Source organism: Tamandua tetradactyla, chromosome X, assembly GCF_023851605.1.
Source record: "Tamandua tetradactyla isolate mTamTet1 chromosome X, mTamTet1.pri, whole genome shotgun sequence".
Lineage (NCBI taxonomy): Eukaryota > Metazoa > Chordata > Mammalia > Pilosa > Myrmecophagidae > Tamandua > Tamandua tetradactyla.
In genome coordinates this window covers 42254032-42830747 of record NC_135353.1, presented here as the reverse complement: position 1 = coordinate 42830747, position 576716 = coordinate 42254032, and the positions used below count along the sequence as shown (strand labels likewise).

At 38.1% G+C, this 576716-nt stretch overlaps 1 protein-coding gene across 5 annotated transcripts; it reads left to right on the top strand.

Moving 5' to 3' along the window:
- The first annotated feature begins 120230 nt into the window (after positions 1-120230).
- On the top strand, positions 120231-464511 carry GRIA3 (glutamate ionotropic receptor AMPA type subunit 3). 5 transcript variants are annotated; one of them, XM_077145651.1, is made up of 16 exons: positions 120231-120475; positions 121629-121787; positions 201648-201887; positions 270564-270751; positions 304020-304073; positions 331927-332088; positions 335377-335544; positions 341624-341728; positions 369210-369317; positions 370479-370685; positions 380316-380692; positions 391666-391864; positions 442014-442261; positions 456555-456669; positions 459214-459461; positions 462387-464511. In XM_077145651.1, exons 1-15 carry the CDS (start codon positions 120370-120372, stop codon positions 459457-459459), a joined length of 2682 nt encoding a protein of 893 aa, XP_077001766.1. In that variant the 5' UTR covers positions 120231-120369; the 3' UTR covers positions 459460-459461; positions 462387-464511. The 5 variants fall into 5 exon arrangements, 4 of the variants coding, with proteins under 4 accessions (XP_077001766.1, XP_077001769.1, XP_077001768.1 ...); XM_077145654.1 differs by lacking the exon at positions 456555-456669 and adding an exon at positions 442822-442936; XM_077145652.1 differs by lacking the exon at positions 120231-120475 and adding an exon at positions 121435-121544.
- The last annotated feature ends 112205 nt before the right edge of the window (positions 464512-576716 follow it).

Sequence of the window (576716 nt, the reverse complement as noted above, 5' to 3'; positions counted from 1 at the left end):
TATCAATAGACTAAGCCATTGATCTTGAAGCTTCCTCTAGCGAATCTTATTTATGTAGCAGAGAAGCTTAGCCTACCTATAGCTATGCCTAAGAATTACTTCTGGAGGACCTCTTTTGTTGCTCAGATGTGGCCTCTCTCTCTCTCTCTCTAGGTCCAACAATGCAAGTGAATTTATTGCCCACTCCCCACATGAGACATAACATCCAGGGGCGACAGTCTCCCTGGCAGTGTGGGAAATTACTCCCAGGGATAAGACTGGCCCTGGCACCATGGGATCAACAATGCCATCTTGACTAAAATTGGGAAAAGAAGTGTAACAAATAAAGTATCTGTGGTTAGAGGGTTCATATAGAATTGAGAGGCTACTCTGAAGGTCACTCTTAAGCAAGTTTCACTTAGATATTGCTACCTACCATAACTTGCCAAAATCATTCCAGCCAATCCTAAAGAACACCTAGTGCAGTATATAAGATTCTGCAAAGGTTCCATGCACTAAGGTAACATTCCAGAAACCTACAATTTCCAGATGGGTCACTGGACCAAATAATTCCTGAAATGCAGAGGGGCCAGCCTCTCCAGGACATCAGCTAGTTCCCTCCCCCTGTCCCATACTATTGACAGCCCCTTTCAACATGAAAATGTTACAATGGCCATAGCCTAAATACCCCTAAAGAGTGGGAGAGAGATCAAAGGTGATGGTGGAGTTATACAGAGAATGTAGGGTTTAACAAATGAACATAATTGCTGAAACATTATGTTGATACTTCTTTTAGTCTTCAGTACTTTCTAGCAACTAGAATTAAAAACTTAAAATTGTGGAATTGTAACCCATACCAAACTCCGAAATATGTTGTACAACTAATTATTGTGACGTGCTTTGAAATTTATTGCTCTTTTGTATATATGCTATTTTCCACAAAAAAGAAGAAAAAATGTTTCTTCTAGCCTCCAGTGTTTTGGAGCAGCTAAAAAGAAGAATCTGAAATAGTGGGATGGTAGCCCATAACAAACTCTGAAATCTGTTCTGTACCTACTTGTTGAAATTTCCTTTGAAAATCATTACTTTTTCTTCATTTTCTTTGTATATATGTTATATCTAACAATAAAAAACTTTTACAAAAAGAATTATCCAGCTATATGCTGTCTGAAAGAGACTCACATTAAATTAAAAGATGCAAGTAGGTTGAAAGTGGAAGAATGGAAAAGATATACCATAGAAGCTTTAATGAAAAGAGAGCTGGAGCAGCTATACTAATATCAGATAAAATAGACTCTAAGAAAAAACAGTAATAAGGGGAAAGACAGCTGTTATATACTGATAAAGGGGGCGATTCAGCAAGAATATGTAACAATTATAAATATACAAGCAACCAATAACAGAGTCCCAAAATGAAGAAATAAATACTGATACATTTGAAGGGGGAAATTAATGATTCCACATTAATAGTAGGAGATTTTAATACTCCACTGGCAATAATGGATAGAACACATAGTCAGAAGATCAATAAGGAAATACAAGACATGAACGACACTCTAAACCAACTACATTTAAAAGCCATATATAGAACACATCCCCAACAAAAATAGAATACTCATTCTTCTTGATTGCATATGGATCATTCTCCAAGATTGACCTTTTGTTAAGTCTCAAATCAAGTTTCAATTAATTCAAAATTATTGGGCTCATACAATGAATATTCTTTGACCACAATGGATTGAAGCTAGAAAACAATAACAGAAAGAGAAATGGAAAATTCATAAATATTAAATTTAACAGTATTTCCTTTAACAATGGGTTAAAGAGAAAGTTAGAAACAAAATTAAGAAATTTGTTGAAGTGTATCAAAATGAAAATACAACATAACACACCTTGGGAATGCAGCAAAAACAATGCTGAGAAGTAAATATGTAGCTCTAAATGTTCATATTAAAAAAGCAAAAAGACTTTGAATCAGAGACCTAACCTCAAAATTGGAAGAATCAGCAAAAGGAGAGCAAACTAAACCCAAAGGAAGCAGAAAGAAGGAAATAATAAAGATTAGAAGAGAAACAAATTATTTAGAAAACCAAAAAAACAAGAGGATCAACAAAACCAGGAGTTGGTTCTTTGAAAAAAACAATAAAATCAACAAACATTCATAAAGATTGACAAAGAAGAAAAGAGAGAGAACATAAATAATGAAAAGGAGGATATTATTAATGGTGCTGCTGAAATAAAAAGGAAAGATAAGAGTATACTCTGAATGTCTGTATGCCAATAAATTAGATAACTTAGATGAAATGGACAAATTCTCAGAAACACATAAATTAACTACAAACTCAAGAAGAAATAGAAGCTCTCGACAAACCAATTATAGTAAAGAAATTGAATCAGTAATCAAAATCTTCCCAACAAAGAAAAGCTCAGAACAAATGGCTTTACAGGGGACTTCTGCAAAACCTTCCAAGAAGACTTAACTCCAATTCTGCTCACACTTCCCAAACAAAGACAAGAGACACTCCGTAATTCATTCTATGATGGCAACGTCGCTTTCATAACAAAGCCAGATAAGGATACCACAGGAAATGAAAACTACAGATCAATATCTTTTCTGAATATGGATGCAAATATCCTCAATAAAATCCTAGACAACAAATCCAACAATATATTAAAAGAATTATACACCGTGGTCAAGTGGGATTTATCCATGGTATACAAGGTTTGTTTGACATGAGAAAATCAATTAATGTCATACACCAAAAAAAGCAAAAAAAAAAAAAAAAAGACACATGGTCATGGTCATCTCCATTGATGCAGAAAAGACATTTGACAAAATCCAGCACACTTTTTTTCATAGAAACACTTAGAACACTATGAATAGAAATAAACATTCTCAATATGATAAAGGGAATATATGATAAGCCCTCAACCTACATCTTACTTAGTGGTAAAAGATTAACATTAGGAACAAGACAGAGATGTCCACTGTCACCACTGTTCTTCAACATTGTACTGTTAGTTCATGCCAGAAGAGTTAGGCAAGAAAAAGATATAAAAGGCATGCAAACTGGAAAGGAAGAAGTAAAATTTTCCCAGTTTGTGATAACATGATCTATATACGTGAAATACTGAAAAATTCACAAAAATATCCTAGAGCTAATGAATGAATTCAGAAAAGTGCTGGGATACAAGATGAACACCACAAAATAAGTAGTGTTTATATACACAAGCAAAGAACAATTAGAAGAAGAAATTAAGAAAAAATCATTTCACAATAACAGATAAAGAATCAGATATCTAGGAATAAATCTAACCAAGGATGTAAATTATTTGTACACAGGAAACTACAAAACATTGCTAAAATAAATCAAAGAGAACCTAAATAGATGGAAGGATATTCCTTGTTCTAGGATTGGAAAAATAAATATCATTAAAATGTTGATACTCCCCACAGCAATTTATAGATGCAATGCAATCCCAGTAAAAATTCCAAAAAACTTTTTTGGAAAAATTAAATAGTCAATAACAAAATTTATATGGAAGAGTGAGCAGTCCCAAATAGTTAAACCATCTTGGAAAAGAAAAATGAAGTTGGAGAACACACACTACCCAAACTTAAAACTTATTACAAAGCCACAGTAATCAAAACAACTTTATACTGCCACAAGTTCAGACACATATACCAGTGGAATTGAATTGAGAGCTCAGAAATCAACTCACACATGTATGGCCAAGTGATTTTTGACAAGGGGCAAATACCATGCAACTGGTAAAGAATATTATATTCAACAAATGGGGCTGGGAAAACTGGATATACCTTTGCAAAATAAAAGAATGAGGAGCACTCCCTCACACTTTATTCAAAAATAAACCCAAAGTATATCAATGTTCTAAATATAAGATACAGAAGTATCAAATCGATAGAAGAAAATTAGGGAAACATCTCTAGGCCCTTGTGTTAGGCAAAGGTTTCTTAGATTTTACACTCATTGTACAAACAATAAAAGAAAAATTAAGTAGGTGTTCTTATGGAGAAGATGGTGGGATAGACAGCTGTAGCACTCACTCCTTCTCCACAAACAGCTGGTTAGAAGGCAGAAATTATCTGAAACAACTATTCTGGGGATCTGGAGGTCTGGAAAGCATTACACAGTATACAGGGAAGAGTGGGATGAAGGGGTTGAGACACTGCTTAAAAAAATGTGAGTAAAGTACTTAGTGGTGACTGCTGGCAGCCATCCCCCATTCTAGAGTCTAGCCACCTATGCCCAGCTCCTGGCATGGAGAGAGACATGGGAGTCTTCTTCAGCAACAAAGTTGGGGCACATGGCTGAGTAAAGATTATGGCACTTGAATGGCAAGATTGGCAAATTGGGATTGCTGTCCTCCATCTTTAAGTGGCAATTTTATCATACCCTGGACAAGGACCATTGACCTTAGTTTCAACCCTGCCCCCAAAAGGGGTGAAGGTGGTAAATTTCAAAGATGTAGGGCCCCTTAAATCCTGTGGGGAAGTGTTACTGAAGAGCACCATCTGCTGAGCAGATAAGGAAAGCACAGCTTCAGAGAGCCATCAAAAAGGCTTATTAGCATCTTTCTCCATCCCCTTCACAGGGATCTTTGGAACTGTTCTGCTCCCCCCGTGGGTCTCTGGCCCTGTTTTGACTGGAAAATACTTATTTGGGACAGTCAATTCTGGGAAATTGCACTCCAAGAAAAAAGAGCTAAAGGCAGTGAAAAACAAGTTTAAAAAAAAAGAAAACTTAGAGGCAAAACAAAAACAACAGAACAGAGCAAGATTCCTGGAGAAGGAAGGGATAGGGGAAACAAGGGGTTTTTTTTGGGTGAAACCGTTACACAAAATTGCAATCTTGAAAATTATACTGCATACCTAGAGCAAGAGTCAGGTAAAAAACAGTAGAAAAAGCTTGATCAGTTAAAAATATGCTATTCTAAAGGACTAGAATAAATTGAACCAAATGTGAAGAAAGATCAATAACACAAAGCCAATCAACAATAAAACCTTAGACAACTGAGAGAAACTCATCAAGATACTTCAAGTTTACTTCAGAGTAAACACATTAAGATGCTTAGGCATCAGCAAAAATTACAAGTCTTACTAAAAATCAGGAAGATTTAGGTGAATACAGGTGTCATGGTCAGGTTCATGTGTCAACTTGGCCAGGTGGTGGTGCCTGTTTGTCTGGTTGGGCAAGTGCTGCCCTGTCTTTTGCTGTGAAGACATTTCATGGACTTAAATCATGAGTACATGGGCTGCACCCACAGCTGATTGCATTTTTAATCAGCTAAGGAGAGTGTCTTCTGCAATGAGTGATGCTTAATCTAATCAAATCACTGGAAGGCTTTTACGGAGAATTCAGAAGAGACAGTCTCTCTTCCTGCTTTAGCCAGTAAGCCTCTCCTGTGGAATTCATCCAGACCCTTCATTGGAGTTATCAGCTTCACCGCCTGCCCGATGGACCTTAGGTTCTATGTTCCCATGGTTACATGAGACTCTTTTATAAATTTTATATCTATGGCTATTTCCTGCTGATTCTGTTTCTCTAGAGAACCCTAGCTAATACAATAGGGAACAAATTAAAACTTCACAGAAAACACAGAATTTGGAACAACTTATCAAAGAAGGTTAAACAAATATCCTATATCAGATCAAGATGAAGTAAAATGTTTAAGATATTGTGTCAGTACAAAGAAAAATATGAAAGTATATATAGAAAAATAATAGAAATTATAGGGTGAAAGACACAATCAAAGACATTAAAAATACAATAGAGACATACAACAGCATATTTGAACAGGCAGAAGAAAGAATCAGTGAATTAAAAGATTGAACAATCAAAATCTCACAGACAGAAGAACAGATAGAGAAAACACTGGGAAACTTATCGGGATCTCAGGAAATTGAATGACAACATGAATAACACAAACATATGTACCATGGGTATCCCAGAAGGAGAAGAGAAGGGAAAAGGGACAAAATATTTGAGGAAAAAATGCTCTCACATTTTCCAACTCTTATGGAAGACAAAAAGAGCCATATCTTAGAAGCACAATGTACTCCAAACAGAATAAATCCCATTAGACCTATCTACTCTGACACACACACTTATCAGAATGTCAAATGCCAAAGATAAGGAGAGAATCCTGAAAGCAGCAAGAGAAAAAACAATTTGTCAAATACAAACATGCAAGGGATCCCCAATAAGAGTAAATTCTGATATCTCACTAGAAACCAGGGAGACCAGAAGGCGGTGGCTTGATATAATTGGTGTACTGAAAAAGCAAAGCTGCCAGACAAGAATCTTTATACAGAAAAATTGTCCTTCAAAATGAGGGGAACTTTAAATTATTCACAAACAGAAACAGAGTTTGTCAGCAAGAGACCAATCCTATGAGGAATACTAAAGAGAGTTCTGCAAGCTGAAAGAAACAGACAGGAGAGAGAGGCTTGAGGGAACATGTAGAAATGAACGTTATCAGTAAGGGTAAATAAAATCATTTTTAAAAAGACTAAAATAAGATATGACATATAAGAATGAAAGCATAAAATGTTTGCTGTAAGTACTGCCTTTAGAGAAATAACACTGAATGTTAATGGATTAAACTCCCCCAATCAAAAGACACAGACTGGCAGAATATATTAAAAAGTATGTTCCATCTATATTCTCTCTAAAAGAGATTCACCTTATGTGCTGATTTGAAAGGAATGATGTACCCTAGAACAGTCATGTTTAATCCTAATCAATCTTGTGGAGTAATTTATAGTGCTATTCAGTACTATAGGTTGGAAGCTTGATTAAATGTGACTAACCCAATTGTGGGTGTTAACTTTTTCATAGAGGGAGATGTAACTCCACCCATTCCTGGTGGGTCTTGATTACTTTACTAGAATTCCTTAAAAGAGGATGCATTTTGGAGAAAGCTTGAGAATGAAAAGAGCAGCAAAAATATGAGAACTACACAGTCCACAAGCCAACGACCTTTGGAGATGAAGGAGAATGCCCCTGGGGGAGCTTCATGAAGCAAGAGGACTGGAGAGGAAGCTAGAAGACATTGCCTTGTTTACCATGTGCATTTCCAGTTGAGAGAGAAACCCTGAACTTCACGGGCCTTTCTTGAATAAAGGTAACCATTTTTTGGTGCTTTAATTTGGACATTTTTGTAGACTTGCTTAAATTGGGACATTTTCTTGGTCTTAGAACTGTAAACTAGCAACTTATTAAATTCCCTTTTTAAAAAGCCATTCCATTTCTGATATATTGCATTCCAGTAGCTAGCAAACTAGAACACCTTAGAACTAAGGACACAAATAGGATGAAAGTGAAATGTTGGGAAAGATATTCCATGCAAACCATAACCAAAAAAAAACACTGGGTTAGTTATAGTAATATCTGACAAAGTATACTTTAAATGCAACACTGCTATAAGAGACAAAGAAGGGCCCTATAAATAAAGCAAGAATCCACCAGGAAGAAATAGCAATCATAAATACTTTTGCACCTAATCAATGTGCCCCAAAATACACGAGGCAAACACTAGCAAAATTAAAAGGAAAAATATGTGTTTCTACAATAATAGTTGGAGGCTATAATACATGGCTTTTGTCAATAGATAGAACATATAGATAGAGGATCGATACAGAATTAGAGAACTTGAATAATATAATGAACTAGGCCTAACTGACATATACAGAAAATTACACCTGAAAACAGCAGGATACAAATTCTTCTCAGGTGCTCATGGAACATTCTCCATATGCTGGGTCACAAAACAAGTCTCAATAAATTTAATATTAAAATAATGTAGACCACTTTCTCTGACCATACGGAATGACCATATGGAAATCATTCACAGGCTGAGAAATGGAGAATTCAGAAATATATGGAGGATAAACAGTACATTAAAAAAACAACCAGTGGGTCAAAAAAGAAATTGCAAGAGAAATTAGAAAATATCTTGAGATGACTGAAAACAAGAAAACATATCAAAACAGATGTCATACAGCAAAGCCAGTGCTGAGAGGAAAATTTATAGCTCTAAACACCTACATTAAAAAAAAGAAAAAAAAGAAGAAAGAGCTAAAATCAAAACTCTAAATGCACACCTCAATGAACTAGAAAAAGAAAAGCAAATTAATTCCTAAACAAAGAGAAGCAAAAAAATAACAAAGAGCAGAAATGTATGAAATTGAGAATAAGACAACAATAGAACAATAGAACAAGTTAATACAAAATTGATTCTTTGAGAGGATCCATAAAATTGTCAAACTCTTAGCTAGATTGACAAAGTAAAAAAATAAGATGTGAATAAATAAAACCAGAAATGAGAGGCAGGACATTTCTACCAATACCACAGAAATAGAGAAGATCATAAAAGGATGCTATGAACAACTATTTGCCAAAAAAATGGACAAATTATGCGAAATGGTCAAATTCCTAGAAGCACACAAACTACCTATACTGACTGAAGAAGGAATAGAAAATCTCAATACACCAATAACCAATAAAAAATGTGAATCACTAATCAAAACCCCCCAACAAAGAAGAGACAAGGACCAGATGGCTTCACAGATGAATTCTACTCATCATTCCAAGAAAAATTAGAACAAATTGTGCTCAGACTCTTCCAAATATTTGGGAACACTAACTCATTCTAGGAAGCCAACCTCACCCTAATACCAAAGATAGATAAAGTCAGGACAAGAAAAGAAAATTACAGTCAAATTTCTCTAATCAATGTAGAGAAAAAATCCTCAACCGTATACCTGCAAACCGAATCCAACAGCGCAATAAATATGATCAAGTGGGTCATCGCAGGTATGCATGAGTGATTCAACAAAAGAAAATCAATTAATGTAATACACAACATTAACAAATGGAAAGTGAAAAAAATACAGGATCATCTCGATTGATGCAGAAAAGGTATTTGACAAAACCAAGCATCATTTCTTGATAAAAAAAAAAACACTTCAAAAGATAGCAATAGAAGGAAACTTCATCAACATGATAAATGGCCTATGTGAAAATCCCACAGCTAACATTGTACTCACTGGTGAAAAACTGAAAGTTTTCCCTCTAAGGTCAAGAATAAGAAAAGGAACAGTCACCAGTCTTATTAAACATTTTGCTGGAAGTTCTAATTAGTGCAGTTAGGCAAGAAAAAGAAATAAAATATAAATTTGAAAGGAAATAGTAAAACTTTCACTATTTGTAGATGACTTGACCCTATACATAAAAAATCCTGGAAATCTACAACCAAGCTACTAGACCTAACAAATGAGTTCAGCAAAGTGGCAAATTCAGCATGCAAAAATCAGCAATATTTCCATACACTAGCAATGAACAATCTGAGGAGGAAATCAAGAGAAAAGTTCCATTTACAACAGCAACTAAAAGAATCAAATATCTGGAGTTAAGTTTAACCAAGGATGTAAGTTACTTGTACACAAACATACAAAACATTGCTAATACTCAAAGAAGACCTAAATAATGGGAAGGACATTCAATGTTCATGGATAAAAGAACTAAATATCATTGAAATATAAATTCTACCCAAATTGATTTATAAATTCAATTCAATCTCAAGCAAAATTCCAACAGCCTACTTGGCAGAAATGGAGAATCCAAATATCAAATTGATTTGGTAGGCTAAGAGGCCCCAAATAGCTAAAAACGACCTGTGTAAGAAGAACAAAGTTGGGAGACTCACACCTTGTCGCTCTCAAGCATATATAAATGTAAAGTACTCAAAACAGCATGGTACTAGCATAGAGATAGGTATATTGACCAATGGAATAGAATTGAGAGTTCAGAAATAGACCCTCACATCTATGGACAATTTATATTTGACAAAGTTGCCAAGATCACTCAGCTGGGACAGAAAAGCTATCTGTATGCAAAAGAATAAAAAAAGACCCCTATCTCACATCTTATACAAAAATTAACTCAACATGTATTAAATACTTAAATATAAAAAGCAGGACCATAAAACTCCTAGAAGAAAATGTAGGGAAGCATCTTCAAGATCTTGTGGTATGCAATAGTTTCTTAGCCTGTACACCCAAAGTACACATAATGAAAGAAAAAGCAGATAAATGAGAGTTCTTCAAAATTAAAAACTTGTGTCCCAAGAGACTTTTCATGAAATTGAAAAAGCAACTTACACAATTGGAGAAAATATTTGTAAACCACATATCCAATAAGGGTTTGATATCCAGAATGTATAAAGAAATTCTATAATTCAAAAATAGAAAGACAAACAACCAATTAAATATTAGGCAATATACTTGAATAGATATCTCTCCAAAGAAGATATACAAACAGCTAGAAAGCACATGAAAAGATGCTCAACATCATTAGCCATCAGGGAATTGCAAATCAAAACCACACCAATTAAAATGATTGCTATTTTCAAAATGGAAAATAAGTATTGGAGAGGATGCAGAGAAATAGGAACATTCATTCATTGTTAGTGGCAATATAAAATGGTGTAACCACTGTGGAAGACATTTTGGGGGTGTCTCAGAAAGCTAAATGCAGAAGTACCATATGATCCAGCAATCCCTTCAGTATTACACCCAAAAGTATTCAAAGCCTGGACTCAAACAGATATTTGCACACTGATGTTCATAGTGGTATCATTCACAATTGCCAAAAGACTGAGGCAAATCCAAGTGTCTACCAAGAAATGAGTAAATATAATGTTGTATATACATACCTTGGAATATTATTCAGCCATAAAAAAGGAATGAAATACTGATACATGTGAGAACTTGGATGGACCTTGATGATATCATGTTGAGTGAAATAAGCTACACACAAAAAGACAAATATTATGTGATCTCATTGATTTGAAACTATTAAAATAAGCAAACTCACAAAGTTAGAATTTAGAATACAGGTTACTGGGAGATGGGGTGGTGATAGGGAATGAGAAGTTATGACCTAAAACCTACAGGGTTCTTATTTGAAATGATGGGAATGTTTTGGATGAATAGTGGTGATGGTAGAACAACCCTGTGAGCATTTTTAATAGCACTGAAATGAATATATATATATATATATATGTGTGTTTTGAAAAAGAATATACCTAGCACTAAAATAATAGTTTCAAGTCTCATTCAAATTTCTTTTCTGACAAAAGAATCTAGTACTCTATTATCAAAATATTATTTTAATAAACTTACTTTAAAATGTAAAAAGGGGTATATATTGGATTGTATGTATGTAATAGAATAATATTTTTAAAAAATACATGGATCTACACTACGTAAACAGTGAGCCTAAGTTAAGTTATGGACCATAGTTAATAGTACACTTATTAAAATATCTTACCATCAGCTGTAGCAAGTGTTCCAAATTAATGCAAAGTGGTGTTGGCGGGGTGGTGTATGCAATCCTATACCGTGCACACAATTGTTTTGTAAACCTGAAACTTCTCTAATAAAGAAAAAAATGAATGTCAATTTTGCCATATTGTAATATTATAAAGAAAAAATCTCAAAAATCACATATAAAAACTGATCTTTCATTCAGATAAAATGAATAATATAACAAACTAATAAAGAAAAAAGTATTAGGGAAAAATGGGTTACCCTAAAATTGTCTAGCTCTTCCACCAGCCTCAATTTCAGATGAGCATCTGTTTAAGATCGCCAATATGCAGAATGACACGAGTCACCAACATGCATAACAGTGACCCCTGAAATAATCTACAATCAGATAAATATTGAGAAAGTATTATTTTGTATCATAATACCAAATACTTTTACTTGATTATTAAATATGTAAAATGTGATTGTAGCAATTAATTGGGGCAGGAATTTTACATTTATCCTTGTATAGAACTAGTCCATTCTATGGTGGTACCATTTGATTGGGGGGGAAATTTATATCAAATTTTTGCTACTGTTTTTTAAAAAGATGCAAATTCACATATTATAATATTTGCCTTTTTAAAGTGAACACTTCAGTGGCTTATAGGACATTGACAAAGTTGCGTTATCACCAATACCTAACTCCATAACATTTTCTTGACTCTGAAAAGAAACCACATCCCATTAGCAGTTAATTTCTATTTTCCCCTCCGAGAAGCTCCTGGCAACCACTAATCTATGTATTGTCTCTATGAATTTACCTATTCTGAATATTTTATACAAATAGAACCATACAATATATGTCCTTTTGTGTCTGGCTTTTATCACTGAGCATAATGTTTTCAAGATTCATTCATATTGTGCCATGTACCAGAACTTCATTCATTCATTTTTATTGCCAAAAATTCCATTGTATAGATGTTCACATTACATATATTTATTCATTTATCAGTTGATGGCTATTTGGGTTGTCTTCACGTTTTATCTTTTGTGAATAGTAATGCTATGAACATGCACATACATATATTTGTTTATTGGTTTGAGTATTAGCTCTCAATTCTTTTGTGTATATACCTAGCAAAGAAATACTGAGCTATAATGTAATTTGATGTTTTACTTTTGGAGGAAATAGCAAACTATTTTGCAAAGCATCTGCACATTTTTTGCATTCTCACAGAAAACATGGGAGTTACAAGCTATCCACATCCCCACCAGCACTTATTTTGTCTATTTTTACTATACCTATTCTAATGGGTATTTTCATGGTCTGGTTCATGTGTGAACTTGGCAAGGTGGTGGTACCTGTTTGTCTGGTTGGGCAAGTGCTGGCCTGTCTTTTGCTATGAGAACATTTCAAAGAATTAAATCATGATCACATCAGCTGCATCCACAGCTGATTCCATTTGTAATTAGCCAAGGGGAGTGTCTTCTTTAATGAGTGATACTTAATCTAATCACTGGAAGCCTTTTAAGGAGGATTCAGAAGAGACAGGCTCTCTTCCTGCTTTGGCCAGTGAGTCTGTACTGCAGAGTTCGTCCAGAGCCTCCATTGAAATCATGAGCATCACAGGCTGCCCTACAGATTTTGGACTTTATGTTCCCACAGTTACATGAGACACTTATATAAATTTTATATTTATGTATATTTCTTGTTGATTCTGTTTCTCTAGAGAACCCTAACTAATACAACTTGGTACCAGGAGTGGTACTTAAGAAACAGAATCTTAAAAATTGGTTTTTATGAATGGTTTTCTTCTCTGACTGGACTCAAAGGCACTAAGGACTCGGATTCCCATAATCAGAATGACACTGCCAACCCATGGAGTGAGTTGGCAAAAGAGATAGTAAAAATGTCGTCATTCAACTCTTCTAATGCTTCACTTGTACGAAGTTAGGCTTGGGGGATAATGTTTTTGACACCTTTATGTAGTTTTGAGGAAATAGTAAGTATAGAGATGTTGGCTTGTTGTTATTAGATACACTGTTAATGCTTCAAACGAGAAGCTTACACACAGTCTGACAGATGTAGACATTTCTGTAAGTGTGTCTGTGAATAGGAAGAATCTTATTTCCTGTAGCCATAGACTTGAGACCTCTGAAAATCAGACTCAGAGTCTTATTGTTAGAGTAGCAACTTTACAATGTAAACTGAAATCTCAATCTTGCATGGTGTCTGCCATCAAAGTGAGGGCATTGATTGAAAAGGAATGGGACCATGAAAAATGGGATGGTGGCATATGGATAGATAATGATGTCGGGGGTGAGGTTGAAACCCTAAGTCATGCTGAGTCTTCTTTAGATAAGCCTGTAATAAAGTGCCCTGAAGACTCAGCAGCCCCACCTCCAGTCTACTTTGAGGAATTGGCCACCCAACCTTCACCTGCAGGGATTAGCCCTAGAGTGATTAATCCTGTTTCACCAGATGAAACTGCAAATTAATGTCCTGAAGCGAATGACTTGAAGAGACTTCTAATTCTTTTCATGATCCACCCCCACCACCTTTCATTACTTCCAGACATATAACTAAAGTCCCAATAGGCCCATACAAAGTATCACATATGAGGAGGTACATTATACTCCAAAAGAATTGAGTGAGTTTTCCTGTTGATATAGACAGAAGTCAGAGGAATATGTGTGACAATGGATTTTAAGGATGTGGGTTAACAGTAGGAGTAATATAAGGCTAGTTCAGGCTGAATTTGTTGATATGGGCCCACTAAGCAGAGAGTCTGCATTCAATGTTATAGCTTGAGAGGATAGAAAAAGCATTAACTGTTTGGGTGGTGGACTGAAATATGGATCAAAAGCTGGCCGACATTACTTCAGGTTGAAATGCCAGAACTGCCCTGGTATAATGGAGATGAGGGGATCCAGAGGCTTAGAGAGATTGGAATGTTAGAGTGGATTTATCATTCAAAGTCTGCTCTTGCACCCCAAGAGTGTCCAGAGGATACACCTTTTACCAGAACAGTAAGAAATAAGTTTGTGAGACTAGCGCCATCATCCCTGAAGCGCTCTGTACTTGCACTTCTCTGTAGGTCAGATATTACTGTGGGAACTTCTTTCACTGAACTGGAATCCTTAAACACAAGGATGATCAGATACCAAGTTGGCAGAATCCAGGTGGCAGCACTTAATCACCAAAGACAGGGTGGATGTGGCTATTATAATAGACAGCAAACTCAAAGCAGGAGTCAAAATAATGTGACTTGCAGAGATTTGTGGCATTGACTAGTAAATCCTGGGGTACCTAGAAATACAATAGATGGGCAACCTACTAAATTCCTTTTTGAGCTGTATGAACAAAAGAGTTCTAGGTCAAGTGAACAGAAGTCTAACTTCAATTACTAAAACAGAGAGTCACGGCCCCTTAATCAATTTCCAGACTTGAAACAGTTTACAGACCCAGAGCCCCTTGAATGAAGGGGAGGTCAGGTACCTTGGGGAAGAATACTGTAAAACTGGCACAGATCTATACTCTTAATCTCCCTCCAAGTCTTCCTCAAGGAGACTGATGGCCTTTTACCAGGGTAACTCTGCATTGGGAAAAAGGAAATGATCAGATATTTCAGATATTATTAGACACTTGTTCAGAAGTGACATTAATTCCAGGGGACATAAAACATCACTCTGGTCCACCAGTCAGAGTGGGAGCTTATGGGAGCCAGGTGATTTATGGAGTTTTAGCTCAGGTCTATCTCACAGTGGGTCCAAAGGGGCCCTTGACCCCTTCTGTAGTTATTTCTCCAGTGTCAGAATGCATAACGGAAATAGACATACTCAGCAACTGGCAGAATCCACACATTGGCACTCTAACTCATTCAGTGAGGGCTATTTTGATGTGGAAAGCCAAGTGTAAGCCATTAGAACTTCCCCTACATAGCAAAATAGTAAATCAGAAGCAATACCAGATTCCTGGAGGGATTGCAGAGATCACTGCCACTCTTAAGGACTTGAAGGATGCACCGTTGGTGATTCCCACCACATCCCCATTCAACTCTCCTATTTGGCCTGTGCAGAAAACAGATGGGTCTTGGAGGACGACAGTGGATTATCATAAGCTCAACCAGGTGGTAACTCCAATTGCAGCTGCTGTTCCAGATGTGGTATCATTACTTGAGTGAATCAATACATACCCTGGTACCTGGTATGCAGTTATTGATCTGGCAAATGGCTTTTGATCAACAGCTGTTAGTAAGGACCACCAGAAACAGTTTGCTTTCAGCTGGCAAGGTCAGCAATATGTTTTCACTGTCCTACCTGAGGGGTTTATCAACTCTCTAGCCCTAAGTCATAATCTTGTCCACAGGGACATTGATCATTTTTCCCTCCCAAAAGGCATAACACTTGTCCGTTGTATTGATGATATCATGTTGATTGGACCTAGTGAGCAAGAAGTAGGAACTGCTCTATACATACTGGTAAGGCATTTGTGTGTCAGAGGATGGGAGATAAATCCAACAAAGATACAGGGTGCTTCCACCTCAGTGAAATTTCTAGGTGTCCAGTGGAGTGGGGCATGTTGAGATATCCCTTCTAAGGTGAAGGATAAGTTGCTGCATCTGGCCCCTCCTACAAACAAAAAAGTGGTGCAATGCCTAGTTGTTCTCTTTGGGTTTTGGTGACAAGATATTCCTTATTTGGGTGTGCTACTCCGGCCCATTTATCAAGTGACCCAAAAAGTTGCTAATTATGAGTGGGGACCTGAAAAAGAGGAGGCTCTGTGAAAGGCCCAGGCTGCTGTGCAAGCTGCTCTGCCACTTGGACCATATGATCCAGCAGACCCAATGGTGCTGGAAGTGTCAGTGGCAAATAGAGATGCTGTTTGGAGCCTTTGGCAGGCCCCTATAGGGGAGTCACAATGTAGACCCTTCGGATTTTGGAGCAAAACCTTACCATCTGCTGCACATAACTACTCTCCTTTTGAGAAACAGCTTTTGGCCTGCTGCTGGGCCTTAGTAGAGACTGAATGCTTAACTTTTGGCCACCAATTTACATGAGACTTATGTCGGCTATCATCAGCTGGGTATTGTCTGACCCACCAAGGCATAAAGTTGGCTGTGCACAGAAGCACTCCATCATAAATTGGAAATGTTATATACGAGACAGGGCCAGAGCAGGTCCTGAAGGCACAAGTTACATGAGGAATTGACCCAAATGCCTATGGTCTCCACTTCTGCTGCAGTACCTTCTCTTCCCCAGACCAGAGCTATGACCTCTTGGGGAGTTCCTCACAGTGAGTTCATTGAGGAAGAGAAAACTCGGGCCTGGGTTACAGATGGTTTGGCACGATGTGCAGGTACCACCAGAGAGTGGACAACTGCAGAACTACCACACCTTTCTGGGGTGTCCATGAAGGACAGTGGTGAGGGGAAATCCTCCAAGTGGGCAGAACTTTAAGCAGTTCACCTGGTTGTTCATTTTGCTTGGAGGGAAAACTGGCCAGAGGTGCATTTGTATACTGACTCATGGGCTGTTGCTAATGGTTTGGCTGGAAGGTCAAGGACTTGGAAAGAACATAATTTGAAAATTGCTGTCAAAGAGGTCTGGGAAGATGCATGTGGATAGACCTTTCCTAGTGGGCTAAAAACATGAGGTTATTTGTGTCCCATGTGAATGCACAGCATAGGGTGACATCAGCAAAGGAAGGTTTTAATAATCAAGTGGATAAAATTACCTGTTCTGTGGATACCATTCAGCCTCTTTCCCCAGAAACTCTGGTCATTGCCAAATGGGTTCATGAACAAAGTGGTCATGGTGGTAGGGATGGAGGTTATGCATGGGCTCAGCAACATGGACTTCCACTCACCAAGGCTGACTTGGCTACAGCCACTGCTGAGTACAGCAATCTGCCTGCAGCACAGACCCACACAGCCCGTGATATGGCACCATTCCCAGATGTGACCAGCCAGCTACATGGTGGCAGATTGATTACATTGGACCACTCCTTTCATGGAAGGGGCAGCAATTTGTTCTAACTGGAATAGATAAATACTCTGAATATGGGTTTTTTTTCCTGCACACAATGCTTCTGCCAAGACTACCATCAATGGACAAACAGAATGTCTTATACATCATCATGGTATTCCACACAGCATTGCTTCTGATCAGGGAGCACACTTCACAGCAAATGAAATGCAGGAAAGAGCACATGCTCATGGAATTCTCTGGTCTTACCATGTTCCCCATCATCCAGAAGCAGCTGCATTGATAGAACTGTGGAAAGGCCTTTTGAAAACTCATTTTTGGTGCCAACTAGGTGGAAATACCTTGAAAGGCTGGGGTAATGATCTCCAGGAAGCTGTGTATGCTCTGAATCAGCATCCGTTGTATGGTGCTGTTTCTCCCATAGCCAAGGATCCATGGTTCCTTGCAATAAGAAATAAGAAAATAAGCAATAAGAAAATAGAGGAACTGAGCAACACTATATACCGAATAGATGTAGCCCAAATATATAGAACACTGAACACAACAAGCAGAATACATATTTTTTCAAGTGTACACAGATCATTCTCTAGGATAGACCATATGTTAAGGCACAAGAAGAGTCTAAATAAATGTTAAAATATTGAAATCATAAAACGTATAATTTATGACAACAATGTAATGAAGCTAGAAATCAATTACAGAAAGAAAACTGGAAAATTTATAAATAAGTGGAAAATAAATGCCACATTCTTAAACCACTAATGAGTTAAAGAAGAAATTATCATGACTCTGAGGGATGAGCCTGGCCCTGGCATCATGGGATTGATGCCATCTTGAACAGAGGGGGGAAAGTAAATGAAACAGAATAAAGTTTCAGGTGCTAAAAGATTAAAAGAAATGTAGTTAAGAGGTCATTCTGGAAGTTAACCTTATGCAAGCTTCAGCCTGATATTACAAATAGCCACAATATGCCAAGGCCCAACTGACAGTATTCTTGAAACCCCTAAAGAACACAAGGGTCTCTATCTAAGGTGCTATAAAAGTTTTACTTATGAGGTTTGTTTTTTCAAGGACTTAACCCAAAACCTCTAGGTTGTTCCTATGCCAGATAATCCCTGACACACAGAAGTACCAGTCTCTCCAAGAACGTCAACTCGTTTCATTTTTCCACGCCACAATGTTGAAACCCCTCTTCAGCATGAAGTTAGAATGGCTATTACCCAGATATCCCTGAAGATTGAGAGAATGATCAAATGAGAGGGAGGAATTTTAATTGAGAAGTTAGGAGTTAACAAAGGATTATGACTACTGACTCATTTTATAGATATTTCCTTTTGGTTTCTAGTGTATAAGAATAGCCAGAAATAAATACCTGAAATTGCTGAACTGTAACCCAGTAGCCTTGATCTTTGACAACAGTTGTGTGACTATACAGTTTTTATCTTGTGACTGTGTAATTGTAAAACCCTTGTGGCTGACACTCCCTTTATCTAGTGTATGGTTAGATAGGTAATAAAATAAAGGTAAGCCTGGAAAAAAAAGAAAGGTAATAAAAAGCTATTTGGAGCCATCTATCATTAATTAGGTAAGCTAATAGCTTAAAAAAGATGAAATTCAAAGGGAAATTAGAAAACACTCAAAGACAAATAAGAAAAATACACAACTACCAAAATTTATGGTATGTAGTGAAGACAGTGCTCAGAAAGAAATTTATAGTCATGAATGCCTATATTTTAAAAAATGATCTAAAATTAGTGACCTAATTTACATCTTAAGAAACTAAAAGCTGAGAGAAATGTACACCTAAAATTAGCAGAAAAAAGTAGATTATTAAGAATTGGACAGAGATAAATAACATAGAGCAAAGGTAAACAAGAGAATAACAAAACAATAATAATTGGTTCTTTGAAATAAATCAATAAAGTGACAAATCTTTAGCTAGACTGACAAATAAAAAATGTAAAATATGTAAATAAAAATCATGAAAGAAAACGGAGATATCACAACTGACCTATAGAGAAATAGAATTATGAGAATACTATGAAAAATTATTTGCAAAAACCAAATAATCTAGGGTGGGCCATGGTGGCTCAGCAGGCAAGAATGCTTGCCTGCCATGACAGAGGACCTGGGTTCGATTCCCGGTGCCTGCCCATGTATAAAAAAAAAAAAAGAAAAGAAAAAACTATATAATCTAGAAGAAATGGAAAATTCCTAGAAATACATCAATTTCCAAAAATGACTCAAAAAGAAATAGAAAATATCAACAAGTCTGGAACAAGTATAGGGATTGTATAAATAATAATAAACCTTCCACTAAAGAGAATTCCAGAACCAGATGACATCACTGGTGAATTCTTAAAAAATTCTTCCTAGAATTCAAGAGAAGAGTACACTACTTAATTGACTCTATGAGGCCAGCATTGTTCTGAGGCAAAGGCCTGGAAAAGACATAATAAGAAAAGGAAATTGCAGACCAATGCCCCTTATTAATTTTGAAGAAAAATCCCTGAACAAAAAACTATCAAACCAAATCAAATGGTGTAATAAAAAGATTATACAACATAATCAAGGAGGATTCGTCCCAGAAATGCAAAATTAGCTAATCATACAAAAGTCACTCAATGTAACATACTGCATAAATGGAATGAAACAGAAAAAGCACAATTATCTGACAAGGTGTGGAATAGGAATTTGACAAAATCAGCACCTTTTCTTAGTAACAATATTCAGAAAAGTAAGAATATAAGGGAGAGTAGAAAGGCAGAACAAAATGGCAGTATAGTAAGGTGTGGAATTTAGTTTATCCTTCAGAGCAGCTAGAAATTAGCCAGGAATGGGCCAGAATAACTACTGGGGGAATCTTACTGACCAGACATACAGCATACACCAGTCTGGACCAGGTGGAACAGCTGAGACTCATACAGAATTCTAAATTCCCCAAGATGTGAAGGCTGGCACCCCTCACCCACAGACAGGGCAGCCTAGTTCCCTGAGGGGAAAGAAAACAGACTTTACTAGAAGCAAGGGCTTAGTTCAACCAATATCCAATTATGAAATTAATCAACAAATTCTGACTACTGAAAACATGCCCCTAACACAGATAAACCAGGAATAAGCACTAAAGAAACTAGGATTTTTTGCCCAGCAGAGAGGTGAGGATGATGGAAAAATTATCAGATGTTTATTGAGTTGGATAGCAAAAAAATATTGGAAAATGGTTAGACTCAAAGAAAAGAGGGCACATAGAGCCAGGAGTTATATAGAGCCATGTACCAACTCAAGCTCTTGATTGACAAACCCAAGGACTCAGGGTCCAGCTCTGAAACATATTTTTTGCTTTTTTTTTTTTGTCTCCTGAAACAGCTCATTGGCTAGGACTGGAAGCACACTCAGCCTATAGCACTGCCCCAGGAAAGGTTGGAATTGAGCTTGTCTGAGAGACAAAGTAACTTGTCTAATGAAAAGAGTTGATTCCATACAGGGTGTATCTTCCCCAAAAAAAGGGGAATGGGGCCCAACTCAAGTGGAACACCTCCTTCAAGGAATTCAGGCCCCATGGACTGGAAAACAAAAAGAATTACAGCCATCTACTACCTTACATCTGTCTCAGCCATGTCACTTGCAGGGAGAGTGTGCTAAATTTAAAGGCACTGCATCACTTTAAACTCATGGGAAGCTGAAGGCAGACAAATACAAATACTAAGCAGGATAGGAAAGGCACAGAGTCTAGAGACTTCATCAAAATGTCTAACAACCTTCTGCGTCTCACCCTCAAGGAAAACTGATGCTGTCTACCCTTTCTTCCTGAGACATGGGCCTGTCTAGCCTGAGAAAAATCTGACTGGGGTCTATAATACCTCAGGAGACCGTCCTCAAACAAAGAGGATCCATATAGGCAAGGCAAGAAACAGAAAAACACAAACTGAAAAATTCTGATCAGTTAAACAGAACCTATGCTAGAGGTATAGAATAAATTGAATGGAATGTCAAGGAACAGATAGACAAAATCATCCAAAAAGAAAACCCAGGTAAAAGAGTGAAAATAACCTCCAGAACAAACTAATTAAGGAAATCAAATGCTTAGATGTCCGCAAAAATGGCAAGTCATACTAGGAAAATTGAAGAAATGGCTCAGTCAAAGGAACAAGCAACACTTCGAATAAGATACAGGAGTTGAAATAAATAATTCAGGGAGTTAGCAGACATAAAAATCTCATCAAAATTCAAATTGATGAGTTCAGGGAGGATATAAAGAAGACATTGAGTGAACACAAAAAACTTGAAAGTTTTTAAAAAACAACTCACAGAACCTATGGTAATGAAAAGCACAATAGAAGAGATGAAAAAACAATGGAAAGGTTCAACAATAGATTTGAAGGGGCAGAAAAAAGGATTAGTGAACTAGAGGACTGGACATGTGAAATCTTACACACAAAAGAAAATATGGGGAAAAGAATGGAAAAACATGAGCAGATTCTCAGGGAATTGAATGACAACACAAAGCACGTGAATATAGGTATTGTGTGTATTCCAGATGGAGAATAGAAGGGAAACAGAGAAGAAGGACTGTGCTGGTTTGAAAGGATGTATGGACCCTAGAAAAGGCTTGTTTTAATCAAAATCCCATTTCATAAAGACAGTATAATCCTTATTCAATACTGTATGTTTGAAACTGTAATCAGATCACCTTCCTGGAGATGTGATTTAATCAAGAGTGGTTGTTAAACTGGATTAGGTGATGACATATCTCCATCCATTTGTGTGGGTCTTGATAAATTTCTGGAATTCTACAAAAGAAGAAACATTTTGGAGAATGAAGGAGATTGGGAGAGAGCAGAAAATGCTGCAGCACCATGAAGCAGGGAGTCCACGAGCACATGATCTTTGGCAATGAAGAAAGAAAATGTCTCCCAGGGAGCTTCAGGGAACTGGAAGCCAGGAGAAAAAACTAGTAGATGATGCCATGTTTGCCATGTGCCCTTCCAGCTGAGAGAGAAGCTCTGACTGTGTTCACCACGTGCCTTCTCACTTGAGAGAGAAACCCTGAGCTTCATCGGCCTTCTTGAACCAAGGTATCATTCCCTGGATGAATACCTTTGATTGGTCATTTCTATAGACTAGTTTTAATTGGGACATTTTCTTGGCCTTAGAACTGTAAGCTAGCAACTTATTAAATTCCTCTTTTTAAAAGCCATCCTGTTTCTGGTATATTGCATTCCAGCAGCTAGCAAACTAGAACAAAGACTAATGGAGGAAATAATCACTGAAAAGTTCCCATTCCTTAAGAAAGACATAAAATTACAGACCTCAGAAATGCAGCATACCTCATTTTGAAGTTTTCCAGCTGCCAGAATGCAACACACCAGAGATGGACTGGCTTTTAATAAAAGGGAATTTCTTTTGTTAGTTCTTCAGAGGAAAGACAGCTAACTTTCAACTGAGGTTCTTTCTTACATGGGAAGGTATAGGGCGATCTCTTCTGACCTCTCCAGGCCTCTGGGTTCCAATAAGTTTCCCCTGGGTGATTTCTTTCTGCATCATCAAAGGCCTGGACTGAGCTTCGAGTGCTGAGATGAGGTATGCTGAGCTACTTGGGCCATGCTACGTTGCGCTCTCTCACTTAAGCACCAATCAATTAAGTCAAACATCATTGCAGCAGGCACAGCTCATGGCGGACTGCAGGTGTAATCAGCAACACATGAGGTTCACATAACATTGGCTCATATCCACAGCAACAGAACTAGGTAACTTCACCTGGCCAAGTTGACAGCTGCACCTAACTACTGCACCCCAAATAGAATAGATCCAAATAGGCATATTCTGAGAGACTTACAGATTGTCAAACGTCAGAAACAGAGAAAATTTGAGAGCAGCAAGAGAAAGGCAATCTATCACATAGAAGGTGTGCTGGTTTGAAAAGATGTATGTCCCTTAGAAAAAACATGTTTTAATCAAAATCCCATTTTGTAAAGGCATAATAAACCTATTCAATACTGTATGTTTGAATCTGTAATTGGATCATCTCCCTGGAGATGTAACCCAATCAACAGTGGTTGTTAAACCAGATTAGGGGAGATGTGCCTCCACCCATTTGAGTGGGTCTTGATTAGTTTATGGAGTTCTATAAAAGAGGAAACATTTTGGAGAATGAGAGATTTCTGAGAGAGCAGAGAATGGCATAGCCACAAGAAGCAGAGAGTCTACCAGCCAGTGACCTTTGGAGATGAAGAAGAAAAATGCCTCCCGGGGAGTTTCATGAAACAGGAAGCCAGGAGAGAAAGCTAGCAGATGATGCTGTGTTCACCATGTGCCTTTCAGATGAGAAAGAAACCCTGACTGTGTTTGCTGTGTGCCTTTCCACTTGAAAGAGAAACCCTGAACTTCATCACCTTCTTGAACCAAGTTATCTTTCCCTGGATACCTTTGATTGGACATTTCTATTGACTTGTTTTCATTGGGACATTTTCTCGACCTTAGAACTGTAAGTTAGCAACTTATTAAATTCCCCTTTTTAAAAGCCATTCCACTTCTGGTGTATTGCATTCTGGCAGCTAGCAAACTAGAACACAAGGGAAGTTCAATAAAATTATGCATGTAACCGTAGAGGCAATAAGAGTGTAGTATGATATATTTATGATACTAAAAGAGAAAAACTGCCAACCAAGAATTTTACATTCAGCAAAATTGTCCTTCAAAAAGGAGGGGAAGATTAAAATATTTTCAGACAAATAATCACTAAGAGAATTTGTGAGTAAGTGACTGGCTCTGCAAGAAATACTAAAGGAAGCAGTATAAGCAAAGAAGGCAGGAGATAGATATCTGGAGAAGAGTCTAGAAATGAAGACTGTCCATAAAGGTAAAAAGAGAAAAAAAATTAGATATGATATAAAATCCTAAAGACAAAATGATAGAAGAAAGTATCGCATTTGATGTGATAGCATTAAATGTTAATGGATTAAACTCCCCAATCAAAAGATATAAACAGTCAGAATGGATTTAAAAACAGGATCCATCTACATGCTGTCAACAAGAGACTCTTTTTAGACTAAAGGACAAAAATAATTTGAAATTAAAAGTTTGGGAAAACATATTACATGCAAATAACAATCAGAAAAGAGCAGGAATACCTGTATTAATATCCAACAAATCAGACATCAAATATAAAACAATTAAAAGGTACAAAGAAGGACACTATGTATTAATAAAACGAACAACTCAACAAGAGACATTACAATGATAAATAGTTTTACACCAAAACAGAGTACTACAAAATACAAGAGGCAAATACTGAAAACACTAAAGGGAGAAGTAGATGCCTGTGGTAGTTATGTTCAGATGTCAACTTGGCCAAGTGAAGGTACCTAGTTCTGTTGCTGTGGACATGAGTCAATGGTATGTGAACCTCATCTGTTGCTCATTACATCTGCAGGCTAGGAGGAATGATGTTTGATTTAATTGGCTGGTGCTTAAATGAGAGCACTCAACGTAGCACAGCCCAAGCAGCTCAGCATACCTGACCTCAGCACTCGCAGCTCAGCCCAGACCTTTGGAGACACAGAATGGAATCACCCCATGGAAGCTTGTTGGAACCCAGAGGCCTGGAGAGAAGGCCAGCAGAGATCACTTTGTGCCTTTCCACATAAGAAAGAACCTCAGTTGAAAGTTAGCTACCTTTCCTCTGAACAACTATACATTAACTAAATAAATTCCCTTTTATTGAAAGCCAATCCATCTCTGATATGTTGTATTCCAGCAGCTAGCAAACTAGAACAGATTTGGTACCTAAGAAGTGGGATGCTGCTGCAGTTTGCAAGTACCAGATATATTGGAACATTTTTTTAGATGGATAAGGGGAAGATTTTGGAGGAATGTGAAGAGAATGATAGAGAAGTTCTGGTGTGCTCAAAGAGACTGTTGGTGTAAACAGAATCACTTCCAATCTGGATAAAGGGGGACACAAAAGGGGCGAATTGGAGTTTGCAGAGTGAGAACCATGGAAGCTCGGGTCTGAAGCCAAGAAACCTCAGCCAGAAGAGTGGGCCCAAACATATACATGGAGAGGATGAGCTCCCACCTCATTTCAGTGGAAGAGTTGTGCCACCTCCGGCCTTGGAAAAGGTACAGCACTGTCGTTGGTGACTGGGGAGAGCCTGACTACCACCACGTGGAGGGGTTGAGCATGTGCCCTGGAAATGACAGAGAGCCCAGGTGTGGACTTGATGCCTGGAGAGGGTGGAGCCAAGAAAAAGGTGGTCTTCTCAATGTCCCCTGACATTGATTCAAAAAGAGGCAAGCCGCTGCACAGGCCTGGGAAAGGGTGGGACTGCCACTGTCTAAAGCTGAAGGATAAATGACTTTCAGACTTTGCAATCCAATGGTGTTTGCCCTGCAGATTTTCCTTCCAGTTTCGCCCTATGGATTCTGCAACTGTCTCTCCTTTGCATATTGGCACAAGATAATGTGTTTTGAGATTCATAGGTCGACAACCAGAAGAGAATTTGTGCCACTTTAATATCATTTATGGTCATGCGTATAGTTGCCAAGTTGACAAGGGCTTGTGGCAGTTAGGGTCAGGTGTCAATTTCCAGGTGAAAGTGTGTAATTCTGTTGCTGTGACCCTCATCTGTTGCTGATTACATCTACAGTTCACTAGGAGGTGTGCCTGCTGCAATGAATGATGTTTTATTTAATTGGTTGGTGCTTAAATGAGAGAGCTCAACATAGCACAGCCCAAGCAGCTCAGCATACCTCATCTCAGCACTTGCAGCTTAGCCCAGGTCTTTGGAGATGCAGAAAAGAATCACCTCAGGGAAACTTATTGGAACCCAGAGGCCTGGAGAGGCAAGAAGAGATCACCCTATACCTTCCCATGTAAGAAAGAACTTCAGTTGAAAGTTTGGAGAGGCCAGAAGAGATTGCCCTATACCTTCCCATGCAAGAAAGAACCTCAGTTGAAAGTCTGGAGAGGCCAGAAGAGATCGCCCTATACCTTCCCATGTAAGAAAGAACCTCAGTTGAAAGTTAATAGCCTTTCTTCTGAAGAACTATACATTAACTAAGTAAATCCTCTGAAAGATTCTCTTTGGCATTTCTTATATGGCAGCTATGATAAAAATGAATTATCTCCCCTTTTGTTTATCTGGAATATCATAATTTTCCCCTCATTTCTATAAGATAGTTTTGTAGAACTCACTGCCCTCCCCCTCTTTATGTAGTACATGACTCCCAGGGGTGTAAACCTCTCTGGCAGCATGGGACAGAAATCCTTGAATGAGCTGAGACTCAACATCAAGTGTTTGAGAAAACCTTGACTGAAAGGGGGAAGAGAGAAATGAGACAAAATGAAGAGTCAGTGGCTGAGAGATTTCAAATAGATTTGAGCAGTTATCCTAGAGGTTATTCTTATGCATTATGTAGATAACCCCTTTTTAGTTTAAACTGTATTAGAGAGGCTAGAGGAAAGTGCCTGAAACTGTGAAGCTGTGTCCTAGTAGCCATATTTCTTTAAGATGATTGCATAATGATATAGTTTTTGCAAATGACTGTTTGATTGTGAAAACCTTGTCCTGATGCTCTGATACCAAACCTATGGTATGGACAGATGAGTAAAAAATATGGATTAAAGATAAATAAATAATGAGAACAAATGCTAAAATAAATTGGGTAAAGGGAAATACTAGTGATCAATGAGAGTGAAGGGTAAGGGGTGCAGTATGTATGAGTTTGTTCTTTTTTCTTTTTATTTCTTTTTCTGTAGTGATGTAAATGATCAGGGTGATGAATATACAACTGTGTGATGATACTGTGAGCCATTGAGTGCACATCAAGTATGGAATGTTCATATGTTAAGAATGTTTGTGTTGTATGTTGATTGATTTTATCAATAAAAATGAAAAAAATAGTTTTGCAGGATATAGACTTCTTGGTTGATAGTCTTTTTCTTTCATCACTTTGTTATTCCAGTGCCTCTGGCCTCCAGGCTTTTTGATGAGAAATCAGCTGTTAATCTTATTGAAGGCCTCTTGTACATGATGAGCCATTTCCCTCTGCTTTCAAGAGTCCCACTTTGTCTTTGGCTTTCACCAGTTTGATTATGATGTGTCTAGGTGTGGATCTCTAAGTTTTTACTACTCTGAGTATATTGAGCTTCTTAGATATGTAGATGAAGTTTTTCATAAAAGTTGGGAAGTCTTGGGCCATTATTTCTTCAAATAGTTATTCTGTCCTTTTATCTCCTCTTTATGGTACTCTCCTCATACATATGCTGGTACTTTCAGTAGTGTCCCACAAGTCCTTTTGTCTCTGGTCATTATTGTCAATCATTTTATGTTTCTCAGGACTCAATAATCTCAATTGACCTATCTTCAAGCCATGGATTCTTTCTTCTGCTTGATCCAATCTGCATTTTGAGCAACTCTAGTGAATTTTTCATTTATTTATTGTACTTTTCAGCTACAGAATTTCTACTTGTTTCTTTTTTATCATTTTTATCTCTATTGATATTCTCAATAGGGGGACAGACATTTTGTACTTAATGAAGAACAGACTTTTTGAACTTGATGAGCTCTTAGGTAAAATAAACATGGCCTTTAAATGGGGTAAAACAGAGAACCACCAAGAAAGGACAAATAATGACAATTCTCTTGGAATAGAGACTAGGAAGAACTCCAGCTTCTTTCTTCTCTCTCTAACGCCTTCCAGGCTGTTGGTTTTCACCATGATTGCAAGATGCTAGTTTTCAAGTTGACCATGTAGCTGGGGAGGGATGATAAGGATAGGACAAGTTAAAATACCACAAAGTTAATTTCTCTTTTCAAGATTCAGTTGTTTTTATGGAATAAATGTTCCTCAGATTATTGCAAAAAGTTGATTAATTTTTAGAGTTTTGAAAAGTTGTTCTTGACAATTTTTGCCGGGGTCTTTATGCTTTTTTGGAGAAGATAATTTTCAGAGGTCCTTTGTCCACCATTTTCAATGCCACTTCTGAATATTGATTTTAAGACTCAGAACTCAGCATTCAGACAAAATTGCATCATGTACAGCTCTGCCACATGCCCATTGAGCTGCATCCCTCCCTACTTTATGTGTTTGAGACTAGGTATATGCCCCTAATTATTGACTCAATAAAAATGTATTGAGCACTTTTCATGTGTAAGACAATACACTCCTGTTGCCCTATGGAGCTGGCAACTGTGTCTGAAGTCCTAGTTCACTAGTTTGAAAGCAAAAAAGTGTTCTGCATTGGCCCACTACTCATATTGACTCGTGTTGTTTGGGACTAAAAAGGAGTTCATTACACCACCTAGAACACTTTACTTGAACTATAAGCCACAATTTTCTAGGGCCAATCTCCAGGAGGTTCAGTGCCCCTTAGGGCCAGTCCTATTTCCAATTCATACCTTACTGCCCTCTCCCCCTGAAAACATTTGAATGAACCACCCACAATGTGTTTCATGTCCAAACCTGCATAGCTATATCTTTTCGATGACTTCAGTATTCAAATTATAATTGCATATTAATTATTTGATGGATAATCATCAGCACCATTTACTCTTGGGTAGCTTTTTAAAGTTCGTATGACACATTATTTCATTTGTGTCTTATATAACTACAATAAGATAGATATCATTATTACCATTTTACAGATAAGGAAACTGAAACTCAGAGAAGTTAAGTGACTTGTTCAAGGACTCAGAGCACAAATTATTAGTAAAACCAGGACCAAAATTTTGGTTCCTTAGAATCTTAGTTCAGTGCACTGATTAGCCAATATTACTCAATACCACAAAATCATTTGCATAAATCATACTATGAGGTCATAGACCCAAAATATTTTTGGCAGCTTCTAAGTTATCCAAAAGTTTTAAAAGGAATTTTTAGCTTACCTGTGGTATATCATTGTCTGGTTTCTGGGCTATCATTAAGCACATTGTTCTAATATTTCTGAATCAATTTTTTTTATTTTTTTATTTTTTTACATGGGCAGGCACCAGCTTGGCAGGTAAGCATTCTTACCTGCTGAGCCACCATGGCCCGCCCTTTGGAATCAATTTAGACTACATGTGGCAACATAAACTAATGCAAAAACTTAAAAGATGGTTAATGTTTATAAGATCCAACTAATAATCAATATAAATGTCTCCCAAAATACTACATTTCTTAAACACTCTTTGTGTTCAACGTTTATAATATCTGCTTTTATACCAAAATTCATTCAAATACAGACTCCTCAGTTTAGTACTCAACCTTGTAACCAAACAATTTCAATTTCACCCTATTCTTCAATCACAAGTTATTCTCCCATACAAACCCTTCCTTTAAGTCAAATACAGTTCGTTATTATCCTTCTTATATGTTGTGTTAGTTTGCAAACTGCCAGAATTTGATATACCAGAACTGGAATGGCTTTTTTTCAACTTTTTAAAAGATTATATAGTATAACTTATATACAAAGCAAAGGAAAAAAAACAATAATTTTCAGAAGACTCTTCAACAAGTAGTTATAGGACAGATTCCAGAGTTTGTCATGGGCTACCATACCATGCTCTCAGATTTTTCCTTCTAGCTGCTCCAGAATATAGGGGGCTAGAAGGAAAAAATATTTTTCTATCATCACAATCAACTTTTTAAATTTTTATTAGTAAAAAATAACATATATACAAAAAAATACATTTCAAAGCACAGCACAACAATTAGTTGTAGAACAGATTTCAGAGTTTGGTATAGGTTATGATTCCATAATTTTAGGTTTTTACTTCTAGCTGCTCTAAGATACTGGAAACTAAAATAAATTTTAATTTTATTATTCAGCAATGATATTCATTGGGTAAACCCTACCTGCTTTGTATAACTCCACCATCAACTTTGACCTTTCTATCCCACTCTATGGATGTTTGGACTATTGCCATTCTAATATTTTCATGTGGAATGAGGCTGTCAATAATACAGGATGGGGGGATGTTCTGGAGAGAGTGGGCCCTCTGGGTTTCAGGACTTATCTGATACAGGGACCCATTTGGAGGTTGTAGATTTCTGGAAAGTTACCTTACTTCATGGAACCTTTGTAGGATATTATAGGTGTTCTTTAGGATTGGCTGGAATGGTTTTGGATAGGGTTTGGCAAGTTATGATAGGTAGCAATGTCTAACTGAAGCTTGCATAAGAGTGACCTCCATAATATCCTCTCAGATCTATTTGAAATCACTCAGCAACTGATACCTTACTAGTTACACTTCATCTCTCCCTTTTGGCCGGATGGAATTGTAATCCCATGGTGCAAGGGGTATTGGCATCCCTGGAAGTCATCTCCCACACCCCCACGGAGACTTTCACCCCTGGATGTCATATCACATGTAGTGGGGAAGGCAATGTTTTCACTCATAGAGTTGGGCTTAGAGAGAGTGAAGCCACATCTGAGTAACAAAAGAGGTCCTGCAGAAGTAACTCTAAGGCATACCTATATGTAGGCTGAGCTTCTCCACTATCTACAGAAGCTCCATAAGAGGAAGCCTCAAGATCAAAAGCCTGACCTATTGATTTAGGTGTCCCTAAAGTTTGAGACAGTATCATGGGATTCCCTGATCATAAAGTTTAATAGTTCCATGTTTTTTCTCCCATCCCTCAAGTAACTTTGCCAATACTTTTTGATTATCTGCTTACTATATTCTAGGATGTGTCTAGGCATTCCATTAAGCTATACAGGATTAAAGGCCCTCATTCTTATTCTGGGTTCCCTGTGTTTCAAATTGTTTAAATAAGCTATACAGACAGGTTGCGTTAGATTATGTGCTATAGAAAACTTAGGTTCAGGACAAAATAAAACTTTCTTCCTTTGGTCTCAAAGAGTAGGTGCAGTTCTAAAATATTGATAATGTCTTCTGTACCCCTGTGTTCTAAATCACCTTAATTGGGGCCTGATTGGCTTCATTCTTATCTCTAGATACCAGGTTATAGATATAACGAACAACCTCTCAAAATCCAGAAATAATAATTACCACTCCATACTAAATGTGTCTGTTATAAGAGCTTACAATTGAGACCCCTGTTTTCTTATAAGCATTTTCTAAGGGAGACCATAAAATAATTGTTCTTTTGTTTTTGGCTTATTTTACCTCACTGAGTCACCCACAGGTTCATTCACATCACGGCATGCCTTATGACTTTGTTATTTTTGTAGCAGTACAATATTTGATCACATATATATACCATCATTCACTAATCTACTTCTCAGTGTATTCTTCAGCCATGTGCATTCATAAGGCACAATGTATAATGCTCAAAGTACACAGTCCATCAACACTCTCAATTTTAGATAATTCCATTGTTCCCAAGGTAAAGATAACCAAAAATCACACCCTCATCAAATAAGACATCTAAACCTCCCCTTAGTTCTTGTCCCTCCCCACATTATTTACCCCTGCTGTTGCTACGGTACTGCTCATGTATCAAAACACCATATATTGGTGGGACCTACAGGCAGACAAGTGCCACATACTGGGCAGGACAGGAAAAACACAGAGTCCAGAGACTTCATAACAAAGCCTTTCAACATACTGGGTCTCACCCTCAGGGAAAACTGATGCAGGCGATTCTTTTCACCTAAGAGGAGACCAGTTTGGTCTGGGAAAATCTGGCTAGGGTCTGTTATATCTAAGTACACACCCCTAAGGGCGGGAGAGAGAGGAAAGGCACCATACAGGCAGGGCAAGAAACAAGAAAACAAGAACTGAAAAATTCTGCTGTGTTAACCAAAACCTAAGCTAATGGTCCAGAATAACCTGAACTGAATATCAAAGAAAAGATAGACAACAAAGTCATCCAGAAAGAAAATCCTAAGTAAAAGAAGTGAAAACAATCTCCAGAATAACCTAATTAAGGTCATTAAATGCCTAGATGCCAGCAAAAAACAATGACTCATACTAAGAAAATTGAAGATATAACCCATTCAAAGGAACAAACCAACAACTAACCCCAAACAAGCAAACAGAAAGAAATAACGAAGATTAGAGCAGAAATAAATGAAATTGAGAACATGAAAACAATTGATAAAATCAACAAAACCAGAAGTTGGTTCTATGAGAAAATCAATAAGATTGATGGACCCTTACCAAGGTTGACACAAAGAAGAAGAGAGAGGATGCAAATAAATAAAATCAGAAATGGAAAAGGATGCATAACTACTGACCTTGCAGAAACAAAGGAGGCAATGAAAGGATACCATGAACAAATTTATACTAATAAACAGGTCAACATAAATTAAATGGACAACTTCCCAGAAAAGCATGAACAACCAACATCGACTCAAGTAGAAATAGATGACATCAATAAACCAATCGCAAGTGAAGAAATTGAATCAGTCATTAAGAAGCTCCCAAAAAAGAAATTTCCAGAACCAGATGGCTTCACATGTGAATTCTACCAAATATTCCAGAAAGAATTAATACCAATACTGCTCAAACTGTTCAAAAAAATTGAAGGGGAGGAAAAGCTACCTAACTCATTCTACAAAGCCAACATCACCCTCATACCAAAGCCAGAAAAAGATATTACAAAAAAAAGAAAACTGCAGACCAATCTCTCTAATGAATATAGGTGCAAAGATCCTCAACAAAATTCTAGCAAATCAAATCCAGCAGCACGTGAAAAGAATTATATACCATGACCAAGTAGGATTCATCCCAGGTATTCAAGGATGGTTGAAAATAAGAAAATCAATTAATGTAATAAACCATATCAACAAATCAAAGTGGAAAAACCACATGATCATCTCAATTGATGCAGAAAAGGCATATGACAAAATTCAACATCCTTTTCTGTTGAAAACACTTCAGAGGATAGGAATACAAGGGAACTTCCTCAACACGATAAAGGGAATATATGAAAAACCCACAGCTAACATTATCCTTAATGGGGAAAAACTGAAAACTTTTCCCCTAAGATCAGGAACAAGACAGGGATGTCCACTATCACCACTGTTATTCAACATTTCGTTGGAACTAATTAGACAAGAAAAAGAAATACAAGGCATCAAAATGGAAAAGGAAGAAGTTAAACTCTCACTGTTTGCAGATGATATGATACTATTATGTTGAAAACCCTGAAAAATCCACAGCAAAACTACTACAGCAAATAAATGAGTACAGCAAAGTGGCAGCTTACAAGATCAACACTCAAAAATCTGTAATGTTTCTATTCCCTGATAATGAACAATCTGAGGGGGAAATCAAGAAAAAAATTCCATTTACAATTGCAACCAAAAGATTTAAATATTTAGGAATAAATTTAACTAAAGAAACAAAAGACCTTTACAAAGAAATTGTCAAAAGAAATCACAGAAGACCTAAATAAATGGAACGGCATACTGTGTTCATTGATTGGAAGACTAAATATAGTTAAAATGTCATTTCCTCCTAAATTGATTTACAGATTCAATGCAATATCAATTAAAATCCCAAAAACTTACTTTTCAGAAATAAAAAAAACAATAACCAGATTTATCTGAAAGGGCAGGGTCCCCAAATAGCTAAAAGCATTCTGAGAAAGAAAAATGAAGTCAGAGGTCTCATGCTACCTGACTTTAAGGCGTATTATGAAGCTACGGTGGTCATAACAGCATGGTACTGACATAAAGATAGATATACTGACCAATCGAATCAAATAGAGTGTTCAGATATAGACCCTCTCATCTATGAACAATTGATCTTTGATAAGGCAGTCAAGCCAACTCACCTGGAACAGAACTGTCTCTTCAATAAATGATGCCTAGAGAACTGGATATCCACATGCAAAAGAATGAAAGAGGATCCATATCTCACACTCTATACAAAATTAACTCAAAATGGATCGAAGACCTAAACACTAGATCTAAGACCATAAAACTGTTAGAAGAAAATGTAGGGAAATATCTCATAAATCTTATAATAGGAGGTGGTTTCTTAGACCTTACACCCAAAGCCCAAGCATTGAAGAAAGAAAGAAAGAAATGGAAACTCCTCAAAATTAAACGCTTTTGCATATCAGAGAACTTCATCAAGAGAGTAAAAAGACAGCCTACACAATGGGAGACAATATTTGGAAATGATATATCAGACAAAGGTCTAGTATCCAGAATATATATAGAGATTGTTAAACTCAACAAAAAGACATACAACCCAATTACAAAATGGGCAAAAGACTTAAGCAGACACTTCTCAGAAGAGGAAATACAAATGGCCAAAAGGCACATGAAAAAATGCTCAACTTCCCCGGCTATTGGAGAAATCCAAATCAAAACCACAATGAGATATCATCTTACACCCACAAGAATGGCCATTATCAATAAAACAGAAAACGACAAGTGCTGGAGAGGGTGTGGAGAAAGAGGCACACTTATCCATTGTTGGTAGGAATGTCAAATGGTACAACTGCTGTGGAAGGAAGGCAGTTTGGAGGTTCCTCAGGATGCTAAGTATAGAATTGCCATATGACCCTGCAATACCATTTGTCAGTATCTATTCAGAGGACATGAGGGAAAGGACACAAACGGACATTTGCACACCAATGTTTATAGCAGCTTTATTTACCATTACAAAGAGATGGAAACAGCCGAAATGTCCATCAACAGATGAGTGGCTAAACAAGCTGTGGTATATACATGCATTGGAATATTATGCAGCCATAAGACAGAATAAAGTTATGAAATATGTAACAACATGGATGGACCTTAAGGACATTATGCTGAGTGAGATTAGCCAGAAACAAAAGGGCAAATACTGTATGGTCTCACGGATATGACCTGACATTAGTGAATAAACTTGGAGAATTTTATTGGTAACAGAGACCATCAGGACATAGAAATAAGGTAAGATATTGGGTAATTGGAGCTGAAGGGATACAGATTGTGCAACAGGACTGATTGTAAAGTCTCAGAAACGGATAGCACAATAATACCTAAGTGTAATACAATTATGTTAAAATGCTGAATGTGAGAATGATAGAGGGAGGAGGCCTGGGGCACAAAAGAGATCAGAAAGAAGGGTAGACTATAAAGACTGAAATGGTATAATCTAGTAATGCCTAGAGTGTATAATGATAGTAACTAAATGTACAAATTAAAAAATGTTTTCACATGAGGAAGAACAAAGGAAGGTCATTACTGCAGGGTGTTGAAAATACATGGTAAATAGTATTTTAAAATTTTAACTTATGTGTGAGACTAAAGCAAAAAATGTTTATTTGGTACAAAATTTATATTTTGACTAGTGCACTTCCTAATATAACTTATGTGTACAGCTTAACTGAACACCATAAGTTAATGGAACCTTGAGAAGGGCATAAGATTTTGTATGTTTGTCCAGAGTGATGCCCCAATAAATTCCAGCATGATTTGAACAGTGAGTAAAAAAGTATTTGCAAAGTCCCCTTGGAGAAATGGTGAGAAATGGGGAAAAATCAACTTCCTCAAGTGGAGAATTCTTGATATTCTCACAAGCAGTGGGGACAACCAAAGCAATAAGCTGAGCCTCCAATCTTGGGGTTTGCTCATATGAAACTTATCCCACAAAGGATAGGTCAAGCCTATTTAAAATTGGGCCTGAGAGTCACCCCCAAGAGAACCTCATTTGTTGCTGAGATGAGGCCTCTCTCTCTAGCCAACACAAGAAGCAAACACATCGCCCTCCCTCTGTCTACATGGGACATGACTCCCAGGGGTGTGGACCTTCCTGGAAATGTGGGACAGAAATCCTGGAATGAGCTGAGACTCAGCATCAAGAGATTGAGAAAATCTTCTTGACCAGAAGGGGGAAGAGTGAACTGAGACAAAATAAAGTGTCAATGGCTAAGAGATTCCAAACAGAGTCAAGAGGTTATCCTGGAGGTTATTCTTACGCATTAAATAGATATCACCTTTTTATTCAAGATGTAATGGAGAGGCTAGAGGGAACTGCCTGAAAATGTAGAGCTGTGTTCCAGTACCCATGTTTCTTGAAGATGATTGTACAATGATATAGCTTTCACAATGTGACTGTGTGATTGTGAAAACTTTGTGTTTGATGCTCCTTTTATCTACCTTATCAAAAGACGAGTATAGCATATGGAATAAAAATAAATAATAGGGGGAACAAATGTTAAAATAAATTTAGTAGATTGAAATACTAGTGATCAATGAAAGGGAGTGGTAAGGGGTATGGTATGTATGAATTTTTTTCTGTTTTCTCTTTATTTCTTTTTCTGAATTAATGCAAATATTCTAAGAAATGATCATGATGATGAATATCAACTATGTGATGATATTGTGAATTACTGATTATATTTGTAGAATGGAATGATCATATGTTACGAATGGTTTGTCTGTTAGTTGTTTTATTTTTAAAAAAAATTAATAAAAATAAATCAATTAACCATTAGATTTGATGGTCCTCTTCTGCACTCTCAATTCAATTCCATTGGTCAATACTTCTATCCTTGTGCCCGTACCATCTGTTTTCACCACTGTGGCTTTATAACAAGTTTTAAAGTCAGGAAATGTTCATCATCCAACTTCGTTCTTTTTTAGGATGCTTTTAGCTATTTGGGATTCCTCCCCCTTCCAGATGAGTTTGTTAAATAGCTTTTCCAAGTCTTCAAAGTAGGTTGCTGGAATTTTAATTGGCAATTGCATTAAATCTATAGATCAGTTTGGGTATAATTGACTTCTTAACTATATTTAACCTTTTTATCCATGAGCAGGGAATGTCTTTCCACCTATTTAGATCTTCTTTGATTTATTTTAGCAATGTTATGTAGTTTTCTGTGTACAAGTCCTTTATGTCCCTAATTAAGTTCATTTCTAAGTATTTGATTCTTTTAGTTGTTAATTTGAATGAAACTTTTTCCTTATCTGACTCCTCAGCTAGGTTATTGCTTGTACATAGAAGCATTACTAATCTAGCAATGTTTAATCCATTTGTTTTCTTTCAATCTATTTGTTTTCTTGAAACTAAGATAACTCTCTCTTGTAAGCAACATTTATCTGGATTATATTTTTTAATCCTTTCTACCAATCTGTATCTTTTAATTGGTAAGCTTATTCCATTAACATTCAAAATTATTATTGGAAGTGCATTTCCGGAATCCACCACCTTATTTTTTGAATTTTACTTGTCATATCTATATATAAAATTCCAAGGATAAGATAGTGGACTCAAGAAATACCTTTACAGTAATAACTTTGAATGTTAATGCACTAAACTTCCAGTTAAATTATAGATTGGCAGAATGGATTGAGAAATACACCCCAGCTATATGCTGCTGAAGAGATTCATCTTAGACACAAGGATACAAATAGATTGAAAGTGAAAGGATGGAAAAAGATGTTCCATGCAAGCTGTAACCAAAATAAAGGAGGAGTCGTTATGCTAATATCAGGCAAAATAAATTTTCAATGTAAAACATCATAAGAGACAAAGAGGGATACCATGTATTAATAAAAGGGACAAAAAATAATAGCAAGATCTTATCTCACTGTTTTGGAAGCTAGATGTCTGAAATTAAAGTATCTGCAAGGCCATGTGTGATGATTCGATTCAGGTGTCAACTTGGGCAGATGATGTTGCCCAGTTATGTGGTCAGGAAAGCGCTTGCTTCATCATTGTTGCAAAGATATTTCATGGCTGATTGATAAAACAGAAGGATGGTCTATGAAGTAACCAGTCAGTTAATTGCATCTGTGACTGATAACATATACAATCAACTAATTGTGTGTCTTCCACAAAGAAGAGAATCCAATTATTTGGATTTGATCCAAGCAGTTGAAGTCTTTTAAAGGAGAGGTGAATATTTCACTGCATCTTCAGCCAGCCAGCCTCATCTGTGGAGGTCATCTTGACCTGTCATTGGAGTTGGAGCCTTGCAGCCTACTTTACAGATTTTGGGCTCTTAGCACCCTACAGTTTCATAAGAGACATTTTTATAAATCTCACATTTACAGATATCTCTTATTGGTTCTGTTTCTTTAGAGAGCCCTGACTAAAATAGCTTAGTATTGAGAATGACATGGTTCATGAAAAATAGAATCTTAAAAATGGGTTTTTGCAATTGGTTTCTATTCTGATTAGACTCAAAAGCACAAATGACCTATTTCCAGTAATAAAGATGGCATTGAGTCCATGGCATGAGTTGGAAATATAGATACACAAAATATTGCTATTTGATCCTGTTAACTGTATACTTATATGAGGTGAGGCTCTGAATGAGAGAGCACCTTAATGGAGCTTTCTGAAGTTAAAAGGTATAATGTTGTTAGCCTGTTGTTCTTAGAGATGCTGAATACAATTATAGGGAAAGGGATGAGCTGAAGGCTTCACATTTGCAACTTATACACCATACAAAAGATAAAAGTTTCTATGTGTGTACTGAAAGAAAATCTTCTTCCCTATGATCTCGGATTTGAGATCTCTGAAAACCAAACCCAGAGGCTCATTGTGTGAGTAGCAAATTTAAAGTATAAATTAAATTCTCAAACTTGCAAGGTGTCTGCTGTTAAATTAAGGACTTTGATTGGAAAATAATGAGATCCTGAAACTTGAGATGGATCCGTATGAGTTAATAATGATGGCAATGAGGAAATGGAAACCCTCGATTCTGCAGAGTCTTAAGTAGATAGATCTATAATGGTCTCTCCTGAGGAAACAGCAGCCCTACTTCCAGCCTGTTCTTAGGAAACAGCTACCCAACCTCCAGCATGCCTTGAGGAAACAGATTCCAGGGCACTGATCACTCTGAGGAGTCTACCATCCATCATCATCCTAAAGATATTAATACTTCATTGCCTAATAAATCTGTAACCATATCCCCTGGGGAAACTGTCCTCTCTCCTCCATGTGCAGAGATTAATCTTGTTATAGCAGATGAAACTAAACTAGAATACCCAGAGGTAATTGATTTGATAGACACTTCTAATTATTTTCATGACCCACCCCCACCAGCTGTCTTCTCTTCAAGACCTATAACTAGACTAAAGTACCAACAGGCCTTGAAAGGTAACAGACAAATGTGACCCATGAGGAGGTACACTATACACCAAAATAACTGCATGAGTTTTCCGATTTATATAGGCATAAATCAAGGCAATATGTACTGGAATGAATATTAACGATGTTGGATAATGGTGGAGGGAATATAAAGTTTGATCAAGATGTATTTATTTATATTGGCCCTCTAAGCAGAAATTCTGCATTCAATGTGTAGCTTGAGAGGTTTGAAGTGCCATTAACAGTTTGTTGGGGGGGATGGCTGGGACCAGGATCAAAAGGTTACTGATGTTACCTGAGGTCAAAATGCAGAACTGCCCTAGTATAATGCAGATGAGGGGATCCAAAGGCTTACAGAAATTAAAATGTTAAGGTGGAATTATCAGAGAAGACCTGCTCACACACACCAGAAATGCCCAGAAGACACAGATTTTACCAGGAGTTGAGGAATAAATTTGTGACACTAGTTCCATAGTCCCTGAAAACTGTGTAGTCACCATTCTTTGTAGGCCAAATATTATTGTGGGAATTGATGTCACTGGGCTGGAATCCTTAAACACAATGGGAATGATTGGATCCCAAATTGGCAGGAGCCACGGGGCAACAGTTAATTGCCATAGAAAAGGTAGGTATGGCCACCATAATGGAGAGCAGACTCAAAGCCGCTGTTAAAACAATCTGACTTGCAGAGACTTATGACATTAGCTAGGAGATCATTGGGTACCTAGAAGTAAATTAGATGAGCAGCCTACTAAATTCTTGTTTGAGCTATATAAGCAGAAGAGTTCTAGGTCAAATGAATAGAAGTTTGACTTGAATTATAAAAATAGAGAGTCACAGTCCTTAATCAATTCCCAGACATAAGACACTTTCCAAACCAAGAGCCCCTTGAATGAGGGTCAGACTAGGTACCCTCGGGAAGCATGCTGTTACACTGCCCAAAATTTACACTGTTAACCTGCCTCCTAACCTTCCCAAAGGAGACCTATAGCCTTTTACCAGGGTGACTGTGCACTAGGGGAAAAGAAATGATCAGGTATTTCATGAATTACTGGAAATAAGCTCAGAAATGACACTAATTCCAAGAGACCCAGACATCATTCTCACCCACCAGTCAGAGTACAGGCTTATAGAGATCAGGTGATTGATGGAGTTTTAGCTCAGGTCCATCTCACACTGGGTTCAGTGGGTCCCCAGACACATTCTGTGATTATTCCCCAGTTCTGGAAAGCATAACTGAAATTGACATACTCAGTAGCTGGCAGAATCTCCACATTGGTTCCCTGACTCATGAAGTGAAGGCTATTATGGTAGGAAAGTCCCAGTGAAAGCCACAAGTAGTGCCTCAAATGAACAAAATAGTAAATCAGAAGCAATACTGATTCCTGGAGGAATTGCAGAGTTTTGTGACACTCATAAGGACTTGAAAAACGCAGGGTGGAGATTAACACATCCACGTTCAACTCTCCTATTTGGCCTGTGTGGAAAATGATGGATCTTGGTGGATGACAGTGGATTATTTTAAACTTAACCAGGTGGTAACTCCAATTGCAACTGCTCTTCCAGATGTGGTATCAGCACATCGCCTGATACCTGGCATGCAGCTATTGATCTGGTAAATGCTTTTTTCTCAATAGCTGTTATTGTGGACCACCAAAAACAGTTTGCATTCAGCTGGCAAAGCCAGTAGTATACCCTCACTGACCAACCTCAAGGGTATATCAACTCTCCAGCCTTATTGTCATAAAGTTGTCAGCAGGAAACATGATCATTTCTCCTTCCCACAACACATCTTACAATTACATTACATTAGTGATATCATGTTGATTGAACTTAGTGAGCAAGGAGTACCAACTACTTCAGACTTATCTGTATGGAATTTGCATGTCAGAGTATGGGAGATAAATCCAACAAAACTACAGGGGCTTTCCACATCAGTGAAATTTTTAGGAATCCTTAAACACAAACCAGTGGCATGGGGCATGCCAAGATATTCCTAAGGTGAAGGATAAACTATTGCGTCTGGTTCCTCCTACAACCAATAAAGAGGCACAATGCCCAGCTGGCCTCTTTGGATTTGAGTGACAACATTTTCCTCATTTGGTGTTCTACACTGACCCATTTGCTGTGTGATCACCAAAACTGTTGGTTTTAAGTGGGGAACAGAACAAGAGGAGGCTTTGTGACAGGTCCAGACTGCTGTGTAAGCTGCTCTGCCCCTTGGGCCATATAATCCAGGAGATCCAATGGTACTGGAAGTGTCAATTGCAAGTAGAGATGCTGTTTGGAGGCTTTGGCAAGCCCTTGTAGGAAAATCACAATGCAGGCCCCTACAGTTTTAGAGTAAAGCCTTACCATCCTCTGCAGATAACTATTCTCTTTTTCAGAAATATCTTTGGCTTGTTACCAAGCCTTAGTAGAGAATGAATGCTTAACCATGGACCACCAAGTTACCATGAGACCTGAGTTGCCTATCATGAGCTTGGTGTTTTCAGATCCACCACGCTGTAAATTTGAGTGTGCCCAGCAGCACTCCAACATAAAATGTAAATGGTATATAAGAGATAAGGGTTGATTGGGTCCTGAAGGCAGAAATAAGTAACATGAGCAAGTGGTCCAAATGACCAATACCCCTACTTCTGTCACATTACCTTCTCTTTCTAATACCAAAGCAATGGATTCTTGGAGAGTTCCTTATATTCAGTGACTGAGGAGCATAAATGTGGGTCTGGTTTACAGATGGTTCTGCATGATATGCAAGTGCTACCTGAAAATGGACAGCTGCAACACTGCAGCCCCTTTCTGTGATGTGCTTGAGGACAGTAGTGAGAGGAAATCCTCCCAATGGGCAGAACTTTGAGGAGTACACCTGGTTGTTTATTTTGCTTGGAAGGAGAACTGGACAGAGGTGTATTTGTGTACTGACTCATGGACTGTTGATAATGGTTTGTCCAGATAGTCAAGACTTGGAAAGAACATAACTGGAAAAAATTGGTAGCAAAGAGGTCTGGAAAGAGGTATGTGGATAGACCTTAATGAGTGGGCAAAAAAATGAAGATATTTGTGTCCCATGCTCACCAAAGGGTGTCTTCCACAGAGGAAGGTATTAATAATCAAGTGGATAAGATGATCCATTCTGTAGATACGATTCACTCTCTTTCCATAGCCACTCCTGCCATTGTCCAACAAGCTCATGAGCAAAGTGGCATAGTGGTAGGTATGAAGGTTATGCATGGGCTCAGCAACATGGAGTTCCACTCATAAAGGCCAACCTGGCTATTGCCACTACTGAGTCCCTTATGTGTCAGCAGCAGAGACCCACACTCAGTCCCCAAATATGGACCCATTCCCTAAGGTGATCAGCCTGCTACCTGGTAGCAATGTAATCTATAACAGATTACATTGGACCACTTCCACCATGAAAGGAGCAGCAGTTGTAACTGAAATAGACACATATTCCAGATATGGGTTTACCTTCCCTGAATACATTGCTTCCACAAAAACTACCATCTTCAGACTTATGGATTGCCTTATCCACCATCATGGTATTCCACACAATATTGATTCTGATCAAGGAACCCACTTCACAGAAAAAGAAGTGCATGAACGATCACATGTTCATGGAATTCTCTAGTCTTACCATGTTCCACATCATCCAGAGGCAGCTGGTTTGTAGAATGGTGAAATGACTTTTGAAGACCCAATTACAGTGCCAACTTGATGACAATATCTTGCAGGTCTGGGGCAATGTTCTTCAGGAAGTTGTGTATGCTCTGAATCAGCACCCACTCTATGGTGCTGTTTCTCCCATAGCCAGGATTCATGGGTCCAGGAATCAAAGGGTGGAAATGAGAGTTGCACCACTAACTATCAACCCCTAGTGATCCACTAGAAATATTTTTGCTTCCTTTCCCCACAACTTTAACTTCTGCTGGTCAACAGGTCCTAGCTCCAAAGGGAGGAGTGCTTCTACCAGGAGACACAACAATGATTCCATTGAAGTGGAAATTAAGACTGCCACATGACCACGTTGTGCTTCTCATGCCTCTGAATCAACAGGCTAGGAAGGGAATTATACTGCTGAATGATCCTGACTAGCAAGAAGAAATAGGATGGCAACTATACGATGGAGGTAGAGAAGAGTTTTCCTTGCATATGGAGATCCCCTAGGGCAACTCCTGGTACTACCATGCCCTATGATTAAAACCAATGTAAAACTGCAACAACCCAATCCAGGCAATGCTGCCAATGGCCCAGAAACTTCAGTAATGAAGATCTTAGTCACACCACCAGGCAAAGAACCATGATCATATGAAGTTCTTTCTGAATGTAAAGGGAACATGAAATGGGTAATGGAAGTAGGTAGTGGTAAATATGAAATATGACCATAATGACCAGTTACAGAAACAAGGACTGTGATGGTATGACTATTTCCTCCTTGTTTTGTCATGAGTATGTTTATATTTGTGCATAAGGCAAATATCTTCTTTTGTTCTTATCATATGCTGTAAGATGTATTGTTTATGTTTCTGTATTTAAGTTATAGGATACCAAGTTTAAGGGAGAATGTCACCTAAGGACTGGCACTCTATTCTGGAGAGATTATGCTTCTTGTATGCAGGACAGTTAGGTATTGTTAGGTGAAAATTGTGTCTGCTATTGGGTTCTATTTAAAAATTAAGCATGTTTCAAAGTGATGTGTAGAGCAACCAAGTTGACAAGGGGTGGACTGTAATGGTTGGGTTCAGGTGTCAATTTGGCCAGACGATATTGCCCAGTTGTCTAGTCAGACAAGAACTGGCCTAACTGCTACTGCAAGGAAATTTCATAGCTGGTTGATAAACCAGAAGATGGTTTATTAAATGTCAGTCATTTGATTGCATCTATGACTGATTACATCAACTAAGGGTGTGTCTTCCACAAACAAGAGAATCAAATCAGTTCGATTTGATCCAGTTAGTTGACGGCTTTTAAAGAAGAAGAGAGAATTTTCTGTTTCTTCAGCCAGTGAGCCTCTCTTATGTATTTTATATAGATCCTTCATTAGAGTTGCCAGCCTCACAGCCTGCCTTATAGTTTTTGGACACTTACATACCCAGGGTTGTATGAGACAATTTTATAAATTTCAGATCTACAGATCTCTCCTGTTGGTTCTGTTTCTCTAAAGAACCCTGGCTAACACACCATGCTTGCTCTGAAGTCTGTAAGATTGTGGAGGCGGCTTGCCAGAAATCCATGGCATAACTCAATATCTGTCCCCGTCACGTAGTCATCTTCTCTCTGTCTCCAACTGGCTGTATCCAATTTCCCCTACTTATGAGGACACCACATCATATTGTATTAGGACTGTATTAACTACATTCCCTATAGAAACAGAATCAGCATGAGATATTTGTAAGTATAAAATTTATAAAAGTGTCTCACGCAACGGTGGGGATGTACGAGCCCAAGATCTGTAGGGCAGATCTCAAGCTGGCAGCTTCAATGAGGGTCCTCAACAAACTCTCAGGAGAGGCTAGTTGGCTGAAGCAGGAAGAGTGATTGCCTCTTCTGAATACTCCTTAAAAGCCTTCCAGTGATAAATTAAGCATCATTCATTGCAGAAGACACATTCTTTAGCTGATTGCAAATGCAGCCAGCTGTGGATATCAGCCAATGTGATTATGATTTAAGTCAACAAAATGTCCTCATAGCAACAGACAGTCCAGTGTTTGCCTAACCAAACAACCTGACACCACCACCTGGCCAAATTGATACATGAACCTGACCTTGACAAGGACCCATCCTAATCCAGTTTGGCATCATCTTAAATAATAATATCTTCAAAGATCTTATTTCTAAATAGGACCACATTAATGAGACCAGAGCTTAGGTCATAAACATTTATTTGGGGTGGGGACATAATTGAATCCATAACACCCAATGAGAGAAAATCTTCCCTTCCCTTAAGACATGAGTCAGATCCCAATTAGCCCATAAGCTTTTCCCCCAAACTGCATCCTCAGCCCCATCTCCCTTCTTTGAATTCCAATTGCACTGAGGTAAAAAGTAAAGAAAATATCATTGGGCACACAATCCGTGGATCAAGAAAGAAAGCATTTTCCAGGAACCCAACTTTTAGTTCTTTCATTATCTCTGATCTTCCTTAAAATTTTAATTAAATCAAAATAATGACTCATGTCCTTCTAATGATAAAATTAAAGATTAAAAGAAAAATATTTTTGAGACCAAACTTAGCAAAACCTTTCATTAAGTAGAACTCTCTTTTTGCAGGTAACTTTTAAGATAATAAGACAAATCAAAATAAAATAAAATAATTTATTTTTCAGTCACCTTCAAGTGGTGTCTTGGTCTAGGTAGACACTCAGCTTCATCCCCAATATTTGTTTAATCCATTCTTGGAGAGTGATCACTGAGTCTTGAGATGATGAGCATGTGAATCTGCAAAAGTGAAAATGTTTGCTAGATGCTACTCACTAAGGCAGGAAAGTAAATTCAAACTAAAAAATTTCCAAGAACATGGGGGAGAAAAAAACAGGATTCCAATTCACTAAGGCTGCCAAGACAGAATTTCACAGAAAGTATGAGCTCCTTGAAGACCAAGTCTTCTTCTGTCTCCCCTGACATAAAGTGAAGGTTGTATGTTTTCAAAATGGATATTTCATTAGAAATTCCCTTCCCAGTGATTTTTCAATAGAGCAGTTTGGATGTTTTATTTAAAATCTCCTCAAAGGCTGTAAATTTCTGCTGTGAGTTTTCAATTTAACAATTTCATTTACAACTGTCTTTTAACTTTTGGGGGGAGAGGAAATTTCTTCCTCCCTCTTGCCCTCTTTTTTGCATTGGTAGCTTTTTGTTTTCCTTACTAGAAGTCTATCAAGCATGGAACCCTTTCAGTAATATTCTTTTTCTTCCTGTTATTAAATCAACCATAAGTGCCCCTTTAAGAAATAAAGCTCTGATGGTTCTGGCTTCCTCCTTTGATGGAAGAATTCTGTAATAAATAATAGAAACAGACTCATTGATCCAGAACTCTCCTAAGAATGGTGAGTATTTATTGGATGCAGTGCTGTAAAATGAAATATGTATGTACTCTCTCCAAAATTTCACCAGGCAAAAACCTGAGTTTGGAATGCTTTTACATTAATCATCTTTCTCAACAGCATAATGATCCTGGAAATTAGGAAAGTAATGGAGGATTCTTAGTTGGATTTAATAGGCTTGGGCACTTTGCTAACACACTGCAGTGGATCAATTGAAGTTAATTATTAAGCAAGATTAAACACCAAGTAACTACAGTAGATAAAACCAATGCAAAAAGCTCTGACTCAGAAAAGAGAAAAAAAAAAAACACGAATTCTGGAGATGAGTCTTTTCAATCCAGTTGTTAACTCACCACATTTTGCATATGAACATAATAGACTAATACACTAGGAAATCTAGTAAATCAGATTTTAAAAATGGGATATAAACTTCACCTACTGTCTCTATGGGACATTTAACCTGGATGCCTAAAGGAATAGCTGTGAGTTTTCTTAACATTTCCACTTATTTTCAGGCAGTTGATTTGTCCTCTAATTCTTGCCCAGATTTACATTTCTACCCACCAGGCACTCAACTTTTTTTGATCATTGACTATTCCAAGAAAAATAAGTACCTGAGGAAGCCACAGAAGCTAACAAATGGGATATCACATTTATTCACTGCTTGAGTCACTTCAATCAAAGAAGGATGAGCCTTTAAAAAGTACTTAACAAATAACTGTTGATAAGTTGGAAGACAGATTCTTCAAGTTCTTTGGAGACCTAAATGGGAAAGATAAATGGACATGCTAGAAAGGAGGAAACAATGACAAGTCAACATGTATGCTAATTCATAGTCATTAAGTTATAGTAATGTACCTTTTTGGCAGGGTACTATTTTTAAAATAATAATAATTTCTTTCTGAGAGTTCCTTTTCTTTCCAGCTTTTCCTGTACTGTGAGCAGTTAAACAGTTCTGTACTGATTTGCTATGGCAGACAGCAAAAAACAAAACATGTTGTCATTTGGGTTGCAAAAGCCTAACAAAGGGCTCACAACATAGGCAAATAATATTTGTGAGAAAACAAAGATTACCCCACCCATGCCCTACCAGACCAGAAAAAGATTTCCAAGTATTAGAGAACCAAAGAATGTTGAGAGAAAGCAATGAGAGTGTAAATGTTAAATGATTCCAAATGATTCCAGAGAGTCAGAAATAAAACACCGCATAAGTTTTTGGTATACAAGAGAGAAAGAATTAGGGTCTTACTTCTAGTTTAAGCCCTGGGGAGACAATATATACACAGGAGAGACAAAATGGCTCTTACATTTTTCTAGGCAAAATGGATAGCCTTATAAAGGTTTTCTATAGCTAATCATGGTACAGGAACTGCTGAGTGACCACTGCGAGCAAAACAGTGACACAGAAGTAGGAAAAAATCAATTGACCTAAAATAATAATGAAGAAAAGAACAAGAATGTCCCTGTTGATGTTTACAGGCATTGTTGGAGACTCAGATAGGGTCAAGGATATCTCGGCAGATGTTTACATAAACAGATAATATTGAGGATATATTGGCTCACTTCCCAATAACTTGGCATTATATGTATTCTCCACCAACCCCTTAATAACATGGACACAGCCCAGAGGAAAAGACTGTGAAATCTCCAAATGACTGTGATTAAGTGTCCAACACCCTGGTGAAGTGAAAATTCCAAATTGAAATTCCGTGGAAAAATAAAGTTGCATTTCCTGTGCATGTGAATTTGTGGACAGAGATCCATACCTGTATAACTATAAACATAAGTGCAAGAAAATACATGTTAAAGAAGTGTGAAGAATAGAAATGGGAAAGTTATTAATTCTATAAATGTTTATTCAGTGGTCACTATGTCCTTGACTAATAGCTGGTGAGGGGAACTTAATATTAGGCAGTTACATTGGAAAGTAATAGAGCCCCAACTACAAGTTTGAAGGTTCAGGGGCAGGAAAAAATAGCAAAAAAAAAGGAAACATAAAGGGTACTCTAGTATTGAAAGAAAATGAAAATTATTTGGTTATTTGGAAACTTTGTTTTAATCAAAGGTTAGCTTTGATTTTTTCCCAAATACATGCATGTGTAGATGCATACATACATACACCAAACCACACTATCAGATATTTTGTTTCAATAAATATAGAGAGTCAGCAAACTTCTGCAAAGGGCAAAAAAATAATTATTTTTGCATTTACCAGCTATATGGTCTCTGTCACAAATATTCAATTCTAAGTTGTAGTGTGAAAGCAGTCAGAGACAATATAAAAACGAATTGTTGGGCAGGCCACGGTGACTCAGCAGGCAGATTTCTTGCCTGCATTGTTGCAGATCCAGGTTCAATTCCCAGTGCCTGCCCATGAAAAACAAAGAAGAAAAATTTGTCGACTTCTGGGAAGATGGTTGAATAGAGTAGCTTGAGCTTAGCCCTGTTCCAAGGAAAAGTTAGAGAAAGGAAAGGAGGGCAACTGAGGTGGTGATTCAGGAGTGTGGCTGGTCTTTATAAATTTAAAAATTAAAATATTGAAATTATTCAAAACACTTTCTCTGATCAGAATGGGATGAAACTGGATCTCAATGACCACCAAAGGCTGAGAATATTCACAAATGTATAAATATTAAATAACACACTCATAAACATCCAGTGGGTCAAAGAGGAAATTGCTAGAAAAGTCAATAGCTATCTGGAATGAATGAAAATGAGAATACAACTTATTAGAACTAATGGGATGCAGCAAAGGCTGTGCTGAGAGGGAAATTTATTTCACTAAATGCCTATTAAAAAACAAGAAAGAAAAAAATCAGGGACTTAGCAGCAAACCTGGAGGAACTTGAGAAGGAACAGCAAACTAACACCAAAGCAAATAGGAGAAGGGAAATAACAAAGATTAAAGCACAGATAAATGAATTGGAGAATGAAAGAACAATAAAAAGAATCAATAAAACCAAAAGTTGGTTCTCTCAGAAAATCAATAAAATTGATGGGCCACTAGCAAAACTGAGAAAGAAAAAAAAGGCAGAGGCTGCAAATAAACAAAATCAGAAATAAGAAGGGAAGCATTACCACAGATACTGAAGAAATAAAAGAAATCATAAGATGATACTATGAACAACTATATGCCAACAAACCAGACAATTTAGATGAAATGGACAAATTCCTGGAGACACACAAACAAGCTACACTGACTCAGGAAGAAATAGAAGATCTCAAAAACCAATCACAAGTAAAGAGGTTTAATCAGTCATCAAAAATCTTCCTACAAAGAAAAGCCCAGAGCCAGGTGGCTTCACAGGGCAATTTTGTCAAACATACCATAAAGAAATAACATCAATCCTGATAAATTTTTTCCAAAAACTGAGGAAAATGGAACTCTACTTAACTCATTTTATGAAGTTAATATCATTTTAATACCAGAACCGGGAAAAGATGCTATAAGAAAGGAAAACTACAGGCCAATCTCCCTAATAAACATAGATGAAAAAATTCTCAATAAAATGTTAGCAAATCGAATCCAACAGCACATTAAAAGAATCATATACCATGACCAAGTGGAGTTTATACTGGGAATGCAAGCATGGTTCAACACAAGAAAATCAGTTAATGTAATACAGCACATTAGCAAATCAAAAGGGAAAAATCACATGATCATCTCAATTGATGTAGAAAAGCCATTTGGCATAATTCAGCATCCTTTTCTGACAAAAACACCCCAAAAGATAGGAGGCAAAGATAACTACCTCAATATGGTAAAGGAAATATGTGAAAAACCAATAGCCAGCATTGTACTCAATGGAGATAGACTGAAAGCATTCCCCCCTAAGATCAGCAACAAGGCAAGGATGCCCACTGTCACCACTATTATTCAACTTTGGGCTAGAAGTTCTATCTATAGCAATCAGGCAGGACAAAGAAATAAAAGGCAACCAAATTAGAAAGGAAGTAAAAATCTCATTATTTGCAGATGATATGATACTATACTTGGAAGATCCTGAGAAATCTGCATCAAAGTTACTTGAGCTCATAAACAAATTCAGCAAGGTGGTGAGATATAAAATTAATGTGCAAAAATCAGTAACAATTCTACACACAAGCAATGACCTAGCTGAAGAGTCAGTTAAGGAAAACATTCCATTCCAAATAACAATTAAAAGAATCAAATACTTAAGAATGAACTTAACTAGAGACATACAGGACTTGTACACAGAAGATTACATAATATTGCTAAAAGAAATCAAAGAAGAGCTAAATAAGTGGAAAAACATTCCCTACTCATGGATAGGATAGCTAAATATAGTTAAGATGTCAATTCTTCCCAAATTGATCTACAGATTCAACACAGCGCCAATCAAAATTCCAAAAACCTACATTGAAGATTTGGAAACATTAACTACTCAATTCATCTGGAATAAAAAGAGAGCCTGAATAGCTAAAAGTATTCTAAAAAGGAAGAACAAAGTGTTCTTTTTAAAAGAAGATTTTAAAACCTATTATAAAATCACAGTGGTCAAAACAGCATGGTACTGGCACAAAGACAGAAACATTGATCAATGGAATCGAATTGAGAGTGCAGACATAGATCACCAAATTTATGGTCAACTGATTTTTGACAAGGCCCCCACATCTTCTGAACTGGGACAAAGTAGTCTTTTCAATAATTGGACATGGAAGAACTGGATATCAATAGCCAAAAGAATAAAAGAGGAACCCAATCTTACATCTCATGCAAAAACTAAGTCAGTGGGGATCAAATACCTGAATATAAGAACTAGCACCATAAAGCTTCTGGAATACAATGTAGGTAAACATCTTCAAGACCTAGTAATAGGAGATAACTTCTTAAACTTTACACTCAAAGCACAAGTAGCAGAATAAAAAGTAGATAAATGGGAACTCCTCAAAATCAAATGCTTCTGCATTGCAAAAGACTTTGTCAAAAAGGTGAAGAGGCAGCCAACTCAATGGGAGAAAATGTTTGGAAATCACATATCAGACAAAGGTTTGATTTCCTGTATCTGCAAAGAAATCATACAACACAACAGCAAAAGAACAAACAACCCAATAATAAAATGAGCTACAGATATGAATAGGCATTTTTCTGAAGAGCAAATACAGATGACTCAAAAGCACATGAAGAGATGCTCATTTTCATTGGCTATAAGGGAAATGCAGATCAAAACTACAATGAGATACTATCACACCTATAAGAATGGCTTCTAATAAACAAACAGGGAACTATAAATGTTGGAGAGGGTGTAAAGAAACTGGGACACTTATGCAATGCTGGCGGGAATGTATAATGGTGTAGCCACTATGGAAGACTGTTTGGTGGTTCCTTAGGAAACTAAATACCAAGTTGCCTTATGACTCAGCAATAACACTACTTGGTATATACCCAGTGGAACTGAAAGCAGTGACAAAAACAGACATTTGCACACTGATGTTCATAGCAGCATTATTCATAATCACCAAAAAGAGGAAACAAACCAAATGCTCATCAACAGAAGAGTGGATCAACAAAATGTGGTATCTACAGATGATGGACTATTATGCAACAGTAAGATAATATGATGTCCTGAAGCACATGACAAGATGAATGAGCCTTGAGGACATAAGGCTGAATGAAATTATCCAGGCACAAAAGGATAACTACTGCATGATTCCACTTTTATGACCAGCATAAAGGCATAATCAGAGGCTGATAATACAGAATATAGGGAATTTAGAGATGTACAGAAACTGGAGATGGGTAAACTATTAGCTAATAAGGTTGGACTTCAATGTAAGAGAATTGATAGGAGTGAAGGTGGGTCTCTAGTGGGTCTATAACTAATATTACCATACTGAAGATGAACCAGATTGAAAGGTGTTGTATAGACCTTCCTTTCTCACTGATTATCACTAGAGATATGAATTAGTACTCACAAGAATTACTTCAAAGATATGATCCTTCTATAAAGAGTGTTTATGTCCAAAGTATGAGGGGGAAACTGCTATTGCATGCCATGAACTATGTTCAAAAGGAAACCATCTGCACTACCACAGCATAAGCAAAAGAGTTGAGATTTCCTATTTGGCAAGTGTGTGTTAATTGGTATTTTTTTTCTCTTGGGAAAAATTAAATTATGTAAAATTGAGAACATTGATAGACTGTGGACTTTGGGCCTTATGCATGATGTCCGATGAATGCAGGTGGCTGAAGGATGCACTGATGGAGAAATAGATTGGTGAACAATGGTGTATACTTATGAATGAAGATTGTGCTGCTACGAAAAGGAACAAAGTCGTGAGGCATGTAATGATGTGAATGAACATGTGGGACATTTGGTGAAATAAAAAAAAAAGCCAGAAACAAAAGAACAAGAATAGTATGGCTATGTTTAGAAAATGCTTATAAGAGAACAGGGGCCTAGATTGTAAGCTTTTAGAGCAGACACATTAAGTTCAGAATGGTGATTAATATTTCCAGATTTTGAGAGGCTATTATATATATATAACCTGATAGTTAGAGATAAGAATGAAACTGAACAGGTTGGGGTAAAAGTAATTCAGAACATAGGGGTAAGGAAGACAGTGGCTGTATTTCAGAACCACACATACTCTTTGAGACCAACAGAAGAAAGTCTCATTTGATCTGGAACTGAAATTTTCTGTAGTGCATAATCTAATTCAACCTATTTGTATAACTCATTTGAACAATTGAAACACAGGGAGCACAGAATAAAAAAAAGGTCCTTTAATCCTGTATAGATTATTGTAATGCCTGGAAACATCCCAGAGTATATTATGCAGATAATCAAAAGTATTGTCAAAGTCCCCTGAGGGATGGGAGAAATGATATGGAACTATTAAACCTTACCACCAGGGAATATCCTGATACTGTGTCAAATTTCAGGGACGCCTAAATCAATAGGCCATGCCCTTGATCATGAAGCTTACTCTTGTGAAGCTTATGTAGGTAGCAGAGAAGCTTAGACTACCTATAGGCATGCATAAGAGTTACTTCTGGAGGACCCCTCTTGTTGCTCAGATGTGGCCTCAGTCTCTCTAAGCCCAACTCTGCAGCTGAAATCATTGCCCTTCCCCTTATGTGAGACAAGACATCCAGGGGTGAAAGTCTCCCTAGCAATATGGGAGATGACTCCTAGGGATGAATACGGACCTGATACCATGGGATCAACAATTCCATCCTGACCAAAAGGTGGAAAGGAAGTGTAATTAATAAAATATCAGTGACAGAGAGAGTTCAAATAGAGTCAAAAGGCTACTCTGGAGGTTGCTCTTACACAAGTTTCAGGTAGACCTTGCTACCTATTATAACCTGCCAATCCCAACCAGGACCATTCCAGCCAATCCTAAAGAACACCAGGGAAATAGATACTAATTCCACGAGGGTTCCATGTACTAGAGTAACTTTCCAGAACCTTACAACCTCCAGATGGGTCTGTGGCCCAGATAAGTCCTGAAACTTAGCCCAACCTCTACAGTATATCAGATAGCATCATCTCCTTACTCCATATTAGTGACAGACCCTTTCAGTATGAAAAATTTAGAATTGCCATAGCCCAAACACCCCTAAAGAGAAGGCTGGAAAGATCAAAGATGATGGTGGAGTTATACATAGAAGATAGGATTTAACAAATGAATATGAATGCTGAATCATTAAATTGACATCTCTTTTAGTCTCTAGTATTTTAGAACAGCTAGAAGTAAAAACCTAAAATTGTGAAATTGGAACCTATGTCAAAGTCTGAAATATATTCTACAACTAATTGTGTTATTGTGCTTTGAAATTTATAGCTTTTTTGTATATATGTCATTTTTCACACACAAAAAAGGAAAAAAGTCAATTGTGATGATGAAAAATGTTCAAGTCCTCTAGCCTCCTGTATTCTGGAGCAGCTAGAAGGAAAAGTACAGAGGATCATATGGTAGCCCATGACAAACTCTGTGATCTGTCCTGTAACCACTTGTTGAAGAATGCTGTAAAAACTATTGCTTTTTTATATCTTGCTTTTATAAATGTTATACTATATAATAAAAAAGTTAAAAAAATTGAATTGTCATTGTTGTATTCCAATAAAACTTTATTTACAAAAATAGGACAGAGCATGGATTTGGCCTATATGTTATCATTTCTTGAAGCCTGGTATAGAGCAGGCCCTGAATACATGTAATTTTTTAAAATTCTACAAATTATTCAGATGCACAAAAAAGTGTGGGAAATACTGAATTCAAAAACCATTTTTCCAGAAAACTAGATACAAATATGTTACCTATGAGTGAGTAAGACATTAATTCGTTCCTTTTTTCTTTGAGTAAGACATTAATTCTTTATCAATCCTTACCACAATTCTTATAATTAAAAAAACAAACAAACAGGAAACTGAGATAAAATTCTCATGGGGCTCATTTATGAATAGCTATGCACAAGTTACACAAAACTCTTAAATTACACACTGGCAGATAGAATTAAATGAAAAATGATCATAACTAAGTGGGGCTAATTTCAGGGATGCAAGGACAGTTCATACCATTTGACCCAATAATTTCTAACAATATATCCTATAAATACACATATGTGAAGAGGGTTAAGTAGAAAAGTATTTATTAATTACAGCATTGTTTGCAAGAGAAAAAAATGGGAAACCATCCAGAGGCCCATTAACAGGAGACTGACTGACATCGCACACTTGAATATGAATAGAATGTCTTTGGAAGCATATACAAGAAACTTCTAACAAGTGATTGTGCTTATAGAGAGGAACTTGTTGACTGAGAAACAATGTTGGGAAGGAGACTCAGTTTGAAGATTTGGTATTTTAAAGAATATGTTCATACATTAGCCAGGTTCTCTAGGGAAAGAGGACTGACAGGAGATATCTGTAAATATTATGAGATTTTCATAAGAATTGTCTCATAACTGGAGATGCATAGGTCCTAATTCTGTAGGGTAGGTCACAAGCTTGGGAGTCCCATGAAAGTTTTCAATGAATTCCCCAGAAGAAGCTGGCCACCTGAAGTTGAGATGGAATTTCTCTCTTCTGGCTGCAGAAATCATCACTCCTTTTTAAAGCCTTCAACTGATTGGATGAGATGTCTCTCATTATTGAAGGAAATCTTCTCAGTTGATTGTAGATGTAATGAACCATAGATGCAGTCAACTCACTGATGATTTCAGTCCACAAAATGTCCTCATAGTAACAATCATGCCAATGCTTGTTTGACAAAACAACTGAACACCATAACCTGGCCAAGTTGGCCCATGAATTTAACCATTACAGCACATATTACATATTTTTAAAAAATAATTATCCTTCTTTTAAATTGCATGGCATTAATTGATTTATTCAGCAAACCCTCATTGGCCTCTTACTTGGGGATAAAGTAATCAACGTGGAATCTACCAGAGGAAACAATTGAGCAAATGATTAAAGAAAGTAGTGATCTGAGTGAATTTACAGAGTCTTTTCTCCCTTCTTACTCCCTGTTGGAGTAACTTGCCACAGTTTTCAACCTTGGTTGCAGTTTAGAATTACCTGGAGAGATTTTTAAACTACCAGTGCCCATGAACTGCTGACAGAAATTCTGATGCAATTGGCCTGGGAGAGGGGAAGAATGCAGATATTCTATATATTTTTAGAGCCTCTGAGGTGATTCTTGTCTTGTCATGTTTAAACACTACACACTTCTCCAGAGTCCATAACAAAGTTGCAAGTTATTATTCACAACAGTGGGGGAGGGGGTTCAAAAAGGAGTGAATGTCATTGACCATTTCTTCCATTTGCCAGGGGCAGTAAAATAAGAAAAATTCATTCTGTTGACCCCTGACATTCCTGTTTGGCAACAGCAGTATTGCTCCCACTTCATACACATCTCTGCATGCATCTAATTAGGACAGAGAACAGAAATATCTCTCTCTCTCTCTCTCTCTCTCCCTCTCTCTCTCTCTCTCTCTCTCTCTCTCTCTCTCCTCTCTCTCCTCCCCCACACATACACACACCATAGAGAGTTTCATTTTTTCATATGATTTGCTAAGGGACTATTGAATCAAAAATTGTTACTCTGTCTTCCACCACTTCCCAGTTCTCTATTGCGAGAGATGGCCAACAATCTAACCTATATGTATGCAGAATTAACTCACAATGAAAAAGCACTGAAATTCATAACCCAAGCAATGAAATCCAATAGCTTGAGGAAACAACAAGCTGAACAACCAGCATGACTGTTATTGTGGAAGAATTAATTGGAAGAGAAAGAACAGAACTTTAATTGAAAACTAGTGATAACACTTAAGGAGATGCTATTAAGATGCAATAAAAAGCATGACTACACATTTTAAAAATTTGGTAAAGAATATGATAAATAGAATACCCAATGCTTAGAACTAGAAAATCAAATAACACAGAGAAAAATTTAATAAAAATAGAATTTATTAATGAAAAGACAATATATTGAGAGCAGGTTCAGAAAATTTAATAGCTAAATAATAGTTGTACAAGAGGAAAAAATTATAGATGGAGAATCAATAGTCAAAGAAATAATAAAACAAAATTCCCTAAACTTGAAAGACTTTAGTTTTCAGACTGAAAGTGATCTACAAATCTCATGAAATATTAATGAAAAGGATGTGCATCCAGAAATCCTGTTGTTATTTTTGAGCTACAAAGAAAAGGAAAATCTTACAGACATTTGGACATGCAAAAAAAGGTTATATATAAAGAAAAGAGAATTAGACTAACAACAAACCTTTTTTCTTCAACACTGGAAATTTGAGGACATTGAAACAAGATGTACATATTTTTGAAAAAAAAGGATTTCATCAAACTCACATTTAAATGTGAGAATAAAAGGAAAGTATTTGTGGACATGAATCTGTTCAAAAAGTATACCACTCATATTCTTTATAAGTAAATTACTCAAAAAAAAGATCTTTTCCAAATGAAAACTGTGGCAGATCATAGAACTCAAGATAAGGGAAGATTTGTATATGAAACAGTAATGAGTAAAGATTTTTGCAAAAGGTATAGTTAAAATGTAAATAGATAATAATGATATGAAAATAAAACTACAATGAAAATGTTCTTTTATATTTTCCAAACATAAGAGAAAGAGAAATACATACATAATTACAAATGTAATCAATTATGAACATAAAATAAGAAGAAAGGAAATGTAAAAATATGTCAGTTGCCCAGTATATGTGACTCAAATGAAATCCCTATAAAAGACCTCCAAAAATTCCAGATTGAATGAAGAAATGTGTTGAAAATAATGGACAATCCAAAAATATATATCAGGAAAATACAAATAAAAGAAAGCAAGAGTGATGATATAGGTAACAGGAAGTAAACATCAAAGTGATAAGTATTAAATGGAACAAAGGAGAACATTTTCTAATTGATTTATTCATCAATTACCTACTATGTGCCAGGTATTGTTTTAGGTACAGGAAAACATCAATGACCAAACAGATTAAAATACCTGCCCCTGTAGACCTTGCATTATAATAGAAGAAAGCAGATACTAAACAAAAAAGTAAATTATTTGGCGTATGATAATGTGACAAATGCTCTGGAGAGAAATGAAGCAGGAGAGAGGAGTATAGAATGCAGCAGGTAGGGTGGGAAAAGCCTATCTGAGAAGGTAATATTTTAGTAAGAACTTAGAATAGGTATAATAATAAAAGTTACTAAAAGGATTCAAAAGTATAAATCTTTATGCAGCAAACAATACAGCAGCCAAAGAAAACCAGAAGTAGAAAGAAAAAGTGATAAACCACACATATTGGAGAACATTAACAGATGTCTTTCAGAATATGACAGATCAAGAAGGAAAATAACTAAGGGTTATAGAGTATTTGAATCATTCCAACAAAAATTTTTGTCCCCTTCAAAAAAGAATATTTATTTTCCTCCCATGGATGTGAGTATTAATACAAATAATCATGTACTTAGAAAATAAAACTTAAAATTCATGAAGTAAAGTTTATAAAACATGTATTGCTAACAACAGTACAAAAACGTTAGAAATTGATTCCCTGATTGTGAGAAGATGGCATAGTAGGTACCTCTGGGATTCAGTCTTTCCAAAAGAATAATTACTAAACAAGTATGAAATTTCTGAAACAAATATTTTGAAATTCTAAAGGCTAAGTAACACTTTACAGCATCCAGAGAAGACAGGAAGGAAGAGGCTAGTAAATTATGGTAAAGATCAGTAAATTTCCCTCTTGGTACCCAACAGTTACCAGTACACATCACCCACTCTTGCAGCACGCTATCATGGGTCCCACCCAGGCTGTCTCGCTGGTGACAGAAAGGGTTGTAAAAATCTTCTTACCCAGTACTGAGGGTAGCCAATTGTTATCCACAGCTTACGATTAGTGACTCTGAGAGCAGCCATTGTTCCAACCTGCCCCAGACAAAGGTGACTACAAAAGAAACTTAAAGCCACAAAGCATCCTCAGAGCTTCAGGGGACAGTCAATTGAAGGATTATATTTGCTGGGCAAGTCAAGAAAGTTCAGCTTTTGGCAGGAGTGAAAGAAACCCCTGTCACCCATCCTGATCCCCTTTCAAGAGTACTTTGGAGCTGGCCTTTGCCCCCTTTGTGGGTCCCTGGCTATATTAGTTAGGGTTCTCTAGGGAAACAGAATCATCAGGGAACACTTGCAAATACAAAATTTATAAGCGTCTCATGTGACCACAGGAACACAGAATCAAAAATCCGCAGGTCAGGCTGTGAAGCCGACGACTCCAATGAAGGGTCTGGACGAACTCCGCAGGAGAGGCTTGCCAGCTGAAGCAGGAATAGAGCCTGTCTCTTCTGAATTCTCCTTAAAAGGCTTGCTATGATTAGATTAAACATCACTCATTATAGAAGACATTCCCCATTGACTGATTATAGCTGCCTTGGATGCAGCTGACGTGATCATGATCTAATTCTATGAAATATCCTCATTGCAACAGACAGGCCAGCACTTGCCCAACCAGACAAACAGGTACCACAACTTGGCCAAGTTGACACATGAATGTTACCGTGACAGTCCACCCCTTGTCAATTTGGCAGCTATATAAATCACCTTAAACCATACCCAACTTCCAAATAAAAACAATAAAACACGCATTTTTTTCTTTTACCTAACAATACTCAACTGTCTTGCATATAACTGGAAACACATTAAATCTCTCTAGAATAAGGCATAAATCCTTGGGCAACATTCATTCTTAAACTTGATATCTCACAACTTAAATAGTATAACATGAACAAAACAGCATTACAGTCCTCTTTTCTGCAACTGATCACTTGGTCGAAGTTCATATTTATCACTACCTTCTTCCGCCACCCATTCCATGTTTCCTTTACCCTCAGAAAGCACTTCAGCTGGCCATGGTTCTTTGCCTGGTGGGGTGACCCAAACCTTCATTCTTGAAGTTTCAGACCCATGGGTAGTCCTGCCAGGATTGGCCTGTTGAAGTTTTCCATTGATTTTAATCACAGGGCATGGTAGTACTAAAAGCCGCCCTAGGGGTTCACCTATTGTCATGGTTAGGGACAGGTGTCAACTTGACCAAGTTGTGGTACCTGTTCATCTGATTGGGCAAGCGCTGGCCTGTCTGTTGCAATGAGGACATTTCATAGGATTAGGTCATGATCACGTCAGCTACATCCACAGCTGATTCCATTTGTAATCAGTCAAAGGGGAGTGTCTTCTGCAATTAGTGATGCTAAATCCAATCATGTGAAGCCTTTTAAGGAGGACTCAGAGGAGACGGGTTCCATTCCTGCTTTGGCTGGTGAGCCTTTCCTGTGGAGTTCATCCAGGCCATCCATTGGAGTCATCAGCTTCGCAGCCTGCCCTGTGGATTTTGGACTCTGCATTCCTACGGTCACGTGAGACACTTTCATAAATTTTATATTTGCAAGTGTTCCCTGTTGATTCTGTTTCTCTAGAGAACCCTAACTAATACATCTTGGTACCAGGAGTGGTTCTTAAGGAACAGAATCTTAAAAATGGGTTTTTATGAATGGTTTTCTACTCTGACTGGGCTCAGAGACACTAAGGACTCTGATTCCCGTAATCAGAATGACACTCCCAATCCATGGACTGAGTTGACAAAGGAGATAGTCAAAATATCATCATTCGATTCTCCTAATGCTTCGCTTGTACGAAGCCAGACTCTGGGGGATAATGTTTTTGACACCTTTACAGAGTTTTGTAGAAATAAGAGTTATAGAGATGTTGGTTGGTTGTTGTTAGATACACTGTCTACATTAAAGGGTGAAAGGGATGGGCTTAAGGCTTCAAACAAGAAGCTTAAGTGCCGTCTGAAAGATGTAGAGGTTTCTATGAGTATCCTGAAGGAAAATTTTATTTCCTGTAGCCGTAGACTTGAGATCCCTGAAAACCAGACTCAGAATCTTATTGTTAGAGTAGCAACTTTACAACGTAAACTGAAATCTCAGTCTTGCATGGTGTCTGCCGTTAAAGTGAGGGCATTGATTGGAAAGGAGTGGGACCCTGAAAAATGGGATGGTGACATATGGATTGATAATGATGTTGGGGGTGAGGTTGAAACCCTAGACCATGCTGAGCCTTCTTTAGATAACCTTGTAATAGTCTGCCCTGAGGACATAGCTGCCCCACCTCCAGCCTGCCTTGAGGAATTGGCCACCCAACCTCCTCCTGAAGGGATTAGCCCTAGAGTTATTAGTCCTGTTTCACCAGATGAAACTGCAAATGAAAGCCCTGAAGCAAATGGCTTGGAAGATATTTCTAATTCTTTTCATGACCCACCCCCACCACCCCTCATTTCTTCTAGACCTATAACTAGACTAAAGTCCCAACAGGCCCCTAAAGGTGAGGTACAAAGTATCACACATGAGGAGGTACGTTATACTCCAAAAGAACTGTGTGAGTTTTCCAATTTATATAGACAGAAATCAGGGGAATATGTGTGGCAATGGATTTTAAGAGTGTGGGATAATGGTGGGAGGAATATAAGGCTGGATCAGGCTGAATTTGTTGATATGGGCCCACTAAGCAGAGATTCTGCATTCAATGTTATAGCTAGAGCAGTTAGAAAAGGTGTTAACAGCTTGTTTGGGTGGTTGGTTGAAACATGGATCAAAAGGTGGCCAACATTACCTGAGGTTGAAATGCCAGAACTGCCCTGGTATAATGTAGATGAGGGGATCCAGAGGCTTAGAGAGATTGGATTGTTAGAGTGGATTTATCATGCAAAGCCTGCTCTTACACCCCAGGAATGTCCAGAGGATGCACCTTTTACCAGAACAGTGAGAAATAAATTTGTGAGACTAGCACCATCATCCCTCAAGAGCTCTGTGGTTGCACTTCTCTGTAGATCAGATATTACTGTAGGAACTGCTGTCACTGAGCTGGAATCCTTAAACATAATGGGGATGACAGGATCCCAAGTTGGTAGAAGCCAGGTGGCAGCACTTAATCACCAAAGACAGGGTAGACGTGGGTATTATAATAGACAACAAACTCAAAGGAGGCATCAAAATTATATGACACGCAGAGATTTGTGGCATTGGCTAGTAAATCATGGGGTACCTAGAAATACAATAGAAGGGCAATCTACTAAATTCTTGTTGGAGCTGTATAAACAAAAGAGTTCTAGGTCAAGGGAACAGAAGTCTAACCTGAATTACAAAAACACAGAGTCACGGCCCCTTAACCAATTTCCAGACTTGAAACAGTTTACAGACCTTGAGCCCCTTGAATGAAGGGGAGGCCAGGTCCCTATGGGGGAGAAACCTGTTACACTGCCACAAATTTATACTGTTAACCTTCCTCTAAGTCTTTCCCAAGGAGACCGACGACCTTTTACCAGGGTAACTGTGCATTGGGGAAAAGGAAATGATCAGATATTTCGGGGATTATTAGACACTGGTTCAGAAGTGACATTAATTCCAGGGGACCCAAAACGTCACTCTGGACCACCAGTCAGAGTGGGGGCTTATGGAGGCCAGGTGATCAATGGAGTTTTAGCTCAGGTCCGTCTCACAGTGGGTCCAGTGGGCCCCCGGACCCATCCTGTAGTTATTTCCCCAGTTCCGGATTGTATAATTGGCATAGACATACTGAGCAACTGGCAGAATCCCCACGTTGGTTCTATAACTCGTGCAGTGAGGGCTATTATGGTGGGAAAGGCCAAGTGGAAGCCACTAGAACTGCCCCTACCAAGCAAAATAGTAAATCAAAAGCAAAACCGTATTCCTGGAGGGATTGCAGAGATTACTGCCACTCTTAAGGACTTGAAAGATGCAGGGGTGGTGATTCCCACCACATCCCCATTCAACTCTCCTATTTGACCTGTGCAGAAAACAGATGGGTCTTGGAGAATGACAGTGGATTATTGTAAACTCAACCAGGTGGTAACTCCAATTGCAGCTGCTGTTCCAGATGTAGTATCATTGCTTGAGCAAATCAATACATCCCCTGGTACCTGGTATGCAGCTATTGATCTGGAAAATGCTTTTTTCTCAATAGCTATTATTAAGGACCACCAGAAACAGTTTGCTTTCAGCTGGCAAGGTCAGCAATATACTTTCACTGTCCTACCTCAGGGGTATATCAACTCTCCAGCCCTATGTCATAATCTTGTTCGCAGAGACCTTGATTGTTTCTCCCTCCCACAAGACATCACACTGGTCCATTATATTGATGATATCATGTTGATTGGACCTAGTGAGCAAGAAGTAGCAACTACTCTAGATTTACTGGTAAGGCATTTGCGTGTCAGAGGATGGGAGATAAATCCAACAAAAATACAGGGGCCTTCCACCTCAGTAAAATTTTTAGGTGTCCAGTGGTGTGGGGCATGTCGAGATATTCCTTCTAAGATGAAGGATAAATTGCTGCATCTGGCCCCTCCCACATACAAAAAAGAGGCACAACGCCTAGTTGGTCTTTTTGGATTTTGGTGACAACATATTCCTCATTTCGGTGTGCTACTCCGGCCCATTTATCGAGTGACCAGAAAAGCTGCTAATTTTGAGTGGGGACCTGAACAAGAGGAGGCTCTGCGACAGGTCCAGGCTGCGGTGCAAGGTGCTCTGCCACTTGGGCCATATGATCCAGCAGATCCAATGGTGCTGGAAGTGTCAGTGGCAAATAGAGATGCTGTCTGGAGCCTTTGGCAGGCCCCTATAGGAGAATCACAACGCAGACCCTTAGGATTTTGGAGCAAAGCCTTACCATCTGCTGCAGATAACTACTCTCCTTTTGAGAAACAGCTTTTGGCCTGCTACTGGGCCTTAGTAGAGACTGAACGCTTAACCATGGGCCACCAAGTTACCATGAGACCTGAGTTGCCTATCATGAGTTGGGTGTTGTCTGATCCACCAAGCCATAAAGTTGGGCGTGCACAGCAGCACTCTATTGTAAAGTGGAAATGGTATATACGAGATAGAGCCAGAGCAGGTCCTGAAGGCACAAGTAAGTTACATGAAGAAGTGGCACAAATGCCCATGGTTTCCACTCCTGCTGCCACATTACCTTCTCTTTCCCAGACCAGAGCTATGGCCTCTTGGGGAGTTCCTTACAGTGAATTGACTGAGGAAGAGAAAACTCGGGCCTGGTTTACAGATGGTTCAGCACGATATGCAGGTACCACCCGAAAGTGGACAGCTGCAGCATTACAACCCCTTTCTGGGGTGTCCTTGAAGGAGAGTGGTGAGGGGAAATCCTCCCAGTGGGCAGAACTTCGAGCAGTGCACCTGGTCGTTCATTTTGCTTGGAAGGAAAACTGGCCAGAGGTGCGTTTGTATACTGACTCATGGGCTGTTGCTAATGGTTTGGCTGGATGGTCAGGGACTTGGAAAGACCATAATTGGAAAATTGGTGACAAAGAGGTCTGGGGAAGAAGTATGTGGATAGACCTTTCTGAGTGGGCTAAAAACCTGAAGATATTTGTGTCCCATGTGAATGCACACCAGAGGGTGACTTCAGCAGAGGAAGATTTTAATAATCAAGTGGATAAGATGACCCGTTCTATGGATACCAGTCAGCCTCTTTCCTCAGCAACTCCTGTTATTGCCCAATGGGCTCATAAACAAAGTGGTCATGGTGGTAGGGATGGAGGTTATGCATGGGCTCAGCAACATGGACTTCCACTCACCAAGGCTGACCTGGCTACAGCCACTGCTGAGTGCCCAATCTGCCAGCAGCAGAGACCCACACTCAGCCCCCAATATGGCACCATTCCCCGAGGTTACCAGCCAGCTACATGGTGACAGGTTGATTATATTGGACCACTCCCTTCATGGAAGGGGCAGCGATTTGTTCTAACGGGAATAGACACATACTCTGGATATGGGTTTGCTTTCCCTGCACACAATGCTTCTGCCAAAACTACTATCCGTGGGCTTACAGAATGCCTTATCCATCATCATGGTATTCCACATAGCATTGCTTCGGATCAAGGAACACACTTCACAGCAAATGAAGTGCGGGAATGGGCACATGCTCATGGAATTCTCTGGTCTTACCATGTTCCCCATCATCCAGAAGCAGCTGGATTGATAGAACGGTGGAATGGCCTTTTGAAAACTCAGTTACGGTGCCAACTAGGTGGCAAAAACTTGAAAGGCTGGGGTAATGTTCTCCAGGAAGCTGTGTATGCTCTGAATCAGCGTCCACTGTATGGTGCTGTTTCTCCCATAGCCAGGATCCATGGGTCCAGGAACCAAGGGGTGGAAATGGGTGTGGTGCCACTCACTATTACTCCTAGTGATCCACTAGGAAAATTTTTGCTTCCTGTCCCTGCTACCCTGAGTTCTGCTGGTCTACAGGTTTTAGTTCCAAAACGGGGTGTGCTTTCTCCAGGAGAAACAACAGGGATACCACTGAACTGGAAGTTAAGATTGCCACCTGGCCACTTTGGGCTACTTATGCCTCTGGATCGACACACCAAGAAGGGGATTACATTATTGCCTGCGGTAATTGACCCTGACTATCAGAAGGAAGTAGGACTGCAACTACATAATGGAGGTAAAGAAGAGTTTTCTTGGAATATAGGAGATCCCCTGGGGCGTCTATTAGTACTACCATGCCCTGTGATTAAAATCAGTGGAAAACTGCAACAACACAATCCCGGCAGGACCACTAATGGCTCTGAGACTTCAGGAATGAAGGTTTGGGTCACCCCACCAGGCAAAGAACCACGGCCAGCTGAAGTGCTTGCTGAGGGGAAAGGGAACATGGAATGGGTAGTGGAAGAAGGTAGTGATAAATATGAACTTCGACCACGTGATCAGTTACAGAAACGAGGACTGTAATGCTGGTTTGTTTGTGTTATACTATTTAAGTTGTAAGATATCAAGTTTAAGAATGAATGTTGCTCAAGGATTTGCATCCTATTCTGGAGAAATTTAATGTGTTTCCAGTTATATGCAGGACAGTTGAGTATTGCCAGGTAAAAGAAAAAATGTGTGCTTATTTGTTTTCATTTGGAAATTAAGTATGGTCTAAGGTGATATATATATATATGCCAAGTTGACAAGGGGTGGACTGTCATGGTTAGGGACAGGTGTCAACTTGGCCAAGTTGTGGTACCTGTTCATCTGATTGGGCAAGCGCTGGCCTGTCTGTTGCAATGAGGACATTTCATAGGATTAGGTCATGATCACGTCAGCTACATCCACAGCTGATTCCATTTGTAATCAGTCAAAGGGGAGTGTCTTCTGCAATTAGTGATGCTAAATCCAATCATGGGAAGCCTTTTAAGGAGGACTCAGAGGAGACAGGTTGCATTCCTGCTTTGGCTGGTGAGCCTCTCCTGTGGAGTTCATCCAGGCCATCCATTGGAGTCATCAGCTTCGCAGCCTGCCCTGTGGATTTTGGACTCTGCATTCCTATGGTCACGTGAGACACTTTCATAAATTTTATATTTGCAAGTGTTCCCTGTTGATTCTGTTTCTCTAGAGAACCCTGACTAATACACCTATATTCCAAGAAAACTCTTCTGTACCTCCATTATGTAGTTGCAGTTCTACTTCCTCCTGATAGTCAGGGTCAATCACTCCAGACAATAATGTAATCCCCTTCTTGGCTTATTGATCCAGTGGCATAAGTAGCCCAAAGTGACCAGGTGGCAGTCTTAACTTCCAGTTCAGTAGAATCATTGCTGTTTCTCCTGGAGGAAGCACTCCTCATTTTGGAACTAAAACCTGTAGACCAGCAAAGCTCAGGGTTGCAGGGGTAGGAAGCAAAAATTTTCCTAGTGGAATGCTAGGGGTAATAGTGAGTGGTACCACTCCCATTTCCACCCCTTGGTTCCTGGAACCATGGATCCTTGGCTATGGGAGACACAGCACCATACAGCAGATGCTGATTCAGAGCATATGAAACTTCCTGGAGAACATTACCCCAGCCTTTCAAGGTATTGCCACCTAGTTGACACTGTAATTGAGTTTTCAAAAGGCCATCCCACCGTTCTATCAACCCAGCTGCTTCTGGATGATGGGGAACATGGTAAGACCAGAGAATTCCATGAGCATGTGCCATTCCTACACTTCATTTGGTGTGAAGTGTGTTCCTTGATCAGAAGCAATGCTATGTGGAATACCATGATGATGGATAAGGCATTCTGTAAGCCCACAGATGGTATTTTTGGCAGAAGTATTGCATGCAGGGAAAGCAAACCCATACCCAGAGTATTTATCTATTCCAGTTAGAACAAATTACTGCCCCTTCCATGAAGGGAGTGGGCCAATGTAATCAACCTGCCACCATGTAGCTAGCTGGTCACCTCAGGGAATGGTGCCACATTGGGGGCTGAGTGTGGGTTTCTGCTGCTGGCAGATTGGGCACTCAGCAGTGGCTGCAGCCAAGTCAGCCTTGGTGAGTGGAAGTCCATGTTGCTGAGCCCATGCATAACCTCCATCCCTACCAGCATGACCAATTTGTTCATGAGCCCACAGGGTAATGACAGGAGTTGCTGGGGAAAGAGGCTGACTGGTATCCACAAAACAGGTCATCTTATCCATTGGATTATTAAAGCCTTCCTCTGCTGAAGTCACCCTCTGGTGTGCATTCACGTGGGACACAAATATCTTCATGTTTTTAGTCCACTCAGAAAGGTCTACCCACATACTTCTTCCCCAGACCTGTTTGTCACCAATTTTCCAATTGTGGTCTTTCCAAGTCCCTGACCACCCAACCAAACCATTAGCAACAGCCCATGAGTCAGTATACAAATGCACCTCTGGCCAGTTTTCCTTCCAAGCAAAATGAACAACCAGGTGCACTGCTCGAAGTTCTGCCCACTGGGAGGATTTCCCCTCACCACTCTCCTTCAAGGACACCCCAGAAAGGGGTTGTAATGCTGCAGCTGTCCACTTTTGGGTGGTACCTGCATATCGTGCTGAACCACCTGTAAACCAGGCCCAAGGTTGCTCTTCCTCAGTCAATTCACTGTAAGGAATGCCCCAAAAGGCCATAGCTCTGGTCTGGGGAAAAGAAGGTAATGTGGCAGGATTGGAGACCATGGGCATTTGTGCCACTTCTTCATGTAACTTACTTGTGCCTTCAGGACCTGCTCTGGGTCTATCCCATATATACCATTTCCATTTTACAATAGAGTGCTGCTGCACACATCCAAATTTATGGCTTGATGGGTCAAACAACACCCAGATCATGATAGGCAACTCAGGTATCATGGTAACTTGGTGGCCCATGGTTAAGCATTCAGTCTCTACTAAGGCCCAGTAGCAAGCCAAAAGCTGTTTCACAAAAGGAGAGTAGTTATCTACAGGAGAAGGTAAGGCTTTCCTTCAAAATCCTAAGACCCTGCATTGTGATTCTCCTATAGCGGCCTGCCAAAGTCTCCAAACAACATCTGTATTTGCCACTGACACTTCCAGCACCATTGGATCTGCTGGATCATGCGGCCCAAGTGGCAGAGCAGCTTGTGCACCAACCTGGACCTGTTGCAGAGCCTCCTCTTGTTCAGGTCCCCACTCAAAATTAACAGCTTTTCTGGTCACTTGATAAATGGGCTGGAGTAGCACACCCAAATGAAGAATATGTTGTCACCAAAACCCAAAAAGGCCAACTAGGCATTGTGCCTCTTTTTTGTTTGTAGGAGGGGCCAGATGCAGAAACTTATCCTTCACCTTAGAAGGGATATCTCAACATGTCCCACACCATTGGACACCTAGAAATTTCACAGAGGTGGAAGTCCCCTGTATTTTTGTTGGATTTGTCTCCCATCCTCTGACATGCAAATCTAGAGTAGTTATCAGTAAATCTAGAGTAGTTGCTACTTCTTGCTCACTAGGCCCAATCAACATGACATCATCAATATAATGGACCAGAGTGATGTCTTGTGGGAGGCAGAAACAATCAAGGTCCCTGCAGACAAGATTATGACATAGGGCTGGAGAGTTGATATACCCCTGATGTAGGACAGTGAAAGTATATTGTTGACCTTGCCAGCTGAAAGCAAACTGCTTCTGGTGGTCCTTACTAATAGCTATTGAGAAAAAAAGCATTTTCCAGATCAATAGCTGCATACCAGGTACCAGGGTATGTATTGATTCACTCAAGTAATGATACCACATCTGGAACAGGAGCTGCTATTGAAATTACCACCTGGTTGAGCTTACAATAATCCACTGTCATCCTCCAAGACCCATCTGTTTTCTGCACAGGTCAAATAGGAGAGTTGAATGCGGATGTGGTGGGAATCACCACCTCTGCATCATTCAAGTCCTTAAGAGGGGCAGTGATCTGTAAATCAGAAGCAATACCCAATCCCTCCAGGAATCCGGTATTGCTTCTGATTTACTATTTTGCTGGGTAGGGGCAGTTCTAGTGGCTTCCACTTGGCCTTTCCTATCATAATAGCCCTCACTGCATAAGTCAGAGAGCCAATGTGGGGATTCTGCCAATTGCTCAGTATGTCTGTATCAATCATACATTCTGGAATTGGGGAAATAACTACAGGATGGGTCCGGGCGCCCACTGGACCCACAGTGAGATGACCCTGAGCTAAAACTCCATTGATCACCTCGCCTACATAAGCCCCACACTGACTGATGGACCAGAGTGATGTTTTGGGTCCCCTGGAATTAATGTCACTTCTGAACCAGTGTCTAATAATCCCCCAAATATCTGATCATTTCCTTTTCCCCAATGCACAGTTACCCTGGTAAAAGGCCATCGGTCTCCTTGGGGAAGGCTTGGAGGAAGATTAACAGTGTAAATTTGTAGCAATGTAACAGGGTTCTCCCCCAAAGGGACCTGGTCTCTCCTTCATTCAAGGAGCTCTGGGTCTGTAAACTGTTTCAAGTCTGGAAATTGATTAAGGGGCCCTGACTCTGTGTTTTTGTAATTCAGGTTAGACTTCTCTTCACGTGACCTAGAACTCTTTTGTTTATACACCTCAAACAAAAATTTATTAGGCTGCCCTTCTATTGTATTTCTAGGTACCCCATGATTTACTAGCCAATGCCACAAATCTCTGCATGTAATATAATTTTGATGCCTCCTCTGAGTTTGCTGTCTATTATAATAGCCACATCTACCCTGTCTTTGGCAATTAAGCGCTGCCACCTGGCTTCTGCCAACTCAGGATCCTGTCATCCCCATTATGTTTAAGGATTCCAGCTCTGTGACAGCAGTTCCTACAGTAATATCTGACTTACAGAGAAGTGCAACCACAGAGCTCTTGAGGGATGATGGTGCTAGTCTCACAAATTTATTTCTCACTGTTCTGGTAAAAGGTGCATCCTCCAGACATTCCTGGGGTGTAAGAGCAGGCTTTGCATGATAAATCCACTCTAACAATCCAATCTCTCTAAGCCTCTGGATCCCCTCATCTACATTATACCAGGGAAGTTCTGGCATTTCAACCTCAGGTAATGTTGGTAACCTTTTGATCCATGTTTCAACCAGCCATCCAAACAGACTGTTAATACCTTTTCTAACTGCTTGAGCTATAATATTGAATGCAGAATCTCTTCTTAGTGGGCCCATATCAATAAATTCAGCCTGATCCAGCCTTATATTCCTCTCACCATTATTCCACACCCTTAAAATCCATTGCCACACATATTCCCCTGATTTCTGTCTATATAAATTGGAAAACTCACACAGTTCTTTCGGGGTATAATGCACATCCTCATGTGTGATACTTTGTACCTCATCCTTAGGGGCCTGTTGGGACTTTAGTCTAATTATAGGTCTGGAAGAAATGAGGGGTGGTGGGGGTGGGTCATGAAAAGAATTAGAAATATCTTCCAAGCCATTTGCTTCAGGGCCTTCATTTGCAGTTTCATCTGGTGAAACAGGATTAATCACTCTAGGGTTAACCCCTTCAGGAGGAGGTTGGGTGGTCAACTCCTCAAGGTAGGCTGGAGGTGGGGCAGTTATTTCCTCAGGGCAAACTATTACAGGGTTATCTAGAGAAGGCTCAGCATGACCTAGGGTTTCAACCTCACCCCCAACATCCCATTATCAATCCATATATCTCCATCCCATTTTTCAGGGTCCCACTCCTTTCCAATCAATGCCCTCACTTTAATGGCAGACAGCATGCAATATTGAGATTTCAATTTATGTTGTAAAGTTGCTACTCTAACAATAAGATTCTGAGTCTGATTTTCAGAGATCTCAAGTCTGTAGCTACAGGAAATAAGATTTTCCTTCAGGATACTCATAGAAATGTCTACACCTGTCAGACGGCACATAAGCTTCTCGTTTGAAGCTTTAAGCCCATCCCTTTCACTCCTTAATGTAGACAGCGTATCTAACAACAACAAGCCAACATCTCTATACCTCTTATTTCTACAAGACTCTGTAAAGGTGTCAAAAACATTATCCCCTAGAGCCTCGCTTCATACAAGCGAAGCATTAGGAGAATTGAATGGTGATATTTTGAGTATCTCTTTTGCCAACTCACTCCATGGATTGAGAGTGTCATTCTGATTACAGGAATCAGAGTCTTTAGTGTCTTTGATTCCAGTCAGAGTAGAAAACCATTCATAAAAATCCATTTTTAAGATTCTGTTTCTTAAGAACCACTGCTGGTATCAAGATGTATTAGTTAGGGTTCTCTAGAGCAACAGAATCAACCGGGAATACTCACAAATACAAAATTTATAAAAGTGTCTCACGTGACTGAGGGAATTCAGAGTCCAAAATCCGCAGGGCAGGCTGTGAAGCCGACAACTCTGATGAAGGGTCTGGACAAACTCCACAGGAGAGACTCGCCAGCCGAAGCAGGAATAGAGCCTGTCTCTTCTGAATCCTCCTTGAAAGGCTTCCCATGATTAGATTAAGCATCACTCATTGCAGAAGACACTCCCCTTTGGCTGATTACAAATGGAATCAGCTGTGGATGCAGCTGACGTGATCATGATCTAACTCTATGAAATGTCCTCATTGCAACAGACAGTCCAGCGCTTGCCCAACCAGAAAAACAGGTACCACAACTTGGGCAAGTTGACACATGAACCTGACCATGACATTGGCCCTGTTTCAGGTGGGAAAGGCTAACTTTGTAAACTCCTTTCCAGCATATCCCCTTTATTAGTTTGCTAACACTGTGAGAAAGCAATATACCAGAAACGAAATGACTTCCAAAAAGTGAATTTAATAAGTTACAAGCCTTCAGTTCAAGTGCTGAGAAAATGTCCAAACCAAAGTACTAACAAGAAGTTACCTTCACTCAAGAAAAATTGATTCTGTCCAGAATATCTCTGTCACCTGGAAAGCAATATGAATGGCATTGGCTGGTCCCTTGTTCCCAGCCTCCATTATTTTCACCCTCTGTTTCCTGTGAGGGTTCCTCATTGGAATTTGGGCTTCCACTTAGCTCCTCTGGGACACAACTATGGGTTCTGCCTTCTCAGCAACTCATGAGAAGGCACATGGCAATATCTGCCAGGCCCCACATCTCCAAACATCCAGGTCTCTGTAAACTCTGAAGACACTATTCAAATTGACACCACCAAGAGGTTATCTTCACTCAAGAATGGCTGATGGGTCCAAAACATTTCTGTCAGCTGGGAAAGCATATGGCTGGCATATGCTGGGCTCTTTCGTTTCTGGATACATTTGTCAGCTGGGAAGACACATGTGACATCTGCTAGCTTTCTCTCCTCATTTCCTAGGGCTTCCCTGGGGACATTTTCTTTCTTCATCTCCAAAGGCCTCAAGCTGTGTGGGCTCTGTTAGCACTAAAGCATTTCCAAAAGCGATTCCCTCTGAAACGACTCCAGTAAGCAACCCCACCTGGAATAGGTGGAGACACAGCTCCATGGAAACCGATTAATCAAAAGTTACCACCCACATTTTGGTGAGTCACATCTCCATGGAAACAATAAAAAAGATCCCACTCAGCAATATTAAATGAGGATTAAAGAACATGGCTTTTCCAGAGTGCATGACAGTTTTAAACTGGCACACCCATGTTGAATGGGTGGAGTCGCATCTCCAACTAATCAAAAGGCCACACCTACAATTGGTTGTTTCAAATATCTATGGAGATGATCTAATCAAAAGTTTCCAACCTGCAGTATTAAATCAGGATTAAAGAAACAGCTGTCCCCATAAGAATTCTTGAAGATTAAAATATGACTTTTCTGGGGTACATAGTAATTTCAGACTGGCACATCACCCCTCCCATAATTTGGTCTACAGGTGAAAGCAGTTTGAATCAGCAAAAGAAACTGCAGAGGAAGATAGCCTGGAGAAAATCTTTGCCTATTTTAACACCCAAGAGGGTGACGTTTCTCTGCTGGAAGACAGAGGGTACATTCAAGCTCCCATAAACTAGAGAAATCTGAAACAATTAACAAATACAAAACCAGGATAAAACACAGGCCCAGAATGATAATGAGAATGGTGTACTCTACATTCACCTTGGGCAGGCTTTCCCGAAAGGAGGACTGAAATTCATGAAAATCTCTGTCCTATCACCACCTGATTACAAAATCAAGAGTGATCTCAGGGAATAAATTCTAGAGTCAACTTTCTAGAATGTTAAAATGTATAGTGTGCAACAAAAGAAAGTAGGACAAGTAAAGAAACAGGAAATGATGGCCCACAAAAAGGAAGAAAAAAAAGCGAAAACACCAACAAAGAAGGTTGAGAATGAGGATATATCAAACAAACACATTTAAAAATTTATCTTAAAAATGCTCTAAGAGATGAAAGAAAATGCAAAGGAAGAACAAAAGGATATCAGGAAAACTATGAATGAGCAGTAAGAGAATCTTAATAAAGAGGTAAAATTTTCAAAAAGGAACCTATGAAGAAAAGTCCAGGGTCAGATGGCTTCATTGAGGAATTTCATCAAACAGGGGATTTTACCAAACATTCTGCAAACACCAATCCTCCTCAAACTTTTTTTTTAATTGGAGGAAAAAGAAAGACTATCTAACTCATTTTATGAAGCTAATATCATTTTAATACCAAAACTGGGTAAAGATGCTATAAGAAAGGAACACTGCAGACCAATCTCCTTAATGAACATAGATACAAAAATTCTCAACAAAATACTAGCAAATTGAATCCAACAACTCATTAAAAGAATTATACATCAAGATCAAATGGGGTTTATACCAAGAATGCAAAGATCTTTCAATGCAAGAAAATCAATTAAGTAATACAGCACATTAACAAAAGCAAAAGAAAAACACATGATCATCTCAATTGATCCTGAAAAAGCATTCAGTAAAATTCAACATTCTTTTTTGATTAAAAAAAAACTCTTCAAAAGATAGAATCAAAGATAACTTCCTCAGTATGATAAATGGCATATATGAAAAACTGATAACCAGCATCATACTCAATGGGGAGATACTGAAAGCTTTCCCCCTAAGATCAGGAACAAGACAAGGATGAACATTGTCATAACTATTAATCAACATTAAACAAGAAGTTCTAACTAGAGCAATCAGGCAGGACAAATAAATAAAAGGCATCCAAATTGGAAAGGAAGAAGTAAAACTTTCATTATTCGCAGATGACATGATACCATACTTGGAGAACCAGGAGAAATCTACAACAAAGTTACTTGAGCTAACAAACAGATTCAGCAAGGCAGTGAGATATAAAGTTAACATGCAAAAATCAGTAATGTTTCTATACACAAACAATGACCTAACTGATGAGTCAGTTGAGGAAAAACTTCCATTCAAAATAGCGATTAAAAGAATCAAGTGCTTAGGAATGAACTTAACTAGGAACGTAAAGGACTTGTCCACAGAAAACTATGTAACACTGCTAAAAGAAATCAAAGAAGATCTAAATAGGTGGAAAGACATTTTCTGTTCATGGATAAGAAGGTCAAATATAGTTAAGATGTAAAATCTCCCCAAATTGATCTACAGATCCAATCAAAATTCCTACAACCTACTTTGAAGACTTGGAAAAGCTGCTTACCAAATTCATCTGTAATGCTGAGACCCTGAATTGCTAAAAGCATTCTATAAAAGAAAAAAAAAGTGGGAGGATTAACACTTCCTGACTTTAAAATTTATTATAAAGCCACAGTGTTCAAAACAGCAAGGTACTGTCACAAAGATAAAACTATTGACCAATGGAATTGAACTGAGAGTGCAGAAATAGACCACCAAATCTATGGTCAACTGATTTTTGACAAGGTCCCCAAATCCACTGGACTGGGACAAAATAGTTTTTTCAATAAATGGGCATGGGAGAACTGGATATCAATAGCAAAAGAATGAAAGTGGACCCTTACTTTATTACCCTGTACAAAAATTAACCCAAAGTGGATCAAACACCTAAATATAAGAACTAGCACCATAAAGTTTCTAGAAGAAAATATAGGGAAATATCTTCAAGATCTAATGGTAAGAGATAGTTTCCTAAACTTTATACCCAAAGCACAAGCAACAAAAGAAAAAATAAATAAATGGGAACTCCTCAAAAATCAAATGCTTCTACACCTCAAAATACTTTGTCAAAAAGATGAAGAGGCAGGCAACTCAATGGGAGAAAATGTTTGGAAATCACACATCGGAAAAAGGTTTGATATCCTGTAAATGCAAATAAATCATACAATGCCACAGCAAAAGAACAAAATAAATTATGAAATGGACTAAAGATATAAGTTGGCATTTTTCTGAAGAACAAGTACAGGTGGCTAGAAAGCACATGAAGAGATATTCAATTTCATTAGTTATAAGGTAAATGCATATCAAGACTCCAATGAGATACCACCTCACACCTATAAGAATGGCAGCTATTAAACAAATAGGAAACTATGAATGTTGAAGAGAATATGGAGAAATTGGGACACTCTTGCACTGCTGGTGAGAATGTATAATGGTACAGCCACTATGGAAGACAGTTTGGCAGTTCCTTAGGAAACTAAATATCGAGTTGCTTCATGACCCAGCAATAGCACTACTTGGCATATACCCAGAAGAGCTGAAAACAGTGACACAAGCAGACATTTGCACACTGATGGTCATGGCAGCACTATTCACAATTATGAAAAGGTGGAAATGATCCAAATGCCCATCAAGAGAGGAATGGATTAACAAAATGTGGTATATACATGCGATGGAATATTATGCAGCAGTAAAATGAAATGACGTCCTGAAGTACACGACAAGATGGATGAGCTTTGAGGACACAATTGCTGAGTGAAATAAGCCAGACACAAAAGGACAGATACTATATGGCTCCACTTTTATGAACATTGATAAAGGCAAAATCAGAGGCCTATAATACAGAATATAGGGGGCTTAGAGATACATAGAAGCTAGACATGGGTGAATGGTTATCTAATGAGGTTGAACTCAAATGTAAGGGAATAGATAAAAGTGAAGTCAGTTCTCTAGTGGGTATATAAGTAATATTACCATATTGAAGGTGAATAAGATTGAAAGGGGTTGTATAGACCTGTGTGTCCCACTGAATAACACTAGTAATGTAAATAAGTTCTTGCAAGAACTACTTCAAAGGTATGATTCATGTACAAAAAGTGTTTAAGTCCAGGGCACAAAGGGAAAACCGCTATTACATGCTGTTGGCTATGTTTAACAGGAAAACCTCAGCAGTACCACAGCAACCACAGGGGTAAATAATGGGGAGAGGGACAAGACTTAAGGGGAGGTTTAGGTTTCCTATTTGGTGAAAGTGTGTTTACTGGTTATCTTTCTCTTGGGAACAATGGAATTATCTAAAACTGAGAACGTGAATGGATTTTGAAATTTGGGCATTATACAGGATGCTTAATGAATGCAGGTGGATGAAGGATGTGCTGACTGAGAAGTAGATTGGCGAATGATGGTGTACACATATGATCAAATATTGTGCTGTTGCAAAGAGGAATGAATTCGTGAGGCATGCAATAATGAGAATGAATCTGTTGGACATTTGGTGAAATAAAATAAGCTAGAAATGAAAGAACTATTATTGTATGGTCTTCTTTAGAAAATTCTTATAAGAAAATAGGGCTCTAGAGTGTAAGCTTTTATAGCAAAAAAAATTTAGTCCAGAGTTGTAATTATTATTTATGGATTTTGAGAGGCTGTTTTTAAATCTACAATCTGGTATTTAGAGATAAGAATGAAGCTATTCAGGTACCAATTAAGTTAATTCAGAACACAGGGGTTAGGAATTCACTGTCTGTATTTTATAACCACACCTGCTATTTGAGACCAAAGGAAGAAAGTTTTATCTTGTCTGGAACCTAAACTTTTTGTAGCACATAATCTAGCTCAACCTATCTGGATAGCTCATTTGAACAACTGAAACACAGGGAGCCCAGAATAAGAATGAGGGTCTTTAATCCTGTATACCTTAATGCAATGTCTGCATACATCCTAGAATATAATAAGCTGATAATCAAAAAGTATTGGCAAAGTCCCTTGAGGGATGGGAGATTAAAATATGGAACTATAAACTTTACCATCAGGGAATATTCTGACACTGTGTCAAAAATTAGGGATGTCCAAGTCAATAGGCCAAGCCCTTGATCTTGAGGCTTACTCCTGTGAAGCTTATGTAGGTAGTGGAGAAACTTAGCCTACCTATAGGTATGCCTAAGAGTTACTTCTGGAGGACCTCTTTTGTTGGTCAGATGTGGCCTCACTCTCTCTAAGCCCAACTCTGCAAGTGAAATCATTGCCTTCCCCCCTTATGTGGGACATGACATCCAGGGATGAAAGTCTCCCTGTTGGCATGGGAGAAGACTTCCAAAGATGAGTCCAGCCCTGGCACCGTGGGATCAACAATTCCATCCTGAACAAAAGGGGGAAAAGAAGCGTAACTAATAAAGTATCAGTTGCTCAGTTCAAATAGATCTGAGAGGACACTTGGGAGGTTGCTCTTACGCAAGATTCAGTTAGACATTACTACCTATCATAACTTGCCAAACCCCAATCAAAACCATTCCAGCCAATCCTAAAGAACACCTAGGGCAATATATAAGATTCTACAAAGTTTCCATGCACTAGGATAACTTTCCAGAAACCTACACCCTCCAGATTTGTCCCTGGACCAGGTAAATCCTGAAACCTAGAGGATCCAGCATCTCCAGAACATCAGCTAGTTCCATCTCCCTATGCCGCATTATTGACAACCCCTTCCAACATGATAAATTTAGAATGGTCATAGCCCAAATACCCCTAAATAGTGGGATAGAATGATTAAAGGTGATGCTGGAGTTGTACCGAGAAGATAGGATTTAACTGAATATGATTGCTGATCGTTAAGTTGATATTTTGTTTAGTCTCCAGTATCTTAGAGCAGATAGAAGTAAAAACCTAAAATTGTGGAATTGTAACCCATACCTAACTTGGAAATCTTTTCTCCAACTAATTGTTGTGTTATGTTTTGAAATACACTGCTTTTTCATATATGTTATTTTTCATGCAAAAAAATATGTCGATTGTAATAATAAAAAAATATTTATTCCTTCTAGCCTCTTATGTTCTGGAGCAGCTTGTAGGAAAAATCTGAGAGAAGTATGGTAGCCCATGACAAACTCTGGGTTCTGTCCTGTAACTACTTGTTGAAGAGTGCTTTGAAAAAATATTGCTTTTTTCCTTCTTTGCTTTAAGTATATGTTATATTATACAACTAAAAAGTTAAAAAAAAAAAAAAAGAGGAAACCTGTACTGGTTTGAAAGTATTATTATGTACCTCAAAAAGCCATGTTTTAATCTTGATCCAATCTCATGGGGGCAGCCATTTCTCTTAATTCTGATTCAGTAGTGTAGGTTGCAGACTTTTTTCTATACTATATGGTGGGGGTAATATTTCATTTTTTTCCATGTGAATATCCTACTTTTGCTTCACTGTATGTTGAATTTTTTTTTGGGGGGGGGGAGTGTATAGGCCAGGAAATTAATCTGGGTCTCCTGCATGGCAGGCAAGAACTCTGCTACTGAACTTCTCTTGCACCCCGGTTGGAAATTTTTTATCAGATTATCTCCACAGATATGTTGCACACCCAACTGTGGGTGTGACATTTTGATTAGATGGAGATGTGACTCCATTCATTCTGGACGTATCTTGATTAGTTTACTAGAGTCTTCAAAAGGGGAAACTCTTCGGAGAAACCTCAGAAATGGCAGAGCTGACAGATACTTCAGAGCAGAGTTGACACAAATGCTGACACTTGGAGAACAGAGACACAGATGTTTGGAGATGCTTGAAGCCCAGCAGATGTTGCCATGAAATTGTAAGCAAGCCAGAACCTGGACAGAGCCAAGGGAAGCCAAGAGATGAAAGATAGCCCTAGTGAAGCAAATTGAAGAACCCCCACAGGAACAGAACCTGAAAGCAATGGAGACCAAGAGCAAGGGACCAGTATGTTTTTTCAGCTGACAGAGATGTTCCAGATACATTAACCTTTCTTAAATTAAGGTTGCTTTCCCTGGATGCCTTAGTTTGGGCATTTTCATAGGCTTAGAACTGCAAACTTGCAACTTATTAAATTCCCTTTATAGAAACCATTCTGTTTCTGGTATATTGCAATCCAGCAGCTTACAAACTAAAACAGAACCAAAAAGAACTCCTGGAATTGAAGATCACAATAACTGAAATGAAAAATTCCCATGAGGATTTCAAAAGCATATTGGAGCTGGCAGAAGAAAGAATCAACAAAATCAAAGAAAAATCATTTAAATGGGTCAGACTGAAAAGCAGAAAGAAAAATAAATTTTTACAAATGAAAATAGCCTAGGACACCACTGGGACATAATCAGGTATACCAATATACACATTATGGGAGTCTTTGAAGGAGAAGAAAAAGAAAGAGGCAGAAGGAGCATTCCAAGAGATAATGAGGGAAAACTCCCCAAATTTAACAAAATATATAAATATGCCCATCTAAAAAGCCCAAGCAGGATAAACAGGATAAAAATGCAGAAAACTACACTTCATCATATATCAATCACAATGTTGAAGCAAAGGACAAGGAGAGAGTTCTGAAAATTGCAAGAAAAAAGCCACATGTAATGATCAGGGGAGTCCCAATGAGAGTGAGTGTCAATTTCTCATCAGAAACTATGAAAGCAAGAAGGCAGCGGATTGAAATACTTAAAGCGCTGAAGGAAAGCAACTGCCAATGAAGAATTTTATATTTATTAAAATTTTCTTTCAAAACTGAGGGAGAGGGACGTGCAACAGTGGTTCAGTGGCAGAATTCTCACCTGCCATGCTGCAGACCTGGGTTTGATTCCCAGAGACTGCCCATACCAAAAAAAAAAAAAAAAAATTAGGGAGAGATTAAGACATTCCCAGGTAAAGCAAAGCTGAGGATTTCATCATGACTAGACCTTCCTTATAGGCAATGCTAAAGGGAGTTCTTCAGATTGAAAGGAAAGAACAAAATACAATGATTCAAAGCACCATAAAGACATAAAAACCTCTGGTAAAGACAACCCTTTGGATAATTATAAATGCCAATAATATTGTACTTTTTTTTTCCATTTCTACTTCTTACAGGAGCTAAAATGCAGCTAATTAAAAACTAATGATAAATCCATGATTTTGGACACTCAATGTATAAAAGTGATAACAAGTACAAAAAAATGGGAGAACAGAGGGGAATAGGAAAAGTTGACATGTATGCCATTGATGTCAAGATGACGTCAAACAAAATATGATAATATATATTTTGGATGTTAAATTTTTCCTTTTTGTCTTCAATGATTTTTTCATTGAAGACAAAATCTTCAAAAGGGTAGAATCAGTTGTTCACAGTGTCATCATAAAGCCGTGGATTCATCATCACAATTGATGCTTGAATATTTTCATTACTCTAAAAGCCATAAAAATAAAGTAAAAAAGAACTGAAAACTTTGTGATTGCTACTCCCTTTATCGAGTGTATGAATAGATTGAAAAGAAAAAATAGGCAAAAAATAAATAATAGGGAGCATGTGAGTTGTGGGATGTTTTAGGATGTTGAATTTTAACTCCATGGTAACCACAAAGAAAACATATACGTGAAAAATATATACAAATAGAAAAGAGAAGGCACTCCATAGGGTACAAAACAAAAAAATCAAATAAATATAAAATTAGGCATTGATGGAAGGACTGAGGGGCAAACTTTTAAGATTTACAAAGGCAAAATAGCAGTAGAAAGTCCTGCATTATCACTAGTGACTTTAAATGTAAATGGATTAAACTCTACAGTCAAGGGCACATATTGGCATAAAAATATATGTGCCAACTATATAGCAGCTACAAAAGACTTACCTTAAATTCAAGGATACAAGCAGGTTGAAAGTGAAAGGATGGAAAATATATGCCATGCAAGTAGTCACCAAAAGAGAGATGGAGTAGTTATAAAAGTATCAGGTAAAATAGATAGTAAGACAAAAACAGTTACAAGTGACAAAGATGGTCATTATATACTGCTTAACGGGACAATTAAACAAGAGGATGTGGAATTATAAATATATATGCACCAAAGCATAAGGCTCCAAAATATATGATGAAAAAAAACTGACAGATTTGAAGTGAGAAATCAACAAATTTAAATTAGAAGATTTTAATACACCACTTTCAATAATGGGTAGAACACTGTTCTAGTTTGCTAGCTGCCAGAATGCAATATACCAGAAATGGAATGGCTTTTAAACAGAGGAATTTATTAACTTGCAAGTTTACTGTTCTAAGGACATGAAAATCTCCCAATTATAGCGAGTCTATAAAAATGTCCAAATTAAGGCACCAACAAGAGGTTACCATCACTCAAGAAAGGCTGATGAAGTTCAGGGTTACTCTCTCAACTGGAAAGGCACATGATAACATCTGCTAGCTTTCTTTCCAGGATTCTTGTTTCATGAAGAACCCCCAGGGGTGTTTTCCTTCTTCATCTCCAAAGTGTGCTGGCTGGTGGACTCTGTAGTTCTCATGTCTTTGCAGCTTTCATCATTCTCAAGCTTTCTCCAAAATGCTTTCTCTTTTAAAGGATTCAAGTAAAGTAATTGTATTAGCTAGGGTTCTCTAGAGAAACAGATTAAGTAGGAGATATCTGTAAATATAAAATTTATAAAAGTGTCTCATGCAACTGTGGGGATGTAGAGTCCAAGGTCTGTAGGGCAATCTGTGAGCTGGCTGCTCCAATGAAGGTCCTCAACAAACTCTCAGAGAGGCTGGCTGGGCAAACATGGGGATGTAAGAATCCAAGATCTGCAAAGCAAGCAATGAACTGGCAGCTCCAATGAAGGTCCTCAGTGAGCTCTCGGGAAAGGCTGGATGGTTGAAGCAGGAAGAGTGATTGCCTTTTCTGAATCATCCTTAAAAGCCTTATAGTGATTAGATTAAGCATCACTCATTGCAGAAGACACTCCCCTTAGCTGGTAGCAAATGCAATCAGCTGTGGATGCAGCCAACATGGCATGATTTAATTCCATGAAATGTCCTCATAGCAATAGACAGTCCAGTGCTTGCCCAACCAGACAACCAGGCAATATTACCTGGCCAAGTTGACACATGAACCTAACCATGACAGTCCAACCCTTGTCAACTTGGCAGATATACACATCACCTTAAACCATACTTAATCTCTAAATAGAAAACAATAACAGACACATTTTTTTCCTTGCCTAACAATACTCAGTTCTCCCACCTACAAGTGGAACTGCATCAAATCTCTCCAGAATAGGGTGCAAAGTCCTTGGGTGATATTCATTCTTAAACTTGATATCTTACAACTTAAGTATGATAACATGAACAAAACAGCTTATGTCATATGATAAATAGGATAAAATAAAGAGGAAAACAAAGATATTTGATTTACGTATAAATACATAGATACTAATTACAAAGCAAGGAATAAATATTCATACCATCACAGTCCTCGTTTCTGTAGCTGATCACATGGCCCTAGTTCACATTTATCACTACCTTCTTCCATGACCCATTCCATGTTTCCTTTACCCTCAGCAAACACTTCAGCTGGTTGTGGTTCTTTGCCTGGTGGGGTGAACCAAACTTTCATTCATGAAGTTTCAGAGCCATTGGTAGACCAGCCTGGTTGGATTGGGTTGTTGCAGTTTTCTATTGATTTTAATCACAGGACACGTTAGTACTAAGGGACACCCTATGGTATCTCCTATATTCCAGGAAAACTCTTCTTTACCTCAGTTGTGTATTTACAGTCCTATCTCCCCCCTGATAGTCAGGGTCAATCACCCCGCCAGAAAGTAAACCCCTTCTTGACTTGTTGATCCAGGGACATGAGTAGCCCAAAGTGACCAGGTCTTAGGATCCAGTGCAATGGAATCATTGTTGTTTCTCCTTGTGGAAGCACTCCCCCTTCTGTAACTAAAATCTGTAGACTAGCTGAACTCTAAGTTGCAGGGACAGGAAGCAAAAATTTTTCTAGTGGATTGCTAGGGGTAATAGTGAGTGGTGCCACTCCCATTTGCACTCCTTGATTCCTAGACCCATGGATCGTGGTTATGGGATAAACAGCATCATACAGTGGATGCTGATTCAGAGCATACCCAGCCTCCTGGAGAACATCACCCCAGCCCTGCAAAGTATTGCCACCTAGTTGGCACCATAATTGAGTTTTTAAAAGGCCATTTCACTATTTTATTCATCAAGCTGCATCTGTAGGATGGGGAACATGGTAAGACCAGAGAGTTACATGAACGTGTGTCCATTCCCACAATTCATTTGCTGTGAAGTGGGTTCCTTGATCAGAAGCAATGCTGTGTAGAAAACCATGACGATGGATAAGGCATTCTGTAAATCCGCAGATCATAGTTTTGGCAGAAACATTGCATGCAGGGATATCCAGAGTATGTGTTTATTCTAGTTAGAACAAATCATTGCCCCTTAAATGATGGAACTCGTCCAATGTAATCAACCTGTCACCGTGTAGCTGGCTGATCACCTCAGGGAATGGTGCTATATCAGGGGCCATGTGTGGGTCTCTGGCGCTGGCAGATTGGGCACTCAGCAGTGGCTGTATCCAGATTAGCCTTTGTGAATGGAAGCCCATGTTGCTGAGCCCATAAATAACCTCCATCCCTACCACCATGACCACTTTGTTCATGAGCCCATTTGGGCAACGAAAGGAGTTGGTGAGAAAAGAGTCTGACTGGTATCCACAGAATGGGTCATCTTATCCATTTGATTATTAAAATCTTCCTTTGCTGAAGAGACCTTCTGGTGTGCATTCACATGGGACACAAATATCTTCATGATTTTAGTCCACTCAAAAAGGTTTATCCATATGCCTCTTCCCTAGACCTCTTTGTCAACAATTTTCCAGTCATGCTCTTTCCACATTCCTGACCATCCAGCCAAACCATTATCAACAGTCTATGAGTCAGTATACAAATGCACCTCTGGCCAGTTCTCTTTCCAAGAAAAATGAACAATCAGGTGCACTGCTTAAAGTTCTTCCCATTGGGAGGACTTCCCCTTACCACAGACCTTTAGGGATATCCCAGAAAGGGGTTGTAGTGTGCAGCTGTCCGCTTTCAAGTGGTACCTGCACATCATTCAGAATCATCTGCAAACCAGGCCCAAGTTTTCTCTTCTTCAGTCAATTGAATGCAAGGAACTCCCCAAGAGGCCATAGCTCTGGGCTGAGAAAGAGAAGGTAATGTGTCGGGAGTGCAGACCATGGGCATTTGGGCCAATTCCTCAGATAACTTACTTGTGTCTTCAAGACCTGCTCTGGTCCTATCTCATATATACCATCTCCATTTTTGATGGAGTGCTGCTTCGCATGTCCAGATTTATGGCTTGGTGGGTCTGACAACACCCAGCTCATGATAGGCAACTCAGGTCTTATGGTAACTTGGTGGCCTATGGTTAAGCGTTCAGTCTCTACTAAGGCCCAGTAGCAGGCCAAAAGCTGTTTCTTAAAAGGAGAGTAGTTATCTGCAGCAGAAGGTAAGGCTTTGCTTCAAACTTCTAAGGGTCTGCATTGTGATTCTCTTATAGGGACCTGCCAAAGTCTCCAGACAGCATCTTTATTTACCATTGGCACTTCCAGCACCAATGGATCTGCTGGATCATATGGTCCAACTGGCAGATCAGCCTGTACAGCATTCCGGACCTGTCCCAGAGCCTCCTCTTGTTCAGGTTCCCACTCAAAATTAGCTACTTTTCTGGTCACTCGATAAATGGGCTGGTGTAGCAAACCCAAATGAGGAATATGTTGTTGCCAAATCCAAAGAAACCAACTGGGCTTAGTACCTCTTTTTTCATCATAGGAGGGGCCAGATGCAGCAACTTATCCTTCACCTTAGAAGGGATATCTCGACATGTCCCACACCACTGGACTCCTAAAAATTTCACTGAGATGGAGAACGCCTGTATTTTTGTTGGATTTATCTCCCATCTTCTGACACACAAATGCCTTACCAATAAGTCTAGAGTAGTTGCTACTTCTTGCTCACTAGGTTAAACATGATATAATCAATATAATGGACCAGGGTGATGTCTTGTCAGAGGAAGAAACGATCAAGGTCCCTGTTGAGAAGATTACAACATAGGGCTGTAGAGTTAATATGTCCCTGAGGTAGGATAGTGAAAGTATATTGCTGACCTTGCCAGCTGAAAGCAAACTGTTTCCGGTGGTCCCTACTAACAGCTATTGAGAAAAAAGTGTTTTCCCAATCAATAGATGTACAACAGGTACCAGGGGATGTATTGATTTGCTCAATCAATTATACCACATTCAGAACAGCACTGCAATTGGAGTCACCACCTGGTTAAGTTTACATAATCCACTGTAATCTCCCATGACCCATCTGTTTTATGCACAGGACAAATGTTGACTAGAGATGTGGTGGTGGTCATCACCCCTGCATCCTTCAAGTCCTTAAGAGTGGCACTAATTGTTGCAGTCCCTCAAAGAATATGGTATTGCTTCTGATTCACTATTTTGCTATGGAGAGGCAGTTCTAGTTGCTTCCACTTGGCCTTTCTTACCATAATACCTCTCTCTACATGATTCAGAGGGCCAATTCTGCCATTTGCTCAGTACATCTATTCCAATTACACATTCTGGACCTGAGGAAATAACTAAAGAATGGGTCTGAGGACCCACTGGACCCACTGTGAGATGGACCTGAACTAAAACTCCTTCAATTACCTGACCTCCACAAGCCCCCACTGTGGTGGACCAGAGTGATGTTTTAGATCCCCTGGAATTAATGTCACTTCTGAACCAGTGTCTAATAATTCCTGAAATATCTGATAATTTCCTTTTTCCCAGTGCACAGTTACCCTGGTAAAAGGTCATAGATTTCCTTAGGGAAGACTTGGAGAAAGATTATCAGTATAAATTTGTGGCAATGTAATGGGACCCTCCCGCAAAGAGGCCTGGCCTCCCCACATTCAAGGGGCTCTGGATCTGTAAACTGTCTCAAGTCTGGAAATTGATTAAGCGGCCATGAATCTATGTTATTGTAATTCAAGTTAGACTTCTGTTCGCTTGACTTAGAACTCTTCTGCTTATACAGCTCAAACAAGAATGTAGTAGACTTCCCATCTATTGTACTTCTGGGTATTACATGATCTACTAGCCAATGCCACAAGTCTCTGGGTGTCAGATTATTTTGACTCCTGCTTTGAGCTGCTGTCCATTATGATAGCCATGTCCACCTTGTCTTTGGTGATTAAGTGCTGCCACCTGGCTTCTGCCAACTCGGGATCTGACCATCCCCATTGTGTTTAAGGATTCCAGCTCTGTGACAGCAGTTTCCACAGTAATATCTGACCTACGGAGAAGGGCTACTACAGAGCTCTTCAGGGATGATGGAGCTGGTCTCAGAAATTTATTTCTCACAGTTCTGGTAACAGGTGCATCCTTTGAACATTCCTGGGGTGTATGAGCAGGATTTCCACTATAAATCTACATTCCAATCTCTCTAAGTCATTGGATCTCCTCATCTACATTATATTAGGGCAGTTCTAGCATTTCAGCTTCAAGTAATGTTGGCCACCTTTTGATCCATGTTTCAGCCAACCATCCAAACAAACTGTTAATGTCTTTTCTAATCCCTCAAGCTATAACACTGAATACAGAATTCTTGCTTAGTGGGCCCATATCAATAAATTCAGCCTAAATCATCTTTGTATTCCTCCCACCATTATCCCACACCCTTAAAAATTACTGCCACCCATATCCACCTGATTTCTCTCTATATAAATTGGAAAACACATGCAGTTATTTGGGAGTATAGCACACCTCCTCATGGGTGTCACTTTTTACTCACCTTTTGGGGCCTGTTGGAACTTTAATCTAGTTATAGGTCTGGAAGAGAAGAGGGGTGGTGGGGGTGATTATGAAAGTAATCAGAAGTATCTTCCAAGCCAATTGCTTCATGGCATTCATTTTCAGTTTCATCTGGGGAAACAGGATTAATCACTCCAGGCAGAGAAGCAAGGGTTGTTTCCCCATGGAGGGTAATTACATGTTTTACAGGCACTGAAGTGTTAATTCCTTCTGGTGGAGGTTTGGGTGGCCAACTCTTCAGGGCAGACTGGAGGTAAGGTGGTTATGTCTTCAGGGCAGACTATTACATGATTATCTAGAAAAGACTCAGTATGATCTAGGATATCAATGTCTCCACAGCCATCATTATCAATCCATCTGTTACCATCCCATTTTTCAGGGCCCCACTCCTTTCCAATAAATGACATCACTGTAATGGCAGACACCAGGCAAGGTTGAGATTTCAGCTTATGTTGTAAAGTTGCTATTCTAACAATGAGACACTGATTTTCAGAGATCTCAAGTTTGTGGCTAAGGAAATAAGATTTTCCTTCAGGGCACTCATAGAAACATTTACATCTGTCATACAGCACATAAACTTCTTATTTGAAGCCTTTACCTCATCCCTTTCCCTCATCAATGTATATCGTGTATCTAACAACAACCAGCCAACAACTCTATACTCCTCTATATTCCACAAAATTGTAACTCTGTAAAGGTGTCAAAAACATTATCACCCATAGACTGGCTTCATACAAGTGAACAGTTTAGCTGAATTGAATGGTTATATTTTGACTGTCTCTTTTGCTAGCTCACCCCAAGGATTGGTGGTAACATTGTGATTATAGGAAGCAGAGTCACTAATGCCTTTGAGTCTATTTAGAGTAGAAAACCAATCATAAAAACACATTTTTAAGATTCTGTTTCTTAAGAATCGCTCCCAGTAACAAGCTGTATTAGCTAGGGTTCCCTAGAGAAACAAAATCAGCTGGAGATATCTGTAAACATAAAATTTATAGAAGTGTTTCATGTAGCCTTGGGGATATAGAGTCCAATGTCTGTAGAGCAGGCCACGATCTGGCAGCTCCAGTGAAGGTCCTCAACAAACTCTCAGGAGAGGCTGGCTGGCTGAAGCAGGAAGAGTTATTTTCTCTTCTGAATTTTCCTTAAACCCTTCTGGTGATTAGATTAAACATTATTCATTGCAGAAGACACTCCCCTTAGCTGATTGCATGCAATCAGCTGTGAATGCCACCAACATGGTCATGATTTAAGTTCATGAAATGTCCTCATAGCAACAGACAGACCAGCACTTGCCTTATCAGACAACCGGGCACCACCACCTGGTCAAGTTGACACATAAACCTGACCATGACAGTAATCAAGACCCATCTGGAATGGATGGAGCCACATCTCAATCTAATCAAAGGTTAATACACACAGTTGGGTGCATCACATCTCCATGGAGATAATCTAATCAAGATTTCAATCTAGAGAAAATCTTCTCGACCAAAAGGGGGAAGAGAGAAATGAGACAAAGTGTCAATGGCTGAGATATTCCAGAGTCGAAAGGTTATCCTGGAGGTTATTCTTACGCATTAAGTAGTTATCACCTTGTTAGTCAAGATGTAATGGAGAGGCTGGAGAGAACTGCCTGAAAATGTAGAACTGTGTTCCAGTAGCCATGTTTCTTGATGATGGTTGAATAATGATATAGCTTTCACAATGTGACTGTGTGATTGTGAAAACCTTGTGTCTGATGTTCCTTTTATCTACCTTGTCAACAGACAAGTAGAACATATGGAATAAAATGAATAATAGGGGGAACAAATGTTAAAATAAATTTAGTTTGAAGTGCTAGTGACCGATGAAAGGGAGGGATAAGGAGTATGATAAGTATAATCTTTTTTTCTTCTATTTTTCTGTTTTCATTTTATTTCATTTTCTGTTGTCTTTTTATTTTTTTTTCTGAATTGATGCAAATGTTCTAAGAAATGATCATAATGATGAATACGCAACTATGTGATGATATTGTGAATTGCTGATTATATATGTAGAATGGATGATTTTATGTTAGAAATGTTTGTGTTTCTTTGTTGTCATTTTTTTAATTTAAAATTAATAAAAAATAAAAAATAAAAAGATTTCAATCTACAATACTGTATAGGGATTAAAAGAAATGGCTGCCTTTAAAAGATGGACCAGGATTAAACCATGCTTTTTCTAGAGGCCATAATCCTTTCAAACCAGCATATTCAATCTCTGGAACCTAAAAAAGGCATGTTTTTCCAATATACAAAATGCATTCATTCCATCACAATATCAGAAAGCCTTAAACAATTTCAGTTACAATACAAGGTTAAAACTTGTTCAAGGTCTCATCAAATTTATCTACAGATATATTCTGGCTAAGGCAAAATTATCCTCTGGCTCTGGACCAGTAAAACTCAAAACAAGATATTTGTTGCCAACATATAAAGGAAGGACAGTCATAGAATACTTATTCTCATTTCTGTAGGGAGAAATTGGAAGGAACACAGGGATGACCAGACCCAAGCAGTTTTGAGAACCTGCAGGTCAAATTCCATTAGATTTCAAAGTCTGAGAGTCATTTTTCTTCTGGGATTTAGAAAGTGTCAGCCCCTCGCTTTCAAGGACCTATGCAGTGGCTCACCTCTCTCTGAATGCAACCTTGGGGGACATTGGGGAGACCACCTTTTTCTCAGCTCCACTCTCTCCAAACATCAGGGCCGCACCCAGGCTCTCTGTCATGTCTGGGGGCACATGCTCTATCCCTCCATGTGGAGACTTTAGACCCCAGTCTCCATGGTTCTGCCTCTAAAGACATTTTACCTTCACGTTTTTCCTTTTCTGGGCCCCCCAGTCAAGACTGGCAGCAGTTCCATTTAAACAGGTCTCACAGAACTCTTGTTAACTTTCTATGTAGTAAGCAAGGATCATGCCCATCAGACAGCAGGAGTTTCCACAAATCCTTCCTGGATAACTCCATCTCTAATACTGGCTTTCCTTGAAATGGCTGACTGGTTCCACACTTGGATAAATCCTCACTTGGGGCACTATTCTCTGGGGTCTCCCTTCCTGGAAGCCCAGAATTTTCCAGACAATCAATTCCTGGTTTTTTGTACCCAAAATTTATGTTCTCAGCTTATATCTCTCCTGTCACATTTCACTATAGATTGCCAAGAGAAACAAGGCTGCACTTTCCACATTTTAATTTGGATATTTCTTCTGCTAAATATCCAAGTTCATGGCTTTTAAAACCTGCCTTCCAGACAAAGCCACTAGTCAACTTTGCCAGATTATCTTCCATTTTAAAACAAAGATCACCTTCCTTCCAATTTACAATAATACATGTCTTATTTCTGTCTAAGACCTCATCAGAGGTACTTTAGAATCCACATTCTACCTACAGTCTCTTCAAAGCAGTCCAGGCCTTCTCTATCAAACTCCTCACAACTCTTCCAGAATATTTCTCTTACGCATTTAAAAAGCCATTCCAACATGTTTGGTATTTGCACACCACAGCGACTCCCCACTCCTGGTACCAAAATTTGCTGTCATTTGCTAGCTGCCAGAATGTGATATACCAGAAATGGAATGGTTTTTAAAAAAAGGAATTTATTAACTTGCAAGTTTACTGTTCTAAGGCCATGAAAATGCTCCAATTAAAGCAAGTCTATAAAAATGCCCAAATTAAGGCACCAACAAGAGATTACCTTCACTCAAGAAAGGCCAATGAAGTTCAGGGTTTCTCTCTCAACTGGAAAAGCACGTGGAGAACATGGCAACATCTTCTAGCTTTCTCTCGAGGCTTCTTGTTTCATGAAGCTCCCCTGGAGGTATTTTCCTTCTTCATCTCCAAACTTCTCTGGCTGTGTAGGCTCCCATGGTTCTAATGGCACTGTCAGTTCTCTCACAGTCCTAAAGCTTCTTCCAAAATGCTTCCTCTTTTAAAGTATCCAGTAATCAAGTCCCACCTGGAATGGGTGGAGTCACATCTCTATCTAATCAAAAAGTTAATACCCACAATTGGGTGTGTCACATCTCCATGGAGATAATCTAATCAAGATTCCAACCTACAGTACTGAAAAGGCATTAAAAGACATCTGCTTTTACAAGATGGATCAGTATTTAAACATGGCTTTTGTAGGATAAATAATCCTTTGAAACCAGCACACACACCAATTAGAAGATGAGTAGAAAACGCAAGACTTGAGTAATACTCTAAACCACCTAGACCTAAACAGACATATATAGAACACTTTATCCAACAAGAAAAGAACACACCTTTTTCTCAAGTGCACATGGATCATTTTCCAAATATACCATATCTTTGGTCACAAACATCTCAATAAATTCAATAATAGTGAAATCATACAATGTATCTTCTCTGACCACAATGATATAAGCTAAATTAGGTATTATCTTGAGGCAACTGAAAATGAAAATACAACTACCAAAGCATATGGGATGCAGCAAGCATAGTGCTGAGAGGTAAGTTTACAGTTCTAAATGATTACATTACAAAAGAAGACTTCAAATCAGAGACCTAACCTCAAATGGGAAGAACTAGAAAAATAAAAGCACACTAACCCAAAGTGACCAGAAGGAAGGAAATAAAAAGACAGGATGCCAAATGCCACAACTGTTATTCAATATTATACTGGAAGTTCTTGCCGGAGAAATTAGGCAAGAGAAAGAAAAAAAAAAGCACTCAAATTGGAAAGGAAGAAGTGAAGTTTTCCCTATTTGCAAATGACGTGATCCTATATACCCTTGGAACTAATAAACGAATTCAGCAAGTGATGGGGAATAAGATCAACACTCAAAACTCAGTAATGTTTCTATACTCAAGCAATCAACAATCAGGAGATACGAAGAAAAAATTCCACTTATGACAACATCTAAATGAATCAAATATCTAGGAATAAATATAACCAACATTGTAAAGGACAATGCTAAAAGAAATCAAAGAAAGACCTAAATAAATGAAATATCATTCTGTGTTCATGGACTGGAAGACTAAATATTTTTAAGATGTCAATCCTACCCAAAGAGATTTATAGAGTCAACAAAATCCCAATAAAAATTACAGCACCCTTCTTTGCAGAAATGGAAAATTCAATCATCAAATTTATATGGGAAGTTAAGGGACCCTGAATAGCCAGAGCCATCTTGAAAAATAAGAATGAAGTTGATGGGCTTAAACTTCTCAATCTTAAAACTTACTATGAAGCCACAGTAATCAAAACAGCATGGTGTTGGCATAAGGACAGATATATAGACCAATGGAATCAGATTGAGAGCTCAAAAATTAACCCTCACATTTATGGCAACTGATTTTTGATAAAGGGGTAAAAAGTACCCAATTGAGAAAGGATAATCTCTTCAACAAATGCTGCTGGGAGAAATGTATCTCCACTTGCAAAAAAAGGGAGGACCCTTACCTCACAACATATACAAAACTCAACTCAGAAAATGAAAAACCTAGGGCAGGCCATGGTGGTTCAGCAGGCAGAGTTCTTGGCTGCCATGCCAGAGACCCAAGTTCGATTCCTGGTGCCTGCCCATGCAAAAAAAGAAAGAAAGAAAGAAAGAAAAAAGGCAGAAACATTTTTTTTTTAAATGAAAGACCTAAATATAAGAGCCAGAGCTATAAAGTTCCTAGAAGAAAGTGCAGGTAAACATCTTCATGACTTAGGCAATGATTTCTTAGAATTTATACCCAAAGCACAAGTAACATAAGAGAAAGTAGACAAATGAGACCTCATCAAAATTAAAAACTTTTGTTCCTAAAAAGACTTATCATGAAAATAAAATTTCAACCTATACAATGGGGAGAAAATACTTGGAATCTACATATCTGGTGAGGGTTTCATATCCAATATATAAAAAAATTCTTCAATTTAACAAAAAGACAAACAACCCAATTAAAAAATGGACAAAATACTTGAATGTGCATTTCTCCAAGATGATATACCAATGGCCAGAAAGTACATGAAAAGAAGCTTAACATCATTAGCCATCAGGGAAATGCAAATCAAAACCACAATGAGATAATATTTCAGACCCATTAGAATGGTTCTTATAAAAAAAACAAAACAGAAAATAACAAAAGTTGGAGAAGACGTGGAGAAATAGGGACAGTTTGGCAGTTCCTCAGGAAGTTAATTACCATATGACCCAGAAATTCCAGTACTAGGAATATAGCCAAAAGATTTGAAAGCAGAGACTCGAACAGATATTTGCCCACTATATTCATAGTGGCATTATTCACAACTGCCAAAAGATGGAAGCAACCCCAGTGTCCATCTACTGAGGAACGGATAAATGTGGTATATACACACTATGGAATATTATTCAGTCTTAAAGAGGAATGAATTTCTAATACATGTGACAACATGGATGAACTTTGAAGACATCATGTTGAGTGGAATAAGCCAGACACAAAAGAACAAATATTGTATGATATCACTGATATGAATTCTTAGAATAAGCAAACTCATAGAATAAGAATTTTTAATATAGTAAACCCAAGGATGGAGTAGGGATAGGGAATGGGAAATTTGGCTTAAAATCTACAGGGCTCCTATTTGGAATGGTGGAAGCATTTTGGCAATGTATGGTGCGGATGGCAGCAGAACATTGTGAACATAATTAACAACACCGAAATATATATCTGCATGTGGTTAAACCAGGAAATGCTGTGTAGTATATACACTAATAGAAAAAAACTTAAAAAAAAAATCCATGGAATGGCACTACACAAGCACTGAGCCCTAAGTTAAGCTATGAACTGTGCTTAATAGCACAATTTTGGAAGTTTGATATTATCAATTTTCATAGGTGTTCCACACTGATATAAAATGCTAAAGATGGAGTGATTTGTGGAAATCCATATTTTGTGCATGATTGTTTTGTAAGCCCACAACTTCTATAATAATATTAATAAAAAATAAAATTACTTTAAAAATTAGAAATCAGTAACAAAATAAACAATATCTTATCCAGCTAGAATTTGAGAAGTGTTGTTCTAAAAATAAGCCTTGAATAAAAGAGGAACTCAAAATTGAAATGATAATTTACCTAAAATTTAGCAAAAAAGAAAATTGGAAAAGATCAATAAAATGAAAGCTAATAGGACAGAGAAATAATAAAAACAAAAGTTAAAATGGAAAACAAAACAAAACTAAATTTAAAAGATAAACAATAAACACTGATTTTTGAAAAAAAAATAAAGCATATAAATCCCAATTAGGAAAAACTAAAATAAACACTTCAGACAGGAGAAAGAAGATATGTCAAATACTGAAGAGATTAATGAATTCTAAGAGGATATAGTATCTGAAATGTTATGGCAATGAATTAGAAAATCTAAGTGGAAGATCAAAATTTGCATGAGAAGAGATTTTTAAACTTGAGCATAAAAACTACAGAAAAAAAGGAAAAGACAATTAAAGATATACAATTTTTACATAGCCCAAATCCCAGATATTTAAATGTGACTGTCTGACTTTCAAAAACAAATAATCTCTATGTTTTGAAAATTACTTTGGAATATAGAAGATGGCAATCTTCCCAATTCATTTTACAATGTTTCCATAACCTAAATACAAAACATATAAGAATTAAAAATTCTGAATAAAATATTATGAAAAGAATCCAGCAGTTTATGAAAAGACTTTAGAAAATCTAGCAATATAACTTATATTAAAAATTATACATAGAAAACGAATATAGTTATGGCCACAGATAATAATAAAAAAATATTAAATTCTGCAGCCACCTCAGATAAATACCCTAAAAAATAAAGGAATAGAGGTGATATGGTGTTTAAAGACAAAGGCATTGGAAACTAATTGCCTAGGTTTGAGCCTCATTTACAGCTCTTCTTAGCTGCAAAGTACCCCTCTGTATCTAAAGTTCCTCAACTTTAAAATAATAATTATAATATTAGTACTTCATACTAATATTAGGACTTCTTGCTCTTCAGAAAGATATTACGATGAAGTAGCCGCTGGGTTCAAAGTTAAGCTCACCACTACAAACTGCGTGACTTTAAGAAAGTTACTTAGCCTGTCTGTACTTCCATTTTTCCTACAGTTGTAAAAGAGGGATAATAATAAATCTACATTTGTAGAAAGGAATAATAAAGAACCTCCTTCATAGGATTATTGTGAAGATTAAATTAATGTTAAAAGTCTAAGTACACAGCTTGGCCCATGATGAGAATTGTTATTGTAACACACCAACTTCTGGGGTTACTTCTGCATAACTCCAATCTTTCTGGAAACTTGCCCACAAATTCAGCTACCTTATTAAACCGTGGTCTCTGCCTTTTCTGCCCAGGGAGTCCACCATTTCCTGCTTGGGTTCTTCTCTAGGAAGAATACCTGAATGAATATTGGGCTTGAGTCATTTGCTTCCTTTCTCTCAAGGATTGCAGCCCTGCTTTTGTTGTTGTCAAATGCCTGTAAATAGTTGTTCTGCATATTTTTTTTCAAGTTGTTATAGTTCTTCATGCCAGGTAGGTAAGTCTGATAACACTTATTCTCTCGTAGTCAGAACAAGAAATCATGGCAACTTTTAAAAAATTGATAACATAATGTGCTACTGAATTAGTGAGGGAATAGGCATTCTCCAGCACTCTGGGTAGAACTATAAATAAATATCAGTTTTTAAATAAAATTAAAAACTTGCATATATTGAACATAATATGTGTCTCAGAATTCCTATGCACTTTACATAAATGTATTATCTCATTTAAGCTTCACAATAGCCACATAGATAGGTACTCTCTAGTTACAGAAAAATGAGTAGATGAAATTAAATAACTTGCCACAATTAAACAGCTAGTAAGAGGTGGGGTCAAGATTTGAAATCTGCCCCTTTTACTCCAAAGCCCATGCTCTCAAGCCCTGTACAATACCATCAATCTGGAAATATTTATCAAAATTAAAATGTACATAACTTCTGATCCAGAAAATACTGTTTCTGAAGTATCAGACATAAAAGTACTAGTATATCAAGTACTAGTATATGTGTTAAATATTGCAGCATTTGTAATAGAAAAAGAAAAAAACTAGAGGTAACGAATATCCATTAATAAGGAATGGCTGAAAACTTACAGTGCATTTATACATACTATGGAATACTATATGGCTATTAAATGATATTCATTCATATGTACTAAATTGAAGATGCACACAACATATTAAGGATGAAAATCAAATTACATAATAATATGTATAGCGTGACTCATAAATGACTTGTCTAATTTATATCTCCAGCCCAGACTTCTCCCTTGAACTTCAGACTTCTCTACTCAGTATTTCCACTTAGTCTCAAAAGTATTGCAAATTCAGTATATCCAAAAGTAATCTCAGCATTTTCTATCCCCAAACCTAATTGCTTCCAGTGTCCCTTTCCTAGTCAATTACACTATCATATATCCAAACACATCTTTGATGCCTCCTTCTCCGTCAAGTCATTTTCCCATCAGACCACCCCCATATCACAGACATTTCCAGCATATTACCAATTTGTGCTGATTTTATAACCTAAATATGTCCCAATCTATCTATCTGTCATTATTTCCATCATCACAACCGTAGATCAAAATACAAGCATCTCTCACGTGGATTACCATAATATTCTCCTAACCTAACTAGTTTCTCCATATCCACGACTTGCTGTAGATTTGGAAAGCTTTTACACTAATCACTGTTGATAAAGCAGAAAACAATGCGGCATTATGGAAATCACAGCTTAAAGAACTCAATTGTCTTTTGTTATTAAAAGTAACAACAGCTTTGGTATCAGTCATAAATCCCCTTCCCCTAATACATTGTATCTGGTGCCTGTGAACCACGGGAAATGTAACAATAAGATGCATTTTAACTTTTCAGAGATATCCCTGGGGAGGGGGCGTGAATTTCTTCCTAGTAAGTTCCTCCAGCAAATATGGCCCATTTATTCTTCGCCCCACTTTGACTACAAAGTGGGTGTTGTAGTGATATTGTAGTGGAGAAAATTCTGTTTGCATTTTACTTACCATGTGTAATTAGTTTCAGAGACTGGAAGGCCCTGAAAACACAAAAGTTCTTCCAACTAGCCTGTACTTGTGCCTGGTTCTTCTGATCAGGGCCCCAATACATCTAGGATCAAATCACCCCTGGATCTCCACCCATTGGTAAGAAACCTGTCACCAATAGACATCTCCCAAATGACACCGCCTGCTTGCTGACCCTTGAGGACTGACTGTCACGTGTAGTTGCTCCCTACCTTTTTAAGTATATGCTCTGATACCTAGCGTTTGAATCCTGAAAAGTTTCCCCAGTGACTTCACTTCCCCATTGGTTATATTTCTCAGTACTTGACAGTAATTTCCAGGTGTGAAGCACCCCTTATGACTTTGAAAAAAAAAATTGATGAGTCTTGGGGAACAGGGCAGCAGAGAGGATAGCAAACACCACTTCTCAATTGACTGGACTAAGCTCTATGAGCAGCCTCTTCCAATCTTTAAGGGAACTCTGATCTTTGGAAGCAACCAATGAAATATTTATGGTTGTTCATATGCACAATACTGTCTTATATTTGTATGATTTTTTATATTGTCATTTTTATTTATATTTGTCATTTTGTTGAATCTCATAGGCATTTTGGAAGATGAGTAGGTATAAAGTGAATTATAAACCTCTAAAAGGCAAGGGCTGACTCTTATACGTCCCTAGTACCCAGTACAGTAATTTTTCACAAAATAAGTGCTCAATATAGAATTATTTTTTTTATTTTTCCAAGTTTTACAGATTTGGAATGTAAGATATTCAGCAACACATCTAAGGTCCCACATTTCAGGCCCAGTATCCATTCCATTATACCAGTACTTAAGGTGATCCTTGGAAATCTTGGAGCACCATAGAGGTATACAAGGAACATGAGAAGGAGGCCAAGTGGACACAACTTAACTGCTTCATTCAGCAATCTTTGCATTAATTCATTTTAAATATTGAGATTTTTTGTCAGATTTTGTTTAAATCAAGATTGTGCTGCTATTTTTTCTTAAGAATAAGCAGTCAAACTTCATTCCTTTTTATAGTTGAATAATAGTCCATTGTGTGCGAATATATTTTATTTATCCATTCATTTGTTGATGGACAAATCGGTTGCTTCCATCTTTTCCTAATCATAAATAATGCCATTGTGAACATCAGTGTACAAATATCTGTTCAAGTCCCTGCTTTCACAACTTTTGGGTATATACCTAGCACTGGGATTGCTGGTCATGTGGTGATTCTATAATGAACTGTCTGAGAAACCGCCAAAGTTATTCAACTGCAACAGGGTATATTCCTACTAACAATAAATGAGTGCTCCTGTTTCTCTGCATCCTTTCCAACACTTGTAGTTTCATATTTATGTGTGTGTGTGTGTGTGTGTGTGTGTGTGTGTGTGGTCTGGGAATAGAACCCGGTTCTCCTGCATGAAAGGCACGCATTCAACCACTGAACCACCTGTGCACCCTGAACCACACGGGCACCCAGTTTCTACAGTTTTTAATAGTGATCATTGTAATGGGTGTGAAATGGTATTTCATTGTGGTTTTGATTTGCATTTCCCTTAAAGCTAGTGATGTTGAGCATCTTTTCTGGTGCTTTTTGGCCATTTGTATATCTTTTTGGAGAAATGTCTGTTCAAATATTTTGCCCAATGTTTAAATGGATTGTTTGTCTTCTTATTGTGTATTTGAAGGATTTCTTTATGTAGCCTAAATATTAAACCCTTATTAGATATGTAGTTTCCAAATATTTTCACCCATTGTATGGTTGTCTTTTTAATTTCATGATGAAGTCCTTTGATGCTCAAAAGTTTTCAATTTTGATAAAGCCCATTTTTTCTGTGTTTTTTTCTTTTGCTGCTTGAGCTTTGGGTGTAGCCTAAGAAGTCATTGCCTAACAGAAAATCGTGAAGATGCTTCCCTACATTTTCTTCTAGGAGTTTTATAGTTCTGATTCTTTTATGTAGTTTTCTGATCCATTTGAGTTTAATTCATATATAGTGTGAAGTAGGGGTCCACTTTCATTCTTTTGCACATGGAAATCCAGTTTTACCAGCAGTATTTGTTGAAGAGACTATTCTTTCCCAATTGAGTAGACTTGGCACCCTTGTCAAAAAAATTAGCTGTAAACTTGAGGGTCTATTTCTGAATTCTTTATTCAATTCCATTTGTTTGTATTTCTATCCTTGTGCCAGTACCATTCTGTTTTGGCTATTATGGTTTTGTAGTAAGTTTTATAACCTCACTGATATGGCATAACTAGAATAAGCAAACTCATAGAGCCATAATCTGAGTATAGGTTAACAGGGGATGGGGTAGAGGTAGGGAATGAAGAGTTAATGTGTAAATGTACAGGGTTTCTATTCTGGTTGATCATAAAGTTTTGGTAATGTATGGTGCTGATGGTAAGACTGCACATGAACGTAATTAACAACATTAAATTATATATGTGAGCGTAGTTAAAAGGGAAAAATTCTGGTTGTTTATATTTATTAGAATAAAAATTTTAAAACAAAACAGGACTATACAATACAAAGAGTGAACCCTATTTTAAACGATGGACTATAGGTAATAGTACAATTATAAAATTTTTTTTCATGAATTGTAGCAAATATACCACACTAATGCAAGGTATTATTATTATTAGGGTAGTATATATGGGAACTCCATATTTTATGCATGACTTTTTTGTAAACTTACAACTTCTTTAGTAAAAAATTTCAAAAATATATAAAGGAACAAGCAGTCATTTACTTGTGTTAACTTAAAATGTCTTTTATGGTGAAAAGTGTAAGTCACTTGATGGTTAGAACTGAAGGGAAGAAGAGAAAGCAGGAAATCCATAATAGTTTTAGAATCAGAGCTAGTGGTTATAAATGGTATTCAGTGCCCCAGACCCTCAGGCCCTCAGGAAGTCAGGCATATTGCACAGATCTAAAAAAGCACTCTTGAAAAATGTCTCTGTACCCCTGATAAACATAATGTACACTATGGCTTTTTTTTTAAGCCTAAATAACAATAAAAGGTATTGTTGAGGGTTTCAGGATGATTACTGCTACTATTTTGGAGTCCCACCACCTAGAGTGCTTTGGTACTCTAGGTACAATTAGGCATTTTAAGATCAGAAGGGTGAGGAAGAAAAGAAGTATGTTTGTGTGTAGGAGCTGTGCAGGATTAGAGTATTGGTATTGGCATAAGTGTCTCTCCAAACACAAATGCAGAAGACCAAATAGGTGATTCACAAAATATAAATCACTAAAAAGAATAGAAAATGTGCAACCTCACCAATTATCAATGAAAATACATAAATAAAACCAATATAATGTTTATTGATAAAATTAGCAGAGGTTAAAATATGGGTAACATCCAGAACTAGTGAAATTCAGGGAAATGTATATGCTTGCACAGTGCTTGCAGGAGCATATTTTGATAAAATGTTTCTAGAGTAAAATTTAACTACATGTTAAAAGTCTAAGCAGTTGCCTAAGTTTTTATTCTGCACACCATATCTAGAAATTTATTCTGTAAAAAGAATCACAAATGAGAAAAAAAGATGTATGTCTATGGGTTTTCACCACAGCATAATTTGTGAAATTTTAGAAACTTAGCCAATAATAAAGACCTGATTAAATAAATTATAGGACATCTGTGTATGCAGCTATTTAAAAAGTACACTGTAGGAGAAGATTTAATGGCATGAAAAAAATGTTTTATATAAACTATTTTAAAAATTATTTCGTTAAAATGTAGATTGCACAGCAGCTCAGTGGCAGAATTCTCTCTCGCCATGCCATAGACCATGCCAGAGACCCAGGTTCGATTCCGGGAGCCTGCCCATGCCAAAAAAAAAAAAAAAAAAAAATGTAGGCACACTATTTCAAGAAATCTCTTCTGATTTTTCTCCTAACTCAATGGCTTCTACTTCTCAATTTCCTTTGTAGACTCCTCTTTCTTTCCCTTATGTCTGAATGTGTATTTTCTTTGGGGTGTGGTACTGAACCTGCTCCTCTTCTTTCTTTACTCCTTCTCCCTAGATGATTTCATCCAGTCCTCTGGCTTGAATATCATTCACACACTGTTGACTTCCAGAACTCTTGGATGAATACTCCCACTCCTGCCAAAACCAGTTTCTCACTCAGTCTTTCCCATCTCAGTCAAAAAAGAAAAAGGAGGAAAAGAAGGAGGAAGAGCAGGAGGAGGAGGAGGGGAGGGCGAGAGGAAAGGGAAGGGACATTACCATCTAATTAGTTCCTCAAGCCAAAAACTCAGGAAACATCTTTGCTTCCTCTTTCCCTCCTTCCCCACATCTAGCCCATTAGCCTTGTCAGCCTATGTATAAAATGTATGTATCCACTTCTCTGACCTACATCGTGTCTCCCTATTCCAAGGTCTCACCCTGGATAATTGCAACAACCTTATAATTGGTCTCCAAATTCTACTATTTCCATCCTCCAATTCATTCACTACATAGCAGCAAAAGTGATCCTAAAATATAGATCATTTCTGAAACTATTTAAAACTCTTCAGTGGTTTCATATTACACTTAGAATACATTTTTAAACCTACGCAATGCTCTACAAGGTCGTAGGTGTTCTAATCCCTCCCTACCTCCTGAACCTCATTTTATGGTACTCTTCCCATCACTTGATACATTCTAGTCATTTTAGCCCTCTTTCATGTTATCAAAGATGCCAAACTTGTTTAATCTCAGGTCCTTTGCACAGGCTCCTCCCTCTACCTGAAAAACCCTATCCACCATACTTCATTGGACCAAACCCATTTCATCCTCTATGTCTCAGCTGATATGCCATTTCATCAAACAGACCTTTCCTGATTGCCCTATTTGAGACAGAAAACATTGACTGGCCCCCACTGCAGCCACTCCCACTCACCTTCTTCCTTGTTAGCTTGATGATTATTTTATTTAAGGATATGGCTGCGATTTAATCATTGGAGTTTGGTGCCTTCCCAGTCCCAGTCCCAGATGGTAAATCATAATTGGTCTTAGGCAATCATGATCATACTTTTCCCTTTTATCAGTGACTGGTTTAGAGCTGAGCACATGACCCAGAACTGACCAATGAGACACAAAGGGAAGTCTGTTTGGGAGCTTCCTGTAAAGTCTTTTGTGGTAAAAAAAAAAAAAAAAAGATAAAGAAAAAAAATCTAATCTCCTTTAACCAACTGTTGCATTCTACATGTAATGCTTTCAATTGTGGCAGAAATCTTGGAATCAAGATGGAAACATCCATGCATTAAGGATGGTAAAAGAGAAATTTGGAATGAGACTGGGTCCCTCATCATAATAATTACTTTGTGTTTCTGAATTAATCCTAGATCCCCCTACCGCTAGCCTTCTTATTCAGTGAGATAATAAACCCCTTACTGTTTGACCAGCTTTTAGTTGGGTTTGGCAGTCAAATTTTCACCTGTACTTTTGATTCTCCATTGCAACGTCTTGTTGGTGTTCTTTTTTTGAGCAAATCAAAATGGATTTTTACAGTATTTGTTACTTTTCTGTTTTTGTTTGTTTGAGGTTCAAGAGAGCAGAGTCTATGTCTTTCTTGTTCACAACTGTCCAGCACAGAGTGAGTATTCAAAAAATATTTGGTAAATGACCAATGTCACACCCAAAAGATGAACCAACTTGTTAGTTTAGATGGTGATTGGTAGAGTAGTGGACATATGCAAACACTAAGAAACAAATTATAATTGTCATTTGAAAATGATTTCCCAAAGAATCTTAATGTCTAATGTTTTAAATTTTGGATTAAAAAAGATGAGTATGGGGAGGTACTAAAAAGAAGGCCTGGGAACGTGAGATCTACGAAAGAACTCTTTCCATCCTCCAGGCACATTTATGTCTCATCATCCCACAAAAATAAAACGCTATTCTACTCTCAAGGGAAAGGCAATCATTTCCAGAACTCCACCACTTTAAGGTGCATTCATGTTCCTCCCTGGAGCAGATCAGGCACAAATCTTGATTGTTTTACTATTCTACACTTTCAAAACTTTGTTATGAAAAGCATTTTTATTGTTTTTACACAAATCTAGTAAATCTAAAATGATGGCACAATCCCATATACAATGTCATCTATATGATGGCAGGAGCCTTGTTGAGAAGCATTATGGCTTATTCAATTTTGAAAGCCTTGACCAGGACAGACCCTATGTGGTACAAGTCAGGTCCTGTGGAAAGGCTGTACCTGCTAACCTAAAACATGCTCCCAGTTTGCCCAAGGTGCCTGAATTCCCATCATTATCACTATTTATTTGGATAACACAGTTCCCTGAAGTTCCCTATTTAAAATGTCATTATACTACCTACAGTGGCTAATAAATTAATTCTTAAGCATTTGCTTTTTAACAGAGAGCAAGGTCCTGAGGGAATGGAATACTGTAAAGAACTGTGTTCTGTGAGAAGGGAAGGAAATGTCTGGACTTGTGAGGGAATACGGGGCACTGGGAAGTTACAAAAAGGAAGAGGGTAAAGGAGACAAGGAAGATACCAAAAGGGAAAGGAAGTAAAGACTCAAGCATCAACTACCTCACTAATTCCCCCCAGGTCTCAAGTGATGCTGGTGCTACCTGCTTGCTCAATTTCTGATGGAAACCTAGGAGGAAAAGCATCATTTCATTTCTTATCTGTCTCTTCATTTGTGAAATGACCAGAGATCTGGTGTCAGTAGAGCTTGTCTGGGAAACTAGTCTGGGTTAAGATATGATTGATTAGATCAACCACAACTTCAGGTACTGTGCCAGACATGTGAACAAGAAAGACATAGATTCTGTTCTCGTGAACATTAAACAAATAAACAAAAAAAATGGGTAACAAATACTATAAAACCCATTTTGATTTGTTCCAAAAAAAGAAAACCAGAGAGATGCTGCAATGAGAATAAGAAGTGTAGAACAAAATTTAATGGCCAGTAATAACAAATCCAACTGAAAACTGGCCCAAAAAAGCACAACAGTTTGCCTGGTATACTGGATTAATTATTAATTTTCCCTACTTTCGCTCTCAAAAGTGTCCAAGGTTGGACAATAAATGATACATTTAACCTTATTGAAAGACTGGTGATGTTGTCATAGTGATAAATTAGAGGTGTTACGAGTTACTAATTCCTTTAAGGCTTCAAGGCTTAAGGTGACCAGAGTCACTATACTTGCTGACTCCAATTTTGAACAGCCTCCAGTTGTGCTGTGATATAGAAATATTGGGAAACATGTACCAAACACAGGCAGTACCACCATTTTAACAAAGAGCTCCCTAAAGAAGAGGGTAAAAGTGGGAATTTAAGAAAACAAAAGGGCACTGTTGAGGACACACAAGGGTGAAGTAGAAAGCATTGGAAGCCCCTCAAATCACACTCACAAGAAGTACTAAATTATTCCACATAAGGCTGGGCTTGATCTATATGTCCAAACCATTGTCATGCCCTCTGTGGTAGGTTATATTATGTAACCCAACAAATACATATTCTTAATCTTATTTCATTTTCTTTTGGATGTGAACCCACTAAAAGTAGGGCCTCTTGTCCTTGGACCAGGTATGTATTGACATGCAGAGGGGCCAGCCCTTCCAGAACATCAACTAGTTCCATTCCTTATCCTGTATAATCAACAGCCCCTTTCAACATGAAAAAGTTAGAATGGGCATAGCCCAAGTACCCTTAAAGAGTTGGAGAAGGATCAAAGGTGATGGCGGAGTCATACAGGGAAGGTAGGCTTTAACAAATAAGTATGAATACTGAGTCATTATACTGCTATTTCGTTTAGCCTCCAGTACCTTAAAGGAGCTAGAAATAAAAACCTAAAATTGTGGAATTGTATCCCATACAAAACTCTGAAATCTGTTCTATAACTAATTGTTGCCAATGTACTTTGAAATTTATTGCTTTTATGTATATATGTTATTTAAAGAGAAGGAGAAGTATAACAGGGAAGATAGGATGTAACAAAGAAGTATGAATGCTGAATCATTATATTGATATTTCTGTTGGTCTTCAGTGTCTTGGAGCAGTTAGAAGGAAAAGTGAAAAACCGTGGAACTGTAACCCATACCACACTTCAAAATCTGTTGTATAGCTACTTATTAAAATGTATTTGGAAATTTATTGCTTTTTTGGATATATGTTGTATTTCACAGTTTAAAAAAAAAGAAAAAAAGGAGGGCCTCTTCAAGATGTTATTTTTAATTAAAGTGTGGACCAACCTTAACTAAAGTGAAGTTGGGCCTTAATTCCAATTTATGGAGGCATATTTTTAAAGAGAACCAGATGCTAGCTGGGCCATAGTGGCTCAGTGGCAGAGTTCTCGCCTACCATGCTGGAGACCCAGATTTGATTACCAGTGCCTACCCATGAAAAAAAGAGAGAGAGAGAACCAGGTAGTCAAAGAAGCTAGACGGCAGAGAACATTGCCATGTTATGGGAGGCAAAGAGAAAAGTCAAGGAACTCTAAGGATTGCCAGCAGTGGGCACAAGAACACTACAGGCTTTAGGGAGAAAGTATCATCTTGCTGAAGACTTTATTTTGGACTTCTAGACTCTAGCCTCAAAATGGCTAATCAAAATAAAATTATTGTTGCTTAAACCCAAGTATTGTGTGGTATTTGTCATAGCAGCTGGGAAAACTATGAAATCAAAAGGGAATAAAGTTTTCTCTGGACAGGATCACTCATCCCCCAACTGGGCTCACATTCATAATTGTGTCTGACTTTTTACTTATCTCTTAACTTGTTAGAAGCAGATCAGTCCTAATCAATACCAAGTCCAGAACAGCAATAACAATCAATCAAAAAAGTTAACAGCACATGCACACAGAAAATGCAATATGGAAAAATATGCTACATCGGATGTGTAAAAAAAAGAATTTGATTATAAAAGTTGAATTTAGGTTCCATATTATAGTATCAGAGAGGAAATTGCTCTGAAGTTAATACTTTGTGTTCTTCCTTCCCAAAATGCATATTCTCATTCAAATTATACTAAATCTTTAGAGACATTACCTTCTGAGTCTAAAACCTATTTTCCCACCTAATACTCATCTCTTGGTAAATACTTGTAATGTATCTAGGAAATCAAAGACATAATTCCTTTTATTTTAATATATGCAAAGACATTCGTCTCCTGTAGTTAAACACTATAAAGAAATTGGAGAAGAGTGAATGGGGACTTTAGTGTAGCTCCCTGCCCCTCTGGCACTATTTTCATTTCCCTGCAACAGCACTGATGTGTGCGGGAAAAACCTTAAGGTTATACTGGCCTCTTGGTTGCTTCCAGAAAAAGACTAGGGTTATCTTACTGTACACTCAGGAGCCTGTGAGAAGAGAAAAAGAAAAAAAAAAATCAACCCCCTCTCCAAAGTTTTAACAGAGTCCCAGACTGTACTATTCTACCTTCTGCTGTGTGCATAGAGAGCAGGTAATCAGCAAAGCTAATTAAAAATGCATTCATTACCACAGAGCAGCAGCAGTAGGTGAGAGTGACTATAGCTTATATTTGGCAAGTGGTTTCCACATCTGTACAATTGAATCTCTGTGGCTCTTGGGCAAGCGTTTTGCACCCCTTGCCCTCTCCCCTGATCCTGCCCAAACCAGACATCTCTGGCATATTCAGCTGTGTTTCTCTGTTGAAGGCAATCTAATTCATGCATTTGACAATATTTCCCCCTCAATCATCATAGCATTGCTCCATAAAAGCTGTTTCCTGACAAATAAGTCTTTGAATATTTTTAAAATCCCTTAAAGGTGTCTCTTCATTTTAAAAAATATACATTTTCTTTGGTTTCAAAACAGGAAGCTATTTCTTGCCAGAGCTAAACAAATTCAAATACTGGCAGATTTTGCAAATGCACAAGCATTTCCTGCTTCCTTCAAATTAACAAAATGGACTCTCTCAGCACCCCAGAACCAAAAGAAGCACAGAAGGACCTGTGCTAAAAATTTGCTGATGGGCCTAGAGCTAATAACAAAAATAGGAAACAATTACTGAGCATTTATAGTGTACCGGGCATCATTCTAGGCACTTTAATTTTATCATTCAATCTTTACAATAGCCTTGTGAGGTATATTTTATCATCATCATTGTACAGCTGAAAAAGGTGGGACCCAAAAAGGTTGAATCACTCTAGTGTTAGTGATGGGGGGGGGGGAGAGAGTTTGAACTCAGACAGAGTAGTCTTTGCTCTAAACCAGCTACCCCACTGTTCTGATAGTAAAAAACAAGTATATAACACTTTATACTTTGCCTCATTCCCTCTCAGACAGTAAAGTTAACCCTTTCAGGGCATGTGATTGCCATTCAGTAAATAACTATTTTATAGGACACATAAACAGTACTCCCTCCATGCCCTGGAAAAAATAAATCTGCTCTAATGAAGATGAAGAGGGAAATTAATTTATAAAGACTAAACTCAACAAACAAACAAAAACTATTTCCCGGGTCTTTGCCTGTCCAGTCATCTATAATATTGGTTGAGTGGCTACTGAATTTGTATGGTATAGAGGCAGCCATCTATTCTCTGCCCTTTGAGAACCCACAAACTAGTTAGGATGTCAGAACACACATATTCACACACAGTGTAATGTGGAAACAGGATGGCATAGGGGCTTTAGAGTCAGACAGTCCTGGATTTTATTTCATTGCCACCACTATGATATGTGACCTCAGGCAAGCCACATATCTATGTGTCTCAGTTTCCTCAGTTATAAAATTGAAATAGTAATAGTACCCACCTCATAAGGATTTGTGAAGATTAAATGAGCTAATATATTAAAGCATTTAGCACATGCCTGGCACAGAGTAAGTACTTGACAAATAACCGCTCACGTTATAATTCTTTTCCCATTGACATGAAATTTATGGCTTATGTTGTACATCCAAGACTTCAGTGAAGAAATAAATAGTGATAACTCAGGGTGGGGAGGGCAATATTGTATATGTTTTATTAAAACTTTTTCTTCCTCCCAGATAAAGTCGCACGTTTCTGGCCTTACTTCAGAAGTTTATGAAAATAATTAGAATATTGTGGGTTTGAAGAGGCCAGATATTTTTCAATTTAAGTTTTACAATTAAAAGAGAAGCTTTTGAAACTAAATAGCCTAAAATGCATGTTTTTATCCAAAGATGTCTGCCCTCTGAATTATAGGGAACTCTTGTTTTAGTACATGTAGGAAACCATAAAAATGACAAAATAGCCACTTTTTCCTTTGAAAAATGATTTTCCTCAGGGTTCCTTTAGGTGCCAATCACCTGTCCTGGATTTAAAATTGGATTCAATTTACTTAAATTCATTTTCCACTTACATTGTTAAGTGTATGTGTATTGCATAAAGCAAAATCGCTGATGTCCATTTCCACTTTTTTGGTATTTGTTCTTCAGCATCTTATCATGTTTTGGCCAACTATAGACATATTGAGCCAATTTCCATATCCTTGAGAAACTGGGAGTGTTATGCTAACTCAGACCTTCGATTCTTCTCAAACGTCATCCATCTTTTAATGATAACGCAAGGACTGCTTTTCTCTCAAGTACCTTACGGAACATACCAGACATTTTTATAACCCTGAAAAGAAGGAAAAGATGGGCAAGTTTGACATTGAGGAGGCAAGAGGGGAATTGTGCTTGTTATTCTCCTTTTCCACCTCCAGATGCACCTTCCACTGTTCTCCACCCTGCTCTGCATACCAAGAAACTGACCTCTAAGTACTCTGTCATCCATGCTCCCTTTCTCTCTAGGCTCTTGTTGGTCTGGTCAATGAAAGGCAGCAGAAGGAAGGCAGGAGGAGAGAGGCTGAGGTATCTATCCCCATGGTTACTTCTATGCCAAGCTGCAGTTTTCAGTGGATGTGCTCCTCTGCTGAGATCCATAGCTCCTGCCAGGTGGCCTTTTCCTTCAACTACAACTCTCTCCTCTTGTCTTTCAGGCTTAGAAGCGATAAAGGTACCCTGCTATTACTAGCCCAGGTTGCTTCATCCTCTCTTTTTGGTACCCCTTATCCATATCCACACCTTTAAAAATAGTTTCTTTATTAAACTCTCCTCAACTCTATTTAGTAGTCACACTACTCCTAATTCCAAAAAGAATTTGGGATAAACTACAATTAAAGACACAGAAATTTCCTGAATTGATTTATTACCCATAAATCTAACTTAAAAAAATAGTCAAGTAATATATTAGAGGAGAAATGTACTGTTCAATAGTCAAGATGATGTAGCTTTTGGCTCAAGTAATTTGTCTGCAATTATTGGAAACTTCCACAAGGTGGTGGTAATGATGCTTCCATTTATAAACACATCAGAAGGACAGGCTGATACATAGGTATAAAATGAAGGGCTTTGAGCTTCTCCAACCACAAAGATTTTGTTAGTTAAAACTCTTGTAGCAAAATTCATGACTAAAGAACTTGTGTTTTCGTGAAACTTAGGAAGATTGAGCTTTTCAGTGAACCCATGAACACCCTCATTTATCAATTCATTCACCACACCTTTTGGAGACGCTTCTAGGTGCCATTTATTGTGCAAAGTATCTAAAAAACACATTTTATGTACACAAAACTATACAATAAAGGAAGCAGCCTAAATAAGAGGAAAAACAATGGCATTTTTCACATTCTAAATTGTTAATGGGAACTGTACACTGACTTTCCATTAACATTCCTTGTTTGATAGATGCTTTTCATCTATCTTTTAAGATCTGCGTGAAAAGCTTAACAGTACTTACCTCAAAGGCTTGTTTTAAGGATTCAGTGAGAAGAAACATTTAAAGCATTTAACAGTCCCTGGCATGCGGAAAGAAATAAATGTCAGCCATCATCATTGTCTTCATCATCATAATCATTATCGCTCATTATCATCATTACCTCACCATCATCATCGCCATCAACATCAGGAGATGGTAACAAATAAATTTGTATATACCAGAAATTTGAGCAAAGGGAATTCAAAATTTCCCTTTTAGCAAAATGTGACAGTTTCTAAACTCTTAATAAGAAATTAAGAGGGAAGGTTTTTCGTTTTTTGCTTTGTTTTGTTTTTTTAATTTAAAGACATTTCCTCACAAAGACTTTCCCAATATGATGCCTCTGGTTATATAACAATCTTCCATGGAGAGCTCAATTTGAGTTTATATAGCAGGGCAGGTAAGATAGGTAAAATCAATCTTTGACCACCCTCCTGCCAAGATATAGTGAGTTTAAGTGCTTTTTCTCTCCCTTTGTAACTTGCAACTTCTCTTGGGACTGAGGCTACCCACTGAGGGAGGCCAGGAGAAGCAGTGAGGAACTGTTTGAAGCCTCCCTAGTGGAATCCCCTTCATTTCTTTTGGACTCAGCAGGGCCATTAGTAAGCAAACTTTCTCCCTGGGCCCTGGAGTCAAGAGCAGAGGGAACTGAAGAGGGAGGTACTCCATACTGCCCATTCTCCTCTGGAACAGGCACTGCCCCCAGGGCTGGCTTTATGAGCTTAAGACCTGAGCAGTTGCACGGAGCCCAGTGGTTAGAAGAGCCCCGTGCTTGACTTAATGCTCTGCTGTCACTGTTTTAAAATATTTAATAATATTTGAACAAAGAACCCACCATTTTCATTCTATACTAGGCACCGCAAATTATGTAGCTGGCCCTATTTTCCCTGAAAGTTTGTTTTTAAAAAAAACATCTGGTGGCCTTGTTCTTAGCCTCCCTCCTTCCTGATGCTACTTTGCAGCATTCAACCTATTCCTTACTCCTGAGTCCAACTAAGTGATTGTTGCTCAGTGAAAACCAGCTTTCTACCTGTCCCTGAGCTCTGAGAATGGCCGTATAGATAGTTTTCTAACTACTGCTTCTTTTCCTTTGATACTTTCTCTTAACGGAAAAGAAAACAATAATAATAATAATAGTAATATTCTTTGAAGTCCTAATGACTAGTAAGAGACACTGTAGATGCCTTGCAGTTAATTAAGGCAAAAGAAACAGCATAAGAAGCTAGAAAGCCTTGGCTTCTGCATCCGATTTGGGGAAGTTACTGATGTTCTACCCTCAGTGAACTATTGCTGTAGAGTGTTTTAAAAAGTAAAAGCAAGAGAAATACTCTAAGGAAGCTCATATTTCCTCATTTCTCTGACTTTAGCTGATCAACTTTACCAACCTGAATGCAACAATATTCAGTGGATAGTCTCATTCTCTCTCACACTCTCTCCACTGCCTTATCTGGAGAGGTAACTAGGATTATTATCCTCAATTCACAAATCAAAATATTCAAGCTAGAAATTTTAAATGATTGTCTGAGGTCACACTCCTAGTAATTTTGGCAGAACTGCAATTACAAGCCAGGTTTTTCAGAGTCCTGTCCAACCTTTACACTTCTGAAAAGGTTTGCATAAACCATTTTGGTTTTTGAAAATCCTATACTGAATACCTAAGAGCAGGATTTCTCAACAACTACACTATTGACATTTTGGGTCAGATAATTCTTTGTTGTAGAGGGCTGCCCTGTGTATTGTACAATGTTTAGAAGATCCTTGGCCTCTACCCACTAGATGCAGTGTCACCCCTACCCCCACTCCACCAGTCAGGATGATCAAAAATGTCTCCAGACATTGCCACTTGTCTTCTGGGGGGAACACAAAATAACTACTGAGTGAGAACCACTGCACAAGATCAGTTCACTATTTAAAGGAAACCTTTGATGAGTCCTTTAGTAAACTACAAAACTCCCTCAAAATTTATATTTCCACATACCGGGTATTCTTAAACTTGGGTATAACTATATTTTCAAAGGAGAAAACCACTGATTTTGGTTTTGTGGGTAATCATCCAGAAAAATGTGGAATTATACACCCTCCTTTTCCTTCAAAATATACTCATGGAAGTGATGCTCAAAGATTCAACAGAATATGCCTTTAGCATACAGAGTAGAATAGATTAAACTTTTAGGAAAACCAGCAATTCTTCTTTAAGAATTAGCCACAAGCAAGTATCTTAAAATTCAACTGCTTCCAATTACCTTTTCATTCCTCTAAATACTCTGAATTCTCCTTCAAAGCAGGAAGTCCTGAACTTCCTAAACCTAAAAGAGCTCTAAAATACCTTATTCCTCAAAATGGCCAAAGTCAAATTCCTAGATGACAAAAGGAAGCAGAAGTTAAGAGTTTGGAGGGGCAAACAAGCCAAGAGAAAGTCTTCCATCAGGCCCTTAAGACAGCACCATAAACCACACGTTGTTTCAGCTAGATTGATCATACAATTTAACATTCAAACTGGGATTTTTTTTTTAATGAAAGTGGGAACTAACAAAAATTGTGCTGGGACAACGGGCATAGATTGGATGATCCTGGGCAAACCAAGAATGCATTATCACCCTTGCCTTAGATCTGTCTCAGAAGTACACCACTGCCAGATGTCTCCTGTATTAGTTCACCACTGCTTTGTAACAGGGTGCCCCAAACCATAGTGGTTTATAAACAACAATTTATTTGTTATTGCTTACCCAGATGCAGATGACAGGTTGAATAGGGTTCAGTTGATCTAGACTAGGCTCAACTGGACAGCTCTGCTACAGGCTACAGTACCTGGGATGGCTCTGCTTCCCACTTTATATCTGTGGGTCAACTAGTGCAACTCTGTTCCACATGTCTCTCATCCTTCTTGGACAACCAAACTAGCAGGTGCATATTCTTGTGGCAATGACAGAGATGAAGACAACAAGCAGAACTGCATGAAGCTTCTTAATATGTAGGTTGGAACTGGCACACTGTCACTTTCATCCACATACCAGTGGCCAAAGCAAGTAATATGGCCAAGCCTGAATTTAATGTGCAGGAAAATAAACTATCCACAGTGAGGTCATGATAAAGGTATGAATGCAGGGATAGGTGAATAATTGAAGCACTCATTAATATAACACATGTACTTCATCCAACTTAACCCTATCCCCCTTACCACTCACACATACATACACATACCAAAAAGAAAAACAGTCCATTTTTCATCATATGATATTATCTGGCATAATGGTGACTCAGTTCCTGACATGCAGTCATGTAAGTTTCAGAATCCAGTATGAGTTTCCAATTTTTAGATGTAATCCAATAAATGGAAATGTTTCCAGTTGAATATAGAGCATCACTCCTCAACCAGCTGGCACCCAGAATTTCTCAACATCTCTAAAACTCAAATCTGCTCAATCTTGCAACTGCCCTTAAAGTAGGGCCTAGGTGTGTGGAGGGGAGTAGTTTTAGGTTGGGGGGATTAATTTCTTCCTTACTTGCCAAAGTTATTTCAAAGTGACAGTTTTTAACCTTTCCAGAGGGGTAAAAATGTATACATTAATAAAAATGTCAACAATATAATCTCTGGGAGGTAACCTGGAATAATTCACAATAAATTATCACTTCCCATCAGGGAGATATTGCAGCTTATAAGAATGTCGCTTCGTGAAAATCCCAAAACGGTTTTTAAGCCCATTCAGAGCCCACCAGGGGAAAATTACTTGCTAAGATGTGCCCATCCCAGTAAAATATGTTTGTTATGATTCAGTTCTCTCACATCCTTAGTCTCACAACATGAAGGAAGTTCTGGTCTGATGGATAAAGTCCTCAAGGCTAAGAAACTCCATTCCCTTCCACTTGGCTGTGTGACCTTTGGCTGTTCACTTAACCTTTCTGATTCCTTGTAGTCTATTTAGTGACACTCTAGACCCCTGCTTACCTTGAGAAGAATATGGGGAGTAATCCCTAAATCCTTATCTGAAAAGCCCTAAAAGCTATTTTCCTCTACTCCTAGGAAAAGAAATTATTTCTATATTAGATTCTCACTCTGGACACTCAGTATATGCATGGCTTTCTTAAGAGCAGAATTAAGTATCAGGCAGGTGCATCTTGAACTCAATTTAGGGGGCTGAATTACTAAAATTAACAGCAGGATCTCACCATTAAGCCATCTACCTATAATGGGCCAAAAACAAAACCATTTCAGCAAGTCAATAGGAATCTGTGCACAGTTTAAGAATAAAGTCATCACCACCCGCAATTCTCAGGAAGTAGGCCTTTGGGAGAACAGGGATTTTAGTGGCTATTTTGGTTGTTTCCCAACATCCATAGTTCCCTCCCTCACTGTGTGTCAATCATGTAGCTTGTGGGAGGAAGGGAGGACTGATCCTAAACCCAACTCTATGGGTGAGGAATAATCTTGTTCCCCCAGGCCATGATGATTGTCTCAGTTAATTCTAGCCTAAATATGACATTAATTGACCATAGGGATTGGATCATGTATGGTCATATGATTCAATTTAGACCAATGATACTAGAAGATGCAATGCAGCCATGAAGTCAAGAAATGCTAAAGCTATTTTGTTACCATGAGGGAAGCAGAAGGCGAGAGAAAAAGGAATTAAGTCTGTGATGAAATTATAGATTGAGTCTAATCAATTCTCAATCTGGCCCTACCTCTGTTCCTTCCAATTATGTAAGCCAATGCATCCCTTTTATTGCTTATAATAGTTTAGTGGGTTTTCTCTTTCTTGAGGCATGGAGTATCCTAACTGATCTAAGACCTGAAGGGGTCACTAGCCCTGAGAGTACTTAACAAGGTAGTGTGAAATTACTTAGCACAAGGGGGAAACTGTTGGAAGTTGGAAAAGGTTGAAGGGGTACTGTGCCTGTCTGCATCTGTGGTGGACCCCAGAAAAGCCATGCCCTTTGATCCTCATTCAATATTGCTGGGTGGGAGTATTTTGATTGTTTCTGTGAAGATGTGACCTACCAAGTTGTGGGTGGTAACTTTTGATTAGATGATTTCCATGGAAGTGTGTCTCCACCCACTGAAGGTGGAGTTGCTTGCTGGAATCCTTTAAAAGAGGAAACATCTTGGAGAGAGCCCCTTTTGGTAGAGCCAAGTGAAAGCCGGCTTACGCCGCCATGTTCACCATGTGCCCTTCCAGCTGAGAGAGAAACGTTGAACATCGTTGGCCTTCTTGAACCAAGGTATCATTCCCCAGATGCCTTGAATTGGACATGTCTATGGACTTGTTTTAATTGAGACATTTTCTCGGCCTTGGAACTGTAAACTAGCAACTCATTAAATTCCCCCTTTTAGAAGCCATTCCAGTTCTTGTATATTGCATTCAGGCAGCTAGCAAACTAGAACAGGTACTAAAGGTAAAAATCACCTCTAAAGAATTTTGCCCACAAAGAGCTCCTAGATATGGCACCAGGGCAAAGATTAAGTTTGAAATCCCCTATATTCTATAAGAAGTAAGTCAATCAAAACAATTTGGGATAAACACAATTGCTCCATGGCCACTGTTCACTTGGTGTGACTGTCTCCTCCTAGATGTGGCTATGGATCTATTTCTGTGCTTCTCCTCTGATCCACACTTATACAGTCACCAGAAGTAACTCCAACTAGGTCCATCCCTGGAATTTCATCTCTTCCTTGGCAACACCAAGGCTGACACCACCCACATAGAAGATTTATATGGAGGTTTCTGGAGGGGGTGGTATAACAGAGATAATAGGATGATAGAAATGTAGGATGAAGGTTCTAAACTTTCTTAGATGTCACACCCATCCTAAGCTTCCAGATATGGCAGGGCTCTCTGTTGTCCCAAAGAATCCAGGAATAAAATTGCAAGTGACAGCCATCAAGACACAGTTGCACTTAGCTTAGTTCCTTGATTAGTTCTTATACTCTAATCAAGGATGGACAGTTTTTCTCACCCTACAATAATCTTATTTCATAGAATAATAGGACCATAGAACATGAAAGCTGGAAGGGTCTATAGAAATCACCTTGTTCAACCTTGTTTTTTTAATAGCTTAAGATTGAATCTGGTGTAGGGGAATTATCTCATTTCAGATATTTAAATACTTTCCTTCCTCTGTGATGTCATGGTACCTAGTGCTTACTGTTTTCTAGCATTTACTACATTGACTTGTCATTGCCAGTGAATACTCTACTCCTCCTCTGAACTTGAAATGCACTGAAGTGGAAACTGTGTCTCACTTTCTTATATTCCTGATATCTAACAAAAGCTGCCATGCAGCAGGTGATCAATAAATATTTGTCGAATGGATAAAAGTTTCCAGTCAGATAGTGAGGAAATTATCTTTCCATTAGGTAAGAGACATATTATCTTGGTTCAGTTACCTCTAAAGGGTACAGTACTTTTCTTCCAAAAAATCAGTATGGCCTCTGTTGCTATTTTCCTCTTTGCAAGGTCTCAAGTTGGCAAGAATGAGGCCTTACACACCGTATAAATCTTCTCTTTAAACTGCATTGCCCAACATTTCTTCCTGCTTACCCAAATGCCACTATCTCAAGACTGAAACACAGAAACTTCATAAAGAGAAGTACTATTTTCACTTTTCAATAGAACAGTAGTGAATTATTTTGTTGCTGTTTCAACCGTATCATAGAACTAATTTAACAGTGCAAACTATAGGTCTGTTTCAATTTGCTAAAGCTGCCAGAATGCAATATACCAGAAATGGGTTGGCTTTTTCAATGAGAATTTATTAGGTTAAAAATTTATAGTTCTAAAGTCATGAAAATGTCTGAATTAAGGCATCAAGAGGAAGGTACCTTCTGTGAGGGCAAGTCTGTTGACATCCAGGTTTCCTCTGTTGCATGGAAAGGCACATGGTGACGTCTGCTGGTCCTTCTCTCCAAAATGTCTCTGAGCTTCTGCAGGCATTTTTCTCTCTTAACTTCTCTGAGCTCTCTCCAAAATGTTTCTGCCTTTTATCCTCTCATAAAGGACTCCAACAAGGGGATTAAAACACACCTTGAATGAGCTGGGTCACATCACATCTTTTCTGGGGTACATAACAGATTCAAACCAGCACAAGGTCCTAAGACTATACTATTCATATAGTCCTGAATCCAGTGGGGATACCTCTTAACCACAGAAGGATAGCTGGATCGGGGCTTTGTTGGTAAACTTCTGGTAGATATGATGCTACTAGTATAACCTCTAGTACCTCACCAGAAAAGCAAATATGAAGTTCAGGAAGTGTCTCACTGCTTTATTGGGTGAGGGATCAATTTCTGATGAGTTTGCATGTATTTAATATATAAGCTTTTCAACCAACAGCAATATGCCTACTCCATCACTGTGCCCCTACTGACTCAGATGGGACTAGTCCAACTCTGCCAAAAGTTGCCATTGACAACTAAGAGTTTGAAAGAGTGGCAGCAGATGAAAGAGAGGAAAAAATGTAGTGGGGCAGGGGAAGATGAAAAAAGGACGGATGGGTGGCATTTATAGTGGTGAATTCAATGAAAAATTTTCAAGGGCAGAGGTGCTGAAATGTCCTTCTTCCTCTCATCCTTTGTTACTGACCCATCCCCATTACACTTCAAGCAAAATGATAGGGAAGATGGCCACAGATCTCGTCTTCCATTTCCTCTCATGGCTGCCCAAGCAAGAATGATTGGGACCTGGCTGATTTCAGGGGTGAGGGGAGGTATGCTGAAAGCCACCATCCCCTCCTCCCCCAATCCAAAATATGTTGTTCTGAAATCGAAGCTAAAACTTCTTCATTAGAGTTATTCTTTTGGGTCAAGGCATTGAAGACTCCTGTTAAAATGCAGTTACGCTATCTAGAAGGAACATATAGTGTCTGTCACAGAGTAAAGCCATTCTATAAATGTAGAATTTTTAATATCAAATTGTCACTGCTTATCATTAGTACCTTGGTATACATTAGTCAATTCTCTTTTGGCTCCTAGGACTCTTGATGGGCTATCATGAGAAGATTTGAATGCAGAACACTGGCAAAACAGGGCAGCAGAATTTGAGGTTGTGTGGATGGTGAGGGGAAGGCAGATTAATGCAGAAGAAGATTTTGTTGGGAGGAAGGCACTTTCAAAAGGTGAGAAAGATGGAAAGAAGTGAGAAATTAACACACTCATTCTTCTGTGAGTCATGCACTGAGTTAGATGCTTTCACATGCATTTTCTCATTTAATCCTCACAACCATATTATAGGGAAACATATATTAATATTCCCATTTTGCAGATGAGAAAACTCAGGTTCAGACAGATTAAAAAAGTTGCTCAAAGTCATACTCTGCCTATATGAGAAGGAATTTAGACTTGAATCTGCAGTTGTTTGTCTTCAAACCCACGTTTGCTACCCTAATGATGCTATCTTACTCTCCATATTTTTCAAGAGGTGGCCAATCGAATGGCTCTAATGCTCATACCACTTGCAAAACCTGTGACTACCAGGTTTCTCCCACATTCTTAGCAACTGTCTATCTAAATGGAGACAAAAAATTTCTATGGGCGGAAGGGTATGAAAAGATTGTGCATTATCAGAGTGGGTAAAAATTTGGAAAAGGCCTATGTCCATATTTTCTGGTTACCAAAGGGTTTGAAACCTTTTTTCTCCAAGCTCCAGCCTATTTCTTGGCAAACCCAACATTCTGGAGTAATCAGCATACCAAGTATGTTTCTGGAACCTTCCCTCTTACTCCCTGCTCAATGAGTATCAATTTGCTGTATACTGGCAGGAAGGTTTATCTTCCTCTTAGACCAGGAGGTGAGGATAGAAAAATGAGACGAGCCTGTGTGGAGAGGGCAAGTAGAAGATAAAACCCATGGTTTCCAGAGTAGCTGTGAGGTATGAGCAAAAGACCTGAAAGGATTTTTTTCTCACTGCAGGAGAAGGGGTTTGTGCAGAGGAGTCCATAGCTCAGAAGTTCATAGGCAAGATGCTATGGAGGGGACCATCTCTCACTAGAATCTAGGCTGAACTTCATAGGTCCTTTCCTCCCCTTAGATCAAAGAGTGGAAGAAGAGATGGGGAGATCTGATAAAGCTGGAATCATCGCTCAGGGCCCCAGGCTGCTACGTCCAGGGGCAAGACCAAGAAAGCAAGGCAGCTAGGGCAGTCTCTTCCAAGCTTAACCTTCAAGTCTCCCACCCCTCCCAGCTCATTCCCACACTTCTCTCTTCCTCTGTCAGTGGGAATAAGAACCCTTGTCATTAACCTTTTAGTAACCACCTCCAAGTATATACTTTCCTAAACCCTCCAAAGCAGTCAGCGCCGCACTGCCTATCACCGCCCCCCTCAACCCTGCCTCAGCACATGGGTAAGGGGAGAGACACGCCTCCCAGAGCTGCGTTGGTGTGTGGGTGTCTGCTCGCCTTCGGATCTCTGCTGTAAAAACTGAGCGGCAGGGACAGGGCATGCGCAGCATCTTCGGGCGCATTGTGATGGGAACTGCTTCTCCGAGTCCCTACAAAGACTCGAGCAACCACCAACCCTCTCCCAACAAGCCCCCCACCCCGTTCTTTAAGATAGATACACAGAACGCAGAGGCAATGCAGCTTTTAAAACAAAAACAAGCACAAAAGGGTCCACTGCAGCTTGAAAGACTGGCCCACGTGAGGACTGGTGTATTTCTATTGATCCCATCTTCTGTGTTGACAAACGCCAGTGCCGAGGCTTTGCAGTCCAGGGCTGCAGTTTGCAGTGATGCTAAGCGGAGTGCGGCTTTAATTCCATGTCGGATCAACTTTGATCAATATCCCCCTATTTGCCCAATTGGAAGAATCCAATTCACGGGCGCTGAGCCTTTTCACTCTTTCCTTCTTTTCCCCCTCTTTGGACCCACCATCTTGGGGGTGGGAGGAGTGGACTTTAATTTTCTTTATAACATATATTTTTCTTTCTCTTTCTTTCTCTTGTTTTTTTGGTTTTCAGGGTTTTTGTCTTTTCAGTATTGTTTTATGTTTTATTCTCTCCCTCCCTGTCTCTCTCTCCTACCTCTCTTTCTCTCCTTGATAGTGGTAGGGAGAGAGATGACTTCGGTGAACCAGGCTAGTAGCCAATGAACCCGCCTTCCAGATTGGTGTGAAGACCGAAGTGAGGTGGGGGGCGGGGACGGGGGTGTGAGAGAGTCTGGGAGAGAGAGGGAGCGAGAGGAAGCAAGAAAGGGAACCAGTGAGAGAGAGAGAGAGAGAGAGAGAGAGAGAGAGAGAGAGAGAGGGAGGGAGGGTGGGAGGGAGGGAGAGAAAAGAGAGAGAGGAGAAGAGGAGGCGGCGGCGGCGGCGGCGGCGGCGGCGGCGGTGGAGGAGGACTAGAGTGGGGTGGAAAGGAAGAGTGAAGGAGAGCAAGTTGAGGGGAGGGGGTGTAAGCGCCGGCGAATTCTTTTTCCTTTATTATTATTTTGACGACTCCAGAGTTGGGCCCATGCTCTTGTCAGCTTCGTTTTAGGCGTAGCATGGCCAGGCAGAAGAAAATGGGGCAAAACGTGCTCCGGGCGATCTTTTTAGTCCTGGGGCTTTTGGGTCATTCTCACGGAGGATTCCCCAACACCATCAGCATAGGTAAGCGAGAGTGAGCGAGAGAGCCAGCCGGGCCGGGCTTCCCTGGCCAGGCTACAGCGGCCGTGGGTCCCAGTCCTGCATGGCCTGGAAAGGGGATGAGGACGGGGACCAGATGTGGCTCACGGGAACTGAGCCCCAGAGAACTGGTCTGGGGAGCAGGGCCTCCTGGGGTTGGTGAGGGTGGGGACTGTGAGTTTTTCGTGCTAAGCGGAGCAGGGAAGGTATGCCGGAGGCTGGGAGGATGCAAGGGAGCGAAGAGTCGGGGCTTTTCAGCTCGCTGCTCTGGACTTTGCCATGGCGTGCGTGCCGCTGCTGGAAGTTGACCTAGGGTGATGCCGCCTGTCTAGCCATGCCAGGGCGCATAACACGGGCCTGGGGCGCCAGTGCCGCGTCTCCGGCTCATGGGAGAGGAGACCGGCTAGTGCTGGGGAGAGTGGAAGCCCACACCGGATCCGTAAGATCCGGTCAGCAGCCGGGGACGGTTGCGGACGGGATGGGAGGGGGTTGTGAGAAAAAGAGCAGAACGAGCCAGCGAGCGGCGAAGTCACGCAGACCACGATTCATGAATTGTCGCTGTCTGTCTGAAGCCCAGCTCCAGGGCGCGAGGAAGGAGTTCTTTTAGCCCCTGCCTGTATTTGCAAGTGGAGAAGTTCGAACTGTTGCCATTACTGAACCAATCCCCTGTATTGTCATTCAGGGCGGGAGCGATTGGGAAGTGGATGGGGACTACAGGGGGAATGGAATTGTTTGCCTTCCTAACCTTTCCCTTGCACCTGGAAAGGATGAACCAGTTAGCAGGGATGGACGGGTGGGGACTGGGGTGCGGGGGAGTGGGGGTGGGGCCAAGGCTATCGCCTAAGAACCAAGTCCCGTTCGTTTCTTATGTTCCATGGTCCTGCCCCAAAGCAGCCTCCTTTTTTCTCTCCCCCATTTCCCCCTTCTCTCCAGCCTCTCCTCCTTCTCTTCAGTCTAGAGGAAAATCAGATTCCTCTTGGCCAAAATCTGAATTCACAAGAATTTTGAAAGACACGTAGGTAGAAAATCAGTCATCAATTGCGCAAATGGAGAGGTATCTGGTCTCTGTAGTGCTCCCCTATTTCTAACCGGTTCTGGGGAGAGGCACAAGCCAAATCTTGGTTCCCTTTGCTTATAGGTGGACTTTTCATGAGAAACACGGTGCAGGAGCACAGCGCTTTCCGCTTTGCCGTACAGTTATACAACACCAACCAGAACACCACCGAGAAGCCCTTCCATTTGAATTACCACGTAGATCACTTGGATTCCTCTAATAGTTTTTCTGTGACTAATGCTTGTAAGTAAATCTGCTTTTCCTCCCTTTGAGACCTTGGGGACCTCGTCTGCATTTTGCTTGTGGGGAGTTGGGGTCTGTGTGTGTGTTGGGGGATGTCTGTCTCAGTAGACACTTTAGGGTTTCATGAGGCATAAATCAATTCTGGAATTGGCTGGCTTAAGGCAGTGAGCAAAATTGTGTTAATAGTGTTTTATGCAAAAGTTTCGTTTTCCTTCTGGCTGGGCTGGTGTTCTCTGCCCCTCACCCTTTTTTCTGAAAGGAAAAAAAAAGAAAAAAAGCATGATTGTTCAAGGAAATCTCTTCAGATGCGGTTTATAAAAAGCCTCTCTTAATTGAATAAATTCGGGATGCACATTACCTGACTGTTAAAGCCTGGCTGTAGGAATGAGCTGAATTTGACAACTGCCTAATATATGGAAACCAAATATGAGAAATTTTGCAAACAAGTGACCTTGAGGGGACAGATCAGGCTAAGTTCTCTGGTCTCTTTCTGTCCTAGAATATCACCTTTCTTACTGAGACAGCTCTGATAGAAACTGATAAGACTACAAACTGACTGCAAGTGATGAACGCCTGGCAAAGTAAAGGGAAAGGAGAAGACAACACTTGGTTGGGTATTTAGAGAGCCAAGCCTGCTTCCCTTAGTGTAGTTCACACACACACACACACACACACACACACACACACACATCCATTGTTCAAAACAACACAGTGCTTAACTTAAAGCAAGAAGGGGTGGGAGGAAACTTACAGCAGGGAAACAATATCAAAAGAGGGATTTCATCAGCCTCAAAGCCATTTCTGAAATACATAGTTGTGCTCTGGAAAAGGGACATTTTAAGAAGTAAAGCTACGGGAATCCAAATGACTAATAGCCTTTTGGACATGGCTTTTTCAGTGTTTTGTGAGAAAGACAGAATTGTTCATCCAAGCCTATTTCACTAAAAGTTTTCACAACAATGACGCTGATGATGGCATAAAGTATGTTTTTGCTTTCATGGCTGATGTGATTTAGATTTTTTTCCCCTCATTTTCTTTCAAAATAGAAATGAAATTTATCTTTGGTTGTGTAAAACCTTGTATATGGCTTTCTTAAAATCCTTCTGCATCAAAGGATATGTGATTTAAAAAAAAAACTGTTGAAAGAGTCCCAAAAGGTACAGTTTCCTTGGATTTGAAGACTTGGGCCATGGGGATGGGGGTAAAGTACTTTGTAAGAAATGTGACATTTATCAGATTTAAGAAAATTTTAGCTGAGGATACAGAGCCTTATATGAGCATGTTCTGAGATGTTCTGGATTTGACATTCTTTGGCTTTCCGACATTGACAAAAATAGGAACTTATTAATTCCTGCTAAGTGTGAAAGTTACAAAATGTCTGTCTATACTTTGCATCTTATTTCAGTAATCTCGGCCTGTCTCCACAGCACTTACAACACACATCTGACTCTTAATCCTGCAGCATTATGATCTTGTCAAAAGGTTGACTCTCACATGCAGTTTTTCACATACCAAATAGAACAGATTTAAAACCAAATGCATGAAACTACCAGGGTTTATTGTTATTAGTAAATAATATTATTTATTTCAACACCTTTCAGTGTCTTTCCACTGATGAGGACTGGGACATGAGAGCCAATTGGCTTCTCATAAATGGCTAATTTCCATGGCTTGGGGGTCTGTTCTTATGGTCAAACCAGATTGGCACCTGTCAGCCCAGACACATCGGAACCTTACTGAAGGAGCAATCAGGAAATGATATGAAGAGATTAGATTTGATAACAGGCAATAAGTCATCCATATTGGCATTGAGTGGCCTTACTTCCTTAACTTTCAGGGTACTAAACTATGGGAAAGGAAAAGAACTCATAACAAAATCCCTCACCTTAAATCTATAACACTTCCCCTTACGAAGGCTGGGTTATAATTGGAGGCTCGAGGGTTTGGGAGAAGGGGTGTGACTCACTGGGCAACAAGCAAAACAAAACAAAAAGTTGACTTTGTCCTTAGCTATGCCAAGTATGCATATGCATGCACAGACACACACAGGAAATATACAGAAACCAGTGATGTATCCCCACTGCGTGTTGCACTTTCAGACCGCAGCTCAGGCGACAGAGGAGGAAAGCCGTCATATCATCTGGTTCTCAGAACAGTCCTCTTTGAAAGTCACAAGCATTGAATATGGACCAGGTATCAAAGCTGTCTCATGGCAGCTCCTGCCTGGTGGCTTAAGTTTGAGAAAGATGACTGGCCCAACCATAGTTCAATAGTGTCTCAAATCAGAAACCAATCATTTCAAGGGTCAAGAGAAGCCCTGGAGGTTTGTCCCGTTTCTCGCCCTGTACTCAATGGTTCTCTTCCTTGTGGAAGTGGAGATCAAACATCCCTGATGCCAGTGTAGAATTCTACTTCAGTACCAAAACCTGACAGCTTCCATTACTCCAATTAAACTGCCCTGATTGTGTACATTGCCATGAGGAAAAAACCTTGGATCCTCTGGCCTCCCTCTCCCATCTGGCTCAATATGGAATGGGCTGGCCATAATTAAAGAAACTTTACCATTCCCATCAGAATCTCCAGTTTTAGCTTCCCATAGCACTGGAATTGATTTCTTCTCATGTTCTTTCCTACTCCCTTAGCCCTGCTGCACGCATATGCTTTCTAGGGCATAGGTATGAAGGTAAACAAATAACCAAAGAATAAACAAAAGATAATTCCTCCTACGTGTGTCTCTGCTATCTCTCCATACTCCTTCCACGCCCAGATTCATGTATTCAGAAGGTCTCCTTGTAATGAATCCCATACATTAGTTATTTAAAGACTCTTCTTCACCAGCAATGAATTTTTGCAGTTTTTTAAGAGGATTGCTTAAGACAAACCCCAAGTTTGTTCATGTATTAAAAGGCCAATTAAAACCTCCCTGACTTTGAAAGGTGGTTCATTTGGGATATCAGTTCAGAGGTGAATTGAAGTTTGTTGAAGATATCTGATTTGGACGTGTTGTAAGTTATGTGCCTTTGCTTTGAAACACAGATTTAAAGTACTTTAGTCATGTGGAAACACCAAGGGACTAATAGTCCCATTTGCGTTGCTTTGCTGATCTGATTCTTCAGGAAACACCACGGATTCCCTCGTAGTCCCCTCCTGTATCTTGCTGCTGTGCACTTGTAGTGCACTCCACATTACATCGCCCCAGCCTCTGCAGTGTCAGCTCATTAGCACACAGATCTCATATTCCCTCTCTGCACTGTCATTGCAAAAATTGCTGTTGTACACCTTTACAGCCAACAAATGTGCTCATGGATTACGCACTGTTTGCAAGAAGCAGGGGAAAGGCAAATGTAACCTTAAAGGTTATTCATGATGGAATTGTGCTCTAAACACATTGACTTGAATAAAAATCTGTCGGTGGAGGAGCAACAGTGATGTTGGGACTTCAGAGTGGGACTTGAGGGTGCAGGCAAGAATCTCCTTTGCAGGCTAAACCTAAACCATCAGCTGAAAATTTTTCCTCGTTAATTTTTTCCAAAGCTATTTGAAATCTAACTTGCTGTCTGAAAGTACACTCTTATAACCAAGCACATTTTTCTGCCAAGTATACTTAGCTGAGACAGGTTTCTATTACCCGCAAAGTAAAACTCTAATCAGCTAATTATTCTAATTATCAGGATCCATTTAACTGTTTAGGTCCATTCGGGAAGGGAATTTCTCCCCAATGCCATTTTCTGCTTTTTCTTTTGTTTATTTTGGTTTGGTTTTGGCATTTCTTCTTTCCATGTAAGCTTTGGAACCAGGGTAAAGACCCCTGGAATCACTGCTCTTGCCCTCAAACACATTTTCACGTATTGACCAATGTCTATTGCTCTGACTCCACCCCCCACCCACACTCCCCAACGCATGAGCCTTTGCTACTTTCTCCCTCTCTCCTCGGTCTGCAGGCCAGTCTTCAGAAAGCTCACTTGTTTAGCTCACTTCTCGGCCCCTCTGGCCAGCTGGCTCAGGTCAATGAAGCATGAAGAGGTCGCCACAGTAGTGCCAGTCAAAGATTTAAGTCACTTTCTCACCAGACTTATTATGTATTTTTTAAAAATATCTTTTTTTATGGGGGTAGGAGGGAGGAAGGTGATGCTGTTCTTTGGGGCCATAAAAATAAATGGCAATCAGCAGATTGTAAAAGTAAGCTTCCTGAAAAGTGTATTACTTCCCTTAGAAGGCAGCTTCCTATTGAACTATTAAACGGAGGTATGGGGACAAGCAAGAAGTGGTTTGAGGGGAAGGAACAAAGAATTATTTTGTTTCATGTGCTCACTGCAAAATTGGACATGTTTTTCCTTACTTTCTGAAATTTTAAAATTTTCTTTAAAATGAAACTAGTTTTCCACATACCCCTACTTCTGCCTCTATCAGAAGCTGTTTCCTTGATTCTATTTTTCCTTTCCTACTCCCCAAGGTACAGTTAGAAGAGTGGGGGCTGGCTAGGTTTTATTGTATGTTTTTGGCTCCTAATGTATTTTTAAATTTCATTGTTATAGGTATTCAGAGGTGATTGGCTGGTTTTATTTTAACAGACTGAAAAAAAAATGCAGCTGCTGAGGCATCTTATTAGTCTTACTCTGTGAATAAGAGATTGGTCATTTTTATACAATTGGTTGAAGAATTAACAGATAGCATGCATTTCCTAATAAGAGAAGACCAGAATTTTGCAAGATACAATTCATAGCATGGGGAAGTGGGGGTGGGGGTGGGGAGAGAAAACATACCCAGATGATTTAACTTTGAACTTCTGAAATTGGGACTGCAGATACATATTTGAAGAACTTTTTATAAGACTCTCTATCTTCTCTGAAGATCAGGTAAAGAATCTACATACTATACCTAGCCCATTAAAAAAATAATCAAGTTTTGACTTTTTTCCTTTGGCTTTGATACATTGGGTTTAATTAGATGCAATATCCACAGGAGAGTACAATTAAAGCCCAAGGTAGGGGCCATGGGTACTCTTCAGCAGGAGCGTGGGAGTTGTGCAGACACAAAAGGAATTCAATCCCTCTTGGGAGCTGCTGGGAGAGTGTCTGGGCTCCAAACATGGAGCTACAAATAGCCTCAGCCTATGTGTGTGATAAGCCCTAAGCTACGGCAGTAGCCCCCGAAAGAGGTCAGTACTTGGCCAAAGGATAAAGTAGAAATAATTTGCCTTCTCTCAGTTCCACCTCTTCTTCTCCTCATTATTTTCCCCTCTTACTCTATCTGCTCTTTTGCTCTACTCACTGACTGGCCCCTGATTCTGGTACTCCATCCCTACTAAATTTATCTAGGAACTGTTTCCTGCTCTGGACTTTCCCAGACATGATGCTTCTCCATCAAAATATCCCTGTTCGTGGTATGCTTTCGTCAAGGCCTGCATTTTATTTTAAGGGTAACAGCTTTTTATCTAATACAGGAATTTAGCTGAAAGTTGTTAAGGGGTTAATGCAACTAAAGGGAGTATTTCCTTCAAAACCAGGGATTATAGGAAACATAATGCCTCAATTTCAAATGAGGGTGCTTCTAGAGCTAATGCACAGAGTGGCAGTTCACTCCACCAAATCAAAGGTCAGCTGGCCTTCATCATGAAAGACCTTTACAGGCCAAAGTACTAAGCTACTTTCACATGATAAGGTGGGTATAAGTACATCCAAAGCATAGAGCAGACACCTTCTCTGTATTGAACCTAAAAAAGCCTTTAGGGTAATTTGAGAAGCAACCTAAATTCATAAGAATTTCTTTTATTAAAGATACTGTTGTAGAGTCTAAATGTGCTTATGTGGGCATTGGCTAGAATGGGTGTGATAAGGGAGGAGGGAGATAATAGTGAAGCTGGGTCTCAATGAAAATTTCCCTTCCCTGGGATAGCACGTGTAATGTCATGATTGTGAGACAGCATCTCCCTCATGATCATTAAATGGCAGCTCTGGAAGAAATTGCAAGTCTAGCTGAGAAACATCCCCTTCCCACTACTTCTATCCCTCCCTTTCCCTGTCTCAATGGAAATAAACAGCATACTTCCTTCTAGGTTTCCATTTGTGCATCATTAGTCAGGGAAGTTAAGCATTCACATCCCTCAGCCTGGACCTCCCTGTCCCTCAGTTCCTAACTGTCACTGGCTTCTTTAGCATTTATCCTCAACATTACCATTATTTGTCCTTATTTTGAAGGGACAGGAGAAGAAGGATAAGGATAAGGAGAGGAAATGCAACTGGTAGTGAACGCTTAACCCTATGGGGCACAAATCAGTTTAGAGAAACATGTCTCATCCTTTCATGTACACACATATCACCTGGAGATCTTATTAAAATGAAGATTCTGATTCAATAGGTCTGGGGTAGAGATGTCCAAGAATTTGCGTTTCTCACAAGTTCCCAGTTGGTGCCAATGCTGCTGGCCCTGGAACCACACTTTAATAGCAAAGATACAGAACAGGGAGACTGTGATCTCCAAAGGAAGACGTTCTACCAGAAAAGCCTTTACCCACTTTTGTGTACAGTTGCCTTCTAAAGAAGATGGTGTAGGAGACACATTTGGCTCATTCTGACTCAAAAATGTTTTTGTCATATTCCCAACAATCTTGTGTCCATTTCCACCATATCTGTAGGTCTGATGAGAGCATCTACTTAGAATTGCTTTTTGTGAGGCTATGGAGTGGAGACTGGAAGTCAGGTAGGGATAGAAGTTACCTCATGGACCAGGATGACAGTGTCTTCATTTTTTTGCCACAACCCCAGGTGACATTTTTATAAACAAGCTGTCCAAAAGAATAAGGTTGTCATGCAGTTCCAACTCCCTCTCTACTTTGCTTCCCTGGGTCCAGATGTGCCAAAAGGAGGCATGCAGCATCTCCTTAGCTGTCTGCCTTCCTTTCAGCAGGATTAGAAACAAGAAGCACTATACAACCTGAAATCTGTCTGGTTCCCCAAGATTCCGAAAAGTTGACTCTATTTTCAAGGCCTGTGCCGGGCACCCATTTCAGGGTAGAGAGATGGGCAAGGAATGAAAGTCACTTTCTAACATATCTGAACCTGGGACAGTCCCAAGGAAGCCATTAGAAGCTTACCCAATGTCAAGTGAGGACTGTCAAATGGTACCTGAATCTCCAAAATATTACCACCCCAACAGTCTGCCACTGAGCCTGAAATTCCACAAATTCATTTATTAGGGTTACTGAACTGAAGACCTTTGCTAAAATACAAGTGTGTTATCAAGAAAGGGAATGAGTTAAATCCTTATCTGTCATTAATATTTCAGCCAGAATGATTTATTCATATTACCTACTATTACCTTGAAGTATCCTCAGTGGAGGCTTTCCAAGATAAGTAAACAAGCCAAGGGTGAAGCACCTCCCCAAGGAAACAGGACACCAAATGGATGGCAGACATTTAGGGAGTACTGGGAGACCCTTGAAAGTAAGGAAAAGTCCCTAAAATACACTTCACCTATTTTATAGTATTTAACATTCTCCATAGATAAATTCTAGTAGTTGATTCACTAAGGTTTTAGTTCCCTTTGATGGTGAACTCTTCCCCCATCAAGTTATACTCTTCTGATGTTAGTGGGTCTGTTGTCAGTTCTGTACATGGTTGTTTGTTGTAATAGGTGATCTCAGCATCAAGGTTCTCTGCAATTACTGTAGATATTTTCAGGAGCAAAATCAGTTTGTGATGAGAGATAGTATTTTTATCCTTTTTAACAATGTTGCAATGAAAAGGTCTCCTCTCAATTGTTCATGACTGGCTGATCTACACTGCCAATTACTCATTGGAAGCAGGTTGCTAATCCTTGCAGGCACCTAAAACAAGGTCAGGCTGCCAGCGATGGACTGAGACAGGAAGGGACCAGGAGCTAACCTAAAGAGGGTTTAATATATGGGTGTCTGAGGAGGTGAACACCCTTGTAAATTTAAGGTAGAAAGATCCACAGTCAGCCAGAACTTGTCACAGATTCTCAAATGTCCTTACTTCACACTGCTATTCTCAAAGCTACCTTTTGGATAGTTTAATGCTGTGTTTCTTGAATTGGACCACTAGCATCAGAATCACCAGAGATGCTTGTGAAACATGTGAATGCCTGTGTCACATCCCAGGATTAAGTAGGGAATCTGCCTTTTTATTAAGTACTATGGATAATTCTAATGCACACTCAATGTGGGAGTCACTATTTAATATGTCCCAGTACTGTGAACAGAGATATATGGATTCAGGTTGAACATTTATCGAGTACCCACCAAGCACCAGGCTTTGTGACAGGCACTTTCACATGTTACTTCCCCATGTAAGCGTGGTGTTGTTTGGCTCTCAGGTTGAAAATTCAAAACTTGAAAGAATTAAGAGACTAGTCCCAAGTCACAGTCTCTGAAGTAAACAAAGCAAAAATGTACTTTGAGATGGTAAGTAGATTCAAGTGAATGATTTTCCCTTTGACAATGCTTCTTCTCTTCTTTGCTTGTTAAGTAATGATTGGTGCTTAGCCATGCTGTAAACTAGATGTCATGGAAAATGCCAACCCATTTGTTAAACTGATTGCAATACATCTATTTTTATGTAGCATTCACTGTGCCCTCTTCCCCATCCTTGCCATCAATAAATGTAAAACTAGGGCTGAAATAATAATAATAATAACTATCATTCATTGAGCCCATACCATGTGGATGGCACTGCACCAAGCATTTTACATGCCTTATCTCACAGAATTATCACGCAACTAGAAAGGAAGTACTCTCTTTGCAATTTTACAGAAGAGGAAATAGATGTGATTTAAAATGCAATTGCAACATTCAAGGTCACACAGCTGGTTAGGTGGCAGAGGCAGGATTCTACCTGAGATCTTCCTGCCACAATTTCAACAGAAGGCAATTGCATAAATATGGGAATTGGGCCAGATGTGTTAAAATATGTGGGACCTGTGGCAATCTGGTGAGTATATACCCCTATCTGAAGACATTCAAATTTAATTTTTAAACTGTGGGACAAACAAAACATCAGCAGCAGGGGCTGTAGTGATGGGATGGATGCCAGTTTCTGATCTCTCACTACACTACACTGCTTTTTAGCAGCTAAGTTACTGGTTGAGATAAGCTCTATTAACTGGTAGTTACAACTGCTGAAGGAAAAGTCCTATTTTCACTTTCTCCCTTTATTGTGCCATCAAGGGACTACTTCCATACAGAAGAACATTTTCTCCTTTGTGCACATGCTTATGACCTCACGTATATGCAACGTATATTCAGTAACCTTTCACGGTTGATTGCCAGTGCAGCTCTCACTAACCTTTCTCAAGCAGTGCTGAGACATGCAGCAAGGTCAGAGCATGGCACAGGGTCACTAACAAGTGCTCAGCAGGTCAAAAGAGACACTTTAGTGGGGTTGGAGCATCTGCTCTGGGGAAGCTTCTTAGGTTCTGTCACATCCGAATCTTATCCACAATTAGGAGGCCACTGGGTCGAGAAAGGACCTGTTGACAGGCACTCAGGACAGGAGCTTCCCATGTACCCAAGGTAGAGACTCACTAACTTTAGATTGGGGTCCAAAATAAAGATCTATAGTTAGTTGTCTGGAGTTGTAAACTGACCTAAGTCAATATGGTCATTCACAATCACTAGGTACTTTTTGTCGGGCTTCCCATTCAAATAATAGCAAGCTTGCATAAAAACAACCAGACAGCCTGCTGTAGGCTCCATCGAGTAACAGTTTCCTTTCTTTTTAAGTGCTCCAACATTACTTTGCATAACGGTTCACTTGGGACTGACAAAACAATATTCTTGTTTTAGGAGTCAGCTAACCAAGAATCCTCATCAGTGCTTGCCCCCAGGACTGTTTATGTTTATAAATTGATCCTAGACTACCAACCCTAAGACATCAAACTATGTAGCTTATTAGATCCTCATTTTTTTTCCTGCTAGTTTGAGAGCACCTCTACCATATTTCTAGACACTCCGTATATGTTAAAATGCTACTATCTTCACCAATGTGAAATTTAATGTTAATAAACAAAGTCTCTGTTGAAGAGAAAGACACCTGAGGTGTTTGTAGGACCACTTCTTGATGAGAATTTTTTAATTAGAGAAGCTGTAGGTTTCCGGAAATACCATGCTGAAAATAGAGTTCCCATATACCTCCCCCATTATTAACACACCTTGGATTAGTGTGGTACATTTGTTACAATTGATGAAAGGACATGATTATAATTGTACCATTAACTATATAGTCCATGGCTTATATTAGAGTTTACTGTTTATGTTGTACAGTCCTATGTTTTTTTTATTCTAGTAATACAGTCAAATATGTCATTTGATTCAAATTTTTAAATGCTAGATAACAACTCCTGGATTGTGTAATTTCCCAATTAAGGTAACTGACCACCCATAGAGTGGTTGATTAAGACTAACTAACCCACATATATACCAAAAATCTATGTTGAAGTCTTATAAAGTAAATAACAGAAAATATAACATTTGGGATACCATAGTTCTTATTTCCTTAGGAAACAGTACAAGCTGTAAGGGGAATAGAGGTATAGTAGAATGAGAGTAGACCAAAAATTATGAAATCTGGGTTTTCAGCTCTGTCATCAAATATCTGAATGACAATTGGACCAGACTTTCCTGTCTCTGGTTCTCGGTTTTATCACTTATGAAATGGGTTTCCTTCTAGATGATCTCTGAGGAGGCTTCTATCTTTGATATCCCATCATTAACTCTTGTCCAATTCCTACCACCTTCCCTTCTAGTAACAATCTCATTTCATTTCTAACTGAGGAAATGAGTATCCCAAATGAAGCCCCTCAAATTCTTCATCAACATCTAGAAATACTCTTCACGTTACTTTTTCTCTGCCTTTATAAGGCTCTATGATAAAAATATCAAATCCTTAGAACCAATGGACCATATTTCTAGCCAACTGTGGCTTATCCTTGCTCACATCCCAACTCTTCCTCACTAGCTAAGAGATATTGGGCAAGTTACTTAATTTTATTGTCTGATATTCCCCAATTATGAAGGGTTATTGAAAGTTTTAGATGAGATAACCCATGTAAAGCACTTAGAATAATGTCTGGCACATATTTGGGCATCATCATCATCATCATTTTAGGTTCTTTGAGCTCTTCGTCCTAAAAACAGAAGCCCAGGTTCATTTGAGAAGTGAAGTCTGTTGTGACTTCAGGGGTCAGATTTCTCTCCGAAACAGCTGCCTTTCTACAGTTCTAAGTTCTTCCCCAAACCCAAGGTGATTTTTTTCCATCACAGAACCCCTTTATATCATCAGTCCACCTCCTTGTTTTCCTCCCATTTTTTTCCAGTCATAAAATAAGCCACTCTTCTTGTTATTTGTGACAATCTACTATCCAAACAGTACACAAGTGACCCTTCTGATTTCCAAAAGACCCAGGAGACATCCACTTGTCCTCTGAAGTTTGATTCAGAAGAAAACACTTGAGCCAAACATCCTGGGGGCTGGTTCTGCTGCCAGACCCCAGTTTCTCTTGTAAATGTGGCTGTTAACTCTAATAGATGCCAGGAGAAGCTGCAAGGAACAACTCAAGACCTCTATGGAAGAAGCCCTTCGTTTCCTTGGGCATTGTAGGGCCATTAGAAAGTGGCTATCTCCCTGAGCCCTAGAGTCAGGAGCCCAGGGAACTGAGGAGAAAGGCACTCCATACTGTCCATTCTCCTCTGGAGCAGGCACTGCCCTGGTACACACACATTGTGTACATCTTCTTCTGGTCCCTCCCACTTCCTGTTGACACTACAGTGGTTAATTCTTGCAGTCTTTTACCATCCACGTGAGGACAGTTCAAAAGAGACCATCTTCCTGCACATCTCTGCATCTAGACATACTTTCAACTAAATAACACAGTCTCCTGCAAGAGTTCAGTCCACTTTGTGCAAGAGCTGCTGAGGGTGTCCTTTGGCCTCCTGGTTTCTGCTAGTATAGATGCTTACTCTCCCCAATTCTTGCCTCTATAGTCTTTAGAACTAAATGATACATGGGGGGGGGTGAACAATGGGGAAAATTGAGCTTTCCCCTGGGTAAAGAGACCTGGAGTCACCCAGTATACTTACTATTGGCACTTAGGTTTTACACCTAACTCTGAAGGGGTTGCTGTATGACCCTTGCCTAGCTGAAGGCTGTTTATCCTACTTAGTTTGGGAGCACCAAGAGGGGAAAAATGGTTTTAAATTGGACTGCCTGGATTTGAATCTTGGCTGTGACTCTTACTAGCTGTGTGATCTTGGGCAAATTACGTAACTTTTATGAGCCTTACTTTCCTCATCTGTGAATTACAGATAAATATAATAGTAGCTACATCATAGAGTTGTGAAGATTAAATGAGACCACCCATGTGAAATATTGAACATTATATCTGGCATATAATAAATACTCAATAAATGGTAACTCAACGCAGAGTGAAGAGGGGGGTGGTAAGAGAAGAAGAATAGAGCTAGTGAAAGCCACACTGTGAAAGAAATAATTCCAGTCTATGACCTTCCACAAAGCCCTCCAAACTAACTTGTACTCTCTGTGAATGTGTAGCTGGAACCAGGCTGGACAGGTTAAACTTTGAGTAATGACAATGCTGCCTTGGGAATAAGGGATTTGCTTTGGGGGAAATAAAGAAGAAAGAAAGAATCAATCTGGTGCCTCAAAAAAACCAGGTCACACACACCATTAGACCTAATCATACCATCATTTAGTGGGACTGTGTAGAAAGACATGATCCCTTCTGCTTTTTCCTTTGAACTTGATATCACTTTATTACTATCTAAGCTGCTTTGGAAAAATGCTTGACATTTGCTATCATGAAGGAAAGAACAACCTTTCTTCAAATGTAAAGTCTGTTTTAAGGTGGTAGAAAGTGGGAAAGTGGAAGGGTAGATCTTGGTGTCTTCACTCAGACAAGGAAAAATTTGATGCCCAATGAACTCATCCAGCCATGATTTTCCTGAGTTCTTTTAATTAAGGGTGATGTGTAGGTGGAAGGTTAGAGCATATCAGTTTGGGTGGATGGATTTTCTTCTTTTGATATTTCTTGCTTAAGTCAGAACAAAATTAGTAAAGGAACAAGATATGGAAAATGCTACAAGAGAAATTTTGCTAATGTGATTTTCCAGCACTTTGGTCTCCATTCTCTCCTGAACAAAGGTTACTAGCTGATTCTACAAAGACAGAAATACTAGAAAGGAACCTGCTGAGGGCCACCAAGTAATGCAGTCTTCTTCTTCCCCTCTCTTCCTCTGGGGCTAATCCACCAGCATACTACCTCTACCAAGCTCAAAACTGGATGATGACTGAAGCCATTTTTTTCCCTTGCTCCCCTTGTATCACCTCCTCTTCACATTTCTCATAGGAGCCCATTGTTATGTTGTCTCATGGGATCATTGATAGCTTTTTTTTTGGGATGAGAAAATTGAAGAACAGAGGAACTAAATGACTTGCCCAAGGTCACACAGTTGATGGCTGAGCTGGGATTAAAATGCAGGTCTGCTAACTCTTGGTACTTCTCTAAGATGTCTTTCCAGTGTAATCCTTCTTCTCTTAACTTTCATTACCGCACAATTGCATTTTATATGAAGACGACATCCCTGTCTTTTGTAAATGCGTGGTAGAGAGGAAGAATAAATGCACAGCAAGTTGGAAATACAGAAAAGCATGAGTTTTAGAGGCCATAGTTAATGGTATCTTCCATTTAATGCTTCCAATGTTAGCCTGTCATCATTTTATCACCCTCTGATTTATAGTCAGGAAAAAACAAAGCAAAGTCTTGGGTTTTGTTATAGATCACAGACCACTGTAGCTAGATCGAGTAGTTCTAGTCCATCTACCTCATTTCATGGATGAGGAAAGTGAGGCCAGGAAAAGAGATTTGTCAAAGGTCATACGGCTCTCCAGTCATAGAAGTAACATGAGAACCTAAACTGCCTGATTCTCAGAGAAGAGCCTCTTCTGCTTTGCAGCCTCAACAGCAGAAAACTATACTGAAGCAACAACCACTGGTTTTATTACTTGACTACTTGATGGTATGTGTTATTCTCTAATTGTTTTATGTGTATAAACCATATTACCCCAACTAGATTTTTGAAAAATAAGACATTTTTACGATTATAGGAGTTAATTCATGCACATTATTTTAAAGCTTTCAAAAATATAAGTTAAAAAAAGTAAAAATCATCCAGATCAGAGTCCTAAGGGAATAACTGCCTCTCCTTAGGATGTTGAGCTTTATTTAAAATGTAGTAAAGAAAAACCCAGTTATTTGTAGGATCCATGTAGCTAAGAACTGATTAATTTGTGTCCTGCTTTTTCACGTTAACATCATGTTGTGAGCATTTTTCCAGACTCTTGAAGGTTTTGGAAAATTTGATTTTTTAACAATTTTAAGTTATTATTGGACCATGATTTATATAATCATTGCCCTAATATTATGCATTTAGGTGGATTCCCAAATCACTAAAATTTACAATAATGCATTGACTTCCTGTAATAAGATATGAACACATGGTAAAGACTTAAATAAATACTTGCTGACTGATTAGGTGAGTTGGGCTTTGTGGAATGATTATGATTCTTCTACCAGATACAGTAACCAGATTTCACCTTCCATCCTCTTTAGAATACATGTTATAAAACTCAAGACAGGTAGTATAGTAATGGTAGCTAAGCTCAGAAGCTGAATTTTCTGGGTTCAAATCCTGGATTTGTCACTTTCTGGTTGTGTAGCCATGGGTGGAAAATTAACCCTTTCAAGACCTCAGTTTGTCTGCCTGACAAACGGGGGAAAGAGTAGTTCTCATTCCTATATTTATTGTAAAAGTGAAATGATATAATATTTGGAAAAGGTTTGACACTCAACCAGTGAGCACTTAACAAATTAGCTGCCATTTTCATTATATTTGCCAAAAGAAAGAGGCACCAGACTTGGAATCAGCTTTGGGTTCTTGTCCTGTCTCTGCTATTATCGAGCTCTATGACTTTGCATGAGCTATTTTAGTCTTGGACTCAATTTCTTTGTCTGCAAAATGGAGATAATATTTCCTGAGCTGTGTGCCTTATAGGGCTGTTATAAAGATTAAATGAGAGGATGGATATGAAGGTGTTTTGAAGACTATGAAATATGACTGTTAAGTATGTAAACTTAAGTATGATTATCATATGGTAGCACAGGAGACGTAAAGGGTTCTGAGCCTAGGTCATTCCCTGGAAGATTTTAAAATTAAATCCTTGCTGTCAGAAATATAGACTGTTACAGGCAGAAAAGACCTTAGAGATCATTTAGTCCAACTCTTTATTGTTACATACAGTAAAAGAGGTTAGCAAGAAAAGAGCTCAAGTTCACAGAGCCAGTTGCAGAATTGAGACTAGAACTCACGTCTCCTGATTTCCAGATCAGAGTCTTAAGGGAATAACTGCAGCTCCTTAGGATGTTGACCTTGATCTGAAATGGAATAAAGAAAAAATCCAGTTATTTGTAGGATCCATATAGCTAGGAACTGATTAAATGGGGGGTTTTGTTCCATGGGTCAACACATAGCTCTACCATATTTTAAAATGCCAACCTCATTCTAGATGAGTGAGAGTAAGGGAGCAGGAAAGTGATGGGGGGAGGGGATCTCAGCCAAGTAGGGGAAATGCCCTCAGACTTGGCCAGATTCTGTTGTCCCCAGCAATGACCACCACAGCAGATGGCCTTTCTTTGATTGTTAATATTTATCTTTGCAGTCAGTCCTCAGTTATGTGTTTTTGGAAAACTTAGTTAAGTGTATGAAATTGCCAGTTGCTTCAAAATACAAATGCCAATTGTTTGAATGAAGTAAATTGATTACAGCCAAAGGACTACTCATTTTACCCTGGCATGCATACAGCCCACGTCATCACTGATGGCAGCTCAGATATCACTGTTTCTCCTGAATTATATCCTTCAGGTTTTCAATAAAAATATGTGTTGGATATTTTCATCTTTATGCTATTTTAGCCAAGATGAGTGCACATAAACACTTCCATCTGACAAGCTTTTTAAGTTCAACAGCATAGAAGGTTATTTTAAAAAGAGACAAGAAAGAAGTTTTTCAATAGCAGGCTCCAAAGGTGACTAAAAATGCCACCCAACAAGGCAGTCTGTTAAGAAATATAGTGAGAAATGTGTTAATACAATATACCCAAATGAGGTTTCTCTATTCCTAGCTACAAAATTTTGGCTGCTTTCCCCAGCTGCCACTATGGCATAGACAGAGTCCATCAAGATTCATCGCTTCCCTCAATCCTGAAGCACTTTGGCTGGAGGAGATCCTACTGCAAGAGGCAGCTCGACCTCACCTTGTCATCCTCATAGCTCCTGCTGAGAGGAACTCCCTGCCTTGGCCAGGAAGCTTTGGGGGAAAAAAGGAGTAAGAAGTGAGAAAGCTCTCAATCATGCTGAAGAGATCGCTGGCTGCTGTGCCAAAGATATTCACCTGGTGGGGGATGGCCAGTTGAGAAAGCTGACAAAGTTGGGCCTTTTATGTGGGGAATAAGTAGCCATAGTTTGAAGTCAGCAAGATGGAAGGAAAGGAAAAATGACCTTGTTCACCAAGCCCTGTTATGCTAGAACAAGGGGCTCCCCTGGAAGCTTAAAAAGAAAAATTTAGGGCAAGTCAAAGGCAGGCTTGCTTTACACAGTGGGAAGTAAACATATGGAACTGAGCCCAAGAGTTGGTGCCAGCTGAAAATATAAGTATGGTCAGAGAAGGTTTCAATATATTCAAAGATGCCAAGACAATGATAGGTTATTAAAGGAAATGAGGGTGTTTGGGGACATCTTTAATTTCTGAGCTAAAAAATAAGTGAGGACAACCAGATCTTCTGACAGCCTTGGTGAATAAGTCCTGGACACGTGTTCTCAGAATTACGATTGTATTTTCCAACTAAGTTAGAAAAAAAGTGGTAGTTTTGTTAGCTCAAACCAAAATGCTAAAATCTCTGGCTTGCTGAGTTAAATTATTCTGAATGTATAAAGGAGACAATATGTTATGGAAGAAAAAATCCTAGATTCTCTCCCTTGCCCTGCTACTACTAACTCTATAGCTGTCCACTCTTTAGGCCTTTGCTTTTCCCATTTGTGGAATAAAAGCATTAGACTAGGTGATCTCCAAGGTCTAACTCAATGGCATAGAAGGTTATTTATGTGATGACAAGGTTCCATTGGTGGGTTTTGGTGGGTCTCTGTACTTTTCCTTGTTCTCCCTTGCTCAGGAACCCAGGGGTTTCAGGATACTCAGAAGATGGCCTAGACTCCACCAGGATGTCTCACTCAAGACTGGCCTCCAAAGCAGAATCCCATGCCCTGGAATTTATATCTTGTGGCCTATCTCTCATCCTACAAATTCCCAACAGCCTTGTAAGAGAATAAATATTGTTAGATACAGGGGCTTTGTTTTGTTCAGTGCAATAGGCAAGTTGGGGCTCCGAATATTCCAGTCAGCATTGTGTGGGCTTTAAAGTCAGAGCTGCTCTGGGCTAGAATTTGGGCTCTACCACTCTCAGCTACGTAACTGACCTTCAGCAACTTACCTAACTTTTCTGTGCTTCAGTTTCCTCATCGATGTAAGGAGAGTTATAATACTGCCTCCCTTCTGAGGTGATTGTCAGGATTAAATGAGAGAATTCACATCAAATACTTATCACAATGCCTGACACATAGTAAATGCTACCACCAGTAGGTATCCTTCCCCCCTATTCTCTAAATAGATGCTGAGATAAGACCCAAAACAAATCAATCAATAAATATTGAGCTAATAATCAAGACCTTTACTTTTAAGCAGTGGTAAATTATTCAGATTCTCAGGACCCCATGTTTGGGTTTCTAAAGCAGCATATTTAACAGGGGCATTCTGGAAGCTGCTCAAGCCAATGAGGGAACTCTTTCTGGTAAGGATGGCATTCAAATCACAATACTTAAATGTATACTACTTTTACCTCCCCATGGAGCCACCTTAGCCTGTGGGAATCCTGTAGGAAGGGTGACAGAGAGGGAGGACCCAAAAGATGACTCCTTGATATAATACATGCACTGAAAGCACTAAACAATATTTCACCTTCCCTGTTCAGGGTGTAAAGTTAAACTGTGAGGTGAGAACAAGGCCACTGAAGTTGCCACTATCCCTTCCCTTTTCAAGTTCTCACCGAAAAAGTATCACTGGAGTAGAACAAAGAAAGAAGCTCAGCCTAGATATGTGAAACTGGAAAATGGCAAGTTGATCCCAAAGCCATTTTAGAGACAGGAAGAACTGCCCCTTGGGGATAAAAGAGAAAAGATGAAGCTGAGCTGAAACAAGATCAAGTGACAAAATTGCAACAGAGGTTAACAAAAACACATTAATTTCTTCCTCAAACCCAGTTTTGCTGTTTGGGTATGTGTTTTGAGGCTGAAAGGCATTGGGAACAGACATGGGGAATCATCTTCTCTTTTTTCCCAGTGCACCAGCACATAACTGAACAACTTACATCCCAAGAATCAGCTTCTTTTAATGCAATTCAGTGGACCATTATCAAGAGTGTTTACTTTTGCCTAGAAATCCCATAAGACTTCTTATACACATTACCTATAGATGGTTTCTTACCTTAGTCTTTTCTGTGTGAGAAGCCATAAGTCTTTGGGGGAAAGACACCAGTAATTAATTGAGATATATGCAAGGACAGAAATATGTCTTAGTAATTTAATAGATCAAGTAAAGCTGTAAAGAGGTAGAGATGATCCCCAAAGTTATGAACCAGGTCTAGTGTAAGGGAGGATAGGAGAGATGTTGACCTGTACTGACTGGTAGCACACTACAGGGAGCAGCCATGGATGAAGGCTGGTGTAATATTCAAAATTTCACAAGGTTGGTAAGGCAGATAATATTGCTATACCCATTTTATGATTAAAGAAACTGAAGCCCAAAGAAGTTAAAGTGTAACCAAGAAGTGACAGGGGTGGGACTCAAACTTAAATACCTAATCTTACGCTCCTTCCATTTGCCATGTTGTCTCCATTTAACTAGCAGTATAAGGGAATGAGTGATTCCATATAAACTGATTTTCCAGATAATTGAAGCACACATCTTTTAGCTCTATAAGTGATATTTTTATTTTAACCATTTTTAAAGAAAATCCTTATACAATGCATCAAACACCTCCACACTTTATTATACAGAAAATACAAATTACTGTGCTTTTAATAATCTATTTCCATAGCCTTCTAGTGTCTTTCTCATTATGAGGCTGATAACATTCAATACTTCCCAGGTTACTGAAAATTGTATATTAGTAATAGAGAGCTGCTAGAAGCAGACATACTGCAATGTGACAGCTTGCAACAAGGAAACAGCATGCAGAATCACCAACTATAAAAGTTTAGCAGTCTATTTAGTATAGGTTCAAATAAATTTGAGACACCGAATCACCTCATGGATAACACAGCCAGTACTGGAATTGAAGTTCCCAATAAGGACCCAGAATCATCAATAGAAATCAAGTTGTGTTTATTCTACTGCACTGGCATACCATGGGGATGGGGAGTTGGGAGAGGTCCACCCTAGTTAGGAGGAATATTTTTTCACTGATGTTTAGAATTGCCTGTGCGTGGTGATAATAAAAAAGCAGATTTTTCTACAGCATATTACTGTCTTTTAATTCTGTACAATGAACCCATATTATTGTTTGTACCCTGGGCAGACCCTTCCCACCACATCCCCTTTAGTATGCCACTGCTCAAAGGTGTTTAAAAAGTCGGGGGGGGGGCAGGTTTCCATTTTAGAATTATTTCTATCTCAAGTACGTCAAGAGTTGATGTATAAAGGGTAAATCTTCACCAAGCTCTAAAATATATACTATGTGAGATGCATAGTAAATTATTGTGTGCTTAACCTGTTACTTCCCTTTCCTTGCCCCACCTGTTATTTCAAAGGAATAAAAAAATCTCTACAAGCAAACCCACCACAGATTGCCGTTCTATTGGCCTGCTACAAGTACTTAAATCTTTCCAAGTTCCAATCAGAATAGGCTCTGCTTTGTCTTCTCAATCTCTGTCTCTTCTGACCCGGCAAAGTTTCCCATCTTTCATCCTGTCACTTAGTTAATGGTGTGTGTCTCTCTTGCATATATTCCGGAGTCACTGGCTTCTTTTGCTAGTGGAGTCGTCAGTGAAATGCTCAGCAGATGGCTCACTGGCTGCCATTCTTGTCCTCTCACTGCAGCAATCTGTTGTTCTAAATCAAAATGTTAATGAAAAATAAAAAAACGCACTGCCAATGTCTGTCTGATTTAAGTTAATACAGAGTCTTACCTTTTAAGGCAGGTTTTACTGGCACAATGTCTTTCATTCAGGCTACCCATATTTTTTCCTCTTTAACTAAAAGTAAACACTTTTCATTTATCTGAGTCTCTCTTGGTACCCCCAACCTATTCTTTCTAATAATGACAAAGGCCTAACAAACAGTTGATTTCAATGTTCCAGGGAATGGCATCTCACCTGGAAGAACATAATTTTGAAATATATGTGATGTTTAATTATAAATACGCTTTTATTAGATGCTGCTTTCAATACTAGAATGACACATTTACTAAATGTTACAAGTGCAGTTCTAAGTTAGGCTTATAGTTATTAAAATCTCTTTCAATCCTTTTGTTTTAAAACTGCTGGAAAAATCATTGTTAATTTGCTACTTTATTTACAAGGACCCTTCACATTCAATGTACTCAGCACAGTATTCATTTCTGCTGTAGCAACAGGACTGCTCACCTCTTTGGGGAAATATGTATGCCCACAAGATTATCTATGCAATGCAAATTTCAACTTCAATTTAGAGAAGAGATAACAATGACGTTAACACACTGGTTGGGGGAAAGCCCCTCAATATTGTAAATTTGCAAAAATTCTAGGACTGAAAAGAATAGTAGTCTCAACCAATTGCAGAAGGCTCTACCTTTCATTTGTTCTCCCTAAGACTCCTTTGTAGATACTACTAGGAATAGTATTGGGAATCATGAGCTAACACGGTGCTTATAAATAGCAGACATCCTTCCATGTGATTTATATTTGTTTATTCCTTCAATCATCAAAACCACCCTATGGCTTTAAGTCTATTTCACAGATGAGAAAGCTGAGACATAGAGAGGTTAAGTCTGCTTGCCCAATTTCATACAATTAAGTGATGCAGTTGGAGATTAACATAGTTAGCCTGGCTCCAGAGCCTTCACTCTTAACCACTGTACCATTCTACCCTCAGCTAGAAGGGCCACAAAATCCCATTCTCCTGAAAATAAGCTATTGTTTTCTTTCAGATCTGTAGGAGATTTTCTTTGCATGAACTGCTGTGCAAGTTGAATTAAACTCTACTTCAACAGGGCTTGCATCTTGCTAAATGCATGTGCTATTTGTATGTGTCACTGCCATAAAGACTAAAGTGAGTCTGGAAGATCAAACCCAGGCAGACAAGAGAATACCTTTGAGTTTTCAGCTGGGAAGAAAGGTGCTAGTTATTAGGTCTTTCATCTCAATGCTTTGCACTGGTCCACCCAACAGTTCTGATAAAAGGAGGCCAAAAGAGGCAAGGCCCACAAAGCCCAGTTCTTAATCAGTTGACCAGATAGTGACTTCTCCCTGCTTAGACACATCCAGTCTCCCAGCTTCAGGCTTAAGCACCTCCCCTCCCTACAGGCAGGGCCACAAAATAAACTGTAGCCAATTGAAACCCAAACTTTTTCCTGCTGCTCAGAAGCCAGTTCAACTGGAAAAGCAAACGATAGAAGCTGGTTCTCTCTAATTAAAAATATGCATCCTAGGCCTAGGGATTTCCTGGGGTATGAAGCTGTTAAAAACAGAAAGTCCCTAGTAGGAAGGAATGAAGTTGGACAGGCAGTTATTTCCCTTACTAAACTTTATTTTGATGGATGTATTTTTCTGTCCTTACCAGAGCATAAGAAAATATAAGTTTGGAAAAGGGTTTCTCAGACACCATACTGTGTTAAATAAAACTCTGGGCTGGGAGCCAAATTTCATGAGTTCTAGTCCTGGCTCTGTCTTTAACCAATCAGGATCTCTCTGGCTTTCAGTTAGCTCCTCTGTAAAATGAAAAAGTTAAAATAACAGTCATGAGGGCCTTTCCAATGTTAAATATTGTCTGATTTTTGCTTCCCCTCTCCTTTTTTAATGAAAGATGATTCTCCCTCGAGAAACAATGAAACTTCACTTGACCAAGTGAAGCAAGGACTCAAACTACTTTGCGGTGTTTCTGAGCAGCCAAATCAGACTACTAGAGTCAGAAAGTAAATTTTTTTTTGGACTTACCTCTCCCACTTGATATCATTAGATACTTACTCACCCCTGCCCCTGAGTCATTGAATCATAGGCTTATTGTATTTCTAGGATGTAAAGGATCTTAAAGGTCACCTTTTGTCCCCTCCTTCCAGGACTGGGTTCTCCTTTGTCCAAATACAGCCAATCTAAGCAGTGGGACCAGTGCCAGCCTTATACATAGGCAGAAGAGGTGCTACCTACCTGATTGGATGTCACTGGCTCTAGGATGGGCCCTTTGATCTTCAACCCCAAATAGTGATCCCTCCTGCCCACTGTTGCCAGAATCCCTTTTTTACAGAAGTCCTTGACTTTCACTCCACATCCAAAAGATACAAGGTACAAAGTCTCTTGGAAGAGGTAGCACTGTCTAAATTCGTACTGAGATGCATGTCACTCACATGGCAGACCCGCTCATGAGAGCAGATTTTGATAGGAAAGAAAGCCTAAAGACATGAAATTCTTGAAGAGAGTGAGAAATATTTCAGTGAGGAAGGAAAACGATATAGAAAGGGAAGAAAGGGAAAGATGGAGGCCCTAAAGTGGCACCATAGAAGAAGGTGTAACAACTTAGGGTCAGACTTGGGTTTACATCTGAGCCCTGCCACTTACTAGCTGTACTACCTTGTACAAATCTTTTAACCTCCCTGAGCCTCAGTTTTCCAAACTGTAATATGGAAGTAATGATATCTAATGCACATGACTGCTGTTAAGAATTAAATGAGACAGTTCTGCAAAGGCATAATTGATTTATATATGCTTCCACCCTTAAATTCACAGTGTTATCACAGATTGATGGTCTGATGTGTCTCTCCTTTACTACACCCCTACAGCACTAGCAGACATGAATGATGTTGATGTCTAGGTCTGTAGCCACCAGTAACATAGTCCTTTCAACCATCTTAACCATCCACGGTGCTAACTGAATAACTGATTCAAGCACTAGCCAGAATATCAATTGTCAAAACACTGAAATGCCCATCTGACCTTTTTGAGATTTGCAACCACAAAGAGATCAGTTCCAGGCTCATAATCTGAGCGGATCCCATGTTTTCAAACCCATTCCAATTTAGCCCAGTTAATAAGAATTCAAGGTGGTTTCCCTCATTAATTAGCTACAACCAGAAGTAAACATATTCAATGGCTTTCTTATAAAATGTCCCCAAGGTACATTTCAACCTCACTGTGGGAAAAGAAAATTAACAAGTTAAATATCAAGGTTTCAGTTGAGTTTTAGGTTTAAGGCTAGGTACTGAATTCATAAGCTTGTCAAAAATAATTACAGGAAGTCAATGGCTGGCCTCTGGTCACATTATTGGATAACCTTGAGGCCTACAAATCTTGAAGTTCTGGCCTGTGTCCCTACTTCTACACTATTAGTTTGAATGGTGTCAGGCTTAGGGGTCGGGTCATGCTGTGTGTGTTTTTTTTTGGGGGGGGTGAGGTGTTTCTTTGAAAGGGTTAATAAACTCCACAGTTTATCATTTTCTATCTGAGAAATATGAAAAGTTTGGGGGTCAGGGTTCCTTTTCTTCCTTATCAAAACTTCATATTAAAAAATATATATATGCATATATATGTACATATATATACATATATAGATATATAGATATATCACTGCTTTAACCTGCATTTTTTGCCATCCATTTCCTACTGCTTTACTAATTCTTCTAATCTTGGATTTGCATGAGTTTCTTCATTTTCAGATCCCCATTCAGTTCTCAAAGCCCATAATCTGCTTTCATTCTCCCTAATCTACAAAAATTTCTCTTTTGAGGCTACCAGTGATTTCCTTTTGCCAAATCCAACAGCTGTCTCTCAATCGTTAATCCTCCTCAATCTCTTTGGTGCATTTAACACACTGATCTGACCTTTATGCACTCTTTCTTGAAGCTTTTCTTTCCTTAGCTTCTGCTGACACTGAACTTTCTTGATTCTCCCCTCATTTTCCACCTACTATTTTTATGACATTAGGCAAGTCACTTCTTTCTGAGCTTGGGTTTTTTCATCAGTAAAATGCAGGGGTTAAACAGGATAATATCAAATGCCCCTTCCATAGCTAACATTCTATGGCTCTGAGAGTCAATTAAATACACCCAAAATCCTTTATTTGATTTCAAAGTTATCAGGTTTTTAATAGTGAAGGTTTTGTAACTACTCCTGTCTACTGTAGTGTTCCAGTAATTGATATTGTACAAGTTTCATAAAGCTGAGCCTTTGTTGCTTTATGCATATTTAACTAGTTTGCTTTCCTTCCTCATCTAAGAATAAGTATGTTTGAAATACCTGGATGCTACACTTTACCCTTCTTGAAAATAGCTATAAGGTACATTCTAGAACAATAACTTACTGATTATGCTTAGTATTAGCCTTTCAAAAGTGTATACAAGTCAAAAATAATTCTTCATCCATTTAATTCAGATATTTAGAAAAGGAAACAACTATCTTTTAAACTAAGTAAAGGCATTCTAATCAATCATAAGAGCCAGAATTCATCAATGTCATCAACAAAGAGACACAAATAACATATTTGATAGTTTAAAACTGAATTCACATATTACATAGAAATAAACTATTGGTTTAGCGTACCCTTGTGTGCCTCAATGTAATATCACGTGAGGACATTCTAAAGGATATAGTATTATAGTACAATTTCTAATAATACCTTTTTCCTTCACACACACACTTTTGGTGCTATACATGGTACCTTCAAGAGAGTTGCTTGAGACCCCAGGGCAAAAGATTGGCTATCCATGCTTTAAAAAACCATCTGCACAAGTCTTTGACCAAGGAGTTTCCTTTGTCCAATTAAAATGAAGCAATGCAAAGCCTGAATTCAAGTAGTATACAATAAATACATGTCATTAAGGATGAGTTGTGCCAAATAGTACCAAATGAGAAGATTGGGAAAAGCAAACTTTGAGCATGCAAATGCAGAAAATGCTTGTTCTACCAAGGAAGCCAGTCAAGAGTGGGGATAAGGGTCCTTCAGCTGCTCCCAATGCTTCAGGCCACATAAAAATAGCAGCTGAGGTTTTGTTTTTTATCACTAAATAATATCTGAATTTGAAAGACCTTGCACACAAAGGAGCTCTGTTGATCCATGGAACATAAACATGTCAGAGTCTCAAAAAAGGCATGATATACTATCATCTCTCCACTAACAGGAGAAATTAAGAGTCAGTGGCTGAGTCAAATGCCACCCAAATCTCTGTAAAGAATTTTAAAAATATTAATTTCCACACAATATGACAACAACTCACTGCCACTCCCTCACTCTCTCTCTCTCCCTCCTTTCAGCTGTCCCTACACCTCTCCCCGACACACACACACCACATAATACTTACGTGCTTCTCAAACTCTGCTTATTGGGCTGATTCTTATTGTACAATATTGTTTTGATATCGACCTCTGTTAGGGTCTGGTACACATAATTAATAGACTTGGGTCTTCAATTGACTAGAGGACCACTTAATATGCCATATAAGGTTTATAATTTTTGAAGAGTTAGAATAAAATAAAATTTACTCATGACTAAAAAGGTACTGTGCATAAAGTTATCTTTCATTGAAGATTAGGTACTGCCCTAGAAGGACTTCATGTATTCCGGTAAAAAGTACCATCTATGGAATATGGACCATGAGAGGCTATTCCCAGTAAAACAACTGACCCTAAAGTCTCTAGGAAAAGAAACAGTTAGATTATTTTTAAAGTAAACATTTTTGAAATTATTATATAACATGCTAAAATACCTACCTTGAGATTACAAACCCAAATATTCTGGAAAAGAATATATTATTTTCCTTTATGCTCAAATGAGAAATCCCAACTTTCTGCCTTTAAACAGAGTAATGTGGTATCTCATTTTTAAACTCAGAATGTATACATTCTTTAGAAACATCTTTCCATTTTAAGATATTACCCTTAGAGGTCATTTTTATTATGTTGTACTATCACAACTTCAGGCCTAAGCAGATTTGACAAAATACCAATTTATCAGGAGCTCCAGGTGGTATGTTGCCATTGACAAAGAGTTTGCTGTTAGGTGCCAAAAGTTATATTTAGGCTTCTAGCACGAATTAACAATCACTTATAACATCTTAAAAAAACAAGAAATCAAACTGACAGTCTTTCGTCCAAAGCCACACCATTTGTACTATTAGTTTTTGGAATTTTTGCAGTGTTACGGATAAAATTATGGATAATAATAATAATCGCTACTAACATATCTTTTCTGCTGTGCCAGGCAGTTGCTAAATGCTTTTACATGAGTCACATCATTTACGTCTATTAGTATTGTTAGCCCATTCTACAAATAAGGAAAATTAAGCCTGGGGGGGGGGCACGTTTCTACAGGATCTTTTGTTTAGACAAAATGGCCTGGGTACAAAAACACATTTAGAATTGTGTGAAATGTTTCCTGTGAAAGAGTATTAATATTTAGTGAGCACCAACAATTTGCTGGGAACAGGGCCAGATGCTTTACATATTTAGTCTCATTTCATACTCCCATCAACTTTGGGAGCTTGTTATTTTTAAACACATTTTATAGATAAGCAGAAGAGATGTTCAAAGAAGTTAAAAAAAATTTTCCTACAACCTACTACTACTGAAAGCAGAACTGGAATATGACTCTAGATTGGTTTGATTCCAAAGTTCATTCTCTTTCCACTATAAAGTAAAAATCGAACCAGCAAAGGGGAGGGAATAAATTTAGTTTAATAATAAATTCCATATTCTGTTTCCTTGGAACTAAAACCTTAGTTATGAAAGCCAATCCAAAGTTAACACCAACAGTAAATTCCATTTCCCCTGTACACAGACTCTTTTATCCCATGGAACTCAGGGTTACAGCATTCTGATCACTTTTAGCTTTCAGAGCAGAGAATGAGAACAGGTTGGAGCCATTTTCCAGAATTCTTTTCAGGCCAAATTGTAAAGAAAAAAAATAGACATTCAAAGGAAAATGACCAAATGTATCCACATGCAGCAGGGAAGCTTCCTCTCAGAGGATGAATTAACTCTTCCATGCCATTAGATCTCCCCCTTAGTAGAAGGGAAGAAACCCCAATTCCTTTATCCTCAATGTCCTGAAAGCTCTAAGAGCCTCCTTAAACAGAAACAGAATAGCTTGAAGAGGTTATTAAAAAATGCAACTCTCAACTCCTGAAAGCAAGACTACAAATCTGCACAAAGTCCTAGAGAACTTGTATACACAGTAAAGTTTGAGAATCATTGTACAACATGATAAAAGTCTCCTCTCTCAAGCTTTAGCAGTTCTGAATTTGGGATGTTCAAACACGGATGAGCTGAACTTATGTTCACCCTATACAAGGAGGGAATGACTCCTTTGAGTTAATATTAACAAGATACTTAATCTTTTTAAGTGCCTTATAAGCACTTATTGAAAAACAGAGTGTTAAGGTTAGTTCTCATCCTTCTCATCTACTCATCATAACAAGACATAGAATTTGCACCATGTCCATGCAAAATATCTCAGGAGCCCTCCCTTTGCCTTTAAATATCCCCGTATAAAATTCAGTGTCATCTAAAAACATTCTATAACTCAGACCCTGATTAAAATTGATCTAACTTCAATTTAGCCCTAAATAATGAAGTTGAACTGTATTACCCTTCTTACAATTGAGATAAACTCTAAAGCCTCCATAATAAAGAGCAATTAGTTGAGTGCTTCCTATATACCAAGCACTATTGCAGACATGGTATACTACCCAGATTAAAGAATTTCATTGTGAGATAACTTTGCCTACTATAGCCCACTCTTGAAAATTTGCAATGCACATGAGCCCATTAGAGAGAGACATAGAGAAGGCCTTGCAGTAAAGAAATCAATTTCTTTTTCCTAACTCAGAGTTATCAAAACCTATTTGACCATAGGCTTCTTTTATGAGGAAAGCCTCTTTGAGGATGTACTGCTATGCACCAGGGTTTCTCAAAGCCTGGTCAGTGGCATTAGAATGCAAATTTATGGGCCCTACCTCAGACCTGCAGAATTAACCTTTGTGGTGGTCTTTAGGAATCTGTGTTTCAACTCTCCAGATGACTTTTAGGTACTCTGCTCTAGGTTATAGCAGAAGAATTGCTGGTTACCCAGTGGTGACAGCCGAGGCAAATCTTTAGAGCTCTATTGGCAAGGATGACTAAAATTTAAACAAAATATTCCAAAGATGGAAACTAACAGGTGACCACATTTTGACATTTTATATTTCTCCATCTGACCAGTCCAAAAATTTGGGCTATTTACAGAGGTAATGCTTGCATTTATGTAACTGAGGTCTGGAAATGATGCACAGAACAAGGCCGACTAAGCGTTCTCCAAAACTCTGCTGCCACATCAGGGTATGATAGGAGAACATAACAGGGCAGATTTGCTCTACCTCTTGCTAAGGTATGCAATTTTAGGAAACTCACTTTACCTCTCTGACCCTTAGTTTCCTTATTTGTAAAATGAGAGTGATTATCCCTACCTCAGAGAGACATCGTAAAAATTAAATAAGGTAGTACCTGCAAATCTTCTGGCATATAAAGAAAGCTCAAAAAATGTTAGTTTCCTTTTCCCCTTCTCTCCCTTCTTCCCCTGGTATACTACTCTGACATCAGCTTAATTAGTTTATGTGGCATAGGAAATGTTGCGGTTCGTTTTAGAGTAGCTATTCTCTTCCAAGGGTAAAGTTTCTTTTAAGAAGCCCCAATGTCGGCAATACAAGGTTAAGTGCAAGGTATTGAAATACCCACTCAATTCAATTAACTAGGAGTCACAATGCATTGGGGTACACAGAGATGAAAAGACTAGTCATGCCCTCAAGTTGCTCATAGCAGAGTAGTGAAACGCCTAGTATGTCTTGGTGTGATAGAGAATGAGAACTCTTTCTAGGGCCAGAGAGAGGAATACACTTGGTCACAGAGGCAAGTCAAATGAATGCAAAGCACATAATGGCTAAGTTAAATCAGAGAATGCAAGGACAGCCAATGTCATCTTTATCTACCCAGAAAAGCCAAGTGCTGACCTAACCCAGGGCTGCATTTCCAGGGCTCAGTTCCAGCAGCCAGAACAAACCCAGTTACAGACTGTTCTGCTTTTGTGCCTGGTGCTATACTACATACAGGATAAAGCCAGTAAAGCAGAGGTGACCTCTGCCCGCTAGGAGGAAAACACTGATTAAGGCAAACCTTTAGAATGTACAAATAATTGAAAGGTTAGCATCGAACAGATAAATACCACATTCATTCACATCATTCTCCTCTCAGCTTCATGTTCATTTTTCTCTAAGATGAAAAAGTTAGATGAGACCAAAATAAGCAAGCCTCAGGTCCCCAGCCAACTCTACATCAGCAACCCATCAAAAGAGTTGGAGATTCTTGCCATTATTATTTTTTCAAGCATTGATTTTGACAGAATTGCATGATAATCCGTGGTCAAACTAATTGGAGTACGGTTTTCCTAACATTTATTTCTCCATTTAGCAGTTTTTCATGTTGTTCACAAGAAATGGAGATGAGGTTCAAAAGATGCTTGCATGAAAGGTTTCCTTTCCTATCAATGCTCCCATCTGGGTCTTAAGCTTCTCTGGCAGAGGGAAAAACAGTAGGCAGCTACTGCAGTGTACTTGTCCACTTGTACACTTCTGATATTTAGAGAGGAATTCAGGGTCAGCAAGATTAGCACCTCCAGTCTCAGAGGTGGCGGGAGGGGGAGGAAAGTGGTCAAGGGGAGTACTGAAGGGTGAAAGGCAGATATGGCCAGCAGTCTCTTCCACCTTCCATTAAACACTTCCAAGTCCCTCACCACTATCAACCCTGGTAAGATAGCATACCATAATTAATGAGGTCTCTATGAATAGCACAGGTACTGTTTCTAGTTATGAACAAGAGTAATAGGCAAGAGATTATATTAAGCAAATACTGTTTTCTCTTGGTTTTCTGTTGTGTAGGTCAAGATTACATTGAAAAGTTATAGTTGAATAAATACTGTAGACTATGTAAGTCATCTGAAAGGAAAGCTCTGGTCTAGTCTTAGCTGCCCAGCCTAGAATCCACTAGACAGCTGTGCTTCATTCCAAACATTTAACTCTCAAATAGCCTTTCAGGACTGAGTATCTGATAGTGCTAAAGGGCAAAAGGTGCTGACAGGGACCATGAACATTTTTGGAATGCCTTTTTTCCCCCAGCAGAACAAATAGTGTTCTGAACTTGCAAAGCCAACAAAACTGCAGCGAAGGTCAGCTGCCAACTTCCCCTCATCAGAGACCTCCCTGAGCCAGCAAAGTCAAGGCCGTGGGCTCAGGGCCCTCAGAAGGTCGCTGGTGAGGACAGTGAGTCTGCAGGATGAGTCAGGAGAATTGAGAAAGCCCAGTCAGTCCCCACAGCCAAGCCTCTCATAAGGAAGCCAAGGAAAAAGCTCTGTAAGAACCTGGAACAACCTGATAATGGAGAAGAGGATGAGGGAAAGAAGCAACAGAAAGACAGGATATGTGCCCTCGGCACTGGCAAAAGAAGGAAGTAGGCCAGATTTATCCTTGACATGACTCATCCACTTTCAACACCCTCTCCCTTTCCAAAGCACCCAAAACCCCCATGCTGATGCCAGCTGACCAGGCATTTCCTGCCACCCTCAGTTCTTTCTCTTTCTGCAACGGGCCCAAATTCTTCAGACTTTCTCTAATATTTCACTGCCTTTGAAATAGTGTCTTGTTACCTCAGCACTACTCTGCCTCTTGTTTCATGATAAATGATCTGGGTCAATGCAGCAGTGGCTTTCTGTGAGTAACTACAGCCTCACTGTTGCATATTGACAATTAAACAGCTCTCTTTTAGAGACAGACTACCTTTATTCCAAACAGTATTTATAGTGTAAGGATTTCTAATGGGGGGGAATCAGGCACAGAGATTATTGGGGACCCCAGTTTCATGTGAAGGAATACCTACGTATCTCCTTGTTTAAGTTTAAGCCAGCCCAACCAACTTAGGGTCCAGAGCACCAAGATACTGCCTCACATATACCCCAAGATACTAGAACTTCATCTGAATTGTTTGCAACATATTGCAAACTGCGAATTTGTGATATCATTGCTTGGGGGAGAAAAGTAATTAAGGAATTAAGAGAACTGGCCATATTATCCAACTGTGAAGGAGAAAATTTTATAAAGCAACTTCTAGTATGACAGAAAAATTGCCTTTTCAGAAGGTTCTGAAACATTGCATTGTTCCAAATGTGCTAAATAAGAAGGTTTATAACCTGTTGCCCACAGCAACAGCTAGCAGGCCTAGCACCTGGAGTTAGGGGTAGGGAATATTTTCCTAGAAGGAAGCAGGTAATGATAGGCAATGGAGGTCCTTTTTAAAACTAGTTACTGAAGATGGGATAAACATTCGGCATTTAGGTTATTCAGTTTATGTAGAGGCTGTAAACTGTTGAAGATAACACTTGACTTGTGATGGGCCTGCTGAGTTTTCAGAATATAAGTCCAGAGTTAGGAGTTTCGGAGTATGTGGGAAAGCAACTAGTGATGCTGATTCCAAATGAAACTTACTGTCCCTTTTAATGAGATTTTTCTGAAAAAATAATGCTGTAATCTCAGATTGTTATTGTACAAGTGGACTTACCTAAGCAGGGCTGGCAAGTGGACAAAGCCTATGCTTGGTCTCCTCCTTCCTTTTCCATAGCTCAGTCTCCTTACACCTCTTACCATTGGGACCCATTTCTCCCTGGCAGCTTAGAGGTCCCCATGTCTCTAACCTATCCAGGCTGCTCATGATGCCTCCAGTCTCCATTCCTTTTTCTCCCTGCTCCCACCCATCCCAAGGTTCTGTCCTATGTCCCTACTCTGAGGACCCTGTTTCCAACCTTTCAAAAAGACAGCTGGGCTAATGAGCTATTATGTGCTGAAGTATGAGTTAACTTCTTGCTCCTTCAAATTAGAGCAGGCTGGTTGACAAGGAATGAAATACAGCATTTTGGCCTGGTGGTAGGCTGGTGGTGAGGCAGGTGGTTGGGGGCAGGGAGACCATTTTGCAACACCTCCCATAACAGGTTGGAAATGGCTAGCTACTTTGCCCTAAACATATGACTGAGGAGGTGCCTTGGCTGGTTTAATGGATGGAAGCAACTGGTTTATAAAGGGTGTTTAACAAATAACCTATTAAAGTTGCCAAAAACCCATTCACATACAGGTGTCCATCCCTAAGAAGGCTGTGGATTTTGCCTGTGATTTTTTCCATTGTCTGTTGCATTTCTGCCTTTTTACTGAGACTACCTGAGGCAAAGTGAAGTTGCTAAAATAGTATTTCATTTTTATCCTGGGCCATGTGAACACTCTTCTTCCCAACTAATGTCTTGAAATGAGCCTACCCACAATCTGATACCCCACAAACTTTTAGGATTCTAGATGTCCATAAAATACTGACAAGCATGCCTAATTGAAATCATCTGTAATGTAAAGAATTCCAAATAATCTGATCCATACATTCAACAAAAAAAGTACAAGGCCCATCTTTGGCAAAATCCACCAGTGAGGCACACCTGTTGTTAAAATATGACATACTTCCAAACCAGTTGGTAATTAGCCACTACCCCTTGCACTGGCAGCTTTAGAACCTCCTCTGGGATCCTGGGACCTTCACAAGAACCAAGAATTAATAAAGAAATGCCTGGTAAAGCAAAAGGCCTGTAGGACCCTGTTCTAGGGCTATACCTGGAACCTAGTTTGGTTGCTTGTTCTTTGTGCCTTACCAGGTGACTATCACCCACCATGTGTTTGAAGCTACTGTTTGCCAGGTATTGGGCTTGGCCTTGAATATGGGCATCTTCACTTTGCTTAAAGCTCCAGTAGTGGCATTCATGTTTGTCTCAATTCACTCTGCCCAATGCATTCCCCATGGAGCAGAACATCCATGACCTTCAAAAGATGGATAGCATGAGCCCTGTATCCAAAATAGAACTTGGCAGGCAGCCTAGACTCAGATGGAGACAGCAGACAGGAGCTCTGGGCATGATGGACCAGCCCCTTGTCACATAACCTCAGGGGATCCTCAGCCCCATGAGACTCTAGAAAATACTTTACATTTGAAAAGCAGAGATTATCTAGTCCACCTGAGCACCCTGGTAGTGGGTCTGTATTCTTAGCATCATGCTTCAAGTGCTGAGTTTAGAACAAAGCCACTGCTCAAGGTCATATAATGAGTCAGTTACTGAGTGGGGAGTAAAAAGAAACAAACAACTCACAACAGGGTTAAGTTGAACTGCCTCAATTTAGGAGAAAGGCATAGCCAAACCATTCATATTCTTTATATAGAGAAAGTTTTATGAATTAACTCTGAATAGTGTCAATGTTCTTAGGTAGGGAAGAATGAGAGTGGTAGGTGTCATTAAAGAGACTTTAATGTTTACTCATTGTATACATTATTAAAGAGAGCTTAAATTTATACTCAGAGTATACTCATCCAGACTTGTGGTGGGTATACACTGAGCTCCTGTCTGCTGTCTTTATTTGTAACTCAAGAAGGATCTCATTCATTTGGCCTCAGATAAAAGCTCACTCTTTATCCCAATATACCTTGGCTACTGTCAAACTTGCATTAATATAAATAGTCAATTTCCAGTTAATTCTGATTCTTGTGCACTAACTACTGGAATCTTTGCTGTCACTCATTACACCCACAGGAAGCTGATTTATGATAAAGGGATGCAGAAAGAGCCCCAGGTCTAAATTTCAAAGCTCTGAGTTCTAGTCTTGACTCAGCTAACTCTTTGATAACATGAGGAGTTGCATATTCTCTCACTTTATTTTTCTCATGTATAAAATGGGAAATGACACTATTACTTATGTCATGGGCCATTATATGGAGAAAACATAGTAGATAAGAAATGATTTGAACATTTCAAAACCCTCCAAATATGTAAGGCAGTCTGTCTTCAAAAATGCTTGAGGGGTACATGGAAACCAGTGTTTATATAACACCTTTTATGTGCCTGGCACTTTCATATCATTAGTTTTTATAACCCTGACAACAAATCCTATGAAGTAGATATGTTAGTTATGTGTGTAAAATGATGAGTGATAAAAATGACAATAAAATATATCAGTATGTTCAACTTCTAATTATATTCTACAAATAAGTAGATTTGATCTAAAAGAAAAACAAGCTTACATACACACAAAGGGAATCCACAGTACAAATGACAATGACACAGCAGGTGAATGTAATGTCAAAATTGCATCTGTAAGATAAATTGAATGTAAATGTGTTAACTCTCCGTAATTTTGATCATAGAAGCATAATATGGGTTGCAGGAACTTGGAACACATTTAGGATATGGATTAACACTCTGGGAAGAATGTATAGGTGCTCAAAAGGTAGCCAATAGAAACTTTGGGTTTTTATATGAACCTGAGTCTCAGAGTTAGAACACTGAACTATGGCAGATAGCATTACTTCATACAGCAACAATTTAAAAAGTTGAAAAAGTGATCAGACTTTCGCTAGAGATATGAATGAAACTGATCTGGATAGGACTAAGGTAAATCAGAATACGGAGCAAAGGATGATATGGTCCGTATTTTTAACGTTCAACTTCTGTGTGAGACCAAAAGGAGAGATATTTATTTGGTGCAAAATTTATATTTTGGGTAGCACATTATCTAATTTAACTTGTATGGTCAGTTTATTCGAGCACCATAATTATATGGAAGCTTGAATAAGGTGTGAGATTTTGTTGGTTTGTACCAATTTGTGTAATGTCCCAATATATCCCAGAGTGATTTGGGCTGAGAATAAAAAGTACCCTTGGGTGGCTGGGGAGAAAGGGGGAAATACTTAACTTCCCCAGTTGGGGAATTCTTAATATTCTCACAAGCAGTGGGGAAAACCAATTCAATAGGCTGAGCCCTCTATCTTGGGGTTCACCCCTATGAAACTTATTCTTGCAAAGGAGAAGCTACGCCTTCTTACAACCATGCCTAAAGATCACCCCCAGAGAACCTCTTTTGTTTCTCAGATTGGCCTCTCTCTCTCTCTAACCAACTCCACAGGTGAGCCCAATGCCCTCCTGCCCCTACATGGGACATGACTCCTAGGGGTGGAAATTTCCCTAGCAATGTGGTACATGACTCCCAGGGATGGGCCAGGACCTGGCATCATGGGATTGAGAAAGCCTTCTTGACCAAAAAGGGGAAGAGAGAAATGAAATAAAATAACATTTCAGTGGCTGAGATATTTATTTTCTTTTTTTTTCCAGATGACCATAAATGTGATCATTTATTTCTGGACTCAGTTTTATTCCATTGATCTAGATGTCTATCCTTATGGCAGTACCACACTATCTTTTTTTTTTTTTTAACTTTTTTATTGAATAGTATAGCATATACACAAAGCAAAGAAAGGAAAAAGCAATAGTTTTCAAAGCACTCTTCAACAAGTAGTTACAGAACAGATTCCAGAGTTTGTCCTGGGCTACCGTACCATCCTCTCAGATTTTTCCTTCTAGCTGCTCCAGAATATAGGAGGCTAGAAGGCTTAAATATTTTTTTATCACCACAATCAACTTTTTTCTTTCTTTTTTTTGTGAAAAGTATCATATATACAAATAAAGCAATAAATTTCAAAGCACAGCTCCACAATTAGTTGGAGAACATATTTCAGAGTTTGGTATGGATTACATTTTTTTGTTTGTTTTTACTTCTAGCTGCTCTAAGATACTGGAGACTAAAAGAGATATCAATTTAATGATTCAGAAATCTTATTCATTTATTAAATCCTATCTTCTCTGTATAACTCCACCATCACCTTTGATCTTTCTATCCCTCACTTTAGAGGTGTTGGGCTATGGCTATTCTAACTTTTTCATGTTGAAAGGGTCTGTCAATAATATGGGGTATCATTTCCTGGTGCCTGCCCATTCAAAAAAAAGTAACAATAATAAAATGGGGTAGGGAGATCGAACTATCTGATGTTCTGGAGAGGCTGGGCCCTCTAGGTTTCAGAACTTATCTGGTTCAGGGACCTATCTGGAGCTTGTAGGTTTCTGGAAAGTTACCCTAGTGCATGCAACCCTTGCGAAATCTTATATATTGCCCTTGGTGATCTTTAAGATTGGCTGGAATGGTCCTGGTTGGGGTTTGGCAAGTTATGATAAGTAGCAATGTCTAACTGAAGCTTAGGTAAGAGCAACCTCCGGAGTAGCCTCTCAACTATTTGAACTTTCTCTGCCACTGATATTTTATTAGTTACACTTCTTTTCCCCCTTTTGGTCAGGATAGAATTGCTGTTCCCACAGTGCTGGGGCCAGATGCATCCCTGGGAGTCATCTCCCATGTTGCCAGGGAGACGTTCATCCCTGGATGTCATGTCCCACGTAGTGGGGAAGACAATGATTTCACTTTCACTTTCAGAGTTGAGCTTAGAGAGAGTGAGGTAGTGGCTAAGATATTCCAAACAGAGTCGAAAGGCTATCTTAGAGGTTATTCTTATGCATTATATACCTATCCCTTTTTAGATTATGGTATACTGGAGTGGCTGGAGGGAAGTACCTGAAATTGTTGAGCTGTGTTTCAGTAGCCTTGGTTCTTGAAGATGATTGTATAACTATATAGTTTTTAAAATGTGATTGTGTGATTGTGAAAACCTTGTGGCTAACACTCCTTTTATCCAGGGTATGGACAGATGAGCAAAAAAAAAAAAATAAGGAAATAAATAAATGAATAATGGAGAGACAAGGTGTAAAACAAAATTGGGTAAATTGAAATACTAGTGGTCAATGAGAGGGAGGGATGAGGGGTATAGGATGTATGAATTTTTCCTTTTTTATTTCTTTTTCTGAAGTGATGCAAATATTCTAAAAATGATTATAGTGAAGAATACACAACCATGTAATGATATTGTGAGCCACTGATTGTATACTATGGATGGACTGTATGTGTATGAAAATTTCTCAATAAAAATATTTTTAAAATAAAAATAAAAATGAATAAAGGCAGCCAATAAACCCAACCACTCCTCATGTTAAATGATAGAGTACAAGGAGGTAGAAATACAAACTTGTATTGAACTTAAAGTAGCAGCCCCTTGAGGACTCCCAGAGCCATACAGTCAGCCTTGAGAGAGGTACTGAGTGAAAACGCTGGTGGAGATAAAAGGAACAAAAAAGGGGAGATTTATTTGTATAAATGTGAAAATGCAAGCACACATTTGTGAGAATGGCCAGTATTCTTCAGATTTGTAGTTTCTCCCCTGATTAGCAACAGGCCCCTGCTATAGCTAAACCTTGTTCCTTTCAGTCACCAAAGGAGGGATAAGACCCCTAAGAGTAGGGAGTAGAGAGAGGAGTGTTGTCCCCATTGTTATTCTCACCTTAACAGATAAAGAAAATTGGTCTCAGGAAGTTGTTTCCCCAGGCATACAGCTAATAATGGGGGAATTTGGGATTCAAACCAAAGTACCTATGATCTTTCCATACCCATGTCTTTTCATTGAAAATACACCACTTCCCCAGGCCACATTTTCTGTCAGAAAAGGTGCCAAATCCTTTAATGATGGTGAGGTCCAGACATACTGCTCCTGATGCTTTCTTACCCACACACCCTTTACCATGACTACCTCACTGATCATATAGGACTAACTTCTACAAGCATTCTTTAGGCTCTGTATTAGTTAGGGTTCTCAGGGAAACAGAACCAACAGGAGATATCTGTAAGTATGAGCTTTATAATAGTGTCTCATGCAACTGTGGGGATGGAAGAGCCCAAAATCTGTAGGGCAGGCCTCAAGCTGGCAGCTTTAATGAAAGTCCTCAATGAACTCTCCAGGAGAGGCTGGCTGGCTGAAGTAGAGAGGGAGAGATTCTCTCTTCTGAATTATTCTTCAGAGTCTTCAGATGATTAGATTAAGCATCACTCATTGCAGAAGATGCTCCCTCCCCTTAGCCGACTGCAAATGTAATTAGCCATGGGTGCAACCAATGTGCTCAAGATATAAGTCCACAAAATGTTCTCACAGCAACAGATAGGCCAGATCTTGCTTAACCAGATAACTGGGCACCATCACCTGGCCAAGTTAACAGATGAACCTAATCATCACAAATGCTAAACGTTACTGTTTTACTGTCTAAAGAGGGGAGAATATGTGACTGGGAAACAGAACTATTTTCCATTAGTAAAACCAACTGACTTTCCCAGGTGATCAGACTTGCCCATGGCCTTATCATTTATCTCTCTTATTTGCTCAGCCTCCCAAGTGCAGAGTTCCTTGAAGGCTTTAAATGACCCCCAGGGCATCCAGTATAAGGCTTGGCACATAACAGATGTTCAAAATACTTGGTGAATGACTATCATGCTCATTCAATGATGAGAGCATGTCCTAATTTTATTAGAATCCTTGTGAAATGTTATCGGAGATTATACATACAAATAAGAAACATAAGAATTGAGATGAAACAAATGATTAGCTTCTACTAAGAAATTCTTCTCTTTCCCAATTACTAACCTGATAACACTTGTTCTAGACTTGAATCTACCACTACCAGAACTAGAAGAAGTCATCTCCCCTCTTTGGGCCTCATTTTTCCCATTTTTAAATAAAAATTCTCTATTGAGCTAGAGCAGTAGTTCTCAACTTGACTAACACTAGTTCTGGTGAAGATGTGTCCTCTGGACATCCCTGGGGTGTGTGAGCAGGTCTTCCATGGTAAATCCACTCTAACATTCCAATCTCTCTAAGCCTCTGGATTTCCTCAATTACATTTTACCAGGGCAGTTCTAGCATTTTAACCTCAGGTAATGTCAGTCACCTTTGGATCCATGTTTCAGCCAACAATCCAAATAAACTGTTAATGCCCTTTCTAACTCCTTGAGCTACAACATTGAATGCCGAATCTCTGCTTAGTGGGCCCATTTCAATAAATTCAGCTTGATCCAACTTTATATTCCTCCCACCATTATCCCACACCCTTAATATCCATTCCCACACATATTCCCCTGATTTTGATCTATATAGATTGGAAACTTAGACAGTTCTTTTGGAGTATAGCCCACCTTCTCATGGATCACACATTGACCCTCACCTTTCAGGGCCTATTGGGACTTTAGTCTAGTTATAGGTCTTGAAGAAAAGAGGGGTGGTGGGGGTGGGTCATGAAAAGAAATAGAAGTTTCTTTCAAGCCAATTACCTCAGGGCATTTCATTGCAGTTTCATCTGGTGAAATAGGATTAGTCACTCCAGACAGAGGCGTGAGGTTGTTGCCCCAGGTGAGGTGGTTACCAGTTTAGCAGGCATTGAAGGGTTAATCTCATTAGGTAGAAGTTGGATGGCAGACTCCACTGAGGAGACTGGAGGTTGGGAATCTGTTTCCTCAGGGCAGTCCCTTATAAGTCTATCAAGCCAAGGTCCAGCAGATTCCAAGGATAGTGTCTCCCCATCGCCATCATTATCAAGCCGTATATCACCATCCCATGTTTCAGGATCCCAATTCTTTTCCCATCAAAGTCTTTACTTTAACAGCTTACACCTTACAAGGTTGGGATTTTAGTTTATGTTTTAAATCTGCTATTCGCAAAATGAGTCTTGTGTCTGGTTTTCAGAGCTCTCAAGTCTGCGGTCACAGGAAATAAGATTTTCTTTCAGGGCAAACATGAAAACTTTTACATCGTTCATACAGCACTTAAGTTTCAAATTTGAAGCCTTTGGCTTGTCGCATTCCCTCATCATTGTACCCAGTGTATCTAACAATAACCAGCCATTTAAACTCTTTATTCCACAAATCTCCATAAAGGTGTCAAAAACATTATCACCCAAAGCCTTACCTCATATAAGTGTACAATTAGCAGAATCCAATGGTGTTGCTTTGAGTATCTCCTTTGCCAACTCACCTCATGGACTGTCAGTGCCATCTTGATTATTGGAAACAGAGTCACTAGTGCCTCTGAGTCTAGTCAGAGTTGAAAACCAATTTTAAAAACCCATTTCTAAGATTCTGTTCCTCAAGAAGCACTCAAGAACAAGCTACATGAGTCAAGGTTCTCAAGAGAAACAAAATCAATAGGAGAGATCTGTAAATATGAGATTTAAAAAGATGTCTCATGCAACCATGAGAATGGAAGAGTCCAAAACCCTTAGATCAGGCTGTAAAGCTGGCAACTCTGATGAGGGGTCTGGACAAACCCCACAGGAGAGACTTGCTGGCTGATGAAGCACTGAAAAACTCTCTCTTCTTCCTTAAAAGCTTTCAACTGATTGAATTATCTTGTTGTGGGAGACACTCTTTAATTGGTCACCTATGTATCAGCCACAGATGCAATCAATTGACTGATGAGTTAATACACCAGCTTTCCGGTTTAGCAACTAACCACCAAATATCCTTGCAGCAATGGTCAGGCCAGTGCTTGCCTGACCAAACAACTGGGTCTCATTACTTGGCCAAGTTGACAACAGAACCTAACTATCACAGTGCCCTTCAAGGGTGGGAATGTGCAGCAGTGCATTGTTATAGAACTTTGACCAGATTGCCAAGAGTACATTAAATTATTATTCTCCCTTTTATTGTCAAATATCTTGAAAGAGTAGTCATCTATGTTCCTACCTCTACTTCTTCATCTTCCATTCATTCTTCAAACTTGCCTCCCATGTTTACAACTCTGCTGAAGCTGCTCTCATTAAGATACCAATGATCTCATTTAATAGCTAAGTCCTGTGGTCAGCTCTCAATCCTGATCCTGATTGACCTCTACAATGTTTCATACTGTTGACCATGCTTTCCTTCTTTGATAATTGTTACATCATCACTCTCCAGATTCTTTGCTTATTGCTCTAATTTTATTTTCAGTTGCTTCCTGAGGCTTTTCTATCCTATAAATGTTGCTGTTCCTCAAGATATTTTTCTTGGTCCACTTCTCGTCTCACTTTCTGAATTCTGCCATACTATGACCTACATGATTCTTCAAATCTTTATCTCTTGTCCCAGTCATTCTTCCAAACTGCAAATCCATATAATAAACTCCACTTTGGAATCTTCACCATGATGTCTAGCAGACAATTCATCCCCATTCCCAATCTCCTTCTCTTGTATTGTTCCAGTTGTTACAACAGCTTTCTAATTGGTCTTTTCACCTCCAGTCTTTTCCTCACCCCTAATGTAGCCTCCTTATTTTCACCAGAATTTTCTCTTGAAAACACAGATAGATCTGATATTGCCATTCTGTTTTAAAATGCTGGGGAAGGGGCTTCCATTTCCTGTTGAATAAATCTCATCCGTACTGCATACCATTCAAGATATCTAGCAAGTTGGCCCTATTTTACCTTTCTGGTCTCTCCACTATCATCCCCACCAATCCCCAATACCTTAATCCCACCTGTCCTATGCTGTAACCAGTCATTAAATATGCCATAGTTATCTTATGTCTTATTGCCTTGTTTCATACTACTTTCTGTACCTGAGTCTTCCTTTCCATTTCCAACTCATTCTTTTAAATCACTTTTTGATTGTGAAATATAACATATATAGAAAAAAGCAAAAAAATTCAAAGTACATTGTAACAAGAAGTTATAGAGTAGATTTCAGAGTTGGATATGGATTGTAGTTCTACAATTTTAGGTTTTTCCTCCTACCTGTCATACAGTTTGTTAAATCTTATCTTCTCTGTTATAACTCCTCTTTCTCCTTTGATACTTTTTGCAATCTTTAAGGGTATTTGAGCTATGCCCATTCTAACTTTTTCATGTTGGAAAGCAGTGCTGATAATATGGGATAGAGAGATGGAACTACTTGATGTTCTTGGAGAGGCTCTCCACTCTGGGTTTCAGGACTTATCTGGCCTAGGAAACATCTGGAGGTTGTAAGTTTCTGGAAAGTAATCTTAGTGCGTGAAACTTTGTAGAGTCTCAGATAGAGCCCTAAGAGTCCTTTAGGGTTAATAGGAATCGTGTAGGTTGGGGGTTGGCAAACCATGGTAATTAGCAATATCTAGGTGAAGTTTGTGTAAGAGTAACCTCCAGAATAGCCTCTCGACTCTATTTGAATTCTCTTAGCCACTGATACCTTATTTTGTTACATTTCTTTTCCCTCTTTTGGTGAGGAAGGTGTTGTCAATCCCAAGGTACCAGGGCCAGGATCATCCCTGGGAGTCATGTCCCATATTGCCAGGGAGACTTACACCCCTGGATATCATGTCCCACATAGGGGGAAGGTCATAACTTTCCTCGTAGAGCTGGGCTTAGAGAGAGAACGGCCACATCTGAGTAACAAAAGAGGTTTTCTGGAAGTAACTCTTAGACATAACTATAGGTAGTCTTAGCTTCTCTGCTGCAGAAATAAGTTTTACAAGAGCAAGCCTCATGATCAAGGGCTTGGCCTACTGACTTGAAAGTCCCTAATGTTTGAGACAATATCAGGTACTTCCCAATAGCAAAGCTTAATAGTTCCATATTTTTTCTCCAGTTCCTCAAGGGACTTTGCCAATACTTTTAAATTATCTGCCCAACATACTCTAGGATATATCTGAGTATTACATTAAGCTATACAGAATTACAACCCCTCATTCCCATTCTGGGCTCCATGTGTTTGGGTTGTTTAAAAGAGCTATCCATACAGGTTGAGTTAGATTATGTGCTACAGAAAGTTTAGGTTTTGGGAAAAATAAGTCTCTCTTCCTTTGGTCTCATACAGTAGGTGAAGTTCTAAAATACAGACAATGTCATCATTACCCCTGCGTTCTGATTTATCTTATTCCTGAGTCTTAGGTGTCACACAGGCAGCCAAAGTTCCAGGGAGATGTCAGGTTATACATATATAGCACAGCATTGCAAATATCTAGAAGGAACACTTACAGCTCCAGACTAAATGTGACTGCTATAAGAGCTTACAATTTAGGCCCCAATTTCCTTGTAAGTATTTTCTAAAAAAGACCATACAATATTGTTCTTTTGTGTCTGGCTCTTTTTTTCATTTAAAAAATATATTTTTATTGATAAATATCCACACATACAGTCCACCCATATTATACAATCAATGGCTCACAATATCATCACTTAATTATGTATTCTTCACCATGATCGTTTTTTTTTCTTTTTGCAGCCTCATTCAGTGTTTTAACATGATTACTTTACAATTAGGTATTATTGTGTTGTCCATTTTAGAGTTTTTGTATCTAGTCCTGCTGCACAGTCTGTATCCCTTCAGCTCCAATTACCCATTATCTTACCCTGTTTCTAACTCCTGCTGGACTCTGTTACCAATGACATATTCCAAGTTTATTCTCGAATGTCGGTTCACATCAGTGGGACCATACAGTATTTGTCTTTTAGTTTTTGGCTAGACTCATTCAGCATAATGTTCTCTAGGTCCATCCATGTTATTACATGCTTCATAAGTTTATCCTGTCTTAAAGCTGCAGCAATACCATTGCTGGGAATCTACTCAAAGGACTTAAGGGCAAAGACACAAACGGACATTTGCACACCAATGTTTATAGCAGCGTTATTTACAATTGCAAAGAGATGGAAACAGCCAAAATGTCCATCAACAGACGAGTGGCTAAACAAACTGTGGTATATACATACGATGGAATACCATGATCATTTTTAAAACATTTGCTTCACTACAAAAAAAATAAAAATAAAAAGAAGAAAAAAGAACTCATACATCCCTTACCCCTTACTTCTCCCTTTCATTGACCCATAGTATTTCAATCTACCCAACTTTTTCCTTTTATCTCCCCTTAATTGATTTATTTTGATCCTTTTTTTTTACTTATTTGTCCATACCCTGGATAAAAGGAACACCACACAAAATTTTCACAGTCATACAGTCATATCATAAATGCTATATAGTTATACAGTCTTCTTCAAGATTCAAGGCTACTGGAACACACTTTAACAGCTTCAGGTACTTCCCTCTAGCCATTCTAATACTCCATAAACTAAAAAGGGATATCTATATATTGTGTAAGAATAGCCTCCAGGATAACCTCTCGACTCTGTTTGAAATCCTTCAGCCACTGAGACTTTATTTTGTCTCATTTCTCTCTTCCCCCTTGTGGTCACAAAGGCTTTCTCATTCCCATGATGGTGGATTCCAGCTCATCCCTAGGAGCAAAATCCCATGTTGCCAGGGAGATTTACACTCCTGGTAATCATATCCGATGTAGGCGTGAAGGCAGTGAGTTCACCTGCCAAATTGGCTTAGAGAAAGAGGCCACATCTGAGCAACAAAACAATTTCTCTGGGGGTGACTCTTAGTCATAATTATCAGTAGGATTTGCTTCTCCTTTGCAGGAATAAGCTTCCTAGGGGTGAGCCCCAAGATTGAGGGTTCATCCTGTTGGATTGGTTGTCCCCACAGCTTGCAAGAATATGAGGAATTCCCCAGATGGGGAATCCAACTCATATTTTTAAAATTTCACCTTGTATAGGCCAAGCCCTACTTAAAATTAGGCCTAAAAGTCACCCCCAAAGAATCTCTTTTGTTGCTCAGATGTGGCCTATCTCTCTCTCAGCCCACAAGGCAAGCAAACTCATTGCCCTCTCCTTCTCTACGTGGAACATGACTCCCAGGGTGTAAACCTCCCTGGCAATGTGGAACAGAAATCCTAGAAAGAGCAGGGAGTCAGCATTAAGGGATTGAGAAAACCTTCTCGACCAAAAGGGGAAAGAGAGAAATGAGACAAAATAAAGGGTCAGTGTCAGCAAGATATCAAACAGAATTGGGAGGCTATTCTGGAGGTTATATTTAAGCATTTCATAGATATCCCTTTATAATTTATGGTGCATTAGAGAGACTGAGGGAAGTGCCTAAAACCATAGAGCTGTTTTCCAGTAGCCATTTTTCTTGGAGATGAATGTATAATGATATAGCTTTCGCAATGTGACTATATGATTGTGAAAACCTTGTGTATGATGCTTTTTTTATCTATGATATTGACAGATGACTAAAAAATATGGATTAAAAATAAATAATGGGGAAACAAATGTTAAAAATAAATTGGGTAGACTGAAATACTAGTGAGCAATGAAAGGGAGTGGTAAGGGGTATAGAAAAAAATAGGGGGAACAAAAGTTAAAATCTATTGAGTACACGGAAATACTAGTGCTCAATCAGAAGCAGGGGGGTAAGGGGTACGGTATATGTGTTTTTTTTCTTTTCTGGAGTGATACAAATGTTCTAAAAATGATTATGGTGATGAATATACTACTATGTAATGATATGGTGAGCCATTGATTGCACACCATACACAGAATGCTTGTATGGTAAGAATGTTCATGTTTGTATTTTATTTCGGTTTGATAATACAAAATAAATTGAATTTTGAGAAAAGGTATATAAAGATTACCATCTTAATTTTACAATAAAAATTTTTAAATGAAAAAAAAAGTCATTGTTCTACTAAAACGTCATCTCCTGTGAAAAACTACCAGGAAGAACTAACTGTGATCTCTTCTAAACTTTGAACTTTCTTTAGACCTTAATTCTAGCATTCATTCACATTGTTTTACTATTAGGTGTGTGAGAGCCCTTTAAGGGCTTGAAGTCTGTCTCAGGCTTCATATTTAATATCACAGAAAGTCCTGAATTTGAGTACTGTGTGTCTTGCTCATGGTCTGGCACAGAGTTAAGTATTCAGTAAATGGTTGCTGAATAAGTGAACCATATCCTGAAAGATCTAAGAACACTTGCTAAATGGACATTTCCTTCCTTTGTTAAATCTTGAGTTCCTGTCAGAGGCACAACCATTGGATTATATAATGAATTTTTTTCCCTGTAGTCAAATCATTAGAGCAGCAACTGGGATAACGAAAAGCTTGTATGTGCATTTTATCTTTTGAACCTGAACCTATTACATCTTTATCCCCAGCAAACACGTTTTGATGTGCACATTTCAAACTTCTTTACCCAGAAAACACCAAAGACATTTTTTAATATAACATTTGACAAATAGGATGATTCAATTAATGTGATAATTATTTAATACAGCAAGCAATAACTTTTAAGATGCAATGGTGATTGAGTTCAGCATGCTTGAAAATATCATTTTCTGAGTTAAGTTCGGTAACATGACTTGAAGTTTGGCCCTTAGAAATTTAATTCATTCCAAACTCTTCAACCAATAAAAATTTAAATTAATGGCATTTCTGATTCTTGTCTCCATTCACCTTATAATCCATCTTAATCACTTGACCTCTATTTCAGTCTTTAAATCCTGGAAGATACCTCTCATATTCTACCCATGGTAATCTGTTTAACGTCTCTTGATAAGGAATATCCTTTTAAAATGCCAAATTCTGGCATGCTTTAAAACACAGCACTTAGCCTTTGGGAAAAGAGAAACACTATAGTCTTTCCCTTTACTTGGTCCTAGAAAAGTGCCAGAGGAAAATACATATGTCAAGTCCATTGTAAATGAGCATGCCAACCAGACATTTGAAATGTTGTTGCTGTTACTATTATTATTACTATAAAAACAATATAACAACAGTACAGGAAGATTGGAAAATGATGGGGGGAAGCATCCCAAACTCCACTATCCACACACAACTGGAATTTTTTTTTTGTAAAATTTGTTCCATTCTTTTTATTTACCTTCATTTTTTTCAAAGCTTTCTTCCTAAACACTCCCTCGTACCTTAAGGAAATTTTAAGAACTTCAGGAAAACTGTGATTCTAATTGCATGACTGCATGGAAAGTTTTCCATGGTTTTAATTTTTTAGCAAAAGATACTCTGAGACTGCAAATGGAATATTCTCCCAAGTCTACTGAAAATTTTGTCTCTGCTCACACAAAGCACCCACTCTAAGATAGGGTGATAGGGAATCAGCTGATGTGCTGATCTTTCCTGTTTAGTTGATGATCAGTCAGGCCCATTACTATTGGGTAAAGGCTGGGAGCAGCACTTTCTACCTCAAGTTGGACTCATAAAAAATACCATCCAGATTTAAAAAAAGAACAACACAAAATACAAATTGTATTTCTGGTATGCAGTTAATCCTTGATTATCCATGAAGAGAGAATGAAGCTGAAGATTTGGGGTGTGTTAAATGATATTTGTTTGCATAATGTAGCTACCTGTACCTCTCTGCACCCCCCCACACACTTAGAATAATATTTTTTTTCAATTAAATTTTGTGTGTTCATGAAAAATTTGATATTGGCTTTATTGAAAGCCAAAGTTTAGGACTTTCTTACATTTTTCTCTCAAATTCATCCTCCCTCATTAAGTCTTCTGCACCTCCTGTAACCTACATAAAGTCCCCCTTCTTTGGCCCCCTTTTTTTTTTGCAGGGGGTACATGGTCCAGAAATCACACCAAGGTCTCCCACATGGAAGGCGAGCATTTTACCACTGAACCACGCTTGCACCTCCCTTTTTTCTACTTAATTGTCTAGGTTACATAATTTAATATGGAATTTTATATTGTTCTTGAATCATTTAACTGATCTAAGTCTCATCTGCACAACTAGACCATGAATTTTTGACACTTTATACCTAGACTTTCTTTTCTATATACTATAGTCCTTGTCATACGGACTATGAGCTATTTGAAGGCAGGACCATGCCTTGTTCAGCTTTGTCTCCCTAGCACTTATTGTAGTACTTGATAGTGGAGATACTCAATAAAGTAAATATTGAGTGAAGAAATAATTGAATGGATAGTTGTAAAGAACAGACCCAAGAAACGTTTCCTATCAGATTAATGGATTTCAAAGTACTTGACAGCAAGGGGGTGGCCTGCAAGTGTTGATAAGCCAGTCAACAATTATTTATTGAGCACCTGCTGTCTGCCAGGCACAGATATTCTGGAAAGACAGGAGGAGGTAGGCAAAGAATTGAAAATAAATTGAGTTTAAGTGCAACCAAAAGTGCTTGACTTTTTGTTGCTGTCATTTTTGTATGGCAAGATGAATTTTTTTCCTGCCACATAAGGCAAACTAATTTTGGAGGTAGAATATTTCTATCTTTTGTATAATTTGCTTGTCTTAGGTTGGGTTGAATGATTCAAATATTGGGATGTGTAATTGCTTCTGTATTTTCTTCCTTGCTCTGTATTAATCTCTCCCAACCAATGTAGCTATGAGTTGTAGAGTCATTTTGGATTCTAGAGAACTCACTGAGGCCAACTGGCCAATGGCTAATGGGTAAAGACATAAGGTGTGAGGAAGAAGTTGCATTCAAGGCTGTTTGTACTTGCCTTCTTAAGCCTTTGCCTCCCTTTTAGAGATGAGCCTTTCAGTCTCTTCTTTTGTCCCTCTGGCATCTCTTATGAAAATTTTGCTTCAATTGTAATAACAAAGCAGCAAAAAGGAAGAATGGAAATTATCATAATAGCATGAGCTTGTTGCCCCAACATTGTTGCTTCTCAGCAGGCAACACATGTGTTTGCCCTATGCTTGTCAATGAAGGGATAAAAAGGATATGGAGGACACATTTTATGGAGCCATTTCATCTGTTCATTTTCAATAGACCCTCCATCAAACATGGTGAGCTGAGACTTGGATATTTCGGACAGCTGGGTTGTTTGAAAAGGAAAAGGACATTATAGTAAATTGTATTATTGTACATTTACTAAGCTCCAGGGTGTCTGATAAGGCCTCAAAGGGTCAGGGGAGAAATTCTAATCAGTAGCTTAAAACCATATCATGCTAAGGGCAAGCACAAGGTTAGCTAATGTATCCAGTGACATGAGACCCTGCCTTTGGTGACTGGGAATTTGGCTACCTTGGGCAATTTTTAAAGATTTTTTAGAAGCACTTGTCAAGTAAGCAAAAATGAATATTTTTATTGGTCAGATTTAATAACACCAATGACTTCACAGCCTGACCTCAGTGATGCCTTCTGGTGTTAAGGATCTACTCAAAAGCAGATGTCTGAATCTGAGGTTTTGTGACAATGTCTCTCCATGTCCAACTGCAATCACTCTTACATTCTACTGCTCTGTAATTAGATTAGGGTGTGCAAAATATATCCAATCCAAAAGCACAAATCAAGCAATTGTCCTAGAAGATTGGGGAGGGAGGGAGACTCCTTTAGATTATAAGAAACCTGGGCAAATCAGGATGTTGCTGATGAAGGGAAGTTCGGTTGCCTGGGAAGGAAGGCAGTTCAACACAGAGGTCAGCAAAGCAGCTGGTTTGATTACATAACACATGTTATGAAACTGGCACATGCTTTATTGAAGCCTAATAGCTACAGGCAAAATACTTTCTTAATTTGAAAAGAGAAATGTCTCACTGGGGGGTGAAATGCCGGAAGCTCTGTTCAGGCAGTCAATCCAGCAGGTTCCTGCGCATATCCTTGATGTATAGTGAAAATTAGCAGAGGAAAGATCTGGGGGTTGGAAGATTCCTTAGAGATTAGATACTGACCTCTGCTCTTTGAAAATGGAGAAACTGAATCCTGAAGGGTATCCAAGATTGCACTGCTAGTCAGTGACGGAACCAGGACTACAATCCAGATTCCTTGATTCCCCAAGTGAATGCACTTTCCACTACACCATGCTGCCTCTTACTGTTTATAATTAACATTATACTGATGTCACTTGAAACTGTGAGAGACCCTGAGGTAAATTCTGAATTATTAGAGAGCCCTAATCTTTTCCTTTTATTACCAGTGTGCCATGAATTTCTTTGCATTTTATTTCTCTGCCCTTTAATATCTATAAGAACTCTCCATTAAACAAAACTTTGAATTAATCAGAATATCCTATCCCTAATCCTTCCAGATAACATACTGTGTTAGCAAATTAGTTGTACAATATACAGTTTTGGTGCATTCCTTCAGTATCCATCTTCTGGCTTCGCAGATCCATGTCTCTGTCAAAAACTACAGAAAAAAAAATTAGGGGTACTGTGGAAATGCCAGCTTTCAGAGAGAGGTGCATGGTCTGTGAGTATATTTTCTCTTTTCTATTTTCTCTATAACACCCAAAAGTGTGGGATATGCAGTAATTTCATTAACTGCTGGTTGGTTGATCAGAGATGTCTCCAGTCTGTGATTCTGTACCAGAGATGGAAGAGAGGGCCATGGACTTAGTAAGATGAGTACCTTAACAGAAAGGTCATATATTTTGTGCTTAGGTGGACCTGAATTTAAATTCTAGTTCAGGCACCTACCAAAAGCAAGTTTCTTAATCTCTCTAGGTCTCAGTTTTCTTTTTGGAAAAGATTTTGAAGGATCATGTGATAATTAGTTGAGATACTATATGTAGGGGCCTGTCATAGTATCTGGCAAGCAGTGAGTGTTCATCAAATGGTATTCATTATTATGATTATTATGTATCAAGAATAAATGCCCTAAGGACTAAAGAATAAGTGATCCAGGTGTTCTGAATCACGAATCCAATGCTGAGAGGGAGGTGGTGAAGCTAAAACATAGAAGTCTTTTCTAAATTCATGAAGGGGGGGGAGGGGAGGTAGAAAGAAATTAAAGACTTCCCAGTACTTATACTCAAGGACCAGTTTGCATCATTTTTACCTGAAATGCTTAAGTTTTCTCAAGCCAAGAACCAAGGCCCTTACCCAGATGGTCTTCAGTGCCCCATTGGACTTTTGGTGCCACCTCCAAGTGGAGGAAACAAATGTCCTCATGCTGAGTGTTAAATACTTAAAAGAAACTTACTGTTGTGCTCCCTAATCTTCTCCTGAATCGTACCCCTTGTCCTTAAATTTTCCTAATTCAGGCCTATGTTCCTAATCAAAGCTAACCCATCCTGTGTCTTATGTCTCCAGGGATATGGCCTTAGCTAATATAAAAACTAATTAATCCTGAGGCATTAATGATTGCTAGTAACTCAATATGTTGTTTATCCCAGCTGGTCTAGATATAATATTTTCACTTTAATGAACTCTCTGTTTTAGCTTAAAGCAGTTTGGTAGAAATTTCTGGCACTTGAGTAGGCTGGTAGGAAAGCAATTCAGGGGCTTCTTGGTAGTCCTCAAACCATACCATGTAGGAAGCTCTGCTTCAGATAATTCTGGAAAGTTGACTGGGTATCAATTATAAAAATGACAGAAAAAAAAAGGAGAAATTGCCTGCTCAACCTATGTGTTGGGTCTCCCAACGGTCATCTTATTTAACTCTGTAGGTATTTTTAACACCTACTATGAACCTGGCACTGTGCAGGCTGCTGTGGATACAAAGAAGGCTATGAGACATCTTGGAGATCTTAGTTCTGTGGTCTAACAAAGCTTAGGATTGCTTATTTGATTGACAGAAGAAATAAAACAGCAGAAAAAGTGAGCAGTATTTGCTTATAACCGTTTACCATCGGAGACACCCATCCCTGGTTGAAATACTTCTTTTTATTTCAAACAAAAAGATGATCTCCACGTGAAAGCACCTAATCTTAGAAGTAAAAACTAAACAAAGAAGGCGGTGCGATGGTGACTCAGTGGCAGAATTCTCGCCAGCCATGCTGGAGACCCAGGTTTGATTCCCAGTGCCTGCCCATGCAAAAAAAAAACAAAACAGAAATCTAAGCAAAGAGCAAGCAATCAGATTCTACAGCGAACACATTGCTAGTCTTTTCCAAAACAAATCAACATTGTCAGCTACCAAGTAATAGCCTTTGAAGATAACCTACTAATCAGATCTGTTTTTACCATGGTTATTCAAAATATTAGCAGACTGGAGATCTTTGGAAATAAAAGCAGCAAATCCCAATATATCACTGGAATCATAAAATATTCAAGTCAGAAATAACCTGGGAGATCTTCAAATCCTCATTTTTCAGATGAGGAGACTAAGGCTCGAAGAAGTCAAGTGAAATGCCAGTAAGTGGCAAAGCTAGGACCAGAATTCAGAGCTCTTAAATGCTACTTATTCATTCAGTAAGCCAGTCAGTCAACTGAATTTCTTGAGCACTTACTATGTCCCAGTAATTGTGCTAAATTCTGGGTATGGGGTGGTATACAAGTGGACCTTATCTTTGTCTTTATAAAACTGGGGGAGACAGACATTCAACAAATGACTAACTAATTATTAACATAACTATTAACCATTAAATATGATCCATGCTGTGAAGCTTTGTCATGGGGGTAAGGGAAGTTTCTCTAAGGAAGCCATAGTTTAGACTTAGAAATAAAAGATGTGAGCTCCTCCACTAGTTAGATAAAAATTGTCCATGTAGTTGAGGATAGAGGAGTGAGGGTGGAGAACATTCCAGATAACATATGGAAAGGTGCAGTCACTCCAAATTTCTCCCAGCTCTTACATGCTTCCCCTCTCATAGTCCAGAGAATATGTGATTTATAGTCCCTTTTTTATAAAGCAGCAGTATCTCCAGTATATTTTATATTTTCAGAAATAAGGGCATAGTAGAAAGAGAAGGGCATCCTAGCCATTTGGACCTATTAAAATATCATTAGATCATTTATCTGATTAAACAGTTGTTTTTAGTTACCAACACCATGCACTAAAGCAAATAATCAGTATTTCAAGCTTCTGAAAAGGTCCCGTTCTCATCCTTTTGCATGGCACCTGAAGACAAAATAAACTCATATTCAAAGGAGTAGATTTTAAATGATGCTTACTAAAAAGACATGCACAGGGTGAAGCAGGCATTATGCATGATGGAATTTTCAATTTTCACATATATATGCAGAAGAGAATCAACATATATCAGCAGGCATAAATCTATCCTTAACCCCTTCTAGCTCTCTCCTGAAATTTTCTGTCCATAAGGCAAGCAACTGAAACAATGTAGCAGGTACTAACCCCCAAGGGATATGGAGTAATACATCCCAAAGGTAGTAAGGGCAATTCTGACTCTCAGTGGTCCCCATTTATTCCATGTCACCTTGAATAACAGAATGTGCTTGCAAGCCAGCCCCATACACACATACTTTCACCTCAGATTAAAATTAACTGTTAATTTTAAACTGTGATTGATTATAAACAGCACAATAAGAATAAAAGCTACTTTATTATAGGCACTGTGTTGAGTGTTTTAATATGCCGTATACCATTTAATCTTCATAGCAAACCTGTGATATATGTTCCATTCTTGCCACATTTATAAGTGAGGAAGCTGAATCTCTAAGAGGTTAAACAATTTGGCCAAGATCACACAGATAACAAATCTCCCTTCACAAAATATAAGCTCCATGAGTGCTAGGATTTGTGTCTGCCTTGCTCATGGAGAATAGTGACTGTCACGGAGTACATGCTCGGTAAATACTTGGTGGCTTTGGAGTCCAACCAAAGCAACCTGATTTTGGAGTCTTCTTGTCCACTTACTGCACTTGTCCCTATTCTTTTGTCCCCATCCATTTAGATCCTCATCACCTCTTATGTAGAAACTGCGATGTTTTCCTAATCGCTCATCTTCAGTGCCATTCCCAGGCTTCCAAGGTTTTGTAACTCTTCCTAACATGACACCCCTTACTGAACAGCCCTCCAAATGTTATAGGTCTAGCTTAGTAGCCATTCAGATAGTACAAGGTTCACATCCTAGCTCTGACATTTAATTGCTATATGACCTTGGTCAAAGTAGGTCACGTCTCTGAGCCTCAAGATCCTTATTTGTAGAGTGAGGAGTCACTTGGAATGTCGCTTGCCCTCTCTGACCTTCTGAGCCTTCTTTATTTCCCAGGTCTTTTCTAGCTCTCAAGCCTCTATGACTATCATACTGGATGTCCCAAATCTCCAGATCGTCTACCCCACAGTGGTTTACCTCTCCTTGATGAAGTCCTACAAATCAGTCTGTTGCCTTGAAAATTTTCTGGACCTTCATTTACTAGGGATTTTGCCTGCATTAACGAATATGCAGAATTGAACATTTTTCTTACCACTTTTGAAGAGCCACAGCTACTAATTCTGCCTTTATGCCTACCTAAGTGCTTTTAACCTTAAGATGTAGAAATGAAAGAATGAGCAAAATGTCTTCTGCCAGTGAATTTGATGATCAGAGGTTGAAGTCATGAATAGTAAGTATTTTGGGAGAAGTATTAGCTATATAAAACTGTGAACTTGTTGACAGGAGCTGTACCACTCCTGTGAATAATTCCTACATACTTACCTGTTTCATGTTTTCCTTTTCTGAAAGGAAATACTAAAATTAGGAACATAATGGCCCCTGCTTTATAGTCAAAAATATTCCACTCATTTTCTTCTTGCTTCCTTCTTTTTTCATGAGCAACACCACGGAGTCCTAGAAAAATAATGCTATGCTTTGTAGATGAAAATAACACTACTGCCTCATCTTCTGCAGACCAGGCCATGGAAGGTTAAATTTACTGTAATGAATGTAGGTTTACTGGGGCTATTTATTCCCTTCCATGGCTATCTCTTTCTTAAGAGTAATCACACTCACAGATTCTACCATGTGGGTGCCAAGCATCTGCCCAATAGTGGAAATCACATTTTACTGACTGGCCCATAAATTTGGCCTCAACAAGACAGAGAATAGCCAGTCACTTCCTTCCCTAATTATTCCCAAATCCATCACTTTCAAGAACAGCAAAAGAACCACACCCCTGACAAACAGCTACTGGTCATCATACCACTCCCCATGACTTCTGGCTTAAGAGGATTTGTATTTTCTCTACTGATACCCAATTCACATATGTTTTAGACTCTGGAATACTGATATTAGTATCACTATAAATAGAGTGGTTAAGTGATATCAGAGGCAGTATCTGCACATGGGCCAGTTCAGGGTGAGCTTCTTAGAAGAAATCATATTTTAAGCAGGCAGCAAGCAGTGCCATCCCCGCCTCCCTGAAACTGATTGAATGACAATCCAATTATGATATGTATCTGATCATTTCATACATTGTGGCCATATATCAGGATCAGGTAATACTTCATTTCAGGGGAGTGGGAAATTCTCCTCAGCACTTGGCCTGCTCCAAATAGAAGCTTAGAACATAAACAAGGCAATGGCAACTAATAGAATAATAGCTCTGTTCATTAAAAGCTAATTTATTCACTAGCAAATGTGTTATGTCATAGTAGCAATATACTATAAAATAAGGCAAAAGGGTACAAATGTCAAAATCTCTTCTAAAGGCATATACTGGATCACAAGCTCAAATAGCAAATGCATTGAGGGCCAGAGAGTTGGTCCTTTATCTTCTTATTAAAAAAAAGGTTTATTTCCCTTTTAAATGGAATAATAAACTTAAATTGTGACCCTGTGGTGTGTGCTAAATACATAATCAGAAATCTGAAGCTGTAAAAACAAAAATAAAAAGGGGAAAAAGGCAAAAGTAGAAAGATCTAAAATTCTGAACAGTGTAGATAAATGTGTAGGAATTGTATAGCAGATCTCAGAACAGTCACTTCTGCTCTGAAAGTCTGGGATCACCAACTAAATTCATAGCACCTGAAAGACAGAGGACGGGTTGAGATGGGGCAGGGCACAGCCAGAAAGTAGATGAATCTTCATTAAGGAGGTATTTACAAAACTTTGAAAGCAAAAGCAGTACTCATGAAAAAGAATGCTTTTGTGGCACTCAAAATGCCTTGTAAAGTAAATTCCCTGAAATCCTTCCAAAGCTGCTCATGTTGAGATCTTCAGAGAAAAAGCACAACAAACATGTCATAATACATGTTTGTGGCAAGCAGGCCACAGCTGAAGCAAGGCATAATATAATTAACTGCCAGAATGGGGGCTTCAGAACAAATGTTGCTGATGGTCAGAGAAAGAATAGGTCTCTTGGGAGATGAAGCAGTTGCTGAAAGCTCCAAGTAGGAGAGAGTTTAAGCCAGGTTTTTAAAGGTGGGCAGAAATTGGAAAGGTAAAGATACGTGGTGTGGCATTACCGGACAGGGACACAGCATGGGCAAATATTCAGCAGCAGGAGTGAGTAAGAAGTATGTGAAGGATAGAAAGAATGAGGCAGAAAGTTCCTTCTGGAGAACTGTGGGAGATCATTTTGAATAGAACATCAGGCCTAATTTTGGAGGACTAAGGGGTAGAAAACAATTAATCATTATTTGTTGGGCGCCTACTATGTACCAGGCTTTGTGCATGCTTTTCTAATGTGAATTTCAGGCTGAAGAATTTGGACTGTTTCTAATATACAATAGGGAATTTAAGCGCAGTCACTGGATTCCAGTACTAGAATAGGACAAAGTGAGGCTCAGTTGCCTCACTCAGATGTCCTTGGCTAACCTCTGAGAATTTAGTTGAGTGTTTTCATGACTGAATATGCTGCTTCTCTAGGGCAATGCCATCATTACCTGAAAATATGATAGTTTTAATTTTGTACAGCATTGCCCAAAGACCTAAGAGGGGCCTAATACCTCTCCCTCTTAGAGCAAATGGACAACTCTGATGTAGTCAGATGTATTCATCAACAGCACATAAAAGTTACTAATTAATACATGTCTAAGCAGCAAAGTTTTAGAGTAGGCTACTAATGTAGTCTACAGTTGAAACTGTACTCCATAAGTTACATGTGTTTACTTAATTTAATCTAGATATTTCTAGCTATTTTTAATCAGAGTCATCTCCATGGAGCAAGTTAGGCACTTTGGAAGATAGTCTTACTTTCAAGCCACTAAGGGGGCATCTACAGGAAACATGGAAGAGAGCCCAGCTTTCCTGTGTTGCTGCAGTAAGTTAAAGTAGAAATTCATTTGAATGATGTCTGTACCAATATTTATCTTCCCAGCTCTCAAATGGATTGAGTTCTAAAAGAAGATGTGTAATCTGTCTAGAATACAGGTTGTTTGAGTACTAGTGCTGCTCATTAAAACACACGAGTCTAGGAAAGGGCTGAAGGATTATAAGGAGCCAAACCTAACCCCATTGCATGCTTATGATTCTGTGAGAAGATGCATTCACATTCCCAACTTGAAAGTTCTATAATGCCATATTTTCCAATCATTCTCATCTAAGACAGTGGAAACATAGACTCCTTCAATTCCCAGCTCCAGGTGGCAATTCTATGGGACTCCAGCTGGTTGGAAGGTGAGCTCAAATGGAGGCTCTGAGGGTCTAGGGAGGAAGAATAGACTGGGTAAACAGAAGAAAGAATAAGATTGGACTTCTGCAGGAGGGCTAGGCAGTGGGAACACAAATGTTCTAGACCAAACCAGTGCCAGGACTGAGATGGGCCATGGAGCTACAATGGTGCAAGGTGGTAAAGAATTACATTTTATTTCGTGACCCATAACTCACATATATATATATATATAAAACAACCAAAAAAAATTTCATGAAACAATATTTACCCTTACTACACGTGAGGCACTTTGGTATTCAATTCTATTTCATTTATTTTGTAAATGCTAAGTCATGTCTTACTGAATTAATTTCATAACCCACTAAAGGGTTATAACCTGCAATTTGCAGAACACTACTCTAGGGAAATGTAGGAAGGATTAGCTGTCCTTTATTCTTCCCTTTTCCCTTGTTAGTCACAGGCTCTGGCCAGGAACAAGTCAGAAGTGGGGGTGGTGAAAAACAAGGACCGTAATAGAGAAGTGAAGGTGGGTTCCAGGCAACACACAGGGAGAAGAGAAAGGGGAGTGGTGTGAGGTTTTGCTGTCACTGGACCAGCTCAGATTCTCTGCTGGGAAGTCACTTAAAAGAGAACTTGAAAACAGAACTCCACATACCCAGCATCTGGCACAGAACTTGGTACTGTTCAATAAATATTTGCTGAATGACACACATGTTAGCAGTTTCTTGAACATGCATGTCTTATCAAAACACAGTGATAATCATTACCTACCCTTGGCAGATAGCAGTGTAGGCAGTTTGTCCTTAGCTGTTTTATCCTTCTCCTTTGTCTCCACCCTAATAGCATCCAACACTGCTTTCAGATTGCAAAAAGCCCCTATACTGAGGTGCCCCCAACTGGAAAAGAGCTCTCTTAGGAAACAACTAAAAGACAGATATTTCCTGACTCCTGTTACTAGCCCTCGAAATTTACCTGACTTTTTTTCTGTTCCCTCAGTGCCTGGCTCTCAGAGTAAATCTGGCAAACCAATTCATATTGAAGTAGTCATGAGTAATACTAACTTCATGTTCCCCTTCCAGGGAGCTTCACCATCCTAGCCAATAGAGGCAGTCATTTCAGACCTTAAATGGTGGGGAAGACAATGGAAGGCAGCAGGTCATTCCAGGGCCCCTCAAGCCATACCATAACACAGCTACCCAATCTGCCTACACAATGGATAGTTTCCATCAACCATTAAACAAATGCCTTCCACAAATAAAGTATGAAACTTGCTAGTATAATGCCTATAACAAAGTGAGTACTAAATAAATGCTGGTTGAATCACAATGAAAAACATTTAGATGGGTTGGTTCAGGAGACAACTTTAATAGGACTTTCTAGACGAATGCTGTTTATGACAATAGAAGTGTTCTATTCTGCAATGTCCACTATCCACTATCTATATGTAGTTGTTAACGTCCTGAAATGTGATTAATGTAACTGGTAAACTGAATTTTTATTATATTTAAGTTCAATTAATTTAAATTTATTAAATAGCCACATGTGGCTAATGGCTACCATATTGGACAACACAGATCTAGACAGTCACTAGACTTACAAAACACATTTTGAGTAAGTGCCTGTCTTTCATTATGCCGTTGTTAAAAAGTTGGGTCTTTTTTCAAAATTATCCCAGAGACCTGGAATACCTCTATTCTAAGGGATCTTTGAAAAAAAGAAAAGAGATGTGGTGGGTTTATGTAAGTGGTTTTAGGGGGCTTTTTCTCAGATCTGAACTGGAGTACTTGTCATTTACGATCAAGATGCAATGACGCCCTGCAATGTACTGCAAGGATCACTGAAATTTTCCTGCGTATAAGCCTTGTGCTTGACAGGGTTCACACCTCTGACTGGACTTCCTATGCACAAAATTTTGCCCAATCCAGAGCTTCCTCCAAAACCCAAAGCTGGGAATTACATTCAAAGAATCCAACCAGTGGAAGTTAAGTTAGAAGAAATGTTTTTAATTTGAACTTGCCTTTTGGCTTAGAGGAAAAATGGGTTTTTTGCTCTTGGGGATGTTGGGACATATTTGAAATAATTAAGGTCATATAAATTTTTTGTGTATGCTGCATGGTGGGGGTCACATTTCATTCCTTTTCCATATGAATATCCTATTATTGCAGCACCATTTGTCAAATTTTTGAGGGGGGAGGGAGGATGTGCACAGGCCAGGAATCAAACCTGGGAACCCCACAAGGCAGGCGAGAATTCTACCACAGAACTATCCATGCATCCCAAGGTTGTATAGATTTTTAATACAGCAATAAGGTAAACTGTTTTGTATAACCATTATTCCTGGATATTGTGAAGATGTCTTTTCCAAAATTGCTTCCCATCAATATTGCCTTTGGGAAATTGTATAAGAATATTTACAGTTTCTTTAAAGTCTACTTTCAGGCAAGAAGTTTGAGAACTATGAACCTCAGGAGCAGATTAGACATCAGCTATTCTACCTCTAAAATGGAAGGCCATTTGTTACCTGTCAACAAAGGGAAATGAATCTTATTTTCCCTCTTAGGTGATTATGCACTGTTTGAGTCAGAGGGTTAGAAATCAGTAGTTTCCCAATTTTTTTGTGGCTCAGTCTTTACTAGAGCATACATCTTTTTGATCATCTTTTGCTTCTCTCAGCATCCTCTTCTTTCACTTCCTCTCCATGAAAATGAATGATACATGGTAGATACATGGTTAGAGTTAATGAGGCCAGGAGAAAAGAAAATATTCTAGTTATTTTTTTTTTCTGAGATTCAGGCCTGGTAGGGTATCTGAAGAACCAAGGTCAATGTTAAGAATAACCCATATTGGAGAACGATCAAAGGTGATGGTGGAGTTATACAGAGCAGGTAGGGTTTAACAAATGAATATGAGTGCTGAATCATTATATTGACATTTCTTTTAGTCTCTAGTACCTTAGAGAAGCTAGAAGTAAAACCCTAAAATTGTGGAATTGTAACCTATACCAAACTCTGAAATCTGTTTACAACTAATTGTTGAGATGTGCTTTGAAATTTATTGGATTTTTGTATATATGTTATTTTTCACAAAAAAAGAAAAATAAGGAGGAGTATAACAGAGAAGATAGAATTTAACAAATGAGAATGACTGCTGAATCATTATATTGATATTTCTTTTGGTCTCCAGTGTCCTGGAGCAGCTAGAAGAAAAAAAACAAAAAATCTTGGAACTGTAACCCATATCAAACTTTAAAATCTGTTCTATAACTGATTATTAAAACATACTTGGAAATTTATTGCTTTTTTTGTACATGTGTTATATTTCACAATTTTAAAAAAGTCCCCCAAAGAAAGAATAATCCATATTGCCTGAACTGTAAGTATACTAAAGGTATATTTGGCACAAACCGTAAATTTTAGCCAAAGAGTATTTATTACCTAATAGCTGTCATCCTGGACAGTATAGGGGTTAAGAAGGAGGTAGCCTGCCAAATGATTCTGTCCTTGACCCTGTTCCAGCATTTTGTCAATAACTTAAATAGTGCTACACAAAACAGGCTGATCAGATTTATAGATGACACATAACTGGGAACAATAGCTAATAAACTTGCTAACTTAACCAAGATTAAAAATGAGCCAACTGGATAGGTTAAAACCATAAGGACATGTTAAAAGGATAAAATTCTACATTTAGATTTTTAAAAATTAACAGCATATATCCAAGTCTGGGGGAAGCCTGGCTTGTTAGAAGTTCTTGAGCAAGATACCTGAATAGAAATTCAAGACCCCAAACTCAGCAAGAGCCTAGAACGGACTGGTTCTTTCTTTAAAAAAGAAAAGGAGGGGAAGATGGCATCAGTTTGTTAGTTCACTATCTTCCAGATGGGTTTGACCACACTTACAATGTGGTGCTCAGTCCTAGACATGAAATTCATAGAATAACATTTGACAAACTGGAATACATCCAGAGGGACATTGCCAGGGTTGGAACAATATCATACACATAAAGAACATTTGGTGCTTGGGGTGATTAGCCTGAAGAAGAGAAGGCACAGACAGATGGGATGCCTATCTTCAGATGTTTAAATGCTCACCAAGAGGGAACAGGGCTTTCCTGTGAATTTGGGTCAAGAAAAGAAGGATATATAGATAGTGAAACTGAATCGTACACTTAAAAAAAGTTAATTTTTTGTTCTCTGAATACCATCTTAATTAAAAGAAAAAATTATGGGGAAGCATATTTGGCCTCAATATAATAAAGAAATTTCTAATAATTAGAGGTGTCCAAAAGTAGAATGCACTGCTTCTGTAAGTGGTAAATTCGCCATCATAGAAAATGTTCAAAAGGAGATGGAATTTCCACCTGTGGCTCAAGCTATAGAGGGGATTTTTGCACTGTTTAGAAGGGTGGACAGATTGAAGTAAACCATCAAACTCAACATTAAGAATCTGATGCTAAGGAAATAAAACAGATTGGGAAATAAAAGCATGTCTTCCTGACTGACAATGGGTCTAAGCATTTTATGATTTTTATATATTTATAAAATATTTCAAGCATACAGAAACTAATATGTAAGAAAACCATTAATTAGTTTTTTTTATTTTTAACTTTTTTGTTAATATAATATAACATATATACAAAACAAAGAAGTTAAAAAGCAATAGTTTTCAAAGCACTCTTCAACAAGTAGTTACAGGACAGATCCCAGAGTTTGTCATGGGCTATCATACGATTCTCTCAGATTTTTCCTTCTGGCTGCTCCAGAATATAGGAGGCTAGAGGGCTTCAATATTTTTTTATCATCATAATCAACATTTTTTTTCCTTTTTGTGAAAAATAACATATATACAAAAAAGCTATAAATTTCAAAGCAAAGCACCACAATTAGTTGTAGAACATATTTTAGAGTTTGACATGGGTTACAATTCCACGATTTTAGTTCTTTTCTTCTGCTGCTCTAAATACTGGAGACTAAAAGAGTTATCAATTTAATGATTCAGCATTCATATTCATTTGTTAAATCCTATCTTTTCTGTATAACTCTACCATCACCTTTGATCTTTCCATGCCTCTCATTAGGGGTGTTTGGGCTATAGCCATTCTAAATTTTTCATATTGGAAGGGTGTGTCACTAATATGGGGTAAGGAGATGGAACTATCTGATGTTCTGGAGAGGCTGGGCAAAGTTTCAGGACTGATCTGGACCAGGGGCCCATCTGGAGGTTGTAGGTTTCTGTAAAGTGACTCTAGAGCATGGAACCCTTGTGGAATCTTATATATTGCCTTAGGTGTTCTTTAGGATTAGCTGGAATGGTCCTGGTTCGGGTTTGGCAGGTTATGATAGGTAGCAATGTTTAAGCAAAGCTTCTGTAAGAGCAAGCTCTGGAGTAGCCCCTTGGCTCTGTTTGGACTCTCTCTGCTGCTGACACTTTATTAGTTACACTTTTTCCCCCCTTTTGGTCAGGATGGAATTGAAAATCCCACAGTGCCAGGGCCAGACTCACCCCTGGGAGTCACCTCCCATATCGCCAGGGAGACTTTCACCCTTGGATGTCATGTCCCAGATAAAGTGGAGGACAATGATTTCACTTGCAGAGTTGGGCTTAAAGAGACTGAGGCTGCATCTGGGCAATAGAAGAGGTCCTCCAGAAGTAACTCTTAGGCATACCTATAGGTAGTCTAAGCTTCTCCACTACTTATGTAAGTTTCACAAAAGTAAGCCTCTTGATCAAGGGTATGGCTTATTGATTTGAGTGTCCCTAAAGTTTAACACAGTATCGGGGGATTTCTTGATGATAAGATTTAATAGTTTTATATTCTTTCTCCCATCCCTCAGGGGACTTTGCCAATGCTTTTTGATTATCTGTTTAATATACTCTAGGATGTATCCAGGCATTACAATAATTTTTGCAGGATTAAAGGGCCTCTTACTTATTCTGGGCTCCCTATGTTTCCATTCTTCAAAGGAGCTATACAAACAGCTTAAGTTAGATTATGAACTACAGAAAGTTTCAGTTGCAGAGCAAATAAACCTTTCTTCCATTGGTCTCAAAGAGTATGTACGGTTCTAAAATATAGACACTGTCTTCTTACCCCTATGTTCTTAATTACTTTAACCCCAACCTGTTCGGCTTTGTTCTTATCTCTAAGTATCAGGTTATATATATAAAACAGCCACTCGAATCCAGAAATAATAATCGCCACTCTGGGGTTAATGTGTCTGTGCTAAAAGCTTAAACTCTAGGCCTCTATCATCTTATAAGCATTTTCTAAGGTGACCATACCATTCTTGTTCTTTTGTTTCTGGCTTATTTTTTCTCACCAAATGCCCCACATGCTCATTCACACCGTTGCATGCCTCACAACTTACTTTGTTTCTTTTTGTAGCAGCACAACCTTTGTTCATAAGTATACACCATCGTTCGCCAATCTAATTCTCCATCAGTGATCCTCTAATGACCTGCACTCATTGGGCATCATGTAAAAGGCCCAAAGTCCACAGTCCATCAACATTCTCAATTTTAGATAATTTCATTTTTCCTGAGAGAAAAAAAAACTAATAAATACGCCCTTGCCAAATAGGAAATTTAACCTCTTCTTAACTCTTGTCCCTCCTCCCATTATTTATCTCTCCTTTTGCTGTGGTAGTGCTGATGGTTTTCTTTTGAACATAGCTCATAGCATGCAATAGCAGTTTTCTTCCTGTACCCTGGACTTAAACACTCTTCGTACAAGAATCATATGTTTGAAGTAATTCTTGCAAGAACTAATACATATTTCTATTGTTAATCAGTGGGACATGTAGGTCTATATAACCCCTTTCAATCTTGTTAATCTTCAATATGGTAATATTACTTATAGACCCCTAGAGAATCACCTTCACTCCTATCTATTCTCTTACTTTGTAGTTCAACCTCATTAGCTAATGGGTCACCCATCTCTAGCTTCTATGTATCTCTAAGTCCCTTATACTCTGTACTATAAACCTCTGATTATACCTTTGTGGTTGTCACAAAAGTAGAATTGTACAGTATTTATCCTTTTGTGTCTGGCTAATTTCACTCATCATTATGTCCTCAAGGCCGATCCATCTTGTCATGTGCTTCAGGACGTCATTTTGTCTTACTGCTGCATAATATTCCATCATATGTTTATACCACATTTTGTTGACCCACTCGTCTGTTGATGGACATTTGGTTCATTTCCATCTTTTGGAAAACCATTAATTAGTTTTTAAAAATAACTTTTGTTTTTGGGCTTGGCTCACACTCCATCACTACCTCACCCACAGCATGGGCTGTAAAATTATTAAAGAAAATAATTTTCAATTACGATATGGGAGCTCTAATCAGTCCATGACAAATCTTAGAGCTGATTCAAAGGCATCATAAAAGTTTATCCCTTTCCTGCCCAGCTTTTGAAATTCTTCCATTGACTGTGATTGGAGCATTGGATCAATCAGTTTTTCAATTAAAAGTCTTGCTAAATCTGATGTAAAATAAATTGCAAAGTCAAGACAGTCCCCTGACTGCTTTAGAGGATTGATGGAAACAAGTAAATGAATATCAGGTGCTGAAACTGGGATGAATGAGGATTTTGTTGAGCTATTATGGAAACGATGATTATTGGAGACCAAGAATCAATTCTTCTTATTCACTGACACTCAAACAGGGACTTTGGTAATTGTTCAAATGAGGGTTTCAGCTATTATTTATGTTTGTTCTCAGCACATCCATGTGAGGTAAGCAGAGCAAGAATTAATGTTGCAGGCTTACAAATGACAAACCTGAAGCCCAGAAAAATTGGGTGACTGGCCCAAGGCCACACAGCAAATTAAAGTCTAATCCATATAAAAGCACATCTCAGTCAAAAGCACTGAGATAGCATTTATAAGTTGCCCACATACTATATATGTCATAAGCACTTTACACCATTCTTTTAATCCACACAACAATGCTATGGGGTTAGTACTATTACCTCAATTGTTATACATATGGAAATGAAGTTTTGACCTAAAAACTGAACTATGAATTTCTCCACTTCTCTCCACCTCCATTGCCACAAACCAATTCTTAACTATCATTGTGTCTCACATAGACTATAGCAATAACATCTCAATTGGTCTCCTTGCTTTCACTTGTGCCCCTTCAAATCTACTCTTCATACAACAGCCATATAAGTCTTTTTAAAAAAACATAAACCAGTTCATGATATATCTATGATCAAAATTCTTCAAAGATTTCTTCCCATGGCCCTTAGAACAAAATTCAAATTCCTTGCAAGCATCCTCCAAGGTCCTCCATAGCTGGATCCCTGCCCTTATCATACTCATCTTGCACCATCCTCCTCTTCACTCCGACACTCTAGGCTATCTTCTTTCAGTGTTGCAAATGCAGGAAATACTGTCCTTACTGAGGGCCTTGGCATAAGTTGTTCTCTCTGCCTGGGATGCTCTTCTATTCTCAGGTTTCACTCAAATATCCAACTTCAGATGACCTTTCCCTGACCTAACCCAAATCAAAGTCATTTTGTCATGTAATCTCATAGCACCATATACATTCTCTTTGTAGTACTTACTCCATGACAATCATACATTGTTATGATTATTTTATTAATGTCTTTTGCCAACAGTAGACTATAAGTGCCATGAGAGCAGGAATCCTGTCTGTCTTGCTCAGTGCTGTATCCCAGCACCTAGACAGGGTTTATCACACAGTAGGAATTCAAAACGTATTTGATGAATGAATAAATTAATTAATGAATAAACAAAAAATTCAAAACTCTGGCCTGAGCCCAAAAGGAACTTGAAAGCACCTTCTTCCCCTGACCCATTCCAGCACCTTTCTTGTCACTTCTGACACTGGTATGGAAAGGTGGTTTGCACTTACAGTTGCAAGATGAATTTCTCAAAATACATGTGTACATATGTTAATGCCTGCATTTGCAAGCCATTATGTTCAAGTAGTATCAAATGTTGATAATGAGTGTTTTCTTTGCAACATTTAGTACATATCATGTAATTGCAAAAATAACTAGTTAGGCGATTGGAAGACAGTGTACTCCTGAGCGAAGAACAAAATGTTCAAGGGAATTAACTCAAAGATGGTAATTAAACCATGGAATCATCAGCTGGAAAATGGGACTGATTCCTGTACTGACTTTGGAATCTGCAAATGCCTTCAGTGGTTACTAGAACCCAAGACCAAAGGGTGTTTGGGAGTATGAGGGTTGAGGGTTCTGATTTATGTGATCCCGGAGAAGGCATGAGCTAAATAGTATACCACATTCACCACACCACTTCAATCCTCTATCTAATTCCACTCTTATACATCCTCAGATTAAGCTAAAAAAGTCACTTGAAGGGCTTTTAAGAGTCTTAATATCCACCCTTCCTAAATGACCATCACTAAAATAACCCCTATTAGACCTTCTATGTATACGTACTTTTTTATTGGATTAAGACCTGTTTTTTGCAGAGAATAAGTTATGAGCTAACACTATGATTCTTAACAGGAGGTGGCAAGCAATTTTGTCCCTCCAGGGGACATTTGGTGATGTCTAGAAATGCTTATTTGTCACATCTGAGGAAACACTACTGGCGTCTAGTGGGTAGAGGCCAGAGATGTTGGTAAATATCTTAAAATGCACAGGACAGCTTCCCACAACAAAGACTTATCTAACTCAAAATGTCAAGGGTTCCAAGATTGAGAAACCCTGAGCAAAACCATTAGCAAAGATTCAACTGTTAGTTCATTATCAACTATTATCTGATACACGAGGCAGTTTCTTACAGGAATGGATATTGGAATATTTTGATTGGAAAGTTGGAACAGAAAAGAAGAATGATCTTACAGCAATGCCAAAGATAGTTTGAGAAAATATACTGGAAGTAGAAGAAAAGATAGGAAACTACTCTCATAGTCTGAAGAACAAGGGAGTAAGAACTTGAACTGAAGATGAACAGCAGATAGGTACCCACCAGCTGTAGAGGCGAAATTGATGAAGCATCACAAAAGCATGGCATAAAGGGTGAGGGCAAAAGAGAAGGCAAAGATGACCTAAGACTCTAAGTTGAAGAGTGAAATGTTAATAGCAACAAGGACAAGAGGAGTAAATCTGTGGCTGGAGGGTGGGGGGTGGAGAAATAATTATATGTTGAGTTTCTAGTGCCACAAAATGAGGATGTCTCATGAACAGTTGGAAATGTGTATCAGAAGTTTGTCAGAAGCTGGAGATATCTACTTAGAAGTCATCCACATAGAGATAGTAAGATAAGATAAGGTCTGTGCTGGTTTGAAACTATTATGTTCCCAGAAAAGCCATGTTCTTTTAATCCTGATCTAATATTGTAGGGTGAGACTTCTTGGTTAGGTTGTTTCCATGGAGCTGTAACACACCCAATAGTGAGTGTGGCCTTTTGATTAAATGAAGATGTGGTATCACCCACTCAAAGTAGCTCTTTATTAGTTTACTGGAGTCTTAAAGAGAGCTCATGGAGTAAGAAAAGAGTTCATAGTACAGACACAGCCATTTGGAGATCGAGACAGAAGTGGACCGAATGCCAAGCAAAGACACACAGAAATAGCCAGAACCTGAAGACAAGAAATCTCCAGCCTCAGGAGATGCTAAGTTAAGAGATGAAATCCATAGTTTTGCCCCAGAGCAGCTAAGTATGACCCAAAGACACGTGGAGATGAAGTCACTGGAATCAGAAGCAATGGAACTGGGAGAAAGAGACAGCAGTTGCCAGCTACATGCCTTCCCATGTGACAAATATTGGCCTTTCTTTGGAGTCAAGGTATCTTTTTCTGGATGCCATAGTTTGGACAATTTTAAGGCCTTAGAACTGTAAATTTGTAACTTAATAAATCCTCTATATAAAATCTGATCCATTTCTGGTATATTGCATTCTGGCAGCTTTAGCAAACTAAAATAAAGTCCAATGGTAAAATCTATGGGAACATCTTCATCGAGAGGGTGGATCAAGAGGAAATTTAAAAAGAGAAGTAGAGAAGGTAGAACCTGCAGAATTCAGTGCTCTGGAAACAGGAGAGGAAGTTTTCAAGGATGAGGACTTTACCAGCAATATCAAATGCTGCTCCAAAGTCAAGTAGAACGTCATCTGTGAATAGAGTTGCATTTGGCAAAGAGGGGTCATCATCAAACTTTAGAGAGCAGTTTCAGTAGAATGTTAAGAGTTGAAGAGGATGAGGCCTAAATGGGGAATTCGAGAGTAAATATAAAGAAATGCGCACCAATACAAAAGTTATTGGTGATGAGAAAGAAGTAGTTAAAGCAAGAGCTTATGGAGGTGGCAGGGATTTAGGAGGAGATGGGATATTTAAGCAGATTTTTATGCTGAGAGGAAGGAAGTAGCATAAAGAAACTAAAGGCACAAGCTTGAATACTTAATAGTCATTTGTATATTCTTAATATTTGAATTGTATGTTTTGAACTTCCTGTAACACTGTGTTGAGGCCATGTAGAATTGGAAGAAAACTTTTCATGTGGCACTCAAGAGACCCAGTGGGTATAGCTAAGTTCAGTGTAAGGAAGGCCTTAGCCATGGGGGCTGTCCCACAAGGGAAGAGCTGCTTGTGAGTAGTGAGCTCCCTTTGTTACTGGAAGTATTTAAGAAGAGACAATATGACCTCATGGAGAATGTTTTCTGTACTGATGGACTAGATCATTAGTTTCCAAACTTTTTAACTTCACATCTCAATAGTATTTTAAGAAAAAAATCCAGAGAGTTATCAACTTTTCAGTGTTGCTATGTTAAGTGTATTCATTTTCAATTTGTGGCTGTTAACAAATTACTGCAAACTTAACAGGTTAAAACAACTGATGTTTATTTATCTTATAGTTCTGAAATTCAGAGGTGTAGTAAGGTTTTCACTGGGATAAAATCTAGGTGTTCGCAAGGCTGCATTCCTTTCTGGAGGCCCTAGGGGAAAATCCATTTCCCGGCATTTTCCATCTTTCAGAGACTGCGCACATTCCTTGGCTTGTGGCCACCTTCCATTTTCAAAGCCAACAATGGCCAGTCAAGTTTTTCTCACATGGCACCGTTCTGGTACTGAAGCTTCTTTTGTCCCCCTCTTCAATATTTAAGGATGTCTGTGATTACATTGGACCGCCCCAGTAATCCAGGGTAATCTTCCTTTTAAAGTCAGCTGACTAACAACCTGAATTTCCCTTTGACATGCAATGTAATATGTTCAGAGTTTCTGGGGATTAAGATGTTATTCTAAGATATTGAATGGCTTTTTAAAAGGAGAATTTAATAAGTTGCTAAATTACTGTTCTAAGGCCAAGAAAATGTCCCAATTAAAGCAAGTCTATAGAAATGTCCAATCTAAGGCATCCAGGAAAAGATACCTTGGTTCAAGAAGGCCGATGACATTCAACGTTTCTCTCTCAGCTGGAAGGGCATGTGGCAAATAGAATGGTGTCTGCTGGCTTTCTTGAGACTCTATAAAAGGGACTCTCTCCAAAAATGTCTCCTCTTTTAAAGGATTAATGGGTGGAGTCAGAACTCCACGGAAGCTATCTGATCAAAAGTTACAACCCACAATTGGGTAAGTCATATCTCCATGGAAACAATCAAAATGCTCCTAGGCAGCAATATTGAAGAGGATTAAAGGACATGGCTTTTCTTCGGTTTACCACAGATTCAAACTGCACAGATGTGAACACCTTTAAGGGAGTCGTTATTCTGCTTGCCACACAGGATGAACAATATATATGTGCCATTTATTATCATCATTATCATTTTGGCAAAGAAAGGACTACATATGACACCAGAAATTGGAAAGGGTATAGAAGAAAAGGATTGCATTTCCTACAAAAGAAGAGTCATCAGCCTTACCCCATCATATATACACATATGCATGCATACCTGCATACATACATACCAATATATACACATACATGTATATTTCACCAGAGTGAAAACTTTATCATGATCCTACCCCACAAGTTTGGAGTGTACTGGAATACAAGATGTCTTAAATTCCCTCCAAATTCTAAGCTTCTTTGAACCACTGGAATATGTTGTACTTTGGTATTACTTATAGCAACTTCTTGTGATATATCTATACTAGCTATATTTTTCTCATAGCTATATTTTTCTTCTTTCTTCTTCCTTCAGATGTGATCATTAAACCAGCAAGAGACTTCAGTTTTCTTTTTCCCTTGATTCAAAAGGCTATGAAAAGAGTTCTCTAACTGATATGCAAACTTGTTACTTTGATCTTTGGGGTAATCAAGTTGTTTGACATTTTTGTAATGATGCCTTTTGAAATATGGGTGATGTAATTAGCTGTCACACTGTACATTAACAATACCTGTCCCAATTGTACAGAACTGGGGACTATAAATAATAGTGCAACGGCTGGCTCCAGCCTTGTTTGTCACTCACCATTGAAGGAAATGCAGCCAGGGAGCTACACTAGAGTCCCCAGGAATCCAAGATGTAGTCAGAAATGACATCTTTAAGAGGAATTCGGTGTTTTACTAGATGGAAGAGATGGATAAAAGGCCCTCTTGAGAAGCAGACAACATAAAATGTTTCATACTGGGAAGGCACAGAGACTCCAGATGAAGACAATTTTACTGGCATGAAGGCGTTCTATAGGCAGCAGAAGAGATAGAGGACAACCGTACATTCTTGAGCCAAATTAGTAGGGTTTCTTTATTAACCCATTACTATCCAGGAATGAATATAGGAAAGAGCCTGGAAAGCATGTCAGGTGAAAGAAAAGAAAAGTTGTGCTGCATGGGGAATCAGTGTGAGATTTAAGTTCATGGCTGCTATGGAGAAGATATAAAGAGCCAAACAGAGGATTAAAACAAGAACTGGCAGGGGTCAATTGTGGTGCAGTGGCAGAGTTCTTACCTGCCATGCCAGAGACCTGGGTTCAGTTCCAGGTGCCTGTCCATGACAAAATAAAAAACAGAGAGAGAGAAGTGGCAAGAGGAAAGAAACAAGGACATAACTATTTAGTTCCTAAGTTATTTATGAAGCGATGCATCATTTTATTTAATCTTTTCCCTTATGACAATATTAAAAAGTAATACTTATCACTATGATATCCTTTATATTTTACTTATCTCATTTATTATTTTTCCCCCTTACTAGTATGTAGATTCCAAGAGGACAGGGTCCTTTTTTCATCTCTGTCTCTCCCATACCTATAATAATGTCTGGCACATAGTAGATGCTCAATAAGCATGAGTGGCATGAACAAGTATCTAGCACTAATTGAATATAATGTGTCAGGCACTATTATAGGTGCTTCACATGAATGCACTCATTTTAACTTTCACAGCAATACCAAACAGGTACTATTATTATCTCAATTTTACAGGTGGAGAAACTTGGACAGAAGCAGAAAAATATTAAGTAACTTGCTTAGTGATGTGATTAGATTCATGTGTCAAATTAGCCAGGTGATTGTTTGGCTAATTTTAGTCTGGTCAACCAAGCACTGGCATAACCATTACTGCAGGGACATTTCATGACTGGTAAATAAACCAGAAGGCTGGTTTATTAAATCATCATTCAGTTGATCACATCTATTGCTGATTACTTCTATGATCAACTAAGGGAGTGTCTTCCACAATGAGAGAATCCAAACAGCTGGATTTTATCCGATCAGTTAAAGACTTTCAACAGAGAAGAGAGAACTTTCATTTCTTCTTCATTAATGACCTTCATTGGAGTTGCTGATTAGCAGCCTTCCCTACTAAATTTGGACTTGTGCATCCTCACAGTTGCATGAGACACTTTTATAAAGTCTTATATTTACATATAACTCCTATTGATTCTGTTTCTCCAGAGCACCCTGAATAACACAGCTTTGTACCAGGAGTGGTTCTTGAGAAACAAAATCTTAAAAATGGGTTTTTGCTATTGATTCTCTATAGTCCATGGCATGAGTTGAAAATACAGATACAGATGTGCAAAATATCACCATTTGATTTCCCTAATCATACTCTGATGCAAGTCAAGGCTCTGGGCCACCAAGTTACCATAAGACGTAAGTTGCCTATCATGTGTTGGGTGTTGTCTGACCCATCAAATCTTTAATTTGGGTGTGCACAGCATTATGAAATGTAGATGGTATATATGACATAGGGCCCAAGTTGGTCCTGAAGGCACAAGTAAGTTACATGAGGAAGTGGCCCAAATGCCCATGGCCCCACTCCTGCCACATTATCTTCTCTTTCCCAGCCCAGAGGTCTGGCCTTTTCAGGAATTTTTTATAGTTAATTGCCTGAGAAACAGAAAACTTGGGCCTTGTTTACAGATGGTTCTACATGATATGCAGGTACCATCTGAAAGTGGAGAGCTGCAGCACTACAGCCACTTTCTGGGATGTCCTTGAAGGACATTATTGGGCAGAATTTTGAGCAGTGCACCTGGTTGTTCATTTGCTTGGAAGGAGAACTGGCCAGAAATGTGTTTGCACACTGCCTCATGGGCTGTTGCTAATGGTTTGTCCATATAGTCAGGGACTTGGAAGAAGCATGATTGGAAAATTGGCAGCAAAGAGGTCTTGGGAAGAGTTACATGGTTAGATGTTTCTGAGTGGGAAAAATACATGAAGATATTTGTGCCCCATGCATATGTTCATCAGAGGGTCACTCAGCAGAAGAAGGTTTTAATATGGTTTAATAATCATTTGGATAAGATGACCTGTTTTGTGGATACTAGTCATCATCTTTCCTCAGCCATTCCTGCCATTGCCCAATGGGTTCATGGACAAAGTGGGCATGGTGGCAAGGATGGAGGTTATGCATGGGCTCAGCAACATGGACTTCCACTCACCAGGGCCAACCTGGCTACGACTATTTCTGGATGCCTAATCTGCCAGCAGCACAGACCCATACTCAGTCCCTGATATGCACCATTCCCCAAGGTTATCAACCTGCTACCTGGTGGCAGATTGATTACATTGGATCACTTTCACCATGGAAGGGGCAGTGATTTGTTCTAACTAGAATAGACACATACTCCAGATATGGGTTTGCCCTCCCTTCATGCAATGCTACTGCCAAAACTACCATGTGTGGAATTATGAAATGCCTTATCCACCATTATGGTATTCAACATCGATTCTGATCAAGGAACCCAGTTCACAGCAAATGAAGTGTGTGAATGAGCACATCCTCATGGAATTCTCTGCTCTTATCATGTTCTCCATCATCCAGGGGCAGCTGATTTAATAAAACAGTGGAATGGCCTTTTGAAGACCTAATTATGGTGCCAACTCAGTGGCAATACCTTTGAGGGTTGGGGGCAATGTTCTCCAGGAGGCTATGTAGGCTCTTAATCTGCATCCACTCTATGGTGCTGCTTCTCCCATAGCCAGGATTCTTGGGTCCAGGAATGAAGGGGTGGAAACAGGAGTGTTACCACCTATTGTCACCCATAGTGATCCACTAGAAATATTTTTCTTCCTGTCCCCACAATCTTAAGCTTGCTAGTCTACAGGTCCTAGTTCTAAAAGGAGGAGTGCTCCTACCAGGAGACATAACAATGATTCCATTGAACTGGAAGTTAACACTGCCACTTTGGGCTTCCCATGCCTCTGAATCAACAGGCAAGGAAAGGGATTACTAAACTGGTTGATTGCTTCTGACTATCAAGGGGAAATAGGACTGCAACTATACAATGAATGTAGAGTTTTCCTCGAATACGGAGATCCCCTAGGGTGTGTCTTAGTACTACCATGCCCTTTGGTTAACATCAATGGAAAACTGCAACAACCCAATCCATGCAAGACTACCAATGGCCCATTAATGGCCCAGAAACTTCAGGAATGAAGGTTTGGATCACCCCACCGGGCAAAGAACCACAGCCAGCTGAAGTGCTTGCTGAGGGTGAAGAGAACACGGAATGGATAGTGGAAGAAAGTACTGATAAATATGAACTACAATTAACAATCAGTTACAGAAATGAGGACTGTGATGGAATGAATATTTCTTCCTGTTTTGTTATGCATACCCTTGCATTTGTACCTAAAGCAAATATTTTTCTTCTTATGATATGACATAACTTGTATTGTTCATGTTATAGTATTTAAGTTATAAGTTATCAAGTTTAAGAGTGAATGTAAAAAAAAAAAAGAGTGAATGTTGCCCAAGGACTTGCACCCTATTTTGGAGAGATTTAATGCATTTCCAGTTGTACACAGGGCAGTTGAGTATTGTTAGGCAAAAAAAATATGTCTGTTATTGTGTTCTACATAGAGATTAAGGATGGTTTCACGTTATGTTTATAGTTACAAAGTTGAAAATGGGTAGACTATGATGGTTAGGTTCATATGTCAATTTGGCCAGATGATAGTGCCCAGTTGTCTGGTCAAGCAAGCATTGGCCTAACCATTACTACAAAGATATTTCACTGCTGGTTAATAAACCAGATGGCTGGTTTATTAAATCATTAGTCCATTGATTGCATCTGAGGCTGATTACATCTATGACAAACTAAGGGAGTGTTCTAGTTTGCTAGCTGCGGGAATGCAACACACCAGAGATGGATTGGCTTTTAATAAAAGGGGATTTATTTTGTTAGTTCTTCAGAGGAAAGGCAGCTAACTTTCCACTGAAGCTCTTTCTTACGTGGAAGGCACAGGATGGTCTCTGCTGGTCTTCTCTCCAGGCCCTTGGGTTCCAACAACTTTCCCCGGGGTGACTTCTTTCTCCATCTCCAAAGGCCTGGGCTGAGCTGCAAGTGCTGAGATGAGGAATGCCGAGCTGCTAGGATGTGCTACATTGCGTTCTCTCATTTAAGCACCAGCCAATTAAGTCAAATGTCACTCATTGCAGCAGACACCCCTCCTAGCCAACTGCAGATGTAATTAGCAACAGATGAGATTCACGTACCATTGACTTGTGTCCACAGCAACGGAACTAGGTATGCTCACCTGGCCAAGTTGACAACTGAATCTAACTAACACAGGGAGTGTCTTCCACAATGAGAAAATCCAAACAGCTGGATTTAATACAATCAGTTGAAGACTCATGGGGGAAGAGAGAACTTTCATTTCTTCTTCAGTTAACCAGCCTCTCCTAGAGAGTTCACTGACAGCCTTCATTGGAGTTACCAACTAGTGGCCTGCTCTACAGAATTTGGACTTATGCATCCTCACAGTTGCATGAGACATTTTTATAAAATCTCATATTTGCAGATACTTCCTATTGGTTGTTTCTCTAGAGGACCCTGACTAATACATCTACTAAACAATGGACTCAAGATCTAAACCTACGTGATCTAATTTCAGATCCTGGTTGTGTAATGACCATCCTATACTGAGGCTCAAAGAGATTAAGTGACTTTCACAAAGCAATGCAGCTTATGATTTGCAAAGCCATGATTTGAACCAAGGTCTGCTGGTCTCAAAGGTTGTCACCCTTACCTGTGCACTTCATGGCTTCATAAGATTGCCAAGACAAATGTTTCCTCCCTCACCATTTTATCAAGGACCAGCTTTCTGGGTTAAAGAAATGGGTATGGTTCATTGTGAAGTCACATAAAGAAAGCATACATCCACTAAAAGAGTCAAGAGTCCCAAAGAATCACCCTTCTGCCGCCTGCTCTCATTGTTATATTTGAGGCTGGAAGGATCTGAGGGAAGCAGTCAGCAGATAAATCATGGGAACTCCCTGGAGGATCAATCTATACTACCTTGGCTAAAAGCTAGACCTAGAGAGTAAGTCACTTTTATGCCAGGCCTTCGAATTCTGACTCATGCAGCCCTAGAGAGGCCTGGAGAGGGATGTGGTGGGGGATGCTGACAAAGCACTTCTAAGATACTGGTTTATAATTCATTGTGTGACCTTGTGCAAGATACTACCTCCTTTTGGGTCAAATTTTCTATATGATAATGAAGGGTCAGTGGAGCACCAGATTCAATCAGAAAAGCTCCACTTTTTTTCTTATATGCTGTACATGTCAAGGTAAAATTTAATTTTAAGAAAGGATTCTACTAAAAGCTATGCTTGAAAACCATTGAATAAAGTAAGTTCTTTCCAACTCATACATTCTAAGACTCTAAAACTCCTTTGGGTCAATTCATGTTCCATTCAGCCCTACTTTCTGCAACCAGGAGCAGGCAGAAGGCCATTCAAATATCTGTGAGAGGCCATTCAAATATCTCCTATATCCCCACTTCTCTCAGAGGCTGTTAACCTTGTCTTCATTTGGCAATTGTCTCCCCATTAAGTTACTCTTCTATGGGCCTGCTTATGTGTATATGCTGCAGTATAGCAAGAGGAACTATATCCAGTAGTGAGTATTGCAAAGTAGCTACACCTCTGTTTTACATGAAGGGCAAAAAATGTTTATTGATTTTCTCCTAACACTCTTTCTGATGTCCACCATTGTGCACCTTCCTTTTGGACCACATTAGCAATATCTGAGGATGGCAGCTGATCTATAAAACACCTAAGTCCCTTGTCTAAGTCACAATCACTAGCTTGATTTTGTATGCTTAGTTTGAAATTTTATATTTTCAGTGGGTTCCCTCACATCTGCATATCCACGCATTTTTATAATTTTGCTTCATTCTGATTGTCATCATAGATAGGCTTAAAGATTTTACTGGGTGCTCCTTCCTATAGACAATTCGTAAAGATATAATCTAAGCCTGGGTTTCATATTTTTCATTATAAAATTTTAAAATAATCAAAAATAACAATATATTGCTTAGGGGTATATGTTTGTGTGTTTTTGAAAGATGAGGGTAATGAGAAATACAAAATTCAGGATAGTAGTTGACTCAGGATGTGGATTACTGAGGCAGGGAGATGGAAGAGGGAAGAAACCTATAGGTGGAAATAAATTATAAGTAATTTTGTAGTTCTTGCGTTGGGTGATGGGTTTATGGGCTTGCATTATATTCTAAATAAAGAGATAAATAAATAAATGTATTAAATAAAATTTGAAATGTTTTTGTATGGACGAGTAATGATTAATTAATTCTATGCCTTTGAGGTTCAAGAAAATAATCAGAAGAACAATACAAGACTCTTCATTAATCAGGATCTCACCACCATAACACACTTACTTTTAGTTTCTGTTTCTTTTCAATCTGTTCAAAGGTGTCTTGGAACTCTTAGTGGTTTGTATCTACAGCTTTCCCTTTCCAAAGTTATTTCCCCTCAGTTGGGGTTGTTTTTATTGAAAATGTAACATTTCCCCAAGAAGCTGTTTTTGTGTAGTATTTACAGACTCTCACCTTTCTCTTGGACCTTGTGTGCTAGTTGGTATAGATCTGAGAATTACCAGCTACCTTCTGAATCTTTTGGGGGTGAAGAACCATGATTGCTTGTTCCAGTCCCATAAGCATTAGTATAAGGACAGATTCTTTGTATGACTGCCAGATAAAATGCAGGATGCCCAGTTAAATTTGAATTTCAGATGAACAATGAGTAGAGGTTTTTTTTTAGTATAAATATAATAATTTATTGTTTAGATAAAATTAAATTTTAACCTGTATTTTTATTTGCTAACTCTGGAACGCTATATCATTTTGGCCAATAATTATTCTTTATTGTCATTGTTTGGTTTGGGCCCCAGGGAGTGTGAGTTGGGAGTCAGACAGTTTTGGGTTCAAATCTAGATATTTCTGCTTAAAAGATAAATTTTCAAGTCTTAGAATTCTTATCTGTAAAATAGGAATAGTAGCAATACCTCATAAATTTGCCAGGATTTAATTAATATTAAATGAGAAAATATTTATATAGTGCTTAGTACCTGGAACATACTAAGCACTCAATGGCTGTTATCATCATTATTATCAATTTGATACAGATGCTCCAGCCAAGCATTGACTTATTATGGCAAAATTCTTCATTTACAGGATTAATTTGGGAATGAGACTCTCTTTATATCTCCCTTGCTGATGAACAAGGCAAAATGGCATCTAGCTACTTCTTTTTTGTTTTGGAGTACTTCCTTTGTTTTCCTGTCATGATGTACCCCAGACTCATTCTCTAGTAAGCTTTCCCCTTTTTGATATAAAGACCACTTGTATGTGGGGGAGTATGGTGTGTGTCTCTTTGGGGGTCACTTATAGTTCCTCAAATTGGAGGCTACTTTCCCTGATGGAGATGCTCGAGTGAGTGACTGATAATCACTTTTAAAATGCTACCCTCAAGCCAATGTTACTAATGAATTTGCCTGATATAAAGGAGCAGCCCTAATCAACACAGGCTTAAATAGAATTCATGGAAAGCAAGATACTATGTATCCTAAGAACTCTTTCTTACGAGACTATGAAATGCATTTAAATGATTTTCCACTTACCTTCATCCTACTTTCAATGATCTCCTTCTTTTGGGTGCCCAAATGCCTCTACTATTTCTCCTCTGAGGAGGACCCCAGACACTGTGCATTCTTTTCTTTGACCTACCTGCCCCCATCAAAACTTATCTATTTGCTTTCGCATTCATCCTCTGGCATCTAATCAAACATATTAATTCATTTTAACATGCTCATGGCTGAAATAGATTCTATTTAATCTCCCTCCCAGATTTTTTTCAGCACACTAAATCTAAAGAAATAAGCCTCACAGTGGCATTTAGGGCATCCTTGCAGATAAAAGAGACCATGGAGGACCCCTTAAATCACACCCTTTATCAGTTGCTCCTTCTATATGTTTTGCGTGAATGGAAGAGAGCAGTGGTGCAGATAATCTAAAGATTATTTCCACTTGGTTGGAAATGCAGGACGTGATGTTGTTGTAGCTGATTTGCCTTGCTAATTATGTTCTACTGAAGCTAATATTGAAAATTTAGCTCATCTTGGCCAGAAAAGGAAAGTGGTGGTGGTGTGGCCCCTTTGCAGTAAAGGAAAACTGAGGAGGATCAGGAGAATGACATGAAGCTTCTACATATGGGCTAATGCTGTTTACAAGATAAATGTAAAAGTATCAAGGCAGAATTTTGCCAGTTAAACATGGACAGAATAAGCAGCCAACTCGCCCATGTGACTAACTGGGAGCTATAAAACCTGCCTTTCCAATGGCTTTCCCAGAATCTGAAATCCTCTTCATTAGTAGCCTTAAGGTCCTTAATCGTTATAGAACTGGGGTTAAAGCATTATGCAACCTAGGAAGAGTAATACATTTCCTAGCAGACACATTAGTAGTTCATCTGACTAAGTCATCAGTCATCAGTGTCGCCTGGGAGAAACAGCACTAAAGGGGTGGGATACACACAGTTGTGACTTGATGAGAGTAGGGAACACTAAGACACCTCTGGGCAGCTATGCTGGAAGTACAAGAGCATCAAATGCCTTGGAGTGAGGTGGAAGAGCTGCTGAAAGTAAGACAAACTTCACCTTCTTCTTATACACATTTTTAAAGTTTCCTGCTTATAGTGGACAGAGAATATATAGCTGTATTAAATAAATTCTTCCGTTTCTTATTCCTCTGTTGAGCAAATGGGCTTTCAAGGGCTTCTAGAAATTTTCAGAGGTCTTGGTTTTCTTTTGCAACATGTAATTTAGAGCTAATGCCTAATCGTATATTGTATTCCCTACCATACATATTTTAGCGGGAACCATGGGGGCTATTGAAATTTCCCTATCTTTTTCTCATTGCAGTTTGCTCCCAATTCTCAAGAGGGGTATATGCCATCTTCGGATTCTATGACCAGATGTCCATGAATACCCTGACTTCATTCTGTGGGGCCCTGCATACGTCCTTTGTCACGCCCAGCTTCCCCACGGATGCAGATGTGCAGTTTGTCATCCAGATGCGCCCAGCTTTGAAGGGCGCTATTCTGAGTCTTCTGGGTCACTACAAGTGGGAGAAGTTTGTGTACCTCTATGACACAGAAAGAGGTAAGAAGAAGCATATGGTTTCCTCTTTGGATATTTATGTAACCGTGTTGTTCAACCTTCCTCAACTAGTGTTTCCTTCTCTTCCAATAAATAACGTCTTATATTCTCTTTTAATATTATTTGATATCCAAAATAAATTAAAGATAGAGAACAAAAATATCAAAGACATGTTAGTTTTAGAATCTAATTTTTTAAACTGTGTATGTCTTCACTATATGAACCTGAAAAGAAATTGGGGTAACATTCCAGTTGAAAATCACTGCTGTTGAATAAGAACCCCCTCCAAAAACATTATGTGGGCTAGAATGCACAGAGGAAAAACAGCTGAGTATAAAGTAGAGCAGGGCCCTAGCTGGATAGTTTGGGAAAAGTAATTTTGTCAGATACTACTATTATTCCCATTTCACAGTTGAGAAAACTGAAGCCTGGAGAGGAAATGTGCTTTTTCACACAGCTGTTTAACCACAGGGCTTGGACTGGTGCCAATATCTCCTGCTCCCATAGCTTGTTCCACCAGACCACATTAGGTCGTCAGCTAACATAGCCCCAACAATTACCTGATAGAAATAATGAATAGAGACTCACGAAATCTGGGCTTTGGGCCTGGATGCTTTTCCTAATAGCGAGATAATAGGTTAACCACACACTCTGTTGAAACAGTCTCTGAAATTAAGGGTCTGATCTTAAATGGTATTCGGTAAGATGTATCAATTAATTAGCTAAAGCACACACATCATAATCCAGCTAAACAGACTGCTCCAAAATGCAGTTATATTTAAGGGGTTCCTCAGTAAAACCAATATGTCCTAAGGTCTTGAGATTCCAGAAGATAATGATACTTTATCAGTTGTTTGTCTATACCTCTTGCCCAGGATTGTTCTCAATGACTCAGGGAAGAAGGGGACAAATGGAATGCCTGTCTGCCCAAAGGGTGCCTGAAGAGGAGGTCCTTCTTGATAAATTAAAGGACTATTTTGTATTTGCGGCCCCAGAGTTCTCTACACTTCACTCTCAGCTTGCTACATCATCAAACTCTACCAGGAAATATTAAGGCCTGTTTTTATCTATCATACATACTTCCAAAATGTTATCAAATGTCATGAGCCTGAAGTGTGAGGCCAAAGTTTGAGGTCAAGCTCTGACATTAACTAGCTTTCTGAACTTAACCAACTTACTGAAGCTCTCTTGGCCTTGGTTACCTCATCTAAAATATGTCCCTTGTTAACATAATACTCTACGATTCTATGATTTTGAGATATTATACTGGCACAGAACACTTTATAGATTGCTACTAACCCTAACTTACATATTATCACTTAATCAATGAATTCTAGAAGTTGTTATCAACCTCCAGTGGTCTGCTCAGTTTTGTGATAGATGCTGTATACAATATATTTCCAAAGTGGGTGGACAGAAAAAACATTCATGAAACAATTTGTAAACAATACAGAACAATATCAAATTTAGTGTTACACTACACGGTACAGACTCTGATTGCCCTAAGAATTGTGAAAGGAGAGAACTCCAGGAAAGTAAAGTTGCCAGAGAAGGCTTGCTACAGGAGGCAAGTTTCAGACTGCAAGAGAGGAGGGAGGTGGGAGTTTGATTTTAAAAATTTGAACAAAGGACAAGGTCAGCAAGGACTGTTGTGTGCTTATACAGAATCTTGCCCAATCAGGGCACCAAAATTGCTTAAACTTTTAATTCACAATTTGCTAAATTTTAATGCATTTCACTTCTATCAACACTGTACTATTTCCATGAACTATATATAATATAATCTAGTTCATAGCAATCTAATTTTCTGAACTGAAGTGAGACTTTTATAAATCAGGCAGTTTTTTCTCTTGAAATGTTTTTAAAAGTGAATATTAGTTCTACTAATACCATAACATCCCATCTATTAAAAAGCAGAGGGCATAATTAATGTATCTTCTCTTTTCTACCTTGCCCCTTCTCTACTCATTAGTTCTCTATTAAAGGAAAGGAAGCAAAAGTCAATACGTGCTTATTTCTTATACCTGTATCTTCTCTAAAATCATCTCAAAATTGTTTGGACAATTTTGTGGTCTTGAAGCCAAAAGAAACCTCCTTTTAAACTCATGTGTGTTCATGTTTTCCCACTGTGCAGCTGATCTGATATGCTTAGGAAATTCCATAGACTTTTATGCTCATTCCCTCTTGGAAAACCTACCCACAACACATCACCATGATCCTGTTCCAGAACTTTAAGTAGTGTTCCATTGCCCACATTGAAAAGAGTACAGTCCATTCTTAAAGACACTCTATAATTGTACCTCAACCAACTAAAAAACTGTTTTTCCTTATACTACATAATGAGAACCTTCCACTCTAGGCAGATTTCATTTTCCACTGTTGCACATATGTGCCAGACCCATCCCTACCTCAGCAATTTCATTTTTGCTACTACCTAGAATTCCTTCCTTCATCTTGATTATGAAAATTTTTCCCATTCTTTCATTTTTCGAAACCCAGCTCAAGCTCTGACTCTCCCAATTGGCCTTCCCTGACTACTCCAGATCACAGTGTTATCCACCCATTCATTCAATAAGTGCTATGATTACAATGATGAACATTGCTATCATAACGCCTACATTCTAATTAGGGAGATTAAAAAAAGAAAACCAACCTAACAAGTAAAATTACATATTTATATAATGTGCTATGAAAACAAAGAAGAGACTGGATGAGACCTAATTCAAAAGGGATGGCTAGTGAAGACCTCATCGAGATGGGGACATTTAAGCTGAGGATGAGAAGGAGGCAGCCATGTGAAGAGTAGAGGGAGAGGGAACATGTGTTCCAAATAGAGGATAGAGCAATTGCAAAAACACTGTGGCAGGTAAGAGCTTGGTACGTTTGCGGAAATGAAAGAAGACCAGTGTGGCTAAAGGGTAGTAAGGAGGGAAAGAGTGGCCTGTGATAAGACTTAGAAGTAAACAGGACTCAGATCATAGCTATAGAATATGAATAGATGCCATGGTAAAGAGTTTGGATTTTATTCTAACTGCAATGGGAAGTCTTTGAAGGATTTTGAGAAAGATATTCACATGACATGATGTAAGTTTCTGTGGAGAATGGGGTGTGGTGCAAGAATGAAATTAAAAGGCTATTGCGATCATCCAGGTGAAGGAAAGGGAAAAAAGTGGCTGGAGTTGAAATACATTTTGAAGACAGTATCAACAGGACTTGGGGAGATATTTGCTGTAGGATATGAGGGAGAGCAAGGATTCATGGATGACTATTAAGCTATTGGCTTGTGAAACTGGGTAGATGGTAGTGTTATTTACTGGGGTGTCATTCACTTGGCATTTAGCATAACTGCTTTCTACTGCTACTTCACTGGGTTTGCTATATACTTTCCTAAGCCCTTCTCTCTGGCCTCATAATAAGCTGTTTGGTAACCCCCAGACTTATATTTTCTGCCTCCTTTGGTATGTGGCGCAGGCTTGGGCATATAATTAGTGGATTCACCACTCCACAATTGAATCATCAAGAACAAGCCTCATGTCTGTTTTTTAATGTTGGGCTGGAAGAAAGAAAAGGATGAGGACAGAAGGAAGGAAGGAAGGATGGGAGGGAGGAAGGGAGGGTAGCAATGTATAAAATATTTAGTAAAGTATCTATATTAGTTAGGGTTCTCTAGAGAAACAGAATCAACAGGAAATATTTGTAAATATAAAATTTATAAAAGTGTCTCAAGTAACCATGGGAACATAGAGTCCAAAATCTGTAGGGCAGGCTGTGAAGCTGACAATTCTGATGGACAGTTTGGATGAACTTCACAGGAGAGGCTTGATGGCTGAAGCAGGAAGAGAGATTGTCTCTTCTGAATCCTCCTTAAAAGGCTACTAGTGATTAGATTAAGTATCACTCATTACAGAAGACACTCCCCTTGGCTGATTACAAATGGAATCAGCTGTGGATGCAGCTGATGTGATCATGATTTAATTCTATGAAATGTCCTCATAGCAAAAGACAGGCCAGCACTTGCCCAACCAGACAAACAGGTACCACCACTTGGCCAAGTTGACACATGAACCTGACCATGACAGTACCTATTCTGCATTTTCTCATTTTTCTACAATTATAATTTTTTTATACTTATTACTAAATATTTTAGTAATAAAAATTATAGGGAGAAATTACACCTGCAAAATATGATTTTAGAATATTTTAAATTACATAAGGGAGAGATGGATGACAAAAGGAGCCAGAGTGTACACCTATAATTACTTTCAAATAAGCTCAATATACAAAATGATGTAACTCCACTGCATAAAGGCAGGGATGAATGAAGACCTGAGATATGGGCTAAAAATTTGATGTCATTACAAAGATTTATAGTATAATCAGGGAAATACTATCTCTGAAAATATGAAACATTGAGTGGATTTTGGAAGTTTGTTGGCTGCATTTTGATTTCGCATTTGCACGGCCATCACATTGTTTAGTTACTAACCTACCTCCTTGTTTCATTAACACAAAATTGAAAATCATGCTCTTGGTGTTTAAATACATAAAGGATCAGTTCTTAGAAAACTTGCAAGATTGACTCAGTATGTCCTCTGTCCCCTTTGTGCTCTCTCCTCTTTACTGACACCCTTTTTTCCTTATTTACTCTGGACTTCTCACTATGGCACGTTATACCTACCTCCGTAGCAGGAGTAAAGCCTTGCATGTCTCTGTCCCAAGCTGCCTCCACACTGCCATAACATCTTTCCTACCCTGTAACTCATAGCCACTGATTAATAGTCTTTCTCTGCTAACAACAGCAGCTTAGCTGACCAATTCATTCATGCTAATTTGTCTGCGGCTATTAGTGACTTGACATGTTAGTGCACCCAGGAAAGAAATTAGTATTCAAGCAAGGGCCTTCTGTGGACATAGAACCTTATTCCCAAATGTGGCTTTTTAATTCTGGGATCCCAGGTACTAAGAGTCTACTTTGGGAGGCCCTTTGCTTACATGCTCTCTTATATAGAAAGCCTTAAAATCATGCCAGGAAGGTAGCCACCTCTTCCGGTTTTCTGTAAAATCTATGTTTTGGGCATAAGTAACCTAGTTCTCTGTTTTGCTAACATTTCCCCCAGAACAACGACATACTTGAGAACTGCAGCCAGACTCTCCCATGTGCCTGATACATCTCCTTGCTTCAATGGGCACAGCCCACAGAGATAAAAGAATCTGGCTCAGGCTGTGGCTCTCAGCTTAGATAATGAGATAATAATTCTGTTTGCCCTTTGAGGCAACCAGTCCCAACCTTCTTGCCAGTGTTCAGTAAACTGCTGCTGTCTCCCTTCTCAACTGAAACTCCCTACTCAGTTCCCAAGTAACTCTCTGGAAGTCAACAGCCTCCTAACAAGCCTTTCTATTTTGTCTAGAAGACTGTCCAGAACCTGAGCAGTAGTAACAAGCAATCAGGAAGTCAGTCAACAAGCAATTATTGGGCATTCCTTAATGCCAGCTTTGCTAGGCCATTGGTGAGGTTCAAGAGAAGCAGATTTAGACTCTGTCTTTGAAGAGTTAATAGTTTTATAGGTATAACATTGATTTATCCCAAAGACCTGGGGAAAAATGATGTTTAAGCCCACTACCTCTATAGCCAATGACATTTGCATTCATTAGGGCAGGCACCTTGTGACAAGTTTAAAAAGTAACCAAATATTTTGGAATGTGGAAAAATATTGGAAGGTCCTGAAGGGCTTAAAGGGGCTGAAGAGGTAAAGAGATTCACCAAGACAAGAGGAAAAAGGCTTTTGCTCAGAGGACTATGCAAATTATCAGACAGGCTGTATTTGTACTCTACTAAGGAGACAAGCAGGGCTTCAATTCTTCACACCTTCCTGCATGGTGCCATTCACCAGCAATTTACATAACTTAGCCTCATCCTTTCCATCCAGTTCTACTTTTCCAAATAAAGTGCACACTCACACACTCACATTTAGCCCAATACCAATCAATGGTGCAAATGAACAATGCTCTATTATTGTCATCATTTTATCATCCTATTTGATAAGAGCAGCTAACATTTTGTGAGCATTATTATGCATTGGCCCTGGGTTTACGGATTATCTCATTTAAATTATAACAATATCTCCGCATTTTTACAACCAAGGAAACTGAGGTATAAAAAGGTTAAGTAATGGTTCCTAGGGACCAAGCTAGAAAGTAATGAAACCATGATTTCAACCCAGAGCTGCCACATTCCAAAGTTGATGTGCGTTTCACTGGGTTGACACTCTGCCTCCTATATTTCTTACATTTGAAAGCAGATATTACTTTTTTCCTTAGTTTCCCCTTCACTCATTCTTCAAAGTCAGCCTACCCAGACCCTCCCTATTCTGGTTATCTTCATGTGTATGCACTCCAGTTTGTCAATTTCCTTCTTAAAGCATGGTGTCCATGAATGAACACAATTGTTGCTGGTACCAGGGTACTGGGTAAGCAAAAGATCAAAATTTCAGGTTAAGGGTGAGATGAGTAGCAAAAGTGAAGGCAGGGAAAGGGCAGAATTCTAAGTGCAATAAGACAGTAGGTTTGCTTTTGGTGCACCCATTGGAGTGCTGAGATGGGAACCTGTTTCTAAGATGAAGGCAACATATATATTCCTCTCTGGGAAAGAGACAGTTTCCAGAGCTAAACTGGCAGATCTAACTAAGACGCTGTATCTGGTTGGAGAAGAAAACAAGGAGAGACTGATGATAGGTTCTGCCATGAGTACTCTGCAGGAACTTTAGAGAAGGTAGCAGGTACCATGATTTATTAAAACATTTTTTAAAAGGACAAACTACCATGGATTGTTTTTTCTGCTACTTTAAAGCATGTATAAAGCTAATAGCTTCAATTCTAGTCATGCCCATTTGCCTTCTGGCAAAAGCAAGGGCAAGAGAGATTTCAGTGAAATTCAAGATTTTTTTTACATATGAATAAACTAGGAAGATGCAGAGAGAATATTATCTTGTGGGAGACAGATACTAAGTACCCTTGTTTGAGTAGTAATAATCAGGGTTGACAGTATCTGAAACATTTGTTAGTTTCTGCAATGTAGCTAATCTATTGGGATGAGTCTTCAGCTATGAGAGCATCTTGAGAGCCTGCACAATAATAATAGTGAATGACTATTTGGACTGGATTGTGAATGAAAGACTGTACATGTGTCTGTAATGAGAATTTCATTGAAAATGAAAATACTAAGCTGTCATATTTTTTAATGCTTCGATTTGCACATCCTTGATTGCTCTGGGGCATAAAAAGAGAAAGGGCCGAGCAATTTGTTGTCAGTTCTTGAAATAAATTATCATTTAAACACTTCCTCTTCAAAGGTTATTAGCTTAGTAGCTTGTTCCAGGGATTGGACCATCAGTGGGGAAAAAAATCACAAGACATTAAATGACCCTTTCAAAAACAGAATATTAGTTACTGTGGATATTGTTCTCTTAGTAGCTTAACATATTTTTCCTTACCTCTCCAATGGTGCAGACTATACTGCAGTGACTATTAATAATACTGTCATATTTTACAGCTGTCAAGCAAAGCTGGAAAAAGGCTTTGTTGTGATTAGATCCTGTTTACTGTAATATTTCCAGCTCAGACTCAGAAAGACAGTTTTCCCATAAAACTATTTCCCATAAGTAGAATATTTCTCCAACAAATGACATGACTAATTTTAATATATTGTTAACTCTTTGGTGGCAGAGAACTTGAGGTTGAATTGACTTCATAATCAGAGATGCATTCTTCTCCATAGGTACAGTAAGTTAAAATGTCAAATTCCCTCTTTGTAGTTGTACTTCATATGCAGAGATGTTGCTTCTGAGAGGAGGATGAACTTTGAATAATCCCCCTCATCCATAGAAAGACAGGTTTGCACTGGTTTATCCACTTTCTTTTGCCCAGTCCCTCTAGTGACCAGTTGCATTGTTTGTAAGAGAGCTGGCCAGGATTTAGGGTAGGAATGTTACTTCCATGGACTAGCTAGAAATTCTGCTTCCTGAGCTAAAGTGCCATTGTATGAGCAAAAGAAGTAGATCTCTAGTCCCCAACTGTGCATTAGCTATTTGGGAATGTTATTCACATCTCTGAAAAAACAAGGAGGTAACAGCAGGCAGGGTTGCTTTTACTGTGACCTTTCACTGCTTTTCATTAAGCTTCTTGAGGAATTAACCTTAACTAAACTGAACATCTAATTTTCCATAATGGGTAGTTCTTATGCCATTAGGAGTTAACTGAAGTGAGTGTTCTATAAATTCAGGGATTGGGTCTGGGAAGTCCTTGGGAACATTTTTCTAAATGCTTTTTGAGAAAGAAATAGACTGTGATATAGACTTGCCACGGTGATTTTGAGTTCGTCCCTTGGGGCCCTTTAGACAACAATTAAAGCCAAAGAAGGGTTGTTTTGAGAGTTAAACAAGAGAACACACATGAAGTCTTTAGCATCAAGCTGAACACAGTAATGTGCTCAATAAATTTCAGCTGTTGCTATTTTATTATCATTATAGAACAGTAGTCCTCAACGGGGGAATGTCTGGAGAATTTTTAGTTGTCACAACTAGCGGGGAGTTGCTGCTGGCATCTAGGATTAGAGGCTAAAGGTATTGCTACACATCATGAAATTCCAAAGACAGTTTCCCCACAACAAAAAATGATTCAGCCCAAAGTTTCTATAGTACCAAAGTAGCAGCAGGGTCAAGGGACAAATTATTGCAGACATGTCTCCAGAAGTTGTCAGTGAATCAACCTGGTATTTACGAGTGCATCTTATTGTGCCTAACAGTGTGAAGAGCTATATTCTAAAAGATAGGAGGTAGATCCTTTGCTTTTGAAGAGGTCAGAGATTGGAAAAGATTAATGCAAATGACACAAAAACTAGTACAAAACAGTATAACGAGGTTGTATCATGTAGATTGTATCATGTAGATTTGAAGTACTGTAAGAGTCCAAAGAAGAAAGAGTTTATGAGAAGCAACCTGGACTGGTCAGAGTAGGCTTCATGGAAGAAGTTACACATTTTTCTGAACCCACCATAGAGCTGCTACCCCTAACAATGACCTTGCTTTGATTGCTAAGGCCAAGTTTGTGTCCAAACTTGGATAGAACTAAAGCAAGGTGGCATTCCCATTCCCATCGGTGCTCCCAAACATTATAGCTTAGGGCAGAAACACAATTAAAAGAAAAACCAGAAAAAGAACAATGTTCCTTTTACTAAATGGAAAGCAATTATAGGGCTGTTGAAAATAGGCAGTAAACAAAGGGAGGGAGGGAAATACTGGCAAAATTCCATTTTCCCAACTAATCCTGTGGCAAAAATGCAATTTGCAACAAAATCAACAGTGCTCTCTCTTTCAGTCAAACACATTGTTTGGCATCAGCATGGCTACACATGATGCCTTCATCGCAATCTCTGTAGAGTACCTTCACTCAAGGGCAATGGGGGATGGGGCACAAATAGATACTTTTTCCCTTCTTTTCTTCTTGGATCCTTTCCAATCAATAAATTGCCAGTGTCAGCTGATGTCCTGCTTTGTGACTCCACAAATGGTCTGATTAATTCTTGGTGCTAACTTCCTCAGCCAGCTTTCTTGGCAGTATAACAGAGGCTAATTAAGATCATGTCAGGCAAGGAGGCTGACAGGTTATGTTCCTGGGCTACACTGAACTTTTAGAGGGTGCTTCAACCGCACCACAGGCTGGCAGGGTTTGGCCAGGCACTAATTCCATAGGCGTTTCTTCCCATCAATTCCTGTGTCAATAGGCTACCATTTTGCCCAGGATTTACATCTTTCTTCTTGGAGTAATTCTCTGCCACAGTGCTCACTTTCAATTATGTTACTTCAGTTTTCCTTCATTTGAATTTTTAATATGCTTGTAAACAAAGATAACAATTAATAGTGGGGTCATGTTACCATTCAAAATCATATGTATGTGTATGTGAGTGTGTGTGTACATGTGTGTCTCACCAGCATAGAGTCTATAGACTTGAGTTTAAGACAAATAAAAAGAAGCCTTATTTTTCACAGCAGGTAGAAAATGGAGAAAACTTATGGAACTCATCATACCAAATAGTAGATTGGAATGAAAATATAAATAGTTTCTCCTTCCCCTTGAAATAAAGGTTTAAATAAATTCATGAATGACAAACTCATAGTGAATTATTAAGGTAAACAGAGGTGTTTGGAGATTTCTCTAAGCTGAGGTTGATGCAAATTACGCAGTAGATTTTGAGGACCACATTTTTCTTCCCATGGGCAAATGGTCTCAGAGAACTAAATCTTTCTAGGACCCTGCTAGATCAGAGAGAGAAACAAGTAGTGCCCCAGTCAGACTGCCGCCACAGACTTCTTTGCCTTTCCTCTTCTAACTAGGTTTTCTGGGATTCTTAATAGTGCCCTCCCTTCCACTCAAAGCCTTTACTGACAGCACCCTTCAAATTCTTAAAGCATGGCCCTGCAAAGTCATTTGTAATCTCCAATATTCTTGAAAATAAAATGCAAGAATACAAAAACTGATATGAATTTCTAGAATAATAGATAATTCCTAGAATAATAGTTAATAACACACCCCTTCCCTACTAGTGCTGTGTACAGTGCTGTGTTTTTAGCCATAAGGAACTATGCTACTTTCCATATGGGCAGTCACTCTGTTTAATTTACATCCAAAACCCAGTAAAGCCCCTGATACACAATCCCTGCCCTCAGGAATTGTTAGTTGCTTCTCCCTGGACATATCCAATTTCTCAAATGATTCAAAATGCTTCTCTAGGCAAATCAGTTACAATTTCATGTGGGCTTTCCAGAAGATCAGATTTCTCATACCAACTCTAGATCCATATCTCTGCTTTCCCCCAATCACTTCTTCTTTATGCCCATAGGGATCTCAAAGTCAACATGCTGAACTCTGAATTTATCTTCTTTTCCAGAAAACTTCTACTCCATCTATGTTCCCAAGTTTAGTTAGTGGCACTACTCGGTTACACAAAACAGGAACATCATCCTTGAGTTTTGCCTCTTTATCATCCTTTACCTTCTGTCACCACAGTTCCTCTTCTATTTTCCCACTATCACTGACTCAAATGCAGGCTATCATCTTCTGTCCTATCTTCCTAACTTATCTTCCTGACTCTATAATATTACTCCCTCCTTTGCTACCAGAGAGCAATCTTCCCATTATGTCACTTGACTGCCTAAAAGTTTGTGTAGTGTCCCATTTCTCTTAGGATCCAGTCCTAGCTTCTTAGCTTGGCATACAACGCCCTTCATGATCCATCTAAATTCTGACCCATCTTCCTAGCCTCATCTTCTCCCACCTTGTTCTAGTTTGAAAGGTGCCAGAATGTGATATATCGGAAATGTAATGGCTTTTAAAAAAAGGGAATTTATTAAGTTTCTAGTTTACAGTTTTAAGACTGTGAAAATGTCCAAATTAAAGCAAGGCTATAGAAATGACCTATCTAAGGCATCCATAAAAAAATATCCTTCGTTCAAGAATGATGATGTTCAGGGCTTCTTTCTCAACTGGAAAGGCACATGGCGACGTCTGCTAGCTTTCTCTCCAGGCTTCTTGTTTCATGAAGCTCTCCTGGGGGCCCAATCCTTCTTCATCTCCAAAGGTCTCTGGCTACATGGGCTTTGCCACTCTCACAGCTCTAAAGCTTTTTCCGAAATGGTTCCCTCTCTTAAAGGATTCCAGTAAACTAATCAAGACCTACCTGGAATGGGTTGGATCACATCTCCCTCTTCTCTGTGGGAGATAAACTAATCAATCCCTGAATAGGGATTAAAAGAAATGGCTGCCTCTACAGAATGAATCAGATTAAAACATAGCTTTTATAGGGTACATAATCCTTTCCAACCAAGACACAACCCTTTCTTACTAGTGCTGTGTACAGTGCTGTGCATTCTAGCCATAGGAAACTATGCTACTTTCAATATCCCACATGTACTGTGCCTTTTTCTGCTTCCACACCTTTCACACCGTTCCTTACTTCTGGTACTCAAGTTCCTCACTCTACACTCCCGTATGCACTCCTTTCTTTCTCTCTTTCTCTCTCTCATAAATGATATATCCTTCAAAACTCTGCCCAAACATTCATTTCCCTAGGCATAGGTGCCCCCCTCACCCTGTGTTCTCAGAGTACTTTGTGTATATACCTCTATTGTCATGACACTGATCATACTATATTATTATTATGTGCCAACCCTGATTTTAAGTCCTTCTTTTACCCAACATCCTAACCAAAGATACCACTTTCCTGATCCAATGAGCTTGGAAGTGAGCAGACATTTTAGTGCTGGGGACCTTAGTTATGGGTTTCTGGACAAAGAACAAATCTGCAATGCACTCAATGGTACCTGAGTCTCAGCCAATATACAATCATTAATTGAGAACTCAAGAGCTAAAGTGTAGAAACTGTGCTATTTCAAGCAAACCAATAGCGTTTTGAGATCCACACAAACTTTTTTAAGACAAGAACAACATAATATTAATCTCCACAGCTCCCAGTGAAAAACGAACAAGGCAAATTATTTCAAAATGTCCATGTAGGCAAAGTGACAAGAATGAAAAGTGATGTGAGAGCTGATGCAGTCAATTCTCAGTTATGTGTGTCAGAGGAAAGCTAAACACAGATAATCCAAAGGGTATTTCTGTGGGGATAAAATAGTACCTCTTTATAACAAATTTTCCTTACAAGATCTAGCCTACTTAGGCTTAACTTAACATGGAAAACAAGGGAGGTGCTCTAGGGAAAGAGATCTTTAAGGTGTTTCTTCAATTATAAATGCTCAAAAAATGGGAAGCGCCCTCTTAAGAGACTACCAGGAATAAGAAACAAAATAGTTATATGGAGAAATAAAAGTGGGTGGGTGGATACAGAAGCAAGGAGGGGGACCTTGAATCAGGGAGGAAAAGAGGTTATGCCAAGGCACCCAAAGAAAAACTTTGCTGATCTTACAATTGCTAACCTTGTTCCTGAAACCATAATGACTGACAGACACAAATATAGAAGAAATAAAATAAGCAATAAACATCATAAACTCAATAATTTTTCCCAAAAAGATTTGACACGAGGTTTTATATTGCTTAAGGAGTGCAAAAAAAAATTGCATCAGCTGTAAAATTCCCACGTTCTAGTAAGCAAACGACAGAATTATTCCACAGGAGTCTTTTATATTTCTGAGAGGCTGAGAAAAGGCTTCCAACCATTAGTTTGGTCTTTCTCTCTTGGGAAACTCTCGACACAAGTCTATTGCTCCTTAAAATCCTGCAGAAAGAATTGCTGGTTTCACTTGGCACAGTATGGAAGGAAGCACTGCAATATTATTTACCAAAAATACCCACTATCTTCCATTTTTAGGCCCTTTTCAATACTGTAAATGTGCTATGTTTCTTCAATAAGGTTGTGGTAACCTTCAAGAGTAGGGATTAACACATTTAAAAGTGACTGTTTTTTATCCCACCTCTTTTATCCACCTAGCTTGTTGATGCTTAGTAGTATTAAAAAAAAGATCTTAGACATATTAAACTAGAAAGATCTTTAAAGGCTTTAAGTCTGAGGCTTCAGGTTCTGAAAAGTGAATTGGCCCCATATTTTGTCAAGTTGGTGACTGTCCTAATCTATAATTCTACTTAAAATGTGGAATTCCAAAAATCTAAAGGCTAGCCCCAGATTTACGGTATTAAGTCTGTCTCAATTCTTTTATCTATTAATAGCAGTAATATACTTTGCACTCTATTTCACAGGAAGCAAAATGGCATAATGATGTAAGCTAAAATCAAATACTCAATATGACTGATCATTTGCCTACAGCTAAAAGAACTGCTCTTTAGATAAGGGTGTAATTAATGCGAGAAAACAGTTCCTCCTTTTGTGCCTACAGAGTCATATGATTTGTGTAAGGTTTTATCCAATAGAATTAAAGGAGTCAATGTACCTTCTCAGATTCCTCATATACTCACCCACCCTCAGGATCCAGCCAGTTGTATCCATTCCTCACATGGATCAGCAAATTAAGAAGCCACCTCATTGAGAATAGTCCACAAATATTGATCAGAGGCTTCTATGATATACAAAAATACCACCAGCATTAGGTTCTGTGCTACATGACTTGCTTTCTTACCCTTAGAGTGGAGATGGTAAAAATACCTTCCAACTAGACTGTTATACAAATCACATTCATGAAAAACACCAGGAGCAAGTCCAAGCTCATGGTTAGCATTCTGTAAGTGTTTGCCATTATTATTATGTTCTTACCAGGTTCAAAGAAAAGGGATGACCACTGACACACAGAATAAAGATCTTTCACTGCCCTAGCTGGTTTTTCTGTGCCTTGGGGAAAACCTGCTAATCTTCTCCAATGTGCTAATTTTGGGTCTTCTCTATGGAAATCAGAATTTTATCCAAGAAAGGAACTGAGAAACTTGCTTGCATTTCACAGAGGGAGAAATGGCTCAGACACCTCCCAAGTGTCTCTGCAGAAAGCCCAAGCTCAAAGAAAGGAAACTTTGCTTTTGGAATTGCAATACTGGTGAATTGGGAGAGGGGTCTCGTTTGTTCCCTGCAATCCCAACTTCATAGATAGCCCACCATCTATAGAACACATCACTAAGGCAGGACCCACTGCTGAAGAGAAGGAAGTAATTTAAAAAGCTGAAACAATGCATTTTTTTTTTACCTTTTGTTATTATATAATATAACAAATATACAAAGCAAAGGAAAAAAAAGCAACAGTTTTCCAAGCACTCTTCAAGTAGTTACAGGACAGATCCCAGGGTTTGTCATGGGCTACCGTACCATCATCTCAGATTTTTCCTTCTGGCTGCTCCAGAACATTGAAGGCTAGAAGTAATAAATATTTTTTTATCATCAAAATTGATGTTTTTTGTTTTTGCAAAAAATAACATATACAAAAAAACCCAATAAATTTCAAACCACAGCACAACAATTAGTCGGAGAATAGATTTCAGAGTTTGGTATGGGTTACAATTCCACAATTTTAGGTTTTTACTTCTAGCTGCTCTAAGATACTGGAGACTAAAAGAGATATCAATTTAATGATTCAGCAATCATATTCATTTGTTAAACACTACCATCTCTGTATAACTCCAGCATCACCTTTGATCTTACTATCCTACTCTTTAGGGGTATTTGGGCTATGGCCTTTCTAACTTTTTCATGTTGAAAGGGATGTCAATAATATGGAGCAAGGAGATGGAACTAGCTGATGTTCTGGAGAGGCTGGGCCCTCTAGGTTTCAGAACTCATCTCGTCCAGGGACTCATCTGAGGTTGTAGGTTTTTGGATATTCACTCTAGTGTATGGAACCTTTGTAGAATCTTGTATATTACCTAAGGTGTTGTTCTAGTTTGCTAGCTGCCAGAATGCAACACACCAGAGATGGATTGGCTTTTAATAAAAGGGGATTTATTTTGTTAGTTCTTCAGAGGAAAGGCAGCTAACTTTCATCTGAGGTTCTTTCTTACGTGCAAAGGCTCAGGGTAATCTCTGCTGGCCTCCTCTCCAGACCTCTGGGTTCCAACAACTTTCCCTGGGGTGATTCCTTTCTGCATCTCCAAAGGCCTGGGCTGAGCTGCGAGTGCTGAGATGAGGTATGCCGAGCTGCATGGGCTGTGCTACCTTGCGCTCTCTCTTTTAAGCACCAGCCAATTAAGTTAAACGTCATTCACTGCAGCAGGCATGCCTCCTAGCCAACTGCAAATGTAATTAGCAACAGATGAGGTTCATGTACCATTGGCTCGTGTATGCTGAAACAAAACTAGGTGTGTTCACCTGGCCAAGTTGACAACTGAAGCTAACTACCACAGGTGTTCTTTAGGATTGGCTGGAATGGTTTTGGTTGGGGTTTGGCAAGTGATGATAGGTAGCAATGTCTAACTGAAGCTTGTGTAAGAGTGACCCCCCGAGTAGCATCTCAACTCTATTTGAACTTACTCAGCCACTGATACTTTATATGTTACACTTCTTTTCCCCCTTTTTGGTCAGGATGGCATTGTTGATCCCATGGTGCCAGGGCCAGACTCATCCCTGGGAGTCATCTCCCACATCACCAGGGAGACATTCACCCCTGGATGTCATGTCCCAAGCAAGGGGGAGGGCAATGATTTCATTTACAGAGTTGGGTTCAGAGAGAGTGAGGCCACATCTGAGCAACAAAAGAGTTCCTCCAGTAATAACTCTTAGGCATACTTATAGGTAGGCTTAGCTTCTCTGCTACCTAATAAGCTTCACAAGAGTAAACCTCAAGATCAAGCACTTGTCCTATTAATTTGGGTGTCTCTAATGTTTGAGACAGCATCAGGGAATTCTGTGTTGGCAAAATTTAATAATTTCATATTTTTTCTCCCATCCCTCAAGGGACTTTGCCAATACTTTTTGATTATCTGTTTAATATTCTAGGATGTATCCAGACATTACATTAAACTATGCAGGATCAAAGGCCCTCATTGTTATTCTGGGATCCCTGTGTTTCAATTGTTCAACTGTGCAGACAGTTTGAGTCAGATTATGCGCTACAGAAAATTGAGGTTCCAGACAAAATAAATCTTTCTTCCTTTGGTCTCAAAGAGTAGGTGTGGTTCTAAAGTATAGACAATGTCCTCTTTACCCCTTTGTTCTGAATTACCTTAGTCCCGACCTGATCAGCCTTGTTCTTATCTCTAAATACCAGGTTATACAGATATAAAACAGCGTCACAAAATTCAGAAATAATTACCACTTGTGCCAGTTTGAAAAGATGTGTGTACCCTAAAAAAGCCATGTTTTAACCCAATCCCATTTTGTAAAGACAGTCGTTTCTTCTAATCCCTATTCAGTACCATATGTGTGAAACTTTAATTAGATCACCCCCCTGGAGATGTGACTCAATCAAGAGTGGTTGTTAAATTGGATTATTTGGAGACATGTCTCCACCCATTTGGGTGGGTCTTGATTAGTTTACTGCAATCCTATAAAAGAGAAAACATTTTGGAGAATGAGGGAGATTCAGATAGAGCAGAGCAGAACAACATAGCCACAAGAATCAGAGTCCATCAGCCAGCGACCTTTGGAAACGAAGAAGGAAATTGTCTCCCAGGGAGCTTCATGAAATAGGAAGCCAGGAGAGAAACCCAGCAGATGACACTGTGTTCACCTCGTGCCTTTCCAAATGAGAGAAACCCTGATGTGTTCACCATGTGCCTTTCTGGATGAGAGAGAAACTCTGACCATGTTCGCCATGTGTGTTTCTACTTGAGAGAGAAACCCTGAACTTCACTGGTCTTCTTGAATTAAGGTATCTTTCCCTGGATGCCTTAGATTGGACATTTCTATGGACTTGTTTTAATTAGGACATTTTCTTAGCCTTAGAACTGTAAACTAGCAACTTATTAAAATTCCCCTTTTTAAAGGACATTCCATTTCTGGTATATTGCATTCCAGCAGCTAGCAGAATAGAACACCACTCCAGAGTAAATGTGTCTGCTGTAAGAATTTATAATCTAGGCCCCTGTTTTCTTATCAGCATTTTCTAAAGGAGTCCATACAATAATTGTTCCTTCATTTCTGGCTTATTTTGCCTCACCAAATGTTCCACAAGTTCATTCACATTGTTGCATACCTCATTACATCTTTCCTTTTTGTAGCAGCACAATATTCGATCATATGTATACACCATCATTTGCCAATCTACTACTCAGTGCATCTTTCAGCCACCTGCATGCATCAGGCATCACATTTAATGCCCAAAGTCCAAAATCCATCAACACTCTCAATTTTAGATAATTTCATTGTTCCAAAGAGAAACATAACCAATAAACACACCCACCCCAAATAGGAAATCTAAACCTCCCCTTAATTCTTGTCCCTCCCCCTACTATTTATCCCTGCTATTGCTTTGGTACTGCTGAAGTTTTCCTGTTAAACATAGCCCATAGCATGCAATTACAGTTTTACCCCTCTACCCTGGATTTAAACACTCTTTGTACACGAATCATACCTTTGAACTAATTCTTGCAAGAGCTTATTTATATTTCTAGTGTTCATCAGTGGAACACATAGGTCTACACAACTCCTTTCAATTGTGTTCACCTTCAATATGGTAATATTATTTATAGACCCACTAGTGTACTGCCTTCACGTCTATCTATTCCCTTACATTTGAATTCAACCTCATTAGCTAACCATTCACCCATCTCTAGCTTCTATGTATCTGTAATTCCCCTATATTCTGTATTATAAGCCCCTGATTTTGTCTTTACCATGGTCATAAAAGTGGACTCATACAGTATCTATCTTTTTGTGTCTGGCTTTACTCAGCATTATGTCCTCAAGGCTCATCCATTTTGTCACGTGCTTCAGGACATCATTTTGTCTTACTGCTGCATAATATTCCATTGTATGTATATACCACATTTTGTTAATGCACTCATCTGTTGATGGACATTTGGATTGTTTCCATTTCGGCGATTGTGAATAATGCTGTTATGAACTTTGGTGTGCAAATATCTGTTTGTGTCACTGCTTTCAGCTCTTCTGGGTATATACCAAGTACTTCTATTGCTGGGTCGTAGGGCAACTCAATATTTAGTTTCCTAAGGAACCACCAAACTGTCTTCCATAGCTACTGTACCATTATACATTCCCACCAGCAGTGCATAAGTGTCCCAATTTATCCACATCCTCTTCAACATTTGTGGTTTTCTGTTCGTTTAATAGCAGCCATTGTTACAGGTGTAAGGTGGTATCTCATGGGAGTCTTGATCTGCATTTCCCTTATAACTAATGAAAATGATCATCTCTTCATGTGCTTTTGAGCCATCTATATTTGCTCCTCAGGAAAATGCCTATTCACATGTTTACCCCATATTATAATTGGGTTATTTGTTCTTTTGTGGTTGAGTTGCATGAGTTCTTTATGTACACAGCATATCAAACCTTTGTCCGATGTGTGACTTCGAAATATTATCTTCCATTTAGTTGGTTGTCTCTTCCCCACCTTTTTGACAAGGTCTTTTGAGGTGCAGAGTATTTGATTTTGGGGAGTTCCCATTTATTTATTTTTTCTTTTGTTCCTTGTGCTTTGGGTATAAAGTTTAGGAAGTTATCTTCTATTATTAGATCTTGAAGATGTTTCCCTACATTTTCTTCTAGAAACTTTATGGTGCTAGTTCTTATATTTAGGTGTTTGATCCACTTCGAATTAATTTTTGTGTAGCATATAAAGTAAGGGTCCTCTTTCATTCTTTTGGCTATTGATGTCCCATTCTCCCATGCCCATTTATGGAAAAGAATATTTTGTCCCAGTCTAGTGGATTTGGGGAACTTGTCAAAAATCAGTTGACCATAGATCTGGTGTTATTAGCTCAAGTAACTTTGTTGTAGATTTCTCAGGTTTTTCCAAGTATAGTATCAAGCTATCTGCAAATAATGAAAGTTTTGTTTCTTCCTTTCCAATTTGGATGCCTTTTATTTCTTTGTCCTGCCTGATTGTTCTAGCTAAAACTTCTATTATAATGTTAAATAATAGTGGTGACAGAGGCATGCTTGTCTTATTCCTGATCTTACGGGGAAAGCGTTCAGTCTCTCTCTCCATTGACTACGATGGTGGCTATCAGTTTTTCATATATGCCCTTTACCATACTTAGAAAGTTACCTTTGATTTCTGTCTTTTGAAGCTTTTTTATCAGAAAACGATGTTGAATTTTCTCAAATACTTTTTCAGCATCATTTGAGATGATCATGTAATTCTTCCCTTTCAACTTGTTAATGTGATATATTAAATTAACTGGATTTTTTGTATTGTACCTTCCTTGCATTCCTGGTATAAACCCCACTTGGTCGTGGTGTACAATTCTTTTAATGTGTTGTTGGATTCTATTTGTTGGTATTTTGTTGAGAATTTTTGTATCTATGTTGATTTGGGAGATTGGTCTGTAATTTCCTTTTCTTATAGCATCTTTACCCAGTTTTGGTATTAAAATGATATTAACTTCTTAAAATGAGTTAGGTAATGTCCCTTTTTCTTCAATTTTTTGGAAAAGTTTGAGCGGGATTGGTGTTAGTTCTTTTTGGAATGTTTGATATAATTCCCTTATGAAGCCATTTGGCCCTGGAATTTTCTTTGTAGGAAGAGTTTTATGATTGATTGAGTCTTTACTTGTGATTGGTTTTTTGAGATCTTCTATTTCTTCCTGAGTCAGTGTAGCGTGTTTGTGTGTTTTGAGGAATTTGTCCATTTTATCTAAGTTGTCTAGTTTGTTGGTATAGTTGTTCATAGTATCATCTTATGATTTCTTGTATTTCTTCAGGGTCTGTAGTTACACACCCCTTCTCATTTCTGATTTTGTTTATTTGCTTCCTCTCTCTTTTTTCCTTTGTCAGTTTTACTAATGGCCCATCCATCTTCTTGATTTTTTCAAAGAACCAACTTTTGGTGTTATTGATTCTTTCTATTGTTCTTTTGTTCTCCCATCCAACTCTGCTTTAATCATTGTTATTTCTCTTCTTATATTTGCTTTGGGGTTAGTTTGCGGTTCTTTCTCACTTTCCTCCAAGTGAGCAGTTAATTCCTCGATTTTTGCTCTATCTTGGTTTTTTTGCTTGCTTGTTTTTGGGAAGTGCTTGGATCAGGAATTGAACCCAGGTCTCCCACATGGCAAGTGAGAATTCTACCACTGAACTATTCTCGCACCCCCTCTTGTTTTTTTAATATAGGCATTTAGGGAAATAATTTTCCCTCTAAGCATAGCCTTTACCACATCCCATAAGTTCTCATATGTTGTATTCTCATTTTTATTCATCTCCAGATAGGTACTGATTTGTCTAGCAATTTCTTCTTTGACCCATTGCTTGCTTAAGAGTGTGTAATTTAATCTCCATATATTTGTGAAAGTTCTCGTTCTTTGGTGGTTATTGAGACCCAGCTTTATTTCATTGTTATCGGAGAAAGTGCTGTGAATAATTTCAATATTTTTAAATTTATAAAGACCTGTTTTGTGCCCCAGCACATGATCTCTCCTGGAGAATGTTCCATGAGCACTAGAGAAGAATGTATATCTTGGCGTTTTGCAGTGTAATGACCTACATATGTCTGTTAGATCTAATTCATTTATCAAGTTGTTTAACTTTTCTATTCCCTTGTTGATCTTCTGTTTGCTTATTCTATCTATAGTGGAGAGTGGTGTATTGATATTTACTACTATTATTGCTGAAACATCTATCGCTCCCTTCAGTTTTGCCAATGTTTTTCTCATGTGCTTTGGAACTCCTTGATTGGGAGTATAAACATTCATGACTGCTATTTATTCTTGGTGAATTATCCCTTTTATTATAAATGATGTCCTTCTTTGTCTCTTATGATGTCTTTACATTTATGTCTATTTTGTCTGATATTAATATAGCTACTCCTGCTTTCTTTTGGTTGCAACTTACATAAAATATCTTTTCACTTTCAATGTATTTGCATCCTTGTGTCTAAGTTGAGCCTCTTGTAAGAAGCATATAGCTGGATTATATTCCTTAATCCATACTCCCAATCTTTATCTTTTAATTGGTAAGCTTAGTCTGTTAACATTCAAAGTTATTATTGAAATGGCATTCCTTGAATCCACTATCTTATCCTTTGGATTTTAGTTGTCAGATTTATATACTCTTTAATTCTGTGCCCTCCTCCAGACTACCCTTTCTTGTCTCTTTATTTCAACTGGGAGAATTCCCTTTAGTATTTCTTGTAGGGCTGATCTCTTGTTGACAAATTATTTCGGCGTTTATTTGTCTGTGAAAATTTTAATCTCTCCCTCAGTTTTGAAGAGTAATTTGGCTGGGGACAGAATTCTTGACTGGAAGTCTTTCTCTTTCAGAATCTTAAATATATCATACCACTGCCTTCTCACCTCCATACTGCCAGTTGAGTAATCTGAACTCAGTTTTATGTTGTTTCCCTTGTGTGTAGTAGATTGGTTTTCTCTTGTCACTTTCAAGATTTTCTGCTTCTCTTCAACATTTGACAGACTGATTAGTTTGTGTCTTGGGAAAGACCTATTTGCATTTATTCTATTTGTAGTTCATTCAGCTTCTTTGATTTTCATATTTATGTCCTTTATGAGGATTGGTAAGTTTTCCCCCATTATATACTCAACTAATCTTCCTAGCCCTTTACTCTTCTCTTCTCCTTATGGGACACCAATGATTCTATTTGTGCACTTTGTTTTGTCCATCATTTCCCTGTGATTCAATTCAAATTTTTCCATCTTCTTTTTGATTTGCTGTTTCGAATGTTCAGAATCAGTTATCCTGTTCCCTAGTTCACTTATTCTTTCTTCTGCCTCTTCAAATCTGCTGTTGTGTGTCTCTAGCATGTTTTTCATTTGGTCTACAGCATCTTTAATCTCTGTTCTTTTTCTATTTATTCTTTCAAATTCCTTTTTATGTTCTTCTAGTGTCTCCTTGATCTTCTTTATGTCATTAGCAATCCCATTTATTTTATTTAGTAGAGCCATATGAACACCTTTGGTCTTTGTTCCAATGTCTGTGTTTCCTCTGGTGTTTTAATTTGGTTGTTAGGCTGGGCTATATCTGTCTGCATCATATGCTTAGTGATCTTCTGCTGTCTTCGTGGCATGTAATTATCTTGATTGGTTTACTTTAGAAGTTGATTTCCTTCAGTTGTCTAAAGCCTTATATTTGCGGGATTGATGTAGAGCAGGATGCAAGGCGTGGGGCAGGGCACAACAGTGCAATGATGTATTGCAGTGCAGTGCAGGCATAGGCACAGGGTGGAGATGCTATGCTTTTATCTGTGAGTGTGGGACCCAGCAGTGGGGAGAATGTGGCTGTGTGGGTGCACAAGTCTGGGAGTTGGGGCCCTGGTGTGCCTGACCAATGCATTTTTGTGGTTTCATTGGACATATATTTTAGAGAATAATAAAACAGGAGACATTCTCTTAATTTGCAAGCAAATGGAAAGGACTAAAGGTAACTTAAGCTGAACAGACAACCTCTTTGGAAAGTCTTCAAGTCAGTGAAGCCACCAAAAATATTTTTATATTTTCATTTTTTTATGAGATGACAGAAAGTGACATATATCTTCTCTGGCATTTTTTGTCTCCTCTGGATTCATAGTATGCATATTGAATCCTCAAATTGAGAATCAAAGCTCAGTTTGGTGGTCTCACAGCTGTTTCACTTAAGATGGCAACTATTGAGAAAGGGAGGAGTGACCATATCTCTAGTTCCAAGTTTCCTTCCAATCTCTTCTTTCACCTGCAGGCACATTCCCTGTGTCCATTGCTGTATGACTAGACGGACCCAGGCATTTGTGTGTATCACCCCCTAATGCAGCTATGATAGGAAAACAAAGGACAAGGGTTGGATAACATGGGGCATCTCCAGAGGTTTTGTGGGAAAACATGGGAAAGAGTCTTTGGGTGACCTTAAAAATGAGCTGATAAGGGGGTGTGATAACAGCTACCCTCATTGACAGTCCTTAAAGTCTACATTTAACATCTCCCAAACTCCAGCTTTACTCATCACTTCATCTTCACAAAGCAGTTGTTCAGGATTCTATGGTATAGTTGTTGTATTTTCTGAATGCATAAACATGGCTAATGGTCTGTCAATGAGTTTTCTTTTCCTTCTGGTTTGTGACTTTGTTTCTGTGAAATGAATAAAGGCTTACAAGGGAGGACTGAGGGTTTCAACCCCAGTTCTGACGTTGATCAACTGTGTGACCTGGGGCAACAACCTCCCTGAGCATCTGTAAAATGAAAATGGTTTGTTTTGAAAATTATGAGATACTGAGAAAGTTCTTAACACAGTGCCAAGTAAACAGAAAAGATATCAATAAATCGTAGCTCTTATTATTTGTAATTATTAAAATTTTACAAAAGCATCAAAATGAAACCACAATTAGTTACTAACTTCAAAAATCACATTTATAGAGAAGAATAAAGTTATATAAAATTTTAACTGTCCCAGAAAATACAGAATATCTTGTCACTCTATCCATGATTACTGCTTTCCCTTCAGATTAATAAGGTATTATAGAAGAAGAGATGGAAAGAGGACAAAATAGGCAAAGGCAACCTTCTCACTGACCCCATAATTTCTTATATCTGCTGATAAGCTACTTGGAGCTCTGTGAATTTGATTTCTGTCCCAAGCCCCCATCCTTTTTGCTCTCTTAATGTTACAACTTGAAACTAGAGAAATACTTCCATAAACTACCTGTTTTCATGATCTCACCTAATATATAATTGAGATCTCAAAATTATTGCTTAACTGGAACCCACAGAAGTGGAAGAGCATTGAGTTATTCTAATTAATATTATTGTCCAATAGAAAACGTACCATTTATATTTCCAGGCACTTTCCCCATGTGCTTTAATTGTCTTTTGCATCCAACAGGGAAGGCAGTGCAGGTATATTATTACTAACTTACAGATGAAAAATTGTACTTCCACATAGAAATGACTTGTCCAAAGTCAAACAGCTAGTGCGTATTGAAGGCAGGCCTAAAGCCCATGTTTCCTAACTCTTAGTTGAAAAATCTTTACGTACTACCAAACTACTGCCCACCTTTAGGACAAGGTATCATTTCCTTACCTGTGATGAAAACTCAAGGCTTTTTGAAAGCTTTGGGGCGAATTAATAAGCCTCAGCTCCTCAGACTTATATCTGCCCTTGACTGGGCACTTGGTATATGTCAAGCTCTGCACTAAACCTATTAAAAGCATCTCCTTTAATCTTCACAACAACTTTACAAGGTAACTACTGTTACAATCCTCATTTTACAGATGGGAAAATGAAGCAATGAAAAAGTTAAGTGCTTTGCTCAACATCGCACTCCTAGTAAGTGGTGGATCCAGTACTAGATTTCATTTCTCAACTCCGAGTAAAGTGTTTTTTCTACTACTCCACAATGACAGGCACCTTCACTCTTCTATTAATAAGGAAGGGATGCTATTTTTAAATATGCTTTAAGAAAAAAATATAAGCCAGACCTCTTTCAACTCCTCCTACTGATAGAGGAGAGAAGAATTATAGAAAGCAGGCAATTTATATCTAATCCCAAAGTCATGAATGTGTAGCTGTGGAAGGACAGTTAGGTACACAACGTCTGGCAGAGAGAACCCCAGGGTAGAGGTACTGTCTCTCTTACCTACTCACATCCTAGAATAGTCGTTAGTTCCCTTCCTCCAAGGAAAGCCTGGTGCCCTGACCTTGCCCAAGGATGCCCCCAACTGTCCCTACATCCTTCATCTAAATTGCCCTGTTCCTTTTTCCCTAGAACCCCTGCTAGATGCCTGAAGCCAAGGCAAAGTGCTCCTGGCTGGGGAGGATAATAATTTCTCACCTCAACTACATTTGCTTTTATAAAAGATACCTTCCAGGCCTTGCCTTTTTTTTTTTTTTTTTTTGAGTTCATGGGGTGTTTATTGGAATACTGTATTTTATTCATGATTATTCTGTAAATGCAAAACCATTGCAATATAAATTTTTTTTTTCTTATTCTTTTTTTTTTTTAGTTTTTTTTTTATTAATTAAAAAAAGAATTAACAAAACAATTAGAAATCATTCCAATCTACATGTATAATCAGTAATTCTTAATAACATCACATAGTTGCATATTCATCATTTCTTAGTACATTTGCATCGATTTAGAAAAAGAAATAAAAAGACAACAGAATAAGAATTAAAACAATAATAGAAAGAAAAAAAAACAAAAAAAACAAAAACAAAAAACCTATACCTCACATGCAGCTTCATTCAGTGTTTTAACATAATTGCATTACAATTGGGTAGTATTGTGCTGTCCATTTCTGAGTTTTTATATCCAGTTCCGTTGTACAGTCTGTATCCCTTCATCTCCAATTATCCCTTCTCTTTTTTTTTTTTTTTTTTTCAACAATATATAATTTATTTCTAAAATAACTGAGCATTCTAAATATTTTTTTTTTATTAATTAAAAAAAGAATTAACAAAACAATTAGAAATCATTCCAATCTACATGTACAATCAGTAATTCTTAATAACATCACATAGTTGCATATTCATCATTTCTTAGTACATTTGCATCAATTTAGAAAAAGAAATAAAAAGACAACAGAATAAGAATTAAAACAATAATAGAAAGAAAAAAAAACAAAAAAAACAAAAACAAAAAACCTATACCTCACATGCAGCTTCATTCAGTGTTTTAACATAATTGCATTACAATTGGGTAGTATTGTGCTGTCCATTTCTGAGTTTTTATATCCAGTCCCGTTGTACAGTCTGTATCCCTTCATCTCCAATTATCCCTTCTCTTTTTTTTTTTTTTTTTAATTAACGGAAAAAAAGAAATTAACCCAACATTTAGAGATCATACCATTCTACACATGCAATCATTAATTCTTAACATCATCACATAGATGCATGATCATCATTTCTTAGTACATTTGCATTGGTTTAGAAGAACTAGCAACATAACCGAAAAAGATATAGAATGTTAATATAGAGAAAAAAATAAAAGTAATAATAGTAAAATCAAAACAAAACAAAACAAAAACCTATAGCTCAGATGCAGCTTCATTCAGTGTTTTAACATGATTACTTTACAATTAGGTATTATTGTGCTGTCCATTTTTGAGTTTTTGTATCTAGTCCTGTTGCACAGTCTGTATCCCTTCAGCTTCAATTACCCATTGTCTTACCCTGTTTCTAACTCCTGCTGAACTCTGTTACCAATGACATATTTCAAGTTTATTCTCGAATGTCCGTTCACATCAGTGGGACCATACAGTATTTGTCCTTTAGTTTTTGGCTGGATTCACTCAGCATAATATTCTCTAGGTCCATCCATGTTATTACATGGTTCATAAGCAGGCCTTGCCTTTGAACAGTTGAATGAGGGGGATGCAAGACCAGCCCTGTTCACCTCACTGCCTTCTCCCACTCCAATCTAATGTGGGGATAGCAATTAAGCTGGGGTAGTGTGCAAGTTGCTATTGCTAACTAACTTACTAAAAATTGAAAGTTGACCATCCTTATTTTCTTGCCTCAAGAAATCCTTCTTGAGGAAACAATTGAGTGCAGATCACCCTGAAGACAGGAAAGGTGAAGCTCCAAGTGCACATTTAGACTGGGAAAGGGAAAAATCAGTTCATTATTTCTAGACCTCTTGAGATGCTGTAAATACACAGTCAACACGGAACAAAGATCCCTTTCTCTCCCCTGGCCCTTACATTATTTATGTGCCATCTAAAAATTACATGCCCATTCTCTTTCCAGCGCTGAGGGAGGAAAACATGCATATTCATGATCTGATAAATATTTAAGTGGGATTTATTTAAATGAGAGAGTCCATTTACAAACATTCCCTCTCTGAGATCTTATCCTGGGCACACAGAGGGAGAATAATTTCCTCTGGTAGATTCAAAACCTCCACTGGCCACCTGCCCCCCTAAACTTGGAGCTCTTCCTTAAGAACTGGTGAATACTGCTTGCAGTATTTCAAGGGAGTCTTCTGTACCTCCTCCCTCCAGTCTTGCCTTCCTGCTCTGAGATCATGCCATAGGGTCAGTGGGCAAAATGCAGTTTATTTGGGGGGAGGGGGAGCAGTCATTGCTTGCTTTTCCTGGGGACTTTCTCCCTCACATACTAACCCTATAGCACCTACTGCCATCGATATATCCCTAGCTTTCTTGTATATCTATCACTCCCATCAAGGAGAACAGTTATGAAATACACAAAATAATCAGAGTTGGCTGACAGTGCTTACCCATCCTACAAAGGCATGCATTATAATACTTCTAAAGCATTTTCTTAGTACTTGTTTTCAAACCATACATCAAAACAGTGTTTCATTTCCTCCTCACAGCAATGTTACGAGTCTTCCAAAATAGGAATCATTGTCCCAATCTTGCCCAGCCTAAATCATAGCTAGCGAGTTGCAGTGTTAGAACCAGAACTCAGGCCAGACTCTTAGATCTTGTATCTTTTTATTAAACAAGGCTGCATCTCATCTGGGAAGATGCCTGGAGAGAAAGCAATAGTAACCCAAAGGGAATATGGTGACCTATCAGACACTGAGACTGAAGGTGGAAATATTTTGGGATAATGTGACTGTATCCAATACCTCTTCCATCCTATCATATAAGTGACTTTCTATGTATGAGGTTAACTCTGGGCTTTCCATTCTGGTGTCCCTTGTGCACCACCCTTGGCTCTAGTTCTCTTTCTCAAATTAAATTAATCTATTTTGAGTTCCTTTTATTTAGGCTTTAAAAGATGATCAGTGCATTAGAGCAGTTAGAAGTAAAAACCCAAAATTTTGGAATTGTAACCCATACGAAATTCTGAAATCTGCTCTATAACTAATTGCTGTGATGTGCTTTGAAGTTTATTGCTTTTGTGTTTATACGTTATTTTTCAAAAAAAAAGTAAACAAACAAAAAATGATTAATGAACTCACCTGTAGAGCTCATCTGGACTAGTTTGTTAATGCTGGCTAATGGCTCAATGTACCCTCCCAGGTCATACACATGTCCTAACAAAAGTTTCCAATGCCTTAACTCAAGACACTGTGTATGATAAGGATTTCAAACCAAGAGTCAGGCCACTGAGGGCATATCACTAAGCAAATGGAATTCTCTGGTTTCTAATTTATACCATCTAAATGACCATCTACTCTGCCTACTTTATGATTATCAGGTAGAATATAGGACAGCCTGTCAAATTTGATTTTCAGATAAACAAAATGTAATTTTTAGTATAATTATGTCCCAAATACTGTATGGGACATACTTATGTGAAGAAATTATTCAGCATTTATTTGAAATTCAAATGTAACTGGGTATTCTTATTTTTATTGGCTAAGTCTTACAACCTTAGCCTAATTTTAATAACTGTCCCACTGAGAATCAAGATTGAAAACTACCTATTGAGCATCTGCTGGCCTGTGACACCGTGTTGAATGAGTAGAGGAGTTATTAAGGAAGAAAGAGATAAGGCAGTTCTAAGAGAAAAATATAATGTACAGCACATTATGAGATTGATCTTAGTCACTTATATTTGCCATAAAAGTAATACACTAGTGATTAAGATGATAAATGCACAGCTATATGATGATATTGTGAACCACTGATTGCACACTTTGGATACATACATGGTATGTGAATGTACAATGTATAGCAATAAAAAATAAATAATTAAAAAATATATATAAGAATAAAAACCTCAAATACAAAATACTTAAATCCCTAAGAATGAAACAGAAGTGTGCTGTATTCCAAACTGACTTAGTCCTTGTCTCCAAACAGTCTTGGATATATTGAAAAGTTAACTAGGAATAGAAAATGCTATGACACCATGCATAGGACTACAGGTATGCCTTGGAGTTGCTGGACAATATTATGCATTTTTTAATGCTGATATATAAATGGAGAATAGGAATAAATTCTATATCAGGCTTTGTAAATATATTTAAATATAATTTAATCATTGTTCTCCCATCTTGAAAAAATACACTAAGGCCATCTGATTTTTTTGATTCCCATCAGTGAAATACAATCATGTAACCACACACAAAAAAGTAATGCACTAAGTCCTTTTAGAAAGTACAACCAGTCTTATTTACCTCTCATCACCAACTCCCCACCTCCACACACACACACATGCGCTATGCTATTCTGTTCTATTTTATTCTGTTCTATCCTATTCTGCTCTTTGATGAATAAAAAAGGAGCAAATTTTGGCAAATTCCAGGCCCTATGTTATGTGAGAGTGATCTGGGTCTCAGAGGGTATTTTGCAAAACAAGCAGCGAGGCAGGCTGGAGGGGCATGTCCCACTACCCTGCACACAGAACAGGGCTGCCCAAAAGTAATTAAGCACCAGATACAGACCAGGCATAACAGTGAGAAGAGTTCCATTACCAAAATAATATTAGGGAAGTAAAGTGGAGAACGTTTGCAAATCTAATTAGCAATTTGAACAACACTAGAGTTCAAAATGTTGCTAGTATCGGTCAGCCTTGTGAAATGACACTATGAAAGCTAAACTGGGGCCAAGCAAGGGGAAGGACAAGGTTCATACTAACTGGCCAAGTCTAGTGGCTAAGACACCTACCTAGGTGTGCAAATTGAGAAAATGATGAATTTAGAGCAGGAAGAGTGGGCTGACCTATTTCCAAGATGGTAATAGAGTCAAAGGAAAGCCAACTCCAGCGATGAAATCTTTGAGTAGTAATTATGATGATAATAACAATATTATTATTATGATTATTATAGCAATGATAATGATAGCAATAGCAAACCTTATTGAGTACTTATTATGTGCCAGGCTCTGATCTATGAACTTTACATGAATTGACTCATTTAGTCCTGACAACAACCCCATGAGGATTATTCTCATCTGCATTTTATGAAGCACAAAGATATTGCATCTGCCCAGAGTCACAAAACTATTGAATGATGAAGCAGAAATTCAAACCTAGGCAGTCAAGGGACAAGGCCCATATGCTTACCATTTCTCTAATCTCTTCTTGCAGAGGTTTTCAGCCATTTGCCAAAAAGGCAGAAAAGTTAGGGGTATACTCCATGGATCCAGGACAGAGGAAGTCCTAGTGACTTTCTCTGCATCACCATGTTCTAATTAAATAAGCTAACAGCCACCGGGCTTTTAAAGTATCCTGCAACTAAGAATTTAAGATTTAGTGAATATCCCTATGTGGACATAGGAGAGATCATAGATATCTGATAGCATTTTAGAGCTTGGAAGACATCTTAGAGATCATTTAAGTCTACTTATATCTTACTTATTCTTTTAGGACCCTCTTAAACAACAGTTCCTCGATGAAGACTTCCTCATTCTCACAATTGGAATTGTTCACTCCTTTGGCCTCCAATTGTGTCTTTTCTACATCATTGTACACAGCCTATATCTGTTTCACCTACAAGAATATAATATGCATTTTGAGGCCAGAGATTGTTTTATTCATATTTATATCAGACATACATTTCCCCAAAACACAGACATTAAAGATTTGATAAGCAAATAAAGCTGATCTACGCAATTTTTTACAGGTAAAAAGCCAAAGATCCAGAGAGAGGAATCACAGAGAAGGTTAATCGCCAGTCTTCTGACTCCCAATCCAGTGGACTGAACACTGGGATGAATTTTTGAAAATCCTATACCAATTCAGTTCCTCTCCTCTTCTAGTGAATTTGCTTTTATTTCCAGAACTTGCTGGTTTCATAATTTGAAAGCTCATTTGGAAAATAGTCACTTTGATTCTTCTCCCTGCCAATTACCCACCACCTCTGGGACGATTTTTTTTTCTAGCTTCTCCATGAACTCCCATATCTAGGTGATGATTTTTAGTATATTACATTTTTTATTGACAGAGATGCAATTGGGTACTTTATAACAACTGAGCAACACAGAACTGCTCCCTCTTTCCTCCTTCACTCAGCTATGAGCAGATGAAAATTCTAAAATTCTACAGAGGTTTAATCGCTGTGTGCCAGGCACTGTGCTAAAATAACACATGCATTTTATCTCATTTCATCCTTACAGTAACCTATCATGTAGATACTACTATTGTTCCCATTTTACAGATGAGGCATCTGAGACTCAAAAAGCTTAAATTACATTCCCAAATTTACACTGGTAGTAAGTGATACAACTGGAGTTTAACCCAGGCAGCCTAATGTTAGTACCTTTACTCTTTGCCTTTATATATCCTCTGTGGAACATCTGACATACTGCTGCCATATACTCTTCCTAAACTATGTCATGATTTCATCCTTCCTTATTACTTCTAGAGCTGCGCTAACACAGTAGCTACTACCTACCTAGTGGCTATTTAAATATAAATTTAAATTATTTTAATTTAAATGAAACTAAAAATGCAGTTCCTCAGTCCCACTAACGACATCTCAAGTGCTCAAAAGCCACATGTAGATAGTACAGATAGAGGACATCATTACAGAAAGTTTCATTTGACAGCACTACTCTAGAGAATGGAGTGTGAGCTCCTCAGCCTGGTATTTCAAGTCTACCACAATCTTGGCCCCAACAACATTTCAGGAGAAAATGAGGAGTAAGAGATGAGGTTGGAGAAAAAAAGAGTCTGAAGATGACCACAGGGAAGGTTAATGGCCAGTCTTTTTGACACACTAGGAGGTGAGGCCTCATTCTGTAGGATACGATGGCTTTCCTCCCTAAGAATTGATAGAGTCAATGAATGTTTAGGATCGGACTCAAACTTACTTCTTTCAGGAAGCCTGAATAAAGATCAGAGAGGCCTGAGAACCATGTCACCCTGTTGACTGGGTGCTCTTTAGCAGTGACAAGAAGGGTTCAAAAGCTTATAGAAAAGAAAAAGATCTCACATTCAAAATGGAGTCAAAAGATGTTCTTAAATAATGGCTGTGCTATGTAAGAATGGGCGCTGTCACGTAACATCATTGAGCTTCTGTTCGCCTATCTGTGAAATAAAGCCAATAATACCTACTGTAACTGTATAGACTTTTGAGTCAATCAGGTAAGATAGTAAGGGAAATGAGATAATGATCTGGGGTGAGGCTTAGACATCAGTATTTAACCACTACCTCCCATGTGGTTCTAGGGAGCAGCTAGGGTTGAAAATCATTGAGCTAGATGTCTCTGAACTCCCTTCCAGCTTTGAAAATCAAACCTTGACCCACAGTAAGAAAGTTGGTTTAGACAAAATATGTAACTGGCCCTCAAAGTAGACTTCAGGCTTCATGAGCAGTCAATGTTGCAGCCACAGACAACTGGGATTGGCAGGCAAAGCAGCTTCTCGATCAGAGAATAGGGTCCCTCTTGTCTTCTTGGCAGAGTCCCTCCCCACCAAGTAACAGATGCAACCAGAGCCCCAGCCCTAGACAAAACCACATTGAGGTTCTATTTTCTTCCAATGAATCATTTAAACTCAGCCAATGGATTTAGAGTTTGACTGTTGGCTCAAAGGCTTCTCCTATCTTACAGAATTGTTTTATTTCAAGGAAATAGAGTTTCAAAATGGCAGACACTTAAAAGTACAGAGGTACACAAGGTTAAGAAGACTGAGAGAAGCTGGCAGTGTAAAAGAGAAATGGGAGAAGAATATTGTAATTAATTCAAACAACATCCTGTCAAGCCTCAGTAGGCTAGTACAACAAAAGCAGATTTCCCAGCATTTTACCCACCAAAGATTTCTATGTTAGCCAAACCTTCTACACATTACCAACACATTGAATCCTGGTGTTCCACCTTATAACCCGGAAGCAACTTAAGGCCTTGAAGTACCTCCTTAAATTACCAAAAAAAGAAAAGGTAAGATTACGCTCAACCTGAAGCAATATTTTGCTTTATATGTTTGACTCTTTCTGGTTGCAAGATGGAGTTTTAAACTAACACCTGCAATCCTGCAAATTTTCAGTTTTCTGCACAGTTGGGAATAGGCCATCTTGGTTCATCAAGTATTCTAGTTTAACAAAGTGCTTCCTTATGCACCCAATAAGCATTTCTGATTTAACAGCCTTAATGAATGTCATAGCTCCAAAATAGGATCTCAGAGAAAACCAATCATCATTGCCTTGATTCTCAATTACAGCCACACTCTTGAGTTAATCTTTAAAAGACACTGCAAAGTTTTGAACACTGAAACTAAAACACATCATTTGGACATGTTTATGCCCCCTCTCTACCTCCCACTATAGTCTTGCTTTATTTCTTGTTCAACAGTTGCCCCCAAACTGTTCAGAAAGCACTTCGTCTTTTTTGTGTATGGTGCTTTTGGGTTTGACTATCAAATTGGTTCTGTGGTGGAAAGACAAAGATAAATATACTCACTTTATTATTAAAAATAAAGCAGCTAAGGATTAATTAAAGTTCTCAGGGAAGGAACTATTCTGATGAATAGAATCTTCTAATAAACAGTTTAACTAAAACAAAAAGAATGTTGGAATAACCCATTGAGTTTGGTCTAGCTTTGGAAAATCTTTCTGAAATACCTGGTTTGATGTCTTTGCCTTAAAAATATCATTAAATCTTTCTTTGGTAATTGAGGCTCTTGTTTGGCCTTGGTGGGGGCCTGGGGGAGGGGTCATCATTTAGAATGTCTGTTTTCAAGGGCCAAAATTAGAATTGAGGATGAATAAGACCACCACATGGACAGACCTCAGGATACAGCCTTGGTAAAATTGCCAATTTCAGAAGTTTATTGTCCATTGCTTCTTTTAAGTCGAGGGCATAAGATGAGAAAAATCCTGTTTATTGAACAAAATTTAATGTAATAAGACTTTCTGTGCATTTTCACACCTAGATCTCACTTGATCCCCATCACACTCTTAGGAGGTAGACCCTTCATTTCTTTAAAGGAGGCCTAGGGATGCTAAGGGACTTGCCCAAGGCTGATATTAGTTTATCTGTCTTCTGAAGTCTCAGTCTAGTGTTCTTTTAACTACACTACACTGCAATATCCATGTCAATTCTACTTTCACTATATTTATATTGGCCTCCTCCCAAGCAGACCACACCAAGTTGAGCTAATCTCACCAGGGTAGTTGAAATGTCTAAAATGTATTCAACTTCTGTAGCACTCAGAATAGCTTGCCTGAAAGTCATGGCAAAATAACAATGGTTGCCATAATAACAATGTCCTTAAGCACCCCAGTTGAGAGCTCTGTAGTTTGCATAATACTATTTTGGCATATAGATGCTCATTTGCATCCTGTGTGGAGAACATTTTACTTCTCCATGGCATGTCTGTCTATGGGGATAAATTTTATTTGCAAAGTGTTTAGTATTTCCAAATACATACTCCTGTATTTTGGAATAGACAAAGAATACCAATATTTGGAAAGGAGGGTGAATGGGTGCTTTGGGATTGCTTGTATGTTCTTTAATAAAAATAAATAATCTCTGTTGGTCTTCATATTAATTTTGTGAAGTTGGTAGAGCATTTATCATGATCCTGTTTTATAGGAGTGTAAAACCCAGGTTCACGATCCCATTTTACAGGAGTTTGAAACCTAGGTTCAACTAGGTAATCATGGTGCCCGAAACCTGCCTGAGCATACCATTTTCCTATTGTGCTTACCAAAGCCATCTCATCACCATAAATCTCAGGGAGCTTATTACAAAAATGCCTCCCTCAGCTCCATTCCAAACATACTGAATCAGAATTTCCAAACTGGGTTTAGAGAATAAGCATATATAGATGTATGTATATTTATGTAAAATTACCTGTCCTACCAATTTCATAAGATTGTTTTCAAGATCAACTGAGATAGTTTCATTTTTATCACTGAAAATAGAGAAATTAAGATACCGGAGAATGCCAGCTGCCTAGTCCAACAATTTCATAATCACCTATTTCGTGATCAGCACCATACCCCATGCTGGAGGTGGGGTTGGGATAGTGACAAACAAGATGCAAAGGACTCAGAGTTTGGTCTTGTAGAAGAGTTCATAAGGTAGTTTATTCCCTAGACCAGTGTTTCTGAAACTCTAGAGTGCATCAGAATGACCTAGAGAGCTTGTTAAATGCCACTTACTGGATTTCAGCACCCAAGTTTCTGTTTCAATAGGTCTGGGCTGTGGCCCAGAATCTGGGTTCCTAGGCAACGCTGATGCTTCTAGTCCAAGGACCACACTTAAGAACCACCAGCCTAGGCATCATTTAGAATTCTGTCTTAAGGATTAAAGGAGATATTTCAGAATATAAGTGTGAAAAGAAATTAAGACAGAAGAAACAGAATTACCTGTGATATTCTATCACCTCCTCTAAGTTCTCTTTCATTTCACTGGCCCATACAGGGTTATGTGTCTATGAACCTCAGTTATACAAAAAACTTTCCTGACATCTAAAAAGCAATCCCATTTTCTTACCATAAATGTATTAGCTGGCATAATTTCAAATGGAAATATTAGTTTCCTTTATGGGCTTGTTTCTCTAGAAAAAGAAAAATCCTCTGCTTTGGAGTCCAGAAAGAGGCAGCAGAGAAAACTGCCTCTCTCCTCACTGCACAAGACAGCATTTCTCAAGGTTTGGTCCCCAGATGAACAGTGGCAGTCACCTGGGGTGTTTATTAAGTATGTTAATTATGAGATGTTCACCCCCAATTCATGGTAATTCATTTTGTCTGGGACATTTCTTAGCTTGTTAAACACACACAACTAAGTCGTTAACAAATTCTACCCAGTGAACAAAAGATGCATTTATTTTTCTAAGATGCTTTTATTTTCTTTTTTACCTTCTCTTTGTTTTTAAACATTTATTGCTCCTGCTTCTTTGTGACATATTCAAGATATGTTTCAAAGCCTTTTATATTCCATACTGATTTTGGTCTTTTTAATGTTCTGAAAAATGCCATAGCTTATATTAAAATGATGCACTAAGATATAAGAGGAAAAGAGACATGGAGAGAAAAAGAGAGAGAGAAAATAGTAGTGAGGAAAGTAACTGAGAGCAGAAGTGATGAGAAAAATGGTCAAACCCAAGGCTTGGAACTCTTCTTCTGCAGCCCTAAAATATTGTCAGTTCATTACATTGTGTGCTCCTCCCCTATCTTTTAGTTTGGGGATGAAATGCAGTCCACTCACTTGCTTTAGCACCTATGAGTTTACCAATGTTTTTGCTTTCAACTTTATTGTTGAATCAGAGCAAAGATATATTTTGTGTCTCCTGGGCTAGTCACTAAATAACTTGTGCTTTTTATTATGGACTTCTCAATACAATTCTACACACAGTGGATTAACTAATTATAGTCTAAAAACACTATGAGGGGGTGGGCCACAGCGGCTCAGCAGGCAGAGTTCTCGCCTATCATGCCAGATACCCAGGTTCGATCCCCTGGTGCCTGCCCATGGGAAAAAAAAAAAACACTATGAGGACACAGTTTGCTAGAACACTGGACCAAACAAGTGAGTCCTCCTTGTGGAAGGGCAGGAGGGGGCAGTGTTAATGCAGTTCATCAATGCTCACATTTAAATGGCTTCTAAATTCTGTTTCTCTTGCTTCCTGTCCTCAGAGGTTGTGTGTGTGTGTGTGTGTATGTTTTCAGAGAGTCTGAAAAAAATGTGTCTACATTAAATGTCATAACCATGTACTCAGTATATATAACAATAAGTTCCACAACTCTGCAGTAAATCATATTAATTTTATTTTTTATTACTTTTCAGAATCATGCAAGTATTGCTGACAATTTAAACAAAATCTGTGAAGTGAATAAAAAGTCATTCTCACAAGAATTACAAATGTTACCAGACCTTTTGCAGGTGGATACTTCCAAATGGGATCTAATGGGTACCCAATATCTATCTCTGAACCAAAATGTTTAATTTGGTGTCCTTGCCACAGCTATTAAAATCCAATTATTGAAATTGATGGAGGCTACCCTTTGAGGCTAACACATTGGAGAACTCTGCTATAAATTGAAGCATAAGTTATTATTAGATTAGCTTTTATCACTTCACAGGGCCCTGAGGGAATGGAAAACAGAACAGGTTAGCTTTAGTTTTATTGGTGATAGTGAATAGAAGTCAGGAAAGATTTGAAGCTGGACACATTGGCATAGCTGTCTGAGCTGAGTGAGGTGCCCTAGTGAGGAGCACTGAGTAGATATGAACTACCTTTAAAGTCCTGGAAGCATAAGGTTAGAAACATTTTTATCTATTAGATTCATATTAGGCTGTGAATAACAACAACAACAAAAAATCAGTGGCTTAAACAAATAGTACTTCATTTTTCTTTTATAACAGAAGCCTCCAAGTAGGTGGTATAGACATGGGTTCTACTGCTCAAGAATGCAGTCAAAGACCTAAGCTCTCCCTTTCTGCTTCACTTTCCTTAGCATATTTGCTTTCACCTTCACGTTCATGTTTATTACCCATGGTCACAAGATGGCTGTGACATCAATGCTCATAACAGGAAAATGAGGAAAGAGCGGTTCTAACCACATCTGTCTGTCACCTTTCATCAGGAAAGCAAAAACTGTCAGACACTCCCAACAGACTTCTATTTACATCTCACTAGCCAGAACTATATTACATCCCCTACCCATACAACTCAAGTTGCAAAAGACATTGGGAAAGGAAATATTTCTCTGGACACATTAAAAAGAAAACAAAATAGGATTATGTTAGAGAGAAGAAGGGCATTGATATTGGGCAGGCAAAAAAAAAGTGCCTGCCATAAGGAATCACCAATTAAGAAGCATGGGTAAAGAAAAGAGACTGGAAAGGACCAAAGGAAAGCTTTAGCTACTCTAATTCAGTCCAACCAACTGATTGCATACTTACTAGATGCAAAAAACTGTGCTATGTGCTTGAAGATCTGGCTTTTGTCTCAGGCTATCCAGAAGCTAAACAATGATATTTCTTCAGAGGAATAAATTACCAAAATTGACATCTAGCTGTATGTCAAGTTTTATTTTGTGCTTAGCCACCAAGCTGTGCTGAGCTTCGACAATATAATTTCATCCAGTTTTTTCAGTTATTTTGAGGTGGAGACTCAAACATCAGCTAATCCACTCCAGATATCGACCCTCACAAAGAAAGGCCTTTGAATTTTAGCTATCAGCGTCATTTATTTTAAAACCATGCATTAGTTATTTTATGCATGCACATACCTTTCCATTTTTAATTGCATTTGTGTCTGGATATACTGCAAATTGCTTTTGAAAGTGGACTGCAGAATAAGTTACAGCCATGGACAGCAACTCAATGGCTCAGACACCATAGGTGCCAGCTCATCTATACACCTTTATTCCTACAAAGTCACCAATCTCCTCCTACTTACTGACTACTTAGTGAAAGAACTTCTTACAACCCAAAGCGAGCTTTAAAGATATCTGCCTCACTTCCCCCCATAAAAGCAGTGAGAAATGATTAAGAGCTCTAGAATGAGTTCCATTAAGGGTTTGTTTCTGGGGTTTCTCTATCCAAGGAAAGATGAATAAATGACTTTCAGGACAGAAAGGATCTTTGCTGCTTTGATGTGGATAGGGTCAACCAGAAAATCCCTGCAGTTTGAAACCCAGACTCATTACCCTCCCCCCACACATGGGGAGGGAAGAATGGAAAAGGACTTTGGTAAAGTTCAGGAGTAGCCAATGAAATCACATTCTGTAGACCTTCAAAATCAACTTTTCTGGGAGCCAGCAACAATGAAATATAAAAGTAACTACAGAGTGTGATTTGAGAAAGAACATCTTACCTATAGATTTCTTTTTCTTTGGCCTCTCAGGGTAAAAGTCCCATTAATGTGGTCTCTTAAAGGCCTCTGGTGACAAGTACATTCCAATCCCAAGGAGAGATGAGACCATATGACCTGGGATTAGATTATCTAGTTGATCATTGTCACCCACATGAGATCTGGAAACATATGTTCCATAAAATGGGTGCTTTTATTCTTGAGGGATGAGAAAGGGATTGTTTGTAGCTGAAGTTTAGCGCCCAGGCAGAACTCAGTGAGGCGCCTCAGGAGGAAGTCCTGGATAGGCAGGGAAGAGCAGGTAACCATTGGAGCCCTGAGGAAACAGAGTTCTGAAAGAGGAGCAGGAGAGTGGCAGGGTTCTGGAATGAATCAGAAACCATGACACTTGTCCTTGTAAAGCTTCTGTTTGTATCATAGAAGTATGTCTTGACTGGGGTATTAGGACTATCGCTTAAATAAAACAGTGTTGTAAAACTCCTAGTATAGTATCTGGCTTATAGAAGGTATCTAATAAATCCTAAGCATGAAAAATTGAAAGAAGTTTGGGGTGGGGTACAAAAGGCTGATGGAAGGGCAGGACTTCAGCAGAATAAAAGAGTTTGTTCATACTCTGCCATCCTAAGGAACTGACCTTCTGTGTCTTTCTTGTCCATACCTTAGAAAAAATCACATGCAACATAGTATCTCTGTAGAAAAAAGGTATTGGAATTGGTGGACGGGGAAGATAATGGTAATTTGTGGAATAGGATAAAGAGAATAAGCAGGGAAGGGACAGTAAGAAGGAGAATTAAAAAAGCAATTGAGCACAAAAATAAATGGGAAAAGGGATGTTGAGGTAAAGGAAAAATACAAGAAGAAAAGACATGAGATATTAAAATAATGACAATAACAATAATAACAGCTAACACTTGCATAGGACTGTATAGAAACTGAGGCATAGAAAGATTAAATAACAACCAGAGTCATGCAGGTATATTAGCAGAGAGGAGATGTAAATTCTTTCAGTCTGACTTCAGACTCTGTGCATGTAACAGCTATACTAATATTACATAAACAGACATAAGAAGTGCATGTCACCAGTCAACAGTGAATAGCAGAAAACAAAGGCAGTTTAATTCCAAATGTTTCCTATAAAGAGTAACCTGATAAATTTATAGCCATCTCTCATATTTCCAAGAAATTGCTGTTGAACAGGTCAACTGTTGGGAGAGTTCTTGGTCTTTGGAAACCACTATTTCTGATGCCACGTAAACTTGATCCTCTAGTAAGGAGTCATTTAGTACTCGTAAGAGCTAGCTCAAGGATTTTCTGTGCCCAAAGAGACTACTTTCTACAGATGAAATGGAAAAGCAATCTCTATGGAAGTCATTGGGAATATATCTTGAAACAGGAAACCATGACCATCACCCCATGGGTAGCACCATACTAAGACTCATGAAACTAGAGCCCATTGAGCAAAGCCTATTTCTGTTTCTTACATACCTGCAGCTTTTCCTCACATGGAATCCACTGTCACCCTCGGGACTTAAATCAATCTCTGTGAGCATTTCTTCTTCTACAGGGGCCATACAAACAAATGACTGCAGTACCTTCACTGCAAAAGAATGAACTGTGGTATGTTTTTAATGCTTATGTTATTTTAATTTTTAATGTATACAAAAGCTTATTTCCTGGGAATAAATATCAGTCATAGAATGACAGTCTATCCAAATGGAATTCAAACAGTTAAGGATTATGAACGGTTTTCATAACTATTAGAAGGCTCCCCTAATAATTCCCTTCTGATTTATATCTTGGTCTCCATTTCTACATAGACATCATAAAAATGCTATGTTAAATACTTTCATATTAAAAACAAAGCCAAGATTTAATCTTCACTTAAGAGACAAACAATAATTTTTCTCAGTCTTTGTGAATGGACCTTGCTTTACATTCATTAAATGTCTATATCTGCTTGCTAGTTCTTAAAGGCTGAATGAGTAAAAGGATAGGAGCAACATGAATTAAAAAAATCAACCTCTGTTTGTAATTCCATTCCAAAATATATTCTTCATAGATCTTCTCCATGAGACTAGTTGATAACAAGCATTCTGCATATTTTTAAATTATGTGCAGTGCCAACAGAGTGTAGCTAGATTTATTGTATGTTTGAGCTCCTGGAATCAGAGTTTTACCTCACAGCACCTATCATAACAAATGGCATGGGTGGATGGGTGGGTTCTTTATGTTGCAGGATGCTGAGTTGAATATTTAAAAAGCCCAAACAACCAGGAAGCGTCCTGAGTTATGGTAACCCTGAAAGAGAGGCATCATTCAGAGTACACCATAATTTAAGTGTCACGGTCCATAGCAGGAGCCAACAGCTCACTGAACCAGAACTAGGATCGATAAGAAAGGGAGGAAATAATTGTTTCAATAAAATTCCAGTTGATTAAAAGCAAATTGATCATAAACCTTTATTGGTTCTGATTAGGTTTTTGTTATACTTCAATCTCTAGATGAGGCAAGCCAAACACGGACACATGCAAGGCTATTACATTTTTTCCAATCATGGACATATTTGGCAGAAGCATGGAAGAGAGTCCAAAATCTTCTATTTATTTTCTATCTCTGTCCTTGCAAATGTTGGAATATATCAATAAGATAACTGATATGAGGGTAGAGACTCTTTCTTTCTCTGATTTAAAAGATATTCTAAAAGTGGAGCAGTACTTCTCCCGTTCCAACCCTGGAATGAAAGTAGAATAACCTTTGGTTTTCCATTATATATGTAGGGAGTTTGAAAACCAATTTTGATTTAAATACGTGCAAAATCATTGCTAATGCTACCTTGACTTTTTGTAACACTTTTGATTGTTAATTAGCATATTACCATCAGCTCTTGTCTTCAGATATGAATGCTTAAGACCAGAATGACTAATTTTGCTTTACCCACAGTAAGCTTAGAGAGGTGAGGCAAATTACCCAAACTCCCATAAGCAGATCAAGATAGAAAACAAACTAGATTGAAGGTCTCTTGACTTCTGGAAAACGGAAAAGTCATCCACACCACTTTTCTCCTCCTCAATCTCTAGTGAGATGGAAAGAGCACCAATTCTGGAACCAGATAGACCTAGGTCTGCCTCCTTGTGACCCAATGTTCTTACAACTGAACTGTGTTGTCTATAGCCTATGCTGCCTTGGTTAATTTACTTTAAGAAAAGCATGTAAATAAGTGTCTAGGAAGTTGTTTTCTTACACTACCCTCATGAATCAAATTTGTTTATCTCCCTGCTCCTGTTACCAGCACTCACCCCACCAAACCTCTGTGTCCACACACTATTTAAATGCCTGTGTCTCCTGATTCTACTCAAGTGACTGAAATAGCCAGACCATCTAACTAGGATTGAAATAAATTATGCTATGTTCCCTCAAAAATTACTTTGACACAAAAAATTACCCCAATAATAAGTAATGGAAATGCAATATTAAGTACAGGCAGTAAATCTTAAGTCTCCCTAATGGGCAAAACAAGTTATTGAACAGGAATAATTAATTATACTGCTTTCCTTCTAAATTTCAATTTGGACATGAAAAGTTCACTCAGTTCACTGGAGCAGAAAGCAGAAGACTTTACCAAAGTTGACAGTCCACATTGTAAATGAATGGTGATTCATGAGCCATATTATTGTTCATCTCATGAGAATAAAATTCTTGATTTTACCTTATATTGTAATACATAATAAAAGTCTTTATAGGCCTTAATTTATTAAATGAACTCAATCACACCTCTCCCCAAAATACCAATTATGGAGAAGACCCTAAAGATGCTTTACCTTACACCCTTGCTACTTAAAGTGTGATCCATAGACCAACAACATCAGCATCCCCTGGGAGCTTATCAGAAATGCAGTATGTCAGGCCTCCTCCCTCTCCTACAGAACCATGTGGTTCATATGCACATTAAAGCTTAAGAAGCTTTAGTCTAGGGTAAGAGTTGTTAGTCCTGTTTCCTGATACCAACAACCACACTGTATATTCCAGCCCACAAATACTTCTTGAGCCCTTGTCGGTTTACTAGGAGCTATAGAAAATATGAAAGGAAAAGACCTGATTTTTAATTAGGACAATGTATAATCTAGTACTAAATTTTGTGATTTATATTGGAAAACTGCAATCATAGGGAAGATCAGGAGAGTTGTGGTATATAGGGAAGGCTTTTTGTGGTATAATGGGAAAATTTATAAATTACCAATCAGTGTTTTAAGAAGTAGGGGAAATTGATAACAATTGCTAAGGTTTAGTGGGTGCTTACTATTTGTCTGGACCTAGATTACATTTTTTAAAATATATTATCCCATTTTTAACCCTCACATTAGCCAATGAATTAGGTATAGTCTACTGGATAAGTGTGCCAGCTCTGTAATCAGACAGTTTGGCCTTGAATTCTGCCTTTACTATTTACTAGCTTTATGATCTTGGACAAGATATTTAAACTCTCTGTGCCTTAGTTTTCTCACCTTTAAATGGAAATGACAGCAGTACCTACTTCATAGTGCAGTGACCTACAAAGATTAAAGGAGTTAATATGTATATAGCACTTAAAACAATGCCTAGCACATAGTAACCATCCAATAAATGTCAAATTTTATAAATGAGGAAATGGATACACTGAGAAGTTAATTAACTTGTCCAAAAGCACACAGCTAGAAAGTGGTGGAGCTAGAAGTTGAACTCTACTCTGTGTGATTACAGAGTCCAACATCTTAACTCCATGTAACATCAATTTAAAAAGTGCTTTGGAAAAGAGAAGGAGAAAACTAGTCTAAATTCAAACTTTTCAAATTATTATGAGCCCAATCTTACTTTGGATGCTGCTGAACCTGCACAAAGTTCATCAAAACTTTAAATTGTTTTTCCAGTAGTTGTTAAAGCTTTGCCCTATATTTCACACTCTTCTGCCTGGATAACCTCCTGATCAGTGACAGGAACTTCTTAGATGGCAAACAAGAGTAAGGGGTACAGGCTGTGCCCAAGGCCCAGAATAAAGGTATCAGGCCCATGCAGAGATTAAGCCGGCAACTTTGCCTTTATGAACCCATTACTTATGAGCTTCTTGACAATTCACACCTTTGAAAAACAGATTGAACATGGTTGGGATGCCCCAGATAGTTTGGATCAGACTTTAGAAATGAAATCAGATGTCACTGGATTGGGGAGTAGATTTTAGTATTTTCTAAGTTCTGGTTCTCATTCAGATGAGATGGATTCTGTGTTAAAATTATGGCTCAGCTCTCTTCTGTGTGTCCAGAGATCATCAATATACCTCTCAAGACCCCAATTTTTATACTTGTAAAGGGAGGCTAATTGAAACTCTAAATGTATTTCCAGCCCTTCTATAGTCTTTACAGTTTTAAAAGCATCTTTCTTCCACACCACTTTTCTTCTCTCCAATCTCTAGTAAGATGGAAAGAGTACAGACTCTGGAACCAGACAGACTTAGGTCTGCCTCCTTGTCCCCAGCACTTAAAAGCTTAGTGACCTTGGCCAAAACATGCCCTTTTCTGGACCTTAATTTTCTTTTACTTTTTTTTTTTTTTCGCATGGGCAGGCAAGAGATCTCTGCTTGCTGAGCCACTGTGGCCCAGCCTGGACCTCAATTTTCACTTGGAAGTACTAATATTCCCACTTCACAAAGTTCCAATGTTGCTGGAGTTGTACATTATAGAAGGCACTCACAGTTTACTGATGCAGGTCTCTCACTGACTTTCTGAGGATTATTAAATAGGTTTATTACTCTATCTGCTCCAAGCCGTTTCTGTGTGCTAAGAAAAGTCAAGGGTTACCAAGGCCCATGTGCTCTCCTAATACTGATATTTTTTTTTCTATAAACCCGATAGTGAGGTGTTTTAATATTTTGATATGATCAGGAAAGTGCTGAGGAAGTTGCTACTGGTAAGGCCATGACTTTCCCCTTGGTAATTCCATCCTCTGACTAAGCATAGAAGAACAAGTGTCCAATATTACATACCCACAATAAGATTTCTTTTGTATGGTCTTATCTCCTGGGCTCCCAAGAAATATTTAAAATCCAGGTTTTGGAGCATAAGATTTCCATTGTCAACCCCTTCACCATTTTCTCACTGCAGAAGGGTGTCCTATTACTTTCAAGATCTACTTCAAAATTTCTTTAAATTCTTATTTGAGTGCATTTAGATTTTATTCAAATATTCTGTAAGGCACTTTGAAGGAAAGATAAGCTTCAGGATCTAGCACAGGAGTGCCTGGGCTTTCCAATGTGATCAATTGTATAGGAAATCAGAATTACTAAGTGGTGGGCAAGATCTAGATTTGTTATTTGACCAACCAAACAAGTAATAGGATTACTCACTTATTTTCAAAGCTTTGGTCCAGGTAGGAAGGGTTAGGTCTTCCTAGGCAGAGACCATCTAGATAAATGAAATGACAGTTCCAAGGAATATTTGTCACCTAGGTTTAAGTAAAAGTGTACTGTATGCAGGATAGGATGATAATGTGAATTAAAATGTATAATTAATCCAGTAGGATATCTACCGTTGGGACAGGCTTGTCTTAACATTTATGAGAATCATACGTTTTACTTTTAAGGAAACAATGTGTATCTAGGAAGACATTAGTTAAAGATTCATCCCTTTTCCTAAAGTTCTTTCTGTTTCATGCTTTACTTTATTACATTTCAGAAAGTATCAATACTGGTCTAGTGCCATTCTTTGCAATAAGACACTGTTCTTTGGCCATGAATCTCAACCACTCAACCCAGACTTCCAACTCCATACCCAAGAACATCCTAGCTCACTTTAGTTTCTTTCTCTGTGTGTAGAGGATTTTTGCCTGGCCCAAAAGGCCCCAGTTTAAGTGCTAAGTCCAAGGAGAATCCATTCTAAGTATACCATGTATCGGCCCTAATTTCAGGTTCCAAGGTAACATTCAGATTTCTTTTTATACTAAAAAAAACTCAATCAAAATATTCAAAAAGCCAGAATTTCTTCCCAAAGTTTTTAGGGAAGAACCAAGTGGTTTTAAAAACAACCAAGTGATATCAGGGGTTTAGTAAAAGTGGCACCTTCCTTGGGCTGCTCCAGGGTCTGTACAGTCCTGGGCAATGAATACTTATGGTCAAAATAATGACACTGAGGCATTGCAAAATCCTTGGAAGACAAGAAATATTCTACAATATTTACTAGTCTTTGAAGATAAGCAGCAAGGTCTTGGAAGATTTGTCTTCTCATAAACAAGTGACATATTTATTATCCTTGCTCATTTATAGGGAATTAGTTACCAATGCTGCCAATACTGCTTTTGAGTTTGAACATCAGAATCCATTATTCTTAATTACTTTTTTGATATCCCAAATGTCCTTTGTTTATTTTCCACTCAACTTTTTAAACTGACAATCACCTCTTCTGCACTAAGGAGGATTTGGAGAAGGGTGATTCTACATGGGTGAGAATTTTGTAGAAGTCTGAGAGATGAGCATGGAGACAGTTGCAGGAAAAAAAATGCACAAGTGATAAGTATAAGAAACTGGGACATTTTCCTATTTCCTCCAGTACTGAGTCTTTATAGTTAAATTATAGTTAAATTCCAAATCATATTGACACATATTTAAATACAAGTATAAAAAAATTCCAAAATTAAATATAAGTGAGTTTAGGTATGCCACTGTTACGCACTATTCATAAGTTGGATCCCTATTGAAAATAATCAAGAGTAAGTTTTAAAGAGCAGGTATAAAGAATGGTAAAAAAAAGAGAGATGGTAGAAGCAGGGTTGCATAGACTAAATGGTCCATTTGATCTATCCTTCTGTTAGGAGTCACTGATGTTAGTGTTCTTGATTGATAATTCAAGAATCTGAGACCATTTTTGAAAGATGAAGCTTAAGTTATTTCCTTATTCATCCCTGAGTATGTGAATAATTCAAAAGCTAGAATTAGACATTTCTGTTTGGTCTGCCTGGCTAATTGGCCAGCTTGACCTTTAATATTATACACACTTGTAGCTTTATCAAAGATTGTAAACTTCCCTTTCTTCATGTCACCAGATCAAAAATTCACCAGATATCATGTATGCCAATTCAAGGCTCAGAGGGCAGAACAAGTGACTATTATGGCAGTGTCCCAGACACACTCTTCTCTGGTAGGAAGGAAGGGAGTAAACTAACATTTAGTGAACACCTACTATGACCAGACACTGTGCTAAGAACTTTCACATATGTCATCTAAAGCAAGTGTTATATTGGTGTCAGGGTTGTCCTATTTGGAGAGTTGAAGAAAAGGAAGATGTTACATTTGGGAATCATTGAAAATACAACAACCAAATATTTATCCAAGAAGTACCAGCATCCTCTATCCAGAGGAGTTTACTGTCTGAAAAGATACCATCTCAGTCTCAGTCAGCTGAACATAGGCTGTCAAAAAGCTTAAGATGGATACATATATTTCAAAATTGTCACAACTAGCAACTAGCAATATTTCTCCAAGCTGCATTTCCCCAGAAAGAGTAGGGAAGCCAAAGGTTGGACCAACACACTGCTCCCCATATAGTTGTTCCCACATATCGGCCACCTCCACATAACTCTAGTCCAGGACACAGGCTGATCACACACAATTTCCTGAAGAGAATTCTCCTCTATTTTGCTCCAAGGAGTCTGGCAGAGGATTGGGGAAGAAGCTTTGTGTATCCTCTGGCATTGAAATGACTAGCTAATGCACAAAGCTGCGAGTTAGGGGAGGTTTGCCCAACTGCCTGACCTAAAAGGGCCACGGTTTCACTTCTTTTGTAATTAGGATAATTAACTTCTCCTGCTCACTCATTTATTCCAATCCAAAAAGCTCAAATTAAAATGGCACAAGGGACTGGCAGTCTCTAGGGATAAGAAACAGTTTACAAGCCTTTCATCTCCATGCAGCCATCGTCAAGGCAAAGTCAGAATAAAATCCTCACAGAGACTTCACCTTTGAAAAAACAGTGAAGCACCTTAAGGACTATTTTCAGTCTTTCTATCAATGTAAATATACCACCAGTTATAAAATGTTGCAAGCTCTATAGCCTTTGCTGACTAAATTGGGGTGAGGAGCAGGATGCTAACAAGCGATAGTATTTATCTTTGCATTGTCATGTGGATTTTGTGATTGTTCCAAGGAGGATAATGAGTTTGCCTTAGTAGGATTGTTGCGGATTTATGAAATTTGTTATTTGGCAACTTCCACTGGAGGCAAAACTTCAGGAGCATTCAAAAACTGGAATTAAATAGCAGCAGTTCAGTAGGGCAGAGACACAACTGAGGGTAGATATACTGTAGCTCTTCCTCTCGTGGCTTTACCTCCCCCTTTCCTCACCTCTGAGCAAGTTCAAGGTTATTTGAAATGTTTCTATAGCCTTCATGCTTCTCAGACAGCTAGGACTGGTTCAGTCCTCTGAATCTTTTTCTCCTTCCTACTACAAGATTTGTCTCAGGGATTTTCCTACATGGAGCCATTCCTACCTGCATGGGAAGTCCCTATGCTCTATAGTCTCTCTGCCAAGAACTCCTTGGATACAAACACTTGTGAGTTTCCGTGGCTGGAAAGACAATAGGGTAATAGATGAGATTGGGCTGCCCATTTCGAATGAGTAGTGAAGAGTTCCTTCCAACCCAGTAATACTAGGTTATTCCCTGGGTCTTCCTTGGTTGAAGCCTTAGAATAGCCCCCGTAGATGAGGACCCTGACTTGCTATTCAATATGGCATACAGACTTTCAGTATAAAATTCTTGGTATATTGGCAAGATGCTTGACCTGGACCTAGGTAGATGTCTAGGTTCAATCTATGCCAATCTATGCCCTCTTCTCCTCCTATTCCTACACTGTTCACAGCCCATCCATAATTTCCATCTCAGCCTTGGCTTTCCCTCCTGTTGAATCACCTATCTGTGTTAGCCAAAGTGTGTTTCTCTCCAGATATACAGTAATGGCCAGACCAGTGGGCTCTCAAACTTTGGTATGCCAATGAATCGTCTGGTGAGCATGTCATATGTAGGCTTGATTCACTAAGTCTAGGTGGGACCTGAAAGTCTGCATGTCTTACAAACCCTCTTGGTCATGTCAGTGTTGCTGGTCTTTGGGCAATATTTTAAGTAGCAAAGGTATAGAGTATAGTATCTTTAAAGTCTTCCTTATATGCTGGTCCAGGGGCCACAACTTAAGTAGCAATAACTACACCATGAGTTAAATCCACCTGGGCTACTTGGAATAAGAAATTGTGGTACATCAACCTCTCTTCTTAGCAGGTTAGCAGTGGCATCCTTTCATACTGAGGTTAAAAGAATACTTTAAATATGCAGCCAGAGCTGTGCAGAAGGTATGGTAAATGTGGACCTTGGCATCTTTCTTTGGACCAGGGTTACTGAAATAATCCTTTGTAGGCACCTGCCCTGCTTCCTGAAGGCAACCATATGAGCCAAACTCATTTTGCACCCAGCCACTCCATACATTGCATCCACTTTTATAGTGGCTCTGAATGGTGCTGCTGCCACATTACTCATACTGGGATCTGCATCAGTGGTTAAGAGAACTGAAGCAGCCACATCATCCAAGGCACAATCCATTTATTTCGTGCTGGATAAAAACAATATTCTATCCAAGTCGGGCAAGCTAAGCTGAGCAGGTGCCACAGCTTTAAACATATAGAACATATGGCTTTTGCACTATTTAGTGCCCCAATGGAGAGCAATGTATCCACTGTAGAGGCCCCAGATTTCATTGGAGCATCAGTGCCAGGCCAGACAGAACAAGACCCTTTCTTCTCTCAGACACAAGGTGCCTAACTCCTGAGGGTTTCAAAAGATAAATTTGCTGGAGAAATTGGCTTCTTTATTTCTCTTCTAAGCCATCCAGAGAGAGATACCTTTACTCAAATAAAGCCAATGTCTGTCACATGGGAAGGCACATTCTTGACATCTGCTGGTCCTTATTCCCGGTTCCATTGCTTCCAGCTTCTGATGCCAGTGGTTTCCTCTCTAAGTATCTCTGGCCCTTCACTTAGCTCTTCTGGGGCACAGTTCTGGCTTCTGGCTTGCTTAGTACCTCATGGGAAGGTACATAGCAACATCTTCTGGGCTCTGCATCTCCAAATGTCCATGTCTAGGCATCTACTCTCTCTGTTGGCATTCCAAGCATTTCCAAATTATTGTGTCTCTATCAGCTCTGAGCTTTATCAACAATGTTTCCTCTTTTAAAGGATTCCAGTAAACTAATCAAGACCCAACTTGAATGGGAGGAGTAACATCTTCACCTAATCAAAAGGTTGCACCCACAGTTGGGTGTGTCACATCTCCATGGAAGTAATCTAATCAAAGGATACATCCAAAAAAGAGTTGGTCAATCTCCATGGAAACAATCTAATCAAAGGTTCCACCCTACAATTTTGAATCAGAATTAATAGTACATGACTTTTCTGGAGTATATAATAGTTTCAAACCAGCACATTTGTTTAAGAGTTTGCTCTGTTATGCTGATATTTGCAGAGCTGAACACAATGGATAGAATGAGTTCCCTAAGAAGATTCCAGTGCATTATAATGATCTGTTTTTGATTCAATATAAGCATGTTTTATGGTCAAAGGAGATTGTCAAACAGTGCTTTAAAACACTCTGGAAAATTTACCATGGCTTTAAAAATATGCCTATATGAATTCTGGAATGCCCCACAACTACACACCACAATGATTGTGCAGAAACAAGTCTTTCAGGAGTGACCCATTGTTGCTTCTGACAGGCTGTTCAAACTAAAGAAATATTCTACCACAAACTGTTTCTCTTGTCCATCATCCTGCCCTCTTAAGCTAGTTACTTAACTCTCCTGGAGAACTTAATGAATAGTTTCATCTATATAGAACCATACAATTCCAGCACTCCCTACAAATGAGATATAAGGCTTAGCACTCTGACTAGTAGGATTAAATTTCTGGCTGAGAAAATCTCACATAAACATTTTGTTAAGTTCTGTCACTGAGCACTTGGCTTGAATAAGCACAGAAGCTTTTGGGCATGGGCAGCTTGTCATTCCACCAACCCAATGATTATGATATCTAGCTACATGCTTTCTAATTAGATCTGTTTTATTCACATAAATTTCTAGCCTTTGCAGTTTCCCAGCAGTCCATCACTAGAGTCAGCATCTTAACTCTAAATGACTTGAGGCTCTTCCTCTATAAACATCCCAGATTCCAATTTGCTAAAACACTTCCAAATTTAGTCATAGTCATGTAGTTGTTTGTCCTTTGCAAGCAATTAGCTCAAATGGGTGGTCCCGCTTGCTAAATAGAGCCAAGGCCACGAGTTTGGTGGCTGATAGAGACAACTTCCTTCTCAGCCATAGGCTTAGACTTTTCCTCCGTCTTGTTTAGCCAATCTTTTCAGTAACTGTGCCATTGGGTGCAAAAGCATCTGGATCAAATGGCGGGACTGGCTTTGTTTACATCTCTTTGCTTTATGCCTCATTGATCTAACCAAAGTGTCAATTTCCAAGTGAAACACTAATTGGGAACAAAGAGGGTAAGTCAGCAGAAATTTTGAAAAACATATGTTTTGTATGCCCCCCTTTCAAGTTATCTTTCCTCTTATTTATTTAAGTCTTAGCTTTTATTTGTCTGTTATCAAAAGAGAGTGCTCTTGATCCACCTTCCAAACACTGCTCAACAGTAGCTATATATATAAATCTAGACTGATAGAATTGTAGGGTATCCCTGAAAATAAAATGTCATTTACAGAAGAGGAAACTGAGTCTCCAAATGGAATAAAAACCTCCTCAAGCTTATTCAGCTTATTGAAGTCCCCAAGACTTTCCTAGAAGATAAATTTTAGGTTACTCAAAAGTTGAAACATTTATAATACCTTCTCAGAACTTTATCCTATGGGAAGATGAAAAAATCTTGAGGGTACATTAAATTGAGCATGGCGATAACATAATCAAAGTAGTGAGGAAGTTAAAGTTTGCCTTAGTGGGCAACTTGGATGGAAGGGAAGGACTGTTTCAGTAACCCAAGCATGTACCAATAATAATTTCATAATAGCTGATAACAACAGGAATGTAAAGAAAGGGACAAACACACAAATGATGAATCAATAGGATTTCATTATGCTCAGTGCAAGGGAAGAGTCAAAGATGATGCTTAGATTTTACAATTAGGAAATTTGACTCATACAAGGAAGTCAGGAGCAATGGCTGCTTTGGAGACAGAGACTGTTGGAGACAGTGTGAGAAATAAATAAGGATCCAAGCATTGATAGAGTATACACAGTCTAATAACTCCAGCACATTTTCAAAGGTGGTGATTAACTGATGTGAGATATGCCATTATCTGGAGAACCTTATGTTACTTTTGCTAAGCATTCACTTAGATTTGATTGCATAGCATGTATCCTAATGGGCCTGAAAACTTCTAGGGCATCTCCAAGTCATTGCACAACAATGTATTCTAGAATACCCTCCCTCCCTGTCATGGAGAAACATGTAGAAAAATGTGTGATTCCTTCTTTCTATATGTGTCATTATAGCGATTATATGCGCCAGAGTAATTTCACTCACTGATAAGAGGAAAGAAGAGCGTGAACTTGAAATCCAGGCATGGGTGTAGATCTGAGCTTCACAATTTATTCATGTGTTTCTCTGTGGCTCAATTTTCTCATGTGTTAATAATAATAGATAATTATCTATTGCTTAAGATAGTTAGGAGGATTAAATGTGATAATGTATATAAATGCCTACCACAGTGCCCAGCTCAAAGTAGTCACTGGTTAAACGTTAGTTTCTACTACTGTCCAAACTTTGACAGTGAAAGGAAAATCAGTTCAATTTAACATATCATGGATGAAAGTGAAGAATTTACACAGTACAAGACAAAAAATAAATCACTCATTCCAAACATGATTTAAAACCACAACTCTTTAGAGAGGCAGCCAAATTCCATAGCCTACGTTTCTCAGGCTAATAGAGGATAGATTTAAGAACTTGGAAACTTCATCTCCCATACTCTCATTCAGGTGATCTGTTGTGTGAGATCTATTTGACCTTAGGCTTAATGAACAAGAGGGTTATGAGATGTGAGAGAGACTTTTCTAGCTGTGGAGGACAACTGGAGAAAATCACTAGAGATTAAAGATGCTGGCAGGCTGTGCCCTGCACGACAGCAGGATGAATTAAACCATGGGGATTGAAGTCTGTGTAGATTAGACTGGGCCTTAGGACCACATGGGAACCCTTGTTAAATTTGTGGTGGAAAATGATATGCTTTAATACACAAACTTACTTGTGGGCTACTCTGGCTCCTCTGTGCAAAGGTGTTGAAGGAAAGAGGGATAGAACTTGCAAAGAAGTCATAGAAGTCTTGTTGGCAAAGCTACAATCAGGGTTTTCCTGTTGGATTTTAACTTTTACTTGATACTAAAATGAATCATTTTCCAGAATGAACAATAGAAATATCTTTTTGTCTTAATATTGAAAGAGAAAAGATGAAAAAAATCAGAGGTATGGTCAAGTTTTGGATCTATTTTTGATTAAACCTTTTTCTCTCTCTGGACCTCATAGTCCTCATTTGTACAATGAAAAGATCAGGGCAATAACTAAATTCTGGCTTTCATATTTGAGAATTCTAAGATACTTTGAAGAACTCTGGTTGTGCCGGACTTGCTGACTTCTCGGCAGCTCAGGCAAGATTGAGCCACTCTTCCCAGAACCCAAGGCCTGGACAAAATGAAACATTAGCCTGTAACCTTCTATTCTGCTAAATCCACTCTCACATACCCTTTGGAAAAACTTAATGGAAAGAAAACAACTAATCAAAATCATCCCAAAGTTGATTTTATGTGTTTCTTTTTAGTGATACATGAAAATACTTTTTACTTACATTGTGAGTTTTGTGCAACATGCCATAGATGTTTTCTGGGCAGTTTTTTGGAACACAGTTTTTAGTCAAAAGGAACATTTTTCCCTCAAGGGAAAAACTTGTTCTCTGTTGTCCTCAGGACTGTATCTTCTACCCTTCTGTATTCTCTAGGCAAAATCTTGCCCTTAATATTCCTTTCGACAACCTTCCAATAGTAGTATCAGGATGAAGAAGTCTCACACTCTTGGCAGGCGTACAGGCAGAATAAGCCACCATCCTTTGAGATCAGTTCTAGACCCTTTTCCTCTGGGACAAAAATTCTCCCCCACTTTCCATCCCCTTTCCTTCACCCTGGAAAATGTTAAGATGTCAGTCTTGGCTTTGTTTCTAAAAATTGAGAATGCTGAAGAACGCAGCCAGGTAAGTCATTTTCTGATGAGAAACCTCTTGTTTAATGGATCCCAAGCACATATCTACTGAGCTCAAATTCCACCTGGATCAGATTACATTGCCACTCCATAGGCAAAGGCTGGCAATATGAACTACCATGCACAAAGGGAATCCCAGGATGTGGATACTCAATGCAAAATATACCCACTTCTGGGAACAAATTCAAAGTCCATCCCCTGCTGGAGAAGGGGTAGCAGGGTGTTGGATCAGCTTTTATTTGTGGCTACAAGGTTCTATTTGGAGCAAACTAGACCTGACATAAAGATAGAATGTGGCTGAATGGTAATTCTCCTTCCTCCCATCTAAAAGTGGGATCCTTTTATGGAGGGAAGCTTTAATTATGTGTAAAGCTTCCCTGCACCCTACCACCCAACCAGAGGTGGCAAGTGAGTTCTCTGGTTGAGATCTATGGTTAGCTCTCTTCCATAGGTGTCCATAAGGTGCCTGTTCACACCCAGACTGTTCACCACTTACTGAGCTAGGAGTCTTAGTCAAGTGTTGGAATTATTGATTTTAAGGAGATAAGGAAGTCACATGAGAAAATGTTATGTGAGAAACCTATTAATGGGCATAATCAATCATGACATGATATCTATTAAATGCTCAACAGTACTAGAGCAATTTTGAGAAGACTCTTGCCTTTTCTGAGTTTGCATTGCAGGCAGCCTATCCCAAAACAATTATCCAGATACTAAACAGAAGGAATTACATACAAACATTAAAGTATCCTCTTTAATCCAAACTCCAGTTGCTTTCAGTTGTTTTTATTTACTTATTTATTATTTATATCAAGCCTTATGTGGTTGAGGATCAGAAGGCTTGCCTATTCTTTTTCTAGACGCTAAGCAAATCTACTCCAGATGGTCCTCTAAATTTCTTTTCAGCTGACAATGCAAAATGAGTTTACCTCCACTCAACAAAACTGACATATCTATTTGGGCATATTTTCTCAGCATATGGTAAGGAGAATGGAGCTACATAATTCACCAGCAGGGAGATAATGTTCACAACTAGGAATAGGATGAAAGAAGAAAATGGGAAAGGCAGGAGGATTACATGCACTGCCAGCTTCACGGCCAACCTTAAATTTAGTGAGGAGCCAATAGTTGCCTCCTAAATTGGATACTGGGCACTTGGAATATCTCAAATTGCCAAAAAATGCTCTCCTACTTTTTATTGTCTGCAATTTCCCAAATTAGAATTTGTCTCTTTACTATAAGGCTTTGATTCTGATTTAGCACATAAATCCTTTGTGGATGGAGTCACAATTGAAGCTATCACTTATGAACAATCTAGTATTATTAAAGAGTTTGATTTGGATTGAGGAAGAATGTATGTTGGGGGAGAAGAAAAGAGGTGCAGAACTGGGAAGCTAGAAGCACATTCTGTTCACTGACTCCACAAATTAGATAAGGGCCCACCCTAATAATGAAGCTGCAAGGAAGAGAAGATTTATAGAAACTTAAACACAATTATGATGAATTAAGAGCTCAGGGAAATCTTAATTTGCTAAAGGTAAATTGGGCTGGGTATGTGCAAATATTTGTTTTTCTTATTTCAAAAAATTCACAGACTAAATCCATATGCAAATACAGATCTTCCCTTCTCAAGTTCCTCACATACAAAAAATTTCTGTATTAACATCTCAAATTTAGGCAATCACTATATTGGTTTTAATGGAACCAAATGTTTAAACCAAGTTAAAATAGAAAGTGCAAAAAACAAAGTGAGTCCATATATGCTATGGGAATCTTTGCATGAATTATTTTTTAAAGAAAGTATACTTTTCTAATAAGTAACATGTATACCTAATTGGTAATATGATCCTGAAATATTGGTTTGGAGTTCAGGTTTTTGTATAGCAGTTTTCTTAGATATGGCAAAATAAAACAATATAAGTGAATGGGGCTCATCATCTCTCTACCTCTACTTTTTGTGCTTTTCACTTCTGTCTCACAAACCATCTTCATGCTGCATATCTAGCTTCCTCATTCCCTTATCTTGCCATGACATGCAAGAGAAATACATCTGAAACTCTATGGAAACCAAGGAAGTTGTAAAAAATGGAGAGAGTGCTTCAGATAAGGCTTGAGCTCAAAGAATAAGAGTGGAAGAGAAATTGGCATATGTGCCTTTCAATTTTGCATGATTTTTTGATGAAGAAAAATATTAATTTCATAAATTGTTAAACTTCTGTCCATCAAAATAAAATTAAAAGTCAAATAAACTGGATTAGAATGTATATAGATTTATATGGCATATATAAAGTCTCTTATTCATCAGTCAGAAAGACATTAACATTATGATAAGAAAATGGCAAAGTAAATTAACAGGCAATTCTCAAAATAAGAAATAAAAATGGCCAAAAAGTGAAAATAGTCACTAACTTCATAAATAATCAAAGAAATGAAAACAAAAGAGAGAACCCCTTTTATTTACCCACTAAAGGAGCAAAAGTATTATTCAACGTTGGGAAAGAGGCATAAAGTGAAGTACTCCCATATTCTGCTGATGGGAACATAATGTAGGGCAATATTTCTAAATGGCAATTTGGCAACATGTATCATGATCCTTAAATATGTTCATAAATGTTTACCCCAATATTCCTACTTCTAGGCTTTTATCCTAAAGAAAAAAGTAGATCTATTGTATGAAGGTTGTTATCACAGAGTTATCTATAATAGGGAGAGATTGAAACATTTAGAATGCTTATGTTGGGAGATGGTCAAATAAATTATGGGATATTATGTAGCCATTAAAATTATGTTTGGAAATAATATTTCATAAGAAAATGTTCATGATATAATGTTCTCACATACTAAAGGTTCCCAGATTCCTCATCTTGCTCAAGGAGAGGCTCTTTGTAACTGGACTGAGCTTTCTGCTCTTGCCACTGTACCTTTGTTTTCTTATTTTAGGTGGTGTAGAGCCATTCTTGAATAATGCCTCTCTCACCCAGAATCTCTCTGCTGGTCATGGAGGACACCTAAGTAAAGAGGCCTGCTTCCATCTGGCACATTTGGACATGGTAACCCTTAGAGTAGGCCAGTTGTTCTCAACCCTGGCTCTATATGGACATCATCCAGGGTTTAAACAAAACAAAATCCAGGAATCACCTTCCACCACAAAGATTCTGATTTATGTGGCTACCGGTGGGACTTAGGCATCGATTTTTTAAGGTTCCCTGCATGATTATAATGTGCAACCCAGGGTAAGAACCACAAAGGTAGATGAAGATGCAGAGAAATAGAGCAATGATTTCTTCAGTTGAAAGAAATAAATTGAATAACATAGGCAGGGTGGAATGACCTTAGGACAGTACAGGTTCTTGGTATGAATAGCTTCCTACCATGTGCGATTTGAGAGATACTGATCCTCTAGGGACTTGTTCCACTATTGTCTTTTCACTCCAATGGCCCTTGAGATACCTTCCAAGCTACCAGATGTTCAATTATTAAATGCCATAACCCAAGGACTGTAAAGCACCTCACCATTTTTTATATTCATCTTCCAAATGATTCCATGGAGTAGAGAGACCCCAAAACAACCTTCATTGTCCCCTTTTCCTTTTCTTCTAAATTTACATGTGTTAAGACCACTGCTAAAGTGCAGTTGTGTTAGCTAGAGGGGGTAACACACTAAGCCATTAGCTATTCTAATGCTGACACCTTAAAAAGGGGCTGTGTGCTGAGAGACTGGGGCATATGACAGGGAAATTTTGATGTAGGGAAGGAGGGAAGAAACAGTTGAACATTTTGACAATAGGCCTAAGTTGGGAAACTGGATAGACATGGAACATTAGGGTCTTGTGTGGCATCAAAAAGAGAAGATGAAAGGGCACACAAAGAGGCAAGCCCTGTCTACTTCACAATGTTGTTGTGCTGGTTTGAAAGGATGTATGTCCCCTAGAAAAGCCATGTTTTAATCCTAATCCCATTTTGTAAAGGCAGCCATTTCTTCTAATCCCTATTCAGCATTGTATGTTTGAAACTGTAATCAGATCATCTCCCTGGAGATGTGATATAATCGAGAGTGGTTGTTGAACTGAATTAGGTGACGACATCTCTCCACTCATTCGGGTGGGTCTTGATTAGTTTCTGAAGTCCTATAAAAGAGGAAACATTTTGGAGACAAGAGATTCGAGAGAGCAGAGAATGCTGCAGCACCACAAAGCAGAGAGCCCATGAGCCAGCGACCTTTGGAGATGAAGAAGGAAAATGCCTCCCAGGGAGCTTCATGAAACAGGAAGCCAGGAGTGAAAGCTAGCAGATGATGCCATATTCGCCATGTGCCCTTCCAGCCGAGAGAGAAGCCCTGACTGTGTTCGCCATGTACCTTCTCACTTGAGAGAGAAACCCTGAACTTCATTGGCCTTCTTGAACCAAGGTATCTTTCCCTGAATGCCTTTGATTGGACATTTCTAAAGACTTGTTTTAATTGGGACATTTTCTTGGTCTTAGAACTGTAAACTAGCAACTTATTAAATTCCCCTTTTTTAAAAGCCATTCTGTTTCTGGTATATTGCATTCCGGCAGCTACCAAATTAGAACAGTAGTCAAAGCTCAGAATGAAATGAGGCCTATGATGTAGGCTGGACAGCATGATGTACTTGAAATGAGCACTAAGTTGAAGTCAAGAGACTTGCTTAAAAGGACAGATCTAGGGTGAGGCAAGAACTTGTACAACCCTAGGAGAGTGAGTACCTCCTTAACTTTTGCAGGATAGGCACCTCATTTCCCTCACCTTAGTGCCAGCTCTTCTTATTTAGGTTCTAGCCTTGCTTCTGACTCTAAATAAGCTGTGTGATCTTGGGCAAGTCATTTCCTCTCTCTAGAGCCTTTCCCGCACTATCGACCCCCCACCCCCACCTTCTGCAAACTGGAGAAGCTCTACTTTTACCCATCTCATATTTGGCTTCCATGAAAATTTCATTTAAAAAAAGAGTTTGACAGCTTTAAAAATTATGTACTATGGCTTTGAATCATCTGTAAGAGTCCTTCTAGCCTGTAATGTGATTCTGAGTCTGATAATTGCCAGCCACACGAGTTTTCAGGACCATGAGCCAGTCTGAAACTCTCTTTTTCAACCTGAAAATACAGAAAAGGCAGTTTCTAGCACAGGTCACTGGACAAATATTGAATTAACCTTTAGTAACGGCAAATCTGCTTCTCTGGAACATTTGCAAAGTCAATAATCTTGTGGCTTTATGGCAAACCTTTAAGAATTCCCAGACAGAGACAGACTGTTATAAATGTCAACACTCATATGAAGCCCAACATCACTTCCATTTGTCAATATCAGAGACCCCAATCATTTTGGGGACTGCTAAATACCATGTTGTTCCCTTCTAAGGGAAATGCTGCAGATTCATGCTAAAAGGTGGAAGAATGCAAAGCAGAAGAAAGAGCTATCCTCAGTTATCATTTCTTGGATGTCTTCATTACCAGCTTCCATATGTAAATACACTGTTTATCGTTCTTCTATGTTTTCAGGTCACATACTAAATATGTCCAACATGTTTGCACATTGAACAAAATCATGGCTTTCTTTACCCTCTCCATGAAAATGATTTTGACAGCTGTAGATTTTATAGGTCTAATTGTATCAGCTGTCATTGTATCATGGGGTTAACTTAATGGTCACAGATTGGATACCCTGTGAAGCAGTCTCTGAGATGGAGGTTTGCACACAAGAAGTATATTGAAGAGTACCTTCAGGATCCACACCTGTGGAGGAGAGAAAGAAGCAGGTTTGGACAGAGGGAGAAGTTGGGCTGAGGTGCAGTTATAACAAGACCTCAGCCTACTCTTCAGCAATCTCTGAAGCTGGGATGGCCCTTTAGAGTTGTTGCCAGTTCAGGTGAAGGGGGTGTGCCTTTATATCTTGCAGCAACCATAATTGGATGCAATCTGCACCAAGAAAGGAGCATAACCTAGAGCTAGGGAGCTCTCTTCAGCCAAGGGCAATTCCTGGAGAAATCAAGAACAACTATCCCAGCAGCAAGGGGGAGTAAGTCCTTCACTGTTGAAGGGAGAACTGGATGATACAGCACAGCATCCACAACACTAGCCCTAACCAAGAGGGCATCCTTATTTTTCCAAGAATAGCCTAACAACCAGTTCAGTTGGGTTGGTTTTGTTACCAACCAGAATGAGGCCCTATTTTCATTCTTAATTGCCTTGCCTCTCCTCACACATCAGGCATCTATCTTATCTCATATGAATGCAGGTGACTGTCCAGCATTATTCCTGTTACCCCTGTGGTAACTCATTCTTTAAAATGAGGGGAATAAAGAAGGTGGACAACAACAGTGGTCTAGAAACAGGATGAGAAAATTTACTGCTCAAGTAAAAGTAGCTTTTGGTGTTGCAAAGTTGTAAAGCTCACACAACTTGAGGACAATTTTGAAGATGCTAAAAGAGCAGGCTTATTTTTACAACCAAAAGCTTTGTAATGCACCCTGCCTCCTACAAGCATCTATGTCTGCTTTAGCTTTGTCTCCTCAGTCAAACTTCTTTTGCTCTCCCTCAAACTCATGTTTACTCACTTTGGTCAGTTGCAACTTGGAACAGTCAAACTACAATAAGTTAGGTATAAAAACAAAAGAAAAGCTTTTCTTGGATTTCTCACTGCTGAAGTGACCATTTCTCCCAGGGTTCTTGAGTACATAGCTATGCTCAAGCAGACATGGAGAAATTTCTTAGTAAAAGATACTGCAGTGTTGAGCCACAGTTTTACCTTGCTCAAAAAATGTAAGTGAGCTCATATACTCAGGAGGCCCCAGACCTAAGATCATTAAAAAGTCAATATGCTTCCACTATTTAATTTTGAACAGTTAACCATTCATAAGGTTCAAAGAACAGAAGTATAAAAAGATCCATAAGATCTGTGTTTATTAAAAGGTTTCTCATTTTTGGCAGTAGGCAGCATAGAAATGAGCATTCATCTGCCATCCATGTCTTCCAGGAGCTTATGCTCTGTGCTGGTTTGGAACTGTTATGTGCCCCAGAAAAGCCATTTTCTTCTAATCCAATCTTGTGGGACAGATCCAATTGTGGGTGGAAATTTTTGATTAGATTGTTCCATGGAGATATGACTCTGCCCATACCGGAGTTCTTTAAGAGTAAAACTTTTTGGACAAGGCTCAGAAACAGACGTTTGGAGTTGCAGAAGGAAAATGCCCCAGGAAGTGCCAGAAGCTGAAAGAGCTATTTGAAACCAGAAGCCAGGAGAGAAGGACAGCATACATCACCGTGTGTCTTCCTATATGACAGAGGGACTGGGATGCCAGCTGCCTTTCTTCTGAGGAGGCATCTCTCATTGGTGTCTTAATTTGAACATTTTCATAGCCTTAGTATTGTAACTTATAACTTAATAAATCCCCTTTACAAAAAACAATCCATTTCTGGTATATTGCATTCTGACAACATTAGCAAACCAAAACAGATTTTGGTACCAGAGAAGTGGGGTGCTGCAGTTTGCAAATATCAAAAATGTTGAAGCAGCTTTATAAATGTATAAAGGGACGAGTCTGGAAGAATTGTGAGAAGCCTAATAGGGAAAGCCTAAATTGCTTTGAAGAGACCATTGGTAGAAATATGGACTCTAAAGATACTTCCAATGAAGTCTTAGACAGAAATGATGAATTTATCATTATAAACTGGAAGAAAGGAGACCCATGTTTTAAAGTGGTAGAGAATTTGGTAAAATTGAGTCCTGACATTGGATGGAAGGTAGAATTTGAAAGCAATGAGCTGGGATACTTAGCTGAGGAGATATCCAAATTAAATGTGGAAAATGCAGCCTGGCTTCTCCTTGCAGCTTATAATAAAATGTGACAAGAAAAGGATCATCTGAGAACTGAATTCTTGGGTACAAAGAAACAAGAAACTGATAGTTTGGAAATTTTGAACTTTTGGAAAATGTGTCCTAAAAGAATAGTTCCCCAAGTGGGAACTTAACCAAACATGGAATCAGTTAGCCATTTCAGCACAAGCCAGGATTGGAGATGGAGTAATCCAAGTAATTCAGGAAGGATTTGTGGAAAGTCCTATTGTTAGATAGTTTTGATCCCTGTATATTGCATGGAAAACTGACAAGTGTTGCAGGATCTGTATAAATAGAATTGTCAGTCTGGACTAGAAGGGAAAGAAAAGGGACACATTTAAGGAAAATTACTTCAGAGGCAGGATCATGGAAGCTGTTCTAGTTTGCTAGCTGCCAAATGCAACACGCCAGAGATGGATTGGCTTTTAATAAAAGGGGACTTATTTTGTTAGTTCTTCAGAGAAAAGGCAGCTAACTTTCAACTGAGGTTCTTTCTTATGTGGGAAGGCGCAGGGTGATCTCTGCTGGCCTTCTCTCCAGGCTTCTGTGTTCCACCAACTTTCCCCGGAGTGATTTCTTTCTGCATTTCCAAAGGTCTGGGCTGAGCTGTGAGTGCTGACATGAGGTATGCTGAGCTGCTTAGGCTGTGCTACATTGAGCTGTGTCATTTCAGCCCATCCAATTAAATCAAACATCATTCATCACAGCAGGCATGCCTCTTAGCCAACTGCAGATGTAATGAGCAACAGATGAGGTTCATGTACCATTGGCTCATGTCCACAGCAACAGAACTAGGTACCTTCACCTGGCCAAGTAGACAACCACAGCATCCTAAGAGAATAGTTCTCCAAGTAAGGATTTAACCAAACATGGAATCAGTTAGCCATTTCAGCACAAGCCAAGATGGGAGATGGAGTAATCCAAGTAATCCAAGAAGGATGGTTGTGATCCCTGTATATTGCATGGAAAACTGACAAGTGTTACAGGATCTGTATAAATAGAATTGCCAGTTTTGACTAGAAGGGAAAGAAAAGGGACACATTGAAGGAAAATTTATTTCAGAGGCAGAATCATGGAAGCTGTTCTAATTTGCTAGCTGCCAGAATGCAACATACCAGAAACAGAATGGCTTTTTAAAAGGGGGAATTTAATAAGTTGTTACTTTACAGTTCTAAGGCTGAGAAAATGTCCCAATTAAAGCAAGTCTATAGGAATTTCCAAGGAAAGGCATCCAGGGAAAGATACCTTGGTTCAAGAAGGCCGATGAAGTTCAGGATTTCTCTTTCAAATAGAAGACACATGGTGAACACAAGGTTTCTCTCTCGACTGGAAGGGCACACAGCAAATATAGCATCATCTGCTAGCTTTCTCTCCTGGCTTCCTGTTTCATGAAGCTCCCTGGGAGGCATTTTCCTTCTTCATCTCCAAAGGTTGCTGGCTGGTTTTTCTACTTTACTGGCTGCTGGAATGCAATATACCAGAAATGAAATGGCTTTTAAAAAGGGGAATTTAATAAGTTGCTAGTTTACAGTTCTACGGTTGAGAAAATGTCCAGTCAAAGGCACCCATCCAGGGAAAGACACCTTGGTTCAAGAAGGCCGATGAAGTTCAGGGTCTCTCTCTCTCAAATGAGAAGGCAGATGGCGAACACAGTCAGTGTTTCTCTCTCATCTGGAAAGGCAGATGGTGAACATGGTCAGGGTTCCTCTCTCATCTGGAAGGGCACATTGTGAACACAGCATCATCTGCTAGCTTCTTTGGGCTTCCTGTTTCATGGAGCTCCCCGGGAGGCATTTTCCTTCTTCATCTCCAAAGGCCGCTGGCTGGTGGATTCTACTTCTCGTGGCTTGATCATTCTGCTCTGCTCTCTCTGAATCGCTTCCATTCTCCAAAATGTTCCCTCTTTTATATGACTCTAGAAACTTCTCAAGACCCACTGAAATGGGTGGAGACATGTCATCAAATAATCCAGCTTAACAACCCCTCTTGATTGGGTTACATCCCCAGGGAGATGATTTAATTACCTACAGTATTGAATAGGAATTATTCTGTCTTTATGAAATGGGATTTTGATTAAAACATGGCCTTTCAAGGGTACATACATCCTTTCAAACCAGGATAGAAGCTAAGGTATGGAGCCAGGAAAACTCAGGCCAGGACAGTGGTTCATCCATGCATGTAGAGATGGTGAGTTTGCCATGGAGGCAGAGGGCAGGTGGACAACTGTTGCCACTCAGGCCTTAAAGATGCTTGGGGACATGGGGCTGAGAACAAAGTAGTCTCCCCAATGCTTGCCAATGCTGCAACCCTCATCCTGGTGTTTGGAAATAACAGTGCTGCTGCATAAGCCCTAGGGAAGAGTGGAAGCACCACTTGCTCAAGACCCAAGGATGAAGCATCATTCTACAAAAGACTTTCAGATTCTGAAATCTAATGGAGTATGTTCTGCAAGTTTTGGGAACACTTTGGATCTTTTGACCCCTGTTTCCCTTCCAATTTCTCCCTATGTAATGGGAATGTTTATCCTATATCTTTCCCTCCTTTGTTTATTGTCACCAGATAGCTTGTTCTGAGTTTCACAGGTCCACAGCCAGAGGAAAATTTTGCCTTAGTATCCTACAGCAAAATCCTACCATGCCTCTAGCTGATTTTGATGAGACGTTGTACTGTTTTAACTTGGTGTTGTATTAGTATTATTACTGAAATGGTTTAAGGCTTTTGTGATATTGCAATGAAATGAATGTATTTTGTATATGGAAAGAATGTGTCTTTTGGGACTCCAGAGGATGGAATGTGCTGGTCTGAAATTGTTGTGTGCCCCCAGAAAGGCCACCTTTTTCTAATCCAGTGTTGTGAGGACAGATCCAGTTGTGAGTAGGACCTTTTAATTAGGTTGTTTCCATGAGATATTACCCTGCTCAATCAAGGTGGGTCTTAATCAGCTTACTCACATGTTCTAAGGGGGAAACATTTTAGAGAAAGTTCAGAAACAAACATTTGGACATACAGAAGGAAAATGCCCCAGTAGACATCAGAATCTGAGAGAGCCATTTGAAACTAGAAGCCAGGAGAGAAGGACAGCAGATGTTACCATGTGCCTTCCCATGTGGCAGAGGAACCCAGATGCCAGCTGCCTTTCCTCCAGGAAGTTACCATCTGGTTGGTGCCTTAATTTGAACGTTTTCACCACCTTAGAATTGTAACTTGTAACTTCCTGAATCCCCTTTATAAAAGCCAATCTATTTGCGGTATATTGCATTTCAGCAGCATTAGCACACTGAAACATGCTCAAGAGTTTCAGCATGAGTTGTATTTTTAAAATATTTATTGTTTTTTGGGAGCGGTGCAGTGGTAGCTCAGCAGGCAGAATTCTCACCTGCCATGCTGGAGACCCAGGTTCAATTCCCAGTGCCTGCCCATGCAAAAAGAAAAAAAAAAAAAAAAACAGAAACAAACAAACAAAAATATTCTTTTTGGTACTTACTGGAAATAATACCTGCTTCTTGTAGAATAGTCAACCATTATTTAAATAAATGACATTGGAATTAGTTTCAGTACTCCTACACCTCAGAAATAACTCAGCCAATTTCTTCAGATTTTTCTCTCTATATATAAACATATGTGTTTATTGCAAGATGGGAATAGGGAATTTAAAGGCCATCTTGCAGCTTGTTTTTTCTACAAAACAATATATTGCAAACCTCTTTCCTTGTTAGCATATACAGATCGAGCTATATTTTTGACACCAATATAGTATTCCATATATATTTACTCTAATTTATTAATTCAGTATTACTTCGAATTTTTAAATGTCTGTTATGCAGCTCTTTAAAGAGATTCCTTCATTGCTTGTAATTGATTTTTCTTGAATTTATGTCTACTCATCTCTGGAGAAATGAAAGAGCAGTCAGTAAGGAAGCTTCATTAGAGTAAGAAAATCATCCGGAAAAGTCTGCAGGTAGCAGGGTGTGAAAGATAAAGGGACAGGTCATCAACTTGTGTAGATAACAAGGAGAGTACTGAGAAAATGAATGAGACCATTTTCCTGATTTAAACAAGCATGAAAATAAGGGAGAATTGAGGACTGGAGTGGAATAAGGGACTAAAGAATGGGAGACACATGGATGATGAGTTGTAATAGAGCAAAGTTTTATGGATAGAACTGATGTGTTCTAGTTGAATCCAAGATTAATATGAATTTAAAATATTGTGTGGCTATTTTAAAATGTTAGCAATCCTAGGCTGCTGTAATGAAAGTCCATTTCAAAGCAAGCAATAATACCTTTGTCATCCACACTGGTCAGATCACATCTGGATTATCAGGTTCGATAAAATATTGACAAATATCCAGTGGATAGAACAGTGAAAGACATTGTCTTCATGTCATACAAGCAATGGTTGAAGGATTGAAACATCTTTAGGCTGAAGAAAAGAGTGAAAGGGAAACATTCAAAATGCCTTCAAAGATGTGAAGTGTCACATGGAAAAGGGATTAAATTTATTCTGTGTCACCACAAAGGGTGGATTAGGACTAATGAGTTCAGTTTACAAAAATGCAGATTTTGACTCAATACATGAAAAACTTGTATTTTGCAAAAGGGCCTTTTAAAAAAGTTTGCTTTAAATACATCAGAGACTCCCTGTGTAATTTCATTACCATTTTTATTCAGCCAATAATTTCTTCATAAACACCACAGAAGTAAACTTCAACCCAGTCCTTGCTGAATTTTCATAAATTCTTAATTGGTGAGATTCAAAATAATGAAGCCTTATACATTGCTTAACAAAGATTCTCAAGCTTTAATCTTTTTGTTCCTGTGTTTGTTTCCTAATCTCGTGCTTTGGCCCACCATGTCCCCTCAACTCCCACTGAAGCAGAAAGCACATAGAAAACCACATGAAAATGTAAATCTGAGAAATAAATACACATGGTTGGTTTAAAAAGAGGAAGAATTAACATCTAAAGCAATGGTAATTTACTCTGATCTGCAATTTTGAGCTCCTGTGCTGAAATTGCTCATTTTGAAATTACCAAGCACTTGGATCTCATTTGTGATCTTCTTCCGGCATACACCCAGCACACAAAGGAGTCATAATGACTGACTGAGTCACTGCTGCCATCTCTTTGAAGCGTGGTCTCTAAATGTCAATACCATTTTCCACGGTGCAGTGAGGAAGTTTCTCAACTGCAGCCTGCTTATGCTACAGGATGAGCCCAAAGCATCACAGAATCCAGAATATGTTTAAAGGGCAGCAAGATCTTCCTCCATTCTCTACTCCTCCAGTGCTCAAATTGTTACCGCACAGATCATTTTGGCTTTGCAAATTATCTCTGTAACCTATTCCTATTAGTCAGTACCTAAATATAAGTGCAAAAACAATTCAGAATTTATGGGAAGAAAGGAGCTGCTTTTGATGACATCCCTATGAAATGATGTCCATATTTGATGAGATTATATTAAAGTTATGAATTCATACTAGAAGAAAAATATTGACATGCTATATTAGAAACATGAATACTCTAAAAGATCAGTACATAGAAAATTCAGATGTTATTCTTGTGTTTCACACTTTAAGCTATGTACTGCTTTTCCCAGTTTCTCATACCCTGATTCGTCTTTCCCATTCAGTGTAGATCCAGGGTGTTAAGTAGTCAGTAATTGTCTGAGGTAAATCAAAAAGAAACCAAGAATTCCTGGTAAATTTAATGGAGAAATGGAAAGAACTTAGAACTCAAGAAGACATTAAATGATTGAATTTCTCATAATGCTTAGATAAAGGGACAAATATGATATCTTCCTTATAGACTGTTTTTTGTTGGCTTTTCTTTCATGTAATGATCAGGAATATTATAATAAGTTTCTAACTCTACTAAAGTTATTTCTCATTTTGAAAAGTGTTTATGCAGAATTTAAAGAGATGAGCTTCAATTTCAAAAGAAAACATTATGACCAGATATAAGGAAAAACGTTGGCATTCATTCCATATATATTCTGATAATGCACATCAATAAAAACAATTAGGTACTATAATTCAGCTGGAACTGCTTAAGTAAAGCCTGATAAACACCTAGCCTGGTACCCAGAAATTGTCAAATCATCTTTCCTTTAATATTAGCTAGAGATGTCAACTGTTCAGGTTCACATCTGAGATAATGGGTAAGCATGCTCTCCACAATGGATAAGGTTTAAAGGCATCTAATGGACAGTGAATAAAAAGTCAGTAGAATCTGCAATACCTATAAAAAGTTTTCAAAAAGAAAAAACATATAATTGTAGCTGTTTTTCCTTCATTCAGGATTTTCCATCCTCCAAGCGATTATGGAAGCAGCAGTGCAAAACAACTGGCAAGTTACAGCAAGGTCTGTGGGAAACATAAAGGATGTCCAAGAATTCAGGCGCATCATTGAAGAAATGGACAGGAGGCAGGAAAAGCGATACTTGATTGACTGTGAAGTCGAAAGGATTAACACAATTTTGGAACAGGTAGGTTTGAAATTTATTCTACCCCAGCCAACATGTTAAATCATCCACGGAGGCAGTTCCCATATCTGCTAAAAAATTAAGTAGCCAACAGGCTAACGTGCCAACTGCTTTCTATAGTCTCTCTAATCTTCCCGACCCCCCACCCACAGTGGCTTCAGAAAAAAATAATAATAAAGGAAAATCCAAGCTGTTGAAAATTGTGTACTGTGACTAATCTGGAAGTCTTTGCAGACTTATCTGATATACCTATCAGATAAACACTATTTCAAAATAATCCCCTTCCTTTCCCATACCTTCCTCCTAGCAGGGAACAGAAAAGGTAAGGCAGAAAGATAGGGTCTAGTTGCTGAAATATGTACTATTCCCAGACCTTTCAAAATAATGCAATCCATTCTTTTTTGTGGTAACATATACACAACATAAACCATCCCATTTTAAATACTTCCAAGTGTACAGTTCAGCAGTGTTAATTAGATTTACAATGTTGTACTACCATCAACACCATCCATCAACAAAATCTTTCTACCACCCCAAACAAAAACTCCCCATTTAAGCATAAACTCCCCATTTCTCCCACCTACTCCTGCTCCTAGTAACCTGTATTCTAATTTCTGTCTATATATTTGCATATTCTAATATAAGTAAGATCTTATAATATTGGTCTTTTGGGGTCTGACTTATTTCACGCAACATGATGTCTTCAAAGTTCATCCATATTGTAATAAGTATCACAATTTAGTTTCATTTTTTATGCCTGAAAAATATTCCATTGTATGTATATACCACATTTTGTTTATCCAGTCATCCATTGATGGACACTTAGGTTACTTCCACATTTCGGTTATCGTGAATAATGCTGCTATGAACATTATTGTATACACATCTGCCCAAGTCACTACTTTCAATCCTCTTGGGTACAAATTCAAAAGTGGGAGTACCAGGTCATGGTGGTAATTTTATATAATTTTCTGAGGAACCGCCAAGCTGATTTCCACAGCAGCAGCACTATTTTACATTCCCACCAACAATGCATTACAATTCATATTTCTCCACACCTCACAACCCATTCTTGATGAATATGGGTAGGCATTATGTTAGGGAAGTATTCACGACGTTTGAATTCATAGATATTTTTGCAGAATACTCCCGTGAGTCTAAAGAAAGATGATAGGTAGATAGATAAAGGTATAGAGATAGATGGAAATAGAGATAGATAGGAAAGGGGGGAGAGAATGTGTACATGTATAATTTAAAACCATTTTTAAGTAATAAATACTCATGGTTTAAAAAATATGAGCAAAGTGAAAAAGAGTAAGATTAAAGGAAGAAAATGATTCAAATGGGTCAAAATGTATTCATTCTTAAGCTCAGATACTTAAATTTAAGACTAAAAAAAAATTACATGAAATTTTCTATCCTAAGTCAAATGGATACTCTGTTTGGAGTAAAGAGTCAAACTGAAGTGTGGTGAAAGTTTATTACTGTCCTTAGAAGTCTCAATTTTCCAGTCAATATTAGAGTACCTCTGCTGCCATAAACAAAAAAGTAAGTGAAATATTTCCATTTTAATTTGATCCCAGTGTATCCAGAGGCCAAAACAGCTTCAGAGATTGAAATTATTGTGAGCAGTCATTGCCTGGGAGAACTGTTTTATAGTAAATAAAATATTAATAATTTGTCGGGTATGTCCTCATCTACTACCATAAGAAGAGAATGCTATAAAAAAGGAAATCAAGGGAAATAAGGAGGAAGGGAGAGAGAGAGGGAGGGAGGAAGGGAAGGGGAAAGAAGGAAAGAAAAAAGAAGGAAAGAAATTGTTTATTGCATCGTAGAACTACAAAGCTGTCCCCTTGTTAAGAACAGCATCTCCTCTAGTGAATCCCATCTCACAGGAAATCTAGAACACTAACCTGGTTAAATCAAGTTCCCAACCAGCATTCTTTTTAGTTACACAAATGATCTACCTTCCCCCACTCCACCAAAAACAAAACAAAACAAAAAAACTGCCTTTGAATTCTTGGATCTTGAAAGGGAAAAACCAGGTCAGTGATGTTGGTGCATGGACTGCATGCCCTCTAAAATTTTATACCAAAATAGCCTTTTAGTGGGTGACCTATTTAATAGTCCAAAGCAGAGGAATATTCTCCTTGTCATACTTTGCTTTCCACCTTTCCTATTAATGAATTTGACTTCTTGAACATCTTACATTCTGTTAAATCTTTTTGGTTTTACAAGTCCTTATACTGCAGTCTGAGATTTTTCAACATAACGTAGTAGATAAAGCAATTGGTAGAGCTCTGAATTCTATACAGTCATGGAACCTTGGGCACTTAAAATATCTATACCTTAACTTTTGCATCTATATAATGGGGATGGTAAAATTTTCATTACCTACTTCACAAAGTTGATGTAATTGTTCAAAAGTAATGAAATGCTATGGCAAAAGAATAATCATTGTTACTACACATACTCAGGAAAACTAAACTAGCATTATTCAAAAACTTTGTTCCCTCTTTTCATGTCTGACTTTTCTATTTTTCTTTCTTCCCATATGCACATGTACAGTACCTCTCAAAATATTCTCTACACAATTTTCTGGGAACATTGTTCAAAGAAAAGTTTAGCAACCTCCACATAAGGCTAAAGAGTTGATTACATTTATTTTTTTCTCCCTTTCAAAAATTGCCACAAAACTATCAAAACTCAAGATTGTTTTCTCTACCATTTAAATAGTTTCTATTAGGCCATAAGTTCAATGAGATAGGCACCATGTTTGCCTTGTTCAGTGTTGTATCTACAGTGTACAACTCAGTACATGGAAAGCAGAGATGGGTGGATGAATGGATAAGTGGATGGATGGAAGGAAGGAAAAATGAGAGGATGGATGTATATTGAGTAAGCACATTTCAATAAGTTCCACTGTAATTTTGTTATGCTTCCATCAAAAGACAAAAAGATGTCCACAGCTGTATGATGTCATTTTTAAGGTATACCTTTCCACAAAGAATTAAAATGGTAACTCTGCTCAGCCTGTTCAGATGACATCATGAATTCACCATAATTTCTTTATATAAACATAGATTTCTCATTAAAATTTATTTAAATTTGAAGAAACTTCACCATGACATTTATTTAAAGAAAATATTTTTAGAAAAAAATTGCAGACTAAGATATTGAGTTATCACTTTTCTGTCTGGTTCCTAACTATTCTTTTGATAAACTTATAATTCAAATCTATATAGATCCTAGTTAGAATGATAATCAATGTCATGTTTTCCCAAGAGATATGCCCACTTTCCAAGAGCATTTTTAACTTTCTTTGAATTATATTCATGGAAGAAAACTTCCAAGGTCTTTCACAAATGTTCTTTCATGTCACTATCCAAGGTAAAAGAGACTGTTACACCACTAAACCACTGTTTCTACAGATCAAAATTTGGTATCAAAGTGTGTATTGTACTCTATATCAATAGTTGTTAATGAAAAGACTTCCATGTGATACAACTTTTCAAATTTAAGTCATGTCTTCAATATAGTTTTATATAACATAACCTCACCATTTTCATGTTATAGGCTCTAATTTTCCCTGTGAATATTTAAACACAACATTTCTTTCCAAAACTCTTTTTTCAAAAGAGTCTCTCAACATTGCTTTCCAAAACTCTTTTTTAAAAACCTATTTAAAACCTTCAGACTACAGCACAGACAAAACCGTGATTGAGTACTAATCTATCTTTAATAACTCTTTTTAACAGCCAATCTATAAGAAGCATATACAACACTCACGGCTAAAAGAAGTAACATAGAAAAGGAGAGAACTGGAAACAGTTGAAACCATGAAGGGTCGCAAGGGCTTTGAAAGAATGTTTAGAAACTGTAGATCCTGAATCCAAGAATCAAGCGCACTTTCTATAGAAAGGTTTAGGCATACTGGGGTGAAGTAACCATTCGTCTGACCCAACATAGCATTTCCTATTACTATATTACACTCATGACGTTCTCCTCACTGGTGGACAGCTTCCTTAGTCCAATGACTATGCTAAACAGCCTTTGGAAAGGTTGCCTTTCACTGAGTCATCTACACATGACTGAATAGATGCTCCAGCCCAGTAGGATATATCTATAGACTCTTTTGAAAGTCAGATCCCATAAAATATTATGACTATATTGGACCATTAGGAAAATTTAAAGAGGCGGCACAGCACTGCAGTTCAAAGCATTGAGTCTGGAGACAATATGCATGGATTCTGTCACTCAGTAGTTGTGTAATATGGGGAAAGTTACTAACCTTTCTGTGCCTTCATTTCCTTTTTGTAAAAAAGAATAATATCTGTACCTTTAGAAGTTAGTATTTGCAAAACATTTAGAAAGATGCCTGACACATAATGTTTATATAGTGCTTTGATGCTAACAGTGTTCTCACATACATTATCTCATTTGAACCTCTCTGTGGGAGGCAGGCAGGGCAGATGTGTTTATCCTAAATTACAGTTGTTGAAATTGAGGTTTAGAGAAATTTAGATGACTTATCCAAAGGTGGATTTCTGTTCAATCTCAGTAAGTGAGAGAACCAAGATAAAATTCAGATCTTCTGACTCCTAGTTCAGTGTTCTTTCCTCTATACTCTATCACCTCTTTTAATTTCTAAGTGTTCATGACAGAAATACTTAGCCAACACCATGCGCTAGATTAGGCCTGCTTATCAATTTATATCTTAAAACAGTTGCAGAGCAATTGGAGAAGATCCAGAGAAGAACAGAAAAAAATAGTAAAGCATTAGAAAATAGGACCTACGAGGAAAGGCTAAATGAGTTGGGGTTGTTAGCCTAATGAAAGAGAGCCAAGAGGCAGTTTAATCACCATCCTCAAGTATTAAGAGGTATCATAAAGAGGACACTGACCAACTGTTTTGCATGCCTAAGGACAGTATCAGAGCAAATGAGTTTAACTAGATTAGAGAGACAGTCAGCATTAGAAAGTACTCATTATAAAGGAGAAAGGAAACTGGAGAAAAGTAAAATCTCACCAGTTCAGACTACCATTCTAAATTGGTAAGAAGTCAGATCTAGAATATTTTAAAAGTTGTTTTCAAGTGTATGTAAACAATCTGAATTAATCCTGTGTATTGACAAATAAAGATCCTTATAGAAGACTTATTTAATGAATAGATAAGCATTTTCCTGATATACTTATCCATTGGATAGCCAAAGAGTTGCTCCCTTAAAAGTTTTAAACATCCTCGCTCTAGTCTTTATCATATTGCTATTTTTCCATCAATAATTTGAAGGTAAATCTCAGCATAGCTCCTGCTGAATCATAGTATATGTTAATTTAATGGGCCCAAACCAATATGTTTCAATGTACTACCAAAGAAAACTATAGAATTTATGATTTACCCTAGAGATTTTCCAGGCAATATCACTTCATCATGTTTGATGTGAAAGTAGTGCTTCTTAACGGTAAGGTTCTGAAGCCAGGCAATCCCTGAAGTTCCTTTCATTTAAGGAACTCTGACTGTCACTCCAAAGACAGTAGTTGTAAGACATGAAACACCCAAGTTAGTAAGTCGGATTTCTAATAGTTAAGTTAAGCAAGATTAACAATATTGGGGACCCTTCTAAAGTATTAGACTGCAGCACAAAGGAGGTACTGCTCACTCCAAAATATGTATAGCGATTGCAGCCACTAGAACACTGTTTCCAACAGCAAGACATGGAATAGGTGAAGCAAAATGTACCTGCTCCCTAGCTCATCCCCTACTCAGGAGATACTGGTGGCATCCAATTATTCACCCTTTTTGTTTGTCCCCTTTGTTCTAGTCCTCATTTTCAATGTTCGTTCTAGAACATTTGGCTGACTTACTAGTTCATAAGCCAGCTTGGGTTAGCACCCTCCTTTTTGGAATATTTCATTTATGGCATAGTTGGAATAACACAAGCTTGGAGTTAAATAGGCATCACTTCAAATCCTAGCACCATCACTTCTCCATTGTATGGCATTGGGGAAAATGACTTAATTTCTTTGAGGCTCGATTTTCTTGCTTTAAAAGACTGTTCCACTATGTTCCTTTCTTGGCTGTTGTAAGGATCAAATAAGATAATACGTGGAAAGCACCTAGTCCAGTGCTAGACATGCAGGAGGTGCTCAATAACTAGCAACCACAGCTATTTGCTCATGAGTGGTAAATTTTGTGCTCATGAAAGTTAGTTATTTAAGGATAACTGCTTAAGAAGGGTCCTCATGTCACTTCCAAAATATCAGTTCAATCTAAATTCATGCCATGAGAGTGAAGTTTAAGACCTACGGTATGCTCAGAGCTCACTAATATGAGTTCAGGATGTTAGAAGACCTACCTGTTTTTTCTCCCATGTACTGCTGGAAATCACATATTGATTAATAAGCTCAATGGCTGTCTGAGAATAACCATATTTTTCAGTATCACTTCAAATAATTAATGGCACTGTCTTAATGCACTTCTCAACTGCAATCACAAATATTGCAAAATGTATTGGCTTAAACAGCAGGAATTTATTGGCTCACAGTTTTGGGGCTGGAAGTAGTCCAAATTTGAGTCATCAGCAAGGTGACAATTTCTTCCTAAAGACTGTGCCATTCTGGAGCTGGCTACCAGTAATCCTTGGTTTTTCTGTCACATGGCAATGCACAAATGATGTCTTCTCCTTTCTTTGCCTGGTTTCATTGACTTTCAGCTTCTGTTCCTCCATGTGGCTTTCTCTTCATAAAGCCTCCAGTAACAGGATTAAGAACCAACCTCATTCAGTTGGGCCACATATAACTAAAAGTAACATCGTCAAAAGGCCTTATTTACAATGGGTTCACAGTCAGAGGAATGGATCAAGACTTAAAGCAGGTTTCTTTTGGGGGTACATAATTCAATCTATCAGAAGCACTAAAACCTTGATTTACACATGCTAACTGGGCATTTTGTAATGCAGTTTTATTGAGATATATTTATATACAATATACTCATCTAAACTATACAATCAATGGTTCACTGTATCATCATATAGTTGTGCATTCATCACCACAATCAATTTTTAAACATTTTCATTACTCAAAAAATACATATGAGAATAAAAATTAAAATGAAAAAGAACACCCAAAACATCCCAGTCCCCTCATCCCACCTACAATTTACTTTTTGTCCTTATTTTTTTATTATCTGTTCATACACTGGATAAAGGGAGTATCAGCCACAAGGTTTTCACAATCATATGGTGACACCTTAAAAGAAATATAGTTATGCAATCATTTTCAAGAATCAAGGCCACTGGATTACAGTTCAACAGTTTAAGGTATTTCCTTCTAGCTATTCTAATATACCAAAAATTTAAAAAGGATATCTATATAATATATAAGAATAACCTCCAGAATGACTTCTCTACTCTATTTGAAATCTTTCAGTCACTAAAACTTTATTTTGTTTCATTTCTCTTCCCCCTTTTGGTCAAGAAGTCTTTCTCAAGGTTCATGATGCCAGGGTCAGGTTCATCCTTTAAAGTCATGTCCCACATTGCCAGGGAGATTTACAGCCCTGAGACTCATATTCCACAATGGGGGGGAGGACAGTCTAACAGCAGTTTTAATACTGAATATGTACTAAGTGCCCTCCTATGTTCCAAATACTATTTTAAGTGCATATCTGTGTTTATATATCTCATGTGAGTTGATCCTCAATTTAACTTTTTAAGACAGATGGAAACAGTCTTCCTATTTTACAGGTAAGGAAATTGAGACTTAGAGAAAGTCATACAGCTAATAATCAGTGGAGTCAGAATTTATTTTTATTTTTTATTGATATATATTATATTATTCATATATCATGTGGTGATCCAATGTACAATCAATGGTTCACAATATCATAATATAGTTGTGCATTTATCATCACAATCAACTTTTTTTTCTTTTTTGTGAAAAATACCATGTATGCAAAAAAGCAATCAATCTCAAAACACATCACAACAATTACTTGTAGAACAGATTTCAAAATTTGGCATAGGCTACCATTGCACAATTTTAGGTTTCTACTTCTAGCTGCTCTAAGATACTAGAGACTAAAAGAAATATCAATATAATGATTCAACAATCATACTCATTTATTAAACCCTACCTTCTCTGTATATCTCCACCATCACCTTTGATCTTTCTCTTACACTTTAGGGTATTTGGATTATGCCCATCCTAACTTTTTAATGTTGGAAGGAGATGTCAGTAATATGGGATAGGGAGATGGAACTAGCTGATGTTCCGAAGAGGCTGGGCCCTCTAAGTTTCAGGACTTTTCTGGTCCAGGGACCCATCTGGAGGTTGTAGGTTTCTGTAAAGTTACCCTAGTGCACGGAACCTCTGTAAAATCTTATATAATGCTCTAGGTGCTCTTTAGAATTGGCTGGAATGGTTCAGGTTGGGGGTTGGCAGATTATGTTAGGTAGCAAAGTCCAACTGGTGATTGCGTAAGGTTACTCTTACATAACCTCCAGAGTACCCTCTGAACTCTATTTTGAACTCTTTCAACCACTGATACCTTATTTGTTATACTTCTTTTCCCCCTTTTGGTCAGGATGGCATGTTGATTCCATGGTGCCAGGACAAGGACGAACCAGAATTTGAACCCAGGGAATCTGATGACTCAATATTCCACGCTGTTAGTCAGTGCACTAATCTGTGTTGTTTCTGACTGAGCTTTTCAATGGGTGTAGATTCAATCAGATGTTATCAGAGATAAGCATCCTGATGAAGCCTGGAGCAACTTTGTTTACACAACAACCATTTCACAGATATTTCCCTCACTTGATAAGAAGCCATATCCCATTAACACATGAAAATGAAAATATGCTCCCTGCACCTATCTGTTGGTAAAGAGCTCATTTATGACAAATAGCTTCATTTACTCACAGTGCCAAAACAATTTGACTTTGGAATGAGCCCCACAAGAGTAGGAATAAATTCTCAGAGTGATATGTATATATAACTAGCATTTCCATCTGTGTGCATTTCTCCACAGGTAAAGAAACCTTCATTGTTCTATCCAAAACTGCCATAGGTGCTATACATTTCTTTCTTCCCATGTTAAAGGGTAACCTGAATGTGACTGGCAAAGTCTAGTAGGTACAGCTTCTCTTTCTTTCATTAAAACCCAGATAACCAAGCATAAAATAACACTAGTCCTATGAAAGCATAAACATCTAGAGGTTAATTATTTGGAGTGGATGCTTAGCTTTTGGGGGCCTCTAGACTTGAGCAGCAGTGTTCCAAGGGCCATGCCCCTCCATCCCACCCAATATCACCCTTAGAGCCAGGTGAGAAGAGTTCATGTATTGAGCTCCATGCTTGAGAGAGCTCTTGGTACCAAAACACTGAAATATAAAGATATTTTTTTTGGTCTTGAGAATTTTTTGAAAGGTTAATGCATTGGAATGGGTTGAGCATCAGGGTTAAATGGCAGAAGGACACTGTCTTAGTTTGCAAAGGCTTCCGTAACAAATTGGGTGGCTTAAAACAAAAGAATTGTTTGTTTCATCGTTCTGGAGACCAGAATTCTGAGCCAATGTGTCAGCAGGACCATGCTTCCCCAGATGTATGTACAGTCATGGCAGTGGCTTGCCAGTCATCTGTGACATGATTTGGCTTGTGCATAACTCTGTCATATGGTTGTCATCTATGTCTGTCTGTATCCAAATTCCCTAACTTTATGAGGACACTGTTCATATTGGATTAGTGTCCACCTCATCCAATTTGGCTTCATCTTAACAAATTATATCTCTAAAGGTCTTATTTCCAAATAGGAAAGATGACAACGCTGGAGGTTAGGACTTGAACATATCTTTTTGGGGAACACAATTTAGTACATAAAAGACCCATGAAGCTGAACTGAGCTCCCTAGACCAAAGCACACAGCATGAAGGGAGGAGGGAGAAGGGTGTGGCAGTAGAGGAGAAAATTACAGCTTCTGCCTTAAGAAACAAGAGAAAAAATGGCTAGTTTTGTTTAAAGTTGACTGCTTCAAATCACTCAAAGTGGTGGGTCTCAGCAGATCTGTTTCCCCAGATAACTGCACTCCCTCCCTCTGTACTACTTGAATGATACAGTTTTGGAAGAAATAGAAATACCCAGAAACCCTGATTCAGAAAAGTAAGCATTAAGTGAGAAGAAATTATTGCCTTTGGCTTATTGGAGAAATTTATAGATTCACCCCAGTCCACATTCAGATGGGTTCAGTCACTACCCAAGAGCCTTGAGTCCTAGGCCCTGTTTCCACCATGCCCTGCACCAACAGATTCATGCACCTCATAAGCTGTAGGGCTGGCCTGGGGAAGAGTCTTACTCCTTTAAACTACAGGTCCATTTCAAGGGAACAGACTGCAGGGTACCCAGGTCAGGACAAGGTATAGCTTATTCTAGAACTTTTTAACATCTGGACCTATGATATGTGGTTCTCAATTTGTTCTCTTGCCCAGGTCCCAAAAATATTAAGGGAAAACCTCCTCTTACTTGTCTATACTTCTCATGGTCTTAGTCCCTTCAAAATATCCAATTTATTTCCAGAGAGTACTTTTTTCTCAATTTTCTAGTCTCACTCAGTTTAAATGTAGCTCTTTTAATCACCTGCATTATATTCTCTTAGAGAGGCCCAGGTTGAGGGAAGTGCTTTAACACAGTAATGGAATTTCTCCCTGATTATTTTTAAATGCTAGGGGAAGTTAATCAAGTTTCTAGTAGAACTGGGGTAGAGGGCAGTGCTCCCCCATCAACCTTTGGGAAGACTTTATCCTACATCTCCTACATCTCAAGAGTGAGTGCAGGCTGCTCTAGAAAACCTTCCTGATACTATCATATCTTTTCCTTATTCATAAATATTCTCTTTCACTCCATCCAAAATCAGAAAAAGAAGATGGTCAGGGGTCATAGTTGGGATAAATTTTAGGTTTGGAGGAACAGGGATAAGGAAATAAACCACTCATATTTCTACTCCTCCCTCTCTCCGTGCCTACTGCCAAAACTTACCCCTGAGTACTGTGTTTGGTGAGAAATCTGTTTCAACACTAGAGTTTGTTTAAGAAAGATTCTTTTTACTTAGAATTCACAAGTTCTTCTGGAGACTCACTTTCAAAAGCATGGTTATAAGCTGAGAGTTAAATATTCTTCTGCCATCATATAGCAGTAGTTCAATACTTCATACTTAGGTTTGTATTCTCCTTGACATTAAAATTATATGGTGAACTGAGTACTAGACAGCAGATAGAGTGGCTGCACTGGAGCCACCTTGACTCAAAGCAAAATGCCATTTCTTTACTGGCCTGTGTCTACTGGTAGACTGGTGAGAAATCTTTCAGAATCTTTGAAAAGCAAAGAGAAGTAAGGAATTTGACTGGTAATGTATTTGGATTTCAAAGGACTATCTAAGGCCAAACCTCATGAGAAAAAAAAAACAAGAGCTGCACAGAATGGGAGCTCTTGGAGTGGATGACCAATTGCTTAGCTACCTAAGAAATTGCTGCATGCTCAAGGCATAACTCATGAATAAGGAAAGAAGATGGATCAGACCTCTAGATTTGGCATTGTAACTTACATGGAACACTTCCCAAGCAAGTTAAGCATTACACAAGGGCTTATATTAGTACTGTACCAGGCACTATTGGGAGAAATAAAAAGTTCTCCATTTTTTTTATTGTAATAGCTCTTAACAACATGAATCAAGTAACAAAGCAGCATCTCAACAAATGCAAAGCAATATAACAAAGCCTAGATATGTAGGTGCTGTTAGAATAAAAATAATTAGAAAAACCTAGAACTTATTTTTACATATGAGTAAATTAATCATAAAATGTAAGGTCAGCATGTTTCTAGGACCTATGATGGCTCTTCATTTTTTTTCTCCCAGGTGCGTGTTAAGGCCTATATGTAAAAAAAAAAAAAAAAAAAAGAAAAGGCCCTGTTTCTTCTTTGTTTTCTTTGTTCTCCAATCTCCTAATGGGAAAGCTTCCACACGTAGATTAATACATAACCAAATATATTCATAGCATTCTTTTACCTCTTACTGCATCTTACTAGGTTGTTCCTTTTCTTTCCCCATCACCAACCATTCTTGGGTTGCTCTCTATAAATTGGCAGCCTCATTCATCTATGATTAGATTTCTTAAAGAGTTCACGAGAAGCAAGGTTTCTCTTAATGCCAACCTAATGTCCTTCAGGTCCTAAGTGAATGCAGCTCTAATTGCAGTAAATGCCTTCAACATGTTAGGTTATTCTGACAGCTTTAAATAAACTTGTTCCCTAAAATGTATAGGTATTTATCCCAGGAGTTAGTAGTGGACATCAGTAGTCTATATTTAGGGAATGTATCTTTGACATATTGAAAAAGATGGCCTGATTTCCTGGTCATAATTCACACACTGGCTATTTAGAAACAAATTACCTTTGGGAAAATAAACAGAAAAAAACTCCTTCAAGATCATTACTTTGAAACAACAAGACTCTTGTTTATTTCAGATGATAGAGTTATGATTTCAGAAAGGAAATGATCCTGCTGAACCAAAAGCCCCCATTCTGATTTTTAAAATTCTGATACCTCACTATTTGTTTGATTATTTGCTGTGAGGTTTGGGGGTTTTATTTTGAAAATCAACACAAATTCAAATTAATTTTCATTAGAGAACCTCATAAGAGTATTCGGGATGATTGAAGACACCCAGGAGGGTTGTAAAGCAGAGTTCAGAAGCCTTGAGGCAGAAGACTTGGTTCTAGCCCCCGGCTGTATGTTTCAAAAAGTCACTTACCCTCTCTGAGCCTCCATTTCTTGAGCTGTAAAATGAATATGCTGCATATGATGGTCCCCTCCATTTCCAATAAGCTGCGATTCCTGGAGCTGTGAAAAATAAGGTAGGAAATTCAATTCAAGAAATATTGATCATCCTAAAGAACACCTAGGGCAATATATAAGATTCTACAAGGGTTCCTCGGACTAGTAACCCAACAACCTCTTGATGGTCCAGATAAGTTCTGAAACCTAGAGGGCCCAGCCTCTCCAGAACATCAGATAGTTCCATCTCCCTACCCCATACTAGTGACAGACCCTTCCAATGTGAAAAATTTACAATGGCCATAGCCCAAACACCCCTAAAGAGAGGGATGGAAAGATCAAAGGTGATGGTGGAGTTATAAAGTGAAGATAAGATTTAACAAATGAATATGAATGCTGAATCATTAAATTAATATCTCTTTTAGTCTCCAGTATCTTAGAACAGCTAGAAGTAAAAACCTAAAATTGTATTGATAACCCATGTCAAACTCTGAAATCCGTTCTACAACTAATTGTGGTGTCGTGCTTTGAAATTTATTGCTTTTTTGTACATATGTCATTTTTCACAAAAAAAGGAAGGAAAAAAAAGTCAATTGTGATGATTAAAAAAATACCTTCTAGCCTCCTATATTCTGGAGTGGCTAGAAGGAAAAATCTGAGAGGATCATATGGTAGCCCATGACAAACTCTGGGATCTGTCCTGTAACCACTTGTTGAAGAGTGCTTTGAAAGCTATTGCTTTTTTATTTCTTTGCTTTGTATATAAGTTATACTATATAATAAAAAAGTTTTTAAGAAGTAATTAGAAAATACTGAGAATATACAATGAGAATAAAGAAAAATGCGTTTGTCAAAAAAAAAAAGAAATATTGATCAAGTTCTGACCAATTTTGTTCTAGCCAGTCCTAGATATGGTGGGGGGAAAGGATAGCATGACTTCTATGCTCACAAACCTTGTAATCTAGTACGGGAGATAAGGCAATGCAATAACTTTGGAAGGCAGAGTGTGATAAGTTTCTAAAAATGTGTGAATCAACTTTCCTGCTTTCTCAGATTGCCAGGCTAAAGACTATCATTGAATGTTTCTTTGCTGACTGAAAATTTTTCAAGTCTCAATGTAAGTGAGCTTTGCTTAGACTTTGAGACAGATACAATGGAGGAGATTGAGATAATATGTACTAAGGTCAGGATACAGCTTGGAAGTTAGTGATTTACCTCTATCCTTAGAGCACAGAGCAATAAATAATCCCATTAATAGTTTCTGGTTAATCAAAGTCTTGCCACATACATATATATAAATATTGCATCAGCCTTTATTATATCTGGAAAATACCTGGGGAAAGTTCCTATTAATTAAGGGCTTATGGTAGTTGGATTCTGATTAACAAGCCCATCACATCACAAACCCATCTTAAGTTCTTTATTACATCCATATCCACTGTTACACGCCTGCTTAGATTTCCTTTGCACATAAGCAACATATAGTGGATTGTAGTAAATATTTACCAACTCAATTGGCCTACTCTTCCATTAATTGACACCAACAGTTTAGGATTAAGACTGCTGATACCTTATTCCAAAATTGCAAACTTATGAATCAATTCAATTAGAAAAACAAAACTATTGCAAATATCCCCCTTTTTAAGTTAATCCCAACACTTATATCAAGTGAGACTTCAAGACTGTCATATATACAATTTTTATCCCTTCACAGGCAATGAATATGTTCTCAGTTGGCATGAGGGAGAAAACACCCTGACACCTGTTCCCTTGTATGGTTTATACTGTGAGCATGCTGGTTAAGCCTCTGCAGGCACTGAGGAACTGATGAAGTCCTATGGATTAGAATTACTGGCTTGTAGACATTAATTATTTTTTTAGAAAGATCATCATCCAGATTTATTAGGAAATTTTCCCAGATTAAGAACAAAAAAAAATGTAACAATTGCAAGGTTCATCACACCTGCATGATTACGGAGTTTATCCTAAACTCTAACAGATGCTGTAAATACAGTTTCATAAGAGCTGCAAGAATCACAGTTTAAGACAACACAAAAGCTAGCGATTGTTGAAGCTCTCATTGCCACAGGAGCCGTATTTTTAAAAATAATTTAGACCTCTGGTCTCCTTAAAAAGGGAAGCCAAGCAAATGTAAAATAAAGGCAGTAAGAAAAACTAAAATAGAATTAATAGACTCAAGTTCTTTACTGAGTTAACACTGAAGGGCACCAGTCATTGATTAATCCATGCCAAGGTTTGGACTTGGGTAAGACTAAGCACGGGAAAGAGCCCTGAGTCAGTTTGATGCCATTGCTACCACTCAACCACCTGGCCTTCTAGTCAAGTTAATTCCACCCCTGTGAGGGTAACTTCCCTTCAGTCCAGATATGACAGGATCAAACTGCTTATGACTAAAGGTTATGACAAATTGACAAGTGAGGGGCAGCATTTAAGGGGCCAGTGCCATTGTTTGGAGGAGATTGGTAATAATCAGTGTCATGTCATTAGGAGTGGAGTTTAATGGAAGAGCTTAGTAGCCAGACACCACTATTCTCTCTCTAAACTTAAATATATATATATATACACAAGACTGCACCCAAATACACATGTGCCACCAACACCAAAACCCCCAAAAAGAACAACTGAACAAATATCTTCTGAGGTAATCCAGTACTTGTCCAAAGACTAGAAATCTGGATGAGTTCTATCTCAAGATCACTGTATGAAAAATGGAAATTAAACTGTAAAAAAAAAAAAAGATCACTGTATGATCTTGCATAGCTATCACAATTTTCATCATTTTAGGAACTTTAGCTATAAAATATATAAATTCTTTGCTGCCTTACTAGGATGATATTAGGATGAATCAATTTCTCAAAGGTATTCCAAGATTCTCAAAGAGGGCAATTCTACAAATACTAAGCATTTTAATTAGAGTCACTGTACCTCATTTCTTAAGGGGAGAAAATGAATAAGGAAAGTAACATGTGGCCACTGAGCCTGAAAACTCAAAAAGCATTTAAGCCCTTTCTTAATCTGAGGCAGGTCTCAAGAATGGGAGACTTAACTAGAAGAAAAATTGAGTGGAACACCTCCATCCAGCCCATGAAAGTGGTTAAAACATACTCTCTAGACATTTGGAGGTTCCATGATTGTCTATAATAGCATGATGTTACTTTACTATGATCATCTCAAAGGTTTCAATTTGTGAGTGCCACTAAGAGAGTGCTTTGATTATAGTTTTTGCAGGCCAATGAGCTGTGGCCATCATCAATGATCATAAGAAAGGGCATTGTATTCAAACTTTAAATCTAACTTAAAGTGTTTTCATGCCTTTAACTGTTCTACAGTAGAAGTCTTAGCTTTATGTATGACTGTATAATTAGAGAGGAAAGGGGAAGGAAGGGTGAGGTCCCTTTTCAGAGTTCAGCATTGGCAGAAAATGTACCTGCCGATCTTAAGAATAGGGACATATGAAAGAGATAATTGGGGAGAACACATTTGCAAATCAGAAACTTTAAATTATATTATCCAAACGACATACACTTGCAGAGGTAGGTAAGAGGGAAGAACTAAAATAGAGGAGGACATCAGTAATATTGTCTTGGATTAAGAAATGAAGATACAGGGACATTAAGACAATGGATAAAGCAGTAAAAGAGAGTACTATAGAAAGCTTCTTAATGAACATTCTTAAGTACCTTGCCATCATTCCTATCTCTTCAGCAGCTCTGAAAGTCCTTTTCACTTCTCTTAACTTGTTTAAAACTACTGCCTGTGCTTAGCTTGAGGACCTCCTACTCAATACATTGCTCCTCCTCTTTCTTCCCTGGTTAACAAAAAATTATTTGTTGCTTGGAAGACCTCCTCGTTGCCAATTTCTCAAAGGTGCAAAGGAAAGAAGCACACCTTATTTTTGTACACATTAACTTAATTTCAGTCTCAACCACTAAAGCACAGCTCAATCCTTCAAACTCTGACCCAAGCCTCTTCACCATTGGTATCCATGGCAATCGCCACCAAGCCTCTCAGGGATGCAAAGAGTGGCAAGAAAGTGCATCTCCTAGCAAAGCAGTTAGCTTGTCTGCATTAGCCTTATCTGCAATAGGTGGTAGCAGGCACATCCCTGAGTCTTCAGGCTTTTGCTTTCATCAGGGAAGAGGAATGTTGTTCACCTCTTTCTCCAGAACAGATATGGGCTGTTTCTCACACTGAACTTGTTGAAGATACAGTTCTGAGTGCATAATATTGGAGCTAAATAATAGGGCAGTTTTTTACTTCAAAAACTTCCCAATAGCATACTTCTCCAGCAATGTCATCCACTGCAACCTCCACCACAACTTTCTGATCGCTAAACTACAGCATGGATCTGGAGCCCCAAAAGGACCAGGCACATGAAATACTAGCCCCTTTCTTTTATGATCCTTACCACTCAGTGACCTGCAACTCATACTCTAACTTTCTCAGCCCATATCAAGGATGCATGTATAACAATCTCCTGCCATCAAACCATGTTTTTTAAGGAACAAAAGTAATTTTAATAACGGTCCAGGTACTGGAGGATTTATGAGCCACTAGACAAAGGTATTTGTCCACATATAGAGAAAGTTGTTCAGTCTGCAAAGTGTTATCATGAGTTCTATAATTGCTTTGCTCAAAAGATGTCAGATGGAGATGAATTTCCAGTATTATACTTAATAAGGATATAAGATGGTTTTGTGTGCAACTTCATTGCAACAGAACTCAACATACCTTACAAAGATTCTTTGCATAAAGAGGACTAGCTCAGACTTGGTTCTTTATGGAAACTGAAGTGGACCCATTACTCAAATGTCCTGTTCATAGAATCTATTAAATAGAAATAATATTTGAATGGGAAAAACAAGTGAATGGTTGTATGTACCTTCTTAACAGTATGAAAAAAATGAAACAGAAGCCTCTTATGCACAATCCTTTCCAGTAGATCTGCTGAAATGTAAGGTTTCTAGTCCTCTTTGAAAACAAGATGGAATCCCTATTCATATCACCTATGTCTGTAGTCCTCAATAAGAACTAGTAAAAAAGTATAAATAAAAAGCAAAAAACAAATAAAGACATCATTCCAGCCTTCAAGGAGCTTATGGTTTAGAAAGGGAGTAGTCAAATAACGGATGATCATGGTCTAGTGTGATGAGTGCAGGACCAGAAGAGAACACAGGTCATTATGGAAATGCAGAAAAAGCATGCTGTGGTAGTTAGATTCAGTTGTCAACTTGGCCAGGTGAAAGCACCTAGTTCTGTTGCTGTGGACATGAGCCAATGGTAGGTGAATCTCATCTGTTGCTAATTACATCCGCAGTCGGCTAGGAGGCGTGTCTGCTGCAATGAGTGACGTTTAACTTAATTGGCTTGTGCTTAAATGAGAGAACGCAATGTTGCACAGTCTAGCAGCTTGGCATTCTTCATCTCAGCACTTGCAGCTCAGCCCGGGCCCTTGGAGATGGAGAAAGAAATCACCCCGGGGAAAGTTGTTGGAACCCAGGGGCCTGGAGAGAAGACCAGCAGAGACCATCCTGTGCCTTCCACGTAAGAAAGAACCTCAGTGGAAAGTTAGCTGCCTTTCCTCTGAAGAACCAACAAAATAAATCCCCTTTTATTAAAAGCCAATCCGTCTCTGGTATGTTGCATTCCGGCAGCTAGCAAACTAGAACACATGCCTAACTCAGTCTGACTAGAAGATCAGAGAGGATTTCTACAGCTGACTTGACTGAGCTAAGTCTTCAAGGTCCAGTAGAAGCTTATCTGGTCTGGTGGAAGGGGGTGAAGATTTAGATTTGCATATGCCTAACTAGTCCTACTTATTTGTCAGGGTGAATTCTAATAAGCAGTGCCAATTAGGAAATTGGGAATAACTCAGGTATTTTAAAGCAGAATGACAGAAACCTGACAACAATAAAAATACAAGTTTTATTGGTCAGACACAATTCTATCTTTCATCATAACCTTTCAATCCTCAAGAAGCAGAATTTTTCCATCAGGCAATGCATTTAAGATGGCGTCTGAAATGAGTAGATTCTGCTTAAGGATTAAACTACTTCATTTTATGAAGAAACTGAGGTGCTGAAAGAGGAACTAACATAATGGTCACACAAGTGGTGAGTGAAAGAGTGAGGATTCAAACCCACAGCTGACTCCAATGTCCATGTTTGTGTCACATCACTTAGTACATAGAACAAATAGATGTCTACATATCGGTCCCCCTAAATAGGCCACCTGCTTTCTCACCTCCATCCCATTTCCCACCGAACTCCCTGACATTAGTATTTAGGTTAAGGTAGCCTGTTCAAACAAAAGCACACTACCTCAGAAAGATAATACTTAAAGTTATTATCACTTTTCGTCCTTCTTGCCTGTATTTAGGGTCTTTGCCTTTCTGATCATCCATACTCATTGAATACCTGCCTTTGGGACACTGTATTGAATGCTGTAAACAGTAACAAAAATAAAGTCCTACCCTCAAAGACTTATAGTGTAATTGAGGTGAAAGGACAAAGGTGTAAGTTTTTAGGGTTTCGTTACTGCTGTAGCCGCAGCACCTAAAATAGCATGTCATCTAGTAAGTTCTCAATAAATATTTGTTGAATTAAATAAATAAATATCTTCATTTTTTTCAGGGAAAAAGAAAGTCCTCTTATTTATCATTTGGAGAATAATTCCCAGTTCTGCATGGATTGCATATTTTGGCTTTCACTTATTGTGTACAACAGGAGGTCCTCAGGGAGATTTCTAGAAATGATTGCTCAACCCATGACTTAAACCATTGCAAAATCATAGCAAATATGTGTCTTATGCTGCTCCCTGTCAAAGTGGGTGTTTCCCAGTGACAAAAGAGAATGTGGCGCCAGGGTTTTTGCTTGTTTATTTGTTCATTGTGACCTCAAGCTCTTTTCAGCATAGTATGTGGCCCTTAGAAATGCAATTCTGTGAGATACAAGTCCATTATTTGCTTGGCTTATACAACAAGGAAGAGCACAGAATCTAATTTAAAAGCAACCTCCTTTAATGAATTTTGGTTGAGGTTGAAGGATAAACAGTTATAATTACTGACCATAAGGATAGCTTGTAAATCTGTGTTTTGGATGCTTATATTCCATTTAAGGGAATACAAATGGATATTGAAATACAATTCCTTTTAAAAGGCAGAATCAGGAAAGAAAAGAAATTTCAAATGTAGTCATTTTGCGTTCCCAAAAGGCCAATTCTTGGTCTTCCAAGGCTTTGTATTGGGTTATGATTTTTTCGATTATTTCAGCTTTGATATTGCACAAATTTGTATTACTGTTGAATTCTGAGGCATGGGAAGGTATGGGCAATTAGAATGTACCTGACCATGAAAAGGAACTCAAAGCACTCAAGAAAAAAAAAATAAGTAGGAGTAAAGCCATCCTGCTTTCGTTGTGACTTGCACCAACATCCTGATACCTCAGTGCTACATCAGTACCTAATTTCCAGTGAAGGATTTAAATTATCATAAATGGAGAAGGATATGAATTTTGGAATAAAAATGCTAAATTGGTGTGCTCACTGCCTTCTTCCCAAAGTTCACAAAGCCAAAATAATTTTTAAGCTCTGTGAGCATGCTTCCTAAAAAATTAGAACATCATGTACTACCCTACCGGTATGGAGCTGAACCAAATGTCTACTGTGATCCTTTCACCTTTTCAAAAGTGTAGCTCAGAAAGCATATGGTTTATGGTTCAATCTAAGGGAAAAATAAAAAGAGCCATACACCCAGCATAGCCTTATACTCTAAAATCAAAACCTTTGTTTAGGAAACTTCCTGAATTAATAAATACCATCTTACAGAGCTTTCCTTATTTTTTCAAAGCTATTGCACACATAATCTCCTTTGATCCTCTGTGGTCCATGGAATGAATAGTGTATTCTCCGTTATGTAGATGAGGCACAGACAATGAAGGTTCAAATAACTTGACCAAGACCACTTGATTAAGCGTGCTGGATTCTAGTCTTTATTTCCAAAAGAGCTAGATCCATTTAATATACCAACCTAAAAGAATGCATTTGGAAAGGCAGCAACGGAGCTCTTGTTATACAATATTAATCATGCCCTGCCCCCTTCAGCTCTCCTGCTTTTGAAAGTTATGGATTAAAACCTTTACTTTGGACTTGGAAATTGTTCTTTCCCTCCTTTCTCCTTCCATTTCCTGAAAGAACAATTAAAAGATCCATCTTGGACTAATTATAGCAACTCATGAATTTGAACTTGCAGTCATTACCCAATTGAGGTCACTCATTTTAAAATAACTTGCCTAGTCAGAATGCAGGTTTGGTTATCTTCAGAGCCCAGTGCAGAACCACACCAGCTTACTTATTTTTAATTAAGTAGCTAAAAAACCTGTACTGTGACAAGCTGCCTAGGATTTGATGGAGTCATTCATTTATGTTTAGACAAAGATCAAAATACGTTGTCAGAACCTCAGGGACTGAGTCCTAGAAACCTTCACACAGTCTCTTATTCAAGACTATAAGCCTCTTCCCTTTAGTTTCTTCTAATTATTTTTCCTATGCTTTTGTTCAGATTATCCGTTTGTCACAAGTGCAATTAAACAATGACAACTCATGTCATATGCTGACAGAGAATCGAAAATAGGAGTTATGATCATATGACTCAAGCTCAAAGCTTTGAGAAATAATTAGGGAAACCAAAGGGAATTTCCCAGGATGCCTAGCAACATAGGAAAATTTCCAAAGACACAGGCCACAACTGTTCTGCTACTTAGGAAAGAACACATGAAAACAGTAGGTGCTCAATCTTTGTTGAGTTGAATACATGGTGGGAGCTGTCTGTCTCACAATAATAATAATAATAATAATAATTCTATCATTAGTAATTATTATCATAGCTGCTAATACTTACTGACTGGGCTCTCGAGTCAGACAAATCTGAATTTGACCCCAGGCTCCATCATTTTCGTCTGTGAGAACTGAGGCAAGTTGTCTAATTTTTCTGCCTCAATATTCTAACCTGGAAGATAAAATTAATAATATCATCTACCTTATAAGATTGCTCTGATGATTCAATGAGATAAAACATGTAAAGAAATCATTTAATCCAATGCCTTGTACACAGCAAGTGCACAACAAGTGTTAACTTAAGTTTGTCTTCTGTTAGGTCCCACCACTAGGCTTCCCATAGGAGCTCCCCAAGGAGGCACCCTGTAGATTCAATATCTCCCCTCCTATCCGCTTTCATGAGGATCCTATCAGTGAGAGTCCTGTTTTTACCTTTTAAAATAAATTTATTATCAGATAGACTGGTGGTTCTTAAATGTCAGTGTGTATCAGAATCACCTAGGATGAGTATTAAAGTTCAGATTCCATGGCCCCACCACAGACTTTTTAAATTAGACTCTCTAGAGGATCTCAGATGCTTGCAATTTTACAGATTTCCCAGGTGATCTATGCAGAGTACACTTTGAGAAACACTGCCCTAGACATTCATGTAGCTTGAGCCTCCAAGGAACATAGACTGCATTCCTTAGTGTTCTCTCAACTCCAAGCCCTCTGTGGATTCAAGTGAGAAAGCCTGGAATAGCTGTACTTCCCAGCTGCTGAAATGATTATGGATAAGACCAAGGTCCAGTTGTCACTGTCAGAGTGGGTGACCCAAGCTGCCTGAGCAACATTACACAATGCAGAAGAGAGACCCTCCTGACTGATACTATTAAATCTCTGCTCTCACCTCTCTCACTTCCATCCCTCATTCTCCCCTATGTAGAACACTGTGATAGCTGCACATGGGCAGTTAAATCTTGGCCTATGCTCCCTTTCTTTTCTGGGTGGCAACCCTACACACACACACACACACACACACACACACACACTCATCTCCTTCCCAACCATGGTTGTTGTATGGTTTTAATTCACAGCTCTGATCAATGCCAGGGGTAGGATGGAGGCATGGAAGGTACAGTGTGAGTTAATTTGATGCTTCTTTACCTCCAGTTTCTTGTCCTTTTTTCTTCACCTTCAACTCAAATGATCAAACTTCAAGCACAAATCTCAGCTCCTTCCCTCCACTTCCAACCCAATGCTATCGTAAGCAGCAGTCAGTCCCAATACACCTCTGTCTTCAACCACTGATACCTCTCCATATCCCCCACCCCATATCAGCACTAAATAAGTTCCCTATCTTTTAGAGATTGGGGACATGAAATCATAGAAAGGTTCATGGAGGAGGCTGCATCCAAGCTGGATTTTGAAGGATGGATGTGATTTCCACTGGTGGGAATGAAGAGAGGGGACATTTCAATCATGAACAAGGAAGGGAGGAGATAATTAACATGCAATAATCACCAGGCACTGTGTTAAGAACTATATTTACATTATACTGTTCATTACTTGTAAGAATTCTGTGGTAGGAATTAATGATAGCCCCATTTTACAGATGAGGATAATGAGACACAGAGTTTAAGTATTAAATTACACAGTTGTTAAAGGGCAAAGAAGGGACTCTAACCCAGGCAATCTAACCTGAAATCTTGACCACTATACTCCACTGCCTCCCAGCAATTAGGCTCCCTATTTTACAGAAGGAAAACTGGGGCTGAGAGGTTAAGGAACTTGTTCAAGGTGATAGAGCTCGTAACTGGCAAAGCTGGGATTCATTGCCCATAGTGATTCTGTTCTATTTACTATCTGACCATTTAAACCCCTTCTATCTTAGTTTTTCCCAGCAATCATTTTAGACGTAGTTTCTTTTAGAGTTAACCCTAGCTACCATCACACTGAATCTTTATACTTGATACAATAAAAATCTTTCCTCCAGTGTGTAAGCACTGTAAAACACCAAGATTCTCTTGAAATCAAAAGAAATTGTCCTCTGAAACACATCTCCCTGTTTTCAAAATAGCATTCTATTTAAGTTACCTTTTTGTCAGGTTCCCACTTATAACAGCCACAGGAAAAATTCTGTAGATCTTCAGTTGAAGACAAAGTACTTTCTATCTATAGAAGGTTATGAGTTAATCATTCTCTCCTCAGTTGTACTTCGTATATATTTCTGTTCTCACACTTCTCCCACTAAGTTATAATTGTCTGTTCACTTAGCTGTGTTTCCCATCCAAGTGTAAGATCCTCTAGGCTAGGGACAAAGTTTTGGTGCCTTCTGTTTCCCCTATATCTAGCCCCAGGATTGGCACTGAGAAACCATTCAACAATTGTTCATTGAAAGAGCAGAGGAATGAATTTAGTCAATAGAGACAGTCTTTCCATTCACTTAGGACTTCAATCCATATTCTTTTGAGTCCTGTAATGTGCTGGTAAAGTAGCTCTTGGGGTAAGAAAAAAAAGTAAGATTTGTAGTACTGGTTGATTTCAGGGGTGTAAACATTCCCACCATGACTGATTTCAAGCTACCAGTTGTCTAATAACTGACTCACAAAATTCCTGAATGTTTAAAAATATGTTCTTGGGAGCCCCCTCTTTTAGGCTAATATTGTGTAATTCTGCCTAAGGTGAATATCAGCCTGATAGCAGAGATGGGTGAATTAGCAGTGTAGGGAAGATAATGTCAGATCCAAATAGCAAGAGTAAAGGACCAAACCAAATATTTTTGAATTAGGAGAATTCCATGCTTTGCCCCCTCTGAACTAATCTCTTTGATTTGTTATCCATTTGCAAATTCAGAGGGCTCCTAATTGACAAGGTTCTCAGAAGAGGGAGGAATCTGCCAAGTAAGCAATTGTCCTGAAAATCAGAGGCCCCAAAACCACATTGTATTTATGGTAGATATCTGCTTTTATTTGAAAGTGTAAACGTGTTCATCTATTTCCTTTAGCAGTCAGAAAATCCTGCAGATTAGGGAACCAGATGCTGGAAGCATTGCACAGATAGGAACAGAGTGAGGCATACTCAGAGAATTCACAAGGGGAATATCCCTCCATATTCCCTTTTGACATTTACTGTTTCTTCCTCTTCTCTCCACTCTTGAAGGCTCCATTATGCTGGGATGGACCTAGGTCTCTAATATTATACCAAACAGCAAAAAGCTTCAATTTCACATGCAATAATGTAGCTAATAAGTGAATGGAAGGATTTTAATCCAGAACCAACTGACTCTGCAGTCCATTGGTCATTTTTATAAAAGTATTTTATTGATAAATCTTCACACACATATAGTCCACCCATAGTATACAATCAGTGGCTCACAATATGATCACATAGTTGTGTATTCCTCACTATGATCATTTTAGAACATTTGCATCACTCCAGAAAAAGAAATAAAAAGAAAAAAAGAAAACTCATACGTACCATACACCTTACACTTCCTTCTCGTTGACCACCAGTATTTCAATCTGCCCAATTTTACCCTTTATCCCCCTTATTATTTATTTATTATCCTTTTTTTTTTTACTCATCTGTCTATACCTTGGATAAAGGGAGCATCAGCCACAAGGTTTTCACAGTCACATTGTAGAAACTATATATATAGTTACACAATTGTCTTCAAGAATCAAAGCTACTGGAATACATTTCAGCAGTTTCAGGTTACTTTCCATAGGTCATTTTTAGTACATTGCCTTTAATATATACCTATTTGTTCAAAGTTGTAAGGATGCCTCATCACATTTGAAAAGAATTTTAGACTCTTCCAAGCTTAAACACTATAAGGTATCATTTTAAGTGTGATACTAAAGTTATTGATTCCAATAAATACTTAAAGATGAGGAGGTACAACTCACTTCTGGGCCAATGAAGAAAATCTTGATTTATCCAATCCATCTCCAAATGGCTGTGGCTAAAAATAACACATTTTTTGAGTGACTACTTAGCTGCATGCTAGATGTTGCCATCCATTTTTTTAAATCAAAGTAATAAGTCCACTAGCACTCTCACAACTTCTACTCAGCACCTATTCAGTTCTTCTAGTAAGTTTCTATTGGAAGTTCAGGATCATGGTGCTTTAGTCCCATAAGATTTTGCTGTACTACAGAAAAAACAAAAAATATATAATATAATATTTAGAATAAAGTTGTAAGTATTAAAACAAGAGTTGTTGCAATTGTGAATATAAAAATTGTCAAGTTCACAGTTAGTTTAATAAAAGAATGCATCAAGAACACTTATTTAAAATGTACTATCTAAAATAAATTTATCCCTAATTTGGGGGGCACAACCAATACAAATAACAGAGAGGCTACATGAGCCTATACATGCCAATGTTGAAGAGAAACTAACTTATTTTATTGTATTATTGTAGGTTAAATATTACTTAGAATAACCCCATTTTACCCCCAGAAGAAACATCTAGAAAGTATATTTAGGGTATGAAAGGTCTTCTGGATCAGGTACTATAAGAAAAGGCACATTGTATGGAAATGCACTGTAGCTAGATAAAACATTTTTCAAGGAAGTTAGCTGGTGGAAACGTCCAGGTATTTTAAGTGTTTATCATTGACCCCATGAACAAGGACTCCAGTTGATCTAAGCAGTTGACTTTCTAGGTGAAGTATATATGAATTGTCTTAGGAAATGATTTTGTAAATTTTGAGATTTGTCCTTTGTTCCAAGCCTCAGGCATTATTTGCTATTTCCCAAATTCTGCCCATCATTTTGTTCCCTTATGAGGCCCAAGAACCTCTGGAAGTAGACAGAGATACTCTAAGATTCAATCCATAAAATAGCCATCTGCTAAAGCAAATCCATCTTTCATCAAGACAGGGAGACATAATCTGTATTCTCTTCCTTAAAGGCTTGACTTCTTTAAGGGAATATTTCCTGCTATCTCTAGTGGTATACAAGAGGATTTTCTGTGACACTTGAATACATATATGTTATTTTACTACAGTTGTACTTATTTCTTGTTTATGCTTTCATGAATATTATTGCTCCAGACAAGGCTAAATATAAGTAAAGCAGTGGGTAACCATAAAAATATAAAGTAAATAATAGTAATGTGGTATGTGGGTAAGATACAAATCATTAAAGAATTTTATGAAAGACTGATGTTTGAGAAACATTATATTAGGTTAATACAATGAGGTGCTCCCACCAAGGACAACATGTATTTAAATGGTTCCTTGTCCCCAAGAGCAAAAATAATTTGTTGCTTCTTTAATTTACTTGTGGCTATTTATTACCTCTTATTTATACATGCTCTTTGCCACTCCTGCTGTTTAGCAGTAAATCTTACACATATTCCATTCAGTTATGATGGATGTAATCTTAAAGTCTGGAAAGTGAAACTTCCTAAAGTCATGTTCTTTGGTGAAATCCTTGTCCTCTAATCCTCATATGCTAAGGTTTTATTTGATACTTTATTCAGTTGCTTTCTTTCTGCATAAGCTTCCCTTTAGACAGCATAAGCATTGATGAGATTTCTTGGTTATACTCTCGTTTTCTTTTTCTATGAAACATTTCAGTCCTTCTTTTTCCATTTTCACCATCCCCCACCCCCACTGCTGACTGTGGTATGGGTGATTGGCTCTTTTCTGTCTCACTAATTCAACACATTTATTCAAGACATCTGATGGCAATATGAAGCCTTCTCATTCAGTTATGGGAGAGCATCTATGTTGCAAATTGAGATATTAGAAAATAATTCTAACAGAATTGACTTCCAACATGTATTTACTAAGACTAAAGCAATTTGAAAGCTTTGGGTTTTCATTTAAGAAAATGAATGCTTTTTTTATCATATAGAAGATTTTTCTGGGAGGTGTAGCATCTTCTAAGGTTGATTTCTGATGCATACCACTCATTTAACTCCCATCAAGGCTGAAATTATATAGGTTGCCATAGGACAAGAGTATATATTTTTTTAACTCAGCAAGCAGGAAAAAAAGAGGGGCCTGATAAATGACTTTTCTTTCATCACAAAGAAAGTTATCTAACAGCTTTATCTTAAATAGAAAATATCCATAAAATAAATGAAGTAAAAATTGGTGAATTAAAACCAGAAATCCGCTCCCCCTTGACTTTCTACCCAGCACTCCAAACATTTACAGGGTCTCTAAATCAAAGAGAAACAGATTAAGATGATTGTCAAGGCATATTTCATGCCTTCATCAATGCAAGATCAGTCTTTACCCGTAGATCATTTTCTGGTACTTATTTCAGTCTGTAAGCTGCTGGAATGCAGTATACCAGCAACAGAGCGGCTTTTAAAAAGAGAATTTATCAAGTTGCAAGTTTACGGTTCTAAGGCTGTGAAAATGTCCACAATTATGGCATCCGGAGAAAGATCCCTTAACTCGAAAGAAAAAGCTTATGAAGTTTGGGATTTCTCTCTCAGCTGGGAAGGCACAGGATGTCTGCTAGCTTTCTCTTCTCATTTAATAAGGCTTCCCCCAGGGCATTTTCCTTCTGCATCTCCAAAGCTCTCTGGCTGTGTAGGCTCTGTTGGCTCTGAAGCTTTTTCCTTTTGGAACCATTTTGGTTCCCTCTTAAAGGGTTCCAGTAAGCAACCCCACCTTGAATGAGTGGAGACACATCTCCATGGAAACCATCTGATCAAGAGTTACCACCCACAATCACATGGGTCACATCTCCATGGAAACAATAAAAAAGATCCCACCTAATAATATTGATTGAGGATTAAAGAACACAGCTTTTCTGTAAATGACAGTTTCAGACTGGCACAGCACTGATGTAGAATATCAAAACATGAAGATACTTAGGTCTGCAAATAACCTAATCTGCATACCAGATGGATATAAGGGGGGAAAAACACACACTTTTCTACACGCATACTTAAAAAAAAATGTGAGCATGGAAAAACAGATGCTTTTGCCTCCCAAAAGATCTGTGGGCTTCTCTCAAGTAGTCTTGTGGTGCAATTTAATTTCAGATTTCTAAAGTTATGAAAATGTCTAGATTAAACATTAAGTTGGAAAAAAGGGGCCTCTTACATTAAAAAGCAACTGAACATTTTATGAACTATTTTTAACTACTCTGATACCCAGCACCCAATTTCACAGATAAGTGGATAGGGGGTCAACAAGAGAAATTGACTCCAACACCTTACCCAATTGGAGGACCCATGATTCACTGACTCCTTTGACAAATAATTAGACTCTCTGCTATATGCAAGGCCAGTGTATAATATGTAAGGACTTTTCCTGCAACCAATGAATTTTATACTGTTGTTTATACTTCAATGAATGAGAACCGTGGCATTTTTCTTTCAGAGCCTATTTGTGAATATAAAAATAAATTTCTTTAAAACAATGCATGTTATCTACATTTTACACATTTTGCCTTATTACATTTATTGTATCTGTATCTTATCAAGTCATCCATCATCTCCAGCAAATCTTATAAAGGCACGGTGAATACAGAATATGGATTTGGTAACTGGCATTTACTCCTTAAGTTTCATGGTAGACTGTCAGAATAGCTTTAATACTTAAAGTTCTAAAGCTAATTCAAAAAGAACTGTTATAATTACTGTAAAAGCAAAGTTGAATAATCTCTTGATTATCAGAGTCATTAAATAACTGAGGGTACAGTTTATTCTTCATTCATCTATAACAGATGGAAAGAATAGAGATTTCGGACTAACTGAACAAGAACAGCTCCTGTTAAGTAGTTCTTTTGTGCTACTTATTAGGCACAGCCCTCCCATCTCACACCTACTCCCACAAGCCCTGCACCAAAAAAAAATTTTTTTAATGAAAAGACCAATAGCAAAACACTTTTTGCACTGAAGCCTATCTTAGCTCTTGTGAGTAGGATTGTAACTTTCTTGCATAAGTAAAATTTCAAAATACCTGAGGTTTACTTTATAAACTATTGGGACTTTGAGCATTTCTGATGGAAACCTTTCTTGGAGTTTTCAGCAGAAATTACCAAATACGATAAACCATTCCCTGATGAGTCATGCAGTCATGATAAGCATCCATGATTATACTGTGCAGTAGCACAATGTTTTCTGCTTTTTTCTTCATCTCCCCCTTCTTTAAGTCAGTCATTTCCTCTGCTGCTAGTGCACCTCTAATATCACCTCCCTCCTTCCGTAGTTAGCAATTTTTAATTTACTGTGAACTGGAAAAACAAGATTGGTAAGAACTATATGATAAATTAAAGTTAAGAAGGCAATGAAAGAGATGATGATGAATTAATTATGGGCTTGAATGCAATAACTTTGTGACACCTAAAGGTTTCTATCTTTAGATAACTTCCCCATCCTTTCCAGTTGAAGACTACATTTTGAAAAGGTGATGTTGTGAGACAGCTACCTTCAAATGAGTGGGTATGTTTGTTCAGAACCGACCATCTGGGAATGGAAATAAGCAGGCAGTCCAATAGCTGCAAGTCTTTCTAAACCAGAAAAATATATATTGGTGAATGACTTTCTCTCATTTATACATCATGTAACTTAATTAATGCATGTCCCAAACACTTTTTTATTAATTTAAAAATTTTTTTAAAATACCAAAAAACACCAAACACAAGCATTCTTAACTTTTGATCATTCCATTCTACATATATAATCCTTAATTCACAATATTATCATATAGTTGCATATTCATCATCATGATCATTTCTTTGAACATTTGCATCTATTCAGAAAAAGAAATAAAAATAAAACAGAAAAAAAAATCATACATATCATACCCCTTATCCCTCCCTTTCATCGGTCACTAGCACTTCAAACTAAATTTATTTTAACATTTGTTCCCCTTATTATTTATTTTTATTCGTATGTTTTACTCGTCTGTTGATAAGATAGATAAAAGGAGCATCAGACACAAGGTCTTCACAATCACACAGTCACATTGTGAAAGCTATGTCATTATACAATCATCTTCAAGAAACATGTAAATGTATTTCTGAAAATGTATTCAGGCAGTTCCCTCCAGCCTCTCCATTACATCTTGACTAACAAGGTGATATCTATTTAATGGGTAAGGATAACCTCCAGGATAATCTCTTGACTCTGTTTGTAATCTCTCAGCCATTGACACTTTATTTTGTCTCATTTCACTCTTATATGTGTTATACAGTTTGACCCAGTTGACACTACTGGGATGGGAAAAGGAAATGAAAGCTCAGGGAAGTTGAGTGATTTGCCCACAATCAACTAGTGAGTAAATGACAAGGTCAGGCCCTCCTGAGTTTTCATTTGAGGGCCTCTCACAACACTGTGTTTTCTATTGGTCCTTTTCTTTTCCTCAAAAAGACTTGCCTCTGGTGAGGAAAGATCTGCTTAGTTTCCTTTGGGCTTGCTTCCTGATTTCCCTCTAAGATCTGTCAGATATGCTAAGGAATCTTGCTCATTTTTCTGACAGAACTCAAAACCTTCTGATTTTGTTATGTTGAAAGTTGTCAGTGAATTAAAAATTCAACAGACGTATGGCCCCAACTTGCAACCAAAAGTTAACAAATGTCACCAGTAAGGATGTTTCTCACAAGCAGATACTGAAGACTACATCCCAGCAGATACCTAACAACTCATTTTGTGTCATGGCAATGTGAGAAATCACCTCCTCAAGACATTCATTAGCCTTTCTTTTTCTCCATAAATAATCAGTCAGATATTGTGGTTCATATTTGAAATTAATCCAAAATAGCTCTCTCGCACTCGTTCACTCTCTCTCCAACTCTCAGAACTTGAAATGAATTGAGTGCTTGCAATTACAGCATGATATTTAAATTTATGTATCCACTCCTCTGAGTCAGCTTAAACTTTGTCTCCTCCATGAAACCTTCCCTGTCATCCCAGGTCTTAGACATCTCTACTTCCTCTTCTCTAAGAACCTAAAGCAATTATTGACATTTAGCATTAAGCACATATTAAGAAACCATCATGGTATACTGCCAAGAGTATGAGTTTTAGAAGCAGACAGACCTAAATCTCAATTGCAGCTTTGCCACATCCTTGCTGCGTGGCCATGACATTATTTAAATTCTCTTTGGCTGACATTCCTCATCTAAAAAATGAGACTAATCTTATTTAATCTGTTAAATTGTTCTGGGAATTAAATACATATAAAGTGCCCAGCACAGTGCCTGACATATACTAAGCACTCATTTAAAGGCAATTATTATTATTATAATTTTATTATGACCTTTAACATATAGTTTCAGTTTAATGTGTGTGCGATTTTGTTGTCTTTGCAACAACTTCTTTTTAAAACTTTTGACCACTGTGTCCAGGAGGGGATTTAAACATAATCACCTCTTCCTTGCACAACTCTTTCCAGAGCCTTGTTCCAAATATTGTAATTGCAATTTTTATTATTTTTATTTAAAATAATAACTTTTCCTCAAATTGTATTAGCTCCAGGTCTATGAAAAACCTGGTTCTACACCTAGCTGTAGCTTTAATCTCCATATTCTCCCCTTCTCTGAATCCCTCATCCAATATAATACCTTACATGTGTTGGTTTTCAAAAAAATGACATTTTATGAAATCCTAAATTAACCAGAATTCTTTGCTATATTTAGCTTCTAAGAAAAGAGGCAAATAACCAGGAAGTTAGCTTATATCAGGTATTTATTAAAAAAAACTTTCAACTTCCAACCAAAACCCTGGGATTGAAAAATGTGTAGTGGAATCAATTATATACATTGAGATAATGAAAAGGTACTTTGTAAGTTGTAACTCTTAGTATTAATACAGTGCTCCTCATGAAAATTATGATATGAATGATGACCCTGTCAGGATTTCTAAGCCTTGACACGACTGACATCTTGGAACAGATAATTCTTTGCAGGGGCGGGGGTCATCCTGTGCATTGTAGTATGTTCAGTATAATCCCTGGCCTCTACCCACTACATGCCGGTAACACTCTTCCCAGGTGTAACAACCAAAAATGCCTCTAGAGGTGGCCAAATGTCCCCGCCCGGGGTGTGGGGGGACAGGGATTGCCCCCATTTGCTGTCCATTGCCCTAAGGTATTGCACCCAGCACTAAAGCCATACAGGTCATTTCAAATTTTTCATATTAAGACAGAAAAAGGAAAGCAAACATTTTAGAAAAAATTTTAATAAGCAAAAGCAACCTTGGTTAACCTGAAAATCCCATTAACCCCATTCTTTGAGTATTCTATTCCCTAAGCATTCCAGATAACAAAAAATGTACAGTACATTCTATTTTCTAATTTGTGTGCGAAGTTCAGCCCATTTTCCGACTGAACAGCTAAGCACAGAAATCCAATTCGTAGATGGGGGTCATCAGAGTCATTGCTTTTATCACCTTTTTAAAGTGACAATGATACTACTGACCTGGAAGTTTAAAGGGTGTTTTCCCCCTTGTTTGGATCTTTTAACTTTGATATTAGCAATTCTTCCACATTCAAAGAAATCTGGTCCAATTAACAGGAATATTACTGTAGCTAAAAAGCCTAATATTTTTATTTAAAAGCAAGTATTCTAGCCATCTCGTGCAATTGAAAATACTCTTTTTGAATAAGCATTATTTTTTATTTCTTCTTTCTGTAGGTGGTGATCCTGGGGAAACATTCAAGAGGCTATCACTACATGCTTGCTAATCTGGTAAGGACAAAGTTTAAGTTTTTATGGGTGGCATATTCCATTTAGTTTGTGTCATCTGTAATCATCCAAAATGGAAATACATGAAATACATAATGTGCTCTCCAGAAACTTGAAGAAATGAGTTAAGTAAATACCAAAACCTGAATGCAGTAGCCTTGTTTTCAGTTATACTGTCTTTGTTTTAGTTGGGAAGCTTGTAGTCTCTCCTCATTTAAAAAATAGTTTGAATATGACTCTTGATTTATTGTTCACACATGCAATTTGGAAATGAAAACCGTTTTAATCAGGTTTGAAATGTAAACCAAGGAAAGAGGGACACAGTAAATTGATTCAAGTGTATCCTTCTCTTCTGCCTTACATATGCTGTAAAGCCCTGTAGTACAGTGTTTTAAAATATAAGGTTCACATTTTACTTATGGTACATGAGATGACTTTAGATAGGAAACGTGCAAACTTTTTAATTATAAAAGCAGTATATTTATTTAATATGTATTAGAAAAACATAAAGTTGGCGCATTAAAATCTAATTTATGGATAATATGAAGATACAAGGCTAAAGTAGAGGTTTTACAACAATATGTGAAAATTTTTTGTGTTAAGTACACAATAGCATGGAAACTATACAGATATAGCAAAATTGTGAAGGTGATACCTGGGTGATAAGCTTGGGAAAGAACATTGGACTGGGGGTCATGAAGTTTGGATTGTCATACTGGCTTTGCCATTAGCTAGCTATGAGATCGTGGGTAAGTCACTTCACCTCTATGGACTTCAGTTTCCTTACCATAAAACTCAGGTCGTGGGGTGGGGGGGGCAGAGTTGGTTGATGTATTGGTTGAGTCTTTTGAAATCAGATGTGAAGACATAATTAAAAGTGCAAGTCATTTACTGGGAGTAATACCTGTGAAAGATAAAAGGGAGAGGAGGCAGGAGGAGGCAGAGAGACCTTCAGACCATGCAATATGGTTCTGATACCTGCGAAGGAAAAGGAAGGAGGTTTGATAAAGAAGAACTTCAGAGTGTGATTAGCGCTGAGAGTCTTGGCCAGCACAACTGGCAGCTCCAATTTAAAAATAGTACATACAGTCCCATATTGCCCTGAAATGGCAAGCCATTATATTCCTGCCTTGCTCAGTCATTGACTGGCAGATAGCTTCAACTAGAAGTTGACGCAGATCCTAAGGGCACCTAAAGTTGGAGGCTATTGGTTAACTTTTTGAGTCAGGTTCTGTCTTGAAGGTAGATATGAACAGTGCACATAAATGGCTGTCTTGGTTTAAGATGACCAAATGATCTCTAAAGACCTTTCCCATTCTAAAATTCTAACTGAGCCTCCTTACTTCTATTAACAACCCTTAAGCTGAGCTTTCATTTCAACTTTGAGACCTGGACCTGAAAGAAATGAAAGCCTGTGGAGTGATAGGACTGTAAGAGAGAATCACTAGGACAAGGGTGGGAGAAAAGAATGGCAACCTGAGTGCCTAACTCAGAACACAGAACTCAGAACTATGAGACTTTGAGGTTACCTACTATATAACAGTATTTTCCTTCGGATAGAAAGCAAAGTATAGTGTTGAAAACCTGGACTCTGAACTACCACTCCTTCTCTTCCTCTAGTTCCTTTTTATTTGAACTCAGCCATGTATTTATATAAGTCCCTGATACGCTATATCAAACTGCATTAAGGCAACAGAAATAGAAACTGCTCACCTATGGTGCCAGTAATGGAATAGTTATCCATACCATGGTTTCCAGATTTTTTTTAAGAATAGAAAAATACCCGAGCATCTTCCAGCACACACACATAGTAAACAAAAATTACTTAGAAGGTCTTTGGATGGTCAAGAAATGGAGAAGTGAAGATAAAAAATGTTCCCTATCAAGATGAGCCATCTTGCCTTTCAAGATGCACCTACTATGTGAAAACTGAGGACATATATTCAGAGGAGCAAAGTCCAGCCTAAGTCTTGATGTCACAACTGCATAGAACCACTGCTTTCTTCTGCAAATGCAGAGTGAAGAACACCCCCACTGCTTAATTAAGCTTCCTGGAATCATCTGTACCATAGCTTCAAGTGTTTCCCTTTACTACTGACCTCCCTTGGTAGAAATCCTAAAGTGAGAACACTTGGATTCCATGGATGCTTCAATAAAGGCCTTTTACAGGTCAGGGTTTACATTCAGAGTGGAGAAAGAGCTGCAGAAATTCTGACTTGTTGAAAGCCCTGAAAGAAACAAAATATTCCACCAGGAACACAGACCAGATATGTGATCTGGCCAGGCCAGAAATGGACATAGAGAAGAGAAGTCTCTTCCAAATTCTGTATCAGTTGCTGCTATCACTTCTTTTTAGGGATTGCTTCACAATTAATTGTTTTTTCTTCCAGGACTCTGTCTAAGGTGATGGTGTTTTTCTCTAGTCCCAGAAGTAACCAGCTCCCTATGTATACAATCTGTCAGTCAAACAGCATCTCTTTCTGTTATAGTAAAGTCCTGAAACATGATTCTTTATACCACATTCCCAGGCATGCTTAAAAAAAAAGATTTAAATTTTTCATATGTCAATAATGGTAGCTTTCATATAAGTCAACAGTAATGGTATAGAAACCTAGATAATGTTAGAAATAGATGAAAAAGAAGGAGGCAATTTGATGTAATTTAAAAAGCACTAGACTAGAGTGCACAGGTGGTTCAGTGGAAGAATGCTCGCCTTCCATGCAGGAGACCCAGGTTTAATTCTCAGACTATACACTCAAAAAACAAAACAACAACAAAAAAAAAACAGGAGGCTAGAGACAGGTTTGAATTCCATGAATTCCTCTCATTAGCCCTGTGACAAACCAAGCTTCCCTAACCTGTTTCTTAAACTGTAAAATGATGAGTTAGATCAAATTGCTATTTCCCAAAGTGCTATTTGTATGCAAAATGATTTTAGGTAGGGCACAGCCAAACTTCCCTTTAAATATATTGGTTTTGAATTTATATTAAAAATATATTAGGAAAAGATAGCTAAGCCATGAATTCTGTGATTTTACAGACACCATTCCATAGAATGAGGCTAAGATTGCTATTTAGGTTAAAATATTGGGTCAATATATTTCACAATAAAAAAATTTTATAAAAATGGGGTCAATAAGAAGAAAAATATTAGATAAATAATAGCTCAGATGGACCACCTGTATATATGGCAAAATAAAAACCCTATAAAGGCAGTATATTAATGACTAAAGTTTGGAAAATACTCCAAGGTCACTTCCAGCTCTATATATCTCCCATGATGAAGGGAAGAATTGGTCCAGGGAAGGCCAAGGGTAAGAGCGTAGGCACAACATCCAGGTAAATGCTGAGAACGTAAACAGGGAAGCAAAACCAGGGCCCTGTCATCCTTGGCAATTCAAATTCTTAAGGCAGACTGAAACCATAAAATCAGTAGAGGTGGGCAAAAACCATAAGTGATATTAGTACTCTCCCCCAAGGTCTAAACAGAGCTGAGGACTTGAAGGATCAATCAAAACAGTAAGCAATTGATACAAGGTGAATTGGATCTGGGTTGAGATGGCCCAACAACAGACGTTGAATACCCAACCCTTCCTTAAAATGAGACTTTCTTAAAAGGAAATTAAGGTGTCTGGGGAGAATGTGAGCCACAGCAGGGCTTATTCAGTGCTGCCCCAGTTAACCACTGCCTTAGAGGTCGTGACAGTTTCTCTGCTTAAGTTGAGACTGGTCCCAGTGTTGAGCCTGCAAGTGAAAGTTAAGTAATGTTAGCTGCCAGGGGTAGAGCTAGTATCTAATTTTTCCAAAATTTCACTAAAACAGAAACATTCGCATAAAATAGAACCCTGAAGAGGCAGCCAGGAGTAATTTAGGCTTGAAGAAGCAAACTTTGTGGTTTGCTAAATCTCTGAATGTACCTGAAATTGAGAAAAGTCTGTTTTGTTTAGAGAGAAAATGAGTTAGCAAGAGATTGAGTCATGCTTTTTCACTTGCCAATTACAACTGTTCCCTTCTGCTCCCTTTCCCTTCCAGATCTGCTTGTTCTGTTCTCTACTTTCCTTTTCTTCATTCTTCCATTTTTAATGTTCTAAATACTTGAAGCTACATGTTGTTATCACTGACACCTCAGCAGATGGCATGTAAACACAGAACTCATTGGGTTGGAGCCTGACCTTACAGACAAGGGAGATGGACTTGGAGGGAAAAATTCCTACCAGTCCCAAATGCCAGAGAGCCCAGCCACCCTCTCCTGGGTATACACCCTCTCTGGTGGATCATAATTCACTTTCTCTAAATGGAGGCAGGGTATAGCAGAGCACCAAGGGAATGAAGAGGGGAAATAGGCTGGGGTTCAATTTCCTACCATACATTTAGAAAGCCACAGGTACTTGTCAGTTTAAAGTAACCAGCTTTGAGACTCTTGCTTCCTCTGTCTGAAAATGCCTCGATTTAGTCAACCATTCCCTTCTCTTTCTGCTGCCTGAAATTAACAAGAAAATATCATCTCTTACCCAAAGTTCTAGTAAGATAAATTGAGAGAATTCTGTTTTCTCCCCTCGGCCCCCAGGATCATGTCCTCTAAAATAGTGTTTCTCAAACTATCTGTGATAAAGGACCAATTTTTTCCCTAAATTCTTCACAAACTAATAAAAATATAACACAAATTAATTATTAAAACATGAAATAAGTAAAAGAATATATATAATACAAGCTCATTTTTTATTATTAAATTCAACAGAGATAATATTACCCATTGAATTGGTATAAAGGTTTCTAAAGGCCTTCTCTCCATTTTTGTCCTTATATCATTGTGGAGTGGAAACAAACAGTACACCAGCACCAGTCCTCATATACTTTGGGTACTGCTGCTTTAGAGAGCTTTACAGTATGTTTTTTACCTTTATACCACCTGTGTGCATAATACCTTGTTTAGTGCACTGTAACAAGACAAAGAATAGTTCCTTTAAGAATTTTATAATCATTTGGATAGACAAAACTTTCACACCTTCTGATAAGTGATGTGGAGCTAGAAGATATGCTGAGACAAAGAATGAAGAGAAGATGGAGTACAGTGATTCCGTATATTGCATAAGGTAGTCAGGGGAGGCCTCTCTGTAAAGGTGACTTTGAAACAGTGATCTGATGAGTGAGAAGGAATCAATTACATGAAGAATCAGGAAAAGTGCTCACGATGCATAGAAAATAGCACATGCCAAGAAACTGAGACAGAGAAGACCTTGATACCTTTTAAGAGCTGTTAGAAGGCAATTTTCAGCTACAGCAGAGTGAGTGACAGGACCCCAATTATGTAAGGCCTTAACAGGCCCGGTTAAAGAGTTTGTGTTTTCAACAGTAACAGAAAGCACGGAAGAGTCTCACACAGGGGAGGGACATGATCTCATTCTTTTAAAAGGATGGGTGACTCTTATGGTATATAATTTATACCTCAGTAAAATTGTTAATTATAAAAAGATCAGTGGTTATTTTCCTCATTAACAGCATTTATGTCAAGTTGTAATTATTTGTATAGTTATACAAATAACTCTCACTGGATTGAAGTACTGTGAGGGCAGGGAGTGAGTTTGATATGGTTCACAATTGTACCAGCAGCTAGCATTTAGAAGGTTTCAGTGTATGCTCACTGATTGAATTAGAGAATAAAACAATGAGTGAACAATACAAGAAACCTGTAATCAAGAGCTAATTTCTATGGTCTAATCTTTAACTCTGCACATTACACCCTCCCTAGAGTATAGACCTTTGTAGGAAAAGGCTTGTGTCTTCTCATTAGCAACTAACTTGGAGTCACCACAATTACTATGCATTTCCCTATCAAAAGTATCACCCAGATAAACAATGAAATGATACTAAAGACAGAATCAGCCTTCATCTTAGTCATGAGATAGATAGCCATCCTTGGAAACCTTTCAATCCTTGTTCTATTGCTTTCGTCTTCCCTATAGGCAAACTACCTCTCCCATTTCTCACACGTAATCTACCATCAACCCTATGAAAGCCACCCAATTCATCTTTTCTCTCTTTTTGTCTCTATACAAAATGAGCCCTAAGAATAGTACTACATGAAGAGAAGATCTTGAAAATAAGTACTGTAAAAGTAATGGTTAAATATATTTATTTCCAACTGGCAGTTATCCACATTACCAGAAGGAAAAGGAATCAGTGTATTTATATCAAGGGAGACAGGATAATACCCAAGTCATTTGAATCTTTGTAAGACCGAGTTGTCTGGCTATTCTTAAACCAAGGACAGTCTGTGTGTGGATGCCAGCTGTGTAATCAGTGTCTGTAAAAAATGTCCCTGGAGAACTAATCAAGGGTAGCTCACAAGGCCCTGTATGAACTGCTTAGGCAGAAAGATCATGGTTGGTTTTATACAGATGCTTTCAGGTGTGGCCAGCAATGCACTTAGTCAAACAAACACACCTGATGAGATTGAGAAATGATGCGATTGATGAAGTATAGCAGAATTTACAAATCCAAATGAATAGTTTCCGTCTCAAGATAATTTGAATAGTACACTAGTATTTCCAACAAATGTTGCCATTGTTGATAGAAGCATACAGAGAGTCAAGTATACATATACTTAGAACATAAAAAATGAGCAAGCAGAGTTTCAATCATTCTGTCTATGAACAGTAGGATTGCCTCCAGTTTTTCTCTGCTTTCCATCTCTAAATCTCTCCCTTCACACACAAAGTTTATTGGTCCACCCACAAGAAAGGATACCATCATAGCAGTTGGCCAGTGCAACCATCAACTTCGACCAGAGAACTGATGAAATGCAGACAGAACCAGAATTCGATGAATCAACTCTAAACACACACAAAGTATTAGGTTTCTGATCATCACTTCTAATTATTAAAATCCATATTAAATAATAAAATGAGTTTAACAGAAATTCCACAAAAAGGAATTTGGAGACTTGGGGTCTCTTAGCAATGACGTTGTAGAATATACACATATACTTGTTGCACAGAAGGCATGGAAAGGCATGTAATATTAAGGAGGACATAAGCAGTCACCAACACAAGCAAGAGCCTATGTAATCTTCGGAGAGAGAAAAGACCACAAGTGGCCTTCTATAACTAGGAGATGATTCAGATATAAATTTTATAGAGTTTTCTCAGTCATTATTCTATAATTGAAATGTTTTAAATATTTGGCTGTTAATATGAATTTAGAAAGTAGGGGACCATTGAAGGTGGAATTATACAGAGAAGGTAGGGTTTAACAAATGAATATGATTGCTGAATAATTAAACTGGTATTTCTTTTAGTCTCCAGTATCTTAGAGCAGTTAGAAGTAAAAACCTAAAATTGTGGAATTGTAACCCATTCCAAACTCTGAAATTTGTTCTCCAACTAATTGCTGTGCTGTGCTTTAAAATTTATTGCTTTTTTTGATATATGCTATTTTTCACAAAAAAGAAAAAAACTTGATTGTGATGATAAAAAAATGTTTATTCCATCTAGCCTCACATATTCTTTTTTTTATCTTTTTTATTATAAACATACAAACATTCTTGATATACAAAGATTCTTGACATGGTTAAAATCACAATATCATCACATAGTTGTGTGTTCATCATCATGATCATTTTTTTGAACATTTGCATCTCTCCAGCAAAAGAAAGAAAAAAGACAAAAGAAAAAACTCATACATGCCATACCCCTTACCACTCTCTTTCATTGACCGTTAGTATTTCAATCTACTCAATTTATTTTAATCTTTGTTCCCCTATTATTTGTTTACTTCTTATCCATATGTTTTACTCATCTGTCCATACCGTAGGTAAAGGGAGCATCAGACACAAGGTTTTCACAATCACGCAGTCACATTGCGAAAGCTATATCATTATACAATCATCTTCAAGAAACATGGCTACTGGAACACAGCTCTACATTTTCAGGTGGTTTCCTCCAGCCTCTGCATTACATCTTTACTAACAAGGTGATATCTATTTAATGTGTAAGAATAACCTCCAGAATAACCTCTTGACTCTGGAATCTCTCAGCCATTGACACTTTGTCTCATTTCACTCTTACCTGTTTTGGTCGAGAAGGTTTTCTCAATCCTTTGATGTTGAGTCCCAGCTCATTTTAGTATTTCTGTCCCACCTTGCCAGGGAGGCTTACAACCCTGGGAGTCATGCTTCACATAGAGAGGGAGAGGGCAATGAATTCACTTGCCATGTTGGCTGAGAGAGAGGGGCCACATCTGAGCAACAAAAAAGGTTCTCTGAGGATGACTTTTGGGACTAATTCTAAGTAGGCTTAGCTTATCTTTTGCGGGAATAAGTTTCATAGGGAAAAACCCCAAGATTGAGGGCTCAGCCTATTGATTTGGTTGTCCACACTGTTTGTCAAAATATCAGGAATTCTCCAAATGGGGAAGTTGAATTTTTCCCCCTTACTGTCCATTTCCCTAATAGGATTTTTGCAAATACTTCTTTATTCACTATACAAATCACTCTGGGATTTATTGGGGCATCACACTAACTTGAACAAACCTACAAAATTTCATGCCCTATTCAAGGTTGCATGTGCTTACGGTGTTCAATTAAACTGTCCATATAAGTTAAATTAGTCAAAATATAAATTTTGTACCAAATAAACATTTCTTGCTTTAATCTCACACAGAAGTTGAAATTTTAAAATATGAATGACCATTTATTTTCAATACCCTGCAATATTGACATTTCTTTGTTCTTCTGTATTCAAAGACATTTTTTAATTTGTACATTTAGTCACTATCATTGTACATTATAGGCATTCTTAGATTATACCATCTCAATCTTTATCGTGTATCTTTCTTTCTGATTTCATTTATGCCCCTGGCCCTCATCCCTCTATCATTCTCATATTCAGCTTCATTCAGTGTACTTACACCATTGTGCTACAATCAGGTAGTATTGTGCTATCCATATCTGAATTTTTATGAACAGTCTTGTTGCACAATCTTTACCCTTCAGCCCTAATTACCCAGTCTTTACCCTTTTCTTATCTCCTGATAACCTCTGTTCTTAAATGAAGTTCTCCAAGTTCACTCATTAATGTTACCTCATATCAGTGAGACCATACAGTATTTGTCCTTTTGTTTCTGGCTAATTTCACTCAGAATAACATCCTCAAGACCCATCTACGTTGTTACATGCTTCATGACTTTATTCTGTCTTACAGCTTGCATAATATTCCATGATATGCATATATCACAGCTTATTTAGCCACTCATCTGTTGATTAGCCTCCTATATTCTGGAGCAGATATAAGGAAATATCTGAGAGGATCATATGGCAGCCCAATACAAACTCTAGGATCTGTCCTGTAACTACTGGTTGAAGAGTACTTTGAAAATTATTTTCTTCTTTCTTTCCTTTGTATATATGTTATATTATACAATTAAAAAAAAGAAAGAAAGTAGGGGACCATTGCAGTTTAGTGAGGAAAGGAGTATTATGCCCTAAATGGCATTTTAGGAAGGTAAATTTATTATGTGAAGAACAAACTGGAGAGGCAAATAACTGCAAGTTGAAATAGCAACTAGGAAGCTAGGGCAATAATCTAAGCCAAAGATTCTCAAACCCGCTTGTATTTTCCAATCACTTGTTGAGTTTTATAAAACTACGGGTGCTCAGGCCCCATATTCAGTATCTCAGTGTCATTAATTGAATGAAAAGATAAAGAAATAGAAAGAGGTTTTGAGGGAACATAATAACTTTGCTTTGGGGTACATTATTTTTAAAATGCATATGGAACATGAAACTTAATTTAATCAGCAGGCAGTTAGAGAGGACACTCTAGAGTACAAGAGAGGCTCTAATTGGAGAGTCATTGCTGTCTCATTCAAAATGAAATCAAGTTTGACAGTTACAAAATAAAGCAAATAAAAACTTAATTTCCTTTACAGAATCTAAAGCCTCAAAATTGAACAATGTATGATAAGTGGAATCTTTTTGAAAAGCAGGCTCTCATAACTCAGCTATGTGAGAAATCATGAGTATATTCCCCTACGCTCAAGAAATAAAAAGAAAAAAGGGTAAAAAGCAAAGGAAAAAAGAAGAAATTCTAATGATTTTTTTTGGTGTATGGGAGATGCCAGAAGAAGAAACTGGTTTTCAAGCAAAAATGAACTGCTAAAGCGATCTATAATTCAGAAAAGGGATAGAGCAGTTGCTATAAAACAGTGACCTGCAATGGCTCAGCTCAACGAATGAAACCTAGCCAGTTTGTGAACAAAAGAAGTGCCTTAAAATGTTTCAATAGGAGACAAAGCAGGAAAAGAATCCGGCTAAATCCTGCCCTTTCTGTAAAACTGATATCTTAATATACCCATTCCTATTACACCACTGTCTCCATCCTTCATTCTCCATCTTACATCTTAGATATGTGTGGTCAGGTCTGCTACAGGAGTGGTTTTGCTGAAGTTGTCCATAGGATCTAATCTCACTTTTCTATAGCTTGCAAACTATGTTTGTGCATATCAATCACACAATATAGAAATACGTGATGGAAAAACATGTTGTAAACTACGTTAGGAGGGAAGCAGGTAAACAAGGAGTCAGACACCTTCTGCCTTGGTTAAAAAATTTCGTCTCCTAGTATTCCCCTTGTTACTACACCAGCTCCTGTTTTGCTTACCCTCTTGCATCCTGGTATTTGGTGGCAAGCTCTGTTACATTAGTATCCTTGCTAAAACTGTCCTGAAATTCTAGTCTCAGTTTTCTCTGCCAATATCCTTTTGTGCAGATCACTCATAAAATATGGAAATATGTGATGGGAAAGAAAACATGTTCAAACCTTGTTAAGAGGGAAGCAGGTGAACTAGGAGACAACCAACTCTTTCCCAGGAGTCAGAATTTCTCTCCCAACTCGATTATTTTAGTCAATAACCTTCCAAGTTTTATTATATGCATTCCCCTTGTAGATATTCAGTGGTCATTTCTGTTGAATTATTCCATTTAGAGATTTTACTGGTTCTCAGTCAAATATCTCCACCTGTATATCTACAGATGGTGACTCAAAAGTGAACTCTAGCAAGAGTTTATGAAAAAACAAAATGCCTTAGGGTTATGATATTTGGGGAAGCAGAGTCAGAAGTTAGCTAACTCCTACCCCTTAGTCAGCACTTCTCTACCAACTTCCTTCTTCCTATCAAAAACTCCCCTAAGATTATTCTATGCTCCTCCTGTTCAATCCTCCCTTCTTTTCCCCAAATCCCTGTCAACCATTGATCTTTTTACTGTCTCTATAATTTTGCCTTTTACTGAATGTTATATTGTTGGGATCATATAGTATGTAGCTTTTCAAACTAACTGCTTTCACTTAGCAATATACATTTAAGGTTACCCCATGTGTGTTTTTTTTTTTTTTTGGGGGGGGGGAGGTACTTGGTCCAGGAATCAAACCCAGATTTCCCACATGGTAGGCAAGAATTCTACCACTGAACTACCCTTGCACCTCACCCCCACGGTATGTTTTGTAGCTTGCGAAGTCATTTCTTTCCAATGCTGAATAATATTCCACTGTATGGTTGTACTGCAGTTTGTTCACCCTTTCATCTACCAAAATGTACAAAGGACCTTTTGGATTCCTTTAATTTTGGGCAATTATGAATCAAGTTGCTATAAATATTCATGTGCAGGTTTTTGTATGGACATATGTTTTCAGTTCATCTGGGTAACTACCTAAGAAGAACACAATTGCTGGATTGTATGATAAGCCTATGTTTAGCATTGTAAGAAATTGCCAAACTGTCTTCCAAAGTGACTGTACCATTTTGTATTCCCATCAGCAATGAATACTTCTCAATATTTGTTTTTGTCTCTGTTTTGAAGTTTAACTGTTCTAATAGGTGGATAGTAGTATCTCACTGCTTAAATTTGCAATTCCCTAGTATAATGATATTGAGCATTTTTCATACACATATTTGCCATCCATTTATCTTGTTTGATGAGGTGTCTGTTCAGATCCCTTGCCCATTTTGTAATCCAGTTGTTTGTCTTTTTATTGTTGAACATTAGGTACTCTGTATATTTTGGATACAAGCCCTTTATCAGATATGTGTTTTGCAAATATTTTCTCCCAGTCTGTGGCTTATCTTTTCATTCTCCTAAGTGTCTTTCACAGAGCAAAATTTTTCTATTTTAATTCAGTCCAATTTATTCCTTTTTTCTTCTATGGATAATGCTTTTGCTGTTATATCTAAAAACTCTTCACAAACCTAAAGTCACCTAGTTTTTTTTCCTATGTTATTGTCTAGAAGTTTCATAGTTTTGTATTTTACATTTATATCTATGATTCATTTTGAGTTAGTTTTTGTGAAAGGTGTAAGAATTGTGTCTTGATGCCTTTTTTTTTTGTATGTGAATGTCCAATTATTCCAGCACCAATTGTTGAAAAGATTATCCTTTCTGCATTGATTTGCCTTTGCTTCTTTCTCAAAGATCAGTCACCTATATTTGTGTGGGTCTATTTCTGGGCTATCTATGAAGTTACATTAATCTATTTGTGTGTTCTTTCACTGGTACCACACTGTCTTGATTATTATAGCTTTACAGTAAGGTTTTATAAATAGTGTCTTTTTTCTGACTTTGTTCTTCAGTGTCATGTTGGCTATTCTGGGTCTTTTGCCTCACTCCCTTTTATAACCTTCTTATTCTGTTTTTTGGTGGTAAGTTCTGTTCCATTGTCTTTGCTAAAATTGACCAAAGAATCTAGTCTTAGTTTTCTGTAGCTACAGACTATAATTATGCATTTACACATATCACCCATAGAATTTAGCAATATATGATGGAAAAGACAGCATTGCTTCAATCATATTAGAAGGGAAACAGGTGAACCAGAAATCATTCATCCCTTCTCCATTACTTAACACTTCTATTGTAACTTCCTTATTCCTGCCAATAACCATCCCACTTTTATTTTCCTCTTTTGTCTTCTAGATATTTAGTGGTCTTTTGAGTTGCATTATTTAGAGATTTCAGGGGACCTCAGTCAAATACCCCCATCTCTATTTCTGCAAGTAATCAGCTCAAGAATTGAATACTAGCAAGAGTTTGTGAACAAGTGAAATGCCTTTAACTGTTTTGATTGGAGGCAAAACAGTTCATGAGACATCATGAACTTATGAGACATCCAACTTATGCCCTTCATGCAAAATGAGTCTCCTAGCAATCCTCTTCCTGCCACAACTCCTTCCTCTTTTCTATAACCCTCCTACATCCTGGATATTTGATAGAAGCTCAGTTACATTCGTGTCTTTGCTGAGGTTGTCCAAAGAATCTAGTCTCAGTTTTCTGTACCTATGGACTGTATTTATACACATCATCCATCTATCTAGCAATATGTGATGGAGAAGACAACATGCTTGAACCTTGTCAGAAGAGAAATAAGTGAACCAGGAGACATTCAAACCCTGACTATTATTCAACATTTCTCTCCTAATTTCTTTATTTCTACTGATGACCTTTCCAATTCATTTTCTCCTTGAATTTTCCAGATATTCAGTGGTCTTTGGGGCTGTACTATGTTATTTGTTCAGAGGTATCGGTGGAACTCAGACAACTATCCCCACTTGTAGCTCTGCAAGTGGTCAGTTCAATAAGCGAAATCGAGGAATAATTTTTTAACAAATAAAGTGCTTTAAAATGTTGTGACAAGAGCCAGCCAACTCTTGACCTTATTAGAAAATTCATCTCCTAATTTTCTTCTTCCTGCCACATACATCCCTTTTCTCCATTTCTCTCACTCTCTTTCTTCATGGATATTTGTTGTTCAGCTCTCTTATATTAGTTTCTTTGCTGATGCTCTCCAAAGACTGAAGTCTCTTTTTTTGTAACTTAGACACTGTATTTGCACCTATCAATGGTTAACTTCAATATATATAGTGGTGAAAACAACACAATTTAATCTGTTTTGGAAGGGCAACAGGTTAACCATGAACCACCTAATTCTTGTCCCTTAATAAATTCATTTACTTTAGTAAAGTAAGTCTGATAAGTTCTTTATTTCTTCCAATGACCTTTCAAATTTTATTTTCTCCTTTTTCCATACGATTGTTTGTTAGTCATCTCTGCAGATTTAGTGTCTTTTCCAAGATTTAGGAAAGTCTCAGCCTCAATACACCTACCTTGATGTCTGAGATCACCATGTCAAGAAGAGAAGTCTAACGAACATTATGGAAAAGTGAAACACCTTAAAGTAATGAAATTCTGAATCAGGATCCAACAAACTCCTGCCTTTAAGCTAGAATATTTCTCCTAACTTCCAGTTTCCTACTATTAACATCCACCCTTTTATTTACCAAAATTTTCTTTTTAGTTTATTATATCCTCCCCTCTGCTGTGTTAGTGTCTTTACATAGGATTTGGAGGATATTCAGCCCACCTTTAGGCTTGTAAGTGCCACAACAATAAAAATCTATCAAAGATGTTATAGAAAGGTATAATGCCTTGAAATGTTGGGTATAGAAGGAAAAAGGAGTATCAGAAGCCAATCAAACCCAGCCCTTAAATGAAACTTCTCTCTTAATTTCCATCCTCCTTCCTTCTCTACCTTTCCTCTGTTCCCCTTTACTTGCTGGATATCACTCCGCTGAATTGACATCTCTGAAGAGGCTATGTAGAGAATCAGACCTTAATTTTACAAGCTTGTGTTCTGTCAGTGATCATCTAAGTAGTAGAGGTTAGCAATATTTGATGCAAAAAGTAAATTCTTTTTAAAAATATCAAGAGGAAGGGTAAGGTGGCAGCTCAGTGAAGTGTGAAATTTAGTTCGTCCTCCAGAGCAGCTAATAAATAGCTAAGAACAGTACAGAACAACTGCTGGGGCCATATCAGTGACCAGACACAGTGTACACCAGTCTGGACAAGCAGGACCAGCTGGGACCCCATATAGAACTGTAAGTCCCCCAAGCTGTGGAGGCCGGTGCCCCTCCCCCGGGCACAGCAGGATGGTTTCCCGAGGGGAAAGGGAACTGATTTTACTAGCAGCAAAGGCTTACCTCAGCCAAGCTCCAATTGCAGAATCAACAAATTCTAACTACTTAAAATAGGCCCCCAGCTCAGATAAACCTGGAATAATAGCTAAAAGTACTAGGAGTATTTGTCCCAACAGCAAATAGTCAGGGCTGGAAAAAAAAGAAGCTTTTTGTGTTGGACAGCACAAAATACTTGAAAAGAACTGGACCCTAAATAAAAGGAGATACATAGAGCCTGGAGATACACAGAGCCACTAATCAACTTAACAACTTAAACTCCTGATTGACAAAACCTGAGGAGCAGGGGTCCTGCTCTGAAAAGAAACTTTTTTTTTTGTTTTATCTCTAATACTTAACAGTTCACTTTATAGAACTGTAAAGCTTCTCAGTCTCCAGTACTGCCCCAGGCAAGGGCGAAATTAAGCTTGTCTGAGAGACAAAGTACCTAGTCACGAGAGACAAAATACCTAGTCACGTGAAAGGAGTTAATTCTCTAAAGGGTATGCCTTCCCTAAGAGAAAGGTGAGGCCCAGCTCAAGTGGAATCCCTCCCTCAAGGAATTCAGGTCCCAAGTACTGGAAAACTGAAGCAATTAATACCAAACTCCAACTTCACCTCTGTCTTAACCATGCCCCCAACAGGGACAGTCTGCTGAAGTTATAAGAATGATACCACTTTACACTGGTGGGAAGCTGCAGGAAGACAAGTGCTACATATTGGGCAGGATAGGAAAAACACAGAGTTTAGAGGCTTCATAGGAAAGCCTGTCAACTTGTTGTGTCTCACCCTCATGGAAAACTGATCCTGGTGACTCTTTCCTCCTGAGAGGAGGCCAATCCAGTCTGGGAAAATTTGACTGGAGTCTATAATATCTGAGTAGTTCCTCCTAAAAAAAAAAGAAGGCTCAATATAGGCAGGGCAAGAGCAGGAAAACAAGAACTGAAAAATTCTGATCAGTTAAAGAAAACCTATGCTAGAAGTCTATATAAGCTGAAGTGAATGTCAAAGAACAGATAGAGAAAAAAGCCATCCCATAAGAAAATCCTAGGTAAAAGAGTGAAAACAATCTCCAGAATAAACTAATTAAGGAAATAAAATGCCTAGACCCCAGTAAAAAATGATGTCATACTAGGAAAATTAAAGATATGGCTCAGTCAAAATAACAAACCAACAATTCAAATGATATACAAGAGCTGAAACAACTAGATCAGGATGTTCAAATAGACATGGAAAATCTCATCAAAAATCAAATCAACAAGTTGAGGGAGGATATAAAGTAAGCATTGGGAAAACAAAAAGAAGAAATCAAAAGTTAGAAAAAACAAATCACAGAACTTATGGGAATGGAAGGCACAGTGGAAGAGATGGGAAAAAAATGGAAACCTACAATGATAGATTTGAAGAGGCAGAAGAAAGAATTAGTGACCTAGGGGACTGGATATCTGAAATCCGACACACAAATGAGAATATAGGGAAAAGAATGGAAAAATATGAGCAGGGTCTCAGGGAATTGAATGACAACATGAAGTGCATGAATATATGTGCTGCAGGTGTCCCAGAAGGAGAAAGGAAGGGAAAAGGAGGAGAAAGACTAATGGAGGAAATAATCACTAAAAATTTCCCATCTTTTATGAAGGACATAAATTTACAGATCCAAAAAGTGCAGCATACCCCAAACAGAGTAGATCCAAATAGACATACTCCAGGACACTTATTAATCAGACTATGAGATGTCAAAGAGAAAGAGATAATTTTGAAAGCAGCAAGAAAAAGCAATCCATCACATACAAGGGAAGCCCAATAAGACTATGTGTGGATTTGTCAGCAGATACCATGGAGGTGAGAAGGCAGTGGTATGATCTATTTAAGATTCTAAAAGGGAGAAAGAGCTAACCAAAAAATTCTATATCCAGAAAACTGTCCTTCAAAAATGAGGGGGAGATTAAAACATTTTCAGATAAACAATCACTGAGAGAATTTGTGACCAAGAGACCAGTTCTGCAAGAAATACTAAAGAGAGCACTACAGGCAGATAGGAAAAAGCAGGAGAGAGAGGTCTGGAGAAGAGTGTAGAAATGAAGGCTATCAATAAAAGGCAAAAAGAGAAAAAAAAACACTAGATATGGCATATAAAATCCAAAAGGCAAAATGGTAAAAGAAAGTACTGCCTTCACAATAATAACACTAAATGTGAATGGATTAAACTCCCAAGTCAAAAGACACAGGCTGGCAGAATGGATTAAAAAGCAGAACTCATCTATATATGGTCTACAGGAGACTCATTTTAGACCCAAAGAAAAAAATAGGTTGGAAGTGAAAGGTTGGGAAAAGATATTTTATGCAAACAACAATCAGAAAAGTGCAGAGGCAGCTCTACTAATGTGCAACAAATTATACTTCAACTGTAAAACAATTAAAAGAGCAAAGAAAGACACTATGTATTAATAAAAGGAACAATTCAACAAGAAGACATAACAATCATAAATATTTATGCACTGAACTGGAGTGCTTCAAAATACACAAAGCAATATGAGGGGTAGCCAAAAGAAATTGCACCTGAAAAAAAAAATACATGAGGCAAACACTGAGAACACTGAAGGGAGAAATAGACACCTCTACCATAATAGTTGGAGACTTCAATTCCCCACTCTCCTCAATGGATAGAACATCTAGACAGAGGATCAATAAAGAAACAGAGAATTTGAACAATACAACAAATGAACTAGACAACATATTTATAGAACATTACACCCCACAACAGTAGGATACACATTTTTCTCAACTGCTCATGGATCATTCTCAAGGCTAGACCATAGGCTGAGTCACAAAGCAATTTTCAATAAATTAAAAAAGATTGAAATCTTACAAAACACTTTCTCAAATATAAAAGAATGAAGCTGCAAATCAATATTAGGCAGAAGGCCAGAAAATTCACAAATATATGGAGGCTAAACAACACACTTTTAAACAACCGTTAGTCAAAGAAGAAATTACAAGATAAATCAATAAATATCTCGAGGCAAATGAAAATGAAAACACAACATAGCAAAATTTAGGGGATGCAGCAAAGGCAGTTCTAAGGGGGAAATTTATTGCCTTAAATGACTGCATTTAAAAAGAACAAAGAGCAAAAATTGAGGAATTAACTATTCACTTGGAAGAAGTAGAGCAAGAACAGCAAACTAATCCCAAAATAAACAAAAGGAAAGAAATAATGAAGATTAGACTAGAAGTAAATGAAATTGAGGACATGAAATCAATCAAGAAAATCAGCAAAACAAAAAAAAAATGGTTCTTTGAAAAGATCAATGAAATTGATGGACCCATAGCTAGGTTGACAAAAAGAAAAAGTGAATGCAAATAAATAAAATCAAAAAAGGAAAGGCAACATAACCACCGACCCTACTAAGATAAAGGAGGTAATGAGAGGATACTTTGAGCAACTATGTGCTAATAAATTAGATAATGTAAATAAAATGGACAGCTTCCTAGATAGGCATGAAAAATCAACATTAATTTGAGAAGAAATAGGTGACCTCAATAGACCAATCACAAATAAAGACATTGAATCCATTATCAAGAAGCCCCCAAAAAAGAAAAATTCAGAACTAAATGACTTCACATGTGAATTCTACCAAGCATTCAAGAAAGAATTAGTACCAGTCCTACTCAAACTCCTCAAAGAAATTGAAGAAGAGGGAAGGTTACCTAACTCATTCTATGAAGCCAACATCACCTTCAAACCAAAGTCAAACAAAGATACTACAAGAAAAGAAAATTACAGACCAATCTCTCTAATGAATATAAATGCAGAAATCCTCAAGAAAATACTTGCAAATTGAATCCAGCAGCACATTAAAAGAATTATACACCATGACCAAGTGAGATCTATTTCAGATCTGCAAGGATGGTTCAACACAAGAAAATCAATTAATGTAATACACCGTATCAACAAATCAAAGCAAAAAAACCACAGGATGATCTCAATTGATGCAGAAAAGGCATTTGACAAAATTCCACATCATTTCTTGATGAAGACACTTCAAAGAATACGAATTGAAGAGAAATTCCTCAACATGATAAAGGGATTATATTAATAACATCATCCTCAATCAAAAAAAGGCTGAAAGCTTTCCCCCTAAAATCAGGAACGAGAGTACAATGTCCACTGTCACCATTGTTATTCAACATTGTGCTCGAAATTCTAGCCAGAGCAATTAGGCAAGAAAAAGAAATAAAAGGCATCCAAATTGGAAAGGAAGAAGTAAAACTCTCACTGCTTGCAGAGGATATGATACTATATGTTGTAAATCCTGAAACGACCATAGCAAAGCTACTAGAGCTAATAAATCAGTACAGCAAAGTGGCAGGGTACAAGAGCAACACCCAAAAATCAGTAGTGTCTTTATACACTGGTAATGAGCAATTTGAGAAGGAAATGAAGAAAAAAAAATCCATTTACATTAGCAACGAAAAGAATAAAATATTTAAGAATAAATTTAACCAAGGATACAAAGACCTCTATACACAGAAAACTACAAGAAAATGCTAAAAAAAGAAAAAATCATGGAATACCTAAATAAATGGTATACTGTGTTCATGGATTGGAGGACTAAATATAGTTGAGATGTCAATTCTACCCAAAGTGATTTATAGATTCAGTGCAATTCCAATTAAACCCCCCAAAACTTACTGTGCAGAAATAAAAAATCCAATAACCAAATTTATTTGGAAGGGCAGGTTGCCTCAAATAGCTAAAAATATCTTGAGAAATAAAAATGAAGTGGGAGGTCTCACATTACCTAACTTTAAAGTGTATTACAAAGCTACAATGGTTAAAACAGCATGGTACTGGCATAAAGATAGAAATACTGACCAGTCGAATCAATTGGAGTGTTCAGATATAGACCCTCTCATCTATGGACAATTGATCTTTGATAAGGCAGTAAAGCCAACTCACCTGGAACAGAGCAACCTCTTCAATAAATGGTTCTTGGAAAACTGGATATCCATATGCAGAAGAATGAAAGAGGATCCATATCTCACACTCTATACAAAAATTAACTCAAAATGGATCAAAGACCAAAACATCAGAGCTAAGACCATAGACCTTTTAGAAGAAAATGTAGGGAAATATCTTATAAAACGTGTAATAGGAGGCAGGTTCCTAGATCTTACACCCAAAGCATGAGCATTGAAGAAAGACATAGATAAATAGGAACTCCTCAAAATTAAACACTTTTGTGCATCAAAGAACTTTGTCAAGAAAATAAAAAGGGAACCTACACAATGGGAGACAATATTTGGAAACCACATATTGGATAGGGTTTAGTATCCAGAATATATAAATAGATTCTTCAGCTTAACAGCAAGAAGACAAACAATCCAATTAAAAAATGGGCAAAAGACATGAACAGACACTTCTCAGAAGAGGAACTACAAATGGCTAAAAGGCACATGAAAAGATGCTCAACTACATTGGCTGTCAGGGAAATGCAAATCAAAACCCCCAAAAACATCATCTCACACTAGAATGGCCATTATTAAAAAAAACAGAAAATGACAAGTGCTGAAGAGGATGTGGAGAAAGAGGCACACTTATCCACTGTTGGTGGGAATGCAAAACGGTACAACCACTATGGAAAGCACTTTGAAGTTTCCTCAGGAAGCTAAGTATAGAATTGCCATATGATCCAGCAATACCATTGCTAGGTATCTATTCAGAGGACATGAAAGCAAGGACACAAATGGACATTTGCACACCAATGTTTATAGCAGCATTATTTACAATTTCCAAGAGATGGAAACAGCCCAAATATCCATCAACGGATGAGTGGCTAAACAAGCTGTGGTATACACATATAATGGAATATCACACATCTGTAAGACAGAATAAAGTCATGAAGCATATAACAACATGGATGGTCCTTGAGGACATTATGTTGAGTGAAATTATGCAGAAACAAAAGGACAAATACTGTATGGTCTCACTGATATTAAGTAACATTAATGAGTGAACATGGAGAAGTGAAGTTAAGAACACAGGCTATCAGGAGATATAAATAGGGTAGAGATTGGGCAATTGGTGCTGAAGGGATACAGATTGTACAACAAGGCTGATTGTAAAAATTCAGATATGGATAGCACAATACTACACTGAATGAAGCTGAATGTGAGTACCGTTGAGGGAGAAGAGCTGGGGGCACGTATGAAATCAGAAGGAAGGATAGAGGATAAAGACTGACATGGTACAATTCAGGAATGTCTAGAGTGTACAATGATGGTGATTAAATGTTCAAATTAAAAAATTTTTTCATGAAGAAGAACCAAGAAACGTCAGTATTGCAGGGTGTTGAAAATAGATGATATATGGGAAAAAGTTCAATCGATGTAAGCTAGGGTTTATAGTTACCAGTAACATTGTGATATGCTTCCACTGACTGTAACGAAGGCATTATTCCAAAACTAAATGTCAACAGATGGGGGGATTGGGAAAGGAGTGTGGATTTTTTGTGAAAGAAAAGGAAATGTCTTCAGATAGAGTACGGTGGTAAAGGTATATCTATACACTTAGGCTGGATTGTATGATGTATGAATAAAACTATTTAAAAATAGTCAGAGAGAAACAAGTGCTAGAGAAAATGCAGAGAAGAGATGCACCTATTCGCTGTTGGTAGGGAAATGAGAGGTGCAGCCCCTTGAAGGACAGTCTCGTGATTCCACAGGAGGCTAGGGATGGGTTTGCCATATGATCCTGAAACCCCATTGCTCAGTATATACCTGGTGGAACTGAGTGTAGACAGATGGATATTTGCACGCTGGTGTTTCTTGAGGCAGTGCTCCTGATCCACAATGAATAGAGATGTCTCATGGGTACAAGGATTGAGGAATGGAAAGGGGAACTATGGTGTATACATACAATGGATCACTGAGCCACTGCAAGAAGGTATGAAGTTGTGAGGCATGCAACTATACGAGTAAACTTTAACAGTTGTGTGTTAAATGAAATGTCAGGAACAAAAGGACAAATATTATCATGCCTCAATTATACGGACTAACTGTAATATAAAAATTCTGTGAACTAAATTAAAGAGCATGAGTTATCAAGTTAGGGCTTTTTGTAAGAGGTCCTAGATTCTATGTGCTTACAGCAGTCACATATATTCATGAGATGTAAGTGTTAATTCTAAATTCTGTGATACTAAGCTCTTTGTATATAACATGGTCTTTCCCAGAAACTTTGAGTATTTATGTGACACCTGAGACTGAGAGTCAGAGCCTTGAAGCTGTGAAAGTCAGCAGTACCCCATACAGGAACTGTTTAAAAAATTGAAAAAGTGATCAGACATCGAGTAGAGTATGAATGAAGCTGATCTGGATATGACTAAGGTATATCAGAAGACCAGATAAAAGGATGATATCGTCCGTATATTAAAACTTCAACTTCTGTGTGAGACTACAGTGAGAGATGTTTATTTGGTGCAAGATTCATATTTTGGATAGTACATTTCCTAATTTAACATGTATGGTCAGTTTAGTTGAACACCATAAGTACAGGGAATCTTGAGTAGGGCATGAGATTTTGGAAGTTTTTCCAGATTAGTGTGATATCTCAATAAATCCCATAGTTATTTGTACAGTGAATAGAGAAGTATTTGCAAAGTCCCCTTAGGGGAATTAGGAGAAAGAGAGAAAGATTCAACTTCCCTATTTGGAGAATTTCTGATGCTCTTGCAAGCAGTGGGGACAGCCAAACAAATAGGCTGAGCCCATTCCTGCAAAGGAAGGGCTAAGTCTACTTAAAAATAAGCCTAAGAGTTACCCCCAATGAACCTCTTTTGTTGCTTATATGTGGCCTCTCTCTCTAAGCTGGCACAGCAAGTGAACCCATTGCCCTCCCCCGTTACATGGGACATGACTCCCAGGGGTGTAAATCTCCCTGGCAACATGAGACAGAAATCCTGAGATGAGCTGGGACCTGGCATCAAAGGATTGAGAAAACTTCTTGACCAAAAGAGGGAAGAGAGAAATGAGAAAAAATAAAGTATCAGTGGCTGAGATATTTCAAACAGATTTGAGAGGTTATCCTGGAGGTTACTCTTACACATTATGTAGATATCCCTTTTCAGTTTATGTGTATTTGGGTGGCTAAAGGGAAGTACCTGAAACTGTAGGGCTGCGCTCCAGTAGCCTTGCTTCTTGAAGATGATTGTATAATGATATAGCTTTTACAATGTGACTACGTGATCATGAAAACCTTGTATCTGATGCTCCCTTTATCTGGGGTGTGGGCAGAGGAGTAAAACACAATGGATAAAAAACAAACAAATAATAGGGGGAACAAAGGTTAAAATAAATTATGTAGATGGAAATACTAGTGGTCAATGAGAGGAAGGGGTTACAGATACTGCATGGTTTTATTCTTTTTATTTCTTTTTCTGGGGTGATGCAAATATTCTAAAAAATGATCATAGTGATGAATACACAACTATGTGTTGATATTGTGAGCCATTGATTGTACACCATGTATGGAATGTTTGTATGTTAAGAATATTTGTGCTTGTATGTTATTTTATCAATAAAAATATTTTTTAAAAGGCATCAGAAGTAGGATGACTAAGAACCAACCAACTTTCACTTTTTTTCCAGAATAGGTTTCCTAATATCCTCCTTTCTAGCAGTTGCCTCTTTTTTTTTCCCTTTCTACTTTCCTTGACATGTATAGGTTAGTTCTGCTGTGTTAGTATTTTTCAGTGTTCTTTGGGAGAATCTGGCCTTGATTATCTCAACCTTGAGGACTAGGGATTGCTGCATCTAAATGCCAGGCACAAGGACACCATTCAAGTCACAGAATCTAACAAGAGGTCATGAACAAACAAAATTTATGCAAATGAGATAAAGGGAGATATAGGACCAGGAACCAGACAACTCTTGCCCTTTAACAGTAATAGCTCTCCTTTCATCTCCCTAAATACCTGTTACATCCTCTTTTTTTCCACCTCACTTCTGTTCTCTCTTCATTTTATCAATGGGGCATGTTAGTGCTTTCTACCTGTATATCCTGACAAACTTTCAGGGCAGTCAGTAGGACTTAATCTTACGAAGGTCTAGCCAACCTGAAGAACAGTTCAACGTGACTTCTCCCTGGCATGATTTGTGCAGCTTGGATGCATTTCGTCCCATAAGGACAGTCAGGCAGGTTCCAGTCTGAGGTGTGCTAGAACCCATTCTCAGGTGTGTCTACCTTAAAATATGGGCTGACTAAAGAAACTTCTAGGTTCTCAGTAGTATAGCTGATGTATGGGTATAGAGACAAGTGCACCATGTGCCTATAAAGATATCTCCACATTATAAAATGTTTATTGGAGAGGAAGACACCTAATGGAAATATGTAGGACCTATGTGACAGGTGAAACCTGGAAATAAGTAGAAGTGATTGACAGGGAAATTTGAGCTGGATCCTCTTCCCTACCAAGGAAGGTTAATAAGAGCATATCCCTCTGGAAAAGAGTAGTTTTGTAGACAATAACCAGACAGAAGTGTTAGGTCTTGTTGAATTTTGTATCCCCAACAAAAACATGTTATTCATCTTAACCCATGTCCCTATAGATGTGAACCTATTGTTAATAGGACCTCATGAAAGTGTTTTTAGTTAAGGTTTGGCTCAACTGAATGAGGGTGGGTCTTAATCCAGATTACTGGAGACCTCTTAAAGAGAAAGCCCCAGGAAGGAATCTGAAGTAGGAAGTCAGCAGATACCCAGAAGAGAAAGGAAAGGACATGGCCATGTGACAAGAAAGCCAGGGAACAACAAGGATTGATTGCCAACAAGTCAGCACCAGAATGTCCCTGTCTTTGGGTAAAAAATGTGGCCTTGCTAATGCCTTGATTTTGAACTACTAGCTTCTAAACCCATGAATCAATAAATTTCCATTGTTTAAGCCCATGCCAAATTATGGTATTTTGTGATAATAGCTCAGGCAAACTGAAAAGCCTTAAGGCAGAAGTGAAAACTGGTGTCCTTTTTCCTCCCTCCTATTGTTAATTCTATATTGCAATTTTAACATACATATGTGTTAGGTAAACAAGAGTCTGATGTCTATCAAAGTATGAGGGGCACAGGAGTAACTGCCTCCTAGTGCATGCCATTGCCATTGACCCTGGGGACCAGAGTGGTGGCAGGAGCATTCTCATCTCTTTCTCTCAAGTAAGAAAGCTATATTTTCAAGCTTCTAAGACACAGACCAGGTGACAGAGAGCCTGTGCTTCACCCATAACAGCAGGCAAGTGTACGTTGTTAGATTTTCCTGTGAAATACTTAACTGCTATTCTAGTTTGCTAGCTGCCAGAATGAAATATACCAAATTTAGAATGGCTTTTAAAGAGGAGAATTTAATAAGTTACAGGTTTATAGTCTAAGGCCGTGAAAATCTCCAAATTAAAGCAAGTCTATAAAAATGTCCAAACCAAGCCACCATCAAGAAGTTACCTTCACTCAAGAAAGACCAATGAGGTCAGTGTTTCTCTCTCAACAGGGAAGGCATAAGGTGAACATAACAACATCTGGTAGCTTTCTCTCCTGACTTCTTACTTCATGGAGCTCCCCTGAGGGCATTTTCCTTTTTCATCTCTAAAGATCACTGGCTGGTAGACTCTTGTTCTCTGGGCCTTGTGGCTCTGCTCAAAAAAGAGCTCTCTCCAAAATGTCTGCTCAAAAAAGAACTCTCTCCAAAATGTCTCCTCTTTTATAGGATTCCAGTAAAGTAACCAAGAGCCACGTAGAATGGGCAGAGACACGTCTCCATCTAATCAAGTTTAATACCCACAATTCACTGAGTCACATCTCTGTGGAGGTAACCGGATCAACTTTCCAAACTATAGTACTGAATAGGGATTAGAAGAAACCGTTGCTCCCACAAGATTGATTAGGATTAAAACATGACTTTTCCATGGTATATAAATCCTTTCAAACCAGCCCAACTGCTAAATATGGTTTGGCACAGTAAGGGGATTAAAACCATTCATTAAAGTTTCATCTGTGTCTTTTTATTTGTATATATGTTTGAAAGGTAGAATGGGGAGTTGGGTAATAGTTAAGTCTAAACTATAACCTCTGCTTGGCTTTATACTCATGCAAGCCTCTCTGCTGATTTTAGTGCAAGGGAGAGCAAATAGGAGAAAACAGTCTTAGATGTTCTCAGGCAGGACACTCTTGGGATAAAACTCATCATAAAAGAATAGTGAGGCCAATCAGTTAGTGTCAATTTTAAAAGGCTTCGTGGTTATCAGAAAGGAGAAGTGACTGGTTCTTTGTCCAGTCTCCATTGACTCATATAACTCCATTGAAGATATAAGAACCTGTAAGTATTAACTGAAAAATCTGTCTCACTAAAATATTTTCTAAGACTTTCTCGTTACCCGTGAATCACAAAATAAAAAGAAGCAGCAGTGGGGGTGGTGACTGGAGAAGAACACTAGAGAAGCTTCTGCAGGTTGTGTTCAGTTTGTGAAAATTCATCAAGCCATACAAGTAAAGTTAAGGGCATGTTTCTATATGATTTTTATACTTCAATTTAAAACTTTTGGAATGCAAAAATAGAGAAAACTTTAAAGACTTGTGAGGGGATTTGGTAACACAGTTGTTTGCATTTGTCAATATTCCTTGAGTGATACACTTAAGATTTGCATATTGCATTGGATGTAAACTTAAAAAAAGAAGAAAAGAAAAAGAACTGAAAGCAAACACTGAATTAAACAGTTAATGAGCTGCATGCAGAAATCTTTAGGGGTGAAGTATACCCATGTTTGGAACTTATTCTGGAATGCATCCCAAAAAGTGAAATGGATTGATGGATGAAGGGATGAATAGATAAGTTATAAAGCAAATAAAGAAAAATATAATTGTAAAATCTGTGTAGTGGGTATATGGGTGTTCACCGTACAACTCTTTCAACTTTTCTGTATATTTTTTAAAGTTTTTATATTAAAATATTGGAAGGAGAAATCTGAAGAAAAGATAAAGAATTCTCCCCATTTCCTTATAAGTATAAATGGCAAATTCAGCCCATTGAGGACCCACACACATTAGCCACAATTAGCAGGAGACAGACAACAGAAGTCACAGCAATCCCTGAGAGAGGTGTCTCAGAAGATAGAAGTGCCCAGTGGGAGTTGTTGATGCTTAAGGTGAAGATGGCTTAGGTATGAGCCCTGGAGAGACTCCTTTAGAAAGATTAGGTAGTAGAGACACCAGATGGTAACTAGAACAGGAAAAGCAAATAAAGAATACAATGCAGTAGATGTCAAGACATGTTTATGGACACATGTGAGACAGACCCTGGGGTTTGTACCATCATGTACAACCAAGCTGTCGGTTTCATTCTGACATTTCTGTAAATCACAAATGTTGAAAGTACTCATCACTAGAATCTGAAGCAATCTGCTATGCTTGGCATATTAGCTAAAGAAAAGGTTTATATACTTCTAGCTACAATCAGACTTTTCCCACATTTTGCAGCTGCCTAAAACATTGCATTTGTACTTGAAGAAAAATAGAAAATACAGGTAAATGAAACAAATGTAACTATTTACTTTAAGTTGGAACCCATGTTTTTCCATGCAAAAGCTACTCTAAATGGAAATACAGACACCAAAATGTAAGAATGGATATTTTCTCCATCATGCCTTCAGCTTCAAAGACATAGTGCCTTAAGAATTAGCCTACATCCAGGTTTTCTTGATTACTAACGAGTGATCCTGGGGAAAGAGATTTTATTTTCTCCTTATAACTTTATTCAACAAATACAGTAAGAACACACAAACTCCTACAAATATGAGTCCCTTTTGCATATCTTTCCAGGGTTTTACTGATATTTTGCTGGAAAGAGTCATGCATGGGGGAGCCAACATTACAGGATTCCAGATTGTCAACAATGAAAACCCTATGGTTCAGCAGTTCATACAGCGCTGGGTAAGACTGGACGAAAGGGAGTTCCCTGAAGCCAAGAACGCACCACTAAAGGTAATGTTCCATGTCATGTAAAAACCTTAGGCCAAATTTTCAAAGCATTTTGATTTAATCTTTATATGTGTAAGGCCATTCTGTGATCAAATTCAAAGGAGCTAAAAAGCAACTACAGGTGATTCTATTGCATTTGAAAGTAAACCCCCAATTAAAGAAGCCACTGAGAATATGACCCTTTAAAATCCAGTGTTTGGGAATAGGTTCACTTAATTTTTAAAATAAATTTAATTTGCTATCTGCTCATAACAATTTATAATATTACAAGAACCTGATCTGGGCAAAAGGAGGGGGCAGTGGGAATAGGTAAGAAAGATTGATAGTCTGAAACAGAAATTTAAATTTACATTATTTATGTGATTGCTTTGGGTGAATACGTTTCAAGAATCTCAGTTCAACCAAGTGAATTAGGTTCTAAAACAAAATACTGTAGGTTATATGTACAATGAGTAGAAATGCTCTCTTGCCTAGAAAAATATCTTTTAAAATAATCAGATTACCTAGGTTGCTCATTTAATGGAATCAAGATAAGAATATTAAAAGCGGGCAGGCCATGGTGGCTCAGCAGGCAAGAATGCTTGCCTGCCATGCCAGAGGACCCGGGTTCGATTCCCGGTGCCTGCCCATGTAAAAAAATTTTTAAAATTAAAAAAAAAAGAATATTAAAAGCAAAATGTCATGTTTAAAGTATGTAGAAATGCTTTTATTTAAAAATCATGAATTAAAACAGATAATAAATTAAGGGAAAGTTATTCATGTTATACAATGTGTCTTTTGAATGTACTTTTAAGTAGCTTACTCCTTCAGTGCATTGAGTTAAGAATCCATTTTCAAACATGAAACTGACTTGAAATTCTTCCTTCCTGTTATGGTGGAAGCATGTACCATGGCTATGGGATCCCTGTGATACAAGATGAGGAATCAAAGTAGAGTTTAGACCCTTCCCTAAAAAAGGAAAGGGGAAAAGTGCTCTCTTTTCTTATGGTTCCAAGACACCATGAGAAAGGTATCTTATTTTCTTCCTCCCTGGCAAGACAAGAATAGGGGGAAAGACAGATTAGAGAAGAGACATTTTAGGCTTATGCAAAGCTACTCTGATTTGGGTCACATCAGAGCATAATACAAGTTAGACCTTACTTTATACAATAGAAAAATTGTGAGTTAAATGTAATTTTTCATTCATTTAAGTCATTTACTAGTTAAGTGCTACTCCATGGTTCAGTTACAGTAATTTTACATTTTCCAGGACAGTCCTATTTCAAAAACACTCTGACCCATGGTCAGATCAACTGTTCTAATTTGTTTCAGCAAACGTGGTCACAATCCCTATGATGAATCCTTTGTAATACAAATCTTTTTATGTAGTAAATAGAGACTTATCTTCCCATTACAGTTAGATGAGCTTATATAAACTTAGATTTTCAGAAAACTGCCTTCCACTCACTGCTTTGCCACCAATAGATTCAAAGAATAATAGGTAGAAGTGGAGAATTCATTTATTCAACGTTTTAGCAAGTCAGGCACTGTGTTAGGCACAAGAAAATGGACAAGGATAAAAATATGAAAAGAATACTGCAGAGTGGTTTATGTCTGCTCAGAAATTATAGGACTGGTAAAAAAGAGAAGGGAAACAATTTATGATATTTCATGGTATGTATAATGTAAAGTTCAAGGAACCCGCTGGCGAATTTTCAGGCTTTGTAAGTAAAGCCATTCAAATAACTTAATAAAGTGGAATATTTAAACAGATGGTTACAGCTTTCAGATTACTTTTGTTTGGTGCTAGTCATTATGGAAACTTGCTCAGTATCAATCAACAAAAAGCCCACTTTAAAAATTAATGTTCAATATTTTTTATTAGGAAGTAATATTGTCTAGAGATTAAAATCCTGATGCTTAATTTTCTCTATTTTATGAACTTTTCTTTTGGGGGCTTTTTTTCTGGCATACTCACACATTGGTAAGTAGAAGCTGAATAATATAGAAAATTAATAGCTCTTTTGGCATGGCTTGGAAAAGACTGCATTAAGATTGCTGAAAATTTATGCAGTTAGCTGAAAAAAAAATCACCCTCATATTGGCTTTATGTAGTGCTAGGATACGCAGACACCAAGAATTTTCTTCATGACAGACCATATGCCCCCTGTTACAGTCATAGCTGATAATCTGCTCCTGAAAGAAAAGTTACATAAGGAAAGTCAGAAAAGTAAATTGATAACTATAAAGATGACAATGTATTCGCCCCCAATTGTATTTTGGCATAATGTATATATATATAATTTCCCTTATGACTCTTTATTTTTTTTTTTGCATGGGCAGGCACCAGAAATCAAACCTGGGTCTCCTGGCATGGCAGGCAAGAACTCTGCCTGCTGAGCCACTGTGGCCTGCCCTTCCTTATAACATTTTGCTGCATTAAAAAAAAAGCTGGCAGTAGTCTATATTATACTAGCATTTGTCAGCCCTGTAAAATAAAGGTCAGCTTATTTTAATCATACCTTGTTGATTCATTTAATGAAAAGACACCTACCATTTCAAATCACAGATAATCAAATCCCTTGTATTAAGTGACTGACCTTATCTCTAGTACAACATATCAATCTATCCAAGGAATAGAGAGGATTTTTGCCTGAAAGAGGGAGCGTCATAAAGTATTGCCTGCAAATAGTCAACACTATCAGATTTAAAACTCAATAACAAGAGTAATTTTCTACGATCGAAAACTGGCTTTGATTTCGGCTCCCCCCAAGGAAAGAAAAATTGATTTATTGGGAGCCAGAGGTCCTAGTTTGCCAGAAATGTGGCCCAGAAAGAAATGATTAATGTGTCCCTCCAAATTAATTTCAAGCTAACTTAGCTATTTCCATTTTCCCCTAAGTAAACACCAAATCTGAATCTTCTATTACAACCAGCAGTAACCCAACCTTGCTTTAGGATATACAGTTTCCACTCCAATCCACACATACCATCTTTTAACTTCACAGTATTTATTCCTCTATAAAAAGAACCAGTCTTTTAGTAGTCACTCTCTCAATACAAAACACAATACTGAGAGCAAAAGAGTGATTCCCTTGAGCCACTTGACCTTAATAATCTTAACATTTGCATGCATGAAGTAAGTGGCATCATTCTAGAATGAATCAAAGTCAGAGAGATCTCTTGATTCAACTAATTAGGAGACTGACTTCATAGAGCAAGAGGCAGACAAGAATGAAAATTATAAGAAACAAGGAAAGTTGTCAGGGTGTCATTTGCTATGATCTCTTATTTTCCATGAATTCATTTCAGTATACATCAGCATTGACACATGATGCAATACTGGTCATAGCAGAAGCTTTTCGCTATCTGAGGAGGCAGCGAGTGGATGTTTCTCGGAGAGGCAGTGCTGGAGACTGCTTAGCAAATCCTGCTGTACCCTGGAGTCAAGGAATTGATATTGAGCGGGCTCTAAAAATGGTAAGGATCACAATGGGTGATTGCTGGGGGTGGGGTGGAGGGGTTGCTTATAAAGACACAAAAAGATGAGACCTCAATCTTGATGAAAAACATACTAAAAGGAATGGGATCAAATCTATACAATCCCAGAGTGTTCAGAGAGGATGAATATGGATTTTTATTCACCAAAATCTAGAAATGTAAAACTAGAAGTTCTTCCTTGAAACTTGGAAAGTGGTATATTTAGGGCAAATGAATATTTAGTTCTGTGTTACACCTGCAGATAGCAAATGGAACTCGGTGCCCTCAAAAGTTATGAGTTGAAAATGCAAATAGCTTCAAAAATTCAAACTTTCCAGAAATATGGTGTTCCTTAGGAAATTAGGATATTATATGGGAAACTCTTAATTTCAAGGTAGACATTACAAAGGGCAAAGCATTCTTTGACTCATCCGACTAAATATTAGCCTGGATGGACCGTGGGAATAAGCCAGTGCGACAGTATTTCTGTTATCATAAAGAACATTAATCTACTCTAGAAGGTGAAATGCAAGAGCATGATACATTTGTAGACCTACTTAAGAGGCTTTTTTCCCAATGTTCTAAGAAGAAGTCTAAAGAAAAACATGGGAATCAAGGGATAAAGCAGCCAAAATAGGTGGCTTGTTTTTAGTATTTACTGGGAAGAAGAACATTTAAGGTTCAAGAGGTGTCCTTTAAAGAGATTCCATTATTTACAGTAGAAGTAGCATCACTTGCTTTCCAAGCAAGAACTCTTTCCTGAATATTTTGCTTTATGCGATGTGTGCCTGCATGCATTAAATAAGCTGTCAAGAGTATAAGAATCTTTTATTTCTAGTTATTTAATTATCCTTATGTTTGGGACATACAAATAAACAAAAGAGATAGACCATGATAAGATAATTCTGTGCACAACCCAGCAACAAAGCATTTGTTAATGGCCTTATAACAGAAATCATTTTGTGTAGTTGGCTCTCTTACTGCTGCATTAAAGTTGTCAAGATGGAAGCTTTCAATCAAAAGGGGTTAGAAGCCCTGTGTCTCTCTCCAAGAAAGAGCTATGATTCATTCTCCCATCATGCAGATTTTTATGTCAGTATGTCAGTTCCCTAATAAATGCCTTAAGTGTACTGTTGTAGAGGTAGCACTGCACGATTTTGAAGAGCAGTTAATTAAATTCAACCTTCATAGTAGTTACAAGATTTGTATTGTCAAGTGAGATATAATAATTAGTGTAATATAAAACTCCCTCAGAATGAATCAAAAGTAGCTTCATCAACAAAGCTTCAAGGGGCAAGACCCAGCATTTCCAATAGACTCCCCATTCATGACACAAACAACTACCTTCCAGAAATAGAAAACTGCTTACCAAAATGAATACAATAAATTAATTTGGCCAGAAAAAAATTAGATTGACCATACTATTGCACAGAAATGTGTCTGCATGTCTAACTCATTGATAAAGCTTAAGCTATAAATCAGGTAGGTGACTTTCTTTCTGACGCCCTAAAGATCAAACACTCAACTTATTGCTCCAAATAGGCTGGAAAGTATCACTCTTTTCCTAAAGTAGAAAGTACCTTGTGATGAATGGTTGGTGAAACTCCACTATTCAGAGGGACTGCAAGGGAGGCTCGTCTGAAGTACTAAACATTTGACTATGTTAAAAGAATCCCATTTTATTTGAATTCGTTAAAAATGAGATTGCAAGATGTAAAAGAATCCCTCATTGTGAATACCACATATTTGTGGCTTAATAAATCATTCTCTTCCTTCAAAGAAATCTGGCAGGCAAAATCATTACTTGATAGAGGCTCCTTATTTATTTTAAATAAATTAAAATTTTATTCATATTTTAATGAATAAATAAACACACCATTTAGTCAATAAATATTTATTGAGCATCTACTGCTATGTATCTAGCTCCATGTTAGTATGCAAACATGAAGTAAGTTGAGGGGAGCTAACATTTAAATTGCTAAATGTAAAGAAATTCTTCTAACAGTCTTAAAGTCACTTGCAAATTGGATAGTCATTCTCACAATTTGCAAATAGTATAAAGATCATTCTCAGCACCATCTACTGAAATATCTATCACAGATTCTAAGCCAATAAGATTTATTCACTTGTTCAGTAAATGTTTCTTGAACACCTGCTCTATCCCACACATTGTATTAGCTTCTGGGAATACAGAAATAGAATGTCCTCCATCTTGAGGTGCTCCCAGTCTAGTATGGGAGCCAGAAACACACAAATGATTAAAATGCTGTGGTTAAGTTCTACACAGGGGTGCTATGAGAGCCTAAAGGGCAAACACCAAGCAGAGACTTGGGGTTGGGGTGGGGGGGGGCTCAGGACTAGAGAAGAGATTTCAAATGGGATGATGGGAAACTGTCATTGATATTCAGTGGCAGAGCATGTCCTCAAAAAGAGACATCTACCTGAGTGTAGCCCAATTCTACTTCTTCCCACTTAAGTACTAATCATGGGGTCTGTAAACTCTTGGCCATACCTAGACCACTGTGCAGTTTGTAGATCATGTGCAGATAGGCTGGGTCTTTAGAAATATACAGTTATTACGGAGCTCTTGATATTTTCAGTAATGAAGGATTTCCTTAATAAGTTTCTATACCACTGTCTCTTTCCCACCTAACTCCACTCGTAGAATTCAGTACTCCAAAATGGAGTGTAAAAAACCAATAGCATCACAGTATGATTTGGTCCTATCTTACTGGATAAGTAATCTCTACCTTAACAAAGATCCTTTTCTTTAACAAGAATCATAATACCTTCTCTGAAAGCCTGAGCTTACAATGGTGCTTAGGTTTTCATCAGTAGGACAATCATCTTGTCCTCAGTAAGTCACATTGGATCATTTCTCCCTCAATAGGAATTCCAGAGTCTCTCTTGTGAGTTCGTCCTACTGGTAATTTTAAGAAATATTCCCTAATATTTGACTCCAATTTTCCCTTCTATAGCACAAGCCCATTATTGCCTCTTGACTTGTTTGACAGCTTGTCACTTACAAGTGATGAAAAAGTATTCCATCTTTCCATTCTAAGAAAGCAAGACAAATTCTTCTTTGAAGCAAAGTCCTTGACCCTTACTCACCAGAATAGTTATGTGAGTGGTTAATGATAATAGCTTACATTTACAGAGGGCCTTTCATTCAATGCCCTTACACTATGAGAGATGTAAAGAAATCTTTCTACCCAGCAGAAATGACCTCTTAGTTCATCATACTGGAGCCAGACCAGGAAAAATTTTGGCATACATGAAGCCTGCACTTGGCACTCCAAACACATGTCCAGGCTATTATAGTATCTCCATCTTTTTCACGTAGTGCTCCATACTCCCGATCCCTTAGAATTAACACATTTGTCAGTCTATAACTTATCTCTCCACAGTATATCATCTCTCTGCTATTTGTCTACAATTGGTCATGGGTTAAGTAAGAGGGAAAACTCATTCCTGTTACTGTGGTGCCTGGTAAATGAGTAAATCTCTCAAGAAACAAATTCCACTTTTTACAAAAAAGTTTTATTGTGGTAACATGTAATACAATAAAATCTTCCCATTTTAACCACTTTCATGTGTACAACTCAGTGGTATTAAATACATTCATAACATCAGGTTACCATTGCTACCATCCACTACCAGAAGTTTTCATCACCTCAGACAGAAACTCTGTACCAATTAATCTACTTTCTATCTCTATGAATTTGCTTATTCTACATATTTCATTTAAGCGGGATCACGCAATAATATTTGGATTATTTCATTCAACATGATGTCTTCAAGGTTCATCCATATTATTCATTTTTATGGATGAATAATATTTCATTGTACCACATTTTAAAATCCATTTAACTGTTGGTTCACGCTTGGGTTGCTTCCACCTTTTGGCTTTGTGAACAAAGCTGCTATGGAACAACTGGTGTACAAATATCTGCTTGAATCCCTGTTTTCAATTATGTGTATACCTAGAAGTAGAATTGCTGGATCATATGGCAATTCTGTTTCATTTCTGAAGGACTACATAATACTAACAATAATACTGTTTTCCTCAGCAGCTGTATCATTTTACATTCCCATCAAAAATGTGCATGAGTTCCTATTTCTCTGCATCCTCATCAATGCTTGTTATTTACCATTTTTCAATAATAACTGTTTTGTGGGTGTGAAGTAATATTTCATTGTGGCTTTGCTTTACATTTCCCTAATGGCTGGTGATACTGAGCATCTTTTAATGCACTTATTGGCCAAGTCTTTGGAGAAATGTCTAATCAAGTCCTCTGCCCATTTTTTGTTTGTTTTATTTTTTGTATGCTGTATGGCGGGGTCTCATTTCATTATTTTTCCATGTGAGTATCCTGTTATTGCAGCACCATTTGTTGAATTTTTCTTTGTTTTTGTTTGTTTCCTTGTTTTCCTTGTTTGTTTTTTGGAAAGTGCATGGACCAGGAATTGAACCCGGGTCTCCCGCATGGCAGGCAAGAATTCTACCACTGAACTACCTTTGCACTCCCATCTGCCCATTTTTTAAACTGGGTTTTGTGTCTTTCTGCTATTAAGTTGTATTAATTCTTTATATATTCTGGATACAAGTCCTTTATGATATACATACTTTGTAATTATTTTCTTCCATTCTGTGGGTTATATTTTCACTTTCTTGATATTGTCCTTTGATGCATTAAAGCTTCTAATTTTGATGAAAACCAATTTATCTATTTTTTCTTTTGTTGTTCATGCTTTTGTTGTCTTCACTAAGAATTCACTGCTTGATGCAAGGTGCTGAAGATTTTCCCCTATGTTTTTTTTTTTTAAGAATTTTAGTGTTTTAGCTCTTATAATTTAGTACATTGATCCATTTTGAGTTAATTTTTATGGTGTAAGGTAGGTGACCAATTTCATTATTTTGCATGTGGAAATACCGTTTTCCCACCACCACTTATTGAAGAGACTCTCTTTTCCCCATTAAGTGTTCTTGGCACCCTTGTCAAATATCAATTGGCCAGAGATGTGTGGGTTTATGTATGAACTGTCAATTCTATAACATTGGACTATTTATTTATCATTATGCCAGTCCACACTGTTTTGATTACAGTAGCTTTGTAGTACATATGAAATTAGGACGTTTGCGTCCTCCAATTTTATTCTTTTCTTAAAATGGTTCAGGCTATTTGGGGCCTCTTCTCATTCCATATGAATTTCACAATTGGTTTCTCCATTTCTGCGAAAAAAACTGCTGGAATTTTGATAGATATTACACTGATTTATAAATTTCTTTCAATAGTATTGAAATTTTAATACTATTACAACTACGATCAATGATCACAGGATTTCTTGCCATTTATTTAGGTCTTTAATCCCTTTCAACAATGTTTTGTAGCTTTCAGTGTTCAAGTCATTTAGAACTAAATTTATTTTGATTAATAATTATTGTTAATAGGTTATCATGTATTGCAATGCTTACCACATGCCAGGTACTGTTCTAAATATTATATATGTATTAACTCCTTTAATCATCCCAACAACTCTGAATAGATATGACTAGGATTTCCCATATTATAAATTAAAACATTGAGATACAAAAGCATTAAAGAATATGTCCAAGTTCATATTGCTAGTAAGCAATGAAGCTAGGTTATGAATCCAGGAGCTCTGAAGTCCATGTTACTGAAACCAGACTATGCTCAGATATTGGGAATACTAAGATTAGACACAGCCCAGCCCCAAAGGAACTCAGTTGAAAATAGTGCATTATCTTAGTTAAGGGAATAACCTGAAGAGTAGTTTTAAGGGACTAATGGTGGAAATGTCAGACATTTGAAGAAGTGGTGGTAAGGTATACATTACCTATATATATTGTATTATATAGGTAGTGTATACCTTCGTAACTAAAAGGCATACCTAGGAAACAGGAGAAAACAAAAATCTGTTCCAACTTGATCTAGTTGATAGAGGTCAATAACAAGATAAAAAGTCTCCACTGTTTCAAGTTCTGTCAGTGAACCTCATCACAGAGACCTATAAATAATGTGCTATTTTCAAATTCGATATTTTCCTTTTCTGTCAGGTGCAAGTCCAAGGAATGACTGGAAATATCCAATTTGACACTTACGGACGTAGGACAAATTATACCATTGATGTGTATGAAATGAAAGTCACTGGCTCTCGAAAAGTAAGTAACCAAAACTCTCAAAGAAAGTCTTTCAGAAGACGAAAGTTTTCAGATGAGAGAAAACAGATGCTAAGAAACACATGCAAAGAAAATCCTCACACATAATATCTGCCTTTCCTTTCAGTGAAGAGTATAGACAGGATGTACAAAGTGACTTGTAATCAAAGTTTTCCAACAACACATTTATTTTTTGCTGAGACGCATCCTATAAAAGCTGTAGACTAACAGTTTACTACAATAAAGATAAGGAATCACTTGTTATTATTTAAACAGAAGATTCTGAGATAAAATGTTTTTAACAAAATAATTGAAGAGTAGGTATCTTTCTCCTTGGGTAACTCAGCCACCAAAAGGACTTTCTACAGCTGAATTTTATAATTACCACTTTGCCTCTACCATACTAATAGTTGAGTCAGTCATGAGGTGAGAATTTAGTAGCTATTTAATGAAACCTCACAGAAAGTAAATTATCTTATGCCATTTCTATAAGATACTCACTGTTTTCCCACCACTAGCTCCCAACTTTCTTACAGTTCAAAGCAAAGTATTTTTCTGCTATAGTAGCTTAAAGGTAAAAAACAGGCTGATCATCTTAACACTGGGCTAAATTATTTTACAAAGTATCAATAAGAGTAAGGTTTCTCAGGGTCCTCCAGAGAAGCAGAATGGACAGGAGATATCTATACAGACGGATATATATATATATAATAGGTATAGATAAAGATATAGAGAGTTATATTATAGGAATTGGCTTTCATGGCCATGGGGATGTGCAAGTCCAAATTCCACAGGGCGAGCTTCAAACTGGGAACTCTGATGAAGGTTTTCGTTGAATTTCCCAGGAGAAGTTGACTGGCTGAAGTAGAGACAGACATTCTTCTTCCTAACTGCTGAAATCATCAGTTCTCCTTTTAAGGCCTTCAACTGATTGGATGAGACAACTTTCATTGTCGAAGACAATCCCCTTAGTTGATTGTAAATATTATCAGCCATAGATACAATCAACTGACTAATGATTTAAATCCATGAAATACCTTCATAGTAACAATCAGGACAGTACTTGTCCAGTAAGACAACTGACATCATAACCCAGCCACATTAACACATGAACTTAACCATTACAGACCATCTGTCATCAACTTAGAACCCATACATGCTTCCTAAACCATTCTCTTTTTTTTGCAGATAAAGCATATATTTCATCCAAAGAGAATATGTCTCACAGTATCATCACTTAGTTGTGCAATCATTGCACTCAATTTTAGACACTTTTTACTGCTCTAAAGAAGAAAATTACAGACACACATAAAGAAAACTCAAAACACCCCATATCCCTTATCCCCCCACCCATTATTGATAGCTGGTATTAGTGCAGTACACCTGTTACTGTTGATGAAATTACATCAAAGTATACTCTTAACTATAGTCCATAGCCTGCAATAAGTAATTTCCCCCATACAACATTCTCTTATTAATTCTTTGTACAAGTATTGTACCTTTGTAGGAGTTGATGCAAGAACTTATGTATATTTATAGTGTTAATTGGTGACATACGTGACTTTAAACAACCCCCTTCAACCAAATTCAGCTACACTTTGGCACTATTACCTGTAATCCCAATAATGAGCTACAATCACCTCAAATTCATTACCAAATATTTAAGTTCAACCACGTTAGTAATTCTGTATATATTAAGTAAGTACTCCCCATTCTCTAGCCTCTGTCTATCTCTAGGTACCCTACATTCTACATTTTAAGACTCTTGAGTTTACATATTATAATTAGTTCATACTAGTGAAATCATATACCTGTCCTTTTGTGTCTGACTTACTTCATTCTGCATTATGTCTTCAAGACTCATCCATCTTGTCATGTGCTTCAAGACTTCATTCCTTCTTATTGCTGCTTAATATTCCATTACATGTATGTACCAAATTTCGTTTATCCACTCATCTGTTGATGTACACTTGCATTGTTTCCATCTTTTGGCAATTATGAATAACACCTCTGTGAACTTTGGTGTTCAAATGTCTGTGTTAACAGCTTTCAGATCTTCTGGATATATACTCAGTAGTGGAATTGCTAGGTCATAGGACAACTGAATATTTAGTTTTGGAGGAACTGTCACACTGTCTTCCATAGTGGCTATACCATTTTACATTCCCACCAGCAATGAATAAGTGTTCCTATTTTTCCACATCCTCTCAAACACTTGTAGTTTCCTGTTTGTTTAATGGTGGTCATTCTTACAAGTTTAAGATAACTCATTGTGATTTTTAAAAATATTTTTAGTGAGAAATCTACACACATACAGTCCATCCACAGTATACAATCAATGGCTCACAACACTATCACATACTTGTGTTTTCTTCTCCATGATAATTTTTAAAACATTTGCATCACTCCAGAAAAAAAATGAAAAGAAAAAAGAAAAAAAACTCGTACATCCCATACCCCTTGCCCCTCCTTCTCATTGACCACTTGCATTGCAAATTTACCCCTTATCCTCCTTTTTATTTATCTATTTCTTTTTTGTTAATTTTTTTACTTATCTGCTTATGCCCTGGATAAAAGGAGCATCAGATACAAGGCTTTCCCAATTACAACATTGCATTGTAAAAGCTATATAGTTATACAATCTTCTTCAAGAATCAAGGCAACTGGAAAACAGTTCAACAGTTTTAGGCACTTCCCGCTAGCCACTTCAATGTACCATAAACTCAAAAAAGATAGCTATATAATACACAAGAATAACCACAAGGAAAACCTCTTGATTCTGAAATTTCTGAGCCACTGAAACTTTATTTTGTCTCATTTCTCTTTCCTCTTTTGGTCAAGAAGGCTTTCTCAGTCCCATAATGCTGAGTCCTGGTTCATCCCTGGCAGTCGTGTCCCACATAGAGGGGAGGACAGTGAGTTCACCTGCCAAGTTGGCTTAGAGAGAAACGCCACATTTGAGCAACAAAAGAGGTTCTCTGGGTGTGACTCTTAGGCATAATTATAAGTAAGCTTAGCTTCTCCTTTGCAAGAGCTAGTTCCAAAGGGTCAAACCCCAAGTATGAGGGCTCAACATATTGAATTGGTTGACTCACTGCTTGTGAGAATATCAAGAATTCCCCAGATAGGGAAGCTGAATATTTCCTTCTTTCTTCTCAGTCCCTCAAGGACTTTCGAAATACTTTTTTACTCTCTGCCCAAATTACTCTGGAATATAACATGGCATCACACTAACCTGTACAAACCAAATAGATTTCTCACACTGTTCAAGATTCCATGTAATTACGGTGTTCAAATAAACTGACCATACAAGTTAAATTAGATATGCACTACCCAAAATATAAATTTTGCACCAAATAAACATCTCTCTCTTTGGTCTCACACAGAAGTTGACATTTTAAAATATGGATCATATTTTGGTTCAGTGGTAGAATGATTTCCTTGCATGCATGAGACCTGGGTTCAATTTCCAGACCACGCACCCCCCAAAAAAAAAAAAATATATATATATATATATATGGATCATATCAATCTTTACCCTGCATTCTGATTTACCTTAGTCTTATCCAGATAAGCTTCACTCACATCTCTAGTTGAAGTTTGATCACTTTTTCAACATTTTTAAGTTGCTATATAGGAAAATGCTAACTGCCATAACTTCAGAGCTTTAACGCTGAGTATCAGGTGTCACATAAATACCTGAAGTTTCAGGGAATGACCAGGTTACACTCAAATAGCTCAATATCTCAGAATTTAGGAATAATAGTTACAACTCCAGAATAGATGTGACTGCTGTAACAGCATACAATCTAGGACTTTTTCCAATAGTCCCCAACCTGATAATCCATGCTCTTAACTTCAGTTCTCTGAGTTTGTATATTATAGTTAGTCCATTTGAGTGAGGCATGATAATATTTGTCTTTTTGTTTCTAATATTTTATTCAACATACTGTTCTTAAGGTTCATTCACCTAACTGCATACCTCACAACCTCATTCTTTCTTGCAGCCGCTCAGTAGTTCATTGTATGTAAACACCACAGTTCCATTCCTCAGTCGTTGTACCCTTAGCCCACCTCCATCCATTGTGAGAGGCGAGGAGTCACAAAAACCAGTGTGCAAATGTCCATTCATGTTCCCATTCTCAGTTCCTTCAGGTATATACCTAGCAACGAGGTTGCAGGGTCATATGGCAACCCCACCCCTAGCCTCCTGTGGAACTATCACACTGCCCTCTGGAGGGGCTGCACACCTCAGCTTCCCTACTGACACTGAATAGGAACTTCTCTTTCTCCACATTTTCTCTAACACTTGTTTCTCTCTGTTCCTTTTAAAGAGTTTTATTCGCACGTCATACAATCCAACCTAAGTAAATAGCTATGCCTTCACCACCATAATCTATATGAAGGCATTTCCTTTGCTTCTGAAAATAATCCATAGACATCCCTCATACCCCCCTCTTCTTGAAGTTTAGTTTTCGTATAATGTCTTTGTTATGTTCAGTGGAAGCATACTACAATGTTACTGTTGACTATAGACCCTACCTTGCATTGATGATATTTTTTTTCCTGTACAGCATCACATTTTCAACACTTGGAATGTTGACATTCATTCGTTCTCCCCCATGTAAAAACGTCTTTATGTTTGAACATTTAATCAACATCATTGTCCACTCTAGACATTCCTAAGTTGTACCATCTCAGTCTTTGTCCTTTATCTTTTGTTCTGATATGATTCTTGCCCCCAGCCCTTCTCCTTCAACCATACTCACATTCAGGTTCATTCAGTGTATTTATATTATTTTATCATCAGGTGGTATTGTGCCATCCATTTTCTGAATTTTTACAATCAGTCTTGTTGCACATTCTGTATTCCTTCAGCACCAAGTGCTGTTTTTTTTTCTTTTTCTGTCAGCCCTGCCCCCTCTATGCTAAAAGAAAAACCAGTAACCTCCACTTTTACTCGAGATTCAGCTAAGTTGAGGGCCTATTTTTAGTAGTCAGAATTTGTTAATTAATTCCACAATTGGAGTTTGGTTGTGCTCAGCCCCTGCTGCTGGTAAAGTTCCTTTCCTTTCCCCAATGGGAAGCACCCTGTGGGGGAGGGGCGCTGGCCACCATGGTTTGGGGAACTCATGGTTCTGTGTGGGCTCGCAGCAAGTTCAGCTGGTCCAGACTGGTTGTACATTGTGTGTCCTGTCACTGACGTGGCCCCAACTGTTCTGTACTGTTCCTAACTATTTATTAGCTGCTCTGGAGGACAAACCAAATCCCACACCTCGTTAAGCTGCCATCTTGGCCCCCTCTCAAAAGTGTTTAATTTTGAGGAGAACTCATTTATCTATTTCTTTCTTCATTGCTCATGTTTGGTATAAGGTGTAGGAAACCACCTCCTATCAGAAGATTTATATTTCCCTACATTTTTTCCTCAAAGTTGTATTGTCTTATTTTACCGTTTAGATCTTTAATCCATTTTGAGTTACTTTTTGTATATGTATGAGATATGAATCCTCTTTCATTCTTTTGCTTATGGATATCCAGTTCTCTAAACAGCATTTATTGAAGAGGCTGCTCTCTCCCAGTTGGGTTGGCTCAAGTGTCTTATCAAAGATCAATTGTCCATAGATGAGAGGTCTATTGCTGAACAATTAGTTTGATTCCATTGGCCAGTATATCTACCTTTATGCCAGTACCATGCTATTTTGACATTGTAGCTTTTTAATATGTTTTAAAGTCAGGTAGTATGAGATCTCCCATTTTATTTTTCTTTCTCAAGATATTTCAGGACACCATGCCTTTCCATATATTTTTGTTATTGGTTTTTCTACTACTGCAAAGTAAGTTGTTGGGATTTTAATTGTCATTGCATTGAAACTATAATCAGTTTGGGTAGAATTGACATCTTAACTATATTTAGGCCCCAATGATCTTGGTATGCACTTTCATTTATTTAAGTTTTCCATGATTTCTTTTAGCAATTTCTTATAGTTTTCTGTGTATAAATCTTTTCCATCCTTAATTAAATTTATTCCTAAATATTTGATTCTTTTGATTGCTATTATAAATGGAATGCTTTTCTTGATTTCCCCCTAAGACTGCTTTTTACTAATGTATACAAACAGCACTGATTTGGGGAGTGTTAATCTTGTTCCCTGCCAACTTCTGTACTCATTTGTTAACTCTAGTAGCTTTGCTGTGGATTTTTTGGGATTTTTAACATATAGAATCATGTCATCTGCGAACAGTGAGAGTTTTACTTCTTCCTTCCCATTTTGGATACCTTTTAATCCTTTTTCTTGTCTAATTGCTTTGGCTAGAACTTCCAGAACAATGTTTAATTACAATGGTGATAGTGAGCATCTTTGTCTTGTTCTTGATCTTAGAGGGAAAGCTTTCAGTCTCCCCTCATTGAGAAAGATGTTAGTTGTGGTCTTTTCATATATTCACTTTATTATTTGAGAAAATTCCCTTCTATTCCTATCCTTTCAAGTGTTTTCGTGAAGAAAGTATGCTAAATTTTGTGAAATACCTTTGGTACATCAATCAAGATGATCATGTGGTTTTTTCTCTTTAAATTATTTATGTGGTATATTACATTAATTGATTTTCTTCTGTTGAACCAGCCCTTCATACCTGGGATATAACCCAATTGGTCATGTATATTTCATTTAATGTGCTGTTCCATTTGATTTGTAAGTATTTTGTTGAGGATTTTTGCACCTATATTCATCAAAGGGATTAGTCTGCGGTTTTCTGTTCTTGTAGCATCTTTGTCTGGCTTTAGTATTAGGGTGATGTTGGCTTCTTAGAATGAATTAGTTAGCTTTCCATCCTCTTCAATTTTTTTTGAAGAGATTGAGTAGGATTGGTACTAATTCTTTCTTGAATGCTTTATAGAATTCACCTGTGAAGCCCTCTGGTCTTGGACTTCTCTTTTTGGTAGCTTATTGATGACTGATTCAATCTCTTTACTTGTGAATGGTTTGTTGAGGCCACCTATTTCTTCTCGAGTCAATATTGGTTGTTCATGACTCTCTAGGAAATTGCCCATTTCATCTACATTGGCTAGTTTATTAACAAGTAGTCTCATAGTATGCTCTCATTACCTCCTTTATTTCTGTAGGGTCAGTAGTTGTTTCCCCTCTTTCCACTTCTTATTTTATTCATTTGCATCCTCTCTCTTTTCTTATCAGCCTAGCTAAAGGTCTATCAATTTTATTGATTTTCTCAAAGAACCAACTTCTGGGTTTGTGGATTTTCTCTATTGTTTTCATCTTCTTAATTTCATTTATTTCTGCTCTAATCTTCATTATTTCTTTCCTTTTGTTTGCCTTATGGTTAGTTTGCTTTTCTTTCTCTAGTACTTCCAGGTGAATAGTCAATTCCTCTTTTTTTTTCCTCTTCTTTTTTAATGTAGGCATTTGGGGTAATAAATTTCCTTCTCAATGCTTCTTTTGCTGTATCTTATACATTTTGATATGTTGTATTTTCATTTTCAATTGCCTTGAAATATTTACTGATTTCTCTTGTAATTTCTACCTTGGTCCACCGGCTGTTTAAGAGTGTGTTTTTTAGCCTCATTATATTTGTGAATTTTCTAACCTTCTGCCTGTTATTGATTTCAAACTTGATTATATTATGATATGAGAAAGTGCTTTGTATAATTTCAATTTTCAAAAATTTGTCAAGAATTGCTTTATGATCCAGCATATGGTCTATCCTTGAGAATGATCCATGAGCACTTGGGAAATTTTATATCCTGCTGTTGTGGGGTATAATGTTCTGTAAATGTCTGTTAACTCCAGTTCATTTATGACATTATTCAAAATTTCTGTTTCCGTATTAATCATTTGTCTTGATGTTCTATCCATTGAAAGTGGGGAATTGAAGTCTCCAACTATTATGGTAGAGGTGTCTACTTTTCCCTTTAGTGTTGTCAGAGTTTACCTCATGTATTTTTAGTGTTGTCAGAGTTTACCTGGCCTGGTGAATAGATATTTATGATTGTTATGTCTTCCCGTTGAATTGCTCCTTTTATTAATACATAGCACCCTTCTTTGTCTCTTTTAATTGTTTTACATTTGAGGTTTAATTTGTCAGATATTAGTAGAGCTGCCCCTACATTTCTGATTGTTGTTTGCATGAAATATCTTTTTCCAACCATTCACTTTCAACTTATTTTTCTTTTGGGTCTAAAGTGAGTCTCCTGTAGACAACATATAGATGGGTCCTGTTTTTTAATCCATTCTGCCAGTCTATGTCGTGATTGGGGAGTTTAATCTATTAACATTAATGTTGTTACTGTACAGGCAGTGCTTTCTTCTACCATTTTGCCTTTTGGACTTTATATGTCATACCTATTTTTTTCTCTTTTTACTTTTACTGATAGTCTTCATTCCTACACTCTTCTCCAAACCTCTCTCTCCTGTCCTTTCCTATCTGCCTGTAATGCTCCCTTTAGTATTTCTTGTAGATCCAGTCTTTTAGTCACATATTCTCTCAGTGACTGTTTTTTCTGAAAATATTTTAACATCCCCCTCATTTTTGAAGGACAATTTTGCTGGGTATAGAATTCTTGGTTGGCAGTTTTTGTCTTTCAGAATCTTAAATACCACAGCTTTCTCACCTCCATGGTTTCTGCTGAGATAGCCACACATAGTTTTTTTAGCTTACTTTGTATGTGATAGATTGCTTTTCTCTTGCTGCTTTCAAAATTCTCTGTCTTTGGCATTTGTGACAATCTGATCAGTAAGAGTCTTCGAGTAAGTCTATTCAGAATTATTCTGTTTGGGGTTCACTGCACTGTTTGGATCTGTAATTTTATGTCTTACATGAAAGATAGGAAATTTTCAGTAATTATTTCCTACATTAGACTTTCTGCTCCTTTTGACTTCCCTTCTCCTTCTGGGACATGTGTAACATGTAATTACTGTGCATCACAAATTCCATTCTTTTTTCTATATTTTCTTTTATGTGTTGTATTTCAGATGTCTTATCCTCTAGTTCTCTAATCCTTTCTTCTCCTTCTTGAAATCCATTGTTGTAGGTCTCCATTGTTTTTCATCTCTTCTGTTTTGCCTTTTGTGCTGGTTTGAAAGGATGTATGTACCCTAGAAAAGCCATGTGTTAATCCTAATCTCATTTTGTAAAGGCAGCCATTTCTACTAATCTCTATTCAGTACTATATGTTTGAATCTGTAATTAGATCATCTTCTTGGGGATATGACTCAATCAAGGGTGGTTGTTAAACTGGATTAGGTGGAGACATGTCTCCACCCATTTGGATGGGTCTTGATGAGTTTACTGGAATCCTATAAAAGAGGAAACATCTTGGAGAATGAAAGAGATTCAGAGAGAGCAGAGAGAAACGACATAGCCACAAGAAGCAGAGAGTCCACCAGCCAGTGACCTTTGGAGATGAAAAAGGAAAACACTTCCCAGGGAGCTTCATGAAACAGGCAGCCAGGAGAGAAAGCTAGCAGCTAATGTCATGTTTGCCACATGCCCTTCCAGCTGAGAGAGAAACCATGACTGTGTTCACCATATGATTTCTCACTTGGGAGAAAAACCCTGAACTTCATCGGCCTTCTTGAACCAAGGTATCTTTCTCTGGATGCCTTTGATTGGATGTTTCTATAGACTTGCTTTAATTGGGGCATTTTCTCAGCCTTAGAACTGTAAAATAGCAACTTATTAAACTCCCCTTTTAAAAAGCCATTCTGTTCCTGGTATATTGCATTCTGGCAGTTAGCAAACTAGAACACCTTTCATTCCCATTAGTTCCACTATTTGTTTTTTCAAACTTTGGCATTCTTCTTTATGATCATCCAATCACTTCTTTATGATCTTCTTTTTTTTATTTTTTTAACATTTTTACTGTGAAATATAACATATATACAGAAAAGCAATAAATTTCCAAATACATTTAACAAGTAATTATACAACAGATTTTAAAATTTGGTATGGGTTACAGCTCCAAGGTATTTTTTTTTTAATCTTCTAGCTGCTCCAAAACACTAGAGACCAAGAGAAATATCAAGATAATGATTCAGTGATCATAGTCATTTGTCAATCCTATCTTCTCTGTTATATTTTTTCTTCTCTTTAAATAACATATATACATAAACAAAATAAATTTTAAAGTACATCACAACAATTCGTTGTAGAATAGATTTCAGAGCTTGGTATTGGTTACAATTCCATAATTTTAGGGTTTTTTTCAAGCTGCTCTAATTTGCTGGAGGCTAAAAGAAATATCAGTATAATGATTCAGCACTCATATTCATTTGTTAAACCCTACCTTCTCTGTATAACTCCACCATCACCTTTTTTCTTTCTCCCAATCTTTAGGGGTGTTTGGGCTATGTTTATTCTAACTTTTTCATGTTGGAAGGGGCTGTCAATAATGTGGGATGGGGGATGGAAATAGGTGATATTTTGGAAGGGCTGACCTCTCTGCATTTCAGAACTTACCTGGTCCAAGGACCCATCTGGACGTTGTAGGGCTTGGAGAGTCACCCTAGTGCATGCAACCTTTGGAGAATATTATATAATGCCCTAGGTATCCTTTAAGATTGGCAGAAAAGATTTTGGTTGTAGTTTGGCAAGTTATGATAGGTAGCATTGTCTGACTGAAGCATGTATTAGCGTCATCTTCAGTATAGTGTCTTGACTCTATTTGAACTCAAAGCTGCTGATACCTTATTTGTTAGACTTCTTCTTCCTCTTTTTTTCAGGATGGTATTGTTGATTGCACAGTGCCAGGGCCAGGCTCATCCCTAGGGGTCATCTCCCATGCCTCCAGAGAGACTTTCATCCCTGTATGTCATGTCCCACATGGACGGGGGTGCGGGAGGACAATGGTTTTACTTGCAGACAGGCTTAGAGAGAGAAAAGCCACATCTGACCAGCAAAATAGGTCCTCCAGAGGTGATTCTTAGGCATAACTATAGGTAAGCTAAGCTTTTCTGCTACATACATAAGCTTCATGAGAGCAAGTCTCAAGATCAAGGGCTTGACCTATTGATTTGGGTGTCCCTAATATTGGCACTGTATCCGGCCTTCCCTGGCAGTAAAATTTAGCAGTTCCATAACTTTTTCTCCCATCCTTCAAGGGACTTTACTAATACTTTTTTTATTTGTCTGCTTAATATACTCTGGGATGTATCTAGGCATTACATTAAGCTATAAAGGATTAAATTATCTCATTCTTATTCTGGACTCCCTGTGTTTGGATTGTTTAGATGATCTATCCAGAATCTTTCAGTTAGATTATGTGCTACAGAAAATTCTAGTTTCTGGACATAATAAATCTTTCTTGTTTTGGTCTCAAAGAGTAGGTGAAGTTCTAAAATACAAGGAATGTCTTCCTTACCCCTGTATTGTTAATTAATTTAATCCCAACTCTATCAACTTCATTCTTATCTCTAAATACCAGGTTATACATAAACAAAACAACCCCTCAAAATCCAGAAATAACAATTAACACTCTGAACTAAAAATGACTGCTATAAGAGCTTAAAATCTAAGCCCCAGTTTTCTTGTATTTTCTAAATGGAATCATACAATATTTGCTCTTTTGTTTATGGCTTAGTTTGCCTCACCAAATGTCCCACAGGTTCATTCATTTCATTGTATGCCTTACAACTTCATTTCTTTTTGTAGCAGCACCATGTTTGATCATATGTTTACAACATCATTCACCCATCTACTTCTCAGTTAGTGCATCTTTCAGCAGCCTCTATTTACTGGACCTCATGTATAATGCCCAGAGTCAACAGTCCATCAACATTCCCAATTTTGGATAATTTCATGTTCCCAAGAGAAAGATAGCCAATAAACACACCTTCACCGAATAGAAAATCCAAACCTCCCCCTAACTCTTGTCTCTCTCTCCATTATGTACCCCTGTTATTGTTGCAGTACTGTTGATGCTTTCCTCTTAAACATAGCCCAGAGCATGTAATATCATTTTCCCCCTTAATCTGTAAATTATACACTCTTTGTACAAGATTTATATCTTTGCAGTAGTTCATGCAAAAATCTATGTTTATTTGTAATGTTAATTGGTGGGACACATGAGTCTATACAACCCCTTTCAATCATATTCACCTTCAATATGGTAATATTATTTATAGACCTATTAGTGAACTGCCTTCACTTCTATCTATTGTCTTACAATTAAGTTCAACTTCATTAGCAAACTCATGCACATCTCAAGCTTCTGTGAATCTCTAGGTCCCCTATATTCTGTATTATAAGCCTCTGGTTTTACCTTTACCATGGTCATAAAAGTGGGGTCATACAGTGTCTAACTTCTTGTGTCTGGTTTATTTCACTCAGCATTATGTCTTCAAGGCTCATCCATCTTGTTATGTGGTTTAGGATATCATGTCATCTTACTACTGCATAATATTCCATTGTATGTATATATCACACTTTGTTAATCCACTCATATGTTGATAGGCACTTGGATTGTTTCTATCTTTTGGCAATTGTGAATATTGCCATTATGAGCTTCGATGTGCAAATCTCTATTTGTGTCGCTGCTTTCAGCTCTTCTGGGCATATACCGAGTAGTGCTATTGGGGAGTCATAGGGCAACTCAATATTTGGTTTTCTGAGGAACCGCCAGACTACCTTCCTTAGCAGCTGTACCATTATATATTCCCACCAGCATTGCATAGGTGTCCCAATTGACAAAGACTTTTGAGGCATAAAAGCATTTGGTTCTGAGGAGTTCCTGGTCTTTTATTTTTTCTTTTGTTGCTTGTGCTTTGGGTGTAAACTAGGAAGCTACCTCCTATTACTAGGTCTTGAAGATGTTTCCCTACATTTTCTTCTAGGAACTTTATAGTGCTAGTTCTTATATTTAGGTGTTTGATTCACTTTGAGTTCATTTTTGTGTAGGGTGTAAGATATGGGTCCTCTTTCATTCTCTTGGCTATTGATATCCAGTTCTTCCATGCCTAATTATTGAAAAGACTATTTTGCCCCAGGTCCGAGGATTTGGGGACCTTGTCAAAGATAAGTTTACCATAGATCTGGTGGTCCATTTTTGCACTCTCAACTTGATCCCACTGGTCAATACTTCTATCTGTGCCACTACTATGCTGTTTTTGACCACTGTGAATTTATAAAGTGGGAGTGTTAATCCTCCCACTTCATTCTTTTTTTTTTTTAAGAACACTTTTAGCTATTCATGGTCTCTTTCCCTTCCAGATTAATTTGGTAACTAGCTTTTCCAAGTCTTCAAAGTAGGTTGATGGAATTTTGATTGGTACTGTACTGAATCTGTAGATCTATTTGGGGAGAATTGGCATCTTAAATACACTTAACCTTCTTATCCATGAGCATGGAATGTCTTTCCACTTATTTAGATCTTCTTTGATTTCTTTTAAGTATGTTATGTAGTTTTCTGTGTACAAGTCCTTTATATCCCTATTAATTTCATTCCCAGATACTTGATTCTTTTAGTTGTTATTTTGAATTGATTTTTTTCCTTAATTGACTCCTAAGTTCAATCAGTGCTTGTGTATAGAAACATTGATTTTACAATCTGCCACCTTGCTGAATTTGTTTATGACCTCAAGTAGCTTTGTTGTAGAGTTCTTAAGATTTCCCAAGTATAGTATCATGTCATCTGCAAATAATGAACATTTTACTTCTTCCTTTCCAATTTGGATGACTTTTATTTCTTTTTCCTGCCTGATTGCTCTAGCTAGAACTTCTAGAACAATGTTGAATAATAGAATGGTGGTGACAGAGGGCATCGTTGTTGCATTCCTGATCTTAGGAGGAAAGCTTTCAGCCTCTCACCATTGAGTATGATGCTAGCTATTAGTTTTTCATATACACCCTTTATCAAGTTGAGGAAGTTGTCTTTGATTCCTATCTTTTGAAGTGTTTCCATCAGAAAAGAATGTTGAATTTATCTACTGCTTTTTCAGCATCAATCAAGGTGAACTTATGATTTTGCCTTTTTGATTTCTTAATGTGCTGTGTTACATTAACTGATTTTCTTGTGTTGAACCCTTGCATTCCTGGTGATCATGGTGTGTAATTCTTTAAATGTGCTGTTGGAGTCCATCTGCTAGTATTTTGTTGAGAATTTTTGCATCTATATTCATTAGAGAGGTTGGTCTGTAGTTTTCCTATCTTGTAGCATCTTTACCTGGCTTTGGTATTAAAGTGATGTTCACTTCATAAAATGAGTTGGGCTGTGTTCCTTTTTCTTCAATGTTTTGGGAAAGTTAGAGCAGGATTGGTGTTAGTTCTATTTGGAATATTTGATAAAATTTCCCTTTGAAGTCATCTGGCCCTTGACTTTTCTTTATAAGAAGATTCTTTTTCTTGTTCTTGTTCTATTTATTTTTTTTTGTAGGAAGATTTTTGATGACTGTTTGAATTTCTTTACTTGTGATTAGTTTGTTGATATCTTCTATTTCTTCTTGAGTTAATGTAGCTTGTTTGTGTGTTTCCAGTAATTTGTCCATTCATCTAAATTGTCTAGTTTCTTGGCATATAGATTTTCATAGTTTCCTCTTCTGTTTTTTATTATTTCTTCAGATTCTGTGGTAATGACCCTTCTCTCATTTCTGATTTTGTTTGTTTGCATCCTCTTTCTTTTTTCCTTTCTCAGCATTGCTAGTAGGCCATCAATTTTATTGATTTTCTCAAAGAACCATCTTTCAGCTTTATTGATTCTTTCTATTGTTCTCTTTTCTCCCTTTCACCTAACTCTGCTTTAATCTTTGTCATTTCTCTTCTTCTATTTGCTGTGGAGTTAATTTGCTGTTCCTCCAGGTGAGCAGTTAAGTATTCAATTTTTGCTCTTTTTTCTTTTATAATACAGTCTTTTAGGGCAACAAATTTCCTTATCAGCACAGCCTTTGCCACATCCAATAAGTTCTGATATGTTGTATTCTCAATTTCATTCATCTCCAGATAGCTACTCATTTCTCTAGCAATTTCTTCTTTGACCAACTCATTGTTTAAGAGCGTGTTATGTAATCTCCATATACTCATTCTTTGGTGCTTATTCTCATTCTTTGGTGCTTATTAATTTCCAGCTTCACTTTTTTGTGATCAGAGAAAGTACTTTGAATATTTTCAATGTTTTTAAATTTATAAAGACTTGTTTTGTGCCCAACATGTTATCTATCCTGGAGAATGTTCCACGAGCACTAGAGAAAAATGTATATCCAAGTGTTTTGCGATGTGTGCTGGTTTGAAAGGATTATGGACTCTAGAAAAGCCTTGTTTTAATCAAAATCCCATTTCGTAAAGGCAGAATAATCCCTATTCAATGCTGTGTGTTTGAAACTGTAATCAGATCATTTTCCTGGAGATGTGATTTAATCAAGAGTGGTTGTTAAGCTGGATAAAGTAGAGGCATATCTCCACTCATTTGAGTGGGTCTTGATTAGTTTCTCAAGTCCTATAAAAGAGGAAACATTTTGGAGAATGAGAGATTCAGAGAGAGCAGAGCAGAATGACATAGCCATGAAAAGCAGAATCCACTAGCCAGTGACCCTTGGAAATGAAGAAGGAAAATGTCTTCCACGGAGCTTCATGAAACAGGAAGCTAAGAGAAGAAGCTAGCAGATGATGCTGTGTTCACCATGTGGCCTTCCAGATGAGAGCGGAACCCTGGCCATGTTCACCATGTGCCTTTTCAGATGAGAGAGAAACTCTGACTGTGTTCTCCATGTGCCCTCTCACTTGAGAGAGAAATCCTGAACTTCATCGGCCGTCTTGAACCAAGGTATCTTTCCCTAGATGCCTTAGATTGGACAGCTCTATAGATTTGTTTTAATTGGGAGATTTTCTTGGCCTGGAACTGTAAACTAGCAACTGATTAAAATCCCCTTTTTAAAAACCATTCCGCTTCTGGTATATTGCATTCCAGCAGCTAGCAAACTAGAACAGGGTGTAACGACCTATATATGTCTGTCAGGTCTAATTCATTTATCAAATTGTTTAAGTCCTCTATTTCCTTGCTGACCCTCTGGCTAATTATTCTGTCAGTGGAGGAGTGTGGTGTATTGAAGTCTCCTACTATTATTGTTGCAATGTCTATTTCTCCCTTCAGTTTTGCCAATGTCTGTCTCATGTACTTTGGAGCCCCTTTATTGGGAACATAAGCGTTTATGATTGTTATTTCTTTAAGTTAGTTGTCCCTTTCACTGATCTATAGTGCCTTTCTGTCTCTTATGATGTCTTTACATTTAAAGTCTATTTTGTCTGTATTAATTTAGCAACTCCTGCTTTTTTTTGGTTACAGCTTGCGTGGACACCTTTTTTGCATTTTTCACTTTCAATGTATTTGTAGCCTTGCATCTAAGATGTGTCTCTTGTCAGTATCATATAGCTGGAATATATTTCTTAATCCATTCTGCCAATCTGTATCTTTTAATTGGTAAATTTAGCCCATTAACATTCAAAATTATTACTGTAAAAGCATTTCTTGAATCCACCATCTTATCCTTTGGATTTTGTCAGATCTATATGTTTTTTTCTTTCTCTCTCTTTTTATCCTTTGGGTTACCATTACTGGTACTCTTCAATTCTGCACCCTCCTCCAGACCTCGCTCTCCTGTCTTTTTTTCTTTTTCATCTAGAAGAACTCCCTTTAGTATTTCTTGTAGAGCTGATCTCTTTTTGACATTTTCTTTCAGCGTTTATGTGTGAAAATGTTAATCTCTCCCTCACTTTTGAAGGACAGTTTGACTAGGTACAGAATTCTTGGCTGAAAGTATTTCTCTTTCAGGATCTTAAATATATCATACCACTGTCTTCTCACCTCCATACTGCCAACTGACTAGTCTTATGTGGTTTCCCTTGTATGTTGTAGATTGTTTTTCTCTTGCCACTTTCAGGATTTTCTGCTGTCTTCAACATTGGATAGACTGATTAGTATGTGTCTTGGGGTAGACTCATTCGGAGTTATTCTATTAAGAATTCATTGGCTTTCTTTGATTTGCATATTTATGGATTTTAGAAAGGTTGGGAAGTTTTCTGCCATTATATCCTCCACTAATCTTCCTAGCCCTTTGCTCTTCTCTTCTCCTCCTGGAACACCAATGATTCTTTATCTGCACTTTGTTTTGTCCATCATTTACCTGAGCTCCAATTCAAAAATTTCCATCTTTTTTGTCATTTCTCTTTCATAGTGTTCAAAATCAGCTGTCCTGTCCTCTATTTCACTTATTCTTTCTTCTGCCTCTTCAAATCTGCTGTTGTGTGTCTCTAGTATATTTTTTATTTGATCTACAGCATTTTAAATCTCTCTGATAGCTGCTATTTTTCTATTTATGTTTTCAAATTCTACTTTATGTTCTTCTAGTGTTTCCTTGATCTCTTCTATGTTATTAACCATCCCACTAATTTTATTTTGTAAAATTATGTGAACATCTTTGATTAGTAGTTCCAAATTCTTTGTCTCCTCTGGTGTTTTAATTTGCTCACTAGACTGGGCTGTATCTGTCTGCATCTTCATATGTTAAATGATCTTCGGTTATCTTTGTGGCATGTAAATAACCAGATAGGGTTACTTTGGATGTTGACTTCCTTCAGTAGTCTAAAACTTTGTATTTGCAGTATGGGTGTGGAGCAGGATGCAGGGCATGGAGAGGAGCACAACACTGTGGTGGCAGGTTGCAGTGCAGTTATATTCACAGATCCAGGACTCTATGCTTGTACTTGTAAGTCTGGGTTGTGGATCACAGTTTTGTGCCCATGCATTGCAGGGATTGTGGGGGTGAGGTGCAGCTCATGCAGCCCTTAGAGCACAAGAGCAGGGTGCAGTATGGGGGACACAGAGGTAGGGTACAGTGGGAGGTGGATGAGGGGTGCTGAGCAGATGCATGGAAGCTGGTATGTGGGCAGGATGCAGGTAAGCACATGAAGCATGTGGGTCATAGGTGTCAGGGTATGGGGTACAGGGAACAGAAGTCAGACACAAGAAGTTTGGGGCATGGGTGTGTTCTTGCACAGCATGAGGGGTCCAAGGGAGCTGAGATGCAGACGTGTGAGTGTGTAGGGATGAGGCTTAGGTCACAAAAATTGCAGGAAATGTGTCCGTTGGGTGAAGATGGATGGTCAGGTTCCTGGTGCAGGTCTGCTGGTGCTAAAGTGGGGTGAAGTAGGGGTGCCTGTTACTGCAGGGTGGAGGTTATATAGCACAGATGTGCCCGAGAGGACCTGCTAAGTCTGGAAGAAGGGCACTGTGCCATGTGGTCGGGAAAGGGTGTGCATATGTGTGGGGCAAGGAGAGTGGTGTGCGGGGGTCAATAGGTTTGTGTATGGCTCCTTGGGTGCCTGGCAGGGAGAAAATGCCTATGCCGGTGTGTTGGATCTGGGGGACAAGGCCCTGGTTTGCACGCATGCAGAGTTCAGGAACAGCAGGGTGGGATAGTGCCTGTGTGGGCTAGGGTCAGGTGTGGCTGAGATGCACAGGTCAGCACCTGCCCAGAGTTGAGGGAGCATGGCGTGAGTAGATGCGTGTGCATGCATGCGTCTGGGGGGCCAGATGCTGATATATGGGTACACCAAGTTTGTGGGGGGGGGGGGGACAGAGTTGCACAATTGTATAGGCCGAGTGAAGGTATGGCCCAGGTATGAAGATGAGTGCTTGCAGCACAGGTAAGTGCCTGCAGGGGGCAGGGAGAGGAAGGTGGGGTCCAGGGGCTGGTTGCAGGTACATGGGTCTCGGGTCTCAGGAGGGGTGGGGCAACACTGGCTGACACGGGAGAGGTGTATTGTGCTGAGACAGGCTTATGTGCATGCGATGGGTGGGGGCATGGGGAGGGAGGCCAGGTTGGGGGTGCTTGGAGCACAGTGGGGGGGGGTAACTGGGTTCAGATGCTTTGGGGGTGGGGAGAGTCACAGGTCACGGGGTGGGGTCATGCGAGAGGGTAGTGTGCTCAAGGAATGCGGTTTGACTACTTTCTTATCCCGGTCTCCTTATCCTTGCCCTCTTGATGGCTTCCGGCCTCCATCTGGAAATGGACACACTAGGCAGTTTGCACTAGCCAGCTGGTCTCAGGTTCTCTGCATCTCAATTCTTTTGCTTTTTCAACCAGGGGCCCCTTATGTGGTGTAGAAGGCTGTCCCAGGTCACTTACACCCTGGAATCATTCTCCTAGTCTTTTTTCTGTCCCCTCTCTAGCTGTTCTTTGGAGCAGGGGTGAACTCAACCTATCCTATTCCACTATCTTCACAGTGCCTTCTTTATATCCTCCCTCAACTCATTGATTTTATTTTGGATGAGATTTGACATGTCTGTTTGAACATCCTGAATTGGTTGTTTCAACTCCTGTATCGCATTTGAGCTATTGGTTTGTTCTTTTGACTGGGCCATATCTTTAATTTTTCCTAGTATGACTCATTATTTTCTTGCTGGCATCTAAGCATTTCATTTCCTTAATTAGTTTATTCTAGAGGTTGCTTTCACTCTTGTACCTAGGGCTTTTGTATTGGTTGGCTTTGTTCTATATCTGTTCATTGACATTCAGTTCAACATATTCTAGACCTCTAGCATAGGTTCTGCTTAACTGATCAGAATTCTTCTGTTCTTGTCTTCTTGTTTTTTGCCCTGCCTATATGTAACCCTTTTTTTTTTTTAGGGAGATCTCCTCAGATATGATTGACCCTAGTCAGATTTTTACAGACAAGACAGTCCCATGTCTCAGGAAGAGAGACAGCCTGTATCAAGTTTCCTTGAGGGTTAGGCCCAGCAGGTTGCCAGACATTCCAGTGAAGCCTCCAGACTCTGTGCTTTTCCTGTCCTGCCTGGCATGTGGTGCTTTTTTGACTGCAGCTTCCCACCAGAATAAAGTGATGTGGTGCCTTTAACTTCAGCAGCCTCTCCTTGCCAGGGTTGTGGCTGAGACCCAGGCTGAGGTATTAGGTGGGATTTGATTGCTTCTGTTTCCATACCCTGGGGCCTGAATTCCCTGAAAGAGGGCCTCCACTTGAACTGGGCCCTACCCCTCTTTTCTTGGGGGAAGATGCCCCCTTTAAGGAAGAGTCCACCTGACAAGTCACTTTGTCTCTCAGAGATTTCTTAATTCCACCCTTGCTGGGGCAGTGCTAGAGCCTGAGGGTGCTCACAGTTCTATCTAATGAGCTGTTAAGAGGTTGAAAAAAAGGCTTTTCAGAGCTGGACATCTGGTTCCCTGGGTTTGCCAAACAAAAGCTGGTGTTAATACGTGGCTCTATGTGCTCCCTTTTCTTAGGGACCAGCCCTTTTCTAGTATTTTGTTTTGTCCAATTCAAAAAGCCTGTTTTATTATTTTTTTTCCATCAGCCTTACCCCCCCTCTCTGCCACGGCAAAACCTCCTGGCTCCTTTAGTACTTGCAACGGGTTTATCTGTGCTCAGGGCCTATTTTCAATAGTCAGAATTTGTTAATTAATTCTTCAATTGGAGCTTGGTTTAGCAAACACCTTTCTGCTAATAACATGTGCTTCCTTTCCCCTCATGGAACCAGCCTGCCCTGTCCATGGGGAAGGGGCCCTGGCCTCTGTGGCTTGGGTGAAACAGTTTTGTGTGGAATCTCAGCCTTTCTGCCTGTTCCAGACTGGTGTACAATGCGTGTCTGGTTGCTGATGTAGCCCCAGCTGTTGTTATGTACAGTTCTTGGCTATTTACTAGCTGCTCTGGAGGATGAACTAAATTCCACACCTGACTATGTTGCCATCTTCTCATTTTGGTTTTGATTTGCATTTCTCTAATAGCTAATGAAGATGAACATCTTATTATGTGTGCTTTAGCCATTTGTATTTCTTCTATGGAAAAATGTCTATTCATATCTTTTTTCCCATTTTATAATTGTGTTGTTTGTCCTTTTATTGTTGAGTTGAGGATTTCTTTATATATACTGGATATCAAAACATTGTCAGATATATGGCGACCAAATATTTTCACCCCTTGAGTTGGCCGCCTCTTAACCTTTTTACAAAGTCCTTTCAATCACAGAACTGTTCAATCTTGAGGAATTTCCATTTATTTATTTTTCCTTTTGGTCCTTGTATTTTGGGTGTAAGGTCTAAGAAGCTACCTCCTATTGCTAGATCTTGAAGATGTTTCCTATATTTTCTTCTAGGAGTTTTATAGTACTGGTTCTTATATTTAGGTCTTTGATCCACATTGAGTTAATTTTTGTATGAGTGTGAGGTAGGGGACCTCTTTCATTCCTTTGGATTTGAATATTTGGTTCTTCTAACCCCAGTTATTGAAGAGATTGTCTGTCCAAGTTCAGAGGATTTGGTTGACCAAATCAGTTGGTCATAGATCTGAGGGTCTATTTTTTTAATGTTTTTTTATTGTGAAATATCACATATGTACAAAAAAACAAAAAATTTCCAAGTACATTTTAACAAGTGTTTATAAAACAGATTTGAAAGTTTGGTATGGGTTTACAGTTCCATGATATTTTATTTTTTCTTCTAGCTACTGACAGTCTATTTCTGAACTCTCAATTTTATCCCATTGATCAATATGTCTATCTCTGTGCCAATGCCATGCTGTTTTGACCACTGTGGCTTTGCAATAAGCTTTAAATGCTGGAAGTGTAAGTCCTCCTATTTCATTCTTCTTTTGTAGGATGTTTTTGGCTATTCAGGGCCCCTTTCCCTTCCAAATAAACTTGATAACTAACTTTTCCAAGTCTGCAAAGTAGGTTGTTGGAATTTTGATTGGTATTGCATTGAATCTGTAGATCAATTTAGGTAGAACTGATATCTTAATGACATTTAGCCTTACTATCCATGAACACAGGATGTCTTTTCTTCTACTTAGGACTTTGATTTATCTAGCAATGTTTTGTAATTTTCTGTGTACAGGTCCTTTACAACCTTGGTTAAGTTTATATCTAGATACTTGATTCTTTTGATTGCTATTGTGAATGGCAATTTTTTTCTTAATTGCCTCCTCAGGTCATTATTAGTGTATAGTAACACTACTGATTTTTCTGTGTTAAGCTTGTATCCTGCCACTTTGCTAATTTTATTTATTTGTTCAAGTTGTTTTGTCATAGATTTCTTGGGATTTTTAAAAAATGGGATCATGTCATCTGCAAATAATGAGAGTTTTATTTCTTCCTTTCTGATTTGGATCCCTTTTATTTCTTTTTCTTGCCTAATTGCTCTAGCTAGAACTTCTAGTGCAATGTTGAATAACAGTGGTGACAGTGGGCACCCTTGTCCATTTGGGAAGGCTTTCAGTCTCTCACTATTGAGTACAACATTAGCTATAGGTTTTTCATATATTTCCTTTGTCATTTTGAAGAAGTTTCCTTCTATTCCTACCTTTTGAAGTGCTTCTATCAAGAAAGAATGCTGAATTTTCTCAAATACCTTTTCAGCATCAATCAAGATGATGATGTGATTTTCCGTTTCGATTTATTAATGTTGTGTTGCATTAATTTATTTTCTCATGTTAAACCACCATTGCATGCCTGAAATAAATCCCTACTTGGTCATGGTGTATAATTTTTTAATGTGCCATTGGATTCAATTTGCAAGTATTTTGTTGATAATTTTTGCTTTTATGTTCATTAAAGAGATTGGCCCTTAAACCATTCTTAATTTCTAAGTGAAAACAGTAACAATCATACTTTCACCTAATATAATCCAACTGTCCTGCACACAACTGGAAATGCACTAACCCTTTCCCCAGAAGAGAATGCATATCCTTGAGTTCACTCTTAAACTCGATACCTTGTAACTTGAATACTATGACACAAAGTTAATAGAACTCATGTTATATGATAAGGGGATAAGATAGGAAAGAAAGCAAAGATATTTGCCTCATGCATATGTACAAACATATTTACAACAAAATAAGGAAGAAACACTCATAACCATTACAGTCCTCATTTCTGGAACTGGTCATGTGCTCATAGCTTGTATTTATAACTTCCTTCTATTACCCATTCTATATTCTATTTCCCCATTGGTAACAACCCATGAATCAGTATATAAACACACCTACAGCCATTTCTCCTTCCAAGCAAAATGAAAACCCTGGTGTATTGGTTAAACTTCTGACTACTAAGATTTCTTTTCACCACTATCTTAAGGATGTACCAAAAAGTGGCTGTAGTGCCACAGCTGTACATTTTTGGGTGGTACCTGCCTATCATGTGAAACTCTCTGTAAATCAAGCCTGAGATTTCAATTCTGCAGTCAGAATTGAAAATAAGGAACTCCCCAAGGGACCACAGCTACAGGTTGGGAAAGAAAAGGGAATGTGGCAGGATTGGGGGCCATAGGCATCTGACCACTTCCTCATGCCACTTACTTGTGCCTTCAGGGTCTACTTGAGTCCAATCTCATATATACTGCTTCCATTTGATGATGGAGCCATAAAGTGCATGCACAACTTTATGGTTTGGTGGGTCAGACAACACCCAGCTCATGATAGGCAACTCAGGTTTCATGGTAACTTAGTGGCCCATGGTTAAGCATTTAGACTTTACTAAGGCCAAGTAACAGGCCAAAATATGTTTCTCAAAAGGAGAGTAGTTGTTTGCAGAGGATGACAGGGATTTGCTCCAAAGTCCTAAAGAACAACATTGTGATTTTCCTATAGAGGCCTGCCAAAAGCTCCAAACAATAACATTATTTGCCACTGAAACCTCCAGAACCATTGGATGTGCTGTGCTGAACCATATGACCCAAAATGGCAGAGAAGCTTGCATGGCACCCTCTACTTATTACAGATCCTCCTCTTATTCCAGTTTCCTTGGTAAATGGGGTGGAGTAGCACACACAAATGAGGAATATAGTGCTTGCAAAATCCAAAGAGACTGACAAGTGTTGTACCTCTGTTTTGTCTGAGTTGGGACCAGATGAAACAGCTTATCCTTCACCTTAAAAAAAAAAATCTCAACATGCCGTATGTGACACACCACTTGCCACCTAGAAATTTCACTGAGGTAGAAGCCCTCTGATTTTCTTGTTGGTTTTATCTCCCATCCTCTGAGACTCAAATGCCTTACCAAAAGTCTACAGAAGTTACTACTTCTTGCTCGTGTCCAATCTACAGAATATCACCAATATAATGGGCCAGTGTGATGTCTTTTGAGAAAAGTGATCAATACCCCTGCAGACTAGATTTTTGACACATGGCTGAAGAATTGATACACCACTGGGCTAGAACAGCCTTGTCAGCTGAAAGCAAAGTGATTTTGGTGGCCTTCACTTACAGATATTGAGAAAAACACACTTGCCAGCTCAACAACTGCATACCAGGTACCAGAGGATGTATTGATTTGCTCAGGTAATGATACCACCTGGTTGTTTTCAATAGTCTACTGCCATCCTCCAATACCCATCCATTTTCTGCACAAGCAAATAGGAAAGTTGAATGGGGGTGTGCTGAGAATCACCACCCCTGCATCTTTCAGATCTTTTACCATGGCATTAATCTCTGCAATCCTTATAGGAGTGTGTAGGTAAACAGTTCTAATGGCTTCCACTTGGCCTTTCCTACCATAATATCCCCCACTTGACAACTCAGGGAACCAATATAGAGATCACTGAGTATGTCTATTCAATTATGCATTCCAGAACTGGGAAAATAACCACAGAATGAGTCCAGGGACCCACTGACCCTCTGTGAGATGAACCTGAACTTAAACTCCACTGATCACCTGACCTCCATAAGCTCTTATTCTGACTGGACCATGGTGACATTTGGGTGTCCTGGAATTAGTTTCCTTTTAGAACCAGTGTCTAATAATCCCTAAAATGTCTAATTATTTCCTTTTCCCCAGTGCACAATCACCCAGGTAAAAAGTGTATGCCCTTTTAAGGAAGGCTGAGAGGAAGAATAACATAAATTTTTGAGAGTGTAGCAGAGACCTTCCCCAAGGGTCCCTAGCTTTCCCTTCATTCAAGGGGTTCTGGGTCTGTAAACTGACTCATGTCTGGGAATTGATTGAAAGACCATGACTTTCTGTTTTCATGATTCAGGTTAGAGTTTTGTTCACTTGCCCAAGAATTCTTCTGCTTACATAGATCAAGCCATAATTTACTAGATACCCATCAATTTTACGTCTAGGTACCCCATGATCAACTAGCTAACATCATAGGTCTCTGCATGTCAGATCATTTTGATTACCACTTTAAATCTGCTGTCCATTACAGTGGCCATGTCCACCTTGTATTTGATGATTAAGAGCTGCCACTTGGATTCTTATTACTTTTTTGAGTCTGATGTCCATTATGGCAGCCACATCTGCTTTGTATTTGATGATTAAGTGCTGCCACTTGGTTTCTACCAACTGGGATCAGATCACCCGCACTTTGTTTAAGGATCCAAGTTAAGTGGCAGCAGTTCCTACAGTAATACCTACAGAAAAGTGTGAACACAAAGGCATTTGGGAATGTTGGAGCTGCTCTTGCAATTTTATTCCTCATATCTCTGGTTAAAGGTATGTCCTCTGGATATTCCTTGACTGGGTGAACAGATCTTACCTCATAAATCTACATTAACTTTCCATTCCCTCTTAGCTTTTGGATCCCTTCATCTACATTATACCAGGGCAGTACTGGCATTTCAACTCCATGTAATAAAAGCCATCTTTGGGTCCATGCTTCAGTTAATCACTTAATCACACTCTTAGAGCTCTTTCTAACATCTTGAGCTACAACACCAAATCTCTACTTAGTCGACCCCTATCAATAAATTCAACCTGATTCAACTTTATATTCCTTTAAACATTGTATTATACCATTAATATCCATTTCCACTCATATCCCCCTGATTTCTTTCTATTTAAATTGGGAAAATCAAGTCATTTGTTTGGAATTTAGTGCACCTCTTCATGGATTTGTACTTATCTTTTGTACCTCATCTTTTGGGGACTGTTGGGACTTCAGTCTAGTTATAGGTCTGAAAGAAAAGAAAGGTGTTGGGGATGAGTGTCATGAGAGGAATTAGCGGTGTTTTACTAGCCAACTACCTAAAGGTATTTCATTACAATTTAATCTGGTAAAAGTAGATTAATCTCCTCATATGGAGTGTGATGGCTGTTTTCTCAAGGGAGGTAGTTACGGATGTATCAAGAAGAGCAGGGAGAATCTCTTCAGAAAGAGGTTGTGTGACTGATTTCTCAGGGAAGACCATTACATGTTCATCTGGCAAAGAAGACTCAGCAGAGTCTAGGGTTTCAATGTCCCCACCACTATTATCATCAGCCCATATGTTCTCATTCCAATTTTCTGGATCCCATTCCTTACCAATCAATGTCCTCACTTTAACAGCAGACATCTTGCAAAGTTGAAAATTCAATTTACTTTGTAATTCAGCCACTCTCACAGTCAGACTCTGAGTTTGGTTTTCAGAAATCCCAGTCTGTGGCTGCAAGAAATAAGAGTTTCCTTCAAAGCACACATAGGATTTTCACATTCTTCAGGCGGCACTTCAGTTGGGAATTTGAAGCTATGAGCTCATCTCTTTCTTTAACAACTATATCCAGCATATTTAAAGACAATCGGCCAACCTCATTATACTTTTTAACTCCACAAAACTCTATTAAGGTATCAAATGCACTCTCATCCAGAGTTTTGCCTCTTAATAGTATTTGAGTAGCAGTATCAAATGGTGGTATATTTTGTGTATCTCTATTGCCAACTTGTTCCATGAACTATCAGTGCCATCTAGAGCATAGGAAATAATATTATTACTGGCCACTAATTTAATCAGATTAGAGAACTAATCCCAGAACTCACTCAGAAATCTCATCCTCAAGATTCTATTTCTCAAGAACTGCATCTGGTACCAAAATCTGTATGTCAAGTTTCTCTAGAGAAACAGAACCAACAGCATGGATATACACACATGTATGTTTGTAAATATTAAGAAATTCATTATAGTCATTGACTAACATGACCTTGGAGGTTGGCAAGTCTAAATTCTGTACGCAGACCACAAGCTATGAACTCCAGAGAAGATTTTGGTGCATTCCCCAGGAGAAGCTAGCTGGCTGAATTAGAGATAGAAATTCTTCTTTACGACTGCTGAAATCATTAATTCTCTCTTTATAGCCTTCAACTAATTAGATGAGATGTCTCTCATTGCTGAAGGTAACCTCCTTTGTTCATTGTAGACGTAAACAACCATACATGCAGTCAATTGGCTCATGATTTAATTCCATAAAATATCCTCACAGCAATATCAGTTCAGTGCTTGCTTGACCAAATAACTGAACACCATAACTTAGCCAAGTTGACACATGAACTTAACCATCACAGGTGGGAATAGGAGCTCACAGGATGAAGTAACAGCACATTTATGTTTATGTTAGCATTGGAGTCTCAGTGAGGGTGACAAGACAGAAGGAATCAGGGCATCAATCCTGGTAAAGTTCAAACTACCGAAAAAGAAATGATTGGTTCCACAACAGCTGTTCAATTCCATGCAATACTTTATGAGTAAAAAATAGGAAACCTGGTCAAATATCTACTCTTTCTAGGCTGGCTATTGGAATGAGTATGAAAGATTTGTGCCTTTCTCAGATCAGCAAATCAGCAATGACAGTGCATCCTCAGAGAACCGGACCATAGTGGTGACTACCATTCTGGTAAGTGTGGGCAGAGGGCGGGTGGGCTTTCTGTATAGCAATACTTAGTTTTCTGAAAAGCATTGTTCAGACCAGTATGAAGACCTCAAGTTCAAGCAGCAAAAATTTTCAATGGGGCAGTTCAAGAACCTCTCAGAGTAACTTGTCATAATGATGAACACAATGTCATTGTGTTTAAAAGAATAGGACTTTTAAACATTGCAGATATAACTCATTTCCTACACACCAGCCTCTCCTCTTTATCGCCCATAGGGCAGATGCTTTATCTGGACATGAAATCTAATTCATTTTTGGAGAGGCAGCATTGTTTGGTGAAGAGAGTAAAGCAGGGTTTTAATATTACATCTGCCGCTAATTTATGTAACAGTGCAAGTCACAGCTACTCTGAGCCTGAGGGATATTTTTTTATAATTTATGGAATTGATATAATAACAATCTTCTACATATGTCACAAGACCATTTTAAGGCATAATTCACCATGTGAAAAGCTTTTCTGCAAAATGCAAAGCACTGTGAAATGTGAGGTCTTATTCTCATATAGTTAGAAAATGTCTTTCTAAAAGCTGGCTTGTTTTTACTGAAGTATAAAACCAGGGGTAAAACTAGCATGCCCCTAGGTCTGAAACTGTGATTAATTAGTTCAAAATTTGGCTGAAGTTTATCTTTCATTTAAACACACATGTCAAATACTTTGTTCTAGGTTCTGTTTTAGGCTCTGGGTATATAAAATGAATAAGCCACAGACCCTGACCTCACAAAGATCACAGTGCATCCCTAGACTTAATGTGGGTTAGCTATAGCTCCTACATGGTAAATCCTGAAGAAATCAAAGGCAATTTACCTTCTGTAACTAAAGGGAATACCTCTGCCAGTTTAACTAAATCAAAGACTTTATAGGTAAAAACTGGCCCTTCTTTCAAACTCTCAAAATAACTTAAATCCTTCTCTATTTCCTTAAATAAGCAGTTAGATTACAAAGAACATGGCCCAACAAATAGTTGATTGAGACACTTCTGCACCTTAAGTAAACATTTTAAATCCTTTTTAAATCCTTTTCACACACCAAACCCTTCATTAACCACAGGCAGAAAAAAAAACTTTTATCATCTCTTAGAGAAATTTTTCAGAAGTAATCCTTTGATCTTCTCTCTGGTCTCAAAGGAATCGCCATACGTTATGTATAAAAAGAACCATGAGCAACTGGAAGGAAATGAGCGATATGAAGGCTATTGTGTAGACTTAGCCTATGAAATAGCTAAACATGTAAGAATCAAATACAAACTGTCCATTGTCGGTGATGGGAAATACGGTGCAAGGGATCCAGAGACTAAAATATGGAACGGCATGGTTGGGGAACTTGTCTATGGGGTAAGTTTTCTTCAAACTCTGTTTTCATTTATCTCTGTGCTTTCCAGTTAACGAGAAAGTTAGAATATTTAATTTTCAAGTGCAATATTTATTCAATTATATAATCTGCAAGAAAAACTTTTTCCTCTGCAGTTGAATTCAGCAGCATTCCTTGGGCAACAGGATTATTTCACTAAAAGGAAAATAGAATTGGGGATTTTATTTAGCAGTATTAGGTACATCATAATTTCCCACTTTAAAAATCAGGATGAAGTTCAAATTCCTTAGCATGGCAAATAAGGCACTTCATAATCTCGCACCCACTTACCTCTCTCGTTTCATTTTATACTTTTACCCTTTCATAACTATGTTTCAATTATCCAAGATATACATTATTCCCTGAAAGTGCCAAGCTTTCAGTTAGGGCATGCTGGAAGTGCTTTTGTCTCTGTTCAGCTGTCTGACACCACCTACTGGTCTTTTAAAACTCAGAAGCGTCACCTCTTTCAGGAAGCTTTCCCTAATCCCAACCACCCACCAGCAGTCTGGTTTAGGTACTGCTGCTCTTTTCTACCTTAATGTACTGTTTGCTTTCTTATAGTACTTCCAACTCTGCATTATAATGATAATGATCTATTGACATATCTGACTGCCCCATTAGACAATGAACTCCTTGAAGACAAAAACCATGTCTGAGTCATTTCAGTATCCTAGAGCCTGGCACATAGTAGAAGTCTGATAAATACTTGATTGAATGAATAAATGAATGAAAGAATTAATTAATTAATTAATTAATAGCATGGGTATGCCAAGGGTTTGTCTATGAGCCAAGTACAAAGAGTTAATACTGAGAATAATTAAGGCTTTTATAAGGCATACAGTGGTATCTTCGGAGCTCCTCAGTAACCTGGCTTTAAAAGGTTTTGGCCTCTGACTGGGAATGTCAGATTTGGGGCAGCCCAGTGGGGCGTATGGAGACAAGAGAATCGGACCTAATACTTGCCAATTGGGTGAACCAGTCATTAAAGAACTAACCCAAGTGGAAGTCATGGCAGCAGAGGATTAGTTCTCTAGGATTACCTGCAATGACGGTTCCCTGTCCAGGCAATAGATAGAAGAAAGATAGAGGAATCTGGGGATTGGAGATACTGAGAAATCACAACTTAACAAGATGCAAACATCCATGTTGTCTAATGTATGGGGGTTCAGGGGAAGAAATCTAGTGCTTGAGATGGGAACCAGCAAGAGTAAGGTATATCTCGCCAACCCTGGAAGAGTACTGGGGTTGCTAAAGAAGTTTTTGGAAGAGGCCCTCAGGAACAAGCACAAAAGCAGAAGCTCATTTCTAAACATAAGGGTACAGAAAGGGATCTAGGGCTTAAAATGAGGCTGGACCCCAGGTATTAAAACTGGGGCACAGTCCTCCAGTCAGACAAGCAGCAATGCAACTTGAAGCTCAGCCCCTAGATATGGGGCTGGAGCCAATTATCTCCTGTCTTAGTCAAGGTCGGTCCTGAGAACTAAGGCAGGGCTGAGCTGCAGATGAGATTCAAGTAAACTCAGCTGTGAAAAAAAGAAGAGTTTCTAATGTTCAAGAGAGAGGGCTGAACAAGGGGCAGAGAAACTTCCATGCTTTTTAAGGACACTGGGAAGCTCTAAAACATCTTGACAGAACTCTAACCTCTTACTTTCGGTTTTGGTGATTACTTCTCTTTCTTGTCCCTCATCTCACCAACACTCAGGCTCCATGAGTTGCTCACAGTTCTGCCTCACACTTAGCACATTACTTGATACATTGTAGATGCTCACTTTTTGTTTTTAATGAATCAATGTCTGGCATGCAGTAATGCTAAGCTAATACTCATTAAATTGATTCCATGGTGAGAGATAATCCTATAAGAATAATATTATTATTATTATTAGCTACAATTTGTTGAGTAAAACAGTTTCCAGACACTGTGCTAGGTGCTTTACTGTCATTATCTCGCTTAATCCTCACAACACACCTGCAAGGAAGGTGCAATTACTAACCCTGCTTTACAGATGAGAGCATCAAGACCTAGAGAGGTGAAGTCACATGCCAAAGACCAAACAGCTTGTAGTAGTCCGATAATGCAAACACAGGTCTCTGACTACGAAGTCCAGGTTTTTTTTACATTCTACTGGCCAACAGCCAAAATATAGTTTCAGGCTCAGCCCATCCTGCAAGAAACTTAAAATGATACTTAATGATACTTAGAATGTATTGCAAGTGCCACTGGGGCCTTAACTATTCTGGAGAAAAGAGTGGCCACAGCAGCCTAATAGGAAATTTGAGGTGTGAATTTCCATTGGCCCAGGGTAAATGATATGCACTCTATCATGAGCTCTACCAGCCATTCCAACTCAATAACCAGAGCTCTGTAGGTCTTAAAAGAAAATCTGTCATTCTTTGTAAAGAGATAAATGCCTTCCTGGCAGTTAAAGGCAGAACATTAGACACAGTGATGTCAAGCAGGGCAGACTTCCTGACACTGTTCAGACTAAAACCAATTTTATCACCAGGTTTTGATTTCTCCTCTGGCACATCCTCCGTACTGTGCTCACTTAATCTCCCTTTCTTTCCAATTTGTATGTGTGTGTTTTGGGGGAGAGGGTGCTGGAGAATTAGAGAGTCTCTTATTTGTTTAGTAATTTAATGCCATCTCTCCACTTCTGAATAAATAAAAAAAAAATTCTTCTGGAGAAACCTTCCCATCTTTTCCCTCTAATTTTCTCCACTAAATGGAGAGGCTCTTACAGAATACCCTACTCTTTCCCCTGATCTAGACAAGTTTCTAATGCTTTCAGGATTTATTTCTGAAGAATTGACAGCAAACCAACCTATTACTGAGTAGACTGCCAAATTTTACTTTCCTCTAAAACCTAGTGGCTATGAAAAATGGATGTTTTCCATTTTTCTTAGAGGAAAAGCTCTTCTTAGATGCTTAGAGGAAGAGGTCTTATTAGGGAGAATGAACTCATAGGCTAAATATCTCTTCATCTTCCTTTATAAGTTTTAATCTTTTGGTATTAGGCAGTTTTCAACTTCTCTATAAATGATGAAATTGAGCAAGGTATAATCACAGGCATTTGTTTCTGGCAAGCCTGACCTGCTGAGATTTACAGATAGCACTGCTTTATTTTGAGGGTATTTTCTCTCATGCTTTTAATATGTAAAACATAGGAAAAAAATAAAGAAAGGCAGAAATGAAGAAAGTTTTGAAAGGGAGATTTCAGTTCCTACCATTAAAGTCTCAAGAAAGAGTTAAACATGAATTTAATTTGCTGATGAATAACTAAGCCAATCAAGCCTCTTTCCAGATGAATCCTAAATAGGTTTTCATTCTTTAAAAAAATTCAAATCAAGGCTGATGTTTTGGGCACTTTGTATCTCAAGAAGGCTATTTTTGAGGGCAGGCTACAAGCGGCTCAGCAGGCAGAGCGCTCGCCTGCCATGCCAGAGACCCAGGTTTGATTCCCGGTGCCTGCCTACATAAAAACAAAAAAAAAAAGAAGGCTATTTTTGAAACAAACACCACTAGAATACAATGTGCCCCGTTATGTAAGCTCTTCAGAACATTATGGACTTGAAACTGTCCACTTGTTTTCAGCAGTTTTAACTTCGAGCTAGATGTCTGTAATATGGCACCATGGTAGTTATCCCCAGCTTAAATGGTTTACAGACCACAAGTTTTTATAGCTTCCAAATAGCGCATGTATTTAACCTGGGCATTTAAAAACAGGGTTTTGTTGCTAGCAGGACTCTCAGGCATCCTTCAGCCTACTTTTTCATTCATTTAACAGATGATTATGGGGACCACTAGGACTAGACAATAGAACTCTCCATTGAGTAAACCCGGGAACTAAAGGTTGATATAGGAATGGTGGCAGTTATTATGTCAAAGTCACAAAATCAAACAGCTTGGCAGAGCTAAAACTGTGACACAGCTTTCTTGACATCAGGTCCAGTGGTCTGCCCACTGGGACACCCTGGATCAGTTCCTTAAGTTTGTCAGACTATGGAAATATTGGTGTGGTATCAGATTCAGCATTCCCCTCTTGCCTTTTTAAGTTTATAAGATTTTCTATCCAAGAAACCCGTTTTGCTTATCTGTGACCTCCAGGATGATGTAGTGAATGTCTCTAGTTATCACTGGAAATATTTGAAAACCCTAAGTAGACAGCTGGAGATTTCTATCCTTTGAGAGGAGACATGGCCTAACAGAAAAAGAGAGTTAGGAAACAAACTGGAAGGAAATTGAGTCCTTAATTGGCAAAAGGAGCCTCCCAGCAGAAAACTTCTCTGTTCTTAACTTACTGGCACTTAGAACTAAGGATAAAGAGGGTTTTCCTTGGGAAAAGCAAGGCAAGCTAGGGCCCAGATTACTCTTTCTGGCTTAAAAGACAGCAGAGACCTTGAGGATAGAGATGGGGGTAGGATATGTTTGATTCCAGGCCACTTCTTCTGGGTGTCCCCAGACTCCTTCATGCTCCCAGGATAAATAGCAGTTTTACAGATGCTAGTCACACTGACATTTCTCCATCTACAGGAAATTATCTCTTAGGCTGTCACTATCCTAAGATAGATTCATTTTCCATTAAGAAAGGCAGAAAGGCAGAAAGTCGATCTGTCCTTCCAGCTAAAAGGTGAAAAAGCAAGCGTTCAGTAACATGTCAAATATGTTCTTCTATTCTTCAACTGAATACACCTGGCTTTGGCAGAAAGGCTGATAGTTTGATAAAAGTGTCCCATTTCTTCATATGAGGCATAAGAACTCCAGGAAAGGGCATTACTGACACACAGAAGTCTATTATTCTGATTCAAGAAAATAGGAAAATATTTCCAACCAAATTTAGCCCCATCAGGCCTTCATCAAGCTCCTGGGACACTCTTTCATTTCCCCACTTTGTCTTTGACTATCTCAGCTCCCGAAGGAAAAGGGACTGTACTCAATAGATCCAGACTGGAACATCTGTTCTGGATGAAGAAACTAGGAGATCCCGTTGTGACATTGCTTGTTGTCACACAGATTTAAATAGGCCTTGTGTCTTTCTCTTGATCTTAAAAATTGCAGACCGTAAATATCCCACAGAGTACAGCCAATAAAGCAATTTATTTCCTGTCCCCCAACATGCAGCAATTATATTTCTATCATCTAGCTTAATTATGTCCCACTTTTTTCTCTGACACATTGAAACTTTCCAAAGCAAATGTCTGCTAAGGGCCACTAGAGCCTTATGGTTGATAAGAGGTCAGGGCATGCCTACCTCTCCTTTCAGACAGTGTATAATTTCTCATGCATTGCTCACCAATACATTGCCTACCTCTCTCTCTCCCATCCTTCCCCTTGCTTTCAGAAAGTGCTTTAAAATGATAGCTGATAAGCTTTTGCACATTTGCAGGCTCCAGGGGGGTTACAAGTTTTGCATCAAATAATCAGATGAAAGCATACCAGTTCAAAAAATATTTTTAAAATTACATTTAACTAGGGGTGAAAGGGTAGTTCATTGGTAGAATTTTCACCTGACACGTGGGACACCTGGATTCGGTTCCCAGCCCATGCACTTCCCCAAAACAAACAAACAAAAAATTCAACAAATGTTGCTGCAATAATGGGATATTCACATGGAAAAACAATGAAATGTGACCCCGCCACACAGCAAACAAAAAAAATTTACATTTAACAAAGTGTCATTCCCATTTTAACCCTATCAAATTTTAAAGTGTTATCCCTGTACATATAAGTTTGTTGTATTTTTAAGTTTTATGAAATTTTGACTTGAGCAACCCACCTATGAAAAGGATTATAAATCTCCTCAAACTAAATCCATCCCCACCCCCACCCCTTTTAATGCAATTGCTCCAAGTTTCCCACTGGTGGGTAGAAAAATCATACTTACTTTGATGTGTTTACTGAGCCCACACAGCCACTCTTAAGCTGCTTGATTAAAATCCTTTAAGTAGTCAGGTTGCAAGCAAAAGCAAAATAAACTCTCACCCAGAGCTCTTTACGTTTACTGTCTTTTGTCTGTCAACTGGAGCACCCAAATGCCACTTACGCACCCACCTAGGTTTCCGAAAATGATCTGCTTAATGCTGTGACCAGCACAGGCAAAGACTTGAGGACAAAAGGCTGTGGGAGTGGTTCAGGATACCACAAGTGCGGCACTTCATTATTGAGTTAGAATTTCACCTACTCCCTACCTCCCATCCATAATTCCTAACAACATTCGTTCCCAGCCAAACTGGCTTTCACAGGAGGAAAGACCAGGAAAGTAATGTCATTTGGAGAGTAGTCTTCTTCACTTTTTTTTCACTGTTGGCCTCTTATATCATTAATTTGCCTTGAAAGTGACCATCCCACTCATCTGTATGCTATAGCAGTCCCAGGAGCGCTGCTAATCAGGTATTTTAGGACACTAGGAATCTGCTTCTCCCCATTTCCCTTCATAATTATCATCTCCCTCCCTATCTATTGGTTGAGCCTTTTCCCATCTGCTTTTTGCTTTTCCTTTGTCTTTATCCATCTGTGATTGGTCTTTTTTTTTAAGGTCCTGCATGGAGAATTCTCATTCTTGGACAAATCCTCATCGATGGGTTTTATTTTTATATATCTTTTATCTTTATATATATTTTATCAATGGGGTTTAAATGAGCACAGATTTAATGATATTCTTCTTCAAGGAAACATCCTCAAAAAAAAAAAAAAAGACAGACAAACTCTATCTTCTTTGAAAAACCTCATTAGAAAGAAACAATTCAGAAAAGACAGAAAGGCCATGCTGTGGAAAAGAACAAGTGCCTGAGGGGAACAGATTTTTCCTGTTGTGTTTTGTGATTTCAAAAGTACTTTGAACTAAGAATAATTGCTTTGGGATCCTTTTCTTTTGTTGAATGTTCCTGGAAATCAGACAAATAGTCCTGCTTTGTTATCCAGACACTTCTTAATAGTATTTAGCTGTGCTTACTGCCTGGTAGGCTTTCTAATAAATTGCTTCTTTTAAAGTTGTATTAGTTTCCTAGGGCTGCCAAAACAAAATACCATAAACAGGGTAGCTTAAAACAACAGATATATATTCTCTCATAGTTCTGGAAGCCAAAATTCTAAAATCAAGATGTCAGTAGGCTTGGTTCCTTCTGCATACTCCTAGGAAGAAGCTGTTCCATGCCTCTGCCCTAGCTTCTAATGGTTGTAGACAATCCTTGGCATTCCTTGGCTTGGAGGCACAGCACTCCAACCTCTGCCTCTGCCTTCAATGGCATTCTTCTTTTTGTGCATATGCATGTGTGGTGTCTCTGTGAACAAATTTCCCTCTTCTTATAAGGACATCAGTCATTAGACTAGGGCCCACCTTAATCTAGCATGATCTCATCTTAACTTGATTACATCTGAGAAGACCCAATTTCCAAATAAGGTCATGTTCACAGGTAGACTGGAATCTGTCATTTGGGGGCATACAATTCAGTCCTCCACAGGGGTCAAGATTCTCAAACTCCTTTCCTTATCTGCTTGAAAAACAGACCAGTTCCAGGAAGAACTCCAGGAAGGGGCATTACTGACACATAGAAGTCTATTATTCTGATTCAAGAAAATAGGAAAATATTTCCAACCAAATTTAGCCCCATCAGGCCTTCATCAAGCTCCTGGGACACTCTTTCATTTCCCCACTTTGTCTTTGACTATCTCAGCTCCCCAAGGAAAAGGGACTGTTCCTGAATTTGCTCCGAAGTGATTTTCTCACACAAATGCTCCATTACTTCTTCCTTCCAAAATAAGACATGGCAGTGTCTCCTAGAGCCATCAGTTGTTTAGACTTAAAACATCCAAAAACAACTAGTTAATTAAGTAAATTCAAATGAGATTAAATAGGAAATGACACTAAAAGGGCATATGCATGTTCTGAGCAGGAGGCAGAAGTATGTTGGCAAGAATAGGAGGTAAAATCTCTTGGCATGACAAGACTATTTCTAGCTGATTCAGACTTTCTCGCCAAAAAATCATTAGCTTTCTGGCAAACTCCATTCTCCTCAGTTGCCTTTGTTTCTGTGACCAGTTCTGGCCCCAAGCAAAAGAGTAAATAGATGAAAATTGCCTTTGGCTCTATTCCAGTTGGAAATGTTGAACTGGAGCTGGGGCACAAGAACAAGGCTGGAGATTCAGGTATCATCCGCAATGAGGTGAGAGTTGAAGCCTTGAGAGTAGATAATACTGAGGGGAGAATATGAAAGACTACTTGAAAAGAATCTTGCTTATTCCACAACCTTCACTGATTATCTCCTAAGCGAAAATAACATAAATAGGCTCTGTGGGTACAAAGGTACACTTTGATTAAGAGGCACAGTGCCTCACACAAAGAAAGCACTCAAAAAATGTTAGCTAGTAGTTTATCTGCGGTTTCCCTTTAATTAATTAAGCAGTATTTCTTAACTTGTTTGAATTACTATATGTACTTCAAAGTAGTAAAAATTAATTTATTTGAAAATGTTCCATCTCAGACTTTCCTCTGATTTCCTCATCGTCCTTCCCCCACCTCCCACACTCATAGGGCTATTGAGGCATAACTGTATTTAACATAGAAAAATCGATCATTAAAACTGGTGGTTTCCCTTCATACCTGTTATATCATCCAAAAGCCTTTCCTTAGTCAAAAGCATTTTTTTATGCGTACATTTTAAGACTTGACTCCAGGCTAAAACCTACTATTGTTGTAAAGGAACAGTTGTGGAAAACGAAATAAATGAGTGCAGAAACTCCTAGTGTCTATTCTTGTGAGATGCAAAATAAAATCAATGCCTGTCTTTACTTAAGCTAATTATGTAGCACACTACCAACACATTTATTTTATTGATCCAATACAGATGAATGGTACACTTATATTCACCACCAAAAGATTTGGCTTACTATATAAATTAATATGTATTCTAATAACTGCCTTAACCTTGCTATTGCTCATGCAGGATTCTTTCATGTTCATATATATCATACTCAATAATCAACAACTTCTTTAAAACACTTACAGTTTCCTGAGTTTAAGGTCTGTTAAAATGATAGATACAAAAATACAATAGTAAATCCCTGCCTTCAAAGAATGTGTGTTTTAATAGATATACTCTTAAAAAAGATTCAATAATAATAATACAAGATAACAAATACCCAAGTGTTAAACTGAGAACTGTGGTCCTGTGTTGTACCTCCTGGTGAGATGGCAGCGAATATAAGTATAGTCTATTATATTTGCCCCACAAGAATTTAGTCAAGTAAGGGAGATAAGACATAAGTGCTTGAAAATTACAGTAAGAAAACAAAAGTTTAGAAGTGATGTCATGAGAAATATTGTACGAGTAGAGTTGCCAGGAAGTGAAAAATAATTTTTAGAAAAAATATTGCCTCAATTTCCCTAAGCCAATATATTTCAGAGGACAAAAGGCCAGTGTCCTCCCCTTAACTTACCATCAAATTAAAGCATTTTAGAGCCCCTAGAATACACTGCTTTTATGACCGAAATATTGACAAATTGATTGATTATAGGAATTTAAGACCTTGTATTTCCACTAAAGAGATATGTTATGGCAAATGACAGATTGAAATACTGTCTCTAAAAGTCATATATATGTGTTTTGTTTTTCAGAGAGCAGATATAGCTGTTGCTCCACTCACTATAACACTGGTCCGTGAAGAAGTCATAGATTTTTCAAAGCCGTTTATGAGCCTGGGCATCTCCATCATGATAAAGAAGCCTCAGAAATCAAAACCAGGCGTATTCTCATTTCTGGATCCTTTGGCTTATGAGATCTGGATGTGCATCGTCTTTGCTTACATTGGAGTCAGTGTAGTTCTTTTCCTAGTCAGCAGATTCAGTCCTTATGAATGGCACTTGGAAGATAACAATGAAGAAACTCGTGACCCACAAAGCCCTCCTGATCCTCCAAATGAATTTGGGATATTTAACAGTCTTTGGTTTTCCTTGGGTGCCTTTATGCAACAAGGATGTGATATTTCTCCAAGGTTTGTTTCCATGTCATACCAAATGCCTCCTTGCATTTTGTGGCCATACTCTAGCCATGCTCATCTAATATTCATCCATGTCAAGTCCAGATAGCTTTCATTTAACATTCCATCCAACAACATAATTTATCATCAAGTCATTTTGTTTGCTTGCATTTGTGAATCAAGCATACTCATGGTATTGCTTCAAATGTCTTTCATGCATTTCTATAATATTATACATTTATATACAATATAGCAAACATTTGAGCTCTGAATATACCTGCCATTGCTAGCTAATATTAATATTAATTATTCGGATAAATCTAATTCAAAATCTTATCTGAATACACAGACTTTTTTTTCATTAAATGCACTAAAAGAGATTGGATCTAGGCAAAATTTGAAAGAAGATAGAACTCTTCTTTGAAATCTTCCAACCTTTCTCTTTCAGTCCTCTCTTTTTCATTTTCCCTCAGACTGCTTACAATTATTTATTGTAGTGTTCCATCCAGGCCTGTCTTCACTGAACTTCTCTCTAATTTCCAAATATAACTACCTTAAGTGTTAACTACAAAAAAAGAATTGGTGGTGAGTTTGTAATCAAAATATTGCATGTGAAATGGTACTTCCAGGTATGGCCTAGTGAAGAGATTGGAAAATTCTGTCTCCAAAAGCAACCATAAAACTGGACAAAATTGACCAAAAAAAGAAAGACCCAACAATTTCAGCACTCTGGAACTCATTGAAAGTAATCCAACAATCTGAGAAACTTTTATGCCTGAAAAACTACCAAACTTTAGGTAATAACATGGGAAGTCCATGGTTTTCTGGCCTCGGGCTGCTCCTAGTCCCATACCCAGTTAATTGGAACGGAGGTTCTGCCAGGGCATGGCAGTTCCTGACATTTTAGAAAGAGCAATGGGCAATGCCCACAGCCACCACCTTTGTGACAGAAGCAACTTCTCAAAGCCAGCAAGTGGAGGAAGCACAGAGCTCAGCTCTACTTGCCTGAGCTTGCTGTTGAGGTGGTGATGAGGAGGTTGGGGCAAGCAACCTCTTCACCATATGCACAGTGGAGACTGGGAGAGGGCGCAAGCTATTCCTATACTTCTGGTCAATCTGAAATGGTGCGTACATGCCCAGAAGACTTGAAAGGGCCCTCTGGAAAGTAAAACCCAGAGCAGACTTGAAAATTGTCTGGACTTTGAATATGCTACCCTACCCACACAGATTAATCAACAGAGGTCAGAAGCTTTACTGGCTCAAGGTGTTACAATACAGTATCTGTCCAACAGTGACTAACCACAAACCTGTGCAGATACAGAAGCAACCTTTTGGAAACCAGGTATAAAAACAAAACAATAATATTTTTTAAAAATGAGAAACATGAACCCAACTCCCATTCATGATGAAAACTTTCAACAAACTAGGAATTGAAGGGGGCATCCTAAACATAGAGTTAACGTCATACTTAATGGTGAAAAAATAAATGCTTCCCTCTAAGATTGGGAACAAAGCAAGTATGTTCACTTAGACATCCAGTTTGGAAAAAAAAGACACTGAACTATCTTTATTCATAGATGACATGATTCTATATGTGGAAAATTCCAAGATATCCACAAAAAATGACTAGAACTAGTAAACAAGTTTATCCAGATTGTTGGATACAAGATCAATATCCAAAACTCAATTGTATTTTTATATCCTAGCAAATAATAACTTTCATCAAAGGTGCCAAGTCAATTTAATAGAGAAAGGATAGTTTTCAAGAAAAGGTGCTGGAACAACTGGATACCCACATGTAAAAAAAAAATGTACTTAGACCCTTATCTCACACCATATGCAAGTAGAACTTAGACCTAAATTTAAGAGCTAATATTCACCTCACCCTAATCCCAAACTTATGGAGATTAATTGCAGATGTGTCTAAAAGTAAACATAGGAGACTTGGATTTTGCAAGGAGTTCTTAGATCTAACAACAAAAGCATGATCCATAAAAGAAAAAATTGGTAACTTAGATTCATCAAAATTTAAAACTTTTGCATTTCAAAACACACATTGAAAAATGAAAAGACAGGCCACAGACTGGAAGAGAATATTAGCAACCTTATATCTGATAAAGGACTCATATACAGAATATATAAAAGAACCTTGCAAATCAAATAACCAAATTTAAAAATAGGAAAGATATTTGAGTGGACACTTCCACAAAAAAGGATGTACAAATGGCTAATAAGCACATGAAAGGATGCTCAGCATCATTAGTCATTAGGGAAATGCGAATTAAAACCACAATGAGATGCCACTGTACATATTCTAGAATGGCTATGATCAAAATGGCAGATAGTACCAAGTGTTGGTGAGGACATGAGTCAACTTTAATTCTCATGAATTAGTAGTTAAAATACAAAATACTACAGCCACATTAAAAAATAGTTTGGCAGTTTCTTATAAAGTTAGACATACACTTAAAATATGAAACAGCAAATTCCACTCTTATTTACCTAAGGAAAAGGAAAACCTATGTACACACAAATACATATGCACAAACTTTCATAACATCTTTATAATAGCCAAAAATGGAAGCAAACCAAATGTCCATTAACTAGTAAATGGATAAACAAAAAGCACTACTACTCATCAATTAAAAACAACAAACTACTGATACATACTACCACATGTGTGAACCTCAAAAACATTATGCTAAGTGAAAGAAGCCAAACATGAAAGGTTCGTATTGATCATATTGTATTAATCCATTTATTCAGAATAGGCAAATCTATGGAGAAAGAAAATTCATTAATCTTTGCCAGGAGATGGGAAGATGGGGGGAGCGGGCATAATCAAGGTCAGGATTAGGGTAAGGCAAGTTAGACTGAGTAGAGCAAGTGCAGGGTCAGCTCTTGTTTTAATTTAAAATTTTGATATTTTCCTCATTATGGATTTTGGTATTAATTCTGATATTTTAAAATAGTATATTACAATATTACTTGATTTCTGAGTTTTTGGCACCCTCTTAAATTTTGCATGAGGCACATGTCTCACTCGCTTCACCCTAATCCCAGGCCTATGGGAGAGTAACTACAGATGAGTGAATTTGGGTGAGAAAGGAAATGTTCCAAAACTGGATAGTGGAGATGGTTGTAAAACTCTAAATTTACTAAAACCATTGAATTGTATGTTTACATTAGTAAGTTTTATGGTATGCAAATTATATCTCAGTAAAGCTGTTAAAAATATTGTATGGGAGTGTCCTGGACCTCATCCACTTAGTTTGTGTTAACTCACACACACACACACACAAGAAATGGTAGTGAACACATAATCATAAAATATTATAGCAAATGTAACATCTTTATAATCAGAAAAAAAATTGATGTTTTTCCTGAAATGAGAAGCTTTAGTTTTTGGTAAAATTGACCATTAAACCAAATATTGGCCAAAATCAATTATACAACCATATAGGGACTTTCATTTAGAACATAAGGACTGATAAGGGTACCTTATCATGTTTTTACAGCATGCCTCATTTTGAGATTATCCACTTGGGGAACAAAACATTTAAAATGAAGCTTTGCAATATAACACACTGGTAAACATCTTCAGCTTTTTAGTATATTATGTATAGGGCAAACTTTGTCTAAATATGTTGCTTTTATGTCACAATTTTTTTCCACTCTCAACCTGCTTGGTCAGATTCTCCAAATTTTATCATTCTCTGTTCCTTTTGTGTTTTGCATGTCTGTCATTTTTTGTGATATCATCTGGGAATTCATTTGTTTTGATAGTTTCTTTCCTAAAGTTTCTGAATGACCCTGTAATTGAGTGATTTTTAACATGGCTGGCAATCTGTGTTGAGACAATGTCAAAGCGTCATTAAGGCTGGAGATTTTATTTGTTTCTGTAAGTGAATTTTCAAAACCAAATTTGTGATAACCCCACTGGAGTACTGCATATTACTCTACATATTCTTATAGGACCCTTAAAAGGCCATTTGTTTCAGAAGCATTTATGCATATTGCTTTGTTAAATAACAATTTAAAGATGATGACCTGAAAATGACAAGCTGAACAGATTTTTTTCATAACAGAATTTAAGCTGTGGCTCTGAATTATATCATTTTTTTTCAAAATATGGATATTAGTATACAACAGTAGATACTGTCATACAGAGCAGTGGCTTTTAAAATTTTTGACCATGATGTATGAGAAATAAATATACCATCATGACTCACTACACATATATGTATATGTATATGACAACAGTTGCACCAAACATTACCCTTACGGTGTGCCACACTTTCTGGTATTTTCTATTTTGTTTCATACTTTTAAAATGCTCATCCAAACTCAACCAGTAGTGGGGGATAGCCTACAGAATAACACTAGTCTAGATTAATAAGTACTATCCTTACTGTTTTTGAGTAATAAAGGATTACATTTATGAGCACTATATTTTCTACCATATAGGTGATCCTTCCATAATGACTTTTCTGTCTTTCAAAAGAACATATCTTTAAGCTTCCTAAAATGTTATGTGTCTTGCCATATTTATCATATACCATTAAGTAGGAGACATTTCTCCTTGTCTTGAAAGTCTGTTACATATTTGTACTCAATTTTATAACAGCAAACCCCACTATAATGTGTTTCTCTTTCAGCAGACTTCAAAATCCCTGATAACATAGTTGCACTCTAAGATTCTTGTGGTTGCCTTGACTGCAAACACCAGCAGTATATTTTATTTCTGTTTAGTGGCCACACTTGGTATGTAAACTCAGAATGTGAACATACATTGTACACTCTGACTTTTTTCAAAATTACAGCAAATCAAGAAATTATAAGAAGCCATATATTAAAGCAGAATTACTAGGTATTAGAGAATTAGGTGATGGTTGACATAAATTAGTCCTACTGCTTGTGTTTACTAGGGGTGAAGTGACAATTTTCACTGAACTTCCACTGTGTCTGGGCATTTTACCTGCATCGTCACATGAATTTTAATCCTCAGAATATTTATACTTATTTTTAAGTCAAAGAAGATGATGCTGAGGTTAAATAGTTTGTCCAATTGCACAGTTAGTGGCAGAGGCAGTATTCGAACCTAACTCTGACTCCAAAACCCATGTTCATTCTACTTCACACTGCTTTTCTCACAGATAGACAAAGGACCAGTACCCAGAGAGATGATGTGATAGAACCAAAGTCATGGAGGTTTTAAGTGCAAAACGAGAAACAGGATTTTTTCCAGTACTGCTCACTGCCTCCTGCTACTGATCTAATAGTATACTGTTTGTTCCATTCTTTCCTCATGGTTATGCACAAGAGCTGTGTTCTAGTTTTCCAACCTCTAATGAAACTGCCTTTAAAGAAAGTAGGCAGTGATCATTTAAAATGCTATTGATTGTGTGTTCCCTTAAAGGAAAAGACTGGGAAATCAGCAATGAGCCATCATGAGGAAAACGGCTGGCATCATTCAATTTCAAACAAAGACATTGACAATAATGCAGAAGTTTAGAAAACATACGTCAATATAAGGTTTAATATTTTCATCTACCCCATTTTTTTTGAGTGACTTACCATGTTCTATTTGAAGCTGGAAGCCAAATCAATTTTAGAGAGGATAATCAGTGTAATAAGTTGAGGTTATATCCATATAAAAACTGACTGGAGGGGAGCAGAGCTGGGGAAACATGTGAGGAGACTGAATTCAAACTTTTTCTCCCTGAGTAGGGAACGAGGAGAAGGGCAAGAGACAGCATGTGGGCACTGAAGTTAAACTTGCTATTTCACAATCTGCTTAACAACTGTGTAACCTGAGGGCAAGTCACTAAACCTTGCTAAGCTTCAGTTTCTCATCTCTAAACCATAAAGCACAGTGCCTCCATATAATGCATTCTCAGTAAATGGGTGCTATTGTCATTATTAAACTGCCTGCACATAATCATCCTAGTTTCAAGAAGACTATTTCATTTGCATGTTAGTTTCTAGTATTTCATTTGCAGGTTAGTTTCTAAGACTCCTTAGGAATACAGTTGAAATTCTAATCAGTGCCAAATAAGTTTCTGATAAGAGGAAATAACCTAAAGCATTCCTTCTTGAATCCATATAGTGTATTCATTAAGTATTACACATTTTGCAGAAATTTTAGGTGTACTCTTCCACAAAATCTGACTGGTATTGACTGGAGCCTGCAAGATTTTTTTATCTAAAATTTGTTTACTTAGTGAAACTTTCATGGAACCACTAAGCAGTTGACAGTCAAGTCCTTCCAGACAAATATTTCTTTTACTGATATTCCATGAAGGTGCAGGGACATCTGAGGGTTAGCCAAGTTGAAGAGGTGAAGGTAGGGGGAATTAGTGGCGGGAAAATGGAAAGAATGGACTAACTTTAACCAGATTACACTACAGATTATTCCAACTATATTACTTTCTTGTTTTGAAGATATCAAGGACTTTGGAGGCGAAGGCAGGGGATCCTTCCAGGTTAGTTGACACATAGAACTTCCTTTAAAATGGAAAGTATGTGCATAACAACAAAAGAAATGAAGGGTATAATATGAATAAGATAAAAAGCAATGAGAATTTGGGGCTCCATTTTAAACGATATCCTTTCCCCTACTTATATAGACCAGTGTCTTTATCCTATTGCGAATTCACTTCAAAGCAGTAGTGATATGGTAATAAATTAATGATGTAATATCAGAATATTTATTACAACTATTTCATGGCCTTTCTGGGTGAAAGGTGTAATTTTCAGTCTTTGGGACATGGTTATTTATTCCCATCAAAGAAGATTAATATCAGAGCCAAAGATTGATTCTGCACATTTTTTTTAAAGTCTGTCACAGGCATAGCATTGAATGGAATGTAGAAATGATGCATTCTTTCAAAGAAAGAGGAAGAAAAGAAAAGAATGATAGAGTTTGTGCAAAGGAGAAGTGGTTTGCAGTTCAAGCTCTTCATCTTGTGAAACTAGTAAGGTGCAGGTTTCAAAATTTACTTACAGGATGACGGTTACAGAATATAGCTCACTTTTATTATTATTTCAGAAGTCATAAAACACATTTTATTAACTCAGAAACTCTAATTTCTTATGGTTACAGATTTCCGAGCACTGTATATTATTTAATGTGCATATTTTACAATGTTTTTGTATGTGTTTTTCTCTTGTTGCTAAGTTACTTTCATTAACTTCATGCTTCCTCTTACATTTCTTTGAAGATATGATAAGGTCCTCATAATACACCTTCATAAACACTAAATGTTCAGCATTTTACAGCCATTTTATTATGTTAACCTCAAAATCTGCCTTGTGCAACAAAACTGTTTGAAATGAATATTAGATATTTTGCAGCTGCTTTAAGTGGGAGAAAGGTACTGGAAAATGGCTGGTATTTTTATCTCAACTTTAAGGCCTTATGTTATTTTAATAGAGCCTGTATAAAATGTGGTAGGGCTGACCCATCAGTCACTTTTTATATAGCCTCCATTTGAAATGTGGGTTTAAGTAGCTATGTAGTTTCACTAAAGAGAGAAGGATATGTAAAAGTGCTTATAGAGCTTTTTCCTGGTGGGTCTCACTCTCCCCTTTCTCAGTGAAAAGATTTAGGAATTCATACCTTAAAAGTGAAAGAAATGTTGGAATTTCCACTGAACATTTTGTCAAAGCTATTACTTATCTTGAGGGGAAAGTGAATAATTTCAAGCTTTTGCATTCAGTACTGATGCCATGGAAGCTCTTTCTTGTACCTACTCTGAGGCTTGAGAATAATAAAATTTCATTTCTCTGTGAACAATCACCCAAATTCTCTATGCTCAAGGGTATATCATGATATTAACCAGAGAATTACCCAAGTTAATAGCTATGTAGACAAGAGGCCCTGAGAACGACCATTTTGCATTTAAGTAGGTTTATTTGCAGTCATGTCAACAGCCAATCTTAGCTGAGTCATTTGGATCAACCACATGATGATCTGAATCAACTATTAAGGTGGCTAAAATAACCACATTATGATGTGTAGACCTGACTTTAGATCATTCAGACACAGACACAGTCCATTAGCCTCAACAGAATAACACAAGTGCAATTTCCATAAATTACTGTTATTTCCTGCACATTTCAAGTAGGCAATGCATAAACTACCATTAGTATTCTCAGCAGCAGAATATATGTCTTTCCCATCAAACCATGATTCTGGAAATACTCCAGTCAGTTTTCCCCTTGGTCTGTGTGAAACCCCATCATTCCAAATAAGGGCGGCATTCACGGTTGCATTCCAAGTGAACAACAGATAATAAACAATAATTATCCAATCACATTTAGTTTTTCTGCAACTGTATTGCTCAATGTTTGTAGGAAAACTGCACCTTCTATAATTTTTATAGCATTCTGGATTTTCTTATACAAAATATGGCTATTTTATACTCCAAAAATGTGGGTATTTCTTTCCTATTGTGTAATTATGCACGTTTAATTTCCTATTTCTCTTCTGTACCTCAGTTTCTTTATCTGTAAAATGCCTCTGTTTTCTTATCTATAAAATAGTATCTAACCATATGGATGGAAGATTAAAAGAGCTGATATATGTAAAGTAATTAGAACAGAATCTGATACATAAGAAGTGCTCAGTAAGTGTTAGCCATTATTGTTATGATTTTTATTATCCTATTATTAGAGGCATTGCATTTGACCATTAATCCTTTATACATTAAACATCATTTGCAAAGTCAGGTCAATCCAGAATAAATTAAATGCAAATGGCAACAATGAAGAAAAGCTATGAAAGGCCCAAATTCATAACTGAAGTGTGATACATTCTTTTCTGACTCATCCAGATGCTTTTACTTCTTTTGACCAAAAGGTAAATGTTTCCAGATGAAATCCTGAGAGAATATATAATTATCAGTTTAAAAATATATGCCACAAAGAAGATTTCACATCCAAGAAGCCAAAAGTGATTATGTCCAGTAAACAAATAAATAAGGGTTATTTTATGTATCCATGGACCCACAGGAAGCACACACTTAAAAATTCAAGTGTTTGATTGAATTAACCAATAAAACATACTATTTATCATACACCTACCCAAATTATTTAATCAGAGTGTAGAATCTAAAACAAGGGAAGTTTCTGAGGTTAATAAAAGGTTGTCTTGGGATATAGGAATTTCAAATTTTCTTTGAAGTGATAAAGTGCAAGTACAGATAGAGGAGAGCTTGATTTACCAGTGCTCAGCCCAGAACTGACTTCTTACAGAGCTTGGAGATGTGGCAGATTCTGACACCTATTCTTAATAACAAAATGGGCCTTATCCCTGTGAGCTTTTCTAAGCAAGGAAGAACATAGCTTAACCAGAATTGAACTCTGCCACAGAGAAGAACTATTCCAGGAATGATGCGGCAATATTTGAAGACATAGGGACTAGATTTTCATTTCTGCAGGTGGAGCCAGACTTTATCAAAATTGTGAAGGAAATGAAGTTTCCTCAGTAGAAGCCATTACCCATCACTGAGCATTCAAAGCTCTCTCACTGCCCCTCACTTCCCGAGGACCATGACCTGCAACCCTGTGCTAATGCTTAGGCCCAACTCCCAGAGATTGGATTTAATTGGTCTGGAGTGGGGCTTAGGCATGTTTTTCGTCTATTTTGCTTTCTTTATTTATTTTCTTTTGTTTCAAGTTCCTCAGGTATTATTAATGTGCAAGCAGGATTGAGTCACTGATGTGAAAAGGCAATGTTTCTCAAAGTTTGATCTACAGACCACTTGTGGCAACATCACCTGTGGTGTTTAAGTGCAAATTCTTTGACACCCAGGGATTCTGTATCTGCATTTTAAACACTCCCAGGGAATGCCAATAAACAATAACATTGATGAATAAAATTTCCCTCTTATTACAAGTTACCCAGCCTCTGTTCCATTCTCCATTAAATGGAAAAACGAATCCAGGATAATGTGATAATAGGTGCTATTGAAGTGATGTGTTACATTTTGACTATGCTTCTTGAAGACAAGGCAAGAAGGTGATACCTAGTGTAAGAATATCTATGGCAGGCCAGTGAAGATTTTTTTTTCATTTTGAGGTTTTGGAGGGTGGGGGTTTATAGAGTAAACAAGCCTTTCAGCACGTCTATTAAACAGGTAGTTTCTTACTACACTTTGGGTCAGCCCTGTAACTCTCTGTGCTGCATAGGGCTTAGTTTTTAAAAGGGAAGTATTTCTATTCCTATTGCTAAACTCCTGAGTCCCACTAGCCATTTTTATGGAAATGATGATAATCTTTGCTTCCTCCACAAAACCAACCAACTCCACAAAATGGCAATGTCTTTGCTAAACTTATTAAACTCAAAGTGAATAGTTCTCTTTACCAGTAACTTCCCATTTCTCTTCAAATGTGGAAAGGTTTTTTACTCTGTTTCTCTCATAAAATCCTCTTACATCAGTGGTGTCAAACTTGAATGCACCTTTTAATCACTTAGGGAGCATTAAAAAATATACATGCCTGGGTCTCACCTCCCAAGGTTCTAATTTAATTAGTTCTTCATGGCCTGGTCAATAGGACTTTAAAAAATATTCTAGGTGATTCTAATGTGCAGCCAATTTTGAGAACCACTGCCTTAAAAGAAATAGAGCAGTCTTTTATACTTGCCCAGAAAATTCATTCACAAGAAAATAACTCAGTAAGTACAATTATTACGTGTATACAGGAGCCTGAAGTGAATATATTTTTCTCTGTGATTAAAAAGAATCTTGCTTTGAAATCCATACAGGCCTGAAAAGCATCATACATGCCACATCATCATATCATCATGACATTGGGTGTTGTTAACATGTGACTTTTGCTGATGTTTCAGTTCCCTCCCATCGTCTACTTCCCTCCTTCATCTACCCTGCTGAAACCACTCTTCTTTCCAAAATAAAGACAAGATTCTTTAAACTGCAATTGGGACCCTTTGGGTCTGGATTTATCTTTGTTTTGTTTTGTAGATCACTCTCTGGGCGCATTGTCGGAGGGGTTTGGTGGTTCTTCACCCTGATCATAATTTCTTCTTATACTGCCAATCTTGCTGCTTTCCTGACTGTGGAGAGGATGGTTTCTCCCATAGAGAGTGCTGAAGACTTAGCTAAGCAGACTGAAATTGCATATGGGACCTTGGACTCTGGTTCAACAAAAGAATTTTTCAGAGTAAGTGTTTTACAGCTAATTGTATCTGCTGGTTTTTGTTTTAACATCTTTTCACAAAGGCAAATTCATAGTGCTTTTAAGGTAGGATTGGGATGTGATGGTAATATTATCAAAAGAGAGCATCTTAAATGTAGCACTGCTTGATTGGTGACCTAATTCATTGCCTTTTAGAACTATGATGACTCATGTAAGGCATAACAACTGGCATGTTGAGAGCACTGAGTTTGAACTTCCAGGTTTGAATACCAAGTCTGCCACAGTGATTATCCTTGGGCAAATCATTTAACTTCTTTCTTATTTGAATAATGAGGGGTTTGGACCACCTAATCTTTGTTCTCCCTTCTAACTGTTACAAAAGCAACAATTTTATTTCTCAGAAATTAGGTAACTGACTTTGATTAGGATTCTGATGCAAGATAGACTCTAAAAAATTGCATAGTCTATTTTAGATGTGGGTTTTCTATTAAAATGTATTACATTTGTTTCTTGTACTCATGTACTTGCTGACATGAAAATTTTCAGGGCAGCTGAGTATTGTTTTAATTTCTTAAGTCAATTTATGTTCCCACAATAGACTAAACCTTAGCAGAGAAACAGCAAAATGTTCACTAGCAAAAGGTAGTAAAGCTATGTAAACTCTGTCAAGGGGAAGATGAAAGGGGATTGGGGCAAGAAATAATAGAAAGATAGAATGATAGCCAAACCACTTCACATAACTATAAAGTTCTTTGTTCTGGGTAACAGGCTTACCGGAAAAAATACCAACAAAGTTTTTAAAAACTCAAATGTTTCTCACTTGTCCCTATAAGGAAAATATGTTGGTTTAGATCAGAAAATGGACCCATTCTATCATTACCACTGCTTGCTACTCTACCCACCTACTGTAATGAGTTGTAGCAATGACCTAGAAGCCACTTGGGCAGTAGAAAGAGAGGAAAAATTTAATCACTGTCTCCAACCAACAGTCAAGTTTTTGGATGGCAGGAATAATTAGTGGCTTTTCCTCAAAGGTCCAGCATAAACAGGTGTTGACACTAAACATGAATTTTTAACAAAGCAGTAATAAATATATTTTTACACGTATTATTGTTCTAGTTTGCTAGCTGTCAGAATGCAATATACTGGAAACAAAATGGCTTTTAAAAAGGGGAATTTAATGAGTTGCTAGTTTACAGTTCTAAGGCTGAGAAAATGTCACAATTAAAGCAAGTCTATAGAAATGTCCAATTGAAGGCATCCAGGGAAAGTTAACTTGGTTCAAGAAGGCCGATGACGTTCAACGTTTCTCTCTCAGCTGGAAAGGTGCATGGCTACCATGGTGGCATCTGCTGGCTGTCTTGTGGCCCTACCAAGAGGGACTCTCTCCAAAATGTTTCCTCTTTTAAAGGATTCCAGTAAGCAACTCCACCCTCAATGGGTGGAGACACACTTCCATGGAAATCATCTTATCAAAAGTCACCATTCACAATTGGGTGGGTCACATCTCCATGGAAGCAATCAAAATGCTCCCACCCAGCAATAATGAATGAGGATTAAAGGGCATGGCTTTTCTGGGGTCCACCATAGATTCAAACCAGCACAATTATCATGAGGTTGGTCCAGTTGCTTTGTGGCAAATTAGGAAGTTTATAGCAATTAACTAAAAATTGTTTTCACTCCTTGAAGGATAAAGGATGAGTTGTGGGACCTTTTCAAGGATTCTCAAGTATTCCTAACTCAGAAAATCCATATTTCACTTCCATCACCCATTTCCTGAGCAGATCAGAATCCCCAACTGGGGTGGAGGACCCAGTAAAGGAAGTATCAAAATGATATGAGGGACCTCTGGGACTAATATGGTACTGGACCCTCACTACTATGGCAGTCCCAGGAGCTTATCTGGGACCATTCCCTGTCCCCATGAAATCACTCACAGGTTTCAGGAAGCCAGGGATTTCCATCTGCTAAGTAGTCAGCACATGGCCAGCTCCATGGAAATCTGTTTTACATCCCAATAGACATCAAGTTCCTGTATAAAGTAATTGACTAACTTAAAATATCAATACACCAGACATAGACACTCTTATAAAAGATACTTGTTGAAGTGGGAAACATTTTTCCTTCCACAACAATTAGAGATTAGGAAGGTTGCTTTAAATGGTAATCCATAGATGGCATCAGTTCCCATTACAATTTCAAAGGCTTTTTATCCATATGCAAGCAAAAGGAGGCTCTCTGGGAAGACTTATTAGCACAAAGGCTGGAGTGTGTGATGAAACAATCATTGTCCCATGCATACGCCCCATCCCCAACTCGTTTTGTGTCTTTCTCAAAAACTGGGCTAAACATTTAATCATGATTTCATTAAAGAGTATCATATTATTGGAGCCAATTTGAATCTACATTCAATTCAGATCATAGCTATTGCCTCATTCTAATTTGTTTGCAATTTCTAATGTTCATCAATTCCTAGTGACCTTTACAACAAATGAGTAATTCTTATGGAAATGGTCCTGTTTTGAAAAGCTGGTTACGGAAGAAGATGTATATTTCTAGGTATAAAAAAGTGCAAATCATTTTCTAATTCCCAAGGGCCACTTTTTTTTTATCCAGTTGGTTAATGGTGACAGCACTAAGGTTTCTGCAGAGTGGTTCTTCAGAGTAACACAAAAAGATTGGAATGACTGAAGAGTGGATTTCAGCAGTAGAGAAAAATTAACTTTTGTAATATTTTCAAACATAATATTAGGTCATTTCTTTCCATTTCCACTTCATATTAAAACCACAGGGACCAAATATTAATTCCCTAAAATAGCCTGGAGCTAGCCCTCTAGCTCTCCCACTAAGATAGAGAAATAAATTAAATAAAAATTCTTATCTAATTGCCCTGCAGACATTTTTACTCATCCTAGGTAAGGTTGTCATTGCAATGACAGTATATCTAAGTGATTCCTTGGTTTCTCTCATTTCTGAACTATCGTAGTTGTCATCTTAGAATCACCTAAAGTCACTGGCACAGAGGGACCTGTTCCATCAGGAAAGGGAGGGAGGGAATGAGAAAAATGCATGCAGCTACATGAGAAATTTGAAATATTATCCTCAACTTTCTTGACTTGAAAACTGATTTCCTTAGACAGCAGCTTCAAAACTCAATGTCCCAACCAGAGGTGGAGGCACACAAGATTGAAAAAAAAAAAAAAGCCAACAGCTTTATTCTAACTGCCCAGAGAAATACTACTATGATTTGGAAAGTTGCACTGAAATGATCATTCCTCAGGTTTTGGAAATTTAACCTGACACAAATGCATGCTATGAAGTACACTAGAGAAAAAGCAGTTCCAAAATTCTCCTACCTTCAGACCTCTAGAAATGTTAGAAGACAACTAGGATGTTTAATTTCTTTTCCAGATACTTCTCCATACTCCAATTGAAGATAATTTGGGAACAAATGGAGGGTGTTTTTTGAAACAACATATTCACTACTCACTGTGGTGGTTTGGAAAAACATGTTCTTAAACTTGATCCATTCCTATGGATGTGAAACCCATTGTAAATAGGACCTTTTGATAAGGTTATTCAGTTAAGGTGTGACCCAACTCAATCAGGATGGGCCCTCATTCAATTACTGGAGTTCATTATAAGCAGAATGGAATTCAGACAGAGAGAAAGCCACAGGGAACATCCAGAAACCAAAAATCAATGGAACTGGTAAGAGAAGAAAGAATCCAGGAGAGGCCATGTGCTGTTTTGAAGCTGTTGTATACTCTAGAAAAGTCATGGTCTTATTCCTAGTCCAATCTTGTGGGGGCTGACCTATTGTTTAGGGTGGGGCCTTTTGCTTAGGTTGTTTCCATGGAGATGTGACCCACCTAATTGTGACTGGGACCTTTTGATTAGGTAGTTTCCATGGAGATGTATCTCCACCAATTAAAAGTGGGTCTTAATCTGCTTACTGGAGTCATTTAAGAGAGAACCATTTTAGAAAAATCTCAGAGCCAACACAGACAGAGATGTTTGGGAATACAGAAAGAAACAATTCCAGGGAAGCTGTTTGAAACCAGAAGCCAAAAGACCAGCAGAGGCTAGCCACTTGATTTCCCAATTGACAGAGGTGTTTCAGATGCCATTGACCTTTCTTGAATTAAGGCATCTTTCTCTGGATGCCTGTTTGGACATTTTTATAGCCTTAGAACTATAAACTTATATCTTAATAAATCTCCTTTATAAAAGCCAACCATTTCTGGTATATTGTATTCCTGAAGCATTAGTAAACTAAAACAGGACATAATGTTCATTGTCATGAGACAGAAAAGCCAAGGACCAAGGGTCACCAGCAGCCATCCTCAGAATGCCAGTCTTCAGGATGAAAATACCACCTTGATGAGGCCTTGATTTGGATTTCCCCTAGCCACAAAACTGTGAGCCAATAAATCCATATTGTTTAAGCCAACTCATTGCATGTTATTCACTTTAGCAACAAGGAGACTAAAATCTTCCATTTAACCCTCTTAAGAAAGTAAATATAAAAGAAGAAGAGAAGAGAGGGTGGGGTGATTTGCTCTAGTGCCCTGGAAAGGACAGAAGAATTGAACATTATCAGGTCGCTGAGGGTAAAGTCCTGTCTTCTGAGTTGCAATCATTGTTAGCCCCATGAAGCACAGTTGGATTACTCACAGAGAACATTTTATTACAAAATAACTTTTTTCTTACTTTTGTTTTGAAATAATTTCAAACCTATAGAAAAGTTGCAGTAATAGGACAGATAATTCTCATACAAATTTTATCCAGATTCCCCAATTGTTAACATTTTGTCACATTTTTAATAATTTTCACACGTATATCTATTCACAGATATAGACATATACATGTATGTTATACACACATTTCTATACATACATATCGTATTCTTTTTTCTAAATCATTTGAGACAAATTGCAGACATCATGCTCCTTCGGTTTGGAGCTGTATGTACCCCAGAAAAAAAATATGTTCACATCCATTTCTGTGGATGTGAACTCATTGTAATGGGAACTTTAATGAGGTTACTTCTGGTAAGATGTGGCCCGTTTCAATCAGGATGGGTCTTAATTCTATTACTGGAGTCCTTTACAAACAGAATGAAATCCAAATAGGTAAAACAGTGTTTTGGTTTGCTAAAACTGCTGGAATGCAATATACCAGAAATGGAATGGCTTTTAAAAGGGGATTTATTAAATTGCAAGTTTACAGTTCTAAGGCTATAAAAATCTCCAAACTAAGGCATCCAGAGAAAGATTCCTTGGCCCAAGAAAGGCTGGTGGGTCCAGAACACCTCTATGAGTTGGGAAGGCACATGGCCAAGTCCAGGCCTCTCATTTCATATGGCTTCTCCAGGGGCATTTTCCTTCTGCATCTCCAAAGGTCTCTGGCTGTGTAGGCTCTGAAGTTTTTTCGAAAATGGTTACCTCTTAAAGGACTCCAGTAAGTGACCCCACCTTGTACGGGTGGAGATGCATGTCTATGAAAATCACCTAATCAACAGGTCCCACCCACAATACAGAATCAAGGTTAAAGAACATGGATTTTGGGGGGTACAGAGTTTCAAACCAGCCCAGACAGAAAGAGAAATCAAGAACCTATAGGTCAATGGAACCCAGAAGAGAAGGGAGAAGTCAGGAGAGGCCGCCATGTGCAATGCCCTGCAGCAGAGACACCCAGGACCAACGATCACTGGCAGCCACACACAAAATACCAGTCTTCAGGAAGAAAGCAGCAACTTGATTACAACTTGATTTGTACTTTCTCCTAGCCTCAAAACCGTGAGCTAATAAGTTTCCCATTGTTTAAACCAACCTATTACATGGTATTTGCTTGAACAGCTAAGGAAACTAAAACAACCCTTAAATGCTTCAGTGCATAGTTCCTAAAAACAGGGAGATTTACTTACATAGCCCTACACAGTTATCAAAACTTATTTAACTCTAAGAAAGTAAAATTATCCAATATACAGACCTTCCTCAGATTTCACCATTTGTTACTATAGTGTTCTACAATGGCATTCTTTTTTATGGTTCATGAGCCTCAACATTACTTTTTTATTGTTATCAGCAGTCCCTCTCTCTCTCTCCTTAAAACAAAGAAATTTATTGTATCACAGTTCTGGAGTTTAGAAGTACAAAATCAAGTTGTCACCAGGGCCATACACCCTCCAAAATCTGTACTGGAGAATCCTTGCTCAGGTTTTCTAGATTCTGGTGTTTGTTGTCAATCCTTGGCATTTGTTGGCTTGTAGATGGATCACTCCAATCTCTGCCTCCATTTTCATATGGACTTCTCTCTCTATGTCTCAATATGACCTCATCTTAACTTGAATATATCTGCAAAAACCTGATTTTCAAACAAGGTCACATTCACAGTTACTGTCATTGCCATTTTTAATTTGTAATTTTTTAGTGGGAATGCACGCAGCCAATTGGAGGATTCTCCCAGGTTGATTTGGGAAGTAGTCCCTGCTTACAGTATTTAGATTCTGTTTACACATTCAGAATCATACACACTCAAAGTATTTTCAATTGGAGTATGCACTTATTTAACATATGCTGGGTTTAAGGCCTTTTGAAGTATTTAGGGAAAAGAAGAAAAAATTTCTCTACAAATACCCCTATGCTGAATATGTCGACATTTTTGCATGATCAAGCAATCTAAGCATCAATCTTTAAACTCTCTTAAAACTGAGCTGTATGTCTGACAGACCTCTCTGAACCCTTAACCCATCCCCTACCCCTGTTTTAGGAACACAGCAAATGTAAAATACTTTTTGAAAAATTTTATTACCAAGTACTACAATGAATTTGAAGTTTTGGCAGACAATTTATCCAGACAACTGCAACCAATTTTAATTAGTTTGCAGACACACGTGGTGTGACCAAATGTTTGAGAATACAGCCAAACCATAAATATAACAGCAACAAGAGTTGAGTTGGGACTAAAGGATGGTAGGTCAGAGATATCTCTTGTATATACTTCTTTGTAACATAGAAAAGAAAAATTGTTTTTCTGTTTTCACATGCCTAATTTGATACCATCTTATAGAAGAATTATTACATTCTTAAGTTATATAATACACTTACACTACAAAGCTCATAGTCCCCTAGAAGGCAAGACTGGAGATGGAGCAGCAGCCACAAGTTGAGGATGCTGAGGCCTGGCCAAACAGGTGTCTGGAAGAGAGAAACATACATTTAGACAGCTATTGGCTTTTCCTGTCCCTCAATAGGCAGGAACCTACAGTTCCATAGGCCTTCCTTACCAGTAGGTCCCAGGCTGAGTTGAGATGACAATCTGCAAGAGAGTAGAGGTTGACAACTGAAAACACAGCTAATATCTGTCTCCAAGAGAAAGAAGAAAATGTGGCAATGAATACAGACTAGTAATGATGTCTCATATTCCATCCTCTGTTTACCCCTCTTTCAATAACTCTTTTTGTAAACATGCTCTGTGTGCTAAGCTCTATGCTAGGCACTGGGATGCCAAATCTATAAACAAAATTAAGTATCTGTCTTTTATCAATCCATGCAAAAATACCTAGACTTTTTTTTTTTTTACATGTTTGGAAGTTGTGTTTGGGATGGATTGACTTAAAATATAGCTATGTCAGAGACCTAGGTGGCCATCCCTCCAGTGCAGCTGAAGTTGTTCAATTCTATGTGGCAGCTTCCCAGTATGGACCATTCTATTGTGCATGCTCCATGGTAAATAGAAGCAGAGTTAATGATTCTTCCAAACCATGGCAGGAAGATCAGCCAGTTGATTAATAAAAGAGAAATGGCTTCTACCTTCTGGGAGCTTAATATCTAACAGATTATCAGTGTTCAACACATATTCACATGCGTTACCATATACAATCCATACAACAACCTAGTGGTGCAATTAGAACAGGTATTATTACCCTTCATTACATAGAGGATTCAACTGAGGTAGGATGAGATTGTGATTTGCTGAATGTCATTCAAGACAGTAGAGAAGAGCTAGAACTGAGACCCTAATGCTCTGAGTCCAGGCTAAGTCCTTATTCCCTCTACGTCAGTGTCTTTCCTGTGTGAGTATTCACAGAAACATGGGTATTACACATAAATCAACCCTCCAGGAAACACCTGTTAAGGCGTCAGTCTCATCTCCTGATTGATCTTTGTTTTTATCCCCCTTGATGAACCAACTCAAAAAGGAAACAAATGAACACTATTAAATGTCATTTTTCCACGCTCTGACAACTTCAAAGGGATACAAGAAAAGAAGGCAAAGAAAAGGAAGACACGCATATAACTAGAGTGAATGCTGTAAATTCAGAAAAGCCCTATTATTCCGTGGCTTGTTATAGTTTCTGATATGCCAAGGGTTATGTCATGGTGTGGCTATAACTGGAAAAAGCAAGATAGATAAAAATGCTATCTAATTCCCACATTCACCAATGTCTCTTGTGTTTTCCTTTTAATATTCAGTCTCAGTTTTCTCATCTATCAAATGAGAATATTCTTTGCTCTACCTTCCTTATGAGATTGGTGAAAGCACACTATCATAGAAAATGCTTTAAAAGTATGAAGGGTTCTATAAATCCCAAGAAACTTTAGGAAAAATGCCCCAAAACAGGGCAATTTTTTGTCCAGGCAAGGTTCTGTAAAGTAAGTACTTCTCAAAAATAAAATAATCTCTGCTTCCTCCGGGGAAAAGAGGGGGGGAATTGGTTCTAGCATTAGGAGGAGAGAGAAAGCTGATTTTTTTCCTTACCTATCTGCCTAATTCTACTCCTACCCTTAATTATAAGTACAACATCTCCTAGTTAGTCATTCCTTTGTGACCTGAAAATTCAGCAACTTCCACTTGCACAATTTAGAGTTACCCTTGAAAACCATTAGAAATTTAGGTGCTTCCAAGGCGGCATGCAGACCATCTGCCCAAAGTAACCAACCATATGGATTTAATTAGCCTATCCAGGTAACCTACTTGCTTATGAGAGCATTTCACACCCTGGAAAGCCTAAGCGGGGTTAAGTATTCCTATTCTATGAGGCTGCCAACTCTCGAACAATACCAGATTAATTAATATCACACAGGGCTCCAAGATCTTTGTGAGAATTCTAAAACTTTCTTCCCTGGGGGAATTCATCTCAGTTTCTCACTTTGTTCTCTTATTTGACAAAGGCAAATAATCTAATAGACTTCCTGTGCAATTAGGTTTTCCATGAGCTCACCTGGCAAGATTGCATAAGTCAATTGTTTACAATTCTTCATCACCATGTAGATGTTTAAAAACTTTACCCTAAAGATCTATTAAGTAAAATTTTAACTTACTAAAACTCAACTTAAAAGAACAATCAATTAACTGGAATGCTTGATGGTTGCACTTCAATTTTATTTTACTTTTATTGTGGGAACATACACAACCCCAAATTCCCCATTTTAGCCACATTTCTGCGTACAGTTTAGTGACATTAATTATATGCACATAAATTGGTACATTTTACTTTTGAAAGGAAAAGTCATCTCACACAAACAGAACCTGAATATGAATTTTTTCAGTAAAATATTAGGTGGTTTCCTGCAATCAAATTTATTCATTCTGGTTTTCAACATCTATGTTTTAGTAAGCAAGTAAATAAATGTTGAGTTTCTACCATACCAGTTTAGACACTAAGGTTACAATAGGAGAATCAAGACAGAATCCCTACCTTCAAGGTGCTTGCATTCTGTTGGAAAAAGACCAACAATAAACATATAAACAAAAAGATACATAAAATAATTTCAGGTACTGAGTTGGCTATAGGGTATTATGAAGAGTTTAACTAGGAGCTGAGGGGAGATCAGGGAAAGCTTCTTTAAAGAGATGACATTTGATTAGAGTGCTGAATGTTAAAAAGAGGCAGCCATATGAAGAGCTGTTGAAAAAGTATTCCAAACAGAAGGAATGACCAGGGTAAAGGTCCTGGAGTAGGAACAACCTGCCATATTTAAGCAAAAGAATAAAAATCTTTGTGGCTGAAGCTTAGTTTGTGGGGATGTGAGAGATTGAAGGAAGACAATCTCAGAAAGGTAACTCAAGACCTGATTATGTAGGGCCTTGTATACCATCCAAAAAGGAGATTTGAATTTTATTCTGGTTGCAGTGGGAAGGAACCCCTCTAGATGGTTTCAATCAAGGAAATGATGCACTCTCATTTCTGTTCTAGAAAGATCACTCTGGCTTCTAACTGGAGAGTAGATTGTAATGTTAGGGGTGGGGGTGGGCTGAAGGAACCAGCTGATTATGGTAGTCCCACACTAGAGGAATAGCAATAGAGATTTTGTAAAGTGATCAGATTTAGAATATAGTTTGGAGGTACAGACACAGAATTTGTTGATGGATTGGATAACATATGTGAGTGAAAGGGAGGAGTCAAAAATGACAGGTTTTCACCTACATCCCTCTGCAGTGATTGCTGATGAAATTTCTGTCTTCCATTCTTTCAATGACCCAGGAATACATGTTAAACTGTAGTAACCAAGGCTGAAAAGATTCACTAGAATTGATCAGGAAACTTTTTCAACAGGTGGGAAAATAAGAAGTATCATCATGTTAGTTCTCAAAGCACTTTTAAAAATCCGGTATCCTCTAGTGATTGATGCCTTTACTGTACCTTATGACTATCTTTTTAGAAGGTGATTTTTTGGTAGAGGTATATTTTCACAGGTGATTAACTCCATTTTGCAAAAACATAACTTTTTTTTAACTTTTTTACTGTATAATATAACATTATACAAAGCAAAGAAAGAAAAAAATCAGTAGTTTTCAATGCACTCTTCAACAAGTAGTTACAGGACAGATCCCAGAGTTTGTCACGGGTTACCATACCATCCTCTCAGATTTTTCCTTCTAGCTGCTCCAGAACATAAGAGGCTAGAAGGAATAAACATTTTTTTATCATCGCAATTGACTTTATTTTCTTTTTTGTGAAAAATAACATATATACGAAAAAAGCAATAAATTTCAAAGCACAACAGCACAATTAGCTGGAGAACAGATTTCAGAGTTTAGTATGGGTTACATTTCCACAGTTTTAGATTTTTACTTCTAGTTGCTCTAAGATACCAAGACTAAAAGAAATCGCAATTTAATGATTCAGCAATCATATTTGTTTGTTAAGCCCTACCTTCTCTGTATAACTTCACCATCACCTTTGATCTTTCTATTCCACTCCTTAGGGTTATTTAGGCTATGGCTATTCTAACTTTTTCAGGTTAGAAGGGGTTGTCAATAATAATGGTGTAGGGAGATGGAACTATCTGAAGTTCTAGAGATGCTGGGCCCTCTAGGTTTATGGACTTATCTGGCCCAGGGACCCATCTGGAGGTTGTAGCTTTCTGGAAAGTTACCCTAGTGCATGGAACCTTTGTGGAATATTATATATTGCCATAAGTACTGCTTTAGGGTTGGTTGGAATGGTTTTGGTTGGGGTTTGGCAAGTTATGATAGGTAGCAATGTCGAATTGAAGCTTGTGTAATAGTGACCACCAGAGTAGCCTCTCAAATGTTTTTTTAACTCTCTCAACCCCTGATACTTTGTTAGTTACAGTTCTTTTCCCCCCTTCTGGTCAGGATGGAATTGTTGATCCCATAGTGCCATGGCTGGATTCATCCCTGGGAGTCATCTCCCACATTACCAGGGAGACTTTCACCCCTGGACGTCATGTTCCATGCAGTGGGAAGGACAATGATTTCACTTGCAGAGTTGGCTTAGAGAGAGTGAGGCCACATCTGAGCAACAAAAGAGGTCCTCCAGAAGTAACACTTAGGCATATGTAGGTAGGCTAAGCTTCTCTGCTACCTTCACAAGAGTAAGCCTTCGCAAGAGTAAGCCTCAAGATCAAGGGCATGGCTTTAATTTGTGTGTCCCTAAAGTTTGACACAGAATCAGGGGGTTCCCTGATGGTAAAGTTTAATAGTTCCATGTTGTTTCTCCCGTCCCTCAAGGGACTTTGCCAATACTTTTTGATTATCTGTTAATATATTCTAATATGTATCCAAGCATTACATTAAGCTATACAGAATTAAAGGCCCTCATTTTTATTCTGGGCTCTGTGTTTCAGTTGTTCAAATGAGCTATCCAGAAAGGTTGAGTTAGTTTATATGCCACAAAAAATTTAGATTCCATACAAAATGAAACTTTCTTCCTTTGGTCTCAAGGAGTAGGTATGGTTCTGACATATAGACTATGTCTTCCTTACCCCTGTTCTGAATTACCTTAATCCCAACCTGATCAGCTTCATTCTTATCTCTAAATACCAGGTTATAGATATATAAAACATCCTCTCAAAATCCAGAAATAATAATTACCACTCTGGACTCAACGTGTCTGCTATAAGAGCTTACAATCTAGGCCTCTGTTTTCTTATTAGCATTTTCTAATGGAGACCATACAATAATTGTTCTTTTGTCTAAGGCTTATTTTGCCTCAACAAATGTCCCACAGTTTCATTCAGATCATTCCTCATGACTTCGTTCCTTTTTGTAGCAGGACAATATTCAATCATATGTATACACCACCACTCGCCAATCTACTTTTTAGTCAGTGCATCCTTCAGCCACCTGCATTCATTAAGTATCATGTAAAATGCCCAAAGTCCACAGTCCATCAGCACTCTCAATTTTAGATAATTTCATTATTCCCAAGATAAAGATAACCAACAAACAAACCCTCACCAAATAGGAAATCTAAACCTCCCTTTAACTCTTGTCCTCCCCGCAATTATTTACCCCTGCTGTTGCTGTGGTTCTGCTGATGTTTTCCGGTTAAACACAGCCCATAGCATGTAATAGCAGTTTTCCCATTTACCCTGGACTTAAACACTTTCTATACACGAATCATACCTTCGAAGTGGTTCTTGGAAAAACTTACTTGTAATTCTAGTGTTAATCACTGGGACACATAGGTCTGTACAATCCCTTTGAATCTTGTTCACCTTCAATATGGTAATATTACTTATCGACCCACTAGAGAACCATCTTCACTTCTATCTAATCCCTTACATTTGATTTCAACCTTATTAGCTAACTGTTCACCCATCTCTAGCTTCTATGTATCTCTAAGTCCCTTATGTTCTACGTTATAAGACTGTGATTTTACCTTTACTATGGTGATAAAAGTGGGCTTGTACAGTATCTATCCTTTTCAGTATCTATCCTTTTGTGTCTGGCTTATTTCACTCAGCATTATGTCCTCAAAACTCATCCATCTTGTCATGTGCTTCGGGACGTCATTTTGGGTAAAATGTAACTTTTTAAATATTCTTTTAATTGCATACCATTTTTGCTACATGGAATAAAAAACATATCCAAATAAACTCAGGCAAATTTATTGATTTCCCAGTCATTTCAGGATGTTTCACGTCCTTTCCTTTGGGATAACATACAAATCCCAGGGGATTTACTAAGCATCATCATGATATCAGGGGCAGCTATCTAACCCCAAATCGGTATGATCATGTTCTGGCATCCACTGAGGAAAGTCATTATTTCTGCTTTGGAAACCTCAAATCTCTTTTTTGGAGAGGCAAGGGAGGGGATGGAATGGGCATAGAGACTATATCCAAATTTGACTTTTTTTGCACTCGTCTCTGCCTCAGCTCTTATCTGGACTCCAAGGATAATTAGTCTGGTTCTTTATCCATTTGCTTTCCAATATATAGATTATGGCATAAACTTCATACTTTCTTTTATTATCCTTTAGGCCTTAGAATTTTGAAATTTGGGAAAATTATTTATCTAAAAGTTTGGGTCTTTGTAATTTAAAACTTGGCTTTTAAGATAATGTCTCTGCTACAATTTTCTAAAATCTAAATATGTGATGGTACTTTATGCTCTGTTTTCTTCCCATTCACACTCTAACAATCTTAATGTTCTCTGAGGAAATAAATGTCTCTGCCTCGATAGGAAGAGGGCTACAGGTAACTGGTATGGGAGGCAGAACCTTAGTTAATTTCATAAAGTTTCCTCCAAATGTATGTGTATATGTGTATGTACTAAAAAAAAATCTAAAGCTCCACCTTGACTACACAGTTGTATAGAGGGACCTGGATAGTTTAGTTAGTGATTATAGCTTTTAGCAAAAACTTACAGGAGCACACTTCTTCTTTCAATGTGTCCTACAATTTTGGTACCCCAGCAGGATTGCACTAGAATGCAGGTGATGGATGGTAGAATGGAACCCATTGTTCTTTTTCTCTTCTAATGGTTTACAATGTTCCCTGTCTGGAGGGAAGGCTTTGGACAGGGATGCTCTATTACATTTCTTTCCAGTTCTGATTCTAGGCATCTGATTGTAAGCTATCCCCAAAAGTGATCACCTATTTACATACTTCCTGGTACCTGAAAGAAGATGTTCCTGAAAGCAGTTAGCTGCTATGTCTAGAGAAATCTGAATTCTTTCCAGTTTCAGCAAAATTTTTATGTGTCCACAACCTGATTTATTTGATTCTTAATTTTATTTCCTTTGAGTTTAAAGACTGTTTTTCATATTGGGTGGTACCATTAATTCTCCAACCTACTGGATAAAGAATGCTGTCCTAGACACTCTGAGGAAGAAATAGGAGATGCCATATTACCCCTGAATCCAGTATGTAGAAAATAAAGGAGGCAGATGTTCATCAGGAAGGGCTTCTAGGGAAAGAGACATTCTGAAAATATTTATAAGGAAAGAAAATTCAGAAATAGTTCAAGAAGTGTGTGAGAATATATTTATGCCCCCCCAAAAATCCTTAATGATAATGCCTGGCTTTATATTATCTTAGACCCAGGCCACTATTGACTGATGTATGAAATAGTGTATATATGTTCTCTGGAGGTGGGTGGAGAGAGGAGTTTAAGAAGGATAAAACAATTATTTTCCAAGGAAGAATTATTGCTTTGAAACAATAGTATCTAGTAGAAATCAATATATAGCCTCCCAAGTGTAAATTTGAAATCAGGGTTTGAGACCAACATGCTCTGAACACTGCTCTATTTCTAATTTCATAATTCACATTTTGCAGGTGAGGATGAAGATTCATTAAAAAGGGACCATCCAAAAAATATTTTGCTTTCCTTTACATGAGTTTGAGGAACCAATATTGTAAAGCAAAATGCTTCTATGTTTTGACAAATAATACCTAATGAAGGAAGATTTGCTGGTGAATCTTTCATATTTAAAAATAACCCTGCTACATTAGACATTGTTTCAGATGAGATAACCAGCTCCTTTCTTGAATGTGGTAGTATGAATGAATTAATCATGAAGAAAATAAAATTAAAACTCCTTTGCATAGAAGTTTGAAGTTTTATGTCCAAATGTTTGTATCATGCCCCTTTCCTCCAAACAGACATGCTCACACACATACATATGCACACATAACAAAATTTGAGTAACTATGATGATTATCATATTATTAAAATTATTATATACAAAAGAATGAGGGAGTAAACTGCCCACCAGCCGGATCTTAAAGACACTTTGCTCTACTTTCTTGGCCTGGGGTTTCAGTCAATTGTATAAACAGGAAGGTTGGGAATAGCATGGACAATGATTGAGGAGATATATAAGTAAATTCAAGGAAGAGGGGTAAATTTATTTAATACAGATTCATGAAAAGGTGTTAAAGGTAAAGGACAGGTGATTGAAGGAGACATCCAGTCTTTTAGAGTTGGTATCTAGAGGACACCATTGTTCTCATAATTCATTGTTGCCTTATCTTAAAATATTTCTATCTAGAATCTCCCAAAGAGCCCCTTCAGGGGCTTACCTGAAAATTTTTATGAGACTGTTTCCTACTTGACAAGAGTTGAGTTTATTTAGCCTGAAGAACATATGCAATAACAGATGTATTAGAACAGTCTTCAAATATTTGAAGGGTAGAAATTTTAAAAATGGATTTGACTTGTTCTGTGTGGCCCTAAGGGAGAGAACAAAAACAAAGGAGTAAATATTAAAAGGATAAAATTTTTATATGAATGTAAAAGGATCATTCTAATAGAGCAAGCCAAAGTAGAATGGATTGCCTCCATAGATAGTGAGCTGTTCATTATTGAAGGGTTGCAATAATAAGCTAATGGCCACTTGTCATGGATGTTGAATAGGAGACTCAAGAATTTGTTGAATGACTGCATTACACCAATGTTTTCCCTAACTGGCTGCATATCAAACCATTCAAGGAATTATTTTAAAACACAAGTTAATGGGTCTCATACCCCCTCCACCAATATGTTGACTCTATGGGTTCCAATAATCTGTGTTTTTAAATTAACACCCCCAAATGATTCCAATATAGGTGACCAAAAGCCACGATTTCAGGAACATTTGACTACACAATGTATAAGGGTATTTATGCTTTGATTATTTGGAATTACTTTTTTTTCTATTAATCTTATATGAGGAATCCAGGGAAGAGACTGGAGGTTGAGTCTCTGGGGCAGAGAGAAGTCTAAGTAAGAGTAGCTGGAACTTGTCTGACAGGGAGAGATGTTGTGAGAGTGATGACAATTGAATGGTTGAGTTGGAGCCTCCTCCTCTCGGTGTTCTTGTTAGGAAATGGGAGAAAGGAATAAGTGGCCTTTGGATCAGCAAAGATCAATGGTAGATGTTCGTTTCAGATGCTAGAGCCTGAAGTTGGGTTGGTCCTCTCAACTTCAAATGTTAGCATTTTGCAGAGGCTTCGGGGAGCCCCAAGTACAGGACACCATAAGGAAGCTCAAGCTATATATGTAGCTGGAGACTATGGCAATAAAAGTTCCTGAAAATTAAAAGAGGAAGAAAAAATGATGATGCATGGTAATAATGTCCAGGAGCTTTGAAATGTTTACCATCTGATCTAAGTTTTTACCTCATAATTCATACGACATTCTTTTTCCATTGCCCCTTTAACTGAGTGGGTTTTGGGTGACCAGGACTGTTATACTAATGTCCTTATGGATCCTTTAGGAAGCCCTATAATCAGTGATGATTTTTCAATCAGTATAACCTAGGTAAAGGTTTTCAAGTAAGAGGAATTTTTAGGGGAGAAAAATGGAACAGAACTAGAAGATGGATTAAGGGACTAGATACTCCTACCATGCTGGGTCTTAGGTGGCCAGTACTGCTATGTTAGTGCTTTTACAGAGACTTTTGGGTGCCTCTTACCTCAAATAAACCTACCAGGAAGAATTTAGCTAAACATCTCTAGGTACTGATCAGAATGAGAAAACAAAAGCTAGAGAACATAAAAAGAGAGTAGGAGCCAATAAATTTCATAAAAGGGAAAATAGGACAGAATTAGACCAGAAGCTTAGCAACTTCTGTCAGAATAACAGAAGCTCTCCTACCAGCTCTCACCCTCTCCTTTTCCCTGTTTAATGTGTGGTATGTCTTGTGGTCAGAGCTGCTGTTGGTGTTTTTACAGAGACTTCAGAGTGTCCCAGGCTTTAAAATTCCCTAGCTTAGGAGACAATAGATGGACAAACAGAAAAGTTGGCCTTCACATGGGGAAGCTCGAGTATTAAAATATGGTTGGAAGCTATGGGCAAGACAAATGTCTTTAAAAATGAAAAGGGACAGAATGAGGAATTGCAATAAGAGCTCTCTCCTACTATCACACAACCCCTCCTCATCCCACCCCCTTTTGTCCTTTAACACGCTTTTATAATAAGGCAGCTATACTTGTTACTGTTTTTTAGGAGACTTCAGGGAACTTCATGCCTCAAAATTTCCAACCTAGAGGATGATAGCTGGTCAGACATGAACCTGCTCACTAGAAAGAGCTCTAAATTAGGAAGACATAAATGCTGTCAGGAAGAGAAATGTAATTTTAAAATGGTACAGAAGGAAAAGATAGACCAGGAGCCTGAATGTTTCTGCCCTTTAGCCAGAAGTCCTCTTCTAATATCCCACTCTGTGCTCCTTACCCTCTTTCTTTTCTCCTATTTTACCTTTTGTGTCTGAGCACTGTGCAACAGTTTCTTAGAGAGGCATTAAGGAAACAAAGGGTTCAGTCTCACCACATAGAAGACTGTGGGTGGATGGCTCTGAAGGATGAAGCTTCTTGGGAGTACACAGAGGTGATGGTGAGGGAATCTGAGCTGGACCCCCTTTACCATCCTTGCCAAGGAAGGGTAGTGAGGGTACATCTTTCTAGAAAAGGGTGATATGGTGGGCAAAATAACTGGACTGAAAATAAGATTCTTGAGGTCTTCAAAAAAGAAGTAAGGTTGCTGTAATCCTGTCTCTCTTCCTCCTTTTCATTAATTCAGTTATTTTAACATGCTAGGAGTATTAGGTAAACAGGAGCGTGATGATTATCAAAGGCGCACATCCATGAAGTGTGCATGAGGAATCCATTGAATATGGAACCAGGATGATGGTAACAATGTTATTATTCCCAAGCAGAAGAGAAGTGCTTTCCAGCTCCAAAGTCAAATTGCATAGCCTTCATCCACACCAGCTATCAGTGGGGGTAGGAGTAGGCAGTTAGTCAATTTTCTAATCAGTGCACCTTTTGCTGATTATAGTGGTTTGGAGATATATGTACCCTCAGATAACATGTTCTCTCTTTTTTTTTTTTTTGCCTGTTTGTGCAATATGTTTCATAAACCAATTTAAAATTAAAACAAGGAAAGGAAAAAAATCTATAAAAAACATGTTCTTAAACTTAACCTGTAGTGAGTAAGACCTTTTGATGAGGTTACTTCAGTTAAGATGTGGACCACCTCAATCAGAATCAGTCTTAATCCTGTTACTGAAATCCCTTATAAGTTAATGAAATTCAGACAGATAGAGAGAAAGCCATAGAGGGAGAAGTCAGAAGATGAACAGCAACAGAACCTGGGAGAGATCCAGAATACATCACCATGTGCCTTGCCATGTGACAAACTAAGGATCAAGGATTGCCAGCAGCCAGTCCCAGAATGCCACAGTTTTGAGGGAGAAAGCATTGCCTGGATAAGGCCTTGATTTCGACTTCGATCTTAGCCTTGAAACCATAAGCTAATACATACTTACAGTTTAAGCTATTCCTTTGCATGGTATTTCCTTTATCAGCCAAGAAAGCTTAAACAGATTTTGGTACCAAAAGTGGCGTGCTGCTATTGCAAACACCCAAAAATGTGGAAACAGCTTTGGAATTGGCTAATAAGTAGAGGCACGAAGAATTGTGAGGTACTTGATAGGAAAATAATCTATATTGCTTTGAAGAGAATGTTGGTAGAAATATGAATGCTAAAGGTATTTCCAATGAGACCTAAAAGGAAATGATGAATGTGTTATTGGAAAGTGGAGGGAAGGTGATTCTTGTTTTGGATTGAAAGCAGAACTTGAAAGTGATGAACTTGGATATTTAGCTGAGGAGATGTCCAAGCTAAGCGAGGAATGTGTAACCTAGTTTCTCCTTGCAGCTTAGAGTGAAATGAGATTGGAAAAGAATAAGGTAGGAACTGAACTCCTGGGCACAAAGAAAAAGAAATTGATGGGTTGGAAAATTCTGATCCTATTCAGATAGTGTACTTTGAGACTAGCGACAGAAACATCTCCATCAGGGACCTTCCTGGGCTTCGAGAAAGTGAGCCCCAGAAGAATAATGCCCCATGTGAACATTTAACTGAACGTGGAATCAGTCAGCCATTTCTGTGGAAGTCAGGATTGGAAATACAGTTGTTCAGGAAGGATCTATGGAAAGTTCTTCTGTCTGATGGTTTGGACCCTGTGAATTGCATCAAAGCTGACAAGTTTTCTTGTGAGATTTGTATGAGGGGAAACCTTGCCAGCCGGGACTAAAAGGGCAAAGAAGGGATGAACTGAAGGAAGAATAATTTCAAGGGTAGAACTCTTGCTTTTACCATGGATTCCTCTTCCAGACCTTGGCATATGGCAGTATACATTGTATCAGGACCTACTATCTTGAATCACTTTGCACTGTTTTTTGTTTGTTTGTTTGTGTTTTGTCTTCCCATGTGATCTCTGGGCCTGCGTTTCTGCCAGTCCAAAGATTAACAAGTACTAGTTTAAAAGCTTTTGTTATCTTTAAGGTACCCCTTTTCTTCCAAAAACCTTCAGCTAGGCATCACAACTGGACCTTACCTTAATCTGTGTATTCAAAAATGAAAATTCACAGCTGATAAAAGCTATAAATAGGAATTACTCACATTAGAAACATAGTCTTTCTTGGAACCAAAAAGATCCCTTAATGCATTTTGGTATTTACAGATCATTAACTACTTGTCAGAGAAACCTAGGAGGAGAACTTACAGAAATAAACAAAATAAACATAAAACAGCATTGATAGAGAAATAAAATTTGATTTTCAAAAATGCATTTGATTTATGGCACAGCTCCTTCTAGGAACTCATTTGTTACATAATGGAAGGTACACTCTTATCTAGGCAAAGCATCCAATCCAGGAAAAAAAAAGTTCAAAGGGGTTAGAAGACTTACTTGCTGAGGTTGGTCCAGTCTACATAGCCATGATGGCATCATTCCAAAAGCTTGATGGCTAATCTTAGTGTGTCCTTTAAACATGCCAGTCATTTTTTTCAACACTGTTATATCCAAATCTTCCTAATGCTGTACTATATGATCAACATGTGCCGTGTTGCTAAGACTGAAACGATGAGAAATTTAAGAGTTCTGCATTCCTTGATTTTGTGTTTAAATTTGTAACCTCAATGTTGCATTAATGATCTAATTTGCATATCTGTCTGATTGTACAACCTTAAAGATTCATTTAAACCTGGGGAGGACAGTATGACTCTTACCTGCTTCTCATTAATAACATACTATTTAGTGAGTAGATAATGAATGACCTGGATAGAAATCGGTAGAAATGCAGATTATCATTAGTTGGAGAAGGGGGGAGAAAATCCACTTTCTCCATAACAATGACAAGAAATTTTGAGGCAGAAAGTAAAGAAAGCATGCCTCAAAGAGGAATGATTGTGTAGGAAGGCTCTTGATTAAATATTCTGCTGTCTTTTCATGTTGGAGTGTGAAGGAAGAATCATCCTAATGGAATTTAAAGTTTGTAAGTGACTTAAAAAATCTTTGGTTAATAGAAACAAGCCCTTTAATTATGGAGAAGAAAAGCAGATAACTGTTGGCCGCAGATTATCTTAATGAACTCTGAAAAAATGCAGGTCTGTATAAACATTCTTTCTTTTCAGTTGAGTACTGCTAACGCGCATACTGGTGGGTTGGTAGGAGGTATTGGGCAGCAAGTATTCCAGCTGACAAAAGTCTGCTACTGGTTTATCAGAGTTGGAACAGAAGGCAAGCAAGAGGGAAAAATATACAACTTTTTAAAAATTATTTTTTGCCTGCTCCACTTTTCTGGAATATCAACTGAGGTTATGGTCTTGCTCAAGATAGAGAGGACCTCGTTTTCAAGATACTATATTTCTTTGGTAATAAGGTACTGGCACAGAAATGGGGACATAAGAGAAATGCATTTCAACCAATGATTGCTAATAAATTAACCTGAAGGCCACAGGTTTCACATGTGGTAAAACAAACATGAAATCTGGTAAAGCAATCCAGGCTTTCAGTTTCCTTTACTTTCCTAAATCCTTCTTCTGTGCCTTCTTTCCTCAGTTTCCCACCCTTATTCATAAAAGCACACTTCTACAATAAAATAATTAAGTAGGCACTAGTAATTACAGTTATTTGAGTTTTTTATTAAGGGAGTTGTGAGTTTGCAAAATAATCATTCATAAAATACAGAATTCCAATACACAACTCCACCCCCAACACCTTGCATTGGTGTGGAACATTTATAACTGATGATATCATTTAAAAAATAATTGTACTATTTTTCTAACAGTAGTTACCTTTGTTAAAATTGATGAAAGATCATTAAAATCATATTACTATCTGTCATCAATAATTTACATTAAGTATATGTTTCCCCGTATATTACCCTGTGGATAACACCTTGTATTAATATCATACATTTCTTATAATCCATGAAAGAACATTCTTATACCTATACCATTAACTATAGTACCTCGTCTATAATAGGGTTCACTGTGCTATACATTCTTGTGTTTAATCTTTTAATTTTTATTCTAGTAATATATACATTCTAAAGTTTCCCTTTTAAACACATTCACCTATATAGTTCAGTGCCATTGATTACACTCACCATCATCCATTTCCAAATCTTTACCATCAGCATAAAATAGAAATTCTGTACAAGTTAAGCATCAATTCCCCATTCTCTAGCCCCAATCTATCTCCTGGAAACTTAAATTCTAGATTCTAACTCTATGAGCTTGCTTATTATAATTTGTTTGTTACAGTGGATCATACAATATTTATCCTTTTGTGCCTGGCTTCTTTCATACAACATAATATATCAAGGTTCATCGATGTTCTTTCATGCATCAGGACATCATTCATTCTTATGGCTGAATAATATTCCATTGTAGGTATATGGCACAATTTGTTTATCCATTCATTGATTAATGGACCCTTGGTTTGCTTCCGTCTTGTGGCAATTGTGGATAACGCCATTATAAACTTCAGTGTGCAAATGTCTGCTCGAATTCCTGCTTTCAGTTCTTCTGGGTGTATGCCTAGAAGAAGGACTGCTAGATTATATGGCAATTCTATACTGACCTTCCTGAGGAACTGCCCAACTGTCGTCCATAGTGGCTGCACCATTTTCCATTTCCACTAACAATAAATGAGTGTTCCTACTTCTCCACATCCTCTCCAACACTTATAGTTCTCTGTTGCTGTTGTTTTTTTAATTGTGGTCATTCTGGTAGGTGTGAAAAGATATCTCGCTGAGATTTTGAGCTGCATTTCCCTAATAATCAGTGATGCTGAGCATCTAGTCATGTGCATTTGTATTTCCTCTTTGAAAAAATGTCTATTCAAGTCTATTGCCCATTTTAAATTTAGGTTGTTGGTTTTTTAATTGTTGAGTTATAGGGTTACTTTTTATATTCTGAATATTAAACCCTTGTTGGATATGTGGTTCCCAAATATTATTTTTTTCCAAATATTTCACTTTCCCGAAAAAAAATCTTTTGATGCACAAAAGTTTTTTTCATTTTGAGAAGGTCCCATCTGTGTATTTTTTTTCTTCTGTTGCTTGTGCTTTTGGTATAAAGTCTAAGAAACTATTGCCTGCCACAAGATCTTGAATATGCTTCTCTACATTTCTTTCTAGAAGTTTTACGGTTCTGTTTCTTATATTTAAGTCTTTGATCCATTTTAAGTTAATTTTTGTATAAAGTGTGAGATAGGGGTCCTCTTTCATTCTTTTGTATATGGATACCCTGTTGTTCCAGCATTATTTGATGAAAAGACTACACTTTCCCAGTTGAATTTCCTTGGCAGCCCTGTCAAATATCAATTGGGTCTATTTCTGAATTTTCAATTCGATTCCATTGGCCATATATCTGTCTTTATGGCAGTGCCATGCTGTTTTGACCACTGGAGCTTTGTAATATATTTTAATAGCAGAAAGTGTGAGTTCTACAATTTCGTTCTTTTTCAAGATGTTTTCGGTTATTCAGGGCTCCTTATCCTTCCAAATAAAGTTTGAAAATGACTTTTCCATTTCTGCAAAGGAGGCTGTTGGAATTAACTATAAATTGCTTGGAGAGGACTGACATCTTAATGATATTCAGTCTTCCAATCTATGAACACAGAATGTCTTTCCATTTATCCAAGTCTTCTTTGATTTATTTCAGTAATGTTTTTTATACTTTTCTGTGTACAAGTCCTTTACATCCTTGGTTAAATTTATTCCTAGATATTTGATTCTTTTATTGTCATTGTAAATGGAATTTATGTTGATTTGATTTCTTCTTTTAATTGTTAATTACTAGTGTACAAAACGCTACTGATTTTTTATCTGGTATACTGCCACTTTGCCCTACTCACTTATTAGCTCTGATAGCTTTGTTGTAGATTTTTCTGGACTTTCTATATATAGGATTATATCACTTGCAAAAGTAAAATTTTACTTCTTCCTTTCCAACTTAGATGCCTTTTATTTCTTTTTCTTGCCTAACTCTTTAGCTAGAACTTCTAGCACAATGTTGAATAACAGAGGTGACAGTGGGTATATGTTTCTTTTTCAAGACCTTAGAGAAAAAGCTTTCAGTGTTTCACCACTGAGCATGATGCTGGTTGTGAGCTTTTCATATATGCCTTTTATTGTGTTGGGAAAGTTTCCTTTTATTCTTATCTTTCAAAGCCTTTTTATGAAGAAAGGATGCTGAATTTTGTCAAATGCTTTTTCCGCATCAATCAAGAATACCATGTGATTTTCCCCTTCCATTTGTTAGTGTGGTGTATTATATTACTTAATTTTTTTACATTAAACCACCCTTGCATAGTGGGATAAACCCATTTGATCATGCTGTATAATTCCTTTAATGTGCTGTTGTATTTGATTTGCAAGTATTTTCTTGAGGACTTTTGCATCTATATTCATTAAAGAAATTGGTCTGCAATTTTATTTTTTTTGTAGTATCTTTATTGGGCTTTAGAATTACAGTACATTTGTCCTGATAAAATTGGTTAGGTAATGTTCCCTGCTCTTCAATTTTCTGGCAGAGTTGGAGTATGATTCATACTAATTCTTCTTGAAATGATTGACAGAATTCACCTGTGAAGTCACCTGGTCTAGGGCTCTTCTTTGTAGGGAGGTTTTTGATGACTGATTAAATCACTTTACTTCTAATTGATCTGTTGAGGTCTTCTATTTCTTCCAGTGTTGTAGTAGGTTGTTCTTCTGTTTCTAGGAATTTGTCCGTCTAGGTTGTCTAATTTGTTGGCATATGGTTGTTCATATCCTCTTACAGCCCATTTTATTTCAGTAGGGACCATAGTAATGTTCCCCCACTCATTTCTGATTTTATTGATTTGCATCATCTCCTTTTTTACTTTGTCTGTCTAGCTAATGGTTTGTCAATTTTATTCATCATCTAAAAGAATCAATTTTTGGTTTAGTTAATTCTACTGTTTTTTATTCTCAGTATCATTTTATTTCTCTTCCAATTTTTGTTCTTTACTTTTGTTTGCTTTGAGATTAGTTTGCTGTTGTTTTTTTGTAGTTCCTTCAGGTGTGCAGTTAGGTCTTTGATTTCAGCTCTTCCTTCTCTTTCAATGTAGACATTTAGGGCTATAAATTTCCCTCTCAACACTGCTTCACTGTATCCCATAAATTTTTGTATATTGTGCTTTCATTTTCATTTGTCCTGAGATATTTACTGATTTCTCTTACAATTTCTTCTTTGACCCACTGATCGTTGAAGAGTGTGCTATTTTGCCAGAGACCCAGGTGTGATTCACAGAGCCTGTCCATGGCAAAAAAAAAGTGTACTATTTAACTTCCATATATTTGTGAATTTTCCAGTTCTCTATCTGTTATTGTTTTCAAGCTTCATTCCACTATACTCATAGTAAGTCCTGTGTAGGATTTCAATCTTTTTAAATTTTTTGAGACTTGTGTTGTGACCCAATATGTGGCCTATCCTGGAGAATGATCCATGAGCACTTGGGAAGAATATATATCCTGATGTTTTGGGGTGAATTGCTCTATAAATGTCTGTTAGGTGTAGTTAATTTCTCATATTATTCAAGTTCCATATTGATCCTCTGTCTAGATGTTCAGTCTATTGATGATAATGGTGCATTGAAGTCACCAACTATTATTGTAGAGATGTCTATTTCTCCCATTATGCCCGTGAAGGCATAATCTAATTTATTGAGAACTTACTACATGCCAGGCAATGTGCTGGGTGCGCCATATGAAATTTTTCATTTCATATTCTATCTCCATTTCACAGATAGTTAGTAGAGTTTTAATAAAAATTAAGTAACTTGTCCAAGTCAAACAGACAGCATGATCTCTAGTGGTAAGATTTAGAGCCTTGTGGTGGGCTAGTAGAGTATTATATTGGTGCATTTTACCTCATAATATCTCATAGATGCTTCAAAATTGAACCAAGGAAGAATATCAAGGCCATATATAAAATCACGTCAAAACAGTGGGTCAAAGAAATAAACCTCAGTCAAATCACTGACATTTTGATCAATGTAGTCACTAGCAATTTCTTCACTGAGAAAGACTGTGAAAATAGGATGGGTTATAGAAGCCAACAGACCTAGATTTAAATCCTAATTCTGTCACTATGCAACCCAGAAATTATCACTTTACCTCTCTAAGCTTTGGAAAGAAAGAAAGGGAGAGCCATTGACACGTGTATTAAGAATATAGACTTTAGTGCCAAGTGATCTGGATTTAAATCTTGCTACTTCATTCATTTATTTATTCAGTTAATATTCATTGACAGCCACTGTTCTAAATGCTCAAAACAAAACAAAGTCCATATGCTTTTTATAGTAAGGAAGACAAAAACAAACAGCAACTTTAAATAATAAACATGTTTTAGTTGGTGGTAAGTGTAATGAAGAAAAAACAAGCAGGTAAGGAGACAAAATGGTGGGACGCTAGTTCATCTTGGCTGACTACAGAAGGCTCTCCACAGAGGTAACATTTGACCAACACCTGAATGAAATGAGGGCACAAGTCTTGAACACATGAGGTGGGGTGAGGTGAGGAGAAAAACATCCCAGCTGGAAAGGCACAAGCAAAGGCCCTGACATGGAATTGTGCTCAGTAAGTTTGAAGAAAAAGGCCTATGTGACTGGAGTAAAATGAGGGGGATAGACTGGTAAGAGATGAGAGCAGCAAGCAAGACATGCCAGAGTCTGTTGTGCTGGAATTTGTAAACCCTGATAACAACTATGCATTTTATTCAGTGTTAGGTAAGAAGCCATCAGAGGGCTTTAAGCAGAAGAATGACCTGGTCCAATTTATGTATAAAAGGATCACTCAGACTGCTATTTCAGGCAAAAGTCTAGAAGCAGGGAAACCACTTAAGAATCTATTGCAAGACTTCAGGTGAAGAATGACTGGCTTGGAGTAGGGCAGACTCCTCTCTGCGCTCTCACATTCTACACCTTGTAAGCTCAATCTTTAAAATATATACAAAATCCAACCACTTCTCACCACCTCTGCCCTAGTCCAAGTGGAAGTGCCAGGTAAGATTTGAATAGGTAAGTCTGAAGTTTTTTAGAGGAGAGGCCAGGCCTGGAAATTCAACCATCTGCATGGTCTTGGACCAGTGAATTAACTTCTATATGCTTCAGTTACCTGATTAATAAAATGGGGGTAATATTTGTTTCAAAGATGATTTTAAGGATTAGCAAAAATGTATGTGAAATGTGAAGCACCATTCCTGATGTACACAGGTGCTTAAAAAATACTATCCCTCTCATTCTCAGCATTCACTGCAATAACTGACATCGAGTTGTTGCTGTTGGAGAATTTATCAATTGTTTTAAAGACAGGTTGTATCTTAGAATCACACGGTATGTTTTTTAAAATTTTGGCCACACCTTAGGCCAATTGAATCAAAAACAGAGTGATCATCAGTGGCTCCCCATGTATATAGGTTACTTACAGATAGAGAACAAATAAACTGGTCATAAGAGAACTGTTCAGATTAGTTTCAGCTCACCTTGAGAAAAATTAACTTCTCCAAATATTCTAAGTGGAAGTTTGGGGCTCTTCCAGATATTCTTGAGCAAATTGCTTCCTTTATCTGTTACTTTTTTCCCCTTAGTATGAAAATAATCCTAAGACCTGAGATAAACAGCCACTGCGGAAACCCAAAATATTATTATTCCAGGATAGATTTTTCTCCTTGGTAGAAGAACTTTTTCTCTTCTCTTTTCTCAGTATCTGCTTTGTCAGGTTTCACTTCTGATCTACAATTAATTGATTCAAGAATAACAAGAGTATGAACTTCTATTTTAAATACCTTAGTTATAAAAAATCAGATAGTTGGAAATTGAAATCTGATGGATCAAGGATTACAGACTCTGAATTGTTGAGGATTAAATTTCTCTGAAAAATAGAAATAACCATAGAATGGTCAATAGTGATGGCAGGCTCAGAGGCAATCTACTGCTTGGGGATCAGGGAGTTCAAAGCTTTGCTTTAGTTAGTAGTGAAAAGGTGTGGCAGGCATATGTTTGCTCCTGTGGCCTATTCTCCGTCCAGAAAATAGATACTGTGATCTAAAGGTGAGGGAACATAGCAAAGCCAGCTTTTCAGTACACACAATCAGTTTGGACACATTCGTGGAATATCATTCCTTTAGCTTAGTATTTTGATCTTTCTTAAAATGCAAGTTCTCCTGCAAAGAGGTCACACTTTAAGCTGTGGTCCATCATTTATACCTCAGTTTGAATATTTCTAATCCTTTTCTAAGAGTAGGGGTGATAGGTGGAGGGCATCTAGTACCTGCTAAGGCAAATGGGGAGAAGGTGGTACTGCCAATGTAGGGGAGTGAGAAATGAGAAGGATAACAGACAATAAGTAAGTTGACTCACAGCCTTGCCTGATAACAGTCCTAATAGGCCATATTTATTTATTTTCATTCTCAAAGAGAAAAAATAATTTGTTGGCTTCTGGTTTAAAAATTGAGACTTTCATATAGGTTCAGGTCAAGACGCCATGATCTCCAATTTCACATTTCAGAGTGGGAATAATAGAAATAATATGTCTCTTGAAGTTAGGCTAAAGTATAGATATCATTTCAAGTAAAATATGTGTGGACTCAGTCCAGCCCTCACATATGATTTAACAGTTATCCCTAAACCCATACGGAAATAGTGCACTGTTGGAGAGCACAAATGCTGGAGACAGTCTGCAAGAGTGAATTCCCGTTTCTCTGATCAAATTTTTTACTTCCTCCTCCTATTCCTCCCCACCTCCCTCCTTTTCCAATTCAGTATTTGGAGTTCAACACTGTCTCTCAATCAGATCATCTTGATCTTTTTCTTTATTTCCCTTCCATTCCCTAAGTCCCATATCTTTGGTCATAAATATTGCATTATTCACACTTTCAAACTCTGTATTTTCTTACAATAAAAAATGATGAAAAAAAAAAGAATGAGTTCCCATCTCCACCATTTACTAGCTGCATAGCCTTGGATAAGTTACCTAACTTCTCTGTGCTTCTGTTTCTGCATTTTTAAAATGAACTAATAATATAATCAACTTCACAGAGTTATTGTGAGGATTACATGAATTACATGTAAAATGCTTGTGGCAGAGCCTAGAACAAAGGATCACTCGCTTAAATGTTACTTATTAGTTTCCCCACTTAGTAGTGGCTCCATCAAAGTTTGTAGTGAAGGGTTTCTCAACCTCTGCACTATTGACATTTTGAGCCATATAATCCTTTATTGTACAGTGGGAAGGAGTGCTATCCTGAGCATTTTAGGATGTTGGGCAGTAGTTCTGGCCTAACTCCACTAGGTACCAGTAGAACACCCCACCCCCATCTGATTGTGACATTGATAAATGTCTCAAGACAATGACAAATATCTCTTAGGGGATAAAATTTTCCCTTATTGAGAGCCACTGTGCCGTTTCCTTAAATTCCCCGGAATTGAGCAACAGGACCTTAGAAAGTTTTTTTCAGTGGGTTTGTTGACTCTGGCTTTCAGAGTCATCTAGTCACTGGTGTTACTTTCAACCAATTGAAACATTCTTAGCCTGATTTGGCAAGGGAAGCAGAAGAAAAATCAGAAAAATCGGACGTTGCATGCCAGGGAGGGACACTAGAAAGATCATTTAAACTTAACACGACTGTCACCTGCACCTTGGAAAAGAAGACATCTGAAATAGCCCTCCTTGAAATGAAGGGAAATCTGTCCCTGGGCTTTAGAACACAGTTTGAAGATGTTAGGCAGAGTATTTGGACTGAATCCTTGATGTTCGAGGGCAAAACTCAAAAAAACTTCCACTGAAGTTATCTAAAACCCAGCCTCCAAAATAACTCAACCGGGATCATAATATACTGATAGAAAAGCCAAGACCAGACACCAGGATTTCTTTCCCCTTTTTGCCCCTGCTTTCACCAATACCCCATCAACGGCAGCTGCTGTTTCTCTGAAGCAAAAAGAATCTGACAAGTAGTACATGTATGACCATTTAGAAATGTGTGAACAATGTGAAGGAAAGAAAAACAATTAAATTGGGGCTTTGGTCATGTTTTAGAAATGAAATCATTTCCTGTGTGCCTTACTCCAAGTCAAAATATAAATTATTTCCTTTGCTTTAGGGGAAGAAATTGTAAAGTTTGATGATTTTTTTTTCCAAATGCACCTCATTGGAGCTATTGATTTCTTCAAAGCAGATGTGTAAGAAAAACAGGCGTCAGATGCATTTGGCAAGCCAGATATGCTCTTTCTCTTCTGTCCCAAATTGCTTTCATCCCCTCATGTGGTGAAGTGTGGACACTAAGGGCCTGTGGCAGAGTTACAGGGATATAAGAATGTTCACTTATTCCAGGGCCTTAGCAGGAGAGGACTGGAGTTCGTATACAGTTCACCTTGAATTAAAAAAAAATTTGGACAAGAAATTAAAAAAAAAACTTGGACAAGAAATAAAAAATGTTTCTGAAGATGAGTTACTCTCTTTCATCAATTTTCTTTTCAACAAAAACAAAAAATTGTCAGTGTTTACTGACAGAAGAGGCTAGGGTTGTAAGAGAAAGATCTGTCTGTGGCCTTGAATTCAGCAGGGACTCAACTCTATTTCTCATTAGCTGGTTGAGCTGGGGCAAATTACCGGCCCAGTGGCAGTTCCCAAATTTCTATATAGAAGTCCTTCAGGGTGGCATTCTGGTTGGGATTTATCTGGAAACTATGTTTGCATAGCAAGGACACAAGTTTTACCAGACTTGTTTATTTGTGAGGACTTTGGGGTGGATTGACGGAAATGAAGAGGTAAGCTAAAGCCCACTATGGTACTTCTTGGCACTGCCATTGCACTTACTTATCTCACCCTTGATTCCTTCATCTATATAATGGGAATTCAATCTTTCATTAAAAAAAAAGTATTTGTTGGGTGCTACTGGATTCCAGACACTGTTCTAGGTGATGAAGATTAAGCAGTGAACAAATGATACCACTGCACCTATCTCACAGTGTTGCTGTGGGGTTTAAATGAGAAGGTGCATGTTAAATCACTTTGGCAACCAGAATGCCTTAGGCAAATGTAAGGTTTATAAAGAAATTCGACTATCTTCTGCTTCTGGTAATGACAAATACAAGGCTTCTCTGAATAAAGAAAAGGGATACTTGGAAGGTCCAATGAGATTCAACACTCTTGCCATAAGAATCTCCTAAACCAATGCCTGAAATTTCCACTGTTAGTATTGCAACTTAAAGGAATTTCTGTAGACCTGAGCCCTATAACGACATTAAACAACTTGTGTATGGGCCCACCCCATCCACACCTTTCCACTCCCCCTCTTTCCCTACTCTGCCTATCACACTAGGACAACAGACACATTGTCTTCTTCCAACCCCATCAAACATTAGGAGAAGAAAAAGAGAGGGAAAAAAGGGGTTAGAAGCTTTCCAGAGCCCTAACATCATTAGCTTCCTCTCCTTGCAATCTTGTCTTATAAAGATCACCTACCCATAATCTCAGTATTAAGAAATGCAAAGAGGTAACATTTGCTCCTGAATGTTAGAAAAGGCCAGGAGGCACTCAGGCACTCCGTAAATGCTCAGTTCAAGCAGGCAGAGGCCTGAAGCCACCCTTCTGAATTTGTACCAGCTAGCAATACCACCTGAGCCTTTATTAAAAGCAGAAATTTCAGAAGGGTCTAAAAGGTTCAGAAGTAAAAGAAGATTATAGTTTTTAATTATATTATTTTAATTAAAGGTATAATCTAGAGAAGATATTGACCAAATTGTAAATAAATAATCCACAATAAAATTAGAGAAGGAAAAATGAATGAAGGGAAGGCATGTTTGTTTGAAACTCTTGCAATATTCTCCTTTTTTTAGTGTCCTGTACATAGGGTTGTCCTTCTCCAGTCCCTAAAAGGCACCTTTTATGGTGCCAGGAAACTTGCTTTTCTTTTTGGGATACAAAAAAGCTTTTTAATCTAAAGAATCGCCTTTTCAAATAAAAATGATCCCTTGCTCAAGGTAACAGAAGTCCTTATAATATTAGTTAACACTTCCATGAGGACCAAGATTGCTGATGCCAAGAAAGGGGTACAGGATGGGTCTCTGAGGGAAGCAGGCAGGGAAGTGGGGGAAGAGGGGTGGAGACAGGATTCAAAGTCAAATCTGGCCTCTCTCTGACATGTATGTACGGGGCTAATCCTGATGGAAATGAAAAATATAGGCATGGTGGCAACAGTAGCCAAATAAATACATAAAGCCAGCTCATTCCCCCTATTAGCCTCTTTGAGGAATGTTGGAGTATGATGAGCTTAACCGTGTTCATTCTGACCTTTCAAATTATTCTCCCAGAACACGTTGCACATATTTAGGGTATATACATGTCATATACACCAATACTCTCTTTGCAAATTTTGTAATACTTTGTCTCAACTTTGATAGTAAATTAATACTATAAGGGAATGAATTAACAAATTGTGCCTCTGTGGACAGTTATGCTTCCAATTTATTGGTCTATTTTGTTAATTCAATTAATTCTGTACTATCAACATATTAAAAAATGTTTTTGAGTTCTATCAAAATGAAAAATTGTACTTATGTCTACATTTTGAGCAGGGAAGTTCCCACTGTCCTTTGTGCTAGTGCAACTACATAATGAATATTGTCGTCTATTCTGGAGGTGATACTTTAAGAAGAACTTTGAAAAATTAAAAAGTATTCAAAAGATGGTGACCAGAAAGAGAGGGAAACTGGAATTCTGATAATACAAGTAACAAATGAAGATCCTTAGACTATCTACCCTGCCAAAGTGACAATTAGCAGGTGATGGGGTGGTGATGGCCTTCAGGTTGTATGTACTTTGGAAAAGAGCGTATATTTTTTCTATATCACCAAAGAAGGAAGAATTAAGACCAATGTGTGGAACTTCAATTATGGCTTCCATTCATTCCACAGACACATAGAGAGCTTACTACATGCCAGATATTATGCTAGACACAAATCAGACATGATACCTCTTCTCAAGAAGCTGAGATCTGTTGGAGATGACCATTACAAAGTATATAAACCTTGCTACCTATGGGGGCGATAGACTCAGAGAGGAAGGAGTGTCCAATTCAAGTAGAAGGCAGGAGTAGAATTAGAGAGGAGGAAAGAGGGGTTCATAAAGGATGTCAATTCAACAAAAAGAACCTTTGTTAACTCCAACCATGAAATAAGCTACCTCCTGAGCCTCTCCCTGAGCTCTGTCATGAGCTAGTCAGTGTCTGTCTGCTGGAGATATATAAACAGAGAAACCATAGCTGCATTGGATGAGAAGCCAAAGAAGATGTTTTGTTTTGTTTTTAATAATAGATACCAATTATTGAGTGCTATATGCCAGGTGCTTTCCATAGATTTTCTTAAATAATTCTTATTTATTCTAGTACCATGTAGATAACATAAAATTTGCTATTTTAACCATTTCAAGTGTACAATTCACTGGCATTAATTACATTCACAATGTTGTACAATTGAACTAGATGGTTTTCAAAGTCTCCAGCTCTAAAATTTGATTAATCTACTGATTCTATTTTAACTCTTAAGAAAGCAGAAAATTTCATTCACCAGATCTCCACAATAGCAGTGTTCTGTTTACTGAGGATGCTAATGTGTAAATCTCTCTTAAACTGTGTTCTAGTTTGCTAGCTGCTGGAATGCAATATACTAGAAATGGAATGGCTTTTAAAAAGGGGAATTTAATCAGTTGCTAGTTTACAGTTCTAAGGCCAAGAAAATGTCCAATAAAACAAGTCTATAGAAATGTCCAATCAAAGGCATCTAGGGAAAGATATCTTGGTTCAAGAAGGCCGATGAAGTTCAATGTTTCTCTCTCAAGTGAGAAGGCACATGACACACACAGTCACAGTTTCTCTCTCACCTGGAAAGGCACATGGTGAACACGGTCAGGGTTCCTCTCTCATCTGGAAGGGCACATGGCAAAACCGGTGTCATCTGCTAGATTCTTCTGCTGGCTTCCAGTTTCATGAAGCTCCCTGGGAGGCATTTTCCTTCTTCATCTCCAAAGTTCGCTGGCTGGTGGACTCTGCTTCTTGTAGCTATGTCATTCTGATCTGCTCTCTCTGAATCTCTCTCATTCTCCAAAATGGAATAGTTCCATATGTAGATAACATAAAAAGAGGAATCTTTCATAGGACTCCAGAAACTTCTCAAGACCCACCGAAATGGGTGGAGACATGCCGTCACCTAATCCAGTTTAACAACCACTCTTGATTAAATCACATCTCCAGGGAGATGATCTGATTACGTTTCAAATATACAGTATTGAATAGGGATTATTCTATCTTTATGAAATGGGATTTTGATTAAAACATGGCTTTTCTAGGGGACACACATTTTTTCAAGCCAGCACAAACTTCAAAACAGGAATTTAAGAAGAAAATTTGCCATCCTATCTGTTTTTCCTCTCCCAGCAAGTTTTTAAATTCCAAAGTCAAATGATAATGATTTTTGTTGGTGGCAGACTGTGGGCCTTCACCAGGGATATATGTAAATAATGATTTCCCCCATAAAATGATGTAATGATTCTTTAAATACAAAACTGAGGCCATTTATAAAGCTATTAAAATAAATTCTGAAGTTAGAATGGCCATCACCCAAATACCCCTAAAGAGTGGGATAGCAAGATCAAAGGTGATGGTGAAGTTATGTAGGGAAGGTAGGGTTTAACAAATGAATATGATTGCTGAATCATTAAATTGATATATCTTTTAGACTCCAGTATCTTAGAGCAGCTAGAAGTAAAAACCTAAAATTGTGGAATTGTAACCCATACCAGACACTGAATTTTGTTCTACAACTAATTGCTGCACTATGCTTTGAAATTTATTGCGTTTTGTATATATGTTGTTTTTCACAAAAAAAAGTTGATGGTGATGATAAAACAAAATATTTATTCCTTCTAGCCTCTTAATGAGGAGCAGCTAGAAGGAAAAATCTGAGAGGATGGTATGGTAGCCCATGACAAATTCTGGGCTCTGTCCTGTAACTACTTGTTCAAGAGTGCTTTTTTCATTCTTTGCTTTGTATGTATGTTATATCATACAATTAAAAAAAATTTTAAATCAAAATAAAATAAATTCTGTCACTAAAACGAATGACACTTTACTACAAAAATGAGTAATGTTTTTTAGCATTACTTCCTGTATGCCAAGCAGTGTTCTAAGTGAGAGGCAAGTATTAACTCATTTAATTTCTCCCAATAAACCATTGAGTTATGCACTTTTAAAAAATCATCCTCGTTTTACAGATAAGGAAACTGAAACATAGAGAGGTTAGCTATTTTATGCAGCTAGCAAGTGGGATTCCAACCATCATTCTATACTGTCAACCACTGCACTATACAGTTACCTTGAACTTACATGGAAATACAGATGAATTTTTTTTTTTTTTTTTTTTTGGTCACTAGAGAGCTGCTGTGTGCACAAGAACTAGGAACAATTAACATCACTTTTAAGAGATAACAAGGTCTGAGTGGTATGCTAAATGCTTTCACTAATCAGGTAATTTGCTTCCATGCACCAGCCTCACAGGGCTCAAAATCCGAATTTTTGCCTCAACAGGAAAAATTTCTCCATCTCACCAATCTTCATGATTTATTACAAATAGTTGGAATAGTAACTGTTTAACCCATGAATATAAGGCTCTACCTTATCTGATCCTCCTCCTTCATGTATTTCTCCTTTGGATTTCATTTGGCAATTGTTTAGAAGTGTGTGCCAGTTTGAAAGAATTTACGTATTCTAAAAAAGCCATGTTTTAATCCTAATCGATGTCAGAGGAGAAATGTTTCTTTTAATCCTTATTCAGTACTGTATGTTGGAAACTTGATTAGATTATCTCAACGGAAATGTGACTCACCCAATTGTGGGTATTAACCTTTGATTAGAAGGAGATGTGGCTCCACCCATTCCAGGTGGGTCTTGATTAGTTTACTGAAATCCTTTAAAAGAGGAAGCATTTTGAAGAGAGTCTCTCTTGAGAATGATGACTGAGCGATAGAGAACCATGAGCGCCCAGGCAGCCAGAGATCTTTGGAGATGAAGAAGGAAATTGCCCCTGAGGGAGGGAGCTTCATGAAACAAGAATCCTGGAGTGAAAGCCAGCAGATGTTGCCATGTTTGCCATAAGGCTTTCCAGTTGAGAGAGAAACCCTGAATTTCATCGGCCTTTCTTGAATGAAGGTAACCTCTTGTTAGTGTCTTAATTTGGATAATTTTATAGACTTGCTTTATTTGGGACATTTTCTCAGCCTTAGAACCGTAAATAGTAATTTATTAAATTTCCCTTTTTAAAAGCCATTCCATTTCTGGTATATTGCATTCCATCAGCTAGCAAACTAGAACAGATTTTAGTACCAGAGAGGTGGGGTGCTGCTGCAGTTTGCAAATATCAAACATGTTGGAATGGCTTTTTAAAGGGATAAGGGGGAATTTTGGGAGGAGTTGTAAGAAGCTTGATGGAGAAGGCCTAAAATGCTTTGAAGAGAATGTTGGTAGAAATGTAGACTCTAGGGATGCCCCCTGGAGAGGCACTAGACAGAAAGGGTGATCCTTGTTTTAAAATGGCAGATAATCTGGCAAAATTAACTAGCAACTTTGGCTGGAAAGCAGATTTTAAAAACCATGAACTTGGATATTTGGCAGAAGAGATTTCCAAATTAAATGTTGAAAGTGCAGCCTGGTTTCTCCTCGCAGCTTACACTGATATGTAGCAAGAAAGAGATATGCTGGAGAACTGAACTCTTGGGTACAAAGAAACCAGAAATTGATGTTCTGGAAAATTGTGGGTTTCCAGGAAGGGAAACCCCAGAGAATAGTGCCCCAAGTGAGGACTTAGCCAAATGTGGAACCAGTCAGCCATTTTCAGAGAAAGCCTGGATTGGAGATGGAGTTATCCAGGAAGGATTTGTGGAAACTCCTGCTGCCTGATGGGCACAATCCTTGCTTGTTACATAGAGACCCAACAAGAGTGCTGTGGGACCTGTATAAAAGGAACCACTGACAATCTCAACTGTGGGACTCATAAAAGGGACAATGTGAAGGCAAAATAACTTCAGAGGTAGAACTATGGAAGCTAAAGTCTAAAGTCAAGACACCTGGGTCCAGGAGAATGGACCTACCCAAATACTTGGAGAAGGTGAGTTTGCCCAAAAGGCAGAGGATGGGCCTTCCACCTCATTACAGTGGAAGAGTCATGCCATCTCAGGCCTTGGAGAGGGTGCAGCACATTCGTTGGGGATAGGGGAGAGCCTGGCTGCCACCACATGCAGAATTTGAGTGTGTGCCCTGGAAATGGCAGAGTCTGGGTGTGACCCAAATTCGTGGAGAGGGTGAAGCTGAGAAAAAGGTAGTCTCCCCAATGTTGCCCAAGGTTGCATTTGAACAGAGGAAGGCCACTGCATAGGCCCTTGGAAAGTGTGGAACTGCCGCTTTCTAAAGCCCCAAAGATAAATGACTCTTAGACTTTGAAATCTCGTGGACTTTGCTGTGCAGGTTTTCAAAACTGCTTGGGTCCAGTAATCCCTGTGTTCCTTCCAATTTCTCTCTGTAGAAATGAATATATGTATCCTATGACTGTTCCTCCTTTGTATGTTGGCAACAAATAACAAGTTCTGAGTTTTTCAAGTCCAGACCCAGAAAAGAATTTTGCCTTAGAACAGATAATGATTGTAACAGACTTTGATGAGACTTTGTGCTGGTTTTAACCTTATATTGTATTTGTATTGTTACTGAAAAGGTTTCTGATATTGTTATGCAATCAATGTATTTCCTATATGGGAAGAACATGTCTTTTTTAGGGTCCAGAAGTGAGAATGTGCCTGCTTGAAAGGATTTATGTACCCTAAAAAAGACATGTCTTAATCCTAATTAATCTTGTGGGAGCAACCGTTTCTTTTAATCCCAATTCAAGACTGTATGTTGGAAACTTGATTAGATTATTTCCACAGAGATGTGACTTGCCCGATTGTGAGTATTAACCTTTGATTAGAGAGAGATGTGACTCCACCCATTCCAGATGGATAGTGATTAGCTTACTGGAATCCTTTATAAGAGGAAGCATTTTGGAGAGAACCATGAGAACCACAAGAGCCCAGGTAACCAGAGACCTTTGGAGATGAAGAAGGAATATGCCTCCAGGGGAGCTTCATGAAACTAGAAGCCTGGAGAGAAAGGTAGCAGATGTCACCATATTCGACATGTGGCTTTCCAGTAGAGACAGAAACCCTGAACTTCATCAGCATTTCCTGAGTGGTGTTAATCTCTTGTTGGTGCGTTAATATAGACATTTTTATAGACTTGCTTTGCTTAGGACATTTTCTCAGCCTTAGAACTGTATACTAGCAACTTATTAAATTCCCCTTTTTCAAAGCCATTCCATTTTTGATATATTGCATTCTGGCAGCTAGCGAACTAGAACACAGTGCTACAAGAATTTCTCATGCCCTCTCTATATAACCTTTTTTTGTTCCTTCTAAGGTACAAAATGAAACAAATGAATCATTGTGGGTTGGAGAAAATTGAACTTGCTATTGCACATTCTGCCCATAATTTTTTTAATTTCTCCCAGATGATAGAGCTAAGATTCAATCCCTTTTTTTGTCTTCAGTATTTCATACAAAATAAGACAGACTACAAAAAATGCTAGTGATTTTTTTCTTCTTTTTTGTCTGAGTGTTATACTGTCACTTAAATAGCAGTTAGGAAGATAAACATTTCAACTTAATTTTTCTCACTTATAAGCCATTTCTTTTTCCCCCTCTAAGCTACCTTCAGAATTCAGTCATCAACCAGGGGCCAATAATTTCTCCCACTAGCTAACTTTACATTTACTGCATTCATTAATATCTACTGCATATACACTACACACGTTTAAAGTGCCCACTTCAAGCACTGCTATTTATTCTCATAGAAATGCGTCATTACCTAAAGGAATAAACTTTCTAACATGTACCAACAATCAAAGAGCTCAAGCAAATGATGAAGTAAATGAGTCCAAATTATAGGGCACCCAGATCTGAAGTCGTGGACCCTTTTGCCCCCAGCTTATAATAAATTTATCTTTGGAAACAATGGCCTATTTGCAAGTAGTATAAGAGTCAAATTGATCTGAGTGTCCCCTCACCTTGTGTATTCAGGTCTGACTGGGCCAGGATGAAGATACCTCTTTCTAATTACACAAAGATACATGCTTACATTGTTATTCTATAATGCCAACAAATTGGAATGGACCTAAGTGTGTTTCAATAAGAGACTGGATGAAGTATAGTATATCCATAGATTGAAATGCTAGGCAGCCATTACAAAGGAGTTGTGTTTATTCTAATAAGATATAAAGAGGTGCAAGGGAATAATAACTCCAAATTCAATATAGTTGTTGTATATTTTAGTGAACAGTGAGTAGTCCATTGTGAGTGCATTCTACGAGTGTAGCCAAAATCATAAAGATTCTTGAATATCATACATAAGACTTTGGATTTTGTTTTTTTGGTTGTAGGAAACTATCAGAGGATTTTAAAGAAAGAAGTAACTTCTTGATCTTGATTTGCATTTTGGAAGGAACACTGTGGGATAAATTGAAGAGAGATGAAGCAGGCAGATCAGTTAGAAGGCAATACAGTCCAGACCAAAAAAAAAAAATGATGCCAGCCTGACCCAGAGCAATGGTAACGAGAAGAGAAAGGAGATGAAAGGACGAACTGTACAGGCATTTCTATGTCAGAATAAACATGGCATATTAAAGGACTGACAGAGGGGTAAAACCAAAGTTTCTAGCTTGAATGTTAGGTGGTTTACTGATAGAATTTAGAAAGACAGCCAGGCTTTACAAGGAACATAATAAGCTTGCTTTGGAAATGCTTAATTTGAAAGTATCTATAAGACCATCAGGTGGAAATGTCCATCAGCAGGGTTTGTTGGCTCTCTCCCCAAAACATACCTTAAGTTCAACCTCTTTCCACCTTCATTGCTTCCACCCTGCAAACTACAATCATCTTCTCTCTGGCCTATTAGAATAGCCTCCTTCCTTGCTTCCACTCTGGCCTTGCTTATAGTATATTCTCCATAGAACAGCCAGAGTAATCCCTTAAAAATATAAATCAGATCTTATCACACCCCTACTCAAAATCCTCCAGTAACTTCCCATCCCATGTAGAATAAATATAAACTTTTTTTTTACCATAACCTACAGGAACCTATATGATCTGGCCTCTGGTTATCCTTTTAAGCTCATTTCCTACCCACTCCCTTTTGCTCACTCTGTTTTAACCATACAGCTTTTTTTTTTGGCTGCTCTATATGCAAACTAAGTATATCTTCATCTCAGTAAGCAATTGTAGTGACTTGGCCAGGGTCTGATTACCATAAACAGAATGTTTAATTTCCATGGTGATAGCTCTGAGAGTTCCAGCCCCCTCAAGTTATTTGGGCAGGTCCAAGCAGTCTCTCAAGAAAGATGCAATACAGCTGGCAGAAGCTCAAGATGAGCAACTAAACTAATAATATAAAAAGCTGGAGGCCTCATAATATTCTTGCCTCTCCAAGAATATCAACTAATTCCATCCCCCTACATATATTGTTGACACCTCTTTTACCGACATGAAAAAGTTGGACCTAGCCCAACTATCCCTAGAGTGGGAGAAGGTTTAAAGAAAGAGGAGTGTAACAGAGAAGATAGGATTTAACAAATGAGTACAACTGCAGAATCACTATATTGATGTTTCTTTTAGCATCCACTGTTTTGGAGCAGCCAGAAGGAAAAGCCTGAAATTGTGGAATGACAACCCATACCAAATTTGAAATCTCTTCTGTAACTACTTATTAAAATGTACTTTGAAAAGTATTGCTTTTTCTTTTCTTTTTGTATAAATATTTCACAATAAAAATGTAAAAAAAGAAAAAAAAAGTTGGGTCTGGGGTTCCAGAAGTCCCTTAAATGATGTTTTTTAACATTTTTATTGTATAACATAACATATATACAAAACAAAGAAAGGAAAAAGCATAGTTTTCAAAGCACTCTTCAACAAGTAGTTACAGGGCAGGTTCCAGAGTTTGGCATAGGCTACCATTCCATCTTCTCAGATTTTTCCTTCTAGCTGCTCCAGAATATAGGAGGCTAGAAGGAATAAATATATATTTTTTTATCATCACAACTTTTTTCTTTTTTTGTGTGAAAAATAAAATATATACAAAAAAGCAATAAATTTCAAAGCACAGCACAACAATTGGTTGTAGAACAGATTTCAGAGTTTGGTATGGGTTACAATGCCACAATTTTAGGTTTTTACTTCTAGCTGCTCTAAGATACCAGAGACTAAAAGAAATATCAATTTAATGATGCAGTAACCATATTTGGTTGTTAAACCTTACCTTCTCTGTATAACTCCACCATTAACTTTGATCTTGTTTTGGGCTATAGCTGTTTTAACTTTTTCATGTTGGAAGAGGCTGTCAATAATATGGGGTAGGGAAATGGAACTATCTGATGTTCTGGAGAGGCTGGGCCCTCTAAGTTTCAGGACTTACCTGGTCCAGGGACCCATCTGGAAGTTGTATGTTTCTGGAAAGTTACCCTAGTGCAATAAACCTTTGTAGAATCTTCTATATTGCCATAGGTGTTCTTTAGGATTGACTGGAATGGTTTTGGTTGGGGTTTGACAAGTTATGATAGGTAGCAATGTCAAACTGAAGCTTGTGTAAGAGCGACCATCAGAGTAATCTCTTGACTCTTTTTGAACTCCCTCAGCCACTGATACTCTATTAGATACACTTCTTTCCCCCTTTTTGGTCAGGATGAAATTGTTGATCCTACAATGTCAGGGCTGGACTTATCCACTGGAGTCATCTCCCACGCCGTCAGGGAGACTTTCACCCCTGGATGTCATGTCCCATGTAGTTGGGGGGGGGGGCAATGATTTCACTTGCCGTGTTGGGCTTAGAGAGTGAGGCCACATCTGAGCAACAAAAGACAGCCTCTAGAAGTAACTCTTAGGCATACCTACATAAGCTTCACAAGAGTAAGACTCAAGATCAAGGGCTTGGCCTATTGATTTGGGCATCCCTAATGTTTCACATGGTATCAGTGAGTAGATTTCCTGATGGTAAAGTTTAATGGTTCCATATATTTTCTCCCAACCCTCAAGGGACTTTGCCAATATTTTTGTTTATCTGCTTAATATATTCTAGGGTATATCCAGGCATTACATCAGTCTATACAGGATTAAAGGCCTCATTTTTATTCTGGGCTATCTGTGTTTCAGTTGTTCAAATGGGCTATCTAGATAGGTTGAGTTAGTTTATGTGCTACAGAAAATTTAAGGACCAAACAAAATAAACCTTTCTCCCTTTGGCCTCAAAGAGTAGGTGCAGTTCTAAAATATAGACTATGTCTTCCTTACCCCTGTGTTCTGAATTACCTTAATCCCAACCTGATAAGCTTCATTCTTATCTCTAAACATCAGGCTATTGATATGTAAAACATCCTCTCAAAATCCAGAAATAATAATTAACGCTCTGGACTCAATGTGTCTGCTATAAGAGCTTAAAATCTAGGCCCCTGTTTTCCTATCAGCATTTTCCAAAGGAGACCATACAGTAATTGTTCTTTCGTTTCTGGCTTATTTTGCCTCACCAAATGCCCCAAAGGTTCATTCACATTGTTGCATGCCTCATGACTTCATTCCTTTTTGGAGCAGCACAATATTCAATCATATGTATACACTATCGTTCGCCAATCTACTCAGTGCATTCTTTGGCCACCTTTACCATGGTCATAAAAGTGGAATCATACAGTACATATCCTTTTGTGTCTGGCTTATTTTATTCAGCTTTATGTCCTCAAGCCTCATCCATCTTGTCATATGCTTCAGGATGTCATTTCGTCTTATTGTTGCATGAAATTCTATCATATGCATATACCACATTTTGTTCATCAGCTCATCTGTTGATGGGCATTTAGATTGTTTCCCTCTTTTGGCAATTGTGAATAATGCTGCTATGAACATCAGTGTGCAAATGTCTGCATCACTACTTTCAGCTTTTCTGGGTATATACCAAGTAGTGCTATTGCTGGGTCATAGAGCAATTCGATATTTAGTTTCCTAAGGAACCGCCAAATTGTCTTCCATAGCGGCTGTACCATTATACATTCCCACCAGCAGTGCATATGTGTCTCAGTTTCTCCACATTCTCTCCAACATTTATAGTTTCCTGTTTGTTTAACAGCCATCATTTTTATAGGTGTGAGGTGGTATCTCACTGGAGTCTTAATTTCCATTTCCCTTACAGCTAGTGAAAATGAATATCCCTTCATGTGCTTTTGAGCTATCTGTATTTGCTCTTCAGAAAAATGCCTATTCATAATTTTTGGCCCATTTTATAACTGGGTTGTTTGTTCTTTTGTTGTTGAGTTGTATGATTTCATTATGTATACAGGATATCAAACCTTTTTCCAGTGTGTGACTTCCAGATATTTTCTCCCATTGAGTTGGCTGCCTTTTCACTTTTTGACAAAGTCTTTTGAGGTGCAGAAGTATTTGATTTTTTGAAGAGTTCGCATTTATCTATTTTTTCTTTTGTTGTTTGTGCTTTAGGTGTAAAGTTTTGGAAGCTACCTCCTATTATTAAGTCTTGAAGATGTTTCCCTACATTCTTTTCTAGAAGCTATATGGTGCTAGTTCTTATATTTAGGTGTTTGATCCACTTTAAGTTAATTTTTGTACAGGGAGTAAGGTAAGGGTCCTCTTTCATTCTTCTGGCTATTGATATCCAGTTCTCCCATGCCGATTTATTGAAAAGACTATTTTGTCCCAGTTCAGTGGATCCGGGGGCCTTGTCAAAAATCAGTTGACCATAGATTTGGTGGTCTATTTCTGCGCTCTCAATTTGGTTCCATTGATCAATGCTTCTGTCTTTGTGCCAGTACCATGCTGTTTTGACCACTGTGGCTTTATAATAAGTTTTAAAGTCAGGCAATGTTAATACTCTTCTTTTTTAGGATGCTTTTAGCTATTGGGATTCTCTTTCCCTTCCAGATGATTTTGGTAGTTAGCGTTTCCAAATCTGCAAAATAGGTTGTTGGACTTTTGATTGGTACTACATTGAATCTGTAGATCAATTTGGGTAGAATTGACATCTTAACTATATTTAACCTTCTGATACATGAGCAGGGAATGTCTTTCCATCTATTTAGATCTTCTTTTATTTCTTTTAGTATTGTTATATAGTTTTTAGTGTACAAGTCCTTTACATCCCTAGTTAAGTTCATTCCTAAGTACTTGATTCTTTTAGTTGCTATTTTTTTTTCTTTACATGAACAGGCACCAGGAATCGGACCTGGGTCTCCAGCATGGCAGGTGAGAACTTTGCACTGAACCACCATTCCCTGCCCTAATTGCTATTTTGAATGGAATTTTTTCCTTAACTGACTCCTCAGGTCATTACTTGTGTATAGAAACATTACTGATTTTTGTACATTAATTTTATATACTGCCACCTTGCTGAATTTGTTTATTAGCTCAAGTAACTTTGTTGTAGATTTCTCAGGATTTTCCAAGTACAGTATCATGCCATCTGCAAATAATGGAAGTTTTACTTTTTCCTTTCCAATTTGGATGCATTTTATTTCTTTGTCATGCCTGATTGCTTTAGCTAGAACTGGTAGCACAATGTTGAATAATAGTGGTGACAGTGGGCATCCTTGTCTCATTCCTTATCTTAAGGGGAAAGCTTTCAGTCTCTCTCCATTGAATACGATGCTGGCTACCAGTTTTTCATATATGCCCCTTATGACATTGAGGAAGTTACCTTTGATTCCTATCTTTTGGAGTGTTTTTATCAGAAAGAGATGTTGAATTTTGTTGAATGCTTTCTGAGCGTCAATTGAGATGATCATGTGATTTTTCCCTTTTGATTTGTTAATGTGCTGTATTATGTTAATTAATTTTCTCGTATTGAACCATCCTTGCATCTGTTACCCCACTTGGTTGTGGTGTATAATTTTTTTAATGTGTTGTTGGAATTGATCTGATAATATTTTGTTGAGAATTCGGCATCTATGTCCATTAGGGAGATTGGCCTATAGTTTTCCTTTCTTATAGCACCTTTACCTGGTTTTGGTATTAAAATAATATTAGCTTTATAAAATGAATTAGGTAGTGTTCTTTTTTCCTCAATGTTTTTGGAAAAGTTTGAGCAGGATTGGTGCTAGTTGTTGTGTGTTTTTTTTTTTTGAATGTTTGATAAAATTCCCTTGTAAAGCCATCTGGCCTTGGGCTTTTATTTGTAGGAAGATTTTTGATGACTGATTGAATCTCTTTACTTGTGATTGATTTGTTGAGATCTACTTTTTCTTCTTGAGTCAGTGTACATTTTTTATGTTTCTAGGAATTTGTCCATTTCATCTAAGTTGTCTAGTTTGTTGACATATAATTGCTCATAGTATCCTCTTATGATTTCTTTTATTTCTTCAGGGTCTATGGTAATGTACCTCTTCTCATTTCTGATTTTGTTTATTTGCATCCTCTCTCTTTTTTTCTTTGTCAGTTTTGCTAGTGGCCCATCAATTTTATTGATTTTCTCAAAGAACTTTTGGTTTTATTGATACTTTCTAATGTTCTTTTGCTCTCCCATTCATTTAACTTTGCTTTAATCTTTGTTATTTCTCATCTATTTGCTTGGAAGTTAGTTTGCTGTTCTTTCTCAAGTTCTTCCAGGTGACAGTTAAGTCCTCGATTTTTGCTCTTTCTTGTTTTTTAATATAGGCATTTAGGGCAATAAATTTCCCTCTCAGTACAGCCCTTGCCATATCCCATAAGTTATGATATTCTCATTTTCATTCATCTCCAGATAGCAATTGGTTTCTCTAGGAATTTCTTCTGGTTAAGAGTGTCTTATTTAATCTCCAGATATTTTTTAATGTTCTCATTCTTTGGTGGTTATTGAAATTCAACTTCAATTCATTGTAACCAGAGAAAGTGCTATGAATAATTTCAATGTTTTTAAATTTATTAAGATCTGTTTTGTGTCCCAGCATATGATCCATCCTGGAGAATGTTCCATGAGCACTAGAGAAGAATGTATATCCTGGTGTTTTTGAGTGAAATGACCTATATATATCTGTTAGGTCTAATTCATTTATCAAGCTATTTAACTTCTCCATTTCCTTGTTGATCTTCTGTCTGGTTGTTTTATCTATAATGGAGAATGATGTACTGAAGTCTCCTATTATTATTGTTGAAACATCTATCGCTTCCTTCAGCTTTGCCAATGTTTGTCTCTTGTACTTTGGAGTTCCTTGATTAGGAGCATAAACATTTATGATGTTACTTCTTCTTGGTGAATTGCCCCTTTTATTAATATATAGTGTCCTTCTATGTCTCTTATGATGTCTTTACATTTAAAGTCTATTTTATTTTATATTAGAATAGCTACTCCTGCTTTTTTTTTTTTTTTTTTGGTTATAACTTGCGTGGAACATCCTTTCCATCCATTTATTTTCTATCTATTTGTATCCTTGTGTCTAAGATGAGTCTCTTGTAAGCAGCATATAGCTGGATTATATCGCTTAACCCATTCTGTCAATTTGTGCATTTAATTGGTATGTTTATTCTGTTAACATTCAAAGTTATTACTGAAAAGGCATCTCTTGAATCCATCATGCTATCTTTTGGATTTTATTAGTCAGGTCTGTATATTCTTTTCCCTCTTTCTCTTTTTATACTTTAAGTAACTCTTAGTGGTACTCTTCAATTCTGTGCCCTCCTCCAGACCTCTCTCTCTTGTCTTTTTTCTTTCAACTGGCAGAATTCCCTTTAGTATTTCTTGTAGGCCTGTCTCTTGTTGACAAATTCTTTCAGGATTTGCTTGTTTGTGAAAACTTTAAACTCTCCCTCACTTTTGAACAACAGTTTGGCTGGGTACAGAATTCTTGGCTGGAAGTTTTTCTCTTTCAGGATCTTAAATACATCATACCACTGCCTTCTCACCACCATGGTGCCAGTTGAGTAGTCTGAACTCAGTCTTATGTTGTTTCTCTTGTATCTAGTAGATTGTTTTTCTCTTGCTGCTTTCAGGATTTTCTGCTTCTCTTCAACATTAGATAGACTCATTACTATGCGTCTTAGGGAAGGCCTATTTGGATTTATTCTATATGGAGTTTGTTACACTTCTTTGGCTTGTATATTTATGTCCTTTATAAGCATTGGGAAATTTTCCCTTATTATAGCCTCTACTAATCTTCCTAGCCCTTTACTATTCTCTTCTCCTTCTGGGACACCCATGACTCTTTTATTTGTATACTTTCTTTTGTCCATCTTTTCCCTGAGAGCTGATTCAAATTTTTCCATCGTTTTTGCCATTTGCTGTTTTGAGTGTTCGAAATCAGTTGTCCTGTCCTCTGGTTTGCTTATTCTTTCTTCTGCCTCTTCAAATCTGCTGTTGTATGTCTAGTAGTATAGTTTTTATTTTGTCTACAGCATCTTTAATCACTGTGCTATCTGCTATTTTTCTATTTATTCTTTCAAATTCCTCTTTATGCTCTTCTAGTGTCCTCTTGATATCTTTTATATCGCTAGCCATGCCATTTATTTTATTTAGTAGAGTTATATGAACATCTTTGATTAGTTGTTCCAACGTTTTTGTTTCCTCTGGTGTTTTAATTTGGTCATTAGGCTGGGCTATGTCTGTCTGCATCATGATATGCTTAGTGATCTTTTGTTGCTTTCACAGCATTTAAATATTTTGATTGGTTTACTTTGGATGTTGATTTCCTTCAGTAGTCTAAAGCCTTTGCATTTGCAGGATAGATGTGGAGCAAGATGCAGGGCACAAGGTGGAGCACAAAATTGCAGTGCTGCATTATAGTGCAGGTATAGGTGCAAGTTAGGGATGCTACGCTGGTTCCTGTGAGCATGGGTACACAGTGGAGGGGGAGGATGTGGCTGCAAGGGTGAACTGGTCTGGGGGACAGGGTCTTGATTTGTGCTGATCTAGGGCATGGGGCCCTTTGTGAACATGCACAGAACTAGGGCAATGGGTCAGCATTATGCCTGCATGGGCTGGGGGTGGATGTGGCCCAGCTGCACAGGTCAGCCCTTGTCCAGAGCTGGGGGGCATGACTGGGGGCCATGCACATGCATGGATCTGGGACTGCTATAAACTGATGTACCCATGCACAGAGCTCAGTGTGGGTAGGATGGGGCTGCATAACTGTATGGGTTGGGGACAAGTGTAGCCTGGATATGGAGGTAAGTGCCAGCAGTCTTTATGTGCTGATGAAAGCCTATGGGGGCAGGGACTGGGAGGTAGGGCTTGGGAGGGGCAGGGTAAGACAGGGCTTATGCACTAGAGGTAGGTTGAGCTGCAGGTTGTGAGGCAAGTATGGGCGTGAGGGGTTGGCGGGGCAGGGGCTCTTAAAGCATGGGGAGAGGGGACATACAAGGTTCAGATGCATGGGGTATGGGGTATGTTGTGGGTCATGGGGCTGCACTGGTGAGTGTAGCACATTCAAAGACACAGCTTGGCTTACTTCCTAGTCCCCGTCTCCTTGTCTGTACTCTCCTGATGGCTCTGGGCTTCTGTGTTAAGTTGTTTGCACCAGCCAATCAGTCTCTGGTTCTTCTGTTTCTCAGTTCCTCAGCTTTTGCAACTAGAGCTACCCTCTGCGGTGCAGAAGACTCTCCCAGGTCACTTACACCCTGGAATCGCCATCTCAATCACCCGCCCATTCCTCCTCTAGTTGTTCCTTGGAGCAGGGTTGAACTCACTCTATCCTATTCTGCCATCTTCCCGGAACTCATAAAAGGACATTGGAAAACATAATATGTGTTTATGGTTTCTACCATGATATTCCACATCTGCTCAAATATTATCTTAGAATATGTCTCAAAGGTTTTCATTCCTAAGGATCTAGCTCCCCAACTCAATTGGAAGCTCCTGGGGCGTTGAGAACATGCTTTCTTTATATATTACAGAATGTTTAACACAGATCTGGAGACACAGTAAATTTTAGTACATGTTCTAAGGATCACCCGTATTGAGATGAAATTTAATGTGATTAAATTCAAAATCCTGCAGGTAAAGATTAAGAAGACTTGGCTGGTAAAAAAGAGCTAACAGTTTTAGTTTGGACTCATTTTGAGTTGAAGGAAGGACTCTACTTATACACACTCCCAGTAGAGTGTTTAATATATAGTGGGTGCGCAATAAATATTTGTTGAAAGAATAGACAGATGACTAAATACCTTAGTGCAAACTCTGGCAGCATTGATAGAAGAAAAATGCCCCAATAACAAGAAGCAAACAGGTTTTTTTTTTTTTTCGTTCTGCATGGTCATATATCTGGTGTGCCATGTTTATTTCTGGACACTACAATTTAAGAGAGGTATCACCAACTAGAATGTGTCTATGGGAGAAAGACCAGCACTGTGAGGATTCTCAAAACAGTATTGGACATTGGTGAAGTTTAGACTGATGAAGAGATGAAGATTGGGGTGATAATAACAGCTTTGCAATATTTGAAGGATCATCATGAAGAAGAAAGAACAGAATTGCTTTAAATAGCACTAAAGGGTGGGAGTTATTGAGAAACAAAGTTCAGTTCAGAATAAGGAAGTATTTTCTTACAATAATTGAAATCCCATGCTGGAGTGGAGTGCCTAAAATGGTTGTACACTCCCATCAATGGACTTTTCAAGCAAGTACTGTTTAATAGTACAGCTATATATTGTAGGGGAGATTTCTGCATTGAGAGGAAGATTGAACTAAGAAAGTGTTTTTCAAACTGGGTTGGAGCCCATCAATGGGATCATAAAATCAATTTAATGGGTCATGATCAGCATTTTAAAAAAAGAATTAGAATAGAATAGAAGATGCCAGAAAACATCATGCTTAGCAAGGGTGAGTACGGCTTTGAGAAACTTCTTTTGTGGAAATATAAAAGTTGCTTACATATGTACATATATGTCTACTGGGTGGCAGTGTGACATTATTGTTCTTACTTTGGGTTGCAGTAAAAAATGTTTGAGAATCACTGCACTAAGACCTCTTCCAGTTTTAAAATCTGGCAGCTCTAAGAATTATCTCTTTGTTGCAGAGGTCCAAAATCGCTGTCTATGAGAAAATGTGGTCTTACATGAAATCAGCAGAGCCATCTGTGTTTACCAAAACAACAGCAGACGGAGTGGCCCGAGTGCGGAAATCTAAGGGAAAGTTCGCCTTTCTGCTGGAGTCAACCATGAATGAGTACATTGAGCAAAGAAAACCGTGTGATACGATGAAAGTTGGTGGAAATCTGGATTCCAAAGGCTATGGTGTGGCAACCCCTAAAGGCTCAGCATTAAGGTGGGTGGAATAATATAACAATATCCGTGTTGTTATAGTATTCCACCTACCCTGATGCATTTTGTTGTCATTTTCTTTCTTGTGGATTTTGAGGTAACTTTAAAAGTTTAAAATCTACAATATTTCATGGAGTTAAATAAGACGGTAAATTATGGTTTCATCTATTTAATGCATCCATTTTTTTAATGTTCTCTCTCTATGTTGTCCTTTCTGACTGTCTGTTGCTGTTTTAATTTTACAGTTCAATGGCTTTTTCAATTTAAATGGTAAAAGCCAAGTTATGGTGCCATATGTGACGAATGTTAATTGCATGGATGTGGTGTTCCTGTAACTTTTTTTCTCAAAGACAATTTCCCCATCCCGCACACTTCAGTTTTGAGCAAATGTTATCCTCCATGCCACCTTCCAATATTTAACCCTGTATTTGCTGTACAGACATTTTTATAGCTCCACGTTCTGTGAAATTTAGCCAATTTGTCCTCTTGTGCTCCTTTTTTATACGTTAACGATTTCCTAAGCATTTGTGCATTTTCTTACAAGTTATGTTTTATCGTTTCAAGAAATGCTGTTAACCTGGCAGTATTAAAACTGAATGAGCAAGGCCTCTTGGACAAATTGAAAAACAAATGGTGGTACGACAAAGGAGAGTGCGGCAGCGGGGGCGGTGACTCCAAGGTCAGCCTCAATGTCACCACAACCGGGTACCCTTAGTGACGAGTAATCGGCAAGACTGTTATCTTATTATTGAGGAGAGAGCATGACAAGATTCATACATAAAGTGGAATGACCAGGTTATTCCCCTGCCCGGCAGCTTTGGGAACCAGAAAGACTTCAGGGCACTGCCTGCATTTTTGATCTAACTTGGGTCCCTTCTTAAACTCCCAGACAGAGGCTCCCTGTCCACACCCGTTCCTTCCCCTCACACATCAGACTGGTTGCCTTATAAAAGCTGTGATGTGGGTTTCAGTATCCTAGGCTTTCAAGACCCCAGGGCTTTCCTGTGAGACTGTCCCCACCTGCCTCAACTGAGTGGTGTGAGGAGTCAGATGCATCGTTTGAAAAGTCAGATTAAAGCCTTTTTTCCCCTAGGACATGATAGTTGCTCACAGAGGTTGGTTGATTGATTAGAGTTGGGTACTTCAATTATGTGTATGAATGATGAGATGTTTTTCTCTATATGTGATGGTCCATTTAAAAGTAGGCCCCATTTAATTTGAAAGCCAAGAAATAAGCTCGGTTTCAAGTTAAATGGGGTCTTTCTTCAATAGGCCACCCCATATACAGATTTGCAAAAGACATTTTGTATATTTAAATACGTGCGTCGTCTAACTGTGTTACTATGTGTGTATGAATCCTTGATTTGGCTTCTCCTTAGCCATGTTCTTGGTTCAGGTAGGTCTAACTGTTATCCAGGCTGCCAACATGAGAAACCCTATCTTACCTGACATTCCTTTGGCTCCTTAATGCTCTCCAAGACTAGAATGAATGAATAGCAGTCATCCAAGCAACAAGAGATAGGGACAAGCTTCAGAAGCCATGAAACCAAGGGATGGAAAGACACACTGGGTAAGTACAGGAGACGAGCTGAAAACAATTCTCCATGGCCCATGTGGCATGAGAACTATATTGAAGTATGTAAGATCGACTCTTTTATGATCAAGATATCATGGGCATCTTAAGGTGAAGAACAGTGTTTCCCAGCCACAGACCAACAGACAGGCAAGCCAAAACATTTCTCCTTCAGAAACTATGGTTATACTCCTGTTCCTCTCTTTCCCTCTCCATTTCTCAGAACCTTGATGAAAAAGTTAATTTGCCAGTCTGCAGCATATATAATATGGGTTTGAAAACACTGATCCAGGGCACTTACAAAGAAATGAATTTAAAAAGAACTTTCTTCAGCACATCATCTTACCAGGCATTGGTAATGCCTTTTATTGTAAAACCCTGATTAACCAGAACTTACCTAACCAGTACCCCAACTAACTGAATTGCTCCCTCTCACATCACTCTACTTTGATGAGAAAGCTGCAAAAACACCCAAAAGAAGAACACAAAGAATTTATTCTTCTAAAACATCACTGGCCAAGAAATGACCTGGGGTTAGGTCACTTTCAGCTCTTCTTCCTATACCTTCTTCATCTGGATTGACCCTCAGACATTAGAGGCGGTTTCCCTGAGGCAAGAAAGTGGATACAGGTGTTTTAAGAAAAAAATGTTAGCCACAAATGAAATAAAATGAGTATTCTTATTGAAAATTACATTTATCCCTTATGGATTCCAATTATCGAGTTTTTACTATGTGTCAAAAAGCAATAACTTCTTTTTCCACCAGTATGAACTGATGACATTGACAGTTTAACCAAGCTTTTGGCTCATTTGCACTTTACAATGGCTAACCTGATGCCCAAAGTATTTAGCACCTGCTTCCTGGTCTTTTTCTCATGTAATTAACAGGCCATGGAGAACCTAATTGTATCATTCAAGTGAGTTGCCTGGCAAAAATTGAGCTGGATTGAATCCACTACTCTCATGAATCCTTCATTCACACTCAACCTGGTTAAAAAGGAGCCATGGACTGTATCAAGATGATTCTAAAACATGATGCCAAGTTCCCAGAAGTTTTCAAATAACCATATGTTTGCTGTTACCTAAACAAACCCAAAAGCTTCACATATTTGGCTGAATTTTTACTTTTCACCCGGATGTTTCTATATCATGAAGACCCCTAAGACTTTAGACCACCTATTTGTTAATTACAACGAACAATCAAGTTTTTTTTTCCTTAGCTGGTACTGATGCAAAGCTATTATCAAGTAACTTTATTGCCAACCCATGATTTCCAGATGATTTGAATTTTTGATATACAAATAGAAAAATATTTCAGATCCTAAATGTGTCCAACTTCCTTGACCATAGAGCTACCTATCAGGTATCTTTCAAATCACGTTTCTTGGTCATCGCTCCAGCCAACCGATTTGAAATAAGTCAACCCCTTTATCAACTATGGATATGTGTGTGATCAGTGCTGCATATCCAGTGATTGATTACCCTGTTTCTGGATTAACAAAGAGTTTGCCTTTATCTTCTTACTTCTTGCTACATGCTGTTTTCTGAGAGTGAGCAAGAGAAAGGGCAAGAGATGAACTTGAATCTGTTTTGCCACTATTTGGTGGTAATGCTTAAAACAAATCAATGGAGAAGGAGGTAGAAATGATAGTGAAACCTCATCAGTTTGAAGCCTTCTAATTCACAATTTGTAGTAAATTAGATGGGGCCCAATCTGCAGTTTAACTTTATATTATCAGGGATGGAGACGAGAGATTTGCTAAGCAACTGAGAATTTATTTATACTGGATTGCCAGGTGAATTTTTCCTTAAGAGAACAAACCTTTTTGAAATGTCAGAAGCATTTAATATATTCATTACAAATTATTTGCTAAAGTACTTCTTTAAAGGCAATGTTTTATAGTTAGTTTGAATTACAAAATAGACAAAGTAATATAATAGTCATTCTTCATGCTTATATTGTAATTCAGGCCTTTCCTTACTCATTCGGACAGTCCTTTCATTCTGTTAGTCCAAAATTAGTAAAATTTTCTGTATTAGTGAATGGCATTGAGATTATACTTCCTTACCATATCCCATCACCAGTTAACTTCACAATTGACTATTGAATACACTGTCATTTACAGACAAAATGAAACCCAGAAATGGTGATTAATTCGAGAAGGTCACACAGTTAATGCTGTCACAAATCTCTGCTGACTTTCAGGGTCACCTCTTGTGATAATATCACAGTAGATAATTTATCATATCTAGCCATCCAATGAAAAATGTGAATCTGATTGCATGTCATATGCTTCCATAAGAATCAGAATCATTCTCAACCACCTTGATTACAAGGCAAATGGCATATTTAAGCCATTCCAGCCCTCAGTACTTACTACTAAAAATGACAATACTCACAAAGCCTGAAATATATGAGTGCTTCTACTTTTTCAAAAGAGCATTTCCACATATCATTTCAGGAACCAGGAAAGAGAAAATACCTGTATTATTTATCTCTGTGTGTATTTCTGCAACATTTAAGTAATGATAAATGGGCAATGATGTTAAATTGTTGGCTCCTCCCTCACTCCCTACATGTGAAATTATACATTTTGAAAAATTCCTATTGTATGGAAAGACCCAGCAATTTTTCAGGTTGTTTTAAATGTGCACATGCTCAAACTTATGAAATAGATATTTGTTTTATTTTCTGAATATAAGGAATTAAAAAAGGTCAATCACTAAGGCTGACCCTGACCCAGACCTGCAGGCTAGAACCAAAATACCACTTGGTTTTACTAATTTCCCAAACCTGGGCTAATTGACCTAAACAGATCCTTCCTTGATGGACTATAAATGCACAGGCAAGGATCATGGAAATTAGAACTATGGTTTGGGACTTTTTAATCTGCAAGCTGCAAATGACCCTTTTGTGTTAGTGCTTTAATAAAATGTGTGTGTAAATGTGGTAGTTAAACAGCCAGTAGATTGCTTCAGCCATAAACCCAGATCACCAGGGGTTTCTGACTCAACCAGTGAAAATCAGTCACTGTAAATCACAGCAGAATGCGGATTTAACTGCTGAATTATCATGTAGACACATCAGTCTCCCTCCATAGCTGCCAGTTGCTTGAAACTTTCATTCTCCTGATCCTCCAGCCCCACACACCCTGCTTCATGCCCGTAATCTTAAGTTAAGGGCAGGAGCTTGGCTTTCCCACCTTGAGATATTTTAGTTCACGGTTTATGAGTGGGATAACTTGTCATTGAAAGGTATTACAAAACCTTTCCTACCTTGCCCTCGCTTTAGCTCTAGCCAGGGGTTTAACCAGACATCTAGTGCTTATATTTTCCAAGTTGAAAATCAGCACACATAGTCTGACCAGTAAGATGTGTATTTTGAGGAACATTAGAACAGAATGTTTTAAAGGAGACCATTCTGCAACCACTGATTGCAATGAAAATTCTATGATATGCACCTTAATTTGTAAAATATATGGGGAATTAAGAGATGAGGCTAGGATATGCAGTTTAACCTCTATTACCTAGATAAATGGTAGGCTGATAATTATAATTTATTAAATATTAAGAGAAAAATGTACTTTTATTATCTTCAAAAATATTTAGGGACTAGAATAAACTAACCATCATGATGCTAAGAAATAACTCAGGAAAAAATTTTAATACAGTAAAAAATGGCTTACAATTAAAATTGTGTCTCTTTTTACATGGGTGCTTTTAAAATGTCTAAAAGGAATTTGTTCTCTTAAGAACTTCAAACATGTCACTCTTCCTTATCACTGGCAATCTTTTTTTTAGTTCTAAAGTCCATGATTTTGCTTAGCAAGTCTTCCGCTCAAAGAAAATAAAAAGTAACAATTCAGGACAATCCATTTCCAAATTCCCTTAGCTTCCTATTTGTAGTACATAGATGAGTGAGGGTGTAATGCATTTCCCATATGTTTAAATGAAATCTTCAGTTTGTGTGTATTTCTTCTTCCATGTATGTCTACAATTCTCCTCTCCTATGCTACCGTCTCTTAACCACTTCTCTTCCACACCCAGAATTCTTTGACATTCTTGGGCCTTAGGTAACGGATATGAATCTGCATCTGCCTTTTACCTGCAACAAGATGGACCTTTTATTGGCAAGAGCCACCCCCAAAGGTAGACCTTTTGGATACCCAGGGTAAAGATGGATCCCAATGACTCTTTATTGACACTGTTATGTGCATAGGCAAGAAACGTTACAGATCGATGGCATTCCCTGGGTCTTAACAGAAGTTCCTGTGAATCCCCAAGACTCTGGTTTGGGATCAAGGAGTAGGGTGAGTACGTTATGCTCTTCGTTGGTTTGCATGTCTCTGTGCTGATACTGCCTCCTGGAAGTATGAAGAACCTGACACTTTTCTTTCCTGGTAGTGATTAAATTTGCTCCTTGGACTTACTCAGGGCTTCCTTCCAAGAGCAAACCCTCACTTTCTCTCAAGTGGCTGCTTCAAAGAAGGGACACTTTTGTCTTAAGAACTAAACCAGTCCAGTGGCTGCCAAGAAACACTGATTTTACCAGATGGTGTTAAAGAATAAATTTTACCACCGGGAAAAACATTGTAATCCAAAAAGAAACATTCTTTATAATATTCTATTCTAGCGAGTTTTTTAAGATACTGTGTGACCTTTACATGTTTCCTATGATTAGGACATTATTATTTGCCTTTGGTGTTATTCCAGTAACTTGAATGTATTTCTTGTTGTCAAATAATGACTAAATGCTCAACACCAGAGCTACAGAAAGAGCAGCAGGAGTGAAAAGCCAGAAGGTAAGAATGTTCTTATTCAGTTTCCAGTAGGAAAGACACTGTCTCAATGGCAAAGAGTGAAATGGTATATATCTATGCCCTTTCTGTCCCTTTAAAAATAAATCATATTGTTTCCTTTCATTTAGAGGAAAGGTGATAGAACCACACTATCTGAAAGGTAGGAAAGCTGTGGAAAAGAAACGTGAAAGATTTGAAGCAAGTAGACTACATTCTGTGAGGGTGAGCGCTGTGATTTGTGGAACAGGGCGGGGGAAGATTTCTTTGAGAACAACTGAAATTCATCCTCTTCTGTTTTTCTAGAGAGCGGTATAACATTTGGCCCTTGGCACATGAGGAAAATCCCCATTGGTGAGAAGCGACAGAAGTGTGGTCCAAGCTCACCTTCTTTCTTAATTTTATCTGGCCTTGAAGCAAATATTTTTTAAAATATAGACCTAAGGCAATAGCACACTTTACTTTAAATATACATATAGTAATACCTCTATTGTGTCCTGTCTCGCATCACTGTTGGAGATGCAGATGTGTGGATGCTAAATGAGTGCTAGAAGAGGGTGGTTATGTACCCTGGCATGGCAACCAGTAATCGGTTCTCAGATCTGATATATGTTCTAATATGTTCTGATGCCATTTGCTGCAATCTGTCTGGGAATAAACAAGAAATGATTATTTTTCTGTGGATCATGGTCAAGGGATGGCTGTTGGGGGAAATAGAAGATGCTGGAACCTATCAGATTGGATTCTCAATTTTTTTAAATAGAGTTTGGGAGAAATTCATCAATTAAATTCACAATCTGTGGAATTAAAGAGTCTACTGCTTTGAATTGGAGAGGGTATCATTTGGAAATGCAACTGGCTTTACCCATATATTTAAAAGTGGTTTCCAGGTCTGTTTCCTTAGCACAGATGCTTATCAATAGGTTTCAATCACTAGCATTGTTAGGCCCTTAGTAAAATGACTCAGAGATTTCTACTCCTGATGTTATATGCATGCATTATTGAATTTGCTTTTTGCACTCAAGTTATAACCCCATCAGTGAAGAGTTTAAAAGGTTTGAACTACATATATGAAATACATGGATATAAATACTGTCTTAGAGGCAACTGTTAGCAGTTAAGCACTACATAATTCTTCAAATCATTGTAGATGCCCCTGCAGAATGAGGATTATTTGGGTGGCAGAGTACAATAATATCAGTAGACATATGCACACATGCTTTCAGGTTGTGAATATAGTTCAGGTTGATACAATGGTAGAAGAATAGAAAAAACATAAAGTCTCATTCTTTTGGAAACTTTCATTCAGAAACCCCTGTGCAAAGGAAGGAATAGGAACTTGTTAATGTTTCCAGACACTCTAGTGTCACTCTAGGGTATGCTTTGAATTGCCACAGCCTCTAACTGCAGTTATTTGAAGAAGTAAATATTTTCCCTAATCATATCCTGCAGAAAGGAATGTAAAGGACATTGTAATAAATTATTCCATACAGCAAAAAAATTTCTTTTGCTTGGTCATCAATTGACATCAACTTAAGCAAGACCTACCTGGGCAGAGTCTATCTGTCTGTGGCTGCCTGCCTGTACATGACTGTGATTTCTTGAGTGACATTCAAGGCTCTCCAAAAAAGGCTTAGCAACCAAGCTAGTTATTGGGAAAAGTTACTTTTCTCCATGAAAGCCTGAAATATCTTCAGTAAACTAGCAATTGAGAGGGAGAGTGGTTTTTCTCTGCTGAGCTGGAAAGGTTTTTTAAAATTGCCCCCCAAGATCATTAGGTACCAAGAAGCAAGTGTTAGTTACTTGATGCAAAGGTTTGAATGAGAAATGAGATGGAAAGAAGGCTTCCAGCTTAGGTTATGATAAGTTTCCGTTTTCATCATCCAGATACAGTGTTTTTAGAGCAAGTTTCTAATTAACTATGGAATTGTGCCGTCCTTGCTGATATATGTCTTTTATTTGTGTGTGAGCTTCTTGGCTTTCTCCATCACCTTTGTATTTACACATGTATCTTTCCCTCCTAAAAGCACCATTAGAGATCTTCTGGCATTATTAATTAAACCAACATCTGTTCTTTAGGTGTCCCTACTCAGAAAGAAAAAGTGAGGACATTTAGAACAGCATATGTCTCACAGTCTCTCAGGTAGATAAACCATATTATACCCTGAGTTTCTATATTTTTCAAGCCCAGAGCCATATCCATAGTAACAACTTCCTCTCTAAACCCCTCCAGAATCAGCAGATTATTTGCAGGAATCAACTTGGCAACTAATTCTCAAGGCCCACTTTTTCCTCTTTTCCCCTCTGGGGAAGCTCAGCACCCTCACATCAATCACTCCCTCAACATTTCTTTATTCAAAATAAGGAATCCAACATACCTACAAACTTCTTTATTTACTATGTTAGGTATTTCCTGAAATACACCAAAATTTTTATTTTGCTTTTTTAAAGAAACATTTTCTCTTTTCACAGAAAAAATAATGGTTTTCTTAATTCTCTTATCCTAAAGCTGTCTCCATATGCAACATTTGCCATCACTAAGATAACACTGATATTTTGGAATGGCTAGTTGGTATACCCAAGAAACTGAGCCTGGAATCTCGACAAACTACCACCTGTGGGATGTATGCCTTGAATTATAAGCACAGTCCTTTGTAGCTGAGTTATTGCCAGATATAAATGGCAGAGAAAAGCAGAAATTTGTATAAACCAATTATGCTTTCTTCAAAAATAGAAACTCATGATCAAAGTATTATGAATCGCATTATTACCCTCTACATATTTAAAAATATATATGTTACTTATTCCATGACTGTACCCCATACTCAGGAACCACTATCCTGCTACTCATTAGCACTACCTTTATATACTTAAGTGAATACCTAATTCATATTTGCTCTAATCTTCTTCATCTGATCAACAGTCCATATACATTTTTATTACTTAGCAGTTAAACTTTTTCTTCTTAAGGTAAATTTACACTATTTTCCACTTGCATAATTTTTAAGCAAAATGGAACAGAGAGTCACAATACATAAATAGTTAATCTTTGCTTCACTTACCATTTCTTAGAAAGATCTATATTTTAACAAGAAATGTTGCTCAAACTTAGAAGTGTGAAATTCTCATGATAGAAATTCAAGTACCAGTAGGGGAAATATATTTAGTGAGGGAGCCATTCCCAGACCTCCTGAAATTACATCACAAAGCACTAAGTCTACTGACTGGGGTCTTTGTCTTAGGAGGGCTCCACTCAACAAAAAGTGCATAGCAAGCTCTTCAGAGGGTAGAATGCTTAATGTCTACAGTAGGAATCTGACCTACTTTGTTTAATTCTTTCTGTTCCCTATGGAGGTGAGTACAATAAATATTTCTGACTTATAATTCTTTTAGATACCAGTTAAGGGCCTGCAGTAATTGCTCTGAAACATTCTCCTGGAGACATATTACTTCACCAGAGTAAAAGGCCCCAGCTGCAAGTTCGTGTCCTTGTGAGGTTGATAGTTATTTGGAGCATGGTGGTCCCTAAAGAAAAAAATCATTATGAACATCCAAGCCTAAAGAATAAAAATAAGAAGGACTGCTACTCTTTTGTGTGTTCCATTGGAGAATGCACAGCACAAAGCTGGATGTATATTAACTTGCTGTGCAGGCTTAAACAGATTGTTTAAAACTATCTGTGCCTCAATTTCTTTCTTTATAAAGTAGAGGCCATAAATCTACTTTCTTAGGAAGATCATCAAACTTGACCAATATTAATAATTATGTGAAGGCATCGAGCTGAAAAAATACTAAATAGAATTATCCATTCACCAAGTATTTACTGAGAAAACTGTCATAAGTGGGGATACAAAATATATGAGACATGGTCCCTGTCTGCAAGAAAACAGTCTAGTGAGAGACGCAAGACATTGGCATTATTATTAATAACTTGTTATTATTAACACAAGGTAGAAGATGATGGAGGAAAAGAAAAAACATTTGAGTGAAGAACAAAAAAAGCTTCATGGTGAAGGTGACATTTGATATGATCAAATTTCCACCTAATTCCATTTCCTTCAAAATACCAATTTGTATGTATGTGTGTGTGTGTGTGTGTGTGTGTGTGTGTGTGTGTGTGTGTGTGTGTGTTGGTGGAGTAAGAGTGAGGGTCAATACTTTGGGTTGATGTGGATTAGGCTGGGCAGTACATCCAGTAAGATCCAGTAAGCAAGAAAGGTTTGGGGGAAAAAAGCAGTTTTTCTTGTCCATCTTGGGAATTTATTCTACCTCACAGCAACACAGAATTCCAGGGGCCTTAGCTTTTAAATACTTTCTCTTTGTTTTCTTGGCAGCTATCCTAACCTCGTTAAGTAGTATTATGTGATTTCTGATTATAGCTTTTATGTTCCTTGGCTGTGCTGCTACTTGACACTTTTGGGTTTTTTTTCCCTCATTTTTATTTAGAAGCTCATAAAAGCGTATTGCTTCCCTGCCTGCCAGATTTCACATGCTTAGTGATTTTTTTCCCAAAGAGTAAAGTTCTAGAAATATATCATTTGACAGATTTCCCTAAAGTCCTGGGGCACCTCAGTTGAGATCTAGATGCTCTAAGGCAAGGTTTCTCAACAATGCCACTCTTGATATTTTGGGTCGGAGAATTATTTACTGTGGGGGTGCATTGTAGGTTGCTTCACCGCATCCCTGGCCTCTACCCACTAGCTGGCAATAACACTCCTCCCCAGTTGTGACAACAAGAAATGCCTTCAGACATTGCCAAATGTCCCCTGGAAGACAAAATCACCCCCAGTTGAAACCCAGGGTAATCTCCTCTATAACTGTGGAGGCCTTGGCAGTGGAGAGCAGGTACTACCTATTCTGTAGAAGCCACCATTTGTCAGAAGTAGGATGCTAGTTTGCTGACTTATTGAGCCTGGGTTTTGGCAAGAGTGGATGGTGGCAGCCCATCGTAGGACCCCAGCATAGGAAAAGCCTTCCCACCTCCAAACCAGTACTTCTCCATTTTTTTTTTTGCCTCAGAACTCCTCCACACTAAAAATTATTGAGAACCCTCTGAAATATTTTGTTTATGTGTTATATCTATTAATATTTATTATATCATAGATTAAAACAGGAACTGTTAAGGAATGTATTCATTAATTCATTAAAAATAACAGCAATAAGCCTGACATGTTAATATGCATAACATATTTTTATGAAAAATAACTACATTTTTCCAAAGCAAAAAAAATGGTGTGGAAAGTGGTATTGTATAACATCTTTACAAATCTCTTTAATGTCTGGCTTAATAGAAGAGAACAGGAATCTGATTTCTGTTTGTACATTCAGTCTGTTGTGATATAACATGTCATGTAACCTCCAGGAAACTTTACAGTACCTCATGAAAGAATGAGAGTGAGATGGGAAAATAATGTCTTAATATTATCACATAGTTTTTATCTTGCACATCCCTGATGAAAGGGTTTTATAGATCCCCAGGAGTCCCTGAACCACACTTTTAGAAGCACTGCTCTAAACTAACACCCTCCACTTTTATCAACCCAGTTCGCTTAAGAGTTGACTAACTTCTTTAAAAACCAGAATCTTTAGGGAGGATAGAACCTCTATATTTAGATCTTGGTACGAATGCCTTTAATCAGATTATACTGGTTCTGAGACCTAATAAGAACAGCAGTATTGAAGAAATTGAATGAGGTGATTTGAAGAAAATGGTATCTTGAGGGAAGACAGAAACTGGTAAAGGCTTAGTTAGAGAGCAGCATGAGGATCCTGGGTACTTTGCAATTAAAAAAAAAAAAGAGCAATGATATAAATAAAGAGAGAAATGCTTTTCATTTTTTCATGTGGTCTTTGATGGACTTGGTCACCCATATTCCATTGAAAAGGGCATCTCTTTCTGCAACCTGAACTAACTGCCACGTTACTGAGTATGGATGCCAGTGTCTGGCTTAAGGCATAGCACTGGGGGAGAGGTGGTAGTGATATAGTGATAAGGCAAAAAATTATAAGGGCACAGGAGAAAGAAAAGGAGGTCAGATGGTGGAGAATAGGGGAGAACACAGCTTAAACACTGATCTCAGGGCCATAGCCTGCCTGTGCTTTAAAAGTTTCAGATTTAATTTTCATTGCCAGTAATATCTTAAAGAGGCTAACTTTTGGTACTTTGCATTCTAGGCAACTGTGGTTGCTATTTGAGAAACCTAAGGTTCTGGGCACTAATTGAGAGAACTTATTCAAAGAATAAAGGATCTTAATTTCCTGGTGAGATAAAGAATGCAAATATTCTGGCTGCCAAGCCATGCACTAACCTAGAAAGTGTCACCTCCCTGATGATAAAGCTTCATAGTTTTTCAAATCTCAAGCACTCTCAAATTGCATATTATTTTTAAATGATGATACCTTTCTCAGAATATTCAAAATGAGATGGCCTTTCTGCTCTCCACAGCAAATAGGGGAAGAAAGAAAATCATCTTTGAGAACTTGGTATGTTGGTGACCATTTCTTTGTGACTATAGGAAGCCTTGTCAATGACCAGATATGTTGGTTGGTCCAACCTATCCAAAACAAGCAAATAAATTCTATAGCAGGTTCATGGTTATATAAATCTGTCTGTTTTTCTCCTTTTGAATTGGTGACATTCAAACCAACAAGCAGTACTACTGGAAGTAATTTTTACATGAACTTAAACATATAGTAGTTGATTGCCTCAGAACAAATTATGCCACCCTTTCTATATAATGCATTTTTATCCAGAGTTCTAAGAGACACTTCATTTAAAATTCGATAGTCCTAGAAAGAAGACAAGGTAAAGGACGTTATTCCCATTTTACAGCTGAAGAAGCTATATCTAAGAGAGAAAATCTTTCTCTTAGGACCAGAATAGAGCTAGCCTAGGAGGGCTTCATACATTTGCCCAGTGGCTCTGAACATACTCCTTATACTTCAAGAAGTGAAGGACTAAGGAGTGGTAGCCTGGGTTCCTGAAAATGGATAGCCTCTCAGTTGAGGAAGTCCAGTCTTACTAGAACAATTTATTTATATTGCTCCTCTATGATGCTGCCCATCAGTGGCTGGGTCTGTCTGCCATTTTAGGTCATGCCATATTATTGATCCATTTTTTACAATCTGATCTATGCTGTGGTGATCGGAGTTGACCACAGACAAAATGACTATATGAGAAAGACAGTCAGTCAATCAGTAATTAGTCTGTAAACTAGTTCTCTCTTTGTGGAAAATACACCTCTTATCCCAGACTCAAAGATCCAAGTTATACCGTTTATGTTAAGACTAATATGTGCATAAGCAAGTAGAATATTTGCGTGTGGAATAAGAACACATATGTAGAACAGTTCTTCTAGGATCATTTTCAGCTGACCCACAGATTTGTGCAATAAAGAACAACAAATTAAAAGGCATGTCATGCATGTAGAATCTATTTTCTCTTCTGTTTGGATTCATCTGTTCATCTCAGTCTACAATACGGAAACTATTTTCTTTCTGGTCCTGTCCCCTTTCCCACCCCCACATAAAACTTGCTTTCTGTCTGGAAGTACAACAAGACACCCGGTTAGATCAACCCTAACACACCTCTATCACAAAGCTACTGCAAGCTGCCGCCACCAATTGTCACTTGAAGGGGGCCCTCCTCACCACACACGGCTTACCTGAGGAGTGCCTTTTTTTCTATCCTCATTATTTAACAGTGTGTGCCGATTACTCAAAGCGATATGGGCAGGCCCTGGTAAATGTAGCGTTGCTGTCGTGTTAACTTTTTTATAAGGTAATGCTCAGGTTGCCTGCAGTGTCTAAAATTACTCTGTGGCCAGGGCCCCCTGCTTTATCGCTTTCTATAGTTTTAAAGTAGTTTGAAGCTTGAATAACATAAAATAACATAATATAATGTTATTTATGTTATTTCCCACGTGAAGAACGCCTGTAAACCTTGCAGTATTGAAACTCAGTGAACAAGGCATCTTAGACAAGCTGAAAAACAAATGGTGGTACGATAAGGGGGAATGTGGAGCCAAGGACTCCGGGAGTAAGGTCAGTCGCTGAAGGTCTTTTTGTACTGATTAGCAATCACATTTTGACCCACTGTTTATTTTCTACCCTAAAACAGCTTTCCTTCCCAACACACACTCCCTGACACAGTGGAACCCCTTTATAACACCAGCACTAAAATAATAAGGCAAACTACCAGCCTCAGAGGCCTGCCACGTGACATCAATCCTTAACTCTATAGATCTGTTGTTATAATTAAGGAACTCAATTGGCCCACCGTAATTCCAAAGCTGTAAAATAATGAGCTGTGTTATAAGGGAGTTTTACTGTACTTCACATTTTGAAAGTTCAAAGAGAAAATATAACAGCAAAAAAGATCCAGTTGTGACAGTATTTTGACAGTATTTTTCTTAACGTCTTACAATATCAGAGACTTTGTAGTTGTAAATACCTTTGGTTTTTAATATATTATGTCAATCCCATTGAAAACAAACAAATCATTTTAAAAGATTGGTTTCTGTAAGCAGTATGATTAGCCTCATCCTACCTGCTGTTGGATCTCAAATCGTACTAAGTCTGTCACACTTCTCTCTCCAAAGATGTAATTTGAATCTCTGTACAGAATACTTTAAAATTTAGCTGCATGTTCCTTAAGGACAATGCACATTGTCAGAATAACGATACATTGATAAGCATGAAACACTCTTCCCTGCCTCCTTCCTGCCCCTCTTTGCTCCCCAAAGAAAATTCTTTTTAGTTTCAATTTTTGCCTTTTCTTTTTTTTTGAACTAATATTGTGGTATCAGTTAATTCATTTCACAAAATGCCACTCATTTTCCCTGTGCGGTGAACCATTTTGCTACTGGTTTTCTACATCCTACATCAAAGAATTCTGTAACTGTTGTGAAATTTGAAAACATGTTCTTGTTGTTCAACTTACGTGGGTATGTCAAACGACATTTTCCCCCATCAAATACCATATAGATATAAAAATCTAATGGCAGGGGAAGGATTAACTGAAATTGGCTCATTTTCTAAGGAATTATAGAACATCTTTATAGATAGCCTCACTGGACTTCTTAAGAACATGATCTATTGTTTTGTAAGTGACAGTAGTTCTTATTACTTGTCTAGCTGTCATTCATCCTAGAAGAGTGACTATTTGCAAGGTTATTGTACACATGAGGCACCCCCACACTCCTCTTCCCAACCATACTATTCAATTTCAATTGGCCTTTTCATTAATGAAAACAAGTGCAGGACTGGCTCCTATGATAATAGAATCAGAAGAACATGGTCATATAGTCTTTACATTTGATTCTTTAAATGATAACAGGAGCAGCTCCAACCCAAAGTGTTGTGTCATCAGTGGCCATCACCTGCTTACTGTGTTATCATTTAAATAAGGTACTCAATTTGCTGGCTTAACAATTGGGGTATTCCATTCAATTGTATTCAGCAGCAAAATGGTTACATTCCCTCTAAAAAGACTACAAAATGCTATTTTATTTTATTTTTTTCAAAGAAAGACTCCTGGCCCTTGGTGTATCCTACCTCAAGGTAGGGCTCAAGGCACCAGCTTTTTAAAGCAAATCAGTTTTTGCTTTGTCATACAGGCAGTTAGCTTAATCAGATTCACACAGTTTGACCTGAAAGTCACTGGCTGGCTTCCTCAATTTTTTCCCCAATGTTAAATAGAAAGTAGATGTGTAGCATTTTTGTAAATTACTCTCTACATTCCCTGGAGTAAAAGCTTAAAATGAGCTGGATTTCTTTTTAAATCATCAGCTTCCTGGAAAAGCTTTCTGATTTGTATGGAGCCAATGTAGGATCCAATGAGTCTTCCTGATGGTTTCCGTAAATGTTCAGGAAAATGGGACAGAGCCAACTCTTTGTGCCACATCTTTGTTCCAGGAGCATGAAGACTTGCTGCTCTGATTTTAACTAGGATAAGAACTGAGATACCAGTCCCCAAAGGGAGCAATTTCTCAGCCACTGGAGGAAAGGAAAGAGTTACCCCTTCCAAGACAAACCCTGGTGACATACGTCCCCAGATGAAAATATCAGAAATTTTTAATATTTTCACCTGGTGCCTGAAGGACTAGTTGACAAAGTTTGTCACAGGGAGAACAAGGGAGAAAGGGGAGCTGCGGGTCAGAGAGGGGAAAGAGTGCTTCAAGTTCCCAAATGAAAAGAGTGTTACATTTATAGAGATTATGTCACCACTCAACTCTGGCAATGGTGTTTATTGAGGCTAGCAGAGGAATAAATTAGCTTGTGTTTACTGATTTGTTCCCATGGCCAACTGCTGTTTTTATTTAGTTGTTGAACACCATTTTGAGGTACTAAGGGACTTAAGGAGTCCAAAGATCATTGAGGTGAGGATCATAACTGTCAATAGAAGTACAATCTACCATCTTGCTGGTCACTGTGAAACGTAAGCCAATTGCTAGAGTTGAGTCATAACACCTACATCAATGTTTAGTTATTTTACAATTTAGAACTATCCTATACTGTTGTAATATATTATAATGCCTTATTGATTTGTTTTCCCCAAGAACTAATCATACTGTTCATTTCTCTTAGGACAAGACCAGCGCTCTGAGCCTGAGCAATGTGGCAGGAGTTTTTTATATACTTGTCGGAGGTCTGGGGCTGGCCATGATGGTGGCTTTGATAGAATTCTGTTACAAGTCACGAGCAGAGTCCAAACGCATGAAACTCACAAAGAACACCCAAAACTTTAAGCCTGCTCCTGCCACCAACACTCAGAATTACGCTACATACAGAGAAGGCTACAACGTGTATGGAACAGAGAGTGTTAAGATCTAGGGGTACGGTTAAGGTCTCGTAAACTAATTAGCATGATATTATTTAATGCTAGCCTTTTTCTTTCTTTGTCTTTGATTTTTAGTTTGGTTTGTTGTTTCAAGCATTGTCTATTCTTTGTAACCATTTGATTCTTTGTAAACAATGCTTGTGTTGTTTTGTCAGGCAGTGGTGCTTTTCTAATAACAATAATTCTAATTAAAAATCGTAGTCTGTTACCCAAAAAGAAAAAAAAATTCTCCAGGGCAGCACTGTTAAATAGAAATATATGCAAGCCACATATGTGAAGCACATGTGTAATTTAAAAAATTTTAAATGCTCTAATAACCACATCAAAAAGTAAAAGAAAGTGAAATTAATTTTAATAATCTATTTCATTTAGCCCAATATGTCATAAATATTATAATTTCAACATGTTATCAATAAAAATATTAATGGGTTATTTTATATTCTTTTTCATACTAAGTCTTCAAAATCTGACATGTATTTTACACTTATAGCACTTCTCAACTTATATTAGCTACAGTTCATGTACTCAATAGTCACATGTAGCTAGTGGCTACCATACTGAACAATGCAGCTCTAAAGTAAGCAGATGCTCTGGAACTTATGTTAAAATTAGGAATGGAAGTGATGCACTGCCACCCTGTGTACTGCAATGATTCCATAGAAGAGCTGTGGTTCTTTAAGTAATCAGTTTAAGCCTGAGGCAATTTTCTTCATCTTTACGTCCCTTAGTAGTCCCTTCCTTGGAACTGATGCTAAGATAAGTGTCTCCCAAAGGACAGTATAGGCTTCCTGCTGCTGGCCACCTCCAAATTCATACTTAGATGAACCCATCTGATGCCACCTTGACTCTCGAAGCTACAGTCAAACTCCACCACTAACTCAGACATGTTCAAAGGCCACCTTGAATTTTCAATTCTGGAAGTGTTTAAAAAACTTTGGCCTCGTTACTTTCAAGTGCATCTGTCATTATTAACACTTATCTGAAGTAGAACAGAACAATTAGCAACTTCATATCCCATATTTTAGGTGAGAGACTTTTTTACTTCATGAGTAAATGCCAGTGTGCTTGAATTTATGTAAGTGCATTTATTTGTGTTTTGCCTTTCTATTTTACAGTGTAGATCTAAATTCAGCCAGTTTTTAAAATAATATTTTATTCAAATAAATCATTTTCCATCACCATGGAAAGTATAATCTTGTTGGATGAAGTTTCTGGTTGTTCTTTCCTACTCTAGACTGCATACTTTTGCCACAAGATATTCAGTAGACTGAACTAACTGCTAACAAAGTGTTGCCACTGCTGAATGTACGATACATGGATTCATTTGCAATTAGCATTGCCTGCATGCAAGCATCAATGTGCCAAAGTCCTTAAAATATTTCACTTTTGAGAAAATTCTGAAATACTGGCATCCAAATAAACACTATACCTTAAATCTGTGAAGCACTTTTTCAAGTGCTCTCACATCTATGGCATCATTTAAGGCACTATTTGAGGTAGTGTTTTTTCCCTTTGAGATAACTAAGACCCAGCCACATAAATTGACTTGCTCAAGGCAACAAAATAGATAGTGGCAATTCTGGGACTAGAACCCAGTCCTTAATCTTCTTACCACCATGTTCTTTACTATACCATGCTGCCTCTAGCTATCCACGGCCTGGTGGTCTCCAGAACCTTGAAACCCCAATAGGATTCTGTCAAATGGAGAACATATCCTAAGTCTGTGTCCCACTTGAAAAAAAAAAAGTCTCACCAAGCCTTCATATGTTCCACTTCTTATACTTTTGGTATGAGATTGTATATTTGGTCATTCCTACTTTCCGTAGAAAGAATCTTTCTGAAACAGAAGGGTATTGGGCATCAGGGTCACAAAGCCTTCAGAACCTCTTTTTCATCAATAGTCCCATATGAAAATCTTTGGCTCTACTCCCCAACTAGTATAGCTTCAATCTCTTATGGAGGCCCCAAAGTAGTGTTTCTGAAACACCAACGTGCATGTGAACCACCTAACATCTTGTAAAAATGCAAATCCTGATTCAGCCCTCTGCTGCGAGGCCTGAAATTCTTCATGTCTCACAAGTTCCTAGGTGATGCTGATGCAGCTGGTCCAGAGTATAGTAAGATAATAGGGAAAATTATCTCGGAGTACGGAACAAGAAAGAGTAATAAGAAAGGAAGGAAGGGTGGGCGGGAGGATAAGAAGGAGGGAAGAAAGAATGATACAAAGGAAAGAAAGAGAGAGAGAGAGAGAAAGACCATAAAGTCAAACCGCAACAGATGTCAAGCCCATCATGGATATCACTGTTCTGGTCTCTTCTTGGAATGCACCATCCCCTTAAAGTCCTTATGCTATTTTCAAATTTCAATAAATAAGGTTGTAGGTATTAAGAGGAGCAAGCTGTCACCTTTCTGGCAACAAGCAGCAAATATTCTTCTCATAGTCAAAATGGATTTTAATCTAGCAAGCTGTAGAACATTGTTTGTGATCTGTCCTAAGTAAACAGTGCTTTGTCACAGGTTCAAAATACACTCTGCAGTGTAGTCGTCCTGAGTATCTGTATTTTAATTTCACTAAGATTTTCTAATATAACTATATTCAAAGTGATTAAAGTCTTGAGATAGACTTCATGCAATGCACATTACATGAAGCATTGCATATATATTCCTTAGGATTCTGCATATAGTAAAGAGTGAAGCGAATTTAATCCATTGCAAAGCATTTGCATTGGGCTAAAGAATTTGACCAGACCTGTTGCCTAAAGCCCATTAAGCAGGGGGCAGCTCCAGAGATGCCAATTTGAGAAAACAGCCATATTATTTTTCCAGGATAAATTAAGCCATAAGAAACTTCTCAGTTCCCAATAGAAAACCCTTTAAATTTAAATTTAATATAAATTTAAATCTCCCATTGCTTTGGCAGATCCATTCCCACTGGAGGCATTTAATGAGAGGAATCACCGAAAACAAGGCTGCTTCAAGGATCCTGAGCCAGAATTCACTTTCCTTGGTGTCGGGCATGACACGAATATTGTTGATGGTGCAATGACCTTTCAATAGGAAAAACTGATTTTTTTTTTCCTTCAGTGCCTTATGGAACACTCTGAAACTCGCAACAATGCAAACCATCATTGAAATTTTTTTGCTTTGCTTGAAAATAAAATAAAAACCAACAAAAAATGGACATGCAAGATTCCAGTATGCGAAAATAAATCTTATTTAATAAATAAATCAATTCAACAAAAGCCATTCTTTGATACCACTGCACAGTATACAAACACCGTGTTCTTTACATACACATACACGCCCACACACAAATTTAAAATTCCAATTCAGCAAATAGGTCCATCTTAGCTAAAATAATTCCTCTTGATTTAAAAAAAATCTCTGACTCCCAATGTTTGGGAAAACAGACTGGCATTTCTAGGATCTGCTGACCAGATGTTTTTGGGATTTCCTCTTGGTGGTGATGTTCTGTGCACTCTTTCCTTTCAACGTTGCGGAAATATGTATATCTTTAAAATGTAAATGTAACACTTAAGAAAATTCAAACACTTTGGAAAAGGGACTAAACAGTGACTTTTCTGTATTATTGAAATGGATTTGTGAAAACGCTTTGCCAACTTCCCACTTGGAAGGGATTGACAGAGCTTTAGAAAATCAAGGAACGGGGCACTATCAGGCATACCTCTCCGTGCTTTCCTAAAACGGATCCCGAGGTTTTCCAAGAAGCCAGGAATTTCAGCTTACAGATCTGTTTTTCTTGCTTCGATGTGTACTTTAGGTCAATATAGTTGAGTATTTAGCATTGAGGAGAGGGAAATGCTGCCTATACTCCCAGATGTGTTTAGAATATCTTTCTCAGAAACAACACTGTGTTTAGCTCTGCTTTCTCTGCTAAGTATGCCTTTCAAGTGTATACCATGGAGACAGGACCACATTGCAAGTCAGGCCAGTGGGTTCAGACCACAGTTCTCAATCTGACTTTACTCTTGATAGGTCTCTCCTACCAGCTGTTGCCTGCTAATGTCCATGGCTCTCCGTCAGACTGCATGTGACCTTTTCTAGTTTGCAAAGACTAAAATGCATTCTCAAACCTCCTGCTAAACCGAGGGCCTCAGTGTCACTCCCAGGTCCTTGCTCAGAACAGTGTCTCTACTATCAGAAGAACGCTCTCCCGCTCCATGAGCTACCACGTAACTAATTGCGTACCTGCGTTTGGCATCATCAGAACAGTCAGAGGAAATAGTTTCCGCTCACTAATTACCTCCTCTATAAGAATGTATGCTTTTTGTAGTTCAGTAGTTTGCTGTCATCAGTGATGTGCATTCGGAAGTTTCCAGACTGTAAGAATCAGGAACTCACATTGATTTCCCAAGTGTGACCCTTAGATGCTTGGTTGACTTGCTGCATATTGCTCTTGTCTTCAGAAGAGAAAGAAAGAAAGAACAAAACGTTTCCAGAAAAATGTAATATAAACTTTCATCCCTAAAATTGTCATAAGTGAATGATTCACCTGTGAAATTTTAAATTGTACTGAACAAAAAAGAAAGCTATTTTTTTTTCACAAAACTGTGATTCCAACTTCGGAATGCCATAATGTTCCCAGCGCAGGAAGCTAATGCTGTGCGAATGTGAAATTGTATAAAGCAAACCAACCAACCTACACATAAAAGTTTTCATAGGCACTGAATAAAGAGAAATGTTTGTTCATTGACTCAAATCAGTTTTTCAGAAAGGAAACTTCACTGGGATGAAGAGGAGGGTAAATTGATTTGTTATTTTTAAAAACTTGCATGTTTAAAAAACGTTGATTGCTTCAAATTTCTGCTACTAACTTCAAGCTATGGGAGTTTGGCAGTAGTCACTTGAGGATTTTTTTCCAATCCTTTTCTTTTTGTTGTTAAAACTATACTTCAGTGAACAGAAAAATTGCCAAGCAAACTAATGGCCGTAAAAGTGTAAATTGCATGTGTGGGCATAAATTACAGAGCTTCATTGCCATGGGGTATTGTACAAAGTTTTAATACATTTTGTAAATAAAATTGTAAAGAAAGAATTCTGTTTCTGTGCTTTAACTAGAGGTTTAGAATTTACTTGGATGCGTGTGCAATGAGGACATTATTCACTAATTTAGTTCCAACAAGAAGCTTTGCCAATCATTTGACTAACACCCTACTGGTGATTTTCAGAAAGAAATACACATCTCTGCACCTAATTACAAAACTACAGTTGCATTAATTTAAAGGGAATTGTACCAAAAAGATCTTAGATCCCAGGTCACCAATGGTGGGATGGTGTCACCAATGATGAGAAAGAACAAGAGGCAGGGCTTCAGTTCATATGTGAAGCATGGAAAATTTGACATTAAGACCCTAAATCCCCATTCCGTTTCTTCCACCCTTTGAAAACCTCCCCTCAGAGGCCTACTTTCACCTTAGCATCGGTCTCCAATTCTCCTATCTCCAGAACTGACCTCCCAAGGAAGTGCCCAAACTCAAGATTGATGATTTTTAAAAACACTTCCAATTACTTTCCCATGTCATCACAAAGTGTATGTCTTAGTACTCTTAGTTATTTGACTAAGTTTTGTGCTGCTGCATTAATGGCGAACATTTAATGCTCCAGTGAAAAAACTTTATTCCATCAAGGGCCACAGATCTAGAGTGGGTGGAGAAATAATGAATTTGGGGCTGTACTGATTTTAGAATGTTGCTGATAGGTAAATGAAAAGTTAGTGAACTAATCTGATTTGTAGATTCTGGACATGGAATACAACTTTATTCAATAAATAAAGAAAATGTTTAAATATAGACCAGTTTTGTATTATGACCACTATAGAAAAAAGGAGGTAATAGGAAAGAAGGAAAGGGGATAATATACAATCGAACCAGAAAAGAAAAAAAGTATAGTTGGGATGCCAGAGAGATAAAGGAAGAAAGATATCTGGGGTTAGGGACCTAGGGAGCAAGGAACACAAGGCCTTGGAGATGAAGAAAAGTATAAGTGGTAAAGGAAGACGCTCAGAAGATTCTTAAATGTTGGCTGATAAAATCATACTGCAGTCCGCTTGGCCTGTAGTTGTCAGCATGTAACTACCATTTCCTCTGTCCTCTGAAATGCCAAATAGCTGGTGAACCACTCATACTTAATAACTCTTCAACTGTTTTCCTTTTCTTTGATTAAGACACCCATAGCAGTTCCACCAGAAGAGAACTGATTCTTTAGGAAACAGCTTCAGTGACTAGACTAGAGTGATGGTCTCATTGGGGGCTGATGAACAATAGGTAGCTACATATTTTGCTTACACGTAGGCCAGCCTTACCAATCATGAATGCAAAAAGGCTTTGAGCTTCAAATGACACATTACCCTGTGCACAAAAGGAAAATGACTCTTTGTCTCTGCATTGGTTTCCTTGCCCTGTTAATACTCAAATCTGATTGCACTCTGTCAATAGAATAATCTTTAAACAAGAAGGGCAAATGACGTTAAGGAAACTTTGGTAAGATCATGGAAGAAATGATGCTTCAAATCACCTTCCTGACTTGGAGGGAATGAACATAGAGGAGGAGGAGAACAAATTGAGACAGTACATGCAAAACCATTTTTTCTTCAGAGTCAAGAACTTAATGAAGCAGAACATGTATAAATATGTTATTTCCCTATGGATCATCAACCAGTTCAAACATAAGTACCACCAAACCCTATTATCAGTGGGCAAGTTACTTTTAAAATCTGAGCCAGTCTTTCCACTACTCTGGACCATAACCTGTCCCTCCTTTCCTTGTCTTGTTGAATTGAGCTTTCTGGGCAACAACATAATATCAGATCGCATGCTACTGAAAAGGAGGCTCAGTAGCAATATATCTGCATTCAGTTGTGGGAGCATACGGAATTTAGAATCTGTTTAGTTCCCTTGGTTGTGCAAGCAAATACCATGCAATGGATTGAGTTAAACAGAGGGAATATATTAGTTCACAGTTGTGAGGCTAAAAGGAAAATATCCAAATCAAGGTATAATCAAGGCAACGCTTTCATTCTGAAGACCGGTGTTCTGAGGCTAACTGATGGTGATCCTTGGTTCTGGACTCCTCCATCACATGGCAATGTACAAGGCCTCTCCCTTCTCTTCCAGTTCTGTTGACCTTCACTGTCTTCCTTCCTATGGCTTTCTCTGTATCTATTTGAATTTCATTCCACTTACAAAGGACTACAGTAATAACATTAAGACCTGTCCTGATTGAATTCTGGCCACACCTTAACAAAAGTAACCTCATCAAAGAATCCTTACAATGAGCTCACACCCACAAGAGTGGATGAAGTTTAAGAACATGTTTTTCTGGGGTATATACAGTGCCAAACCATTGCAATAACCCATCAGGAAATTTCCCTTGAGTCTGGAGGTATGGGAATGATAAAAGTTCACACTTATCATTGTGGACTGAGGGAAAGCCAAGGTCATGGGAGAGGTTGATTGGTGGCACTGAGAATTAATTAAACTAGTCTCCAGAACTAAAAATGAAAAAATGAAGGAATTGTGGGAGAGGGTGGAATAGGAAGCTTCAGGAATCAAATCCTCAATCAGAACAACTGTTGATCAGACAGAAACTGTCTGAACCAACTATTTTGAAATTCTAGAGTCCAGTAGAACACTATACAGCATCCAGGGAAGAGTGGGAGGATGAGGCTGGTAAATTATGGTAAATATAAGTAAATTGCTTTCTTCACATGGTGCTTACCAGCACCCATCCCCACTCTCACTGCAGGCAGCTGTGGGGTCTGCACCTGTGTAGTTTGCTGGTACCACAGAGGAACCTAAAAAATCCACTTCTGCAAGATCCAGGAAGTGGGGTACAGGCTAATCACTGATCTCTGCTTCTGATTAGTTATCATGGATCATTGGGAGCCCAGCTCTGAGGGTGGCCATTGTTCCAATCAAGCCCTGACAAAAGTGGTAGAGAAGGCTTAAAGGTGGTACACTTCCTCATAGCTATGGAGGACAGTTGAAGGGTTGCATTGGCTGAGCAGAGGCTGAGTCATGAAAGTTCAGTTTTGGAGAACCATGGAAGAAGTTCCTTGCCCTCTTCCTGGTCCTTCCCTCATCCCAATCCAGGTCAGTTTGGAACCAGCCAGTGTTCCCTTTGTGAGTCCCTGACCTTGTCCTAGCTGGGAAAGACTGACTTGGAAAACTCCTCTCTGCTGTGCCCCACCACCAAGAATTTGCCATCCAGGTAAGAAGAACTTGAGAGATAAAAGCAGCAAAAGAAACAATTGGGAAGATGACCTAGGACAAAGGCTTACATGCTTTAAGTTCCCTAGTGGAGCAACTGGGAAGGGAAAAAGGTCTTGTATTAGTCAGGGTTCTCTAGAGAAACAGAATCAACAGGGAACACTCACAAATATAATATTTATAGAAGTGTCTCACATGACCGTGGGAATGCAGAGTCCAAAATCCACAGGGCAGGCTATGAAGCCGACGATTTTGATGGAGGGTCTGGACGAACTCCACAGGAGAGGCTCACCAGCCGAGACAGGAAGAGACTGTCTCTTCTGAATCCTCCTTAAAAGGCTTCCGGTGATCAGATTAAGCATTACTCATTACAGAAGGCACTCCCCTTTGGCTGATTACAGATGTAATCAGCCGTGGATGTAGCTGACATGATCATGATTTAATGATTTAATTATGTGAAATGTCCTCATTGCAACAGACAGGCCAGCACTTGCCCAACCAGACAAACAGGTATCACCACTTGGCCAAGTTGACACATGAACCTAACCATGACAGCTCTATTTCCTGGGAAGTAGAAGGGGCATTCAAACTTCTGTAAACAAAAGAATTCCTAAGGTAACTAACAAGCATAACCCCAGAACAAGACACAGGCCCAGAAAAGACAGGGGGGTCTTGCACTTTGTATTTGCCTTGTGCTGAATTTTCTGATAGGAGGGCTGAACTTGAAAGGAGATTACCCACCATCACAAAGCCAATTTACAAAGACAGTGAAAGGTCTGTTTTTCACCTAGGTCTGCTTGGGTTTGTTAGCTGTTGACATTCAAGAAAATCTGTCATATAACCAACTGGTTACAAGCTCAAGAAGTAGACGTTACTGGAAATAAACCTCAGAGTTAACATTTTAAAGTATTAAAATGCATAATGTACAAAAAGATTGCAGGACAATTAAAGAAACAGGAAATTATGGCCCATCCAAGGAAGAGCATAAAAATCCCAAAAACATCAATGAAGAAGATCAGATTATGAGCAAAGACTTTAAAAATTATCCTCAATATGCTCAAGTAGATAAATGAAAATACAGGGGAAAAATAAAGGATATCAAGGAAACCATGAATAAACGGTATGGCAATCTCCATAAAGAGTTAGAAATTTTGAAAAGAAACCTAACCGAACTACTGAGTTGAAAATGTCAATTCTACCCAAATTGATTTATAGATTCAATGCAAAAATCCCAAGAACTTACTAGCAGAAATAGAAAAATTAATAATCAAATTTATTTGGAAGGAGAGGGTGTCCCAAATAGCCAAAAATATTTTGAGGAAAAAAAATGAAGTTGGAGGTCTCACATTATGTGATTTTAAAGGATATTGCAAAGCTACAGTGGTCAAAACAGCATAGTACTGGCATAAAGAGATGTACTGACCAATGGAATCAAATTGAGTGTTCAGAGGTGGAACCTTTCATCTCTGGTCAATTGATCTTTGATATAGCAGTCAAATTGACTCAACTGGGACAGAGCAGCCACTTCAACAACTAGTGCTTGGAGAACTGGACATCCATACTTGAAAAAATGAAAGAGGACCCATATCATACATCTTATACAAAAATTGACTCAAAATGGATCAAAGGCCTAAACATCAGAGCTAATTAGAAGAAAATGTAGGGAAATAGCTTAAGGATCTTGTGATAGGAGGTGGTTCCAAGACCTTACACACAAAGCACAAGCAATGAAAGAAGAAATACATAAATGGGATTGCCTCAAAATTCAACATTTTTGGGCATCAAAGGACATTTTCAGGAAAGTAAAAAGGGGAACTATGCAATGGGAGACAATATTTGAAAACCACATATCAGAAAAGGGTTTGATATCCAGAATATATAAAGAGATCCTACAACTCAACAACAAAAAATAACAAATGACCCAATTAAAAAATGGACAAAATATAATTGTAAGAAGACTAATAAAAATCATGATGTGAAATAACCATAAGATCAATCTCATCAGTCTTCTGCAGGAAAAAAAAAATGGACAAAAAATATGGACACTTTTCAAAGGAGGAAATACAAATGGCCCCAAAATATATGAAAAGATGCTCAAATTCACTAGTCATTAGGGAAATGCATATCAAAACCACAATGAAATATAATCTCACACCTACTAGAATAGCCATTATAAAAAAAACAGAAAACTACAAGTGCTAGAGAGGATGTGGAGAAATGGGTATGCTTCATTCACTGTTGGTGGGAATGTAGAATGGTGCAGCCCCTCTGGGAGGTAGTTTGGAAGCTCCTCAGGAAGCTAAATATAGAATTGCTATGTGATCCGGCAATTCCATTAATAAGTATATATTTGGAGGAGCTGAATTCAGGGATATGAAAGGACATGTACACACCAATGTTTATAGCGACATTATTCACAATTGCAAAGACATGGAAACAATACAAATGTCCATCAATGGGTAAATGAATAAACAACCTATGGTATATACTCATGATGGAATATTATGCAGCTGCAAAATAGAATGAAGTCATGAAACATGCAACAATGTGGATGAACCTTGAGGACATTGTGTTAAGTGGAATAAGCCAGAAACAAAAGGACAAGTACTATATAGTCTCACCAAAATGAATAAACTATAACAAGCAAATTCTGAGAGTTAAAGTTGAGAACACACGTTATCAGGAGATAGAAAGAGGGTAAAGTTTGGGTACTTGATGTTGAAGAAGTAAAGAACATTCAGTAGGATTGATTGTAAAGATCCAGAAATGGGTAGCATAATACTACCTGATGGTTGCACAATATTGAAAGCAAAATGAACAAAGCTAAAGGTGAGTATGATTGAACAGGAAGACTAGGAGTATGTATAACAACAGAAGGAAAGAGGGAGAATACAAACTGGGACTATATAACAGCAAAACATAGAGTGAACAATGATGGGTGGACCACAGTGGCTCAGCAGGCAGAGTTTTTGCCTGCCATGCTGGAGACCCGGGTTTGATTCCTGGCGCCTGTCCATGTAAAAAAAAAAGTAAGGTTAGAGTGAACAATGATGGTGATTAAATGTACAAATATAAGGAAGCTTTTACTTAAAGGAGAACAATTGAAAGTCACCACTGTAAGGTGTTAGAAACGGGATAGTATATTGAAAAATACACTTAATGCAAATTAGGGTCTATGGTTAACAGTAATATTGTAGTGTTCTTTTATTAATTGTAACAAAGTCAATATACCAAAGTTAAATGTCAAGAATGAGGGGGTAATAAAGGAGAGGTATGGGATTCTTGTTGTGTTTTTTTTCTTTCCCCTTCTTCTTCTCTCTTTGTGGAAGAAATGGAAATGCACTCATATAGATTGTGGTGGTGAATATATATAACTATGTTATTTTACTGTATGGATAACTATGTGATTATACCACAGGGAGTTAGAATTGGTGCAGCCCCTTTAGAGGGTAGTGTGGTGGTTCCACAGAAGACTAAGTATAAGGCTGCCTCATGATCCTGCAATTCCATTATTAGGTATACACTTGGGAGGAACTGAAAGCAGGGACATGAATAGGCATTTGCACACTGCTGTTTATGGCAGTATTATTCATGATTTGCAATGGATGGTGGTGGCCTAAGGGTACATTGACTGATGAATGGAAAGGCAAAACATGGTATATATACATGATGGAATAATGAGCAGCTGCATGTAAGAATGGAGTCATGTGGCATGCAACTAAGAGAATGAACCTTGAGGACGCTATGTGGCATGAAATAAGCCAGAAACAAATGGACAAATTACGTATGTTCTCACTAATGTAAACTATAATGAGCAAACTATGAGAATTGAATATGAATGCATAGGTTTTCAGGGGATATACGGTGGATAGAGGATTGAGCAATCAATGATTAAGGAGTACAGAATGTTCAAATAAGGCCACTGTAAAGTTTCCTAGATTGTAAACTCTTACAGCAGCCACACTTACTCCTGAGTTTTAACTGTTATTTCTAAATTCTGAGATGCTGTATTCTCTGTGTATAACCTGGTAGTTTCTTGTAACATTGGGTATCTGTGGGAGACCTGAGACTCAGAATTAGAGTTATGTAGCTCTAAAAGTCAGCATTACTCCATACAGTAACTATTAAAAATGGTCATTGTGTAGATATCCCTGAAGATTGAGAGAAATATTGAATTACAGGGAGGAGGTATAACTGAGAGGTTAGGATTTAACAAATGACTGTGACTGCTGAATAATTATGTGGATATTTCTTTTTAGTGTCTGGTGTTTTGGAATGACCAGAAGGAAATACCTGAAGTTGAGTTGCAATCTAGTAGCTCTGATCTTTGCTATACAAATATATTGAAAGAAAGTCAATTGCCCATGTTTGTTAGTGGTCAGTAAGAGGGATGGGTAAGAGTTATGGTTTGTATGGGGTCTTTCTTTTTTCTCTTTATTTCTTTTTCCAGAGTAATGCAAGTGTTCTAAAAATGATCATGATGATGAATACACAACTATGTGATGATATAGTGAACATTGATTGTTTTGATGGATTGTATGGTGTGTGAAGATAACTCAATAAAAATACATTTAAAAGAACTCTTGGTGTTGAGGACCACAATAACCAAAATGAAAAATTCACAGGTGGGTTTCAACAGCAGATTAGAGCGAGGACAAGAAAGAATCTGTGAATTCTAAGACTATACACTTGAAGTGAGTCAGGCTGAAGAACACAAAGAAAAAAATAAGCACAGAATTCTAAGCTGGAAGTCTTTCTCTTTAAGAATCTTAAATATATCATTCCACTGCCTTCTTTCCTCCATGGTGCTTGTTGAATGGTCTGAATTCAGTCTTATGTGGTTTCCCTTGTATATAGCAGATTGCTTTCTCTTGTCACTTTCAGGATTTTCTCCTTCTCTTCTACATTTGAAAGACTAATTAGTATGTTTCTTAGCAAAGACCTATTTGTATTTATTCTATTTGGAGTTCATTGGGCTTCTTTGATTTACATATTTATGTCCTCCATAAGGGTTGGGGAGTCTTCCTCTATTATATCCTCCATTAATCTTCCTAGCCCTTTACTCTTCTCCTTCTGGGACACCAATGATTCTTATATTTGTGAACTTTGCTTTACCCATCATTTCAAATGTTTCCATCTTTTTTTGCCATTTAGTGTTTTGAGTGTTCAAAATCAGTTGTCCTGTCCTCTAGTTCACTTCTTTCTCCTGCTTCTTCAAATCTGCTGTTGTGTGTCTCTAGTATATTTTTTATTTGCTCTACAGAATCTGTAATCTCTGTGATATCTGCTATTTTTCTATTTATTCTTTCAAATTCTTCTTTATGCTCTTCTAGTGTCTTCTTGAGCTCCTTTATGTTGAATTTATTTAGTAGAGTTGTCAGAAAACCTTTGATTGGGTGTTCCAAAGTCTATGTCTCCTCCAGTGTTTTAATTTGATCATTAGGCTAAGCTATATCTGTCTGCACCTTCATACGCTTTGTGACTTTCTGTTCCCTTTGAAGCACGTAATTATCTTGATAAGGTTTCTATGGAAGTTGATTTCTTTCAGTAGTCTAAAGTTTTGTGTTTGTGTGATGGGCATGCAGCAGGATGCAAGGCATGGGCAGAATATAGCGGTGAGGTGGTGGGTTGCAGTGCAGGGCTAGGCATAGAGCAGGCAGGGGCACTACGCTGGTGCCCTAGAGCATGGAGTGCATGGCATGCATGGAATATGGGGGGAGTGGCACAGGGAATGTGGGGGTGTGGTCCAGCACAGGCAAATCTCAGAGCACAGGGGCAGGGTATAGCATGAGGGACAGGAAGAAAGAGTGGGCAGGAGTCAGATCAAGGGGGCTGTGTGGGTGCATGGGGGTAAGTGTGCAGGCAGGGTGTGATGCATACATGGAGTGCGGGAATCATGAGTATAGGGAATGGAGTTTGGGGCACAGGGGGTTGGGGCATGGGGGTGCTTATGTGTGGAGAGGGCGCAGGTGTGCAGGGCTGGGGTAGTAAGGGTACAGGTGTAGGGTGGGCTGGGGGTCTGGTGTGGGCCCCTGGAGTGGGTGGGGTGCCGGGGACGTCGGGGGTGGGAATGCGTGCATGCACAGGACTGGGGGTCAGGGTGTGAATGTGCACAGGGCGGGGTTGGGGCATGTGGCATGGATGTGCAGTAGAGCACCTGTGGGGGGGTGTCCAGGCAGGGTGAGCATAATGCGTGGGGCCGGAGTCAGGGGGAAAATGCGCAGGTGAAGGGCAGGGCATCCAGGCTCGGGTGCATAGGGGATGGGGGTATCATGGGTTACTGGGGTGGGGTGGCACGAGTGGCTGTGGTGTGTTCAAGGAACACAGCTTAGCTTACTTGCTAACCCTTGTCTGCCTGTCTATGATTCCTGCGGACTCCAAGCTTCCTATTGGAGAGCAGTGCACTAGGCTATTGGCAACAGCTGGATGGTCTTTGGTTCTCTGCATCTCAATTCCTCAGCTTTTTCAACAGGGCCTCTTTATGTAGTGTAGAAGACCCTCTCAGGTCGTTTGTACCCTAGAATCATTGTCCCAGTCATTTGTCTGACTCTTCTCTGGCTATTCCTTGGAGTAGGGGTGAATTCAACCAATCCTATTTCACCATTTGTCCCACAACTTCTATAATAATAAAAAAAAAGTTATCAATTTAACAAGTAAAAAACAAAGTGAAAGTATGATGTCCCAGGAGGTTTCCTGTACATCTAAGACTAAGATTCATAAACAAAATATTTATGTTCAGCTAAGACAAAAGGCACTTAGACTTTCTCCAGAGGCTATCTTGGAGGCATTGTTGTTCAGAAGGGATGGATGAGGAATGAGAGGTCTGTCATTGACCCAACCTACCTGCCACATCCTCAACATTGAAGGTTCACAAACCCACCCAAATGGACAAGATTCCTGAGCTCTCTGACAGCAATCATTATTATAACCAAATATCACCTGGACAAGAGGGTTGGGAGAGGTCATACACCATTTCCTCTCCTCTCTAAGCTAAAGGAAGCAACAGATGATGAAGAAGCAAACCTGGCTCCTGCTTTCAGAGGGCTTGCAATCTTGATGGCAAAGTAGCTAGCTGATAACTAGAAAGAATCTGTATTTATTGATGCCCAATGCTCTGCTCAGAATAAGAATCATAAGGAACCCAAAATGAAGACACTCTCTTTCCCTTCACTTGAACTTGCTCTTCCTAATACAATCAGATGAGGCCTAACTGAATCTCTCTTTGTGCTTCAAAAGCTATGGGCATTTGCAGCCAAACAGTCATACTTGGGCCTTATAAGCCTCCAGCTGCTGAAATATCAGAATGACTGCCTTTCCACAGGTTAACCCATGCTCTGAGCAAGAAGTATTTGCTTATCTTTGACTCATGATCTTCTAGCTATAGAAGTGCAAATGAATTTGCAACAACAGCCTAAGAAATGGTCCACTCCCTATGGCTGCAGCTTTGACAAAATTGCCCCTGCAATCGTTTCTTTGAGCTTCAATCCTATAGCAAAGTGGTTGATTAAAAATTTTCCTAATAAATATCAATTGGTCCTAAAAGTCAATTAAAGCTCTTGGGTCAGCTCACAAAAGGCTTGAATGTAGGCAAGCAAATAAGGAGGGGCACAGGTGAGCTTTTATAAATAACCTCAAACAAACTTGCAGACATCCTCCATAAGTTTGCAAGAGAGTTCTTGAAAGACTAGAAACTCCTTTCTAAGCCTGGTGAAGCCCTCTGAGCCTGCATTTCCCCACCCACCCCCATTTACAGTATTACTTCAGAAAACCTTATTCAACCTTCCATCCTCCACTTCCTATTGCAATATGACTTATGCTCCCATCACTCTAGAGGAATTGCTCTAGCCAACTCACCTATAAACTGCAATACCATACTTTGTAACAAGGACTAGCAAACTTTGTACCACATGCTAAATCTAGCGCACCACTTGTTTTTTTTTTAAGTTTTTTGTGGAACACAGCCATGCCCATTTGTTTACATATTGTCTGTGTCTGCTTTCTCCCTACAACAGAGCTGAGTAGTTATGACAGAGGCTTTATTGATTCAAAGCGTAAAATATTTACCAACTGGTTCCTTATAGAGAAAGTTTGTCAACCACTACTTACCTTACTTCACAGTCCTTATCTTATTTGACCTCTTTCCAGAATTTGGTGCTATCAACCTCTTCCATTTTTTAAATCTCTATTCCTTTGAATTCTGTGCCAGCACTCTCTCTTGGCTTTCCTCCTACTCTGCGGTTGTTGACTTATTTTCTGGTTCCTGGTCTCTTCTTCTACTGCGTATCTCTTAATGCCAATGTTTTCCTGAGCTCCACCATCTTCCCAGTTCTCTTCTCCCTCTGTACACTCTCTTTGGGAGTTATCCCTTGGTTTCCATTCCCACCTACATTCCATTCCCACTAAATCTACATTTGCATCTCAAACTTCTCTCCTGAGCTCCAACCTAGAGTATCTAAATGTCTGTGTTAACTCCTTACTTGGGTTGTCCCATAAGCATGTAAAATCTAATATTTCCAACACAGACATGTGTTGCTCTTACCCTCACCTCACTACTCAATCAGAGCTCCCTATAAGAGTTGCTCTCTTGATTTAAAATTCCACTGATGGGGAGTGAAATAAAATATAAAGTAAATTTAATGAACTTTAAAATTGGTAACAATCTGAGAAAAAAACATGTTTGCATCCAAAAACAGAATTTATAGGACAATAACAATGTAAAAACAGATGAATCAGTTAACATCAAATTGTATGGCTTAAGATGTAGTGAAAAGTAAGTGCATGATACTTTGTACATTTTGGATCCAAGAATCACAATATGGTTTGCATTCATGTGGGAAAATGCCAACTAGGCTTATTATCAAGGAAGGAATGAGTAGGTACCAAGCAAGCTAGCCAGAGACCCCAAATCACACTCCGAAACATAGTTATTCAAAGAGATGGTTTTGATCACTCTGAGGTGGAACCCAGATGGAATAAAAGGAGGAACAAGGAAAGAACAGGTATGAGGTTTCTTTATTCCATTTATATAAATCCTAGCATGTATATCTAGAACTTCTGGGGAATTGCAAGCTGGTTGTCGTTTCCATTGGTGCTCGTCAGGTCAGTGTAGTTACTAAATCAGGTAGTTGCAACTCCACATTTCAGTACCTGTTCTACTAACATGACAGTACAGAGGAATCCATGACCTGGGAAAAGATGCAGGCTCCCTCCCATGTTGTTTTGTGTAAGGGTTTAGAGTACTCTAAGCAGCCCATTCTTCAGATTTCTTTCCTTGACCTTGTCATTGCTACAGAAGGTTGGGCCACACAGAGGAGACAATAGGACTGGGGTTCAATCACCATCATAAACTCAGTCACCCAGTCCAAAAACCTGGAAATCAACCTTGTCTGCTCCCTCTCTCATCCTTACCTCTGACCAAGTCCTGATGATTCTACCCTCCTTGATATCTCTATCTTGATATCCTGATAGGTCCATTTATTTCTATGGTTCCTTAATTTCTATATGGTCAAATACAATAGCCTCATAATTGCTCTTTTGCTTCTGATCTCATCACTCCTCACACTCTTCTTGGGGAAGCTCTCAGCCAATGACTGAAGCAAAGTGGTGATAACTGAGGTCATGCTTTCTTGGGGCAGTCCTGTCCAATGACTGAATCTAGTGGTGGTACAAAAGCCTAGCCATGTCCACCCAGGATGGAACTTCTCTACTGAGCAATCTTCATTCCAGAGAGTTCACTCAGGCTTGGAAAAGACTTTGCAGGTTTGCATCACAGTCTGATAGTTCCCCATGTTCAATCCTATTTCTTCTTCCCTGGTATTATTCTCAATTAAATATTTTGCACTCTTAACTTCTTCTTAGCATTTGTTTCCCAGAGAATCCATACTGTGTTATTTGGTACAAGTGGTCCAAGAAACATGCCATAAGATGGGGCTTGGAACTAGATACCTCACCATCTAACTGGTAAGGAGGACCCCATTCCTGGTGGAAAGTTGTGCAGAGGCACTCTCTGACATGAGGCAATGGGCTAATTGTTAAAGATTTAATCAGAGATGTTTTGGAAAAATGTGTCAGTGGAGGGGATGCACTAGCTGATGAATTATTCAGGACTTTGAAATGTATGGAGGATGATGAATATAAAGAAAATGAAACTAGATGGCTGTTACTAAGTTACATTGATGCCCTATAGATAATAAAAAACAGAGGGCAATTAACAGTTTAAAAACTGAGTGTGAGAACACAAAAGTCTCTTTGGTAGCTTACAATGAATTTGTTTCATACGATGGGTGAACATATAAAGTTCAAACCTGGAATTTGATCATTAAAGTGGCTGGATTTCAAGGATGGTTGAATACTCAACTTAGGCAGGTCTGTTATAACATCAGTGGGTCTGTTATAACATCAGTGTCCTAGTTGGGAAAACTCAGGACCCTGACATATGGAATGCAGACATCTCAGTGGATGCTTCCAAAGATCTTGACTCCCCAGTCTTCTCCAAAACTTCTGAGCCTATAAAAGTGGCCTGCTTATCCTGTATGAGAAGGCAAACCAAAGGTCTTTCCCCTACAAATCAATAGCTCTATAAACAGCATAACCTTTCCAAGAACAAGCTGGACTTGATAAATGTTGGAAAGAGACTATACCCCAAAGGAACTGGGAGATCTAGCCAGTATGTACCATCAAGAGTCAGGAGAGTACTCATACCCTGAAGGTGCTTGACCAAGGGGGTGATATTATAAGAGTGGATAAGGGAGAGTTTATTGATTTGGCACTCTCTTGGGATATAAGACTAAACACCATAGCAGAGACCTCAGAGGTTTGGTGAAAACTTGCTGCTAAGGTAGCTCCTGGAGGCTGGAAAAAGCAATGGCCTTCTTGAACTTGATAACTATACTTAGGTACTTACAACAACTAAGGTTGTTACATAAGTGAATATACTTGTTCTTAGGAAATGTACATGAAAGTGTTATGTGTTCAAGGAATGTGATGCATACTACCTGCTCTCAAATGTTTAGAAAATACATAGATAGATGTTAAATAGATAGATAGAGATGGACAGATTAATTGATAGATGGATAGATAGAATGACACAGGAAATGTGGTAAAATGTTTAAATTGGTGGATTTGGGTATCTGGGGGAGGAGGGTATGTTGGAGTTTTCTGTATGGGTTTTGTATTATTTTTACAACTGTCTTGTAACTTTAAAATTATTTCAAAATAAAAACTTTAAGGAAAAAAATGAGCAATGGCTCACACTGAGTGATGTTGAAATTCCTGAATTGCTATAGTAGATGGTAGAGGAAAAATTAAAAGGCTCGGGGAGGTGGGCATGCTAGAATGAATATATCATGTGAGGCCAGAAGACCCACTGTTGCACAGAAGGGCTCAGAGGACATAACATTCACCAAGGCCATTATGATTGCTGGTGAGAGGGCCAGTAGCATCACCACAAAGTTCAATGGTGGCTCTTTTTTAAAGGCCAGGGATGATGGTGGTGGTCCCAGCACTTGATTTGTTGATAGAATTGGAAAAAATAGACACTACCCACCCTCCCCTTCCCCCAGTAGTAGAAACCAGGCGGCAGCACTTAACTGTCAGAAACTAAGGCTCTGTAGTTATTATAACAGACACAATTAAAGTACAAACAAGGGGGGTCTGACATATACAGAGTTAAGAAGATGGTTAATAGAACTCAGCATCCCTAGTGGCAAAACTAATAGGCAGTGAACAAGGTATTGCTTAAGATATATAATAATAGAATTTTAAAAAGAGTAAGAATAAATGAGCAGGAAGCTGAGATCAGTCTCCCCAATAAAAAAATCATGATTTCTTGTCCAGTTTCTGAACCTGAGCTAATTTTCAGTCCCAAAACCCACTATTAAAGAGATGGAAGGAGGAAAAGCCCTGCAACACCAGTCCTTCTCCTAGTCTTTATCCAAAGGCACCCACAGCCATTTACTCAGATAACTGTATACCAGGGAAAGAGGAATACTCAGACATTTCAAGAACTGTTGAACCCAGGGTCCTAGTTGACACTGATACCTGGAGACATAAAGCATCATAATACCCCTTTTAGAATGGAGCCATATATGTAATAGGTAATAAAGGGAGTCCTGGTCAAAATCTGGCTTACAGTGGATCCTTTAGGTCTGTGAGCATACCTATTAGTAATTATCCTGGTCCCTGAATTTATATTTGGGATTGACATACTTGGAAGTTGAAGTAATCCCCACATAAGGTCCTTGTCTCTAATGGAGGCCAGATAGAAGTTTCTGAAGCTCTTCCCCCAACTGATCAAGATAGTAAATCAAAAGCAGTGTAGATACCTAGAGCCTAGGGGTGGGGATGATGGTGAAAATTATCATCAACTGTGAAGATTTAAGCAATACATGGTTAGTGGTGGTCCCTATAATATCCTGTTTGATTCACCAAATTGGTCACTGCAGAAAATAGCGGAATGCTGAGAATGATGACAGATTAATGCAAGTTTAATCAGGAAGTACCACATGGCTTCAGGTACATAGTATGTAGCCATCAATTTGGCAAATGCCTTTTCCCCTATCCAAATCAGGAAAGAGGATAAAAAACAATGAAGATTCATATGAAAAAGACAACAAAATACATATCTAATTTTGCCTCAAGTTTGTGTTAATTCTCACATCCTCTGCCACAACAAAGTCCAAGGACAAATGAACCATATGGACATCTCCTAAGCACCACACTGATATTCTATACTGATGACATCATCATGCTAATCCTATAAAAATTCAGGGACTTGTTACTGCAGTAAAGTTATGTGAGGTCCAGTGACCAAGGGCATTAACATACTCTTTCAAGTAAAACAAATTGTGGCAACTTGCAAACCCTATCACAAAGAGGTAAATGCAATGCCTGCTAGGGCTCCTTGGGTTTTATAGGCAACATATTCTACACCTAGGAATACTGCTCTAGCCCATATACTGGGTGACATAGAAGGCTACCATTTTGAATGAGGCCAGAACAGGAAAGGGTTCTGCAGAAGATCCAGGGCCTGATGCAAACATCCCACACTCTGGCACACCCTGTTATTGGAGGTTTCAGTGTTTATAAAAAGATGCAGTATAGAGTTCATAAAAGAGACATGATAGAATTACTGTACTAGTTACAGGAGGTATATCTGGTCATCTACTTTATGTGGGAGAAATGGCCCAAGGTTACAACAAATACAGACTCCTGGCCAGTGGTGAATGGTCAGATAAGGATCCCAGAAGGATAAAGATTGGAATATCAGATAAAACAGGTTCTAGGATAGAAACATGTTGACTGACATATGGGAATGGGCACAAAGTGTGAAGATCTTTGTATCACATGTTAATGTCCACCAGAGAGCATCTACCATGGAAGGTGTATTATACATCAAGTAGACAAAATGACTTGGCCAATTGATGCTAGTGAGCCTTCCTCATTGTCCACTGCAATACTGGCAAAATGGGCTCAAGAAAGAAGAAGCATAGTGGCAGGGATTGAAGCTAAACATAGGTCCAATAATTTGGACTCCCACTCACATAGGCTTCTCTAGATACTGTTGCTTCTGAATAGCTAAACTTCTAGCAACAGAAACCAATGCTGTGGTCCTGGTATGGCACCATTCTCCAAGAAGTCCAGTCAACCAACTAGAGGCAAGTTGACTACAGTGGCCCCTTCTATCCTGAAAGGAAGAGTAGTTCATCCTTACAGAGACAGCTGCCTATTCTGGGTCAGGTTTCTATGGGTTTGCCTTTCCTACCTGCAGAGCCTCAGCCAGAACCACTATCCAGGTGCTTATGGAATTCCTAATCAACAGGTGTAGAATTCCACACAACATGACATCCAATTAGGGGACTCACTTCACAGAACAGAAGATGTGGGGGTGTGCCTGTGATCATGGAATCCATTGGTGATATAGAATGCCATACTCTTCAGAACAGTCAGCCTCAAAGAAAACTGGAATGGCCTTCTAAAGACACCAGTTCAGAGGCAACACTCAGAAAGAATCTATAAAATCAGAGACCTCCATATGGTGCTATGTCCCCTATAGGAAGAATTTAGAGTTTAGGAAACAAGGAATAGAAATAGGAATGGACCCACTAACCATCACTCCCAATGATTCAGTGGAGGATTTTGTGCTTCCTGTTCCTGCAACTTTGAATTTTACAGTGTTAGAGGTCCCAGTCCCTGTGATAGTTTGGGGGTTTTATGGATCCCAGAAAGTATCATGTTCTTAAAGTTAACCATTCCTATGGGTGCAAGCCCATTGTGGGGATGGCCTTCTGATTAGGTTATTTCAGTTGAAGCATGTCTCACATGGGTCTTAGTTCTCTTACTGGAGCCCTCATAAGAAGATGAAAGACAGAGAGAAAAAGCAAGAATCTGAGAGAGAAGGACATACACAAAATCTAAAAGAAAAAGACACAGAAGCTAAAAAAGAAAGCTACAGCTAGAAGCTGAAGACAATGAAACAGAAAGAGGAGGACCAGCAGACACCACCATGTGCCTTGCTATGTGGCAGAAGTGTCCAGGATTGCCAAGTCACCTATTGATACCCTGATATGGGCATTTTCACAGCCTCAGAATTATAAGCTTATAAATTAATGAATCCCCACTGTTAAAAGCCAGCCATTTATATTATATTGCATTTTGACAAATTTAGCAAACTAAAACTGTCCCTAAAATTGTTCATTCTCACCAGGGGACCTACTATGGGTCTCATTTTATTATGAGCTGTGATTGCCACGTGGACACTTTGGGTTTGGATTCCTTGTGTATAATGACCAATAGTCAAGAATAGAAGTCACCATCCTTTTGGGGTAATTGACTCTAATCAATAGGAGGAAATAGGGAAAATATTCCACAACGGAAATAAAGAATAATATGTGTGGAACTGGGATGTCACACCTGGGCATTTCCTTAGTGCTCTACTGCTCCATTGCAACTGTGAATGAGCACATGTATATCTGAAAAGGGCATTGTCACCAATGCTCTGACTTTTAAGGAATGAAGTTTTGTGTCAAACCACCACCTAAACCCCCAAATCCTGACAAGGTGATAGTTGAAGGTAAGGGGACTTTATAATGGGTGGTGGAAGAGGGAGGCACTGAGTACCAGTTGCAGCCCAAGACAAGCTAAAGTGGGAAGGGTACTTTAATTCATCCAGCTAACCTCCCTCTTCTAAGAAAGACCCCCCAAGCTTCTCTGAACATGTATGAAGTGAATCATTGTCATACAAGGGGTTGACAATGTTGTTGCAGACTGAAAGATGTGCCTCCCAGATCCCTCTTCAAGAAAGGACTCACTAGGACTTCTGTGAAACAACAAGAAAAGGGTTGAAAGTAAAATAAATAAAAGGGACTGCAGTTGAAGTGGAGAGACTGGGACAGAGAGAGCTGGTGAGTGTCCTCAGTTGGGAGCCGACCAGGGACAGGTGGTGCATGGGAGAGTGTGGGTCCTGAGACAGCAGCAAATTGCTGCACTCCAGCCTGTTACCACAACAGGCTTGTGAGGTCGTCCCTCATGGCTCTGTGGCCAGAAGTTCCCACAGGGATCCCAGAGGGGAGGTGGAATTAGTTATGCTATGCGCAGGGATTATTGGGTTGGTGCACAGTGCCTGCTCCCCACACTTGAGGCAGGCTTCTGTGGGCAAGTGGCTTTAGCAGAAACTAGGGGCCCTCCCTCAGAGAGGAAGGGGGTATGTAGAGCAGAGCTGATTCAACAGCCAGCAGACGAAGGAGAGTTGTGAGGTCCCAGTCCTGCTCTCTGTGGGAAAGGCCCAGGATCCTGGGCATGCACAGATGGAGAGGTGGGCCAAAGAAGCTGACTGAGCTGTGCACTGCCATTTTCCTTTTCTTTCTTTTTCTTTTTTTGTCCATGAGCTGGGAGTCAAACTCAGGTCTCCCACATGGCAGGCAGGTTTGCTACTGTTGAACTGTTGAACCACCTGTGCATCTTTTTTTGCCTAGTTTCTAACAGGTCCTCGAGTATTATTTTTTCTTTTCTTTTTTTCTGGTGCATGGGCCAGGAATCAAACCCAAGTCATGATAGGTGGGCTTTCTACCACTGAATCACCTGTACACCTTTTCCTGCCTAGTTTTAACAGATCTTCAAGTACTTTTTTCTTTCTCTCGCTCTCTCTCTCTCTCTCTTTTTTTTTTTTTTTTTTTTGCTGCATGGGCAGGGAGTCAAACCTGGGTCTCCTGCATGACAGGAGGCCATTCTGTTGCTAAACAACCTGTGCATCTTTTCTGCCTAGCTTTTTACAGACCCCCAAATAAAATCACACCCCCTACATGAAATCCAGGCTTTGGTTTGGTGGGGAACTACAGAAAAACCAAGTGCAAAAAGGGACCTTCAATGTAAATCCAAGTAAATCCAAGACTTTAGATAAGTAAAAAAAAAAAAGAACTTGTAAAATAACCTTATTAGATAATCAAATGTCCTGAATGCAACAGAAAACCATAAAGCACATGAAAATCCAGGCAGAAATGGCCCAGATAAATGATCAAATCAAAACTGGAGGGGACACAGGGATATATATTATTCAGGGATATTTGCAAAGAACTAAAGGATATCAAGAACGCACTACAAGAGCAAGAAGAAGAATTCAAAAGATTAAATAGAAGAACAGCAGATCTCAAGAGATGAAAGATACTGTAGATCAAATTAGAAATAAACAAGAGACACACAATAGCAGACTTGAAGAAGTGGAAGGAAGAATGAGTGAGCTAGAAGACAGAAAAATTGAACTAGTGAGCACAAAAGAACAAATGGCGAGAAAGATGGAAAAAATAGAACTGGATCTCAGGGAAATGATGGAAAACAAAATGTGCACAAATATAAGAATCATTGGTGTCCCCATAGAAGAGACAAGTAAAGGGCTGGGAAGGTTAGTTGAAGAGACTTGGAGAAAACTTCCCAATCCTTATAAAAGAAATAAATACAGAAGTCAAAGAGGCTCAACATATCCCAAATAGAAAAAATCCAATATGCCTACTCCAAGACGCATAATAATCAGACTGTCAAATGTTGAGAAGAAGCAGAAAGTCCTGAAAGCAGCATGAGAAAAGTGATCTACTACATACAAGGGAAACAACATAAGACTGAGTTCAGAATACTCAACAGGCACCATGGAGGTGAGAAGGCAGTGGTATGATATATTTAAGAACCGGAATGAGAAAGGCTTCCAGCCAATAATACTTTACCCAGCCAAGTTGTCCTTCAAACTTGAGGGAGAGATTAAAATCTTCAAAGACAAGCAAAGACTGAAAGAACTAGTCAAAGAGGCTTGCTTTACAAGAAATATTAAAGGGCATTCTGTCAGCTGAAACAAAAAAGAAAGTACAGGGAGGTCTGGAGGAGGACACTGAATTGAAGAGCAGCAGGTAGGGTAATCTAAAGGATAAAAAGAGAGTAAGTGAAAAGAATACATAGTTCTGTCAAACAAAAAATTAAGGATTAGATGGTAGATTCAAGGATTGCCATTTTACAGTCATAACATTGATGATTAATGGAATAAATTCACCAATTAAAAGATTCAGATGCAGATTCTGGTGGCCAAGATGGCAGCTTAGCAATGCATGCATTTTAGTTCATCCTCCAGAACAACTACTAAACAACCAGAAACAGTAGAGAACAGCTCCTGGGGCAACATCGGTGACCGGACACACAGCATACCCCAGTCTGGACCAGCTGGACCGGTTGTGAGCCTCCCCAGAACCATGAGTTCCCCAAGCCACCATGGTCAGTGCCCTTCCCCCAAAAGCTGCTTCCCAGAGGGGAAAGGAAAGAGACTTTAACAGCAGCAGAGGCTGAGTCCAACCAAACACCAATTGTGGCATTAATTAACAAATTCTGACAACTAAAAATAGACTCTCAGCTCAGGTGAACCTGGTCAAAGCAGAGGTCATTCATTGGACTAATGAAAAAAGAAGAAAAGAAAAGAAACAGAGGTTTTTGTGGCTGTGTTTCTACAAAGGCTTGACTGCTTATGGATTCAGCAGCAGGACTTCTCAGGTTGCAACAGCCTCAGGCATAGGCAGAAACATGCTCCTTTCAGGCAGGGCTTGTCTCAAGCCTGTGCCTTCCCCATGGGAGGGGTGAAGCCCAACTCAGGTGGAATCCCTCCTTCAAGGAATTCAGATCCGAGGGCTTGGTAATTTGAAGCCATTAAAACCAGCCTACAACCTCTCCTCTGTCTCCACCATGCCCAAAGCAGGAAGAGTCTTCCAAAGTTAGAGGTGCCACATCATCTTATGCTGGTGGGATTTGCAGGCAGACAAGCACCACATACTGGGCAGGGTAAGAAAAACAGAGCACAGAAACTTCATGGGAAAGTCTTTTAACCTGCTGGGTCTCACCCGCAGGTAAAAGTGATGCAGGTGACTCCTGCCTCCTGATAGGAGGCCAGTTTAGTCCAGCTGGAGTCTATAATACCTACATAGACCCTCCTAAGGATGGGAGGAAAAAGGCACCATACAAGCAGGGAAAGAAACAAGAAAACAAGAACTGAAAAATTCTCCTCTGTTAAACAAAACCTAAGCTAGACATTGAGAAAAAGCTGAACTGAATGTCAAAGAACAAATAGACAACAAATTCATCCAGCAAGAAAACCCTAGGTAAGAGAAGTGAAAGCAATCTCCAGAATAAACTAATTAAGGTAATTTAATGTCTAGACGCCAGCAAAAAATAACAAATCACACCAGGAAAATTGAAGATATGGTCCAGTCAAAGGAACAAACCAACAGTTCAAATGAGACACAAGAGCTGAAACAATTAATTCAGAATATATGAACAGACATGGAAAGCCTCATCAAAAACCAAATCAATGAATTGAGGGAGGATATGAAGAAGGCAAGGATTGAACAAAAAGAAGAAATCGACAGTCTGAAAAAACAAATCACAGAACTCATGAGAATGAAAGGCACAGTAGAAGAGATGAAAAACACAATGGAAACCTACAATGGTAGATTTTGAGAGACAGAGGATAGGATAAGTGAACTGGAGGACGGAACATCTGAAATCCAACAAGAAACAGAAACTACAGGGAAAAAATGGAAAAATATGAGCAGGGACTCAGGGAATTGAATAATAATATGAAGCGCACAAATATATGTGTTGTGGGTGTCCCAGAAGGAGAAGAGAAGGGAAAAGGAGGAGAAAAACTAACGGAGGAAATTATCACTGAAAATTTCCCAATTCTTATGAAAGACTTAAAATTACAGATCAAAGAAGTACAGCACATGCCAAAGAGAAGAGATCCAAATAGGCGTACTCCAAGACACTTACTAATCAGAATGTCAGAGGTGAAAGAGAAAGAAAGGATCTTGAAGGCAGCAAGAGAAAAGCAATCCATCACATACAAGGGAAACCCTATAAGACTATGTGTAGATTTCTCAACAGAAACCATGGCGGCAAGAAGACAGTGGGATGATGTTTAAATTCCTAAAAAAGAAAAACTGTCAACCAAGAATTCTATATCTAGCAAAATTGTCCTTCAAAAATGAGGGAGAAATTAAAACATTTTCAGACAAAAAGTCACTGAGAGAATTTGTGACCAAGAGACCAGCTCTGCAAGAAATCCTAAAGGGAGCACTAGAGACAGATACAAAAATACAAAAGAAAGAAGTGTGGAGAAAAGTGTAGAAAGAAGGAAAATTAGATATGACATATAAAATACAAAAGGCAAAATGGTAGAAGAAAGTACTACCCATACAGTAATAACACTAAATGTTAACGGATTGAACTCCCCAATCAAAAGACATAGACTGGCAGAATGGATTAAAAAACAGGATCCTTCTATATGCTGTCTACAGGAAACACATCTTAGACCCAAAGATAAACATAGGTTGAAAGTGAAAGGTTTGGAAAAGATATTTCATGCAAATAACCAGAAAAGAGCAGGACTAGCTATACTAATATCCAACAAATTAGATTTCAAATGTAAAACAATTAAAAGAGACAAAGAAGGATACTATGTACTAATTAAAGGAACAATTCAGCATGAAGACATAACAATCATAAATATTTATGCACTGAACCAGAATGCTCCAAAATACATGTGGCAAATACTGAAAAGAGAAATAGACACATCTACCATAATAGTTGGAGATTTCAATTCACCACTCTCATCAATGGACAGAACATCTAGACAGAGGATCAATAAAGAAACAGAGAATTTGAATATTACAATAAATGAGCTAGACTTAACAGACATGTATAGGACATTACACCCCACATCAGCAGGATACACCTTTTTCTCAAGTGCTCATGGATCATTCTTAAAGATAGACCATATGCTGGGTCACAAAGCAAGTCTCAATAAATTTAAAAAGATTAAAATCATACAAAACACTTTCTCAGATCATGAAGGAATGAAGTTGGAAATCAATAATAGTGAGAACACCAGAAAATTTACAAATGTGTGGAGACTCAACAACACACTCTTAAACAACCAGTGGGTCAAGGAAGAAATTACAAGAGAAATCAGTAAATATTTCGAGGCAGATGAAAATGAAAGCACAACATATCAAAACTTATGGGACGCAGCAAAGGCAGTGCTAAGAGGGAAATTTATTGCCCTAAATGCCTATATCAAAAAAGAAGAAAGGGCAAAAATTCAGGAATTAACTGTCCACTTGGAAGAACTGGAGAAAGAACAGTAAACTAACCCCAAAAGAAGCAAAAGGAAAGAAATAACAAAGATTAGAGCAGAAATAAATGAAATTGAAAACATGAAAACAATTGAGAAAATCAATAAAACCAGAAGCTGGTTCTATGAGAAAATCAATAAAATTTATGGGCCCTTAGCAAGGTTAACAAAAAGAAGAAGAGAGAGGATGTAAATAAATAAGGTCAGAAACGGAAGAGAAGACATAACCACTGACCCCACAAAAATAAAGGAGGTAATAACAGGATACTATGAACAATTTTATGCTAATAAATACAACAATGTAGATGAAATGGACAACTTCCTAGAAAGGCATGAACAACCAACTTTGACTCGAGAAGAAATAGACGACCTCAGCAAACCAATCACAAGTAAAGAAATCGAATCAGTCATTAAAAAGCTTCCCAAATAGAAAAGTCCAGGACCAGATGGCTTCACATGTGAATTCTACCAAACATTCCAGAAAAAAATTAGTACCAATCCTGCTCAAACTCTTCAAAAAAGTGGAAGAGGGAAAGCTGCCTAATTCATTCTATGAAGCCAACATCACCCTCATACCAAAACCAGACAAAGATATTACAAAAAAAGAAAACTACAGACCAATCTCTCTAATGAATATAAATGCAAAAATCCTCAACACAACTCTAGCAAATCAAACCCAGCAACACATTAAAAGAATTATACATCATGACCAAGCAGGATTCATCTTAGGTATGCAAGGATGATTCAACATAAGAAAATCAATTAATGTAATACACTTTATCAACAAATCAAAGCAGAAAATCACATGATCATCTCAATTGATGCAGAGAAGGTATTTGAAAAAATTCAACATCCTTTCTTGTTGAAAACACTTCAAAGGATAGGAATGCAAGGGAACTTCCTTAAAATGATAAAGGGAATATATGAAAAACCCACAGCTAATGGGGAAAAACTGAAAGCTTTCCCCCTAAGATCAAGAACAAGACAAGGATGTCCGCTATCATCACTGTTATTCAACATTGTGTTGGAAGTTCTAGCCAGAGCAATTAGACAAGAAAAAGAAATACAAGGCATCAAAATTGGAAAGGAAGAAGTAAAACTCTCACTGTTTGCAGATGATATGATACTATATGTCAAAAAATTCACAGCAAAACTACTAGAGCTAATAAATAAGTACAGTGAAGTGGCAGGTGACAAGCTCAACATTCAAAAATCTGTAGTGTTTCTATACACTAGTAACGAACAATCTGAAGGGAATCAAGAAACGAATTCCATTTACAATTGCAACCGAAAGAATAAAATATCTAGGAATAAATTTAACTAAAGAGGCAAAAGACCTATACAAAGAAAACTACAAGAAATTGTTAAAAGAAATCATAGAAGACCTAAATAGATGGAAGGGCATACCGTGTTCATGGATTGGAAGACTAAATATAGTTAAGATGTCAATTCTACCTAAATTGATTTACAGATTCAATGCAATACCAATCAAAATCCGAACAACTTACTTTTCAGAAATAGAAAAACCAATAAGCAAATTTATCTGGAAGGGCAGGGTGCTCCGAATTGCTAAAAGTATCTTGAAAGAAAAAAACAAAGCTGGAGGTCTCATGCTGACTGACTTTAAGGCATATTATGAAGCCACAGTGGTCAAAACAGCATGGTACTGGCATAAATATAGATATATTGATCAATGGAATCGAATAGACTGTTCAGATATAGACCTTCTCACCTATGTACACTCGATCTTTGATAAGGCAGTCAAGCCAACTCACCTGGGAGAGAACAGTCTCTTCAATAAATGGTGCCTAGAGAACTGGATAGCCATATGCAAAAGAATGAAAGAGGACCCATATCTCACACCTTATACAAAAGTTAACTCAAAATGGATCAAAGATCTAAACATTAGGTCTAAGACCATAAAACAGTTAGAGGAAAATTTAGGGAAATATCTAATAAATCTCATAATTGGAGGTGGCTTTATGACCCTACACCCAAAGCAAGAGCACCGAAGAAAGAAAGAAATAGATGGGAACTCCTCAAAATTAAACACTTTCATGCATCAAAGAACTTCATCAAAAAAGTATAAAGACAGCCTACACAATGGGAGACAATATTTGGAAATGACATATCAGATAAAGGTTTAGTATCCAGAATTTATAAAGAGATTGTTCAACTCAACAACAAAAAGACAGCCAATCCAATTACAAAATGGGAAAAAGACTTGAAAGACACTTCTCAGAAGAGGAAATACAGATTGCCAAAGGACACATGAAGAGATGCTCAACATCCCTGGCCATTAGAGAAATGCAAACCAAAACTACAATGGGATATCATCTCTCATCCACCAGAGTGGCCATTATCAACAAAACAGAAAATGACAAGTGCTGGAGAGGATGTGGAGAAAGAGGCACACTTGTTCACTGTTGGTGGGAATGTCAAATGTTGCAACCACTGTGGAAGGCAGTTGTGGTGGTTCCTCAAAAAGCTGAATATAGAACTGCCATATGACCTGACAATACCACTGCTAAGTGTCTACTCAAAGGACATAAGGGCAAAGACACAAATGGACATTTGCACACCAATGTTTATAGCAGCATTATTTATAATTGCAAGGAGATGGAAACAGACAAAATATCCATCAACAGATGAGTGGCTAAACAAACTGTGGTATATACATATGATGGAATATTATGCAGCTTTAAGACAGAATAAACTTATGAAGTATGTAACAACATGAATGACCTTGAGAACATTATGCTGAGTGAGACTAACCAAAAACAAAAGGACAAATACTGTATGGTCTCACTGATATGAACTGACATTAGTGAATAAACTTGGAATATGTCATTGGTAACAGAGACCATCAGGAGATAGAAATAGGGTAAGATACTGGGTAATTGGAGCTGAAGGGATACAGACTGTGCAACAGGACTGAATACAAATACTCGGAAATGGACAGCACAATACTACCTAACTGTAATACAATTATGTTAAAATGTTGAATGAAGCTGCATGTGAGAATGATAGAGGGAGGAGGGCTGGGGGCATAAATGAAATCAGAAAGATAGATAAATGTTAAAGATCGAGATGGTATAATCTAGGAATGACAAGAGTGCATAATAATAGTGACTAAATGTACAAATTTAAAAAATGTTTTTGCATAAGGACGAACAAAGAAATGTCATTATTGCAGGGTGCTGAAAATAGATGGTAATTATATTTTTAAATGTCACCTTATGTGTGAGACTAAATCAAAAAATGTTTATTTGGTACAAAATTTATATTTTGACTAGTGCATTTCCTAATATAACTTATGTAGATAGTTTGACTGAACACCATAAGTACTTGGAATCTCAGGTAGGACATGAGATTTTGTTGGTTTGTCCAGAGTGATGCCCTGATGAATCCCAGAGTGATTTGATCAGTGAGTGGAAAAGTATTTGCAAAGCTTCCTTTGGGGAATGGGGAGAATGGGGAGAATTTCAACTTCCCCGAGTGAATTCTTGATATTCTCACAAGCGGTGTGGACAACCAAAGCTATAGGCTGAGGCCCCAGTCTTGTGGTTTGTTCATATGAAACTTAACCCCACAAAGAATAGGGCAAGTCTACTTAAAATTTAGGCCTAAAAGTCACCCCCAAGAGAGCCTCTTTTGTTGCTCAGATTTGGCCTCTCTCCAGCCAACACAACAAGCAATCTCACCACCCTCCCCTTGTTTACATGGGACATGACTCCCAGGGGTGTCGACCTTCCTTGCAATGTGGGACAGAAATCCTAGAATGAGCTGAAACTCAGCATCAAGGGATTGAGAAAACCTTCTTGACCAAAAGGGGAAAGAGTGAAATAAGACAAAGTGGCAGTGGCTGAGAGATTCCAAACAGAGTTGAGAGATTATCCTGGAGGTTATTCCTATGCATTAAGTAGATATCACCTTGTTGTTCAAGATGTAGTGGAGAGGCTGGAGGGAACTGCCTAAAAATGTAGAGCTGTGTTCCAGTAGCCATGTTTCTTGATGATGATTGAATAATGATATAACTTTCATAATGTGACTGTGTGATTGCGAAAACCTTGTGTGTGATGCTCCTTTCATCTACCTTGTCAACAAATGAGTAGAACATATGGAATAAAAATAAATAATAGGGGGAACAAATGCTAAAGTAAATTTAGTTTGAAATGCTAGTGATCACTGAAATTGAGGGGTAAGGGGTACGGTAGGTATAACCTTTTTTTTTCTTTTCTGTTTTTGTTCTATTTCTTTTTCCATTGTCTTTTTATTTCTTTTTCTGAATTGAGGCAAATGTTCTAAGAAATGATGAATATGCAGCTAAGTGATGATATTGCATATTACTGATTATATATGTTAATGTTTTATTTGGTTTGTTAAATTTTTTTAATTAATAAATAAATTTTAAAAAGATTCAGATGGGAAGAATGGATTAAAAAATACGATCCAGCTATATGCTGTTTGCAAGAGACGCACCTTAGACCCAAGAATATAAATAGATTGAAAGTAAAAGGATGGATCAAGATGTTCTACGCAAACTGTAACCAACAGAAAGCAGGAATAGCCATACTAATATCAGACAAAATAGACTTTAAATGTAAAGACATCATAAGAGACAAAGAAAGACACTAAATATTAATAAAAGGGACAATTCACCAAGAAGAAATAACAATCATAAAAGTTTATGCTCCCAATCAAAGAGCTCCAAAATATATGAAGCAAACATTTAAAAACTGAAGGGGGCTATAGATGTTTCAACAATAATAGTGGGAGGCAGCAATGCACCACTCTCCTCTATAGATAGAAAAACCAGACTGAGGATCACCAAGGAAATAGAGAACTTAAAGATGTGATAAATGCATTAGACCTAACAGATATATAGAGATTTTTGCACCCAAAACACCAGGATATACATTCTTCTCCAGTGCTTATGAAATATTCTCCAGGATAGATCAACTATTGGGACAATAAACAGGTCTTTATAAATTTAGTAAGATTTAAATTATACAAAGCACTTTCTCTGAACACAGCAGAATGAAGCTGGGCATTATCAACCACCAAAGAACCAAAACTTTCACAAATGTATGGAGATTAAACAGCACACTCTTAAATAATCAGTGGGTCAAAGAAGAAATTGCTAGAGAAATCATTAAATATCTGGAGACCAATGAAAATGAGAATAAAACATCAGAAATTATGGGATGCAGCAAAGGCAGTGCTGAGAGGGAAATCATTGCCCCAAATGCCGATATTAAATAAGAAGAATTAGCAAAAATCGAGCACATAATTGCTCACCTGGAGAATTTAGAGAAAGACCAGCCAACTAATCCCAAAGCAAATAGACAAAGAGAAATAAGAAAGATTAAAGCAGAAATAAACAAACTGTAGAGCAATAACAATGAAAAGTCAATAGAAAGAATCAATAAATTCAAAGTTGGTTCTTTGAGAAAACCAATAAAATAGATGGTCCCTTAGATAAGCTTGAGGTAGTTCATAAGTTTAATCTCAGTAGTATTGGTATATAACTTTATGAATTTATGTGTATCACTCTGCATATTTATGTGTATCACTTTATGAATTTATGTACTATCAAAAATATGTAAAATGCATGCTTTCTTGAAGGAAGTAAAACAAAATATCTGCCGTGCCTGCTCCTAGTCATGTCCAGGCTTACTCAGGCATGTCTGAAGCTATCTGTGTGCAAAATAAGATGCTTGCCATGCCAGCTCCTAGTCACGTCCAGGCTTACTCAGGCATGTCTGAAGCTACCTGCATTTCAGACAAAGGAAATTAGCTACAGGTCAGATAGTAACTCCCTCCCTGCAAGTTCCTTTTCTTTACTTTTCCAGCACTTACAGCCTGTTCCCATAGTAATTCCTGCCTTGCTTGCTAGCCTGTGTAATCTGGAGGCAAAGAATGTTTGGGGCTCAGACTTTGGACATAAATCCTCTGAGTCTGCTGGCAATAAAAGCTTGTTCATTTCTCAGAGGCTCTGGTGCTTTCTTGTGTGAAGGTTCAGAGTTTTTCACTACTTCATTTCTAGTACATTGACTGGGAAGCTCCACACTCCAAGGAAGAGACATCCTTGTGTCACCTCCCTGTCTCTGGGGAGGCCTGAGCCATGGCCCAATCTCGATCATCCCTGGGTGTCCCTGGAATCTTTTCTTCTAGTTTGGGGTCATCTGATAGGAACAGGACACCAGCTTCCCTGGACTCAAGAGGGACCTCAGCAGCCTTGAGAACTGAACTGGACTCCGCCCATTGTTCCGGTAAGAACAGCCATTTGATCAGGTATAGGGACCGAAAGGTCCTGCCTTTCAGGCAGAAGAGGAGACTGATCACCTCCTAAACTGGGCTGAGTGCCCTTCAGAGAAGCTGAAGGAGAAATCCCTGGTAGTTAGATACACTCTTGCTTGGGGAGGTAACATAACTTGTCATGTTGCTGAGTGCCTGGCATGTGAGAGTGAGTGAATGAGGCATTGCTCTGTCCTGAGGCTTCAGCTCTGTGTCACCCATGACGTGATTGCCATTTTGCTTATTCTACTCTTTTGCTGTCTGGTGCCATGGGAGGATCACTGTGGGTGGTACTGAAAGCAAAACTCCCTTAGCCTGCCTTCTTAACAATTGAAAAAAAGGTTTACTGGAGACTATAGAATGAAGCTTAAGCCCCAAGAATTGCACAAATTTTACTAACTGGGTTAGCACTCTTTTGGAGTTGGATGGCTGTCCGAAAGGTTGTTCAACCTCCAATTGATCCGAGATATCTGGCAAGTTGTCACGGGACAGCCTGGCCACCCTGACAAATTCCCATATATTAACTCCTGGCTCCAATTCATTTGAAATTCACCACCATGGCTAGAAGCTTGCTTTGAAAGCCATGTAAAAGTCCTGGTAGTATGCCCCGACCTGGGCATTCCACTCCCCTGAGCGGTTGCTGCAAAGCAATTATTAGCCTCAGCCACCACTAAACTTCCAACCCCAGAGAACTCCCCACCAGCGACAGAAAACATGTCTTCCCTCCCTTGGGTCACCTAGATAAAGGAACAAAGAAACCACCTCCACTTTGCCTCTGCTCCCAGCCCCGGCTCCCCGTGACTGCATGTGTCATGGCGTGGTCTCCTGAGCCTTCCCTGCTGCCAACAAAGACTGTTTACCTCAGCCTTCCTAAGTCTTCAACCCCAGAAAAACCTCCAGTCCTCCCAGCTGCAGGGGAAGATCCATTACCTCTGTCTTACTCAGCTCTGGCTCCCTGACCCCTGCCTCAAACCCCAGCTGTAGTTCCAGAGGCACTGATGCCCTCTACTTGGGACTCCACCTCATCAGGGACTCCAGCCAGCTCTCCACTATTGCTTCCCATCTTTCCTGGTCCTAATCTGCTTGAACCCCTTTCAGAAATCCTGCAAACCAGGAACCTCTGATCCCGAGTTGGCAAAACCTGTGGTGCCTCAGGAGCTCTGCAACTGCCCCTGAAAAAATCTTTAGGGCCTGTTTACTACAAACCAGATGGCCAGTTGCAAGGAGGTCAGCCAATATTCATCTACCAGTCTTTTTCAGCCATTGACCTTATAAACTGGAAAAAATACATTCCCTCCTAAACTGAGAAGCCTCAGGCTATAATCAACTGAATCCAGTCAATTATACAGTTCCATCAGCTGATGTGGCAAGATTTCCATCAGCTCTGCATCACCCTCTTCAACACAGAAAAGTAGAGACAGATTTCACAAGCTGCCCTGCAGTGGTTAAAGAAAATGCTCCTGTAGGGATGATGAACGCATCCCAATATGCTCAAAACTCCTTCCCAGATGTCAACCTGCAGTGAAACCTGAACACCAAAGCTGGCAAAAATAATTTAAACCTCTACCAAACTGTGCTTATTCAAGGCATGAGAAAGAGGGCCAGAAAGACAATCAATATGTCAAAAACTGCCGAAATCAGATAAAGCCCCTAGCCAGTTCCACAAATTCCTCAGTGAAGACTTTAAACTGTACACTCCTTTTAAGCCTGAGTTGCCAGAAAACCAAAGACTCATTAACTCTGCATTTGTCAGACAAGCCCAACCTGACATCCAGAAAAAGCTGCAAAAGTTAGAGGAGTTTTCTGGAATAAATATATACCAGCTCCTGAAGGTGGATACCAAAGTCTACATAAACTGAAACCAGGAGGCATGGAAAGAAACAGACTGCTGACTAAAAACAAACAAAAAAAAGCAGACCTGCTTGCTGTGGTGCTCACCCAGGGCACTTAAAAGCTCCCATTCTCAAAACCCAGAATCTTCAAGCAACCAAGGCCAAGAAATAAAACACCCACATATTGGGGGTCACCCAGAGAAAATAGGAGAGCAGCTCCACTAGCGAAAAACCAGTGTGCTTATTGTAAGGAAAAAGGACATTGGAAAGCAGGATGCCCCAACAAAAGACAGGAAAGGGGTGACAAATACACCATTAGCTGCAGAGAAGCCAGAGCCACTGATTTTGGAGATCTAGCAGCCCTTTAAGACAACTCAGACTGAGACAGACTGGGCCCTTTCACACTCAGCTCCAGATAGCCCATGGTCACGATGACAGTAGGGGCCCAAAAAAAGACTTTCTTAATTCCTGCAACAGCATCATTTTTCTCCTGCCATAACCTGAAAGATGCTTTCTTCTGCATTCATCTGGCACCGATCAGCCAAGCCAGTTTTGCCTTTGACTGGGGACATCCGAGCACTGAAAGAAAACAGTTCACCAGGATGCGCCTGTCTCAAGGGTTCAAAAATTCTCCCACTATATTTGCCAAACCCTGGGGAAAAACTTGCAAGAATTACATGATAAAAAGTATAATAGCATTTTGCTCCAATATGTGGATCATCTATTCTTAACCAGCACAAGCCTCGCAAGGTACAAAGGCACTCTTGACCCACAGAAATCAAAGAGGCTACAAGGTCTCTAGAAAAAGACCCAAATTTGCCAAAACAAGTAAAATTCCTTGAATTTCACATTGCCCAAGCCACCCAGCAACTGGGGGTTAAAAGAAAACAAGCCATTTTCCACATCTCAGCGACAATTCCATGAATTCCTAGAGGCTGCATAATTCTGCTGCATCTGGATACCTAACTTCACTGCAGTTGCTAAGCCCCTGTATGAGGCTACATAAGGAGCTGAAAATTCACCCTTGCCCTGGGGAGCAGAAAGCTTTTGAAACTCTAAAAAGGTGATGCCCTCCTACTGAATGGATTAATGTTCTTCCCATAACCTTGTTAAGAGTAAAATGCAGTCCCACAAGACAAACCAGATTTTTCTCTTTTGAAGTTTTGTTTGGACAGCCTCCACCACTAATAAAAAACTCCAAAAAAAATTATACAATTCAGAAAACTAACTTTAAAAAAGCAACTCCAAGGCCTAAGCTCCACTCTGTCTCAACTGCACAGCTGGGTAAATAAAAAATTCCCACTACAATTAAAACTCCCTGTGCACTCCTTTACTCCAGGATTGTTATTCTGGGTAAAAAAAAATTTTGAAAAAATCAGGCATTAATGCCCACATGGTTAGGGCCTTATACGGTCCTTCTTTCTACCCCTACCGCTGTTAAAGTTGCCAAGATCATCCCCAGGATCCACCACTCCTGGTTGAAACCTGGAAACAGATCAACCCTGCCTTGGAAATGCCAGACTAACCCAGAAGACCTGCTGTGTCTGACCCTGCATAAAGAATCCACTTGTGCCACCCCAGCCACTCCTGAGCTGGCTGGTCTATGCATGGCCAAAGCTTGAGGAAATCACTAAGCCTTGCTTCAGTCACTCTGGAAGCTGACTGATGGCTGAAGATTGAGTAGTTACTGCATGGACACCCCAGTTTGCTGGATCTGTGGTTAATTTTCTTTTTCTAACTCTCTATGTTTGTTTTTCACTTAGCTGTACTAACTGTCCTAGAAGTAGGTCACTTGCAATTCTTTCCAAAAACTAATTTTACTTTGATTTGGTGGGATCCTCTATATCCAGGTAACTTCACCTTTCCTATATAAGTTGCAAAATGTTTTTGTCCCCAATTTACAAGTTAAACCATATCATTTGGCTCCAGGCAGTAGTAAAACTAATCACAAATAAAACTGCCATGCTTTAAATCTGTTGGCACAGCAACAAACCAAAGTTAAAGCAGCCATCTATCAGAACTGACTAGCTCTTAACTACCTGTTAGCAAAGAAAAGTAAAGTACATGAAAAATCCAACCTTTCCAACTGTTGCCTGCAGTTAAGTGACCAAAAAAAATAAAAAAGAAAAAAAATCACTAATTGCATGAAAAACCCTATCCCATGTCCTGGTTAAAACTTAAAATGGCTGGGACCCCAAAAAGCCTGTTCAGAGGATGGTTCTCAACCTTTAAAGGGTTCAACTAATTGAAAACATTTTAGTGCTGCTTAGTCTATGTCTTATCCTCCCCTGACTCCTCCCTTGTTTACTAAAAAGTGTAAGTCAAACTATAGAAGTCTTAGTAACATTGGGCAAAGGCCATGAATTCTTCTGCCCAAGATGCTCAATAACCAATTCTTGAAACACCGGAATTTCAAAGAGAAAAAGTGTTTAATACCGCACATGTAGTAAAAAACCATACGGTTTAATAGTCCCAAAATGTGTCTCCGGAAACAAAGGAGACTCAAGGTTTCAAAGTCTCTAGCACAGGGAGATAAGGACATTTACAAGAAAACAGTGTTCATAGTGAGTTGAAAGGTAAGAAAAAAAAAGTTCATAGTGAGTTCAAAGGTGAAAAAAAACATTGTTAACATATTAACATAAGTTAAAAAGAACTATGTATCTTTTTATGGCAGAGCCCAGCAGATATAATTTACAATTGTAAGGGACTACTAGTTAATTGCTGTTTTCTTTAGCGCTGAGGCTTGTTAGAGAAGAACCAAACAAGAGGTGTTCCAGTTTTCGCTGCCGCTTGGGTACCAGGTAAAAAATAAGTGCTTTTTACAACACCCTCCCACAGGATGTCTAAAACAAACAACTTAATTATAGTTCAGGGCTTCCTGGTACTTCCCTGTGTTCTGAAATCTCAAAAGCAAAAGAAAGGATTTATATCATTAAAATTATCCCATAACTCCTAATTTCTCACTTAAATTAATAAACAAAAAAAACTGCCCCCCACCTACTCCATGTCAGTGTTCTGCATCCTTTGAACCATCATAAATATAAATTAGTCATGAAATAAAATGTGATGAGTATTATCATCAAGAGGGGATAATGAGGTAGTTCATAAATTTAATCTCAGTATTATTGCTATATAACTTTATGAATTTATGTGTATCACTCTGTGCATTTCTGTGTATCATTTGTGCATTTATGTGTATCACTTTGTGCATTTGTGTGTATCACTTTATGAATTTATGTACTCTCAAAAATATGTAAAATGCATGCTTTCTTGAAGGATGTAAAACAGGATGTCTGCCATGCCTGCTTCTGGTCACATCCAGGCTTGTTTAGGTATGTCCAAAGCTATCTGTTTGCAAAACAGGATGTCTGCCATGCCTGCTCCTAGTCACATTCAGGCTTACTCAGACATGTCTGAAGCTGTCTGCATTTCAGACAAAGGAAATCAGCTATGGGCCAGATAGTAACTCCTCCCCTGCAAATTCTGTTCCTCTACCTATCCAGAGTTTACAGCCTGTTCCCCTAGTAATTCCCACCCTGCTTGCTAGCTTATATAATCTGGAGACAAAGAAGTTCTTTGGGTCTGCCACCAATAGAAGCTTGTTCACTTCTCGGAGGTTCTGGTGCTTTCTTGTGTGAGGTTCAAAGTTTTTCACTACTTCAAGCTGACAAAGAAAAAAGGAGAGAGGGTGCAAATAAGCAAAATCAGAAATGAAAGAGGAGTTGTTACCATGGATTCTGAAGAAACTTAAAAAATCATAAGGGGATACTATGAACAAATATGCACTAACAAACTAGGCAACTTAGATGAAATGGACAAATTTATAGAAACACATGATCTACCTACACTGACTCAAGAAGAAATGGAAGATCTCAATAAACCAAATACAAGTAAAGAAATTCAGTCATCAAAAAGTTTCCTACAAAAAGAAAAAATGTCCTCATATAGAGTGTGGTGGTGAAGACATCGCTATGTGATTATACCAGGAACCGCTGATTTTTTTACATAGGTTGCATTGTATAATGTGTGAATAAAACTGTTTAAAAATGAACAAAGATATACAACTGCTGGAGAAAATGTGGAGAAAGAGATGTACCTATTCACTGTTGGTAGGGAATCAGAGTGGTGCAACCCCTCTGAGGGCAGTGTGGTGGTTCTACAGGAGGATATATACTCCTTGAAAGACATATACTTGGAGGAACTGAGAGTGGGGACACAAATGGTCATTTGCCCAATAGTGTTTATGATGGCTGTGTTCACAGATTTTAAATGGATGGATGCAACCTAAGAGTACATCAAATGAGGAATGAAAGGGAAACTGTGGTGCATACATACAATGGATCACTGAGCAGCTGTAAGAAAGAAAAAAGTTCTGAGGCATGCAACTAGGTGAATGAATCTCACTCATATGAACTAACTATAGTATACAAAATCTGATAATTGAGTTCAACAACATGGGTTATCAGATTGGAACCTATTGTAAAGGTTCCTAGATGGTAAGCTCTTAGAGCAGTCATATCTATTCTGGAGTTGTAACCATTATTTCTAAATTCTGAAATGCTGAGCTATTTATGTATAACCTGGTTGATCCCTGAAACTTCTGGTATTTGTGTGGCACCTGAGACTCAGAGTTAGAGGTCTGAAGCTATGAAAGTCAGCTTTGCCCCCTATACAGTAACTGTTTAAAAAGTTGAAAAAGTGATCAGACTTTGACTAGAAATATTAATATAGCTTATCTGGATAGGACTAAGGTAAATCAGAATACAGGATAAAGGAGAATATGGTCTATATTTTAAAATTTCAGTATCTGCATAAGACCAAAGGAAAAGACATTTATTTGGTGAAAAATTTTTATATATGGTCCCAATTATCTAATTTAACTTGTATGGTCAGTTTATTTGAACACCATATTTACATGAGATTTTGAATAGAAAGTGAGGTCTTGTTGGTTTGTATAGGTTAGTGTGATGCCAATGCATTCCAGAGTAATTTGGACAGAGAATGAAAAGTATTTTGTAAAGCCCTCTTAGGGAATTGTAGAGAAAGGAGGAAATATTCAACTTCCCCACCCAGGGAATTCCTGATATTTTCACAAGCATTGGGAACAGCAATTTAATAGGTTGAGCCCTTGATCTTGGAGCTTGCCCCTATGAAACTTATTACTGCAAAGAAGAAACTAAGTTTACTTATAATTATGCTTAAGTGTCTCCCCCAGAGAACCTCTTTTGTTGTTCATATGTGGCCTTTCTCTCTAAGCCAACATGGCATGTGAACTCACTGCCCTCCTCCACCTATGTGGGACATGACTCCCAGGGCATGAGCTGGGATGCAGCATTGTGGGATTGAGAAAGCTTTCTTGACCAAAAGAGGGAAGAGAGAAATGAAACAAAACAAAATTTAAATGGCTGAGAGATTTCAAGCAGAGCTTAGAGTTTATCCTGGAGGTTAGCCTTATGCATTATATAAAAAATGCTGTTTAGTTTATGGTGTATTGGAGTGGCTAGAGGGAAGTACTTGAAACTGTTTAAATATATTCCAGTAGCCTTGATTCTTGAAGATGATAATACAACTATATATCTTTTACAATGTGACCATGAGATTGTGAAAACCTTGTGGCCAGCACTCCCTTTATCCAGGATATGGACAGATGAATTAAAAAATAAGGGCAAGAAATAATTTAATAATAGGAGCAGGATAAGGGGTAAAAAAAAATGGGTAGATTGCAATACTAGTGTTCAATGAGAGGGAGAGGTAAAAGGTATGGGATGTATGGGTTTTTTCTTTTCATTTCTTTTACTGGAGTGATGCAAATGTTCTAAAAATGATCATGGTGATGAATACACAGTTATGTGATCATATTTTGAGCCATTGATTGTATACTTTGGATGGACTGTACAGTGCATGAAGATATTTCAATACAAATATTTAAAAAAAAACTTCCTACAAAGAAAACCCAGGACCAGATGGCTTCACATGGGAATTTTATCAAACATTCCAAAAAGAAATAATACCAATCTGCTCAAACCCCTCCAAAAAGTTGAGGAAAAAAGCAACATCGTGTAACTCATTTTATGAAGCTATTTTCTCTCTAATAACAAAACTGATAAAGATGCTACAAGAAAGGAAAACTACAGACAGATCTCCCTAATTAACATAGATGCATAAATTCTCAACAAAGTATCAGCAAATCAAGTCCAATAAAACAATAAAAGAATTATACATCATGACCAAGTGGGGAATGCAAGGGTGGTTCAACATAAGAAAATCAATCAACATAATACAGCACATTAACAAATCAAAATGGAAAACTCACATGATCATATTCATTGATGCTGTAAAAGCACTTGACAAAATTCAGCATCTTTTTCTGATAAAAACACCTCTAAACATAGGAATCTAAGGAAACTTCATCAATATCATAAAAGGCATACATGAAAACCTGTAGCTAGCATCGTACTTAATGGTAGAGATCAAAAGCATTCTCCTTAAGATTGGAAATGAAAAAAGGATGCCCATTGTCAACATTATCATTCAACATTGTAATAAAAGTCCTAGCTAAAATGATTAATCAGGAGAAAGAAATAAAAGTCATCCAAATAGGAAAGGAGGAAATACAACTTTCATTATTTGCAGATGACATGATCTTATACTTGGAAAGCCCTGAGAACTCCATGCAAAGTTCCTTGAGCTAATAAATAAATTCAACAAAGTGGTTGGATACAAGGTTGATGTACAAAAACCAGTAAAATTTCTATACATAGGTAATTACCTAACTGGGGAGACAATTAAGGAAAAAATTCCATTCAAAATAGCAACCAAAAAACTCTAATATCTAGGAATAAGCTTAACCAGAGATGTCAAGGACCTGTACACAGAAAACTACAAAACATCACTAAAAAAAGCAAAGAAAACCTAAATAGATGGAAAGGCATTCCGTACTCATAGATAGGAAGGTTAAATGGCATTATGATGCCAATTCTACCCAAATTGATCTACAGATTCAATGTAATTCCATTCAAAATTCCAATGACTTACATTAAAGACTTGGAAAAGCTAGCGATCAAATTTATTTGGAAGGGAGAGAGACCTCGAATATATAGAGATATCTTTTAAAAAAAGAGCAAAGTGGAAGGACTATCACTTCCTGATTTTAAAGCTTACTATGAAGCCATAGTGGTCATAACAGCATGGTACTGGCACAAAAATAGAAGTATTGTCAATGGAATAAAACTGAGACTGCAGAGATAGACCACCAAATCTATGGTCAATTGATCTTCAATAAGGCCCCCAAATCCACTGAACTGTGACAGAATAATCTTTTCAATAAATGGGCTTGGGAGAACTTGATATCAATAGCCAAAAGAATGTAAGAGGACCCATACCCTATACTCTATAAAAAATTAATTCAAAAGGCCTCAAAGACCTAAATATAAGTGCCAGAAACACAAAACTCCTAGAAGAAAATATAGGGAAACCTTTTCAAGACCTAGTAATAGGAGATAGCCTCTTAAACTTTACACCCAAAGCACAAGAAATGAAAGGAAAAATAGATAAATGGGAACTCCTCAGAATGAAATGCTTCAGCACCTCAAAAGACTTTGTCAAAAAGGTGAAGAGGCAACCAACTCGATGGGAGAAAATATTTGGAAATCACATATTGGACAAAGATTTGATTTCCTGTATATACAAAAAATCATACAACTCAACAACAAAAGAACAAAGAACCCAATTATAAAATGGGCTGAAGATTTGAATAGGCATTTTTCTGAAGAGCAAATACAGATGTCTCAAAAGCACATGAGGAGATGCTCATTTTCATTGGATATAAGGGAAACACAAATCAAGACTACAATGAGGTATCACCTCACACCTATAAGAATGACTGCTATTAAACAAGCAGGAAACGATAAATATTGGAGAGGATGTGGAGAAACTGGGACACTTATGCACCACTGGTGGGAATGAATAATGGTGCAGCTACTATGGAAGACTGTTTAGCAGTACTTTAGGAAACTAAATATCAAGTTGCCCTACGACCCAGCATTAGCACTATGTAGTATATACCCAGAAAAGCTGAAAGCAAAGACACAAACAGACATTTGCACACTGATGCTCATAGCAGCATTATTCATAATTACCAATAGATGGAAATAAAGCAAATGCCCATCAACAGATGAGTGGATCAACAAAATGTGGTATATACATAGGATGGAATATTATGCAGCAGCAAAACAAAATGTCATCCTGAAGCGCATAACATGATGGATGAACCTTGAGGATGTAATGCTGAGTGAAGTTCGCCAGATACAAAAAGATAGATATTGTATGATTCCACTTTCATGACCAGCAATAAAAGCATAATCAGAGGCTTATAATACAGAATAAGGGGACTTAGAGATGCATAGAAGCTACAGATGGGTGAACAGTTAGCTAATGAGGTTGAACTCCAATGTAAGGGAGTAGATAAGAGTGAAGGTGGTTCTCTAGTGGGTCTATAAGTAATATTAACATACTGAAGATGAACAAGATTGAAAGGGGTTGTATAGACCTACGTGTCCCACTGATTCACACTAAATATATGAATTAGTTCTCATGAGAATTATTTCAAAGATATTATTCTTGTATGAAGAATTTTAAGTCCAAGGTCAGGAGGAAAACTGCTATTGCATGCTATGAGCTAAGTTCGAAAGGATACGATCAGCACTACCACAGCAACAGCAGAGGTAAATAATGGGGAGAGGGCCAACAGTTAAAAGGAGGTTTAGGTTTCCTATTTGCAAGGGTGTGTTTATTGGTTTTCTTTCTCTTGGGAACAATTAAATTATCTAAAATTGAGAATATCGATGGACTGTGGACTTTGGGCCCTCTACATGATGCCCGATGAATGCAGGTGGCTGAAGGATCCACTGTTGGAGAAGTAGATTGGTGAACGATGGTGTATACTTATGAACAAAGGTTGTGCTGCTGCTAAAAGGAACAAAGTCGTGAGACAAATACGATGCGAATGAACATGTGGGACGTTTGGTAAGACAAAATAAGCCAGAAACAAAAACACAAGAATGGTATGTTCATCTTTAAAAAATTTTTATAAGAAAACAGGGGCCTAGATTGTAAATTTTAGAGCAGATGCACTAAGTCCGGAATGGGGATTACTATTTCTGGATTTTGAGAGGCTGTTTTATATATATAACCTGATATTTAGAGATAAGAACAAAGCTAAACAGTAGGGGTTAAAGTAATTCAGAACATAGGGGTAAGGAAGACAGTGTCTATATTTTAGAACCACGCATACTCTTTGAGACCATCGAAAGAAAGGTTTATTTGGTCTGGAACTGAAATTTTCTGTAGTGCATAATCTAATTCAACCTATCTGTATAGCTCATTTGAACAATTGAAAGAGAGGGAGCACAGAATGAGAAAGAGGTCCTTTAATCCTGTGTAGATTATTGTAATGCTTAGACATATCCTAGGGTATATTAAGCAGATAATCAAAATGTGTTGACAAAGTCCCTTAAGGGATGGGAGAAAGAATATGGAGTTATTAAACCTTGCCATCAGGGAATCCCCTGATACTGTGTCAAACGTTAGGGACACCTAATAAATAGGTCATGCCCTCAAATATGAGGCTTACTCTCATGAAGCTTAAGTAGGTACTGGAGAAGCTTAGACTACCTATAAGCATGCCTAAGAGTTACTTCTGAAGGACCTCTTTTGTTGCTCAGATGTGTCCTCACTCTCTCTAACCCCAACTCTTTAAGTGAAATCATTGCCTTCCCCCCTCTGTGGGACATGACATCCAGGGGTGAAAGTTTCCCTGGCGACATGGGAGATGATTCCCAGGGATGAATCCAGCCCTGGAACCATGGGATCAACAATTCCATCTTGACCAGAAGGAGGAAAATAAGTGTAATTAATAAAGTACCAGTGGCAGAGAGTTCAAATAGAGTCAAGAGATTACTCTAGAGTTGCTCTTATGCAAGCTTCAGGTAGACCTTGCTACCTGCCAATCCCCAACCAGGACCATTCCAGTCAATCTTAAAGAACACCTAGGACAATATATAACATTCCACAAGGGTTCCATACACTAGAGTAACTCAACCAAAACCTACAACCTCCAGATGGGCCCCTGGTCCAGATAAGTCCTGAAACCTTGCCCAGCCTCTCCAGGAACATCAGATAGTTCCATCTCCCTACTCCATATTAGTGACAAATCCTTCCCATATGAAAAAGTTAGAATCACCAAAGCCCAAACACCCCTAAAGAGAGGAATGGAAAGATCAAAGGTGATGGTGGAGTTATACAGACAAAATAAGATTTAACAAATGAATATGAATGCTGAATCATTAAATTGATATCTCTTTTAGTTTTCAGTATTTTAGAGCAGCTGTAAGTAAAAACCTAAAATTCTGAAATTGTAAGTCATGTCAAACTCTGAAATATGTTCTACAACAAATTGTGGTGCTATGCTTTGAAATTTATTGCTTTTTTTGTATATATGTTATTTTTCATCAAAAAAAGGAAAAACGTCAATTGTGATGATAAAAAAAATATTTAAGCCCTCTAGCCTCCTATATTCTGGAGCAGCTAGAAGGAAAAATATGAGAGAATTGTATGGTAGCCCATGACAAACTCTGGGATCTGTCTTGTAACTACTTGTTGAAGAGTGCTTTGAAAACTATTGCTTTTTTATTTCTTTGTTTTGTGTATATGTTCTGTTATACAATTTAAAAAGTTAAAAGAAAAAGAGTTAAATGATCTGGACTGTTGTAGAACAGAAACATGTGACAGCTGAATGAAACCACTGCTCTTTGATTGGATTCCAGAATTAAAAACCAATGCAATACCAATGAGATAATTGGTAAAATTTGATACATTTATTGTATCAATGTTAAATTTCTTGGGTTTGATGATATTGTGGTTGTAGGGAAGAATGCTGTTGTTCTTAGGAGACACATGCTGAAATATTTAGGAATAAGTGGTCATTATGTCTGTAATTTATTGCTTTCAAATTGTTCAGAAAAAAGCATATATGAATGTGTATATGTTTATGTGTGCAAGCACAGAGAGGCACTGTGACTCACGTAGATAAAGCAAATGTTGCAAAAGAATAAAAAGGTCAAGGGGCAGCCAGCTCAATGGGAGAAAATATTTGGAAACCACATATTGCATAAAGACTTGATACCCTGTGTACATAAAGAACTTACACAAATCAACAACAAAAGAGCAAACAACCCAATTATAAAATGGGCAAAGGATATGAATAGACACTTTTCCAAAGAGCAAATACAAATAGCTACAAAGCACATGAAGTGATGTGCCTAGCTATAACGGAAATCAAAATGACAGTGAGATATCTCACACCTGTAAGAATAGCTGCTATTAAATGAACAGAAAACTACAAATATTGGAGAGGATATGGAGAAATCAGAACACTTCTTCTCTGTTGGTGGGATGTATAATGGTACAGCTGCTGTGTAGAACAATTTGGCAATTCCTCAGAAAACTAAATATTGAGTTACCCTAGCACTCAGCAATGCAATGCACAGTATATACCCAGAAGAGCTGAAAGCAGTGATGCAAACAGACATTTGCACACTGATGTTCATAGTGGCACTATTCACAAGTGCCCATCAACAGATGAGTGGATAAACAAAATGTTGTATATACATATGATGGAATATTATGCAACAGAAAGATGAAATGAGGTCCAAAGCATGTGACAACATGAATGAACCTGTAGGACACAATGCAGAGTGAAATGTCAGACAAAAAATATATAGATAATGTATGATTTCACTATTATGACTCTGGTAAAGGTAATCTCAGAGGTTTACACTGTATAATATTAGAATATAGGGGGCCTAGAGGTACATAGAAACTAGAAATGGTAATAGTTTACCCAGTAAGATTGAACTCAAATGTAGGGAATGGATAGAAGTGATGGTAACTATTTAGTGAAGTTATAAATAACATTGCCATATTGAAGGTTAATATGATTGAAAGGGGATGTACAGTGTCATGTACCCCACTGAGTCACTCTACAATGATAAAGTCTTGCATGAACAACTTCAAAGGTTTGATCTTGTATCAAGGGTCAGTAATAGAGAGGTATAGGGGTAAAACTAAAATTGCATGTTATGGCCAATAATTAACAGGAAGACATCAACAGTACCATAAAAATAGTAGGGGTAAATAATTGGGGTGGGGTGGGGAGACAAAAGATTTGGGTAAGTTTTGATTTCATATTGGGTGAGGTTGTGTTTATCAGTTTTTTCTCTCTGGACCAATGAAACTGCCTAAAATTGAGAGTGTTGTTGGTTAAACAACCAAATAAGGACACTAAGACATAGTTTCTTTATTTTGGACATTATCCATGATTCCCAAAGGATGGAAGAAGCCAATGTGTACAATGTCTGAGAGGCCACAAGTCAAACTATATGGTGGCATATACTATATATGTGGTGGAATATTGCCCAGCTACTAAAAGGAAGGATGTCGTGAGACACACAATGAACTAAATGAACTTTGGGTATAATGTGTTGTGCAAAATAAGCCAGAAACAAAAGCACAAATATACTATAGTCTGTTCACAAAATACTTATAAGAAAATTGGAGCCTTGTTATAGCAGCCAGACTTATTCTGAAGTTGTAAGTGCTTTTCTGATTCCGAGACACTGTGCTAAATATGTATAAGCTGGTATTTCCCTGGAACTTTGAAAACCTCTGTGACACCTAAGACTCAGAAATGGAATTCTGCAGCTCCAAGAGTTAACATTGCTACATACAATAACAGTTAAAGTAACTGGAAAGAAAATCAGGTTTCAATTAGGGACAAAATATGAAGCTGATCTGGCTGGGTCTAAGAATACAGGGTAAAAGATTATAATGGTTGTATGCTAGAGCTTTACCTACTCTATGAGACCAAAGGCATTGTGTTTACAATGTAAATTTTTGGTAACAAAAATTAACCTGCCTGGATAGCTCATTTAAACAACCCAAAACTCATGGAGCCCAGAATTGGAACAAGGCCTTTTAATTCTGTATAGCTTAATGTGATACCCACATACACCCCAGGTTATGGTAGGCTCATAATTTTAAGATATTGGTAGAATGCTTTGAGGGATGAAAATTAAAAATATGGAACTACTATAATTTCCCATCTGGGAATCCCTAGTACCCTCACAAACATCGGGGACTGCCAAGAAAATAAGTCAAGCCCTTGATTTTAAGTCTTGCCCTTATGAAACATATTTCCATTGTGCAGAAGCTAAGATTACCTATAATGAGGCCTAAGAGTTGTTTCCAGGAAACTCTTTTGTTGCTTATATGTGGACTCTCTCTCTCTCTCTCTCTCTCTCTCTCTCTCTCTCTCTCTCTCTCTCTCTCTCTCTCTCTCTCTCTCTCTCTCTCTCTTTATATCAGCCCAACTCTGCAAGAAAGATCATTACCTTCACCCCTACATGGAATATGACATTCAAAGGTAAAAGTCTCCCTGACAATGTAGGACATGACTCCCTGGGCTGAGTTTGGTCCTGACACCATGGGATCAACAATGCCTTCCTAAACAGAAGGGGGAAAAGAAGTATAATAAAATAAGGCCTCAGTGGCTAAGAAAGCTCAAACAGAGTTGAGAGGATATTCTGGAGGATACTGGTATGCAACCTTCAGCTAGATAATGCTAACTCCTATGGTTTGCCAAACCCAACCACCATCATTACTGTTAACTTTTAAGAACACCTGGTGCTCTAACTGAGACCCTAAAAAAGTTTCATGCACTAAGTTTATTTTCTTGAAACTTATAAACTCCATAGGTCTCCTAAGCCAGATAAATCCTGAAACCCAGAGGGACCAGCCTCTCCAAAATTAGCAAATAATTGCATCACCCTAACCCTTATTGTTGACACCTCTTATCAACATGAAAAAGTTAGAACAGACACTTCCCAACTATTTCTAGCAATTGGTAGCAGGATCAAAGGAGAAGGCAATGTTTACAGAGAAAATAGGATTTAACAAATGTGTATGACTGTTAAATCACTGTATTGATATTTCTTTTAGCCACCAGTGTTTTGGAGAATCTAGAGGGAAAAATCTGAAATACTGGAATGGTAACACATAACAAACTCTGAAATCTGCTCTGTAACTACTTGTTAAAATGTGTTTTGAAAATTATTGTTCTTTATTTCTTTTCTTTGTATGTATGTTATACCTTACAATAAAAAAAATCATTTAAAAACTAAAAAAGAGGGCAGACCACAGTGGCTTAGCAGGCAGAGTTCTCCCCTGCCATACCAGAGGCCTGGGTTTGATTCCCAGTGCCTGCCCATGCGAAAAAAATTAAAAGAAAAAAGAAAGGACTTACTGCCCAACTGCAAATTGTACTTAGCAGACAGCCACCAGTTGTTAGCATCTTCAAGTGGGCCTCAGCTTTTGAATTAAGGTCATGCTTTTCTCAGAACAGCCCCTGGCCAATGACTGAGAAAATCAGTGCTACAAGGGAATAGCCTTTTCTGTTCAATGTGGAAATCCTATTTCAGGAAACTTTGCTCCATAAATCCCCACTGGACTGGAAGAAACTTTTGCAGCTCTGCATTGGGTCTGATGGCTCCCTGTGACTAATCTGCTTCCTCCCATTTTCCTTCACATTGTCATTCGACAATAAATCTTTTATACTCCTTATTCTATGTCAATGTCTGCTTCCAAGAGAACCCATCCTACATGCAACAGTTTCCTTTCTAAAATATTTTTATTGAGGAATCTCTACACACATAACAGTCCAACCATTTTATACAATCAATGGCTCACAATACCATCGCATAGTTGTATATACTTTACCATGATCATTTTTAGAACATTTGCATCACTCCAGAAGAAGAAATGACAAGAAAAAAAAGAACTCATACACCCCATACCCCTTACCCCTTCTTCTTATTGACAAGCAATATTTCAATCTACTCAGTTTTTTACCCCTTATCCCACCCATTATTTATTTATTTTTTATCCTTATTTTTTTATTCATCTCCCCATACTTTGAATAAAAGGAGCATCAGGCACAAGGTTTTCACAATCACACAGTCACATTGTAAAACCTGTACAGTTATACAGTCCACTTCAAGAAACAAGGTTACTGGAACACAGTTCAACAGTTTCAGGTACTTCCCTCTAGCTACTCCAATAGACCATAAACTAAAAAGGGATATTTGTATAATGTGTAAGAATAACCTCCAGGATAACCTCTCAACCCTGAATTCTCTCAGACACTGAGACTTTATCTTGACTCATTTCTCTCTTCTCCCTTTTGGTCAAGAAGGCTTTCTCATGCCCATGATGTCAGGTCTGAGCTCATCCCCAGGAATCAAGTCCCACATTGCCAGGGAGATTTATACCCCCTGAAAGTCATGTCCCACATAGGGAGGAGGGCATTGAGCTCATCTGCTGAGCTGGCTTAGAGAGAGAGGCCACAACTGAGCAACACAAAAGGTTCTCTGGGGGTGACTCTTAGGCATAATTATTGGCAGGCTTAGCTTCTGCTTTACAGGAATAAGCTTCATAGAGGTGAACTCTAAAATTGAGGGCTCAGACTATTGAATTGGTTGTCCCCAATGCTTGCAAGAATATCAGGAATGCTGCAGCTGGGGAAGTGTGATATTTCTTCCCTTTCCCCAGTCCTCCAGAGGGACTTTGCAAATACTATTTTTTATTCTCCAACAGTCCCTTTTAAAATAAAGGATCCATCTTAAGGAATTTAGGAATGCTGCTCTTTCTTCCTGTTGCAGGATTTGGGGAAGGCTGTGGCTTAAATAGCCCCATGATAGTAGAAGACAGACAAAGCAAAGGATCCCAGTGCATCCTTTGACTCCTTACAGGTCTCTGCTGTGGAGAGGCTGGTCTAGGCTGTTTACTGAACTGGTAGTCTCTGAAGTGCCATGCTCCCATACCAGGACTAATGTCTAAGGTAGGAGTCAACAGCTGGGATCACTTGTGGGTCATTGTGCCTCTCTGGTCATCACCTGGTCAATTTTCCTCCTGACTCAGCCTCACTAGGCTCTTAGTGGTGTTATGGACTCCCTCCCTGTAGATCTGCCTATAACCTTCCTCTGGTTTTGATCCTAATATAAGGCTACTTTGCCCTTGCCACAGTGAACTCCTCTTTCAAGTTCAGCAACAATAATATCTGGGAATAAATTCACACTATACAGAAAGCAAGGGCAGCTTTTAGCAGCTAAACTCTGGGACTCACTGTCAGGAGAAACATTCCTGGCTACTAAGTTTACTTTGCAGCTTTTGTATAGTTATATCCTCCCAGAATCCTAAACTGGAAAAAGAACAGATGTCTCTTTACTTTAGAACTTTGATCCAATAAGGGAGATTGCTGTCTCTGACCACCTCCTTCCTCTACCTTTGTCTCTCTGTATTCTCTGAGAAATCAGAGAAGCACACTTTATAATCCCTCTCTCTCTCTTCCTGTCTGGCCAAAAGGGCCCTTAGGTTAAATTCCACGATCAGTTCAATTCAGGTCCTCTTTGTAAGACAAAGAACATAAAGGAATTTAGAAAATCATTTTCTCTCTTAATAAAGTCTGGCTTTCAGGCCTATTTTCTTGCTATGAACTTAAAAATCCTATTCTTGAACCCAGAAATGGAATATTATTTTCTTCTCTTTGAGTTCTTGTTATATAAGTTCTAGTTCCACCTCCTCCCACTACCCCTGGGCAGATGGATACTTTGAGACAACTAGGAAGAAGGACACATATCTTAAAAAGTAAAAGAAGAAAGAACATTAATATATCTTAAGATACATGCATTATAGAACTTACCCTCATGTAAACTTTTCAGGCCCAAGAGCCCTGCTTTTCTTAATGTCCTAGAGGAAAAAGACTTAATGATCTAATAAAGCAGTCATGCCTTTATGTTAAAGGCATATTTACACATTCAATCATCACTTCAAGCCTATGATATAGGTATTCTTTTTCTCATCATTTTTTAAATGATGAAACTGAGGCACAGAGAGGTTAAAAAACTTGCTAAACACAATCGTAAGTGGCAGGATATTTTCACTGAGTTATCCTGCAGATGCACTACTACACACAAAAGGGATGAATGAGTAATAGAAAAATGGCAAGACTGCTAATTTGGCTAATTAGAAAAATGGCAAGACTGCTAATCTGGCTAATTTTCAGAGGAGACAAAGCCAGCAACATTCCACTCAACCTTTTTGAACACCCTTTCTAAAGAACCACCATTCCAAGGTCTTCCAAGGTCTTGATTGAAAGTCCTAACTTTGACAAATGTCCCAGTGAAATGCAAGACTTTTCTGAAATGGCTCCAACAATTATTGCTATACCTGAGTCTTCCATTGCTCATTACTTCTGGCCCATGCCTGACCCACATTAAGGACCATGCCTTAATGCTATTTCATTATAAAAACATAATACTCTAAAACCATCTGGGAGAAACAGTTTGCAAGTATTAATGTGGCTTTTTCCTCTTCTATTTTTTTCTGGTAGAATTTGTTGACAGGCATACATATGAAAATACATATTACATAGGATTTTAAATTATCAAAACTAGGGCAGGACACGGTAGCTCAGCAGGCAGAGTTCTCACCTGCCATGCCAGAGACCCGGCTTCGTTTCCCATTAAAAAAAAAATTATCAAAACTAAGTAAAAGAAAATCTTTGTCATTCACATTCATTTTCTTACTCAGAATAAACATTGAATAGACAAGTTTGGAATAATGATTGTGATTTTCCATTAAAGTAATAGATTCAATCTCATAAGTCATTTTATATGGATAAAATTTAAAATACTGTTTTAATTCCAAACAGAATACATTTGCAATTTGTTCCAGAAAACAGATTACTGCATGTAATGTCAACAGCCATTACTTCTTGGTGTTACTTACCTGATTCTAATTTCCTAGCCAATATCACTGCATGTGTACTGAATGATGTACCATGTGAAATATACACTGTGCAGAAGCACATTCTATAGTACTGTTAGAGGTATGTACAACACCTAATAAGACAACTCATTTTACTTCCCTGTCTTACACACACTTCTCACTGTGTGTTTATTCAACATACACCTGGAAGAAACATTTGGGTTGAGAGGGGATGTCAAAAATGAGCAAATGTTTTCAGAACATACATTCCCTGAAATTTCTGAAGGCTGAAATTATTTATTTGTCACTGTTGCAAAGGTCTTCTTCCTGATATTGTATTATGCTTTTTTAATCTCAACCCACAAAGTAACATTGCTCATCCCTAGGGCCCAGAGAGTGCAATTAGGATTGATATTCAGCTGGTATGGACTAATACAGTTATGGCTCTTATTAAAATATTGAAATATTTCCATACCTGTTCAAGCATGTCCACCACAGCAACTCCCCACAACCAAGAAAAAAAAAGGGCCAATGCCTGACACAGCATAGAGACTTCGAGATTCTGTTCCATCACTAAGGTTGGCATCCATTCTAATTGGATAGTACCTGTTTGGTTTGCTAAAGCTGCCTGGATGCAATACACCAGAAATGGATTGGCTTTTATAAAGGGAATTTATTTAGTTACAATTTACAGTTCTTTGGAAGAAAGGCAGCTAGCTTTCATTTGGGTCCCTCTGTCACATGGGAAGACACATAGTGACATCTGCTGGCCTTCTCTTCCAGCTTCTGTGCTCAAATGGTTTTCCCCAGGGCATTTACCTTCTGCATCTCCAAATATCTGGATCCATGTCTGTTCTGAATGCCGAGCTGAAGTGTGCTAAGTGCTTGTCTCTCTTCTGTTTCTTCCTTTTAAGCCTCCAGTTGATTAAATTAAATGATGCTCATTGTGGAAGGCACTCCCCTTAGCCGAATGCAGATGTAATCAGCCATAGATGAAATTCACATGCTGACAATTTAAGTTCACATAACAGAACAACTTGGCACCATTACCTGGCCAGGTTGACACCTGAACCTATCACAGTGTTCACCCTTTGTCAAATTGGCAATGATACATATCACCTTAAACCATATTTAATCTCTAAATATAGAACAGTAACAGGGTGCATGGGTAGTTCAGTGGTTAGAATGCCCACCTTTCATGCAGGAGACCTGGGTTCAATTCCTGGAGCATGCATCCAAAATATATATATAATAACAGACACATTTTTTTCACCTAACAATGTCAATCTGTCCTGCATACAATACACTAAACCTTTCCATATACAAAATACATTCATTTCATCACAATATCATAAAATCCTTAAGCAATTTCAGTGACAATACAAATACAAAACCAACCAAAATAGTGCAAAATCTCATCAAAGTCAGTTACAGGTATGGTTTGTCTAAGGCAATATTTTCCTCTGACTGTGGTCCTGTGAACTTAGAGCTAGTTATCTGTTTCCAATATACAGAGAAGGAACAGTCATAAGATAAATGATTCCATTGCCATAGGAATAAATCGGAAGGAAAAAAGGGGTCACTGCACCCAAACAATTCTCAAAGCTTGCAGGGCAAACTCCATTAAATTTCAAAGTCTGAGAATCATTCATCCTTGGGGCTTTAGAAAATGGAAGTCCTACCCTTTCCAAGGGCCTATGCAGCAGCTTTGATCTCTCCAAGCACTGGGATTGTTGCAATCTTGGAGAACATTAGGAAGACCACCTTTTTCTTGGCTCAACCCTCTCCAAGCTTTGGGGCAGTACCCAGGATCTCTGCCATCTCTGGAGCACACACTCAATCCTTCCAGAACAATGGAGTCATAGCCAGGCTCCCCCAGTCCCTGGTTTATGTGCTCTACCCTCTCTGAGGTCTGAGGTAGCACAACTTTACCTGAGAAATGAAGCAGAAAGCACACCCTCTGCTTCCATAACAGACTCATCCTTTCCACGTGTATGGGTCAGTCCAGTCTACTGGCCTGAAGTTTCCTGGCTCCAGACCTCAGCTTCTATGTTCTGCCTCTGAAGACATTTTACCTTCACTCTATACCTTTTCTGAGTCTTTTAGTCCAGACTAGGAGTGGTTCCATTCGTACAGATCCACAACACTCATGTTAGTTTTTTATGCAATATGCTGGGATCATGTCCATCAGACAAAAAGACATTTCACAAATCCTTTCTGGATAACCCCATCTCCAATTATGGCTTGTCCTGTAATGTCTGGCTGCTTCCATGTTTGGTTAAATCCTCACATGGGCATAGTTCTCTGGGGTCTCACTTTCTGGAGGTCCAGAATTTTCCAGACCATCAATTTCTGATTTCTTCATACACAAAAGTTCAGTTCTCAATTTTTTCCTTCTTGCCACATTTTACAAGGAGAAACCAGACTGCATTTTGTAAATTTAGTTTGGAAATCTCCTCAGCTATGTATCCCAGATCATTGCATTCAAATTCTCCCTTCCATACAGCACCAGAACTCAATTTTGTCAAATTCTCTGACACCTTAAAACAAGGGTCTTCTTCCTCCCAATTGGCAAAAACACATTCCTCATTTCTGTCTAAACCTTCAACAGAAGTATCTTTAGAGTCCATATTTTCTGCCAACTGTCTCTTCAAAGCAATCTTGGCTCACTCTATTAAGCTCTTCACACCATTCTAACATGTTTGATATTTGTAAATACAGCAGTACCTCACTTATCTTGTTCCAAATTTTGTTTTAGTTTGCTAAAGCTGCCAGAATGCAATACACCCAGGAATGGGTTGACTTTTATAAAAGGGATTTATTTCATTACAAATTTACAGTTCTTAGGAGGAAAGGCAGCTAGCTCTCATCTGGGTCACTCTGTCACAAGGGAAAGCACATGTGATGTCTCCTGGCCTTCTCTCTGGGCTTCTGGGTTCAAACAGCTTTCCTTTGGGTATTTCACTTCTGCATCTCCAAATGTCTGGGTCTCTGTCGGCTTTAGGCACTGAGCTGAGCTGTGCTGAGTGCTGAGCTGCTTCTTTCTCTTCTGATTCTTCCTTTTAAGCTTCCAGCTGATTAAATTAAATGTCACTCTTTGCAGAGGGCACTCCCCTTAGCTGACTTCAGATGTAATCAGCCATAGATGAAATTCACATGCTGATGACTTAAGCCCGCAGCAACAGAACAACTGGGCACCATCACCTGGCCAAGTGGAAACCTGAACATTACTGTCACAGTACCCATGACATATTGGCTGTTTATTTTGAATATTTCTCTTGCTCTCATCAAGAAGCATTTTTAAGATATAAGTGAGCCCAAATCACTGACTCAAAGAATTATGAGCAAATTCAATGGTTATGGCCTTAGGTCACTAAGTTTTTAGGTAGTTGGTTATGCAGCTAAGCCCACTGAGACATTACCTATGAATGGAAAAAAACTGCTTTCCAGGTTACAAAATGTGAAATAACAGAAAGCTCATGGCAGGTGATAGGTTTTTAACTGGTAGGAGAGGAAATGCCAACTAGAACTCAATTAAAGGAGTTTTATTGTGAGGCTATGTGCAGATAAGCTGCCACTTAAGGTGGCAACAGCACTGAGAAGGGGAAGGGATACAGCTTATATAGGATGGTTGAAGGGAAGAAGGACAAGAGAGATGATGGGTTTTCTTTGTCTAGCTTGAGAGCAGGAAGTTGGCAGGTTACCACTGGTTGGTTTTGGAAGCAGGGGGCTAAGTTGTGAGTTGGCAACTTTTCATTGATGGGGTTTAAAATTTAAGCACTTGGTGCATGGGTGGTTCAGTGGTAAAATACTCTCCTTTCATGTGGGAGACCTGGGTTCGATTCACCGATGATGCATCCCCCCCCAAAAAAATGTAAACACCACTACAGTTTTGGTGGTGTTGTAACTGTCAGAGTTTTGGCAGGTATGAAACAAGAGAATTATCACAGGAATATAGTTGCCAGAGGGTGGATGCTTGGTTAAAGGGTTATTGCAAGAATGCAGTCTGCAACTGCTATGTGAAGATATATGTTAAGGGCTAGATACATTATGGGAGGGGAGGTTGAGGGTCCTGAGGAATTATAACATTTCCAGCCATTTTGTTTTATAACACATGGGAATGGAAGTGTAGGGGTCTGGTGGACAGAAAGGGAGCTGGGATTGTCTTCTCTGGCTACTTCCTGCTATTATTGGGTGTAGTTGAATTCATTCCAGTCCATCCAAGTGTCTGGAACTTCTGCTTTACTCTGCAAGAGCTGTTACTGGTATTCTCACAATAGCGTCATACTGTTGACCTGGTCATGTGTGGTTCTGCACATAAAGCAGGTTAAGAGTTAAGAGTTTTAAGAGACAGGGCCCCAAAATGAGGAGGAATATCTAGGTGATAACACTTGAACTCCTTCCAAGCTGTAAAGGGGTGTTGTCTTTAAGGGGCAAAGGGATGATACGCTGAGATTTTTTGTTGTTCTTGGAGAGTCCAGCATCTCTGGGCTTCAGAGCTTTGGGACAACCTGGATGTTTTAAGTCTTTCAGAAACAAGCATACGAAGTAAAATTTTGTAGAGCACAAGATATTTTACAGGGTTCCCTGGAACACTGTTGATTGGGGTTTGTCATATTGTGGCAGTTTGCAATACCTGGCTGAAATTTCCATAAGAGCAACCTCCAGAATGACCTCCTGACTTGATTTGAAATGTCTTTAGCCATTAAAGCTCTATTTATTTCCCCCTTTTTGGTCAATTAATTCATGATGCCAGGGCCAGGCTCATCCTTGGAACTTATGTCTCACAATGCCAGGGCCATTTATGTTCTGCAATGCCAGGGCCAGCTATGTTATGATACCAGGACCAGGCTTACACCTTGGAGATTATGTCCCATGTTGGGGGGAAGTTCAGAGCTTGGTTTAGAGAGAAACCGCACTTGAGCAACAGCAGAGATTTTCTGGAGATGCTCTTAGACACTAATTATATGTAGGTTCAGTTTGCTATTACAGAAATAAGCTTCATAAGGGTCAGACTCAAAATTGAGGTGTTGACTTACTAAATTGGGAGCCCTTCTTGCTTAAGAAAATGTTACAAATTCCAGATGGGGAAGTTTAATAGTTCTATTTTTCCCAATACCTCAAGGGACTTTGCAAACACTTTTTCATTTTCTGCTCAAAATACTCTGAAATGCATCATTGCATAATATTAATTTGTACAGAATATTAAGATTTTATTTCTTATTCACTGTAGTACTTCTTTAACACTTCCTATGCAATAGGTTAAGCTATTTTAGCACTTTACTTATAGAAGGTGAAGAAAAAAATTATTTGCAACAGTTTTTTCCTGAACAGTGAGAAGACTTGTTTTCTGAAATAAAAGATGAGAAGGTTGAGGATATTAACAAGGATATTATTCTGATGTAAAATCTTTGTTTTGTAGACAGATTATTTGGATGATTAAGAAAAAAAAATTTTTTACACTAAAAACAGACTGACAGTTTGTGTTATTTTAACAGGGAGAAAAACTAAAGTTTAGTTTTGTATGAATACCCAACTTGGCCCAGAAGCTTTGGTTTTGAAATATATCATAAACAAACATTAAATTTTGGTTAGTACTGGCTAAAACAGCAGACTGCATATAATCAGAAATAAATTTAATATTAAATTTAGAAAACTTTTGAACCTGCATACTTCCTTTCAATAACAGTGTTCATGAAGGGGAGAAGAGACAGAGATATAAAATAATGGAAGAAGGAAGAAATTTATGTTTGGGTTAGTAACACAGGCATGCATTTATATATTTTATATTCAGAGCACACAAATGATTATATTACAATATGCTTAAAATATCTCAGTTCATTTTGGTATTACCTTAGGCTAGCTTATTTTATCAGTAAGCTTGTGTAAATTTAGGGAGAACACACACGAGGAAAATAAAATCACATTTGTTTAATTCAAAATTTACCATAAAATTTCTTTTATCAGAGGTGGAAAGAAATCTTTGTTTTCATAATATCTTAAAATTATAAACAATTTAAAAGTACCTTGACTATCAAGTTCTGGAAAATATTCTGCAATTGTTTAATTTATTCCAAGCTTAAGTTCAGGAAAGCTTTTCCATATTTCTCAAAGATCTTTCATTTTACTTACTGAAATTTGATTAGATTTTTTTCAGTTATTATTATTCCAATGCTATTTATATTTTAATAATGATCTGATTAGTACAGTTACTATTGCAAAGGTTTTATTGGAAAAAATATTAAGAAACATAGCTTAATTTGTAGCATTTGGGGAGGGTGCTTGGTCCAGCAATAGAACCCAGTTCTCCCGCATGGAAGGTGAGCATTCTACCACTGAACCACATGAACATTTTTATGCTTACTATTTCTAATCTCCAGGTCCAGTAAAAAATTTTGAACCACACTTTACCATTTCAGGAGTACCAATTTGCATATTTATATGACACCCAATTATTTCTAAGCAGTTCAAACAGAGATTTTTAAGATTCTTAAAAATTTTCTAATATCATTGGGAGGTATGAGATATACATTAAACAAGTAGACAGACACAAATAGAAACCTAGTTACATAAAAAACAGAAACACAGAAATATTTCTGAGAGGGACAGCTAAAGGATTGAATATATTATCTCATCCCATTTTTATAGTTTTGAAGAACATTTTTTTGCTGTAATATCTTTACTTTTAACTGTAATGGTAGTATTTTTATTTTAAATTATTTTGAGGCCAGATGATGTTACAGAAATAAATGCTTTCTTTATAGATTTATAAGTTAAATCTTTCTAATTTTCAGTGCAACTTAAAGATTTCCTTTTAAAGAATTTCCAGGAAGATTTGACTAATACAGATGCAGAAACATACTAACAAATTCTAACAGACACTTAGCACTTATTATCTTTAAGTAACACACCAATTAATAACTAGGCCAAACCCACATCAGCTAACAAATGAACTTTAAATGCTTCGATTTCACCAGAAGAGATCATAGGACACAGTAAAGTACTGGAATTTTTTAATAGATTGGGTGGGGTCAATAGAGTATGAATCTAGACACTGTTTGACTTGAGAAAAATCAGAAAAGGAAAAGGAAACCTGGCAGCAGTTTTGGTTCTGACAGCTGTGTAGGAAAGAGGAGGAGGAAGAGGAGAGGGGTCAGCGGTGAGCTGAGATTCTGCAATGGAATATGGAGATGAGGAAGGAGGGGAAGAAGGGGGAGTGATATCTTCTGGCTGTGCTTTAGCAGCAGCTTCAGCTAGGACAGGAGGGGCTGCATAGGGAGGATGGGGGAATTAAGGAAAAGGTCTTTGGTGAGATTAAAGGAAGAGTTGGGAGGGGCACCTTTGCAAGCCAAAAAAGGTCTGGATATATGGGGCTTCACTCCACTTGCTGAGACCCTGTGACAATAATTGCCAAAGTTTAGAAGAATTTGTGGGTCAAGGGTTCTGTTTTCTAGTAAAACTGTCCTGTTATTTCAAGACCAAGGACTGCCCATTTCCCATGATAGTGGATATGGTAAGGAGAAACTCTCATTCTTAGATGACTTAGAAACTGTCAAGAGGGTGCCCCAACCTTGAGAATTTTAATGCCCCAATGAGTATGTGGACGAGTGGATGGACACATCCCACCATCTCACTCACTCCTAGGGTCCTGGAATAGGTAGAGGCAGCTCTCCCCTAGCGCTAGGATTCTCAGATGTTGTTGCCCTGGACAACAGAGAAAGAAAGTGCCAGACAGAAAAGAGGAGGGCATTTTTCATTACCCTGAGATGATTCGCCAGTGTAGGTGCTGAAGTCAGTCAAATGGGTTCCATCCCCTCTTGTGGAGATTTCCTCTCCATTCTTGGTCCTGGATTTTGGCACCAAAATGATAGGTTTTTCAAACAGGAAGACAGAAAATGCAAACTTGAATCTGATTAAAGGAGTTTTAATGGGAGGCTATGAGCAGGTGGGCTGCTGCTTAAGGTGGCAACAGCACCGAGAAGGGGAAAGGATACACCTTATGTAGGATGGTTGGTGGGAAGTAGGCAAAGGGAAATAATGGGTTTTCTTTGTCTAGCTTGGGAGCAGGAAGGTGGCAGGTTACCACTGGTTGGTTTTGGAAGCAGGGGGCTAAGTTGGGAGCTGGCAACGTTTCATTGGTGGTGTTTAAAATTTAAACACTGCTGGGCAGGCAACAGTGGCTCAGTGGCAGAGTTCTCACCTGCCATGCTGGAGATCTGGGTTTGATTCCCAGTGCCTGCCCATGTTAAAAAAATGAAAGAAATTTAAACACTGCGGTAGTTTTGGTGGGGTTGTAACTGCCAGAGTTTGGGTAGGTACCAAACAAGGCAATTATCATAGGAATGCAGTTTTCATGGGGCAGATGCTGGGTCAAGGGTTGTGGCAGGAATGTAGTCTATAACTGCTATGTGGAGACATATGTTAAGGGCTAGCTACATCATGGGAGAGAGGGAGGGAGGGTTGAGGGTTCTGGGGAATTCTAACTGCATTCAAATGTTGGTTACTTCATACCTGGATGAGTAGCATTCAGAAAAGATATTTACAAACAACCCTCAACTAAAATATTCTGTCTATTCAAAAAACCTCAACTAACTAATGCTTGCTGGTGCTAACCAGGTGGTAGAGCCCACCTCCCCCCCCATACATACACACACACACACACACACACACACACACACACACAAAGAGATAAAAAGCTATTTTCAAAGACTTTTACATTATGATTCACTGCTGCAATCTCCTTTAGAAGGTAAATAAATTTTTCATTCCTACATGGGTTCAATTCTTTATGCAGTTTCATCTCCTATCCCCTAATTATAAAGAGAAGTAAATCTTACTTGCTAAAAGTTATGTTTCTAATATTACCCTTTAATCCTCCAGCTAAAATAATTCACATTCTACCTCTTTCATGTTTAAAGAGTGCACATTTTTCAGTATCATCAAGGTGGTGACAGAGATGATGCTTCTTAAACCCACAATTCTGCTTTCATGAAATCACAAAGGCCTTCTATGGCTTCCTAGGAAGACAAACTATTCCATGTCTAGCCACCTCAAGAGAGGATAATTTTGCTGTACCTTAAAGATTCCAAATCCCTTGTATCAAGTGCCTTTGAGGTATGTCAGCTCTTTGACAACCTTACTTTTCTTTGCTCAAGAATATCTCAAGCTCTAAAAAAACAGTCAAGTGAAATTTCCCATAGAATACAATCTTTATTGATTGCAGGGTCAAGTTACAATGGCAAATATGTGAAGTTTTTCCTACATATCTAGGATCTTTTTATTGGAATTACAAAGATTTTGTTTTACTATTGTTTTCAAGCAAACAACTTGTCATACTGTCAGATTTCCTTTGCCTGAAATCATTAGCTCAATTTATTGGTGCTTATTATTATTGAAGCTAAGGTCTTGATGGATTCAGTTCAAATATGGGCTAATTGGATTTCTGTAGGCACAGACTGCACCCTTGACTCCAGTCTCAAATTGACTCCTGGCATTAGCCAGGTCACCTGACTTTCAAGAAGAACAAATGATATTATGGCTGCATCAGTGCAAACATTTCCACCATGGGAACACCTCAATTCCTGTTTACAAGTGTAAAGAGGTTTACTTTCACCTATGCAAGATCTACCAGGCATGAACTACCTCAGGTCCATACAGAACACATTTACTGTGTTTTGGAGTAATATGATAAGCTATTGTAACAAATAGTATTAACAATACAGTGATTTTAAAAAACCACCCTGATATATATCTCTTACAATATTTGTGAAGCAAATACATAGTCAAGGTAGGCAAGGTAGCTTTGCCACATGATCATTTAGTGATCCATTTCCTTCCACAGGGCTTCCCCTCCATCCCTTAAATCGTGGGTGTCATCTACATAGTCAAAGTTAGATTGTCCTGGGTTGCAATGTGGAGGATGCACACCCATTCTCTTAAGGCCTGGAAAAGGCATAAACCACCGCCATTCACATTGCACTGGAGAGAACTTAGTCAAATGGCTATGCTTACTCTATAAGTGACTGCAGTAGGTGTAGCAGTACTCCATGTTCCAGGAATAAGGGAAGAATATAGTTTGGTAGTCAACCAGCAGTCTTTGCCACAGAGGGAAAGTTAAGGCCATCCCTGTTTTCCTGTTTTCATTCTAAACACAACCACTTTGGGGGGAAAAAAACTGTCCCCAGCACAAGTTTTATTAGGGCATGTGCTTTTTTTATTAATTAAAAAAATTAACAAAAAATGAAACATTAAGATATCATTCCATTCTACATATACAATCAGTAATCCTTACTATCATCACATGGTTGCATATTCATCATTTCTTAGTATACTTGCATTGATTTATAAAAAGAAATAAAAAGACAACAGAAGAAGAAATAAAACAATAACAGAGAAAAAAAATTATACATACCATACCCCTTACCCCTCGCTTTCATCTACCACTAGCATTTCAAACTGCATTTATTTTAACATTTGTTTCCCCTATTATTTATTTGTATTCCATATGTTCTACTCTTCTGTTGATATAGTAGCTAAAGGGAGCATCAGACACAAGGTTTTCACATTCACAGAGTCTCATTGATCTTTCAAGGCAATGTCCTTCAGCCAACCAAAGCCATGAGCTAGAGAAGGTGAGCCATTTAGACAAAGTCGCAGGCATTGGAAAGAATAAAAATGAACAACTGTATCATCCATCTCCCAATGTCATGACCACATAGGGGACAGGTTATGCTAGAAATGTTTGTAACTTTCTCTAGCTTCTTTGAAATATGGAAATAAAGAACACTGGAGGAATAAAAGGAGGATTAGTAACAGATTGTCAAATGCTTCCTCTGACCTGACCAGAACATTTCATATCATTAAACTTAAAAGTTCTAACCCTACGTTCTTTGCAACATTCCTCCTCTTCTCCCACCTTCCTCTCACCAAAACTGTAGCCTGTTGTGAAAATCTTCTTGGTCTATTAAACAGAAAGCAACTGATTTTGTATATATTCCAGGTTAAATCAATAAGCTTTGCCAGGATGCTGAATATTCTCTTAACTAAATCCCTTGGATTTTTACTTTGGTTCTTTTCTCTTCTCTTTCACCCTTATTTCAATAAATAGAAATGGGACCACACCCACATAGCCAGGGCATCTTACCCTTGTATTTATATATTAAGCACTGCATGACTAAGCAGACTTGTAGTTCCACCAGCTGTCAAACCATTAACAAGCAAAAACTGATGCTAAAACACATCCCTGTAACTAGGTGTGCAGCCTTCACTCATTCAACAAGGTGTGAGCAAAATATTGGGCAATAACTTATGCACCACCTGCTCTAGGAAAATGCGTCCAAGGACACACCTGTTGCTGTCTCATCTCTTCTCCATATTCTCTGGTGCCCTTGTCTCCATGAATCCAGCACCTGGGGTACTATTAGAAGAGATGGAAATCTCATAGCTAAGCGTCTATAAAGATATCCCATGATAGCACCACAACTAATGAGACAAAATGAGGGCTTATTCCTTTTCCAGCACTCTTTTTGGCTGAAGAGTAAAAGGATGTTTTTCTAGTTTGTTAGCTGCCAGAATGCAATATGCCAGAAATGGAATGGCTTTTTAAAAAGGGAATTTAGGGCAGGCCACAGTGGCTCAGCAGGCAAGAACACTTGCCTGCTATGCCAGAGGACCCAGGTTCAATTCCTGGTGCCTGCCCAAGCTTTAAAAAAAAAAAAAAAAAAGAATAAGGTTTCTTTAAAGGGCGGGCCGCGGTGGCTCAGCGGGCAAGAGTGCTTGCCTGCCGTGCCGGAGGACCGCGGTTCGATTCCCGGCCCCAGCCCATGTAAAAAACAAACAAACAAACAAAATATAATAAAACAAGAAAATGTTTAAAGATGTTTCCCTTTCTTCCTCCCTTCCTTCCTTCCATCCTTCCTTCCTTCTCTGTCTTTCCTTCCCTTCCTCCCTCTCTCTTTAAAAAAAAAAAAAAAAAAAAAAAGGAATTTAATAAGTTGCTAGTTTACAGTGATAAGGCCAAGGATATGTTCCAATTAAAGCAAGTCTATAGAAATGTCTAATTTAAGGCATCCAGGGAAAGATACCTTGATTCAAGAAGGCCGATGACATTCAACATTTCTCAGGAAGGGCACATGGTGAACATGGTGGCACCTGCTAGCTTTCTCATGGCTCTACAAAAAGAGACTCTCTCCAAAACGTTTCCTCTTTTAAAGGATTAATGGGTGGAATCACAACTCCATGGAAGATATCTGATCAAAAGTTACCACTCACAATTCGGTGGGTCACATCTTCATGGGAACAATCAATATTGAATGAGGATTAAAGGAAGAGACTTTTCTGGGGTCCACCACAGAGATTCAAACTGGCACAGGTGTCATATCTCCCTTAAAGATGCTCTGTTTTTACTTTTAAGCTGCAGTGTCCTCATCTGTAAAATTGGGTAAATAATAACACCTTTTTACAAAAAGGTGTAAATGGTTTACAATGGTTAGAAGTAACTGAGAAACTGTCATTATTACTGTTGTTCAATTTAGTCAGCTTCCATAGAAGATGACTCCCAGGGATGAGCCTGGCCCTGGCGCTGTGGGATCAACAATGCCATTCTAATCAAAAGAGGGAAAATAAGTGTAACTAATAAAGTATCAGTGGCTGAGAGAGATCAAATAGAGTGAAGAGGTTACTCTGAAGGTCACTCTTATGCAAGCTTCAGTTAAACGTTGCTACTATCATAGCTTGCCAAACCCCAACCAAACTCTGAAATCTGTCCTACAGCTGATTGTTGTGATGTGCTTTGAAATTTTTGGCTTTTTTGTATATATATATATATATTATTCACAAAAAAGAAAAAAAAGGCAATTGTGATGATACATGCACAGCTATATGACGATATTGTGAACAACTGATTGTACATTTTGGATGATTATATGATATGTGAATATAATATATATCAATAAAAATAATTTTTAAAAAAGTCTATACACAATTTAGCCAGCTCCAGGTGAAAGCAGATGGGCATTGGTGTATATCAGTAACCATTTACACATTGGCAAGAATCATTGAAACTCAGCCTGTCTGTCCACAGAGCCCAGGCTCTTATCTTCAGTATACTGCCTATCATACAGTTATTCATTCAACAAAAATTTTGTGAGCATCCACTATGTTCTAGGCATAGTTCTAGGCTCTTTGAATATAACAGAGAATAAAACAAAGTCTGTGCCATCATAGGACTAACATTTTAGTAGAGGAGATGGACAAAGACCTGATTTAAAAAAAAGCTACTGCAAAGAAAATTAAAGTAAGGAAGGGCATAGAACTGAGACAAAATTTATCAGACCTCTCTTGTACAACACTCCAAAATTCCCTCAGACTTACTTCTTCTCCAACCACAGCTGTGGCAACCATTTCCAGCAGACTGCAGTCAGCTTCAAGTAGGCTCAATTCAACATTATTTTGTCTCAGTCCCCACCAAAGCTCTTGTCTCCTGCACCCAGGTTTCTCCAACTCCATGGACAGCAAGTGTACCTTGGAGCAAATAGTGACCCATGGAAGTACATGGCTGGCCACATGGGTATCTGACCTCTTCTTAGAAGAGCTCTGCATTTGGTCTAATGCTGTGTTGACATCACCTTGAAAGTTTTACTAATTCTTTGAACAAGAGGCCCCACACTTTCATTTTGCTCTTGGCATCACAAACTGTGCAGCAAGTCTTGCCTGGGGGGTTAGTAGTTGATGGATAAATAATTCCCCTTCCCTAATCCTCAGAAAATGGCACTGAAACACATTTCACAAGTCTCCTCAGAAGTCCAGCAGGGTTGAGAAAACAGTTACACATAGCTGTTGTCAATGCCATAACTGATCTTTATATTGACTCTCATTCTCTTTCTATTTCATTTCCTTTGTCCCTCATTCATGTTTCCTGGGATCATATTCTCAAATAAATCACTTGCACAAAAATTGTGATTAAGGAAGACCTCTCTGACATTTGAGTAAATGCCATTAGGTAGCAAATGATCTCTGCAAATATCTAGGAGGAAATCACTGCAGATGGTGGGAATAATCAGTGCATTGGCCCAGAGATGGGAGCATGCTTATTATGTTTGAGGGATAGCAAAGAAGTCATTGTGACTGGAGTGCAATGAGCAATGGGGAAAGTAATAATAGATGAAGTCAGTGAGTTCATTGAGGGGATTTTAGGGCCCTGTTAAGAATTTGGTTTTTACTCAGAGAGAAATGGAGAGCTGTTGGAGGGCTAGATCAGACAAATAACATCACCTGGCTGCTATGATGAGAATACTATAGAAGACAAGGGTGGGAGTGGTGAGATAAGTTAAGAAGCTATGTTAAGAGTCCAAGTGAGAGAGAAGATGGTGACTTGGACCAGGGTAGTGGCAGTAGAGGTGATAAAAAGAGGTCAGATTCTGTATGTGTTTTGAAGTAGAGCCAAAGGATTTACTGACAAATTGGATGAAAGCTGTAAAAAATGAGAGGAGTTAGAGGATGTCTACAAGGTGTTAGAAATGAAAAAAGGATACAATTGCCAATTAACTGAAATGGAGAAGATTACAGGAGGATCAGGTTTGCAGGAAAGATGAGGAGTTTGGGTTTTAGACATATTAAATTTTAGGAGTCTGAGACACCCAAATAAAGATGTCAAGTTCAATCATGACTATATGAATATGGAGCTCAGGAGAAAGATGTGGGCTGGAGATCTAACAGAAAGCAGCTCCCTGAGGGAATGGAAGATACAATGCTGTGGGAATGGTTCAGTTAAAAAACAGGATGATCTGGAATGAGAGACAAAGGAGTATCCAGGGAAGGGGACAATAGAGTCCGCTGGTTAAGAATAATCCCTCTGATTAAGAGTAAAGCTCTATGTCTGTTTCCCCTTGTATCTTCCCCAAAAGGAATAACTAATGAATAAACTTTTAGCAGGCTAAAGAGAGGGGTCAGTACTATAGAGATATTCACTCACTCTGTGTGTGCTTGGGGTTGACTTTACAGTGTCACATTTGGTATCTGATGCTCTTAGATATGATAGCCAATTATGGCAGGCCTATATAAATAAGACAAATCAGCTTTTGTGCAAGGAGCATGGCACCAAAAGACATGCTCATTGGGATATTGTAGTCCATAGGTTATCTATTCCCCATAGGCAGGAACTGCTTTTGCCCCGCCAACATTGGCATATCTTCATATATCCCCAAAAGAAAATCTGCTCATTATGCATTGAAGATTATACTAAAGATTTCACAGGGAAGATGAAGGAAACATTTACACCACATGCAACTTCACTTGCCCCTTCACCAACCTAGTGGAGCTTAGCCTCACCAGGCTTCCCTATCCCTGTACCTCTCATTCCTACCCCTAACTTCACACCTCAGCTTCTCCAAACTTATGTACTGTTTTAGTTTCATGGGTTGCTCAAAAAAAAAACATCATGCAAAGGGATGGCTTAAACAATGGGAATTTAATGGCTCATGGTTTTGAGGCTAGAAAAATATTCAAATTGAGACATCATCAAGGTGATGTTTTCTTCCCAAAGATGCATTCTGGGGCTGGCTGCCAGCAATTCTTGATCCTTACCTTGTCCCAAGGCAAAGCATCTGGCTGCCTCTCCTTTCACCTCCTTTCTTTTAAGTATTCCAATTGATGTTTAGTTTCTGGCTGCTCCCTCTGTGGTTTTCTCTGCCTGAATTTCCTTCCAGTTATAAAAGACTCCAGGGTTAAGATCCATCCTGGTTGGATTGGGCCACACCTTAACTGAAGTAATCTCATCAGAGTTCCTATTTATAATGAGTTCATACAGTAGGAATGGATTAAGTTTAAGAATATGTTTTTCTGGGTTACATACTGCTCCAAACCACCATACAGTGGCCTGTTTTGCCAATGAAAAATATCTTCTAGTTACCACAATCCATCCCCTTGAGTGGATGGTGGATGAGGGGAACAGACAGAAATTATAAAAACCTCTTTTTGTTTTGCAATAGGTGCTCAAGATTGTATCATAAGATACAGTTCCCATCTGCAAGTGTCCAACCAACATATAAATGGATGACTGTAACGCAGTGCCTTAAGTGTTATGAAAGAGGTAAGCACAGGTACTACGGCACCATAAAGGAGTGGCACCTAATCCAGACTGAAAGAATAGCTGTCAAGGAAGTCATTCTAACATTTTCTCAGCCCCTACTCTATGCTAGACACTGTACAAGTGCACATCAGTAGTATGGAGAATCCTACACAGACTCTGCCTCCAAGAAAGGCAACCTTAGTTGGTGCGCTTGTTTTTCTGGCTCCCTAAGTAGATGTTTACTTTGCCTATAAGATAATCTATTTCTGCCTCCTGAAACTGTCCTCCATCTCTAAACTCAACTTCTCCATCGGTACATTGAAGGAATCTGATCAGTGTTTGGTAAAGCTTTTGGGTCTTGCTATATGGGACTTAGAAAGCCATATAGGCTGAGAAGTTTTTATTCAAACATTATGTCCTCATTGCTCAGCCCAACTGAAATGTATTGTTAGTAGAAATAAGACAGTATAGGCACTGTGCAAGCTTCTAGTGAACTGTGAAGTTAATTGGCCTATTTATTTTGCCTGCCCATCATTCCCAGGACCAAAGAAGTCTTATCTTCACTGCATTTCCTTGAAACCACAGTGACATTGAGTGGCCACTAGAGGTTGAAAACAAGTGCCAGGGAAAGCACTTTTCTTTATGCTGCAGGATGGAATAAGGTGATTCCTCCCAGCAATTCTCCCATTAAAACTACCACAATTTGACCAGCTCTTGCTATTGTTTATGGAAATTTAGCATGGGTGTATGAGCTACAAGCTGGGTCTGGTGCAAGACTACTGTCTAATGCAGATAATTCAAATTCCCCTCACTCAATTTCCTGTATAGACAGTAGGAACAAATCAAAATAGTGATTAATAGTGATTATAATATTTTTCTTTATAATGTTTCCTTAATGCAAAAAAAATGGGAATTAAAACACAAAAATGACAAAATTATTCACAATTTCACCACCCAGCAATTACCTTCATTAACAATTTGACTTATTTCCTTCCTCTTTTTCTATGCTTACTAAATTTTATTCAGCAAACACTGATTCATTGCCTGCTTTTTGCATTTAGTGATATATCATGGATATTTTCCAAGTCATTCTACAACTTTATGCATAAGGGTAGAATAGTATTCCAGCATATGGATGTACCGTGGTTAATTTATGAATGCATCATATTTGTTTGACCATTCCCTAGTGTTAAGGCATTCAAATGGCTTCTAAATTTTCAAAACTATAAAATAATGTCACAGCGTCTTTATTATAACACATTTGATTATTTCTCTAGGATCAATTCCCAGAAATGTGATAGCTCAGTTAAAGAACAAGCACATGTAAGACTTTTGAAATTTTTACCAAATAACCCTCCAGAAGATTACACCAACTTATTCTCCCAACAGCTGTATTTGACTGTGCATATTTCTCACCCCAAGTCAACGCTGGTTATTATCATTATTTTTATCCCTTGTCAATGAGAGGCAAAAAAAATTGGAAAAATGGCATAGTATTGTAAAATTTTCTTTTTTTAATCAGTAAATTTGAACTATTTTAAATGTTCATTGGCCACTTGTATTTGTTCCCTTGTAAATTACCTGTCCTTATTTTTTGCCCATTTTTTTCTATTGGAATATATATTTTCTTGATGGTTTGTGTGCATGTTTGAAAGAATGTATGTACCTTAGAAAAGCCATATTTTAATCCTAATCCCATTTTGTAAAGGCAGCCATTTCTTCAAATCCCTATTCAGTATTGTATGTTTTAAACTGTAATTAGATCATCTCCCTGGAGATGTGATTTAATCAGGAGTGGTTGTTAAACTGGATTAGGTGGAGTGTGTCTCCACCTATTTGGGTGGGTCTTGATTAGTTTCTGAAGTCCTACAAAAGAAACATTTTGGAGAATGAGAGAAATTTGGTGAGAGCAGAATGACATAGCCATGAGAAGCAGAGCCCATCAGCCAGCAGCCTTTGGAAATGAAGAAGGAAAACACCTCCCAGGGAGCTTCATGAAGGGAAGCCAAGAGAGAAAGCTAGCAGATGATGCCATGTTCACCACAGGCCTTTCCAGATGAGAGAGAAGCCCTGACTATGTTTGCCATGTGCCTTCTCACTTGAGAGAGAAACTCTAAATTTCATCAACCTTCTTGAACCAAGGTATCTTTCCCTGGATGCCTTTGATTGGACATTTCTATGGACTTATTTAATTGAAACATTTTCTCAGCCTTCAAACTGTGAACTAGCAACTTATTAAATTCCCCTTTTTAAAAGCCATTCTGTTTCTGGTATATTGCATTCTGGCAATTAGCAAACTAGAACAGTTTGTAAATACTCTTTACGTTTATCTGTCAAATGATACATATCTTCTCAGTGTGTCATTTTCTTTCTATTCTTTTTAACATACAGAAGTTTTCTTTTTATATATTCAAATCTATTTCTCTTTTCTTTATGGTTTCTCTTATTCATGCCATAGAAAGACCTTCCCCACTCTTAAATAATATTCATACTTTTTTCCTCTGGATCTCCTGTTTTGCTGTTTATACTGAACTATTGAATACATCTGGAATTTTCTTTGAAGTGTGAGGTCAGGCTATACTTTATTGAATAAGGTACTGGAATGGTTAACTGGAAGAAATAATTTTTCCTTAACTTCTGAATTCAAATGCCATCTTCAATTATTAAGCATTGATTTATACTGGTGTATATTTCTAGGCTTCTTATTATGTTCCACTGATCTATCTCTTCTCTCACTTGTAGCAGTTGGACATATCACAAGGAAGGGAATATATGCCATCCAATAGAGTAGTACATACCTGCAAACTTACATACTCATATATGTAGGCATATGAGTGAGAGAAATAAATCTTCTCAAAGATGCAACTCAGGCTTCAAGGAGAAGAACAAAGACCTCCAAGACTTATGCATTTCCGTGAGGTCTAGGTCAGACAGTGGTTGCTATCCTGCCTGTGCTATCTATCTTACCTTTGCCCTCCAAATCTACTCTCCACCCTTGTCTACTATGCTTTATTTCCTAAGAAACTAACTTATGTGAACTAATCAACGGGATTCCTTGCCTCTGACTTCTGGCTTGATACGGCCAATGGGGAGCACCATTAGGAGTTTGGAGGATGTTGACAGAGTATTCATTTCTCTGGCTCTCTCCCTTTGGGGTTATCACAGGTTTACTGCGTCTTCCTAGTGCGGGCCACAGATCCTATAAAAAAAGTCTTTTCCAGATAGCTACTTTCTCCACATTCTGGTAATCAGTCACAGGTTCTTCTGCTTGTACATTTGCCCTCAGATGAAATAACTCCCTCACTATTGCTAACCCTGAAGTCCTGTACAATCCTTTGCTCATTCCCAAAACCCTGCCCATATCTTTCCTAATTTCTTCTCAAATTACCCATATTGAACCAACTGTTTCTAACTGGAACCTGACTGACACATACCCCTTCATATGGGTACTATAACATTAAGAACGTGGGCTTGCATTTGGCCCTGCCATACAGAATTATCTTAAACCCAGGAACAATAATTTCTGCCTTCTCTTTCCCTTAAATGCACTGAAGATGTGATCTCAAGCCCCAGATTACACCACAGACTTCTACAGAGAAAATAAACTGTTCTAGTTTGCTAACTGCCAGAATGCAAGATACCAGAAATGGAATGGCTTTTAAAAGGGAAAATTTAATAAGCTGCAAGTCTACAGTTCTAGGGCCAAGAAAATGTCCTTGTTAAAGCAATTCTACAAAAATGTCTGAATCAAGGCATCAACAGGAGACAAGGTTCACTTAAGAAAGGCCAGTGAAGTTCATGGATTCTCTCTTAAATGGAAAGGCACATGGAAAACATGGCAACCTCTGCTAGCTTTCTCTCCAGGCTTCTTGTTTCACGAAGCTCCCCCAGAGGCATTTTCCTTCTTCATTTCCAAAAATCCCTGGCTGCTTGGGCTCTGTGGTTCTTGCAGTTCTTCCATGGCTCCCTCCTGGCTCTCTTGCTTTCTCCAAAAGTCTTCCTCTTTTGAAGGATTCCAGTAACCTAATCAAGAGCCACCTGGAATGGGTGGAATCTCATCTCCAGCTAATCAAAGATTAATATCCACAGTTGGGTGTGTCATATCTCCGTGGAGATAATCTAATCCAGTTTCCAACCAATAGTACTGAGCAGGGATTAGAAGAAATGGCTACTACCATGAGATGGATAAGGACTAAAACATGACTTTTCTAGGGTACATAATCCTTTCAAACCAGCACAAAAAAATCAAGAAGCAAATACAGTACAGTTTCTAAACAGCTATAAGTGGACCTATACCATATTATCAATAACCTGTTCAAACATGAGAAAGTTAGAATGGGCATATCCCAAATACCCCTAAACAATGGGAGAAAGATCAAAGGTGATGGTGAAGTTATACAGAGAAGGTAGGGTTTAACAAAAGATTAAGATTGTTGAATCATTATATTGATAATTCTTTTAGTCTCCAGTATCTTAGAGCAGCTAGAAGTAAAAACCTAAAACAGTGGAATTGTAACCCATACCAAACTCTGAAATCTGTTCTTTAATTGATTGTTGCAATGTGCTTTGAAATGTAACGCATTTTTGTATATATGTTATTTTTCACAAAAAATGAAAAAAAAAATTCCTTCTAACCTCTAGTATTTTGAAGCAGGTAGAAGGGGAAATCTGAAATAGTATAAATCTTTTCTGTATCTATTTCTTGAGAATCCCCATATTGGCTCTCTGACTCGTGGAATGATGGCTATTATTGTAAGAAAGTCCAAGTGGAAGCCACTGGATTTGGCCCTAGATAGCAACATAGTAAATCAGAAGCAATACCAGATTCCTGGAGGGATTGCAGAGATCACTGCCCCTCTTAAGGACTTGAAGGACCCACCACATCCTTATTCAACTCTCCTATTTGGCCTGTGCATAAAACAGATGGGTTTTGGAGGATGACCGTGGATTATCATAAGCTTAACCAGATAGTAACTCCAGTTGGAGCTGCTGTTCCAGATGTGGTATCATTGTTTGAATGAATCAATACATCCCCTGTTACCTGGTATGCAGCTATGGATCTGGCAAATGCTTTTTTTTGTAAATACCATTAGTAAGGCCCATTGGAAACAGTTTGCCTTCAGCTGGTAAGGTCAGCAATATGCTTTCACTGTCTTACCTCAGGGTATATCAACTCTTCAGCCCTATGTCATAATCTTGCTCGCAGGGACCTTGATCTTTTCTCCTTCCCTCAAGACAACACACTGGACCATTATATTGATGATATCAAGTTTATTGGACCTAGTGAGCAATAGGTAGCAACTATTCCAGACTTATAGGTAAGGCATTTGTGTGTCAGAGGATGAGAGATAAATCCAACAAAAATACAGGGGCTTTCCACCTCAGTGAAATTTCTAGGTGTCCAGTGATGTGGGGCACGTAAAGATATCCCTTCTAAAGTGAAGGATAAGTTGTTGCATCTGGCCCCGCCTATGACCAAAAAAAAAAGGCACCATGCCTAGTTGATCTCTACGATTTTGGTAACAATATATTCCTCATTTGAGTGTGCTACCCCAGCCCATGTATCAAGTGACCAGAAAAGCAGCTAATTTTGAGTGGGGACCTGAACAAGAGGTGGTTCTGTGACGGGTCCAGGCTGCTGTACAAGCTGCTCTGTCACTTGGACCATATGATCTGGCAGATCCAATGGTCCTGGAAGTGTCAGAGGCAAATAGAGATGCTGTTTGGAGACTTTGGCAGGCCCCTATAGGAGAATCACAACACAGACCCTTAAGAATTTGGAGCGAAGCCTTACCATCTGCTGCAGATAACTATTCTCCTTTTGAGAAACAGCTTTTGGCATGCTACTGGGCCTTAGTAGAGACTGAGTACTTAACCATGGGCCACCAAGTTACCATGAGACCTGAGCTGCTAATATTAGTTGGGTGTTGTCTGACCCACCCAGCCATAAAGTTGGGCATGTGCAGCAGCACTGCATCATAAAATTGAAATGGTATATGCAAGATAAGACCAGAGCAGGTCTTGAAGGTAAAAGTAAGTTACATGAGGAAGTGGCCCACATGCCCGTGGTCTGCACTCCTGTCACCTTACATTCTCTTTCTAAAACCAGAGCTATGTGCTCCTGGTGAGTTCCTTACAGTGAATTGACTGAGGAAGAGAATACTTGGGCCTGTTTTACAAACGATTCTGCATGATATGCAGGTACCACCTGAAAGTGGACAGCTGTAGCACTGCAACCCCTTTCTGGAATGTCCTTGAAGGACAGTGGTGAGGGGAAATCCTCCCAGTGGGTAGAAATTCAAGCAGTGCACCTGGCTGTTCATTTTCCTTGGAAGGAGAATTGACCTGAGGTGCATTTGTATACTGACTCATGGGCTGTTGCTAATGGTTTGGCTGGATTATTAAGAACTAAGGAAAACCATAATTGGAAAATTGGTGACAAAGGGGTCTGGGGAAGAGGTATGTGGATAGACCTTCCGGAGTGAGCTAAAAACGTGAAGATATTTGTGTCCCACGTCAATGGACACCAGAGGGTGACTTCAGCAGAGGAAGGTTTTAATAATCAAATGGGTAAGATGACCCGTTCTGTGGATACCAGTCAGCCTCTCCCCAGCAACTCCTGTCGCTACCCAATGGGCTCATGAACAAAGTGGTCATGGTGGTAGAGATGGAGGTTATGCATGGGCTCTGCAACATGGACTTCCACTCACCAAGGCTGACCTGGCTACAGCCACTGCTGAGTGCCCAATCTGCCAGCAGCAGAGACCCACACTCAGCCCCTGATATGGCACCATTCCCTACGGTGACCAGCCGGCTACATGGTGGCAACTTGATTACATTGGACCACTCCCTTCATGGAAAGGGCAGCGATTTGCTATTATTGGAATAGACACATACTCTGGATATGAGCTTGCTTTCCATGCACATAATGCTTCTTCCAAAACTACCATCTGTGGAGTTACAGAATGCCTTATCCATTTTCATGATGTTCCATAAAGCATTGCTTCTAATCAAGGAACACACTTCATAGCATTTGAAGAGTGGGAATGGGCACATGCTCAGGGATTTCTCTGGTCTTACCATGTTACCCATCATCCAGAGGCAGCTGGGTTGATAGAATGTTGGAATGGTCTTTTGAAAACTCAACGACAGTGCCAACTAAGTGGCAATACTTTGCAGGGCTGAGGTATATTCTCCAGGAGGCTGTGTATGCTCTGAATCAGCATCCACTGTATAGTGTTGTTTCTTCCATAGCCAGGAATCATGGGTCCAGAAATCAAGGGATGAAAGTGGAAGTGGCACCCCTCACTGTTATCCCTTAGTGATCCACTAGGAAAATTTTTGCTTCCTGTCCATGCGATCTTGAGCTCTGTTGGTCTACAGATTTTAGTTCCAGAAAGGGGAGTGCTTCCACCAAGGAAAACAACAATAATTCCATTAAACTGGAATCTAAGGCTTCCACCTGTTCACGTTGGGCTACTTATGCCCCTGGATCAACAAGCCAAGAAGGAAATTACTTTACTGGTTGGAGTGATTGACCCTGACTATGAGGGGGAAATAGAACTGCAACTACACAATAGAGGTAAAGAAGAGTTTTCCTGGAATATAGGAGATATACTAGGTGTCTTTTAGTACTACCATGTCATATGATTAAAATCGGTGGAAAACTGCAGCAACCCAATCCAGGCAGGTCTACCAATGGCTCTGAAACTTCAGAAATGAAGTTTGGGTCACCCCACCAGGCAAAAAGCCACAGTCAACTGAAGTGCTTGCTGAGGGAAAAGGGAACATGGAATGGGTAGTGGAAGAAGGTACTGGCAAATATGAACTACAACCATTTGATCAGTTGATTACAGAAATGAGGACTGTACTATTGTTTTGTTCATGTTATAGTATTTAAGGTGTAAGTTATCAAGTTTAAGAATGAGTATTACCCAAGAACTTACAGTCTATTCTGGGGAGATTTAATGTGTTTCCAGCTGTACGCGGGACAGTTGAGTATTGTTAGGCAAAGAAAAAATGTGTATGTTATTGTTTTTTATTTAGAGATTAAGCATAGTTTAGGGTGATCCGTATAGCTGTCAAGTTTACAAGTTTACAAGGGGTGGACTTTCATGGTCAGGTTCTTGTGTCAACTTGGCCAGGTGGTGGTGAGTGTTTGTTTAGTTGGACAAGTTCTAGCCTGTCTGTTGCTGTGAGGACATTTCATGATCACGTTGGCTGCATCCACAGCTGATTGCATTTGTAATCAGCTAAGGGGAGTGTCTTCTGCAATGAGTGATGCTTAATCTAATCGCTAGAAGTCTTTTAAGGAGGATTCAGAAAAGACAGTCTCTCTTCTTGCTGCAGCCTCTCCTGTTGGTTTCATCCAGATCCTTCATTAGAGTTGTCAGCGTCATAGTCTGCCCTACAGATTTTGGACTTTTCCATTCCTACAGTTGTCCAGCCAGCCTATCCTAAGAGTTCATTAAGGAACTTCATTGTAGTTACCAGTTGCATCCTGCCCTACAGACCTTGGACTCTATGTTTTCATGGTACATGAGACACTTTTATAAATTTTATAACTATGGATATTTCCTGCTGATTCTGTTTCTCTGAGAACCCTAGCAAATCCAAGTACCAATTTCACTAAAATCTGAGTCTAAGTAAATCTTAGTTATAGATGGGAACCTTTCAGGTAACAGTTGTCTAATAGGACAAAACTCTATCTATCATTGGTCTGAGTCACAGACACTGGCTTTGAGGAGACCAACACTAGGAGTATAGATAGGTGGGGGAAGGAACCAAGAGTAAAGGAGCCAGGAAGGTAGCACTAAGTGCGTACTATGTGACAGGTGTTGACCTAGAGACTTTCATCATTTTCTCATTTAATCTTAAAAGATTTCAGTGAGGTAAATAAAATTTTCCTCATTTTACAAATGAGAATACTAAAGTACCCAAAATTCCCTCTCCCTTCCTTGCCAACATTCCTATATATAGTGTATCAATTTCCCTTGGGTTTAGATCACTGTTAAAATACAGCATTTTACCTAGACTGGTAATCTGGAGGGTGGGTGTATCTAGATTCTAAGCCACTACAAAGATCTCAGCTGCAGAAATATATGGTCCTTCAGTCAAGTGCTCTACAATTATCATAATTCAGCTCCAGTCCCTTTATCTACTTCTTTATGCCCTGTTACCAAATGGTAAATTTCCTTTGTGTCATCAATCACAATTACCGGGAGAATTATCTATCCCCGTTCACCTTAAGGCAAAGCCACAAAAGTCAGCTACTAGTCTATGAATAGGCAACATCCCTCAAAGACAGGCATTTATCCTGGGTGGCTACTCAGCAAAGGAATGGTCAGGCATGTCTTGAAAAATCAAAATATCTAGAAACACTGAGCCCACATTTCCATCTCCATAGGCAAAAGGGGGAAGGAGCTCCCTTTATATTGTAGTTTGCTTCATATCACCCTTTCATGGTAATTGCCTGGTTCTTTTAGGCTTTTGCATTTGAGTACTCCTAACTTCCTTTCAGCTCTAATAGCAATCTTTAAATCTAAGATTCTACACTCTTTCACATTCCTTTACACTGAAAACATAATGGATTGACTTGGACTTCATTGAACAGATAATTTGGAAACAAGCTGGAAATACATTTCATTTATTCATTGATTTGATTTTCTAAATAGGAACTCAACATTTCCACTCTATAAAGCCATTATTCTCTTCTTTGGAGTTGCTGTAATTCTCAATATGCTATGTATTATCATCATACTGTCAAAATAAAAAATTTACAGAAAGCCTGCAAGGACCTTAACAAATCAAGTGGAAGTGATTAAGGACGGTAGGAAAAATTAGAATTATTATATATACTCTATTAAATAATGTAATGGATGAGAATACAACCAGTCATCAGATTTTCAGTTTGATATTTTGTTGAATCAATAGCAAATTATCAATTCATTAAATAATTAAACCATTTATCAAAACTGAATGACAAAGCAATCAGAGACTGGTATAATCAGATTCTGAGTCTGTTCTTTTATGTAAACTTCAAATGCACCCAGCACAATACAATTTTGTACTTAATGTCACTCATCCAATCAGCATATTTCTGCTACAATATGAGACCTTTGTTTGAACATGATATAAAACAGTTATGGAAGCCACAAAAACCTCATTTATGTAATCATAACAAGCATGTCATCGTGGTTGCAAAAATTAGTTAAACTTAATTAAGTATATTTTCTAAATTTAAAATTGAAACAAAACATTTTTGAGAAGGTCAAAAATGCTAAAGAATCTCAGAAAAAGGTAAGAAAGTGAATATTTTAAGATGTCTACATTTTGTTTGTTAGGTACCTAGCTAATATTGATTCTGATAGATTATATCTCCCAAACATTTTAAGAGATCAGTTGAGTATGAGCATTTACTCATGAAAGTCTTCATCTTTCAGTTCTTTTGAGTAATAATGAGTCCTGCTGTTCCAATTCAAATAAAACTAAATTTAGAAAACTCTATTCATACAGAGCTTCTCAGGGAGACATTATTTCCTAAGGCAAGGACACCTTTATTTTTATTACACAGTCTCTTCAATCATCCTCCAGGTAGAGTCAAAGTTCTGCCTACTTCAGTATACATCAGAAACACTTGGAAATACTGTTAAATAAGCAGCATCCAGGGCCCTACCCTTGAGTTTAATTCAAAAGTTCTGAAAGTCTGCATTTTTAACAAATACCCCAGACAATTCTTTTGTAGGTTATCCAAGGATCACACTTTGGTAAACACTGACCTACACAATGTTTTGTTTCTCCCTTTGCATTACATTGATTTGAATACCAGGATTATATTCTCTCCAGTATTTCTTCTGAGTGCTTTCTGCAGACCCTAGTCAATCTCCACTATTACTCCTTGGACTCCATCCTATCTCATTATTCTGAACTGGAAAAAGTTGTGATTTCTACATTTTTCTTCTCCAGATTCACATGTCTCAGACCTTCACACATGTGCCTTCTCTTTGAAAACACCAGTTAGCTCTACCTATCTGGAAAGCTTTCTGTCTTCCACAAAGCCAATCAGATTCTCAAGTGTTAAGAAGGAGAATAACTTCAAGTAAAAACATAAACCCTGTGTATTTCTCTTAGCCTCACACTAAGATGTATTATTGATCATTAATGCTACTCCATGGAGTGGACAAGATAAATAGAGGGAGACCTCAAACCAGTCCATTTAACATCTTATTAGCAGCTCAACAAAAATAGTTGTCAATGAAGAGCTAGAATTTCAGTTTATTGAAAATTCACAATTGCTTATTGATATTAGTTATCCAATCTGTCACTGAGCCCTCATCCACAGACAGGGAGTAACCTTTCACCTGGGAATTCATTTGGGGAGCATTTCATATAAACCAATGCTGGGACCCTGCCCAAGACCTGGTTTCTGACTTTGACAATATTCACATTTTGGCCAGAAAATTCTTTCTTGAGGATGGCTATCCTGTACCTTATAAAATGTTTAGAAGTGTTGCTGTATTATGCCTACTGTAAACCATTAATATCTTTCCCCTCCCCAAATGTTACACCAAAAATATCTCTAAACCTTGCCAAATGTCCCTTGGAGAAGAAGGAACAAAATTGTTCCCAGCTGAGAACTACATCTTAGACAAATTAAATCAGAATCTCTAGAGGTGGAGCTTAGTATTTTTTGAAGCTCCCCAGATAATTCCAATGTAGACCCAATGTTGTAACCTGATGCTTTAGGCACATCTCTGACCCTCAGCTATAAAATAGGGATGATAAGAATACCTACTTCATAGTGTTGTTCTAAAGATCAAATGATATAAGATTTATGAAAAGGTCTTTATGCATTGTTAAATTAATGTAATGTGGTATTTCTCACATCTATTCTGGAATACTAGGCCATAATCAAATATGGCTTGCAGGCCAAATCCAGTTCACCACCTTTTTTTTATGACTTATGAGCTAAGACTGGTTTTTACAATTTTAAATGGTTGAACAAAAGTCAAAAGAAGAATAATACTTTGTGACACATGAAAGTTATATGAAATTCAAAATTCAGCATCCATAAATAAAGTTTTATTGGAACGCTGCCAAACCTATTTATCTACATATTGTCTGTGGTTGCCTTTGCATTATAAGTTGAGTAGTTGTGACAGAGACCTTAAGTCCTTGCAAAGCTTAAAATATTTGCAATCTGTCTTTTCACATAAAATGTTTTTTGATCCCTGTGGTAAATTAATTAACCACTTATTCTGTGACTTTTCAGGGAGAGTGAAACAGCATAATTAAGAAGGTAAACTTCTACTCCTTCTCTTATACTATATAAATGACATCAAGATTACCTAAAGACATCACAATACACTGAAAGATGAAACACAGCTTCTCTAAACTGAATTTCTTCTTGAAGAAAACAAAAAAATCAACATTCATTGGTAAGGCTTTTTTGAATCCTTCTCTTGGATATTCTTGTTTTCCTTGAGATTCTGATTTCCTTGAGATCATCAAAAGCTCTGAGCTTGATTTCTTCTATCGTAGTTACTACAGGACCACCTCCTGGAAAAAAGAGCTTATTAGTAGCCAACTTTCTTAAGCCTATCTCAGTTTCCCTGATCTCAAAGATTGCCCCCAAAATAGGGAGGATAGTCTGGGAATAATGATTGTCATTGTGAGGCTGTGCAAGACGGATTAAAACTTTACACTGAAAGCATTTCTTTACAATGAAATATTTACAGATGAAATTATATGATGTGTGGGATTCACTTCAAAATAATTGTGGGTGGAGATATACATGAAGCAAGAGTAGCTGTGGGCTAATAATTGTTGAAGCTGAGTAACGGTACACAGCAGCTCATAATATTTTTTCTCTCTAATTTTGAATCTATTTGAGAATTTCAATAATCAGGTTTTTTACTTAAAAAGAATATTTGCTTCAAGCACCAGATGAAACCCACAAATGCTTCCAATCAAAAAAGAAAGATGTGAAGATGATGGCTTAGTGAATGTGGAATTTAGTTCATCTTCCAGAGCAGCTAGTAAATAGCCAGGAACAGTACAGAACAACTACTGTGGCTACATCAGTGACCAGACACACAGCATACACCAGTCTAGACAAGCTAGACTGGCTGAGATCCCACACAGAACTGCAGTCCCCCAAGCAGTGGAGGCCTGTGCCCCTTCCCTATGGGCATTAAAAACTGGTTCCCTGAGGGAATAAGAAACAGACTTTACTAGCACCAGGGGCTTAGCTCAATGACACTCCAACTGAGGAATTAACTAACAAATTCTGACCACTGAAAGTAGGCCCCCAGCACAGATAAACCTGGAATAAGCAATAAAGGCACTACGAGTTTTTGCCCTGGCAGAGTGGGGGTGGGCTGATGGGGAAAAAAACAGGCTTTTTGAGTTGGACAGCACAAAATACTGGAAAAGATTGGATGCCAAGAAAAGGGGGTACATAGAGCTTGGAGATAAATAGAGCCACGTACTAACTTAAGATCTTGATTGACAAACATGAGGAAGGGAGGGGGTCCCCTCAGAAAAACCTTCTTGGATTTTTTTTGTTTTTATTCTACTTCTTAGCAGCTCATTAGACAGAACTGGAAACCTTCTCAGGCTCCTTCTCAGGCTCCAGTGCTGCCATAGGCAAGGGTGGAATTAAGCTTGTGAGAGACAAAGTAACTAGTCAGGTAAAATTCCCTAAAGGCTATACCTTCTCAAAGAGAAAGGTGGGGCCCAGCTCAAGTGGACTCTTTCCTTCAAGCAATTCAGGCTGCAGGGACTGGAAAACTGAAGCAATTAATGCCAAACTATGACCTCATCTCTGTCTTAACTACACCCCTGGTAGGCAGCACATTACTTTATGTTGGTAGGAAGCCACGGGCAGACAATCGCCAGATGCTAGGCAGGATAGGAAAAGTGCAGATTCTAGAAGCTTCATAGGAAAGTTTGACAACTTCTGAGTCTCACCCTCAGTGAAAACTGATGCTGGTGACTCTTTCAGCTTGAGAGGAGGCCAGTCTAGTCTGGGAAAATCTGATTAGGATCCATAATAGCTGAGGAGACCCTCCTCAAAAATAAAAGTCTCCATGTAGGCAGGCAAGAACCAGAAAAACAAGAACTGAAAATTTCTGATCAGTTAAACAGAGCCTATGCTAGAGGTCTAGAATAAGTTAAACTGGATATCAAAGAAAAGATAGGGACCTGTCATGATCAGGTTCATGTGTCAACTCGGCAAGGTGGTGATGCCTGGTTGTCTGGTCCAACAAGGACTAGCCTGTCTGTTGCTATGAGGACATTTCATGATCACGTTGACTGCATCCATAGCTGATTGCATTTGTAATCAGCTAAGGGGAGTGTCTTCTACAATGAGTGATGCTTAATCTAATCACAAGAAGTTTTTAAGGAGGATTCAGAAGAGACAGTCTCTCTTCCTGCTTCAGCCAGAAAGCCTCTCCTCTGGAGTTCATGCAAATCCTTCATCAGAGCCAACAGCTTCACAGCCTGCCCTACAGATTTTGGACTCTTTCATTACCACAGTTCTACAGCCAGCCTCTCCTGAGAGTTTGTTGAGAACTTTCATTGGGGTCTCCAGCTTGTGGCCTGCCCTAAAGACCTTAGACTCTTATATTCCCATAGTTCTTCAGCCAGTCTCTCCTGAGAGTTCATTGAGATGCTTCATCAGAGTTTCCAGCTTATGGCCTGCCCTATAGATATTGGACTGTACATTCCCATGGTTGCATGAGACACTTTTATAAATTTTATATCTATGCTTATCTCCTGATGATTTTGTTTCTCTAGAGAACCCTAGCTAATAAAGTTTGGTACCAGAAGTGGTTCTTAAGAAACAATCTTAAAAATGACTTTTATGAATGATTTTCTACTCTGAGTGGACTCAAAAGCACTAAGAACTCTGTTTCCTGTAATCAGAATTACACTGCTAATCCATATGGTGAGCTGACAAAAGAGATACTAAAAATATCATCATTGGATACTTCTAATCCCTTCGCTTATATGAAGCTAGGCTCCTGGGGATATTTTTGACATCTTTATGGAGTTTTGTGGAAATAGGGGGTATAGAGATGTTGGCTGGTTTTTATGAGATATGCTGTGTACATTGATGAGGAAAAAGATGAGCTGAAGTCTTCAAATGAGAAGCTTACATGTCATATGACAGATGTAAACGTTTCTATGAGTGCCCTGAAGGAAAATCTTATTCCTGTAGCTGAAGACTTGAGAATCCTGAAAATCAGACTCAGAATTTCATTGTTAGGCTATCAACTTATTAAATTCTCCTTTTTGAAAGCCATTACATTTCTGGTATATTACATTCAGGCAGCTAGCAAACTAGAATAGATTTTGGTACTGGAGAAGTGTGGTGCTGCTGTGGTTTGCAAATACCAAATATGTTGGAACAGCTTTTTAAATGGACAAGAGGAAGATTTTGGTGAAGTTTTGAGATGCTTGATAGAGAAGGCCTAGAATGCTTTGAAGACACTGTTGGTAGAAATGTGGACTCTAAAGATACTTCTGAAAAGGCTCTAGACAGAGATGAGGCATGTGTTATTAAAAGCTGGAAGGAAGGTGATCCTTGTTTTAAAATAGAAGATAATCTGAAAAAATTGACTAATGGCTTTGGCTGGAAGGAAGATTTTAAAAGCCATGAACTTAGATATTTAGCAGAAGAGATTTCAAAATTAAATGTGGAAAGTGCAACATGGTTTCTTCTCACAGCTTATAATGAAATGCAATGGGAAAGAGATACGCTGAGACCTGAACTCTTGTATACAAAGAAACCTGAAATTGATGTTCTGGAAAATTCTGAACCTCCACGAAGGGAGATCCCAGAGAATAGTGCCTCACATGAGGATTTAGCCAAATGCAGAACCAGCCAGCCATTTCAGAAAAAGCCAGGATTGGAGATGGAGTTATCCAGGAAGGATTTGTGGAAACTCCTGCTGTCTGTTGGGCATGATCATTCCTTACTACATAGAAAGCTAACAAGAGTACTGTGGGACCTGTATAAACAGATCTACTGCCAGTCTTGACTGGGGACTCAGAAAAGGGATGATGTGAAGTTAAAATAAATTTAGAGGCAGAACCATGGACTGAGGTCTGAAGTCAAGAAGCCTCAGGCTAGGAGAATGAACCCAACCAAGCATGTGGAGAGAGTGAATTTGCCCCCAAAGCAGAGAGTGGGCCTTCCACCTCATTGCAGTGGAAGAGTGGTGTTGTCTCAGGCCTTGGAGATGGGACAACACACTCCTTGGGGATTGAGGGGAGCCTGGCTGTCACCACAAGGAAGAGTTGAGCATGTGCCCTGGAGTCAGTGTGGCCCTGATGCTTGGAGAGGGTGGGTCTGTGAAAAAAGTAGTCTCCCTAGTATCCCCCAAGGTTGCATTCAGAGACAGGCAAGCCACTGTGTTGGTCCTTGGAAAGGGTGGGACTACCACTTTCTAAGTCATTGAAGATAAATGACTCTCAGATTTTGAAATCTAATGGACTTTCCAGCATGTTTTAGAAATTGCTTGGGTCCAGTGAACCCTGTGTACCTCCCTCTCTATGGAAATTGGCATATGTATCCTATGATTGTTTCTTCTCTGTATGTTGGCAGCAAATAACTTGTTTTGAGTTTCACAGGTCCAGAGACAATGGAAAAAATTTTGCCTTAAGATTGTCCGTGTCTGTAGCTAATTTTGATGAGACATTGCACTGGTTTTAACCTTGTATTGATAATGTTACTGAAATAGTTTAAGGTTCTCTGATATTGCTATGGAATGAATGTATTTTGTATATGGGGAAAACATGGCTTTTTTTAGTGTCCAGAGGGTGGAATATGCCAGTTTGAAAGGATTTATGTACCCTAGAAAAGCCATATTTTAATCCTAATCAATCTTGTAGGATCAATGGTTTCTTCTAATCCTTATTCAGTACTATATGTTAAGAACTTGATGAGGTTATCTCCATGGTGATGTGACTCAGTCAATTGTGGGTATTAAACTCAATTAGATGGAGACATATCTCCTGTCATTCTATGTGTGTCTTGATTAGTTTACTGGAATCCTATAAAAGAGGACACATTTTGGAGAGAGTACCTTTTGAGAATGAGGAAAGAGCCTTGGAACTATGACAGAAGGACAAGAGAAGCACAGAGTCCACCAGCCAATGACCTCTGGAGATGAAGAAGGAAAACACCTCCTAGGGAGCTTCAGGAAGCAAAAGGCATGGAGAGGAAGTTAACAGATGCTATGTTCACCATCTATCTTTCCACTTGAGAGAGAAACCGTGAACTCCATCAGCCCTCTTAAATCAAGGTATCATTCCCTGGATACCTTAGATTGGACATTTCTACAGATTTGCTTTAATTGGGACATTTGCATGGCCTTAAAATTGTAAACTTGTAACTTATTAAATTACCCTTTTAAAAAGTCATTACAGTTCTGGTATATTGCATTCTGGCAGCTAGCAAATTAGAACAAGAACGAAGGCATCCAGCAAGAAAATTCTAGATAAAAGAGTGAAAACAACCTCCAGAGTAAACTAATTAAGGAAATCAGATACCTAGACACCAGCAAAAATAAATAAATAAATAACAGTGAGTCATACTAGGAAAATCCAAGATATGGTCAAGTCGAAGGAACAACCAACACTTCAAATGAGATACAGGAGGTGAAATGACTAATTCAGGAGGTTTAAACAGACATGGAAAATCTCATCAAATATTAAATCAATGAGTTGAGGGAGGATATAAAGAAGACTATTGGGAAAACAAAAAGAAGAACTCAAAAATTTGAAAAAAAGTCACCGAATTTGAGATTGAAAGGCAAAATAGAAGAGATAAGAAAACAACAGACATCTACAACAATAGATTTGAAGATGTAGAAGAAAGGATTAATGAACTAGAGGACTGAACATCTGAAATCTGGCACACAAAAGAAAATACAGGGAGTCTGGACTGGCTAGACCGACTGCGAGACTCTGCTGCGGTGAGATCCCCAAGCGGCGTACGCTTCCCAGGGCCGCGGTGGCTGGCGGCCAGAGCTCCTCCCTCCCTCCTTCCCGGGCCGGCTGAGAGTCTCAGAGAGGCAAGTTTCCCAAGCCGTGGTGGCCGGTGCCCCTCTTTCGTGGGTGGCTTCCCGAACCGGCTACAAGTCTTGGATCAGTGGGCTCCCCCATAGGCGGCTGCCCGGAAGGAGAGAAGGGAGTTTCCGACAGTGGCAGGGACTGGGTCTAACCAAACACCAATAGTGGCATTAATAAAGGAGCCACAACATCTTTTGCTGGTGGGACCCGCAGACAGACAAGTGCCACCTACTGGGAAGGATAAAAAAAAACAGAGTCCAGAGACTTCACAGGAAAATCTTTCAACCTGCTGGGCCTCACACTCAGGGAAATCTGATTAAATGTCCAGACGCCAGCAAAAAATAACAAATCACACCAGGAAAATTGAAGATATGGCCCAGTCAAAGGAACAAACCAATAGTTCAAATGAGATACAGGAGCTGAGACAACTAATGCTGAGTATACAAACAGAAATGGAAAACTTCTTCAAAAACCAAATCAATAAATTGAGGGAGGACATGAAGAAGGCAAGGGATGAACAAAAAGAAGAAATGGAAAGTCTGAAAAAACAAATCACAGAACTTATGGGAATGAAAGATACAGTAAAAGAGACGAAAAAAACAATGGAAACCTACAATGGTAGATTTCAAGAGACAGAGGCTAGAATTAGTGAACTGAAGGATAGAACATATGAAATCCAAAAAGAAACAGAAACTATAGGGAAAAGAATGGAAAAATTTGAGCAGGGGCTCAGGGAATTGAATGATAATATGAAGCGCACAAATATATGTGTTGTGGGTGTCCCAGAAGGAGAAGAGAAGGGAAAAGGAGGAGAAAAACTAATGGAAGAAATTATCACTGAAAATTTCCCAACTCTTATGAAAGACCTAAAATTACAGATCCAAGAAGTGCAGCACACCGCAAAGAGAATAGATCCAAATAGGCGTTCTCCAAGACACTTACTAGTCAGAATGTCAGAGGTCAAAGAGAAAGAGAGGATCTTGAAAGCATCAAGAGAAAAACAATCCATCACATACAAGGGAAACCCAATAAGACTATGTGTAGATTTCTCAGCAGAAACCATAGAGGCAAGAAGACGGTGGGATGATATATTTAAATTACTAAAAGAGAAAACCTGCCAACCAAGAATTCTATATCCAGCAAAATTGTCCGTCAAAAATGAGGGAGAAGTTAAAACATTTTCAGACAAAAAGTCACTGAGAGAATTTGTGACGAAGAGACCAGATCTGCAAGAAATCCAAAGGGAGCACTAGAGACAGATACAAAAACACAAAAGAAAGAGGTGTGGATAAAAGTGTAGAAAGAAGGAAAATTAGATATGATATATATAATACAAAAAGCAAAATGGTAGAGAAAAGTATTACCCAAACAGTAATAACACTAAATGTTAATGGACTGAATTCCCCAATCAAAAGACATAGACTGGCAGAATGGATTAAAAAACAGGATCCTTCTATATGCTGTCTACAGGAAGCACATCTTAGACCCAAAGATAAATATAGGTTGAAAGTGAAAGGTTGGGAAAAGATATTTCATGCAAATAACAACCAGAAAATAGCAGGAGTAGCTATACTAATATCCAACAAATTAGACTTCAAATGTAAAACAATTAAAAGAGACAAAGAAGGATACTATCTACTAATAAAAGTAACAATTAAACAAGAAGACATAACAATCATAAATATTTACACACCAAATCAGAATGCCCCAAAATATGTGAGGAATACACTACAAATACTGAAAAGGGAAATAGACACATCTACCATAATAGTTGGAGACTTCAATTTCCCACTCTCATCAATGGACAGAACATCTAGACAGAAGATCAATAAAGAAACAGAGAATTTGAATATTACAATAAATGAGCTAGACTTAACAGACATTTATAAGACATCACACTCCACAACAGCAGGATACACCTTTTCCTCAAGTGCTCATGAATCATTCTCAAAGATAGACCATATGCTGGGTCACAAAGCAAGTCTCAACAAATTTAAAAAGATTGCAATCATACAGAACACTTTCTCAGATCATAAAGGAATGAAGATAGAAATCAACAATAGGCAGAGTGCCAGAAAATTCACAAATACATGGAGGCTCAACAACACACTCTTAAACAACAAGTGGGTCAAGGAAGAAATTACAAGAGAAATTAGTAAATATCTCGAGGCGAATGAAAATGAAAACACAACATATCAAAACTTATGGGATGCAGCAAAGGCAGTGCTAAGAGGGAAATTTATTGCCCTAAATGCCTATATCAAAAAAGAAGAAAGGGCAAAAATTCAGGAATTAACTGTCCACTTGGAAGAACTGGAGAAAGAACAGTAAATTAACCCCAAAGAAAGCAAAAGTAAAGAAATAACAAAGATTAGAGCAGAAATTAATGAAATTGAGAACATGAAAACAATAGAGAAAATCAATAAGCCCAGAAGTTAGTTCTATGAGAAAATCAACAAGATTGATGGGCCCTTAACAAGATTGACAAAAAGAAGAAGAGAGAAGACACAAATAAATAGGATCAGAAATGGAAGAGGAGACATATTCACTGACCTCACAGAAATAAAGAAGGTAATAACAGGATACTATGAACAACTCTATGCTAATAAATACAACAATGTAGATAAAATGGACAAGTTCCTAGAAAGGCATGAACAACCAACTTTGACTCAAGAAGAAATAGATGACCTCAACAAACCAATCACAAGTAAAGAAATTGAATTAGTCATTCAAAAGCTTCCCAAAAAGAAAAGTCCAGGACCAGACGGCTACCCATGTGAATTCTACCAAACATTTCAGAAACAATTAGTACCAACCCTGCTCAAACTTTTCAAAAAAATTGAAGTGGAGGAAAAGCTACCTAATTCATTCTTTAAAGCCAACATCACCTTCATACCAAAACCAGGCAAAGATATTACAAAAAAAGAAAACTACAGACCAATCTCTCTAATGAATATAGATGCAAAAATCCTCAATAAAATTCTATCAAATCGAATCCAACAACACATTAAAAGAATTATACATCATGACCAAGCAGGATTCATCCCAGATATGCAAGGATGGTTCAACATAAGAAAATCAATTAATGTAATACACCATATCAACAAATCAAAGCAGAAAAAACACATGATCATCTCAATTGATGCAGAGAAGGCATTTGACAAGATTCAACATCCTTTCCTGTTGAAAACACTTCAAAGGATAGGAATACAAGGGAACCTCCTTAAAATGATAGAGGGAATATATGAAAAACCCACAGCTAATATCATCCTCAATGGGGAAAAATTGAAAACTTACTCCCTAAGATCAGGAACAAGACAAGGATGTCCATTATCACCGCTGTTATTCAACATCATGTTGGAGATTCTAGCCAGAGCAATTAGACAAGAAAAAGAAATACCAGGCATCAAAATTGGAAAGGAAAAAGTAAAACTATCATTGCTTGCAGATGATATACTATACGTCGAAAACCCTGAAAAATCCACAGCAAAACTACTAGAGCTAATAAATGAGTACAGCAAAGTGGCAGGTTATAAGATCAACATTCAAAAATCTGTAGTGTTTCTATACACTAGCAATGAACAAGCTGAGGGGGAAATCAAGAAATGAATTCCATTTACAATTGCAACTAAAAGAATAAAATACTTAGGAATAAATTTAACTAAAGAGACAAAAGACCTATACAAAGAAAACTACAAAAAACTGTTAAAAGAAATCACAGAAGACCTAAATAGATGGAAGGGCATACCGCGTTCATGGATTGGAAGACTAAATATAGTTAAGATGTCAATTCTACCTAAATTGATTTACAGATTCAACGTAATACCAATCAAATCCCAACAACTTATTTTTCAGAAATAGAAAAACCAATAAGCAAATTTATCTGGAAGGGCAGGGTGCCCCGAATCACTAAAAGTATCTTGAGGAAAAAAACAAAGCTGAAGGTCTCACGCTGCCTGACTTCAAGACATATTATGAAGCCACAGGGGTCAAAACAGCATGGTACTGGCATAAAGATAGATATATTGACCAATGGAATCGAATAGAGTGCTCAGATATAGACCCTCTCATCTATGGACATTTGATCTTTGATAAGTCAGTCAAGCCAACTCACCTGGGACAGAACAGTCTCTTCAATAAATGGTGCCTAGAGAACTGGATAGCCATATGCAAAAGAATGAAAAAGGACCCGAATCTCACACCCTATACAAAAGTTAACTCAAAATGGATCAAAGATCTAAACATTAGGTCTAAGACCATAAAACAGTTAGAGGAAAATGTTGGGAGATATCTTATGAATCTTACAATTGGAGGCGGTTTTATGGACCTTAAACCTAAAGTAAGAGCAGAAGAAAGAAATAAATAAATGGGAGCTCCTCAAAATTAAACACTTTTGTGCATCAAAGAACTTCATCAAGAAAGTAGAAAGACAGCCTACACAATGGGAGACAATATTTGGAAATGACATATCAGATAAAGGTCTAGTATCCAGAATTTATAAAGAGATTGTTCAACTCAACAACAAAAAGACAGCCAATCCAATTACAAAATGGGAAAAAGACTTGAACAGACGCCTCTCAGAAGAGGAAATACAAATGGCCAAAAGGCACATGAAGAGATGCTCAATGTCCCTGGCCATTAGAGAAATGCAAATCAAAACCACAATGAGATATCATCTCACACCCACCAGAATGGCCATTATCAACAAAACAGAAAATGACAAGTGCTGTAGAGGATGTGGAGAAAGAGGCACACTTATCCACTGTTGGTGGAAATGTCAAATGGTGCCACCACTGTGGAAGGCAGTTTGGCGGTTCCTCAAAAAGCTGAATATAGAATTGCCATATGACCCAGCAATACCATTGCTAGGTATCTACCCAAAGGACTTAAGGGCAAAGACACAAATGGGCATTTGCACACCAATGTTTATAGCAGCATTATTTACAATTGCAAAGAGATGGAAACAGCCAAAATGTCCATCAACAGACGAGTGGCTAAACAAACTGTGGTATATACATACGATGGAATATTATGCAGCTTTAAGACAGAATAAATTTATGAAGCATGTAATAACATGGATGGACCTAGAGAACATTATGCTGAGTGAGACTAGCCAAAAACTAAAGGACAAATACTGTATCATCCCACTGATGTGAACCGACATTAGGGAATAAACTTGGAATATGTCATTGGTAACAGAGACCATCAGGAGATAGAAATAGGGTAAGATAATGGGTAATTGGAGCTGAAGGGATACAGACTGTGCAACAAGACTGGATACAAAAACTCAGAAATGGACAGCACAATGCTACCTAATTGTAATGTAATTAGGTTAAAACACTGAATGAAGCTGCATCTGAGGTATAGTTTTTTTTTTCTTTCTTCTTTTTTCTTTTTTTCTTTTTTTCTCCCTATTATCGTTTTATTTCTTTTTCTGTTGTCTTTCTATTTCTTTTTCTAAATCGATGCAAATGTACTAAGAAATGATGAATATGCATCTATGTGATGATATTAAGAATTACTGATTGTATATGTAGAATGGAATGATTTCTAAATGTTGTGTTAGTTAATTTTTTTAGTTAATAAAAAAAAAGAAAAAGAAAATACAGGGAAATGAACAGAGAAATATGAGCAGGATCTCAGGGAATTGAATGACCACATGAAGCACATGAATTTTGTGGGTGTCCCAGAAGAAGAAGAGAAAGGAAAGGAGGAGAAAGACACATGAAGGAAATTATCAAAAAAAATTCCCCATCTCTTATGTAAGACATAATGTTACAGATCCAAGAAGTGCAGAGCACCCCATGCAGAATAGATCCAAACAGGCATACTCTAAGATACTTATTAATCAGACTGTCAGATGTCAAAGGGAAAGAGAGAAATTTGAAAGCTACAAGAGAAAAGCAGACCATTACATACAAGGAAAGCCCAATAAGGTTATGTGTGGATTTTTCAGCAGAAACCATGAAAGCAAGAAGGCAGTGGCATGATATGTTTAAGATTCTAAAAGAGAAAAATTGCCAACCAGGAATTCTATATCCAGCAAAATCCTTCTTCAAAAACGAGGGAGAGGACAGGTGATGGTGGTGCAGTGGCAGAGTTCTTGCCTGCCATACCAGAGACTGGGGTTCGATTCCCAGTGCCCGCCCTTGCAAACAAACAAACAAAAAAAAGAAAAAAAAAAACAAGGAGAAGTTACAGGAAGATGGCCAAGTAGAGTAGCTCAAGATTAGCCCTGCTCCTCGGAAAAGTTAGAAAAGGGAAGGAAGGGTGACTCAGGTGGTGATTTGAGAGTGTGGCTGACCTGGGAGAGCCTTCTGCACCAAACTGAGAAGAAGAAAGATGGAGTCTGGCATGGAGGCAGGGAGCCTGTGGGAATGCATGAATGGAAGTCAGGGACTAGAAAGTAAGCCAGGCCATGCTGCTTGGGCCTGCTACCTTCACCAGAGCAGCCCTACGGTGGGTGAATCAGCCCACACTCTACACATCCAAACCCTGTGACCCATTCCCATTCCCTATGCTCCAGGCGCCCCCACCCCACCAGCCCCCAGTGCATGTACCTACCGCCCACCCCCACCCCGAGTGCAGCCCAACCCATCTCTCCTACACCCCTCTTGAGCACTACCCTTCCCCTCCCTGTTCCCTGAAGGTTGTTGCCGGCACATAAAGGCTGTAGGCACTAACCTCCATACCTAGGGAACCCCCGTCTATAGGATCACACAGCGTCACGCTGCCGCCTCATTCTCTGCACATCAGTTTACAGCACTTCTAGGTCCACGAATTCACACAAGCCCCCAATCACTTCATTCAGCTCTGAGAACCTCACTTCACAGCAGTCTTAGAACCGTGCATGGACCGTCCCTCAGTCACACTACCCAACTCTGAGAAAGTGCTGACCTGTGCAGCTGAGTCACATCTGCCCCCCCAATCCAGGAAGACATAATGCTAACTGGCAGCCACAGCCTTATGCATGTGCACAAAAGGCCCCAGGCCTTAGACCAGTGCACACCAGGGTTATGTCCCCCAGACCAGTAAACATGCACAGCTACATCCTCCCTGGGCTCTGGGCACCCATGTTCACAAGCATCGGTGTAACAATCCAACCTGCACCTAGACCTGCCCTGAAACAAATCACCACACTAAGTGCCCTACCCCGTGCCTTGCTCTCTGCTGTACAACCATCCCACAAACACAAGGTCTTAGACTACTGAAAGAAATCAACTCCCAAAGTAAATCAATCAAGATATTGACATGTCACAAGGACAGCAGAAGATCACTAGGCATATCACAATGCAGACAGATACAGCCGTGCTTAATGATCAGAGGAAAACACCAGAGGAGACACAGGTAATGGAACAATTACCCAAAGATGTTCATATAACTCTACTTAATAAAGTAAGTGGGATAGTAAATGACATAAAGAAGATCAAAAAGACAGTAGAAGAGCATAAAGAGGAATATGAAAGCATCAAAAGAAAAATAGCAGATATCATAGAGATTAAAGATTCTGTTGATGAAATGAAAAACATACTGGAGGCACACAACACCAGATTTGAAGAGACAGAAGAAAGAATAAGTGATATAAAGGACAGGATAACTGACTTCAAAGACTCAAAACAATAAATGGTAAAAAAGGTGGAAAAATTTGAATTGGATCTCAGTGAAATGATAGACAAAGCAAAGCACACAAATATAAGAATCATTGGTGTCCCAGAAGGAGAAGAGAGGAGTAAAGGGCTAGGAAGAGTAGTTGAGGATATAATGGGGGAAAATTTCCCAATCCTCATAAAGGACATACATATACAAGTCAAAGAATGCCAATGAACTCCAAACAGAATAAATCCAAATAGGCCTTCCTCAAGATGCATACTAATCAGTCTGTCAAATGTTGAAGAGAAGTAGAAAATCCTGAAAGTGGCAAGAGAAAAACAATCTACTATGCACAAGGGAAACAAATAAGACTAAGTTCAAACTACTCAACTAGCACCCTGGAGGTGAGAAGGCAGTGGCATAATATATCCAAGATCCTGAAACAGAAATACTTCCAGCCAAAAATTCTGTACCCAGCCAAGTTGTCCATCAAAACTGAGGGAGAGATTAACGTTTTCACAGGCAAAGAAGTCCTGAAAGGATTTGCCAACAAGAGACCAGCCCTACAAGAAATACTAAAAAGAGTTCTGCTGGTTGAAAAAAAAAAGACAAGAGAGGGAGGTCTGGAAGAAGGCACAGAATTGAAGAGTACCACTAACAGTAATTTAAAGAATACAAAGAGAAAGAGGCAAGAGAATATATAGATCTGACCATAAAATAAAAAGATAAGATGGTGGATTCAAGAAATGCCTTTTCAGTAATGACTTTGAATGTTAAAGGACTAAATTTACCAGTAAAGACATACAGATTGGCAAAATGGATTAAGAAACATAATACAGCTATATGCTGCTTACAAGAGATTCATCTTAGATACAAGATTACAAACAGATTGAAAGTGAAAGGATGGAAAAAGATTTTCCACGCAAGTTGTAACCAAAAGAAAGCAGGAGTAGCTATACTAATATCGGATAAAATAGACTTTAAACATAAAGACATCACATCATAAGAGACAAAGAAGGACACTGTATGCTAATTAAAGGGTCAATTCACCAAGAAGATATAACAATCATAAATGTTTATGCTCCCAATCAAGGAGTTCCAAAGTTCATGAGACAGATATTGGCAAAACCGAAGGAAGTAATAGATGGTTCAACAATAATAGTAGGAGACAGAATATATCACTCTTCTCTGTAGGTAGAATAGCCAAACAGAAGATCAACAAGGAAATAGAGAAGTTAAATAGCCTGACAAATGAATTAGACCTGACAGACATATATAGGTCATTGCACCCCAAAGCACAAGGATATACATTCTTTGCTAGTACTCATGGAATATTCTCCAGGATAGATCATATGCTGGGGTACAAAACAGGTCTTTATAAATTTAAAAAACATTGAAATTATTCAAAGCACTTTCTCTGATCACAACGGAATGAAGAAGGATCTCAATAACCACCAAAGAATGAGAATATTCAGATATATATGTATATTAAATATCACACTCTTAAGCAACCAATGGGTGGAAGGAGAAATTGCTAGAGAAATAAGTAGCTATCTGGAGATGAATGAAAATGAGAATACAACTTATCACAACTTATGGAATGCAGCAAAGGCTGTGTTGAGAGGCAAATTTATTGCCCTAAATGCCTATATTAAAAAACCAGAGGGTGGGCCATGGTGGCTTACTGGCAGAGTTCTTGCCTGCCATGCCAGGCACCTGGGTTTGATTTCTGGTGCCTGCCCATCTAGAAAAAAAAGAGCAAAAATTGAGGACATAACAGCACACCTGGAGGAACTTAAGAACAGCAAACTAACCCCAAAGCAAATAGAACAACAGAAATAACAAAGAATAAAGCAGAGATAAATGAATGGGAGAACAAAAGAAGAGTAGAAAGAATCTATAAAATACATAAAATTTATGGACCACTAGCAAGACTGACAAGGAAAAAAAGAGAGAGGATGCAAATAAACAAAATCAGAAATGAATAGGGGTGCATTACCACAGAGCCCAAAGGAATAAAAGAAATCATAAGAGGATGCTATGAACAACTGTACACTAACAAACTCGACAACTTAGATGAAATGGGCAAATTCCTGGAGACACACAAACAAGCTACACTGACTCAGGAAGAAATAGATCTCAACAAACCAGTCACAAGTAAAGAGATTCAATCAGTCATCAAAAATCTTCCTACAAAGAAATATCCAAGGCCAGATGGCTTCACAGGGGAATTCTATCAAACAATCCAAAAAAGCTAACACAATTCTGCTTAAACTTTTCCAAAAAATTGAGGAAAGAAGAACTCTACCTAACTCATTTTATGAACCTAATATCATTTTAATACCAAACCCGGCTAAAGATGCTATAAGAAAGGAAAACTACAGGCCAATCTTCTTAATGAACATAGATGCAAAAATCTTCAATAAAATATTAGCAAATCAAATCCAACAACATATCAAAAGAATTATACACCGTAACCAAGTGGGGTTTATCCCAGGAATGCAAGGATGGTTCATCACAAGAAAATCAATTAATGTAATAGAGCACATTAACAAATCAAAAGGGAAAAAGCACATGATCAGCTCGATTAATGCTGAAAAAGCATTCGACAAAATTCAGCTCCCTTTTCTGATAAAAACACACCAAAAGATAGGAATCAAAGGTAACTACCTCAATATGATAAAAGGAATATATGAAGGATCAATTACCAGCATTGTACTCAATGGAGAGAGACTGAAAGCTTTCCCCCTAAGATCAGGAACAAGACAAGAATGCCCACTGTCACTACTATTATATACCATTGTGCTAGAAGTTCTAGCTGGAGCAATCAGGCAGGACAAAGAAATAAAAGGTATCCAAATTAGAAAGGAAGAAGTAAAACTCTCATATTTTGCAGATGATGTGATACTATATTTGGAAAATTCTGAGAAATCTGCAGTAAATTACTTGAGCTAATAAACAAATTCATCAAGGGGGCAGGATATAAAATTAATGTGCAAAAATCAGTAACATTTCTATACACAAGCAATGACCTAGCTGAAGAGTCAGTTAAGGAAAAAATTCCATTCAAAACCACAACTAAAAGAATCAAGTACTTAGAAATAAACTTAACTAGAGGCATAAAGGACTTGTACACAAAAAGCACATAACATTGCAAAATGATATAAAAGGAGATCTAAATAGATGGAAAGACATTCTGTGTTCATGGATAGGAAGACTAAACATAGTTAAGATGTCAATTCTTCCCAAATTGTTCTACAGATTCAACACAGTACCAATCAAAATTTCAACAACCTACTTTGAAGACTTGGAAAAGCTAATTGCCAAATTGGTCTGGAAGGCAATGAGACCCTGAATAACTAAAAGCATCCTAAAAATGAAGAACAAAGTGGGAGGATTAGCATTCCCTGACTTTAAAACCTATTATAAAGTCACAGTGGTCAAAACAGCATGGTACTGGCACAAAGATAGAAGCATTGACCAATGGAATCGAATCAAGGGTGCAGAAATAGACCACCAAATCTATGGTCAACTGATTTTTGACAAGGTCCCCAAATCCTCTGAACTTGGACAAAATAGTCTTTTCAATAATTCGGCATGGAAGAACTAGATATCAATAGCCAGAAGAATGAAAGAGGACCCTTATCTTACACCGTACACAAAAATTAACTCAAAGTGTATCAAACACCTATTATATATATAACCTGATATTTTGAGCTAAGAATGAAGTGAACAGATTGGGGTTAAAGTAATTCAGAACATAGGGGTAAGGAAGACGATGTCTATATTTTAGAACCACACATACTCCTTTAGACGAATGGAAGAAAGGTTTATTTGGTCTGGAACTGAAATTTTTAATATGCATCATCTAATTCAACCTATCTGTATAGTCCATTTGAACAGTTGAAGCACAGGGAGCACAGAATAAGAAAGAGTCCTTTAATCCTGTATATTTTTGTAACACCTGGATATATCCTAGAGTATATTAAGCAGATAATCAAAAAGTATTGACAAAGTCCCATGAGAGATGGGAGAAAGAATATGGAGCTATTAAACCTTACCATCAGGGAATCCCCTGATACTGTGTCAAACTATAGGGACACCTAATAAATAGGTCATGCTCTCAAACATTAGGCTTACTCTCATGAAGTTTAAGTAGGTACTGGATAAGCTTAGACTACCTATAAGCATTCCTAAGTTTTACTTCTGGAAGACCTCTTTTGTTGCTCAGATGTGGCCTCAGTCTCTCTAAGCCCAACTCTGCAAGTGAAATCATTGCCCTCCCCCCTATGTGGGACATGACATCCACGGGTGAAAGTCTCCCTGGTGACATGGGAGATGACTCCCAGGGATGAATCCAGACCTGGCACCATAGGGTCAACAATTCCATTCCAACCAAAAGGGAAATGAGAAGTGTAATTAAGACTACCTATCATAGCCTACCAATCCCCAACCAGGACCATTCCAACCAATCCTAAAGAAAGCCTAGGGCATTATATAACATTCCACAAGTGTTCCATGCACTAGAGTAACTCTCCAGAATCCTACAACCTCCAGATAGTTTCCTGGTCCAAATACATTCTGAAACCTAACCAGCCTCTCCAGAAGATCAGATAGTTTTATCTCCCTACCCCATATTAGTGACAGACCCTTCCAATATGAAAAAGTTAGAATCACCATAGCCCAAACACCCCTAAAGAGAGGAATGGAAAGATCAAAAGTGATTGTGGAGTTATACAGAGAAGACAGGATTTAGCAAATGAATATGAATGCTGAATCATTAAATTGATATCTCTTTTAGTCTCTCAGTATTTTAGAGCAGCTCTAAGTAAAAACCTAAAATTGTGAAATTGTACCCTGTCCATCTCTGAAACAGGTTCGACAACTAATTGTGGTGCTATGCTATGAAATTTATAGCTTTTTTGTATATCTGTTATTTTTCACAAAAAAAGAAGGAAAAAAGTCTATTGTGATGATAAAAAAGTATTTAAGCCCTCCAGCCTCCTATATTCTGGAGCAGCTATAAGGAAATATCTGAGAAGATGTGGTAGCCCATAACAAACGCTGGGATCAGTCCTGCAACTGCTTGTTGAAGAGTGCTTTGAAAACTATTGCTTTTTTATTTGTTTGCTTTGTATATACGTTATACTGTACAAAAAAGTTAAAAATCAAAATAAACGTATGTATGTATACACACACACACACACACACTATGGGTATTAAACCTTTATCTTATATATTATTTGCAAAAATTTTCCCATTCTGTAGATTGTCCTTCCGCTTTATTGATAATGTACTTTGATGCACAAAATTTTTTACTTTGGTGGAAAAATAAACTCAACCCTATCTCAAAAATGTATATGGGGTGCAGCAAAGGCAGTGCAGAGAGGGAAATTTATAGCCCTAAATGCTTACATTTAAAAAGAAGAATGATCTAAAATCAAAGACCTAAGTACTCATGTGGAGGAACTAGATAAGAAAAAGCAAACTAACCCCAAAGCAAGCAGGAGCAAAGGAAGAAAAAAATTGGAACAGAAATAAATGAAATTGAGAATTTAAAAATCAATAGGGAGAATTATCAAAATCCAAAGTTGGTTCTTGAGAAGATCAATAAAATTGATAAATGCTTAGCTCAACTGACAAGGAAAAAATAGAGGAGCTGCAAATAAATAAAGTCAGAAATGATAGGGAGAAATTACTACTGACTCCACAGAAATAAAAAATATCATAAGAGGATGGTATGAGAAACTGTATGCCAACAAATTAGAAAACCTAGATGAAATGGGCAAATTTCTAGAATACACAAACAACCAATACTGATTCTATAAGAAACTGGAGACCTCAACAGACAAATTACAAGCAAAGATATTGATTCAGTCATCCAAAACCTCCCAACAAAGAAAGCCCAAGACCAGTTGGCTTCACAGGTGAATTCTACCAAGTATGCCAAGAAGCATTAATACCAATCTTTCTCAAACTCTTCCAAAAAATTGAAGAAATGGGAACACTACCTAAGTCATTCTATGAGACAGACATCACCCTAATACCAAAGGCAAATAAAGATACTTAAGAAAGAAAATCATGCATCAATTTCTTTTATGAATAGAGATGCAAAAATTCTCAGCAAAATACCTGAAAATTGAATCCAGAAGCATATCAAAGGAATTATACACATGATCAAATGAATTTCATTTTTTATTTTTACATGACTTTTCTGTAAACTACATCTTCTCTAATTAAAATTAGTAATTTTTAAAACATTAAGTGAAAGACACCATATGCCAAGTACTATATATTGCATGATTCCATTTATATAAAATGTAAATATAAAAACATCTATAAATACAGAAATCAATTAGTGGTTATGTAGAGATGGGAAGGATAGAGGGACTGGGAGGTGACTGCTACATAGTATGGAATTTTCCTTTTTGGAGTAATGAAAATGTTATAAAAAAAACTGATTATGGTGATGAGTGCACAATTCTTTGAATATATTAAAGCCTTTGATTTTACACTTTGAATGGATTATATGGTATGTAAGCAAATATCAATAAAACTGTTTTTTAAAAATGAACAAAATAAGCCATTCCATAGTTCTAAAGTAGCCAAAATTCCCAATGTTCTATTAGTTTTTACAAAGCATTGTTTTTCTGATTAATAACGTAGCTGTAGCCATTTCTTTTGGGGAAGGCAACTGTGCTATTAAATGAAAACTCTTATTGTGCTTCCCTTCTCTAACATAGGGCACAAATCCTGAGAAACAAAGTAATAAAATCAACAAGGTGATTTTTTATGCCCAAATTACTGTTGGTATTTTCTAGATGGCTATTAGGTACCATCAAAGACCTCCTCCTTCACTTTGTAACCTATCACAAAACACAAGAAAGTGGGAAGCTAAAAATAATTAGGTATTGTTTGACATACTTTAAATTTTCAGCCATTACTTTTTGAAATATTTGTTGTGCCCCGTTTTCTTCTCCCATTCTGTGATACCAATTATACATAGTTGGATTGCTTGATACTCTTCCACAGCACTTTCAGGTTCTTTTCATTTACTTTCCATCTTTTTCCTATGTTCTTCAAATTGGATAATTTCTATGGAGCTACATATAAATCAATATGTGGTCACTTGATACTGATTCACTCTTCCACCATCTCCACTCTGCTATTCAGACCATCTAACGAATTTTTTTATTTCAGTTCTTGTATTTTGGAAACTAAAATTTCTATTTGATCCTTGTAGTTTCCAAATCTCTTTTGATATGTTCTTGTTCCTTGATACTGCATGTTTCTTTAATTATTTGAACATATTTAAAATACATACTTCAAAGTGTCTTCCTGCTAAATCTGATGTATGGCTCCACTTAGAGTCAGTTTATACAGACTACCTTTTCACCTGTGTTAGAATGTCACTTTTCTCTTTCTTTCAGTGTTTTGTAATATTTGGTTGAAAGCTGGATATTATAGATAATGTGTTGTAATGATTCTAGATTCTGTAGTGTTCTTGTAATTACTGGGCTTTTGACCTAGTATGCAGTGAAACTGCAAACTTTGTCTCCATTGTGGTATACAGCAGCAGATATATCTGCTGTATTCCCTGGCTTCCCACTGCTGTATTTTTAACCTGCCACTTGTGGGATCTCCCATGTGCCTGTGTAAATTTTCAGTCAGCCAAGAATTGGGACAGAAAATTAGGCTCAGCCTCTCTGTGGTTTACTTGTGTTGAAGGTTTCCCAATTAATTTCAAGCTGTTCACTTAAAAAATAAAAACCCAATGCACAAATCTCCGTGTAGCCCCATATTTTTCTCTTGTCTTTATTTATTTTGTGCTGGCTTCTGGAGCCTCACATACACATGCACAGTTTAGCAAGATGTAATGGAGAGGCTGGAGGGAACTGCCTAAAAATGTAGAGCTGTGTTCCAGTAGTCATGTTTCTTGAAGACGATTTTATAATGATATGGCTTTCACAATGTGACTGTGTGATTGTGAAAACCTTGTGTCTGATGCTCTTTTTATCTACATTTTCAACAGATGTGTAAAACATATGGCATAAAAATAAATAATAGGGGAAACAAATGTTAAAATAAATTTAATAGATTGAAATGCTAGCGATCAATGAGAGGGAGGGGTAAGGGTATGGTATGTATGAATTTTTTTCTGTTGTCTTTTTATTTCTTTCTCTGAATTGATGCAAATGTTCTAACAAATGATCATGATGATAAACATGCAACTATATGATGATATTGTGAATTACTGATTATATATGTAGAATGGTATGATCATAAAAAAGGGATTTGGGAAGAATTTATAGACGCATACTTTATTCTATTGTGCATCACTTTGTTGCATTTCTCAGAGATTGCAATTACTACAAATTGAATGTTTGAGCAATTCTGAATTGAGCAAGTGTATCAGTGCTATTTTTCCATAGAATGTACTCGTTTTGTGTAACTCTGGCAATATTTCAAATTTTTTCGCTATTATTATATCTGTTATTGTGATTGTGATCTGTGATCATTGATCTTTGATATAATTATTGTTTTTGGTACTACTAACTGTCCCCATATAAGGCTGCAAACTTAATTGATAAATATGTGTGTTTTAACTGTTCCACCAACTGGCAGATCCCCCACCTCTTTTCTACTCTTCAGATCTCCTTATTCCCTAAAACACAACAATGTTGAAATTAGACCAATTAATAATCCAACAATGGCCTCAAGTGTTCGAGTGAAAGAAATAGTTATACATCTCTCATTTGAAGTCAAAAGCAATAAATGGTTAAGCTTAGTGCGGATGGCATGTCAAAAGCCAAGACAGGCCAAAGGCTATGCCTCTTGAATCGGTTAGTAAGGTTGTGAATGCAAAGGAAAAGTTCCTGAAAGAAATTAAAAGTGTTATTCTAGTTAACACATGGGTCATAAGCTACCAAAGCAGCCTTATTGCTGATATGGAGAAAGTTTTAGTGGTCTGGATAGAAGATCAAACCAGCCACAATGTTCCCTTATGCCAAAACCTAAAACAGAGTAAGGCCTTAACTCTTTTTAACTCTATAAAGGCTCAGAGAGGTAAGGAAGCTGAAGAAGAAAAGTTCAAAGCTATCAGTTGTTGGTTCATGAGGTTTAAGGGAAGAAATTATCTCCATAACAAAAAAGTGCAAGGTGAAGCAGCAAGTGCTGATGTAGAAGCTGTAACAAGTTATCCTGAAGGTCTGGTTAAGACAATTTATGAAGGTGGCTACACTAAAAAACTCATTTGCAATGTAGATGAGACAGCCATAGATTTGAAAAAGATGCCATCCAGGACTTTCATAGCTAGACAGGAGAAGTCAATGCCTGGCTTTGAACCCACAAAAGACAGGCTGACTCCCTTGTTAGGGGCTAATGCAATGAATGACTTTAAGTTGAAGCCAGTCTTTAAGAATTATGCTAAATCTACTTTGTCTGTGCTTTATAAATGGAGCAACAGAGCCTGAATGACAGCACATTTGTTTGCAACACGGTTTACTGAATATTTTAAGCCCACTGTTGAGAGCTACTGCTCAGAAAAAAAAAAGATTCCTTTCAAAATATTACTGCTCATTGATAATGCACCTGGCTGCACAAGAGCTCTGATGGAGATGCTCAAGATGGATGTTGTTTTCATTCTTGCCAAAACAAAAATTCTGCAGCCCATGGATCAAGGAGAATTGACTTTCAATTCTTATGATTTAAGAAATACATTTTGTAAAGCTATAGCTGCCATAGATGGTGATTCATCTGATGGATCTGGGAAAAGTAAATTGAAAACCTTCTGGAAATGATTCTCAATTCTAGATACCATTAAGAACATTCATGACTCATGAGAGGAGGGAAAAATATCAACATTTAACAGTAACTTGAAAGATGTTTATTCGAACCCTTATGGATGACTTAGCTCAAGATTTCAGTGGAGGAAGCAATTGCAAATGTAGTAGAAATATCAGGAGAACTAGAATTAGAAGTGGAGCCTGAAGATGTGACAGAATTGTTCCAATCTTATGATAAAAACTTGAATGGATAAGAAGTTGCTTCTATGGATGAGCAAAGAAAGTGGTTACTTGAGATGGAATCTGTTCCCGGTGGAAATGCTGTGAACATTAATATTCTATACATCAAAAGGATATAGAATATTGCATCAACTTAGCTGATAAAGCAGCAGTGTTTCAGAGGACTGACTTCAATTTTTAAAAAGTTCTACTGTGGGTAAAATGCTATCAATCAGCATCATGTGTTACAGAGAAATCTTTCATGAAAGGAAGGGTCAACTGATGTGGCAAACTTCATTGTTGTCTTATTTTAATACATTGCCACAGCTGCTCCAACCTTCAGCAACCAACCTCCCTCATCAGTCAATAGCCATCAACATTGAGGCAAGGCCCACAACCAGCAAAAAAATTAGGACTTGCTGAAGGCTCCAATGATGACTAACATTTTTAGCACTAAAATATTTTAAAATAAGATATGTACATTGTTTTTAAAGACACAAGACTATTGCACATTTAAAAAACTATAGTATATTATAGACAAAACTTTTATATGTACTTGGAAACCAAAAAATTCATATGACTCACTTTACTACAACTTACTGTGGTGGTCTGGAAATGAGTTGCTTTTGGAATTTGGGTCTCACTCTTTCTATGATTCTCTTACTGCCAGGATTTCTCCTTTAAATTTCTGTTTGATTTTCCAGTCATGAAAAGTGTCCTGAGCCAGTAAAGCTATTTATTTATAACTGTCATAACAGTCAGAGAATGTATTCAGACAAGAAAGCCAAAACTCCACAAATCTTATCCTTTGCACTTGCAATTTTCTTCCTTCTGTCTGATTCAACGCACTTTCAAATATCTTTAACAAGTATTTTAAATCAGATTTTGTAGTTGTTATCTGTAAGAGGATTCATTGACCATGTCATTCTTCAAAAATTACCAGAAGCCTCTGTTTTACATTTTTTAATTATATTGACATTATTATAAGAGCTTCCTTTTCATCAACCACATAATGTAGGAAGTTTCCAAATAAAAAAAAAAGAGACACTCCAACTCCACCAGTACTTTTTTTTATTAGAGAAGATGTGGACTCACAAAACAATCATTCATAAAATACAGGATTCCCATACACCACATTACCCCCAATAACTTGCATTGGTGTGGGACATTTATTACAATTGATAAAATTTTGGCATATTTTTATGATGGTATTATCTTTCTGACAGTAGCTACCTTTGCTACAACTTATCAAGAAAGGATGCTGGATTTTGTCATCTGACTTCTCTGGGCAAACCAAGATAATCATGTGGTTTTACCTCTTTCCTTTGTGGTGTATTGCACTGGTTGTTTTTCTTATATTGAACCACTCTTGTACACCTGGGATAACACCCACTTATTTATGGTGTATAATTCTTTTAATATGCTGTTGAATTCTATTTGCAAGTGTTTTGAAAATGTTTCCATCTATTTTCATAAGAGAAGTTGGTCTGTAATTTCCTTTCTTTGTGTATTTTTATCTGGTTTTGATATTAGGGTGCTGTTGGCCTCACGGAATGAGTGAGTAGTGTTCACTCTTCTTCAATTTTTTGAGCAGAACTGATATTAATTCTTACTGGAATGATCAGTAGACTTTACCTGTGAAGTATCTGGTGTTTGGTTTTTCTTTCCTGGGAAGTTTTTGATGACTGGTACAATTTCTTTGCTTGTGATTGTTTTGTTGGGGCCTTTCATTTGTTCTAGAGTCACCGCAGCTTTTTCCTGTGCTTCCAGGATTTGTACATCTCATCCGGGTTGTCTAATTTGTTGGTATGCAGTTTTTCATAGTATCCTCTTATTATACTTTTTATGTCCGTAGAGGTCAATTTTAATGTTTCCTTTTCATTTCTGATTTTATTTATTTGCATATTTTTTATTTTTTCTTTCTCTGTCTTATTAAGGGTTTGTCAATTTGATTGATCCTCTCAAAGGACCAACATTTGGTTTGGTTAATTCTCTCTATTGTATTTTGTTCTCAGTTTCATTTATTTCTCTTCTAGTCTTTGTTATGTCTTTCCTTCTACTTGCTTTGTGGTTAGTTTGCTATTCTTTTTCTGGACTTTACAGGTGAAGTTAGGTCTTTGATTTTAGCTCTTTCTTCTCTTTTAATGTAAACATTTAGGGGTATAAATTTTGCTCTCAGCACTGCCTTCACTGCATCTCATAAGTTTTGATATGCTGTATTTTTATTTTCATTAGCCTTGAAATATTTACTCATTTCTCTTACAATTTCTTCTCTGATCCTTGATTGTTTAAGAGTGTGCTGTTTAACTTACATACATTTGTAAATTTTCAAATTCTTCACCTGTTCTTGTTTTCCATCTTAATTCCATTATGGTCAAAGTGCTTTGTATGTTTTCAATCTTTCTAAATGTATTGAGACTTGTTTTGTAACCCAACGTGTGGTCTATCCTGAAGAATGATCCACTTGAGAAGATAGTGTATGCTTCTGTTTTGGAAACAATACTCTGTATGTCTCTTAGTTCTAGTTCATTTAACATATTATTTAAGTTCTGTTTCCTTATTGATCCTCTGTCTAGATGTTCTAGCTATTGATGAGAGTGGTGTATTGATGTCTCCAGCTATTATCATAGAGACATCTATTTCTCCCTTAGGTTTTGCAGTGTTTATCTCATGTATTATGGGGCATCATGGTTAGGTGCATAGATATTTATGATAGTTATTTCTTCTTGGTGGATTACGCCTTGCATTACCATGTAGAGTCTTTCTTGGTCTCATAATAATTTTGCATTTAGAATGTATTTTGACTAATATTGGTATAACTACCCCAGCTCATTATTGTTACTATTTGCATGGAATATCTTTTTCAAACCTCTCACTTTCAACCTATTTGTGTCTTTGAGTCTAAGATAATTCTCTTAAAAATAGCATGTAGTAGATTATATTTTTATTTATTCTGCCAATATATGTCTTTTGATTGGAAAATTTAATCCATTAATTTTCAATGTTATTACTGGAAAGGTGGTACTTACTTCAACCATTATATCTTAGCTTTCTCTTTTTTTCTTTATTTTTTCCATTTAGTTACCTTTACAGATAATCTTCATTTCTTCACACTATTCCAAACCCCTCTCTCCTGTCTTTTCATTTCATTCAGCAGACTCCCTTTTAGCATTTTGTGTAGCATAGGTATCTTGCTGATGAACTCCCTCAGTTTCTGTTTGTTGGTAAATATTTTAAATTCTCTCTCATTTTTGAAGGATTGTTTTGCTATATAGAGAAATTTTGGTTGGGAGTTTTTCTCTTTTGGTACCTTTAAATATATCATATGATTGCCTGTTCATGTCCACTGCTTCTGATGAGAAAATAAAACTTAGCCTTTATTGCAGATTCCTTGTGTGTGATGAATTGCACTGTCCTTGCTGCTTTCAGAATTCTCTCCTTATTTTTGTCATTCAGCATATTGATTAGCATGTGTCTTGGAGGAGATATGTTGGGATTTATTCTGTCTGGGGTACGTTGTGCTCCTTTTACATATATATTGATGCCTTTCATGAGACTCAGGATACTTAATGCAAATATTCTCTCTGCCCCTATTCCCTTCTCTTCTCCTTCTGGGATACCCATGATGCATATGGTTATATGCTTTGTGTTGTCATTAAAATCCTGAAATTTTTCCCATTGTTTCTTCTACTTGTTCTTCCCTCCGTAAGATTTTGATTGTTCTGTCTTCTAGTTCATTGATTCTTTCTTCTGCCTATAAAATCTGCTGTTGCATGCCTCTAGGGTTTTTTAATATTTTTATTGATAAAACAACACACAAACACAAATATTCTTAACAAACATTCTATGCATGGTGTACAATCAATGACGCACAATATTATCACCTAGTTGCATATTTATCACCATGATTATTTTTAGAACATTTGCATCACTCCAGAAAAAGAAACAAAAAGAAAAAATTCATATCTACATTACCCCTTACCCTTCCCCCTCATTAATCACTGGTATTCCCATCTACCCAATATATTTTAGCCTTTGTTCCCCTATTATTTAGTTTTTATCAATATTTTTTACTCATCTGCCCATACCCTAGATAAAGGGAGCATCAGACATAACGTTTTCACAATCACACGTTCACATTGTAAACATTATATTTTCATACAATCATCTTCAAGAAACAAGGCCACTGGAACACAGCTCCACAGTTTCAGGTACTTCATTTTATCACTTAAATACACCATAAACTGAAAATGGATATCTATATAACGCATAAGAATAACCTCTGGGATAACCTTTCAACTCTAAAATCTCTTAGCCACTGAAACCTTATTTTTTCTCATTTCTCTCTTCCTCCTTTTGGTCAAGAAGGTTTTCTTAATCCTTTAATGCTGGGTCCCAGCTCATCCCTAGATTTCTGTCCCACATTGCCAGGGAAATTTACACCCTTGGGAGTTATTTCCCATATGGGAGGGAGGCAGTGGATTCACTTGCTGTGTTGGCTTACAGAGAGAGGCCACATTTGAGCAACAAAAGAGATTCTCTGGGGGTGACACTTAGACCTAATTTTAAGTAGGCTTAGCCTATCCTTTACAGGAATAAGTTTCATAGGGATGAACCCCAAGATTGAGGGCTTGGCTTATTGATTTGATTGTCCCCACTGCTTGTGAGAGTATCGGAAATTCTCCAAATGGGGAAGTTGAATCTTTCCCCCTTTCTCCCCATTTCCCTAAGGGGACCCTGCAAATACTTCTTTATTCACTGTCCAAATCACTCTTGGATTTATCAGGGGATCATATCAACCTGGACAAACCAAAAAAATCTCATACCCTATAGAAGATTCCATGTACTTATGATGTTCAACTAAACTGACCATACAAGTTAAATTAGGAAATGCACTATCGAAAATATATATTTTGTACCAAATAAAAATCTCTCCCTTTAGTCTCACACAAAAGTTGAAACTTTAAAATATGGGCTATATCATACTTTACTCAGTCATCTGATATATCTTAGTCTTATCCAGTTCAGCTTCATTCATATTTCTACCCAATGTCTGATCATGTTTTCAACTTTTTAAACACCAGTACTTGTATGGAGTACTGCTGACTTTCATAGCTTCAGAGCTCTGACTCTGAGTCTCAGGTGTCACATAAATACTTGAAGTTTCTGGGAAAGATCAGGTTATTTACAAACAGAACAGTATCTCAGAATTTAGAGTTAACAGTTACAACTCCTGAATAAATGTGACTGCTCTAATAGCTAACAACCCAAGACCCTTTACAATAAGCCCTAACCTGATAACTCATGTTCTTGACTTCAATTCACTGAGTTTTTATGTTATAGTAAGTCAATATGATTGAGGCATGATAACATTTGCCTTTTTGTTCCTGAAATTTCATTCACCATATAGTCCTTAAAGTTCATACACCTAGGTGCATGCTTCACAAACCCACCCCATAGCATCCTGTGGAACCATCACACTGTTCTCCAAGGGGCTGCACCTCTCATTTCCTTAGCAACAGTGAATAGGTACAACTCTTTCTTCACATTTTCTCCAGCACTTATTTCTCTATTTTTAAATACTTTTATTCACACATCATATAATCCAGCCTAAATGTATATACATGCCTTTGCCACCATACTCTATCTGAAGACATTTCCTTTTCTTCCACAAGGAATCCATACCTCTTTCCCAATTCCCTTACCTGTTGACACTTAGTTTTGGCATAATACCTTTGTTACATTCAGTGGAAGTATACTACAATGTTACTGTTGACTATAGACCCTAGCTCACATTAATTGTTCTTTTCCCATATACCACCTATTTTCAAAACACTGTAATACTGACATTATTTTGTTCTTCCTCCTGGAAAAACATTTTTTTAATTTATGCATTCAATCACCATCATTGTACACTCTAGGCATTCCTAAATTATACCATCTCAGTCTTTATCCTCTATCTTACCTTCTGATTTCATACGTGCCCCCAGCCCTTCTCCCTCAACCATATTCACATTCAGCTTCATTCAGTGTACTTACATTATTCTGCTACAATAGGGTATTATTGTGCTATACATATCTGAATTTTTACAATCAGTCTTGTTGCACAATCTGTATTCTGTCAGCACCAATTGCTCTTTCTCTGTCTTATTTCTATCTCCTGAAAACCTGTGTTCTTAATTTCAATTCTCCAAGTTCACTCATTAATGTTAGTTCATATCAGTGAAACCATACACTTTTGTTTCTGGCGAATTTCATTCAGCATAATGTCCTCAAGTTCCATTCATGTTCTTATACACTTTATGACTTTATTCTATCTTACAGCTGCATAATATTCCACCCTATGTACATACTGCAGCTTGTTTAGGCACTCACTGTTGATGAACATTTGGGCTGCTTGCACCTCTTGGCAATTGTACATAATGTTGCTATAAACATTGGTGTACAAATGTCCATTTGTGTCCTTGCTCTGATGTCCTCTGAATAGATATCTATCAATGGGATTGCTGGATAATATGGCAATTCTATACTTAGCTTCCTGAGGAACTGCCAAACTGCCTTTCACAGTAGTTTTAACATTTACATTCCCACCAACAGGGGATTGATGTGCCTTTTTATCCACATCCTATCCAGCACTTGTTTTATATATATATATAATGTCCATTCTAGTAAGTATGAGATGATATCTCATTGTGGTTTTGATTTGCATTTCCCTAATAGTCAATGAGGTTGAGCACATTTTCATGTGTTTTTAGCCATTTGTATTTCCTCTTCTGAGAAGTATTTATTCATGTCTTTTGCCCATTTTTAATTGGGTTGTTTGTCTTTTTGTTAAGTTGAAGAATCTCTTTATATATTCTCGATACTAAACATTTATCTGATATGTGGTTTCCAAATATTATCTTCCATTATGTAGGCTGCCTTTTTGCTTAATAAAGTTCTTTGATGCACAAAAGTGTTTAATTTTGAGGAGTTACCATTTATCTATTTCTTTCTTCAAAGCTCGTGCTTTGGGTGTAAGAGCTAGGAAACTGCTTCCTATTGCAAATTTTATAAGATGTATCCCTATATATTGTTCTAAAAATTCTATGCTCTTATCTCTAATGTTTAGGTTTTTATCTATTTTGAGTTAATTTTTGCATAGGGTGTGAGATATGGATCGTATTTCATTCTTTTACCTATGTATATCCAATTCTCTAAGCACCATTTTTTGAAGAGGCTGCTCTGTCCCAGGTGAGTTGACTTGACTGCCATATTGAAGATCAATTGTCCATAGATGAAAGGGTCTATATCTGAACACTTTTTTCAATTCCATTGGTCAGTGTATCTATCTTTGTGCCAGTATCATGCTGTTTTGACCACTGGGGCTTCATAATATGCTTCAAAGTCAGATATTGTGAGACCTCTCATTTCATTTTTCTTTCTCAAGATACTTTTTAGCTATTCAGGGCACCCTGCCTGTGCTGGTTTGAAATGATATATGTACTCTATAAAAGCCATGTTTTAATTCTAATCCCATTTTGTAAAGGCACCCATTTCTTCTAATCCTTATTCCGTATTGTATGTTTGAAACTGTAATTAGATCATCTCCCTGGAAATGTGATTTAATCAATAGTGGTTGTTAAACTGGATTAGGTAAAGGCATGTATCCACCCATTTGAGTGGGTCTTGATTAGTTTCTGAAGTCCCATAAAAGAGGAAACATTTTGGAGAATAAAAGATTCAGAAAGAGCAGAGCAGAACGACATAGCCATGAGATGCAGAGTCCACCAGCCAGCGACCTTTGGAGATGAAGAAAGAAAATGTCTCCCGGGGAGCTTCATGAAACAGGAAGTTATGAGAAGAAGCTAGCAGATGATGCTGTGTTCACCATGTGCCTTTCCACCTGAAAGAGGAACCATGACCATGTTTACCATGTGCCTTTCCAGATGATGGAGAAACTCTGACTGTGTTCGCCATGAGCCTTCTCACTTGAGAGAGAACTTCATTGGCCTTCTTGAACCAAGAACTTCTTGAATCTGAACTTCATCAGCCTTCTTGAACCAAGGTATCTTTCCCTGGATGCTTTTGATTGGACATTTCTATAGACTTGTCATCGGGACATTTTCTTTGCCTTAGGACTGTAAACAAGCAACTTATTAAATTCCCCTTTTAAAAACCCATTCCGTTTATGTGCAATATACCACTGATCTCAAAGAAATAAAGGAAGTAATGAGAGGATACTATGAGCAATTATATGATAACAAACTAGACAACAAAGATGAAATGAGCAACTGTTATGGTCAGTTTCATGTGTCAACTTGGCCAAGTGGTGGTACCTGTTTAGTTCCAGCAAACTAGAACACTGCCTTTCCAAATAAATTTGGTCATTGGTTTTTTTATTTCTGCAAAGTAAGTTTTTGGAATTTTAATTGGTATTGCATTGAATCTATAAATCACTTTGGGTAGAATTGAGATTTCTACTACATTTAGTCTTCCAATCCATGAACATAGTATACCTTTCCATTTATTTAGGTCTTCCATGATTTCTTTTAGCAATTTCTTGTAGTTTCTTGGTATAGAGGTATTTGTATCCTTGGTTAAATTTATTCCTAAATATTTTATTCTTTTAGTTGTTACTGTAAATGGAATTTCTTTATGTCCTCCTCAGAGTGCTCATTACTAGTGTGTAGAAACACTACTGATTTTTGGGTGTTGGTTTTGTACCCTGCCACGTTGTTGTACTCACTTATTAGCTCTAGCAGCTTTGCTGTGGATTTTTCAGGATTTTTGAGATATAGTATATGACCTGCAAACAGTGAGAGTTTTACTTCTTTCTTTCCAATTTCGATGCTTTTTATCTATTTTTCTTGTCTAATTGCTTTGGCTAGACAATGTTGAATAACAATGCTGATAATGGACTTCCTTGTCTTGTTCCTGATCTTAAGGGGGACACTCTCCATCTTTCCCATTGAGGATGATGTTAGCTGTGGGTTTTTCATATATTCCCTTTATCATGTTGAGAAAATTCCCTTCTATTCCTTTCTTTTGAAGTGTTTCATCAAGAAAGGATGTTGAATTTCGTCAAATGCCTTTTCTGCATCAATCATGATGATCATGTGGTTTTTCTGCTTTGATTTTTTGATATGATTTTTTGATTTATGATTTTTTGATTTATGATTTTTTACAATTAATTGTATATTACAATTAATTGATTTTCTTATGTTGAACCATCCTTGCATACCTGGAATAAATCTCACTTGGTCATAGTGTATAATTCTTTCAATGTGCTGCTGGATTCAATTTGCAATCATATCAGTTGAGGATTTTTGCATCCATATTCATTAGAGAGATTGATCTGTCAATTTCTTTTCTTGTAGTTTCTTTGTCTGGCTTTGGAAGGAGGGTAATGTTGGCTTCATAGAATGCATTAGGGAACCTTCCCTCCTGTTCAATTTTTTTAAAGAGTTTGAGCAGGATTGACACTAAATCTTTCTTGAATGCTTGATAGGATTCACATGTGAAGCCACCTGGTCCTGGAATTGGGGAGCTTCTTGATGACTGATTCAATCTCTTTACTTGTGATTCGTTTGTTAAGGTCGACTATTTCTTCTTGACTCAATGTTGCTTGTTCATGCCTTTCTAGGATTAGTTAGAGTTCTCTAGAGAAACAGAATCAACAGGGAACACTCACAAATATAAAATTTATAAAAGTGTCTCACGTGACTGCTGGAACGCAGAGTCCAAAATCCGCAGGGCAGCCTGTGAAGTCGACCATTCCAATGGAAGGTCTGTCTGGACGAACTCCACAGGAGAGGCTTACCAGCCGAAGCAGGAAGGAAGAGAGACTATCTCTTCCGAATCCTCCTTAAAAGGCTTCCAGTGATTAGATTAAGCATCACTCATTGCAGAATACACTCCCCTTTGGCTGATTACAAATGGAATCAGCTGTGGATGCAGCTGACATGATCATGATTTAATTCTATGAAATGCCCTCATCGCAACAGACAGACCAGCACTTGCCCAACCAGACTAACAGGTACCACCATTTGGCCAGGTTGACACATGAACCTGACCATGACAGTTGCCCATTTCATCTTTGTTGTATAGTTTGCTATCATGTAGTTGCTCATAGTATCCTCTCATTGCTTCCTTTATTTCTTTGAGATCAGTAGTTATGTCACCTCTTCCATTTCTGATTTCATTTATTTACAACCTCTCTCTTCTACCTATGGGTCCATCAATTTTGTTGATTTTCTCCAAGAACCAACTTCTGTTTTTTTGATTTTCTCAAATGTTTTCATGTTCTCAATTTCATTTATGTCTGTGTTAATCTTCATTATTTCTTTCCTTTTGCTTGATTTAGGGTTAGTTTGCTGTTTGTTCTCTAGTTCTTCCAAGTGAACAACTAATTCCTTGATTTTTGCTCTTTATTCTTTTTTTTTTTGCATGCACTGGCACTGGGAATTGAACCTGAGCCTCCAGCATGGCAGGTGAGAACCCTGCCTGCCAAGCCACCATGGCCCACCCTCTTCTTTTTTAATGTAGGCTTTTAAGGCAATAAATTTCCCTCTTAGCCCATCTTTGCTGCAGCCCATAAATTTTTATATGTTGTATGTTCGTTTTCATTG

Coding starts and splice junctions, on each gene's coding strand:
- GRIA3 (XM_077145651.1), top strand. CDS start 120,370: ATGGCCAGGCAGAAGAAAATGGGGCAAAACGTGCTCCGGGCGATCTTT. Junction 369,318..370,478: donor TAGTGGTGACTACCATTCTG/GTAAGTGTGGGC, acceptor CTGGTCTCAAAG/GAATCGCCATACGTTATGTA. Junction 370,686..380,315: donor TTGGGGAACTTGTCTATGGG/GTAAGTTTTCTT, acceptor TTTGTTTTTCAG/AGAGCAGATATAGCTGTTGC.